Raw genomic sequence first — 574,887 nt, 5'->3', positions numbered from 1 at the left:
GAAACAGTTATAAATTAGTGGCTTCAGTATAATAGGGCGGCCCTTTTTTTTAGTGTCTCTTTTGTTAAAAAGAATAGCGTGTATGTTTTTAGTGTGGAGTAAATGGTAAGAGCGTTTGTGTTTGTTCGCGTTTGAACTCGGGGTAAAAGTAATCGTATTTTCCCTTATTGCTCAGATAAGGAAGAGGTGGAAAAGGTAAACATCCTGACGTTTCAGGAGCTGCATCTCATTTTAGTACACACACACGCGGCGGGCTCTTCTTTCGCTGTTTAAGTGACAGCGTGAGAGAAGAGGGGCGGGGCGAGGCGTGTTCACGGGCCATCCAGGAATTATCTCATGCGGCCGCTATTGGCTGAAACTTCATGGAGGCGTCACATTTTAGTGTCAATGTGTGTTGCATTCACGGGAAGCGGTAGCGTTTTAGTAATTTAGTAATTTTACATTTATATATATATATTTAAAAAATATATTTTTATAACATTATTTTCTTATTCTTTTTATTAAATAAATGTAATTTTTGCTTACTTTTTAATAACATTTACCATATTTTTATCTGGTGTTTTCATACTTTTATGAACTTTAATATATTTTCTTCCGTAACAGTTTATTTTAAATTATACTTTCTAGCTGCCACTGTTTTAGCTTCTGTTTTATTTTATGCATTTACATTGTTAGGCTCTTATGTTTTATGTTTAAACTTAATTGTTTTGTGTTTTTCCCTTTTTTTGGTTTATTTTGTTCAACTTGAATTTAGCATGTATTGTAAGCTGATAACAAAATGATAAAATTTGAGCTGCATGCTTGCTTTTTAACATTTTTAACATTGTGTGATCGTTTAATCAGAAACATTTTCAACATTTCTTAATTAGTAACCACGTTAACTGTCAGTCATAGACATTCATTTAATTTGTTGACTGCAGTCCCTGGTCAATAGTTTTGGGTTTGTGAACGACCAGAAGGACCTCTATTGTACATGGGGATGTCAACATCGGGTACAGGACTTATTTTTTGTCATGAAATTAAACATTTTGTTCAATTTCCCTGAAAAAAAGAAAGGAGAAAGAGCAAAATAATTTGAAGTTCACATTTACCAAATTTTAAACTAGTCATAAATGCAGCGCTGAGACTCTGAGTACACGGGAAGGAGAGGCGTGGTCAATTGGGCTGTGTGGGCGTGGCCGCTGTATGCAAACGATCCACGCCCCCAAGCGCCTTTCCCCCGTGAGCGGTGACGTCACACGAGCGGCCCGTGTTGGTTCCAGCTGACTGGCAGAGAGGGAGAGAGAGTGAGAGAGAGGAAAATAAGAGCCATCAGCCCCATCTATCCGTCTCTCATACTACTGGATATTATTATTTTTCCGGGGGATCTCTTTATTTCCGTCATCTTGTCATTTTTTCGCCCCTCTTTTTGTTCTTCGCTCTTTTCTGTCTTGGAGACTTCTTACCGCCGCGACTCGACTGTACTCCGCTGTTTCTACTGCCTTTATTTCTGCTCTCTTAATATTGTTTATAGCTCCCTCCGGACTCACCGAGCGATCGACCGACCAACTAACCGACTGACAGCTACTCCTGGAGGATGAATTAGAGTCGGTCAACATGGTGCCATTTTGGATATAAATCCTCCCTCTTCTTTTCTTTTTTGTTTCCTTTTTTTTCTTCTTTCGCACATTTTCTTGCATGGGACTGGCGACTATCAGGTGGACACCCTGAGCGCACACGCGTCACCTGTCCGCGCACCTTTTGACGGCGCGCCCGTCAATTAGCATCACTAAGTGGATTATTTTGATCTTACGGTCTCTTGCAGGTTGCCCCACTCCACTTCCTCCTCCCCTCACCTCCCCCCTTCCTCCTCCTCCTCCTCTTATTCCCCCCGAGAAGTTATGTCAAGGCCTCTCACCCAGCTTCTACCGCCGGATCTCCCTGCCGGGGCCACCAGCCCCCAGTTTGGGGCCAGCAACCCGGCTGGAAGTGGCCCCCAAGGTGGACACCTGACCTCTATGACCAACCTGAAGTCTCTGCTTCAGGTGCCAATCAAGGCAGACCAGAGAGGCCCCAAGGACTGTTGCGAGATGAAAGGTGAGTGTGCGCACGTGTACACTTTTGCGCGCGTGTGAGCAAGGGATCCAATAGGAACGAACTTCTTAAAGGGCCACTAAGGAAATACCTCAGCCATACAAAGGCACATTTCATTGTATTGTAAGCACAGTATAGGTCTGTATTATGTCTGTGTGATGCATTTTAATGTAGGAAATGTCCACATTAAGTGCACTAAAGGAGAGTAAAGATAAACTTTATTTACAAAGCTTTTCGCACACATTTGCAAAATTTATCTGTAAATTTGTGATTAAGGACTTATTGGGCCACGTTTTCAATGCTTTTACTCAACTGAAAAAGCCAGATTTGGTCTTTGTTCCCCACCTTTTTATATGTGGAAAAATGGCTGCTTGATTTTAAGCTGATTATATTAGGGTTTTGGACATACCAGCTGCTGTCATGAGGATTAAAACAAAGAAGAAGATAATTAAGAGATATTGAAAGAAATAAAGGGCTGCAGCTCTGATTTAAAAACAAACAATAAACAGTAGCTTATATTCTTGCAGAAATATCACAGGGATTATTCATGAGTGTGTGAACGTGTGTGTGTGCGCATGTGACTGAGTGGGTAGGTGTGATTGTAAAAAACAGAGGAGGCCCTGCTTATCCAACACACACTCACATGGACATTGTTTTCTTTGCAAGCCTTCCTCCTTCTGGCCTGCTGCATTTTTATATTAAATGCTTCCCTTTTGCATTTGGTGGTGGTGAAGTGAAATGATCTAGAAGAGGAGGAGGAGGAGGAGGAAGAGGAGGAGGGAAGAAGAGGGTGTAAAAAAAGAAACACAATCTGGAGTGGATGCCATCAAAAATCCAGCCAAAGCAGCAGAAGCAGCAGTCGTTTGGTTTGTTTAAATAAAGGTTACTGAGTGGGATTGAATTATTTCCCATCCTCCAGCTGCCACAACAAATATTAACCAGCCTGCCTCTCCTTCCTCTCTCTTGCTGTGGGGATATTATAACTCCCAGTCAGCTGCTGTCACACGCATATGCACACGTTTCAGCTTGTGAGGCAGCGATTTGCATTGATTCTCTTCTGCTAAGTACCAGTAAATTAAGTCAAACCTCAATTAAAACACATTTATTTAACATGAAGCGATAAAAAACGTCCCCACAAGAACAGAAGGTTGTCTAGAGTCAGTGCCTCATGAGTACAGATACAACTGAACACACACATTCATGGGGGGGGGGGCAAAGGAATGGCACTGTCCAGTGGCTCCCTGCATGTTGTTGGCCCCTGGTGGCTCTTTGGTGCCACTGCAGCTCCTTTCTGTGGAGCAGGAGGAGGAGGAGGAGGAGATGATGGTGAACACAGTTGACAGTCTCTCCATGGAGTCAGAAAGCAGCTCAGTACAGTATCCTCCTAATGAGAGGAGATGCATTCAGGGGCATAAAGAAGATGTTTTTGCCCCTGATTTTAGCTGCTGTTCCCCTTCCACAATGCAGCCCTTCGCCTTGCTGCTGTGTTTTTTTCCCCCCTGGCTAGCTTTGTTTGACGCCTTCACAAACACCCACTCTATCTAGCACATCTCCCTCCCTCTCTCTCTCTCTCTCTCTCTCTCTCTGTATCGCACGTCTTTGAGTTTTCCCTCTCACACTTTCCTGTCTTGCTCTCTTCTCGTCTTCCACTTGCTTCACAGCAGCGGTCCCTCTGCTGATTTACATTTTCTCAGGATTTGTCTCCCTTCCTCTCTGTCTTCATCTTTTACTCTCATCACCCAGACTTATTTTTTTTCCAAATCCATTTATTTGCATCTCTCTCCTCTTCCTCCCCTTGTAAATCTCTCTCTCTCTCTCTTCTTTTTGCACATCTCGCTCATATTTGCATGGATCATCTCTTCTTCCAAGCCTCCACTGCCACATTTCCTCTCCTCTCTGCTGTGCTGCGGGTCAGTTCGCAGTCTGTCAGATTTTAATGACTTGTCCACTTGAGTTCAAAGTGTCACTTTGATTAAGCTGTGTCACTTCCACTTATTCCTCCCATCCATTCGCCCTCTGGTTCCTCCTCATGCTGCTTTACAGAAAAGGGATTTCCCCATGTCTTTTAATGACTTTGCCCTCTGTTGCTTTTAGATTATCTTTTCATTTTCCTTTGCACTTGAATTACTTCACTTAAGCTCCTGTGATATCTTAGAAGTGTCTGCTCGACACTGCGGATAGTTTGACTCAGCTGAAATGAGTATATACTTGAGAGTATACCATGTTTATTTTAACGCAAGAAAAAGCTGCTGCTACCACCTTTATGTATCTTTGTTATGCTTTCATGTGCTAGATACTGTCTGTCACAAAGCACTGATAGTCACTGCAAACCTTAAAGCTTATGCATCGTTGCAAGTTGTATGCTCAGGTTGGATGGACTGCTTTGTCCTTTGATAGACTCAACCCCTTGTATTTCTTATTAGGAAGCTCTCGGCCTGCTCCAATCTCACTTACTGACCTACATCTGTCACAAAAGCATAAGAAGAATTTGATCCCAAGATTTTTTTTTCATTTGTCTGTCCCTAAAGCTTGGATTAGATTTGGAAAAAGGACCTTCCAATTTGCTTCTCCCTCGGCCTTGGATCAGTTGCAAAATCAACTAACTCTAAAGGAGCTGTTCTTCCTGGAAAAATTTAAGGTCACTTTAAGTGACCTGGAGGCAGTTAGGCTGGGTTCTCATTTATTTTGAATGACATTATGTACTGCCAAATGGAATTGTGAGTCCTTTCCTTCACGTTGGTCGCCCTGAAAAGTTGAGAAAAGTTCAACTTTGCAGTTACCAACACCACTGCTACCAATCACATCATCCATCCATTTATCTCATTTTCTTAACTGCTTATCCAATTCAGGGTTGTGCTGGCATGCTGTCACAGGGCGTGAGGCAGGGTACACTGTGGACAAGTCACCAGACTATCACAGGGCTAACACACACAGACCAGTCAAATCAGGTCAAGTAAATATACCGAGAGAGTGAGGTGGCTGCTTTTGCAGTTTGGCATCAGCACATCGGAGAAATCGATCATTGTGGTGTATAATCAGCCCGCTCTCTACGAGCAAATTTCACAACAGGCAGGCCGATCACAACTTACTTAGCTTGCCTTGTGATTGGTTGTTGTTGCTATGGTGATTGCACCACCAAACGTAAGGAATGGCCATACATCAGGCTGCAAATGTTTCACCTGAATGTTTTTTCTGGGATACTGCACTTATTTATTTGTCTTCTTCTTCTTGCGTTTAATTTGCATCTCATTTACCTCTTTTTTTGCTCTTTTTATTTTAAAATCATGAACATTAGCTTTGAGGCATCTTAAACTGCTAGCACAGAGCCAAACAGTCTCCACAAAGCAAAGATTGTGAGTTTTGTGCTGTGGTTGTAGCTAAACTTACTACACTGGCAGCCAGATGATTAAGATACTGCCAGAGACAGATTATTTTCTACTCCTCCCACCTTCTGAGTACCTATCTGTCCATCCACTGCTGTAATCTCTCACGTCTTTATATACTTTAATCCGTTTAAATATAAGTTTCCAGCCTCACCAATACTCTCCCCAGCCTCTCACTTTTCTTCACAACTCACAGTCTGTCTCTGTGCCATTCCAGCCCTGTTAAATATGCTCTTTTAGTGCTGTTTTATGGGGCTTTATTCTTCAGCGTGCCACTTTTTCAATATGAGCTTTCGGCAATGTAATCCTTTAGAACAATATAACCAAAGGAGCAGAGTACAAAGCTATCATTGTCTGTATTTCCATGAAGTGCTTCCCTTTATTTCCTTTTCTTTTAACAATCCCTTTTTTTTCTGGTGATGGTTTATTGATGGCTGATCTTTCCATCGGACTTTCACGATGAGGTCAGAGTGCAAGGTCGCTCAATTTATTTATAGGTGCCTTTTAATGATTGTGGCTAAGTACTTTATAGGGTGATAAGGACACGTGTGCCAGGCAGTGGCACAAGCCTTTGTTGGCTCTTTGTTGGCTTGTGTGGCTTCTCTTTTTAAAAGTAATGCTTTGTGAAGCGAAAGTCATGTCAGCCTGATCCTCTTTGAGCCCCAGTGAGCTGAATTGCAGAAGAAACCAACATCAGGCTGTATATCGATCAGATGTTACTTCAAATTCTCAAAGTATTCTTTTGAAATAAGCATGAAGCCATTGCTTTGTAGCTGACGGTAGGTCACCAGTGGTGTAGGTGACACTATCATGTGTTTTTCAGCCAGTCATATCAACTTTATCTTTCGCTCCCAGAGATTGACATTCAGTGATACATCCATGCTAGTTTCTTCCTGTGTGGACACTCCTTAATACTACCTGTATCCATGTTAAACTGTTTAGGATGCAGTGTTCAGTTCAGGATAAGCGATTCTTATCTTAAAGAAACCATTCTGATGTTTCCTCAGAAGCTGCCAGCTGGAGCACGTGACATTGTTGCTCTGAACTGGATGATGCCACTGATGGTAGAGAGAGACGGGAGGGTGACGGTGCTAAATAAAGAAAAAGTCTTTAAATCAGGAAACTGTGGGTGGTGTCTCGTTGGGGAGTTTTGCATTTTGCACTGTTTTGGTTGGTTTTCTGTTTACTTTTGCTGCCACTCGTGTTTGATTAACCTCTTAACATCCATTCGATCACCAGTGACTTGGTTAGGGTTACGTTCAGGCTCCCAGGTCCATCTATATGGATTTGTTTTTACCTCTTTCACCTCTCAGATGGAAATCATATAAAAGACGTTTAAATGTATAGAAGATAATGTTGTCTAGTTTCTGAAATTAGGTTTTAAAAACACGTAGCTGATGTACAGCCTAACCCTACCCCTCAGTGGTTTGTCAGTGATACAGTGGCTGGCAGGAGGTTGACCTCGATCGTGTTTTGTGTTCTGGGAAGTTTCCTGGGTTTTGTTTGGAGACTCTTTGTAGTTCTATTGACCAGACATATTTGAGCAGGCTTTGGTTGTATGCATTTAAAAGGTCTATGTGGCGAACAAAAGAGGGCTGGTAATTACTGAATTGCATTGAATAACCAATGAATGATGACGATTCAGTGTTTTTCAAAAGATTCATCTGCATTCACAAACAATGACTGGCAGATGGAAATAGAAGATGTGGCCTGGACATCTGCTAGCAACAGTGGAAATCCAGAAAATCTGTCAGTTTCCCCCAGAGGAAAAACCAGTAGTTTCCCAGATTCTTGTTTGCTTACATTAAGGAACCGAAAGCAGTGTTTTAGGTTATGAACCTTCACAGCTGCGCTAGTAAAAAATGATGCTTAGGGGTCCTGGCTCTATTGCCATTGCTGAGTCATCATGGGAGCAACACCAAAGGAAAGCTTGTTCGTATCTGTAAGACAACAGTTGCGTCTGCAAAACAGCACATGCCAAAGATAGGTTTTTAGGATATATATATGTAGAATCCTTTGTGGTATAGATTCCACCAAAGGAATGCAATTAAACTCCATAAATATGTGGATGAGAACTTCAGGGTTTTGTAGTTCGAGCCATTTTTGAAAGAAAACACTGAAAATGTTTGTTGTCTGATGCTTACACTGAACGAATATTAGTTATCGACACAAATGCTTTAAAAAGGAGGATGAATGAGTATGATTGCATACTTTAGTCAGAGCAGACGAAACAACAGAACTAATGTTAGCAGCTTAATGGAAGCTATCTCACCCTCTTCTCTCTTCAGACAAAGACAAGCCCCTGGACTCCGATGAAGACTCACTGGGTGTCAGTGCCGGTGGAGCAAATGGGGTGGGAGGAACCCCGGGCTCCGGCGCACTGCGACCCAACTCACAGTCAGCCTTCCTGGGCCCGCTGCTGTGGGAGAGGACCCTGCCGTGTGATGGAGGCCTGTTCCAGCTGCAGTACATGGACCTGGAGGAGTTCCTGACTGAGAATGGGATGGGGATGCACAGCAACGGGCCCAGCTCTGCTACTGCCCAGATCCCCTCGCAGGTAAAATACATGCAGACCAAAAACCAAACCTCAAGAGAAAACTTCAGATGAGCGAACTAATGCTAAACTGTGCTAGTTTACCAGTTATCTGGCCAGTCTTAGTTTAGTCTTCATTGTCACAAAAGGCGCTAGCTGATTCTTCAGTGCTTGCAGTGCAGGAGTGTTACCAGGATTTTTTAATAAAGTGGAAATGCTCTTGTTACAGTGTGGCTTTAGTTTCATGATAAACATTCTTAGCTCGCTGTAACCCTTCAGTGTTAATTTGCTGTCAGCAGCCAAGGAGGTAAATGGAGCAATTCAGTCTTCTCACTACTCTTATCATGATATATATTTTTTTTATCTGAAAAACAACTTTGGCATCTCGTTATGGCACTTAAAGAACTGCAGAGACTTGTGTTGACAAACTGGTAGCGAAATGACCTACACTACGATCACTGGAAGTCGATTAACCACAATTCAGTTTGTTTTTTGGAGATTTCAGCGGTTACATTTTTTAAACTACTTATGCTTTCCTGTATTTATTTTTTAGCTACTCGCTGTATTCGCTTGCAGTGCAGGCTCTGCATGCATTTCCATCCACCTCTTCTTATTTGCATTTGCAGCAGTCTGAGCAGTAACCATATTATAGCCACGGATTCACTAGCAGCTGCAGCTGCTCACAGCCAGCGGCTGCATCCAAAGGAGGAATGAGCAAAATAAAATACATCATGTAAAGAGCGACATCATCTCTGCTTTCTGTGGCATCTGTAGAGCATTTTTCTTAAACCTTGTAATATATTATAACTCTACTGGAACAACATAGAAACAATCCAACAGACTAGCAAGGAATGTAAAAAATATTGAAATGCAATGTAAAAGTAGGAAAAAATCCTGCTGTGAGTCTTTGGACGCACTTTGTAATTCAGATAATTAATGAATAGTTCAAATATGAAGCATGATTTTAAAGTTTAGATCATGCTGGCATGATGTATGTGCACCTTTAACCTTTCTCTGCACAGCTTGCTAGCTGCTTAGTTTGCTGGCTAACGTCTATCAGTCCCATTGTTCTTTCTGAATTGTGAATAAATGACGATCATAGGGCCATGCACTACACTGTGAGATTAATCTTTGGACTTTAAGCTAACCTTATCATACTGCCATTGCTCTGTTATAAGCTAATGAACTATTTTAATTTGAAGAAATCCTTAAAGCACTAATGAGATTTTGAAAGAACCATTCCTGGACAATGCTGGAGCAGCACTGCATGATCTATCATTGAAAATAGTACTTATTCATCTTATCCTGTGTGCAGCACCTCTGTTCATCTTCTATTTGAAACAAGCTGTTTTAGCTCCTCCCCCTTTAAGCCAACTTTCTTCTGATTCCATTTTCTGCTTTTGTTTGTGTTCTCCTCCCAGAGCTCCCAGTCTGCGGTGCCCAACCAGAGTTCTCAGTGTCCTCCCACCTCTCCTCCGCCCTGCTCCTCCTCTTCCTCCTCCATGTCCTCCTCATCCTCCTCTTCTTCACTGCTTGGACTGGAGACGGTCCAACCACAACCACAGCCGCCACCACCACCACCTCAACAGCAGCAAAGCATGATGGGAGGACCTGAGTGTCTACATGGTGAGTGACTGGGAATTTTAAAACATTTAGTTAATTCTTGTGTGAGAATTGTATGTTATTTATTTGTGTAGTGTGATGGTAAACTGAATATGTTGTGGTTTTGTTTGTTCTGGTCAGGCATAAAATAGACATTTGAAGGTTCTCAGTTGGTCCTTGGAAAGTAGTTTCTGTGACATTATTTAGCAAAATGAGCTACAACATTATACACAGGCTGATCCATAACACATTTGTATTGAATGTGATGGTGCTGCTGAGAAGTTTTATACATTTTTGACCCATTAAAATGGGCATTATGGGAAATTAATATAATGCTTACTGCTAGTTCATCCATGACTCCCATCTGAAGTCTTTTTTAAGGCGGAGAGGTAAGTTAGTAGCAAGCAAGTGTCTATAAACTGTACTGGTGCAAACTGGCCTATGTACACATTACACTTACAGGAGCTGCTCAGCCATGGGAGCCTATCCTATGAAGCTCCTGGCACACATTTATGCCGATGTTAATGTCAGCAGAGGTTTGGAGCTCTGCGCTTATTCAGTCAGCTAAGACTTTTATGCACCTCACATCTCAGGACTCAGTAGCCCTGCTCTGTAACTTTGAGGTCTGCCACTTCATGGCTGAGTTGTTGTGCTTCTAAATGCTTCCACTTTGCAATAATAGCACTACGAGTTGATCATTTATAATATAGAAGGAAGGAAATGTTCACCAACTGACTTGTTTTAACAGTGGAGTCTTACAGTACCGTGCTCAAATCCAGTGAGCTCGGCCCTTTCTTTCACAAATGTTTATAAAGGCAGATTGCATGGCTAGGTCCTCCATTTTATATATAAGAGTCAATGGGAGTAAAAACACCCGAATTTATAGCTACTAATTATTAATTAAGTAACATACAAATAACATACTATAATCTAATGAGCCAAAGCTGGAGAACAGACTTCTTGAATCAGCAACTGTGAAAAGTTAACCAGATATCAAGTCATGTAAATTTGAAGGTAACTGCATTAAATGCTGCAAAAGGCATGACAAACTGTTGTGAGCTGCAGTTAAAGGTCAACCCTGTTCCTAATGTTAAGTCTGGAAAAAACTTAAAGGTTGAGTTATAAAAAAGTTCAATTCCTGTACAGTTGTTATGAATGTTAAACACCATCCACAGACAGTAAAAGCATTTTTCCGCCTGGCTGCAAACATTTTTAATTCTGTTGTAAAGCAGGACTTTTTATCGTGGGTGTCTATGAGGACTGGCTTGCTTTGGAGCCTGCCTCAAGTGGCCAATAGAGGTATTGCAATTTTTGGCAAGCTGCTTGTTAATCCATTTAGCTATTTTATTTTATTTTAGTTTTAGGCTTTTTAGCTTGATGATTGTTATTATTTATCATGTATGATCACGCTGTTTTATTTATTTATTTATTTTTTAACCAATTTTCTTAGAAAAAAATGAAATTTTCACAAATGAATGTATTGTCCAGAGTTTATTTACTTAATCTACCAGTCAAAATACTACTAACCAGAAGCAGATTATAAGGGGAAATATTTAAAATATATATTTTTAGAATCTTTATTCACTAAAAACATTCATAACAAAGTTAAATATGTGTAAGCTTTCCTTTTTCTGCAGTGAGTTTAAACCATCTTCGTGTGAGAAGGCAGCATTTGTGCTGCAACTAATGCTTTCAGACATATATGAAGCTGTATGTGCAAGAGGCCTCGATGCGATCTGGCACTAATGAGTACCGAGACCCACAATGCATTATATTAACTCGCACAACTCAAGCATTCAGTGCCTCTAACAATAACCAGATCAGGATTCTCTCTAATTATATCTCAGCGCGATAAATGGCTGACACCCTGTTCTCTGGCCCTCCTCGGTTCTCTCCACCAGGCTGTTTTCATCCGTTATATATTCATAATTTATTGTTTCCTCTCTCTGCTGCATTTGATGTGAACCAGAACTGCCAGAACATCAGAACAACCTTTCTGTCCGTCTTTCTTTTTCTTTCTTTTTCTCTTTCCTTTTTGAGATTTCACAAGCCTGACAACTTCCAGTTTTGACTAATTGAAACCACAAAGCCGTTCTTTCTAACACTGACCGTCATGTTTTTTGTCCCGTGAGTTATCCAGTGATTCATCACAGCTAATTTTGTGGTGATTTATTGACAACAGACTGCCACATGTCTTTGTAAATGTTCAGCCATTATACGATAATGATTGTATGAGCATGTTAAGTAGATGTGTGGAGACGGAACGAGAAAGCCTAATTTTGTTTGTGTTATCTATGCTACAATTATTTGAGCATTTCTTTTTTTCTCATTTGTGAAGCTTCATCTTGTCTTCAAAATGTCACCAGTTAGACAAAGAGCGAAGCTGGGTCTAATCTGTGAGATCATAAGTGAAGGCAAAAAGTGTTTGTCTTCGTCTTTGCATACAGCACCCTGTGGATTGGACGGTTTGCCATATCTGTACCTAAAAATATGCATAAATGCTCTTCTGCAAAGGCCAAGCACAGTCATATAACAATCTCTCATGTCTCTGCTGTATTAAGAAGACTTAAGGCTTTAACTTGATGCGTTTATATCATATGCCAGCATAGTCTCTTTCTTTGCTCTTGTTCCATAATCTATAAGCTTTGTAGATGGGTATGAATATGACATATCACCAAACATTTGTTTATTTGTACATCCAGATGATACAGAGCAGCGTTAGCTTTCATTTGAAGATGCATTTCTGTGCACCGGATTAATGTAAGTCCACTACTCACTCTTCTTTTAGCTCCTCTGTGGTCTACAGCTCCTGGGGGGAAATATCTGCCTCTTTATCTGCTTAACTCCACTGTTTTCAAAAGCCAGTTGTTCACAGCTTGCAGCTAGTTTTTTTTTTTTTCTGTCTCTGAAAAACAGCTGCCTACAGTGGATGAAAACAGCTCTAATGTTAGCTGTAACCACAGTAACGATGATGTAATAAACCAAAACAATGAGCTCAAAGATGCTAAAATGTTTTGTAGCTGAAACGAGTGGTTATTATTTGCAGGTTCATCTCCTTCACATTACACATAATCCTCTGAAACAGTGTTTATGTTTAAAATCAAGCAGAACCTTTCAGAGCTAAAAATTCAGAAGTGCAAATAACTGCAGTTCCTCTTATGTCCACTTGAGGCTGACTGTAAAAGTGAGTCAGTCCCCATAGACTCCCATTTTAAAATGTCAGCAGAAACAAACCTGTTTACAGCCTGCTTTAAAATGTAGGTGTGTATGTATAATTTCCTCCTTTATTCTTTTACAGGTATTTTTTTCTCAGCCACCAATTTGAACTTTGTTAAGGGTTTAAATAAGACGTTCTTGGATCAATGAAGTGGTTCTCTCGGCCACATTTGTGGTGTTAGTGCCTCTTGGAGCTTTTCAAATGCAATTATCAGACAGATTATACGGCTTTTGGGGTGCTTAAGGGTATTTTCATACAAAATGTTTGTTTGCTTTGGACCAAATCAGTTGATGAGTTTGTAATTTTGTAGCTTTCTCACTTTTCATCCAGAAAAAACTACAAGCGAATTTCAAGTGAAAGAAAATGCGTCACTACAAATCATGTGAGAATGTTTAGTCCACTTACTTGCTAGATGTGTCTGGTGTGGGAGCAGCACACACAAACACAGGACAAAGATGCTGTGTTCTTGACTGGTGGATAACACAGAGACTTTATTTAACATTCATATTCATCTGGACAATTTCATTCATTTTACTGGAAGTTGCTACATTTTGCCCACACAGATGCAACACTGCTTTTATTAGTTACAGCAGCAGAAAATTAACCTTGTGGAGCTCATGAAAAACTAAACCACCATGATGGAATTTCAAAATTGTGACCTCTAGCTTTATAATCCTTGTCTTACCCTCCTGAATGATCTGCCCAGCACACTGTTAGCATTAGCTGTTATCTTTTCGCCCCACTCTGTTATCCAAATATACTCAAAAACCAAGATGGTCGGAGCTCAGAATATAAAGAATGGGGCTTTATAGCTAAGCACTGTGGCCATTTTTCAAATAGCCGAGCCTTAAAAACTAACTAACTATTGATGCACACGAACAACCGCATAGGATAAAAATGAAATTACCTTAACACTTAATGAGATTTGAAGCTGTCCAAACATGCCTGTTTATCCTCTTCATGTTCTTCTGTGAATACACTCGCTGATTGCTTTTGTATTCGATACAAAGTGCAGAGAGTTAACTGGAGTGAAGGGAAAGGATGGAAAACACAGTATATATCTGGGAGGAAATGAAATCGTTCTCCCACACACTTTATGACAGTATCTCATATATTTTCTATCAGCTTGTTGCAGCTGCTCATTGAAGCTTTGCATCACTTTTATTACCATGCACTCAGAATTCAGCCTGACACATAATGTCAGCTCCCAGAGAATTTAAAAATAATATTCTGCAGGTCTGAACAGTGAATCTGAAAACAGTGGACCCACCTGTGGGCGTTGCGAGGTTTGAATTTGCTCATATCGGGTGCTGCTCCTCACGTTTCCTTTTGTTTAGAAAATGCCGCCATGATCAGATCACTTTGAGGGAAGGTTGCGTAGCTCCCCCCCCCGTGTTTTATTTATACTAGAATTGAATGCTCTGAGTAAGCAGAAAGAGGGTTTGGACACAGGAGAGAGGGGAAAACAGAGAGATGAGGTGCCCAGCAGGATCACATTCTGAGAAATCTGCCTGGGACATTGTGTTTGTTCTTTGATTCTGAGTCATAAACAATAAGAGAGGAGATGTTTCTCTGTGCAAACAAGCTGCAGATACTGTGAGGGAGAACAATTGGAAAATGAGATACAGAGAAAGACATTCACAAGGTTCAGCCAGGATAGAGCTGCAGCTACAGAGGAGAGAAAACCACTGCTGCAAGTCTTCATATCTGCCCTGAGTGCTTCTGTGTGAGTCTATGAATACACACCATTAGTGTGTGTGTGTGTGTGTGTGCATGCATGCCTTTACTCTTTCCACCTTTTTGTGTGTGTGCGTACAGTATGCTGAGCTTCACACATGCATATGAGAATGCCGTCTGTTTTGGCATTTGCATGCAACTATGTGGGCTTTAATGTGAACATGCTTTCATCTATCTGTGTGTGTGTGCTTGCTTTTTATTCTGAATTATAAACACGTGACTGGGTTGAGGATGATGCATCCATCCAGAAATCCCTGAGGTCGTTGTGGAGCTGAAGTATTACTACAGGGCTGCAAAGCGAGGGGGAGAGAGAATCAGCGAGAGAAATAGATGGAAAATAGACTGGAAATAATAATCTCATCCACATGCACATGTTTTACTTTGATTTTAATTCATTCTGGGCAAAAAGGAGAACAGCTCAGAGGGAGGGGAAAACACAAAAATATGGATACAGCTGGGGTTTTATAAGCAGCTCTGGTGACATTTTTCACCTGTTTCCTCTTTAAAATGCTGTAAATCCGAAATATTCAAACTGGGGTTCTTTGTTGCACACATAAAACTGCACCTGTGATCAGGAAACTGTGGGACGTGGACACAATTAAGCTTCAGAATGTAATGTTGTTTATTTCATATCCTCCCTAAAATCAGCCTCAAACCTCGCAGGCTCATTTTTTGATTCAAGATCTTAGCCTGAAAACCGTCCGCTGAGACTCAGCTGAGCCTCGGAGCAAGACCAAACAGCATTTTGATGTCTATCGCCATCTTCCTTCCCCAGAAAAAGAAAGAAAGAAAAGAACAAATTCTTCTGAATAAAACTGTGATTGTTAGGTTTAACTGGCTTCCACTTGATTTTGTGTAGTTGCAAGAAATCACCAGAGTTTGCCGTGCACGCGGTCCTCTGGGGACGCCTCACAGTTCAGCTGCTGAAGGAGAAAAGCCTTTGATCGTGTCCTTTAAGGCTTTATTATGTTTGTGGTGGAAACAGTATTTTTGTCCAGTTGTTTTGTTTCAGTGTTTAAAATGAAAGCAAAAGAAAATAGAGTTCTCCTCATTATGTATAAATCATAGTGTTACATAGAAAATGAAATATGATGGGTTCTCAGGAAGGTGGGGGCGCTGGTTGTATTTATTTATTGTCTTCTGTCTCCTGTGATAAATGACTTCAATCACTCACTCATGCTGTTTGGATGAATGCAACAACCCACAGTCTTCCTGTTTGGCATGTTTGGCAGTGAAAATCACCCAATCAGCAAGTGCATTCCTGTAGCCGTCTGCTGTTCAAAACCTGAACTTAATAACTACCTGCACGTCTGCAAAAGTCCTCTGCAAGGGTACCTCACTAGTTTAGAAGGTTTATGAAACGAATCAGACTCAGAGAAACTGAGATATGGATGGAGATGTATATTTTATGTGGCGGCTCTGAGAATAGGTCTACTTTAACCTTGATTTAATCGCCTGCAGTGTGATTCTGGTTTCCACTCATGGATGATGCTTCACAAAAGCAGGAAATTCTTATTTCAGTGCAATTATAAGAAAAACCGATAAGAAGTGAAAGACAGACCACCAGGGTACTTATCGTGCCGCAGCGCTGCACCGCCTTTTTTTCTCTGTAAAGAGCTGTCCTTTGCTTCCTAGCTTCAAGTAAATAATCATGATTCACCTTTGCTTGTATTTTAAATCAGGCTGCAGCTTTACTTCAACACTTCCAGGTCAGTTCACTCTGTCTGAGACCTTGCTGATCAAAACCAGACTTTTAACCTCAGGTTCCCATGAGCCTGCACATGCTGGAGGATGCATGAACTCGTTGAACTGCAACGCGAAAGCGTCTAGTGCACATGTTTTCTCAGCTAAGGTGTTTTTTTAATGAACTTTTTTGCTTTTGAGAATTTTGCCAAATAAACATCTGACCTGATGATGTCAACTTGTCACAACACACAGTTTAACACACGTGGAGGAAGGATAACCCGAGACGCATGGAAAGAAATGTGAAGAATAACCACCCACATCTAATCAGATGTTCTTTTGCCTGAGGCTGATCTGTCAACCAGACTTCATGGGAATCTGTTCAGTTTTTAAATCCTGCTGACAGACAGACAGACAGACGCATGAGGAGAGCGCCGTTGAAAGCAGAAGTGGTGAAGCTTGAGTGGGAAGTGCAGATAAAAACAAACATGGGAATATGGCTTTAATGCATCTAAAGAAACTTAAACAGGCAAATAAGCTAGCGCCTAAACTGGCAACTTTTTTTAGTTAATGGATGGATGATGAATCCTAGCTGAAGGCTTTTCTTTAGCTTTTAACCTCATCGCCGAGTCTTCATCAGCAGATGGAGTTTGGATCTGTTCACATTAAAGCTCGGTGGCTTTAAGCCAACACATGCACTCCTGAAAATTCCTCAAAGCGCTGCAGCTGAAGGCGTCGACAGTCAACAAACACCGTCCTCTGATGAGGGCCATGTGATGTTGTTGAACGCAGAGCCGATGCTGGATATTTGTGGCACTGTTGACAGTTGGAGTGTTTTTTTTTTTCCTTTTCCACTGTAGGTGGGAGTGAATTACTTTGAAAAATATGGAGTGAAACTAAGTTGAGGGAATATGATATTTCTTTGGAAATTAAATGGAAGATTCAGCTGATGTTATCATGCTGAACTGTGTTTTTTGTCAAATTAAACTGGGTCTCTTTTGTGCTGTTGATGGCTGATTTAAAAAAAAAGTTGGGTGTTTTTGTACTTTTGGTCCAGAAAATTGAGAATCACTGCTCTGAAGCCAGTTTTGGCCTCTGCTCTGACTCTCACAAAGGATCAGACCCTTTGGGACCCATGGGTGGGTGGTCTTAGGTGCTTTCCAACAACCTGAGTATTCAGTGCTGTTTTTCTAATCAATAGACATAAGTACAATTACATTTAGTACAGCCCCTCACCATTTCGCATGCTCATGCTGCTGTTAAGTGCAAGTTGGCCTGACACCTTCTTCAGCACAATAAGGTGGTGAGACATGGAGGAGCACTGGACTGCAGCTGCAGTCGGCTGTAAAGAGCGAGCTGGGTGTGAAGGTGAGACTATCCATTTCACCTGATCTGCTTCCTTACCTTTGGCCATGAACTGTTGGTAGTGACTGAAGGAATAAGGAAATTAGCTTCCTTCTAAAGGTGACTGGATGCCCATACAGATCTGTACCAATTGAAAACGATTTGATTTTCCCAAATAATTTAGTTGAATTAGTTGAGATTCTGCTGTAGACTGTAGACTATGTTGAATCCACTGGCAATCAGAAATCGAGGATAAGCTTGTTGTCCATGTTTGTGTGCAGCGTGATGTTTGATTCTTGAAGAAAAAAAAGGAAAACTGTCAGACTTTGGTGTAAGTTCTGAAAGTTTTATTCTTCTTCTTCCTGTAGCCGTTCCTTTTAGGGTTTCCATCGTGTATCATCTTCCTCAATCTCACTCTATCCCAGACATCCTCCTCTGCCACACATCCTCTTTCACCACATTCATGATGCTCCTCTGAGGAGTTCCCGGTTTCCTCCATCCTGGCAGCTCCATATCCACTGTCCTTTGTCTAATGTATTCCAGTATATGTGCGATCCCTCCTCTGCACATGTTCAGACCATCTCAGCCTCGCCTCTCTAACTTTGTCTCCAAACTACTCAACCTGAGCTGTCCCTCTGATGAATGCTTCTGTTACATAATTCCAGCTATTGATCGTGCTATGGAAGGAAACAGCAATCCCATTGGCTGTCAGAGCAGAATATTTGGCAGATGTGAAATGGACCAGAAACACTCTGTCTATATTTGCAAGAGTAGCAAGAGGTGAAATGCATTTGGTGTAAAATACCTTCAGAGTAAGGAGAAGACCCCAGGAAAGGCAAAGGACACACTGGAGTGATTATGTCTATTAGCTTAGCTGGAAAAATTTGTGTCCTCTGGAAAAGCTGGAGGTGTTAGTCAGGCATAAGCAGAAGATGATGGATCAGGGGTTGGGAATTAACTTTCCCAAGGGGCCACATGAGAAACTGGGATTGTTGTGGAGGATGGCACCAGTAAGCTGCACTCAGTGTTTCTCAATATTAATTTGATCTCTTTATAAGCTTGGAGAAATTGACTGGATGGATATTATTGTCAAACTTAAAACAACCATGCTGATGAGATACAACCTGAGTGGAGCATTTTACATAAGAGAAAACAGCTTATGTGATGAAGCCATTATTTCTAAATTGCCGCTGTGCTGCAGTTTTTCATAACTCGATGCAGTAACTCATGTTGAAAGTTCTGAAAGGCAAGTAAGTGGTGCTTGAGATGGGGTGGTTTCAGGAAACTAGTGTTTCCAAAATCAAAAACAAAACTTTTACAGACCACCTCAAGACAATATCTTTTTAGCAACAACATCAGTCTAGCTTAAGGAGTAAGGAGGTTTATATGTGAATTTCTATGTATTTACAATGATTGGTCAACATTTTATAACCAATCTGCTTATGTTGCTACCAGTCAGCAGTCCAGCCACTGCAGCACATATTTCTGCATTCACTTTCCCTCAGAGAGACAAGCTAAGCACTGATTAGATCATCCCTGGCCTTCAGAACAATATATATAAATAAGAGTTGTAATCTGTTTTTAACCAGAGAGCTGTCTCACTTCAAGCTGAAACCAAATACCAGCGTCTAGACTGGAAGAATCCAAGATAAACCCCTCAGTAATCATCACCAGTCAAATGAAATGTCTAATTCTAGATGATAAATTATGAATTTGAATAGAATATGAGCTAGGTACAGAGTGAAAGAAACGGGATCCTGTGCCTTTAAAAAAGAAAGAAAGACAGAGAGAATGCAGGATAACACCAGGCCGAGGCATCAGGCAGTTTAACATTCAGGATTGTGATTAATCCTGGCAACAGAAGGGTTAAAACCAGACACTGACTCTGCACAGAGAGAGAGAGTGAGGAGTGCTGGAGGGGGAGAGCGAGCGCTCAGTCAGGAGAGTTGCTTTGCATGTTTTGAAATCTCTCTCTCGCTCTCTCTCTCGCTGGCTCTCTCTCTCTTTCTGTCTCTCACACGCTCGGGCCATGTGCGGCCGCCACGTCACGTGCCGCTGCAGAAAGCATCGGAGCGAGAGAGGCAGGAGAGCTGTAGAGGGAGAAAGAGAGAGAGAAGGGAAGGGAAGGGAGGGGTTGGAGGAGGAAAGAGAGAGGTATGAGGAGAGCGGTGGGAGAGGAAACAGTGAAGATTACAGAACGAATAAACACTGAGGACAAAGCAAAGAAGAGATGAGGAGGTTTGGAAAGAGAGAGTTTTAGGGCGGCAGAGCTAACGCAGATTTATGAAGCAGTGCATGTATGATTTTAAAAAAGGGATAATATGATAGAGTCACATTTCTGTGTTATTACAATGCCCAGATAATGTTTCCTCATCTACCCCACACCAGCTAGATGATAAGAATTTAGTACTCCAAAAACCCAAGAAACAAACCCTTCCATCAAAACGAGTGTGGCTCTGATTCCAAATCCTCTGTTTGTGCGTTCACCAAAGTGCGAATGACCTTTAAAAACACACGACCCCTTTTTTTCGGTCGTCCTTTTCTGTGGGTAAAAGCTGCACACACCGGTGACAACCATCCGCCTCCTCTTTCCCCTCAATGAGATGAAGAGGCTAATCACATACTGCACATGCAAGCTTTTCTTAAACAGTGTTATTATTCTTTACTATTTGAGCTTAGGAGGGAGAAGGACTGAGCCACGAGAAAACGTTTTATTAGTCACGCACCTTTGTTCACAATCTGCTCTTTTCCATCTGAACATCTAGCTAGGACTGGTTATGTCTGATCTGATCGCCTTCATACTGCTAAGTGCCATGTGTCCAGCTCCAGTGTGAGGTGGAGTGCTGCCTGAATTGTACGCCGTTTGGTTCGAGTAGTGGTGGCTCAACAAATCGGAAACTTCCAGTGACCCCGGTCGTTGTTGTTGGTGTTCTCCGAGTTTATTTTTACTGAGCTTTGAGGTCCGAACACTTAATGGTTTATTATGATGTTCTGATAAAGCTGGACATCGCATGAGAATCACATCGAGCATGTGGAAGAGGCTCAGATCCTACATGGTTTGTTAGCAAATAGTCTGCTTTGGACACATTGAATGTTCTGCAGTTTAGGCAGAGAAGCTCTCTGGATAAATGCACGCTTGCTAGCGGTAAATGAACCATACTATTATATGAACTGCTCATAAATTAGAGCAAATTTGTGCAAGGGAGCAGTTAGTTTAGAAGTGAGCTAATGTCCTGTTTTAGTTTGTCGGACATTGTTATTCTGACATGCACTTTGTCAGGTGACAGCTGCTGTGATATATAGTTTAGTAAAATCAGAAATAGAATAAAAATCATCTGCACTTTTAATGTTTCATAGCAGCAGCAAGATTTGATAATCAGCTGCTCACACCAGGGTTGCATTGTTCTTATTCGTGGGTGCTCGAGCGGCTGAATTTTACCTTCAAACATTGGCCTCAAGCCTCCTTTTGAAAGTCTGGATTCTCTTCAGTTTGTTATGGTAGCTTTTCTGCCAAGCAACTACAATGCAGGGATACCTACTGTGCATACTTCCTCCACGCCAATTAGAAGTCAGTATAATATGAACAATGAAAAGCCTTAGAGAGGACAGTCAGTATCTGCACAACCACATGGAAAACATTTTTATTCTCTGCTGTTCTCTATTCTCCTGTTGTCAAAAGAATATCGTGGCTCTCCTCATACAGAACCGCATGTCACAGCATTAATATGTTTTGATTTATTTTCTTTGTGGCACAGCTGTACAAAGCACATTTATGTTCACTTCAGTGGATTTGAGTCGTGTTGTAGTTTGCATAATATTTATGGCAAGCCTTTTTGTGCATGTGCCTTTAAAGGAAACTCTGGCACAGAAAACCTCTCTTCATCTCAAGCATGAACCAAAGACAGATGCTGTTTTCAATCAACAGCCGCTCTTCAGGGTTATCGGGAACCTGCGAAGTCCCGTGCCACGTGGGGGTCTTTCTACATGTCTAGTCATGTCCTTTGCTCAGTGTGCCATAATCAGATCTGACCATCGGCAGAGCATGAGCAGTGATTTGGAAAGAGAGCAGAAGAGGAGGTCACCGCTATATCCACACTGCTGTGACATAACTCCCAGCCAGTGTGTTGACAATAGGAACAAGACTCCCGGGGTGTGTCACCTGGACTCAATTGTTTCTGGCGTGTGTGTTTAGGTGTGTGTTGCGCTGCGTTTCTTCACGCTCGTGAACGTGCACGTGGCCGGCTCTGTTTGTTTGTGCGTGCAGCGGCAAGTCCGAGCCTGTCTGGGTGTGTATGTGGGCGTCGGTGTGAGTTCAGAACGTGACAGTGAAGTGAGACACGGAGACAAAAGCCAGATGCACAAGAATCAGTGAGTGTAGACAAAAATAAGATCTGAATCACGGGACACTCGCAAAAATCGCTCCAAGATAAAAAGCTGCAGTTAATTTCATTTGATTTGTAGGTTTGCAATCTTTTTTAAAAATACAATGAAAACATGAAAATGAAAGTACAAATTATAAGACTACAAATTTAAAAAAAATATAAAAAATTCCAAACTGTAATTGAAAAGAGTTAATTAAAATCATATCATTATCATTATCATAAAAAAAAAAACATGTGTGTCCAAAATCTGCTGATTTTTAATTTGATAACTACTCAATTCTGACACTTTAGAAAGTGAGAAAAGTTATTTAACTATCAAAACCGATTATTGCAGTATTTTACTGATTCAAATTAAATTCATGTCCGGCTGTAGCACAAAATCTATGATTTGGGTAAATTAGTTCAATTTTAAGCATTGACTGTCCATAAAAGATGGAGGTAAGTTTTGGGTCTGTAAACGGTAGCTAAGGGAAGTGCCTGCATTATTTCTAATGGCCACACAGTGCCGACTCCAATTTGTGCTAATAGGCTTCATGTTGTGTAGAAGTACTTCTCACTTCCTGTGTGACCACAGAAAACTCTGGATGGCTTTGTTAGCCTCAGTCACTAGTTCAACTCCTATTTAAAGCAATATGATGATTATTATATGAAAGATTGTTTAATTTAGCATAAAACAGACATTTTATGCTAAATGAAAAGGTCTTGTAAGCAACAAGCTGCTACCCTGTGAACACCTAAGTGAGGATGAAACTGCTTAGCTTGAGGCTTCAAAACAGGTCTTTACTAACCAGTGGAGTGACGTCACTGCGGCTATCTCCATCTTTTTTATCCAGTCTGTGCTTTGACATAAATGTTAAGTTTTTTTCTCCTTTAACTCTGATTTATAATCAAACTCGTGTTTTTTTACTGTTGTGTATTCAGGCAAATATGTTAAGATATTAAAATAATATAAATGGGAGTTAGCTGCAGCCCTGTGTGAGTGTGTCAAGCAGCCATATCTGTAAATTACATGAAAGATAAACCTTGCAGTTAGTTGTATAGATTCCCTGATGTGTTTAACCCAGACGGGCAAAAGTTAAACTTGGCAGCAGACAGAAGCAGTGATGAGGAGTGTGAATAGTCGCCTCAGCGTTTACGTTGCAGGGAGGGGATCCCGCTTTATGTAACGCACTTCCTATATCACATTCCTCGTCTGTATTGCGTTGCCAGCTAATGCTCGTGAGTTAAAAACAGCTGCTGGCAGAGCTCACAGTTCATGTCCGTGTCATCTGTGACAGAAGCAAACCAAACAGGAAATGAATCGCTGCTCTGCACCTTTATCTCATTACTGCTCCCGACTGGAGGAACACACTTGCTGTATCTCATCGTTTGTTTCCACTACTCCTTTTACATCTGCTACCACACCTTTTACTGGCTGGACTCTTCGATTGTTATCATAACTTGGTGAGTGAAAGGAAAGGAGCAGAAGAACACGTTGTTCCTGTACAAACAATAAGCAAAAAAAGGACGCATCATAAGACGAACGCTAATATTAAATGAGACCACCAACCATCTAACTGCACCCTGAATGTGGAGTTTAATGGCTGAACAGAGTGTTGTTTGTGATAAACTTCTTTCACTGGTGTATCTGCTCTGAATTACTTGTTGTTTTTCATAACTGATGTGAAAAACAGCTTGTGTGCAATAACAGGAAAGGTTAATCTGATATAGCAACAAAAATGAACACTGAAACAAATAGAGGTTACAGTAAAACTAGTAAACCCTATCATAGCTCTGGTTTGTGTGAACGTGTCTTTCACTGAAAACCCCCCCAAAAAACAACAACAACAAACCAAATAAGAGAGAAAGTATTGGCGTTTTATTACTGCCTGTGGAAATGGTGTACATCACTCCTCTGTTTGCTGCAGCTAAGTGGCCATCTCTGTATGTTTGCAGACTTTCCTACTGGTTGGTTTCTATATATAATTCTCTGCTGAAGCTGGTTCCCTCTTATCTGTGTGCATACAGTGTATGTGTAACAACTATAACGAGTCTGGCCTTTGCCATCACAATATTTTACAAATATTTGTCCCCAAAGTCAGAACAGAATAAGAGAAAAAGGCTCGTAATTTGTGGTGCTGGGCTAATCTACAGAAGAGGCTGAAACTGTCAAAAGTGGCTGTTAAGGAGGAATTTAAATCAGGTTTAAAGGGTCGGGAAAATAGTTCCAATGCTCAATGTCACTGCTCTGAATTCATTTGAAACGGTGCCTTTATTTTTGTCTCACTGCACAAGGTCTGGATGTTGTGTTCACTTGCCTGTACCGTGTGATGGTGTGTTCACACACATCATAGGCTCTGCAAAGATTCAGCGCTTGGTCTCGGGGGATTTTCTCACTGTTGGGGATTTTTTGCTGATATTCTACGGTCTTTACCTTGAAATACAAAGTGCCTTGTTGCATTGTTGTTGTGAGTTGGTGCTATAAAAATAAAATTGAATCGAATTGAAAAGAGAAGTACAAATTAAGCTTTGCACCTAACAGCCAGTCTGATGAAGAGGAGTGCAAACGATAGGTGGAGTCAAGTTACAGTAACATAGTCTTTGAACGTAGCAAGAAGTTCTACAGTTTCACTCCGAGCTCTCTCCAGTTTTTCCTCTCTCTGTATATAGGCAGAGTTTAACTAGCAGCACTGGCCGCCCTCGAACGGCGTCTGAAAGCTCCTCTGTTTCTGATTGTCGGTTGCATCAGTAGAGTCCCAGCTGATGTGTTTTGCGACAAAGCATGAGGCAAATTTTTCACCAAAGTTGAAATATTTTGACTTGTATTAACATGAATTTGCATCACATGGCGTGAATTTGCTGCATTGCATAGAGTGTGTATGCAAGCACCATGACCGTGTTTGTAATTAAGCTAATATATCCTGTGTCATTTCAGAAGTCATTTGCATTTAGTCTGTTCTGTTGTGCAGTTTGAGAACAGTCATGAAAACTAAGACAAACTAAGGAAGAGAGGGCGACTGGGTTGCAGCAGTAAAATGCCATTAGGGTCACTTCTGTGCTGGGAAAACCAACAATAACGACAACAAAAAAATCTTTAGCAATGTGTCTTTGTCATATAAAGCTAAAAGTAACAGCACCGTAACAGCTAAAGCGAAATCTGTGCACAGGACACATGAGAGTCAGAGTTAGCAGAGCTTGTAATTGCAGTGCCGTATTTCACTGTAATGAAAACTCGCCGAGGATGAAAAACCGATGAAAGCGTACACAAAAATCGACTCAATTACAGTGATTGCAATAGATGTTAATTGTTACCTCCATCCTTGTATAATTAGTATAATTACTATTCTCCTGGTAATTGCTTTGTTTCCCTTTATTACACAAGAAGCTGCTGAAACAGGAGAAGATTGAAAGGGAAAAAGTTTTGCGTCAGAGAACAGAAGGTGCCGCCGCCGCTGTTGACGAAGTGTGCGCGAGGAGGATTTTGTGCCGTACTGACAGATTTTGTTCCACCTGTTTAGCTTTCCTACATTTCCCAAAATGCCTCTTCCACACAGTGCAGCTCTTTGTTTGTTGCATTCCACTTTACATGTAGGTGGACCCGGTGAAAGTAAAGTTAGATCAAACAGGAGATTAGTCAAGAGGAAGCGTTGCTCACCTGACTCTCAAACCTCAACCTGTCTATTTTCTGCTGCTGTGGGCGTCTCTGCCCACGACAGCTGATTCCTCCCGGTACGATTTCTGAACATCCAAGCAGCTCAAGGACAGAATCCAAAACACTTTTCCTCAATTTTTTTAGATCATTGATTCATGTTCCGCTGTGAAAATTCTGTTTGACTGTGAAAATAATAAAAAAAACCCTCTTAGAAAATCTTTTTCTTAGAAAAAGAGGACCAAAATGTTTTTGATGTTTTTAAAGTTAAATACATCACCCAGATTCATCAGTATGCCTCGGTACGCTCCATCCGAGGATCAGCTCTTCACGTCCTGAGGCGATTCCTATGATGGAGATTTCACACGATGGAGAAGCTGTTTTAAAACGAGGCATTTTTCTTGACTTGTCGACAACATGAATAAGAAATGAAGGGGCTAATCTTAAACCTTGAATTTCATGAAACGGGACCTTCAGAGACCTTGAAAAGTCTTGACTGTGTCGGAGTTAATGTAGTAACTTTCTCATTGGTGCTCAGGTAGAAACGCCGGATTTAAATGTGATATTTGTGGAGTTTTAGCAAATCTTTCGGGTACGACTTGCTTCAATCCGAACCACTTCAGTTGAACTCCTAGCCCGGAGCTGGAGGATGACAGATTGACAGGCAGTGACATGCGGAGAGAGGAAAACGCATAATCTCAGCTAAATTAATGAAAGCAGAGAGGGAATCCGCGAGTCAGTGGCTGCTTCCTCCAAATGGCTCCCGCTCTCAGACAGGAAATGAAGCCAGACGAATCCTCGCTTGGCGAGTGTTTACCCAGCAGCAGCGGGAGTCGTGTTCTTGGAGCAGTTTCAACTTTTTGCCCAAAATGGTTGTTATTAGGACGGGGTTTTGGGCAGACTTATCCAGGATCAGCTCCGTCCAGCTGCCAGAGACACAGATCAAGCCAGCAGCAGTTTATTTGATGGTCTCACTGCTTCCTGGACAAACAGATGGATCAGAGGATAGAAGAGATTGGACTATACAGTATGGTGCATTGCATTTAGAAATGATGAGGGTTTGCAACTGTGCATGAAGAACCGGACAGCTTATAGCGAAGGGATGTTTTCACTGTAATTCAAATCTTTTCTGTCATTTAATAATATATTGGTCATTTTTTAGTTGTTGCTGTTATTTTGGAAAAAAAATGCAAATAATGACAGATAGAAAAATAATTATCATTATTTTAATGCTATTTCCTGTGGCCAAACTGCAAATAAGAAAATCTAAGTTTGGTGTAGCATGGTGACCCTCACAGCAAGAAGGTCCTGGGTTCGACTCCACTTGCCTTTCTGTATGTGTTTGAGTTTGACTGGGTTTAAGTGGGTTCTCTCCCCGTACTCCGGCCTCCCCCCACAGTCCAAAGACTTGCCGTTAGTAGGTTTAGGTTAATTGATGATTCTAAATTGGCCATAGGTGTGAATGGTCATCTCTGTCTCTGTGTTAGTCCTTTGACAGACTCCCACCGTGGACCCTGCACTGCCCTGTGACACTAAATTGGATATTTGGAGAAAACAGTTGGATGGATATGAGCTTAAAAATAGACATAAAGAATGTGCCTTGTCAAAATAATGAACAGTAAGGTCTATGCAGAACAAATCACCATGTTAAAACCACCCTCCTTGTGTAGGTGTTTCTTGACCTGTTGAGGCCCAGGTGTGGTTACTTTTGGAGTCTGGCATCAGATATAGTGGATCCTTTGGGTCCTTTGGGTGAGGAGCCTCCGTGGATCAGACCTTTTCTCGCTCTTCCTACAGTGTTGAGTTGCAGAAGGATCTGGTTAGTTTGGAGGATTTGTCACACCTTGGACTCTTTGTTTTGTTCATTCAGCTTTTCCTGAGCAGTTTTGGTGAGTTTGAGTGTGGGAGGATCCACTGTGGATGGTACAGTCAAAGTAACCAGGATTAACACTGCATTTTAACAATACGATCAGTCCTATTCACTTTACCTGTCATCAGTTTTGTGTTGGGCTCACTGGTTTCGGACAGATATGATCGATGACTCATTTGATCATTTTTAAATCTACGGATTCCAAATAGAGACAGAAACGCCTCAAATGCTGCTTTGATTGATAAATCCAATTTGAATATGTTTTCTGATGGTGCCTATGATTCAAGTTTGATTAACAAATCACGAAGGAAGAAGCCATGCTTTTGATTTCCAGCGAAGGCCACAGTCGTAAGAAGACGGGGATCTTTTGCATTAAATTTCTTTTTCATGAAACACTTTCAGAGAACGTTTACACAGCCACACACTTTGTGCACAAAATTTGTCAGCACGTGTCCCATTTCACTAAAAACAAATATTGTGTTATTATAGCTGTGTTTTACTACGCTGCTATTGATTATCTGTTTATACACCAGCCTCCACAGAGGTATTACTGTCAACAAATACATTAATAATTACTTATATGGATTCAAAGCTGTATCTTTTATAAGATTCTGTTTGTTTATTCCATGCTTTATTTACTTTCTTTGTCTACTTTCTGACCCTCACTTTTACAACTTCAGATGTTTCAACAATGTGAAATTAGTAAACAGTTTTATAACCATAAGTTTCCATCTGGATTTTTTCCATCTGGTGTTTTTATGGTTTTATCCGTTGTTTATGCCTTCAGATTCTACACTAAGATGAATGTTTGCAGCTTGTGCAGGTCAGTTCTGTAATTAATGTATTTAGGAGATGACAGTGGTGTCATTAGATAACAGCGCAGATATGGGTGGAATTCCATATCTGGGTGGAAGTTTGGAGCTCAAGTAGCATTTTGTCTCCTCTGCCAAAGTGTCAAACTCTGCAGGGTGACAGGTCGCCTACCCTCGATCCAGTAAACAAACCACTGGGTCTGTGGCCCCATGTGACTTTTGTATACAAACCTTGGTTTGATTGCTATTGGGCACTGGAAAACCAAAATAACCAAATACACAGAAAAGTCATCTTTTCCACTCAGGCTCGGAGCAAAGAATAGCAGCTCTGAAGAATAACAGCTGCAGAGGGCAGAGCATAGTGATGCATGCATGTCACACCGGACGATTATGTAAATCCAGCCTCTCATTTCAGATAAAACAAAGAAAAAAAAAGAACAAAACAAACAACAACTGTGGGATGTTTTGGCAACAAGTTGTGTAAAAGTGGAGGCGAATGTCAGATCGACATCAGCGTGTGGTCATGATTGGATGTAAACATTCGTAAGACTTTTTTTTTTATCTCCGAGTTCAGTGCAAGTTGAAACCTGAAAAAAGCCACCATTCAGAAAGTTTACATACCCACAGCCTCCCACTCGCCACGCTCAGCGTGTAGTCAAGTGTTTTCAGCTGGATTTTATTGGGAGAACACGGTGTGGCGATTTGACCCTTCGCTTACCTCACATGTCCCGCCTCCTGCCTGTCATAAAGCCTGACTTCCCAGAGCCCGTGGAGGATTTGGTTGTGGTATTGTGGCTGACATGCATGAAAACATGAGTGACTGCTCACAGCAGCAGTTTGAGTAGAAAATCAGTGTCAGTCCTGCCGCTCTGACCGACATGTCTTTCCCACGTTTCAAAAAGAAAGAAAGAAATGCTTCAGAAGCACAAAGGCTGCGACAGCTGAGGGCTTTTAGAGGTTTTCTGTCATATGACAAAATTATGTCATTCTATTATTGCTAAATCTTCACAATCTCTCCTCACTCTTCCTTCCTCCTGTCTCTTTTCTGCTTCATTTGCTCAAGTGTCTGAAATCTTTCCACGGCTGTTTTGGTTGATTTTGGTCACCAGCTTTGAAGTTATTTATAATCTGTGGCGCGGAGCCTGGAGCTCCGAAAAAGCGTCTTACAAATGTCACCACAGTGGAGGTCTGAGTAGTGGCGGATGATTGCTCAACTAGCATTTTTATGCCTCTATTCCAAGGAAGAAACATTTGCAGGGGGGAAAAAAATATGTTTTTTTCAATCAGAAACGGGAAAGAAATGAAGCAGCCGGCTGAAAATAGACCCACTCTTCTGTTATAGTGTAACATTCAGAAATATAGCTGCAGGGAAAAAGCTTCCCTGCCACACAGTTTAATATCCGCATCCAGGAATCGCTTCCACAGATTTCGCCCCCTCCCCCACTCTTCCACGCTTCCACTTCCCAACATTTAAATGATTGTGTTCATTCGTAATTAATTTCAACCCCCTTTTAGTGCTTTGGTGGCTCATGTAAAAGTGGCGTTTGAGTAAAGCCAGCTGGAGTCAACACCAGGGGAAAAGCGTCCACTGCAGCACCATCTCTGAATCATCTGCTCTCTTTAAATAGTTTTTTTCTTTCCTTTCTAACCACATTTGTCTAAATGCGTGGCTCAGGCATAATCATTCTGCATCTTTAGCCAGCACTAGGATTTTCTTTTAAATATCAGACACTGCAAAGGGTTAAAGAAAAAAGCTCCTCTCTCCTGCTTGTCGTAAATTGAGTATGACACGTTCCTGGCTCGATGGTGACACTTGGTGGTGACTTGGCCTCACTACGGAGAGGCGAGATGCTTCTTGTCGTCGAAATTTGAAGTCGAATGTGAAGAATTAAGCGCGTTGTTAAAGGTGTAGAAGAAACGGTGATATGTGCAGGTTTAATGGGGAAACACATTTGAATATATTGTCCACTGTGTATGGGATAATCCTCTTTATGCTTATCTCAGTGGGAATCATTCCTGGCTCTCTGCTGCTCTCAGGATAAAGGATGAGAGGCAGAGTGTGCATCACATGTGACTCTGCAGCCAGCGGCCTCTAGAGGAGTCCAACAGCAAACACTAAAGCTGGAGGGGTTTGACCTGAGTGGGATTTAAACACTGAGACAAAAACGTAGCCTCGTGCTTTGCTACTTTTTCCCAAAACCTTTTTTTATGATCTTGAACATACTTGAATTAGATATTTTCATCGCCCAAAAGAGTTATTATTGCCTAAAAACGTGCATATCTTTGTATATTCAGTCTTACCAGAGGTCCTACCATGTTTAGCACAACACTGGACCTCAAAACCTCACTAATTGAATTTAAATTAAATTTTATATTGATTTTATTTGCTTGTAGGCGGAGCTCTCTAAGCTTCTGTCTCACCTTCAGATTTAGATACTAATTCAGTGATGCTGATTCATTTTTAGCTCATCTAGCCGAAGGACCGATGTATCTGTCCGTCCAATGAAAGAGTCGCTACTCCTTTAGGGTATTAGTCCAATTTTAGTGAAGCGAGATAAATTTGACTTTCATGTGACTGTTAGTGTAAATCTGCCTGACTTCTCAAATGATCAAAATTCTGCAAATTGTGCTCAAGTTCAAGGTCACGTTTGTCATTGTCAGTGGATTTGAACTTTCATTAGTTTGTGCAAAACAGCCTAGAAGGCAAGAAAAGATACCCTCCCCCCCTCGTACTGACACATTACAATAACCTGTGAACTGTGATGGATCACGATGAAGTAATGCACCGACACTGACACTGCTGACACTGACATATTGTTAAAGTAAGTATTTTTAGGTGCATCTGTTTCTTGTTTAGTTATTAAAATGAAGACCATGGTCTGTTTAGACTTGGAGAGGCTGTTACCTTTTTGCATGCAGAGTGGTCAGAAATCACCCACAGGCAGAGCTGATAGCGGTGTCAGTGTCAATAAAATCTTATCCATGTCCATCCCCGGGGCTGTTTATTTTTCATCCCATAAAAACAATAAATTATTAAAATATTCTGGAGTTCAGAAAGTTAGATCTACAGTACAAGTCAAACTTTGCAGAAGTCAGTGCAGTTCAGTTGGATAAAAAGCTCAATATAAGACAAAACAAACGATATTAAAACAAAACCAAAAATATACAATAATAAGCTTTTTAAAATAGATTCAAAGGACAAAACATCAAAGAAATACAGTGAAATATCAGCTCTACAAGTAGAAAAGAAGTAGAGTGAAATAAATTGAGAACAATCAGAGTGTACTGGAAATAATAAACTAAAAACACATCAATCAATAAAATAAATGTATGAGGATAATAAAAACATAAAATAGAATAAAAGGTACCATCATCCAAAATGTCAGTAAATAAATATAAAACAATAAAAAAAGCTGGTTAAAAACAGTTTAAAGTTGAAATGTCTGTCTCCTGGTGTGTTATAGGGCAGACATGTCAGGCTGTATTCAGTCTTTAGAGTGTAGTCATGTCTGTACATCAGCTAAAACTAATACATTTCACTGTGACCATCGAGAACAAATGTAAGTGTGCAAATGAATCTAAATGTAATTACAGTGTTACTCCCTTAAATATAATAAAATTTAACAGAGTGTTTTTCCAGTGTCCTGATTGGTGGGAATTGTTTCATGTCGTCATCTTCAGTTCGCGCCTCTGTGGCGTGTGACCGTCCTCGGTGAGAGCAGATGGGCTCTAATCTGCAGATAAAACTAGATGCTGATGATTGGACAGCTAAACGAGTAATTAAGCTGCTGATTTTGGCCTGTAGTGCAGATTATTGTTCACTGGAAAGACAATTAACAAGCGCTCGTTTTCTTTCTCTCTGCTCCCTTCTTGTCTCTTTTTTAGTTTATGCGCACAACAAGTGTCACATATTGCCAACATAAACAATGTAATAAAAAAGTAACACATGAACAATTAACGAATGGCATCATAAAAATGTTGTACTGACGGGGATTTTAATAACCGATAACGAATTTAGAGGCAGTACGATTTTTAGTTATGTAATAAGATCTAATATAAATATCTGAGACACAAAAAAAGTAGTTCAGAGAAAAAGCACCTCTGAAAAACTCCCATAATCTGCTTCATCTGGATGTTTACAGCGTGATAAACACTCTGTTACTTTAATCAGCATGAAAACATCATCAGTGCTCATGTCATGTTTGTGTATCTGTGTCCTGTCCACACTTTAACGTGGCGAGAACAGCCTGCAGGCTAATGTCACAGTCCGCTGTCAGTAGCTGTTTAATGATCCTGTAGTGACTCATCTTAGCATGCGACCCTCTGTTTTACATGTTACACACAAAAAAAGGGATTTTCATGTCAGTTTTTCAGGTGGCACGAGCAAATTTACATGTGAGAAAGAGTTCTGGTGGCAAATGTTGTACTTTAATTCTCGTGAGCTTTTTATTTCCAGTATGAAGATTAAGACCATTTTTAAGGGATGTCAGAATATAGCTGACATTACTGAAACTTGATTTATTTAGGAAGGAACCCTGTGGATTCATATATATTATGTATAAGATGTTCCTTCAACTAGAAGCTTGCTTCACTAACTCTCTAACACTAACTTTGATAAACCGGTAATCTGTCCAGGTACTCTACTTCTCATCCTCTGGAAACTGTGATGGGCTTCAGCTGATAACTGGAAGATTATAGATGAGTATCTTAGCTGACAAACTAATTATTTGATCTGAGATAACCAACATTTTCTTTCTCTTCCAGGTGGTCAGGCAGTGCCTCAGGACCCGTCACCCCCCTCTACCTGCCCTCCGGGGCCCCTGGACCTCCAGCCGGCACCAACGGCAGCAGCGACATCATGGTGAACTTTGACCCTGACCCGGCGGACCTAGCGTTGTCCAGCGTGCCGGGCCAGGAGGCGTTTGACCCACGGCGGCACCGCTTCACCGAGGACGAGCTGAAACCTCAGCCGATGATCAAGAAGGCCCGCAAGATGCTGGTTCCTGACGATCAGAAGGTACTACATCTCCCACAATCCCTTTCTGTCCTTTACGTCCAAATTCACTGCAGGAAAAGGATTTTTAAAGCTGTTTGTGGAAAGAAAATGCTCAGCTGCTTGCTGTGTTTCTAATTTTATGGCTAGTAAAATTAAAAAGGTCCATAATGGACCAGTTTCCCGTTTTAAATTTAGTTGTAGAATCTACTTTTTTAAAATCTACTTGCAATTTCAAAATTATTCTTGCAGCACAAGCACACTATTTCACTTGTATTCAAAAAATAGAGTTTAGGACAAATTATTTTATAAGATGAAGTGAGTAAAATCAAGTTAAATACAAATAAAAATGAAAAATAAGCCCCGTTAGTCAATCTCAGGTGTTGTAAAGGTACCTAAAGATAAAACATGCATAAAGATTCACATACAGCTCAGCAGAAGGTCACATTTTCCTTCAGTATCAGTCTGAAATAGAAGCCACAGCCACGTTGTTTCATTTTAAACTCTAAACTTCATCATAAGAAAGGCCACGGCTCTCTGACAGCTCCTGTGCAGAGCGGAAAAAAACCGGAGGGAGCGTGACGCCCACTGGTATTGATGCCTCCTGACGGGAATCCTGAAATATTTTGTACTCAGCTCATTGCACACTAGGAAAGTCTCTGATCAATGACTCGTGCTTTCATAGTTCAGTGCGGAGCAGCTGCAGCTCCCGAGGCGTTTATAATTTATGGAGAGATGGAGGCGCTCACCTTGCTCTGTTCAGCCGTTACCGGTTTTATAAATCATATATAGGAAGGTTGGAAAAATGATCTCTGGCCAAAGTTAAAGATGAAGTTCAGAACTGCGCAGACGCTTCTCATAAATGAGCTTTAATATTCCGCTGTACGGTTAAGATTAATCTGCTCTCATAAGCAGGAAAGTCTGGCTTGGATTAAAAGTTATGAAATAATCCAGGATCTAATTAGTGTTTATATTTACACAAATCAGAAAGCGCCAATATTCCCAGGATCTCTGTAAAAATGTCGCAGAGGGATATAATAATAGCTGGGTTTAATTGTGAAATGATGTTAACTTTAACCAGATGTTAAAGCTCCTTATTAAAGCTCTTCAAGAAGGCAGTGAACCATGTGGGTTTGCTTCCCGGTATAAATCTTTCAGATAGATATCTCTACAAGGTTGTACTCTCAGAGTGACCTCCTATTTTGCTCTATAGGTCCCAAAGTTTAACACAACATCAGGGCCGCTTCCAGTCTTCTTCTTGCGAGACTTTCATTGGCCAACAAATTCCTTTCCTGGCAAAACCCCCCAAAGTAACGTTGCAGGGTTTTGTGGGGCCGGAGGTCATGTCCGTGGCGTATTTATTCATTCGGCTGAGGCGCTCAGCCGGTCAGAAGAGTACAGCTGGAATGAGATGTCTTTCATAAAAAGTTATTGATAATGTTTTCACAAGCACTTATTGGCGTTTTCCATCAAACTCATTCCCTTTGTAGTCATTGCAAGATGAATATTATTGGTCTTTTGTGTATGCAGATCAGTAGATTGCTAGAAGGCTTTGATGTCTGTGCGTCTATGTGTGTCTGCTTTATCTAAAAGTTACTATACAATTCAAGCAATAGATATGAAAAGGTGTTTTAATATAGGAAATTAAGAGTTAAAGCAGAGTAGCTTATTTTGCACTGTGACCTGCAGGCAAAATAAAGCACAGAAAAGCTGTTGTTGGTAATTCTAACTGCAGTTTAAAGGAGTATTTCATATATTAAACCACAGCTATCCTAAACTACTTTCCTCACTCTGTAAATCTATTTAATGAATGCTCATCTTCTCTAAGCTGCCACAGCAAACATTTACTGCTGGGAGAAACTAACCCTTGAAACATTTTAATTTATCTAGTGCAGCTACAAGCTTTAGAATAAGAAGTATAGCACTTTTTATGTGCTATACGTCACACCTGTGTTGGGGATGTTTTATGCTTTTGAATCCAACCAGAGTCGTGCTGCTCATAAATAAGTGTCGTCATGGTGACGATATAAAAATGGCAGTCATAGTTTTGTTATTATATACCTGTGACTATTCAGCTGTTGCCACCTTTCCTCCTTCCTTTCTCCCATTTTTGCCACCCTGTCTCTCATCAAATGACTGAACCTTCTCATCCTACTCTCTCCTCTTTTGTTTTTTGTTTTTTCTTCTTCTCTCCTCCCTCCACCTTCCTCCCCACACACCCCAACATACCACACCGCCGCCGCCGACAGGATGAGAAGTACTGGAGCCGGCGAGTGAAAAACAACGAGGCGGCGAAGCGCTCGCGGGACGCCCGGCGACTGAAGGAGAACCAGATCTCAGTGCGCGCGGCCTTCCTGGAGCGAGAGAACGCCGCCCTTCGCCAGGAGGTGGCCGACATGAGGAAAGAGCTGGGCCGCTGCAGGAACATCATCAACAAGTACGAGAGCCGGCACGGAGACTTGTGAGGAGACGGACGGAGGCGGAAAGGGCGGGAGGGGAATCGGAGATGAGACAAGGGTACAAGGCAACCCAGCAACAGCAGCACTTTAGTTGAAATGGCGAGTCGGGGGTGGGGGGAGGCTGACGTAGATCTGCAGTAAGCACCGTGCGACACCGGGCGCAAACGCCACAAGCGTCTTTTAGCGCGCGTGCTGTGCTTCAGGATGTCATGACAGGAAAGCACAGCAGCGCCACAGTTTATTTTCCGAGTTTGACTCTGTTTGTAGATGCTGCTTTGCTGAATCCACACACCGTACTGTATCACCACCTCGTGACACCTCGGCAGCTTTACCCTTGGTGCTGTGCTTACGCCCGGTGCCGCATGGCGTTTTTGCAGGTAGTGCGTTTCCATCCGCCGCTCTGGCCAGTTCAAACAGGGTGTTGAATTCACAATATGCCAGTGAAATCTCACTTTTTAAGCTCAAGGCATGGACACAAGCCAGAAGAGGTCAGATGTGTAATTTTTTTGTTTTCTATAAATAGGAAAAAAAGAAAACATGTATATTTTTGAACTGGGCAGGAAGGCAAGACTAGTCCAGCGAAGAGGAGGACGGGGGGAGGAAGAAGAGCAGGGCTTTCGTCAATAACGCAAAGAGATTTTGACATAGGATTATTGTATATTTTTCTATTAGCAGAGGTATTTAGGAGGAGGATTTTGGAGATAATCTTTTGTATATTTTATATATGGGGCGGGAGGGGCTGTTAGCTGGACAGTCACGGGGCCACATAAAGCGCTTTTCCTCCCAGCTGTTTATTGCTAAACAACAAATAATCTATTTTCAACTTTACAGAGCTGGTTAGTCAGAGGAAGAGGTGTAACAGAGAATGTATCACGGTCGAATCAGGTATTTCACACAGCGTGAGACAAGGCGAGGTATTTTAGACTGTTTTCGGCGCTGAAGGGGGGAGGAGGATGGGGGGCGGAGGCAAGAAGAAGGCGAAACAACAAAAAAATTGTATAGTTTAAAGAAAATCTTTGTGTTTGTTTGTTTTCTCTGTGAGCTCGTTCAAGCACTTGAGTTTTTATCTTCTATTTGATTCCGTGTCTGATTCTGACATAAATCAAGGGGCTTTTATTTTTTTTTAAGCTGAAGGAGGAAATAATAATTAGCCATCCGAACAGCTGGATGTGAGCAGATGTGCGAGGATAAGTAAAAGGAGAGAATTTTGCTGGCGGGTTTGCGTTTTATTTCGGTGAATGTGTCTTGCTCACATGTAAACACACACACTGACACACACTTTTAACCATCGCGCAACATGATTGCTTTCGGTTTCTTTACTCATCAATCATGTCTAGGTGCAAAAATTGAATACTAACTGGTTTAAGGTTGATCTGCCCAGATCGAACAGTGACTGAAACCTTCAGCATGCACACACACACACACACACACACACACACACACACACACACAGACATGCACAGTCCTCACCAAGGTTTTAACCCTTATTGTTGTTGTTGTTGATGTTGTTAAGGACTTTTATGGTGCTGATCTAATCTGATCCTCGACCTGACATGCACACACACACACACACACACACACACATATATATACACACACACACAAATTATAGTCACACACATATGCACACACACCTTCTCAAACACAGTACTGAACTGCCTATACCCTTTCTTTGTCTTTATTCCTTATTCTTTATTTTTTCTCTCTTTTTGTTGCATATTGTATTGATAAATCATATATTTAGATTTTCACACACATACTTGTCTATACCTCTCCTTCAAACTTTACCCAATGAGAAAGAGAAATGCACCCTACTGCTACTGTACCATACAACTGTACTATTGAATATTAAACTATTCTCTCACTAGATATATATGTGTATATGATATATGCTTGAATTATGTGATTATAGTTGTAATATACATAATTGAATATATTTCAGAGAAAAACCCATTGGAATCATTTTGTCAGTTTTTTCTCAGGTGTTGTCTGAGGTATTAAATATGCATATTAAAAAAAAGAAACACTAAAAAATCTTTGATCCGATCACAGGATTTGTGGATTGGTTTGTTTTATTTTTTATTTTTTGGTTGTATTTTACGTTTGCTGTATGAATTTATTGTTATGATTCCGTTTTAGCCCGTTTTTGTTACTAAGTCACCAGCATGGGATAGAAACTCCACAGACTAACTGTAGTTGGCTAAGCCTCGCTCCCCCCCAGTTGCTGTTGCTACGCCTGTCACACTTTGCATTCTACAGTAAAGTTTAACAGAGGGGGTTTTGCATAAGACCTTCTGGTTTCAGACAGTTATTTTGACACCATCTAAATGCATATGAAGGCCCATAACTGTAAGTGGTAGAAACTCCAATCCAATCCAAAAAGAACTGCTTCAAAAGGTTGGTGACTACGACCCAAAATAGGGTTTAAAACACTATTTTTCCTCCACAGTCATAGACGGTATAAAAGAGTAACGTAGCTACTCAGATATCACCAATATATACTGTTGTGTGAAGCCTCCTGATGAGTGTTTTCGCTATCACCATCTTGGTGTTTTGTAACCAGGTGTGATGAGAAGATGCCGATCTCAGTCTAAAACTGCCGGTCAGTCACAAGCCAGTAGCCAATGAGTGTGCCCCATGTAGTCATTTCAAAAACACATTGTGATTAAAATTAACAGATTTAAATAAATATTTTATTTGCTATAAGTCAAAATGAATGGTTGAGCCTGTAATCTCATCAGGAGAGTGGTAAACTTTAGAGAGATGTTTTCCTGTAGACTTTAATAGGACCGAAGCTATTGCCATCTAGTGGCCTTCAGATAGAATGCAGGATAATTCTGCATTAGCTTACTTTTTCCAACGTGGAAGTTGCGTCCACCTTTTATACTGTCTATGCACACAGCTAAAGAAGTTCTGAAACTGTGTGTCGAATGCCATTTAATTAAATTTAATATATTTGTTTCCTCCCTGTAAAATTAAAGCAGAAAAACTTAAATTCTGGGAGATTTTATTAGCTGTAGCTAACATCAACCTAGCTAACAGCTTGTTAACATTAAAACAAAGCAGAAATGAAACTGGTACTTCTGGAAACTTCTCTTTCAGGGGTAAGAAAACATGAAATCCCAGTTTGACGGTTTTAACTATAAAATAGGTAAAACTAACTGAAACTAAAAACAATATGAATTTACCCGAGTGCAGGCCTGTGACATTAACGCTGATTTAATGTTTGCCTCCTACTATACAAAAGGAAAGCCAAAATATAATGTTAAGATAAGATAAGATAACCTTTATTAGTCCCACACGTGGGAAATTTGTTTTGTCACAGCAGGAAGTGGACAGTGCAAAAGTTATGAAGCAAAAATTAGAATAAAATAAAATAAGAATGAATACAGTACACAACTGTACAGAATAGAATAAAATAAAATACTATATACAGTAGAATAAAATAGAATAAAATATACAAAAGATAAAAATAGAATACAAATGCTTTATACAACTGAGTAAAAATACAACGATGCCAGAAAAGATTATTGCACATTAGTGTTATTGCACATGTGTGGAATAACATGTTGTATTGATGATGATGACCTGGGGTGCAGAAACCAGAGGGCTGTACTAGGAAGCAAGATTAATGGCTTAGTGAACTGTGTCCATGTTAAAGTCTGTGTATTGAAAGTGGCTCTCTTTTTACCTGGCTGAATCGCTGCGGTAACATGTCATATGTTTTGGGTTAAAATCGACTGTAAGCTCCACATTTTCACAGATTCTTTCATTTACAGCATGTTTTAAGTAAAATATACATTCTCTAGATACATTTTATATGTGCAAGTTATCAAGCTGTACATTACTAAAATGAAGTGCAGTCTCTGCATTGCATTTTCACAGGTGTATGTGCCTGTATTTATTTAGTGATGGAGGAAAACGTATCAATGTTGTAATACTGGAATGTGTCCAGTTAAAAGTTTGAGACGCTAATGTGCAGCCATCACCTTAAAAATAGACAACAGTGCTGAACGCACACTCAGCATTAAAGTAATTAACTTGAATTAAAATGTTTTTCCTTCTTTATGAGCTAAATGCCAAGATTAATGATTTTTAGCAGGATTACATTCTGGTCTTATTTGGAAAAATCTTGCATTTTACTGTTATAGTTGTAATATTTTTATAGAATTTTATCACCATTTTCTCATCATCTGATGATGTCTGATCAGAGTGGGCAGGACTCACAAGGGATCATTTTGTACAGAAGAAAAATCATATGACCTGCAAAATGCCCATTTTGAGCCTGGAGCAGGAAGTCGATAACCTTATTGTGATCTGAAGCTTTAGGTTTTGCTGAGCCAGATAACGCAACAAACCCTGGATGTGTTGAACTCTAGTTCCTAGTTCGTCCTTCCTGTTTAGCCCAAATATGAGCACACACCCCTTGAAATTCAAGTAGCCCAGTCAGTCTGGACTATTTTAGTGTGTCTTAAAAAAAACCCCATAGCATCTGCTAATTTCCTCCATATTTAATTTAATTCCTTAAAGGCAATTAAAAGCTCTACAAATGTTTGTTTCATTATCCTAAGAACTCAAAAATTTAACAGGCTGAATGCGCTACAGGTGCTAGGCTGTGATTGGACAGTCACTGAATGGGGGAGGGGCTTAGCTGACTGTTATATAGAACTGTTTTAATTTACAGAGAGCACTTAAACCTTAGCTCTTGTTACCTGCTATACAGTCACACTTGCAAGTATTATGATTGTTCTTGATATTTCTTTTGTTGTTTTATGCAACAGCTTGTTTTCTTCAGGTGATTTTAGTCTGACATAACTATATTTTCATTCCCAAGGCCAGCTTTCACATTTCCCATGAGCCTGTTTGCTGCTGGCCTCATCCACAAAGACTTAATCGAGCCACAGGTGTATAATGGGAGTTGTAGGTCTAGCTTTGATATACAGTATGTACTGTATGTTTTCCTTTCCCTTGTCTTCTTTTTTGGGGGGAACATGTTTAAACCTGAGACACAAACTTTTGAATTTAGATCCCTGGAAGAAACTCAGAGCTTCTTACACTTCCATCAGTTGTTGGAAGAAGGAAGTCATCTTTTTTTCTTTTGATATCTTGGATTTGGGGATTTCTTCACAGACCTTTCTGAAACTTTTTGACAGTGCTATTTTTCTATGTAACTGTGTTGTTTTGCGTGGTACAACTTTTTCTGGCGGGTGTTTGAGGCCTGCTCTTCATGTGGCAGCAGTGACAGTCTGCTGCTGTGCGATAAAACGGCATTGCGGGTAATAATGACAACAATAACGATGATGATAACAATAATGTACACAGCCTTGTTATTTCTTCTTCAACTTTGTGGATTCTCAGCTAACTTCCTCTTGTTGTGACTGACTGTTATAAACTGCAAGTCCCATGAGCTCGACACTACCCCGGCTCCTCACCAGTATTGTGTGCTGTCCACAGGGATGATGGCATATGTGGTCTTTTTTCCCCTCCAAACACCAATAAAGGCTAATCCTTATTCACCAATAGCGATCTTCTGGTGTCTTGCTGTATGATCTAAAAGCATGTACAAACCAGCTAGCAACCATGTAGTTGATGGTAATGTGTGAGGTGACACCATCTGGAGGTCACCACCTGCTATACAAAACATTACTGTGCTGAAGGAGAAACCCTAGGAGTATTCAAAGGAATTATTAGTTCCTGGTAGCTGACACTTATTTTATTTTCCAGTGTGTTTATTGGTTTTAAATTTAAAAAATATAAGGTTCTTTTTGATAGAAAATCTCCATAATCAACACTCAAATGAACCAGCTAGCCATCAATCCACTTTACACCAACTTTCCTAAAGTGTCAAATCTTGATGAATCCACCCCACCAACCATCACCAAAAAAGAGCATCTATTATTCTTGCTCTTCATTAGGAACTTCAACCACTGACTAAATGAGGAAGGTATGAAAGTGGCCTCCCCCAGATAGGTTGTATATAGTAAAGACATGTACTTGTATAATAAAATCTGGTGGAGACACCTTTTACATGTGGTGGACTTCAACATTCTTGAAATAAAAAAATGAAGCTCTGTAATTTTTACATTGTAAGAAGGTGTATTTTAAACCCAAACTAACTTTTTTTTTTTTTACCTTGAAACAAACCTTCTGCTTGACAAGCTTGTTTTGATGTTCATGACTTAAAAGTAGAATCACTCTCTTTATATTTCAGGAGGGCTTATGCGACTTGTATCTGAAGGTAGGAACAATCAACCAGTGCGATCACTTAGATGGAGCACTTGATGAAAGTTAAAGATATCGAGACACACGCCGACTCTTGTGTTTTGAACTTTTTGTGGGATTTGTTCATAATGGAAGAATATAATGGAAGAGTTTCTCTGCTTTAAAACACCCACTAAATAAGATCAACCCTCAGTCTAACTACTGTGTATATAGTATTTGTAAAAACAAATGTGTTTTGCCTTGTAGAGTAAACTCTCCTGTGTTTTTGGTCATGGTGGAAAAGCTGGAAAGGGGTGAGAAACAGTATTGGCTAAGTCTCTTCATGCTATTATTTATTTTTTAATATTTATTTATTTTTTTTACATAATAACAAAATAGTTTGGAAGCTTTAAATCAGGGGTGTCCAACTCCAGTCCTCCAGAGCTACCATCCTGCAGCTTTTAGAAGCATCCTTGTTCCGACACACCTGAATTAAATCAGTGGCTTGTTATCAGGCCTTTGCCAAACTTGATGGCATGCTGAAGAGGTAATCCAACCATTTGATTCAGCTGTGTTGGAGTAGGGATGCATCTAGAAGCTACAGGACAGTAGCTCTGGAGGACTGGAGTTGGAGACCCCTGCTTTAAATGATTGCCTTGATTACTGTCAACCATTTTGGTACTGAATGTCAAACAGCTAAAAGTGAGGTGGTGTACAGGATAATTTAGAAATCAGGTAACTTCACTGCAGTGTCCATGCTCTTCTATAACCTGTAGTGAAACGCTTCTTTCAAGACATGTTTGACTCAGTTTTGTCTGGCTAGTTATGTTGAAGAATCTAGAAAAGTCCGTCTTGTTAAAACCTCTGGGCAGTTATTTTGAAGCCTTCATTAAAGTGAACTTTAATTTCAGTCTTCACAAAACTGTATGCTTATGTTCACTAGCTGAATCTGATTAAAGGCTTAAAAGTTTTCCACAAAGTACAGTTTAAAAGTCTTATACTGTATTGGTAAGCTTTGCATTACATATGCAGCTCTCCTGCAATCCAGGATTTTAATGGTATGTCTCTTTCTTACAGTGTCTCTGAATAAGTCTCCATATTTGTGACTGAAGCATGAACATTTATGTATAAAAGGCTGGATTCTGTAGGGCTGCGCTGCATTTCCAATTCCATTTTGTGTAGATGATCTAAATGTAAAGGCAGGACCTCAAAATGATGCTATTATTGTGCCCCCTTCTGCCTGTTTGTGTGTGCCACTGAATTACAACATAAATGCTGTAAACAGAAAGTGCAGCAGCAGACCATTGGGAGGCACTCGGACCCTTCTGACAGCTTCTCTTTCCAAACATCACAAACAGAGATGTGTGCGTGTTTGTTTTTTATGTGCATTCATAGTACCTGTGTGTTTTTCATCCAAGCACATGTGTCCGCATGGATGCATGTCCTATTGTGTGTTTCCATGACTACTTCTGTGAATTGTGGGTGTCCTAGAGATTCATCTGTAAAGCCCGTCAACTTCAGTTACATAACACACACACACACACACACACACACACACACACACACACACACACACACACACACACACACACACACACACACGCTCACTCAGACAAGCAGTTTGTGTGCCCTGTGTACACGCGTGTATGCATGCGTGGGATTGGATCGCTGCACCACCTGTATGTTGTGGGTTGTTTCAGCTGTTCGACGGCGTTTGCGTCACCAGCTCTCCTCCATCACGCCGCAGACCATCTGCCAAGGCTGGTGTCGATACTCCAAGCCAAAGTGTGCTACGTCGCCCCGCTAGGTGCCACACTGTGCCAAGCTGCACCAGGCCACGAAACCCTGCTGCTGCTTCACAATCGGCTCAGGGAGTTCCAGTAAATACACGTTTGGAATAATTTCATAAAAAGCAGCTGCCTTTTTTTTTTTGTTGTTGTTGGTGAGGATCATGAGGTAAATCCATGGTGATTTTGTGATGTTTTTCTCTGTTAGGGTCTTGCTTGAAGTTTGTATGCGTGGATGTAACAGTATAAAGCAGGGGTGTCGAACTCCAGGCCTCAAGGGCCGGTGTGCTGCAGGTTTTAGATCTCACCCTGGGTCAACACACCTGACTCAAATGTTTAGTTCATTAACAGGCCTCTGGAGAACTACAAGACATGTTGAGGAAGTAATTTAGCCATTTAAACTAGCTGTGATGGATCAAGGACACATCTAAAACCTGCAGGACGCCGGCCCTTGAGGCCTGGAGTTCGACACCTGTGGTATAAAGCATCTGCTCAGGTATCGCTATGGAAACATGTTTTATGAGGTGAGTGCTGTGGGATGATGGGACACCTTTATTTCCCTTTAAAATTAACCTTTAGCAACAACATCGAGCCTTTAAGGACTCACTCTTTACAATTTCCTTTCATAACAGCCAGTGGAGAAATGATTGGGTATTGCGTATTAACTATATTGATAAGAACAATGAAAACTGATGGATCAGAAATCCACAAATCCTAATATATATTAACTAAAAGTAGTCCAATACAAATAAACTCCAGGTTTTATAAACCACATTTTATTTTCAGTCGTGACCTGTCAAGTTTTTGTGAAACTTTTAGAAGAAGAAAGAGAGCGAGAAGCCAATTATTGATATATAATGACACATAAAAACATTAACGTGGATTTGCGGTTGAAATGTAGCAGCATATAGGTGAAATCACAAAGAAAGAAGTGATCCACACATTTGTGTGAGGCATGTTTTTGTGTAATCACTCTGATCAAAACAAAGCAAAGAAACAGACTGAGCCTGGAAAACAGTTTGATCATTGCATCCGCCTCCCTGTAGCCAGGAATGACAAATATCCTCCACTCTAAATTAAAAAAGGAACATATCAGAAAGATTTAATTCAGTGCAGTTTAATGCTGTCATCTCAGTATCCTTGTATAATGACAACAAATTGGTTGGCCAAGAATTTAGTGATTAATTTTAAATGAGACACTGAGAGTGCAGTGCTGTTTTTATGACCTACGCGTTAAATTTCCCACTGGTCAGGAGACTTTTATGTACTAATAAAGAAAATACAGGTGGAGGGGAGTAACAGAGGGTTATGAGTAACAAGGGGATGATTGATTGTGTGTCTCAGAGAAAAAAGAATAAATCCACCGAAACAAACGCACAGGGGGAAAGAATGAGAGAAATATCTGAAATTTAGAGTCTGTGCAGGAAGTACAGCAACGTGTAGAATTGATGTGACTGTTTTGTGTGTCCACCAGATGTCTGATCTCTCTCTCACACACACACACACACACACACACACACACACACACACCACTTATATTATCACTAGTATATTACACTGACTTCCATTCATTTTCTGAGTGCTTACCTGAACAAAAACAATTACTGTTGCTAACCTAAACATACACCTTACCTTCATCTTTGGTTAAATTTAATCTTTAAGTCTTCACCAAAAAATGTGACTTTTGAAATCTTACTTTGAGGGAAACAAAATAGCATTGGAAAAAAATTCAGACACCTGAAATATGCATCCCATCATTCAGTTGATCCATCTGTTTATAGAAGTGTCATCAGAATTGGTCTCAGTGGATGGGTGGCTGTTAAGAAGCCTTTCTCAAGGAAGAGAAATTAGGAAAAAAAAGGCCGAGTAATGCCAAATTACACAAGAACTGAACTGGATATCAGTGGGAATGGGTCTCGAATCCAAATGAGAAAATTTGTATTCAAATAGTCGTCAATACATATAGAGGACAGAAAACAGGCACATCTGTCATGATTTGGAGCTGCGTTTCTGCCAGTGTTCTGGAGATCTTCTTAAAAAAATGGAATTATCAAACCAGAAAAGAACCATCAGATTTTAATTAATCGTGCAATGCCATTTGAAAAGTATCTGATTGGCAATGCCTTCATTTTTTAGCATGGCAGTGATCCCCAAACCACTACCAGTCCAGTAAAAGCCTAGATGTTAAAATTACACAACTCTCCCAAGAGAGTTCAGGTTGTATAGTGTATAAAAAGTGTTTTCCATGTAGAATTGCATATGTTTTTACTAAATCTCTGCACCTATTGCACCATTTGCCAGCAAAAAAGAGAGGGATGGCTCAAAGGTTTTGCACAAGTATTGTATTTCCAGTTCTATACCAGCATAGAAACGTGCCTGGATGTAATGAACACTGAAGTCATGATGGAGGCAGCTACAGTGCCTTGTGGTTGCTGACTGTGCTGCTGTGGTTAGCTGTCAACTGACAGCATGAAGGTTTTGGATTTAGAGAGATATGTTTATTTTGGCATTTGAGAGCCTCTGTTTCTGGTCCAGCTGTTGGGGAAATATTTGTCTTTTTTAGCAGTTAAAGTTTATGTGCCTGATTTAGTCTCAATTTATCAGCCAGTTTACTGACACAGGTCAGTGTTATTGGTCATGTTTTGAGGCCATATGTCTTTAAGGTAAACTATTAAATTAGAATGAAATTAAGTAGTAAGTTTGACATTATTTGGCGCTCGGTTCAATGAAACATTATCCCTCTAAACAGTGAGGCGAAGCAGAAAACATAAATCTGAGTTCTTTAAATTGGCTCCAGTTCTGACTCACTTGTAGAAGAAAGTGAAGGACTTCTGCTGATATTAAAGGTCTTGTTTTGTTGCGACCTGGTGAACTGACTTAACATGTTGTAGGTGGCAATAGGAACAGGAAATGAGTCAGGTTTACAGAGCACTTTTAGAGAAGGCTGAGGTAATGTGAGGCACATCCGGGGCCATCTTTTCACTGCAGACTGTATTTCTTAGACACAAAGTCTGCAAGGTTGCTTTTCAGTGTGTTCGATGTTTTTATCTGTCAAACACAGGGAGCGAGGGAAAGTGACATTCACGGACATTATCAAACGTACTGCAGTCATTTAGTTGACCTTATGCATATTTGTGTGTATTTGTGCGTGTGTGCATGTGTGCGTGTGTGCGTGTGTGTGTGTGTGTGTGTGTGTGTGTGAGCGGACAGCAGGTTAGATCGGGGTTTAACTGTCACATCTGTTGCCGTGTCGCTCTCCACCGTGCTGTGAGAATGTCACTCTAAATGTCTCTCTAAGGCTCCGTTTGCCCTCAAAAACCTTCAACAGCAGCAGCTCCACCTGATCCCAGCCAGCTGTCAATCACCACACTGCCTTCTCTGGCCCTGTGAGGTCCACACGGGCAGGGGGGTTCGTGTGTGTGTGGGTACAAAATGGTGTATTAAGGCACAAAGTAGTCGTGTTTTTGATATTCCTGTTGAATCTGGAGAGTATTGCCGCTTGTTCGTCTGACACAGCCAGGATGCCGTTTGACATCTTTCACATCAGAAGAGCTGGTTAGCATTCAGAGGAAAGTGCAGGATGGATCACACTGTTCCAGAGTATCTAATGCGCTCAATATTTAGTAAACAGCCTTTTGTCTCAGGGGGAATAACCTCTCTGCAGATTTCGTGTCACCGTTTTGCCAGAGATTGATGGGCGCTCCCTAAAACATTGGAGTCTTTTACAGAGCCTAACCATAATGTTTTTTGCTGCAAGTGGTCAATTCGTTGATATGTATCTGACTGAAACTGATGTTAATAGCATCAGCAGCCTTTGCAGCCTGTCACAAATTGCTTTTCACATTAGTTGAACCCAACAAGCCTCACAAACCACAATAATCCCGATCCTGTTTTCATAAACCTGCCTACATACTTGTTTAAGTCAAGGTTGGTTTTCATTCTAATAAATTATGCTTTCCTGTCCTCTCTCCTCACATGGACAAGAAAGCGTTTCACCTTCTCCATTATGAAGGATTTTACAGTCGCATAAGGACACATATGTGAAAGTCTTAACAAGAAGTGTGACATATACAGTCAAACCTACACATGTTTTAGGTTGACTCCTCTGTCTTCATGAATCTTTCACAGGAACTGTTGATTCCTTAAGGAAAATCAAAACACTATAACTATTAAAACTATTTGCAGGCATTACAGGAAGGTCATTTGTCATCTGAAATGGACAATACGCCAAACACAAAGCCAGGCCAGTAAAGAAAAGAAAAGGTTTTTCTACTTTGCTGTTTACCTCAGCCCTATCCAACAACCAAAGATCTATAATGGATGTGTCTCTCTCATCCACCCACCCACCCATCTTCTTCCACTTTTCTAATTGTGGAGCCTGTCTTAGCTGTGATAGGGCAAGAGGTGAGGTACACCCTGGACAGGTCACCGTCCTGTCACAGGGCTAACACAGAGACTCAGACAACCAATCAAACTTGCATCTACAGTCAATTCAGAATTTTCACTTAACTTAACCCCGCTATCTCCGCATGTCTTTGGACTGTGGGAGGAAGCCGAGGTACCCGGACAGAACCTACGCAGACCCGGGGAGAACATGCAAACTCGACACAGAGCTAACTAAAATCTATTTTCATAATAAAATCGACTTAGTAATTAGTTTTTGAAAAATGAAGTGTTTGGTGAACATTATGTACTCTGCTGTCAAACCATTGTTAGTGTCGCTGATAGACCAAAAGTGAAGTAGAGACTTATTGGCCAGAAAACATGTTATTTGTCAAATAATTATATTAAAAATGCTCCAAAATGGAACCAAGTCAACAAATCCACTTCACTGAACTGAATAAGCTGAGGTGAGATAGCTGCCAGCTTGAGCCCTGTGGGTCAACTCCATGGCAGTCATGCCTTCGAGCTTTAAGCTGTAATAAAGTTTAAATCATTGAGTTACAGAAAAACTGGCTCTTCTGTACAGTTGTTACAAAGAGAGAAACTGCCCTTCTCTTTGGAGTGTCTTCTTGTACAACCAAACTATGAACAAGATCAAACAACATATGGATTTCAAACAGTGTACGAATTTAAGTTTTAATGTCATTTAATGTGAACATTAAACAACCATCTATGTCTGGCTTTGTTCACCTGTGCAATATTGTCACTATTACAAATAGTCCAATAGATGTTTCTAACTCCGTATTATCAAGCAGTTCTACTTCCCCTACTCCCTGTTAAATCCAAACTTAAAATCATTATCCTCACATAAATCCTCTTGAAGGATGATCTTAAAAGGTTCAAAGTATCGCATTATCCCAATAGAGCACTTTGCTCTCAGACTGCAGGCTTACTTGTAGTTCATCGTGCTTCCAGAAGTGGGAAGGGAGGCAGAGCCCTAGGCTATCACAGTCCTCTCCTGTGGAACCAACTCCCAGTTTGGATTCAGGACACAGACCCCCGCTCTGTTTTTAAGATTAGTCTTCAAACTTTCCTTTTTGATAAAGCTTATAGTGCATCAGGGACCTCCACCAGCTCTCTGAACATATAGAAGCATAACTAAGGTATACTTCAGGATCATCTGATCCAGCCCTGGGCATCTCTCCTCTTTTCCCTCCCCAGGTGTTGATATGTTACTACTGCATGTTATTTTGCCTGCGGTTTATATTTTCTGTCTGTGGATGGTCTCTCTTGTTGTCCTCTTCTCTTTCCCCTCACGCCCAGTTGTGCTAACCTGTGATTATCTATGGCTGAGGGTGATGTGATTACTCTGCAAACTATAGTCTGTGCTCTGAAGACAAAGAAGAAAACTTTGGCTAATAGTGGATGAGGTTTGTGCTGGCTGTTGATCAATAGGAGCAGGAGCAGCATCAGCCAGCCTTGTGGCCCATCAGCGCTGTACTGGGAACTGTGAAGGGTGATGGGAAGAAATGGGACTCGCTGTAGTCTCATAACAAGAAAAACTGACGCCTTTCATGGGCAATTCCAATCTAATAACAATAAAACACACTTAACCTGCAACAGTCAATGTCTAACCCCCCTCAGCCTCTCCACATGCACACCTCCCTTCATACCTGCCAGGTCTGATGTGTTTGTGTGACAATGAGGCAGGCAGTGAAATGTCAGTGGCAGCATACTGATGAGAGAATCAGGCAGTCTGATCTAATTGTCTCCAGGCTGCTCCTGTCGGGCTCCCTGGGGCTCAATCAGACAGAAATGCATAGTTGGACTTCGATCACTGAGATCTCTGCAAGCTTTTCACACCAGTATCTCTCTGATGAATGCCGCCTCATGTGCCCAGTTAGAGGCTGATTGATGTAATGTGAGTGCGTGCGCTCACTTACCTACATACACAACATGTAGGTTGCTGCTGATGTGTATGTTTATGCTGCTGCTGTTTTATAAAAGCCTTCCAACTCTGTTTTTGAATTACTTTTACATTTAAGGACAGCATTGTGGAGGTAAATGCCATAAATACGGCTTTACTCGTTCTCTGTGTTTACCTGCAATCCAGGTATGTGTGGACATTATGTCAGGTTGATGAATTGCTGTTAAATAAGTGGCTTTATATAGTTTGTGTTTGTGAATTCTGTCTGTGTAAATAACTACATGGCACCATCAGATATTTAATTTTGCCTCTCCATAAAACTGCAAAAGCTTGGCACTGAACAACATGATCCCAGAGGTCCTCCACTCCAAACTCACCCAGCTCACTGTATCAGCTCCCATCTGTCAGTGGATCACAAATTTTCTGGCAGCAGGTGAGACTATAAATTTATAACCAGCACCTGAGCAACCAGCACTGGTGCCCCAGGCATGTGTCTTCTCCCTCCTTCTCTTCTTTCTTGATGTACCTCAAGACAAGTTGGGAAGTTTGCAGACAACTTGATGGTCACCAGGCTCATGAAAGACGATGACGAGTCTGCCTATAGGCAAGAAGTTGAACTGGTGGCCCTGCGGTGTGGTCAGAACAACCTGGAGTTTAATATGCTCAAAACTGCAGAGATGACAGTAGGGTAAGCATCCCAACGCTGCTTCCTCTTATCTTACTCAACAGAACTTTGTCTGATGTGGAAACCTTCAGGTTTCTGGGATGCATAATCTTCTAGGACCTAAACTGTGCACCTAAACCAGACACACCTGTCAAAAAAGCCCAACATGGGATGTTTTTGTGTTTTTTCTTCTCTACAATAACCCAATCTGATCTCATGTCCATCACTGTGTTTTTGTGTTTTCGACACAAAACCATCCATCCATCCCTCCCTCCCTCCCTTTAAAAAAAACCCGCAAAGTATCCCTGGGCAAGATACTGAACCCTGAGCTGCTCCGGGTGAGTTTTTCTCAGTGTGAATGTGTGTGAATGTTACACAGAAAAAGTGCACGTGTACATGCTCAAGTACATATATAAGAAACAGCCCATTTACTTGTCCTGCATTCAGGGCTTGTACACATCCATCAGGAAATGATGGGCAGAACACAGTGATGCACACCCATCACACCTCTCCCGACTCCTCCACCCTGGTATGTACCCCCCACACACACACACACTTTCTTCATCACTCTGAAGAACAGTTAATCACCCACACACACACACTGTGTGGGACACAAATACTTGTGCAATAAAATCTATCAGCACTAAATATTTACTGTACCTACAAAGTGAATCAAAGCAGGCTGCATAAATGCTGTTTACACTGTCTGCTGTTCATGTCTAGATCCTGTCAAGTCCACATATATTATAACCAGTTATCCATTCCATATTTATTCCATCATCTTTGCACTTTGAACCCTTGTGTATTTAAATCTGTACATGTGCTACACATATTTTTGCTGTCTATATGTTTATTCTATTAAGTACATCAACAGTAATGAAAAACCAGAGTCCTTGTATGTTTGTACCTGCTCGTCCAATAAAGCTGATTTGAATTATGGTGCTATGAGTTGCCTCCAAACCTGAGAGAACCTATACATCCCCTATCGCACACAAAAAACATCCCCTATAGTAACCTCCACTGCACTCCAAATCAACCTCCAGACTCTAAGGAGGGAGCCTATTTATAAGGTGTCATTAGTCGGTGAGCTTGATGTTAATTAATTAGTATAGTCTAGCCTTCCTGTGCCCGTGCTGCATGCTCCTGGGGAGCCCACAGAGTGTTGCCCCAGAAGCCTCGAAGGGGCCAGAACTGTGCACAAAATGGATGAGGGGAGAACTAATAATAAAAGAAGAACAAAACAAGAACAAGGTGGTGATGCAGAGGGAGGAGGGATGGCTTGAATAGCTGGGCAGTTATCACTATTGTATGACACTGTGTGGATTCTGAAGTGCAGGATGGAGAAAGCAGAGCTAACTACAAAACTGAGCCTTCAGTGCAAAGACCAAGTTCAGTGTCCAAAAAGGAGGCGCAAAGGGCAAAAAATAGAGTTAAAACATTTCACAGAGCAATATAAAGTACTTGTATTTATACACTACTTTTCTTGTCTTACTGATCAATCAAATCATTCATTAAACACACACACTGACACAGCACTTTCTTTATATTTCAAGCACTTTATCTCCCTCATTTTAATGCCCAATTTATAATCACCAATTAACCCAACATGTATGTCTTTGGATCACATCAGCTGATGGTTCTGCTGGTATCCTTCTAAATATAGAAGTGGTAAATCTCATATAGGGAGTGATATTTAACTCACTTTAGCCTGCCTACAAGAAGGCAGCAAGAAGGTCCTGGGTTCAAATCCACCAGCCAGATGGAGCCCTTCGTTGTGCAGTTGGCGTGCTCTCCCTATGCCTGTGTGGGTCTCTCCAAGTAGTCCAAGTTTCTCAGAATGTCCAAAACAAGCATGTTTAGGTTAAACGGTGATTCTAAATGGGCTGTAGGTGTAAATGTGGGAGTGAATGCTTGTCTGTCTCTCTGGATTATCCCTGTGACAGACTGGTGATTTGTACCCAGCTTGGGAACAGTTAATAATCACACAAACCAACTGTGCCAGCACTTCATATTATACAGCTATAAACTCTAAGTGCTATGAGAAATAGTACTTATAGCCACAGCATAGAGGTGCAGTTTTTCTGCAACATCCTCAGCACACCTTTTTCTCACTCTAGCAGTTTGTGTTTTCCCTTCCAAATAAATTAGTCTGACCTTTTCTGACCCGTCTGATTAAAGTCTGCTTGTGTTTTTGCCTTTTTCAGATTCTCTTTTGATGTTGCCTCAAACTCACATTTCAGCAAATTAGTGTAATTTTACCAAAGCCGAGCACTGCTTTGGCTCTGTTGTGTAATTACGATAAATTCAATGTGTACTATAATAAATCAAAATTATTTTTGAAGATTGGGGCGCAGACACATAAGCTTGAACCTGTCCGAGTGAAACCTTAATTCTAAAGAAGCTGTAATAACATGTGATTCAGGTCCTCGTCTCCGCAGTGTCGATGTGGCCTAGCCTGGGCCTTTTGACATTTCCTGGAGGCACCGAAGGCTCTAAAGGGACGAGAGTTAACAGAAAGGTGAAGCGTGATTAATGAGAAGATGGACAGAGAAAGACAGCAGAGGGAGAGATGAAGGATGAGGATGGAGGGAGGCGGGAGAGGGGGAGGGAGGGAGCAGAAACAGCAGGGTGTCGGTGCTGAAGTCAGAGGCAGACGTGATCTCGGTGGTTTGCTTTGACAGAACAGCATGAAGTGCACTTATTCTTAAGCCAGAGTGATACTATTAACTCTAACTTCACAGCGCAGGCCTTCGTTCTCAATTCTGATTCACTGACTGTTATCCAAGTTCGTTAAAGATTTCGATGTAATTCCCAAAATTGTTTGGATTTGTTCTTTGCAGGTTCTTTCTTACTTAAACGTTGCAAAGTTTAAATGCCTTTATCTACCCTTATCCATCCATCCATCCATCCATCCATCCATCCATCCATCCATCCAGCCAGCCAGCCAGCCCATGGTTGACATGGTGCTGGAGACTATTCCAGCTGTCATAGTTGGGTACTCCCTGGACAGATGGCCAGTTTGTTTCATAGAGAGACAAACAACCACACACTTTCACATCCAAATATCACATTCAAACATGTTAAAATATAATTGGATCTGAGACAGGCCAGTGCTTAGCCCAAATAAGTTCAATAAGGTGATTTGCTCCATTTTTACTCCTTTATTTTCTCTGTGACTTTGATTTTCCCACCTGTCAAAACTGCCTCGTTCAAAATTTCAGTCACTACGCTCTTGTCTAATGATCTATCTGCCCGTGTCCTCTGAGACAATCAACTCCCTCTTTCAGGCCATTTGTCATGTATTCCTCCTCCTCCCCATTTCCACCTCATCCAGCGTTTCCAGGGCGTCTCATTTAAAGTCTCCATCAGCCACCTGCTTACACCAGTGTAAGCTTCAGGGGGTCTAGTTATGTACTATCTTCTACCTCACCTACAATGTTGCTTTTCTTTGGAGTCTAACTACCAAAAATCCTTGCATTTCAAAGTTTTGCATTTTTTTGAAATGATCTGTCCTCGCTGAGCCGGTGTTATGACTTATTTTGTATCCTGCACAATTCTGTGACATGCAGTGCAATGAGTTTACATTTTCACACATGAACTGCAGCCCTGAACTTTTCTTCACATCACTCTAGGGAGGTACACATGAGGGCTTAAATGTGTGATACAGCTGGATTGGATAATAAATGGTCTTTAACCTGCCAGCTCCCTGTTACAAAGTCCGTGTGACATTCGATTGTGGCCAAGTGAGAATAACACTGAAAATTAGCCTTTGAATTCCCAGTGAGCAAATAGATTCCTGTATCATCTACCTGGACAATACCCTTAGATAAATAAAGAGGAGAGACGGAGCATTTCCAATAATGACAACATATCTGAAACAGACTGTTTTGTGCTGTGTTACATGTAAGAAAGAACAAGTTTGGTCCAGGCCTCATTCTCAACATTGTCAGCTGTTATTGTGTAAAAATGGCTATTAAATGCAAGACATCAATGATGTTTACATTGTGTTGTATCCTTTTCCTTTTACCTCGGTTTCTACAGCTGCAGCGCCCCCACCCCCAAACTGAGGAGTAAAGGCAGTTTCTTCTCCCAGCAAATGGAAGAATGAGTCAGAGCAGAGATACAATATATGGTGAATGCACTGCAACACAGCAGAATGTGCTGGTTTGGCCTTTTAATTACTGTAGTTTCTATTAGCAATCGCTTAATTGTGCTTTTAATGTCATTATAAAGAAGAATAAGTCACAAACTTTAACATGATTTTTATTTTTCATCTGCACTGAGTCGAACGCAGTGAAGGAAGACGGAGAAAAACAGACTTTAGGCTCTCTCAGCTGCAGTCTAGCTGTCTTATATGGTTTAGCCAAGAGGGTTGTCAATGTTCCCCCCTTACAGTAGGTCATAAAGTTTTACTGATGTAGGCAGCACCACCCTTAAGGCTAGAAAGTGTGAGTGTGAAAGTTTAAATGGCCATACATTTCACATTTTGCAGCAGTTTTTCTCAAGTTCAGCTTTGTCAGCTTGTCTTCAGGTCATGATTTAATTAAACTGAACCACAGGAATCTAAACTGCTTCACCTACTTGACTCCGGATTTCCCATTATCAACAATTTTGAAATGGCACCGTTTCTGTCAGTTATTTACTGAAGGAAAAAACTGCAGATAAATACATGAAGGGAAAGGATTTAATGACTGTGCAAAGTTTCAAGACCAACGTATCCAAATGTTTACGCCACAGATCAAAAAACATTGAGTTAATAAAAATTTTAAAAACTCAAAGATGAAAAACTGCATAAATAAAAGAACATATCCACTTTCTCCGAACGACAGGTGGTGAGATGTGCTCTGATCTCTGTATTGGCAGCAAATATATACAGCATGCACATGAAAAGCAACAGCTGATGTTCATCCTCTCAACTGGAAGACGTTTCAGTGAACACACATTTAACGCAACTGAAGTCAGGACCTCGTTTCCTTTGTATTTTAACCCTTTTACCTAAAATTATAGATAATATATGATTAAAAGCAATCTTAAATTTGTCATTGGAGATCTGACAGATTAAAACAAATTCTAAATAAATGCAGATCTTCATCATGTTTTTGGATGCTGCATGTGGTGTAGTTTTGTCAGGAAGCTGCAGAACAATCCATCCAGAAACTGTCCTTTTATGTCAAACAATCATTAGAGGAGCACTGGTTGCTTAGGTCCAGCGGCTGTAATAATTATGCAAATTGTGCATAATCAATGCACATAAATTATGATTTTGCATTATGATTAGCAATTTGTATCCTTACATGAATACAGTCCTATGCCCAGTTTGCTTCCCCAAATGCTGCATGTGCATGTTTTACAGTGAGCTGACTTACATCTCAGCACAGTCGAGGTTACCATGTGGATTTAACCTCAGTCAGCAGTGAGTTTGCTTGCAAGAAAAAAGAGAAAAGATGAGTTTAAGCGAAATCATGCCTGTAAAGTATGCAGATGTCCAAAATTTGATTATTCTATATTTTCCTGAATGTAGAATAATCCACTGCTCGTTAAGGCTCCAGCTGAAACTATCCATACATTCATTCAGTTGCCCCCCATTACTGCCTTTTCATGTGACCACAGATAAGTCAGCTGTGCTTCTCTCCTGCACTCCAACATTTGCCCCTGAGTCTCATATCAACAGTGACTTGGTTTGGAGGCGGCTAACGATGTGATGGAGCGCTGGCTCCTGTGTTTCTGTGGGAGGCTGTATTCTGCTTGATTTATCCTCATTAGGTGCAGTGCTGAAAGATAGCAGCTGAGAATGCTCCAAACACACGGTGAAAAGTGCCAATACAGGATGTCAACAAAAATTATGACACTGGGGAAAATGGGTAAATCAAGCACAGCTAAGTGCAAGTGTACAAATGACCAGCAGAGAGAGTTCTTTAATTAGTTTGTTTTCACTAATAGAGTGCATTAAATTAAAGCTGATTCAAGCAGCATGCAGTATAATGAAACACTATATTATGTGAGTGCTGCTCTAATGTAAAATGCAAGCAATTTTGTAAGCTTTCAGGCATAACAACATTTAGGAAAAATTGAAATCATGAAAACTGGGTCTTTGTGTGAAAGGCAACGCAGCCGTGATGTAAACTTTTAAAAGCTGATATGCTCAACTTGGAATAAAATAAATGTACTTTCAGTGTGGCTCTTATTTATACCAACTCCATAGATTAGTACAGTATCTACAGTAATACCAATCTGTTATGTTAAAGAGAGCTGAGCGTAAAGGCATTTTCCTGGCCTAACTTGTGGCTACAAGGTGTTGTAATGACCAAAACAATCATAGTGGCAGAAAAGAGATTCCTCTGAAGTGTGTACGGGCTCTCCCTTGGAGAAAGGCTAATCCCACTTGTCAGTCGTTTGGGAGGGTGTCCGAGCACAGTTGCTACACCACCATATTAAAGGGAGCCAACTCAGGTGATTCTGCATCTGACTAAGAAGCCTCCTGCATGCCTTCTAGGCGATGTGTTTCTGGCATGTCCAACTGGGAGGAGACCCAGGAACAAACCCAGAACACAGCTCTTGGCTGGCTGGGGAACATCTTATGGCTGGGAAGAGGCATCTCTGCTTAGACTGCTGCCACCACAACCTGGAGTGGGATTAGTGGTAGCAGACAGATGGGTGGATGGACTATAGGTTGACAATAGGTGGCATCCCAGTTTCATAACAAAATCTGTGATAATTGGGTTCACAACACAAAAGATATTAGTTCACCAGTAAAGGCTGTTCCACTGTTGACGTGTGGTATTCTTTCATTCTGGCCTTCAACCTTACTTGACTATTAAAATAGATGAAATCTTAGCCTGCTAAAAGATGACTGGTTAAGACAACTTGGAATAAAAATGTTAAAACTAGTTTCCTTTTCTCGTTCATATTCATGGACATTGTGTAATATAGATTATTGGACTGTCAACTTGCTCTTTGCAGATAGAAAGAGCAAGACATTTATCTTTAACAGGTTTGGCAGGGCTGGTATCACTCAGCTCTTTTTTTCGTGTGTGTGTGTGTGTGTGTGTGTGTGTGTGTGTGTGTGTGTGTGTGTGTGTGTGTGTGTGTGTGTGTGTGTGATGAGAGTGCATTGATCGAGACCTATCTGCTGTACTGGACATTATACTAGCACCAGTTATGCGGGAACCCTAGCTGGTTGGTACGTGGTTGCTGGAGGTCTATCACTGAGTGAATTCAGTTGCAGACAACATGTTAGATGAACAACCTGCTGATTGCTCTGCAAGCAGATTGTCTGGAAACACTAGATGCGATGCAAAACAGAGAACGTTCACCTTCAAAGTAAGAGTTGTTACTCAGCACTGCAGCTGACACGATTAAAAAGGTTAATCAAAACTTTTAATTTGAAGGTAAATGCTCTCCATTTCCAGTTTGTGTCACACTTTTCATGGCTTCATTACTATTCAGAAAGTAGCTGGTCAGTGTTTGCAGACAAGTTAAAGTCTTCCATGCAAACTCTAGGTGGATGCAACAATCTGCCAGTGACCAAAATAATCACGGGGGGGTTTTCGGGAAAGGGTTGGGGAATACACATTGATCCCATCTCAGAAGAGCTTTGTTAGGTTTAGAAAAAGATTAAAATTTGAGTTAAAATAGAGCCCAACAAAATCTTAAAAAAAAAAATCTTACAAAGCTCCAGTTTTCTAGGATTCCCATTCCTGAAATATTCTCAGAAAAAATATCTGAAAAGACTTGGTTGTGCTATAAACGGTCGAACCTTCTTATTGTTGATATTTGGTGCTGACTTTTCTATTTGTTGAGCTGCTACAGTGTTTTTTTGCAAAGCCCTCATAGTGTTGATGCTCATTGGAGCTGTTTTGAGCTTGATCACCTGACATGGTGAAACATATGTTTTCCCTTTTGTTTTGCTTCTACGGATGCATCGAGGACAACATAGCTGACTGTAGGGCAGAAATTTTGCAGAAGGCTGAATTTCCATACTAGAACAGTCATATCTGCTATAACATGTTCCCATCTCTCTATTAAATGAAATAGCAGCATGGCAGCTTGGTGTTTTGCACTGTTGCCTGACATTAAGAGGATCCTGGGTTGAAATGCATATAGGACCCATGCTGTGTTTTTGTAGATTTGCTTTCAGTGCTTTGGTTTGTCCTGTCATTGAACAACATGCTACGGTAATACTGTGTATTTAGGCCCAAGGCACTTTAGCAGAAAAGATCCCCAATCAGGAGTTTCACTTCCGGGTAAAATGAAAGTTAAAGAAATAAAGGTTTGTATACTTTATAAATCTGCATTCACTGCAAGATTATTTCTGGATGAGGTTGAACTTGATCCCACCAATATTCCATAACAAATCCACCATTAAACTTTGTAGTGGTTCATGGATCATTACCCTGGTAATACAGTGCAAAGTGGTGCGATCGTATCTAAAAGTGCTCTCATTTATTTATATGATCATTGGCCGAACATGTCCAAAATATATTTCAGAGTTAAAACTCCCAAAGGTTGTAAACTCTTATGAGGATAGGCGAACATTTCCTGCAGCGATTATAGATCTAACACGCGTCTGTGATAGTTTGTTTACCACGTCTGTAGAATTTTAGTTCAGCCTGACCAATTTCAGAGCACAGCTCCCTGGGAAACAATTCAGCACTGAGTGGATTATCCTGCGGTCAAATAAAGCGAAAGTAAATGGGACCAGAGGGAACGCTATAAGCGGAGAGTTAGGATACGCCCCGAGTTCGTCTAATTGGTCCACAGGGAGCAGCTAAGGGTGCCTTACTGTGAAACAGAGACCTCTGAACAAGGAAACAGGGCAACTTCAAACATCGTTTAAAATACTGGCCTATATTAACTTTCAGAGTCTGATTTGTTTTGAGGGCAGAGAGTCGACACCCACCAGTGTGAACGTGGCTTCAGTCTCAGTTTGTGTGCAGTTCAGTGTCATTTCTTATCCAGGCTGTAGCAAACCGGGGTCATGGGAGCTGTTTTGTTCACAAATGTGGGACAGGTGTGTTTTAGCTAATGAGCTGAGAGACAGCACACAGTTTCATTTGATGCATAGATTAATATTTTTTCTCCTTTGACTTTTATTCATGTTTTTGGAACTACAAACATCCAAACTACAAACTTCACTATGTTGCACTTTGGCTCCATTTCATGTTGATTTATCTTTATAACACCAACAAACAAATAACAAGTTTATGAAAAACAAGTGCACTTATACATATTTAAAAGGGTGAGATGGTGAGTCAATAAAAATGTAATTTAAAACCTACATTCATATTTAAATATTTATATTTAAACACAGTTTTTGATAAATCCATGGGCGCTAAAACCAAACTTAACGGGTAAACTTCTATCTTTGCCCTTTTAAGGTAAGGTAAAGTCTGCTAATCCAAAAGAAAGCCTTTCTGCTTGTGTCCAGCAGCGGTGTGTGTTAGATATGAGAATGTATTCCAGACCACCTGCACAAAATGACCCAGAACAGAAGAGTTTATGGATAGAAAGTGATGGATTATCGATCCCTGAATTCATATGAGAGCCAAGAAGAATGAAATGAAATCTTGCTTGGAGCAAAACCATATTTAGCTACCCTGAAACATACGATGTGTTAGTCCATCGATCAAAACTTTTCAATTTTACTTCTGTCTGTGCGTGTGAGCCAGAAAGTTTTGGCTTCTAGCTCACAGCTAAACACTCAGTAATTCACTAAAAACAGATGGTCAGTATAGTTCGTTTTAAATGTTACCTAAACAGTAGAAAATGGAGTTTTTCTGGATTATTTTCAGCAGTTTGTTAATACAGGTTTGCTTTTAAAATGACTACTTTCAACAGCAAAGTGAATGTGCAGGGGTTAAAGTGGGATTTGGCAGGTGGGAGAACCTGAGGCTGGGTGTGGTGGTGGGGAAGAGAATTACTTACAAAACAAACTTATGTGAACTCCAGTAGATTTTTCATTATACACAGGCTGAGATCAACACGATATTCCCACATTACCAGATACATACATTTCATTGTACTTAGATATAGATGCCTTAATGTAGTGCATCCCTGCAAACTTTATCATAGTACTGCAAACTAACCTTCGCCTGGTATCTTTGTGCAACCTTTGAATAACACGAGTATACTAGTTTAGCATGAAACTTCACAAAAACATAATTAAACCACAAATCTTCTAAGTTATGAATCCAAAAAACCGATTTAGAAATAATAAGATGAATTAGGCAATTACCTAGAACATTAAAATTCCTAGTTTATGTTTTTTATATAATTTTTGACTCGCTGAGGAGTGATTACCCATCGAAATAATCTCTTTCTCTCTTTTTAAATATATATTTTTCTCCGTCTCTCAGTGTGGTACATTAATATTTGTTTCTCTACCGTAGGAACACAGCAGCTGTACTTTAAGCTCACGGACACATTTTGTGACAAACTGTGCAGAAACATTTTGTATGTTTGCAGATATTTGTTTAAATTTACAATAAATGTTACTTGCCACTTAAAAAAAAACTGTTACTCTATTTATGCTTTAGTAGCTAACTAGATGCTTCAACTTTACCATGAACCTGGATGAGAAAGACAGATGTGTTAAAGGTGAGTGAGCAAAATACAAAATGCTCAAAGCTTCTAAACCAGGATTTCACAAACCGCTGGGTGATGCCGGGGTTGCTGTGGCATCCTTTGGTTAGGATACATCACTGGTCCATTTGACCATTTGCTGAGACTTGTTGCCTCAACTTTTAATTGAATATGAACCACAGCGAGCAAACGACGTGCCATTCACAGCTGAATGTAGAGTTTCAATCAAATGTGACACAATGACGAATCACCAAAACTCTGTTTACAAGCCCTGATTCATTTTAAATTAGGCAGTAATTAGACTAACAAGCCCAACAAAATAAATGTTTCCTCTCAGCAAAACAAAGACAACAAAACTGTGTGATTGCACCATAAAAAGTCTATCCGGGGGTCCTCAGCATGATAAAAAGAGAAAAGTTTGTAAACTGCGGTTCTAACACAAAGTGGAGGTATTCATTTCACACAGTGTTTGATGGATTTTCAAATTAAATTGGTGACTTAGGAATAAGGCGGTGATGTGAAGTGCGCAGAGGCTCAGTGATCCGGCGTTACACCAAGTGTTCCTCCGCTAATGACTGTTTATGGAAGGCTGCCTGCGTGAATGAATGTTAATGACTTTCTGGAAAAAAGCTTTTTGAAGAAGGCGTCGCCCCAACGAATATGAGGACTTTCTTGCAAGAGCTCACACACACATCCATGCGCTCTATAATACACACACACACACACACACACACACACACACACACACACACACACACACAAAATTTAAAGAAACTCAGTTCACATTGACACGACCGCAAAAGCACCAGATCTTCAAGTAAGAAATTATTCCATGTGACAGCTTGTGTGGTTGTGAATATACGGTTTTAGAAAAAGTATCGTTGCCTTTAAGACTTCCACAACACGCATAAACCACAAATGTATTCATCTACATATTCAAGTAAACATACACGTACAGATGCTGTGTATGTGTGCTCTTCATCCAGTTTGCAATGCCCCATTTGCCATCTCATTTGCTCACTGAACCACATCTGCTTTGTGTATTGCATTGTTTTTTTTCCCCCACCATCTCTAATTAATGTTGCCTCTGAGAGAGTCGTTTGCCTCTACATCACCGCTGCATGCTCTTTGGCTAATTACAGCATGGTACAGGGAGATAAATGAGGAGTGATGCAGGTCAGAGGCTTTGTAGTTAAAAAAGATCTCCAAATCTCATTTGCACATCTCTGCTGCTGCAAAGTGAAAACATTTGCTCGTCAAAATGTCACACAGAGTAAAAGCAAAGTTCCTTTGCATTGCTCACTTTGAGATATAATTACCTGTAATGGAGTAGTTTTGTGGCGATTCTCACATCATTTTTCATCTGAGTATTTACTATATAGTGGACAATGAGTTGGCCATGTTGTAGCTGTGTAGAAAGAATGGTGGTGCAGTGGTTAGCATGGTTGTGTCGACTCTGGCTGAGGCTCTTCTTTGTGGACTTTGCATGTCCTCCCCGTGTTTGTATGGGTGCTTTCCTTGTACTCTGGCTTCCACCCACAGTTCAAAGACATGCAATTAGTGGGGTTAGGTTAATTAGTGTGCATGTGAGTGCAAATGGTTGTCTGTGTTAGCCCTGTGTCAGATTGGTGATCTGAGAATGTATGGGGAGGGGGAGGGGGAGGGGGGGGGGGGGGCTCTAGGCCTTAAGGGCCGGTGTCCTGCAGGTTTTAGATGTGTCCTAGATCAACACAGTTCATTTAAATGGCGAAATTACCTCCTCAACATGTCTTGAAGCTCTCCAGAGGCCTGGCAATGAACTAATCATTTGATTCAGGTGTGTTGACCCAGGGTGATATCTAAAACCTGCAGGACACCGGCCCTTGAGGCCTGGAGTTCCCCCACTCCTGGTATAAAGACTCAAAGTAAGTATGCAGGGTCAGACTGCTCTTCCTATTAAGTTGCGATAAGTCACTTTTTTCCTCCTTATTTACCTCCATCTTGATTATGAGTATTGACACACTTGTATGTGTCAGGTGACGGCAGAGAGAGGACCCAAATGCACAGGCTTGTACTATAAAGCAGGATGTATAGGCTTATCCAGGTGACTTCAGCGGGGGGGGGCGCATCACTATGGTAACTTGGGGGGGGGGGGCATCACTATGGTAACTTGTGCTGGAGACTTAACCAACCCAGGAGTAGCTGCAACATTGAGACTTTAAGACTGAGAGATACTCAAGCACAACTTTATTCCTCTTTTTTCTTTTTGCCTGTAAATAATTACTCAACATTTCCACTCTTGTAAAAGGATTAATATATGATCCTGAAACAGGCCGGCTATTTGTTGATCTTATATCAACTTTGCACAGCTGATGCCTACTTTTGAATTGTATTTACACATTTAATCTTTAGTTGCTGTCAGACTAAACCCCACAGAGGCTGCAGCTGAAATAATAAAAACTAAAACTGTCTCACACCCGTCTAAACATTCATTTAATGGAATAGCAATTGCAATCCAGATTCTCCCACTTCTTAATGACAGAGCTGTGAGAAGTCCATTAACACACACAGTGTAAATTTTCGTTGGCTCCCTTCTTGGCTTCAAATAGGCTAGATTTACTATTAATATAGCAGGCCTCTTTCAGTCTCATGGACCAAAGATTGAAGCTCACACACATTCACACAGTGTTTTTAATACTATGCTACTGTTCAGTGCGTTGTCACATACACTCAAACCACCGATTCATCTGCAGCTGTGTTGCTTTCAGTCTGTTGCATGTGTTTAACTTCTTCACATCTTTCTGATATCTTGCTTTTATCTTCCTAGGAAGATCAGTCAGTCTGCTGCCAGTAGACCCGTCCATGTTTGTGATTGGATGCTGACTCTGAAACTTTCATGTAAATCCGCTCATAGCTAAACGAGACGAGACTCTGGGTTAACTCATTGCGTTGATGGCTACCTTTGTGGGGCCGCTTAGTGCACAAGTCTCAAACTCCAGTCCTCGAGGGCCAGTGTCTGAAACTTTTCCATGTGTCCCTGCTGCAACACACCTGAATATAATTAGTAGGTCATTAGCAAGAACTTGACTGCGAGCTGAGGTGGCAGTTCAGCCATTTGATTCATGTTATAGCAGCTCACAAATGAATAAACATGGTGCAATAAAAGTACTTTTAGAAATACTTTTTTTCCTCTTTTTTAAAAAAAACCCTTACAATTTTATTTAAATTTACTTGAGTAGGATTAGGGGTTGCCATCTGGACATGCAGTCAAGTCTTGCTAATGACCTACAAATTTTATTCAGCTGTGTTGCAGGAGAGACACATGTAAAAGTTTCAGGAAACCGGCCCTCGAGGACTGGTGTTCAACACCCCTGATATCAGGTTAAGTGAAGCCAGATTATAGAAATATAACCTTGGTATTTCAAACTTGCTTCACTGTGCAGGCCCAGTACTCAAACTCAAGAAAAACGTAGAAGAAATGAGCCTCTATTAGAGAAGCAGACACAGGCGGAAACAAGCAAACAACAAATACCAAAATAAAACAGTAGAAAACTGAAAGATGAAGAAACCAGCAGAGAACTGTAATAGTTACATGTATATTTTTAATTGTTTTATTTAATTTACTTAAAAAAAATTAATATAAGTACGAATTAGGCACATTTAATTAGTTTTTTGGGGGAATATGGCACCATTTATGACTCCATATTTATTCAGCAGCTCAGGTTTGAAAATTCTGGTAAATCATGCAACACAACTGACCGTCATGAGCTGTGTGCGGCAGGCAAGTATGGAGGAACCAAAAAGCAGACTCAAAGACAAAATAAACTCAAAACTCAGCTTTATTGCTGGGAAAGGGAAAAATACAAAACTACACAGGGAAATACTGGAATCTAAACTCATGAGCAGAACACAGAGCCAGGTATGAGGGAGAACGCGACGCTGAGCAGAGGAAGGTGAGGGTCAACCTGACATTGTACGATACATGGGAGAGACACCAATTCAGGGCTGGTCCTACCTAAATTCAGGGCGGATGGGGGACACAAAGCTAATCCATTTATTCCATATTTTGTAGAATTTGTCTTTTCGAATTTTTAAAAAGAATGTCAGTTTTTTTTCATTTTAAATATTTCGAAAACCACATTAAACCAATCCTCAAGTGTTGGCGGAGTTGGATTTAACCACTTTCTGGTTATTGATTTTTTTTGTGTCCCCTCCCCGGACCGAGCCAGCAACCAAACCCAAGTACAAATTTACAAAATTGATGTCAAATTTTATCTTAAAAACCTCACACAGAGTTTTATGAATTCCCAGCCAGTAATTTTTTAAGTTAGGGCAGTCCCAAAAGATGTGGTAATGATGTGCCTCTTCTGATCCACATCTTCTCCAGCATTGCGCTGTCCCATTTTTATATTTAATTTGAGGGGTTTTGAAAAATCTAATAATGTTCTTCTAACAGTGGTCTCTCCAAGATAAAGAACTTGTTGAGTACCAATGAAAATTACAAATCCTCTCCCAGTTCTCGTTTGTTGTACCCATCCCTGATTCCAATTCCCATTTAATCTTAACATTTTGAGTAGTATCCTTCCTTGCTTGAAGGAGCACATCATATAGTTTGGAGATTGCCTTTCTCAGAGAACCAACATATGCTAATTTAACTATCTTAAAAATTTCTGACTCAACCGTATTTGGGTTTGGGATATTGCAATGTTTGTTAAAATAATCCCTCATTTGAAGAAACCTGAAGAAATCTTAAGCCATTTCTTATTTGTAAAGACTGGAAACTCTGTAGTGTCCCTTCATGTGTGAAGGAATGGAATGTTGACAAGGAACTATCAAAGTAAAACAGGAAACATGAGACACACACTGAGACAAGGACTTGACAAAGGGACGGGGAAAGAACAGACATGAAAACATAACACAGTCCTCGAGACACAAGGAACACAGAGGAGGCACAGTAACCAAACCTAAAGATAACTTGGGGAGCAAGAAATACAAAGGACTACACCATTAGAAAGACTTCATCAAAGAATACTGATAATCCAAACATAAACACTGGATCATCAGACCCAGGTACCCTAACAGTGCTTTGGTGTAACCCAGTAAGTATGGAGAAATGAAGGAATCTACAACTATAATAAAGATTTTCAAATGCTACAGTGTAATTTATATACTGTATTTTTTGGAGTTCATTTTGGAACATTTGGCTGTACTCTTCATTATTTCTACACTCTGGTGTGTAGAAGACGCCGTCACATCACCTGAGTTTCAACTTCTCTCCGCTGGCTTTACGTACATCTTAGAATTGATGTGGAGATTTGACAGAAGCCCAAAGCTGCAGAGCAGAGATGTTGACCTCTTATATGCCAGTTTGAAGCTCTGGATCCTCAGGTGGATCCTTCTGGCTTTTCCAAAGATCAGGCATAAATCCAAAGGTGACTGTTTTGCCATCACATCCTCTCGACTGGTGAGTGACCTCGCTGAGAAGTTTAGTCTCAAAGAATCTTTCTAAACTTTCTTTAAATCAATTCTCAAAACACATTTTTATAGACTTCCTTTTATGTGATGTTGTGTCTTATACTCTTTTATTGTCTGCTTAATGTTTGTCTTTTGGAACATTTTGCTAATCTTGTTTTTTTTTTTTATAGCTAATCCTTTTATTATTATAAATATTTAATATCATTTTTCTTCTTATTTTAAATACATCTGAACTTTGGGATGTTGGTTTACTTTGTTTTGACTTTATTTTTTTAATTTACCTTCTGAATACCCTGCTTTTTGCTTCTCTCTCATTTTAGGAAGTGAGACACCCTTTAATACAGTATACTGACTCCTGGGTCACAGGGAAGAGGACAAATAAGCTGAGGAGGCATAAATCAGAGAAACGAGAAAAGCATTTCATGTCCTTAATTTCTTGGTGTGTGTACTCTTGACTTGTTTTTATTTTAATACCTATTCTCTGTTTTTTGGTCTTTCAGTCATTTAGTCTGCACTTTCCTCATGTTTCCCAGTGCATATGTTTTAGCATCGTTTCTCTTTCACTCAACCTATATTTCCTACATTTTTCCTTCCTCTTTGGAAGCTACCCACCTTTCCTGCTGATTTGTTTTCTTGCCATTGTCACCACTCTCTTCACTTATTTATTTTCATTTGTTTTCTCCCATTGCAGAACTTGCAATGGTCAAATAGGGATCATGTTTTACTGTGTGAATAAAGACACAATTTGGCCCCATGTTTCAATAATGATTTTCTCATGTTTTGATTGAATTGCTTCCTATTTTTGATTAATTCATATGAATGATTTACATGCACAGAGTGATTCAGCACATCGAAGCAGCCTGCGGTATGCCTACAGGCACATTATTCTAAATGATGGTTTCTAAAACACTAACAGTATGCTAAACTACAGCGCAACATTTTATCTCTACATTTTAACACAAATATCTCTATTTTGTAGTCCGTACATTTTCAAAACAGGCCCTTTGCTTTAGGACATTTGAACAAAAACCCATTAAAGCCACAAAGGAATGAAGAGGCAGCAAATTATATCATTTATAGCACTACGCAGGGGTTAAAGTGTATCAGAACAATCCGAAATAGTGTTTTTGGTGCAGATGTATAAATTGCAGTCATGCCATCTAGTTTGCCTAACAAAACAGGGATGAGTATAAAGGGAGTAACATTTTTAAGTGGCAGGTAATTTCAAATGTACCATTTCTAAGTGCTCAACAAGAGGTTATTTTTAAAGGTAGGGACTGCAGTTACATGTGATTAATCTGATTAAAGCTTACAGGTAAGGTTCTCATTGCTTTTTTTTAAACACATATTAGATCTACACAGATTTTTTAATGTTTCATTTACATTGGACTGGTTCTTAAATTGTGCTTTTCTACTCACTTTTCTACAGGTTGACTACGGCTCATCTACAACTCAGCTACAAAATGTTCAAAGTCCCGGAAAACAAACTGAAGTATACTAACTTTGTCTTATTCAAACGTTGCATGAAAACACTGGATAGCTTAGTGGTTTAAGCTGGTCTGGGTAGTTTGTAGTATTTGGTCAAGTTTATAGGAATGTTGGAATTATGCAGAGCAGCTGTGGTGTTCATGGTCAGTGTTGGATTTCATCAAGCGTAGCAGGTATCAAGTGAAATTTTAGGGTGATGATGCTGATTTGATTCACTTTCTGAATTTCAACTTTATACTGTCAAAGCTGTGTAATCAGTCCTGATAGCTGATGTGACATCAGCTTACAGCTTGTTGAATTCAGTTGGCTCAATCCACAAAAAGAAGGAACACAGGTGAACTGATAAGAGCCTGTACGCAAAATCTACAGGAGCTCACAACAGAAATGATTATGACTTTTTCTGAGTGATTTTTTTTCCTGCCCCACTAAAACTGATTTTATAATTCCCCGACCCAGGTTAACTCCTGACACTACTAATTTTCGTGTTTAAACGTGGAAGCAAATCATCCATCTCCATTGTAGGCAAGAGCAAATACAACTTGTTTGTGTTTCACATAACAGATACTCAAGCAGACCAAATTCATTAGAATTTATTTTTAATTTTATTATGGTTAAAAAAAGAATTTAAGTTGAATTAAGGTATTCTCATGTCTTAATATTATTTTAGTGTGATATTAAAATGATGTGAGGTTCAGCTACTTTTTGCTTTTATACTTTAATTACATTTCAGGGTGAATACTTTTTCACTTTTTCTCAGGTAAAGATGTTTCATCAGACTCTTGTTTTTTCAACCCAAATATCTGTACTCCTACGTAAGTGAACAATGTCTGTAATTTTACCACTTATCTCAGGCTTGCTCCACCCTAGAAAGTGGAGTGAGCCTGACAGAAGTGGCTTTGCTCTTTCTCGAAACTGGCTTGCGGATTGGATGTAGTCATAGAAACTGCTGCTGGAGGGGTGTTGTTGCTGTTTGGGCGGGATTGGGGGTTGGGGTGGGCCGCTCTCATCCTGCACAGTTGGCCGAGGTGATGCTCTGTCATGCATGAGCAGGTGCGTTAAGGTTTAAGTGCATGTTTGCACTTCGTGAGCTTGTAAAACTTTGGTGTACTTGGTGTGTGGGTCTGTGTGTCATGCATGTAATGATGCATGGACAATGGATTTCTCACAATGTGTATGTGAAAGAAAGATCTTTTTGCATCATCACCTTGCAAAACAAGAGCGTGGGCCCTTCCTGGATGCAGAGTTGTGCGTGTGTGTGTTTACCATGTTTGACAGCCATATCCCTTTACATTAGCATTCTGTTCTAGCCTGTGTGTGCGTGATGCAGAGGGTTTTTTGGCCACAGTGGTGTGCGGTTTTGTGTGTGTGTGTGTGTGCGCGTGTGTGTGTGTGTGTGTGTGTGTGTGTGTGTGTGTGTCAGCAACCCGTCTGTTATCACATCAGTATGCTGAATTTCCACCAGGTCATACATTCTGCGTGCCTGTGTGTGTGAGTGTGTGTGTCCGTGTGTGTGGGTGGTATTAGCTAAAGGCAAGATGAACTTAGACTCACACTTAAGCCGCTTCTCCACATCAGGGAGCAGCTCACCTGGAGCTCTGTGTGTGTGTGTGTGTGTGTGTGTAGCGCTGCCCTTAGCTGTCACAGAAGGACCAGATAAAGAACAAGGTGATGATTTGACGAAAAACAAGCTTGGACAGACAGAAAATGCAAATCTAACTAAGAGAGCATGAAAGCTGTGCTCGTGCTTTCTGCTAGACTAAAAACAACATTTAAGAGCAGCGCTACAACAGCAACAACAGAAACATCCTTAATCCTTAAATTAAGGAGCCATCTATTCAGAACAAACACAACAAAACACTGAAAAACCTTATCGTGCAGAATTTCTTTTTCTCAGAGAACATATTGAAATATTAATAATACAAAAACTCAGTAAAATGGAACCATTATGAATGTTAATAGAACAGGATGTCCTGGAGGTAAAAGAGTAAACCAATCCTCCAAAACTGTGAAATATTTAAGATTAACTTTATTGTTCCCCTGAGGGAACAGTGGTCCCGGGAACTGTGAAGTACAGTAGAGATAAAAAGAGTAGAAATTGGACTTGAAGTGGTGATTCGGATCTTGTTTCTATCGATCTTTACTGCCTGCAATGGACTGCTAAAAACACACAGGTGTATGCAGGAAGGGCCACAGTGCTCACCTGTGTAAAAAAAAGTAACAATGTTTATTGTATCTCCTCATAATTTGTCATAGGCTCAATTATTATGAAACTATCAGCAGTGTTGGGGAGTAATGGAATACATGTACCGGCGTTACATATTTAAAATATAAAATATGTGTAACTGTATTCCGTTACAGTTACCGTTTAAAAAGATGATATTCAGAATACAGTTACTTTGTTGGTATAAATGGATTACATGGCGGTTAGGGATGGGTATCGTTTAGGTTTTATCCGATACCGGTGCCAAACCGGTACTTTTGAAACGGTGCCGGTGCTTAAACGGTGCTCAAACCGGTGCTTAAAGAATGGAGAACACAAAATTGGTCCAAAAACCTCTCATGTTTAACTGTTTTCCACTTTTTCTTTGGTCATTTTAGCCTTTTTGGCCAGGGTGAAGGGAGTATCTGCCATCAAACAAGAAGACAGCCGCATGTAACTATGACGGTGTTTGCTAGTTCACCTTACATGCATTAATGTAATAACGTGGTTAGCGTACTCAACGTTAATTACACACGAACAACATGAAGCTACTCACGCAGAGGAGAACGGCTGCTGCTGCCATCATCATCCCTCATCATTTCTGCTACGCTGACAGGGCTAGGGGCCAGGACTCTACTCTTCGGGTTTTTGGGGGATGTTGCTAACTCCGGGTCCGATAACAGGCACCACACCCGCAGTAGATGTGCACGGTGTGAGGTCTCGCAGCAAGCTATCAAACACGGCGCATTTCTCGGCTTTAAAAAAAAAACGCTATGCGTCGCCAGGTGTTTCATCAGATTCGAGGTTTGACAGTATCACAGTATCAGCTTAAAGCACTTGTTGCAGGCTGCTGAGTTTGCATCCTTTGCTGTGAAGTACAGCCAGACTTTTGTCCTCTTTGCCTTGGGCATTTTTAATCTGTAGCTCTGCTCTAAAAGAACGTACGTACCTGGCCCCGCCTACTATCCTCGGAAACGTAAAATGATTGGCTAGAATTGGCTCAGGAAAAAAAAAGCACCGAAATAAAGCACCGAAATGTGCGCTGCTTTTCGGTCTGGTTACTACCGTTTATGTCAGAACCGGTGCCATGACACCGGTACCCATCCCTGATGGCGGTCTTTTCATATGTTTCATATGTTAGGCTATGCCCTCTCTATTTTTGGTTTCCACGCTGGTGGAAACCCAAACAAAACACACATTAAGAGGCTCTAATGACTGTGTCTCAGTCTCGCGGCCCGACCAGAAACGGGAGCTGGAAGCATGTAAATATAATAATAACCACTGCAGCCAAAAAGAGTGCCTGACGAGTCCAGTTGTAAGTAAGCTATTAAGACCCGACTGTACGCTGTGTTCATGTTTCCCTCTGAAATAATAAGTTCCGTTGGAGCAGCCTTTCAACGCCTCTGTCTGTCTCTCACTAGCAAGGTTGACCCAGACAACAAAGTAAAGGTAGTTTTCGGCTACGAGCCCAACATGGAACCCGATGTATTAGCCAGAGGTCCCTTTACTACGGTTTGGAGCCGTAGTAAAGGGACTCATTTTATATTCAGATTTAAAAATCTAGTTGGTATTGGTGTGGCGAGTAGCCTTCACTAATAGTAATAAATCACAGGAATAGTACATTCATGTAGTTGTAAAAAGCATGACATCATATTAAGTAATCCACAGTATTCAGCATACGTTACTCTCACTGAGTAATGGAACGGAATACATTACAAAATACATTTTATTCTGTATTCTGTAATCTGTAGTGGAATACATTTTAAAAGTAACCTTCCCGACACAGACTATCAGTGTCCTAAAATAGGGTTTAGAAATGATTCATACAGTTGGAATTTGGACAAACTGCCCTATCCATTGCCCATGCGTGATAAGAGACACATTAACATTCTGAAAAAACTAAACTTTTACAAAGTATGCTGAAATTAAATTCAATCTCATGTTAGTGCAATAAGTACTCGGGTGTAGTCGGTGTGTTCAGCCTGAGCAAAAAAAAGATTAGAAAAAGGCTAGAATGGCACGCTCCCAACTTAAAAAAACAACAAAAAAAAAGAGATCAAAATCTTTATAGCAGACTGTTAGGCTGTATCTCATTAGGTAAATTGCTTTCGGATATGAAAATGTCCAGTCATCCATCTGGACTTGGAGCACTTTGTGGCTGAGCAGGTTGATCCCTCTATTGGGTGTAATTTTTCATTATCTCCCGTGCAATTGCAGGGAATACCCAAGCCATCTGGAAATTAAAAAAACACTATGAAAGACACAGTATGTAAGAACCAGATTGGCTTTCTTTGATATTACCGCATCAGAGTGTTTGTAAGCGCCACAGTTAACTGACATCAGCAGGTTCATGTGCTCACCAAGCCTCCAGCTGAGACATCCTAATGAGGTGTCCAAATCATCCTGTGTGAAGAATGGGCGAGTCTACTCTGAGCCCTTGGTAGAGCTCTTCACAAACATGCATACTAAAATAGTCCCACGCCAATAAGTTGTATTTATGATCTGTCTGAACTGCATGTAGCATGCTGCAGCATTGCAAACCCCTTCTCTGTCGAATTTCAGACGCCTCTAAGCAAATGAAGGTGAAAACCAGGTGAGAGCAAACCACTGTTACTTTACTTATTTAGGATTCCAAGACTTGTAGAAGTTCTAAACATGTTTGGATATCTGTGATTTCTCCCATACCCCACCAACAACAAAACACCCAAATGTTCCCAAATATAGGAATCACACACAAGCTCATTCATGGCCCGGTTGTTCCGTTTTCCTCCTACTTTCTCTCATAACTGCTTGTTTGGGGGTGGGGATGTGTTGTTGGTGCTGGTTGCATGCTTCATTAACTTGCTGTGTAAAGTGCCAGACTGCTCTGTTAGCATCTAAATTTAGTTCATGGAAAATAAAAAAAGAAGCATATTTTAAACTAAGCCTCAGTGAACTCTTTCAGCTGCCTGCCTTCACCCCTCCTCCTCTCGCTCTTCTCATGTTGTTTTTTTTGTCTCAGTGGGGAATCAATGAGCGATTAGAGGGAGGCGAAGTTTCATATCTTGTTTGGTCTCAGCGGAGCGGGCGCATCATCACTGCCATCATCGTTATTATGAACAGCAGTGGTGTAGCATGAGGCTGCTGGGGTTTAATTGGCTGCTCCGCTACACGAGGTTAGCCTCATTTGCAGGCCTTGTTATCTGGTTGAGTCTGTGTGAGAATGTTTGCATGTATGTGTGTGTGTGTTATGTCATCGAGGTGAAGCTGTAACAAGGTTTGCTGTTAAAGACGGAACAAACTTTAGCCATCTGGCTGCTTTGGCATCATGGTGAATTACAAGCTAACGCATGACTGACTCACAGGATGATTCAAGACCTTTACAGAGAGATTCTGTTTTTAATTAGTGACTCTTAAAGAAATAAAACACAACAAGACTGCAGCCGATCAGCATGTTCGACTGTGTTTGTTTGAGCTGGATTAGCATGCAAGGCCGGCAAACGTGTTTAGTAACATGCAGAGTTAAAGTTCCCATGTTATTCAGGCATGCATGGTTTCAAAGCTCTAATTAACAGCAGGACCAAGTGCAAAAATTTATTTCTAAGACTCACACCGGGCTAAACCATGCTCACATGCATGTTGCTAAATAAAGTGCTTAATTCAATCGTCCCCTGTTATTCGATAAAAAGAAACCCGGCAGGTAGCACTTTATTGATAAATTGAATTATCTATCACAGGGCTCAAATACTCAGTTGTGTGTATGGTACTTCATGAAATATGCAAGTGATGAGATACTTGCAGGTTGGGAGCAGTCAAAGGGGATGAAACAACAAATCTTTCACGCCCAATTCACTCACAGCAAGAAACAATGCAAGCATGGTTAGATTATGGAAAATGATTAAACACATTTTAATAACTTCTGAATGTTTTCTGTGTTGAGACCAGGTCGTTCGATCTAGAAAGTCAAGAGCTGGGAAGAGTGAAGCCAAAGATTGAAGACTGTTTTACGCAGCATTCACAATGATATGGACACCGTACCATCTGTTGTGGTGAAGAGAGAGCTGAGAGTAGTGATATGCGATCCCACTGATTTCCTTTCTCATCCAATACCAAGTAAAATTCAGGAAGGGATCAGCAATACTGATCCAAACAGATAGTTGGAAAAATCTGGATAACAAAGTAGTGCATTTCAAACTATACCTTCATAATGAATACAACACAGACTTCTTGTTCTTATTGTTTAATCATGAAGAATCATACAAGAAATAAAACACCAAAAGTCAATACCTACATTTAAAAATAGGTGGAACATTTTATAGATACACGTTATTATCTATCTCATGTATGACGACGTTTGCCTCACCCACCTGTGCCTCTCCTCTTCTTTCAATTTGCGGCCTCATAAACTCATCATAGGCGGAAGAACAAGTATTTCCTACCAGTCATTTTTTAGACAATCCCAGTAACAGTTTCCTTCCACTGTGTTCCTGCTAATCATAAACTACAAATTAACCCAAATTACTAAAATATTGATATTTTAATATGAGAATTGATTCTAGAACATAAATACCTCATATTGTAAGAATCTATATTTCACTCTCAGTAGCTGAGAGTGAAAGCAGGGCTGTTGATTTACTGGTTGGAGCCGACCCTTACCTATGTCTATGAGCTGTGGTTAGTTAGCAGATGTTCACACACGTGCAGACACACACACACACACATCGCATACACAATTGTAACTTGTCTCCCTCATGTGCAATAGTACCAAATGCAATTTTTCCTACTATAATAAAGCATTTTATTCTATTTTGTATAGTATATTATCCTGTTCTATTGTGTTTTTCTTAATTTTTACTGCTCTTAACTTGTACTTTCTGCTGTGACCAAAACATTTCCCATGTGTGGGGCTAATAAAGGTTTATCTCATCTCTTATCTTACTCTACTCTGAAAAAGTCAGTTTAAGTGGTTCAGGTTTAGATCTGTCCAGGACGCGTCCCAGGTGAGGTGTTTTTGAGGCCCCTACATGTACGTTGCATCTAAGTTGAAGCTGTAGCTATAAGACATTGTTATATAGTTGAACCCATTCTTGAACCCAGCATGTCTGTTAGTGCTGTTTTATTATAAACTAGTGTGGCTCATTGGCACCTCCAGCTCTGACGCCTGTGCCCTGATGTTCTGGGTTATGGCAACAGCGAGGCCAACTCCCGACTGCTCAGTGAGAGAAAAAGATGAGTAAAAAAACCACATATGAATAAATAAATAAATAATGAAAATAGTAATAATAATAATAATTAATATTACAATCAAAGATGAAAGATAAAAGATAAAGATGAAAAACATACAAGGGTCCCAGTGACGCTTGAATCAGAGTCTCTTGGCAGCTTAGGTCATCGTGACCCTTCCAGCCTCCTGGTGCAGATTTGTACATGAACATTATTTCCCAACAGAAATGAAAACGGCATCGGACAAAACAACACATTATGTACCAGGATAGGAACACCCTGGTGTTATCAAATACAAATCCCATGGTAATTTATCCAATAGTTAATATGAGATTTCAGTCTGGACTAACAAGCTGATCAACAGTGCCATTCATAATCGCTGTATTAATCTGGTTTGTAAAGCCCAACTGCTGGTAGGACCATTATTTTTCCTCCATAATATATTAAAATCATATTCCTTGTTGTGTTGCTTCAGAAATAACTGTGTCTTGCAGACTTGTGCAACAAGAACATTACTTCTAGAGCTTGGTAGGAACATTTTGGGATTTAGGTAAGACTGTGGGTGTCTGGCTGTATGGATGACTGGGTGACTGGCTGGGCGACTAGCTGTGCGTGTGCTCTTGTTGTGCTTCCACTCAGAGCCGATTATGGTAATAAGACCATCATGGGATTTGGAATATGGAGAGAGGATACAGTTGCAGTGAGCTGAGCCGCACTGCTGCTGGTTTCAGAGGGGATTTATGCGTCTGTACGCTTTCAGGGTGAAGGCACGAGCTCTGTGTGTGTGTGTGTGTGTGTGTGTGTGTGTGTGTGTGTGTACATTTCACTCCATCTTACTACACTCTCCTCTTGTTGTGATCTTCAAAATGCCACCCGTCTTTAAGTGTTTCTGCTTTCCTTCATGATTTTGCCATTTTCTTTCATTCACTCTCCACTTAAGATGAGTCATCACTCTTTCCATCTCCTCTCATCATGCTGCCTCATTAGCCTTCATCTTGCACCTCCTGCCTCCTAAAACACTCTTTCACCTCCCCCCATCCCTCCACTGCATTTTCTCTTTCTCTTCATCATCCCTTTGGCTATATTACTCCCTTCAGCTTGCATCTGTCCACTGCAGGATTTCTGATGTGGATTTCGCTGAGCAGAGCTGGTAGTGAGGGAGAAGGAAGGAGGGGAGGAATGCCAGAGCAGAGGAAGAGGAAGGGAGGCAGAGTGAAGAGCAGAGGATTCATCGGAGAAACCCAGTGCCAGATGAGACATTGAGGGGGAAGTTTGGAGGGCTTTGCCCATCATTGCCAGATGTCAAACATGTTTCAGATGCTCATTACCCATGAATGAGTAGTTTTTTTTCTCTCTTTATCTTTCTCTCACTGTCTCTTTTACACACACACACACACATTTGAACAAACATCTGTGTTACCACAGCTCTGGTAGATTTCCTAACACCCATTTTGCCTGAATCTAGTGGTAGAAACAGTACAGGATGTTCTGTTCAAGCAATGCAGCATGAAAGGAGTGCATTTCCAAAAGTTAGCATCTCCTCATCTTTACATGAAGACTGCAAAGACATTACAGAGCAGCACAGTGTCTGCACAAGCTGCGAAATTAAGAAAGAAAATAGCCGCTTCAGGGACTACACATGGTGTTAATGGGCGACTCATATTTTGACACTTACGGCCCAAGAAACAGCCGGGTTAGTGTGCTAATAGTTGTATTAATTGAACTAGAAGTATTACCAGACAGTGGTGCTTTGAGCTTAATGCAAAATGACCATAAATCCTAAAGATTACAGCGTGAGGATGCTGTTATTTAGCAGGTATAATGCCCGCAGTGTTTGCCATCATTGGGTTTTAAGTGGCAATAAGCTGAATGTCATTGAATATCATTTTTGGAAATGCAGCACTTTGCATGTTTAGATTCTTGTCAGTCACACAGGGCCATCAAGTAGGCATAAAATCCATTTTAGTTTCCTTCTGCAGGAGGACAGAAAGCCCAAACACAGAGAGTAAATCCTCCAGTGAGAAGAAGAGGGAGTCTGTTAATGTGTTAGCGCTCCCTGATCTTAACATCAGGTAGTCCTTCTAAGACAGCAGGTCTTACTTTTTCTGAAAGATCCCATTTATATGTTGAGTCAGCTACTCGTGTTGCTGAAAAGCCAAGACTTTGCAAAAGTTGTTAGAATTCATTGTTTGCATGAATATGAATGCGTAAAACAAATTCAACTTAAGACAAAGCCACATTGGTGGTTTCTAGTCTTTATTCTAAACCATCCTAAAAAAAAATTTTATTTGGTCAACAAAGTAAAAAAGAACTTTTTCTCCAAGTTTTTAAAACTACTCCAAATAGTAACAGAAAATGGGAACAATGATGGATCCTATCAGGCAGATTTACACTCTCTGCATTCACCTTTACCTCTCCATATCTGGCCAGTTCCTAGTTCCTGTCTGTCATCCATTCATTTTCTTCTGCTTGCTGAGCACTGATGGTAGGCTAAGTAGGGTATTCCTGGCATATTTTCCAGTTCCTCCTGGGGCATCCTGAGACACTGCAAGGACAAATGAGATGCATAATCCCTCCAGTGAGTTCTGGGTCTACCCCAGGGAGTGTTGGATTTACATAAGGGAGCTCTGGTTCTACCTTTTGGGACTTGAAAAACTAAAATGCAGGGAGAAAGGGGATTTCTGAAACTTGTGTTTCCTCATCCAGATCTTCAGATTTGTCCACTTTGAGAATTAGCCAGCTGTGTGAAGACATAGACTTAAACATAGAATGACTGCTGGCATACATCCAGTCATCCACACAGCCATGGAAAGAAGTCAACATTTTGAAAAGATCATTTGCATTTTTGTCCTACTTTCTTGATTCTTTTTATTCATTCTTCTTCCAATCATGGCCATTTTTCCTTTTTTTCATCAAGACTCAAAAGACAAATTATTCCAATCTTCTTCTTTGCTTCTATTTTCACTTCATCCTCTGCTTGATTTCACACAAATCCAGAATAATCCCTTACATGTAGGTCTATTATGATGTCTCACCACTTTCACTAAATCTTTGCTGCATACAGCGGAAATGGAAATGTGGGTAATGGGACTTCAACTCATATGTAATATGGAAATAACAGGAGAGCTATGTGGAGGTCAATGTGAGCTCAACTGGCTGACGGGACCCATTGTTCAGAGGAAATACTTCACAAATGAAGATTTCATTTCCTGTATTGTTGCTTTGTAATTTTTTTGTTTTATTTGAAATAATCAGCTCTGAGTTCTCCATAAACAAACACTGTACATTTTAATTTTGCAGTTTGCATACACTATACTTATGCATACTGTATAAGTTAGCTAATGTTGGTGTTATCACTGTGTTCAGCAACTAAAGTAGCAAAGTTGAAACTCTGCAAACTGATTTAATTTAGTTGGTCCAAACCACTCAGTAAACACAGATTTCCATCTAAAGCTACAACTTCATGCATCGGTGGGATGTAATGTATTACTTAGAGAAGCGCTGGTAGGCAGCTTTTACTGCCTTTGGAGACAGCCAGTTTCCCCTATTTTGAGTTTTTGTCATGGTCCCTGGGTTTTGTGTTGCTTTTTAAAGTTTAGGATTCCAGTTTGATTTCATTATTATTCAACTCCATAGACTGTATAACAGATGGATGTAGCTTCTGGGTCTGAAAAGTGAAGCCAATGCAGAAACTCAGTGAACCTGCATTCTTTTTAGTGGCATTACCTGTGGGTGCAGAAAGATTTCCCATCCAATAGAAATCTATGTGTAAATCGCTGTCTACCCTGACCTCTGTAACACTTTCCTGACGAGCTCTGGACTCAGTCACTCATTTCAGACGATACCGAATAAAACTAAAAGTGCATTTTGTAAATTTTGGTGATTCTAAGTGTGAAAGAAGAGGATTATCTAGAACAGCGATCCCCAACCTTTTTTGTGCCACGGACCAGTTTATGTCCAACAATATTTGTAAATGCTGTTAAATTGTGTTCTGTGTAGAGTTCATGATGCGTATGATTGATTTATAATGGGTTACATAATTTCATGAATATATATTAAGTGTTAAAAATGTCTTTATTTGAAATGTAATGTGTAAGAGCTAATGAGTCGTGAGAACACCCTTAGCGAGAGCACACGAGCAGATGTCTCTCATGAAGCGCATTAAACTAAAGGTTATTGAAAGAAAAGCAAGACAAGGACTTAAAGACCTCTTTTCAGGACAAGCAGTCAGCGAGTTCTCACAGCGTACTGGCGATGGTGAAGCTAAGGAGGAGAGAACGCCTGTTTCAAAGAACCGACCTGTGTCTGTGTTTTCGTGAAGAAAGCTACAATATTTTCACGGACCGGTCTTTAAGTTGTTGTGGGTAAATACAACAAAATAAAACCAGTACCTGTACTTAAAAAGAAGAAGATTTATTCATAACACATGGGATAAGACCCAGGGAAACCGAGTTAATGATAAAAGTGATAAAAAAAAAAATAACGGTAAAAACCGATAAAAACCCTGAAAACCATAAATTTCACACCCGAACCTCAACTCTCGCGGCCCCGATACCGAAGGACTCACGGACAGGTACCGGTCCGTGGCCCAGGGGTTGGGGACCGCTGATCTAGAGCAGTCATTCTCAAACTGTGGCTCCCTCTAGTGGTACGCTGGGAAGTCTCCCAAAAACAAAATTAAGATTCTGGAGGGATTTCTGAAAAATTAAAATGTAATAATAATGGATTGCATTTATATAGCACTTTTTGGGACCCCTCAAAGCGCTTTACAATACCACTATTCATTCACTCTCACATTCATACACCGGTGAAGGCAAGCTACAGTTGTAGCCACAGCTGCCCTGGGGCAGACTGACAGAGGCGAGGCTGCCATATCGCGCCATCGGCCCCTCTGGCCAACACCAGTAGGCGGTAGGTGAAGTGTCTTGCCCAAGGACACAACGACCGAGACTGTCTGAGCCGGGGCTCGAACCGGCAACCTTCCGATTACAAGACGAACACCCAAGTCTTGAGCCACAATCAAATGTACTGCTCTGTTATCACTTCCAACATAAATGAAGACACACACAAAAAAAAACAACAGTGACATTTGTAGGGTTACTGAAGTTGGATTGGCTGGTATATAATGATGTGCTACAGTGAAGCTGGAGGATGAATGCTAACTTTTTTCCACTCGATGAAAGTTAATCTGAGGATTCCTGATGGTAAAGGACAAATGCAATCACATGTCGGGATGCTGTAAACGGACCAAACTTCAGTGAGGAGATCAACTGAGGTAATCCATCCACAATACGAGGTTAGTCATTAATACACTGCTGCATGGGCTGGGCTGTAGTTACATCCTAAGGTTTTAAAAACTGAGCTTTAAAATGAATAGTGATGATAAAAACCGAGAGAGGCCGACAGTGATCACTGACTTTTTTTAGGGACTTGTTCAGATTAAACAGAACAAGATACAAAGCATTAAAACATGTTAAAAACACAACAGCCTTAATAAATGCAGAGTAGTTTGGACCCGGAAGCAGGGTTCATCAGGTCATCACTTAATGCAGTACGCTTGTTGTGATTAGCACATCCTGTTTATGACAGTTAAAATAAATAACATTCATATAAGAAATAAAATTGTCTGTGTAAACTGTATATGGGGTAAATAGGCTTATATTACTTTTAGAGCCATATATTTTATGAGGTGGCACTCATTATAAAAAGTTTGAGAACCAATGATTTAGAGTACATTCATTGGCTAATGAGTTGTGACAACGAGCGTACAGTGTCACAGGCAGACGATGTTCAAAACGCATATCTCGAAGTTTCAGTTATGGACTTTGCAAACCGATGGATGACATCACGGTAGCTATGTCCATATTTTATAGTGTCTGTGTTCTAATCAATTTAAGCTTCACTTCCTGTCATATTTCTAAATGATGGTTTTTGCTTTTATGTCACTGCCTCTCCAGTGACACTGAGATTTAGTTTATGGGACAGTGTCTGGTCCCTGTTTTTAATGATCTTATTAGTTTCACGATTGTTTTTCCATCAGTTTCTTTAGTCTTCCTGTGTCATGTGTTATATTTCTGTTGGTATTTTTCTGTTTCACTTTGAATTTTATTTTCTTCTGTGTCTCATTCCAGTTTTACTTCTTACATTTAAGCTTCTTGGTGATTTTCTGCTCCTCCTTGACTGTTTTCACCTGCCTCCTGTCCTCACCAGCATCATGTTTCCCACTTAGTCTTCTGCATTCATATAGTCTTGTCTCTCTCACTTCCTACTGTTGCATCCATGAATGTTGTCTGTATGCTTGACTTTTCTTCACCCTGCTGGCTCTGGAGTTTAACTTGTGTTCTCCTTTATGGATTTTAGGATACTTGCACTTTTGCTTTCCCAATTAAGGGAATCAACTTTGCAAATCAATTATACAATCATCTGCCATCTCGTGCAACATACTAAGCTAAACTAACTTCTTGCTGAGTGCAGCAAAATAAGCATTCTCCTTAAACATATTCCCGTAATGCCAAACTTCACAGTCTATGTATATTTTTGGGTTTCTTTTCAGTTTGTCCTACAGACACTTGATGAATTTACTTTAAACTCAAATCTAGAGCACCACCGATATGCAGTATCACAAAAAAGCGATGTTGGCGTTGAGTGTAACATACCTGCACCTGTCAGATTTGATTAAAAATGCACCATAAAGCAGTGTCAGTGCTTTGTTTTTTTACAGTTATCGTTTGCTGTTTCATCTTTTATGGCTGTTTATTTTCTGCCTTCTTTTTATCTGCTTCATTTCATCCTTTCTCATCTTTCTCCATATGAGTTTGTTATTACCGAAATTAAACTGTCTTCATATCTCAGCACTTTTGTCACACATTATTTTAGAGAGACATTATAATTTGATTGTGATGAGAGTGTTTTGATTGTGCTGCAGAGTCCTGTGCAGAGTACATCTCCATGCATCCGTCTCTCCCGCTTTCCTTTTGACATGCAGTCTACACAATTTACTTTCTGTCTTCTTTATGCTGCAACCATCATAATTTCCCAGGCTCCTCTCTGCATAAATTCTCTCTCCCATTTGCTTGCTAATACGCAGCCCCAGCCTGCACATAATTGTACTCATTTAAGCTTTTCAGAAGCTAAGCTTTCTTCCACCCTTCCATCGCTGGAGTGCCTCTGTCTCTTAGAGATTTCATATTTCTGTGCGCTGAAATAATCTACATGTCAACAATAGGGAACATTTTAGCATGTAAATGATACCCCCCTCTCTGTTTCATAAGCTCCTGCTTACCCTCCTTATTTGCATTACTAACTGCAGCTGAATAAACGTGCGATGAGAGTGTCAGTGGGTTTGTCATTTCAAAGCCATTAGCCAGCCGCTAACACGGTGATTGAAAAGGAGATGAAGGTGCTTCTGTCCCCCTCATGGCCTCCGTTGATCTGTTGGTCTGTTTCTCCCTCCATCCTGCTGCTCTTCACATTCAAAATGTGGTCACTTCAGGTTACATCAGATATGCTTTTAACAATATTTCTTTTCAACAGCAGTTTTTTTTGCTAGCAGCATTGTAGAGTGTGTGTCTGTGTGTGCGTGCGTGCGTGTGTGTGTGTTTTATTTTACTTACAGGTATCTCAAAACTTCAAGATTATTTACATAGCATTTTTTGAGATAACCCAGTGGGAATTAAACTACAAAAGAAAAGCTTCTTTTTTTTTTCTGGTTATTTTTGAATTGGGACTTTTTTTCATTCAAAACTATTACACTTTTTTCGAGTAGGTATAGAAGTTATGTAGCAACCTGTATTGAAGCCAGCAATAAGTTATTCTTGGCCGTCCAGGCGCAGTAGAGAAATACTATGAATATAGAATCTACATATTAGCTACAAACTTTTCTGCTGGGTGGGGGAAATAATACCAAATGCAATTCAGTAAGAAGTTTGCATAAGAGATGGAAATATCTGATGTTTGGGGTGGGATCTTTGCTGGTGGTGGTCATTACAGGGGCAACACTCACAGGGCAAACTAAAGCCCTTTTTCCATTAGTACAAGCTCGGATCAGCTTGACACGACTCGAGGCGGTAGAACTCCGCTCGACTCGTTTTCCATTACATGCAAGCACCGTCTAATGTGCATGGGTTCGTTACAGAAACGCAGCTGAACATCCTGTGACATCATTTTTAGGCGACACAAACACTACAACAACGGTAGATGTTGAGGCTGCTCAGCCTGTAGCTTTTTGTCACACTCGGGGACCACAGGGTTGTTTCTGTGTGGAAATCTCCCTCATTGTCGGGTTTCAAAAATGGTGGTTTCGATTTTTGTGAAGGAGACGCTCTCACGATTCATCAAGTGACACCACTGACTAGCCAATCGTTAGCTTGTAGTCTGTTGCAGTCACATTTTTGGATCGCGCTGAATCGCTTGCAACCCTGGTCTAATTGCTATTAGAGAGCTTCAGCTAGCATGCGCTATCGTATCTCTTTCATTGTTACACAGAACAGTAGACTGTGCACACAGCCACCTCACTCTCTGAAGTTTTTTGACTGAACATGATTTTAATTGTCTAGCAGCAGCACTGGTGCAAGCGAATAACAAAGCAAATGTATCCACAGTTCAGTTCAGCAACACATGACATCACCTCATTCAAAGTAAATCAAAGGTGAGTTTACTGATCGTCAAATAAGCCTTTTTTAAAGAGTATTGACTTATTAAGTTATGCTTTCTTTAATTTGCTCTAACTCTAATAACCTGCATTTGACGTTCACTTTATCTTCTTGAGCTGTAAATATGCAACTGAATTGCGCTGTTGCATGCTAGTCCAAGAAGAGTGTTGCACACAGGAAACAGTTTTACCTCTAAAATCACAATTAGCTTGATACAGATAAAGCAATTAAGCAACTTTATTCTGTTTTCCTGGAGAGTTTTTTCTTTTTTATCAATCTCAGAAGAAATTTTGACATTGTGTTCTTCAAGAAATGTGATACCTTTGCCATTCTAGCTGCTAAACCTGCCTTAGTGGATAATATACATAGAAATGAAAATTACAACAAATTTGCAGTTCATCAAATTACAAAAAGTAAAGCAGAAATGTCTGCAAGGCTACCAGGATATACTGTCCCGTTCTTTCTCCTCTCTTTTAAAGTTTCCTCCTCCATATGTGTCATTCTCCTCCTTGACTCCTCCACTTTCACCCTCCATCTGTCTGGTCTGTGTTTTTCATCATGACTATAATGCATCTGGGGCCTTCTGGACCCTCAGCACCAGCAGTAAACATCAAACAACTCCCTCCGTCTCATTTCTCCTCACTCTCTTTCTCCTACCTCCCATGTCTCTTAATCTTTCTCTTCTTCTTCATGAGGAAATAGTTGTTTTTCCTTCCTTTCTATTAGACTAAATTAGGAACCGTAGCTTCTGCAGCAAGGCTTGTCCACTAGTTATGAGCCAGTAGATCTGGCAAAATTAAACCATCGCTATTAAATGTTAATGCTGGAACTGAAAAACCACATGATAACACACTGGGAAAAGTCTTTTAAAGGCATAAAAGCTAATCTAGAAAGACCTTTATTATCATTAAGGTGCCACATTGGTGGTCTCCAGCAGCATTTTAATGTTGTCACGAAGAGATGGTTTCCTAATTGAATCTGTCACCTCTTGCTGTTTTGGAGGTGCCAACATGAGGCATCTTCATTTCGCTTTTCTCTCACTTTAATATGTTTGTGATTTAATGGCTGTTCCTGGTCTTCATGGAAATACAATCAAAATGTAACAAGTTCTGAAATGAATGAATGAAAAAGTTAAAGTGTGAATGAATGGAGTTTGAATGGTGGATGGATGTTTTATAGAATTTCTGACATGACCGACTAAACTCACTCTTTGTTATGCTAAAATTTATTGATTAAGAATAAAAATGATTATCATCACTGTCTGTGAGCCACCAACATGTCTAAAAAAAAGTTTTACAAAGAATAACTAAAGAAATTTTCCTGAAGTGGAGATAAAGCACAGGAGATGGTGACCCTTTTCAAGGTGTCGATGAATTATATATGAAATAGTATGAAGGATTCAGACAAGGTTGCGTTTGGAGGATTTTCATATTCATCTGCACAATTAAAAGAAGACGCTTTAAAGCTGCACAGAGTAAAATGCATCATGTTTAAATTTAAGGATGAATTCAGGGAACTTCACAACTTGTAAAATGTGTATAGTTAAGTACATGGGCTCATATACTGCAGTTTAATCAAACTTCAGTAAGTTCCACAAAGTATATGTTTACACTTTAGGTGTTTTTAAGCTACTGGTATGAAAAATACAAAGTTCAATAACAACAAGCTGTTGCCTCCTTGTGTTCTTCTACAAAAAGCATCAAGCCTGCTCGAGTGTCTGCTTAGCACTCAGACATCTGAAAGATAGACCTGACTTTTCTATTAGTCTTACAACAACAACAACAATAATAATAATAATAATAATAATAACAACAACAACAACAGACCTTTATATCCATTAATACATGCATGGTATTATGCATGGCCATTTTCTTAAAGTCAGATTCAGGTGCTTCAAATCACTGTGGGCTCATTACTGCCCCCGGTGGCCAGAATACTTTAACAGGCTGCAGAGTAAAAGAGGTTTTTAAACCATGTTCAGATTGTAAGGATGATGACAAAGAGGTTGATTTAACAAGCCTGTCTGAATGCCACCTCTGGCAAAGCTAGCTGCAGCTTCTATGGGAAGTATAGAGGGAGCAAACAGGGTATAACCCTCCGAGCTATCAAACAAGCTTAAACCAAATGAAATAGTTTTATGAGCACCTTCTCCCTCTGCTCTTGTCACACCTTTGATCTCTTTTTCTATTCTCCTGCTATTCCCTTGTTGTGCAGCCTCCACGCTGTCTTTCTCCTGTTTGTCACCTCAGATTGTCAGGCTTCAGCTTGGATGCTGAATCTGGCAACGGCCCCATCCCATCATCCCATCTGTTAGAGGGAAGGTGGCTGACAGAGAGATATATAGCGAGAAAGGTGTGTAAGTGCGTGGGTGGGTGTGTGCATTGTGATGGCGTCTTGGTGTCAGTTTGTTGCCACGGTACATCTAATGTGTCAGAGTGTAAAGGTGTGTGTGTGTGTGTGTGTGTGTGTGTGAATGTGAGTGTGTGTGAGTGTGAGAGAGAGAGAGAGAGAGAGACATGGGAACACACTGCCTGCAGCATCTCAGTCCTGCAGGAGCCCCTCACAGGGTGTTTTATTGTATTTATATATATGCTAAATATGCTCTCTTTGTCTATGTAAATAAATATGTATGAATGGAGGTGCAGGAGCTGTATCATAGCCACACGTACCCAGAATAGACTACAGACATCACACACACGCGCACACGCACAGCAATAAATAAATGTGTGTGGTGTCTGAGTTTGTGAAACAAAACAAGGACTGAAGGTGTGAACAGTGAGAGTGCAAAGTTGCCTCTCCTATTATATAACTTTGTGTAATGTTTACAATATTTCTGTAGTGTATGTGGCTCTTGAACACACACACAAAAAATCATCTTTTAAACTGATCAAACTTGAGGAAATGTCAACCATGCATCCTTTATCATGTGGCTCTGTAGCACAGTGCTGCCACTCTCTGGTGACTTCTAACCACTGCAGAAACACTTGGATGCATAGAACTGCTACTATTAAACCTCGTAACAATACGCTGTCATTTCACGTGCCCCTTAAAAATCTATAAAATTTATATTCTTTTAATCTTCATGTATGTTTTTTTTCTAGCAAATGAAACAAATTAATTAAGTTAATTTTAAAGGTTTTGTTCTGTGTTGTCTTATGCTGAAGACATTCATTTCTAGAAATATTGTGAGACATTTATAATGCACTGACATTTTTTTTCTTCACTTGTTTTAGGGGCCCTAACCCTTTGAGAGATTCTTGTATCTGCTCAAACTCACACACCATCCAAATTCAGTTTGCACTATCCTAAGAGGACTTTTAAGAAGATTTTTATTATTTAGATACACGATGAAAAATGTAAAAATTCAAAGGATTACTGCAATGGAAATTTATTACTGACCATTTTCTAGTGTTGCTGGCAGCCTCCAAAAATCAGTCACCAGATCAGAGAAGACACTGAAAAATCTACTGTATCAAAGAAACACTAAATAAATCCCCAGATTTCATTTTCTCCATCCCAGTGATGCTGTTCTGGGTTCATATACAGCATTTTCTGTTACAGTAAGATCATATTAACTGTACAACAGCCTCTGTGTTTCTCCTATGAATATTTATTACCAGTGTGACCATCCTGATTCTCTAAAGAAAACCCTTTCTCCAGTCCACAGTAATTTTGGGGGGGTGATGTAATATTGATGTAAGGCATAATATTATGATCTCGGAGGTCTTAGAAAAATGTGTGCTGTCCTGATTTAAAACAGCACCTGCTTGGGGCTTAGGGTGGGCCCGTTTTTAACTTTGTTCTTTAAAAACATCTGCTGTGAGCCGGAGTAGACTCTCTGCAGTTAGTCAATGGTGCACAGAAGCAAAGTCATGTTTCACTATGGTAAGTATTTTTGCAGCTAAAGGAGGCGTCCAGTAAAGAATAAATAATAGAAGGCTATGGGTGCTCAGGGATCCTTTTTTATGCACTTTATTTATTTTTTTGCTCTGCGATCTAAAATCTAGTACAGGGTGTTCCAGCAATAAGAAACTCTAAACAATTCATGGAACTATATCAACTGCCTTAATTCTTTGTGGATTCATTCAACAAGGTGTTAGAAACATTCCTCAGACATCCATGTTGACATGATAGCATCACACAGTTGCAGCAGATTGGGCCAATGCTGCACATCCATGATGTGAATCTCCTGTTCAACCACATCCCAAAGGCGTGGAGACCATTGGAGTACAGTGAACTCGTCTTCATGTCAAAGAAACCAGTTTGAGATGAATTGAGCTTTGTAACATGGTGTTTTACCCTGCTGTAACCAGCCGTCATAAAGGGAAGAACACGTTGAGTAGCAAGAGATACAATGTGGCATTTAAGCAATGTTGAGTTGGTACTAAGGGGGCAAAAGTGAGAACTGCTGCTTGCTGGATATTTTCTTTATTTTGCACCATTTTCTGTAAAATACTACAGATGGCTGTGTGGGAAAATCCTCGTAGATTAACAGTTTCTGTAATACTCCGATCGGCCCATCTGGTACCAACAACCATATTCAAAGTCAATGAAATCAACTTTCTTCCTCATTCTGATGCAACTCTCAGTTTGAAGTTCAGCATGTTGTCTGGATCTTGTCTAGATGACTACGGAAAGTGTGAAAAGTATACCTAATAAAGTGTCTGGTGATGATTTGCACACACACACACACACACACACACACACACACACACACACACACAAGTGATCAGTGGACCTAAGAACAGACCACAGCAACAAAGGGCCAAATTACCAGAGCTTGCATCTAATTTCCCTTAACATGGATACTTGAACACTTAGCCTTGTACAAGTCTAACAGTGCATTCACAATGTTAATCAGGAAGTCAGTGTGGATGAACATCACCACCTCTGCTACAAAGATGACATCAAGCTGTATGCCAAGAGTGAGCGAGACATTGACAGGATGCAGTGAGGACGCTGGGATGTCATTTGAACTGGATAAATGTGGCAGAACATTCCAAAGAGAGGGAAGGGGATCTGTCCTAAAGACGTGGAATGCAGAATAACAAATATACAGGACAGCTAAAAGTACCTGGGCATCCCCAACAGGAACCATGTTGAAGATGCAAGAAGATCACCCACAGCCAAATACCTCCAGAAGGTAAGACAGATACTAAGAAGCCAGCTCAGTGGCAGAAAAAGATCTGAGCCATCAATACAAACTGGTCATCAGATACCCAGCTGGTATCTAACCGCAGTAGGAGATATATGACACTGATGTGAAAACATAGAAACCTCAAAAGCAGCAGAAAGAGGGATGAGCAGGATTTGTGAGTTTCAGAGCCAAAGTTCGGGATGAAATATGGAGAATCTACTCGGATGGCCCCCCGAGATTAGCTCTCAAAGACTGACTCGGGTAGTTCAAGCCAGCCGTTGATAGGGAACAGGAGGAGACATTATCATGGAAGGTCCAGTTCTTGCATGGGATGTACCACTGACAAATAGAGGAAGTGGGTGAGGAATCCTACCAATGGCTAGAACAGGCCAACCTAAAGGACATCACAGAGGCTGTGATTCTGGCAGCACAAGAACAGGCCCTAAGTATCGAAGTCTCCAATTTCCAATGACACAATAGTGCTAAGGTCCTGTGGGCCTTCAAATTCAAGACAAACAAGCAGCTGCATAGTGATTTGTGAATAGTTTAAGAAAGGAGTGTCCAACTCCAGGCCTCAGGGGCCAGTGTCTTGCAGGTTTTAGATCTCACCCTGGGTCAACACACCTGAATCAAATGAGTAGTTCATTACCAGGCCTCTGGGGAATTTCAAGAAATCAGCTGGAGTTGGAGATCCCTTGTTTAAGATGTATAATAGGAAATCTTTCATTGTATTAAAAAAAGGCAAATAGAAGGAAAAAAATAATGGCTTAGCCACTGTATTTACATAATAATAAAATTCCCTACAAAACAATGCTTGTGCTTGCAAAAGTTATTTTTATATGATGACACGGTGCAATTGAATACGCAGGAATGAATGATATAGCTCCATAATGTTGTGTAAATTTAACATCATGTTTAAAATTGGCAGCGTGCCCCTTCAATCCCATCAACTCCTATATTTAAAGACATACATTTTCATGCACTGTACATTCATTTACACATGCACTGCATGGTGCACGTGTAAATGTTTGTCAATGTGAAACAATGCAGTGCTGAAAATAAGTGCACGGCCGGCTTACCTTGGCTGGATGCTGAAGGTGGAAACAGAATTGCACACAGTCAATAACGTAGAATCAGATAGCGTTTGGAAAAGCAACCTTGAATCCCCCAAAGGAGGTTGGTTTTTTTTTCCATAGCACTCTCTTCGCTTGATCACATAATCACTGCCTGATTAATATCAGATATGAACAGGTCAACAGGCTGCTAATGGGAGATGATAGCTTTGTTTACCAGACGACCGCAGTCTGGGAATATGTGCAAGTGGGTGTATGACGTTTCCTTTTCGAATTAGACAAAGAATAGTGTGTGTTTGGTGCTAATGTGTTGAGGTGCACATAACTTTTGGACCACATAATTTATATAATTATCTTCACTTTTGTCTGCAAACAGAATATGCCAAGATGTCTTGCTTAGGGCGTCAGCAGTACCCAGGTTTAAAAAAAAAAAAAAAATCCAGTTAGATTGTTTAATTATTAACACGTTCAGATTTCTCTGCTTTTAATATTTCCCTCAGTTCAGACCAGAAATAATTAATAAAAATAAATCTGTGTACAATTTATTTGTCATGGCCCCTGCCTGCTGCCATTTCCTCTTGTTCTCTCTCAATTTTCTGTTTACTCCCTTCTCTTACTCTCTGTGCCCCTCGCTTGTGTTTGTGTGTGTGTGTGTGTGTGTGTGAGAGAGAGAGAGAGAGAGAGAGAGAGAGAGTGTGTGTGTGAGAGTGTGTGTGAATATAGGTTTCCCTGCTGGTGTGAGGTCCTCCCAGAGGCGTGGTTCCTTACTGGCTCCAGTTGGATCGCTGGCTGGCACACCTGTGTTTAATTAACTAATAACTCACCTCCTGCATTTTAGGATGGGCCCATCTATCCACTCCCTGTCTGGTCATTTTAGCTTAGAGTGGCAGAATGTCAGAAGGCTCTTTGTTTGATTTGGTCTTTCCGGTACTTTCCTATGACTTTCCCTTTAGTAAGACAGGTGGCAAAAGTACAACCATTTTTTACTTAAAGTTGCAGTGTGTAAAATCTCCCCACTAGATATCAGTAGATTGCAGTCAGTGAAATTCTGTCTTCTTACCCCTCCCAATCAAGAGTGTAATCCTAGCTACAGTGGTTGTTGTAGGAAAGCAAACTCTGGCTATTGTTCATCTGTTGTGAGGGCAGGTTGTTACTGTGCAGTTTGCCTCTGCTGCCTATTTACTGTGGAGGAGACTGTAAAACCTCATGAATGGAGTCTGACACAAGTTGAAATGCCAGTGAAACTCACGTCTGTCTAATGATAGTGATACTGTGCTTATCTGTTAAGGAAATCCTAAACTTTTCTGTCGTTTTTGCTGCTGTTAGCCATTGCTAGTTGGCAATGGGGAAGTAGATGTAACGTTGCTGGAGTCAGACACTTATAAATAACCCTTGTAAATAACCCCTTGATGTGAGAAAGTAATCGCTCCTTATCAGAGCAAAAAGTTTATTTGATCTTTTTTTTAAGACACACAAGCCCAATGCTAGCTTATAATTAGATACTGTTGATTAGTCAGCTCATTGTCAGCTATCCAGAGACTGGAGGGTCGCATGTCTTCTACCTTTGTTGTACTAAGTATGTGCCTAACCACTGTACCCTTTAAGTATGGATATTTGTGTTTAAAAATGTGATTTGGCAGCTTTGGGAACGCTAATATTGGCTGTAGTGTTCCAATGTGGGGGAAGGAATCGCTTGAGTTTCTTTGTGTGCAGGCAGTAAGTAGATGAGCTGTACTGCTGCTCTGAGTTTTGCCATTCGTGGTTTTACATAACTCAACTGATAAAGATATAAGCTGATATTACACAAGCTGATTTCACACCCTTTGACAATACAAAGCTTGTCTAAATGTGGAATTCAGCAAGCTAATCAAATCAGGATCACTGGCTTAAATTCCAATTTCTGCCACCCTTGATGTAAACTCACACTGACCATGAACACCACAGCTGCTCTGCATCAGTCTAACATAGTATATCACTGTAAACTTTACAATCCTGCAAAGAAATACTCGAATGTTTTTCCTTTTTTATGCTTGTTCCTCTTCTGTAGCACCAGCTTGATATTGAAGTATTGTCACTACAGTTTACGGACATCTGCATCAAAAATGCATTTCTGGCTTCTTCTCACTTAGACCCCTGAGTGTACTGCTGTAAATGATGCATAAATTATGCTTGTCTGCCTTTTGCTTTTTGCCTCTGTGTGGGAAAAGACATGTTCTTTTCCACCATGTGGAGAGAAGCTTAAAAAATGGTAATGATGAGATGATAACGAATGAAGGACACACAAACCAGGAAAGAGGCATTCAAAATAACAGGCTAAAATCTCACATTGCAAAATAGCAGTAATGCAGTATTCCATGTCCATATCTCCAAAATCAAATCCTCAAATCACTGCAGCAATTTTCTATCAATTTTACTGGGTCCTGCATCTCCTCAACATCCAATTCCAGTTTCACAAATGCAGCTTCATGGCTAATCTCAGGTTTCCTTGATTTCTGTTCATTTTGCTGCTTCCTTTTTGCTCTGTTGAATCTCTGTGATGTCTGGTGTATTGATCCTGCTGTGCCCACGACTGTGCTGGCCTTCTGTCTCCTTTTATACCAGGCGACTGAGCCGGTGCAGTTCATTTCAGTTTTATTTATATAGCACAAAATCACAACAGTCACCTTAAGGCACTTTATATTGTAAGGTAAAGAACCTACAATCAAATGAACTCCTCTTAGTAAGCATTTGGCAACAGTGAGAAGGAAAAACTCCCTTTTAAACAGGAAGAAGCAGGCTCAGCGAGGGGCAGCCATCTGCCACATATGGTTGGGGGTGACGGGAGGGAGACAGGACAAAGACACACTGTGGAAGACAGCCAGAGATTAATAACTAATGACAGGAAGTAATTCTAAATTTTCAAAATAAAATGCAAATGGAAAACTATTTTGTACATAAAATATTAAAATTGCTTGAGCCCTACAACACAACAAGAACTGGTAATGGATAAACCATTACAACTGTTGCGTGCACTGATACAAAAAAAAAAAAAAGGATGTTAAAATTGAGTTGTCCAGCAGGTAGAAAAGAGGGAGACCTGAGAGAAGGTTATTAGTTATAAAGAAGGCAGGAGGTGGATGGTAGGGAATGGACGCAAATTACTGTGGGAACTCCAAAGGGAGGAACCAAAAGAACAAAGGGTGAAACTTTACTGTCTGATATTATCTTGACTGTTCAGAGGCAGTTCTTTAAAGTGGGAGTGACCGAAAGATGTAACAAAAATGGCTACACATGTAGCTAACATGTGCTGCTGGCAGATATTGGGGATTACATTTTTGAATGCTCTGTCATTTACATAGCAGATTCAGGTGTCTTAAATGTAAGACCCAAGTACAGGTTGCCATAATAGCTTGCACAAACAACCTGTGTTGGTTGTGGTTGTTTTCTGGGGGAGGATTGTCTCCTCATCTGTTGCCATGGAAAGCAACCAGTCTAAAATAAGTTTCTAGAAACATCTATAAAGAAATCCCATGCCAAGTATGCACAGTTGCTGCAATGCTGTCATTATAATTATATTCATACACAAATTTCAACTAAAACATAAAAATGTGTTTTTGCATTCTTTCCCACCTTTATGTGCAATCCTGCAGATAATACTTGTACAGGATGGCCAGCATCCAAAAGGTAATTATTTTAACATGCTGTATATTACAGCATACTGGTAAGTTTTCCATTTTAGGTGAAATTATGCCAAATAGTTGCTGGCCTGTCAGCTCAGCCCTCAGGTTTAACAGATAGATGGGGAGAGGGCGAGTCATGTACGAAGGAGTAAATTCATCCCACGGACTGAAAACCTGTCACTACACCGTGTACTCTGCCTAAATTGGCCAAAATGTCATCATCTTCCAGTTTGAGAACTTCTGTGCTCAAAATATAGTTCATTAAAAATGTTTCTGGAAGCTAGATGTTGCAGACTGTAGTTTAAAGTCCACTTTCTATCACAGTAGTCCCTTGGTATTTTCTATACTATCTATATATGGTAACAGCAAGCTTTCTCAGGAAACCAGTGAACTTCAAGTAATTCCACTAATGGGAGAGAAATTTCCAGCAGGAGTCTCTGTTGCATGGAAATGTGAAGTGGAAAATCAATCTTCCAGTTCAATTGAATTGAAAAGTAGCTGCAGGAGTAGCAAATTGGGACCCTTAGCTGACCTTTGGAAATTAATTTCACAGGCATTTCAGATGTACATTTCAAAAAGCGCTTAATGAAAGCCCTACAGTCTCACAGGCATGTCCACGCATGCTTGAATCCACATTAACGAAAATACAGTAACACTTTAGCCACAGAATGAATTGGAGCCTGCAGTGTTACAGTCTTGCTTCACCTATTTGGCTACAGAGGACACCTTGATAAATTGCTCCTGAGATAATCTCCCGCAAGCAGTCATGACATGCTGTCGGCAAACAATCGCCCAGCCTCATTAGCATTGTGTATTGACATCAGTGTAAATCTCAGCTGAGAACATTAGCATGCTGCGGAGTATTGATGTCCTTGTAAATCAACATTGGTGGTAAATACAGCAGGTAGGACAAGGACTCAGAGCATGACTCACTTCCACAAGCTAACATGGATGCTGGAAAAAGCAGGATTTTCAAGGATCACACTGGTGGTTTTGAGTTTTCTGTACAGAAAAATAACAGCTGATGATGTATTTTCTCTGTGGGCTACATTCCTGGAATTACCCATGAATGTGAAAGTCATCACTTCTGTTCAAGATGAGTGGGACAGTTAACAAATGGATATTTTAAACCACTTTGTTAAAGTCAATCTCACCTTTGTGTTGCTTGTGAAAGTAAGTTTTCCATTTGGCACCGTCTTCATTTGAGCATGCTGTCGATCTGTAATGCGCTTATTACAGACCAGGGGGCAAAACACATTTGTAGATCCTTGAGAGATTTCCCCCCCAATAGCCATAAGGGGCAACAACAAACCCAATTTCACACTCAAAAACAAACTTGGAAAAGCCCGAGGAGAAGAGATTTATCTTTTGTTTTCAAATGGTATTTTTCAGCTTTAACGAAACTACAGGCTTCAAGGATAAAAGGCTGTTATTTCTCTAATTTGAGCTTCCTTGTCTCCTCTGTCCTCTTGCCTCAAATCAATCTCAGTACGCCTTGTTGAAGGATGTCTCAATTCCTAAAATCCATCTGGAGGTTAGAGGAGAGAGGAGGCTAGCCGGAGGAGATAATGGAGGAAGCACAGGTGTATCCTTTGTGGAAGTGTTTTTACATTCAGTGTATACCCAGCAACAGCCTCGAGGCATCTGCTGTTGTGACTTGGCACTATATAAATAAAATTTAACTGAATTAAAGTGTTGTGCTACATGCTACGCCAATGCTGACTCCTCAGCGAACTCATATGTTCTATTCATAAGTTGATGTTATAGAAGATGATCAACCACCTGATTAAATTCCTTCACAGGACCAGGTTTATGTTGTTATACTGCAACATGCTGTAAATCCAAGTAATTAGATTAAATCAAATACGAAAAAACTTCATGAGCAGCCCTACATCTGAGAGCATAACACACGGCTGTAGGTGGTCTATAATGAATAATTTTCCTGTAATTTTGCCACATGTCAAATTTAATCGACATTCCTTTAAAGTAGCTCAGAAGCGAGGATGTTTCATTCCTGTTTACTACCTGTTGCCTCAACTCCTTTCTCTGCCACTCACATCCTTGGTGAAAGAGACTGAGACATGAGGAGAAGAGTTGAGGAAAGGAACTAAAGTACAAACAGAGAAATGGAAAAGGGGGTTTGGTAAATAGCCGGCCAATTACTTCAGCTTTTCTAAATAGAATAGAGCGCTTTATTGTCATTGTACATTGACGAAATTGTTGGTGCTCCACACCAACTGTGCTGGAATAAATTATGAAAAGGCAGCAGGCATAAATAGCAAACAGGAGAGATATATACAAAAAAGAAGAGCGAGGCACATATTAGAGAACAAGTTGCAAAGTACTTGGAAGTAGTGCAAAGAAAAAGACTGTACGGGGCCTGAGTGATGTGGGGGTTACTCCGACCGTGGCTCAAATGTAGTGGATGAAAATCGATTGCTATCACATATTTGTACCATAATCCTTTATGGCAGAAATCAGTCACAATGCTTTTAACATTCCTCAGAGAATTTGGTCATATTAACATGATAGCATCACACAGCTGCTTTAGAATTGTCATGATGCAAAACTCCTTTTCCTCTGCGTTTCAAAGGTGCTTTATTGGATTGAAGTCTAGTAATGGTTGTTCAAGGAACTAGTTTGAGTGTTGTGAAGCGAGGCACCAGAAGATGGGTACACTGTGTTCAAAACAGGATGGACATAATCACAACAACACACAGGTAATCAGCTGTGACATTTAGAATATGTTTAGTTGGTATTCAGAATGAAAATACTTTATTAATCCCTAAGGAAATTATGCGGTTTATTGCAGATCAGGTTATTAAATCTGTTGGCATCTGCGACCCTTGAGGGGCCCAAAGTATGGCATGGAAATATTTCTAAGCCACCAGCCTGACCTGTTAATACAAGACAATCAGTTTGCTGTTTTTAGCTGACACGAGTGGCACTCCTGCTGCTGGAGCCCATCTACCTCAAGGTCCAACGTGTTCCAACAACAGGTTATTTGAGTCACAGTTGCCTATCAGGATGAGCCAGTCTTGCTATTCTCCTCTGACGTCTGACATCAACAAGACATTTTCACCCAGAGAACTGCTGCCCACTGGATATTCTCTCTTTTTGGAACATTCTCTGTAAACCTAGAGATGGAAAATCCCGTGTAATTACGTTGTTACACGTGCAACTGCAGCTCTGAACTGTTCTAGGACTTAATCAATAGTTTGAGCGGGTCAAGTCTTCCTGTTTAGCTTTAAGAAATAGCTGATGATAGTTTATACAGTAAAGAATATATATGCTTTGTAGTTCCCAGGTTGGATGGTATGAAGAGAACCTGAAATCAAGCTCTTGTTTCAAACAGGAGACCTGCTGTAGCGTTCCTAAACAAAAAGCAAATCTCCCTCTGCAAAGAAGACAAGGAAGAAAAAAAAATCAAATTTAAAATGTGACACTTATTAAGTGTATTTTAATATCTTCACCTAATTCTGTTTAGTTTTCCGTTTTCAAAAGTAGACCTCGTGGAGCTGACTGCCTCACATATGCTGTGTTGCATCGTGAACTTGTTTAACATAAATTTACAAATGTGTACAGAACAAGTAAAGTGCTCATGCTAATCCGAACGACAGATGTCTTCTTTTGCAACAAAACTCTTCATTAGTTGAGCTTGCCGTATTGAATGATTTTGATTGTGTTGTTGGTTCCTCTGGGCTCAGGGCCCGGAGCAGCTGCAGTCATTACAACACACACACACACACACACACACACACACACACACACACACACACACACACACACACACACACACACACACACACGGACACACACACACACACGGACACACACACACACGGACACCTGCCCACTGCTTCTCCACTATAAGTGCACCATTTCAACATTTATAGCACATTTCAGGGGATTTAGGGGAGTCCCCTCTGAGGCATTTTCCCTTTATCACACCTCTGCAGAGCTTATAAGTCACCTGGTGGGCACAAAACACTCATTCTCAAAAAAAATGATGACTTAATTCTCATCAACATTCATAAAAGAGCAATGAGTAAGAGTTAAAGTAACCCTCAGCTAAAGACAAAGTTAATTACCATATCCATCTGTTGTGGTGGAATTCTTGACCAGTGAAGATGTTTTAAGATGATGCTCGTTTTGGAATCGGCTCCTTTATCCAGCTGGAAGATTTAATGACGGAAAATAGGTTTTTTTCTTCATTACTCATTGCTTTGTATTATATATTCCAGGTTTTTACTGCCTTTGAGAAGTTAAAAAATTTTGTTTGTCTGAAATGCTCAACGTAAGCTTGCATTTGATTTCTTTGAGTTAACATCTGAACACTGATCAGATTTCAGGAGACCTTTCTGCTTTAGGTGAAAAATTTAAAAAAAGTTAAGAGGTCTGAAGTAGGAGGAAGACGCAGATGATAAAGTAGTTATATATTCTTTTATATGGGATAATGATTTATTACCTATTTACTACTCGTTCCTCTAAATTGCAACTGTACTCTCCTCGCTTTAGAAAATGGGGTTTTCAATTAATGGTTGGCATATAGCTGGAGGGAAACAGAGCTGTGCGCTAAAGGGCCTGCATCAGTGACTTTACTGTATCATCACACACTCAGACCTCTGTGAGGTTTGGAGCAAATAAGATAAAACCAGCTGTGCCGAGCTCTTATGAGGTTTTCAGAGACAATTTTCAATCACAAGCAAAAACAAACAAACAAACAAATAAATAAAGAAGTTATATATCTGGATATTGAGCTGAGTTTGAGTTAGATACAAAATAAGTATTGCATTTAAATGTACTTACATAATTATTTTATTAAAATTGTTTTGAAATTATTCTTACTGTTAGCTGCATTTAAAAATAAGAATAAAATTAACATTTAAGCAAACTCAGTCTTCCCTTAGGCTGACCATGCATCACTGCTGTAAGTAGACAAGACAAACATTTGTGACTGTCTCTGAAAAACTGTGAAATTGTCATTTGTTACAGCTGCATTAAGAATAAGTCCCCAAAAATATTTTTAACCCATAAAATGTCCTATTACAAGGACTTTACCCTTCAGATGTGTAAAGGTGCCCAACATTGTGTTTGTGTTTGAATGGCAGCTCACTGTAGCAGTTTTATATCGCCAAAAAGGAGAAAAAGTATTCATCAGTTTACTTTCTTAACCACGTGCCCAATTCAGGGTCACCTGGAAGCTGAAGCATATCCCAACCATCATAGGGTGAGAGCTGGGATACATTTCGCCAGTTCATCGTGGACAGACAACCACACATATTCAAATCAGTACTGAATCCCCTTCAACATTGTCTCCTCCAGTTTCCCCACAGCCACTCACATGGTGGCTATTTTTAGATTTTTCCCTGGAAATCTTGCCTAGTTGCATTAAGCACTGTGTGGCTTCGCCCTGAACCTCAAACCTGTGCGACGAGCAAACATCAGGTTCTTTAAAATTGACCTGACTACTGACTAACTGAATTTTGTCTCTTTGGTGAGAGCTGATCTCCTGCTACAACCAAGCAGTTTTCAATTCAAGTTTCCAAATCCAAAGAAAGCCTGATCAGGATACGAGTGAGACCGGGAGCATGTTCGCATTCTTTTCAGCATTCACGGGGTTGTGCACCATGAATTCTCACCTAGGGTAAGAATGATAATGTGGAGTTGCACTCTAACTTCCTGAGGCATCTGAAAGTGAACATTCAGGGGAAATTACCTGAATTGTGTGCAATCCAGTGCCGAGCCAGTGCACACTGAAATCACATGAGTTCTTTTCCCCACATAAACATAACCTTCACTCACTGCTGACCCACTCAGCAAATCTGTCCTTCTGCAACTTCAGCGACATCCCAAAAATGAGAATGAGGGTACAGGTTGAAGAGGCATAAGTTTAAGAAGACATTATGGTACTTGCAGAGAGAATCTGAAAATAGCAGGTACACTAGAAGCTTGTATGGATGATCTTAACGTAAAATCGGCCAATTACAATTCAAGGAAGGGTTTTCATTCATTTAATACATTCATGTAATAAACCAGCATTTAAAAAAAAAAAAAAAGAAAGTACAAGGCCCAAAATATTTCCCACATAAAAGCTGACTATTTTAATAAGTAATTTCGATGGCTGTACCCAGCAGCTTTTACCCTTGAACGCACAAAAGGGAAAAAAAATCCTGAACCAGATCCTTCAGATACCAGAGTCTCTTGATGTTCGGGATTCATTTTGGTCTCCATATCAGCTCGCTCGTTCTGTTTCTCACCAGATTAAATATGGGCTGTGTACAGGAATGTGTCTCATTTGGTTTACCTCTGCCCAAAAGAAGTAATAATGGGCTCCTGGATGCACAGCAAATGAGAGATTTTTATCCTCCTGTAGAACGCCACGAAGCAGCTGAGTGTGTGTGAGTGTGTATGCATGTGTTGAACTCATATTTTGAAAAATGAACAAAAGAATGACGTTTTATTCTCAGGAAATTCTTAAGAGAATTTTTCTTGAGCCTCCTTTCATCCAAGGAGTGCAAACCTCTGCACAATCCTGTTAATCTCCAGATATATCTGTGCTGTCAGTTTGGCGATGGTGTTGCCATGTTTTTTGTATATGTTGTATAATGTATTAGGTGGAGGCTAAAGGGGAAAAACGTACCTGCTGCTCTGCGTTCTTAGCTGACACCATGACTGTAACCCGGACAAGAAGTGTTAAAAATAGATGAACGATGGAGGGATTTGTTACAGTGTTGCCATGTGTATACAGGAACAAAATGTGCTGCCTCTTGTCTTGTATTGTCTCAATATTCTCACATTACATGCTTTCAACTCACAAAATCAAGTCAATTTTTTTAATAAATGCTTTTTACCGTCTATTAAAAGCTGTGGCCTGAAAATAATCAGCTGGCATTTTTGAAAAATAAAGAGACCAAGCTAAAAGGTCTTTGTGCCCATGTCTGTGCCCATGTCTTAAAGTGTCTGTGATGACTTCATTGCAATCAATCATTCTGGGCACAGGTGTCAAATGTGTTCCTCATTATTCCAAGAAAAGCCTCAAACAAACCTGCTAATTAAAATGACCCTGAGAAGAAAAGAGAACATGACTTTATATGTAAATTATGCAGCTTCTGTGAAAGCTGACAAAAAAACATTGTTAATGAAATGCAACTTTTAAGCCGCAGAGTGCCACTTTTATAAAGGACATTTTGCATGTAAAAGTTCTGTTTTGCTGTTAGAGAAACCACCCCCCAAAAGCCAAAAATCATATACAGACGCAGTAGGGAGAACAGCAGAATATATACTTAATGAAACTTACTGCTGAAGTCATGATCAACTCACTTTCTGCACGTGTGCCCCGGACCTGTGGCTGCAAAACAAGCCCACATCATCAACACTCCACTGCTGACAGTTGGTGTGAGATATTTGTGTTGATATGTGTGTTTGGTTTGTGGCAAACAAGCGCTGGTGCATTATGGTCAAACATCTCCACTTTGTCTCGTCTGTCTAAAGTACATTGTTCCAAAAGTCTTGTGGCTTGTTCAACTTTGTAAACCTAAGCTGTGCTGCCATGTACTTTTTAGAGAGACAAGACTTTCTCCTAGAAAACTTCCAAACAAGCCATACTTGTTCAGTCTGATTTTTTTTTTTAATTGCACTGTCATAAACTAACTGAGGATTTGAGTCTGAGATGTAGCTCTTGTTATTTTTTTATTCAGTTTCTCTGAGCACTGCATGATCTGGCCTTGGTGGATTGTGACATCTTAATTATAGTGTGTTGTTTTACAAAAACAAGGATGAAGCCAAAATTAGACTTAAATGACATAACAAAGGTGACACAGGTGGAAACCAATAAGCTCTACCATATAATCTATAAGGAGGGAAATGAGTCAAGGCAGGAAATAAAAACAAAAAAACCCAAACTAATATTCAAAAAGCTCAAAATAACTAAAAGACAAATAATTCAAACAATAGGTCAAAGAAAGGGAAGACAAGAGAACGCAGAGAGCTCGAGGAATCCGGGATGCTAGAAATGCAAAGAACTACAACAACCCTGACTGTTAGAGGGTCCATGGCATCACATGAGCGCATAAACTATTGGCTTTTGCTTGAGCCTGAATGAACTGGACAGGCCAATTGGATGTATCACCCCATTCACTCTGCTTTATTGATTAATTTATTACTGTAGCTAAACTACCTATAAATGTTCTTTTCCTGATTACTTTTAGTATAGGATGTATAGAAAATGTTAGCAGTGACCCAGTTCAGTTCAATTTACTTTTATTTATATAGCACCAATTCACAACAACAATCGTCTCAAGGTCCTTTTCTAAGAAAAGATTCTGTAAATTAGAAAGAAAATCCGAACAATCAGATGACATCTCAGGGTCAAGCATGAGACGTTGTTGTTCTTGTTGTGGTCCAGAGGGATGGGGCACGGTTTTGTATGTGAGACAGATTTTAAATTCAACTTAATTTAATCTGGAACCAATAAAGAGAAGCTAATATGGGAGAATTTGGGGCTGTTTCTAGTCTGTTAGTATTCTCATTGCAGTATTTTCGCTCAACTGAAGACTTTCATTAAGATAACGAGTTAGAATAGTCCAAGCACGAAGTCACAACTAATAATGACTTTAACTGGTAAGTCAATGAATGCCATCACCTAACCTCCACCCTGCAATTCTGCATCATCATTTTACAAAAATATTAATAGTAGCACTAAATACATTTTGCATCTCAGCTCATTAAAAGTTGGTAAGTGGGTGGAGATGTGACCTAATGACATGAGTTCTTCCAAAACATCAACTTCTTCACAGAATTGTTGCATTTTGCATGTTTAAATATATTTACATGCAATTTTTCATAGTTTTTATAAATCTGTGGTTCCACCGTTTTTTGTGTGTCTATGAAACAGAAACTCACAGTTCTCATATCTCCCTCTTTGGGGTGTTTTCGCCTGCTCATTCTGGGGTAGAAACTTTTCTGCACAGGGGGAATTTTTAGGTGACAAATTGTTGCAGAACCTGCTTATATCATAAAAAAAAAAAGCAATAACAGTCAGCAGGTGCTTTGCTGATTCAAAGCAAAGCTTTTGCTGGCAACACTGCTTGCTTTCCTACCTTTGGTATCCACAGATAGTGAAACAATGTAAAAACAAACTTAAAAGTTAAAACAAGTTCACAAGAAAGTAAACAAAAAAATAACATTGTCCTTGCCACATGTCACATTAAAGTTAACTCCCTCCTCCCTGTTGGGCAGCTTGCAGCCATTGGCCTGCAAAAACTGTGGTCTCACAGTCTGTGGGCAGACCGTATGGTCAAGAAGAGGTACATGACTAGACAAGAAGAACAGGCATCCTGAGAAAGACTCTATACGCACAGGAGATACTTGGGGGGAAAACAGCTGAAACAAATGAATGTCATGACACTACAGGGAAAAGTACACTAAGCACAATGAACATAAACAAGACTTTCAAAATAAAACGGGAAACATGGAGGGACGTAGACATGACAACATGAAACACACAGACAAGAAATAAAGATATACTAGCAGAGAAGACAAGAACAGACTCACACAAGATAAAAATCTAAACTAGAATAACACTCAACTAAATCCTAACTGATAATGGCAACACAAGAACTAACATTATATACAATATCATATAAGAACTCAAAAAATACACAATGGACTCTAAATGCTGAGTTACAGACCCAGCCCCTGACATATGGCTCAAAGCCTGAGTTGGAAGTGTGAATCTAAACCGACAAGGTCTAGGAGACATGGAGATCTCACCTCAGCGGCCAGGTATCTTAAGGGAGGCCCTCACACTCTTTGATTTTATTGTTCAGCTGCTTTGTGTCAGAGACCACAACCCCCATCCCTTTTGGACCAAACTGGTTTTCATCTCCAGTTAGTGCATTTATTACAACTGACTGCCAATCCACTACACGGACCTGCTAATATCACTCCGGTCCTTTAGAAGCTGCCAGCAGGTCTGTTTGATAGTTGCTCTGCTGCTGCCACTAACTTGACCGGTTTACCTTGCCTACCTGGCCGCTGTCTGTTTACACTAATGGATGTGTCCATGGACTAAAAATCTAAAACTCTCAGCTCTCTTTGGCTTCTCGAGCGTCCTTGAGCAATTTTAACTTGCGTTCAGTCATTATCAGTCATCCAGGATGAAAGTGGCAGCTAAAAGCTTAAAAATGGTATTCTTTATGCCATTTAAATGCTACCTGTCATTCCTGTGAAATTCACAAAATGCAGACCTGAGGAACAACTGCGCTTTTTAATAAATTCTAGCACAACTACACAATAACATGACAAATAGTAATGAGTTTTCCTTTTCTTCCAGATGTTCTCTGAGTTTCAGAGCAGAGTTTTGTTTTCCCATGACATACATGTTAAGAGGCTTTTCACTGACAGGAATACTGTTCTGGGAAAACAATCACGTCTATCAACATCTGTGTAGAAAAACTGCCTCAGTTTTGTCACATTTCCGCAAGAAAATGAACACATGGTGCTAAAACACAAGTGCTGGCAACTTTAATCCACAAAAGCAGCCAGTGCACGTCGGTCTTAGAGCAGCTTTGAGCACATCTAACCATTTTCTCTGCCTAGGATGACTAAACACTTTTCTTCCAATGACTTAAATAGATGTGTGATTACTTCTTGGCCTGTCTTTCTCTGTACTTTCCCTCTTTTTATCCTTTGCCCGGGGGAATTGATGGAGATGTGTCGGGGGTCCAGAACCACAGGTGTTAGGACCTAGCCAGTAATGAATGGCTTCCAGCTGAATGTTAATCATGATTAACGAGTGAGAATGGCCAGGAGGCAGCGGGGCCTGACGACAGGGAGCTGACAGGGTGTAGCAAACAGTGCACACAGAGCGGCGCAGCAGGGGGGCAGTTTGGCCAGCCAAGGACAGACATGTTGACACTCTCCCGCATTTCAAGAATCTTGGATCGTCACTTTATAGGGCACATAAATCTGTTTTCCAATGAGGGTAGCAGTATGGCAAACTTGATTTTTGAGATGAGATGAAAAATGAGTAATGCAATGCCTGTCAATTTATTTTAAATATGTAATATAGAACAAAATTTCTCTCTTTTCATAAGACTACAGTCTACTTTGACGTAATATTTGTGCTCAGAACAGTTCTTATCTGTGTCTGCAGGAACAACACCACCACAGTGGAAATGGGCAGATTGGTTTCTTGTGGCTCTGATAGAAAAATAATCCCCACTGTACTCCCTGCAAAAGTTGTTTACATGCCAGAGGAACCACTTCAGCCTCTCTGCAAAGAAAGAGGAAAAAACACGGCGAGAGAAAAAAGGAGAAATGAGCTCAAATGATTTGGTGTTTTCAGAAACTTTAATGAGTGCACCTCGTCTTATGTGTTACACATGATAAGATGTATTTGATAAACCTTGCAAAACCAGCGACAAAACACAGCTGCTAAACCATTTCCATCAAGACAGAAAGATATATTTATGAATACGTTTAGCTTACTGTGCACAACAGGAAACGTTGCAGAGGTATGTGGCAAGTCCATGTTGTGACTCCATTTTAAGGCACGTATGCCGTACGCTGAATATTCATGCAGAAGGAAGTCTTTACGCTACTGCTACTGAACGGGGTAAAGGGTGTTTGTTGCAGATGTGATGTGAAGCAGGACTCCTGATGAGCTCAGTGGAAGCAGCCAGGGAAGCAGGTCCTGATGAAAAGTGCATGAGGGTCACATCGATCTGACACCGACAGCAGCAGAGAAAGGAACACTTTGAAAGTTTCACTGCGATGACATGTTTGGCTCAGACACTGTAGCAGAGTCCGACTGTGTCATGCTTTCAGCTGAATCACTCAGTCAGATGAGTAGGAAAATACAACCAGCGTGATGGTCTCTGTGTTTTTGCTCACCTTTCTTTCCTTGTGTGTCTGTGTCTCTATTCTAGATGTAACAGTTTGCCCTCTCTCTGCCATATATACAGGGAGTGCAGAATTATTAGGCAAATGAGTATTTTGTCCACATCATCCTCTTCATGCATGTTGTCTTACTCCAAGCTATATAGGCTCGAAAGCCTACTACCAATTAAGCATATTAGGTGATGTGCATCTCTGTAATGAGAAGGGGTGTGGTCTAATGACATCAACACCCTATATCAGGTGTGCATAATTATTAGGCAACTTCCTTTCCTTTGGCAAAATGGGTCAAAAGAAGGACTTGACAGGCTCAGAAAAGTCAAAAATAGTGAGATATCTTGCAGAGGGATGCAGCAGTCTTAAAATTGCAAAGCTTCTGAAGCGTGATCATCGAACAATCAAGTGTTTCATTTAAAATAGTCAACAGGGTCGCAAGAAGCGTGTGGAAAAACCAAGGCGCAAAATAACTGCCCATGAACTGAGAAAAGTCAAGCGTGCAGCTGCCAAGATGCCACTTGCCACCAGTTTGGCCATATTTCAGAGCTGCAACATCACTGGAGTGCCCAAAAGCACAAGGTGTGCAATACTCAGAGACATGGCCAAGGTAAGAAAGGCTGAAAGACGACCACCACTGAACAAGACACACAAGCTGAAACGTCAAGACTGGGCCAAGAAATATCTCAAGACTGATTTTTCTAAGGTTTTATGGACTGATGAAATGAGAGTGAGTCTTGATGGGCCAGATGGATGGGCCCGTGGCTGGATTGGTAAAGGGCAGAGAGCTCCAGTCCGACTCAGACGCCAGCAAGGTGGAGGTGGAGTACTGGTTTGGGCTGGTATCATCAAAGATGAGCTTGTGGGGCCTTTTCGGGTTGAGGATGGAGTCAAGCTCAACTCCCAGTCCTACTGCCAGTTTCTGGAAGATACCTTCTTCAAGCAGTGGTACAGGAAGAAGTCTGCATCCTTCAAGAAAAACATGATTTTCATGCAGGACAATGCTCCATCACACGCGTCCAAGTACTCCACAGCGTGGCTGGCAAGAAAGGGTATAAAAGAAGAAAAACTAATGACATGGCCTCCTTGTTCACCTGATCTGAACCCCATTGAGAACCTGTGGTCCATCATCAAATGTGAGATTTACAAGGAGGGAAAACAGTACACCTCTCTGAACAGTGTCTGGGAGGCTGTGGTTGCTGCTGCACGCAATGTTGATGGTGAACGGATCAAAACACTGACAGAATCCATGGATGGCAGGCTTTTGAGTGTCCTTGCAAAGAAAGGTGGCTATATTGGTCGCTGATTTGTTTTTGTTTTGTTTTTGAATGTCAGAAATGTATATTTGTGAATGTGGAGATGTTATATTGGTTTCACTGGTAAAAATAAATAATTGAAATGGGTATATATTTGTTTTTTGTTAAGTTGCCTAATAATTATGCACAGTAATAGTCACCTGCACACACAGATATCCCCCTAAAATAGCTAAAACTAAAAACAAACTGAAAACTACTTCCAAAAACATTCAGCTTTGATATTAATGAGTTTTTTGGGTTCATTGAGAACATGGTTGTTGTTCAATAATAAAATTATTCCTCAAAAATACAACTTGCCTAATAATTCTGCACTCCCTGTATGGGTTTACTCCTGTATGCCTAGCTTATTATAGAATTTATGTCTCACTCTAAGCATAATCAGGTAACTACAATGACAGAGGTTCAACTCTCAGCTGTTGTCGTGTGCCGTAAACAAGCTGCAACAACCACATCAGCTAGTGCTCCCATGGCTGTTTATAGGAAGTATTTTCCTATGTTGCTCCCAACCTTACAGCTGGAATAGCTCCAGTATTCTCCACTAATTGGCAGCTATCAGTGTCTATGAGTTGCACTCATACACTCTATCCCTCCACCTTGTTAACCCAGTAATCTACTCTTAGCTTAATAACATAAAAGAGGAATGCAAAGTCACCAGACATGATGCTAAAGTTAAGGTTTTATGTTTTTCTATTTATTTAATTGATGAACTGTTGAAGGAATTATGTTAATATTTGGGTCATTTTTTAAAATCCTCTAACCTTGTACTCTGTATTTAAGCCCTACTTCAAGTATTGTGTTACTACCGTGACAGACGGTGTACATCTCTTTTCATACATGGGGGGGAAAACCACTCTTAATGGGAAAGAAATGCAAAGTGTACAACTTCTAGTGACCTTTTTAAAAAATGTTTCCACTACAAAAATGTCATCTGTGGTTCTCAGAAATGATACTTAAATTTCATGTATAATATTTGATGATTGGGCTCCTATTTATAAGCTCTGGATAGCCTCTGGGGAGTCTTATTTCAAAAATGGCAGTTTTATCTGTCACGATGGTAATTGCATTTTAATTGCTTAATTGTTTTGTGAATAATCTTGTGAATTGAATTTAACTGAACTGATGTCATGGTGCCTACATCCATATTTTATCTACCAGAAAGTTGTTCTCAAGTGAGTTTAGGTGGTATAGTTTCTGATTTGTTGCCATCATAGAAATGATGCATGCAGTATATGTAGAGATATGCATCCACAGCATCCAGCTGCCCATCTACATTGTGTTTTCTTTTCCTTTGTCCCATGTGGGTTTGAGATTGTGCTCTGTGGTTATGTAGTATAAAAGTGAAGGAGCCTCTCTGAATGATAATTTGCTGTCAAAGTGATTGGATCAAAACTGAAAAGAATGACTTTTTCCCCATTTTGCATAGAACAAGCATACTTGAAAAGGCAAACTATCCAACTCTGTGACATGATAGCGCATAAAAAAAAAAAAAAGTAGCAAACGGAATGAGAGAAAAATTTCAGGTCAGCTGTGGAGATCATACTCCCGGAGGCATTCATGCATTGTTTATTTTTCCTTTCATAGGAGGCCTGAGGGAGGAGGAAATTACCTTGTCGCTCGTCAGCGTGCTGCTATAATAGCTCTGTGTATTGGCCGTATGGCAGCAGTAAACATGGACGCTGGAGCGTGTGCAGCTGTAGGCGGGTGGGACAGGTGCTCGTATGAATCAAGTGGGAGAGAGAGTGTGTGTGTGTGTGTGTGTGTGTGTGTGTGTGTGTGTCCAGGTAAGTCAGCGCTTGTGTGTTGCTGAACCATCTGGGCACACTTTGCTCCAAATGTGAGGATGGCAGAATTCCTGTGTGTGTATCTGTTAACATTTCTACTTCTATGCAACTCTGCATCTGTTAGTGGAGAATCAGCGTGTGTTAATGAGGGAGATTACACTTCCATGCTGCATTAGACACCATCATTCAGGATCGGTCAAAGGTCAGCTGATGCATTTAGTGAGGGTTGTTCATTGTGGCGGTCGATGACATTGACTAGTCTCATATGTCAAATCCCAAATTAGCCTTCTGACCTCTCCACCTTGACGTTTACTCATGAACATTGACTGTAAGCGTGTCTGACTTACACTTTTCTGTTTTTTGTTCCTCTAGTTCTGTTTTTGTCAACTGACTCAAAATCAGGGTTTTAAAGTGCCACTTTGACTTATTTTTCCTCACTCGCAGTTGGTTGTGACTACAACCAATTACTGCCTGATATGTGTGTCAGTATTTCAGAAGTCTGTCTATATCTGTTTATATGAGCCTATTTTAATGCAATACTGTCAGGTAATCTTCTTTACTAAAGGCAGGTTCAAACACCGGAATTAGTAAAATTAGGGTAACTCTATGAGTGTCTTGACAACATAAACACAGTTTAACAAAAATTTATAGATAAATTTTAATCAGGATCATCAGTATCTTAATCAAATAGCAGATGAAGAAGAATGAAAGTAAGCTAAAGTTGGTACTTTAATCAGTTTAATATTTGCTGTACCTATGCAGGGATCAGGATTAGAATCTATACTTTCACTATAATCTCCTGGCACCATGCATGAGAGCAGAGTGTAGGTAGTGCTTATGACTCCAGCATCAGCATATATTTTTCCAGTCTTGCTTTTAGTTACTTAGTAACAGAGATTGTATATAAAAGCTGGACATAGTTGAAATGAGGTCAGTCCCTGCTCATTAAAGTCCTGTTGCAAAACCATCACCATCCTGTTGTTTTTGAAACCGCATATGAAGAGCAAGGCATGACTCTGACTGTGAAATTGAGGGATAGAGGCTCACTGAGGATTCGTTAGACAATCAGAAGTCCTTTTCCATTTAGAGGTGTCGCCCGCTGCTGGTCAGTCTAATGTAGTCTAGAAATGTAATTTTACCCATGTCACCTTCACAGTTTGGTTTTTCCTTTGAGTCACACTTGTTGATTGTGTGTTACCGAGATAGCAGTAAAAACATACATTCAGCAGCACATCTGCTGTACAAATGATCAGCATAAGTATTTATGTAGCCAAATTATCAGTGATTAATCAACAGTTTGCTGCCATATTAATCAATGATGATAAACCGCTAATGCTGTGTTTTTTAGTGTCTATGGCTGCTTAGATTTTTCAAAAAATAATAATAATGAAGAATTACTGAACATATAGGACACATAAAACAGGGATATGTTGTGCTTTATAATATATCTCACTTTAATGTCTGCCTCCTCCCATGGTTTTGAATTCCCTGTTTAACTGCATTTTAGATTTAAATCTATTCCTGAATCTAAATGAGTTTAAGCTTTAAACTTTTACATTTACTGAACTTAAAAGTTATACCACTCGAGTTGTGTAAGCTCTGCAAAAACCATAACAATAACTGAAGTTGAAGTGTAGTTACAGCTTGAAAATGAGATAATAAACCAAATTCAGCTTGTTTCTTGTTAAACAGCCTGTTTTAATAATAGACTTTGACTGAAAGCTTCAAATTCTTGTGGGCTTGAACTTGTTAGCTGTTAAGACAGACATTTAACGTCTTGATGCATGCTCAATCATGCAGGGAAAGAAATCGCAAAAAGCTGATTCCATTTATCTGGATGTAACGTTTTCAGTGGGAGAAATGTTTTGTCACTTTGTGGGACAGATTCAATCTTTAGAAATGTTTACACTGGGGTAGTAAACCTGACTGCCTTCTTTGTAAATCCTGCAGAAATGTATGGAAATTTGCTTTCATCAACCCTTCAGTTAAAGCAGCATTAGATCAGACATGATGATCTAATAAGCCAGTTTAACATGCTTCATTTGCAACAAACATCACCAGCGATGAGCTACATACAAACCCTGACCAGGAGGATAAATGATGAATGGTATGGATACTGACAGGAAATCTTTTCTGCCTGCACCAAAAGAATTGAGGCTTATGAGCAAAATAGAATCTCAACAGCAGCAATCACAGATTTCTGTTTTCTTTTCCTATCTTGTGGTTCCTTTAAGTATCACAAAGTCAAGCTGGGAAACACGAGGCTGCTTTGTGGAGTTTAGTGACATCGGTTTACCAACCCAGAACAACTGTGGGTGACACCTACTGAAATTACCAAGTGCAGTTTTAAAACACCTGGTGTGGATAAACGTCACAATCAGTATGATTTTTCTTTATATACATACAAAATATGATTTACTGGGATAGTATTTGTGGAGACTTGTTGACAAGCAGATCACTGACACATCTGGTTCCTGGGAAACGAAACCTCACACTCTCAATGGGGAAAACAATAAAAACTCTGACAATTTCAAACTGTTCCTCAGCTACATCTAGACTAAAAGATGTGTCAGCGCTCAGAAATCACAGATGCGTGTCCTCTTCCTCACGAGGAGTGCAGAGTTATGTCAGATGCAATTGCCTTTTGTTGTTTTCTGATAACTTGAAGTAAGGAATGAAAAAGAATGACACTTCATACAGTGTGAAGCTGAGTAAACATAAAGGCGTACACACTCGGTTCCTTTCTATTGAGAGTCACAGACTAGCACAGATACAGTGCTGTGAAATGCGAACACTTTCTTCCTGTTTTCTTAGTTGTTTTGCACATTTGTCACACTTAAATATTTGAGGTCATCAGGTAAATTTTAATATTAAAGATTTTGAGTCAATAAAAAATACAGTTTTTGCAGGAATCAGTTGCCTCGGTTAAGGTGAGTTTAAATGGAACACAAAGGCTCATCTCCTCTCTCAAAAAACATGTTGATGATCCCCAAGACTGTTGGGAAAATATTCTGTGGACTGATGAGGCAAAAGTTGGACTTTTTTGGAAGGTCTGAGTCCTGTTGCATAAAACTAGCACAAAATTTCATGAATAAATGATACCAACAGTCAAATGGTGGTGGAGGTGTGATGGTCTAGGTCTGCTTTGCTGCTTCAGGACCTGGATGATTGCTGTAATTAATAGAGCCATGATGCACCCTACCAGAAAATCCTGAAGGACAGAATCCAGCCATCAGTTTGTGGCCTGAAGTGAACTAGGGTTATGCAGCAGGACAGTGACCTGAAACACAGCAGCTAGTCCACCTTTGGATGGTCCCAAAAAAAGATAAAGGAAAAATAAATGTACTGTGTTTAAATATTAAACATAAATTCATCCTGTATTAACATTATTAACAATACCTTTTTGCTTTTTATTAAAGTGACTAAAATTGCAAAAGACTATGTGATTGCCTTTTACATCCATGAGTGTTTGCAGACACTAAATATGAGCTACAATTGAAAGAAGATCGTTATTGTTACACTAATTAAATTTGCCATTATTGCTCTGTTCTGGATGCTCCTTGCCCTTCCATGGTTTTGCACAGAAGGCAGAAGGCGGCAGCCAGACCCTCCTGTTCAGAACAGAGCCAGCATCAATGACACTAATTAAGGGTGCACTCGTGCTGGAATATCTGTAATGTGCCTGAGTGTGCCGAACTGCCAAAGTTCAGTTTGTTTGACTAGTTCAATCGCTGTGTGCTTTGTCTGGGCACGGTTACGTGAACCTGCTCTGCTTGAAAATGTGGGTCTGCTCCGATAGCACCATCATTGCCCCTGAATGACAGCTGCCTCTGTAAAATGGCTTAATTGAAAAATATGTTCTGGGACAATGCGTTATCACGTTTCCAATTAAACTACAAAATGGATAAAATCATTTACTTTTCAAAGGTGTGCTGAGGGGTATAGGGAAGGGGAGGGGGTGATGCTGTGATAAATGGATGTGTATTTTGGCCTGGATTGTTTTTTGCTTGAACCTGATACCAGGCGGCTGATTCTACTGCAAGTACACCCTAAGTCAGATACAGCATGGAGGAGCTGGGGTAGGGTTGTGTTGCAAAGCAGCTTGTAGATGTGCATCAGTTTGCACTGTGGGAAGAAATTAGAGCATCAGAGGAAAACCACACAGCTGTGAAACCCATCCATCCATCTCCTTAACCATTTATTCATTATAGGGTTGAGGAGTGTTTGGGTCTATCCAGCTGTCAGAGGGCAAAATGTGGGGTTACATCCTGGCCAGTCGCCAGCCTATCTCAGTGGCTAATACAGTGAGAGAAACAATCATAGTGGATCACGTATCTTCTACCCTTTTTTGTAAGATTTATCATATATTATTATGGGGGGTTTTTTTTAGAGGAGATAAGTAGAGCTTGCATTTGCATTTATAGAACAAGCTCTTATTGTGACTGCCACTTATATATTTCCAGGTCATCTAACCCAGTTAAGAACCTTCCTAAGCAAGAAAGTATTCCAACACAACCTGGAGTGGATTTTCCACTACACTGGCTGCCTAGCATCAGTTTGTCAATGACTTTGTTGATACTAAATTGAATGGGAAGAACTTCCAGGTGCGATATATTGTTGGATGGCATTGCTTAGCTGAGTCCTCCCACCTTTCATCGTTTTCCTCATCGTTGTCATCTGGTCTTTTTACTTGTTTCTCTGCCAAATATCAGACAGCATCCTATATTTCCCATGTAAATTTCTGCCTCACATCTAGTAACGATGTTGATGTGGGATTTTAGTTGTTATGACAACACCAGAGTGGCATGCAGCATGGCTGCAGCAGGAGTGTGTGTTGAATGTCCAGCAGTGCGTTGAGCCACCGTCTCTCTGCTTGTTTGTCTGTCCCTGCCATCCTGTCTGCCCCGTCTGTCTCCCTGTCCAAGTGTCTGCCCGTTTGCCCTTCCTAATTGTCCCCCGGGGACAATAAAGATTGAATTGAACTCTGTGATCTGTGAATGACTGATCAGCTGTTCGTTGCCGGGGTAACACAATCTCACTGTATGAGAACCTGTCGACCTTCGCAGCTGTCTATCTGCCCGCCCACCCGCCCGCCCGTCCTTCTTCTCGAGTCTGTCAAACAGTCCCGCCGCCCCACCCCCCGCCCCACGACTCCATCGTCTGGCTGTCGTTGTGCCGGTTTTCCCATCTCCCCGTTAATGTCTTCCTGTCTCTGCTGCCTGTCTGTCTGTCCACATCTCCAGCTTGTCAGTCACTTCTTTAGCCCAGCCGCCTGTCTACATGGCAGGCTTTGTTCATATTTAATTCACAAACTCCGGGGTTTTTCACAGCTGCAATTTGAATTTGTTTGCTTTTTTATCACAGGCCATCAGAGAGGCAGAGTGTAGAAAGCGATTAATCAGGAGCCAGAGCTTCTATTCCTGAATGGGGATCCTAGAAAAAGGCTTTCCAGCTTATCACTGGCTGATAGTAGATCTGAGATCAGGAGGTTTGGAAAATTACATTTTCACATGGCAGCTTTGCCAGCTGGAAGATTTTCTGAATGAAAAGAAATGATGTTTCCACAGGCTGTGGTGTGCACGCTGCCATAATACTGTGTCAAACGCTCCGTAAGCCTCGGATGGTGCTTGTTGGCATGACATGAATCTATTATCACTATTGTAATCTTGAGCTTTTTTCACAGTTTACAGCAGTATTGAATTGAAATTTTACTTGGATTTCAGACATTAGCGCCACATTATTCCTCAAACATTTGTATCTGTTCCTCTTCTCCATTAGTAATGCAGTATTAGAGAGCTACATGCAGACAGAGGCTATTTGGAAATTGGATTATTGCACCATTAGAGGAATTACTCCATTACACCAAAACACATGAAAATTTCCTGCAGACTTATGCATTCTTGTTTTCTATGCTTAGCGTTTCTGAAGACCAAATCATCTTTCTCCACATTTCATTATAAACGTGGCATCATAATGGGCCAGGTACAGATTAAAGCTAGGGTGTTCTTTTGGTGAGTGTGTGTGTGTGTGTGTTTTTCCTCCTTTTCCATTGTTACTAATGATAAAAGATAAAACGTGTGAACTCTAATGTGAAGGGAAATGCAGTACCACGAGGTGCTACAGCTGTGGTACTGCAGCTGGCTTATATTAGGTTGTAATTAGTTTTAATTCATCTTGAGTTTATTCCAATTTAGTTTTACCCTCTTCAGCTCAAATCATCACAGCTGCATGTTGGGCTTTATCAACAACTTTTCTTATTCTAACTCTTGTTTCAAAAGGTTTGATTTCGAAAATGTTAGATTTAGGACTTGGAACAGAGGGAAAGAGTTTAGTCTAGTCTTGCCAAAAGTAAGCAAAACCTTCAAACCAGGTGAGTCTTCTTGGATTTTATTCAGACTCACAAGTATGAAAACTTGGCAACTTCCAAAACATGTTGTTAAAATGTGAAAATTAGACAGAAATCAGGGCTGTTTGGAGCAAAGTAAGCTTTTTCTTATTGCGTCTCCCTTCAAAACACTGTGGACACAAAGACATGAAATGCAAAACTTCACATCCTGTCTTCCGTCCTTGAAAGTGAAGTAGCTTTGATGTCACTTTTTTAAGTTTTCCTGGCCATTTTAATGTACTTCAAAACAGCCATCCATCTCAAGAGCCCTCATTATTTCAAAGACGAACAATATTTCATTGAAATTTACTTTAATTGGCAAATTAAAAGAGTCTGTTTATCTACTGTAGTCTTCATGTGATATCTGCATATTTAAATCTGGGTTAGATTACCACACTTTACAGTAATCCCCTTACAGCTTGGGTACAGTGAGAGCAAATATGTTATTTTTAATAAACTGTTAATTTACATATTATAGAACATGTGGGAATCTTGTCTTGTGACAGTCTTCAAAAAGCCAAAGGTTGTGTCTGCGTTAGCACTGAGAGAACCACCAGTAGCTGCTGTTTTTTGTACATCAAAGATTGTCAAATAATTTTACAACTCCCTTTCTTTTAAAGATGTAGCTTTAAGAAACTCATAAGTAAGTCAAAGGCATCTGTTCATTATCAGAGAAAAGCAGAAAACACACACGCTGCACACTTAGACACACGTTTTCTATCCATTAAGCTCCAGTAAATGTCGTGGGAGAGCTTGTTAAGGCCGTTGAGTGCCTTAATGTGCTGGGGGACGAGATGAGTGATGGAATAAAACAAAGGGAGGGATGGCATTGTGCCTTTCATCCTCCTGTGTCTTTAGCAGCAGACGTGTTATTAGTTTGTACTCTGATTAGACACAGGACTTGTCTAAATGCCCAAGAGTCACTCATTCTATTAGTCCTCACTATCCAGTGTGCTTTATTCAATCACTACCTTCTTCACTACTAACCTTCTCCCTTTTTTCCCTTCGAGTCACTTTTGATTACTCTGCAGATTACAGTGATTGCTTTATTGATTAAATGAATATTAATTTTTAACCTCAGCCTTTTCTGTACAGCGGCATTGTTTGTGCGATGTATTATGAAGAGACTGGTGCACAGATAACACTGAACCTGTGCTGCTGGATTAACTCAGTAAAGACTTCTTTATATCAGTGTTTCCCAACCTTTTGGAGCCACGGCAAATATTTCACATTAGAAAAATCACACGGCACACCACCAAACAAAAATGTTGCAGAAAGTATATTGAGAATTTTTCCCTGTGCACCAGGTATTGGCTCGGTTTGTCCCCAGTATACCTGATCACACCTGATCATTTCTCACAACACATAGTGGTTGGAAAACACTGCTTTAGCAGATGAATATTTATACATTTATTATGACCACATTTTAAAAAAAAATAAAGATCAGCGGTCTTAAACTCCAGTCCTCGAGGGCCTACTAATTGTATTCAGGTGTGTTGCTACAGGGACACATGGAAAAGTTGCAGGACAGCGGCCCTCAAGGACTGGAGTTTGAGACCCCTGCATTAGACTATACATTATTAGCTCAATGGTGAACTGACAAAAGAAAAGTTGATTATTGTAGTGTGTCACATGAATAAAGTTTAATATATATACAGTATTTGTGTGTATCTGAGTATGTATATGATGTAGCTTTTCTGTTAAATTTTGTGTTTACTGAACATGAAAGTGTGCCTTATGTTTTAGTGTTGACAAAACGATCAATACCCGGAAGCCAAGGTCTGCATCTGATCGATTAAAAAGGGCATTACCTCAGGAAAAGCCACATTCCTTTGTGGCTATAGATTACTACAGATCAGACCATTGGATTACCAGTACGAGCTGTCATACTGATCAGTTCTGACAGAAAAATAAGGACAATTCTGTGCTTTCAATTTAGGACATTTGGTGTTTCAGTGCATACCTCTTTCATGTCTCATATCATAAAAGTCGACACAAACGTCATCCTACTGAGGCAATTACGTGTTCAGCAGAATCTTGATGAATTTATATTGAATTCAGCTCAGTGGTACCCCAGCACAGACTGCCGTCTCATTTTAAAAGAAAGCAGGTCACACCGCAGCAGCTTCTGATTCTTAAAGCTTCTGACAGCTACACTGCTATCAGCATCTGAAACTACACTATCGTTGTAGCACATTGTCAGTGGTGCTTGTTTTAAGCAGTTTTGCACAGTATTTGAAATGATGTCGATATATGCCACATGCGTAGACATCCTTTTGTGCACATTCGACATTTTCCTCACAAAGGCAGCGTTTTTTTCACTCTGAACTCTGTGCCTGCAGCTGCCTGGTGATAACGTGAAAATAAATACATAAATAAAGATAAAAATAAATAAAGCAAAATTGAATGTGAGATGTGTTTAAAGACATGTCATAGAACCAGTAGATAATGTCACTCGTGTCACGTCTGAGGCGAGGGCAGTGCAGCAAGACCAACACTTCGTGACAAAGATGTCAAGACCAAATGCTGTAGTGCTAATATGGGTTAAGGTGGGATTTTTGTTTATTTTTTATTTTTTTGCATTAGCTTCAAAAGTGTGATTTACGAGCAAAGAAATAACTGTGAAATAACCGTCAGTTATGTTGATAAAGTCTGAGCACGCAAAATCTGCAAGCTGTCAACAAAGCACTTACTAAGTGTTGGTGTATCCAAACTTTAGATTTTCTACTTTGCAGTAACATCAGTATGCTCAGAGATTTCTTTTTTAAATTAATGCTCAGAAAATGATTATTTCAGACACAGCATGAAAAATGTAGCTGGTGTGTTAGTGGGCTAAAAGATGTACAGACACTAAAGCCTCAGTCACACAGGCCTAGATACTGGTTGCAACATCCTGGCAAGCTCTGGTCGCTAATGAAACATTTGTATTCCCCACCTGGCTCGGGAGTGGTTGTTAAAAGTTTCGGGCCGTTGCTAGGTGAAACTGGCGGTAAGGAGGGAGCTACTCCAAAAAAATCCTTGTGATCGCTTTGGTTACTCACCCGTTGCCGCAGTTACCCATAGTTTGCATGGAAGATGATGATTTGTCTGCAGGCAGCCTAAAGCAGCTTAAACATCAGATTTTGTAACTTCATGATCAGTTAAAACTGGAAAGGTTTTCATTTGTGACAGTTGTTCTTACTAACTCTGGGTCTTGTGTTTGAATACATTGCTTTCTTATAGTATCCAGTCCCACGTTTGGGTCACCAACTGCAAAGGACGCTGCAATAACAAAAATAAATAAATATATATGTCCATACAATACCATTCTTGTACAAATACACTGATCAAAAAAGGCATGTTGTACCTTTTTGAGAATGAACTTGTACTTTTTTTCGCAGTGCAATAAATGTTCATCTGCTCTGTGTCTGCCAAATCACTTTTGTCATTGCCAGCTTACCTGACATTGTGAGAAAAGTCCTGCTGTGCTAAACACTGCCCACCTCCTGAGATGATGACAAACTAAATGTTAAGAAGCATAATCAAAATAGCATTTAAGCCTAGAAAGGGTGGCCTCAGAGGTAGGGAACAGGAAGCTATAGGGTTTAATCTCTAATATCACACTGTACACCCAGCAGCAGTGCCATTAACAGTAGCTGACCACTGACTGACTCATGCTGTGACTGAAGGTTCCTTCACATTCACACAGCTTTACGTCATCCACTCAAACAGAAGATGCTTTCCTCTTCAAGGTTACTGAGACTGTTTCATTTCCCTTTTATTATCATACCTGCACGTAAATCCACACAGAGCTGTGGGCAAACAGGATCACACTGGAGTGCAAATTTATTCATGTTACAAGAATATTTAGCTTAAGTGAAGAAAAAAAAAGACTGCTTTACATCTTAAAATAAAGGTTACATAACAATGACTTGGTAAGGTTGGTAAAGTTTAAAGATGATGATCTTCTGTATTGTGACCAGTATCAATCAACCCTGGTCTCCTCACTGCATAGATGTTTGCCACTTTCTAATAACATCACTTAACTTTTTTTCTTTATAATAAATATTGTCATTTTGTGGCATTTTTTATTCACTTATTTAAACAGGAGAGAAATGATAGTTTAAACCTTTAAGCAATAAATCATAAACTAAGTATCACATGGTGTCTACCACTAACAAAAGGAAAAAGGGAATAAGCACTCTTACCTTAAACCTTAATAATTATTATTCAGTAAGTCAGAGAAATAAATAAGTGCTGTCTGCCTACACCAATGCTTTATAGAGTACTTATTGACATACTCAAACTCAAAACTTCACTTGTCTCTACTTACTTTATTCCAATGTTTTTAGTAAAAGTATGTGTTCACACGCTTGCACATAACCTGCAGCTTTGCAGTGCACTACCATAATCCAGCACTTATTGCACTCAAAAAGTTGAGTTTGTACATCATCTTGTTTAGATGTTGGACCACAAGAAAATCTTCTGCCAGCAGTAGAATGCATACATTCCCAGTGCTGATGGTGCTGTCAGTGATTTGTGTTTTTACCAATATATCTACATATATGTTATATGTAAGGATGTAAATTCATAAGAACTTAGTGACAACAATTCCATTATTGATATAACAGTTTGTCTCTTTATCAAGTCTCATTGGGTCCTTATTGGCTCTGCTTTCAGTGTCACCACTATCGCTAAGCAGCATATCAAATACATTTCAGTTGTGCACATTAACTGCATGCTTTGTGCTCAAATATTTGTGCTTATTGAAGGTGTTTTTGTATGTTCTCCCAATGCTACCATGGGGGGAACAACCAAACTCCACAGAGTAAGAGCACAACTTGTATTGTTCATGTCCTGCGACTCAGATATAATGCAAAGTCTTCTGCAGCATGTGTACTAATGCGAGTATTCAGATTGAGGCAATGTACTCTTGTCCTCATTTTTTAAAACTTTTTCTCAAAACCAAAGTTATATATTTGTTGTACAGAGTGGACAATAATTGGTCTATAGGGGGCCTGGAGTGGTTTGAGGATACAGTAAAAGTAGCTTACAAGTTGGCAGCTCCAGGTGGCAGTAAGAAGATTCTGTTTGAAAATGTGAACTTCAATACCCCCAAATCCAGTGTAGTCCATTTTTGATGCTTCATATCAAAGAGAAGTGAACACACAAGAGAGACAGCGAGATCTGATGTTGGTGGATGGAAAACTCTCTGTCTGGGCTTCTTTTCAGCTGGTCAGAAAGGTGAAGAAAACAACCACCAGACATTAAACTGAGCAGTTGATCTAGATGGTCTTGGTTAAGAGAAAGATGACCTATTTATGCACTATTAAATGACAAAATTATTGTCTTTTTTGACAATGACAAAATAAATGTCTTTTTTGTACAACATGTTTGAGCCCTGAACTGACAGCAGGCTGCTGAAAACAAGACTTTCTCTAAAGAGCAGCCACTCCTTCAGTAATCTCCCCTTTATTCACCACTAATTGCGATCATTATTCCACAGAGGCGGTGAGTGATTCCATTATAGCCATCTCTCCAGTCGAGGCTTCTCCATTTCGGTTGCTCTCGCCTGAATCTCCCCATGGCTGTCAGATCCCCTCAGATCTATAAACATCCTGAGCAGCAGCATCAGGGGAGCGGGCGACAAAAGACTGGAGAAGAGAACAGTGCTGGGTGTTGTTTTTTTCAAGAGCGGGAACCGAGAGAAACTGCAGGAGAGAAATGGCTGAGACACACGTACCTCAGGGGGAATTCAGTCATCTTGCACAGCCTCTTCTTCTTGTTCATCTCTGTGACAACTTTATAAAGATGAATTGCACAGAGGTTAAAGAGGTGAACTTATGACTGAAAGGAGTCTGTTTGAGCCCCAGAGTGGCTATGAGGATATGCTGTAGTTCCACTGAGCAGGAAAATGAACCCAGCTTGCTAAAAATAATACTCTGTGATTTAAAAGTGCCATAAGAATCAAGTCAAACTCAGTTCAATCAAGGTGGTGCTAATGAAGTAGTCACATCATTTTCTGAGGATATATAAAACCTCTATATGACCTGACTTAAGTTGCTCATAATACTACGCAGCAGGAGATAGAGAAGGCTCACGAGGCAGATGAGACTTAAATATAGTGTACACTGCATATAGAACCTGTTCTCTATTCTTAGTAAAGCGGGCAGAATTTCCTTTCACCGCTCTGCTTTGAAGAAAATATAGTCAGTTTTATCAAAGTTGGATATAAATATGTGAACAGAGCTCAAAATAAATCTGCTGTGACTAAAATGGATATTGAAGTGGACTCATTATGTTCACTCCAAACTCCATATTTGTATTTGTGGACTGAGAGTAGCTTCATAAGATTCAGTTTCACAATAATTATAATTATAATAAACTATATTTATATAATAGCTTTAAAAACAGGGTAACATTATGTTGCTTTAATCTTATTCTGGGCCTATACTGGGTGCACTTCATCCACTGTCACCTCTCCTTTGAAGGCTCCTCCTCCTTTACAATAACTTTCTTCTGACTGGCTGCCCAAGCCAAACAGAAGATTTTAATATTAGATCGATGGGACTGTTGTATTTATACTGCATTCCATTAACCTTGGAAGTCAGATTTTGGAGTTGAGAGTGAAGTCACTCCTGTTGAGTCAGACAAGCAAAGAAAACCAGGATATGTTTAGCGATGTGCTTGCTGTTGTATCATGCTCATGGATAGAGTCTGGCCTGCATATGGCTTATTTAGTAAATCGCAAACACACGTTAGCAGCAGCAAAGATGACAAGTTTTCCAGTTTTCCTACTTTTTACCTTTACTGTTGGATTGTTAAGTCGGGGGGACTCCGCATGTCCAAGTTAGAAATCGGACTTGAGGGGATGTTCCAACTGAAAATTACAAGTGTGGGGATTCAAAAGGTGATCAAAGGGTGCTACCTTTGATGCTGCCTCATTATTTGAAACCTTGGCCATATACATGAAGTCGGTGAGTGACTAAGAAAGAGGGAGAATAAGGAAAAGTGGCTTCCCTGAAGCTGTATTCTGCATTTTTAACATTTCACTGTAGAGTAAGATGTCAAATGGAAAACACAGTTGTTAGTAGGACACTGAGTATCTATGGGGTGTTTTCAAGTAATATAGTAGTGAATTGATCACGCTTGTGAATGATCCCTAGAATCACTCATCATAAATCATTTAAAGATTTTAAGCTTCAAAGCTGCCCCATTTTCAGTAACCATCACTCCTTTGCCCCAGTGATACATGATGTTACATGATGACTGTTTATGATGTTAAAAGCCTGATTTATCATTAGGAAAAACAAAACAACTCTTTTTGAATAACATTGGCCCAGCTAAAAATGCTGTGCTGATTAAAGAAGTGAAGTAATCATAATCATTTTCGTATCCATATTGCAAATGTGCTCATAAAGAGTTAGCATTCAGTCTTTTGAAGGTTATAAGCTTCATCTGGCGAGACCGTTCAGATGACATATTGTGAAAGGTGACAGAGTGCAGAAAAGGTCAATGCAAACACGCTTACATACACAGACAAGAGTTATATGAGTTTTTAGGTGAGAGGTAAGATATATTTTGCTTGCAACTGCATTTTGTACCTGCATAGCAACAGTTTTGTACAGGACGTGCTCATGATGTTCCAGAAGATAAGCCAGAAGAGAATGAGCAACAGGAAACACCGGGAGTGAAGATGCTTGAAGACGGCTCTTTAAGTGTGTAAAAGGTCGTCAACAAAATGTAGCAACTGTCATTAACTGTAATTTATGCATGTTATGTATCAGCTTGACACAAGAAGGGGCGTAAACCCTGACATATAAAAACGATTTGAAGTGTGCTTTCTAGCGGAGATCTATGCTGATGATGTGACGGTTTTCAATCATTGTTTTGACTGAACTCATCTGGACCAGTGGTTGTTTGTTCTCTTACCTCAATCAATGAATTCGGGACAAAAGGAAAAAGTGGGTGACGTCACAAATGAATATATTTAAGAAGCCTTTTGAGACCCGAAAACAGTGGTGCTCCAGATGGAGACTAGCTCGGATTTCCCCGTCTTTAACATTTTTCAGCTGAGCTCACGTGATCGATTAGACTTGAACATGAAAAACTGTCACTGGGTAACTCAAAGTGTCACTGGAACACAAAAATAATGGTTGGTGAAAATTGGCCACTTCACACCTACATATATATTCCATTAAAAATCATGAATGATTTATAATTCCATTAATGATTGTCATTAAAAAGTTTTGATCAATCAATTTCATGTGATATTACTACAGATAAGAAATCTTACATTTGTGAGCTGTGATGCACGTAATGGTGAATTATAGTCCTACAGAGAGCAGGACCGCATGTATGAAATTGTAATGCAGATACATGAATGTTGAATGAATACATGTTGTTTAATCACATTGATAAGAAAGGAACAGAAAGGCTGTTTCTAATATTTTTTTGTCCTTTTTTAATAAATATAGTGAAGTGTGACAGGAAAGCAGAGGAAGAGAGAGGGAAAGACAAAGGGCCACAGGTCAGATTTGAACCCGGGCTGGCTGCCATACGGCATATGGTCTCCTGCTCATCCTAGTAAGCTAAACCGGCGTCTTGACTCGTGTCTATTTCTATCACATAATTTGCACCATGGATGCATCTACATGCACGCAGTAGACTGTTATCATGGTCATCTCTGAGTGACATCATTATGACCTGTCAAAAAGACGATCAATGAAAAAGATGAAGAATTCGGCTTTTTCACAGTTAAGATCACTAATGGAGAGAGGGAGAAAAAGAGAATGTTTTAAAATAAAGATTATGAAGTGAAATTTTACAGGTTTCTTTTTCTCTTTCAGAAGTATGTTTTGTTTTAATGCATTTCAAGTCTTGCATCTCATTTTTAATCTCCTTTGGATTATGTAAGCCTCTCCGGGCTCCGGAAAACTGTACGTCTGAAATTAGCATGACGTGTGCACACTGTTAGAGGACATTAACTTGAATTTTATGTATCTGGCCCAGCTGTGCCACTGTTCTGACAGTTATATCACAACAGTAGTGACAACTGGAAATGATTTGATGCTAGGTATATGGATTTTGCTGGGCCGTGGCAGGGATAAGGACTGCATGGTTTGCTGAATGTGTCCATTTCAAGGTGTAGGTGATTGAGCTACATAAAGCTCTACAGTGAGTATAACAAAATCCCAAAGTATTAAAATATTAGAAACCCCCCCACAAACCCTGTAAAAGCAGTGTCCTCATTACTCTGAATAATCAGCAGATCTCACTGTTAACACTTCTAAACGGCTCTTCTAAAAACGGGTAAGGGGAATGGTTTTTGTGATGGGACTGCATTAAACCTTTAAAATGAGTTTTTAAAAGCTTTGCTCGCACAGAGTATAATAGTATTGGCCTTTAATCTTATTGGTCATGATGACAGTTATATATAACGCACATTGGTAAAGTCTTTGACACCTGTGCCTTTGGTAAGTCTTCAGCCTTCATTTAACCAGTCATCAGGTTGTTTCCAACCACCATCATTATCAAAATTTGCCACATTGTTTGGCAGCATGTGACCAGTTTTTGTCCTTGGATGAATGGATTTCTCAAACGACTGTTCAAGGTTATATTTTATTAATATGTATGATCTTTATAGTGAATAAATTGAAAAAATTGCTGCATATGCTGCTCATGAAATAGTCAAGCTTATAAAATATAAAAGAGGCTGACTGCACAATAAGCTCAAATATCTCTGTTGTACTACAAATACTTCAATTCGGCTTAAGGTTAAGTTATATAATGCAAATTCAAAACAATATTTGAGCACAATTTATTGATAAGTAATGAAAAAAAAAAAGCAATTATTCCATTATAATTGACTCTGATGACAGTGAGAGGAAAAAAATACCATTTAACAGTAAGATGCCTGAGATAGAACCAGAATCAGTACAATACAATACAATACAACTTTATTGATATCGCACATTTAAAACCGAAGGTACACCAAAGTGCTTCACAACAAGGTTAAAACATAAGATTTAAGATAAAAGGCTTTAACAGAGTACAAAAATCAGTAAGGACAAGCATCATTAGGAGAGATCAATTTGATGGAACTGAACATGATTTATTGAAATACAGAGTGTGAGTAACAAACTATTTGGTGATTAGACTCTGATGAAGCTACATAGCAGAGTCCAACGGTGGTAGGAAATAGGACAGGACCCCCTGGAGTGTAGATGCTCGTGGTGGCAGAGATGAAGCAAGTGGAGACTTGGACGACGATGTGTCTGACCAGGGTGAAGTGGAGATGGGGAGAAGGCAGGCTGCATGAATGAGAAACTAAATGACAGAATAACGGAAGAGTGCTGAGATTTAAAGCACATGGGACAGAGGCTGATTGGCTCACAGAAGGTGGGAAAGAAAGTGATTGGGCCAGAGTGATGACGACAAAATGAAGTTTGACATCATGAGAAAATAGAGTAGAGCAAAGAGTAGAGTAACGACCAGGAAGGCAGGTATATGGGTAAGTACACACTGAGCTGTAACACAAGCACTGAGGTCGACTGTAGAGGAAACGGACAAATGAAGAGAAAGAAATTTACAATACACACTCCACAAGTTGGTTAGGATAACAAAGATCAGAAACATGTACATACTTTGGAGCTACAGACACTGCAGGAAGAAAAGGAATAGAAGCTACATTTTAAAAACCATTAGCCACTTTTAGTCTGTATAATTTAAAAATGTGTACATTAGTTTTGTATTATTAATATTTAATTTTACAAGAAACACTGTCATATGCAAAATACTGTGTAAAATTTAAATAAAAACAGAATGCTAGGAAATATAATAAACCACCTCTCCATTCACACTAGAACACTGAAAACATCAAATCCTGAAACCGAGAAGGTGTCACATTTTAAGAAAAATGAAGGTTATTTTGAATTTGATGGCAGCGACATAGCTTGAAAAAGTTGGCACGTGGTCATGTTTTCCACTGTGTGGCATCTCCTCATCTTTTAATAACAGCCCGCAAACATCTGGGAACTGAGGAGAGCAGCTGCTGGACTTGTGGGACAGGAATGTTGTCCCATTTTTGACTGATATTGGATTCTCGCTGCTCAACAGTCTGCATGTCTTTGTTGTATTTTTCATTTCATGATGGGCTGAATGATTTCACTTGATGAAAGGTCTGCACTGCAGGCAGGCCAGTTTAGCACCTGGGCTGTTCTGTTCTGTTCCAGCGATGTTGGAATAGATGCGATACGTGATTTAGCATTCTCTTGTTGAAATATGCGAGGCCTTCCCTGAAACACACATGATCTGGATGGGAGCACGATTCAGCACGGATGGTGTCTTTCCAGATCTACAAGCTGCCAACTCTATAGGCATTAACGCATCCCTATACCATCAGAGATGCAGGCTTTTGAACTGAGAAATAACAACAAAACAGACGGAGCCTGTCCTCTCTCGTCTGAACGGTGCCTTCCAAAAAAAAAATTATATTTTAATTTGTCTGACCACAGAACGGTTTTCCACATCGCCTCATTCCATTTAAAGTGAGCTTTGGCCCAGAAGAGACGGCAGCATTTCTGGATTATGTTCAAATATGGCTTCTTCTTTGAATGGTAGAGCTTTAGCACAGAGAACTGTTTTCATGGGGATCACTTCTTAAACTCATGCAGTGACTTCCTTGACACAATCATGTCCTTTTTTGAAGCAGTGCCACCTTTGCCTGAAGATCATAGACATCCAATACTGATGTTTGCATTCATTTCTAGTCTGATTTCTCTGAATGTGTTGATGGTAATCTGCATTGTAGATGTGATGATATTTAAAGCCTTCTCACTGTTATATTTGATTATTCTGAAATTATTCCACACACTGTAAAGACCTTTTGAACATCGTTGAACCTGTGGGTATTTTTACTTCTATAAAGTTCTGGTTCTCTGAGTTGCTCTGTGTATATCTAATCATGTTACTGACCTTAGTTTCAAAATGTTCCCCCAGCTGTTTCTTTTCTGAGACGTGTTGCTGCCATCACACTAAAAACGAGCTGAAATTTTTTATCAGATAGTGAAATATCTCTGTATAAACAACAGATTTGTCTTTGATTCACTGTTGTGAATAAAACATGACTTTATGAGATTTTCAGATCATTGAATTCGGTTTTTATTTACATTTCACGGCAATTCCCGGCTTTTTTGGAATTGGGGTTGTATGCAACAGTGATGATGTAAAGTGTTTTAAGCATGTGTTATAAACCAAAAAGTTACATCCAGGTAAAAGTGGTGATTCTAACTGTTACTGACAAAGCAGAAAAAACTCAGTTAAAACCAGATACGAAGGCCTGAAAAAAAAGTTAGACTTTAATTATGCAAAGGCACCGTGAATCAATACAAGCAAAGCATCCCTAATACATTTTTTCCACTCTGTTCAACTCAAGCGCAGCTTCAAAAAGTGCACGTGTCGTCTTACAAGATAAGACAAATCAAGCGTGCTTCATGTTTTATTCAAAACGTATGCCAGTACATTTTCGCCCGAGTCTGAACTAGATCCACATCTGAGACCGTATCTTGGCTGAGTATTACAAAAAAGCGTCAGCGCCAATCTGTCAGGGACATGACCACTTCATCGGAAATCAAATTCATCAGTCCTGACATTAGCTGGAGGGGAAATGGAGAGTTTCATTAAAGAAGAGGCAGCAATATTGGTTAATTGACAGACATTGATGGAGTTCGCTTGCAGCATAATTCTCAAACTGCCTCTTATTTTTGTAGCATCTCAGAAATACCCAAACAAATCTCTGTTTGTCATGTTATTGATATACTTAGGAGGACATTTATCCATTTATGTCTTGTACTATAAAGTTAATTGGCACTTTTATATGACAAAGTCTGTTTACCTAACCTAACAACTGTCTAAATCTAACTGTAGCCACTTATCTCTAAAAGTACATTAAATTCATAGAGGGAACTTTGTTTTGGCCCCCGGATGGATGCAACTATTTCATGTCCCTAAAACAATACTTAAAACTTACTGTAAAAATGTCCTTAGACCCACTGATGTTGTGAAAACCAGACAACTGGTCCTCCCTCTGAAATTTCAGCTAGAGCAGGTCCTCACAACAGGATGAGACGGTGCATGCACACACACAAGTTCTAAGGCACTGGATTTCATTTTCAAATTTTCAAACTGCATCTTAATTGCCTGAATCCCATTTTTAATAAGTGCATGTTCATGTGCATACAAGACCATACGTACACACACACACACACACACACACACACACGGACATGCAAACACATGCACACACACTTGCTCGCATACAAATCCTCCTACTTGTAAGAAAGTAATTTACATATCACGTCTTTGTGTGGACCAAAGAGAAATGAATAAATTAGAAAACACGGAGCCGGGATAAATTTCTCACAGAGAGAAGATAGAGAGGGTGGATAGAGGGAATTATTAAGAAGAAAGGTAGAATTAGAAAGTCTAATGAAACCGGGAAGGAGAAAGACGAGCGCCCTATTAAAAATTGAAAGAAGATGGGACAGAAGACCACAATAAACAAAGTAAAATCTGACACTCATGTTGAATTTACAAAGTTGTCAGCCAGCTTACACAACACTCAGCATTTCTGCTTCAGGACCTTGTCATGTTCTGTGATTAAAGTAGCTTTGAGCCCCCTCCACATGGTGAAATCATAGTCAAGCTGGAGAGAGTTGTTGAAGCCATCTGCCTCATTAGGAACGCCTTGGCATGCGCGGCGTACGCACGCTACCTCCTCTGAGGCCGGGGATTTAGATGGCTTCCTGCAGTACCTGTGGCATGAAGGTTTAAAATACAGCTCCAACTTTCCTGATCCTCAGAACCTTGAAATACTCATCACGAAATTTCAAAACACTCACAGGTGTCAGTAAGAGAAATGTGAATTCATGTAGCAATTATACTTTCTTTAGATTTATGCTTTTTTATATTTCATTTGTGGAGACTTATTGTACCAGAATGGGCATGTTTCAGGAAATATAATGCCAAAAATATTGATCTTTAGCATTGTGGTCACTGGTCCAAATAAAATTGGCTGAATAGGGGGTTTTCTCCTGGGTGTCACCATATTGAATTGATTATACCCAGATACTTTATCTGTAGACATGTTTATCATTCTTTTATCTAGAGAGGATTGGCTGAGTATGTATGATTGATGAGTGAGCCTTTTACTGCTGAGGTCAGTACTTATCTCTTCCAATGTGTGGTCTGTTGGAAGTCTTTATTGTTAGCCAAACTAACTGCTTCTTGATTTGATGTTCATATCATATGATGTATGTTGTAGTGAATGCTGAGCAAAAGTACAGTCTTTTAAATCAATTTCCTCTCTTCCCCTAAACACTGAGTGAATCTAAATACTGAGGATGAAATTCATTTAAATCCTATTTCACATTCATTTTCCCCTTTATAGCTTAACAAGTTTATATGACAGGTGAACGATAGTATCGGGGTTTCCAGCATTTTTATCTAACAAACAACTGAAAGGGTTTATCCAATTTGTTGGGAAATACCTAAAAGAACAAAATTAAAAAAAATGTTTAAACAGGAACTATATGTCTTGGTTTGACAGGCTAAAAAAGGAGGTTGAAATTATGTTTATTTTCCATCTTATTAAGCCCCATTGATTTACTGATACATGGCTTATGAGAGTTGTGATATGTTTCCAGTCTCATCATTTTCTCTGTTTTTATTCCTGATTGGCTATAAATCAATCATTTACTTTCTTGTCTCTATAGATTTTCTTGGTCTACTCAGTTTGAGCTAAACCGATGACATGATTTTAGTTTAGCTTATTATAAGGAAAACATGGGTATTTGTACCAGAAATGATGAGTCAGATGTTTATGATGAGTATTTCTTTTTCATGATGTAATTATTTACAAAAAGGGAAAGAAGCTCTGCGTGTCTCTGATCAGACAGGTGCTCGTCAGCAGGGCTGGTACAATAAAGCTATATTAAAATAGCTTGTTAGCTATTATGTGGCCAAACAGAAAAAATGGAGGCACCTTGTCTTAAAGTAAGGTGATACTGTTTTTGAGACCGGTACAAAAACACACACAAACCGATCAGGCCAAAACAGCACTGATACATTTAAGTGTGGACTCCTTTAGACCCCCGAAGGTGTGCTGTGATATCTGGCACCAAGATGTTAGCAACAGTAACTTTAAGTCCTGTAAATTGCGAGGTCGGGTCTGCATGGATCCGACTTATTTGTCCAACACGTCCCACAGATCCTGGTTCCTCTTGATCCCCCTCCTCCTCCTCCTTGTTGTTCTTGATGAATGCCATTCTTGTGTATTGAAGGTATTATCGACCTCTCCCATTTAATTATATAGTACCTGCTGTGATCTCTAATCAAAAATACGATACAAAAAGCAATCAAATCTCACCCACTTATACATTACATTTGTTTGTCCATCTTCTTCCAACATCACTCTGCCTCCAAAGGATAATTTTTATAGTTTTCTTTCTACTTTTATATCATCCTAATCATGCTATTTTATTGCCATTCAATTAGTAAATCACATCAACTTATTTCTCAAAACCATGCTGCCATGCAGTATCTGTGAAGGGAGCCTGTGTTGACTTTTCATTGTCATGGTCTGGAGTCTGGTGACTCCATGTTTATGTTTTGTGTTTATCAATTTTTAGAGTTTTGTGTTTTTTTGTTATTGTTTTTTCCAGTGTTTAAGTGTTCTCTGTGCTCCCCTTGTGTTTATGTCATTTTACTTTGACGGCCCTTTGTCTCATGTCTGTCTCTCCAGCCTCGTCACCCCTTAGTCTCGTCAAGTGTGATCAGTCCCAGCTGTGCTCTCCTCCTGTGTGCCATTCCCTCGTTATCCCTCAGTGTATTTTAGCCCTGTGTTTCTCTCTGTCAGTGTCGTGTTCTCCCCTCATGCTGTGTGGGTTTCTCCTGTTGTGCTCCCTGAGATCGCCATCCCTAGTTTCCCGGTGTTTTGTTTTTAGTTCCCAGTTTCTAGGGTTTGGTTGTGTTTTTTGTGTAAGTTTTGCCACTTTAATAAAGCAGCCTCCTTCAGTTCATCCCTGTGTTTTGAGTTCTGCATTTGGGTTCTTTCTCCTGCCTACCACAACCGTTTCATGACATTGCTATCTTTTAGATAGCTACCAGTTATCTTAACACAATATAAATAAAATTTTGGGCAGGGGGTGTAAAATTTAATGAATGCAAAACAACTCCGTTAGAGGCCCTCTTAGTCTTTATTTTCAGTTTTTTCACATGGAGCAGTTGGGCCAATGTTTTTCCTGCCCCCTTGTTCCTGCTGCTGTAGGGCTACCTAAACAGTGGGCCGCAATAGGCTTTCAGTCCATGTCCTTTTAGGGTCTCCTTCATTGTTTCACATCTTTACTTTATTGCCCATATATGACATGAATCAGTCCGCCCCCCCCCCCCCCCCCCCCCCCATTCCTTTAGGTCTTGATGGATTCAGTATTAACACATATTCATTATATTTCCTTACTTTACAAATACCTTGGGCAACCAGACAAGAAACAACTTTGGAAGAACACTTAATATATCCAGTCCTCTTATTGAAGTCAAATCCGCATCTCACCCAGGTATACTAAGGCCTAGCGGCACGTAAGTGTTCAACCTCTCCATCCACCCCCTCTTCATCCTTTTCCACTGACCGACGGACCAACCTGGATTCTCCTGCAATCCCATGATGACCAGTGCCCCCTCTGTATGCTCCTTGAAATGAGTGACCACTAAAGTGTGGGGTCCGTCCAACCGGATCGCATAAAGATACTGTTGCAGTTGGACTCGTAACCGAGCCCCAGTCTCCCCCACGTACATCACCCCACATTTATTGCACTTAATGGCATATACCACATTTTTCACTTCCAAGGAAAATCTACCTGCAATCGCGACTCCAATACATGGGTTAGTTATCATGTGTCTATACACCAAGAAATGCAACAGTGTTTCAGGGGAGTAGATTTTCTCCCCCCTCCAGCTTGGCTCTTACTAGGTCACCCAGGCTTCGATTATTTTATTTTATTTTATTTTATTTTATTTTTTTTTCCCCCCCCCTCAGGGCTCTAATCACCCGTGCTTGGCGAAACACATGACCATGGGGTTGCATTTCACTGTCTGAATTCTGCTCTCAAATGGCGTGTATTTTCTATGGAAGGTGCTAACAAAAGGCAGGAGCATCTACTGTTATGTCATTTTATTAGTGTATTAGTGGTGTTCTTATTAAAAGGAGACTGAGGCCAGTGACTGTCTGCAGAGCGCATTCTCGTTTTGCCGCGCTACCCCGCTCATCACTCTGGGAGCACTTGATAGAGATGAGGAGGCTGGAGAGCGTCTCTCTGCATACCCCTCTTAGAAAGGAGCTGCATCAGGACGCGTAGCATCTGGATAACACCGGAAATATTCTTCACAGCTCTCAAACCTATCTGTGTATTTATGTTTGTGTACAAACAATGTCTGTGAATAAAAATGCTTTACTAGGCGCTGTTATCGAGCGAAGACTTTCCAAAAAATGATACATGTCCTTTAAGTAGCTGGGGTGTGTGTTTTGAGAGAGGTCCAACAAATGAATCAATATAGTAAGAAATATTCTAAATGGCACTGCTGCAATCGGAAACTATCGGTCTCCCAGGTGGGACTTCAGACTGCACCGTCCATGTATCGCAGCACAAGTAAAATTGGCGTGGATGGGGATCATTGGGTCCTAACAAATAATCACGTTGTTTAGCGTATTTTTATCTTTTTTTTTTTTGTGCTATAATAAATGGACAGTCTTTCTAATTTGCAGCTGTACTTCAGATTGGATCGGGTTTGTGATGCATTTGTAGTACTTTACAAGGACTGGCAACTTCATTTAACTTGAAATGAAAAGGCCTACACTTGGAGCCTAATGTAAAAAAATGGGGTGGTACAGGTTTTTGGTTTTAGAAGGGTTCCCCTTCTAAAGTGGAGGAGCAGTGGCGGAGCCAATTACGATAGGAATTATAAAACTTACGTTCTTAAAAATATACAATTTATTGCACACACCAAAACAAAGTAGAATACCCTGGCAGGGGACAACGATTATTAAAATAAAATAAAAGAGCCAAATAAAATATTAATATAGTCCGCTAAAACACAAAGTCCCAAGAATAGTCTGATAAAATTGTGAAGCCGGTGGCGTCCTCCCGACGCCCGATCGATCTCCACCACTCCTCCCCAGCAGCCACAGGAGGAAAGTGGCAGTCTTCTTAAAATACCCCCAGCGCCTTTTAATCATTTGCTGGGCGAGACTTACCCCGCATGGGCAGAGGTCCGAACTCCCCCCGCCGCTCCCTTAGGCTCAAGTGCGTACCAGGATCTCGTCTCCCGAGCCAGGCGTCCCACCATCACCTTTTTGGTTTTTTGGGGGGGGTTTTTTGTTTTGTTTTTTTTTTTTTTTTTTTTTTTTTTTTTTGTTTTTGTTTTTGTTTTTTTGCCGCCTTCCCCGTTTGGTTCTTTTGCCATCAGAATTATTGTCTGAAGGCCAAGAAAGATGCCCAACAGATTTATTATACCAAGTGGACCATATTGGTCCATTTGTTTGACCTTTGAGAGACAGACAGACACGTATTTCCCCCCCACCCTTTTTTTTTTTTTTTTTTTTTTTTTGTGGCCTTTATCACCATTCCTCTTCCCCGCTGTTTTTCTTTCCCTCCCTCTTTCTTTCTCCCGTTCCTTTCCCGCAGTCATGTCTGTCCCGTATGTAACAACTGTTTTTATTGTTTAGTTTATTTTCAATCACCTGTTGAGAGGAAAAAAAGGAGAAAACAAGCAAAAAAGAGTAAATATTGAATATTATTGTGCAGCACGTTAGATCAACAGCGCACAGTGTGCTTTGAGGTAGCAGCCAAAAAAGGTGTAGTTTGTGTCTGTGAGCTCCCGTGTGTACACCTGTGAGCATGAGCGTGCTTGTATTCAAAAGTTTCCTTCATGTAACGATCTGCTAGGGGGTGTGGGGAGCCATAGCCCCGTCCCCCAGGGCATGAAGCAGGTATGTAGGAGATCCGGGCTCTAGAGATCCAGAGACCCCCAGAGCGCAAGAGTCCAAGGAAGACCAAGGGAGGGGCAACAGTGCCACTCTCCTGGAAAGAGCTGAGGAGAGCCACAGATGAGGGGTCACCTAGCAGCCGCGGAGCAGATGCCAGAGGGGGTTGCAGTGACGTGCTTGTGAGCTCCGCCGGCAGCCAGCTGTGCCAGAGTGGACTGAGCCCCAGGCCCAGAGGCCGAGGGCACCCCACCCCCGAAGGAGCCCGACCGAGCCACAGGCGCCAGGCTGTGTCTCTCTCTTCGATTCTAGGCACCGGCAGGCCTTCCACAACCTGCCACCGCCACCAGTCGAGCTCACCTCTCACAGAATGACCTCTGTCCCCTGCCTCCCAGGCTGCTTCTTCAGCGTTTCCGTGCCGTTCCCCGCAACAACTGCCTGGCCCCGGCTACCACTCCATTTCACTCTGCCAGGCCCTCTTATTCACCTCTGTGCCCTCCAAAGTGTGTCCAATTAAGAACCTTTGCACTGTCCACTTTCTACTGTAACAAAACAAAATTTCCTACGTGTGGGACTAATAAAGTTACATAGCAAAAATGAGATTGAAATGAAGCCAGAACGGTTCCCTGTGGGGCCCCCGTACTGCAGACAACCCCATCCAACACACAGCCCTGAGTTCTCCCATACTGTGGTTGGTCAGTGAGGTAGTCTAATATCCATGTAGTGAGGTGATGGTCCACTCCTGCGTTCTCCAGTTTGTCCTTCAGAACCGAGGGAAGAATGGTGTTGAAGACACTGGAGAAATCAAAGAACATGATTCTCACAGTGCTCCCAGCGGTCTCCAGGTGAGAGAGGGAACGATGTAGGAGGTGAATGATGGCATCATCCGCTCCAATGCCAGACTGGTAGGCAAACTGAAGTGGATCCAGTGATGAGCTCACCAGGCACCGAAGCTGAGCCAGGACCAGCCGCTCCAGGGTCTTCATCAGGTGGGATTTTAGAGCCGCCGGCCTGTAGCTGTTGAGGTCCTTGGGGCATGAAGTCTTTGGCACTGGTACAACACAGGAGGTTTTCCAGAGCTGTGGGACTCTCCCCAGCCTCAGGCTCAGGTTGAAGATGTGCACAATCACCCCACACAGTCGGTCTGCACTAGACCTGACGACCCTTGAGCTGATGCCATCTGGACCCGCTGCTTTCTTGGCATTAATCCTCCTCAGTTCCCTCCTAACCTGGGTGGTTGAGAGAGACAGGCTGGTACCTTTTGTTGTATGTGTATTAGATGCTGTTGTTTGGTGTGGGGAGTAGTGAGCAGGGTGAGTAGAGGAGGTCTGAGGTGTCAGAGGTGGAACAGCAGCAGTGGTGTGGGTGAGTCTGCAGCTGATGTTGAAGACTGCCTCATGGATGAATCACATCTGTTAAAGAAATGATTCAGCTCATTTGCCCACCTCACATCCCCACTAAGGCCTCTCCAGACTTCGACAACGTTGTTTTGTTGAATCTGGTTCTCCTTCTTCTGCCTGTAGCTGTCCTTCCCATTCCTTATCAGTCCTCTCAGCTCTTTCTGTACCCTTTTCAGCTCCTCCTTGTCTCTGGATTTGAAGGCCCTCCTCTTGTGCTTGAGGACAGCTTTCATCTCTGGGGTAATCCAAGGTTTGTTGTTGGAGAACAACACAGAAGTTAATATAGCCCGTAATGCATGTCTCAAGGCTGTCGATGTCCTCTCCGTGGTCATCACAGATAACCTCCCACACAGCAGACTCAAAACAATCTTTAAGAGCCTCCTCGGTCTCCTCCGACCATCTCTGCACTGTGTGGGTGGCTGGTGGCTCCCTGCGTACTAAGGCCTCATACACAGGGACAGGTGCACCAGGTTGTGATCAGATCTGCCCAGGATAGGGAGAGGTGATGAACTGTATGCCTCTTCTGAGTTGGCATACAGTAAGTCCAGTGTTTTATTGTCTCTGGTTGGGCAGGTCACATACTGGGTGAAGGTGGGCAATGTGGAGTCCAGTGAGACATGATTAAAGTCCCCTGATATTAGGAGAAGGGCTCTCGGAGATTGTGGTTAGCAGACTGCAAACACAGAGTGGAGAGAGTCACAGGCTGCATCCACGTGGTCGAGTGGGGGGTCATACGCTGTTATCGTGATTACAGGCAAGAATTCCCTGGGGAGGTAGTACGGACGCATGGTAACGGCTCAATGTCTGTCCTGCAGAGTTGTTCTTTCACAGTGATGTGCCCAGGGTTACACCATCTGTCATTCACAAACACTGCTAGTCCCTCTCCTTTCCTCTTACTGCTCTCTCTTGTCCTGTTTGTTTGCAGCAGCTGGATTAGAAGTGGACGGAGTCTCTTCAGCACACACATTCTAAACACACATGCAAAGTTAAAACATGTCAATTGCGCCTAATGGCATGCCCCCCCCACACTAAAATGTTAGCAGTCCCTGCTACGGCACAGCTTCCAGTCCTGTAATTCTGGTAGTATCAGCAAAGTCTGCAAACCTATTGAAGTCTCAAGTTCCTTTTTACAAATCCCGAGGCAGAAGTACCAGGATGTGCACCATTCCATCCCATGCCACAAAAATGATCCCTTTCATGTCCCAATGGCATCGCTACCTTGGAGTCATAAGGCCATAGACTGCACCTAACTGGTATGATGGGGATACTTCCAGGCATAACCTGGGCTTCATGCTTTATCCCAAGCACTGCTGCTTAGCAGCAAATCATAACCCCACATCATCTAAGGAGCTTGGAAAGAAAAGCGTCTGGACTACTTTGAGTTGCTTGAAGATGTTTCACCTCTCATCCAAGAAGCTTCTTCAGTTCTAAGGGTCAATTGGTGGGGAGTGAAAGAAGCCATTTACGTCCACTGTGAGCGACCATCTTTGAACAGAGGTGGCGGTTTACGACACCAACTGTCTGCCATCTATAATCCAGTTTTGAGATCCCTTCCCAGACGCCTTAATGCCCACTCACATCCTGGGCCATCTGACCTCAGGAAATCACATTATAGAGTGGGGCCAGGTTTCACAATGAGCTCACCCGAAACCCTGGCTGATTAGGACCCCCACCCGCTATCACACCTTGGCTCATGTGATTAGGTAGAGGATCATCAGGGGGTCCTTTGTCCCTCTTTGGGGGGGGGAAACTCCCACTGGGTTTAAATCTGGGACTCCCCACCAATAGGGCTTTGGAGCGTGATGTCACGGGGGGTGGGCGTGGAAAGGATTTTGGCCTGATCTGCCATTTTCGGGGTCTAAGCGCAAGCGGCGGGCGAAAGAGCAAAAGCACAACCATGGTTCGTACTTGCTGTGTGATCAGCTGCAATGTTCGATCTTACGATCGGCACGGGAATAAGCTTGGGTTGTCTTTTTATGCTTTCCCAACCTGGAAGCAATTTCAAGGAGCTCATGTATCGGATGTTACCAAACGAAGGCGTCGAGCCTGGATAGCAGCCGTGAGACGAGCTGATATCAAGTTCTGTTCCATCTCCCGGTATCACTTGGTGTGCTCCAGACATTTTCATTCCGGTAAGTGCTAAATATGTTCATATCACACTTTATAGCTGAATAATATTATCGTTGGTGGTCTCGGAAGTTATAGAAAATGCGATCAAACATCAAATGGAGTGACTTTGCAGACATATGTGCTATGTGAAGATTCGCTAATTCTTTCGCACAACTGTAGGGAAGCCTGCCTATGAAATGGATCAAACAAATCCAGACTGGGTACCAACGCTACACATGGGGCACTCCGAAATCCGAACATCACATGCACACCGTCACAGGAGGCGAACACAACGGGAACAAAAGAAAGCACTAGTAGGAGGTAAACAACAACCGCACCCCCCACCACAATCTCTTATTTTAAAAGTTGATCTTAGTGTCCGTCAATCAACACATACATTTTGGAGTATTCATACGGCCTTAATGTATAAACCACTTAAAAATTCCCTTGTGTATTTGCACTCTTTGTATTGGACAGGCTTTCACAATGGAGCAGCAAAGTGTGAAGGTGAAGCCTCAGCAGAAGTTACCACAGAAGAGCAGCCAGAGATGGACACCACAGAAGAGCAACACCATAACAACCCTGTGATTGTGTCTGAGGGCCAGATTTGTGATGGACACGTAGAAGCAGAGGTAACAGGTGCAGATGCAGAAAACAGTGATCTCAGAGAGAGACAGACAGAAGATCAAAGACCGACAATTGATTGTGTGCAGAGCAGAGCAGAAATAAACCGGCTGCTGGAGAACAGAAAGCTTAAATCACTGTTGGACAAGACAGAGCTGAATGAAAACTTTTTACAGGGTGACACGGAAAAAGTGAAATATTACACTGGTCTTACTTGTTTTGCTATTTTTATGTCTGTGCTAGACAATGTAAAAGCTTTCCTACCAGCATCAAAGAAACTGTCGCATTTCCAAATGCTTTTACTCACACTTATGCGACTTAGACTTGATCTTCCTGTCCAGCATCTTAGTTATCTATTCAATGTCTCCCACAAAACTCTTTCTTCTGTCTTTGCTGATACAATTGACGTTTTGTATGCCCGCTTAGGAATACTTGTACACTGGCCAGAGAGGCACTGTTTGCAAGCAACAATGCCTCCACAATTTATGGAAACTTTTGGAAATCGGGTAGCCATCATTGTTGACTGTTTTGAAATTCGTACAGAATGACCATCTAATTTAAAGGCTCGTGCTCAAACGTACTCGCACTACAAGGGTACACACACCATGAAATACCTGATCGGGATTACTCCCCAAGGTGCAATTTCATTCATTTCTAAGGGGTGGGGGGGGGGCGTGCATCAGATAAACACATCACAGAGCAATGTGGCATACTTAAGCTGTTACCAGGGGATGTAGTTTTGGCTGACAGAGGCTTTGACATCAGAGATGCGGTGGGAATGATGTGTGCGGAGGTTAAGATCCCAGCATTTACAAGGGGCTTCTGTCAACTAGATGCCAAGGACATTGAAAATACACGAGCCATTGCACACCTAAGAATCCATGTCGAGCGAGTAATTGGCAGTTTGCACAATAAGTTCAAAATGCTACATACCACCATGCCAATCCGTTCTCTTCTTCCATGTGAGGGTGAAGACGTTACCTTTCTTGATAAAATTGTGCGGGTGTGTTGTGTTTTGGTTAACATGTGCCCCAGTGTGGTAGTGAAGCCAGACATACATGAGACTTGTTCTTGTTAATTAATGATTGTGAAAACTTTGAGTATATCTCTGAAGAAATACTACTAGGAAAACCTTTTTTTTTTTTTTTTTTTTTTTTGTGTAATTGTATAAACACACTGACATCACATTATGTAACCATTTCTGTATCTGTATACTATAATTGACTGTTTATCATAGCTTTAAACTCTGTGTTTCACTAAAATAACATTATAATAAAAGCCAGGTAACGACAAAGATCTGCATTTGACGCTTTATTTTACACTTAGACAATTGTTACATGGTAAGTGCTGCAGTGTTGAAATCAAGTTATACATATTTCAATGCACTTCTGACATAAAAACTACACGCCAGAAAAAAACTTTGTGACCACTTGGGGCTGCATTTCGCATAGAGAAATGTTTTCCTACTAGTTCTGGAAGGCACACCTTCTGAAAGAACTCCTGAGCTTTCTTTAAACGCGATTCCCAGAAGTGCACATCTTCCCAGATGTGCACTTCTGGGAAGATGCTTACAACTGCCATGTCTTTTTGTGTCCAAACCACGAGGTCGCAGTGCTTTGCGTTGGACACAAACACCTGTGTTTGCACTTGAGAGTAAAAGTGGTGTGTCTTCTTCAAGTTAAGTCCATTTGCTGTCAACTCGAGGCAGAAGTCTTTGTCATGTGCATCCAATGCTTGCTGAATGCTGTCAGATCTGTACTTAAATGGACATTTACTTTCCAGGCACCCCTTCCCACAACATTCACACGTGGTTAGACCGTCAGGAGATGCACCTACTTCAGGAAAAGCCGTGTTAACAAGAAAACCACACATACGGACCTGTAGGTTTTTGTGACACGCTGACATTTTCTGGGTGTAGGCGTGGCGAGCGTCTGGTTCATGCTCCAGTCCCCAAGTTGTTTGCACAGTATAGACAGAGTTCACAGGATAGCAAACACGATTAACCACAGTAATGGCGGGTTTTTCTACAGTGGTGGCACACACAGCGTGCATCATTGAAGCCGTGATTCTCCCAGCACGCCAAACATACCATTCTGGGCTCTTGTGTTGTAGTCTTGTGCGTACCTCAATAGCTTCTGCCTGTTCTTCAGTAACTTTTGCTGCGTTTTCGTACTTTACACAGTGCAGTTGTAGCTCAGTAAGGCCAAGGGACTCTGCTCCTGTGTTTTGCAAACACGCCAGAGACAGTGGTAATGTGGATGACTTGACAGTGTGTGATGTGTAGTATTTCTCCAATCCAGACAAACACACTGCTTTATTGTGTTTTTGAAGTGTGTCTAACACTGGTGACAACTCCTCAAACGTAGAAGAAGGAATCTTTCTTTTTGAAGGACGGCTTCTTCTGCCTTTCACCACAGACGGTCCGTTTATATTTTCATCAAGTCTTTTTTTTGTGCTGCTGAAGATGTATAGTCAATGTTATGGCCAGCCGCTGGCAGTATCTTGGTTGTGTTTCCATCTGTGGCACAACTGTCTTTGTGCCACAGATCCTCACTGTTGCCTCCACTTTAAACAGCAGTGCAGCGACATGGGTGCAGGTCTCTGCAACTCTGGCCATACAGGTGCAGTGTGCGGCTTAGACCTTCCCCGTGGTGCTTACAATTACCCATGGCCGTAATGCAGGTTCATTCAATCTTTGGGAGTGCAGTACCTTTAACATACAAGGACAAGGTTGATGTAAAGACAATAAATGAAATGAAATGAGACAGGGGGGACACAAATTGGCGTTAGGTAATAATTCGCCTGATTATCAATGTGTTTGCTTGCATCTACTTTACAATTATGGGCACATAATAGGATAACAACATTTTAGCAGTTCAATGATACATGTATAACATTAATTATGGCAGGGGGTGGACAGTGCACTCCAGCCGACTTACCTTGGTATGAATCACGACGTACTCACAGTTTGGCGGCTTGAAAATAGCCAAATCTTGCACCCAGCCGTTTGTAAATTGTATGTGCGCCTCCAGTGACTTGTAATTACGAAACTGGTTCGCTGTGTAGGTGCTTACTCCACAAACAAGATAGGTGAAGATATCGGGGTAGGACAGTGGCGGTAAGTCGTCTGGGTCTTTACTCCACTGCCGTATTTCATATGGGTCCAGATTTGCGATGCACTCCATTTTTTTTCAAGTACCGCTGCTTCGCCTCTGGACGCAATCGGTCTCTATACCGTCCGTTTTCTTTGGAGCTGCTTTTAAGCATGATTCTTGTCGTCGTCGTTCCAACACAGTGTCTCTTTTGATTCGTAGACCCCGAAAATGGCGCCGCGCTCCGCGGCGTGACGTCAACTCCAAAGCCCTATTGACCCTTAGAACTGAAGAAGCTTCTCGGATGAGAGGTGAAACGTCTTCAAGCAACTCAAAGAAGTCCAGACGCTTTTCTTTCCAAGCTCCTTAGACTACGATGACCTGGATGACTGAGAACCTTCACAGACATAACCCCACATCCCGCAACCCTGCAGCTGACCTCCCATGACATCCCGAGGTTGGACGTTTCTCCATTACTCTTGTGGCCAAACACTGATATCCGCGCACACTGTCCACAACCCTCTGCTTGGGTGGCTGGGGCTCTGGGATACACAGGCATCATCATATTTGCTACTGCTCCGGCTACCACCAACTGCTCAGAAACCCCTGTCCTGCTGATAATGCCAAGATGTATAGGGGCACTAGGTTTTACTTTAAGAAGGGGAACCCTCCTAAACGGGAAGAGCAGTGGTGAAGCAAAGGCAGTAGAAAATAATAAAGTAAAGTTTTAAAAATATTTATTACACCAAAAACACAGCCAGGCGTCCGACCGTTACTTCTCTGCTCTGCCAGGCCCTCTTATTTACCTCTGCTAAATTGACACACTTGGGAGGTCACAATCAGAAGTGGGCGGAGTCTCTTGGGCACACTTCAACAAAATATACATTCTAAAAAACATGGTTGTCACTGCAAAGATAAAAACACTGAAAAAAGAAAAAATGCAAAACACTGCAACTAATGCAAAACAACACATGCAATTGGTCCCCATGACACTAATTGCTAAGTGATGTCATGTGGACCGTGTCAGAGGTCAACCAACTCTGAGCTGCCACGTGTTGACCATCTTCCAGGTCCTCCAGATGACATGCAGTGTGACAGACTTTGTGTATACCACAATCATTCAAACCTGCAGCTATGGCTAACCGACATGCCTGTCGCCATGACCCAGTGAAGAAGCATCTGAAAAGTGTTTCAGTAAGGCCTTATGGAGAACCCAGCAGGCAGGTATATGTGATGGCTCAAAACTTCTGGATGTCACACGGGGCACTGTTTTGAAGGAACTGGGCCAACCTCATTCAGTGTTTTGGACCCATTGAAAAGATGTTGGCAGATTCCGGAGGCTATGCCTAACCATTACTATGGTGTTTGGTAGGTGATATTTAGAATTTGTGTAGGACGTTCTGTGACAAACCACTGGTGTGTATTTATGGGAGGGGGTTGCCCTCTAGAACTTCAGTATTAAAGCACGACATTGACGTGGTGATGCATCCCCTATTAAGTGACATGTATACTGGAGACCCCACATTGTTATGTCCCCACAAATGAGGTCTAGGGGAAGGGGTGGGGAACAGTAACAATTAGGACCGGGAAAGAATGAAAAGAACAGCAAACAGAGGTGTTTAACATATATTAAGAATATTTTTAATAAAACCTTAATATAAGAGATGGTAATACCGCTTTATCAATAAGACCAAAAAAAAAGAAAAGGTCTCAACAACAAAGTAGGAGGCACTTCCGAGAGCCCACAGGCCTGCCCTGTTGCTAGCAGCAGCAAGCTCTACTCCTGTTGAGGCCCGCAAGCCCACACTACTCACTTGGCAGTCCCACCCTCTTGGTGCGAGTATCAAGTGTTCAAAGCCTTTCCTTTTCCTCTTTGCTCCTCACCTTCAGCTTGATGGCTCTGTTCTTCCCTTTTATCATCTCTGCCTGCTGACTGGCAACCACGCCTTGGTGTTCATTGGATGCCGAGCTGAGCTTTATCTCCATTTCTAACACCGTGATCTGAAGCTTCTCCAGCTTAGCCACACTGGGTGAGGATTCGTTCTCAGATTCATTTGGTCTGCCCAGAGTTATTCAAACTGACCAAGGCAGCAATTTTCAGTCAGAACTGTTAAAGCAGACTTTAGAATCATTTGGAATCAAACATATCCCTTCCAGCCCTTACAATCCCCAGTCACAAGGGCGCACGAGATAGATGGCATCAGACAATAAAGGTGAGGATGCGAAAATACTGTCTGGGGACTGGCAGGAACTGGGATGACGGACTGCCGTTCTTACTGTTTGCAGCTCGAGAAGCAAAACAGGAGTCCCTGGGTTTTAGCCCTGCTGAATCAGTTTTTGGGCATAGTGTGAGAGGACCACGAAAAGCTCTAAAAGAACAGCTTTTCTCGGATACGCAGCCACAATCAAATGTGGTCGAGTTTGTCACACAGTGCCAGGAACGTCTGTACCATGCTTGTGCTATAGCCAAGAAGTCTTTGTGTCATACTGCTGCTTCATTTTTCCTTGAGCTGCTGAGGCAGTGCAGCGTTCTTTTAAACCTGGTGATAATGTACATGAGTACATTATCACCAGGTGCCCAAACCTGGCCCATCTCTGTCAGCCCAATTTGCAGGTCCATATGTGGTAGAGAGCAGAGTCAATGACACAGACTACATTGTCCGCACTCCTGGTAGAGGGCGCCAAACACGTCTCTGCCATACAAATATGCTGAATCTCTTTCACTCCAGAGAAAACGATCGTGAATGCTCGTATAGTGAGGAGTTTCCGAAACCTTCATTAATCTCTCTCTCGTGTCTGTGCCCATAAACCATGATGATGGTTTGGGAAAAGGTAGTGAAGGTCAGCAGAAGACTTGCGAACTCGGAGGTTCTTGATCCCTTAGGCACATCCTTTTCCTATCTTCCCCATGATGAGAAAGATGATGTGAAAAACCTAACCCAAGCGTACCCTAGTCTGTTCGGGGGCGTTCCCTCTAGCCTCCAACCCAGGCCTCGAGGGCCGGTGTCCTGCAGGTTTTAGATCTCACCCTGGGTCTACACACCTGAATCAAATGATTAGTTCATTACCAGGCCTCTGGAGAACTTCAAGACATGTTGAGGAGGTAATTTAGCCATTTGAATCAGCTGGAGTTGGATCACGGACACATCTAAAAACTGCAGGACAGCGGCCCTCGAGGCTTGGAGTTGGGACCCATGCTCCAACCTCTATTGCTGTTTATCCATAATTACAATCTTAGAGCCCTTTTCCGCTGGTTTAATCATGATCTGCTTGTTACCTTTCAATTCCCTGAGCGCATGTTCTTTCTCCATTGTAAGGCTGCCCCTCCCTTCCCACCATCGGTCAGAACGAGTGGAAAAAGTGAATCTCTTTTTATTAACTCCCTGAGTGGGTCACTCAGCGTTTCCCACTCAGGCTCCCATACCCGATGGTAGGACGAGGGGTTCCCTACAGAAGTCATTGTTCCCAACATAGTCCCGTAATTTTAGACACCTATGGTACCAGTGAAGGTCCCAACGAATAAAAGTCAGGCCCCTGTCCAACACACTTACTTGTGCTGGTCCTCCTCTAATATTTTAAATTCATCCAAGTCTGGTGGAGGAGTGGAGTTTCTCTCCAAACTGCGCCGCTCCAGATGCAGCTCTATTGTTCTCCTAAACCCGCATTCAACTGCAGGCTCTTGCACAAATGGTTAAAAATTCTTACCGCTGTCTCCTCCGTCCAATATATTTCATCTGCTGTAGTACGGAAATGTTGTTGTTGATCTTTCTGAGTTAACTTCAATAATTACTTCCTCCAAACCATCAACGTATCTTTTAGACCCCATTCCTACAAAACTGCTCAAAGAAGTCCTGCCATTAATTAATGCTTCAATCTTAAATATGATCAACCTACTTCTAATAATCGGCTATGTACCACAGGCCTTCAAGCTGGCTGTAGTTAAACCTTTACTTGAAAAGCCATCTTTAGACCCAGCTGTCTTAGCTAATTACAGGCCAATCTCCAATCTTCCTTTCATATCAAACATCCTTGAAAGAGTAGTTGTCAAACAGCTAACAGATCATCTGCAGAGGAATGGCTTATTTGAAGAGTTTCAGTCAGGTTTCAGAGCTCATCACAGCACAGAAACAGCTTTAGTGAAGGTTACAACTGATCTTCTTATGGCCTCTGACAGTGGACTCATCTCTGTGCTTGTCCTGCTAGACCTTAGTGCTGCGTTCGATACTGTTGACCATAATATCCTATTAGCGCGATTAGAACATGCTGTAGGTATTACAGGTACTGCACTGCAGTGGTTTGTATCATATCTATCTAATAGACTCCAATTTGTTTATATAAATAGAGAGTCCTCTTCACACACTAAGGTCAATTATGGTGTTCCACAGGGTTCAGTGCTAGGACCAATTCTATTGACATTATACATGCTTCCCTTAGCAGTGAAAATGTATACTGTGTCTTCTAATGATACTGCCTATGCTGATGACACCCAACTCTAACTAACTGGTGTGTGTTATCTGGCTTCATGGACAGATAAACTGCAGGAATGTCTTAAAGACATAAAGACCTGGATGGCCGCTAACTTTCTGCTTCTTAATTCAGATAAAACTCGGGTTATTTTACTCGGCCCTGAAAATCTTAGAAATATGGTATCTAACCAGATTCTTACTCTAGATGGCATTACCTTGGCCTCCAGTAACACTGTGAGGAACCTTGTAGTCATTTTTGACCAGGACATGTCCTTCAATGCACATATTAAACAAATATGTAAGTCTGCTTTCTTCCATTTGCGCAACATCTCTAAAATTAGAAATATCCTGTCTCAGAGTGATGCTGAAAAACTAGTTCATGCATTTATTACTTCCAGGCTGGACTACTGTAATTCATTATTATGAGGATGTCCTAAAACCTCCCTGAAAAGCCTTCAGTTAATCCAAAATGCTGCAGCAAGAGTACTGACACGGACTAGAAAGAGAGAATATCTCTCCAGTATTGGCTTCCCGTTAAATCCAGAATTGAATTCAAAATCCTGCTCCTCACATACAAGGTCTTAAATAATCAGGGCCCATCTTATCTTAATGACCTTGTAGTACCATATCACCCTATTAGAGCACTTCGCTCTTGCAATGCAGGCTTACTTGTTGTTCCTAGAGTATTTAAAAGTAGAATGGGAGGCAGAGCCTTCAGTTTTCAGGCCCCTCTTCTGTGGAACCAGCTTCCAGTTTGGATTCGGGAGACAGACACTATCTCTACTTTTAAGATTAGGCTTAAAACTTTCCTTTTTGCTAAAGCATATAGTTAGGGCTGTACCAGGTGACCCTGAATCCTTCCTTAGTTGTGCTGCAATAGATGAAGGCTGCCGGGGGATTCCCATGATGCATTGAGTTTTTCCTTTCCAGTCACCTTTCTCACTCACTATGTGTTAACAGACCTCTCTGCATCGAATCATATCTGTTATTAATCTCTGTCTCTCTTCCACAGCATGTCTTTTATCCTGTCTTCCTTCTCTCACCCCAACCGGTCGCAGCAGATGGCCGCCCCTCCCTGAGCCTGGTTCTGCCGGAGGTTTCTTCCTGTTAAAAGGGAGTTTTTCCTTCCCACTGTCGCCAAAGTGCTTGCTCATAGGGGGTCATATGATTGTTGGGTTTTGCTCTGTATCTATTATTGTACGATCTACTGTGCAATATAAAGCGCCTTGAGGCGACTGTTGTTGTGATTTGGAGCTATATAAATAGAATTGAATTGAGTCTTAATTAGCCTTATGGTGAGTCCTTGGGCTGCAGTATACAGGCTGCACCTGAATATGAGTCTTTGTTGGCTTGGAGAAACAAGAGGACTTCACCCAATGTGGGAAAACACACACTAACACTAACTGATGGATATGAAGTGCAATGATTTACGATAATATCAGGAGCCCATGATGCCACAACGCAGCACAATATGAAATACAGATGTGAAGCTTCGCTGGTTTATGACAACTGCTGTTGTGATTTGGCGCTATATAAACAAAATTGAATTGAATGCATGTTAAATAATTGATGATGATGATATTTGAGGGCGCCTTTCAAAAACCCAAGGTCACCTTACAAAAGAACGAAGTTAATAAAAGCAATAGTCATAAAATACATAAAATCAGCACTAAAACGAATAAGTCAGTTTGAACACGTGTTTTGAGTTGTGACCAGTGTTGGTCAAGTTACTTGAAAAAAGTAATCAGTTACTAATTACTGATTACTTCCCCCAAAAAGTAATCCCGTTACTTTACTGATTACTTATTTTCAAAAGTAATTAATTACTTAGTTACTTTTTAAAAACACAATTTACAACCTGAATAGGTGATAAAGCGATAGATCTTTCAGCCCAATTCTACTTTTTCTGCATAATCCATCATACAAAATGTAATCAAATGGAAACGTCTCTTTTTAAAACTTTAAATCTTTTAACTTTATGCATCAAGCAAAAACTTAATTATATGGAACATTCTCTGACTGGAAGAAATTTGTTTAACATTTAAACCTATTTTCTGCACATTCCAGCACATAAAATAAAATATTTTTTTGTGTTTACACTCACTCTTTCAAATAGATGAAAGTAAAACACAGCAGAAAATAAATAAAATCAAAGACTCAGCGGTCCTGTTGCTCTATTTTCACCTGTAAAGCAGGACTGGGGTAGGCGGAGGTTTACGCTGGTGCAGGTGTGCCGCGGCGGTCAGTGGAAGAATCCGCGAGTTTCTCTGTGAGTTTCACATTACGTCGTAGTACACTCGGTGCTTGCTTGGAAGTTTAGGTTTCTTCCCACACACAATGGACACTAATGTTTTTGTCACTTTTTATGGAATCAAACTCAAAATAAGGTCAGTACTTCCACGCTTTAAACGCTGCACGCTCATACTCCCGCACTCCATATATTATCCATTGTTGATCTGCAGACAGCTGTTGTCACGAACGTCGCACTGTTTACGTCACTGTCATGAGACATTCTCGAAAAAAATCACGGTTTTAGTAACGCAGTAACGCAGCGTTCCTACGGGAAAGTAACGGTAATCTAATTACCGTTTTTGCAATAGTAATCCCTTACATTACTCGTTACTTGAAAAAAGTAATCAGATTACAGTAACGCGCCCATCTCTGGTTGTGACTTAGGCTACGTTCACACTGCAGGCGAAAGCGCATCAAATCCGATTTTTTTGAACCTATGCGGCCCATATCCGATCATGGTATGACTGTGTGAATGGCACAAATCCGATATTTTCAAATCTGATCTGGGTCACTTTCGTATGTGGCAGAGGTGGGACCAAGTCATTGTTTTGCAAGTCTCAAGTAAGTCCCAAGTCTTTATCCTCAAGTCACAAGTCAAGTCTCAAGTAAAGTCAAGCAAGTCAGAGTCAAGTCGCAAGTCAAGACAGACAACTTTCAAGTCAAGTCCCAAGTCCGAAACTTTGAATTTCAAGTCCTTTCAAGTCTTTTTTTTAACCCTCTGGGGTCCCAGGTATAATTGGCCGTTCTTGACTACTTTTGATTTTACTTCTATATTTCACTTTTAAAATATGTTTTTCTTGCCTTGTTTGGTATCATTATTTACAGCACAACCTCAAATATCTGAAATTTGAGTTATTTTTTTCATTTTGGTATACTATATTAGCACAGTTGATCTAAATTCAGACAAAAAATTCAGAATCAGAGTAGAAAAAAGTTATATTTTTTTACATGTTTAACGAATCATTTTCATAACTTGAAATGCAAATAGAAATTGTACATTTCTAAAAATTATGCACAAGTTTTGCAAACAACAAAGTTATATGGTACTATTTACCTAAAAATGCAGCCAAGGCCTCAGGCGTTTTTTATATAACCATTTAAATCTATTTACAGAACAATCAGGTGTGCTGCATCAAATAAGAAGGCACACAAATTATTTGTGCCAGTCCAAAAAATGTAGTTTGTGTTCAGTATAAGACAGAGGAGAACACCACAGGCCTAAACCCTGCAGGTCTGACAACTGGAGGTGCAACAGTCCAGTTTTCTATGTGGAGACAGCGTTTACACTGGAATCTGCCTTTGACAGCTTTTTTAGATCAAATATGAAATTCAGCAGTCTAACCGACACACAATACAAAACAATAACTACACAACAAACTAACTATAGCCTCCAAACACGCTAAACGTCACTAATGTCTCACATATGAAAACTCTCTCTCTCTCTTTCTTTCGCTCGCCCGCTTTCCGTCGCGGGTGTCACTCCTAAAAACTTCCCCTTCTCCCTAAACAACCAAATGTCACATGTTGCCTTATCATTTTTTTGATTGGCTGACATGGTAAACTCTAACACCAATAGGGAAGGGGTGTTTTTTCTTTTTCTTTTTTCACTCGCAAGTGGAGAGCGTATGCTAGGCTGTCTGTAGAAAACGCCGTTTTTGTCTAGCATCCCTGTTGAGAATAACCTTTGCAAATAAACAACAGCTAATAATATAAGATCAAAGTATTTTATTTGATGTATTGACATAAATGACAGAAGAAAAAGGCCATGTATAGCAGGACTACTCAATTACACACTAAGGTGGGCCAGATTTTCTAACCAAAAAAAAATTTTCCCTGGCTCAGACATGCAAAAGTTAAACACGACCATACACTAATTGCAAATTAAACACATTTATTTTACCATCATATCACAATTCAAAATCACTATTTGTCAGTCTAAACTGGGTTAAATCTACGGGGTTAATGATGGGGAGGAGACGGAGAGAGACTGAGTACAGCTACAGAACCCACTTTCTGAAACGGACCCTGCTCACCATTCACCGACAATTCTGAGCTAACAAGTTGCATGTTATTCTTGGATGCGCTTGCAGGACCGGATTTAAAATAGCATGACAAACATATCATACCTGTTAAAGCCAAACAGTATCATCAACGTAGCCCGAAGAACATTTGCTAAATGAATGAATGAATAAAGTGAATTAATGGTCCGCACTTTTTATATAATATGTATGTTAAATTTTAGATTTGGGTAAAATATCAAGTCTTTTCAAGTAAACAGGTTCAAGTCCAATTCAAGTCCCAAGTCACTGGTGTAAAAGTCCAAGTCAAGTCACAAGTCTTACAACCTTTTTTCAAGTCAAGTCTAAAGTCATAAAATTAATGACTCGAGTCTGACTCGAGTCCAAGTCATGTGACTCGAGTCCACACCTCTGGTATGTGGTACTGAATCCGATACATATTCGATGTTTTAGAAAGCAACTGCTGTTTGAACGGTCATGTTGCATTAAATCCGTCTTTTATGTCACTGACACAAGACAGACTCCAATTATCAGCGCCGGAGAAGCGCCCGAGAAGACATCGCGAACGCTTCCTGGCCATCCCGTGTAGATGTCAGTGAAACTGTTGGCAAGACAGCGTGAACATTTTATTTGTACTGTATAATCTGCAGATTCTGACAGAAATCTGCAGATTATCCTTTGAAGCACCGCTCCTCTCTAAAACAGCAATAACGATAATTATTAGGTTATTTACATTATTATGTAAAAACTGTGGGATTTGGTCAAGATAGAGGCTGTACCAACAAGTAAAACTTGTGTTTTATTACTGTTAAGTTTAAGAAAACTGGAGGAGATCTATTCTCGATAAGACAGTTTGAGAGGGAGGTAGGTGGGAGGGATGAATTGGGTTTAGAAATGTAGAGCTGGGTGTCGTCGGCATAACAGTGAAAATTTGTTGTTTTCGGAATATATGACCTAGAGGGATACTTATGAAGTTGTTAATCGTCACAAGATTGTACCTCTGTTTTGGAAAATGACTTGGAAAAGTGGATTTGTACAACGGAAAAGCAGCCCATGCACCACCTTAGGCAAATGTTTTATTGAAGTTTTCTGTGGGCCCTGGTCCTTACTATTTAGCCCTACTGAAAGCACTACTAACCCTGTCTCTTTACACACTGGTGCCATCGCCAACAAGTTAAAATGATAAAAAGTAGCCTCTGGATAATAAAAAGGTACAAACTTAAATGCTAAACACAAAAGACACAGAACTAAAACCTTGAACGTGGTAAAAACCTTAACATGGAAAACCCTGGAGACATGGAAGCATGGAAACATGATGGGAACAACAGAAGACCTGACACTGAACAAAGGAGGACAGAGGACTTAAGTACACAGAAAGATAATAAGGGGATGGGGGAACAGGTGGGAACACACCTTGGACAAATCAGACCTAACGAGACAAGGGGAAGCAAAACTAGACACACTGCACATAGGGCAGGGACTTTCACAATAAAACAGGAAATGGCATGGAACACAGACATGACAACACAAACTTAACAATATGGACAAGAAACATGACAGACTAACACCTAAGTGACCTAAGTGAAACATAACTAAACTAAACTTAAGAAAACCAAATAATAATCATGTTACTCAAAATTTAAAAGGATAACTTAAGAACTGAAAATGCTGGGTCAGAGACCCAGGATTGTGACAATTTGTCCATTTCCAAAAGGTGGCGCACTATTGAGATTTGAGTCCCCTAGGAAAACCACGGGCTTGTTAGCTCGGCTTTTCCAGCCCTTCAACTTGCGGCTTATCCTTGCTCGATGGTACGTCAGCGTATGCAATCGCCCCACCCTCCGCTCATCTCGCACTTTATCCAAACTCCCCCGTCCACGCTTTTCGCCCTGCATTTCTGAGTTCAGCAGCAGCTCCGCTGCTTTCGCTGTCATTATCGCTGAGGTGGAAATTCACATTTAAATTAAAAGGGGGGGGGGGGGGGTTGTGTGTTCCAAATAGTAGCTACTCATATTGGCCACTTGGTCCTGGTGTTGTGGGACCTATCATCATTTCATCCACTTCTTTCCCTCCTTTTTGAGTGGTAGTTTTAATTTTTAACTGCTTTTGCTTTTTCGCTGTGGGCCTATCCTCAGCAGGCGGAGCAGATACATTCATTCAGTTGTACAAGGGAGGAGAAGGGAAAAGAACATGGAGGAGTCATCCGAGGAGGTACCGCAGCAGGGGTCACCAGTGAGGGATCGCGACCCGCGGCCGCAGCCACAGAGCGTGAAGAGGGGGAACACAGAGAAGAAGGTAAAATGTCAGTGTCCACATCCAAATCAACCGCTACATTGAATCTGATCATTCTCTTAAAATGCGCCAGTCCCTCACCTTCCCCTGTCTTCCCCCTCCTCCACCACTTCACGATTTTTCATTTAAACCCAGAGAGTCAGCCAATCTGATCAGTGCGTGGGCGTCTGCCACCTGAAAATCGCTCAATCCCTCCGCCATCGTTTTGCATTTACCTAGTGAAATTTTTTTTGATAAGGACCAGTTGATTTATTATTCTCCCGCCCCCCAAGGGAGGGAAGTCGTTCGCTCTAACCCTGTGTGGTCCCCCACTCCAATCGACCCCCCCCCCCGCCAGGTGGCTCGAGGAGAGACTCCACCAATGTTTAGGTAGAGGCTCTCAAATGAGCCCCTGGGACAAGGTTATGATTAGGGTTAGGATAAATGTTAGGGTTAGGGCTGCAATACATGGCTGGAATGTGTGTTACCGTCAGGAGCGTTAATCTCGTAAATTCCATCCACAACCCAGCACATATCATAGGGCTGCAGAAGGTTACCTTTCGTGTTCCTGAGGGAGGCCTCGGGATGTGACAAATCGTCGTTATGTTACGCGTTCGGAAGGAGAACGGTCTGGTTCCAAAGCATCATACTGCCTGCCCTGGCTTGCCAGGTGCCAAGTGTTCCCCAGATAAGTGACACACATGCAGCCAGCCATCCTTGTCAAGAAAAAACACAAGTGTTTCACCAGATGAGACCACTTTCTTTATTGGCCTCGGCATTGTTGGCACTTTTGGCTCTCGGCGAAGGCGGTCGCACTTTTTCTCCTCTCCTCTCCCTTATCTTCCCTGCTTAGCTTCTAATGTCCTTGTCTTGTCTTGTGTTTTTACTTTTCCCTGGAACACTCTCTCACAGTCTGTTCCTAAAACCTAAAAGAGAATTATGGATTTGATCAACTGGTCCCTGAATGCAATTGACACCCTTATCTCAACGAGAAGTCTGGGCTCGGGAGAGCCCGAGTGCCCTGGAGGGACTTTCCCTGCCGGATACACGATGGACGGGTGGCAGACATGGAGGATCGTGTGCCTAGCAGGACTGTCGATCAAGGATGCTGAAGATATCTACCTATTCGGAACCATGATAACAGGGTTCTTGCTGATTGGAGCTGGCTTGGCCCTGGCTTATCGGAGAATTAAGAAAGCGGAACCGGCTGTTCAAACCCCTACAAGGCTGCCCGCTGGGATTGAAAGGATGGGACGAGGCGCAACTTCTCAGAATGGGCTCACTGAGTGCAGCATGGTTAAGATCTTGGAGAAGCTTGCGGCTGCCGTGAATACTCAGAATAAGACCTCTGAGCGTACATTGGATTACATCATGGAGAAGTTCACTCAGAATAACACCTCTGAGCGAAAGTTGGATCACATCTTGGAGCAGCTCACTGCAGTCGTGAGTTCTCAGAATCGGCTCTTTGAGCACCAGAATGACAAGACCACGGAGCGCAAGTTTGATAACATCATGGAGAAGCTCGCGGCTCTCCAACGGGAGATTGAGAGACCAGTGTCGGAGTGTTAAGAACAGCTTTGAAATTCTCATGAATTGTTCGCATGAAAGAAAAACCACCATCATAATGCGGCTATCCCTTCGGTACCAGCTGTGGGCTCAAGGCTGGAGCCGAACAAAAACTCCCTGATAACGACTGTGTTTAGACTGTTCCTTCCCATTCTATGCAAGGCCACCTGGGTTGGCTGGCGGACTGTTTACTTAGCCTGGCAGGGCGAAGGACACTGTCTCAGCTGAACTATGGACACGCACACACATACACTTACACTGATAAGCACTCACTCACCCCCCCCTCCTCTTCCAAACGCCTTCGATGCTTGTTCCCTCCTGGAGAACACGGCGGGTCTGGGCCCGCGCTGGAGAGACTGTGCAGTGGCAGGATGTCTGCTGTGTTTGCCTAGGATTACTCCTCACCCCCTACCCAACCCTGTTGCTGGTCACGTGCTCCAAAATGTTGTACTGTGGACATTTATGCGCTTTCTGTGCAGAGGAGTTTTTTTGTTTCCTGTTCTCATGCTGTCCTCCTATAGCCCAGCATGAGTAGAGGTCTCTTTTTTTCCTCTTGTACTTTCCCGATGTCTTGTACATTTCAGTGGTTTTCTAATGTAACCGTCTCCGACTTGTATCCCCGTGTGATGTCTGTGTTGTGTATGTAAGGTCGGGGGAGGGTCCATTCCACTGCAGGGCAACCTGCATGTGGCGAATAAAATTTGAACTTGAACTTGGTGGCCCACAGGGGTTAAAATGGACACCCTGAGTGGTCTGTGGCTATGCAGCCTTTCACACAACAAAATGCTGCACTGTGACACCTTTCAATCAGAACTGTCAATTAGAACTTTTGTGGCAACCGGACATAGTAGCGGTGGACAAGCAGAGGAAGAGGGTTGTAGTGATAGATGTAGCTAATAACAGCAAAATCAAGAGTTAGGAACACGAGAAGCTGGAGAGGTACCAAGGGCTCAGAGAAGAGCTCGAGAAGATGTGGAGGGTGAAGGTAACAGTAGTCCAAGTGGTATTCAGAGCACTAGGTGCAGTGCCCCCCAAGCTAGGCGAGTGGCTCCCAGGAACAACCTCTGAGATCTCTGGACTTCCTAGGACTGCACTCTTCTGGACAAAGACCTGGGAGCAGGACCCTCAAGTTCCCAGGCCTCTGGTAGAGCACCCGAGCTTGAAGGATAAAGACCACCCACAAGGGCGAGAGGGAAATTTTTATTCTATAAAACAATAATTACATCCTCAAATTTAACAAAAAAAAAAAAAAAAAAAAAATCCCTTGCAAAGTAGACTTATCATTAACAGTTTTGAATGTAAACTGACAAAGTGTAATGGGTGACCTAGCGTGACCATTTTTGCCACATCAGCGATTATCTTGGACTACAGTTTCCAAAAATAAACCTTTAAAACACACAATAATTAGTCACATTTACCAATAAACTAACTACATGCTATACATATGTTTAAGTTTTCACAGTAGCTTTCAATTCTTGGAACACAAACACATAAATCACAGATTCTGAAAGAAACAGCAGTAAATCTACCTCGTCGATCAGCCATGGAAGTAATTTTTTACTTCTGATCTGGCATTTGAATCAGTCATTTCAGCCTGGAAGGATGTGTGTTGTGCTCATAGTGTGTGGTGGCTTCATTTATTTAGTACCACCTGCACAGATTTGTACCTTTATTATACTTGACAAATGAAGCATTTACAGCTCCAGAGATCTTCTCTAAAACGTGTACTTAAAGCCATCTGCAGTGTGTTCTGTCTTTTCTCATTCAGTACTGAGTTACACATCAGATGCAGACCTTGCAAACCAGTCTGCAGAGCAACATGTGAAATAGAAAATTAAATCTTCTCAGCATTTGGTTGCTTTCTCATTTTAAATCAATCTGAGAAGCATGTTTTATTTGATTTATATAAAACTGACATGAATAAAGAAAGTGTGGGAGTTTAAAAGGCAACTTTTATTTCTCTGTCTCCTTGGGGCACCACAACAGGCCGGTTTGCTGTTTGTCTTATTTTGATTTCATAGGTCACACTTGTGCTGCTGATAATCACCTTGCTTTCAGTGGTGAGCAAGAGTCTCACATGATTGTGTCTCAGTTCAGAGACTTGATCCACTAAAAGAAAATCACACCCCTCAATTGATTCAAAGGCCAGAGTGGTGCTCAACAACTTGTTGAGATAAAACTTATTTAAGACTTCAAACTTAAACACCTTTCCACTAGGTTTTTCGATAATTGGGATTCCAGTTCTTATTGGATGGTGGTGGCTCAGCAGGGTCACCCACTAGAAGCTGGCATGTGGATTGGAGAAACGTGGGATCAAACCTAAAGCCAAAGTATCTTTAGATTAAACTGAAATGTGCTTGCTTGTGATGTTTAGGCATGGTCCTTTTAAAATCATTCAGTCTAACACAACAGTTCTTCATAAGTACCTATTGCGTTATCAGCTGCAGTATAAATGCATGCATCTGCTTCCATGAAAAGACAGATAATCATTTTATTGACATTTACGAGACAAACGAGGAAGTCAAGAGTGTGAAGAGCTGCAAGTGATAACTGCAGCATCTCTGCTGAAGGAGGAGAAGTAAAGTTCAATCCATCAAACGGCAGCTAACTGCCACTTCTGTCATTTTGATGACATTTCTATAGATCAGAGCTGTATGGGATTTGATCTGCCAAATAAGCATGTTAGTGATGGTGGTATTCTTGGAGTTGCTCCCATGGTGAGTTTAAAGTGATTATGAAGGATCTTGAGGCAGACTTGATGAGAATTTGCCTGTGTTTGGTTTGGCTGGGACTTATTCCGGCTTCCTTCTGCTGCTATGCCGCTGCAGCTGACTCTCTGAACACTGACATGCTGTTTTCAAAATGGCTTTTTGTCAGTGATTTCTCAGCCTGGCCTCTCCTGACAAACACATTCATACTCAGGGGAACCACCTAAAATGAAGATAAAATGACCCTTGATATTCTTGTTGCTTGTCAGGATTTGGGAGCTCTGAATATTTAATTTAATTTCATATTTTTTTTAAGTTTAACTTTAATTTAAAATGACATTCTTATCTGAAAAAAGGGAGTGGTACTGCAGTCCTTTTAGTAACATTACTGATAAGAGTGAAATGAATGTACTGAAAGTTTGTAGGCAGCTTAATAACTTGTTAAACAAATACAAAAGGCAAAATGACTATACCCTCAAAAATACATAATATCTCATATATACACTTTATGAAGTATTATTATTATCACAGGGTCTTTATCATGCAACATAAAGCACCTTGAGGTTACTGTTGTTGTGATTTAGCACTATACATGAATAAAACTGAATTTAAATTCAATTAAATCTATACTATCAAATATAACATACTCAAACAAAAATCCTAAAGGTGACCTCTCCAAATGTTGAGTCCTCTCTGTATTGCTTTATTTTGAAACATGTTTCAAATATGTAGTTTTGCTGCAAAGCACTATGTACACAAATACAAACTATAACTAATATAACTTATTAGGTTGACTGATGATTCTAAATTGACTGGCTTTTGGTGGAAATATAACTGTGAATGGTTGAAACATGTTGATTGGAAACAATCTTCCATTGTTTAATTTTGGTGAACCTGTGTGAGTTGTAGCCTCAGTTTCCCATTTTCAGCTGGGACTTGGCGTGGTCTCTTTAAGGTTCAAGGTACTGCTGCTCGCAGGATTTTTTTCTTTTTTTATACCGTTTTCTGTGAACCTTAGAGATTGTTGTATCTTTCTAGAAGCAAATCTAGCCACCCTGTTGCCTTTGGAGCCCCTCTGTGGAGTTATTTTGGAGATACCAGATCAATATAAAAAAACATGCAAGTTTAGAAACACCAGTCAAATCCAATTTAAAAACATCTTCAGAAGATTAGTGACCAAAAAAATAATAATCTAGGACATTTCCCATCCTTCTTTCTCAATGAGCTACTGTCACTGATGGCACACCACCTAATATGAAGGGTGATTCTATTGAAACAAGGTGCTGGCAACAACAGCAGTAATCGCAGTGCAATAGTTTTAAGCACAAAAGTAGCCTATGCAATTTTATCCTCTGGAAATTTTAAGTATTTAATAACTGCTAACATTTTAGTTTAACAATAACTAAAGATACTTAACCTTGTAACTTCAAGAACTCCATATTTTGTCACATAAAAAAGTGAGAAATATTTTCTACCTGGAATGTTGTCAAGCTTCCAGCTGCTTTTCCAACATTAAACCGCATCAAATGGTAAAATGGTAAATGGCCTGTATTTATATAGCGCCTTAATAGTCCCTAAGGACCCCAAAGCGCTTTACATATCCAGTCATCCACCCATTCACACACACATTCACACACTGGTGATGGCAAGCTACATTGTAGCCACAGCCACCCTGGGGCGCACTGACAGAAGCACCTCTGTCATCAGTAAGCATCAGTAAGTTCCCTCGACTTTTTGCTCCTCCTTTCATATGGAGTGCAGCTAGTTAGTGGTCCAGTGACACTTGATGAAGTCATGTGTTTACATTTGGCTTGCACATGCATATGCAAGTGTCACCTCCTTTGTAGCCTGGTTGCGTTCAACGATGTACATTTGCCTAAAGTGGTGAAACACATTGGATGCTTCCAACTTTGGTGGGAAAAGTTTTCTTGCAGTACTTTCTTAATTACTGTGCTTTGCTGGAGGTTTATGAACTAGCTTCCATTTAGGTACTAACTCACTGTAGGCTGATGTGCTGCTCTTGCTCCTAGACATGTATTATTACAGACAATAGCATATGGCACAGCCCTAATACTCATGGACTTGGTTATTGTCATGACTTGGTTGGGTGTTATGTCTCCAGTCCCCTAACATTTCGGGAACAGGAATAGGACAATCATCTCATCGAGGAAGGAGTCTTTCTGGGCTCCTAGATATCTTGCCCATGCCTCATAATATCTGGACTGTAACATAACTTTTGTCTTTTGTCCTGGTTGCATTTCTTGGCCCTTGTTCATGGCAGTGATCTCATTGACTAATCAGAAGTACAGAAAGATGGCAGCTTTATTCCTTTTTTAAGACTTTGTGCTTTCCTATCAACTCTAAAAACTATCCTGTCTAATAAAAGCTAAGAGAGATTTGAGGAAATGACCTGGGGTGGAATTGAACCCAGATGCTCACAGTAGTCTTTGGCTTATAGGCCACCATCTCAGCCATGTGAACTATAAGGCACCGAGCCACTAACAGAGCAAATACAGGCTGCATAATTTCTTCCATTATTCATTAAACTCTTTGCTGCCAACAGGATTGGCAAACTGTAGAGTTACTGTAAACAGACGGGCTTCTTCTTACAGTAACTTCAAATCAAATGAGCTTATTTTAGCAATCCCAGCAGCTGTGTAAGCAGATCTGAGAATTAAATTTGTAATTTAAAGTCAAAGAATTATGAAATCCAAGGATGGAAACAGATCATAAAACAATCCTTTCCCCTAGTGGCATATTTCACTCAGAAAATTAAAAATGTGAACTGTAACTGTTTTTCTCTGTCAATTTTGAATACACTCAAACAACGCAGCTAATAATTTTTGATCACATGAGATGACACCACAGCTGTATCACATCTGTACCACATGCAACAATTTTACACCGAGCCCTTTTTAACTGAAGAAAACCAAAAATTCAAACACTGTTTTAATTTGTCAACTGTAATCCTCCCTGTAGACTGCAAATCCTTTAGAATGGACTAGAAAGACATTCATGTTTTCATTGGCACACTTCCAAGGTAATTCATTTTCCTGTTAGTTGAATAGATTGTTTTGACTTTCATTTTGCTGTCTAAATTTTCCAGATGATAAATGTGCAGCTTTAGGATTAGCTTATGGTAATGCAGTGTTTTTATTCATTAAGCACAGGCAACACACACGGCTATACCCTCTGTATTTATTATGCTCTGATAAAGTCTTGTTTCTATGCTGTCAGTAAGCATTCAGACACTACTCATGAAGTTTTTTCAGTAATTTAAACTGACGTATTAACATTAGGTGAACTAAACTTATGAACAGAATGACATAAGTCATAATTGTAAATTCTTCACTAACAGTTTTGATGCTGTAGAAATATCTTCTGGGGTAAGAATGCTAACTTTAATAAAACAACTTTACTCCTCATGAGGCAGCGACAACTCAGTGAAGCATCATTCATTCATCAATCAAACATGGGGGTGTATACTGCAATTTCTTTCACAATGGCAAAGTACAGGAACTGTGAGGACAAAACAGCAGGATGGTGCATATATTGTGCACTTCATGGTGACCGACTTGAAGTTGGCCTCCAGTGTTGTGCTCCATAGTCACATTCCTAATGAATGTTATGAACACACTATTACCCACAGTGCCAAGCACTCCAGTATCCATATGTGGTGCACTGAGTTGTAAGCTTTCTTGTAATCACTGCAGATGCTGCACGGGTTGATCTGTCTGGTCTCAGAGTCCTGGAGTCTTTCTCTTCTAGGATTACTGTGGCAGTGGCATAAATGTGCTCACTGGTTTCGGCAGTACTGGTGGTGAGGATGGTTAGTAGAGCTGTGTGCAAGCACCTCCTCTGATGTGTGAGTGAGCTGAAGGAGTCATGCCCTTGGCTATGTGACTGTCTTGAGCCTGGCCACAATCTTTATACTCAGCTTAGTAGATTGATCTGTCAGTATAAGTGATTGTGCAACATCTAGCTCATTTAGCCTCTGGACCTCCAGCTTTGATTGTAGCTTTCTTTTAATGATGTTACAGCACTGAGCAAAGTGCTTCTAGATCAGTGCAAATGTTGTTCTTTTGTTGGCTCATAGTTCCCACATGCATTGCATTGAGTCTCTCATTGGAACGGCTGTCAAAATAGCATTCGGTCACTTTCATGTTCTCAGTCCTTGTCCATGTAGCCCAGTTCCCAGTTCCTGACATGGACCTCTCCATGTCAGGTATTGCTTTAGTTATCCAGCTCTCACTGATTGGAACCCCAAGCTATTGTTCCAAAGACACTAATGTTGCTACAACAATATCCAGCCCATTTTCCCTTTCCACTGTTATACCATAAGGTTTCAGTCAGTTTCTAGCAGTTTTTTGGGTATGCGTTCTGGAAAAAAACCAAACAAAGTCCGTACACCTGGTGTAGGGGACTGGTGGCGGCTCCCTGCAAGGAGCGTTTTTGGAGGCGTGGACCCACTCCTGAAATTCCAATACTTTATCTCCAATTTTGTTGACGGGCATTAACCTTGTTACCATCTACATATCAACTGAACTGAAAGCAGGTGGATTTAGGGGTGGAGGTGAGACTCGGCAAGAACAGGTGTTTTGTAGACCAATTGCGGGGTTGGCTGTTCAGTCTCTACTTGCTTTTGTACACATTTTGAAATGTCATAAAGTGAACTTCAGATTACTAGTATTAGTCCAACCAACATGTGTGAGTAGTATCCTAAAATATTAAAGTGTTTTGGAGACAGTAAAAGCAGCACAAAGGAGCACAAGAGTAAACGGCAGCAGAAGTACACCACCATTATTAAAAAGCAGTATTGGATTTATGTTGCAGAGAGAAGAGTATGCTATACAGGTGAACTGCATTTCAAGCATTGTTTCTCTGGCAAACACGCTTGTTGCAGCTGCAGTCTCTTTCAGTTTCACTTGAGGTTCATGCAGGTGGTGTTTCTCTCTCTAGTGTAGTTGGGATGGATAGGGATAATCTTGCATCTAATGTAAAATAACTACTGGCCTTTTTTTCCCTGTTTGGAACAATGTAATTTTATTTTGTTGTTGTTAATTTTATTTTTCTTGACGTTATGGTTTTTGCATGGATTTGAACATTTCATTTGCAGAGCTTTTTTTTTTAATAGAATTATTTTTCTTTTTGCTCTTTTTCCTTTCGAGGATGTGAATTGCTTTGTGTGAAATGCAAGGATTTTTTTCCCCTTTTTATTTATATTTGTTTCCCTTTGTTTGCCTTTTTCTAATAAATTCAGATATTCTCGGGGGAAAAAAAGATTTACATTTGTGCAAAGGCCTGGGTGATAATGTAAATATTCTCTTTATGGAAGCTATTTGTACCTTTTGGTCACCTAGTGCTGGATTTACTAAACAGGGCAAAATTGTGTGTAATCGCTGCAATCTCCAGAACTCTAAAACTTGTGTTAACAGTATCAGCACAGGTTTTCTATATGGGGATTTTGTGGGGGAGTCTTGTTTGTGTGTGTCTGTGTGATCTGTCTCTCACATACTGTCAAACTGCATACAGCTGGATTTGTGTTGGTCCACCACTAAAAACAGTCATATGTCAGAGCAAGAAACAGGTTATTAAATCTTGCCCTTGATTCTTATTCTTCCTGTCATTGACTCATTAATATTAAAATGACAGTTATTTTGCTATTCAACACATGACCAGTCCAACACCAAGACAAAAAAATAAATAATAGCTTGTTTTTGTGCTTTCACATTCAAAGAGCACGTACTGAATGAGACTCAAAATTTTATTCTGTCTGTTGACATGAGCAGGAACTGTATTAATTTATTTATTAACAGTTCCTTTTGCTGTGTATAATTGGATGTACTGGGAACTATCTCTGGATTACTTTAAAACAAAACCTGAAGGATTCTCAGCCAAGTCCTGTGTTTCCATACATGCCAGTATAGCCATATGAGCTATGTGTACAGCAAGTTCACTTTTTTTTTTTTTTTTTTTTTTTAACAAATTGTAGACAGTTGGCACATATAATAATGAGATTCTAATGCACACTTCATCCCCCTATACTTCCTGTGATACAGTATATGGACTGGGCTGTTTACACATTACATTATACAGGAGCTGCTTGGCATTGGAAACTTGTGGCATGAAGTCTCCGGTGCACAGTTTTTGTTATGTTGACGGCTTTGACTGTTGGTATATATTTGGAAATGCAAATTTAATGTAATTTCATGTATTTTTAATATTTATTAGTATATGTCCCTACCCTCAATGTCATGAGCTCTGGGAAGTGACCAAAAGAACGAGATCAGAAATGGCAGAGGCAGAAATATGATTTCTCCCAAGGGTGGTCGGCCTTTCCCTTAGAGACAGGGTGAGGAGTTCAGTCATTTGAGAGTAGCTCAGAGTAGAGCTGTTGCTCCTCCATCCCGAATGGAGCCAGTTGAGGTGGTTAGGGCATCAGATTCGGATGCCTCCTGGGCACCTCCTGGGTGAGGTGTTTCAGGCATGTCCCTCTCAATGAGGCCCTGGGGCAGACCCAGGATACAATGGAGAGATTATCTCTCAGGTCACCAGGGAACATCTTGGTGCTTCCACGGATAAGATCGAAGAGGTAGTTGGGAAGTGGGAGGTACTGTATTTGCCTCTCTGCTTAGGCTGTTGCCCCCAAGACCCGGCCCCAGATAAATTGAACAAAGTGGATGGATGGATAGATACAGCCTTATTTCAGATTAAAGTGAAAGTCATGGCTGGAAACTGCTGTCATTTACAGTCACAGTAGTTTTTCCCTTTTCCTTCTCACATACAGGTGTGGAGCTGACAGAAGACAACGGGTTTGAGTTTTAACACATTTATAACAGCATGTTCTGTTATCATAATTATGATAAAAGCTTAGCAACAACTAACATCCTTCTAGCTTCTTAAAGTCTCTGACCAAATATGATGAAAATGAAAGTAAACAGGTAAGAGAGAGAAAAGATAATCATTACTGGCACTCATGTCAACTCACTTTGCAAAAGTGTTTTTTACTTAACTGGAAACTCTGGAGGAATTTTACGCTGCAACACCAACAGTTTGTAATTGCATGTTCGACCAAACTGCTGTCCCTTTGCTGTCAGACTCCTCAGTGCTACGTAGTGAACCATGGCTCAGCTCACTGTCAGTGGTATACAGTGGCTTGCAAAAGTATTCGACCCCCTTGAATTTTTCCACATTTTGTCACATTACAGCCACAAACATGAATCAATTTTATTGGAATTCCACGTGAAAGACCAATACAAAGTGGTGTACACGTGAGAAGTGGAACAAAAATCATATATGATTCCATTTTTTACAAATAAATAACTGCAAAGTGGGGTGTGCGTAATTATTCAGCCCCCTGAGTCAATACTTTGTAGAACCACCTTTTGCTGCAATTACAGTTGCCAGTCTTTTAGGGTATGTCTCTACCAGCTTTGCACATCTAGAGACTGAAATCCTTGCCCATTCTTCTTTGCAAAACAGCTCCAGCTCAGTCAGATTAAATGGACTGCATTTGTGAACAGCAGTTTTCAGATCTTGCAGGTCAGGGATAAAGTTATTGAGAAATTTAAAGCAGGCTTAGGCTACAAAAAGATTTCCCAAGCCTTGAACATCCCACGGAGCACTGTTCAAGCCATCATTCAGAAATGGAAGGAGTATGGCACAACTGTAAACCTACCAAGACAAGGCCGTCCACCTAAACTCACAGGCCGAACAAGGAGAGCGCTGATCAGAAATGCAGCCAAGAGGCCCATGGTGACTCTGGACGAGCTGCAGAGATCTACAGCTCAGGTGGGGGAATCTGTCCATAGGACAACTATTAGTCGTGCACTGCACAAAGTTGGCCTTTATGGAAGAGTGGCAAGAAGAAAGCCATTGTTAACAGAAAACCATAAGAAGTCCCGTTTGCAGTTTGCCACAAGCCATGTGGGGGACACAGCAAACATGTGGAAGAAGGTGCTCTGGTCAGATGAGACCAAAATGGAACTTTTTGGCCAAAATGCAAAACGCTATGTGTGGCAGAAAACAAACATAGCACATCACACTGAACACATCATCCCCACTGTCAAATATGGTGGTGGCAGCATCATGCTCTGGGGGTGCTTCTCTTCAGCAGGGACAGGGAAGCTGGTCAGAGTTGATGGGAAGATGGATGGAGCCAAATACAGGGCAATCTTGGAAGAAAACCTCTTGGAGTCTGCTAAAGACTTGAGACTGGGGCGGAGGTTCACCTTCCAGCAGGACAACGACCCTAAACATAAAGCCAGGGCAACAATGGAATGGTTTAAAACAAAACACATCCATGTGTTAGAATGGCCCAGTCAAAGTCCAGATCTAAATCTAATCGAGAATCTGTGGCAAGATCTGAAAACTGCTGTTCACAAACGCTGTCCATCTAATCTGACTGAGCTGGAGCTGTTTTGCAAAGAAGAATGGGCAAGAATTTCAGTCTGCAGATGTGCAAAGCTGGTAGAGACATACCCTAAAAGACTGGCAGCTGTAATTGCAGCAAAAGGTGGTTCTACAAAGTATTGACTCAGGGGGCTGAATAATTACGCACACCCCACTTTTCAGTTATTTATTTGTAAAAGATGTTTGGAATCATGTATGATTTTCATTCCACTTCTCACGTGTACACCACTTTGTATTGGTCTTTCACCTGGAATTCCAATAAAACTGATTCATGTTTGTGGCTGTAATGTGACAAAATGTGGAGAAATTCAAGGGGGCCGAATACTTTTGCAAGCCATTGTACATCCCAGCTTTTGGATCAGTACTGGACTGATATTCGATCCAAATGTCGGTTTGGTAGAACCGTACTGTGTGCATCGCCACTTGATACCCCCATTCTCTAACTTTACATTTGTAAAAGCAGACTGCATGAGGGACTTGAATTTTATACATATGTGGGAATACGACTGAGCTCAAAGATTAAGAGGTTTTTAAGGGCTTTATCATACTTAGCAGACGAGAAAACTTCAGAACCAGTGATTGAGAACCTCCTGCTGTTTTAAGACACAAAATGCAACTTGGCGCTTACCTGAGCTTCTTGCCCAGAGCATTACTTTATAATATACTAGCACATTAGTGCTATAAAAGTGGGTTATACCACAACGTTAACATCTTTATACAAAGAACACATTGATATTAACATGGCTTGGTGACATTTGTTGGAAATTTAACTTCTCTGTCAGCTTTATTTACCCTACTGAGAGCACAAGGAAAAAAAGTATCCCGAATCATAATTTCCCCTATGTTGACATTTCAGTGCCTTTCATTTTGTCCGTTACGTGTTAACATCTTTCATCAAAATCCATTGTTAATCAGGCCGACTCGAGCACCATTCAATGAGTCTGATCCTGATTAAAACTCCAATTACAGATATTGTTTTATACACCTTAGCGTTTTTGTTTTTTCCCCCTGCTGACATTTCACAAACCGCTCAGACATCTTGTCACTGCTGGCAGTAATATTGAAGTTGCTACTCAGACTTGTATCCCAGACTTTTTATGCTGTAAGTCGATTCCTATAACGTTAATTTCTTCCTCACTTCATTTTACTTCGCCCTTGGCCAAACTGACAAGCTTCTAAATGTCATAGTAAGTTTTGGTGGAGCTGGAAGGCGGTCCGTGTCCACTTGTTTAACACAATGGTTTCACGAGTTAGATTTCTAGTCTAAAAATAGAAAACAAATATGAAATGAATTAAATGAGACTCGACCTGATCAAGCCGTAGGGAACAACAGCCAGGCCTGACCTGATGGTTTTGGGCTACGATTCAAAATTTAAATATCTATCCTCAAATCCTCTTACGCTGTTATGTCATCAGTCTGTAGGGTTCAATGAATTCTTGTCATGTTTATGAAATGTTGTTCTTCTCCGTGAATATTTTTCCTCTACCTAACCACCTTCAACATTTACCTATGTGCCATTTTCCTGAGAGAAATGCTCGTACATCTTGTACTCTGTTTAGTATATACTGTATGTGTATGTGAGGAATAAAAGACTTCCCTGTGTATTAAAATCTCAACACTCACACAAATCAAAGAACCAGTTATAATGTTAATTGTCTTCTAGGATATATTAGGTGCTTTCATCATGGTATAACGTTTCTTTGCTTCTCTTACTCATGCCTCATTCTTTCATCTTACCTCTTGAGAGACTGACATCGAGAAAGAAAGATAAGCCTAGATCCTTGCTCGGCGCTCATCTCAAAGATTCCTCTCTCCTTGCACCTCTTCTCCTTGAGGACCAGTTTAAAGAACTAGAAGATCCTCTGTGATTGCAGAGGAGAAAGAGTAGCGGGAGGAGAGAGGATGTGAATGAGCATAATGGTGTTTATAGACCAAGAGCAAAGCAAAAGTTTTTGTGCGGCATATGGTCTTTGCAATGACTGCCTAAAATTTGTACAGGGTGATGCAGACAAGGATGAATAAGCGTTCCTGAGTTGAAAGTATTTCAAATTTGTCAGAAAACTCACTTGCCTGAGGCTACGTCCACGGGTATTTTTGAAAACGCAGCTTTTTCTTTGCGTTTGGGCCTTTCGTTCTCACATAAATGGCGTTTTGGGTCACTGAAGACAGAGATTTTTTAAAAACTCCTGCCAGGGTGGAGATTTTCAAAAACTTTGTTTTAGCGTTTACTTGTGGACGAGGAAAACAGAGATTCATGCAACGTCAAAGGTGTGCGCCGTTTTTGACGTCACTCTATGCGCCACGTTATTGTTTACAAGAGATTAATTTCTGCAATGGCGGATAGAGAAAACGTACTGTTGCTGTTTATCTTACTATCTGCAGTTTTTACACACTTACATATACAGACAGAGTTACTGTCCCTCCATTTACAAAGACAGAGGCGTCAGAGTGAACTTGAATGGGGTTCTACATTAAACACAGCTGCTCTCACAACCCAAATCCTGACGTCATCGTCGGTTTTGAATAAATGTAATTTTTTTAAAAAATTAAATGTATTCATGCTGTTTGCATTTTGGCCATTCCTTGGTTGTGAGTCTACACCAGCCAAAATACTGTTTTAGTAATTAACATTTGAAATGTTAATTGAAAAGTAACACAAAATAAACTGCCTTAATATTTACTTACTCGTTTACTCTTTTCCTCCCAGGCTTCTAGACTTCTACAACATTTCAACACGGTTAGGATTTGTCATGTTCTTGAGGGTTCGACTTTGTTTTTGGCGTTTACATGTGGATGGAGATATTTTTTTTAAAACTGCACATGTGTACGGGATTTAAACAACAAACAAACAAACAAAAAAAACGTAAACGGGGAATCTCAGTTTTCAAAAATACCCGTGTACGTGTGGACTTAGCCTGAGATTCTTCTCATAAGAAATGGAAGACGGGATACTTGGCACTTCTGGTTGTGAGCAGCTGGAACAACATTATGATTCACCTTCACTTTTTTACAGAAGAGATCTTGGGGGGAAAAGGGGGAGGAACAGGTAAGTTTTACTTTGAGCCCTTCCTGCTTTTTTTCTTTAAATATTTGTATCAGCTAAATGTTTCCAATTATCCAACAAATTTCAATATTAGACAAAGGTAAGTTAGCTTTTAAAAGAGTGCCAGGTGTTGTAGGTTTGTGAACCTTTATTTCTTTAATATATTAAGTAATCGTTTAAAAACGGACAAATATGCCAAAAAGTAAGAAATCAAAGCACTCCAGCTATGCATTTTGCACCTTGGAAGAAAGAGTCTGTCTCACTGGTTCTAGTAATTCCACCTCTACAAGATAAACACACCACGAACCAACAGAATTAAAACACCTGTTATCCAAATTGTGCGCAAGCCTTGAAGGTCTGTTTGAATGTTCACAGCCTTTAATTCCAAAATGTCCAAAGTTTATCAAGTAAATAATATTTTATCCTTGTTTATCAAGTAAGATTTGAACTTCCAACAGGATGACAGTAAACAAACTTCATTCGCAATGGTGAATCACTTATTTTCACATATACTGTATCTGTGCTGGAGGAATACTTTCAGACTCATGAGTCATAAGGTTTCTCTGCAAAATAGGTATCATTTATCCATTTGTTGCTCATTGAAACCTTGGTGCAAAGATTTCTGTTCTCCAACTCTTTGCCTTTTGTGTTGTTGGTAATTCACCACTGAATGTCAAAATGAAATAGTTACTCTAAAAATAGTGAAGTGACTACTTCTGAGCCCATTTGGCCAAAATGTGTCTTGAAAGGGAAATAGCTTTTTTCTTAGATGTCACCTATTTCTGACAGAAATTCAATATGATAACATTGTAATAACAACAGGTGATGTTTGAAATAAATGGTAACCACATGTAGGCCAATATAACCCTTCATCTCTAGACATTAAGGATATCAACCAAGGGCACCAGATCCATTTCAGACATCGGGAAGCCTGTGTGTGTGTGTGTGTGTGTGTGTGTGTGTGTGTGTGTTATGAATAAGGCTCTAGATGGCATTGCAATAGAAAGTGTTGGTGGTAGACTGCAGGTGGACAACAAAACATTTGCTTGTTATAATCAGCTCCGGTCTTTTTAAGCACCGAGCCTTTAGTCCAGCTGGTTTTTTTCATTTTAAGTAGAAGATAAAAAGCGTCTCAGTGACAGTGTTTATCAAGGTCACAGTTCCATTAATTGTAGTTTCACAGCTGGGAAATTTTATATTTTACAAGTGTGACATCAACAGGTTGTTCTCTTTGCAGCAAAAGTATGCTGTCTGTCATAATGTCATGTTGTCTGTCTGCCTTTGTCTTCATTGTCTGTATTTTGTCTTCTGTTTTTTTCGCTGGCTCCTTGTCTGTGGTTTGTAGTTTCCAATAGAATTGTTCACAATCATACTGAAAACACTTGAGACTGTACTCATTACAGTCCCCAGGGTAATCCAGCATTTACTTTGCATTGTCAGATGAGCTTTTCACACACAAGTAAGATGGCATGTTCAAATGAATATGCAGCTGATTTAGTCACCCAGTACCCGACTTAATAATGTGGGAAAGCTTTTCAAAGCTACAGAAACATGTTTCACTTGTAGAATTCACTTTGGTTGGTACAAAAATGTAAGTTAGTGTGAGTTCATTCAGCAACATCAAACCTACCTACCTTTTTATCAAAGCTTTCTTATCTGAATTTGTGCTCAGCAAACATATGTAGAAGTAGCACAAACCATCTGCAGAATTAGAGTGGTACAGTTGGAAGAAGGTCCTAGGTTCAAATGCATCATCTGGCCCTGTTCTCCCCATGTCTGCTTGGGTTCTCTAAAGGGACTCTCTCTTTCCCCCATTGTCCACATGACATGTAGTTAGTGTGAGTGTAAGTGTGAATGGTTGTCTGTCTCTATATTTTAAGCCTGGATTATACTCTGCATCCATTCTAACGGTTAAACAATATTCAGCTCCTCACTCCCGTGGAAAGACTTTAAAAAGATGTGGCCTTTCCAGGCTTCCTCTTTGGACACTATTGATTCAGTTACTTTTGTTCGACTGTCACAACATCTTCAGCTCTTTTCCACTTCATCATGACATAAATATTTCCTTACACAGAGAAATGGGATGTAACAGTATGCAGATTGCAGGTTCATGAGGACAATGGTTCACTAACACATGCACAGTGTCTTCTGGCTGACAAATCTTTTTGTCTGGCAATACCTCCGAGGTTTAACAGAGCCTATGAACTCTTAATTTTGAGTCACAATTTTAGCTTTGGCTCCAAAGACAGAGCAGTGTAACACACCTGAAGACAGGCACTACAGTCAAATGGACCATTTCCAAAGACTGATCCTTTCCCAGTCCTGTATCAGCAGTCCTTCTTCATCAGCACAGTAGCTCCCTCACGATATCTCCTCCTGATTCACTTCACTGCTGACTCTAGTCAGAGCACTAGATTGGACAGATCATTTACTAATAACAAGCTAGCTGCAAACGACTCTGAAGCCAGCATGTTTGCTCCTCGCCCCTCTGGAACTCCTAGTATCTTGGGACGAGTGTCACAAAAAAAACCCCATACAGGTCTGTAAGAAACTGTTTAACAACAGTTGAAGTCAGCCATGATCTCTCTTTTTGGTCAGTGGTATAAAGCAGGTTGTAGTCATGCTACGACATCTTTCTTGCTCCTTGCTATCCAGTTCCTTGAATGATATCCTTGTCTGTCCTTAAGTATAAGTAGCTTTTAGCAGCAATGATAAGCATCCTGCTATTTGAAATCACCAGAGCTGCACTGAGGAAATACATCTTTGTAATGGCATCAGCTTCGACCATTTATCAAAACAGGGTTTCGATCTTTGTGCAGGTCACGGGAGCACCATTTTCCAGACCTTTTTCTCTGCCAACAAACGCAGATGCATCATCATCTGAGAAGGCATTACACTGCACATTATACAGGATGTTATTACAAAGCCATTCGGCAGGTTAAAGGGAGAGCTATTTCCAGACTGAAGTGCTCACCCATCAACATCCACTGTGCAAGCATCAGAGAAAGTGAGGACACACACATATTATTATATGGTTAGCATCCAGCCTCCAGACACCCCCTGACAGATTCATGAGTATTTCCTCTATTGTGTCCTGCAGATGTGATGTTTTAGTTCGCCACGTGTGGTAACGGCGCTTCTAGTCTTACTAAGACGCTGCTATTGAAATACTTTAATGATTCTAATCTGCACCTCTTCTCTTATGTATCATCTACTAAGTCAAATATGATTTATGCTCACAGCTGTGGTTGTAATTTCTCACAGTTGTAGCCTACAACTGCTGAATGAGACAAATATGCACAAGCATGTGCACACGCTCAAACACACACTTTCTCACTCTGCAAGCTAGAGACATGACCCAATTTATCAAAGCTTCAACTTGTTGAATGTTGTTAAGACTGTAGCAAACCTGCTTTGGATCAGTATCCCAACTTAGCTGGAATCTGTGCAGCTTCCATGTTTTTTGGGATGCAGAATTATTTTGGATTTTTGTGTGGAAAATGAATCTAAATTGTACCGTTAGTCAGACTGAAGCAAGGCTTATTATCTGTGCATCAGATTGAACATTACATGTTTTATATGGACAGTGGATCAAATATTTTAAGAATGAATGAAGCAGTGTATACGTGAAGTGATTCAGAATCAGAGGGCGGTGGCTGAGGTGGACAGTAATTCATGAGTCTACTGGCAGGTTTAGACCAACCAACCAACAAACTAGAGGGAGAACCTATACTAGTCGGCAAATCTCAGCAAGTTACCGCGGATCGCCCCGTGCTTGGGGCTGCACAGCGTCAACGCATTAACGAGCTAACCGTGCTAACGTGTTGACGCTGTGCAGCCCCATGCACGGGGCGATCAGCGGTAAATCGCTAACGGAGGTTAATGTGGTTATGCTGTTAACGTCATTAACGCTGACAGCACTAGAATATACATTTTGTGACTAGAGGATACTTGTTTATAAAGATACAATGTGAGTTGAGTGATTGCAACTTTATTTAACTGAATTACATTGTACTTGCTTTCAAGGGAGAATGCATGTAGGAGGGAATGAGCATCACAGGTTTCTTAAACTGTGATTTTGTGTCACCTTGTTTGACTTTTTGATTTGTCTCTCTTTCACACAGAGTTGGGTTTGTTTTAGGCACCAAAAACCACTGGGTTGTATTTGGGTACCAGTAATTACTTAGATTTAAATGAATCAATTGTGGTTTGGGTTTGGATGCGATTGGTTCTGATGGGTCTATTTGTGAGTGAAACCCTTATCGTTATTGCCATGACCAAGTATATCATGGCACCAGTGCCAAAAGACACTTTCTACACATCTGAGATGACAGAGGGGCTGTTAAAAATGAGAACAAACTGGAGTGTCTGACATTATGAGTTATTTTTTCCTGGACTTTTTTTTCAGTATTTTGAAAGTGTCAGTGTTTTGATAAAAGAAGATATTTTAAAGTGTTTTTTCTCCTTTCAGTGATGTGCCTGGACATCTATGTCTAAACTGGCTTTATATAGTTGACAGGTGAATGTTTGTTACACTATATTTGAAAGTGGAGCACATCTGACAAGCTGCAGCACACACACTGAAACAGCAGCGACAACTCCTTATTAACTTTTTGGGTAATTTGTTATTTAGGAAGTCAGTTTTAATCATTTAAACCATACGTACTGTTTAACCATAAGACCACAGAGCAGTCTGTGACAACACAGCGATCCCAGGCCCGTTGCAGACAATGTTAATTAAAGGCGACTCAACTACTGCTTGTTGGCTTGTTATTTTTTTGCTTTACACCAAGACAGTGTCACAAGAATGCTCTAATAAACTGCAGCTTCAATGTCTAAAAGAAATGAACGTTTTTACCAAAGTTAGGCCTTTTTTTAAAGAGACGTCTAGACGTGTTTTGACCTTAAGATGCCTAATGAGATGCTGAGTCCAGTTGTGGACCAGCTGTGCAGCGATAGGAGGGAGACGTGGTGATATTAATGCCAGGTGCAAGATAGCAAGATAGCAGTGCCTGATGCATACGTAGATTTATACATAGATGTAGAGTAATATTACAGAGTAATTTGTTTCATAATAATGCTGTTCAATTGTGCAGAAAATGAGTACCTATAAGCTGCTGTTGGAAAATAGTGGCAGGAAAAATCCAAAATAAAACAAAACGGATCACCGAACATTTCTAGAGTTCATGTACACAACTAGTTAACGTTGTTTTTGCATTTGTGGCCAGATTTTAACCAGGACTTGACTGTTTTACAGAAAGTTTAAAATCCTGACTTTGGCTTAAACTCACAGTTTGGAAGCTCCAGAACATTTTTCTCCTTAATTATGAATGAAATTTGTGCAAAGGAAGGCTTACATTGTCTAACTCTATTTATGATGTATTTCATGTGCCTATTATGGTACAGAGAAGTCAGCACTGGCAGCACCTAATGATGAAGAAATGTAAATCACACAAGCGACTGATTAAGGTAATGAGTAAACTGATCAAAACTGAGAAAACTGCATATTTTATTGAAAATTTAGAAAGTTGAAGTATGTATGGGAACACAGGTATGAAAAATTAGATCATACGAGCTCTTTGAAATGGTGAGCAGGGTCTGATATGCTTAAAAGTTTGAAGATTGGCCCTAATTTTACAACTTAATATTATTTTCGTCTTCTCTCATTCATTACCTTTTAATCTCATATTACAGTGTTTGTTTCTGGGACTTTTTTGATTAAGAAGTACATAAAGAAAACAAAAAAGTGCTGCTGCTGATTTCTTCTATTTCATTACATTTTAAAGAATCAACATAGTACATACACTTAACAGCATGAGCTTAAACATTCAATTTTCTGCAAGCCTGACAACGCATTAGTAAAGTAGTTAAAAGCAGCTACACTTGAACAAACATTAAACTAATGCTTACATATCAGTGCAATTAAAACAAAAAATATAACACTTGCCCCTAATTAGTATTTTCACTTTTGATATTTTAAGTAGATATTTTGCTAATAATTCAGTGCTTTATAAGTGGTAAATGCTTTTAATGGATTACTAATAAAAGATTTGAATGTAGCTTCTCCAATCAAATGCTAATGATCTAGATACTAATGACAGGTTAACATCTATTTGACTCAAAAAACAAAAATGGATGAGTAATGGAGCTAGTGTCATCCCAAGAGGGGGATTAGTCATTAGAAATAGTTGTGAAATGCTTGCATGAGTGAGCGCCTGCATGTGACAGTGTGTATTTTGTCTATTTGTCTATTTGCCGATGCACGAGTGTGTGTACCCATGTGCCATCTTAATCTGCAAAGTGTGTGTATTTGAGTGTTACCCTCTTTGTATTTTGCCCACCAGTCTCTCTCCACTTTATTTGTACTCTGGCAGACAGGCAGGCTTTTTCGAGCCCAGAAGTCGATTCCCGGAGTCCAATTTACAACAGCAGCACCGCAGCGTAAACAAGAACCAAGATGGCCGCCTGTCTGTCCGTCTGAGCCTTCGTCTGATAATTAGGGCCTATTTTTAAATGTCTCCGAGCCGGCTGACTGGCCGAGCGACCGGCTGCTGCTCGTCTTTTCTATATTTATGCCAAGAAGACAACATGTACTGTGGCAGCCGTGGAAAGAACAAGTGTTGGGAGGAAAAAGAATGAAAACACACACACGAACAACAACAATATCTCTTTCTGTCTTTATCTTTCCCTCTCTCTCTCACACACACACACACACACCACACACACACACACACACACTCACTCACTGAGGCACAGGTCCATTAACGATGATGGGCTGGAAGATAAAAGTAAGGCTGTGGGATCATTCATTTCTTACTCTCTGCTGCTGTGTAATAGTTTCAGTCCAGATAAGGCAGACAAAAGCTAATTTTTCACCTTTTAGCGCTGAATGTACTGCAGACTTTACAATGAGGTTGAAGCTAAAAATAAACCCCGGCACTCACAATTACAAGCATCTTACAATGAAACAGCTTTCGAGCATTTGATGATCAGTCAGAGTGATAACAAGGACGCAGTTTTCATGCAAATATCTTGTGGTGGGAACATTTTGTAGTAATTACACGTGAAGGAGAGTCATTCTGACAACTGAGGAAGGTAATGATTTACAGCGATACAAACGATGTTAAATTAAGCTAATTGGCTAAAGATTTTTCTCATTTTGACGGCTAAATCTGAAACTGAAAGCCGGTGAATGTGAAAGGAATATGTTAAAGAGAGAAGAGCAAGCGGGGAACGTGTAAAAAACAAACCACAGCAGCAGTCAGCTTTCTCCGCTCTGGACGGGAGAGAAAGCAGCCGTGAGAAAGAACTCTGTTTCTACAATTAGAAGATAAAACAGCAAAATGTCAAGTACATGTTTTTCATCACACCTCATTAATTATGTTTATAAGCAGTGAATGCTGATTCAAAATCAGAATGTAAAATGAGAAATGCATTGTTTCACATTTATAACAGCAGAGTCCAGAATATCAACTCGATTTGAGAAACGAGTGAAATGAAAGAAGTGTGAGGTGAAGAGGAGGCAAAAAACTAACAATGCTTGGTGTTTTTTGCTTGTCTGTGGGGGTTGTGTTCCTTTTTACACAGCACATATATATTAAACTATCCAATAAGTCATCTTTAAAAACTACCAACCTACAAATCCCCATCATTTTTATATCACTAAACTCATTATTTTTCTAAGCTTAGAGATTGAAAGTTTATACATTCAGCATCTTTTTTAATGAAAAAGTCAGCCTTGAACTTTGGCTGTTTTATTTTCTACTGAGTTAGACGCTATCAGTACAGCTTCATCATATTCTGCAAGCTGTGTATTAATTATCTTATATAAATTATGTCTATTTAGTAGATTAAAGAGTTCTAAACTACACAGCAATAAAGGAGCATGAAATAAAAATACTTGAGCAATATGAAGAGAAATGATATCTGACTTATGTACGTCACCTTTCTAACTTTAATCACTGTGTCTTTAATCATTAGTTAATATTTCTGTCTGGCTCTCTTCCACAGCGTGTCTTTTGTCCTGTCTTCCTCCCATCACCTGTGGGTGGCTGTAGCCCAGGTGGTAGAGCAGGTCACCTACTGCTCGGAAAGTTGGTGGTTTGATATCCTGGTCCAGTCTACATGCCAAATATCCTTGGGCAAGATACTAACCCCATGTCGCTCTCCGATGCATCCATCGGAGTATAAATGATGTGTGAATGTTAGTTAGGAAGCAATTAGGAAAAAGTGCTTCCGCGAATGGGTGTGATTGGGTGAATGAACAAGTTGTGTAAAGCGCTTTGAGTGCTCAGATGAGTAGAAAAGCGCTATATAGGAACCAGTCCATTTACCTCCATCCGGTCGCAGCAGATGGCTGCTTATCCCTGAGCCTGAGGTGTCTTCCTGTAAAAAGGGAGTTTTTGCTTCCCACTTTCACTAAGTGCTCGTTCAAAAGGGGTTTGATTGTTGGGGTTTTCTCTGTATTATTGTAGGGACTTAAGGTTACAGAACTGAACTATGTGGTGCACATCAGCACTTCTCTATAAAGCATTAGTTGTTAGACTTTGGGGGCAGACCACAGTGGTGGGAAACAGAACCACTGCAGACAGTGATGCTGACCACCCGAAAATTAGGGATTATACTAATAGGAATGTTTATTTCTGTAGAAAAAATATGGTTTATTTTCTGTAGGGAAGATAAACCAAAAGGAATTTGTGATGATTATTACATTTTTTTTTTTTTTTTTTTTTAGAAATTCCTCTTTGATTCTCATTTTTCTGTTTTGCTTGTATGCAGAATATGGGTTGTGATCTTTTTTTAAGCTTCTGAAGCCGGGCATGTCAGAAAAAGCCCTCTGAGCTCCAGCTGTGTTTGAGGAGGCTTATGCTGGAAGCAGGTAAACAGTTAATGTGAAGAGCAAAAAGAGGATTTCAAAACCACCACTGTATCAACTTTTTTGTATGCATGTACATCAGTTAGCAATGACTGGAAGACAGAACAAGAAGTCTTAGCGCTGATACCCACATGCTACACTGTAAGCCCTGAAAACTGGATTACATTTGGTAATTTACCAGCCTTTTCATTTACAGAACCTTTATATTCTTCTGGGTTATTCAGCATCAGCAGAGCTGTGTTGTACATATTGAAGCAAAAATCCCTGAAAAAATAACTCTCACTTTAAGACCATGAGTCAGTATTACTTATGTATAATCATTGCATCTTACATAACTCAGTTCATATAAACTCAAACTTTGTGGTGGGCCCAGGTGCCAGACAGAGCCATTGCAGATAGTGCCGATGAGGACTGCAAAACTGTATCAAACTTGTCCAAATGAGTTTGCTATGATAATTAATCATCATGAAATTAAGCTGTAACCCCTATTTTTCTATTTGATTGACGAAGATTTTGTTGTTACAAAAAGCTTGAGAAGTGCCACTAAACTGATACCTAAATGTTTCCATCTGTAGTCGAGTTCCACTGACCAATCACGTTTGAACAGATGTTTGCTGGTTGCTTGTAAAAAGTTAATGTGGAGAGAAACAGACAGATTTCAACTCTAAGATATTTATTAAAAAACAAAACAAAAAAACAAGCAGACACGAAAACATTGACAATCATCTTTTAATAAGTGTCATTTTATTATCTTGCCTCATCATGAATGATGACTGATGGACAGATCAAGAACAAGAAGTCCTGGTTCTGTAATCGCCACTGGAGGCCATGAAAAACTGACTTTTGCCCCCAGAGGCTAAATCGGCACACTAGCCGTTGGCTTCCCAAATTATAAACATCTGATTATGCAATTATGTAAAAATATTATCTGGATGAAAGCAATAACAAAGGCCAGCCAAAGTTCTGTTCTAGGCTAATGAGCTGCCTCTCTATTTCTTAATTTCCATAAACAGTGATTACCAAAAAACAATCTGTGTGCTGCACTCATCAACTGCACTTCTAAAATACATATTCAGTCATCAGAATAAGAAATAGACTAGTGTAGGTAGATACAAGGTTAAAATGAATTGCATAAAACATATTTGCATTTTTACCTTTTTTTCTGTACATATGTTTGTGCCCCTCAAATTTTAGTGTGGACTGAAAATAGGAAGATCCGCACGAAAACACAGGTATAAAAACGATGTTTGAGTGAATTGGTGAAAAATAAAGGAAGAGGAAAAGCATCCCTGGGGAGTGATGGAGAGACAGAGGTGGAGGATGAAGGAGAGGATGAGGTCGATGGGGGGTAGGGAGAGAGATTAGTGATGAAGGCTACAGGAAAGAAGAAACAAATATTTAGGTGAAGTTAAAAAAAAAAAACAGTTTGCATCGGACAACTTAGTTTAGCATTCAACACGTGTCGTGAGGAAGTAATGAGGACCCAGAGAGGTGGATGGGAGAGAGAGGGAGGTAGAGAGACGTTGCTAGGTGACGGAGCGTACATACTGAATTTTAACAAAATAACGGGAGAGGAGAGAGTGAGTGAGAGGGACAGAGAGGTAGCAGTCAGCAACATGTAGCCTCGCCGAGTGGAGGAAAGGTCGAAACTGTGTGTGCGCGATTCTTTGCTCTTTTCTTTTTTGTCGGGAGGGGTGATATGTTTCGCTTTCATCCCGAGGACATTATCCCGCAACATTAGAATCGATCAGGCTCTATGCCGCAGGAAATGTCCAGCGGAGGGATGGACGGATGGATTGTGGTGCACGGAGAGAAGACGCGGAGAGCAAAAAGAGAAGAAAAAGAGTGCGGGGCTCCTGAAAACAGTGAGTAGATTCTTGTCATGTCTCAATTTGGACCCTCTTCTCTTCCCCCTTTTGGTTCTCTTGTCTTTTAAGCTGAAGGTGAAAATGTTGCGCCGTGTCTCAGACAACTGTCTCTGGCTTTGCCCTTCACATTCCGGCTTTTGGATGTGAGATGTTCTGCTGCATTTCTACGGGGCTCGTTGTGCACGTATGTGAATCCCGAGCTACTTTCTACTGGCTCGTTCTGTCACGGCTAGGACGCAGCCGGCCGGTGCGCGAGGCTTTGACCCCTCTGTCATTGATGCGCGTGCTTGGCTACATGGCCGTGCGTGTCTGTCTTTCACCCGGACGCGCACACATATGTAAGGACCGGTGCGCAATCCTTCCATCCCTCCTCAATCTGCCTGTCACGCGTGAAGTCAGAGCGCAAGTTGCTGCCAGTGACAGACAGATGAAAGCAGCTGTGATTCAGATGTGACATTTCTAAAAAGCCGCATACATGCCTTTTCGCGCGCCGGCGTCCTCACCATACATGCATTTGCATTCTGCAATTTTCCAACCGGTTGTTGCGCATATGTGCGTTTTGCCCTCTCCAGCTTCTGTCTTACTGCACCTCAGGGGTCTCACATATCTGTTACCCTGCACCCCCTGTTTACCCCACCAAACCTCGTCTTTCTCACCCCTCCTGCTCTCCCTGCTTCAGTATTATTAGCTGTAGGGCAGCTATCAGATCCGGGATCAGTCGTCTGTGTGTGCGCGCGCGCGCATCAGCAGCTGGTGCACCAGCAAGCAGCAGGCTGTGTGCGTGAAGATCACTCCCCAGGACAGACAGGGGAAATTGGGATTCAGAGCTAGGAGAGTGAACCCCTCCCTGCTCCCTTCTCCTCCTCCTGCTCCTTCACTCCAACCACCACACACACAGACACACACACACACACACACACACACAATTCCTTAAAACATAATAAGATAAAACACTTCTGGCACTGATGATGATTTAGTTCCAGCAGTGTGTGCGTGTGGCTGATTCAACAGTTTGGATATACGCTTGGCTTGAGCCCACTGTGAATTGAATTTCTAGTCATGTAGTATAAACACACTATTCATCCCGTCTATTTCTATACAGCAGACTGTATGACTGTGGCTGTAATTGAGTTATATGGCAGAGTGGGAGCTGATGGTCAGTGTGACATTAACAGTAAAGACTCCCATTTTCTTTTCCCAGGGAAATAGAAGTCTTTCAGATGCGTGAAACAACTAGATAGGAGTGTGGATATGGATTCCTCTCTTACTTAAATGCTCACAGGTATTGTTTACTGCTTTTCGCTATAAGCTTCAAACCGAGATGAATGAATATATGTTGGCATTGTTCTTTTTTAATTTCGTGGTTTTTGAAACTAGAAGTGCTGAAGCTATTGAGGGTCTATACCCAAGCTGAGAGCAACAGTATCAACATTTCTGTCTTATATTCAGTCACGATTGACATCTTGGACATGTTTGTGTGACCTTATGCCCCTCGTAGTAGAGGAAAAAACATCTTGGCTGTGCTGATCTCCTGCTTCCACTGTTCAACTGCTGAGGCAGCAGAGTTTTCATTATGCTGTTTCTAAGGCCAGCGGGCTGTTTGGCCCGATCCAGGCGTTTTATCTCTTGTTAGGTACTTAAGCTGGACAAGGCGTGATGGATAAAGATGGTAGCTTTTTGGCTCAGACTATCACACACTGCGAATCTTATTCCATATTCACTTCCCCCCCTTCCTTTTGTGAAGCCCTCAACTTGCCAAAGCATCATGTGAGTCCGAGGTCATACACGCAGCATGACTTCAAAGGTGATGAGGATAAGGCGGCCTTTTGTCATGTCAGGAACCTTGAAATGAAACAAGAGGATAAATGGGGCAACTGCAGTTGCTGTCAGATTCACTGGAGTTTAGACCATGACAGATAATGGTCCAACAGCAGAAGAGGTGATAAAAAACAGAGACTACAAATGTTCCACTTTATAGGGAAAACACTTGTGATGTTAATTAAGTTTAAAATATACAGCTGCAGTTAAAAAGTTGACAAAAACGGGCACCATTTCTTCTTCTAAATGGAAAAGAAATAAAATCTCTCCAAGAATCCGATGATGAGCAGAGGAAAGCCAAATGCAGGTGCTTGTATACATGATTTAGTGGCTACTGATCAGCCAAGTATCCCTTCAGATTACATCCATGTTGGACATCTCTGTGTCTCATGTGGCACAGCATACCAAATGCATGAAATCACGTAGCCTAGAAACATTTTTTTTAATTACCATTTCATGTTTTGCTACTTATTTATGTACATGTACAAACTGTCCTTTTTCCATGACAGCCAGTATGACTTAGAAACTTACTGTATATATATATTTATGTCATATATTAATTCAAGGTCTGGTTTCACGCCTACATCACATATGTTTACATCTGTAATTCATCCCCTCAGAAGATTTTCAAGCTGAAAAACTGACCTTTGACACAATTGATAATCACTGTATTTTAACCCAAAGCGTGATATTTTCCTGATGCTAAAAAAATCCCTGAGCTTCAGTGATCCATTTGAAATAACTGGAATGTTTCATGTAGGGATCTGTAATGAAAGTACCGTATTACTATAATGACTACTACTGTAGGTAGCATGTGCATATAAAAAACTTAATGTGATGCCTGCAAAAGTCTGGCAATAACCAAATAGGAGCTGAGCAAAATAATTCCCACATTTAAAATTGGACTTAATTGGTGGTTGAGCTGCTCAAGAAAACAGAAGGTGAAACTGCTCTCTAATCTCCAGTGTGCATTGCTATCCAGTGGTCTTTATTGCCTTGTAGGTTCTACACCAAGGAGTACTGAAATCAGTGTAAACACTGCTTACATTTTGCTATTTTTAAGGGATTTTTGTCCAAGCAAGAATCTTTTTAGAAGCTTCAACATATTTAACTTTTTAAAAGATGCAAGCAGTCTGTGGCTGCAGTTGCCTCTAATTCTTAGCAGGGGAAAAAGGGACAAATCAGGTCTGAAGCTGCAACTAGCAGCCTTTAGTTTCAAGAACAGCAGGATCATTATAGCTGCTCTACACCACAGAGCCATGATCTCCGGCACTAACAAATTAGCACAATCATTCATTCTTACAATATTCATACTTTTTCCACAATGTTACTGCACCAGAGCATGAGATTTAAAGTAGATGTCTACAGGTAGAGGAATCTATGGGCTACGAAGTAATGCATTTTTAACCGAAATGAAGAATTGCAGACTGTACTGTACTGTATTGAATTCATTATTTGTGAGGATGATCGCTGGGGATGTTTTCAGAAAATTTGTTTTATAAAGCATGGTTGCCTTGCTGACATTACTCATTTCTCATGAAGGAGATATAGACACGAGGGCAGATATAAACTCTGCGTAGCAATGCGCAGATGCAGCCTCGGCACACATTAGCATACTTTAAACAAAAACTCGGGATTCAGTGATTGCGAGGCCAGTTATTGTTGTACGTTTTAATTATATTGGGAAATATAACAGCAGACGTCAATGCAAATTTTGATGTGTAACACCACCTGCACATGTTCACAGAGGCCCAGCGTGATGGATACCAACAGCTTCTGGGGGATTACATCTGTCAGTGCATAATTCTGGTTTATTACAGTGTTTTACACACTATGTGAACAGCCAAGATCCAAAAAAAGGGCCAGAGATGATGATCAGACAGGTTGTAAACAAGCCAAGAGATTAGCCAAATTTACTTGGTGAACTGTGAAATTACTATCCAGTGCTTGCCCTAGGTTGAATGCTTTAGGGATGCGGGTGGTTCACCATACTCATGGGCAATGAGTATGCTCTCTGCTGACATTTCAGATGCACATACTGTACTTTAAAGATTATCAGTGCATAATTTGCTTTATGCAGTTCTTACACCTGCATTGCAGTCCCGAACCTTTGAAGGCATTAACCAAAAGAGCTGTATGTGAGAACGTAAATGTGTAGTGCAGTCAAATTGTCCATCAAATGTCTTTTTCCTGCCAGCTTCCAAGTACAAAGTCCCATAGTGCACAAAAAAACAGCTGAAGTAAACGTGTGTTCTTCATGCGTCCTGCATCCTGCACATTTAAACCTGGCAAGACATTCACCTAACCAAAGTATTTCCAGACACGAGTCTGTCTGGTAAGCGGGCTGCCTTCTGCTACATTCGTGAAAGAGCAACTTCAGTCGATGTCTTGAGAGGCCTCAAGTTTGTTAGTTTGTTTGCAATCTGCTGTTTTGAGCGGCATGCTTCAGAAGTGTTTCTGTGAGCCTGAATGTTGAGGGAAGACTTTCAGTATAGCAGACATTTTACATGGTGCAGGGAAAACAAGTGAAATTAACCAGGACTCACTACACTGTGACAGTGAACCATCATGTACGAAAGGATGGGCCCATGTAAGTGGAACTGAGCAATCAGTTATATATCTGTACCTTCCTTTAGGACAAGGCCAGTTGTCTGCTATGGAAAAGGTCTTTTGTGAATGCAGTGTTAGAAACAATAGTTAAAGCCATTAAAACAAGTCTGAAATATTTCTTATCTGTAATTTTCTTTTAACTTGCCATGAAGCCACTTAGACTTTCAGGTTACCGAGCGAACAGACTCTAAAATTAGTTTTAAAAATTGTGAGGCCAACAGAGTTTAACAGCATCTGGTAGCTTGTTAGCTACAGCTGTCGGGATGCTGGTAAGGCTAAACCGTGTGACTGCTGTCACCACCTGTAAATTAAACAAAGAAAGAAAGAAAAGAGAAAATCTAAGGAGTGGGAGGAGAAAGGGAGGAAAGAAGGGGTCAAGAAAGAAAAGGGACTACAGAAGCAAACTGACAAGGAGAGAGATATGACTCAAACCCCCCACTTAGTGTGCAGAGGTGCCTCTCTGAAGCTGCCACCTGGTCTGCTGTGTCTCTGTGTATGAATACAGCAGTAGAAGTTGTCATGTGTCATCACTTCCCACAATCCATCACAGCATAGTGGTGGCGAAGCAGAGCGAATGGCAGACAGACAGAGCGACCGAAGGCTGATGCTGCCCGTCTGTGTGTGTGTCTCTCACCGTTCGTTGTCAGTCTTCCTCTCTCGTTCTCCGTCTCTTTGTCTCTGTCTCTTTGCCAAAATCACACACATTTAATTGTGACACTAAGCCGTCTGAATACTTCATTTCAGTCACATAATCCCCAAGTGTTGTTGAAACACATTCACACACACACACGAGAGCGGGAGAGAGAGAGAGCGCAGGAGTGAGTGTGTGGCAATGACATCATATCCACTGAAGGGCTGCGACAGGCTAAATGAGTTCAGCCATTTTGGGTCATTTTCAGGAGTCGGATGGACTTTATTCAGTTTTTGCTTTATTAATTAACTTTGTTTTTTCTTGTTTTACCTTTATTTGTCTCTGTACCATTTTTATACTTTTTGTTCCTCTTCTCTTACCTTCTTGTTTTCTATCTGTTCCTTATCCTGATTATTTCTGTTCATCTTTGGAAGATATGATGGTGGCAGTATAATCACAGACCATTCTTCCTTCCTTCTATCCTTCACTCCATCCTTTATTACTTGTTCCTCTAGTTCTTCTTTCCTTTTCTTCTTCTCTCCTTTGTCCAGCATCTTCCTTCAGTTCTTCATTTTTGTCTTCTTTCCCTTTTCTTCTTTTTTCCCATTTCCTACATGATATCCCTGAATTACCTGTGGAACATTTCTGTTATTTCATGGCATTAAAGAAAGGTTGGTGTAAGGGTCAGGTCTAGGTAGAGCTGGGCGATATAAGATTTTTTCATATCACGATATGTTTTTTTCATTTCAGGCGATAACGATATATATCACGATATAAGCCAAATAACTATATTTGTAAGATATAAATGTGCCGTTGCTCAAAAGTAAAATGTGAAATAATCTGCAGCTTGTTTTGATTTAAATATTTATTTCCCATAATAAGTTCAACAGGGCAGATGTACTTAAGGAACATGAGACTTCAGCTTCAGATAAATAAAGGCAAATATTGCAAACTACACAAAAGGCAGCCGCTAAAGCGTTTAAGTTTCAAAATAGGACAAACAAAACAGACTACTAAATTCTCAATTCCAAAATATTAATTCTAAAAATAAATCTTAGGTCGTTTTACAGAAGAACAGACAAAATTGACTAACTTTTGTCAATATCAAATAAACTGAGAACTAAAAGGAAATTCTCAATCTCTCCTTGTTGTATAGCTTAGCTTTTCAAACAGTTTTAACAGTTACTTTAGTCTGACAAAAGCCGAATGACGAATTAGCGCTTTCAGTCAGAGATTGAGCATGCACCGCTTTATTGTATTTCCAGACTTGCTTTCGGCACAATTTACAGTGCGCGCTACTCTGTTTTTTGTCAGACTTGAAATAGCTGAAATACCTTCACACTACGGAACTTCTGTGGCCCTTCCGTTCGACAATCTATCCGGCATTGGAACCATCATCTGTTTTTTCTTCGGTAACCTTCGCTCACGCTCTTGGTTGATTTTTCTCTAGTCGGCAAACTCATTTCCTTCATTACCTGGGCTGCACGGCTGCAAAAACAAATACACATGTGCGCCTTGGCGCTTGTGCTGTACGTAACAAGTCACGTGACGTGACGCTGCGGCTGTGATTGGTTCGGCTCTGTGCTACTTAATTTGGATTGGCTGTTCTTTTTTTTTTTTAAGAGGACAAGAGAGATGAGGCCTATTGCAATAGTTTAATTTTTCTATCGAGAAAAAGTTATTTCACAATACATATCGTTATCGTTCTATCGCCCAGCTCTAGGTCTAGGGTGTCCTTAATTGAAACCACATACCTTAAAATGCACTGTGATTGCATGCTGTGGTTCATATTTCATGCTACTCGTCTTCTATTTGCTCTGACCTTTTACCTTTTCTTCCTTCCTTTGCTCCACATTTTATGCTTACTTCAGTTCCTTTTGCATCTCTCTCTACTCCTTTTCAATAATCTCTCCACTTCTTTTCCCCTATTCTCTGAATCCTCCCCATCCCTTGTCCATGTTTTCCTCCTTCACCTCAGTACTTTTCCCTCATTCCATTTTAGGCTACTTGTTGTCTACTTGTTCCTTGCTCCTCTGTTCCCTCCTACTCACAGTCAGACCGTTCATGTTTGCTGATTTTTTTTTCTCCATCCTTTTTTATCAGTGCGCTCCATCAGCCTTTGTGAATGGATGCCTGAGAGCAAGGAGATGAATGGACCTGCATTGGTGTGTTTCATCATACACTGACATGACTCCCCTTGTCCTCCATTGCCCCTAATGCACACACACACACACACACACACACACACACACACACACTCTTTGAGCATATCTGATTCAGAACTTGTGCTACTGTCAACAGTGTAGAGAGGAAACTAAGTGAACCTGCAGTGCCAAATCAAGAGAGATTGGCATGGAGGTGGGAGGTGAAGGAGGAGAAAAGAGAAGGAAAGGCGAAAAAGAGATGATTACAGGAAGATTAAAGGACGTACTGTACTGTGCAAAAGTCTGCAGTCATCCTTCATGTCTTTATATTTTGCTGGGAAAATGGATGCAACAGTTATGTGTGAATATAGTTGAACCTTAAACATACCTCAGTCTTTCTGTTTCTACCTGTTTTCTTTCTTAAAGAATGGCTTCTTGATACCCACCCTTCCACTGAGGTTTCTCATGAGCCTTGGCAAACAGTAGTGGATCAATTGAAGGGCCTCTAATGTTATATGTATGTAAATGAAAATAACAACTAATGTCAAAAAACCTTTGAATGTTCTTCAGAAAGCCTGGAGAACTATAGTTCAAAACCACTTCAGAAATTACAAGAAAGTCTGGGTTCTTGGAGGCAAAATAAAGAAATGAGGGGTGGCTCCAAACTGTTACACAGTACCGTACACAGTAGGGAGTCGAGAAGAAAAGAAAAGGCAAGGGAAAAGGCAGAATTGTAGCAGAGGAAGCAAGAAAGCACTGAAGTTAAGTGAAAGAGGAAAAGGGGTAAGGTCAGATGGGATGGCGGAGGAAGGAGGAAAAAAGGAATACTGTGATAGAAGAAGAATGGTAGGAGCAGGACAGAAGTGATGAAACGAGTGAGAAATAAAGGAATGCTATTAGAAAGAAATGGTGGCAAAAGCAAGAGGTGAAGAAAGGAATGGTGATGAAGAAAGGAAAGAAAGAGAAGTGGAAGGGATAAAAGACTGACGTGAAAGGAAGGACTGTCAGTAAGCTGAGGTAGGAAGAATGTAAAAAAAAAGGAAATGAATGATCTGCAAAGGGGGAGGGAAGGAAAAAGAGGGAAGAGATAACAGTGGATTGAAAACTGGATGAAAAAGAAAATTAAAAAAGGAAATTATGCAGGGAGACAGGAAGAAGGGAATTAAGTTGTGGGGAGGGAGGAAATATGATAGGAAGAATAGGGAGAGTGAAGGTAGACCAATAAGGTGATAGATGACACATAGAGGAGATGGTGGGCACACTGTGAGGTAGGTGTTACAGGGTCAAAGTTAATTGATGCACACCAAGTTAACATATCCCATTTGTGGACATGTTGTCAGGAATGTGTGTGTTTCTGGTAGGCTTGGCATGAAACAGTAGGTGAGAAAAAAAAGGACAATAGAAAACATCTATTGTACAAGACTCACCAAAGACTGATGTGACACTTAATGACATAAATTTATGAGGTGTAGATTAAATTAGAGCCAAATTAAATTTGCTCTCTACCTTGATGATGACGGTGGCACCATATGTTGGCAGGACAGGAGGAAGGGCAGGAAGGAGGATGTCTGATTCACGTCGTCCTGATTCATGACTAACAGCAGATTTCTAGTTGTCCCAGATGAAAGTTTGTGAAATGGTCACAGTGGAGACGGGTGTTTGTGGTAATCCACAGCTCTCTATCAGTGTGACTCTTCATTAACCAATATGCATCATGATTATTAGGAAATGTAGTGAAAATCAGGGGCTGCTTTGGCTCTAGAGGTAGGCTGGTTGCTCACTAACTGAGAAGGTTTATGGTTCATTCTCTGGCTTCTCCAGTACACAGGTTGATGTATCTTTGGGTAAATAACCCCAAATTGTCCCTGATATATCCAGTGTGATAGATAAAGCAATTAGAATAAACAATAAAGTACTGTATTATTGTGTGGGTGAATGCACCTTAAAATGTAAAAGTGCCCAGAGTGGTCGGGAAGGCTTAAAAGAACTATTTAACTATCAGCCTATTTGCCATTGGTGATGGAGACCAACTGTTCTGCAAATTCAGTGAGGGAAGATGAATTGGTGGTGTGAATATAGCTAGTTACTAACCTCTATGCTGAAACAGCAAGTGCTATCAACCACATGAAAAAAGAAATCTTAAGTAACTTTTAACTAACCACGTTCCTCAGCTGCAAGACTTTGGAATATTTACGGCATTCCAACCAACCAAGAAGAAGCAGGCAAACCACGTGTTTGGGTTATAATCCCAGGTCTGTCCTGTCTTTCTAGTATTTCATCGCTTCATGTTACAGAGCAAAACCCCTGAGCTCGACTCTTTTTTAATGTCTCTATGGAGAAGAATGACCTCTTGCTATTAATCCTGATGTGCTTTAGGGCCACATTTACTGACATATTCTTAGTATTGTTAGTATGTTATGCCTTAGTAGTAATATTGTTAGTAATGCCTTATTTTCTGTACTTGATAATGTAATGAAATGACCATTTTTAGTCTTAACTTAGTTTATAATGGCGGGACAGGGATATGTGCGTGGGATATGTGTATGATTTTGCTTCTGTCCAAAAAAATCTCCCACCAAATTGTTTATGTTCTAACGTGAATTGTGCCTTTTGAAACACACCAGAATTTACTTTACATAGACTTTGAACACTGCTGTAACTACTTAGGTTGTAATGCTAAGAGGGTCTTTCTAGTTTAAGCATCTTAAACAACCAAGACATGAACTGATTTGTGCAGCAGCTCAAAAATCTCTGTGGCTGCATTGAATCCATGTCTGCACATATTAATCAATATATAAGTCAGCTTCAAAACCACTGACATGTGAAGTGAGTAACATTGATCACCTTGTTACAATGCAACGTTCACCTGGGAAATCTTGGGTTTTGGCATTTGTGTTGAAGTTACTTACATACCTAATCATTATTTGAGATTCAATGAACCCCCAGTGGTGACAGCACCGCTGCAACAGTTACCTTGTTGTTACCTTGTGAAGAGAAGATGACACCCCCCACCCTCCTTCACTCGTCCAGGGTATTTTCACCTTTCTGCACTGATTTCTGCTGAAGAATTGTAAAACGTTATTACCACTATAGTTATCTACTCCATATTTACTATTAGCTGAAAAGTGTAGAGGAGTTTTTTAGACCACTCCTATATCAAAAGTAGCTCCCTTTGGGATCAAACTGGGGATCGGTCACTCTTAGATAAAACTGTCAATTACTACACTATGGAACCACTATTGGCTAATTGTACAAAAACCTCTACTATAACAAGCATTAATGAAGAATAAAGGTGGTGTATTAAAACAGCTGGTTAAAGTGATTACTCAGAGACACTAATCTAAAAGTGTTGGTGACACCTGCACCAGTTAAACTTGTCTGGGGTTTTTTTAAAATTAAAACTACACATAGTAAGAGCTAACATCTCTCTATTGTCAGTGCTTTCTTTGCTGATTCCACTACAGCACAGATTTTGGCCAAGGTGGTTAGTTAGAGAAAAAACAACTGTTATGATGATAAATCATAAGGTGATAATTCACTTTCTAAGGCTAGCTGTTTCAACATAAAGTGCAGATGTTAACTGATCTCAGATCAGTGAAAGCAGCGCCAGCTTGTCTAGCACACTAAGTACCATAAATCTCTCGTCGAAGACCAGAGGGTTATCTACAATATCCATGAACCTTTCAGCTTGTCAAGCTCCAGCTCCTGTTAACAGGACACAGAGATACCTATGAAATCTAGTGCGCTTGATTCCAGTAAAACTGGGGGCAAGCAGTGTTAATCCTGCTTCCAGAGACAAAAGCCAACTGCAGCCACAAGATGGCAGTAATACAAACATGGATGCAGACAGATGGGAGAACAAGTTAATGTTTTGTTACACATACAGCCTTGTTTCCTTCCCTTCTTATTCTTTAATGCATATATTTTCTATTAAATTTACTTTTTTTTTTCTTTTTTGGCCACTTGGGCATATGGAGTATAACATGGCAAACTTTACCAGCCGCAGATACATACCCAATTTGATAGTGTGTTTAACCACATGTGAACTAGGTCTCACTGATTTTGCCAAAAAAACCCAACTCTGAGCCTTCAGGAACTTTTGGGAGTTTCTGTATTTGTCACTGAGACACGTGGATAAGGCCTTTGGGGATCAGGTACACAGGAGCTTCATCAGATTTAAACCTTGGGAATTTTGACTTTGGATCAAAGGCTTATTTTCTTTATCATGTGCCTCGAGTTATGCCTTGGCAGCATTGTCCTGCTGGTGGAGGCTTCTGCCAGCAGGGAGCTCCATTTCCATGGGGTACTAACCATTCTGATAACATCCACATAAACATCTGGACTCAAGGGCTCTGAGGGGAACATTGCAGTGGGGTGATCACCATTTCACATTCGACTTAACAGATTGCTGTTTTCAATTTTTAAAATCTTTTTGAGTTTAACTGACAAAAATATATAGTATATACAAATAATAGTTTATAGAATACTATATTGTAGTATATCGTTTTCTAGTTGTTTCTGGAGTTAACATCTAAATCCAGTAAAACATCTGTCTTCTGTTTTACTGCAAATAATACACAGTGAATAAACCCATTGTGCCAGCAGCAGCCTATTCTGCTAAAAATCGGTATCAGATTATTTTATGAACCATCCTCTGTGTATATTTTCCTACATGACACAAATATGTGGGCATATCAATATTTAGCAACCTTACAATTTTCTCAGATTGCTTTGCAGCTGCTGATGTCATTCTGCCTTTTGAAAATAACTATTGTACAGTTGACCATTATTAGATGTTGTACTACAGGTCTTAAATTTGACCAGCTGTTATAAATATACTCTTTTTACACTTACGGGCAAGAACAGTGCTGTGCTTTTCTAATAAATATATTTATTTTTTCAGCTTTCTTTTACACTGTAAAACATTTCAAGGTAAAAAGAGAGTGAAGGATAAGGAAGGAATTTAAGTGGATGACATGCAGCAACATTTCTGGGAGGGATTTAAAACCAGGCCATCACATTTGCACAGTGCATTATGCATCTTAACCAACAGACCCAAACTTTATTACCAAAAAATCATGAAAGCAATGACACTTTTCTGTATAAAATGCAAGACTATTTGTGGTTGTTGCCTCTTAGCAAGCATACATTCACCTTCTTTACATCAAAAGATATAATGGCAATAAGACTAAATATGTGTGCAAAGTGAGCTGCTCTTCATCTTTGGTTTTACTTACCGACTGGGTCAGGTGTCGCACTAATCCTTCACTTGGGATTAGCCAAACAGCTACATGAAATATTTGAAAGAAATTTGTCAAAAGCATCAGTAGCAATGAGAAAAAGGCACAACAGCTTGTGGAACATGAGACAGGCATCTTGAGCAGAGGTGGAGGAGGAGGAAAGACCAGGGTACAAAACAAAAGGACACTCAGAAGAACATTCTAGAATTGAAGAGAACTAACCAGGGGCTCACCGGGCCGGCCTGTCGCTGTAAATCTACATCACTGGATTAATGTGGCTTGAGCCAGCTGAGGAGAGAGTTGGGGGAGGAGGGAGGTGAGGGATTTGTTCGTTGCACCTGTAACCCCACCTGATGTAGCTCTCAGAGACAAGGGCAGCAGGGAATAACAGAGGGCGAGTGGTGAGAAAAAGAATGAAGGATGAAGGAAAAAGAAAGCGACTGAGCATACTGAGGTGAGGGCGAAAACTGCACCTGTAGCATTGCATCAGCTGAGGATTAGCAGTCTTTCTCTGTCTCTTACTTCATCGCTTTCCCTCTCCATGTCATCCTATATTTCCTTGGCCTTTCTTTCCTTTCTTCCTGCTCATGTCTCCCTTTCCATCCCTCTCCTACCAGCCTTATTTCCTTTTCAGCCATTCAGTCAGCTCAACTCAGCTCAGCCTCTGCTGCCTATTAGCCTGCAGCCACTGTGCATTTTTGACTTTGTAGGCTATTAGCCCACAGCCAGCCTGAATACCCTTCTCTCCCAAAATCCGAGCTGAATATTGTTAGAGGAGCTTTGGAGAGGGAGGCAATTTTTGATGTGTCGTTGAGAAAATGCCTGCGTGACTCTTCCCACTGTCAGAGGCTTAGGGTGCAGTTTAGACGAGATCCTTGCCTCACGCCACATCTCAAGGTTGCAGTGACTACAGTGCAGTGAATGCAATGTAGTCAATTAGACAGGGTTCGAATCCTTGCACAGGTGTGGTGGGGAAAGCTGAATGAATGACACTTTCACCTTGCTTAAAGACTGCTACCCAAGTGCAGGCACGCAAAGCACTTAGCCTCCAGCTGGTTTTTGGCTAACAGAGGACAACTAGGGTTAGCCCAGCCAAAAATGAGTGAACTGCATTCGAAGTGGGTCAGTGGTGGAAGAAAGTCTGTAATATAATCATTGATAACACTAAAATTGGGTGATTCCTTTTTATATATTTGGTTTTACTATAAAAATGTCTTTCAGATTTAAATCTCTGTTTGTTTTTGCTACTTTAATGGGCCTTGGTGCATTGATTTGTCCCTCCATTTTAACCCCATTTTGTCCCAGTCATTTTATCAATGCTACCATAAACACATGCCAGCAAGTGTCTCCATTAACACTGAAAAAGCAAACTGCACTACAGGCTCTCTGAGTTAACTTTTGAAGCCCGATCAATTTATAGGTATGAAAAATGCAGAAAGAAAAAAGAATCTACAGCCAACAATACACTGTTAAATAGATCTATAATTTTTGTCACCTCAAAGCTAATTGTTCATTTATGTTGGTAAAATGAATGTTTTAAATTAACATTGACAGGCCCTGCTCCATTAGAAAAAAATATACAGCTCATAAAATGCCCACCCTGTGCAAAAATATTGATAGAAACAAATACATGAAAACTCTATTAATTGAAATCATTCAGTTACTGTTTGTAGTCATTACTACATCTTTTAGGCCTGGCAATAACAATATTTGATGAAGAGGAATTGAATTTGTTAAAAAATGCTTTAGTTTTAATACAAGCATGTTCCCTCAGGTTTTATGTGAGTGCTCTGTTTGATACAATTCATTACACAAATGTCTTTCTAAATATTAAATTGTGTGTTCTGCTTTATGATTTTGGAAGTGGAACACATTCACAAAGCTTCCGTGAACTTCTGTAAATAAATTTCATTCATGCAGTCAAATGAAAAAGAAAGTTGTCTGAGTCCTGTGGAAGATAAGTGCAGCGACGCTTGCACAGAAATAAACCAGCTGCTGCTAATAAAATGCACTTGAATAATTGATCGTCAGGAAGTGTGACAGTCTCTATAAAACAGAAGTTTGGGTAGTTTGCTGTTCTTGATCATTCAGGTGTGTTTTAACATTACAGTGGACATGAGCAATTGTCAGAAAAACTAACAACCCCCCACCACCAAGAAACTGTGCAGGCCTCAGTTAATATGTTAAATATTAAAGTTCATCATACTAAAATTAGAAAAACAGACTGAACAAGTATGGCTTATTTGGAACAGTTGCTAAGAGAAAGCCTTTTGTCTCTCTCTAAAAAACTGAAAATTTGATTTTGGGTTTCAAAGTAAGCCACGTTCAGAATGCTTCCATTTACGTCTTTGCATAATTTTCACTTGTGCATGATTTAAATGTTTTTAACATAAATTCAAAGTTATGCTGATGACACGTGTCTAATTTTTTGCAGAGCCAAATGGCATGCATGGTTTACGTGCAGCTATAATTCTTTTCCAAACAAAAAAGTCATGAAAAAAGTTCAGCAAAGACAAAACAGAAAGTCCTGGCTCCGGGTAAAAAAGAGATGCACCATCCAGAGATTTGGAGTTGGTGGTTTCTTGGGTTCGATCAAAAGCTATGAGCCTTTGTGTTATCTTTGACTCTGATTTGAGATTAAAGTGATCAACCTAACATCTTGAAAGTATGCCGATGGTCTAATCCACATTTCGATCTCATGCATTTGAACTCCACTGGCTCTCAGTGTCTTTTGCTTGGTTTTAGTGTCGTAGTCTGAAGCTGTAGTTTTGTTCCTGTGCTCTTCCTGTTTGACTATTGGGAACATAAAAGGAAAAATTAGTCGCAAAAAATTAAAGGCCCTACTGTTGTAATGAATATGGTTTTTGAATTAGAGAGTATTACAGTAATTAAAAACTGAAACTTGCATATGCACGTAGATAAGAATTTTGTTTTGGTTTGGTTTGTTTTTTTGTTTTTTTACCAGAATATATATCTAAAAATTGGAATCTAGAGATATAAAATTGAATATACAGTCAATTTATTGTAGGGTTTAGTCCCAGTTGCTAGTGTCCACTGAAAAGCTTTTTTTTACATATATTTTAATTAAGGTGGCTTTAATTAAAGATGGATTTGGCACAAATTATTGAACATATTCAAGAAATTGTGGACTGGAAACTGTCACATATCATTCATTTTGACAGGTATCCATTATGAGTGATTGATGGAGGGAGTAATAAATTGACTTCTCTGTAAGACATTGTGATGAGGTGGATAAACAACACTCAGACTGATTGATAATCACAGCATACCAGCACATGCAAATAATAACTCTGAAAAAAAAGTAGGTTTCTTCCATTGCCAAACAGCCAGCATGTGGCATTTGTGTCAGCAGATGAGACAAATCACTTTGGCATTTACAGCACATAAATAGCTTTGGTGCAACACAAACAGAGACTATAGGAAAAGATCAGGTATGTTCAAGCACATGACCTCCAAACAGTGAGTGTATCATCAGCCTGCTGGACAAGCAATGGTGAAGCAGCTCTGCAGCAATGTTTCATTTGGGTCTTTTGTTAAAATGAGTTTCTGTAGACATCACTGACTGTAACTGTAATTTCATTTCACCCAATGTCTTCTTCTGCAGCTCCAGAGCCTTTTGCCCAAAGCAGTTTCTGCAGATGCCCCCTATCTGCCCACAGTCCAGCAGGCTAATAAGATGATAAGCATCATTTGCTTGAGAAGATCTCTTTAGTTCTACCTAAATCCCTTCTAATTTGCTCATTTACCCACTTTAGTAACAACCTTTGTTCACTTTGGGCAGAGATGAAAATGCTATTGCACAATCAATCAGCTGTGCACAATTGATGATTACATTCAGACACAGACTTTTGTGCCTCTTACTTTCTGTATTTCCTGGTGTCGCTATCATTGTGTGGAAAACGGATATGGAACTTTTTTTTTCTTTGCTTTCCCTGAAGCTGATGTGACCTGTGCATTCTTGAATAACTGCCTCCTTGTAATATTAGTGAATTATAAGCTTACTATAATCGCTGCCGGGTGTTTTGGATGAGTGTGTCGCTATATCTATGAACCCAAAAAGCGTCGTTCCTGTCTTATTTGCTCCGAGCTCTGCTTGTGACAGGTATTAAACTCGTCTGCTTCCTTTAAATCCTTTGTTTACACATAAAAGATTTGCTGAACATTTTTTTGTTTTGTTTTCAACAAAGTATTAAATGTCACACAGTTTATAGTGTCTACAGTTTTCTAGCAAAACATTTAGGATTCAGCGTTTTGCTCAAAGGCACCCTGGCAGCAGTTGTTAAAAAGATGGAGCTCTTAAACTGTGATTCAGTGACAGGGTGATCCACTTGGTCATGTGAAGAAGAATGCTTTCACAAGACTCTCTGCAGTCCCACCATTACTGCTTCCATAGATATTAGGAGTATATGTTGCAGCTAAGTGCTTGTATTTAAATATGCTTAAAAAATTGATCATCAGCACGTCTGACACTATAAAAGCAGAAGTTTTATCTATTTGCTGTTCCTTTCTGAACATTCAGGTATCTGTTAACAGAAACCAATGCAATTCAACTCAATTTCTTTATACACCAAAATCTTCCCAAAAGTAAAAGAACAAGTATGGTTTGTTTGGAAGGACTGACCTGAAAAAAAGACTTTCCTCTCAAACAATATGGCAACACAGCTTAGATTTGCAAAGCTGTATCTGAACAAACCACAAGCCTTCTGGAGCACTATCCTTTGCACACACCAAAGACCAAAGTGACGATGTTTGCACGTGATGCGGTGGTGTGTTCAGAGAAAATCAAATGCAGCATATTTCCTCATACAAACTATTAAGCACAGCCTTAGAATCTGGGAGGTTTGCAGTCATTTAGTTGACCACGAACTCTTCTGCATATCAATGTATTCTAGAGGCCATCTGTATAAAAATATAGCTTGATTAAACTAGATCTTGGTAGAGGACAATGATCCCCTGCACATCAACAACTCTCTAACAGAATGGCCAAAAAAGAAGATGGATAAGGTGTTGCTGTGGCGAAGTACATGTCCAGACCTCAGCCTGATTGAAATGCTGTGATGGGACCTTAAAAGAACTGTACATAAAACAAATTCTTGCAAACCTCAATCAACTGAACAGGCACTGGAAGTAAGGAAGTAAGAAACACAGAAGGTCATATAGAAAATTATTACTTTTCACAGTTCAATGCAATTCAGTTTTATTTATACAGCACCAAATCACAACAAGTTGGCTTAAGGCGCTTTATATTGTAAGGTAGACCCCAGATTAATGCATACAGAGAAAAATCCAACAATTATACGACCCCCTATGAGCAAGCACTTTGGCGACAGTGGGAAGGAAAAACTCCCTTTTAACAGGAAGAAACCTCCGGCAGAACCAGGCTCAGGGAGGGGCGGGGCCATCTGCTGCGACCGGTTGGGGTGAGAGAAGGAAAACGGGATAAAGACATGCTGTGGAAGAGAGACAGAGATTAGTACACACAAGTCTATGAAAACTTTCTTCTTTACGTGTAAAAAATAAAACATCCTTGCAGGGTGTGGGCTAAAATGTGAAGGCTACTGTTTTTCTTTTTGTCTTTCTTTCTTTTTTTATTTTTAATTAAAACTCATATTATCATTTCATGTAATCACGAGTTTACTTCAATGCAGGGATGCATGGCTGTCTCCAGACAGGTAGCAGTTTTATCACATTCATTTGCAAGAGTGCTACCTTTTTCCCATTCTGCGCGTGTGAACTGGAGAAAGGACGTCATCTGATAATGTTCTGACCTGATTATCCCAACGTTGTCAGGATTTCATGTGTGAAAATGGATTTTGAGTTGCAGTAGTTACTAACAAAAGGTTCTTCTAAGCAGTGACTAACAGCCAGATTCTCCCAACTCTGATTCAGACTGGTCATTACCCCAGTCGATTCTCTGGACTTATAAAGGTCAAAACCGCTGTTTTCTATGTCAGACCATTTACTGGTGGCAACTACTATCCTATTTTCCGCATTAAGCAATTTTATCACATTTGCCTGACATGTCCTTTACTAATGGACATTTGATGCCATCTAAAGTATTTGTGTTAACTCATAAATGATACAGAGCTTACAGGTAATAATGAGTCAGCTTGTCCTCTCAGAGTCTCTGCTTGTGAGCAGGCAGGTCAAGCTAAATCACAAAGAAGGTTCTTATATCCATGAGCAATCAAGTGTATGGATAAAAGACTGTTAAAAAGTAAAAGTAAAACTCGAGGCAGTCAAGGTTAGAGAAGGTAAATGTTGTGTGGGCTCCCACTGCTGTAGATGCAGATGAGTCAGAATGTGAAAGTGTCGCTGCCTTATCCAGACTTATAATGGTTATGAAGCACATTGTCTAGATAGCTATCCGAGCTCTGTGGTTCTCAAATATTTTTGACATGAGGCCACATCATTACTTATAATTACAACTGTCTAAATCATAACTAAGGCTAATTACAAAGTGCACCTGGGCATCATCTAAAGGGACATTTTAACTTAAATAGACCAGAATAGTGCATTTATATTTGATTTTTGGATACTTTGATGCTTTCTCTATATTCAAACAAACTGTAAAAAAATAAATTAAAAAATGAATTATATTTTATGATTTAAACATTACACTGCAAAATAGGGAATTTGGTGAGATTTTGGGTGCCATATGTTGACTGCATCCTTTTAATGACCAGGACTGAAGAGAAGAGGAATAAAAGGCACGGGGGAGGAGGAGTGTGAAAGACAGATGAAATGGAGCTGCTGGAGAGGTGACAAAGAGGACAGTATCAGACAGATAGGACACAGAGTTAACAGTTTGTCACAGATCAAATTTGTCACAGTTGAAAAGGAGCCCTTGTAACATAATAGAAGCACGAGGTATGAAACCAAGGCTGGTCGGCTTCCAGAACTAAACAAGGTATTGACACCATACTATCTGAGGGGACTTATTATTTTCTTAGCATTTTTTTCACCTGCTGATGAATGTAATAATAGCATGAATCACTTTCTATTCAAACACCATTGCAGTAAAAATCATGTAAAGTGCTTCTGGACTCATGTAAAAGTTCAAGGTTGTTTCGGCAGCGGGGGGGGCGTAGGTGATGTTATGTCTCATCGGTGTATCAAAAATCTTTCACCAATTCATAAGACATAAAAATTGGTGCCACCAATAAGCATATATCAATAAACATTATATTGCTAAGTATTCACTCTCCTATCCAAATCATTGAATTCAGGTGTTCCAGTCACATCCCGGGCCACAGGTGACGGCAGAAACTCAGCCATGAAGTGGCAGGTCACGTAAAATCTCAGGGCAGTGCGACTCTGACTGCACAGAGGTCACTAACTTTCTGCAGAGTCAATCACTACAGAGCTCCAAACTTCATTTGGCCTTTAGATTAACTCAAGAACAGAGCCTTAGTGTGAAGTGTAAAGTTTGGTGGAGGGGGGATTATGGTGCGCGGTTGTTTTACAGGAGTTGACCTCGGCCACTTAGTTCCAGTGAAATGAACTCTTAATGCTTAAGCATACCAAAATGTTTTGGACAATTTCATGCTCTCAGCTTTGTAGCAACAGCTTGGAGATGACCCCCTTCTTTTCCGACATGACTGTGCATCAGTGCACGAAGTAGTTCCATAAAGACATGGATGAGTGAATTTGGTGAGGAACAACTTGACCGGCCTGCACAGAGTCCTGACCTCAACCCGACAGAACACCTTTGGGATGAATCGGAGACTCTGAGCCAGACCTTCTCATCCAACATCAGTGCCTGAGCTCACAAATGCACTTCCTGAAAAATGGTCAAAAATTCCCATAAACACACTCCTAAACCTTATGAAAAACCTTCCCAGAGGAGCTGAGGCTGATATAGCAGCAAACTGTGGGCCAACATAATATGAAATCCTGTGAAGGCAAACCAGTGAATACTTTTGGCAATAAAGTGCAAATAATACAATTTTAAAAGAAGACAGATTAAACAATATGATTATTAATAATTAATATAAGCTGTGCAAGTCAGTATCTCCATTATTTTACAACTGACCAGATTTTAACAGACTTTCCAAATATGCAGCTGCTAACTCTGGTAGGCAGAGACTTGTCTTTATTTTCCCTTTCTGAAGACTTGTCACACGTGTCTCTCTTGTCACTTTGTGGCTTGTTTCACCAACTTAACCCCTTTTCACACTTCACAGTTCAGCACCATTGTAGCATATAATTTGCTATTTATCTTATGTATATGAGTGTTTTAATCATATCACTAAGCACTGCCCACCGTGTGCCCTGGCAGGAGTTTAATCGAAGACTCTAATCATCTATTATCATTCTTTAGCAAAGTGAGTCATCCACTCTGAGGTAAAGCTGCCAAAAGCTTGCAGACTCTTGGCCTTCCGAGGTTTGTAGTCAGCTACACCTGCTTCGGTGGGCTTGGTCAGGGATTTGGGAGATGCTTCGTGGGCGGGTGATTAAATATGGTGATGGGCCACAAAAGGAAACTTGACAGCTGCCAGTTAGTGAGCCAGTGAAACGTGAGAGGTCTTTCAAAAACAAAAACAAAAGCTGTTTTTAAATTCTCGTTTAAGCGACGAGCACAGAAACACAGCTAAAAAAGAATGACAGAGATGGGAAATTCCAGAAAACAATATGTGGTTAGAAGCTTAACCTCGGCAACACGCATTTCACAGTGATCTATAAACATTTTTCTGTATTACATACTGAAACGTAAATCAAAGGTTTCCAGTGCTCCTTCTACTCTTAGGGCTTCCTTTTTAGTGTTTGTTTTCAAGGCTCCTGAGCTGACAGCTTCTGTTCTTTAACCTGAGATAAAAATGACCTTGTGAGTTTGTGCACATCCACGACGTGTCCTGTTTGCTAATTTGTGAAGAACCAGTCTGATTATCTGGTGTCTGAGGTAAATAATTCACGTTTTCACTCTGCATGGCCACTCCTTCGTGAATATGTACTGTGTGTGAGAATTTATAAATACGGACCAAAGCAGTGTTCTGTAATGATATTCTAATCTTCTGACTGCTGTAAACAGTTGGTGTACATAAAAAGATACAAATAAACTGCATGAATAAGGGGGGGGAGTCAGCACCGGATTATCAGGCATATGCTATATTTAATATACATGCCGTAAAGCAACTTGAAGGATTTTAAAACAAGTAGATATGTCAAAAATGGTATTATGCTATATCTGTGGTACAACATGAATTATGTGAACAAATATAAATCAACAAAACTTAAATAAATTTTGCCTTAAGTGCTCTTTTCCATCTATATTAAACATGAAAGCATCATAAAATCATATTAAAGTAATATGCAGGTCATAGCAAAGACACCATTTCTACACCTGTGAAATGCTGATATTTGGTATCTGATGGTATTTATCTTCCAGGTGGTATATTGTCTGTGCTCAGTGCTGAGTTTTGCCAGATACAGTTTTAGGCTGCGCCCTATTTTTCCGAGACTAGTTTTTCAAAGCTTCATGTCTTCTTTTGGTTCCCCTCCTTTGCTCTTTATTCCTTCTCTTTTCTGACAGCGAAAGACTCTGAGTGACAACAACAGACACCGTGGAGCAGATCTCAGTCCCTAAATCACCCATGGCAAATCTTTTTTCTGCCTTCACCTGTCTTTCTCTTTTCCAACTTTGTGTGAGCTTCTTTGTACGTGTCTGAGATTGTCATTCTCTTGGTCTGTCTTTGAGTCTTTATTTATCCAGGCTAGGGTTTTGCTGAGCTTGCAAGCTCTTTTATTAATGCAAGGTCCTCATTCACATCTCTACAGTTGCACACGTCATGGGTAGGAGCTGAATGTTTCAATGTTTTAAGCCTTTTAGTCCACTAAGGATGCAATACCAGTGACTTAAGCATGTGTTTGCCTTTTCAGTTGCTAGGCGTCTGTCAATTAAAACAAAAACAGATATTTATGAATGAATTCAATTCATTCATAAATATCAATTCATGCTACATTTACTCATATATGTTCAAGTCATTTCACTCATATGCATTAACTGCAAATAGATAGCCCTTTATTTGTCACGTGCATATGCAGTGAAATTAGACCCCTTCCAGCCTTACTTACATTTCATGTACATCACTTTGGGAAGACAGGTCGGAGAGGGCTAGGATGGAAACAATGAAATATGCAATACATGAGGGAAGACGAGGAGAAAAAGGAAAAAGGACTGAGCTCCTACAGGAGGACGGTTTGAGAACAGAAACAAAACACCTCAGCACAGAGAGCACATGAAGCTTCACACAACATAAAGGACGTGCAGGCATTTGTATGAGTCTACCTGTGGCCAAACTAACAACTTAATCAGTGAAAATATTCTTTTTTAAATAGCATTATTTTATTGTATTATTATCCAGTGTTGATTGTTTAGGGCATAATGCCATTTAGAAGCAGCCTAAATGTAATCCACTTTATTTAATACTAAACTGTTTCTAACACCGGTATGTATGTATGAAATTTCCAGGGGGTAAAATTACACATTATGTGTTTAAATTAAACAGTGTTGGGGAGTAACGGAATACATGTACCGCCGTTACGTATTTTGACGCCTTTACGGTTCGGAGCCGCAAACCTGTTTTGCAGGTGCGGAATAGTTTTCTATACGAGATCGCTGCAAAAAGTGCAGCCTTACCTAATATCAACCTACTGTTACTCATTTTATATTAAGATTTAAAATCTATTTGGTATTGGTATAGTAAATAACCTTCAGTAAATGTAATAAATCGCACAGCAATAGTACATTCATGTAGTTGTAAAAAGCATGATAATATGTTAAGTAATCCAAAGTATTCAGAATACGTTACTCTCACTGAGTAAAAATACAAAATACACTTTGGGGCATGTATTCTGTAATCTGTAGTGGATTACATTTTAAAAGTAACCTTCCCAACACTGAAATTAAACCTGCGCACTCGTTGTGTTAAGTAAACCCACCACACTGTACAGCACTATTCTCAATACAGAGTTTGCAGCTTATAAAAGGTTACGGGTTCTTTTTTGACCTCATTTCCTGCTCAACTTAAACATCCCCGTTTATTGTCTCTGCCTTAAAAAAATAGGCCTTGTGAGTTGCACCTGTGGCCCTTGATTTTCATCAAATAAAGCTATGTTAGCAAAAAAACAAGAAGGAAAAAGTCCTAAAGAAACGGTGTCTGGTGCTGAAGAAAAAAAAGCAACTATAATTCAAAATGTCATCTCTATACCTCTCTACTCTCTGTTGTGAGTAATGGTGCAGAAAAAAAATCGTCCTGACCTTCACACTTTAAACTCTGGATTATTCCTCTAAGTTAGGGTTTTTTTTTCCATCACTTCTTTTCTCTTACTCTTTCTTCCTTTCCACCCAGAGACACTAATGTTTTCTTCAGAGTTTGTTGATTGTCCTAAAACCTTCCCTAAATTTAACTTATGGATGTCAATCATGATTTCACACACAAATGGAGCAGGATGGAAACTTTAGTGTCTTGAGACAGACTATGTAAAGATGTGCAGCAATTTGTTCTACAGAAAGAGGAAAACAGGAAATTTTAAGGGTTAAAAATGCTCAGAATATTCTGCAATACATTCACCGTTTGAATGATTGTTTTTTCGCCTCACATAACAGAAACATAGTCCCTCATTTCATTTTAATAGATGTGACCTTCTGGGGGACACACTGTTTGGCCTTGGCAAAAGGTCAGAATCTTGATAGTGAATTAAAACATGAAAAAATCAGTGATACAACATTCACTGTAGGGAAAAATAGTTTGAGACAATGACTGATCAAAATTATGAACAAATGTTTTATCACTGTGTTGTGATCATGTTGTCGTTGGTGCATCAAGACAACGGTGAAACAGCAATACGATGGAGTCAGCTGGCGTTTGAATTGGGTCAAATTGGCACGCAAATGCATAGAAATTCATTTTAAACAGAAATTTACATAAACTACTTATAGTCAGAGTCCAGCCGAAATCTCAAAGAAATGAAAAAGAAATTTCAGAAAATCTCTTCTTGCAAGACAAGTTAGATTCATCAGTGCAGACTGACTGTGAATGATTGCAATGTTTTGGCAGTCTGTATGCACTTATACATTAAATGTCAATTATTTGATAGTCGAACACAACAATTTTTTGGAGACAGACTGACCTGCAAGCAGTTGCTGAATGGAAAAACCTAAATCACCAAACAACCACTGATTTCTAATATTTGCAGGCAGGTTGCCATCTAGTTTGTTTTTTGTAGATTATGTATCGGAATTTCAGGAGCAGGACCACGCCTCCAAACACGCTCCTTCCGGTTGTCATCTATATAGGTTCCCCCAGTTCTGCAAGCTGATCATTCTCACTTACGTGCCCCTCACTCCCTCCTTGTTTTCAGTTCTTTAACTTCTTCATTTCTATTTAGTACACGGGGATCTGCCAGGCCCAGAAGCCGTCGCCAGTCCCCTTCTAGGCCTTCCCCAAACCGTAGCTCAAATCATGTCAAAGCATTCACCTTTACCCACTAAAATGCTGTCAAACCTAAAATGAGGACGTGGGCCAAGCTAGTGAATTTTTACTTTTTTTTTTTACACCAGTGCAACTAAGCTCTGGGAATAAGGAAAGATCACTGAAGAAAGATGAAGACAATTAATTGAAGCAAAGCGTGCAATGATTAAACTATTTGGCAGTTAGACTCCAGTGAAACTAATTAGCAGAGCGGAGGCCCAACAATGGTAGGAACCAGGATGCACCTCCACCTCATTCTCCTGAGAGCCACACATTTGCCGTGGTGAAGATGAAGTAGGTGGAAACGTGGATGAGGCTCTCTTGAACAGGTTTAGGTGGAGATGACGAGGATTCAGGTCACACAAATGAGAGACTAGATGGCAGAATGAACAGAGGCTGACTGGTTTGCCAAACGAGGGCAAGAAAATTATTGGACCAGAGTGATGATGACAGAATTGAGTTTGACAGCGTGTGAAAGTGGAAGTGATGTAAATAGTAGCCTAGCAGGCCAAAATGCAGATCTCCCTTACCAAACTTAAGCATTAGCTTCATTATGTGACTTTTAAAAAGAAAGACAAACTTTGTTTTGTGTGGTGACCTTCTGGAGATGCACAGTTTCTAATTCTGAAGATTGCTTTATAAATATCACGTACTTCTCTGTGGCTCAAAATGATGTCACATGTACCCTATAAGTAAAAAATGAGCAGTCAGCAGCTCTGTTCATTCCTGACCTTTAAAATGGAAAAAAATATTTCTAAATTTATTTCTGGATTAATGAGATGTAGTTGGAAGAAAACAGAAAGTGGGCTTTGAGTTTCATTATGAAATAATTTCAAGGTCAACAATGAATTGGAATGATTACTAAAGCAGAGAAGTGCTTTAAGTGCTACGAAACTTAATAAAGGTATTGTTTGCTTCATTTGAAACCTTATTTGGAGACTTATGGAATGACAAATAAAAAAAGCATAAACTATCTGCTGGGGAGGATTTTTATCCTTCTTTCTGAAGTAAAATACTAGACAATATGTTCAGCTGCAACTAGCCTCTTTAAAATTCAACGAAGGTTGGCGGCATCCAGCTGCAAGGTCACACAAAAAATAAATAAATAAGTAAAAGGACATTACTTGATTGCCAGAGACAGAGTAATTTGCCCGGCCTTGTCCTTGCATCCGATGCCCCGACCTCTACTTTAACATTCCCCCAAGTGCAAGTAAAAAATGACTTCTTTGGACTAGTTCATATATGTAGCTGCATACCAGAACAATCCTTAGTGTTTCCTGTTTAATTTAATGTTGCAGTGGGGCTTGTGGTTTATTTCCCGTTTCTGTCCTTGTTTTGGCCCCAGTGTAATGCAGGATGCAGTGCTAAAACTCTTTGTTTTTTATGTTACATCATAATGAAAACATTCATTTCCAACATTATGATCCAGCCTACGTTTGCTTTACTGGGAAATTATCCTTAATTATACTGTCATATTGTTAATTTGACATTCTCAGCGAGGAAATGAGGGGGATGCCAATGACATATTGGACTAGACTCTTTCAGTACATACAGAGGAAAGCTGATGTAAAAGGCTTCTGTCTGGAAGTAGTCAAAATGTGCCATTATTCAACTAATGATAAGTTTCCTGACTCATGCTCAACTCAAGGACGTAAAAGTTAATATGTGCGCCGTTCTGTGAGACAATAGCCAGGGCAATATACATGCAGGGTTTTTTTTTTCCACTATCTGAATTAACAGATGCAGCAGGTTTTAATCGCTACCATTTCTCAGCCTTAGGTCAGAGCAGAATGACATTAAAATATGTTTAACGATAATTACACCATCAGTAATTGTTCAGGTGTTGTACCACCTTTTTTTCTTCAAGGAAGGTTTTGCAGGGCGAACATAATGTTTAACAGTTGTGCCCTGCTTCACCATGTTCACATCTGTACGGTCCTCTTTTACTGAGCAAAAAGCTGTTTCACAAGAGAAGCTGAGGGTTTACTGCATTGCTCAAGGGTACATCAGCGCAGTACCGGCTGACTGAAGATACTGCTACACACGCAGTCTTGCTGTTCAAACCTTAGAGCTCTAAAAGCATTTTTTTCACCTTTAAAAGTATTATATATAGTAATATAAGCATTTGGGAATGTACTGTTATCTGTCAGATATCCCATGAGAGTTGAGTTTGTGTTTATGTTTTGGAGGTGCTGTATTCTCAGAGTTAAATCATGTGGGGTATTTCCATCTACCAGTTAACTAAATATAGAAAGCCTTGATATTCTCTTTGGTAGGGTTTCCAACTTTAAAGCAGCAGATTTATTTTTTACTTTTATTTTTCTCTGCACTTGGAGGCAGAAAAGAAGAAGAAGAAGAATGAAAAAAAAAACTTAACATAACACACTCTAGCACCTTTGAATTAATAAGAATGTGTTTGGCCACATTTGCCTGTTAACACATTCCACCTCATCACCACTGACTTGTTTCCGTTGGCCCAACAGTTGGGCTACAGCTCCAATATTCACTCTTCTTTAATGTGTGGTTTGGCCTTTATCAGTGTCTGACAGGGAACTACTCCCTGCATTGAACAGGTTGGCACTAACGTTTTTTGCCTTTGGGCAGTGGAGAGAAAAAAGATATATTTAACCTCAATAATGTCACCTACCGGTTTGTAAACTTGTGTTTTTAGCATTGTTGCTTTTTTTTTCTTATTATTCAGTTCAGTTCAATTCAAAACACCCTAACACAGAGAAAACAGAAAAAAACCCAACAATCATATGACCTTCTATGATCAAGTGCTTTGGCGACTGATCCAGCCCTAACTATACATTTTATCAAAAAGTTTTAGGCCTAATCTTAAAAGAAGAGGTAGTGTCTGCCTCACTAATCCAAACTGGGTGCTGGTTCACAGGAGAGGGGCCTGAAAGCTAAAGGCTCTGCCTCCCATTCTACTTTTAATAGTCCTAGGAACCACAAGTAAGCCTGAAGCCTGAGAGTGAAGTGCTCTTTAAGGACGACACGGTACTCTGAGGGATGGGGAGCAGTATGAAAGGATGGTGGTTAGCGCTTTTGTCTCATAGTAAGAAAATCCTGAGCTTGAATGATAGCTGGGATAGGACACATCTCCCTGCAACCCTAAATTGGATAAACAGAAGAAAACTGATGAATGTATTTTTAGCTTGTGAGTACACTTAACCACACAATAAGCCATATTATCTATCAGTTTACATTAATAATGGTGGTAAAGGCACCAACACCAAAAATAATGATTAAGAGCTTCAGTTTGGTGACTTGAATTAGCTGATGTGCGCAGCAGGCAGCTATCTGCCTAGTCAACTTTCAACTGTCACTTAAAGTCACCACATGACTTTTAGTTTTGATGGAATTCCAGTGGGAGATATAAGAAGTCGGGATTGGCCTGCTGTTTTTTGTTCATGACCATATTCTGAAAGAAATTTTTGAACTACTAAATGTTTGATTATGTTCATCAGGGAGTTTCTAAAATGATCTGTTGTTTATCTCCAAAAGTTGAATCTGTTCATCTGGACAGATGAACAGATTCAACTTTTGGAGATTTACTTTCCTGGATGATTGAGAATGCATCAAGACGAGCTGTTGTTTAGTACTGGGCAGGCGGCCTGTGGGTGCTAAAAGTTAGTAAGATTGGAGTGGTGAGAGTCATTTTGTTGAGCACTTTAAAACAAAAACTGTCATCAGTCATCCTTCTCTGTTTGTTCTTTTTCCTTTCACCTCTCCTCAAATGTGTTTTGGGGCTCTTTTGTAGCTGTTAATTTTCCCATTGCAATTTTAAGTGTTCCTGTAGTTTTGACCACTACCTACTGAAGTCTACGTCTGTGCTTGTAGTGATGTAACAGTCGGAACTTCCACTGTAACAGTCTGAATATGTAATCTTGTAAGAAAGTTACTACTCTGCAGGCCTTTGAGGACTTGCTCAGAAAGCTTTTGAAGCAAGAAATTGTTTCCCCAAATGTTGCTACTCTTTTGCAACCTTTTGCAATGACAAAGCAGATAAGAATCCCAAGCCATTGTTGTGTTATTTTGTTAATTGCCTTGGCTGCATAAGTCCCCACCAGCGTTTGTGGTCTCTTTGTGAACGTCAAGCACAAATCAGACCAGTTTCAGTGTGGTTTCCTAATTAGTGGAAAGGTGGTGCAAATCAATGGATGTTTGTATAGCAGGAAAGCAATTTATTTCCAGGGTGATATCAGGAGGGAATTAAACAACTGTTATTGAAAATGACTGGGGCAATTTTAAGCCAAAGACAATTTACACTTTGTTTCCCTGTTGCTTACGCCACATTATTCAAGTTGTTTTTGAGTAAGGAGACCAATAACCATTTGATAATTGTTTGGGGTTTGTTTACCAGTCCCTTTGTTGCTGTTGACAACACTCTAGGCTTTTGTGCTGCCTTTACTTGCACAGGGCCAACATTAGTGGCACACTAAAAGCCCTACAGCAGAGAAACCATAATATATGAACTATATCCAGTTTTATCTACTTTATATCCTTCAGTCTCTTTAAAAAAGTTCTTTATATTCTTTCAAAAAGGGGGAGACGGTGCTTTGCTGGTGAGATTTTGGGTTTCTTTTCCCTTAATGGAAGGTTCTGTAAAAATCGGTGTAAAGCTTTTTCTGAGAGATATCCTTTATCCAATGATGAAACAGTTCTATCCTGATGGGAGTGTACTCTTCCAGAATGAAAAGGGCCCCACACATAGGGTAGAAAGAATCATTTGACAGGTGAATAAGTTATGTGAATCTTAAGTTTTGGACTTTGGACTTTTCAGTCATCTGCTCTCAACCCTGTTAAACAGGAAGGTTTTGGAATGACGTGTTCTTTCCAAACAGGTTTCTGTGTTTATAAGGTGGGTGGCCAAAAGTTCCTTTTTTGCCAGTTTTCTAGTGGCACCTGAATGCCTCATCATTTCAGTTCAGTTTCAGTCCACTATTATTTTTGAAAAGTTGTTTTGTCTTCACAGTGGTCATAACAAAAGATTAATGTAAGCTTTTGGTCTGAAAAAGGAAGCCGATGCCGAAGTCTCTTATACCTGAATTATTTTCCTGTTATTCATCTGCAATATTTTGTGACTGCAAATGAGTAACCGGAGACTTTACACAATGTACCAAGTCCACGTGTGCCTCAGTTTACAGACTTGCAAAAGCTAAAACAGGAATAACTACTCAACAATGGTGTCCAAGCTGTTCATATCAGTGTCTGCAACAGAAAACAATCAATAACTTGGTACTCTTCTGCTGGAACAAGTGCATTCCTTTGAGAAGTAAGTGGTAGTCTATGGTCCAATCTAGGAGCAGTGTGTGAAGGATTTAACACAACCTTAGTTTTGCCTTCCCCAACTTATCTTGCATATGGCTTGAACTCCTGTCACAGTGAGTGATGGGTTCATGTTGTTTTTGTTTTTTTGAAAAGAGCCTGAGTAGGCCACCGTACATTTGCATTCAGGACTGAGTGCTGTAGCTCCTTTTCCACCAGTTTGTTACGCTATGCTCCCTCCCCCTCCAATAACCAGCTTGTATTGAGAGATGTTACCAGGACACGCAAATATATCCATTGTGGTTCTTCAGAGAGGTGAAAAAAAGTTCACTGACAAACAATCTGAAAAAGCAAATTGTTAATATCACAATAAAAGTATAGAATTTGGCTGGTCATTTAAAATGCACATCATGGTGGAGTTCTCTAAAATTCTTTACAAAACTGTCCAAATGCGAGCCAGTAGCAATTGGACAGAATGCAGATCACTGGGGAGTTTAGGCCACCAGAAATCCAGGGCAGCAGCGGACTTCAAAGACTTCAGCTTTCGCTGTGGATTCCCCACCACCCCCATCACCACCCCCCATGGCTTCTCTGTAATATCAAAGCTGTTGACAGCTTTGGCTCTTTTTCACACAGACCTTTAAAGTATAATGATACATGTTGCCTGGTTGGGTTCTAGTTTTTTCATAGCATTCCTTTGACATATCATTAAATGTTCATGCATGTGCTGTCATATCTATGGGATATTCAAACTTCTTGTCTTAGTGTAGCTCCTGAATTAATGTCCTGTCAAACTTTAACACCTATATTTGGAATGAACTTTTACCCCCCTGGAGTAAACTCCATCTCACATGAATGTCCTCTTATCAGTACTTTGGTTACGGTGTGAAATAAAAACCTTCACATACTTCAGACTGTCACATAAACAATCTTGTGTTCCGAGCACACTTTGATGACCTGTCATTTTGACAGTTTACAGAGGTCTGTGGGAGAAGGTAAGTAAAATCAGTTACCTTTCCTGTAACTGACCTCTTCTAGAGTGTACAGTATAATACTGACAAAAAAATTTCAGTGTGAGCAGCAGATTACACAGTCGTACACAGATACTCACTGACATGCATAGACACATGCAGACATAGTCACAAACCAGGAAGAATCAGTCCAAATAGCAAACTATGTCTTGTTGCTGTTAGTGACAAAGAAGTTAGAAATGATTCTTAAACCATTTACAAACAAATTAAGCTCACTACATTAGGTTGATCCCATAAGTCTATAACATATTTGGTCCATGTGAGCATTGTATTTTGTGTATGCTAAAGCTAATGTTTGGCATCGGTTTGCTGTGACCTTGTCACTTTCTGCAAGGATACTCCAGCATGGTACAGTGGAGATTAAGGAGTAATGACAATAACTTCCAATCTACTCTGCAAGTGGATGCAAGTGTTGAAGTGGGCCATCTGAAATGCTATTAAGGACAATGGCAGCAGTGTTTGTAGCAGTTACAGCAGTTTCAAGCCAGCACAATGACAGTATGCACAGCTGGTAAAGGTTGTTTCTGGTGTTGAGGTACAACCTCAGCAAATTTATAACATTCAGTTCTATACCTCATCTTAAAAAGGAATCCAAATTCATTTGGCTTCATTACAGACCATCCATCCATCCATCCCTCCATCCATCGTCAGACTAGAAGGCTAAGAAGAATATAGCACTTGCTTTTCAGCAACATGTTTCCAGTTCCTCCCAATCTCCAAATTCTAATGCCTTCCCACTCCAGTTGAGATCTCTCTTTTCAGCAAAATGTTGATCTACCCTGAAGTCTCATCCAAGTTGTGTCCCTAGAAAACCTCCAAGAGAAAATGCAAGGCGGCAGCAGTTGTTTTCTGAGCTTTTCCAGATGTACAAGCACCTCAACCTTACAAAGCTGAGGCCAGAAACCCTACAGAAGCTAATTTTAACTGTTAGCTCTTTGGGTTTTTTCTCTTTTGCCAGTGTAGTAAAAGCATACCTGGTTAGAAAACCACACGATGGAACACTATCAGTCATGGATTGGCCTCCCCAGAGAGTGAAGCTATTTTTTTGTTAGCCCTTTCTTTAGTTCATTACTTGTATAATGTTTGCTTCTCTCCCTTTAAGTCAGCTTTTTTTTAAAAGATTGGATTCCCCTCACACATAGCTCATTTGAACAGTATGTGGATGCTATTTCTACAATGTGCCTGAGATGACCACTAAGGATACCCCACCCCTCCACACCTACTGACATCATGCAAAGCCATGGTAGAAAAAACTGTTAAAAACAGAGCATTTAAAGCAGCCAGACATCTGAACTTCTAGATCACAGGGAGTACCTGACCTGATATCATATGAAAAAAATAAGGAAATGCTTGAATGGGAATTCTCAGGGAAAAGACCAAAAATAAAGGATCAATCACTGTGGAAAAGACTTTAGCAACTATGGATGTTTAGTGTGAAAGCATTTTGCTATATAACATGGCATCCAGTAAAGTTTATCACCATAAAAGTACGAGAACAAGGCATGCTAGTATTACTAGTATTACTACTGTTTATAACAATATTTATAATGCTGCTTCAATCTCAATTCAGTAACTGCTCAGAAAAAGGTAATTTTCACTTTGGTCAGCAGAGGCTCCACTGTATTATCATACCTGCAGTCAGTCACATGTGCTGCGACTGACTCTCTTTTTTCAGTGCAATCAGTGCAATCAGCTGAGCTGCTGTGGCCAGTGTCACTTGGCAGTGAGAGAGCGACATGTCCCAGGCTCAGATTAACTCTGCAAATGCATTGCAAGTACCCCGAGCTGTTTTTCTGTGTTGTCTTATCCTCTCTCCATGTCCTTTGACAGGCTCGTAAATAATGCAGGAGGACTTTGCGATGATAACCAGCTTGGAGGCAAAGCGGGCACACACAACAACAACATGCTCACACACTTGGTTTTTTATAGGTCTCCCCATATCACTTTCTCTCGCTCCAGGAGTTTAGCTCATTTCAACAGTGATTAAATTTACACTCTGACAGTGTTCTGACTCTTTTTACTCATACTCAGCCTGTTATATTTACAGTTCACACCTTTGTTATTGCCCTTTTTATAGACCTAAAGGAGAACCAGGTTCTCCGTAGTCCAGTGGAGCATCATGGTTATGGCTATTTCAGTCAGGTCACACACAGATAATCATGCTGTGGAGTTTTGCAGTTGGATTCTATGTTCACATGTGCATTAATTAAAAAATTTTTCTTTTTTGCTTTTTTTTTAGCTTTATAGTGAAGTTGAGCTCGCTGCCTGGCAGTGCACACAGGCCTGTATCCAGATCCAGAGCGAATAACCTTGACAGGATTTGAAAAAAATGAGAGCAAAAATCAATAAGCTGCAAACACCTGGATAGGAGCTCTTTGTAGTGCGCTGAGAGAGATATTACACTGAGACAGGGAAGGGTCCATAGAGGCCATCAGAAGGATTCTCAGAAGTGAAGGAGTAAAAACAGCTGCGGTTCCTATGGATTAGGATGCTCTTAATAGAGCATCCTTATCCTGATATTTAGTTTTAATCTTGCTTTGTTATAATAATGCTAATCTAAAATTGATTCATCTCTGAATAAAACTCATCTGTGTTTGTTAATATCTGTGTATTTACATTATTACATTTCAGGTATGACGGCAACTACAAACTTTTGTTGACAAGAGAAAGCAACCATGAAGTCCTTACGTAGGAATCCACAAACAGTTCAGTGCCCAGCATGCAACTATTTTGTAAAAAAGAAGCATCATTGTTTTCTCCAGAACCTGACTTGCTTTTGTAGCAGATGAAAATGAGTGTGTGTAAAAAACTCAACAAAAAAAAAGATGATGATGCATTCTCAATCATCCAGGAAACTAAATCTCCAAAAGTTGAATCTGTTCATCTGGACGTAGTGTTTTAACGTTTCGTCACTCATCCAAGTGACTTCTTCAGTCTCAGCTGACTGCTTTAGGTCTATGCAGTCAGCTGAGACTGAAGAAGTCACTTGGATGAGTGATGAAACGTTAAAACACTACGTCCAGATGAACAGATTCAACTTTTGGAGAAAAAGACAGTTCACTATCATGATGACACTTTCATTAAAGAGATTAATTGGTTCCAACTACACTAAACTTGAATCACAATAACAATATTACAGACATATGTCAGTGAAACTGAATGAAAGCAGTCTTAAAAGAGGCATTTTGAATTGGAATATTCCAGATTATCAACTAAGCCACACACTGTGTGTGTGTGCGTGTGACCTGATTGAAATAGCCATAACCATGATGCTCCACTGGACTATGGACAACCTGGTTCTCCTTTAGGTCTATGTGTGGCATTAGACCGCTGACTTTTACAGATCTATTTAAAACAGCATAAAACATAAATAGCATAAAACTGAGGAAGCACACTAAATAATAATGAATAACTGGTGAAAAGGACTTGCGTTCTGGTAAAATATTAAAAAGTTGTTGCTGCTGGTTTCCAGAAAAATGATGGCATTCAGTGACTTTAACTGTTAAACGTGGTAACATTTGTGATGGAACAGCCAGAAAGAAGTGGGGAAAAAACCTCCAGGTTTAAGAAGAGATACCCAATGGAGAAATTTTGGCAACATAGATTGTAAATGCTAGAAAGAAATGGGATATCGTATGGTTTCAAATGTGCTCCTCTACTTGGGTCTTTGTGTTTGGATCTTCCAGGTCCTCACTGTGCCTGTGTGGGTGTCCTCCAGTTGCTCCAGCTTCGTCCACAGTCAACAGACATCCATGTTAGCTTAACTAGTGACTCTGAAGTGTCTGGTTCTCTTTCTGTTAGCCTTTGTGATGAAATGGTCACCTGTTCAACGTATACCCAATTCAGTGTTGGGTCATCTTGTATAGCCTCTACCACTTAGCTGTATGAATTGTTAAGAAAATGGGGACTTCATTGATGGATCAGCGGCAGTGGTGAAGTGAGGAGTGCAGCCAGATCACAGCAAGAAGTTTTTGTGAAACTCGTATGCCAACACAGGTTTTATCTGGATGTTCCAGCTTCTTCTGAGAGTCAAAAAACACATGCGTCCCCAATGAACCTAAATCTCCCATAGGTGTGTAAAGTAGACAAAGTGTTAGAATAAAGTGCTGTGTGAAGAAAGGGAATGTGGCTTTAGTGTGAAGCATTTGAAGATGTCTGTAAGACCAGAGAAGTGCTATCTGAATGCCAGTCTATTTCATTTCATAGATGGAAACCTTCTCAGTATAGCACATTTTTATATCAGCTGACCTGACCCAAATTGGTCCCATCACTCTTCACTACCAAATCGTCCATAATTGGCTCACCAGTTTTATTGTTTGTTCCTGCAGTAAGGCAGACTGCTGCAGTTTCTTGAAATAAGTGGATTTGTATTGGAATCATTTTTAAATTAACTCTCTGTTTAGACAATTTCTTACACTTGTCTTAGAAAAAAAAGACATTTGGGGACTCAGTAACAGAGAAAATTAACTTGATGAGATAAAAATTTGCAGTATTGTTTATCCTTTTGCACTTTTGACTTCATTATTAAAAACAAATAAGCAGAAGATAGATGAGAACATGTCAAAGTGGTAGATAACCATATTTACACAGCTGCAGAATGTGTGTTATCCCTCTTTTGTTACTTTTCAGCCTATGTGTGGAAGATTACTGCATTTAGGTAGCTGTAGGCAGATGATGTATGTGTCTTTATAGCCACATTAAATTTCCCTCAACACGACAGATTGTTTCAGTATGAGACACCAGCTTTCCCAGCAAAAACACAACATTCAATCTGTGTATTAAAAAAAAGAAAAAATTAAAGGAGCATATTTTCACAAAGCTAAACACAATCAGAAACCCACACATAGCATAATCCCCTTTGGTACCTTTTCTTCACCTTTACCATCTGGTTCAGCTGTGTTGATGAGGTAGCCGTCTGCCAGCATGGTGGCTGGACAGTCTTCAAGGATGTGGTTGGTGGTTTGGCTGCTGCAGCGTTCAGGGACATGTGAGGTCTGAACACCCGGGTAAGGGGATGGTCAGGAGAGAATATGCACTAAGCTCCACAGCTGTTAATGCAGCATTAGTACAGTGTTCAGTGCTTGGGTTGATATCGTCTGTAAGTGCTAATGGCTATTAGGGAAAGAAAACAAGTCTGTGTCTGGTTTTTACCAGATTCTTTCATATTGCTGGCCCCCGATAGAGCGAGAAGTAACCTTAATACCCCCCAAAAGCGTATATGTGTGACCTAGCTGCTGTAGAAGCTACTGTGTTTCAAGTGTTTACACAAAACAGATGCAGTCCAGATTGCTGCATGTGTTTTGTGCTGCAGTAAATCTGCACCTTTATGTTTCTTCAGTTGGTCAGTCAGTAAAGAAAACATATTCAAATAGAGCTGTGCATAATTAGTCCACTACATGAAACATTTATGTACTAGTCAGCACCAGAAAGACTTGTGTACTGATTATTGATATTGAATCTTATAGCAATAACACGTGTATTGTACCAGACAAGTGTGGTGAAAAGAAAGCTGAGCTAGAAGTTTAAACATTTGATGCATTGGTTGGTCTATGATGGAACCCTTACCTATGCTCATTAGCTCTTGGTTATGACCTAAAGAATGAGCGAACAGTTAAAATGAGTTTCTTCTGTAGGGTATCTGGGCTCAGCATTAGGAAGTGGGGTTAGGAGTAGAGCTACTGCCCAGTGCAGTGGAAAGGTGCCAGATAATTTGTTTCCAGCATCTAATCAGGACGTTATCCCCTCTTGGAGGTTTTCTAGGCACACACAGCTGGGAGATGACTCCAAAGTAGAACCTAAACCCAGTGAAGATATACTTTTTGCCCCCTTTCTTTTGCATTTTTCTCACACTTAGATTTTCAGATCATAAAACAAATGTTAATATTAGACAAAGGTAAACTGAATGCATACAAAATGCAGTGCTTTCAGTTTAGTTTGTTAAAGGCAAAATAAGGTATTCAAACCTGCCTGGCCTTGTCTGAAAAAGTATTTACCCACCACTCCCTGTCAAATGATGGATTAGCTGCAATTAATCACATTGTTTGGAAAGCTAAGTGCAATTTCCACACCTAGGCCTGATTACTGTCAGAACCTGTGTGACCCATGTGCTGAAGTAGTCTTAAAAATCTCTAAAGCAGCACATCATGCCACAAACTAAAGAATCAGCTGAGAACAAAGTCACTGACATTTATCCATCTGGAAAGGCTCACAAAGCCATTGTGACTTGGGAGTTGGAGAGCTATTATCCACAAATAGAGAAAACTTGCAACAGTGGTAAACCTTCCACGAGTGGCCAGGTCACAAAAAAATCCCAGAACAACATCTAAAGAACTGCAGGCTTTACTTGCCTGAGTTAAGGTCAGCGTTCATGATTCAACAATATGAATGAGACTGTGCAAGAATAATACATGTGGGAGAGTTCCAAGGTGAAAACCACTGCTGACCCCGAAAAAAACACAAAGGCTCATTTCTCATTTGCCAACAATGTCATGATGATCCCCATGACTTCTGGGAAAGTTTAGAGAAAAAGTTGAACATTTTGGAAAGTTTGTGTTCTATTACATCTGGTGGAAAACTGACATTGTTTTCCACAAAATAAACATCAGGCAAACAGTCGAACATGGTGATGGCTGGGTGATTGTCTGGGACTGCTTGGTGCTTCAGGATCTGGACGACTTGCTGTAACTGAAGGAACCATTGATTCTGATTTCTACCACAAAGTCCTGAAGCAGTAGTTAGTCATTATAAGAAGCGTTTGTGAACTAAAAGTCAAGAATGTGGGATACTGTTTGTCCGTGATTTGTACTGCTCAGTGCGTGCTCCCAAAGCAGGCGAAACAAATTCTGCCGGGGATACCTTGTCACTACTGTTGTGCAGGTGGAGCCAAAGGCAAGATCAACACGTTCTCATCCCAGCCGGTCACATACCGATGCTATTTAATGCAAATCGTCGGTTACACCGATGTTATCGATTCAATTCAATTCAATTCAATTCAATTCAATTCAGTTTTATTTATATAGCGCCAAATCACAACAGAAGTCGCCTCAAGGCGCTTTATATTGTACAGTAGATCGCACAATAATACATACAGAGAAAAACCCAACAATCATATGACCCCCTATGAGCAAGCACTTTGGCGACAGTGGGAAGGAAAAACTCCCTTTTAACAGGACGAAACCTCCGGCAGAACCAGGCTCAGGGAGGGGCGGGGCCATCTGCTGCGACCGGTTGGGGTGAGAGAAGGAAAATGTTAAACGTTCGGAGGCATGAGAGCCGTTTGGAATGAATCTATACATGTAAATGTGTTTTACGTTCTGATCGTGAAACGGCTGGAAAACACTATTTCATATGGTTAAAGTTATGGTTAAGGTTAGGGCTGGAATACACGGCTGGAGCGTGTGTTACCGCCGGAAGCAGAATTCTGTTGGATTCAATTGAGAATCCGGAGCATATCATAAGGATGCGACAGGGTACCTTTCGCGTTACTATGAGACACCTCGGGTCGTGACTAATCGTTGGTATTACGCATTGGCAATGAGAATGGCATGCGTCATCATTTTTTCGTTTATTCATACCGCGGCCCCCACTTTGGGAATCACTGCACTAGAGTAAAGTGTGCTTGAGTAACATGGCAGGACAATGACCTGAAACACACCAGCAAATCCACCTCTGAATGGCTTAGAATAAACAAAATGAAGGTTGAGGAAGGCCCTAGTCAAAATCCAGACTTGAATGAGATTCAGATGCTTTGGCATAACCTTAAACAGGACATTCATGCCTGAAAAATGTCCTCTGATATGGCTGTATTAAAATAAAAGTGTGACCAATATGTAAAAAACTAAGAAATCAGGAAGGGTACAAGTACTTTTTCACGCTATACTTGTGATCTCGTCTGGTCATTTTTTTTTAAGCTTTTTAAACAATGAATAATGTTTCGCTCATATTTTTCTCTGGGCAGGCTGAAATCAACAAGTCTTTTGTTGAGTCCATTTGGGGTTTGGTGGGTAAATGCTTTGGTTCTCTGAAGAAACCAAAGAAGATTGCTCATTTACAACCTTAAGTCCACTTTGCTTTCATTTCTAATCATGCATGAATAGACAGTACTGCATCTTTGCTTTCTATGCTCAACTTCATCAGGAGATTCATTCCAGCAGTATTACCAGTGCTTACCCTTATGCCCCGTGGATCAACAAAACTGTGCAATAACCAACTGCTCCTATTCAAACAATCAGCCTGAAGTTGTTCATCCCTGCCAGAGACTGGCAGCGTACGGACTGCAATGGGCCTGTTCTGACACATGTGAACATAAGAGGGCTTGAGAGTGGTGAGCAGATGGCTCCCCTCCTCTGTTTAAATACTGTGTTTTAATAAAGGGCCATAAATTGCCTAGCTGTGCCACAGTTTGAACATTTGGCTAAAGGTGCTAATTGGAAATACCCCTCCCACACTCCTCCAGTGTTTCTCTTCCCAAATGTATGAAGCCTTTTCTTTGGCACACTTACCATCTTCTGCCTCTGCCAAAGTCATTAAATGGCAGAGGCAGAAGATGGTGACTGATAGTCGAGACAGAGAGAGAGAGGAAAAAAAGCATCACTTTCTGCTGGCAGATTCTCGTGTTTGACATGACCTTCTGCAAAGCGTTACCACAGCCGTCTCATCACTCTTCCTCTCACCGCTTCCCAAATCAACTGTCCGTTTCCTCAGACATGACGAAGAGTTGGTGGGGTGGGGTGGGGTGGGGGTGTTGTGGCAAGCCAGATTCTCTTTTCCCCCTCTATCGAGTGCCAGGTGGTTTATTGGCTGCCTGTTTTTTGACTGGCATCCTTGTGGGCAAATCTGACAGCAGGACGATGAATAGTGTTGAATGATGAATCAGTCTGTTTCCAAAAGGTTTTCTCCTTTCTGCTCAACCTGCAAGATGGACGAGCTGGTGGAAAAAACCCACTGCAAAACGAAGGGGATGTTCAGGAGGAGAGGGAGATGTCAGAGAGGAGCTAGGCAGCAACTGTGCCGACTGTATTAAAGATACTGAAATAACAAAGCTGTGGTTTTCCCCTCAGGATTTTTTTTGTTTTTCCCCTTCCTCCATTATCTTTGTCACACCTTCCTCCTACTTTCATCCTGTCATTGTGTTTATGCTTCCTCATGATCTCCTCTTCCCTTACTTGATCACTATTCTCCTTTCCCCTCCTTTCTATCATTTTTTTTCTTCCATCCTGTTTCCTTCACTGACGCTCGTTTCCTACCATCCAAATTTCTTTTTCATCCTCAATTTAATTTTACTCCTTTCCTTCTCTCACCAACAGTGACTCATCTTTCTCTCTCTTTTTCTTACTCATCCCTCCTCCTGATTATGTTTGTACTTTTTCTTACTTGCTGTCTCCATCTTTGTCATCTGACTTTTTCTCTGTTCAAGGTGGCTACACATTATGTGAGAAGTGGAGAGAACTAAAACTGTCTTATTATAGGATTTAGGCAAATAGATGCTGACTAACACACATCATAATACAAAAAGTGTTGGCACCAGTTTTGTACGTCAGACCTTTTGCTTTGTACCAGAAGTGACAAATGAAGTCCTGAAGGTATAAAGATTGTTTTAATTGATTCCCTTATACTAAAGAAAAATGTACTTTGCTGTGTATCCAGTTATGTCCATAAGTATTTGGACAATTCCATCTTTTTATTTATTTATTTATTTATTTTTTTTGCAGTTTTTCCCCTGCACATACTACACCATACTGGATTTTAAAATAAAAAAATCTAGATGTGACTGAGGTGCAGACTTTCAGTTTCAGTTCAAGGGGTTTAACAAAAGCATTGCATAAACTGTTTAGCAACTGTTGGGGCTTTTAGAGACAAAGCCAAGCCAGCAGAAAATATTTCTTAAAGACTTCCTCATAATCCTAACTCTAATTATGTTGGTTTGAGCTCTGAGTCACTTGACATTGTTGCATGATTTCAACAATTCATTGTACTTGCCAGCTAGCTAATAAGGCTAAGCCTAGCCAAGCTATTCAGCAGCAGCAGGAATATTATGTTACACCATAAGAATAATCAGTGATTTCCTAAGCAACTGGGGTGGGTGGGTTACAATCATGAGTTTTTAAATGTCCCGATCTGTGTAGATGTTTTTTTTCCTTTTACATTAAACAGCACATATGATATAGCTGATTACTTTACAGACCCCTTTTCCAGTGGGTCCATGATACTTAAGGGCCCACTCTGCTGTGAGACCCACTAGCTAACGTCTAGCTTTGATACATTAACAACAAGAAGGTATTTGCCAGAGATCATTAAAACATAAACTCCTGCATTAAAACACAAAACAAACACCCCCAACAAACTGGAACAGTCTTTTAACAACTTTGGGAATTTTTGAAAGCAGAAGACTAAAAATGTTTTCCTAGTTTCTTTAAAGAGGGGCAAAAATATTTGTTCAGTGGACTGTTGAAATGTGTTTGTGTGCCTTTCTCCTGAAACCAAACACATGAATTTATATTAAATACATGAAAATGTTACCTGATTTAATTATTAAAATATAAGATAAGATAAGATAAGATAAGATGGCCTTTATTAGTCCCACAGGTGGGAAATTTGTTTTGTTACAGCAAAAGTGCAAAGTTATGTAGCAGAAATTAGAAAACACTGGAATGCAATAAAATACAATAAAATAAAATAAAATACTATATACAATAGAATAAAATAGAATAGAATAATATATACAATAGAATAAAATAGAAATACAAATACTATATACAACTGAGTAGGAAAATACAAAAACAACTTCGTCAGAAGAAGAATTGCACGTATAGCAGTCTTATTGCACATGTGTGGGTTTGTGTGTTTGATCAGCTGCAAAAGTCTTTATTGTAGAGTCTGACAGCAGTGGGGAGGAAAGACCTGCGAAATCTCTCCGTCCCACACCGTGGGTGCCGCAGTCTCCCACTGAAGGAGCTGCTCAGTGCTGTCACAGTCTCATGCATGGGGTGGGAGATGTTGTCCAACAGGGATGACAGCTTAGCCGCCATTCTCCTGTCACTCACCACCTCCACTGGGTCCAGAGGGCATCCTAGAACAGAGCTGGCTCTTCGGATCAGCCTGTTCAGTCTCTTCCTGTCCCCAGCAGAGATGCTGCCCCCCCAGCAGACCACACCATAAAAGATGGCTGAGGCCACCACAGAGTCATAGAAGGTCTTCAGGAGTGGGCCCTCCACTCCAAACGACCTGAGTCTCCGAAGCAGGTACAGCCTGCTCTGCCCTTTCCTGTAGAGGGCGTCTGAGTTATGAGTCCAGTCCAGTTTGTTGTTCAGATGAACACCAAGGTACCTGTAGCTGTCCACAGCCTCGATGTCCATACCTTGGATGTTCAGTGGTTGCAGTGGAGGATGTTTGTGCCTGCGGAAGTCTACCACCAGCTCCTTGGTTTTACTGGCGTTGATCTGGAGGTAGTTCAGCTGGCACCAGTCCACAAAGTCCTGAGTCAGTCCTCTGTACTCCCTGTCGTCCCCATCAGTGATGAGGCCGACTATTGCAGAGTCATCAGAGAACTTCTGCAGGAAGCACTGGGTGGAGTTGTGGGAGAAGTCTGCAGTGTAGATGGTGAAGAGGAACGGAGCCAGAACCGTTCCCTGTGGGGCCCCTGTACTGCAGACGACCCTGTCCGACACACAGCCCTGAGTCCTCACATACTGTGGTCGGTCGGTGAGGTAGTCCAAAATCCAGGTAGTGAGGTGATGGTCCACTCCAGAGTTCTCCAGCTTGTCCTTCAGAACCGAGGGAAGAATAGTGTTGAAGGCACTGGAGAAATCAAAGAACATGATTCTCACAGTGCTCCCAGCGGTCTCCAGGTGAGCGAGGGAGCGATGTAGGAGGTGAATGATGGCATCATCCGCTCCAATGCCAGGCTGGTAGGCAAACTGAAGTGGGTCCAGTGATGAGCTCACAAGGCGCCGAAGCTGAGCCAGGACCAGCCGCTCCAGGGTCTTCATCAGGTGGGATGTCAGAGCCACCGGCCTGTAGCTGTTGAGGTCCTTGGGGCGTGAAGTCTTTGGCACTGGAACAACACAGGAAGTTTTCCAGAGCTGTGGGACTCTTCCCAGCCTCAGGCTCAGGTTGAAGAGGTGCTCCATCACCCCACACAGTTGGTCCGCGCAGGACCTGACGACCCTCGAGCTGATGCCATCTGGACCCGCTGCCTTCTTGGCTTTAATCCTCCTCAGTTCCCTCCGAACCTGGGTGGTTGAGAGAGACAGGCTGGAGCCTTGTGTTGAGTGTGTATTGGATGCTGTTGTTGGGGGTGGGGAGGAGTGAGCAGGGTGAATAGAGGAGGTGTGAAGTGTCTGAGGTGTCAGAGGTGGAACAGCAGCAGTGGGGGTGGGTGAGTCTGCAGCCGATGTTGGAGACTGCCTCATGGCTGAATCAAATCTGTTGAAGAAATGATTCAGTTCATTTGCCCACCTCACATCCCTCCCAGGCAGAGAGTTCTGATGTTTGTGGCCTGAGATGGTTCTGAGGCCTCTCCAGACTTCACCAACATTGTTTTGCTGAAGCTGGTTCTCCATCTTTTGCCTGTAGCTGTCCTTCCCATTCCTTATCAGTCCCCTAAGCTCTCTCTGCACCCTTTTCAACTCCTCTTTGTCTCTGGATTTGAAGGCCCTCCTCTTCTGCTTGAGGACAGCTTTAATTTCTGAAGTAATCCAGGGTTTGTTGTTGGAGAAACACCGTACAGTCCTGGTAGGTACGGTGTTATCCACACAGAAATTAATATAGTCAGTAATGCATGTAGTAAGGCTGTCGATGTCCTCTCCGTGGTCGTCACAGATCACCTCCCACACGGTCGACTCAAAACAATCCTTAAGAGCCTCCTCGCTCTCCTCCGACCATCTCTGCACTGTGCGGGTGGCTGGTGGCTCCCTGCGCACTAAGGGCTCATACACAGGGACAAGGTGCACCAGGTTGTGATCAGATCTGCCTAGGGGAGGGAGAGGTGATGAACTGTATGCCTCTTCAGCATTGGCATACAGTAAGTCCAGTGTTTTATTGTCTCTGGTCGGGCAGGTCACATACTGGGTGAAGGTGGGCAGTGTGGAGTCCAGTGAGGCATGATTGAAGTCCCCTGATATTATGAGAAGGGCTCTCGGAGATTGTGTTTGCAGTCTGCTGACCACAGAGTGGAGAGAGTCACAGGCTGCATCCGCGTTGGCCGAGGGGGGGACATACGCTGTTATCGCGATAACATGCGAGAATTCCCGGGGCTAGTGGATGTGATAAATGTCATGCTGAAAACTACAAAACACATACTACAGTGAAAGGTGACACAGTCACACTTATAAAACACTAATTGTAAAATAATTAGGTGTGATAATTGTAGTTACTTATATGGACTCCTGTAGAGTTCATTAACTGTCTGCCCTCCAGAGGAAGTGGACTGTCAAAGTAATTTAAATCCCGACCACAAATAAACACGCTCACGTGACACACACACACACACACACACACACACACACACACACAGCACTCCTTGAGACCTGTAATCTTGGCTCCCCTGAGGTTCAAGTTTAGCATCCTGAGCTGCACAAACACCGAGTCATTAAGAAAACAGACAGAGCCAGAGAGAGATGCACCTCTCTCACACTCTCTTTATCCTACACATGAAGCGGTGTTTTATTTTTACCTTGACTTTGCTTTACCACCCTTCCTCCCCACCCCACCGATCCACCATTTCTCAAATTACAGTTAAGGTAACGACCGTTAAAAATGGCATCTGTAAGGTCACTGATGAGCTTTTCTTAATTACTTTGAAGACGCTTCAGCAGAGAGAAGCACCCGTCAATATCATCTTTCTTTCTGTGCATGCTGTTTACTGCATACTTATGCATGTCTTTGCTTTTATCACCCCAAGTTTTTCAGTTTGATTTTAGATTTTTGCAGTTTGAGCAGTGGAGTTTTGAAAATCATGTCTGGCTAAAGCACAATACTGAAATCTGTGTGGATGTGTCCACAAGGTTAATAGCCACACGTGTCAGCTGTAAAGAAGGTCAGACAATCACCATCTGTCTACGGTTATGAATGGGTTTTTAACAAGAGCTGTGCAAAAATACAAAGAGATAGAAAAAAATCCTCCTCACACATTTTAACTAATACTTTCCTTTTCTACTTTTATTTCAATCAAAATTTACAAACACAGTTATTTCAGTTATAAAACTGTGTAGCATCAAAACACATTTTGTTAATTAGAGACATTTCTCAAAATTGGTTGACAAAGTAGAGAAAAAAATCCAATGTATGAACGATGGAGAAAAAAATAACACAAGAAAAATAAGATCTTCACAGTATGTAGAATAATTTGGTCTACAAGGGTTTGCTGATCCTGGTGTTATTACTTTTTCTTAGCTACTTTCTTTAATTTCTACTTCACATGGAGGTTGGATGACTCATTGTAATGGTTTTCATGTCATGCATGTGGTATTCATGTCAGCCATCATCAGACACTGCTACAGCACTAAAATGATCAGTCATCATGCACAGTGAAGTGCTGGAGAGGCTACACGATACTGGCTTTCTGCAGGCACTAGACCTCAAGTCCTCAGTGTTGCCTGATGCCAGTGCTCATTCATTGTTTTATTCAATGACTGTTGGTCCATCAATATGACTGACAAGATGTCAGAACTGTAGACTCTGAGCAGTGCTGCCTCTTCTTCCTTGCATGTTGGACTCTGCATGGACTCAGTAATTCCACACTCACTAGTGGTTGCATACCCAGTGGTTGGATAGTGTGGCATGACCAAAATTATTTCAACCAGTAAACTTGTCATACTGATGCCTTTTAAGCGGTTGCTTTAGAAACAGAGACCACTTGCAGTAAGTCAAAGTTGCCATCTTCAAAGTGATTTTGGTTCATCAAAGCGTTGATAAAACAGCAATAAGACAGATTCACTCCGATCAGCCTAAGACAGAATGGGGTGGAGTTAGCAGTCACATGCATTTCACTGTATGATTAATCTGAGATGAATTGCTGCATAATGACACGGGCACTTTGCTTTTATATGGTGGTCAACTAACCACCAGTTCAGTCTAGTCCCCTACTGTCGCGGATGAGTTGCATCATTGTTGCAAGTGTGTTGCAAAAAAGCAACAAGAAATTCTGAATTTTTTGCATTCGAACTTGTCGTGTAACATGTGTACACACTGATCATGTTGTGTTTTCGTGGAAAACTCGTCCTTAAGAAATGCCCTGGGAGCTTTTGTTTAGTTCTTGTTGGCAGAGTTGGGACCAAATCTTTTTAACACACAAAATATTTGCACTTACACACATCCGGTGTGTAAAGGCCTTGACTCAGATTAATCGCAATATGTTGGCAATCTGCAGTTATAAATTAGCCATATCTGTCTGATAGTGACAGGAAAATGAAGAGACGGCAGATTACTCGCTACAGTTTTTACATTATGGCAGTCAAATAAAATCAGAGCTGATTGAGTATACTGTGCTTTTAATAAATATACAACATTTTGTTTCTTAGTGGAATAATCATACTTGTTGCTTTCTGGATTGCGACAACATGTAAGCCCTCTTGGAGAGGTATGTGTCAGCTGCAGCACATGCAAATAAGATTGGCACATAAGTGGATACATCAGAGGCTGATTGGCTGGTCTCCAGTCATAGTTAATTATAATGCAAAACTTTAAAATGTACTGGAGTGTGAAACAGCTTTTCACAGTTAGTCATACCTGCTCGATGTAATTTTCTTTGTTTCTTATTTGTTGCTAGATATTTGGGTCATTGCTCTTTGCAACACCAGGTCTTATCCAAGAAAGAAAATAATTTCAGCATAATAAATAAAAAACACAATTGGACCAATAATTGTATACAAATGGAGTAATCATAGACAAACCAGAAATAGAACGGCATCCTTCTTTGCAGGGTATTGCTTGCACTCTACCAACTCTCTGGATTGTGTTAAAAAATAGCATACTGCGGATGTGCTTGTTTATGCAGGTAAATTTACTAGTCTTGTTTTGAGAGTTGAATATGTGCACAAAACACACCCATTTTTGTGCTTTTTATGATTTGTAAAAATGCATGAGTGTGCATCCTTTCTAAGTTGCTTAGAGTCGTTCAGCTCCCATCACCCAGGCAGCCTTGTTCTCTGTAAAACACAAAAGAAAGAATTTCACATTGGCCTGCATGGTCATCCATACATTTGGGATTGGCCAATTACTTATCGTGATAGATCCTAACACATTGCTCTGCATGCACGGCTTTGGCTCTCTGACACCATTTCAATGCCAAAATTGCTTTCATGCAAAGATGGTGAAACACAACAACGTGGATCCAGCTACATGAGAAAAATAATAATATGAAATCAGAATATGAAATAAGTAGAAGAGTTTAAGCCAGTGGGTGAAACATGCCTGCAGAGATCCTCAGCCTATAAACTAATGTTTGCCTGTCATTAAGATTAATTTGCATGACATTTATGTTCAGATGGCTTATAGAACCAATCTGCATTGCACTCCTTGGTGCGCGAGAAGATTAAAATCATGTGAATGAATTAAAGATTAGGCCGGCTCATCTCTGCGACTTTACCAGAGTTAAGATCTTTTTCCTTTTCAAACATCCAGTTTGTAAAAAGTTAGACTGAAAGAGAGGATACAATACACTGAATGAGAAAATGTGAGCTTCTCTTGACTACAAAGTTTGACAGCTAGGCAGTGATTATAAAGATGGTAATAAAGACATACAGTAGCACCAAAGATGGATCACTAGAAGGCAAGTGTTAAAAAAAGAAAGAAAAACTAAACTTACTTGAAATCACCTTCATGTCATAACTACAATAAAGTGAACAGAGTGCGTTTGTGTTTCAGTTTGTTCTGGTGTGTTGATGCTGCGGTTGTTGCAAAAGTCGAAACCCGCAGAAGTACCAAAGGCACTTTGTTAAATATTCACCAGATGTTAATGTAAGCCACTGTGTGCAGCAGCAACTCATGTTTCATAATCAGTTTTACTTGCTGCAACATGCTGTCCTCAGGCTACCTGTTTATTTGAAAACATAAGGAATGAGATGTTGCTCTGAACCATACGAGAAGCACTCATGATAATTATAACTTCATATCATGAACGTTACGTGTTTTGCAAACATTCCACAGGAGGTTTTTTTTCTCTTTAAAGAAAATTTAATTCAAGTAGCAGTGCAACCAGTGGAGATGAAAATAGCACAGGAGACGTTATTGCCCAAAGTTGTTATATAAAGCTAATAAAAATAAATCCAGATTTTAGAGAAAATGTTTTAAAAAACTAACTAAAAAATGTGTGCATACAAAATTAGAATAAAATATCACGTAATCTTGTCAAGTAGCAGCAAACGCATGAGGATGCTTTAGTGAATGTTTATCAGCTTCCTTCCATCAGATGTTGGTGTTTATAGTCAGAATATTCAGGAAATCTGAATACTGTGAATACTGTAATGAAACAAACACTGAAATAGTGGCTTCCCTGTTTTTCTGTATCGGTTATAGAAGAGAGGTGGAAGTCTTTTCTTAAACAAAAACAAGCAAGTCACAAAAAAACATCTCCCTTTATAATTCATTTGCACATAATTATCATATGAAACTTCAGGTTTCTGTTGTGATGTAGGCAACAAACGCACGTTAATTAGTGTTCACAGAAAGTTTAGATCAGAAGGATCTACGATGAAGTGAAGTCAGGCTTAACATCAGGAATTCTGAATCTGAGTCAAATCTTATTAAACCTATACAGGAAGTAACATGTGTTAATACAAGTAAAAAACAAATGAAATCAGTGCCATCACTGCATTTCAAATACACAGTCCCCTGTTATATTAACAGATACATACTTATACATTGATCTACAATTATTTAACTAATTAACTTTAATATGTCAGTATATATAATTGTAGTATATAATACAGTATTTTTTTAAATTCAGCTCTCCCCTCAGCTCATAACTGCACTTTCTGTCTGAAAGTGTTATTTTCTAATATTTCTTGTTAAGAGATTGTTTCTTGCTCTGTACATTATTTCACCGCTTTTACTTGATTCACACTTTTCAACATGTTTGACCTTACAAATAATGGGTTTGTGTGCTCCACATAGCCAGCCTTATTAACTATCCACATTGCTCTTTTTATAATGGCTACAGTGGTCTTTTGTATGCTTTTTGTGTGCTACCTCATATCTCAACACAATAATTCAAGTAAGATAAAATTGCTGAACGTAAGTAATGATTTCTGCTTCAGAATGTGCCATGTTGCTCCAGCACTGTGATGCTCTCCATGTTTAACACGAGCAGATTTTATGGTTTAAAAATTTGTTCTCACACACTCTTTCTATATATATAATATCTAACATTACTTACTCAAACCAAACCCCTGTTTCAGTATATTCATTTCTGTTTTGATTTCCTCTAAAAAAAACCCGTTGTAAACTCTTACTGGACAAAAAGATATTTGTATCATTCATGATTAATATAAAGTTCAGTGTTCTTGAGACTTTTCAGTAGTAATACCAAATGACACCCAGATGTAAAGCTAAAGCAAATACAAACTGCATGCCTGGCATTTGTGCACATTTATTTGGTGATGCAGAAAAATGTACGAGTGTTTTTATGTGTGATCTTAAACTGCTGCTTGGTCCATTTCACACAGTTGGAATCGCAGCTACATGAACACAGATTAAAATTTTCAGTGTAGACTTTCATGTTGCTGTAGATTATTAATCACCAAGAATATTCAGTCAATAAAATGTATTTCACTTTGCTCTGGTGACAAACTAAAGTGTTTTCCGTGTCTCTTTTATCAGGCTATGAGAGACTGTCAGATCTGAACACACTGAGTAACATTTAATGTTTAAATGTATCCGGGTTTAAAATTCACAGTTCTAATGTGCAGTTGTCACAGTAGAAATAAACAGCATCACTGATAGTGCACTAAGTGGTCAAATAAATATTGAAGCTTGAGATAATGTTTCCTTTTTTCCCTGCTCGGCGTGCTTGCGATGACCATGAATTAATAGATTAACGATTCTCTGTAGTATTTCTCTCATGTTTTGATTGCAGAACCAGTGTTGCATTTCACTGTTCCTCAGTTCAGCTGTTCCTTTTAATTTGTCTCTGACCGAAATAGCCTGTGCTTGGATCAAGTTTGTGCAAAAGAAGAGTCAAATGGTGCATCAAACAACTCCTTTTGTACAAAGCAGAAAGCAGAAAGTCGTTGAGGTTTTAGGCTCTGTCAGGCCAAGTTTGTCGAACTTGCTTCATAGTAAACCCTTCTGGTTAAATAATAGTCTTATACTTTTTACTGGATCATACTCAACACATCATTATCATCATCATCCAGACCTGAACTACTGAAAACCACGAAGTTCTCATGAGCTGATATTGTAGATAAATCTTGTATTTCTTTCTGTAATAACTGTTTGTAAATGCATAATCTAGGACATAGGGTGGAGCAGAAACCTCCTCCTCCTTCTCATTATATAAAAGGAGAACTAATAACACATCATATTCAGCTAAAGATGTAGGTGAACCACCCCAGGTTATTAACTGATGCTACAGAAAAGAAGACATCAGGTTCTTTATAAAAACCAAGGCTGAGTCAGTGTTGTCCCAGGTAATGAGCTCGAGTTTTACAGGGTGATGGATGTTAAAAGCGGGCTTGTGTCCACTTTCCATCCATCTATGTCACATTGTTTTATTTTGAATTTTTTATGTGGCTATTATCTGCAGTGATGTCATTTTTTTTTTTAATATTGACTTGAAATCTTAACAAAATATTCTAAGTAAGTAAAGTTTATTTATAGAGCACTTTTCACAGACACAAAGTCACTAAGTGGGTTAGAATCACAATAACAGTGCAATAGAATGGAATAGAAAATTAAAACACAGTTAATAGAAGTGAAACAAAACATGTTAAAACAGAATAATGTTCTACTGCTTTTTGAAGTTTGATTGATTTTTCACACTGGAAAAATCTTCTAAAAGACTCCACAGTTACGAATAGTTCTTTAAGGTATATAAACAATCAATGCTGGATGCGGGCGAGAACACAAGTGGTGGAAAGTAACTTCATTTTAGAAAAGAAGTTGAAATTAAACTGCAGAGGATCTTCTCTGAATGTATTATTAAACAACATTCACTCTTTGAATGTCTCATTAAGAACCATCAGCTCTGCTCCGTCTGACAGCTGTTTAAAACGGTTTCAACATCACTTTGACTAATTTAAGATGTCGCAGCAGAGTTAGTCTTGTTCCCATCCTCATATAACTGTCATCTCTCTCTCTCTCACTTCATGTTTCAATGTTTCCCCTCTGGACAGCTTTTGATGCATTTAGCAACGGGCCAGTCAGATAGGAAAAGAGGAGCTTTGTGGGGAAATTGGAGCTTCGGTTTTCAATCTTAGCCATCACTGTCAGGCACAATTTCAGTCATAGTATTAGTTTATTTGCAATATATCAACTCTGATCCATTTAGCAGAAACGGTTTGTCAAAACAGACCTCTATGTCTTAGAAGTTTATTTCTTGGAAGCCATGTTGCCTTTGTTACCACAGAGCGCTGTGATTTAGTGTAACTACAGCCATCACAAAAGGGCCCTGTCACATCTCCTTTTTGTGCTTGTGCCTGTACTGCATGGAACATGGCAGTTTGTTCTTTCTTCAATATTGCAAACTCAAATTCCTCTCAAATTTTTGGTTTCCATTTCAACCTGCAAATAAAAGTTATTTCTTTGTAAACAGCAGATACAGAAACATGAAACAAGCTTGGTGGCTGCAATGATAAACTGAAAGATAACTTCACATGAAAGTGCTAATTACCTGCAGATAATTGCAGAAGCTGTATTTATGTGTGCAATCAGTGAGAGAGAGCTGCAGAGTTAGATGTTTTGTTGGACTGATGCTTTTTGGAAGAAGATGTGGAAGATTTGAGAGCAGCAGATGTCAACTCTGCGTTAAAAGCCAAATGCACTTTGTGGTAACTACTGTGAACTAAAAGCTGCATAAAGCAAGAAGAAGTTAGAGTGGACATTAATGAAGATGGGATATGTTTTCACTGCTAAAAGCCTTTTTATGCCTATTAGACCTGATGCTGTAGACTCGGACAGCAGTTTGACTGGAAACAGCTGAAGACAGGAACAATGTTTTGTTTAAATGACAAAGATAAGGTCTAATGTCTGTTCTTTTGTATACAATATTTCTTTGTGTTCAGTCCGTGCGGCTTTAACTGACACTTTTAACCTTGATTTGTTACAATTTTAGGAATATTTATATGCCCCTCATGACCTTATTTAGTTTGGTTTTAAGTTGTTTTAATTCTTTTTCCTAGGGTTTCACTCTCTGAGGGTAGATTTGTAGACATGCAGGATTCACCCTGATATTAGGCAGGAATGTGACAGCACTCACAAATTAGTCAAAGGGTCTAATTCTGAGAGAGGATTACAGCCAAACTTTCAAGATCAGTTCACGCAACAAGATATTACCCTGGAGAGCATCCAAAAGCAAAAACAATTGACTTGGCCTGAATATATTAAAAAATAATAATGATAAAACAAAGCAGCACTGAATAAGTGTTTATAAATGTCTACACAGGAAGATCTAAAAGGACTGCCGTAGTGGAACTCCAACAACGATCTCTCTGTTGTATCTTTGTACTCTTGATGCAAAGAAATATAAGAAAAAATAGACCCTCTCCCTCCTTTTTGTGCTTTTTTATTAAGCTGTGCACATAAACGTTACAACAGTATTTGGCTGAAGAATGGACTGAGAAAAAACCTGAGGAAGAAGTCCAGACAGCCTAAGCCCTTCACATCCCATCCCTGCCCTAGCAGTTAATACTGGCTGTTCATGTGACCTTACCACACTGGGGTGTAATCGGCTGAGTGTGGCTCTCTGTTGGCAGACTGTAGGGAGCCACAGACACCCCATCTACCTCTATCTATTGCCAGATAGAGGCAGTGTCCAAAGTATGTGGTGTAGTGGACTGATCTGTGGACTACTCTTGCTTGTACTGTTGTTGGACCATCACTGAACTGCAGATATAAGCAAAGTTAATGAAACCAAGTGTTAGAAACAATGTGTCCACTGTAGTCACTGTCTGTACTTTTCAGGCCGTTATTTTTTAAAAAATGTCCCAGTCTTCTGTTCCGCTCGAAACAATGAGCATTTAAACTGCACACATAGGTCTCTGCTGAGCTACGTGCTGTTGGGTTTTTTGAGTACTGCACGGGAGCACATTTGTCAGGAGCCTTCTGCTGGCTCTGCGCAGGCAAATACTGAAGCAAATGGATGCAACTGGAGCACCACACAACAAGCATAACTCGCGGGGAAACATGAATGTGTAGCACCCCACTGGTGAAGTTGTTACAGGGTAAAAGAATCACAGATGTCTGTGTGCAGCCTCCACAGGACAACTAAACACTTAACAGAAGCAAGGGCTAAAGTGCATTGGTAACTGGGCCTCAAAACTGGAACAAGCCAGTAAAAATATCAAGAATAAATCAAAGAAAAACACATTTTTAGCATGTACGTCTTTTTGAGAAAAACTATTAATTTTTAGGGCATACTCAACCTGTTGAGAAACGGCTCCAACACATAAGATGACAAGTAAAACTAAATCAGTCTGGTTTGCATAATGACTCAAGGGATAAATGTATCACAAACACTGTTTGTCATAATCGCTGGCAGATCTATTAATTTAGGTTGCTGGTGTGCTATAACTGCATTTCAGTTGATTGTTTATGAAGCTGAGCATTTGTCATTTTTGGATGCAATGGAAAATGAATGCACTTGAGACTAAGCTGCTTGCTGATGCTGTTTGTGCTGTCGGGTGAAAACAAAAAATTAATAAATTTGTTAAAATAAATGTAAAGTTTCAAGGAATCTGGAGTTTTCTCATGAATTGAGACTCTCACACTACATATAGCTCCCTGGTATCGATCACTCAGTATCACAGATTTACTAGTTACCACATGCATAACAGAATATGAGAACCAATCAGTGATTCACTGGGAGTTTTGAGCCCATACAGGTGCCAAATAGTTTTGGGTGGTCCAAAAGAACTTAATGAATGTGAGAAATTATAGTTCTAATATAACCTCATATCCATCTGTGAAAAGATTACATTTGCGTCTCAGATAATGAGGATTTACAGCCTACAGGACTATTCTAATAATGCATCAAATTAAGTTGCATGAAAATTGGAAAGAATGACTCATTTTTGGTTTCTCTTTTATTGTAGGGTTGTCATTAGGTTTGCATGTAGCCATTACTAACTGGAAGAAAAGTTAGTTTAATTTTGGTCGAACTAATGTAACAAATCATTGCAGAGACTTAATTCCCACTTTTACTTTCCAGGACAGAGTCTCAAAATGTTCTTCTGGTATTTCAAAATTCTGAACATTTTGCTTTTTTTCTCCTAACATTAAGTTTTGTCACAACTTACTTAATAACCCAAAGTCAATAAAAGTAATTGGTGTATCATATTATGATAGTTGTAATATAATAATTTAATTGAATTTAATTCAGTTTTACTAATATAGCTCCAAATCATCACAACAGTTGTCTCTAGGTACTTTATATTGCAAGGTAAAGACTACATTACAATAATACAGAAGAAGAAGCAGAAGAAGAAAAATAATACATCTTTCTTTTTGTTCATTATTTAGTTTTCCATGAGCCGATCATCATGATGACCAAAGCTCGAAATAAATACATAACAATAAGATTTTAAAGCTACATGAAACAAACACTAAAATGCATCATATTATTGTATCGTCTCTTATTAATCCTTAGACATAAGTTACATCCTTCGTCCTTGCCAGCTTCCCACAGATGGAGAATATGGATTTTTTTGTTTTTGTCTGTAATATCATTTTGGCCTGACTGAAGATGCACTCTTTTACTAATTTTCTTGTTTTTCCTCTGGTCTTTTATCAGCTTTGATGTCAAAACTATTTTTACTTGAGCAGCAGCAGGGGTCTCATATGAAGGTATTTAGTCACTCCGGTGCAGGGATCGCTCGTATAACATGATCACCACTTTCAGGATTTTACCCTTTATGTCAGTGTGTTTCCACATGAAAAGAAGTAGGACTGTGGCAGTAGACAGATTGGCGGTAGAAGGCGCAAGGCTGTTGATTCAAAATTGTTTGGATTCACTAAAACACGTATGATAGTAAGGACAAAATTGGCTGGTGCACACATTTTATGAATCCAGAGGTGATTTTGTACATTCATTCTTTTGCAGGGTAAGAACATTTCTATGCACATAGTGAATGAGGATCTATGCCACTGCAAGGTGGAAAATAGGACATGAGAGAAGAAAAGCGTGTACGTTTTTTAGAAGAAATGGCAAATGAATGCAAAAATAAGTGGCTCAAGGTGGAGAGATGTTCAAAGATCAGATAATTGGAGGCTGAACTCAATCAATGTATGTCGACGGGGTCAATAGAGGCTTTGAAAGGGATTCAGGAGGCTTTGCATTAGTATTTCAACTCTATGAATGACTCTATAGGAAAAGAGGACAAACAGACATTTTTTCTAGTCCACACATCACCTTATCTAACATGTGAAAAGTAAAATGAAGCTTTTTGACGGATTTTTGTTTTACCTCTCTGTCTGTACATTGCCAGACCTCCTCTGCATCCAGCCTATGCACTAATTGCAGACTCATTAGTAGTTTCTTTAGGGGTCTTATTAAGCAATCAAACACATCGAAGTGACAGAACCAATTTCAGTTATTGGAAACTAAGCAAGAAATCCACCTACAGTTCCACAATGGTCCTTGTACACTAGGCTTTTGGCTTGTAACTTGTCATGTAATCTAGGAATATCAATATTTTTGCGTAGAAATTGCAAGTAAAGGATTTGGATTCTTTAATCAGTGCACCTGCCCCTATAAAATATGCAGCAGCTACTTTAGCAGAGCATCGGAGAAAGCGTTGCTCAACACTTTATAGTCTATTAGTTGGGTAACATCGCTGCAGGCAACTGGTTTATTGAGCTGCCAGTTTACACGTCAGCGGCACTACTTATGAATAAAACAGCCTGTCTGGTCTAATTTCCTGCTCCTTGTGTCCATTTCAGTTCTTTATGGACTCAGAAAGGGAGAAGAGTGTCACTGAGTGTTCATGTGTCCAAGAATGATTATTTTTCAATTACAATTTACAATTGTAACAATATTAAAATCCTAATAATACAATTGCTATAAATTATAGGTAAAAATACAAATCTATAGTCATGCTAATAGCTCTGATGCCGTGCATTGTCACAGTGAACCACACTACTGCTTATAATGGCTTCAGTTACATTTTAGCAGATTTCACTTCCTTAGTTCGGCTGATCATCATAACACAACATATCATGGAGTATATTTGATGATGAAACAAATGAGTGAGATAAACATTACAATATATAGGACACTAATATTGGTGATAAATGTCATAATCCATTTAATATCAGGTAAGACTTTTGGAGTCACAGCTGAGCAGATCACTAAAGTCATCAGCCAACACTGACCAGATATTTCTTCTCTTGCTGAACCAGCGTTGTCATCCTTAGAGCTACAGCTAAAGAAATAACTCAAAGCCCTGTTTTCCATGACTTTACTCTGTTGGTGTGCTTATTAAGTAGTGTCAAACACTAATGGGGTGGTGAGATGAAGTTAAAACACGCAGGGTTAAATTGTCAGACAGTTAGAGTCACTAGTGGGAAAAAAACTGTGTCCAGGCATCACTTGATTAGCAAAGTCACATGTGGACTAGAACCTCTAGATGAGTAAGATCTGCTGGCACTGGTTTTTACACTAATTAAGCTGCACAGTGTGTTAGGGTCAAAGAGCAGTGAGTCTGTCTCAATTACTTCATCACTGCGCTGCTAATGTGGCTAGAAATTTCCACAAAAAAGGCAAAAGGAAAACAAAAGGCTTAATCTCAATGAAGACAACTATGGAAGTCACATAAGCTTTAAACCAACAGGTGTGAGACTGGCAGAATTACAATAAATGTGTTTTTTTATTTGGATTTTCAAAGTTGAGCTAATCAGACCAGTAGACCTACCTGACGTTATTCCAATACATCAATACGACAACAACGTTTTCACTGTTATTATTTACTAAAAAGACAGTTGTAAATTTCACGTGACCAGTCCAACCGATTAAGCACAGCGTTGGGCCTACAACTGCAAGCCACTTTGGGACCCACCTCAAGCCACAGTTCCTCCATTCTTATACTGTAAAACCAAATATAAATGGCAGCCTTCAGAAATAACAGTCTTCTTTTGAGTGTGTCTTTCCTGGCAGAACTAACTTTTTCAACCACTATTTAGGAAGACTCGAATGAATTGCTTGAAAAGTTTTCCTGCGTCTTTTGTCTATGAAATCTGAAATGGTTTGATTAAAAAAAAGCATCAGCCCAAAGATGAAGAAGATATAGGCCTTTCAACAGGGCAAGATGTCTTAGTTATATTAGTTATACTGGTAAGAGTTGCGGGTGTGTCTTTGAGCAAAGCAGTAAACCCCCCCCCCAGATGCTCCTGTTGTTTGGTCATGACAGTTTGTCTTGGATGGCAAATCTCTTGTCTTTGTACCATCTTGGATAAATGAAGGTTTAGGAAGTCTGCAGTGGGTCAAAAACATCATTATGTGCCTTACTGAAACTGAAGGAACATTTATTTAAGTGTATTAAATTTCTGTTTATAGCAGATGTGGATCATGAATGTCCATGAAAAGCAGTTTGCACTCACATAATTGAATTTCATCTACTGCTGTGTTCGTGTGTGTGTGTGTGTGTGTGTGTGTGTGTGTGTGAAGGAGAGAGAAAGAGAGAGAGTGAGTAACACTGAGTGTGTAATGGATGTGTGACCTTCCATGTGTGCTATTATGTGCTATTGTGTTTCTGGGGGGGTGGCTGGTTTGGCGTTGTCTTGGTACATTGTTAAGGAGGCGGGACTGTAGGAGGCTATTGGCGTTTAGGGGGTCATGGAACAGGATGATGGATTATGGGATGCGTTTCCTCTTTCCAACAGGCAGCTTCACAGCAGTGATCGCTGCCGTTCTCTGCACTGCTGTGGTTTCTGTGTGGTGTTCAAAGCTAGTACATCTATTGTTGCCACCATATGTTTCATCTATTAAGACTTTTTCAGCCAAACTCATCATGAAATGTGATGAAAAAATCATTAGCAGACTTTAGCCTTTTAGTAAATAAAGAGGTATTAAGAACTGGACTTTCCCTGGTTGCTGTGAAACATTTAAACTTAAATTGTTTTCCTCATCTTCTCTGTCATATTTTGTGTTACGTGAAAAGACGCGTGATCTGTTTCCTCTTAGCTGTGTGTCATCTAGCTTTACCAGCCTTACCATACAACACAGTCATGTGAAACAATTCAACAGAGGCCTCAGAGGTTTTCCTGCAGGTTCCGGTTGTCCAGTATGGCACTGTAGACATCCAACGTCAATGCAACACACACATGCTTTTCACATCTTTAGATCGTCTACTGTCCACCAACTTTCTGCCGACTAAAAGCCAAAGCTCGATTTTCAACAGAAAACAAAATGAGCAGCCATACTTATACTCTGCAAGACTGAAGCCTCCAATGCTAACCATATATGTTTTTGTAATGCAGTCAGTGTAGCCATAACATTTTTTTTCCTCCTAAGATCTCTTTGGGCTGTTTTTCACGATCTTTGCTGTTGATTTACCTGAAGAGTAAAAGAAATACATCATGTGTCTCTGCTTATAGGGCTGCATATGATTTGGTGTGTGGAATGAAGCCTGAGGTTTGCATTATTAACTGTTTTGTGACAAACAGACCTGTTGAAGAGAAATACAAAGGTAATGTAATAAATAGAGCTCAGAATTATCTTCTACAGGGAGTAAGCATCATAATGCAGCACTGTTTTGATTAAGAACTCCAGCACTTTGTAAGACAAATATTTAACCTGCTTCTGAGTTTATTGCTCTTTGTGGATTTGACCAAATACATTCTACAATTTATAAGGACATGTTTCATGAGTCATCGTGGCTGCTCTCCAGCCTAGAGCCGCTAAAGCTGCTATGAAGGAGGAATTTGGAAAGTGTTACGAAAGAACATAAACATGTTGAATTCAATTCGATTACTTCTGTGAGTTCTGTTTTTCTGTAGTGATACTGAAACACAGCTGAGGATTTATTTTAAAGCATAATCTAATTTAACTTTAAGCTCAATATTCAACATTAAAAACTGCATATTCAGAATATCCATCTTTTAATATCCTTATAAAAGATGGTAATAGGTTTGCTGACTGTACGCTTTTTTATGTCTTATTATGTTCTCTGGACCTAACCTAGCAATGATTGTGGATGCTACACTCTGTACTGCATCAGTCCATCACTGTGAGCTGTACCACAACTCTGCAACTGACCCAGTTTAGCCTGCACTTTCTGTCCTGCATTTATGAATAAGATGATATTATTATCATTTAAGGGTTTTTTTTTTTTTAATAAAAGACATTTTTCAATATGAAATAACCGGAACATCATGCACAGATTCACCGTCTGATTAAAAAAGGCTAAAGTGAATTAGGATATTACATGAAAGATGATCAAATGTCACTCACAGAGCAGTCGTTACTTTTCAAAATGATCTGTCATCTTCCCTCTCCTGTCATCTCTTTCTTAGAACTTTCTTCATCTCTGAGTTTTTATATTTGATTAAATTTTGGATTTAAAACTTACATAGTTCCAAACTTTATGCTCACTCTTGTTCATTAGAGCTGTCCAGATGCTGAAGTAGCTTAATGGGACCTTACTGACATCTGCATGCATGAACATATAGGGCCAAGAAGGAAATAAAGGATGTGTGCAGACAGGACCATGCAGTGGCTTAACTGACTCTGTAGCATCTGCTGGAAGGACTGCCAGGCATGAACCAGACATGAAAAATGAACTTGCTGTACAGTGTTTTGTTTTAAACAGCCTATCACATTCACATACTCATTGAGTGCCAGAATGCCATTCTGTTCCATCCTACTCTACTTTGGCATTTGATGGAAGCTTATTTTTGACAATGTTAGAATTCTACAGTATGTCTTTTGCACCTGCATCTGTGTAACTACATGTCCTTGTTTAAGCAAACACCAACTGTGACAGTATGCGCACACATTTTTACAATGGTGTGTGTTAGCAGTCATGTAGACACTGAGACAGGCCAGACAGCTTTCTGTTGCTCTTTTCAATGAGAGCAGAGTGTGTTTCAACATGTCGACACGCTCGCTGGCAGAAATTCTGGATATAATCACAGCGTCTGGGCGCGTAGGCTCACGGCTCAGAGTCGTGTCTCTAGGCTGGCTAAGTGCCTACAGTACGTCCAGTATCTTTTGAACTGCAGCTTTGGGATGACCACAGTATTAGCCTTCTTATTTATTTATTTATTTATTTATTTTTCTTTTATCCACTGCCCTCAGGGAGGAGATCTTCCTCAGAGTGAAATGTGGCATCTGAGTTTTGTTTTATGAACAGCAATATTTTATCTGTACATGCAATATATTAATCCAGTTGACAGCTGTGTGTAGAGTACAAAATCCTCCAGATGCCAATCTGTATGTGTGTATGTACATGTGTTTTCCAGCATCTTTGTGTGTGTGTGTGTGTGTGTGTGTGTGTGTGTGTGTGTGTGTGTGTGTGTGTGTGTGTGTGTATCTGCACGATCACATAAACTGTAGTCTTCCTGAGTGGTGCCTGTGTGTGTGAGCCAGTGACGTTGCCATTATCATAGACGGAGATGGATAGCCATGCAGCAGTGAAGGGTCAAGGATACAGCTGGCTCAGCCCCTGTGCACCAGCCGCACAAACACACCAAGGACAAGTATTTTCCTTGTATTTAAAAAAAAATATTCAAGATTCAAATAGATTCATATGCAACAATATTTATGAAAAAGATTAATTTTTTTTGTTTCTGCTATTAGCCAAGATGGATGCAGTGCCATGTTAAGTGAGTGCGGACACTTGAGATAAGGTTAAGAAGGATGATTACACGTTTACTTGGACACACGAGACATTGGTTCACATTTAGTCCCCTGATAAAAATTATTATTTACTGTGATTATTTTTTTCTAACCTCAACCAAATGGTTTAAGGTTCTTACAATTTACAAGACCTGAGGATGCAGTTTGCAGATCATAAGATACTTGTTATTTTTGGAATGGCCACTAAGGTGTTTGAAGTTTAAAGAATTCTTTAATAGCAACAAACTCCAACACACATGATAAGGAACAATTTTGGAGGATTAAAAACCAATTTCAGTTCATGGCGTATGCCAGCTGAGTTATTTCCAGGATTCTGGCAAACCTTTTTTTTATTTTACATATAATAATGTTTGCCAAAAATTTGACACATGAACTAAGATTGTATCAGGTTGTATAGCTTTTTGTATCGCTTTACCCTGTGTGTGTGTGTGTGTGTGTGTGTGTGTGTGTGTTTTATCTCTATCAGACTTGAATGTTGTGCTTTTGGTGTGATGTAGGATGCCTACTCAACTGTGGAGACTTGTGCAATGATGGACACCCAAGCATTTAGAAATTTCCAGCTTCTTAAGAAAGCTGCTGTGATTGAAACAGCATTCACACCAACCAGTCTTTTATGTGGACAGCAGACTTTGTCAATAGCCAAACTTTGTATGCTTTTATTTGGGGCAGGATCACCTCCACAACCCACATCCAGTAATCCTCTCCATTATTGAATTATATGTCTTAGAGTAGGATTTGGTCTCCTCTGCTCTGTTGACTTACTTTTTCTAGCTTTAATTACAACTCATTACAAAGCACTTTGTTAAACTTTTCTTAAGGAATTTCTATTCGATCGTCATGCTAGGGCACCAAGTTCATAAAGATTAAAAACAAGGCATTGTATATAAAAGATGTATATGTTTTGTTTCAAATTTTAGCATTGTGGCTATTTGTATGTTGTTTTTGAAGGCAGAAATTTTTGGTCTAAAGGATAAAACTTAGTAAGACCGCAACAGATAGCATAGTTGCATTGCACATCAAGAGATGTAGTGCTTAGAACCATGCAAATAAAAAACAAAACAAAAAAACACACACACCAGGTTTTCTCCTAACAACATTTGAAAAGACTTCTTAGGTGATTTTAGGAGTATTAACAATAAACCTTGTTATAATGTCTTACGTCCTTATAAATGTTTCAAAAAGTACTAACAACATAGAAATAGTCAAGCAGTGTAGCTCAATCTAGCAAATTGCTGAGTGCAGATTTTAAGCTTCAGCAACAAATAAACAGGTGAGCTGTAAAAAAAAGAAAAAAAGAAAGAATGATATACGAATGTGATCCAGACACTAGGCTGTAAATGTGTTCATTCCAGCTGTAACATTGGGCATTTTAACATGAAAACCTGGAGATTTGCTTGATTTTGGAGACAAGCTTAAGTGACCATTCAAAGAACTGCAGTTTTTAGCATTTTTCAGTTTTACCCTTGGAGGTTGCAGTTTGTTACGACATCATATAAGTCCCTTTATTTTAAGCTCCAAGTGCATGATTGGTTATAAAGACATGAATCCTATATTTAAAAAGTTTTCTACTTTTCATTAAGGTACAAAGGGAGTCGCCAAACCATCCCGAGTGACAGAAGTAAGATATGCAAGCATGTTCTGATTTTTTTTCTGACCACAAAGATATTTCCTATTATCCATGCTTAAAGTGACGTTGATCCCTCAGTGTGATCTGAAATATCAGATTTCCACTAAAAAAGGCACCTTCATGTGAATAGTGCAGACCACTTCCATCTAACACACACAAACATTTTTTTTTTTTTACATTTTTTAAACCCAGTCCAAACAAATAATTTATCTGTAGGTTTCCCTAATTGCCTTTATGTGTCCTGACCTCTTTTGTTCCTTACAAATGTCATGAAATTGTCTCTTTCATTCAGCTTTCAGCTAAGGAATGTGTCCAACCATAAAAATAATGTGTTCCTCAGAGGATTTAATATTGAACTGTCACGCAAGATCAACTTCCCAAACAACAGCCGATCCCCTCTTCCCTTGCCAATAAACAAATGCGCAAAATGATAAATCTGTTATGGCCTGGAGGCTGGTTTCCAAGTTCTTTTGGAAGACTATTCAGAGAAGAGACTTGAGAATTAAAATTCGGTGAAATTATTTAAGGCAGGAGTCAGGAGACGAAGTTGGTTTTGCACTGCAGTGCACGAACCAACAGCAGCTATTCATTCTTTTTACGGTCTCTTGTTTCTCAGTCCCTTTCACTTCAATGCAATTCAATCAAACTGTCAATATCTATCAAGGGCTAAAATGGAAATTGATTTCCATACATCTTTTACAGGATGCGAGGACATTTCTCACAAGCACTTCATAGGGATGAGGGGTCAAGGGTCCAGGCACACACACACACACTTTATTGTTTTGTCAATAGCATAAAATCTCGCTTATAGCTTTGCCGCTGTCATATATATCTACACATAGACACACATGCAGATAAGGAAACAGCTGCCTCAGCGTATGGTGCAGGCCAGGCTGCTTGCTAAGCCATAATCCAGTCTGCTGCTGCTGTATATGTTCAGTTTATTGCCAGGGAGTGGTCCTTCAGGGACTCTGGGACTGTCACATTTGTTTGGTTGGTTTTGTGTGAATGTGTTTGTGTGAGTGTTTCTAGAATTTAGCTAACAGAAGTGTTCAGCTATGCGGTTTATTGCAAAAAGCTGCTATGACTTTAGGCTTGTGTGTGTGCGTGCATGTGTTTGATGATTTAGTGTGTCGAGTGAAGAATTTCCTGCTTTCTCTTGGGTGTTAGTGTGTTGAACTTGACCGCACAGCTGTTTTGCTAAGTTAGTTGTTGTCGCTGCCAGCCTGTTGAAGCTCAAATGCAAACAGAAGGGTGGTACTGAGCAGATTAACTCAGGCCACACAAAATACCCACGAGTAAATACATGCAGTGGTCAATATTTGGGTCCCAGCTCGGTCTGGTGGTTACACCAGACCTGTAACCAGACCAGCATGGGCTGGATCTGCAGAGCAGTCACAAAGCACCAAATGCCGGCTATGACTGCAAGAGTTATTTATGCAAGCTCCATTCAGTTTTAATCACGTAACACCGTTCACAACAACAATCATCTCAGAGCACTTTATATGTAAAATAAACCTTGCAATATCACAGTTTATTTTAGAGCAAGTGTTGGGTAGACATTTACTGGAGTTATAGAGCACACACCATAGGGGAGCGAGAAGATGTAGTTCGTTAAATATGCTGGTGACATATGCATGCATGGGGAGTAAAACCATTAAAACCGTTGGGAGGAAGAAGTGCTCAGTGCATCATAGGAGGTCCCTCAGCACCTTTACCCTATGGTAGCTCAACTATATATATATATACACACACATTAAGATTTCAGGCTAATCCTAAGAATCTCTTTTAAGAGCTTCTAACTATCAGTCGTCACTTGAGAGGAGAGACAGAAACTTGATAGCTAGAGGCTATACCTCCCAGACTACTGTACTCTTAAGGTGGGGGTCCTGTATTAGGATAATATGACACTATAAGGTTTTTAAGATAAGATTACATCTGATCCTTAAGAGGGATTTCAAATAGTATTCCGGATTTTAAGAGGAGCCAATGAAGAGAAGCTAGTGTGGGGAAAAATGATCTCTGTCTTATTCCTGTCTGTACAGTCACTGCAGGGTTTTGGATCAGCTTGAATGGCAAACATTTTGAGTGTAACAGACATCTTTGGTGGTTAGTAAATTAGAGAGTCCCACGTGCAGGTAAAAGATAGAAGACTGCAGAGTTTAGTAAAGAAGAGTAAACAGATGGCTGAAGAAAACTTTGCTTCACTCCCTAGACATTATGAAACATCAGCTGGTGATGCAGAGAAGGATCGCTGCACATTAGAAGATCTGAAAGTGTGCACCTAGAATGCACCCAGAAAATGACCAAAAGGGTATTTCATGTGAATTTTTATTTTGACCTATAGGTGCATATAGAATAGAATAGAATAGAATTGAATAGAATACCCCTTTATTGTCAATGTACATGTACAACAAAATTGAAGATGCTCCACATCAACTGTGCTGGAGTAAAATATTAATAGTAGACAGCAGGAATAAATAGCCAACAGGAGAAATATATACAATCTTGAGGGATATATACAAAAGAAGAGAAATATATACAAAAATAAAAGAAAGGCACATGCTGGAAAACAAAATAGTTGCAAAGTGCTCAGAGGTACAGCAAAGAAAAGACTTGGTCTGAAAAGAGTGTGTGAGTGTCCTGAGTGATGAAGGTTACTATAACATAGGGTTTGGTGATAGCCCAAATGGCCCGGGGACAGAGGCTATTTGTGAGTCTGGAGGTGTGGGACCTGATTGACCTCCGCCCCATCCATCAGAGATGAACCCGACCATGGTGGTTTAACTGGCAATGATATTGATTGGGTGGGTTGGTGTGCAGTCATAAGTTTACTGGGCATACAGTAGGGGGTTGAGAATGCAGGAAGGACACAGGAGGGGTGATCTCAAACCGAGCAAAGAAAGTGTTGAGCTCCTCTGCGAGTTTCAGGCTGCTGTCGAGGGTTGGGGGACTCTGGCCTTTGTAGTCAGTGAGGGCTTGGATTTCTCTCCACACCTGGTGAGGGTTGTTATCAATGAGGAAGCCCTCTATCCTCCTCCTGTAGGCCTCCTTGGCCTGTTTGATGCCCCTCTTCAGGTTGGCTCTGGCAGTGCTGTACAGGGAAATGTCCCTCAGCCTGAAGGTTGAGTCACAAGTTCAGAGCCTGAAGGCTGAAGGCTCCAGCCTCCCACCCCTGCACAACCCTGAATTTGATACATGTTAAAGAATGGGTGGATGGATGGATGGATGAATGGGTGGATGGACGGATGGACTATTGTTGTCTGTTACAGTTCTGTTTCAAACCGGGATGCAAAATGACTTTGCATGGTGTATATTTCTGAAATGTAAAGATATTTGGGTTAAATTAAATTTCAAGTTTAAGTACTTCATTTTCACATTTACATTTATATGAACAAAGGTGAAAAAATGCATTTTCTCAACGGGGTTGTTGTATCCCTGCAGCACTCACCAACACCAACAGGACTAAAAAGTCACAGACCTATTTAAAACGAATGCTGAATTAGTGCCTCTAAGTGAAACCGAGTAAAAAAAACCACCAAGAGTTCAAAGAGTCAAATGGAAAATATTAAAACCCTTCATAAATATTTCACCTCTGTTGTATTTGTGATTGTAAAGAAAGTATAATTAATGAACAAAGTGCACAATGACCTGCACGTTTTTTATCCTGCAGGAAACAGCTGACAAAGCGAAACATAAATACACACTGTAATGCTTTCAGCCTGCTGTTTCTGTTATGCAGTAAATAAACACAATTTACTGAATCTGGTTTTCAGGTTTCTCCAAACAAATGGGGTGTATTGTAAAGACAGTTAGAGAGCTGCTGCAAAGACTCCAAACTCATGATTTGAAATGACATTTAAAAGTTTGAAAAGGCAAACAGAGCATGATGCCTAAATTTCTGACAGAGCTCTGACATTTTATTTTTTTAATGTCAGCTAGTGGAAAAAAAGCCTAGTGTTTTTGGTTTTTTTTAATAACCAATAAAAAGTGACTACAGTTGTATGAAGCGGCATTAAGAAGGTAAGAGACAAATATAATGGACATCTGGTGTTTATCTTTGTTTTTACATCCGCATAATTGCACAAGTTGATTAATGCTGAATCTCAGGAAACTCTCAGCAGCTTTCTGAATGAGCTGCACTCAGTGACAGTGTGTTTTCACATTCCAATAATTCATCCAGGTTGCGATAAAAGCATGCATTAGTCCTTCAGTGGCCTCGAGAGAGTGGAAAAGTCTGAACTTTCCAATCTCTCCAAGGTAAAAGTACGTTTCTACACCTTTAATGTACTGCTGAAATTTCAGGTCAGCAGAGGCAATGCCACAAGAAAGTCCAAAGAATTTCTCTTACCAGGAGTAGAAAAGCACAGTTGTCAGAGTGAATTGTTAAATGTTTGTCATTTTTATGCTTACCATCCATTTCTATATTGTTTAACTGTGGGATGAAAGGAATTTCACAGTCCCCTCCCCAGATTCTCGAGGTTCTGGGTGAGGGGCTATAGTGTTTTATTGCAGATGCATCCTATCTGGAAGATCTGCTTCTTTTGATGTAAGCTTCCTGCTTTTACGACCCTTTGGTCAGCAGGAGGTCTCACACACACACACACACACACACACACACACATTCCTACTTACATATAAAGGTTCACACACATATATATACAATGCCTTAGAACCATGTGGGCGTTGCTTTGCTGTGTTTTGTGTGAACTGTCTCTCAATAAAAGGCAGCGAGAGGAGGCCGGATTTGGGGTCATTTCGTAATGAGCTAAGATACCAACGAGGCCTCCCTTGCGCAAGTAATCGATCGAACGCTGTTGCCTTGTTTTTCTTTCATGGGAATAAGTCCTGGATACAGCGGGGTCTGAGTTTAGACCCAACAACAGTAATTTACTCAGTAGTGTTAGAAAAGGGAGGTATTCACTTGTTAGTGTTGCACTCTGTTTATTATTAATTGCTTTGGTAAATTAAACCAGATGACTACACTGCAAAATAGCTAAAAACTACCGAGTTTGACCTCAAAGTCATGGATTGAAGTCCTGTGCACGACTGCATTCTTCAGGCTTCATTTTTGACTTTCCGTCTTCAGTAATTGTTTGTAAAAGCAACTTGGCTTGGACTGGTGAAGAATCCCAAAACAAACCCATTAGTAGAAAATATTTGGCTACGTTCTCATGCTGTCTATATTTCCAGTGTTCAGGAACTTACACAGAAACGCTCCATGTTGAAAAACACTTCAAAGATACCGTTTCCCTTAAATTCTAAATCAAGCAGACCTGCCCTTGTGCCACAAGTTGGGAGTAACACCACACCTAGTTTTTCTGATAAATAGACTGATTTACTCATTTCCTGTTCCAGGAATTGAACCTACAATCTTCCCTCCATAGACTTGATGGCAAAAAGCTGAAATTATAATTAAAGCCTTTTCTGATAAGATCTCTAGCTGCTTTTCCCATTGATCAGCCCTGAAGGGAACATCTGATTATTGGCTACAGAATATCAAGCTGAATGTATTAGACTCAACATACTGTGATCATTAGTATTAACTGTGATTATCCATCTCAGTGAATCGGCTAAAATTACTCTATTATCTTAATCTTGACTTTTTTTTCAACGACAGCTGCTGTGAGTCAAGTGAAATGTCATTTAATGCATGATGTGATATGATGCAGAATTCTGCAATTACCAATTATGCTAACTAAACACGCACCGTCCATTTTTACGAATCAATTGTACAGCTCTGTGGCAAATGGAATGTATAATGTTGGCATTCATCAGCACAAAATGTATTCATAATCCTGAAATGCAGGCTGCCAGAGCCGGGAGCCAGACATCTGGCAAGATATTGGCAAGATATCTCAGCTGTCACTGGCAGCCCGGCAGAGCCAAGGAGATACTGAGAACCATAACCAAAAGGGTAATTGTAATATCTGACAGAGTGGGTGTTGTGTGAGTGTTTACAGAAAATCCAAATGAGAACATGTTTGTTTTTTGGGGACAGTTGTGTCAAGGTGTAATCAGAAACATAAGTTAGTTTAATTAGTCATGACGATTTGCTGGGGTGGGTTTATGTCTTTAAAACCTTAACATGCATGATGAGGTTTGAGGAAGACCACACATAGTCTTCTTAGTTATTTAGATAGCAGCAGTTTGCATCTACAAAGTGTGTCGGAAGGCTTCATATAAAGTCATATTGAATGTAAACCACATCCAGAGTTTGCTGACTTTACTCTAAGCTGAAATTTTTATTTTAGTTTTTAGTTTTTTTCTGAAATCTATACTTCTTACATGATTTTTGCTGCTTGTAGAAAATTCCCATCGATCTCAGTTCACGATTCTTTGCATGCCATCTCTCTTATGTCCTCTACTGCCTGTCAGCAAGTCAGCATGAGTAAATGGTTAGTGCATGTGTGAGCATGTGAATGTGTGGCACCAAGTGCACATTAATAGTCAGTCAGTCAACCGACCAGTGGAAAAGATCTCACAGGGCTGCTTTATAACCTCTTGAGCTTGAGTAACAGCAAGAGGCCTGCCCAAAGACTGTCAAGATACCTAGCATGCTGATTGAACTGCTAACAGGGTGTAAAACAGCATGTATGCTCAGCTAACTTCTGCAGTGTAGTAAAATACATTTTTAAATATGGCCAACGGTTGGGGCTTTAGTCAGTTTTTTTCCAATAGCAGCACAATTTTGGATTGCGGGCTGCTTTGCCAGAAACCGCTAATTTTTAATTTTTGTAAACAAAACTCTGAGTGAAGTTTCAGACAGTGAGCAGCTGCTGCAGCCAGCAGCATTAGTCTTCTGTTCTTTGTATCAACAGCAGCACAGCACTACTTTTGGCTGGCTCTGTTCACCATAGCCTGTATGCCATGCTAATGCAGGGAAATCAGCTCATGTATTGTCTACCTCACTATGGTTTCTGTAGTTTCCATGGTCACATAGTATACTGTGATGGAGTTGAAAATTGTAAAGTCTGCTTCCAGAGGCACAGAGCCTTGCACGCTCACTTGCCTGCAAATCAGTTAGAGGGTCCAGCAGCACTGAAGGGCTGGCATGGATATACAGTATAATCTCTGAAACACGTTCTGGGTATGCCCTGGTGTCTCTTGTTTGAACAACCCTAGAAAAGCATCCTGAACTACCTCAAGCATTTTCTTTGAACACATTCTGTGGAGTTTTTTTTTTCCCCCAACCTATCTTCAAAAGGAGAGAGTGAAGAGGTGTACACCCCTTCTGTGACCCCAAGAGCTATGTGACCTAAAGCAATAGCTACTCATGGTTGCTTCCAAGACAAAATCTTCATAGGAGAAAGACTCCAGAAGAATGACTTACAGGCCTTCATTTAGAGACAATTGTTATGAATGAAAGGCAGAAACTGAGTTAAGCTGGTGAAAAGGGGCCACTGATGCCTGTCAGAGCTGGCAGCATGTTGCTAAAAAACAAAGTTGAAATGATCTGCAGCTCCATAGTTTTGTGAAGCACTTCCAGCTTAGTGGTAATAGATGGGTAAGACCCTTTACCAATGTTACCAACATGGCAAAGCCTAGAATTGACTGGCTTATGATCTTAATCAACATTTTATGTACTGAAGTTCTGTTTGAATGAATAACAACACTGGCTGCAATCTAGATACTTTTTCTATTTTTCTGCTTTTTTTTTAAACAAAGTTCTCTGCATTGGCATTGATGGAATGGGTCCATTAAACTGAACGAGGGAACTAGAATCATTATAAATGTGGCCTAAAGCTCTTACAGTAATCAGGAAGAAATCCCAGCATACAATGTCTTGTGGGAAATCTTCTCAGAGGACTGAGGGCTGTCACAGAAGCAGACTATTATATTACCTGTGGTTTTGGAACGACACATAGGTGTAGTGTTTGTGTGTCCTTTGACTTATCTTTCTAGATTTGCAATGCAGTTCATTCTGGTTACTCATTTACTCCTTCAGTGGGTTTCAGGGAATTTTAGAATTGCTTTACAAATGTTATTAATCATATACAAAGCACAAAGCATTGACAGGCCAGTGTTAGTAGGATTGCTGAGACCGTAATCCACCAGTCAGTCTTTCCAATCATCTGATCCAGAGCTTTTCATTGTTTCATGTTTTTATTTTAAACCTAGCCAAGGTTGTGGGCAATATAATGGTCCATTGATTAGCACTGTTGCCTACAATGTCTAAATCCACCTGCTGGCTGGGGGCTTTCTTTATGGAGTTCTGTAGAGTGGCATTTTCTCTCCATGTTAGCTTGGGATTTCTCCCGAGTACTCTAGCTTTCACAGTCCAAAGACTTGCAAAAAATCTAAATTGGTGATTCTGAGCATGAGTGGTTAACAGTTGATCTTGTTTCTCTGTGTTAGCCCTGTAATAGACGGTGATAGACTAGGGACCTGTCCAGGAAGGAAACGGATTGATGGTTCATTTAAATGTCTGCTGAGCTTCACGTCTGGCTACAGCATACGTTCTTTCATGAGTATGACTTGAAAAGACACGTGCTTGAAAGTGTTTCTTTATTGTGAGGATTCTGAAGCACGGTGTCAGAATTTGTCTTTAAAAATGCCATCATTTTAAATTGTTATTATATATTATATCACTGCATAGAGTACAGTAATGAAAAAGGAAGATTTTCATTTTTATTTAAATTCCTTGCTTGATTGTTATTCTGCTCTCAAGCAAGTATAAGTACCTCTGAATAACTGCTGTTAAGTAGAGTCCAACCTTATTTAAATACTATGGTAAGGAATGAATAGTAAATATGGCAGTACTGTAGTGTATGTGGACAGTGGTGAGTCAATGAAAAACACCAGTGCTGATTCAGGCAGACCACTAAGTCAGTCTCAGCCCTCCAAATGATCTCATCTCAGCCAATGGTTTTAGTTGATACTCTTCTGTACTTTAATGCTGCTTTCGACTTTTCACAATCGGTCGCCACAGCGAGTAGCACCACATGTTTGAATTGGAAGATTGTTTTACAATCTCTCTGATGCAACCCCCAGGGAATTACTGTCTCTTCTAGGAATCGAACTCTACACTTATAATTTGCAAATCTATAGGTGACTTTAACCTCCCTGTAGTTCCTGCACATGAGTAAAGAAGACCTCTGGTGTTGGCAGTGCCCTGAACATTGCAACTCCCTTTTTCGAGTTTCGAACCAAAACACCACATGCATTAAATTCACAAGTGCACATTATGCACACAGGATTCACTGCAGGCACAGATCTAGAGCCTATAAAGCAGAAACTTCTCAGTCACACACTTATACACAATCACCAGCCTGGGAGCCAGAACGCCGTTTCTCACAAACAGGAATGCACACACTTACAGCATCTCATCACACTAGCAAGTCATGGGGAAACCTCACAGTAAAAGTGCGATGGATAGCAGTTGACAGCCAGCAGGAGACCAGTGACTGGCTGTTTTTGTTTTTGGGGGTGGGGGTGGGGGGTGGGGGGGATGGAGTGGGTTAATGGTGCACTGCAGAGCGTCAGGGAAGGAAGAATGGTGGAATGAATCAGAATGTGTGGAAGGTTGGTAAATTGGAAAAGAAGGTCATAGATTACAGTTTATTTCCACTGCTGACATTGCTTTAAAGGCTGCATTAAGTGCATTCCTGGAGCAATGGATCTTCCATGTTGTTTTTCCATTCTGCCTGCCAATCTGGGTCAGTTTTTCCTAAAATTCAAAGAAATTATATTTGACCCAATTAAACTTTCCATCAGTTCTCTCATAATCTCTCATGCCACACTTGTGGAGCTAACAAGGTTTCAGTGAGAAGGAGAAGTCTTCTGTGATTGAAAAGATGATGTGTTGAATTATAACTGACAAACATATCACTACAGACAAATTTTAGAATCAGCAGTTATGATACAGTGGAGCAAGTATGCTTGAGCAAACGCTGAATTCATTCGAGGATCTTATTTAATATAAGTACAAGGTGCTAGGAACTCTCCTGTTTAATTCACAGGAAATTAATTGCATATATAAGCTCTGTTTATATGTCTAAAAAGCAACTTCACACTCTGATTTGCATATGATTTACTATTATTGCTAGAATTCCCACTGTTGGCATATGTTGACATGACTTAACTGGATCTGTCTGTAACATGTAACAACATGTTATTCTTTTGCCACCTTGAGACTTGAGAATAAACAGTTACCAGCTCCCAAACAGATTAAGTGGTTTATACCACAGCATTGTCCATCTTTACTAGCACTATATTCAGGGATGGACTGGTATATCGAGCATTTTCCTGGTGGGCTGATGCACTTTTGTGTGCCCGGACCAGCCTGAAGGTCCCCTGTGCACAGGCCATACAAACACTTCTCTCAGTGGCTAAGTGGTGAAAACTTTTAGCTGGAAAGCTGAGAGAAAACAATAAAAAGAAACAAATAATAGATGCAACAAAATGTCTCAAATTAACCGACATGTTGGGGCTGCACCGTGAACAGTAGCACTAGCAACAACAAGTAACCAGGCTGCAAGGCTGCTGCTGTTAGCACCAGCTGTGGAGGAGTGAAGAAGAGAAGGAGGAAGATGAAATTAAAAATGTGTTCAGTCCCAAAAAGCACTGCAGAATTTCTGTCAGTAGCTGCTCAGACAACAAATTTCCCAAAGGTTTGTGTTGATCACAACAAAATACTAATTTTTCTCATTGGCTGAAGTGAAATGAACAGAGATACCTCAGTAGACCATGCAACAAATGGATAAGACTTGATTACTATAATCTCAAAAGGAATTCATTTACATAAAACATTTCAGACACCCAGCTTCATCTTCTACAGCCTGAGCGTTAGCACAGTCAATAACGGCTGTCTTTATATGGAAATGGGGTTTCCGTCATGTTTAATTCAGGCTTCTGTGTGATATCTAGTCATCCCTGTGGAGAAGTAAAGCCTCCTCTCTCTGCTTTGAAGGCAACCACCAGAGGATGAGTTGATGTCATCAGTCAGGACTCACTGAAGCCATCTGGGTGGCCTGTGTTAGCCTATTAAAAACCCTTTATGTTGGGCTTTTCAGCATTTTGGCAGGTACATCTATCGTGCTTTTATTGGCCTAAGGGATGCTGCTGTATTGATTAGCTGACCTACTTCCCTTTTTTTGAGCCAGCAGGATAACCCAGAAAAGTTTGGAGCAGCTACTGGCATGCCGGTGATAGTCATCATGATAGGTGGTTATAAAACTGGGTAACTACAGTTGAAATATTTTTTCCATTTTCGAAGACAAAAGGTTGCTGTGACCTCTATGAAACACAGTCTCATAGCAACTCCTGAAATGATCACAAAATGTCACATATTTGATGTTAGTTTGTGTTACTCATGTTTGCAGACACAGTTTCTGCAGCATAGTTGAATGTAAGTTTGTTAAATTGTTATAAATGTATCAATTCATGATCATAGGCACGTATTGCTGTGAGCTGCACAGTTAATTGAATTTTAATCGCAATCATTATTTTTGCCATCCACAATTAAAGTAATATGATTAACCAGTACTGAAAATGCAAAGAATAAGCAAATCTTATGCCTGTGCGTGCATGAGGCAACCAAAGCTGCACCCTGCACCCATGAAGTTTCTTGAACGTATTCTGGACAAGTAACATGACATTAACAGGCAGATACAAATCAAATGTCTGGCACAGCATAAGGGGAAGAGCCCGTCACTCCAAGTAGATCATCCTCTGTTGTTTAGAAATCCTTTGGATTTAGCACAAGTGATGTTAATCAAGAACAAATCATATGCAAAGAGTGATGTAGTAACTGCAAAGCAAACAACCACATTATTCAACCACCTGAAAAAAACACTACAGGCTGCAGTATGATGAATGGATGAAAGTCAAGAAAAACAATGCAATGGTTGCTAATAGAAAGTGGCAAACATCTACTCAGCACACCTATGTAACATATCATCGATACACACTGAAATCACCAACCAACGGCATTTAGCCAAAGATCTGTGTCTAATAAACACAGTGACTAATGGAGGCTTCAAAAAAATGTTCAACATACTGAACAAAAGATGCTAACTCGATGTGCACTCATTTTTCCAAAGCTATAAACACCAAGGCCCTAAGCTTGTTCTACATAGTGTGGTCTTGATTTATTTTCTTTTGGGCACTAAGACATAATTATTATTTTTTAGTTATCCCATATTTTGAGGAGAATTTCATTTAGTTCAAGTTCAGAAGTTTTATTTGAATCTTCAAAATGATTCACATAGGCCACATGACTAAGCACCTCACTTGTTGGTAAAAATGTTTTCATTAACAGACACGTAGCACAATGTAAAAATGAAAGCAGGATTCAGCTGATTTCATTTTGTCTCACATGTTGATGCAGTTTTCTTTATTTCTGTTTGTCTTCTAAGCGTTGTGCTGAATTTGGGACCAATATTACATTATGTGCTCAAACTTGTGACATTAGTGTGAATGTAGCACAACATGGATGTGAAAGCAGGCTTATTTGTTTGTGACAGTGTAACAAAAACACTTTTTTTTACTTAAGTCTTTGAATAATAATGATTAATTAGTGTGATCTTAATACTGATTAACAAAAAATGTTCTAAATATTTTGTCCAGCTTGAACAAGCTGAAAGTTCCTCTTTGATGGCAAAATTTGGTGGAAGTGAGATAAGCCTAAATTAAAAAAAAATAAATAAAACGAGACGATTCGAATCCCACACAGGGTCAGTACTTATACCCTTAAATATTATGTTTACACTTTATTTTTACTGTGTCAATTTTAGCATAGCATACCTAAACATCACATATAGGACTTTATAAATCCTATTTTACATCAATGATTTCTGTGTGGAAGAGAACAAGATGCATTGCTTCTGATACAGAACTGAACCACAGTCTGGAAAATCTGTAATTTTGCAGCCATTACCTAATAAAAACAACAACTATATTAAACGTTATTAGTACTATCACTTTTGTTTTACTGAAAACTTCAATATATTCACAAATGTTTCATAGTTTCACTTTCTGTGTGTGTGTTTGTAGAAACAGAGCATCCATCCGGCTTATCCAATCCAGCACCAACCAAAAATTAATCCTGTCAGGCTGTTCTTCCAAATGGTGTGATTGCAAATTCTGTATAACAGAATCATTGTTAATAAATGAGGGCTTTCTTTTCACTGACATGAGTGAATTAACTTGGGACCGGTCACACGAAGTCTTCAGGTTGTATCGCAGTATCCCAGCCGGGCATGTCCGGTAAGTCAAGCAAAACTGCAGTGTGCAATGTGTAGATTGCGATGATTGCGAGTGGATTAACGTGCAGCTCATTGTTAAAAATAAAGTGATTGGAAAACCTTCTGCAAGCAAACCTATCTAATATGCTAGTCAGTGTTTGTTATGCTGTAATAAGTATGAGGCAGTAACTTAAATTGAGCAAATAGAAGTGTATCAGAGGTAATCAGTTCATCCTGTGGAACAGTGAGGCACAGGAATGAAAGCCTGCTTGAAATGTACGCCTGCTCCCTTCTGCTCCTAAACTAAATCAATGTGTCGGTCGCTGTTCGAGGAAATGATGTAATATGACAGCGCTCTTCTGCAGTTTCAAGCCTGATTAGATTTAGTGTGTAATTTTATTTTGTTTTACTTTATTTTAAATTAGATCTTCTCTATTTATTGGCCTTTTAACTCAAAATGTATTTACATGTGTAAAATAAAGAAAACAAATTAAATTACGTTCATGAGCTAACTGTTTACATTATTTCATATTATTTTATGGCACTGTGTTTGGATCTGATTAAACTCTGACCCATGAAATCCAGTGACCTATTTTTCCGATGCTCAGCTGATTTAACAGAAGGGGGAAAGTCACTTTTCATTTGGGAAATTGTTTGTCTTCTTGCAAATGGATTGCACAGTGAAAAAAAATAAGCGTGTGAAAAGAGACCTAACAAGGGTAAGAACAGTTCAGTGATGTTTCTGGTGTCCCGATATGCAGTATCTGTACACACCTGGTAGTGTAACAGACACAGGTATTCTCTGTGGCTGTGGAGTAAACAGCAATTACAGTCTTTCTGCTTGTTTTCACTGTTTGCAGTTGCTCTTCAGTGAGTAGGGTCAGTGCAAGAAGTGTGGAGTAAAAATGGCCACAGAGTTAAATATTTACACAACTTACATGATGCTGGAAATAATCTGGGAGGATTGGAGCTCTGGGAGAGATGGACTTTAGAAAGACAAGAGGATAAGAAATAAACGTCAGATGAAGCAAAAGGGCAAACTGATTATGGGCTCTATCAGTCAAGATGGTTCTGCCTAATTAAGTTGTTTTTTAACAGCAGATGATGGCACATTTATGGCAGTTATGATGAAGATGATGATGATGACAAGATTATAGACTAATCTAAGGATCTTAGAAAGAAAAGCGTCTGTACTTCTTTAAGTTTCCTGAAGACGTTTCACCTCCCATCAGTTCTACGAGCAAACGGTGGAGACTCCCAGGTATTTAAGCCCTAGTGGGACACCTGGCTTTTCTTTCCAAGCTCCTTACATTAACATGACCTGTATGACTGAGAGTGTACACAGACATTAAAGACAAAATTATCTACTAGCCCAAGTGATGTGTCCTTTTCATCATTAAAAGCAAACACCGATTTGTACTTTCCTGTCAATCTGGCCTCTATTTCCAGCTGTGTATTGTACAATTATTTTCTAAATTTCATTTTGAGTTGGAATTGTGAGCATCCCCTTCATACCCAGCAATGAGCTTGTTTATCTCCAGCTTTTGCCAAAAGAAACCACTGAACATGTTCTTTTTGTTTGTTTGTTTTGTGGCAACTGAAGGAAAAATCAAATTACTCTAAAATTATTTCTGTAATCAATCAGATATCTGAAAGAGGAACTAAGAAATCGATTTCTCATGACAAACCAAACTAATTCTGAGCATATTAACAAGTTTCTTTGTAACAACAGTCTCAAACTACATTATATTTTTGTCTTTTACAATGATCACTGTGAAAAATTAGGCAATTGTAGTCTTAAACGCTCACCTTTTCATCCCTGAGAGATGGCAAATTATAATAATATAACATACTATAGTGCAGTGGTTCCCAAAGTGTGGGGCCCGCCCCCTAGGGGGGCGCAGAGCCATTGCAGGGGGGGCGCGGGATGAAAAGAAAAAAAAAAAAGAAAAGAAAGCTTAGACACTGCTAGCATAATGGACAGATTTTTGACGGGGCTCCCACACAAACGCAAAGCAGGAGATGAAGCATCGCCAAATATGTTTCCAAACCAACTTCCTTCCAAGCCAAAGACTAGAAAATATGGTGAAGCATATCTTCCCTTTGGCTTCACCTGCACAAGTGCCAAGGTAGGTCTCCCCTGCAAAATTAGATTCCCTGCGTCGGGAGCAGCGCTGGGCTCTCCAAATCACGGACAAACAGGATCCCACATTCTTGATTTTTAGTTCACAAACACTTCTTGTAATAACTAACTACTCCTGACATTTTGGACATGTTAGCTCTTTATACAGTAAAGTTACAGTGGGATACAAATAATATCAGGCTGATCCTGCCGTAATTTGTTCCCCCGGTTCAAATCACGGACAAACAGTATCCCACAGCTGTTTATGTGTTTAAACCCATTTTGCACAGAGAGGCATTTTTTGAAAAATGTATTGATAGCAATGTTGAATATTATTACACAGGAAAAAAAACAACTACACGTAAAATAATTACACCGTGACGCCTCTGCCTTTCTAAATGGAGGGACAGTAACTGCGTGTGTATATGTAAGCGTGTAAAACCTGCAGATAGAGACAAAATACTGTTATTGTTAATCTATCTGCCATTCTGCAATTCATCTCATGTAAACAATAACGTGGCGCACAGCGTGACGTGAAAAGAGGCACATACCTTTGACATTGCGTGACGAACTCCGTAATCCTCGTCCACACATAAACGCAAAAAAGGAGTTTTAAATAATCTCCGTTTTCGGTGAATCGCAACGCCGTTGACGTGTGGACGAAAAGCCCAAACGCACAGAAACAGCTGTGTTTTCAAAAATACCCGTGTAGGTGTGGACGCAGCGTAAAAGAGTTAGTAGTTTATTTTATTACTACCTGTAATTTATTGCCGTTTACTTGTATTTTCTTAATTGTTTACTAAATGTTTGAGGTGTGAAATAAACCGCAATGGAGTTTGTGCGGGGGGGGGCGAACATTTTTCTTGTGAAAAAGGGGGGGCCTGGCAAAAAAAGTTTGGGAACCACTGCTATAGTGTATGTTGTTTTTACAAGATCAACAAAGAAGGAGCTTTTTCCAGGAAAAGGCTGTAAACAAAGAAAGAAAGTAGCCACTTCTAGTAGCCTGGTAACATAAAGTAGCCTAATAACCTGCTGGAAATGCTCTGAATATCATCCAGGTCAGGCTCAGATCAGTTACACCCAGCTCTGCTCATTTTTTCACGCTGTTAAATATTTTTCATGACAGTTAGCTCTGTGCAAAAGTCTTGAGCCCCCCTCACATTTCTTTATATTGTTCGTCCACAGTAAGACTTTCTTCTAATATTTTAAGTGGTCTTCACAGTTCTCCAGCTTCTGAAAGGTCTTTCAAAGTTTGTCTTTGGACATTGACTACTTTTGATTTATTTTCAGTCCAGAGCTTGTACCTGATCATTTTCAAAGGAATGCATTTTCTTTATTGTTTATTTGTTATTCAGGCTACTTAACACGGACCTATGAATCATTCAAGCATTTTAAGCACCCAACTCAAAGGATGAGCCAGTACTGTGTCGTCTACAAATAACAGATTAGCAAAGAAACAATCTATTTTTTTATTTAGGCAGTTTGTTTATGTGTTTTTCCAGCAGCAGCCTGCTGGAAAAACACATTATTTGCTCCCATTTCTTAGCTGTATCTGTGAAAAATGCCTAAGATATGGAGATATCTCAGCATGATGTGCTGTGTGTCAGACAAAAGAAGGATAAAAGATGAAGTGGGAGGCCTGAAACTTTTTAATGCAAAGAAAAAGTGAAAAAAAACCCCCAACAAAAACAAAAAACAGGGGACGTGAGAGATGCATCTGCCCTTCGGCTGATCCATTTACTGTTCAGTGAAGCCTCGTCAGAAATGGTGACAGTGGAACAGTGGCAAACCTTTTTAAAGGAAGAGAGTAATGGCTGTTACGTTACTCACCAAACGTGTCGCGAAAAAACACCACCAAATTCAGAATTGTATATAACATGATACACCTGTGTTTTTGCAGATTTTTCATCCTCAAAAAATGCACTTTGAAAAAAATTAAGTTGAGCAGATCTGGATGTTTCTAAACAAGAAACATAAGAAACTTTGACTATGGGTTCATCCTCATAAAAAGGCAGCAGCAGGGAGAATTTCATGGTTCGATCCAGGAATTGAAGCTATATCCCGACTGCTTTTGTCCATAATATGAGATGTCTGTGGGACAGTTTGAACTCTTGTTAGTAGAGTTAGGACCACATCTGAGGAGGCGATTGACCTGGATCACCATCAAGCTGTGTATCATTTTACTATTTACATCTCATTGTGTAAAGGAATTGTTCGATTTATGATCAAACTTGTAAACAAATGAAATGGTCTGATTGGTGAGATTTGTTTATTTGGATCAGAAAAATCAAGCTTGGTTTGAAAAAAATAAACGGCCCAACATCCGTCCAGTAAAATGTTGTGGTCGGTGTGAACAGCTGCATTAAAAATATAAACACAAAATCATAACTTTAAGTGGAAACAGGTCTTATGAAGTAACAAATCTAAAAATTGCATTGTTTTTGTTCAAATCATCATCAATCATGTTTGTGGAGGTCAGTAGAGAGGTACAACAGTGACTGTCGACAGCCGTCAGTAAAATACAGCGTAGGCTCTGTCTTGGTATGAGGCTCCATTTCAGCCAATGGCTTCAGGTCAAAACTGAGGGAATTATGAACACAGAAAAGTACCATCAGATTTTCATCCAGCATGCTGTACCATCTAGAAAGCATCCGATTAACAATAGCTTCATTTTTCAGCATGAGCCCCAACACACTAACTATGCAGTAAAAGCATGCCTGAATAGAAAAGCACACAATGGACTCCTCCCCACAGCCCGGACCTTGACGTTATGAAAACATTATGGAATCTTCTTAACAAACAACAGAACAAAAGACAGCCAACATCTAAAGAAGAGCTTTGAGTGCCATTCAAGAAGCCTGGAGAACTACTCCTGAAGACTGCTTAAAGAAATTAGAAGCAAACTTGGCTAAGAGAGTTCAGACTGTGTTTAAATACTGAGTTTAAAGCTTGTTAGAACTGTACAAACTCAGCTTTTGCTTAATATGTAATATCTGCATCTCATTATGTCACATTACCTCGCAAAATATAACAAAAATCAGGTGTGGCACAGTATTTTGCACAGTACTGTAAACTGAGATGATGCTTTGTGTAATTTGAGTTCTCGAAAGTTCAAAGTGTTCTTCTGTATAAGACTGTCTGGTAAGCATTAGGTAGCAAACAAGTGTAATGACCTGAAGTGAAATGAAAGAAGAGGCCTAAAAATGCAGCGTTGGCTTTACTCTACAAGGTGATGTTTCCTGAGCTCTTTTTCTACTTATATGCTGTCTAATGAACACTGAGCTACAATATTTCTGCAGCATAATCACAAAGACGCTTACAGTGAGACGCTTCAACTTTGTGGATGAAACGCTCTGAGGTAAAAATTGAAAATTATGTTCATAAATTGGTTCAGCTCGGAACAACGGTATTTTTGCGAGTTGAGGAATAACAGCTCCCCTATTTTCTCACATACACACTCAAACACACATTATTGCCATCTCCTCCCATCGTGACCAACGGCTGTGTGAGTCCTTTAATATCTGCCTGAATAATGCAAAGGCATTTCACAAACCAGGAGTCGTTCCTCGCCTCATTCCAGGCCTCGCCGCCCGGCACAGCCTGGGCGAGAGATATCAGGAATATTTCTTTTTCTCCTGTCGCCTTAATATCTCTTTTCTCCCTTTTTCCTCCCTGCCTTCCATTTCCTGTATCTCACTCTTCTACCCCTGCTGCTCTCCTCATTATATGCTGCACTTACTGTAGTTTATTGCTCCAACCGTCTTCTTTCTGCTCTTGGGCTCGCTCGCCCTCTCTGCAAAGCAAGTGAGTGAAAATGTGTTCATGTGAACATGCTCGCCATTGCTCTGATTTCTTCAATCAGTCACCCTCTCTGTCTTGGCTAAAGCATATCTTAACCATTCTTTATTAGATTTTCCCCAAAGCTACAGTACTTGTTTCATCATCTGTTGGGGTTAGTGCTCTTAATTTCCAAAATGAGAAGTTTTCATCACCTTAATCCCTGTGTCCCATCTGTTTCTTCACTCTTAAGGCCCCTCACAGACTGGAAAAGCCAGGATAACGGATGCAGAAATGGAATTAGGGGGAGAAAACAGGAGGAGAGAGGTTGGAGAGTTGAAAAGGAGAAAGATGAGAAAGGGAGGGAGGCAGACTTCGTCAAGAAGCCTGCTGGTTCAAAGCAATAAGTGATGTTTGGAAAACAGCCAATATGGGAGAGGGTGACAGTTATGGATTGTGTGTGTGGTTGTGTGTTTGCAGCCAGAGGAGTGTGTTTGAGTGTACATACCATCCACGCTTGTGTGCTTTTCAGTAAACACACACTCTATATACTATATACTTTTAACTTCAATTTAAACTTACACTTATATAATATTATATTACTATATTTTTTTCTAAGTGATATGAATGAAACATTTAAAAAAAAAACTAGGATAGGCTCCAATAACACCTGTGACACAGAATTGGATAAGCGTTTAAGAAAATGCATGGATGGGCATGCATGCACTGACCCTTAAGGAAAATGTAACATCTGTTGCATGTGGACTTTTTTACAATAACGCTTTTCTATGTATTTGTTTATTTATTCATAAGCACAACGTAACTGAAGTGCACATGTTCGGCTTTAATTCCAGGGGTTTAAGGAAAAGCATGCACTGTTTAGGAATTACATATCCTTTGCAGTCAGTGACTGCCTGCAGTGTAGGACTCATGGAGATCACCAAAAGCTGTGTTCATACTGCAGCCACCTTCAGTTCCTGCTTGTTTGTGGGTCTTTCTGTATTAAATGTTAAAGATGCTCTACTGGGCTGATCGGAATCTTGGGATAATTTTTGATCAATGTCTGTCTTTTGATGCTCGTATCAAGTCTGTGACCCGCTCCTGCTTTTTTCATTTAAGAAATATTGCTAAACTTAGGACTATTGTCTCCAAAGGTGAACTGGAGATGCTTGTCCATGCCTCCCGGTTAGACTATTGTAACGCACTCTTTTCCTGTCTGTCTAGGGCTTCCTTAAATCACCTTCAAGCGGTCCAAAATGCCGCAGCAAGGCTTTTAACCCACAGTAATAAATTCTCCCATATCACTCCCTTTAAAATCCTCACACTGGCTTCCAGTTGGGTACAGATATCAGTTTAAAATACTCACTTTTACGTTTATGTCTTTACAGGGTGAGGCCCCCACATATATCACTGAGCTTCTTCAACCCTGCTCTTGAAACCGGATCCTTAGATCCACTGATAGCGGTCTTCTGGCTATTCCACGGACCCGTTTGAAAACAAAGGGGTATCGTGCTTTCCAAACCCTGGCTCCAATACTCTCTTGACTCTGTGGCTTCTTTTAAAAAACAGCTTAAAACACATCTGTTTAGACAGGCATTTGGTAATGTTTGTGTGTATTATGTTGTTTTGTTTAACATGCTTTTATATTCCCATGTGAAGCACGTTGTAATAGTTTCTTATCTTAAAAAGTGCCATACAAATACATTTTACGTACTTACTACTTACTATCAGATGACTGACTTGACCCTGAGAAACTCTTGATTGTAAACGACATTCTTTAGAGTGTTCTTGACTTAGTTGTTGTGAAGGGTTTTTCTTAACCATGAATTTAGTTCAGTTAATAAGACTGTGGTCTTTCAGTTGATTCAGTGTTGCTATCTGGCCGGTGGTGCATTCATTCTTTCTAGGAGTGTATCAGATTGCTGATTTTGCCAGTCCTACGGTTTTTGTTATCATAGATAGTTTTATTTCCGTTTTGCATCAGCATTGACTGAACTTCATAACATACCTCAGTATTTAGAATCAACTCTAGATATTTCATTGTTTTCATTTGTTGTGAAATAATCTAGCCATGAAACTGCTTGTCAGTAAATTGGCCGATGACTTGCAGGACTGTGTATAAAAACCCTTTGAATAAAAGCTGAAAGCCTGCACTTCAGACACATCTTTACTCTTTGATTTAAAACACAATGTGGTAGTGCACAGAGAATACAAAATAGTGTCATTGTCCAGAAACTTATGGACCTAACTGTACATTTAGGAGCTTTTCACACCTGATGGTCATAACTGATGAGGTTATAATTCAGAGATTCACAATAAATCTGTGCTCTTATCACTGTTGTACTCTGTGCAATGACCATAAAGACATCTGTTCATTCACTGTCACTGCAGGTTTCTGCTATAAAGTAAGTCTGGGATTTTTTTTTACTGCACTACTTAACGGTACATCAAAACCATTAATTTACAGACAAGCTCCATCATCACCTCTAAAATAAAGCTCACCCTATTTCTTTAAGAATTTTGCTCATTTGCTGTCATTTTTCATTAGTCTGCCACATTTACAACTAGATTAATATTTGAATCAAAGATTTTCTCTCTAATTTGGATCATTGATTCTCCTAAAGATCCACTGGGGCAACACTAAACATGTGTTATGATTAAATTAAGTAGTGTGTAATGTGATTGTTTATATGAGGATAAAGACCATGCATTCACTATATGGACTAATATCAGGATAGTGTTGTATTATTGAGCATTAAATCTGTGGCTCCTGTTGCAGATTACATTTATCTAACAGATATACATGTATGGTGCGAAGTTTGTGCCGTGTCTGTAGAAGTGCTGTTTCGTAAGGAAAATGCATTTCAGTGCTTTGGCATACTTCTGTGCAAGCCTGAGGGGAAAACTAGGAAGGAGGGGGGTTAATTAAAGAAAGTGACTGGAATAAGGGAGTGTGTAACAGATTGTAATGAAGGCAATAAGAAAGAAAGATGGAGGATGTGTGTAGGTGATGTTTAAAAAGCATGTGTGCGTGACACATTTAGTGAGCTCAGTGGCTTGAAGATGATACATCGACGAGTACTGCTTATGTCTCAAGTTCTAGTACACCCAGTCAGCGTCTCAGTTGACTCGCTTCCGGCCCCATAAATCATTCACATACTGAGACCGATGTGGGTACAAATGCATACACATATATAAACACCACCTGGAAACACATACACAACATCACTGTCACCCGTGACACTGACATACACTAACATTACCGTGATTCGATCTGTACTCAGTGAACCTACATTTGTAAGTTATGTGTACTTATGCTGTCCAGTGAAGTGAAAAGTTACTGATTATTTTATGATATTAGTGGGATTTTCATAAATGAAATGTGGTGGTAATATAGACTGTGTGTAATAAATAGCATAGTACCTCAAACCTGCATTCAGTTTATTGGCTGCCAGGAACCAGCGACTCTACTGGTTAGTCTTTTGGGATTTTGTGCTCATGTTCACTTCACGTTCACTGTTTTTATTTGCTGATTTGTTTCATTTTCACTCAGTTTTTACTTTTCTTTTTAACTCTCTGCTGAAGTTTAGGCAGCAAAAAAACACTTGGTTGTGTTTAGTGAAAGACGATGGCTTGAGCTGAACCCTTTACCTTCAAAACATTATCCCTGGATGTTGGAAAACTCAGTTTATCTTGCCTACAAGAGGTCCTTTACAGCTGGTTGTATATAATGAGTTGGGAGTGAGAGACCCAGAGACAAAGCATGGCTTTGACAAAATGCCAGAATACGACACATTAGGGAAGAGAGTGCATTATTACAAACCAACAGGTGGCATCACAGGTGCTACATATGTCGTTCATAGACACCCTGCAGTGTTAATGGTCTTTTCTCTTGGTAGGTATTTTGACCCATTACAACAGGAAAAGCTCTGTTAGAACTAGATGACAACAATGGTGGCTGAGATCCTTTGAGAAGTTCCAGGTAAATGAGGGCAATGATTCTTTGGAACTCAGTAAGCATGCAAAACAACAACAACAACAAAAATACTCTTTGTTCTGGAACTGAAACACTGAACGCCCAGTTATGACATGTCAGAGTGTCCTCCTGTGAAAATGGATGGGCATAAAGGACTGTGTCAGAGAGAAAAAGTCAGAAAAACTGTTGCAAATCCTGAATTTCAGTTTCCCACTGCTGAAATGTGTGATAGTATATGCCTCAACAGTATAGATACAGTCACAGACATAACTTTGTTGAACAGTGATTCAGTTTTGCATTTGTACACACCGCCTTCCCTTCAGCCTTTATTATTCGAGCATGGAGGAGTGGAGATGCCCCAGAACAGTGCCAGACTGCCAAAGAAGAAAATGTCAATAATCATTATAGTCTTTAGACTATATTTCATTATAGTGGTCCTGAATAAACTTCATAAACTTTGTTTAGCACATCCAGGAAAATGTCAAAATATTTGCTACTTTAGGTCGCATGAAGTCAACAACAGGCCCTTTCCACAGCAGTGGAAAACCACAGCTGTTATTTGGTGAATAAATAACAGTGAGCCAGCATGCATAATACTGGGACCCTGCAACCAAAGCATCGAAACACATTTCAGTCAGAATCAGTTTCTCTTTATACCTCCGTGTCTGTTCCCTACTGTCGTTTGTCAAAATGTCTTCTGTGGAAAAGAAAAACAAAACCCAAAAAGCAAAAACTTCTGCTGCATCAGCTATTCCACCACCTCAGGCAAAGCATTGGCATGAATTGCGCAGCACAGTAACCTGTAATCTGATGTTACATGTCGGCTGGTAGCCAAGACACTGATGAACGAGGCCCTGATGGATAAGCATGAATGAAGCATTTGATCCTGCATCACTGATCCATGCACAAATGTAATGCTCTGTCTGAATGCATTAATCCTTCACAATCATAAATAGTTAATATCAAGAAATAAAGCTAAAAATGAGAGAGAAATGCATGTTACTGAACCATCTTGAATGTACTGAAACTCTCATGCATCCTTTTATTATTTTTAATACTTAAACAGCATCGTGAAAGAGGGCAAAAATGCTGATAGTACAGACAGAACTTATAACTTACCTAGTAATGGAATTACACTTGATTTCTCTCTCACACATAACTTTGTGCAGTTTTCACTTCGACTCTATGCACTGAGTATCTACACAGTTAAGAGACCTCAAGTCCCCCTGCTTGTTATGAAGCTAGGAGAGGAGTTTCCTACACATGTACAGAGCTGGATGCTCAGCAGGTTGCTGCCTATAATGATGGTCTGCAGGACGAAGGCTGCGCTCTGCTGATGAGCCTGTGCGATGTGCATGTGTAACTGCATGTTGTGTGTAATAGTGAGTGGACATGTCCATGCACTAAGTTCATTTAGCCACGTCTTTGATATGCTGATAAGTATGCATGTAGTGTCGTTTTTGTGACACGATGTGTGTTTGTGCGCATGTGTCTCTCAGTAGTGTGTAGATTTATAGGCATGCCTCCATGCTCTCCAATGATGTGGGACTGAGCCATGAATCAGCTCAGCCTGTAATGAATTCTGATGGCCCACAGGGGAGGAAGGGGAGGAAGAGAGGAGGAAGATGAAGAGGAGGAGGCAGTGTAGGAGGGGGAGGATGGGAGATATAGTTAAAGAGAGGAGAGAATATGTGGAAATGACAGGAGAGAGAAAAAGTGGAGTGGGGGAGTGACTGGAAAAGTGATGATGGGAAGAAAAACAATGTAAGGAAAAAAATGAGGAAGGTTGCCACGTATGTGTGGGTTTCGTCAATTTGGTCCTCACATTTAAAAAAAGGAAAATACTACTGTATAAGCGCTTCCGTCGTCAAAGTGAGCAGTTATTTTATTGCTCGTTTCTTTTTGTGTGGGTGTTGTTTTTGACAGTTATATACATGCACCGTCCACTTTGTTTGGTACACCTATTCAAAAGGTTGTTAACACAACTGTCTAATCAGCCAATCGCACGCCATGTCGACATGACTTTGAACTAGGCGTGCTTGTTTGTGCCAGGTGGGCTGGTATGAGTTTTTCAGAAACTGCTGATCTACTGGGATTTTTTTGCAGAACCATCACTAGGACTAAAAAGTCAAAATATCCAGAAAGCAGTTCTTTGTACAACACTTTGAACTGTGAAGCAGAAGACCACACTGCGTGCCAATGCTGTAAGCAGAACAGAGACTACATTTTGCACAGGTTGTGTACACGTTGGCCATAATTGGACAACAGAAGATAGATTAATTTTACCAATGTTACAAAGAATTAAGGCAGTTCTGAGCACCTTGAGGCGACTGTTTTTGCGATTTGCTGCTGTATAAATAAAATTCCATTGAAAATTCTGAAGGCAAAAGAAGGTCCAATCCAGTATCAGAAGGATGTACCTAATAAAGTGGCATATGAGTGTATAAAATCTGTTACAGCTAAACACATTTGGGTTAACTAAGTGTAGTGTTACATAGTTTAAAAAAAAGTCTAACTGAGATATTTCTCTCCATATCAGTTTTGAATGATTAATCTTGGAAACGTCTCATTAAAAAGGTCTGATATGGTTTCAGCTGCTTCATCTGACACGGTTTTGCTGTCTATCACACACTCAGCAATATCCTTTAATTGCTATGTTGTATTGCTGTAACTGCTATTCTATTGAACATCAAATCTGTCTAATTTCTAATTATTTTTATTACTAATTTGACTTCAACAAAAAAAGTCATAATTTGTACTGAAGTGCTATCATGCACAGATCTTGTGTCGCTAAATTAAATCATTGTTAAATTAAATCTATTGTGGGTTTTTTCTTATTATCTTTCAAATATACGGTCACAGTGGCAGGTGCAATATTTTATTGTATGTAGAACAGCAACATTAGAGTGCTTTAAATACTGTTTCAAAAAGGGTTTTTTAAAATCCGTTTTTCTGTATAATGTCAAATAAGTGGAAAACCCCTGCCCACACTGGCTGTGAGTAAAACGGCCCCGCCCACCTCTTGTTCAAATCTTTTTTTTTGCACAGTACAGCCAATTAGAAGAGAAAAAAAAGGGGTGGGGGGTTAAAACAGCATGTTGCAGTCAGAGGATGAAGTGAGATTTATGGGATAAGAACTGTTTTATTCTAAAATAATAAGAGTAAGATAGAGTCCAAAAATAAAACGTATAGAAACAAGCATAATAGGCCCCTTTAATGATCCTAGTTATTGTTGTTTGGTACATCATATTGCACCACTGAGAATGCCTTTTACTGTAGCAGCATGGTTATAAAAATAAAGGGTAGATTTTTTAATCTCCTGCTTTTAATAACATACTCTTTCAACTTCAATCAGAACTCCCATTGCTAACTTTCCTTGTTCTTCTTTATATCTAAAGCCGTGCCCTACACACATTCTTCACATTCTTTACAAAGCAAGCAAACAAGCAATTATTGAATCGTTCTGTCAATCAGCTTCTCCCATTCTGTATCATTTTGTATTGCTCTAAGCACACAATTACAGCACAAGTCCATTCTGCCTCTTGGCAGAACATGAAAGCCCGAATCAGACAATACAGCACCAAGCAAAACATTTATTTTCACATCAGAGAGCATATACTGTGCCACATATAGCAAATCATCACAAGTGATTAAATAATTAGTGATTGATTCGCGATTAAAGTAATTAAAGTCCAACACTGATCTCATAACACAGTAAGTAAAAAAAAGTTTATTTTTTAAATAAATAAAACATCCACAGACATATATAAAAAATCTTTTTGTCACAGTTTATTACAAATTATTATAATTATTTGTAATCAATAATAATAATGAAAGTCTTTCTGTTACTTAAAGTAACCACATGTGGGAGCCTAGTGTCTAATGTCTTAGCTAAGGTGTGACACTATGAGACTACCAGAACAAATAAACAAATTTTAACAAATTTCCCACCTGTGGGACTAATAAAGGTCATCTTATCTTATCTTATCTTATCTTATCTTGAACAAACAAAACTACAAAATTTCTTAGTTTCCTCAAATAAAGAAAATACTGGAATACTGGAAAAGAGAATCCAATTTCCATAGCATGATGTATCTATGAAAAGTTCTCATAATTAGCATTGGCTAAAAATGTAGGCAGAGCGCAGTAAAGTTAATTAATTTTGTAGCAGCACTCGGTGGAATGAGAGTGATTGGCTCTACTGCCAGCCTGAGAGCAGTATGTTCTATAAGAAATGCAGCGAAAGAGAAAAATGAAAAGGAACATGGAACCCGTGGGTGCCATAAGTAGCCATAATCAATACACAGGGGAGTGGCCACGCTCGCTCAGCCCTCAGAGCCGGAGGTTCATAGCTCCTAAGGAAACACACTGTACTCCACTTTGTGAGGATGCTGACGTAAAGTGATGTTGATTGATCGTTGCGTACATTGCCAGCCGCTCCTCCCCCCACCCCTCGTCTGCCTTCCCCATCTGCAGACGCTGTTGCCACTGCATTTCTGCATATCCTCTTTGCACCTTTTCTCTGTCTGTGTGGTTTCTTTTTGGTCCCCCCCCCGACATCTTCATCTTTCTTTTAGTAGTCATTATTTCTATACACACATAACCATACTCACACACTCACACACCTCAACCTGCAGATCGTTGTTTGAGCACAGCTGTTGTGTTGTTCATACAGGGAATTTAAAAAATTTTAACATATACGGTTTGACACGTACAGGATTTGGTTTCTACTTTCACAGCTGCAGTTGTTCCACATGCTTCAGGTCTGGTGCATCCCACAGTTTCTAAGGCAGCAGAATACTGATTGATAATCAATCATGTATTAGCAGCCTTCACACAGGCACAGAAAAACATCCATCTCTCCAGCACTGCAATGTGCTAAGTGCACAATGTGCTCTAGCATCTTTCCCACAAGCCGCCGCTTTGACATTTCTTGTTCTCATCCCTCCGGAGAGTGTTTGTGTAGGATGCAATTTGTTTTTCCAACAACAGCTTAATTTGCATCCAGGTTTTGACACATTTACTGCCACCACAGCTGTTCACTTCAGATTTTTCATGCATTTTTTTTTTTTTTTTACATTTTTTTTAATTAAACCTATTAAATGTCAATTCCGGTAGCATCAACAAAAGCACATTCAACAAAAAAGGAATAGTTAACAATCCTAATTCCACAAACAAGGTTTTCCTTTATTATCAGAGGTGCTCTTTCATATTATTTATATTAAGATTTTCAGCAAAAAGGTTCATTTACAACTATTTTTTTTTACTATATTAAATTGATATAGGACCTGTTAGAGTCAGCTAAGTACTTACCAGAGGCCAAGTAAATTAGCATAAATATTCTTGAATAAGTCTCTAATTTTCACACAAAATTTAAAATATAACCACCATGTTGGCAGAACACTTACATATGTTGGACTGGTCAATCTTCTGGAAGCCTGAACAGCTACGGAAGGGAAATTAACATGGTCTGCAGTGTGATATAAGATAGGGGTGGTGTTAAAAATGTGTAACTTGAAAAACTGGTATGAACTTTTTATCTTAGTGTTTAGGTAAGTACCCTTTTTCAGGATTTTTGATGTGTCGGAATCAGCCTTCGAGGGGGGGCACGCGCAATGGCAACAGACAAGTTTCAGGAGCTTCTGGGCTTCTTCTTCCTCTATGGCTTCCTGTGCCACCCATCAGTCATTATTTATGCATTATCACTTAAAACAGGGTAACATATAGATAATTTGGCAGCAGATAATACTGGTAACCTACCTAGTTACCAAAAATAGTTTTGCTTATAATTTTTGTGCATTCATATCTGGATGTATGATGGTTTTTGTCCATTCTTCTTTTATTTTGCTGTCATTGTCTTTCCTGTTCAAGTCAACTTTGCAACCCATGCCTGCCGTCATTGCCATCGGGCTACTTCCTGTTGGCTCATTGAAGAACTGTACACAGCTGTGTGGTTTCGCCCTGGTAGGTCTAATTCAGGTGAATTTCCAGACTCCAGTTTTACAGACACCAACACAGGACCATGAATGCTGCATGACTTGCATATGTTGCTTGCTGCTCTGTGTGCCGAGTAGTAGATACTGCCTCTAGGTTAAAGCCATATGCTTACACTGCTCTCACTGCAGAGGCCAATCAGTAAACCTCGATGCATCACAACACTATGAACTCCCAGCACTATAGCCACTGTATCTCCAGCTTTCTAGCACATCTCTTTTCTGCCTTTCATTCTTCCTTTCTTTCTTTGCTATAACCACGTAGACTACGACTAAAAGAGAAGTAATTTCCTCCAAAGTATGAAACCTTTCAGCATTTCTTTTATTGCATTTGACAAGTGCACAATGATCCACATCATTTCATGCATATTTGCAGCCTCTAAGGGAGTCAAGAAAAATTTGATTTGTGGTAGAATATGTGGTAGTGTACTGTTTGGATTTGAGGTTAAATTACTGTATTTTTACCATTCACAACTCCAGAACAGCTCATAAAGTAGTTGATGTCACTTTGAAGGCAGGCTTAAGGCTGCGGAAGTCAAAATTCCTGCTACATGTACGGGATGCTAAATGATTTTCAGTTCCACACTTCTCTTTACACAACTGCCCTGTGGCACACGTTAACTTTAATCGATACAATGAAGATTATCTTGTCCTCTAAAAAGATAACACAACATAGAACAAGATGAAGTTTTAACGATGCCGATGGGAAAGTGGGTCACTGCAGCAGCAAAGAGCAAGATATTGAAGAAAATATAACAGCTACAACACAGTGAAGATTGGAGAAAAGATAACAAGCGACCTTTATCATCATTAATCAAATCACTGATCAGACTCAGCCAAAAATAGCTTCAAAGTATTTCCTTTCTCAAAGGACCCTGTATGTGCAAAGACACAGTATTAGGTTACTTTACATTATAAATTGTATAAAGCAGCACAGGTGACTTTGCTGCATCCATGTGTGCCACATGATGAAGTGTGTTCCTAAGATGTGCAGGCAAGAAAATCAAATAAATTAAATTAAATGGACAGGTTTCTTTCAAGCATTTACCATTTACTTTAAATAAACAGACAGTCACTGAAAGCTGTGATAATGCTGGTGTCTTGACAGCTTTGTGCATCTGCTGTTTGGCAGCCTGCAGTCCTCAGACTGCTTCCCTTTCTCCATGTATTTAAGTCTGATAAGTGTCAACAGCTTGAGCCTGTATATACAGTAGAGCCAAGGCCAACAGCATGACTAATGGCTGGTATTAAGACTATGTAGCATAACAGGTATGATTCACATGCAGTCTCTCTGTATGCTCTTCAGCATTTATTACATTTAAAGCAGAGCGACTCTGATGGTTCACACAGAAAAATGTCGCCTTACTGCTTTATTTTTCATACACTTGCAAGAAAATTTGAGCAACTTTTTTCAGTTCTGAAAAAAAAAAAACTAAATCCTAAAGAAAGTCAAACATTCAATCAATCCACTCATGTCTGACTGCTAAACGTTTCATTATAAAACCATTTGCATTGGTCTGCTCTTATAAAGCACCTCCAGTTTTCAGGCTTCAGGTATTTCACGAGACTTTGCTTTGTGGCTGAATAAATTTTCAGATTGCACTCGTGAGGTTAATGTAGGATGATAAGACCTATGGTCAGGCTTATGTCTCAGGTATTACACCAAGCTGAAAAAAATAAAGCTCTTTTTTTCAGGACTAAGTGTTACCAACTTTTTGTCAACGTCTTTCGGAAGAAAGTCAAGTCTCATCACAACGCCTGCTCTCTATTTTCTATGTTGTCAATATTACTATGTGACGGTTGCAATGTCACAGTCAGTCTGGTGTTCAGTTTTAGGCTTTTGCAATCTAATGAACATCAACATTTTAATGTATCTTTGCAATGTTCAAACCTGAGCTCATCATTTTAATGTTTTTTAATGCCCATCAGTTTAACACATTACGAAGATGATCTTGCACATGTAAAAAAAAAATCATACACTTTTTATTTTATTGACCAATTTAACACTAATCCTCATGCGGAGTATTTTAAAGTGGCTACTAAAGAATAACATGCTCATAGGCTCGTTTTGTTTTTGCTTTGATATCCTTTTTAATAAATTAAAAGCAGAAAATTAAAAATTTGCATTTAAAGGAGAGCTAAACTCCATATTTTATATTTGTGGACCATATAGTGCAGCTCATTGCATGTGAAGACATTAAGTTCACAGTATGAAACAAACCATTTTAGCTTCTCTGAACCTGATATGATCATATTAATGACATTCTCAGTCAACATCATAAAAATGTTGGGCTGCTTATTGGTAACTTGGACCATCCAGCGCTGTAAAAATACATAAAGGACAGAATATATTAAAGCATAATAGGTTTACTTTAACAAAGGCAATTATGTCTTTCTTCATATCATTAATTTAATTCACCAGCTATGAAATGCTAAAAAAAAAAAACAGCATTTGGAGACTATATGGAATCACAGCATTTTATATACTTTATATGCTCACATTCACCGTAATCCTTAAAAAAAAAGCTTCTCTTTGCTGGACTGCTCTTGGCAGTATATTACGCAGCACTCAGGCTCAGGGGGACATGTTTAAAGCTTTGTGTTGTGCTGTGCATTGCAGTCCCGTCAGTATATTGCGAAATGTTCACAGGAACAGTTGCAGTAAATGCACGCAATCCCATGAATATTGTATATTTTAAATACAGTTGAAGGTGTTACGTTTCACATCCACATATTCACATACTGTAAAATGACTCCTGCTGCTGTTTCTTGATCCATTTGGGAACGACACATGGCCCTTTGTGAAACTGTAATATAAATCCATGATCCTCTACAATCCAGCCTTTTCCTTCACTGGCAGCATTGCACAAGAATCAGGATTTACTTTAGTGGCAGAGATCACATTTTTTTCCCCCTTTCAGTCAGTTACGTTAGATTTAACTCAAATTTTAACCCTAAAGCTAAAAACAGAGAATGTTGTTACTGAAAAGAGGTTATCTGAGGGGACACCCCAAAAGAAAATTACAACACTTATCAACTTCTAGAATGTACTGAAGTGTGTGACTGATGGTGTTTGACAGCGTAAGAGAAACTAAAGCTGGATTTTTATGTGAAAGATACAACCAGGGTCTCTCTGTTCTCACTCGGGAAATCAGTTCTTGCAGACATTTTAGCAACCTAGTAATGCACTAATGTAGAGGAGATAAGTGATGTCTTAATATCTTATCCACTAGAGGATAGCACTGATAATGCAAACTGCTCACATTAACATTTATTAATAGGAGGTGGCGTTACAAGGTCACAGTGCTCTGTACTGTAATATATATAATATATGCAAATTATTGATTAAATTAAATCTCTGTGTACAGTTATCAACTCTGAGACAACAGAGTTAGGAAATACACGTAGCTGCCACTTTATTAAGCCTTCATTCTTTGAGGCATAGATTCAAAGAGCTGTTGGAAACTTTCGGTCGAGACTGTGATGACAGTGTGACACAGTTGCTGCAGATTCATGATGTGACTCTGCTGTTCCACCACATCCCAAAGGTGCTCTGAACTGCGATCTCCACAGTCCATGGAGGTCATAGACACTATGACACTAACCTCACTGTCATATTCAAAAGACTGTTTTGAGATGATTTGAGCTTTGTCACATGGCACGATATCCTGCTAGATGCAGACGTCAGAGGAGGGTACAGTGTGGTTATAAAGAGATGGACGTGGTCAGCTGCAATAGTCAGATAGTCTGTCGGGTTTAATTAATGCTCATTTGGAACTAAGGGACCCGAAGTGTGCCAAGAAAAACCCCCACACCATTACAGCACCACCAGCCTGAGTCACTGAGAGAAAGCAGGAGGGATTCATGCTTTCATGTTGTTTATTCTGATTCTACCATCAAAACGCAGAAATCAGAAGAAAGACTCATCAGGCCAGGCAACATTTTCTACAGTATTTTATTGTCTAATTTCAGCGAGGCTGTAAGCTGTAACCTTAACTTCTTACCTGACAGCAGTGACACCTGGTGTGGTCTTCTGCTGCCGTAACCTTCAAAGGCCAATGTGTTGTGTGTGTAGAGATGTTCTTCTGCATATCTTGGTGATAACGAGTGAATATTTGAGTTACTGTTACCTTAGCAGAAAACAGACTATTGTCCGACCTCTGGCTGCTACAAGGAATTCTGTTACAGAGAACTGCTGCTCACTGATATTTTCCCCTTTCAGACCTTTCACTGTAAACTCTACAAACTCCACTAGCTCAGCAGTTTCTGAAATATTCAGACCAGCCCATCTGGCACCAGCAAACATATCACATTCACAGACACTTGAATCACCTTTGTAATCTTAGTTGCATCTGTTTATTGTAAATTTTTTATTCACTTTCTTGTAGCAACCATGTCCCACTACGTTCGCTACCTTTTTGCCGTGTTTTGCTTAGTGGGATTTCTCCACAAAGCAGCTGTCTTCTTTACTTAAATGAGACAAAGAGAGTGACAGTAAACAAAACCAAGTGAAGTAAAGGCACAGCTGAAACAAATTAAAACTCGCTGTAAGCTATAGAGCCAAGGAGAGCCGTGGCTTAAGGATTTCTCTGTAGGTGTATCTCTATGTACTCACATCACTTTTTGTATTTAATGCAAGTCTGTTTCTAACATCTTTAATTATTGTCTATGTTCAGTAAGCGATTAATAAGGGATCAGTTCACAGTAGAATATGCTGCTTGAATTATTTTATCCAATACTTGTATTTTTTACTGTGGTAATGATTCTGTAACATGATTCACGCAAACTTTGTCTATATTTCATAGAATATATACACTAAATGATCATTGTGTTTCAGCCTCACTGGTCCCTAAGCTAATGTTTTATTTTATCATGCTGTTTAGATGCTTCATCTTCATCCTCATATTATTGTGTCGGCTGTCAGTCCTGATCAAATCTCTGATCTCTGTATTTTTCCTTTGGTAAAAAGTGGGAATAAAATAGTGTCAGAATCAGCCTGTTAGTTTTCTACCTACTTCAACTAGACAGTGAGAGGGGAGGAAATGGCTGTGGTGCCTCGGTCGGGCAGACTTACATGTTAACCTGCCGCAGGATAGTGTTGTTACCTCTTTTAGCTCTTACATGGATATCTTCAGTAGAGCTGAGCACAGCGTACAGAGTCTTATCAAACTATTGTAAAATTTAATCTGTGTCTGAAAAACCAGCTTTCTTGACTCCCTCAGCAATTACAGTTGAGGTGCCCTCGAGCAAGTTGTTTAACCCGGAACAACTAAGTCGATATGTTTGTGTGTGTTGGCCACTTCCTAGATGTGTGAACGTGTGCAACGCTTAAGGGCGATGCAGCCAACAAACGGTGAACAGGTTCCTCATCAGCTGTTGAATTGTGGCTTCTTTTTTTTATTATTATCATCAAGTGGTCAAAGTGCACAACAGGCAGCAGAGAGGTGTACATGACTGTCAGGTGGGATACCTGATGATTAACCTGACACACCAGATGGTTTGTTACACTGAGCCATCTGGGAAATTGTCCTTGGAACCTGTATGGGCAAGGGTAGGCACACGAATAGTTGCTTTTCATTTTGTGATTGGACAAGCAGTTTGTTTCACCTTCTACCATGAGCTAAAATCAACCAACCAAAAGGACACTGAGAGAAAAAGCAAGCTGCAGTGGAGCATATTAGTATATTGTTAAGGCTTATCTTTAGTTGATTTATCCAACTGGGTATTTCTAAGAGTCCATGAATGCCTACCTACACATATTTGCAAAGACAATAAATCATAGACTCAAAACCAACTCTGGTTCAGCCACAAGCACATCGCTATAATCCTTGTCAGACTGATTATCTTATGACTCCAGACCTAAGAAATATGCAGGGATCTGGGTAACCTCATGATGGTAACAATTATGTTTAATGTATAACGCGTATAAAGATAGGCAGCAATCACAGGACTTATAAGATGAGATAAATGATGAAGTATGAAATCTAGATCATTCAAAAGAAATTACAGACTTAGAGTTTTAATCTTCTCTCAAATAGAATAATTTTCATGAAATAAATTAAAGATCACCTGCTCACCACAGACTACTGCATTTAAAGGATTTGAATTATTACAGTATTTCAATATTGGATAGTTTTAATTATATTACACTTAATGATGTCAAGTTGCAAAGCAGACAAGTGTCAGGTTATTCATTTTTGTTAGAGTAAAAGTCAACATGTTTTCATTCATTGCAACTATGCAAGCAGGTAGTCCTCCTGGCAGTGGCTTAGCTTAGACGTACAGAAACTTCAAAGTGTACATTTGCATAATCAACATCTTAAGTAACTAGTAGTGGGAAATATGAAGAAAATAATCATTACTTCCCCCGAGGATTCCTCTGAAAAGCCATCAACTACAGAGCCAAAGGGCAGCTCTGGGGGGAATTTGCTGCAGTGTCTTTATTGTGATTGCATTTTCTGTGCATTTCAGCTTAGCTGGAACATTTGGACTTTGGTCATAATGTTAAATCATGCACAACTTATTTTATTATAGCTAGAAATCCTTATATACAGTAGTATGCAGCTCATTGCAGTCATATTGCCCATCTACTGATGCACTGGTTGGCCCTTCTTTTTCTGTCTTTTGCACGTACTTATACATACACCAGTGCTCTGTGCATATTCCTAACATTCCTTTCCTTCCTTTCCACTTCCATAAATCCACAGAGGTCTCGTTGTTCACCCTTTTGCTCTCCTTTACAAACACAAACGGCATGTTCTCTCTGCAGCTGAATCTACACTCCTCTATCTGAGGCTCTTCTACTCCTTTCATCCCTCAGTTCATCTTTTATACCATTGTCACCTGCAGGTCTTTCTTTGTTTCTTTATTCCACTTGTTCTCTCCATTTATTCTCTGTGGTCTTGCTCCTGCTTGTTCCTTTGGGCTCATCCCCACACCGCCATGCTGCAACTCACTTCTCCGTCTCTGCTGAAAGGTGCAAAAAACAAACCCCGAAAAACAATCCAAATTTGTTAGAGATGAAAACCTGTCTTCTGAACTTTGTCTCGGAGGAAATGACCTGACCTGCTTACTGTGCTTTTTTCCTCCACTTCTAGTTTCACTGTGGCTGGATTCCACATTAAACACTGAAATGGTTCTTTTCAGGATTATTCTGGATAAAATAGTTCATCATCATTTATTCACACAAATCATGACAAAGAGGGCGTAAGGTGCAGACGGGTTGCAAAGCTCGTTGCAGATATGCAGCAACATGAGTGAGGCTATAGCCACTTAACTAGTGGTGTTCATTGTGTGACATGCATGTGTGATTTGCAAATGGGATGGGCAGAAGGGTAGGTGACATGAGCTGGCACTGAGACCAGCTGATCTGCTGGGATTACTGGCTGAGCTAGACGTGATGGGCTGCCTGAATTAACACTAAACTGCTGAGTTTAGATATGTTTCATTACTTGAATAAAAGGACTTCAGATGCAACATTGGCCTGATAAATATAAAGGAAACAAGGCACCCGGTGTCTTCTCATTGGTCCATAGACAGAGAGGATTTGATGGTTTTGCTTAATGAGATTTTTCTGGTTTAATTCTGTTGCTCCATTATGAATGCAAGAGTAAAAGCCACTATCCTCTCCAGATTTCAGCCCCATGTTGTGTTTGGAATAAGAATTAATCCATGAGATCCTCGTCTTGATATGGCACCTTTGATGATAAAGTATAATCACTGGAGTTTTTGCACTGCACTCTGGCAAATGTGAATCTTTTAACTTTTATGTGCTGTCCCATTTAATCCCAAATGTCAGCAGAATTTTGCTTTTAGGGATGCAAGCGGTGTTAAGAAAATGAGCAGCTTCTGCCTGCCTGAATCCTTCCTTTGTTTACAGACTTGCAGGATGTCTGAACAGAAGCATTAAATTCAAGGATGAGTAGGTGTACGGTGTCATTTATTTACATTGTTTACTGGAGAATAAGTGTTTCACAACGCCTACATAAATCAGCCATCCCACTTGAGATAACGCATAAATGCATACTTGATATATAACAAAGAAAAATAAGTGACTGTTTGAAATTCGTGTTATGGTTAGAGAAGCTGTATGACAGCAGGTCAACTGCAGTTCTTCATTCAAACGCACTCTTCTCTCTCTTCCCTCTCCAGGGTCTCTTCTCCTCATCAGGTGAAGCACTGTGAACCGCCGACCCCCTCACCACCCTCCCTCCTCTCCTCCTCCCCTCTTTCCCTAGAGGCACCACCCACTACCCTTAAATCCCCAAACCCCACCTGCCAACACCTGCCAAACTCCCTCCGACAGCTGCAACTGGCCCCCCTTTTACCCCATGGTGGCCCCAAGGCCCGCCCTCTCACTGCTATTGGCTGTCCTGGCCTGTACGGGGCCCGCACGCCCCTCGCCCCCCCTGCTTCTCCGGCCCCGGGAGAGAGAGAGGGACTCAGGTGGTGTCAACATCGCCGTGGTCCACTCGGGCTCCTCCCTGCTCCCGGAGACCGCGGTGGTGGGAGGCGCGGGGTCGGGGAGCCGGGGCCCGGTCTGGGAAACGGTCCGGGAGGAGGGGAGGAGGGGGAGGAGGGGAGGAAGGGGAGTAACAGAGACAGCTTCATTAGCTGAAGTGGCCGAGATGGCTTCGTTTTCCTCCTCGTCACACCTGTCACTGGCCGCGCTCGTGGGGGAGACGGTGATGACGCCCTCGGGTCAGGCCAACGTCATCTACCTGGCTGTGAATGAGAGCAGTCCCGGGACCCTGCTGCTGCAGCTGTGTGAGCTGCTGGCCACAACGCCACTGCAGGTAGACAAACAAGTACACAAACCTATTGTTACATTCCCAGAGACTGTAAGAGAGAAACTGTTAACATCACCAACATTGGAACAAAATGATCATAAATAGTGATTAAAAAAAAACAAGAAGTTCCCTTCAGGTCAGAATGTGATAATAGCTGGATGTCAAAATCCAATATGGTTACTCTTAAACATCTTATAAATGATAATGTGCATGACTTTTTGTCCCCTAGTAGTGCTATTAATCATTTTTTGAGACAAATTTAGTTTAATTCACAAAGGGCAGAGAGATACAGACAGCAAAGCACTAACAAATGCAACAACAGTTCAAATGTAGAAATACTGATGTAAACAACACTGGTCTTCAAGAAAATTAATCGACTTTGACAACATTTTTTAAAGATAAGAAAGATTAAGATTATATGCAGTCTGTTTGGTTCAGACTGAATGTAATCTGAGTAGCCTTAATCGGTTTTGGAATGGCTCTTCAGTACTATGATAATCATCTGCATGACGTACAAAGGATTCTGTATCACTGCAGCTTTTGTAATTATAACTATTAGATTTAATGAGGATTCATTTAATTGAAATTACCAGTTGGTCACAGTGATGCACTCTGACAAAAGGTGTTACAGAGGAAGAATAAAAGGAGAACTCCAAATCCTGCATAATTACTCACATCTGCACAGTTGGCCGGTCTCAGTATGAAGCGCTGTGACTGTCAGATGGACTTTGTTGGGAAGCATGCGTGAGGTTCTTTTCATTTACCTTCTTGATAGGTCATGTGGCTTTAAATGAATCAATGCTTTTTCATGCATGGGACCATGTATGTGACAATTCAGATACTCTTACTGTGACGTGTCACCGAGGTTTCTAGTAGAGAAATGTATTAACTGTGTTAGGTCGTTAGGGCAGTGTCATGGTTTGGTGTTTTGTGCTTTTATTTTATTCATCCATGTTCACTGTTCATCTATTCACTCATTCATTCATAGTATGACTCTTGTGGATGGGAGCAGATCTGAGTTTGCAACTTGAGAGCTGCTTGTGACCATACAGAGAGGTAATAAACGTGCTGTATACTATACTGCTGATTTATTTACTCAGCCATTTATTAATCCATCCATTCATCAATAGAAAAATACATTATGCATGCATGTATCCAATCTGTGTCTCTGTCTGTTTTCATGTTACCAGAGTGAAGGGTCTTGTTATGAATGTCTTCGATCAAGTATGATATTAACTATTAAGTAACACTTGCCACCCTATCTCCAGGTCCTGTTTATAAGCTATTTGCATATCAAATGCTTCCCTTCGAGAATTGAGCTGTCATCTACACTTAACTTCAATTCACTTCCCCGAATCGCTACAAGAAAACAAGCATTAAGTCATCAAACCAACCTCAAATCACAATATCTCCACCTCATATTATTATGTAAAGCAATAGCCTCACCAGAAGTTCATGCATTTTTCATGATTTTATTTATAATGCAACAGGGATTTCCAGAAAAATAGTTGCACAAAACACCGTTAGCAACACACATTTCAATAAGAAATCATATATATATTGAGAGAGTGTGTGAGAGAGAGATGTTGCAGAAATAGTTCAGCATGCATGCAACAGCCACACCTAGCAGGCCCTTCAGGAGCTGAGGTGGCCCATAAGCCATGAGCTTATCTGTTGTTTCTGTGGTGTGAAGCAGCTTAAGCAGCACATGTACAACACACCCTATTGTCCTGACAGGATGCCAGTCCACTGCAGGGATTTAACTCTGATTGTATCTCTGAACACTGATTGCCAAGCAGAGAAGCAAAGCCCAACATCTGATAGATGTTTCATGACTTCATTAAATTTCGAAAAGTCTTTGGAGAGATTCAGTTTCTTAGCAGGATAAGAAAATACAGTCTTCATTAGAATGAAGTGTTATCAGGAATTTTGTGAGCAGCATGTGAATGTACTTATTGTTCCATTAACTTTTGCTCACTTGGTTAGTCTTTAAATTATTCTCGGGGTTCGGAGCGCCACGATTTAAAAAAAAAGAAATGGCTTTGATGAATATCATTCTGGTGAGATGATTATGAAAGTGCTTCTCGATGAGGCTGATGTAATGTCTTCTGTCTGATGTGCTAGGTTTCATTGTGCAACCTTTGTTTTTCCAGGGTTTAGTGTTTGAGGAAGAGAGACCGCCACCGCCGAACCGCGCCCCTCTGGCCCCGATGCTGGAGTTCGTCTCTGCCCAGACGGGGGTTCCCGTTGTTGCCGTTGGGGGAGGAGCCAGTCTGGGAAGAGAGCCACAGGTAAAAATGGATTACCTATCATTGCATCACCAACCCAGTTAATTTCATTTGAACCAAACCAAGAACTTTCTGTGGCTTGGAAGATGAAACTAAGTTTCTGCCTCCTGACCTCCTCAGACCATTTAAAGGGGACCAGGAGATATTTTTGGTATTTTTTAATTAAAAATTATATTTTATATTTAATATTTAGAGAAACCAAAATTAGAACCAATGAACATTTTTTAGTGGTCTCCATGAAAAGAAGTTCACATTGTGCCTTTTACACCTGGTAGTATCATGCAATCATGTCATGTTTACAATTTTCTCCAATGCTCATTTCCACTTCCATCAGCCATTTTTATTCCTGTCTGTTTAAGGGCTCCCCTCCCTGAGTTTCATCTGATTGGCTGTCTTGTCTGTCTTCATGTTCACCTCTTGTTGTAATATAGTTTTTTTATTACTAAGACAAAATTTACACACTGATGTACACGCTGGAGTCCCTTCACCAGTGAAATAAATGGCTGGGCTTTTTCTCGTTAGCATTTAGGCTGCTGTTGACCCTCTTATGCTTCCACTGTTTTGTGCTTTTGTATTTTGCTTTCTGTTTGCTGTTGTTCTACAGTTGGGAGTTTTGTTTTTGTGGAGCTTTTGGGTCCATGTTTTGATTCTGTTATGATTCTGGCATATTGTGAGTCTTAGTTCATGTGATTTTCAATCTTTCAAGCTTGATGTTACCATATGGTGATTTTATCGAGATGTTTCCAGTGTCATGGTTCATGTTTTGTAGGAGCTTTAGGCCTGTCTGTCTCATCTTTCTGTGCCTGTTCCATTTTCTCTGTTGTCATTGTCGAGCAGGATTCTGCTTGATTCTGAGCTTTGTTTTATTCCTGTTTTACTTTGAAGGATAGTTTTCTGTTCATGGCTTCATGATACCAGTTTTACTTCCTCTTCATGTGTGTAATCACTTTCACCTGTGTCTCGTTTTCTAATCAGCCAAGGTTCTTTAAAAAATCTGGTCTCCCTCTTTGTTTATGTTTCCTATTTGGTTTGCCTGTACTTCTGCATGACCGTTTGTTTGTAACCATTTGGCCTCCGTTATCCTGGCCTTAAAGGAAACCTTATCCAGTGTTGCTCTCAACTTTAGTTTAGCTTTCCTACCTAACAACAAGAAAGGAGATCAGAAAGCATTTTCTGATTCACCTGTAAAATCCCAGCAACAACTTCCTAACTTGTTAAAGTAAACGACAAGAAGTTGTGTAGTTTTTTTTTTTTTTTGTGTGGTTAGAGCAGTTCTGTGACCATAAAAGAAACTCCTGCAAATATCCCCCAGTTAGAGTCAGTGTCATCCAAAGTAGAAAAAAATCATTGTTCGTCTGGTAATTGGATAGTCTGAGGGGCAGATTCATCGTAGCAAAATCATGTTTGATTGATTAAATATTTTGCTATGGAGAGTGAAGGATTTGGGGCATGCAACCTATGTGGACAATGCATACTGTCACCCACATTTCTCTGTACAACAAAACACATCTTGTGAGGAGGAGAAGCCCCCACTAGCAACATATTAGACTGGAGTGAAGTGATGACATCCACCAATGATATGTAATTTTTAATTCACTGAAATATTTAAAGCTATAAAAAATGTCCATTTAGTATTTTGTTTTCTTTTCCTTTCATTTTTTATGCTCTTTAGTGTTTTAATTGTGAGAATGTGACTTTTGGTGTTTTGGAAACTAAATAACAACAAAAGGCAGTAATAATAATAATAATAATAATAATAACAATAATTAGTAGTAGAAGTAATTTTCAAGACTCAGAGGGGCTTCAAGTCTTGTTTGTAAAGTACAAACAAATTCAGGTATGAAAATATTGGTAAATCACGTATTTGTTCTTAAAACGTGATTTATGTGCAGATTTGTTAAACCATCCTGCTTGCTTGTTTTCTGTAGTTATTTCTTTCAAATATCTTCCCAGTCCTTTGGTGTAAGTGAAAGGTTGTAACTAAAGCTAGCTAAAGTAGTCTGACATGGATGAAGTGGATAACCTCGAAAGCTCCATTTTTACTGGGACAAAGTTCTTGTTTTTGTTGGAGCTTAACAGAGAAATGTGGGCTACAGAACAGCAAAGCAGGGATTGTGTCTATATTTGGATGTGACTGCTTTAAAATTCACTTGTGAAAAAATGAATCTATCCATTAACTTAAAGCATATTTATGGTTCTGTAATGGCTAAAGCTCTACTTGCCATTATTGGATACACTGTCTTTTAATTAGATTATGTAGGATCACTTAATTACTGGCACATTTGTTCATTTTTGCTTTTGCTTCTGATGAAGTGGGTGAAGAATCACGCCTTCTGCGATCTGACACTGGATAAGAACGGTTTCCTAATGAGCTTTTTCTTCATGAAAATTACATTATTGACTTGGCAGATTAGTTTTTAAACATTTACTTTGATAAATAATTAAAAATGCGGTTTCAAGCAAGAAAATTAATGTTTTGCCCTCAAAGCTGAAATTTCATCAAATATTATTTTTTAATTTAATTTTATTTTTTTTGCCACCTGAAGGACGTCACTCCACTTTATGTCTCAAGGAACTGGGAAATATCAGGTCCATTAGCTCCTAAAACCTCCACTAAGTTCACACTGCCAGTCCGACTTAGTGTCTGCTGTTTGGTGCTGGGCAGGTGGTGTATAATAGGTTTATTGGAAGTCTTTTGATGGCCGCCTGCTGTGGTGGAAAATGAGTTTAATAAAAGCAGCGAGACTAAACCAGAAATTTGTGAACTGTAAAACCAAAACGAAGGAGCTCAAAACCCTAATGAGCGGTACTGTGGCGTTGTGATCACTCTCTGCGGCTTTGCCACTGTGAGGGATGGCAAATATTGTGATTTGATTGATTGTTAATATAAGAATATAAATTAGAGCAGCATGGCACCTTTTATGTAGATGAGCCAGAGATGAAATTTGAGAAGTTATTAAAAGTGTACAGCTTCTCCTCACTTCTTTACTCCACGTTGGTCTCAGCCTACTGTAGAAGCAGGGCTGGCACAGACTTGAAGCAATGCTCATAACTCTTTTCAAAAGCAAAAAAAAGCTTTAGAGTTGACAAATTATCGAGGCGTGTGAGTAATATGGATGTAACTCTATCTGAAAAAGTCGGGTGTACGTCATTCTTCCGGTAGCAGAAAATAGAGCTGGTGAGAAATATGTAACTTCTATCACGCTGGAGTCTCTCGTAGGAGGCAGTTATTTTCTAAATACTTTAAAAAGTCAGAAAACTGCTCCTCTGATCTCCTTGGTAAGCATGATGAAGAGAAAGTACATGTCTGTTCGAGCTGCTCCAGTTTTGTTGGTGCTGCTGCTGAGCTCGTCAGCATCAACAGTTTCACAGTGAAGAAAAATGTGTTGGTTTTTTGACATTAGAAGCAGACTGTGTGAGTAATAATGCAATCCACGATCGTACAGCTGGGAAGTGGTGGATTAGTAATTGCAGTAACTGTGTTTTTATTTCTATTTCTATTTTTTTTCCCACCACTGATGTGTTGATCACCATTTTAGTGGCGAAATTCGTGAAGCTGTTAGTCACCATGACTGTGGCATCTTCTTTAAAACGATTCTTGCTTTGTTCATTGTTGTACACCAATTATTTGGTGTTTGCTCTCCAGCTAGTTAATCTGTGTGTGGCAAAAAGGTAATGCCTTCTGACGGTGATTAGTGATAAGCAGCTCAAGCTAACAAAGCAGTTTACTGCCACAGGTGTGATGTGTAATAAGTGGGCCAATTTATTTTAAGTGGATCATCTTGACAATATGATGTGGTTATTGTGATTTTTACATCAATGAACTTCAGTAGCAGTTCTGTGAATAGATGAATATAAATACCGGTTGATGATACACATTCAGGCACTGAACTGTCAGCATATTCATAATCAAAAGCAACTTTGTTTATAGAAGGCTGTGAGGTTCCTTTGAAGTAGCACAAGGTACAGAATCATTACAGAGCCAGCAAAGACTCCATATGTTTGTGGCGCTAATTTAAATATGGACGCTTGGGTTTTTACAAAGTCTAATATGTATTTTACCTTTTAAATAATCTTTTCTGTAGACTCAGTGACCTGAGGTTTTTAAATCTGTGGTCTGGCAATCAAAGAAGAGGAGCTTCTGCAAACCTCTGCCAGCTGATAAAATGAGATAAGAAGAGACTTTATTCATCGTCAGGAGTCATGGCTCTGACTCTCTTCTTCTGTCACTGTCTGTTCTACTTTGTAAATGTTGTTCGTCGTGCGCTTTAGTTCATCATACTTCTGCCCTTTGTTCCGTTTCCTGTCAATTATATGACACAGCTGTGCTCAATCAGCTAATCACTCACTCATATATACGCCGCAGCTTATTCAGATCCAGATTGTCTTTTACTTCCTGTAATCAACCAGCAGCCATGTTCATTTGTTGTTTAGTTTCATTCATATTTAGTGCTCTTGTTGGCTGCTCACTGATGGCAGTTTCTGCTAACGGTATTCTAACTTCAGTTCTATAGTGGAAACCAAGGTTAAAGTTCAAGGTTACTTTATTTATACCTGTAGGTAAATTTGCTTTACAGAAAAATGAGAGCATTTGGGATCCCTTCACAAAACACACACTCCTTTTAAAACCTGACAGACACATATTTGGTAATTAGACAAGATGGATCAGATTAAAAGAAAAAAAGTTCCTATTAAGTTTAACGATGGCAGCAGGGACAAATCATTTTTTATACCTCTTTGTCCTGCATCTTGGAAATAGAAACCTGAACTTCACTCCGTACAGCAGGGGTGGGGGAGCTCCAGGCCTCAAGGGCCCATATGACCCTGGGTCAACACACCTGAATCAAATGATGAGTTCATTACCAGGCCTCTGGAGAACTTCAAGACATGTTGAGGAGGTCATTTAGCCATACAAATCAGCTGTTTTGGATCAAGGAACCATCTAAAACCTGCAGGACACCGGCCCTTGAGGCCTGGAGTTCCCCACCCCTGCTGTACAGGATGGCAACCATTATTAAGAATTGATAAATTCATCAGTGTAACTGTTTGGAGTACAGGGAGGCTAAACAGGGCTGTGACTCGACTGGACTATCTCACTATCTGATTCAGTGAGTTTTTCTCTGTGATGGAGGTCTGACCGAACCATGCCACTGAACAAAAAGATAAAACAGACTCAGTAAAAGAATGATAAAACAAAGTAGGTTAATGCGTTAGCAAGTTATTTTGAATGCAAAGTCAGAGTTTTAAGCCTAGTAAAGACAGTTCTCTTTTAAATGGTTTTCCCTGTGATGGACTGGTGACCTGTTCAGGGTGTACCCTGCATTTCCTAAGCTGTTTAAGTAAGAAAGCATATGGATGGATCATCATTGCAACTTAAGCTGCACACCTAACCTGCTCTGGGGGTTATGTTAATATTTTCAGTTTAACACCTGCTGAAACTTCCAGCATTTTAAATGCTTTTCATGACATTATGCTCTAAGAGTGAAAAAGATTCTCAGCTGAGAGAATGTGTCATATGCTTCTGATCATTTTGTGTGTTGGAATGATGCAAGAACCTTCCTTCCTTCCTTCCTTCCTTCCTTCCTTCCTTCCTTCCTTCCTTCCTTCCTTCCTTCCTTCCTTCCTTCCTTCCTTCCTTCCTTCCTTCCTTCCAAACTTAAAGCAAATAGTTTTGATTGACAAGCAGGATGATACCACCTCATTGAGCTCATCTTTTGGGGGATTTTGTTGAGCTACCTGACACAAAGAAAGCATCGTTATGTTCAGGGGTGCACATAAGTGGTCCGCAGGTGCGCATTCGCTGTCAAAATAAAAGACGCCCACCAGATAAGAAGTTGCAACGCGCGTTTGCGTACATATAGAAGGCACTGTTTTTGTCCGCTAGAGTGAGATTTTCACAGCATATTCTGCACCACATCTCTGTGCGTTCATCATTTGTTTGAAGCCAGCTCACCTCCTGCAACCACTTTTCCGAGAATACGCGCTTCATTTGCGGTTCGGACTCCTTCTGACATTTCTTTGGAGGTGGAGGAACACCAAAGTAATTGCTTAAAGGAGCTTGCTTCTTCGACATCTTTAAGAGTTCTAAACAAATGTCTCGCCTCCTCCAGAAAATCTTATCCACGCAAACACGCGTTGCAACTTCTTAACTGGTGCGCGTCTGCGGACCACTTATGTGCACCCCTGGTTATGTTGAACATCCCTTTGAATTTTCATGTTTTGGATGAACTTAAGTTCTTGATTTTCTGCCAGGCAACCAGGCAGAGACCATGGAGCAATTTAAGGTGGTGCGTTTAAGGGCCTAGAGACAGGAGAATTAACCTGGCATGTTGTTTATAATAGTTCCATATGAATATAAGTAAGAATATCTAGTTCTGGGAACCTAATTGCCAGTTTGTGTATCAAAAAAAACTTTAATAGAGTATACAGCATGTGTGTTTGTGTGTTTGTAGAAGCATGCTGGTTGGTTGGAACTTGAGAAATCGGTAAGGCTAATTTAACAAGAGTACATTGCAGTTTACTAGCAGTGTACTAGGATTTAGCTTATGTCTTGCCTTTTCCACCGTGACTGATTTAAATGTTATCTAGAAAAGCCACGATTGTTTGACCCCGCCAATTGAGGTTTAACACAACAAATGGATATTTTTGCCTCCAGAGTATAGCTTTGCATTTGAGAAATGTCTGATAAGTGAACTCTAATCAGTTCTTAATTGCCTTCGGGACGCTGAGTCAGACATGTTTCCTAATACGCTTTAAGAATTAATCAACCTTGTGTCACAAGTGCTTCTACAGCTGTGATTTGGGACACAATGTCAGTCATTCATTGTTTCTGGTGAGTGTTTAAATTACAAGAGTGCAAGTTGAGTGTGTTTCTTCTTCTTTTGCTCCAGCTTCCAAGGGGACACATACGCTTTGATTTTTGTTTCATACACCACCACCCAACTGCTCACTCGACGCACGTTCCCAGTACACTCCACTCTCAGCTGGGTTAAAGAAAGCAGACAAGCTTACATCATAAATCGGGCTGCTGGTTTGATATTTGACCTAGTTCAGTTTAGCGCAACCTGAGGTGAGCCCTGTCGACATGGATGGGTGGAAAGCTACGCCCTGAAGTTTCCTCTTTGATCATCCACATGTACCCACAGATGCAGAGCCTTGATGATTAATTTAAACACATGCCCTCTACCTCTTTGTTTAATGTTGAGAAAGAGCCAAAATTAGTACAAGCTAAACCGATAAAAGCCTTGGACAGCAAAATAGTGCTGGAATATGCACGCTGTCATGATAAGTTTTTTACTATATATTCAGTGTTTAAACTCACATTCATTCCAACTTTCAACCTATATGAATTTTCCCATCCTGATACTTTGTTCTCATTTCAGCAAAAATACAATAGCACAAAAGTCAATAGAAAAGAATTCCTCTTTCACTGAGTAGCTCATCTGACCAGATTAAATGTGAGTGGAGAAGCAGAGAGGACGGCCATCATTGTTTCCTTCATTGACACTGAAAGCCTTATTCAGAAACCAAGGACTTTTTTGACAGACTGTCTTATTCCTCTGAGTGGTTCCCTCTTATTAGGACTAAAGTCAGTCTCACACAAAGAAAAGGGCTAAGCTGGAAGAGAACTTGCTTAGACAGCTACTGTATGAATTTGCTCGCTTTTACACACTTACAGTATTTATCCAGTCCAGTATCACTGAATTACATCCAGTTAAGCAGTTAAGCAGTGTGGATTTTTACTGTGGATCTTGAAGTTGTGTCAGTAGATACACAGAAAGTAAGAACATGGTCATTCATTGTTGGCCAAAAAATATGTAAGATGTGTTTTGACTGCGTGGGGACAGGTTAATTGGAAACTCTAAATTTCCCATAGGTGTGAATCTGTCTGTGTTAACCTGTCCAGGGAGTACCATGCCTCTCCCCCTAAGACAGCTGGGATAGGCTCCAGCCCCCCCACAACCCTAAAAAGGATAAGCAGCAGAGAATTGATGGTATATGAATAACTGATATTGTGTTTAACACTATATAGAAAAAGAGATGAAAATAAAGAATTGCATGTCTTACGGTGGTGGTTCTTACGTTACTGTCAGGAGAGTCCAAACAAGACTTTCTTCTGGTCCAGCAGTTTACTGATTTGGTTTCATCTTGGATGTTTTATGCTGCAGCAAACTGTTTTCATTTTTAAAAAAGCCCTAAAATCCCACTGTGCACTACCTCCTCAGCTCGGCAGTATGCAGGCACTGGTTTAGACTTCAGGAGTTGGTAGAGACTGTATATATGTATATGTGTATTTTTTTTAAAAAAAAAAAAAAAAAAAAAGAGGAAAAAAAAACCAAACCTTTTGCCGAACATGAACATGAAAAAAGGGACACTGTGTAAAATGTTGGCCTAATATCAGTCATCTGTTCAGTTGGGTTGAGATCTGGTCACTGAGAAGGCCAGAGTGTATGATTGATATAATATTCACATTCAGACCATTCATAGAGCAAAAATTACCACTCATCCCTATGAATGGGTCCTCATCATCATCATCATCATCATCATCATCATCATCATCATCATCATCATCATCATCATCATCATCATCATCATCATCATCATCATCATCATCATCATCAGGATAAAAATGATTTGAGATAAATGTGATGAGTCAACTTTGTATTAATTTGCAGAGGCCATTCCCTGAAAAGGACAAGTGGTCTCAATACATGCCAGCAGAAATGTGTAAATGAAACACAAGCTCCTCCTTAGTGTAGGGGGTCAAGGGTTTAGCTTTTTCATTTAATTTGTCAGGTGTGTTTAAAGAAGATGCTATTTCCCGACTATGATGCTGACACTAAATGGACCTTTTAAAGCTATAATATTATTATTTAATTAACGGACACTTACTTCTGTGTTTGCGTTGTCCAAGTCCCCAAATAAATTTCTGTCTTATGACGTCTCCTTCCTATCTTTTAGGAGAGCGGTTCCATCTACCTCCAGTTCACCTGCTCCACATTGCTTCAGCTTGAGGTCATCTTCGAGGTGCTTGAAGAGTATGACTGGACCTCCTTCTCCGTTGTGACCACCCGTCACCATGGCTACGAGGACTTCCTGGCCATGGTGGAGGGTATGACCGATGGCTCTTTCATTGGTTGGGAAAGGAAGAGTGTGGTGATTCTTAATGTAACGGACGACCCCGGTGGGGCACGGACGAAACGACTGCTCAAGGACAATGAAGCCCAGGTGAGGCTGGAAACATAAATGTCATTTTCTGCTGTACAAATCCATGAAAAAGGTTTATCTTATGATGAATAAAAAGGAAAGAAATACAAAGAAATATATTTAACGAAAGATATCTGTAGCACCTGCCGCTCATTTTGATGAGCTGCCAACCTTGAAATCACTTCTGTAGCCCGAGGCTCGGGTAGGGGAGATCTGTGAAGGCTCCACAAGCCTTGAAGAAGCAGATGGTGATCTCTCCTTCAAAAATGATATTTTCCTCTATTGTTAATGTGACCTCATGCTTTCAGCTTCTAGGTTCACGTTGAAAGTCACAACCTTCAATGGTCTTGGCCCTAGAAAGATAAAATGACTCGCATACTATAAGGCTGTACTGTTAGCTTAGGCCCTCAGCAATATTAAAGTGCATTGCAGTATGTGAGGAAGATTTTAGCTACATGCACAGCAATAGAGATTCTTCATCTAAAATCATCAGCCTTGACATTTGCAAAATACACTTTTGAACTGTTCACATAGTGTGGGTTCTTTTATTAGCTAACTAGCCTTTAAGCTGATGTTGGTAGTGCAAAGCAGCTAAAGTGAAACAAAACATTGAAGATATAAACTAAAGATGAGGAGGAGGCGATTTTTGTTTTTTGCCGTTTGGAGGTCTGATTGAAATTATTCACATTGAAAATCTATGGTCAGCTTTTTAAATGGGATGTGATTTAATACTAACCGGTATTTACATGAGTCGACGCGCTCAATTAGAATTGTGAGCAGTGCATGAAATGATGAATATGTCCTGCATTCATTTTCTTTAACGGCAAATACTCAGCTTACTTGGACACATGGATGATCAACTTCCTGACTTGAGTCTCGTTTTGTGTTGCTCTTAATTTAAGTGTGTGTGTGTGTGTGTGTGTGTGTGTGTGTGTGTGTGTGTGTTTTATTTAAAAAACTCTGTGTATTATCACCTGAGGGGATGTTTAGTCGTCATGCAAGAATCAGGGACAGGATAGAAATACCACAAACCCATTTATAGGGCTTATGATTTTATTTTTTGTGCCCTCAATGGGTTATATACTTTACCTCAGGTGCTGGTAGATTACGAGCTGTGGGTGGCCATTTACCATTTATCATAGATAGTGTTTCTCAGACCCAGATGAAGACTTGGCAATCACCTCTTGAACTGGCCCAGGGTACAGTTTGCTTAGCTGTGCCCAGGCATCAAATACTGGTCATGGATGAATGAATGGAACTGTGAGTTAAATGCACTTGTGCATGGTATGGACCACCTATTGTGAGTAAACCTTTAGTCGATAACAGTTTAGTCTATTGATACCCAAACTAACTGATGAATAAATGTATGAATAATATGTAAGTCAATTTTACCTGAAGCGAGGATAGGTTTGTTGTGCGTGTGTCACATAAAATGTAACAAAATATCCTTTATGGGTATTCAGGTTAAGTAATCTATGGGTAGAGTCATTCTTCTAGTCTCTTTATAAAATGGTTTCACAGTGTTGTCTGACTGAGGCATTTACTTTTTCTGTGACTGTGATTGATAAAAATGCCAATCATAATATTAGGCTTCATGTAAATGTAGCCAATATGACAATCACCCGCTCACATCAGTGACAGTTTATACTTTGTGAGGGATGTCGAATTCATTTTACATCATGGGCCAAATTGGGCGCAGACCACTGAAACTCACCTTTCTGTCAGTGTAAAAAAGCTACACAGTACAGCTTTACCTACACGATAGAAAATGCTGCTGTAGTAGATAAGAAAAAAATGTTCAACATGACTTTTACACTGTATTAAATGTTTAGAATTATAGAAAAGGTTATGGGAGCTTATTGGCCAGCCTGTTCTGTATTAAGACACCCTTGCTTTCTGTAATTATAGCTGTGAAAGAATTTTCTTATTTCGGTACTCGCATACATAAACATGTGCCATAATCATACAAGTAAAACATACCCAATGAAAAATTGAGTTTTATTCTATAAGCTGCAGAAGGAATTTTTTTTTTTTTTTTTTCTAAACACAAATCCAGATTAATCAGCGTTTTTTCCAGGTCAGCATATCAGCAGTAACTATGAAGTTGAAACACTGGACTAGAACTTAGTTCTTTGAACATTTGTGAAGGAGGCTGAAGCATCGAGCCGTTTAAAATTGGCCCTTCACTTACAGTAAAAGCTTTATTTTGGGTCGACCGAGGATATGCTATTCATTTACTGTGATATCCTGGGGGTCCACTCACACCCACCCACACACGCTACAATATAAAGCACCCTGAGGTAATTAAAGACCCTGGAATAACACAGGGAAAACCCCTTTGAGCAAGCACTTTGGCGACAGTGAAAAGGAAAAATTCCCTTTTAACAGGAAGAAACCTTAGGCAGCACCAGGGTCAGGGAGGGGCGGGGCCATCTGGTTGGGGGTGAAAGGAGACAGGACAAAGACACACTGTGGAAGAGAGCCACAGTGGTGAATTCTCCTTCCTTCATTTGGAAAAGCAACAAATTCCTGTTATATATTAAGCTAAATATTATAATCTCTTTACTCTTGGTTTGCAAACTTGAGCTTGAAATAGATTTGAGGAATTAGTCTGGTCATGTATTAGGTGTGATATTGTGCATGACTTTCAACCTTGAACAACATACCATGAATGGACTGCTGTTAAACATAAAAGTTGAAGAGAATAAACATCATCTACAGGTAACGACAGAAAAAGTAGAACAGACATCTTCTGAGTTGACCTTAGCTGTGGTTTAACACATCTGATAGGGGAAAATCAGTTTCTGTTTACCACAGGAACGTGTTTCTTCCCACCGTCCTTCCAGTCCTCGTCTCTCACTGTATCCAGTTCACACATATTCATTCCTTGCTCTCATCTCTTTTACTGTTGTCAGCTTCAATGACCTTTTGTCAAAATAAAGTCCATCAAAGGGAGAAAGAAATGTAGAAGGGATGAGTGGACCAAAGAAAAAGGATGAACATGAGTGAACATGATGTAATCTAATGAAAGTGATACAAAATTTTGAAGAGCAAAGTAGCGGCGACTGGCCTTTAGATCTTCACATGTACATATTCTGAGTTATTTTATGTATTTACTTGCTTTTTTGAGGAGATGACTGTATAGTTGAGGAATATTTTTAGAAATGGTGTCAAAGTGTTTGTCAGTGGCTTTCAAAGCATAAACACTGAAATGTTTTTATATCTGGGAACACCTGGTCAATGTGTCGCCAGATTTGTGAAATGAGGCGTCTTAGTGACACTGACTGACAGTATTCTGACAGCATTATGTCCCAATGTCATTGGCTGCCATTCATTTTAAACTTGACATCTCTTTGTTGATCTTGGTCATTTGTTTGTTTCTGTTGGATTTAAAGGTATTTTAAGAGCTTAAACTGGATACACAAACCACCTCAGTGCTGAAATTCAGTTATCAGTAAACAGTCGCTCCCCAAACTCCCTTCTCCCATTTCCTTACTAAAATCGTCAATTCCCTCTCAGCAATAGTAAATACAAACAAGGCTGTAATGGAAAGTTTGGGATTCTCTCCAAGGTTGTGCTTCTTTTTTCTGTCTCTCACTTCCTTTCACTGAAATGTTGCCCTGTGAGGATCGTGCTCCCCAGTCCCAGGGTCAGTATCATCTATCTAAATTTTTTATTTTCAACACAAATATGTGAGTGCACGTCCTTGAAAAAAGTAGCTTACTCTTGTTTTTACTGTCTTTCAAGGTGTTTTAGAAGCAGCCCAGTTTATGTTTTTGGCTCATAGATGTTTGTTTTTTTTTTTTTTGTCCTCCTTTTTTTCATTTCTTGGTGCAAATGATTTGGTCTCTTTTTCTATCAGCAGTATATTCTAATACGTGTCAGTCTGCTTTGGATTAGATGGGATTAGTACTAACGTCCCCTTTTTTTACAGAACACTATTAAATGGGGTGTGCTGCCAGTGGCTGAAGAGAAGCACCCTTGTTGTCTGTTATGTCTTAAATCGAGGTGCGACTGAAAACTCTGGATTTGATCGTAGCATTTCTATCAGCTTTTTCAGGTTTTCAGATCTTATGCCAACAGACTGCACAGTAATTAATTCTCCACTATATCATGATGCTTCCTAACGTGCAGTGTTGCTCAGACCTTGTCACTACCATCACTGGGCTGTTTCCAAATGCCGGTAGTGGGACTTGCATAATCCTCCCAAAATGCTCACTTCTTTGGTGGATATCCAAAAGGTTACCGTCTGATAATGTGTCTGTAGTGGTTTTGTAGTGCAGGTTTAGTACTGAATGGCATTTATAAAATGGTAAAATACCCTACACAAACACACCTGATGCTGCAATTATTGATTAAATTAGGTTAATCTTTACTGTGATAGTTCATAAACAACATATTCCCACTGAGGCTTTCGTCACTGCTCCTCCTGGCTCCTGGTCCCCCTCTTTTTTTTTTTTTTTTTTTCTGCTTGTTTCCCTCGCTGTTTCTCTCATCATACCATCTGCTTGTGAGACATGTTAATGTATCTGGATGTGAACAATCTGTATATCTTTTAGACCTGAAATTAAAATTAGCCTCCAGTGCTTCCGGAGCATTCCTCCACTCCCAAAGATAAATATACCTCAGTGACCTGTCTTAAATCTTTCCTTTTTCTTTTTTGTTTTTGTCATCTCTGAAGCTGTAGTGCTGCATGGGTTATTGTTCACCTCTAAGCCGGCACATTAACATAACACAGGCATAAGATGAGGATTTGTATCTCACTGACTGGTAAGTGAGACAGCAGGCGTGCTGTTTTTCTTCTGTGTGCCTAATCATTACAAACCAAGCAGTGCAGCAACAGAATGCAACGTGCAATGCTATTTAACTTTTCATTCAGTATTATAATGATAACTTTCAAGAAACGGAATGACACTGTACACAAGAGTAGCAAAAATAAATTTTAAAAAAGTCTAGAGGTGAGTTTTGACAAGTTTCTTGAAGGACTCCAGTGACGGGGCATTGCGAGGGTGGAGGGTGGATGCTGCCACACTGAAGGCCCAAAGGTATTGATGTTGGTGCGAGGTACAGAAAACAGACCCATGGCTGAGGACCGCAGCAGGTCCGAGAGATACTGAGATGCCAGGGCATTGAGGGATTTGTAAGTAAGAAGAATCTTGTGAGTAATGTGTGACTTGACCAGGAGCCAGAGGAGATATTGATATTAAAGTGTTGCACCACAACTCAGACCATCTTCTGAGTTTGTTTCAGTGATTTTAAAATCCAAGTTCACTACTTCTGACAAGTTTATATTGGCTGTGATTTCCTAAAGTCTGCAATAACATGCACATAAATAATCCATAGATGATGCCTCTATTGTTATGGATCTATATTAGCATTTAATGGATCTGACTTTACATTGGGAACGGGCAGAGATCAAGCACTGAATGAATTTGATCAGTCATTAGCACTTGACTCTAGTTTTAAACATATCAGTTGCAAAAAAGTTTGAATGTAAGTCAGTTCAATGCCCAGATCTCAACAGCTGTAGTTCTTGATGTTTACAATGACATATTAGCATTTGTTCACCTATAACTCCACAACATCCCAGTGAGCTCGTTACACAGCTGCTGGACAAATGTGCACTGTGAACAGTAGTAAACTGCAACATTTGTCTGTCTAACTCAGCTATGAAGCCAATGCAGAGTGCCAAACAATTTGTCAAGTAAAATCACCTTTGCAGACATTTGTAATGGAGTGGGCTCAATGGATTCAAGTGTAGTACTGTAACAGTATGCAATAGTGCAAGAAGTCAGTTTGCAATAATATCACTTACTGCTGATCATCGATTATCAAGGTGTGAAGAAATTCAGCAAAGTGGAAGTGCTCTTAAGACTCACACCAGCTCAGTGTAAAGTTATCCATCATTTTCAGTCATGTGACCGACTCACTGCCCTGGCAGGTAAAGCAGTGCTCCACCGTGATCGCAAAGCGTAAACAGTAGATAGCACTGCTTGAGTAAAGTGGGGGGGGGTTCACCTCTTTTGAGCCAAGACTACTTGGATGATCTATCCATGGAGGAAAAACGAATATATGAAGAAAAACTACAAATTTTGGGAACTTTGCTGGGCAGAATATGGATCACCAGCTTTATTTAAATCCCTGGCGATGTCTTTCCCAGAGCTGAAGTTCAGTGACATCTACAGGGATCTTCTAGAGATTTGCTCACTTTACCTGCTGCCAGGATGAAAGTTTTCACAGTATGGACAGCTACATGTTTTTTTTAATCTGGATGGGTAAATAATGCCACTATGTTGGAGGTGAAGAACAAGAAATTGTTCATTGGTAAAGTAAAGCTGGTCAATTTTAGTTTTGTTGACTTGGACATTTACAGTGTCATAACAGTAAAGCTGACAGATTATCATTCCTACAGTTTAATGAGCTGCCGCTGACAGCCAGGGTCACTGTGGAGAAGCAGTGATTGGCGTGATTTGACCTCTAAGGCTCTAGGCTCTTCTAGCAGCTGTAAATAAAATGCTGATTAGGGCATCCGATAGGACAGCAACTATCAGGCATGTTGGTTAAGTTAAACTTGAAGACGTTCAAAGGATGGCCGCAGAGCAAAGGACCGGAGTACTGTTTATGTCTGCCAGGTGGGCGTGTCCCAGTAACTTTGACGTCACCTGAAAACTCTGGCTAGAGCGGGGTCGTTAACGGACAGTGTTGTGCTGACTGGACAACCTAACTCCAAACCTCCTCTAGCATTAACAACAGCAGAAGCATTGTGTGTTGGGAGCTTTGTGTCAGGGCTTTTCATAGCTGGACAGTTCCTGTAGGTGTAATGTGTAGAATATCCAGTGCACAGCGACCGTAACAAATGGTAAAACTGAAAAACCTAAACAACGAGCTGCAAGATGTTAAAACGTTTTGTATAACACAAAGGATTGTCACCACAGGTTATCCCTTTCATAACAAATAAAAGTGCATTGGGATCCAAGAAGTCCTGCTAAGGTAGATGAAAGCTGGTTTTTATAATGGACACTTTAACTGACTGCTGAGATTATTAGGTATGTAGGTAAGTCCTGTAGTAATTACTCATACAAGCACTACCAAAAAAAACAGATATAAATTCACTCCTGATATAAAAAGCATTCAGCCCAGTTTGTATGTAGTTGTTGAGTAAAATATCATTTTTATAGTGTTTTCTTTTATTAAGTATTTTCATGTTAAAATGGAATGATACCTGATTTAACCTGAATTAGGTTCTCCAATAAATGATGTTTTCTGTGTGTATATAGTGTATATTCACTATTTTTGTAGGGGACTTTCATTTCGACTTGGATGTTGATGCAGTTAAGCTCTGTCATGATAAAATATGACGACCCACAGGGATCTAAATGAAATGTTCTCTTCCAAAATGAAATGTCCAACGTTTGAAAAATGAGTCACCTGTGCTAACAAAGTGATTGATGGGAGAAAATTATAACAAATTACATCTTTTTGTGAGGGATCACAGCAAGCAGGGAAGTCAACTTCTTCCTCAAAAATCAGAGGAGAACACTTTTAATTTCAGAGAGAGTGATAAAATTCAAGCTTGCAGATGCCATATGAGGGCTAAATATATGCTGACTGTTCAGAGGATGTGATTGATAGGGACTGAGTGTGAGCATGGACCTCATGCCGACTTTGATCCCATTTGCTGTCAACTGAGTAGGAGGGATCAGCGTCATCTCGCCATCCTCGGTGGTGAATGTGCAGCATGTGGCAGGATCCACACACTACTCGCCTGCTGCTCTCGCTGTGTGTTAGTAAAGCATTTCACATTTTGGTTTTGGCTAATTTCAGTTTTATAACCTCTTCAATTGTCTTACAAAACTGTGGCGCAAATTCTCCCAAAGTGCTTCCTGAGTAATCATCTGAAGTGCTCTCATCAACCACACACACAGCTGCTGTCCTCCGTCTCGCACTCCTCGAGTTTTGTGTTTTCTTACTCTCACTTTGTCTCTTTAATGCTGCCCCCTTCCATTCAATTCCCCCTTTTTAATAATGTATGAAGAGAAAATGCAAGCAGACCAAGAGGCATCATTTTTCAAGTGCAGTTCACTGTGTTCTGAAAAAATAAAGTGAAGTATGAATGTGTAAGTGTACCGAGTGTCTTGATTTATATTTGAATATAATCTATTTTAGTAAAGAAATCATGAAAGTGTATTATAGGGCCACGCAGCAAGAAATGGGGAGGATGAAAAATCAGTTTTTTTGCCTCTTCTCTTTTTCTCTTGATGTGCAGCTTCTTTCTCCTAATTTCTGGTTACTCTTTCTTTAAAAAAAAATCAATTTGTCTTCTCTTCATCCACCCACTGCAGTAACTGTCTTCCTCTTTCTCTCTTCCTCCAGGTCCGCCTTCTGTACTGCTCCCTGGAAGAGGCAGAGCTCATTTTCCGGGCAGCTTGGGCAGCGGGTCAGGCCGGGCCCAGCCATATGTGGTTTGCTGTGGGACCAGCCCTATCCGGGTTGGGTCTGGAGGGCTTCCAAAGGCTTTGTTTGCTATCCGGCCGCAGGGATGGAGGGATGAGCCACGCAGGTACGAGCCTGGGGTTTCATATATCAGGGGTTCACAGGCTATGGGGGCTTCAGACAGGGCTTCTGTGGGTTCAGTGAATCTGTGGATGAGGGTAAATGTGTTGCATTTGACTCTTAAACATTCTCATCTGTGTCTGGCTCTGTAACACTAAAACTCACAGCATACTTGCTGAAAGACAAGTCTCTATGTGAATCAGTGACATACCCTTAAACAGGCCTCATCATTAATTCATGAAGTTCAAATCCGAGCCATTTTTAATTACTACTGGTGATCCCCTGAGCCCCTCCTGTTTGTTGTCCATCTGCTATTGGCCGTGTCATCCATGAATCTGATATCGTTTGCACTGCTATGTCGATGACACACAGCTCTACCTGTCCAATAAACCTACTTCTGCTCTCCGATCCACCTCCCTCTGTTTGCCTCCATCCTAGTTTTCCAGGAACTTTTATAAACCACAGTTCTCTTCATTGACACCAAATCCCCCTTGCCAAGACTAAACCCTTGGCTGTTTCTCAGTTTTTTTTCTCACATCAGGTACCAGTACTACCTTTCTCATTCACGCATCAGTCATTGATCGTAAGTCTCGTCTCTTTGGTCTTCCCGTCAAGTCCATCCCTAAATTTCAACTGGTCCAGAACTCTGCCAGTTGCATCAACATCATTCGGATGTCATTTATGTCTATCATTCGGCAAATGATAAACATAAATGACATCCGATGAAGTCTATCATTCGGCAGCTTGACTGGCTCCTGGTTGAATATTGTATTGATTTCTGTTTCTCACCTTTAAAGCAATCCACAACATTTCTCTAGAGTATCACTTTGAAGTTCTGCACCTCAACACAGCTGTTTGCACTCTCAGGCCTTCTGGTTCTTCTGTCCATCTCATCATACCATCCTCCCATTTGACTACCATGGGGTCAAAAGATGACAGTAGCTCTGTCCTCTGCCTGTGGAACCCCCTCTTACCAGACATCTGTTACACTGATCCTCTCTACACATTTAAATCCCATCTCAAAATGCACCTCTTAAAACGAGTATAAAGACTCTGATCATTATCCATTTGTCGCACAAATCCTCTGTTCTTTATGATTTTATATTTATATATTTTATAGATGTTTTTTTTTTTTATAAGGTTACCTTGAATTTTTTGAAAGGTGCCTAAAATAAAATATTATAAAGGGGATTTGTTTTTAACTCTGTAATTACAGGTTTGCTATGCATATTTTGGCTTTGATTCATGTAAAACGAGGTCAGAACAGTACAAAATATTAGTGCTTCACATAGTTTGTGTCAACTCATCAACTATTATCTGTGAAGCCTGATTAAAGTCTTCTTTCACCCTCCATGGTGAAAGAAAAATTGATAAGACACTGAAGCCACATAAGAATGTGTCATATTTGTTAACAATGCTACTAGCTCAACCTAGTACCTAATTTGCATACTGAGATTTGATCAGATACTCCACTGAATCAAGGTAATTAGTGTGCCTCTTATTACCAACGCCTCATGATTACATGACATTATGCAGACAACCCTTTTTAGAAACAGAATGAAAGTGAACACCAGATGCAGTGAGATCTGTCATACCCACTACACACCGAACACCAGACATCCACGCACTTTTTTTTGCGGGCTTGATCTGATTGGCCAGTCATTGTCTTTGAAGAAAGGAAAAAGAGAAAGACATCGTATTATGTCTGGAAAGTTAAAGATGGAAAGTAATATGTTAAGGCTTTCACAGAGACCTGAATTTTACCTAACTTCAGTCATAGAGTCATGTTTACTCTTCTGTTTATCTGAAAGACATCTAAATGGTAAAAAAAATACTGAGACTAAAATTGAATTAAATCTGGTTTAAAAGTGAAATTTAATAGATGTTTTAATTTGGTGTGAAATGGTTGTGATAATTTCACACCAAATCAACACTGACTACAGATACACAGATTAATATTAAGCCTCAGTCCAAACCTATTGTCCCTATCCTATTAGGGCTGTCCATTAGTTGATGGACAAGTAATGCTGGTTTACAAGAATGATTATATGAGGAGTGTTGACGAGGATGAGATGTCCTTTCAAACAAATTTTGACTTTCAAAAAATGCCTTTTTTTTCTATACATCTTTTCAATGACCTGAAAAGGCTTTTATTTCAGCTTATGGATATTTACCTGGATCTATGTTTTTATATTTGTAGTAAAACTTTTAAATTTATGGTCTGCTCAGTTTGACGCTCTTTACGTGTTGCAGTGCAACAAGTAAGTGAATATTTAGCTCAGATTTATTATCAGTGCTAACATTATACAATACTAGCTCTGTATAAACTCTTTTCAATACAAACAAACCCAAATGAACAAACTGAATCAAAAAACAAAACAAAACATGATTTTATTGATGTTCAGCTTTTTGTCAATTTACTGTTTTAAAAACATCACTCACTTAAATTCTTTTTTCTCTCTCTTTTTAAGCACGTCCTATTCTAACAGCATTAATGTCTATACTCTGTGAAAAACCTTCATTTTTGGTATCACCAAGCAGCTCATATGTGAAAATCCCCAAAACAGTAAATCCTTGAGTAAAATGACAAAGTTGCTCAAACGTTAAAGCACATCACTTATTTCTGCTACTGTACTGCTGATCCTTGCTAAAAAAATTTATTTTCCTTAATTAGGAATCTGTAGCTAAAGATTTTTACCTCATTTTGTGATTCTATATAAAGTAGATGTTGTGTTTCAGCAGACTGTTTCTAGTGCTGAAACTTCATGCATTATCAATTTTGTAGTTTCTTTTCTCTCTGCTGAATTGAGAATTCATTGAGTTTTGCTGGTCGGGGTCTTGGAGTCTTGGAGATGGAGAAAACCTTACGATTAAAAAATACATGAGAAGATAAATATTCTTCTCTTCATCCCTGAAAAGCACACTTTTGCAGAGGGGTACACAGTTCCATTGTACAACCACCTGCATGTTCATGATGCACTCTCTGTAAGAATGACCTGATCTCTTGACTGGGATCATAAAATTTACATCCAATCTAATCGAAATAAATTGACCGAGTGTATCCAGGTGAAAGATACAATTCTCCATTGATTTTTCTTTATTACCTTTAAACTCATGTCTGCCGCACCTCATAATGTGAAATGTGTGGTGGTTCTAACTCTTTATATAGTTCAATTATGCAAATATAAAATTTAGTTGCAACATAAATCCAAACAAGGTTAAAGAGATTGTGGAAGCAAAACATTTTACACAAAATGACGACACAGCCTTCTATGTGATTCCATATATCACCTGGAAAATGTTCACTTCACTCGCCATCTTTCTACCTTCACTGTCTACCAGTCATCTTGGCTCCTGTGAAATCCAGGATCCCTTTCTAGCCTTTCAGTCAGTTTTTCAATGTATCGTGTCACTGTGCTTGTGAAATGTACGCCCAGACTAGAAGGAAAGCCCAAGTGAGCGGCTCACTTTCACCACTTCCAGTGGCAGACTTCAGACTGAAACAGATGCTGCATCCCAAGAACGAGGCTACATACATTATAAGATGTACACGGACTGGCTATTCTGACTGTCTAAATCCCATTAATCCATCCTCAGATATAAACATTACAATGTAGAACGGATGTATGTAATTTCATTTCAGCTAGTTACCGCACATATTGCACTACAGTTACAACAGAGTCGAAAAGACAAGTGCATTAAATCAAAGTCATTTCTTGCACTTTACTCATATACATATGGCACACTCATACTCATATATATATATATATATACTCTTGTGCATACTATATCTGTATTGTATAAATGGATTTTTAAAATTAAACATTTAAAACAGCCCCATACTAAATGAAGCTCATCTTCCTTGATATCTGGTGTAAGGTTTCTACCTGGATGGAGTGAGCAATCATCATGTTTTCCGCTCAGTGATTAGTGATTGAAGCCTGGAGCTGATTGTTTACACTGTTGCCATGTTGCAATTATTGGATGCAGAGTTGGATGCACGAAATTCTGCAGTTGTATATGGAATGAATCTGAAAAATAACCCCGTCACTACATCGGTGTTTATACGATTGATACTTTTGAGTGTTTTCCACACTTCTGCTGCTGCTTGTGATGGATATTTCGAAGAGCCTTTCTAAACACCAAAAGTATAATTTGATAACTCAGTCAACAATAAAATGTTATCATTGTACAACTCTGCAAATCATTCACCATGTGATTCATGGCCACAAAAAGTGCTGTCACTGTAGCTATGATATGGTTGACATTGCTGCAAAATTTAGAAAATTTAAACCCAAAAAAAGAGATGACAGAAATGCACAAATGGAGGAAGTAAAAATCCTAATGACTGGGATGTGAGCAGAAGACCAACTGCACTGTCATTCTGTATTAGTCACAAAGGAATTTATTATATCAGCACTGACAAACAACTTATGAATATCATAAAAGTACTAAGAGGCTGTGAAGTACAGAGAGAGAGCGGCCACTGGCCCTGTGAAGGGTCCCCTTCAAAGGGTGAGTCACAGAAGGATTTGTGGCTATTGTGCTGATACTGAACTTGTAAATTCTGTGAACTGTCCTTGATAACACATTTCTTCATATTACATTACATTAGCTCATCACAGCAACCTGTTTCACAGAAATCAAGAGCCGGACACTTTAGAGGTCATCCATCCTTCCAATTCAGGGTCGCAGGGAGCTGAAGCCTATCATATAGCAATGGGCAACAGGCAGTGACTAGACAGGTCACCAGTCCATTACAGGGCTAACACCGAGAGACAATCATTCAAGGCCACCAATCACTAGTTAACTTGACATTTTTTGGATTGTGAAAGAAAGCCAGACTACGAGGAGAGAATCCACCCAGTCAGTGGGACAACTCCACCCAGAAAGGCCCCAGCTGCTGTGAGGTGATGGTGTTAACCACTGCAAACTCTGCTGGCCTCAAAGAAGATGTATTGTTTTAAAATACATAAATTAATGTATATTCCACATGTCACAGAGAACTAAATGATTGCAGTGGGCACATGGACAAAAACTGGCCCTGGTTCAAAGCATAAAAATTTTTTAATTCTGAAATATGTATCATACATGAGAAATAGTTTATGGTATTTAACAGACCAGTGGGTGATTATTAAAGCCTACATTCTTTACCCCCATGAGTGTGTTAGCCCTGAAAGGTCTAAAGCCATGACTCTCTGTTAGAGACTCATAAAGCTGGAGACTGTTGAGTAGTCACTCCTCTTATACTTGTTTGAACTGTGCTTGAAATCTTCCTCCTCAGGTGCATGCATAATCAGTTCATTGTGATGTAAAGTCTATGTTGGCAAGTTTCTGTGGTCATATAAAAAATTAGCAGGCCGAGACCCTAAGTCTTAACATCTGATGACAAAACTGGCATCACAGGGTCAAGGGAACGTCAGGATGTGGAAAGTAAAATGAAGACCTGACCTAAAACATCAATAATAACCACATATCAAAAATCTGACCCTGTCTTGAGGAAAAACACGTTTTTAATGCAATTTATTATTTCTATTATTATGCAGTTTTTTTTAAATTGCAATTTTTTAAATTGCATAATAATAGAAAGTTAGAACTTCTTAAACTTCTTAAACATATTTAACTGGTGAACAACTTTGAGGTCTATTGATGTGATGCACTTGGAAGAATTTCTAAAATGAATCTTTTTTTTTTTTTTCCTTTTTTGTTGTATCCAGAGTGTGATTTGAATAAGTCCCATCTCATTGAATACACAGGTCTTGAGTCATATTTCATTTAACAATTTCAAGCTTTAACTTATTCAGCACACAAGAGAAAAGTTAAAATGCATCAGTGTGTCATCATTTTTCCTTCCCTTAAAAAAGTGTGTTAATAACCAGTTGAACAAAACATGCACCAGACAAATTCCTTTCAGTGTAACACACACACACACACACACACACACACACACACACACACACACACACACACACACACACACACACCACACACACACACACACACACACACACACACACACACTTTGCTACCTGTGCTGAAGACAGCAGGAGTGTGAGGAGGGCGATCGTCATGGCAGTTGAAATTAATGCAGAGACTGGATTTGAACTTTTGAACTCTTCAATAGTTCCTTCCTCGATTCATGTCCTGCCTCACCAGCTTTTTTGAAGTGGTAATTTGCAGAATTATGGAAACTCCACTGAAATGCTTTATGAAGTTGGCAGCATTGGCATCTCGTGCTCAACTGGTAGAAGGCCTGGTCATCAAGACTAGAGCAAGATGTACTGTTGGTCTTAAAAGTTTATTTTACATAATATGTTGATGCATGCTCAATCATCCAGGTAAGGAAATCCCAAAAAGTTGATTCTGTTCATTTGGCTGTAACATTTTCAGTAGGAGAAACATTCCATCACTCTTTAAGTGACTTGTTCACTCTGAAGTAGTCTTCATCAACTTTTGGGGATTTTCCATAATAGATAACAGCATTCTGCATGATACAATGTAAGACGTGGCTGTTGGTTTATTTTTTGTTTGTTTGTTAATGCAAGTTACAAATCAGTGTTGACTTTACAGCCACATTAAAAGCTGTGCCTTTTGCTGCAGGGAAGCTTCCAGCTGATCAAAGTCTGATCTATTATTAAATTTTCCTTAGACAAAGAACGAGTCTGCTAATATTTATTTACTCAAACTGAGAATACTTGACACACAAATAAATTTAGAAACTGGATATTCAGTTTTTTTTTTTTATTGAAGTTGTGCTTGGATCGCTTGTTATCAGCTGTTTTATTATGCCTCACTGTCACTGGGACATTCATCAGCTGCTTGGCTACAAACTGACTTACAATGTCCAGAGTGACATCCAAACACATTTATAAGGTAGCCTTTATAACACTACTTACCTCAATAAAGTTATGATCCCTGTGATTCTACTGGAATTCAAGCTATGTAGGAGTAGAAAGATTTCCACTAGATGTAGGTTAGACACTTCAGACACCAAAAACAGAACTGCAGTGCTAAACAAGGGCACTAAAAGGCTACATTCCTTTGCCAAGGATGAAAATTCCCTTCACATCATGAATGAACTCAGTCCTTGGATTCAAAGAAACTCTCGCAAATTAGTCTGTGATAGTTTTCTGAGACCATCAAACAGACTTATATTTTTTTCTATTTCAGTGTATTTAAATAGGAAACAACCAGCACCCCTTGTTTGAACATGTACAAAAGGATTCTAGAAGTTGAAATTTAAATAAAGAGTTCTTTATTAGGTTGGAAGGTATATATTTTCTCATGTCTACCTGATAAATGCGTTATGGAATCCAATGTAATTCAATTAGTCTGCAAAAGACTAAAAAACTAAAACTTTTTTGGCATGAGTAGTATTTGTACCCAATATAGGGTGGAGAAAGTAAATAAGTAAATAAATGATCAAATAAATCTACTCGGTCATATTGGTCCAGTGGGATTACAATGGGTCATCAGGGAGGCTAATCATCTAGAGACAACCTGAACTGAATATTCAACGGTCAAATCAGCAGTCGGGACAGCAAAACTCTGTTTCCCACAATACTGAACAAACTGTACATTAGCTTACCTAATGGAGGAGTCATTTATTTTGTGAATTCACATTCATTATTTCAGGTTTTCATATACATTTAAGTAGTTTTTCAAGCTTAAGTCTCTGTCCTCTCCAGTATCTGTGCATTTCCCGGGACCCCATCAGATAAGAAAAGATCTTTTAAAGAGAATCCAGTCTCTCTGTCTCATGTTGTTCTCTTTCTAATCCTACAGGCGTATTGCCAAAGGTGTTTCTGTCCTCACCCATGGGGCAATGGCTCTGCGGAAGGACCAGGGAGCCACCAGCCGAGCGCAGTACGCTGGCAACTGTCAGAGCGACGGCAACCAGACCCATCGAGTGCCAGACAGAATCAAGTAAGTGACAGGGAGCGGGAGGGACAAAGGGTGACTCTGAAGTTTGCTGTATGTGAGAATCTAATGTGACTGGCATCAGAGTGAACAAGCAAACAGTGCAACGGCATGGAAAGGCAAATAGTTGCCAACAGTTTTAATCAAATGTCCTCATTCAAAGCAAACCCAGAGAGCTGAGTCATTCTGGCCTGAAAACTGCTTTGTTTTTATAGCAACATTTTACAGATGGATAAACTCCACATAGAAAATCCATGTTTTCACTGCTGGTTTCATTCTGCATTTGTTAATGCTAAAGCTTTACAGAGACAATCAACCACAACATTAAAAACACTGACAAGTGAAGTGAATAATATTGATCATGTCATTACAATGCAATATGCTGCTGGGAAATCTTTGGCCCTGGCATTCATACTACTTTGACACATAAGATGCCCAATTGTTTGTTAGAGCTCAAGGACATCCATTCCAAAGACTACTCACTGACACTGGTGCCAGCAGCCTCCCCCAGCAGGACAATGTGCACTGTCACACTACCAGAGCCACTGAGAAATAGCTCAGGGAACACCACGAAGAACCCGAGGCATTTAGCCAACCTCCAAACTCCCAAGAACCTAAACCGATCAGGACCCGCCGAAATAAGACTGATCCACAGAGGCCCCCGGCCTGCAACCCACAGGACCCAAAGGACTTGCTGACACTGTCACAGTGCCAAACATCACCCCCATGGATCATTTACCCATGCCCCAAAGAGTCAAAGTTTCTTTTAGCAGCACCTATTAGTTCTTTTAGTTCAGTGACTGATCGGAGTGCATTGCAATCATGCTGTCAAGCAAACATTCTTTTTCCTTTGCAATGACCATTAAATAACATAATGAAGGGACGCGCAAATAGTTGACTGATTTAGTCTATTTCTGCAACATCGTTCTCAGTCTTAGTCCATTAGTGCTCCTTTATTCTATATGACTGAATTGATGCAGTTGTTTATTTAAAACAAACTGTTTGTTTCAAGACAAAACTTAAATATGTGAGAGCTTCACTAATGTAAGAAAATAATTGATAGATTTGTAGGGAGCATTTTGAGTTGTGCACTGCTGATGTTGAAACTGCTGCTTGGTGCTTAAAACACCAGTTAATATGGTAAATGGTAAATGGCCTGTATTTATATAGCGCCTTACTAGTCCCTAAGGACCCCAAAGCGCTTTACATATCCAGTCATTCACCCATTCACGCACACATTCACACACTGGTGATGGCAAGCTACGTTGTAGCCACAGCCACCCTGGGGCGCACTGACAGAGGCGAGGCTGCCGGACACTGGCGCCACCGGGCCCTCTGACCACCACCAGTAGGCAACGGGTGAAGTGTCTTGCCCAAGGACACAACGACCGAGACTGTCCAAGCTGGGGCTCGAACCGGCAACCTTCCGATTACAAGGCGAACTCCCAACTCTTGAGCCACGATCGCCCGATCGTATTTTAATAAAGATATTAAAATACTGAAAAACTTTTCAGATGCTTTTAAAGGGCTGTTATATGCAGATTAAAACCTAATATATTTTCTCCAGTGTTTAGTGAAAAATCTTTACTTTTCATTAATGACTCAGACTCAAGTTCCTTACGTTCAGTCAGATGACTTGCATTTGAATTGGTTCATTACAGCAGCAGAGTAGAGTTAGTTTGGTAGTTATAGAGAGTTTGGTTTATCACTCTGCAAATATGTTACAAATAAAATTTGAGTGTGATGGTGGATGCTGATGGATCTCAGGCAGCAGATGCAGGGCAGCAGTAATATTTACATGTCAGATGGAGAAAGAGGAATGCTTTCAGCTTACATAGGCCGCCATATTGATGTCTGTTTGGTATATTTTCTGAGGAGAGTGAGGCGTGTCATTGTACCCTGTGCCACACAAGTGGCTGCATTTCTAGTTTGACTGTGAATATACTGACATTAGGTGCAATGGATGAGTGGACAAACTGGTTATAACCAAATTTAACATTTGCATTTAGGACAGTTTGCCCTTCACAATCAGGGAGACTTTAAATATGTGAAGCAAAGAAATAAAATAGCAGAAGTCCAACTTTTAACTACATGCTTGATTGACTGCACCTGCTCTTTGGCACAGTTCCCTCTGGGAACTGTTTAGTGTAGTTGGGTTTTACTCTCAGCTGTCAGAGTTACAGAAGCCGTCTGGTACCTACTGCTACTGTATGTTTGCTAATTGTCTGCAGTTCTATTGTACCGCATTCACAATTAACTGTAACACTTTAAAGACCTCCATCTTTCAAGGGCACAGACCATCATTTTGACCCTTATCATCTTTTACAACATGGAGTTCCAGATGGTTCCATCTTTGTAATACCAAAAGAAAGTCATTTGTTCCATCGGCTATTGGTTTTTAAACAAATTTTGAACATTTCCCCTCAAGGTTCATATACTCTTGTACGCTTGGAATCCAGTATTGTCTGTGGATGGATGAATGGGTGGATGGATGGTGTTAGTATGCTGTCTGCCAAGCCAAAGTCCCCAGAGTGCATTAAAGTTTTATGCTAATCAAGAAGAGTAGAATATATGCATGGAAAGCAGTTTGTGTAGTCATGAGTACAAAAATAATGTACTAATATTGTTTAAGTATTGAGTGAGAATACTAAATGAGTTGTGGCCGTGTCTTCATCACCAGCTGTTTCTCATATCTCGTACCTCTGTCACAGCAAAATGTTGCTGGTATTGAATACTCCAAAGTTCATTTTTGGATAGTTTGTAATTTTTTTGTAATGTCGGACTGTCTGAGGATACTTTTTTTCCCTCAATGCCATAAAACTGCAAAAGATGCAGTCACAAACATTTGCAGGTGTTTGAGCTTTGAATTAGCATCATGGCAGCAGGCATCTTGGGTTTTGTCCCCAATAATGACTTTAATGGGTGCATTACTAAGTCATCAATTAATACGTGTTAGTTTACTGCAGGTGCACTGAGCAAAAATACCTCCGTGATGGCATCTTGGTTGCAATACTTATACTGTTAACTGCACAGGAAGTCACATTTGTCAGGTAATGTTTTAAAAGAAACCAGAAACACTGGATAGGCTCCAGTTCAACAACTCAAAATAGCTGGAGAAGCCTAGCAGATGGCACCAGCATCCACCTGTCATGAAAAACAGTTAAGCCCTCAATAATGCATGGCTTAAGTCTATGTACAGGTAAATTGTGTTATCAAAAAAAGTTTTCTCAAAGAGTGAACTTTGAGAAAACATAGACCAACATTATCTTTGTACCATGCTGTTTATTTCTCCTGTAAAGTTCAGCATTTTTTCATGGACATTTACAGAAAACAACCCACCTTTGTCCCCAACCACTAGTGGCCACTGGAGGAATGACAGTTTTAACACTTCCGTGTTGGCTAATTTTCATAGAGCTTGCAGTTTAGTATTGAGTAAAGGGTGTCAAGGGGGGTATTAACCCCAGCCCACATTCTGTTTATTTTAATATTTGTAACTGCACATTTGAGCTATTATCAGACCAGGTGGTAGAACAGAACTTTGTAAGGCTTGTGCTCCTTGAGCAAGAAAATGAACTGACAAGTGAACAAAACAAAACCATTCTGCCACATTAACCCAGTGAAATAAGGCAGGTTTAAGGAGACACTCAACAATAAGTCTAAATTACAACACTTAACTACAAGAAAGAAAAAGCAGTTTGTAGTTTGTATGTATATGACAGATTGATGACAATGTCGGGGAAATCTTGCCTGCACAGATGAGAAGTTCAACTGCAGATGGATGGTTACCGCAGGTTGCCTGCCTGCACTCTTTAATGAAGTGAGCAGGTTCATTTTAAACTCGGCAAAACATTTCATGCCCTTCAGAATCTCGCTCTCCATCAGCAGCAGGGCTGTCTGTCACGCTGACGGGCGCAGAGGCTCATGGGACTCTCATCGAGTGGCAGTGATAGTCCTCGCTACAGCTGCATGAACGACACCTGTAACACATGAAGGGTTTTTCTCTCCGGGGAGATATACACCTTTCCAAAAATATCTCTGCTCTGACTGAAGTGGTGCTGCGAAATAAAACTCAACCTGTTTTTAGCTGCTGTGTGGCCTTATTCACATGCAAACAACTTGGGAACACTTAATGCTTCTGAATTAATAGTAATATATGAAAACCCCATTGGAAATCTTGAAAGCCCGACTTGTCATTTTAGAAGTTAGAGCTGATGAAATCCAATGCAATTCAATACAGTTTAGCTAAGCTGCAGTTAAACCTACTTTATATACCAAGCTATACAAGAGACATTGGAGAAGGGGCAAAAAAATCTATGTGTAAATCTTTACTGATGGTTAATAAACTGTGCTGTCAGAGATGAGCAGTGCCCACAGATTTACAGATTAAATTTCTTTGCCAGTTGTAAACTGAAAGATTGGTTTGGGAGAAAGAAAAAGAATCCAAATAAATATGTTACACAGTGAAAGCTGTCAAATGACCCGAGCAAAGCACGGTAAGACATCAAATAGACTGTTTGACTATTTAATCTAGATTAAATTCATGTGCTTACAGTTAAAATCCTCCACTTAAACAACTAAAAATAAACAACTAAATAAATAAATAAAAGCTGTTTGCTCAGTTTGCAATTATTTCCTATTATTGCCTCTGCGCACAAAACAGTTGGCAAAGAAAAATGCTCATGATCACCTCCTCAAACCAAACTATGAGGCTCTTCTGAGCAAAGAGCATAAAGTATTTAAATAAACAAAAGTCCAATCATGCTTCTACAGTGAGGATGACGGCTGTACTCGGCCTTCAAGGTTATAAAATTCAAAATAAACCTCCATTAAAACCAGCTTCATTTCTTTCTTCACTTTGAATCTTTTTCAGACTAAAACAACTCCAAACATAAATATGTTTTGCTCAGCACCGTTAACACTACCGCTGTGTCATGCTCTGTGCCAGAGGAACAAATAATAAAGCTACATGCTTTTTAAACTACAGACATGGTGTGGCAGTTGATACCATAAATATGAGTTGTTTTTATTGGTGTAATATTTCCACTGTTGAATTTTCCAACCTTGTCACAAACAGTGCAAAAACACAGATTTTTCAAAAAACCCAGATTACATTCACCAGGGTGGAAGCAGTGAATAGCCTAAAAGCTGATGAGTGGAGAATGTTTGACCTTGAAATGATATGAATTTGTTTTATATTCAGTTTTTATCGGTGTTTTGATTCAGAGCTCACAGAAACCAAGCTATTATGGGAATAAATGCTCCTTCATGACTGATCGTGTCATCTGTTGTGAAGAGCTTTCTGAAAATGGCTCTCGTGCGATGCTTGTTTTTTGGTTTTTTTGGTTTTTAAAGCTGCAAAGTAGTGTTACAGTGCTTGTACCTTTTTAACCCCTTAATGCCTCGTATATCATATTTGATACAGTTTTTCTGAGTTTTCTTCTAAATAAATTGCTCAATAAATTTTTAAACAATAAATTGCAACAAATGACAGATGTGAGAAATATAAAACAAATTAAAATTCATATATGCAAATTTAAAAAAAACAGTTTTGATTTTGTAATTGTCCACTATTAAAGAAATTTGAATTTCCTGGTGGTTATTTCATGGTTCAGGCTTTAACGGGTAAAATTCATGCTATCTATGCATTTATAGAGAAGGAACCCTTAGCTTTGGGTTTATTAATGGATCTGCACAGCCAAGGTAGGGGAGGGGCCAGTTGCATTAAGAGATTTGATTGGTCAATCCAGTGTCTGTAATGAAAATGATCGAATGGGCTGCTGTCAGTGTTTGTACGACCGCTGCACAGGGGCCCTTAAAGCCAGCCTATTGGCCCAAAAGTGCGTCAGCTCACTGGGAAAATGCCTGGTATGCCAGATTACCACTCCATGCATTCATTTCTTCTGTGTGGCTGCTGCGTTCAGCCAACTCTCATTCTATGAAAAGTCAGATGGGGAAAAAGGATGTTTTGGAGCCGTTTTGCTTCGGAACAATCTCCATTAGTCAGTCTTTCTACTCTTTGTGTTTCTGACAAGTGAGTAAAACACATAATACGCAACTATTGCTACAGAGCTGTGTTCACCAAAAAAAAAAGTTAAAAATTCAGTGAACAACCAGCTGCTTGTGTAGACAGACTTTGCCCCACAAATATCAGGATGTGGAGACAGAAGAAAAGGAGGGAATGCGTGAGATGGAAGTTTGGCAGGCAGAGCTGGAAGAGAGTCGAGAGGAAGGATGGATGAGGGAAGAGAGAGAGTAAATTGAAGATGTAGATGACAGCAGACAAAGGCAGCGATAACGACGATGATGATGGTGATTTGGCTGTCTGCTTGGAAATCATTTTGCAGCTTCCAGCCATCAGATTGCAAACAACAGCAGTGCAGAATGCGAACGCATAGAGCACAACCGATCGAGCCATAACAATGACATTCAAAACAAGTCAGTGCTGTAAGCTCACTGGAATACAAAACTTTAAAAAAAAGTTGAAATAAAGTACGTTTCAAAACATGCCGTGACAAGCAAGACTTTAGCCTTTATTCAAAGATACGCATTTGTGATAAACAGTATTAACAATGTCAAAAGATTTGTTTTTCAGCAGCTTGAATTTATTCAGCTACAAAGGATTCCAAAGGTTACAGTTTATCACAGTGGGTAAATAAAATGCCATTTTATTCTCAAACCACCAGCACAAATTCTACTTTAAAAGTTTTATCTGGAGAGTCATTGCACTACAGTGGTGTAATCCATTAGGGGTACATACAGAGCATTCAGATAAATGACAGCAAAGTGGACTTTCCTGGTAAAGTGGTTTGTGACATTTCTGTCAACGCTACGGGCCAAAAGATTCAGTTTACTTGATACCAAAGACTATGAAAGACTGTCTGAAATGTTAACCCTGTGCAGTCTTTCAGCGCACGTTGACCCTACCTGTTGCAAAAAAAGTTAGTCTGTATGAAAGTATAGAGAAAATTACCCTACTTATCACTTGACTTTTGACCCAAGTTAAAATGTTGCTTTTGAATTTGTTTTCAAGCCAAGTTTCTTAAGTCTTATTTAATACAGCATGATGTTCATTTTGGAAATTAGAATCCCCGTCAAGACAAACTGGAAGATAAAGAAAGGTATCTATTAGCTTATGGGTATCTTGTGATTACTCCTGTATAAGCATGCAGTTTTCCAGTCAGGTGCACCCTTCACTCATCACTTCTGCAACATCCAAAATGATCAAGTCGAGACGTGTTTGTGGGTAAATTGTTGATTTCATCAGCATGATGACGTCTTACATCACTGACTTCACACATTCCTGAGGAAAAACTGCATCAACAGCCAAGAAATTCTACATTTTTAGTTTTTTGTCTTGTGATAATTTTGACAAAAGGTACAATTTTTTGAAAAAGCTACCTCTGAGGATTGCAAACTAGTGTTTTAGATCACATCTACCTTTGTGAGTATGGACGCCAGCCAGGATCCTGCTGAGCTAGTGTTTGGCTGGACTGCAGCATTCCCTACTAACAGTGGGAAGTTACACAATTGTTCAGCCTGATACCCCCTTTAACAATGTTTTTATTATTATTATTATTTTTAATCTATTGAAATGGTAAAATTTTAGAAGATACTGACAAAGCAGATGCAATTAAACAGAAAGTGTGATGAGTAACTTTAGACTGCACAATGGGGAGAACAAGTCATGTGTGAAATGCCAAGAAAACAATGTAGTATAGATTGTTTCCATTCATTTATTTATTGATTTATTGTCCCGAGTAGGAAATTAGTTTTACAGAAAGGTCTCAAGAAACCTTTCTGTAAAACTAAAGGTTTCTTCAGAAAAAACCCCAAAAACCATACAAAATCATGAGACATAGTCCTGCAGTTATAAAAAAACACATGAAGGTAGGGTTCAGATATAACATAAACTGATTAACAATTGCACACCTTACTCACGGTGTTCTGGATCTGCAGCCTGAAGGAAGCAGTTCAAATCCTCTGTGCCAGGGTGGGTCTGCCTCTCTGGCTCTCCTCAGTCGCTCGGGTCTTTCTACCTGCAGCTCACATATTACAGGTAGTGGATTCTGTGGGAGGCCTATTACTTCTTGGCTGCCCTCACGGCTTTGTTGTGCTATCTTTGGTTCTAACATTTCCAAAACAAGCAATAGAGTCATCATTTCTCTATCTTCATTGAAAAAGTGCAACTTGCTCAATAAGTACAGGCAGTGATGGCTCTTCTTGACAACTGCCTCCACATTGGAATCAAATTATTATCAATGACCATTCCAGGGTATTTATTTTAAAATGTTCCACCAATTCAGTATATCTACACTTCATATTGGTCTTCAATCGAGGGTGCGATGACTTTTTGAACTTGATTACCATGTCCTTGGTTTTCTCAGTGTTTTTGTGTAGGTGTGGTTGGTCACTCCTTTGACAAATTCCTCCACCACTGGCCCATGTTTATCTACATCAGTATTAAGTGGACTAATGATGACTGCGTCCTGTTTGCATGCTGGCTTCTGCAGTTCTTGCTGAATAATAAAGACTAAAAACACTCAACACTTGTTGAGTTAGAATATTTGGCTGAATTGTATCAAAAGCAGATGAGAAGTCTGCAAATAGAAGTCTACTGTGAGTCCCAGAGCCCTCAAGGTGTGTCAAAAGGAGGTGAAGTAAAGTGATGCAAGCATCCTCTGCTCCCCTCTCTTTGCTCAGTCTCAGCAGCTGTGTGTCTTAGCGCCTGACCATTGTACAGTCTTCTACTGCTGTCTGTTTTAAAGACACAGAGAAAACACACCTGCAGGCTATGGGTTTGTTAATCAATTTACAAACAGTGCAGCGCTTAAACATTACTGTACTTAGTGCTGTAAACGGTACCGTAAGTGACAGTTACAGTGGTCTGAATGCTTTACTGAAGTATGAAGTTGCAATCTTTATTTCAACAGTTTCAAATCTTCAAAGGATAGAGGCTTCTTTTCAATCTACTATTTTTATCAGACAGACGTACTGAGCTATTTAACCAGATATACACTGATCAAACATAACCTTATGAGTACTGACAGGTGAAGTAAATAACACTGAAATTGGTAAGTGCAAGGATTTAAGCTTTAAGAAAGCTGAAAAGCTGAACAATGTAATGCTAATTCTGCAGGTGACAGAGTACACAGCGCATTGGAATTTTTTGTATATGGGGCTGCAAAGCTGCAGAACAGTCAGGGTGCCCACGCTCACCATTGTCCACTGTTAAAAGCACCAACAATGGTTGCAACAACAATGAATTTCAAACCTGGACCACAGAGCAATGCGGATAGCTGCACATGTGCGTCGCCTACCTGGGGAACACTTTACACTAGGATGCACTATGGGAAGAGGTCAAGTTGGCAGAGGCAGTGTACTGCTGGGAAACCTTGGGTCCTGCCTCCCACGTTGTGTTACCTTGACACGTAGCACCTTCCTAAGCATGGTTGCAGAGCCTATATACCCTCTCATGGTGTTCCCTGATGGTTGTGGCCTCTTGCAACAGGATAATGCGCACTGCCACAGAAAATGAATGGTTCACAAATGGATTGAAGAGCACAACAGTGAATTTGAGGTGTTGTCTTGGTTCACAAATTCCTCAAATCTCAATCCAATCAAGCATCTGTGGGATGTGCTGGACAAACAGTTTTAATCCATGAAGCCCCCACTTCGCAACTTATGGGACTTAAAGGATCTGTTACTAACATCTTGGTGGCAGATATCGCAGCACACCTTTGGGGACCTTGTGGAGTCAATGGGTCAGAGCACAATGTTAAGCAGGTGGCCATAACAGCATACATGTATTGAATGAATTACTTGGAGATCTTAGGTTGAGACTATATAGAAGTATTATTGCACGAAAATTCCTTTTCATGTAATAACTGTACACTGTATATTTGGGGCTTTTCATTTTTTCTAATTTAGAGAGTTTGCTTATTGGTTAGACGAAGCAGAACTGCAGTCTTGGAGGGGTTTTTTGGTTTTTGTACAGACCAAACCTGATATACAGTAGGTCTACTGTATCTTCATCAATTACAAAAGCTAAATGCTGCTTTTATATTAATGCATGAGTAATACTAAAATATCATAATCCTCACAGGGGCTATTTTGCTTTGGGTACTTTTACTTAACAGTCATTACAAGGGTGGATGGCACATATCAGCTATTTTACAGTTGTAAATTTTCAAATGACTTGCTCAGACGTGCCCTTAGAGAATCCTCAACTCCATCTGTGATGATAGCCTAGCTCTGTCCCCTGTCTTACCTGTACCCGAAGCAGTACATTGCCACCTGCTCAGCAACTGAATACCAATGAATTAGCCTAAACCTCACTTTATAAAGGCCTAAATTTAAAACTGTCACTTCACCTTTTCCAATAGTCAGAATCCTTTTACCAGGCTAATGAGGGGGAAAAAGCTAACTCCTGGCTTTTTAAAAACTCACCCAGGTGAATCCAGGTAAAAGCCAGTCATTCTGAGCAGAATGATTAGAGCCACTTCATTCATCTGACATGCAGGGAAAGTAGGAAGGATTGGCTTAAAAAGGATTTAATGCCTTCAGACAGCTGAGACATGCAGTGCATTGTAACGGAATAAGTAAAATGCACAAGTGTGGACTGAAGGGGGGGGTTGCGTTGTGTAGAGGAGGATCGGACAGAAGGGAGACAGTGAGTCGGGAGGACCAGAATAGGACAGCCAGGATGTGTTCTGTCTAATAAGAAAAATCACTGTAAAGGAGCACATCTTTTCCATTTGACAGTTCTATTTGTGTTTTTTAAATTGCATATTGTAATTTTCACTAAATCGAAGCATTAGCTTAAATTTAGAAACACAGACAAGCAGAATGTAGGCCATAACATGCAGGCAAGAAGGCAGAAGGGATGGAAGAAAATGGGTACTGTGTTATTAGTAGCTGCCGTTAATTGCAATATAGTGTATTGTTTCTCACTCAAATGATAAAGCTTAATGTAAAAACTTAATGAGATGGAGCCGAAGAGGAAGGTCAGAATAGGAAAGAAGTTGTAGATAAAAAAAAAAAAGGCTGAGAAGGGAAAACTTGAAGCAGGGAAGGAAGCTGGAAAAAAGAGCTTGAGGAAGAAATAAGGCAATGTGAAATACAAACAGGAGAGCAGGAAGAAGATGGTGCCAAAAGTGGTGGGAGTAAACGGAGACAGCGGAGGAGGAAGAGTCAGACTGAAGCTTATCCAGTCACCTCGAACCCTCAGGGGGACTGACTGCTCATCTGGAGCGGAGGAGTGTCATACCGCATGCTCGCTGTCCATCTCACTCTTTAATAACCACTCCACGTGAGCTTGATTAACCACAATCTTTCAGGATAACCGGAAAACCTGTCTAAACTCTCAACCCTGACTTCTGCAAGATTTCAGCAACGACATCAGTTTGTCCTTTGAGATTTCCAACACCCATTAATTCTTCTCAGTTAATTTCTGATCATGCCATCACACAGCAGGTGAGCTTCTGATCACATTAACCAAAGCATTTTAGTGTCCTTTTCAGTTAAAACTACATTATATGTTCATTTAACACTTAAACCTACAGTCCCAATAGCTAACAGTGGCATTTATGAAGTGTAAACAGTGTAAATAAATCTAAAAATAGAGGTGACAAACATGTAGGTTGCTGTCAGATTTACCGGTGACTCACAGTGACTCAACTTAAACAAGAAATTTAATCAGATGAGATCTCTGGGAGCTGGAGGCCAAAGTTACTTTCAAATAAAATCCTAATTAGTAATGTGAGATGGCACTTGTTTGCACAGTTTATGTTGAGGATGAAATCTACACACATTTAATCCGATCAAACTGGTAAAACGTGACTTTATTGCTTGTGCTATCATATGATTTTGCAACCTTTATGCCTCTCAATAAAGAACAATTGCAATGAAAGACAGGAACTGTAATGGAGGAATATCGGGACTTTTCTCATCTGCCATTCCCTGCCTTTCCTTCCCTCTTTTTCACACCTTCTCTTGTTGCTCATCAACATGTCGACTTGTCACCTTCCCATCTGTCGAGTTTCCTGGTCTCGATTTTGGCTCCCTCTCGTTCGCTCTTCTGGCTCACACATATATTCACTTTCTTTGTTTTAATTATTGGATGAGACACCTTTCCACCTTTACCTCTCTGTTGGTTTTCTTTCCTGTTGCGCTTTCTTAACGCTTGTAGTTCTCTCCTTCTCTCTATTTCTTTCCTTTATATTGATAGGTTAACATATATACCTACCGTATCAATCAGTATCAATCAATCTGAAATTGTCACTAAAAATGCTTCAATCTGAAGGTTACCGGGAGAGAGTCAGAACTGGCCCAGAATACATCTGAGAAAAGGTGGACCAGTTTAAACCCAAATAAAAATCACTAACAACTGTTTAAATGTGAACATGCGACCTTGAACTCTTCTAGACATCAGACATCAAATAACACGGTGTATTTGCCTCAGTGCAAATTCATCTTAAATGGACTATTTTGGTCCTGTGCTGGGGAATTCTCAGAAATATGTTCCTCGCCCGAGTAGTGCTTTAGAACACAGCATTAACCTTGATTCTTCCTCTAGCTCTCCATTCAGAGCTTGATATTAAGGAACACCTGGAATCCATTGTTCAGTTTCTCTTGGTGTTGTTTCTCATTCTGGTTGCAGGTATGTGGAAAATGGAACTTATAAACCATGTTTAGGGAGTTTCTTTCTGTTACAATCTGATCCTGGTGTTATAGCCCAGCTCTCTGTTTGGTTGCCTATGCCTGGTATTAAGATGAAGTCATCTTCAGCATGAAGTCCATATCGTTTGTTCATCTGTTAGTTAGCAGTCTTTCATCCACATTTTTCAAGATATCATGTTCAAATTTTGTGTGATGGTAGAAACCAATAACAGCTTGAGCTGGTTGAATTTTGATGAAAATCAGGTCAAAGTCAGGATGAGAAAATCAGTAATAACTTATCAACAGTTTTTATGGATTGTCTTTAAACTTGACAAGGATAAACTAGGCCTTGGGGGACATGTGTACCTGGGTTTGCTAAGGATTCGAGTTTGACTTTCAATGTTAGTGCCAAAGATCAGAGTTGACCTTGGAAAAAATTTCAAAAAAATGTATCGAGTAAAATATCATATTATAGAACGGGCATGGAGAGCTCAGTGTGACTCCATCCATCCATCCATCCATCCATCCACAGATGGTGGTGTTTTAATTTTTGCCATATAATGTCACAGTGTTGCAAAATCACACCCTGCATGAATACATATTAAAATCTCAACTTTACTTATTAAAATGGTCTATTTGATTATCTTTACTCATATGGTTGAAGCTTAATTGGCTAAAATCGCTTCTAGAAGCTGTAATGCTTCAAGGTCAAAGGTCAGGGTCACACAAATTAGAAAAAGGTTTAATTTCCATTGGATCAACAAACTTTAAAGCAACCTATTAGTCACTTTGGGACTCAAACACTTTCTTTCTTTAATCTCGTTATAACATTTTGTTTTCTATACATCATCATATGTCTTCACAATGACACAAAAACAGCAGATTTCAGTATTACCAACACTGACATCAGCACAAATGATCTATGAAAACAATGCTGATGCCTTTATTGGGGATCCCTATACTACCAATGCTAACATCAGCATAAATTATCTATAACAAACGTCGATGTCATCATATTGTAATAAAAAACAGGCTGACATCAGCATGTTATTATGAAAGCATCATAAAACATCAACACTTTAGCATAGCCCTTGCCCCTCGGGGGTAGTTGTGCTCTCTGAGTGCTCATGTGGAAAGATGGACTCTGGATAACAATTGTTTTTCTTTTTATTCATTTTTAACAGGTATTTCCTGCAGCTGTCTTGTTTTAGCCATTTTTAAATTGTGTTTTAGCTCTGAACTATTGCTTTAAATTCATTACATGTACTAGTGTTTTGTATTTTCCCTTTTTTCTTCAGTCATTAATCTGCTTTGTTTAGTTTTTGCTCTTACTGATGCAGAGCCACCTGTTACTGGTTTCCTTGGGTTCTAACTCATTTTCCTCTTTATGCAGGAGTTCCAGTATTATTTCTGACTCACTGGCTTATTTAATAAACTGTCTCTGCCAGTAACAGGTCTGTGTGCTTTTACTATCAGCTGGTAATACAACAAAGTTCATAGATAGCTGCAAAGGTTGTATATTTGTCCTTCTCTGTCATCAAAAACAAGACGGTTTGTTGGGAACAAAAAGAGTTTAAATTATCTGAATTTGGAACTATCCCGGCATCTGTTAAGGAAACATGCCAGTTACAAGTTAATGAGACAACCTTTTTCGCTCTTAAACTACAAGAGCAGGTAGTGTGGGCTGTCTGTGGTGAGACAGAAAGTAACTGGAGGTTGGAGTCACAGACAAGCAATTACCATTTGCCTTTTCATGGACAAGTAACTGCGCCTAGACTAATAATCCTGCTTTTCCTCTATTTTACACCCTGTTCAGATGGCCATATCTCACCACACTGCAGCGCAATCTTTTACCTGATTATACCAGTTTGTCAGTGCCGCTGGTGTCTTAAATTTTTGTACAGGGCGGTGATTTTCGTAAACCCAACAAAGCACGTTTTTTGTATTTAAACTTAACCAGTGAGTGAAATCAAAACGACTCAGAACATGATTTATGAATGATGGTGTCTAGGCATCCAGTATTGCCCCAGCCAATACGTCAATGCACCAGTTCCAGTGTATATCTTATACACATCTCTATGCAGTATTGGCATCTAACAGAACAGCAAAATTTAATACCTTAAAACAAATTCAACAGACGTCTACTTTTTTATCCCAGGAATCTCTAAAACAATGTCTGACTTCTTTCCAAACCATACCGTGGAGCTTATACTGATATTTTGGGATAGTAGAAGTACATTAATATTTAGAGGTGTCTTTTTGTTCAAACATTCAGCGTCTACTGTAGCCCTGTGATAGACTGCCAACCTGTCCAGGATGTTCCTTGCCTTACGCCCTACGACAGCTGGGATAAGCTCCAGCCCTCCTGCGAGCTTGAATTGGATAAGCAGTTTGGAAAATTGATGGATGGATGCCATGTCTACCTTTACTGAAAAGTTTTTTATATTTCCTTATGACAGCACCAAGAGTGTGGGTCTGAGCTTGCATTCAGTCCATCAAATCTGCCATACTTAACAGGGCTGCTGTGAAAGCATGAGAGGAGAGTAAAAGGATCTCCAGCATTTCAGCCTTTAACTCTCTTCAACATATTTTGCCCCTGCATAGCTTTCTGCTCTTCTGAGCCTGTGGTTGCCTTTCTCTGTGTGTTGTTGCTTCTTACCTGCCCATTTTTGAGTGTTAGTGCAAAATATCTGCTTTGAAGAACTGACACAAAACCTGAAACTTGCTTTTGACTTTTGAATATCAAGTAGACTGACTTGGCCTCAGGTCATGATATCTGTCCTTCTCCTCTTCCCTCTGTCCTCCTCCGTGGCGTCTCTCTCTCTCTCTCGCTGTCAGCACTGACCTGTCATGTTCTGACTCTCTTCTTAAACATACATGAAGTGTGTCCCCGAGAGTCGAGTTGGAGTTACATGACTCGTGTCCGCGGCAGTCGGAATAATTTAGTGACATGGAATAACCAATGAGAGGGCAAGCTGAGAATGAGTTTGGTAAAGGGTGCTTAGGGGATTTTAAAGCGGAGGGTCGAATTTACTGCGTAATTATACGAAGGGTTTGTTAATGGTTCTGCCTGGAGTAATGGTGGCTCTAATGTTATTCTGTTCTCTCCTCATCGTCTGACCAATTATGTGACAAGCCTTCAAAACACATGCTGGCTCGTCTTCCCGAGGGACTCCATCTTCATTTAACCAACATCTCTCTAAAATACAGATAAAGAATAACACAACAACAGTAAATACACAATGTTGTTAGAAATTGTAGAAATTAGCACAGTGTTTTAAAAGTGGGCTTATTGTCTGTACTTGAGTTTTAGGGGCTTTTTTGTGAACTTTCAAGGATTTTTTTTTTCTTTTTTATTTGCTGTAGGTAAGCTGTTTTTAATTTATGGCCCTGGTACTCTGAAAACAATACACACATAATAAGCACAGATGCCTACTAGGTGTACATTAAAAAATAAAAGCACATCCTTGTTCCAGGCCTCAGAGTTGCCTGTCTTACATTTTCTCTAAACAATATGAGCTTTTCTTTCAGTGTTTTCCCCATTGTTCATTAGACCGATTCACATTCCCTTTGTGTTTCTTCATTGCCCAAAACCCAATTTGCTTGTCTCTCAGAAGTAAATGCCTTTGTCTTTTTACAATAATCTGGTGCATCAGATACATTTGTTATAGATTTTTTTCTTCAGCAGAAAATAGGTTCACTTTGGGGTTTTTTTGGTGTTCTTTGTTCTTTGGTTATTGTGCTTCTGGGACTGAACCAGACTATTTGAATACTTGGTCAGGTGAGTTTTCAGTTTCAGTATTTACACTTCCAAAGAGTGTTTAGCTCACCTCACTGTTTCATGCTTGGAAACGTCGTTATTAGAATTGATGATGTCTCCTACCCCTTTAGTGGATATAAATCTAGTGACTTTTTGAGCAAACAGTTGCAGTGCTGTCCTGGGATTGGGGGTCTCGTCCTTCAGTCCCTCCGCCGCAGGGCCACCCCCTTCAGTGTCTGCTCCGGTCAGTGAGCGCCACAGAGCAGCAGCAGTGAATGAGCTGTTTGTTCATACACAGTATTGTCTTGTGGTTTGTTACCCACACAGAGGTTGTGTACTCTGTACAGTGAAAGAAAAGAGTAACAAAGACATGTTGTCACTAACTTTTTCTTGCTGAAATCACAGAACAGCTGATCGCTGAACTTATTTATACCTCGACTGGTGTCAGACAATATTATGGATAGGACTACATTTTGGGGACAATAAACAATCCTGTTATTGTACAATTAAAAAAAAAAAATAAACATTTGGAGAAATTACTTAGCTGTGGGTAATATTCAGGGTATGGGGTTAGACTGCATATCAGGAAAATCTTGCCTGGGGGTCAGAAACCCCGGGTACATCGTCTCACCCCGACCCCTGACAGCCTCTAAGAGATCAATAGGAGGCAGCGTTATGCTGAGAAGTTTCAAGGCACAAGCAGGGGAACTAAGTTAAGTAGCAGTAGGGACTGCCTGCAGTCAATTACTCATGCAGTAGTGCATTTCAGCCTGCCGGCAAGAGCAGCTGGCTAATTTATGTTGATGTAGAGTTTTATGTTTGCATTTTGTTCATTTTATATTTTTATCATTACTGTAAGGTGTTGTAACAATCTTTGGATTCAACTATGCAATTGTGCCCCTTTGTGGTAACACTTTATAATAAGCAGTCTTAATTAATAATTTGATGTTTCTCAATTAACTGATGACATCTCATAGTCATTGTTACTGCTCAAATTTGGTTTTTTTGTTAAATGTTTATTAACAGTTTACTATGTTTTATAGACATCAGTTGCAACTTTGCAATAGCAGTCCACAGATTGTTACTGCTATGAAGTTCTTTGTAAACCATTTGTGAAGCATGGATTGTATTTGCAATAACAATTCACGCTAGCTGGTTTACAAATAACCTTTAGACAATGAGCCGTTTCATTTCAGTGTTTCTTAACAGAGCCTGTCTCATCTCTTGAAATCCAGTATTGTCAAAACCAAAACCTTTTGTAGCTGACGGTATGTAGTGGTGGATTTTTTTTTGTTTTATACTTTTGTTTCCATTTTTGTGATTTCACAGAATTTTCTGATCTCTCTAATATTTTATTTGGGTGGAAAATGAACTCCTCAGATTTAATTTCATTGATGGAATTTGTTGATTTGAAGCATTCATTCAACTGGTTTGCATCTTTCTCCATCACGTTTTCTTCTGCTCCATCTCCATCTCTCCAGTTCTTAGACAAATCTCCCCCTTTCTCTCTTCTTATACTCCTTTTAACTTTTGCCATGTCTCTAATTTTTATTAATCTCTTTTTTCATCTTTTTACTTATTACCACCCCCACCCCTCTTGTCCAGCTTTCCTTCCATTCATCTATGTGTTCTACTCTGACCATCTCTGCCCTCCATTTCGTCTCCTCTGAGAAACACGTCCACAAAGACATCTGATGTGCCGCTTTTGCATGTACATTGGATAATGGGATTTGGACACAATGCATAATGACGGCATGCAGGAAGAAAGGACGGAAAGAAGGAAACCTGGGATATGAGGAAACATGAAAAGAAGCAGGAGAAATGGAAAAGACAGGAAAAGTCAAAATGAGTGTTTTGTGCATTTGAATGCATCAGCACACCAGTGGAGATGATGAATACATAAGTAATAAGTTAAAAACCATAAAATGACAGAAAAACATATTTTATATAAAGCACTCACTATCACAAGATTTTCTGGAAGTATTATCTTCTGGCTTCACTTCACATTTACTTTGCAGCAGAGTGTGGGTTGGGAAGTGTGAGGCTCTGGTTCTCAGCTGTAAAACGGTGGAGTGCCCACTCTAGGAGGAGAATGAGTTTCCGCCCCAAGCCGAGGAGTTCAAGTATTTCTGCGTGTTGTTCACACGGGAAAAGGGGACTGCCTGACAAAGTGGTGCTGCATCGGCAGTGATGTGGAAGCTGTAGTGAAGAAAGAGCTGGTCAATCTGCATTCCTGCCTTCATCTATCGCCGTGGACTGTGATGGCAGAAAGGATAAGATTGCAGATACTAGCAGTCACCTGGACTTCGGGCATGACTCAGATGATAACTGTTACTCCTACACATCAAAAGGAGCCAGTTGAGGTGGTTCTGGCATCGGACCAGCCCCCCGGTGAAAGAGCCGGAATAAGTTGCTGGGGAAAAGGAGCCTTGGCTATTTGATTTTACAGGATTTCTTAAGCACTAATCTTTTCTTTATAGATACTTGAGCCTAATTTAGGGGTAGTAATAAAAGCCCAACAAACAGCCTTTGCCCCAGGGCTCACTCAGAGGGTAATGCAATCGCAGTACTTCTTTTTAAAATATTTTTATTAGAAGCTCCTCTGTTCTGTTTCCCTGTTTCTGTATTTACAGCCGTGTCTCGTATGTCTCATTATGAAATGGCTTTTTCTGCCATTTACACATCGCAGCATTTTTATGACCTCACACTGTATGCGTATAACGACGGCCCGCCTGAGAACGAAGGAGGACAAGAAGAATCTCGGCATGGAGCCGCTAACAATCACATTACCTGAGATGTAATTTAATCAGTGAGGAATTGAAGGCCTCACTTAGACTCACCTTCTCGCCTCAGCTGAAGAGCACAGAGCAGATGCTGCTGATGTGCAGTTGACTCGGTGCATTTGCTGCATGTTAAATTACCAGTTGTCGGTAACGGGGAGCGGATCTCCTCTGGCCCTGTGACTTCCGCCGCCATCACCGTGAAAGCTGTCAACTCTGCGACCCGCACACACACACACTCTCACACATGATTGCACTCCCCCGTTATCCTTGCTGCGACCTGTCCTATCAGTGCTAATGAAGGTAGTGTGATGATGGCAGTGAAGTGCTAATATGAATGTGTGCCCTTCTGTTTTGTTTGTGTGTGTCCAATACAAGAGCTGCCACTCCTGCTTATAAACATGCAAATGGAGCTGTAAAGGGAACATTAAATTCCTCCCGATGCTGTTTGATGTTGAAATAGCTACTCTTATTCTGCACTCAGTGCTCTTTTTCCTCCCCTCCTCGTTCTTTCCTCCTCCCCTCAGCATCTTTCTCTTCCCCTTTAATTATCTTTCAGCTTCTCCCTGCCTCTCCATCACTTCATGTTTCCTCTGTCTGTCTCTCTTCAGCTGTTTCCTCTTTGCCCCTTAGCTCCTTGTGTCCTTCCCCTTCCTCCTTTTCTGTCCTCCTTCCCGCAGTTTCCTCCATCTCTCCTTAACTCTCTCCCTCTCTCTTTGCTCCGAACAGTTACTTCCTGTCTTCGTTCTCACCCTCTCTGTTTTGTTCACATTTCCTGGTACTCGCTCACTCTGACCCACTCTCCCTCCCAGACGCTGCTCCATTTCAAGCACTTTATTACATAATTATGCAAATTCAAACTAATTTAAAGACACTTTATTACACCGTTACAACCTGTTATTTAATGTTTTATTGATTGCATATTTTGACTTATTACCCCACCCTTAATTTGACATTTTAATATATAATATTTATGACTGAGTGTGGTAATATGTAAGCCTCGACCTTCACAATGATGTGGCAAGGCCGTGCTGATGCAGGGGAATCGTGAGGGTTATCACAATGCCAGTTTACCAAAACACTACTACTATAATTCAGGTTTAAACAGAATATATGATCAGTACAATGTTTATATCTCAAACAACCTCCACAAATGTGGTGAGGAGCTGGTGAGGAGGCACATTTAGGATGGGTTTCCTGTGCTTCCTCTTCACAGCAGACATCTTGACTTGTCACACCAGAGAAAGCGCAGGTGCATTAGGTGTGTTAGATGAAAGCTGCATTTCACTTAGGGATGCCCAGCTTTTCTGCACGCTGGTTCACTGTCATGGTTCACTATAAACCTCACGGCACTTTTTTCTAGTGTGCCAAGTCAGAATGTCCTCCGTGAAACATGTTTATTGCATATCCTACATGCTTTAATGGGGACTTGTGCTGCTTTAGTGGATGCTCATATCAACTCTTACCCCCTTGGAGGTCTATTAGTGTAGTTTTCACATGCTGTCTTTGTGGAGGAAAGCGCTAAGCCAGGCAAAAGAGTCAAGTAATAAAGTCAGAGTATGTACACATAATGGTAAATTGACACCCTAAAATGAGAGCAGGCTGGTAGAACAGCAGGTTTTGTTAGGGACACATAAAATCTGTGGCATCCATTGTATGCACTTTTTGTGCTTTGGTAACACTTCTAACCAAATGAGAGAAAATGCACACTTTTCCAAGGAAACATGGTTTAACCCAGAATCCACACCAACCATATCATTTTTATGTTAAATATGCCCGGCTCAGTTCAGTCTTAGCTTTGTAATAGTTAAACTAAAACCACCTGAAATGAAAACCTACTTTACCATGAGAAAGCCCACTGGAACAAGGCAGTGATGGAACAAAAGATTAAAAGATGAAAGACAGAAATTGATAGACTTGGGTAGAGAATAGAACCAAGCAACTGGAGAATTATGAGATTTAAAGTGGGAGGAAGGGAAAGGAAAAGAAAAACAGTTTAGAAGGGAAATGAGGGGTGAAAGACAAAGAGAGGAGGAAGCAGTATGCAACAGAAAGGATGATTTGAATTTCAGGTCAGAAATGGAATGGAATAACATGCTGAAGTGAGTGTTGCAGTGATATATTGCCCATTTTCATCCTTGTTGAAAAAGCCAAATACTTTTGCATTTGGTGCACAGATGAATCAAACGCCCGGCTGCATGAATAATTTCTTATTTGTCAGCAGGATTTGTTTTTTTTTTTAACTCGCATTTCAAAAGCACAAAATAATTATTCTGCTATGGACCACAGACCAAGGGCATAGTCCTTTCAGACAACATCTAGGTTTTTATTTGTTATTATTATTTATTTATTTTCCTGCTTACATTTTCTCTCATTCTTTTTTTGACTGTTGCTTAGTGCTGCTCTTCCTCTCCAGTGACGGCTCGAGTGGTGAGCTGTGCACCGTGGAACATATTGATTATTTCTTATGATGTTTTTTTTTTGTTCACACTTTCATTATCCAGCTCTCAGGGGCTCAAGATCCATCTGTTCATCATTTGTGTAGTGACAAATATACACAACTCAAATTTTCACATAGTTTTTTTTTCTGCAAAGGCTCGTTCAAGTCTGCAAAACTTTTTTTAATTAAAAAAAAAAAATAATTTTATCAATTTTATCCATGGTTCAGACATTTTGCACTAAATATTTTTGAATTTTAGCAAAGGTTGTTAATCTCTGTCTCTCTTCCACAGCATGTCTTTATCCTGTCTTCCTTCTCTCACCCCAACCTGTCCCAGCAGATGGCCCCGCCCCTCCCTGAGCCTGGTTCTGCTGGAGGTTTCTTCCTGTTAAAAGGGAGTTTTTCCTTCCCACTGTCGCCAAAGTGCTTGCTCATAGGGGGTCATATGATTGTTGGGTTTTTCTCTGCATGTATTATTTTAGGGTCTACCCAACAAAATAAAATGCCTTGAGGTGACTGTTGTTGCGATTTCTATATAAGTAAACTTGAACTGAATTGAACTGGAAGCTGGAGGTGCCTGAGTCAGATGGTTGACATACTTGCAGTAGTTTCTACAACCAAATTGTGGCTGTAAGACAACATATTAGACAACATCACTTCATTACCAGAGTGTAGAGCTCTGCTGAAAGTTGAAGGCTCTACTAAATGCCACTTCAGCAATAGACATGCACTGACAGACTGACTGGAATCTCCAGATTTCCAGCAATCTCTGCCCTGAGTAGAGACGTACATCCAATTATGAGCTAGTTCGTTTCATGCACATGTCTCACACAGAGCTATACAGTCAAATAGCTGCATGCACACTTACAGCCACACACTAACGTTTTGTTAGCATGCACGTGGGGGATCAGCATGAAATTGTGAAATAAAGGTGGGTGTTCAGCAGCTTATTTTCAGCTCATTAGTTGGACCTCTTTACCATAGCAGGACACTTTATTTTAACTTAGATGAGAGATGATCCTGTAACAGTTTGGAAGGAATTGTCAAGTTTACCAATTTATCTTATTATGAAAATAAAATTGTGCAAAGAAGAAAAGTTGGTTTGTGTATGCATATACTTAGTTCTTAAAAATAAAATTGGAATAGACAAAAATCATAAATGGCAGGTCACACAGAATTGGCCAAAAAATTTGCTGCATCTCTGTTGAAGATGCGTATGTGGCCATTTTCTGGTGGAGGACAGTCTCCTTTAAACCATTCTACTCATGTCTCCTCATTGACTTGCTGTTTAAAATCCAGCAATTCAGGCTTTGAGAGAATGACTGTTCAGAGCGTCTTCATGATGACATCTCTAGATGTCTCACAGAATATTCTGTGATGATTTAAGAATATTACAGATACACGTAACCCATTTAGTTCACACACCACATTCTGCGCTCCTGTAGTCTCCTTCACTGCAGAATCTGTGAATCACACAGGAGTCACGATAGCCTTTTCAGCTGTCAGGCTGCCCCTCCCTTTGGTGTTCATGGTCACAAGCCTTTCATTTGTGTTGTGTGATTCAACCCGAGCTCATTTCTCTCTCTCATACACTGTGTGGTTGTGTGTGTGTGTGTGTGTGTGTGTGCGCACAATAGCATAAAATACAAGCAGTATTCTCCCCACTGTAAGAGCAGAGACAGCTCTGCTGGTGCGTTCAAAACCAGAGGACAGGACTCTGGCCCATAGTGGCTCTGTCATGAAAAGTAATGAACTATGAATCATATCAGTCGATATGAGAAGGAGTGAATGAGTGAGAGAGTCCAAAAGAGAACAGGAAGGAAGAGAAAGGGGGGAGATACTGATAAAAATTTCATTGAATATTTGCTGCAGAGGGCTAGCATTTCTTTATTTATTACATCTTCTCTTTATTTATTTTACTAAGTGTTATGGCATGTCTAGGGGTGGCCAGACTACAACATGAAGGTGATCCATCCTCAGACCACGAGCAGCCACGAAACACAGTTGGTACAATTTTACAATGATTTATTTACAATATGTTATTTTAATTTGGCTTTTAACACTGAGAAGGTGCTGAATGCAAGTTCACAGTGGACTTTATGCCAAAACAACAAACAAAAGTGAATTATTTACCAAACATATCTAAAATGAATAAACCAGGTAATAATAAGATACCTCACTAACAAAGACCAACAGGAGAAAACTAGGATCAAAATAAAAGGCAGTCCACCCTACAAACTCCTCGACGTAGCAAACAACATGAAAGGTTTTTAGAATATGCTTCACAGGTAAAGGTGTGGCTGGTTGGGATGAGCAGAAGATGAATGACTGGCCGGATCTATGGAGGGCCAGGAGTGACAAAATGAATTATTTAAATACGCCATTAAATAATTAATTAAATGTGTCATTAATTAAATACAATTTGAAATAAATAATTTATTAAGTGTTAAATGAATGGGCATTTAATTATTGAAATATTTATTTAATTAATTTATTCCAATTAATTAATTAATGAAACATGTATTATTTATTTATTGATGTATTTAATTAATTAATTTTGTCACTCCTGGCCCTGCGTAGTCCGCAGTAGCGTCATCATATATGTCATCTATATTTACTAGTGCTGTCAATGTTAATCTCGTTAAAATGACGTTAACGCCATATCCCCATTATGGGGTGCGTGAGGCTGCACGCCGCTAATGCTTTAACAAGCTAACCATGCTAATGCGTTGACGCCGTGCAGCCCCACACACAGGCGATCCGCGCTAACTCGCTAATGGAGATTTGCCACGTTAATGCAGTTATGGTGTTAATGTCATTTTAACGAGATTAACCCTGACAGCACTATTATTTAGGTAACCAGTCTGTATTCCTCCATCTTCTGGGTCCACCAATCACAGAGAGGCACCTGTACACTTAGATTTACATATTGAAAGCAGCACCTTACAACATCAGTCCTAACTTAGCAGTTTTGCAATAATTTAAGGATTTAAAATAATGGAGAAAAAAGTTGCATTGAGATTTAATTGGCGGTATCCTCTGTGTCAGCAATGGGAGGTAGGGCAAGTTAATTTGCTTGATTCCCTTGAACAACCATTAATGCTTCTAGCACTACAAAATGCTGTTCAGTGTAAGGGCAACACCTAATTAGCACCAAAGTCCATCCAAAGAAAGCTAAAATAATATAGCACAATCCCATCGCTGTAGCTGAGGAAAAGCTTGATCATGTAGAAAGTCTGTCACACAGCCAAGTAGTCCAACAAAGGCACACCTGACTACCAAGAGGATGTGGTTTACGTTCATACAAGGCTCTTTCACAACTAAAGCACAAGTTCAGACAACCATCATTTTATTTAAATGCAGTGTTAATGCTGTGAAGGGCTGGAATTTAGCCCATTTTTATTAGACAGTATTTGGTGAAATGCAGAGACAAAGAGAAAGAGACGCACAAGTGATGAGTGTGAAAGACGTTGGTCCTTCTCACTTTGAGCCATTTTTTGTGTACTGCATGGTAAATGTAACAGTACTGTAAGTGAAAGGAAGCAGGAACCAGGTTCACATTAACATGTTTAATATTAAACAAACAAACAAAAAAATCAGTCGTGTCTTGTTCATCCCTTCATTCCCGGGCATCGTGCTGGTGAGGCTCAAGGTGGAAGACATAATGTAGGGATTCAGTAGAGACAAACAGATACTTTATTAAAGCCTAAAACTTTATTTATTTATTTATTTATTTATTTAAATGTTGAGTACTTACATCATTTTCCAGTATTCATATAACTTCACCAGATAACATGAAATTCACTCTTATCTATTTTTCACTCATCTCCATAACTTACCTCGTAACTGTTTTGATCTGTTCACTGCTCATACTGAGGCTGCTGGCTTTTGGTTGGCTCTGAGTTCACTGACGGTGACGGTAATTAGTGTCTGATTAGATTTGTGGTTAGAAATGTTTTCACGGTGGACTCCTGCAGTTTACTTTGGCAAACTTTGTGTCTTTACTCACAGTGAGAAGCTAAAGACATGTTAGTGTGTTGCTGTTGTGTGCCCTGTAGTTGGCTGGTCAATCAATGCATGTCTTTTTGATTGATTGATCTATTTTTAGTTTGGTCAGTTTCTGTAGTTTTTTTTTTTTCATTTCAGTAACAAAGAATGATGCAACTGTTTTTTGAACCCACTCCTTTCTCAACATCCATTTTAAAGCTTCATTGAAATGATACTTTATTCATGACGAATAAAAAAAAAAATATTGTCGAATTGTTTCTTCGCTCTTTTCACAAAACAAAAAAATGTACCACTGTAGTCAAAGACTTTCATTTTCACCGACAACATTTTCTGCTTTTTTCCGACCACACTTCCCCAAGAGCCAGATGAGCAAGAGCAAGAGTTGCTGCTTCCAGATGCACAGGCAGTGTTAGCAGGCTACATCAGCTTAATTATCCTCTATGAAAACTGGAAAACTTTCCAACTGGATTGAGAGTATCTGCTGACCAATAAGCTGATTTTGGCATCATCTGATTTTCTAGGATTAAAGCTGAGCTTGACTCTGTGACCTGTCTGAAGTCTGTCTACCCTCAGGTTCATGACCATAACATTATCAGCTATCCCCTTGTAAACTGTGACTTTCCCAGTAATAGTGTATCCGGAAAGTATTCACAGTGCTTAATTCTTCCACATTTCGTCATGTTACAACCTTATTCCAAAACTTATTAAATTCATTTTTGATCTCAAAATTCTACATACCTCATGATAATGAAGTGAAAAAAAACTATGAAATTCTTTTTTGCTTTCTTATTAAAAATAACTAAATAATATTCACTTTGTTATCTGTTAGAATTTTGAATTAAAAATTAATCCATTTTGGAATAAAGCTGTAATATGACAAAATGTGGAACAAGTGAAGCACTGTGAGGTGAGGCGAGTGTCCAGTGGAGCTTTTTACCTTCTTCCTTTGGGCATTCTTGTTATTTTGCTTTTTAAAAACTGTCACTATAATCCTGGGTGGGCATAACTCTAAACGCAGAGCTTCCACAGAGGCATCTTGTATATTAATGGTTTTATTGCATGACTGCAATTGAACAAGTGAGAAGTTGCAGATCTCACCTTTGTAGGGAATTCTTATGTAGATGTGGAGGCACCTGTTTGGCACTCAGTAGTAATGTTCTTACATTTTTCATGAGGATCTGCTTTGATTCAAATCTGCTTGAAATATGTTTCATTTTTCTTTCTTTTAGCGAGCGCTGGCTTTCCCACTGAAACAGACTGCCAGCACTTGGCGGCATATTGAAAAGCCATGGATAAAGGTAGATTTAGAATGGAAGAAATCCATTTCCAGTTGGTGTTTGCACTATAAGTTGTTTCAAGTTTCAGTACTAAAATTTAAAGATTCTTCTGCATTTCTCTTTCAAAAATGCTGAATAATTATATTCATGGCCAAATGCATTCAAGATAAACTCTCTGTAAACAAGGTTTTTCCTATGTAAACATCCTAACAGGCTCTTATTTTTTTATAGTTCTGTAACAGTTGTGCAAGCTTTCAGTACAATATCTATACATATGTGCGTGAAGTGATCTTTTCTTTGAAAAGGTGGTGATCACAAAGCTATCTTCCTGTAATGATTTATTCATTTTTTCTTTCCTCCTGAAAATATATTCAGGAATATGTAGCATCAACATGAGAGTTGCAGATAAGAGGATATAAGATGAAGAGAGATGGTGAATAAATGCTGACAAATCCCTGACTTTCATTACACCGAGCATGAAATGGTTCTTGATCATTTCAGCTAACTCTCTCTCCATTGCTGTTTTTTCATCTGTCTCGTTAACTCTCCATCTTGCTCTCTGCGCATCTCTTTTTTACTTTTGAATAAGTTGTCATGGTTACAAAGAAATCTTTTCTGCAACAGCCTGCAAAAAGGGTGAATGTTTTCACTGATGGAAAAATCACACCAACCAGCTTTGGTGCTTATTAGGGCAGGACTATAAACCATTAGGACATCCTCCATATCAAACAGAGAGACAGGCAGTCTTTGTCATGTCTCTGCCCAAATGGATCATTTGAACAGTCTCTCTCTAATGTACTGCACACCTCCCGTCTGAGATATTTCTCTGATTACACTGGGGAATTTGATGTTCTTGTCACTTGTAATGGACTGAATGAAAAATGATGTATAAAAATCAAAAGTACTTTTTGATAATTTTGTCCTCATCTTAAGATAAATGTTCATAGATACTGGGATTGAGAAAAAATATGTGATAAGATATTAGAATTCTTTGTTTTATATACATATATATTGCTTTTTAATGTTTGATGGGTTCTCCAATTCCTTGATAACTTTTTTGTCAAAATGTAACCATTTTTTGCCTCCTTTTTTGCAAATTTTTCCACCTGTTTTTCCAGCATACTAGATGTGAGTTTCTGAATCTGAAATGAAAATATTGATTCATTGTGTTCATCACAAGCACTCTGTGAATCTGTTACTTGCTTATTGTTTCTGTTGTGTAATTTGAAATAACTGCTGCCCTGACAGCTCCACTTGTAGTTGCCAAGCTGTGAAGGAGTTTAGTGTGATTGGTTAGAAGAAAACACAACAGCGAGGTGAGTGTGGCCAATGACGGAACAGTGAGCTAAAGGTAACAGGCTTATCACCAAGTGCCTGAGTAAAACTGACAAACCAATAACATGAAACACTGTGTTTCATGTTTGGTAATCGGGATGGAATCTAAAGTTTTCTGTCTTTTTTTAATTATTCATAATCAGCATGGAATTAATATTCCTGTAAAGTTAAGACAAACAAACCAACAAAGAGTTTTCTGCTAAAAGGAGCTGTTGAAACAGATGTTACCCCCATCACCATCACCATGTACGGGGACCCTCACATCCAATGGGATGTATTTATTTATTAACCTTTCATTGTTATGAAACATTTCTGTCTAAGCCTATTAAACAGAATCAAATGTTTCCCAGTCAACAAACTTGCACTTCATGATGCCCCTTCTATCTTCTCATGGTGACTTTGTTATCACATCACAGAAAGTTTGACTTTAGTGGTAGATTAGGTTGTCTACTAATCTGGAGGATCAGTGTGGAGTCCACATGGTGAGGAGTCCTTGGGTGGGATACTGAATCTCCACTGCCCCTGATGGATCCATCAGAAATAGATTTTTTTTAAAGTGCATGGATTAAAGTGCTGTATGAATGTGTGCATAAGTGGATGAATGTGGCTTTTGGTGTAGAAGTGCTTTGAGTGCTCAGCAAGAGCAGAAAAGTGCTGAATAAATACCATTTTCTATTTTAAACAGGAGTATTACCCCTTTTTGTCACGGCTGATGCATCGAGGCACAGGTGCCAAAAGCTTGTGTCTATTTCATGATCTGAGATTAGAATAAGTTGAGTTTTTTTTTTCTTTTTCTTTTTACTTGATGTTAAACAACACAATGTTTTATTTTATTAAGCGACTGGTCAGTCAGTCTCTGGCCTTAGTGAAGGGTATACTGTAATGATTTTCCTTTAACTCACTTATCTGTCATAGACCAATAGACTTGCTTGCCCCCTTTTTTGTGACAACTAACACAGTTATTATAAAAGAAGATGCTTTAAATAATAACAATAATTTAAACAATGTAAAAAAAGAATACGCATTAATTGTTGATGACATATAATTAGATTCAGTACCTTTGACCAATTATGTGGGCAGCCGGTGGCAAAATTCATGTCAGTGTCAAATCAGGAGAAGCCTTTATGAATAGAAGTAGAGGGTTTACCACAAGGTGCAAACCACTGGTTCCACTTTAGAGCAAGAAGAAGAGAATAGATTTAACCACAGAGAGCCTGCATAATTCTGAAAAAATATGTTTGGACAGATGAAACCAAGATTTATTGGACAAGAAAAGTATGGAGGAGAGAAACATGATCTGAAGGATCCCACATTATCTGCCAAACATAGTGCAGGCAGTGATATGCTATATATGGGCATGTATGGCTCTATATTAAAAAATATTTTTTATAGCTTCTAAAAATAGGTTAAATAGTTAATGGATTTTAGGGGGTAATACCTTCAATTAAAGCCGAAGAGCTGGGGGACATCATCATGGTGGCAGTGGTTTATGGTGTACAGAGGCCAAAAAATAAAGAAATATATACACTGTGTCCAACAATTTATAGTCATAACTGTATGGTTATGGATTGGTTAAATTTCAGCTTCTGGTTAATGTTAAGGAAAAAAACTGGATTCTGACCTCAAAATGCTTTCTACGTTAATGGCACAGTATTTCTAAAGCTAGCATCAGTATTGAATCAGATCTAAATACTTGACATCCGATTCATCTTACTGAAAATCTACGCTAAGATGAGCTTCTTTCTGTGTAGCCCAGGATTTCCACGTTCTTCAGACGAGCTTTTCTCTGCCCCTCTGTGAGCTGGAATAGATGTAGGCCTGGGTAAACTTTATTGCTACAAATGAAAAGGTGGATTAACCAGGGTGAGCCGAGTGTTATCCTCCACTGAATCCCTGAATTATTTCTTTTTCAACATTGATGGGTCTATTTCTTCCCCCGTCTTCCTTTTTTTTCCTCCCCCGTCTTCCTGTTCTTTAATTTCTTCTTTTCCGCTGTAGCCCCATGATATTTATTTTTCTCTTGCCTCCCAGCTAGGATGCTCATAAAACAGGTACTAATTCCACTGAGAAGGTTTCTTCCTCCACTGTTTGATGCACAGCTGTCACATGTCTCAGTGATAAATTCATCGATTACATCAGGCTCCATCTGAGCTCTGCTGTTGTGTAGGTATAATACATAGAGCCTGGTTTCCCGCTGAGAGTCTGTCAAGCTCCTGCTTCACTCTGTCATTCTTTTTTTTCTTCACGTGACTCTACCTCGTGGTCACAAGTTGTTTTGTTTTTCAGGAAATTATGTTAATTTTATCACAGTCAACATTACTGATGTAAATATAATATTTACTTAAACTTATTTGTTTTCATTCACTTTTAAAAACATATTGAATCTAAAAAATATGTATATGTGATGACTTTAAAGTTGGCTAAACATTAAGCACTGGTGTAGAAGAGACTAACAAAGCTGTGTAGGTTTTTTATGGATCAAGCTGCTATTAACTGCTTCTACAGAAGCTTCCATGACAGACAAAACTTGTGTCACTGTGTCTCTAGCTAGCTTATGAAAATAAGATGAACATTTTAACTGAAATTTGCAAATATGAATAAAGTGTAAAACTGCATAAACAAGGTGAACCAAAATATAAATTCCATCAGACTTCCATCTCAGTCCCTGTTTATTTATTTTTTACAAATTATATGTTAAATTTTGGATAATTATCCCAACATTTATAAAAACATAATAATAATATAAGAATATAAGATAATATAAGAATATAATAAGAATAATAAGAAAGGGGTATTGGGATATTCATGCTTAACAGTGTAGTAAAGGTAGCAGTTACCAGTGACCTACCCTGAATAAAAATGATAATGATGATGATAATAATAATAATAATAATGATAATAATGATAAAGAAAAAAATCAAGTGATTTCTTTTAAATTTCAAATACTTGTATGAGTAGTGACATAAGAAGGTGAAAAAAACAAAACTGGGACAAAAATGTTTAATTATGTTTTGGGTTTTTTTGGTTTTCAAAACAAAAGTGATTCCTGAGGCTTTAGCAGGTGTTTCTTTGGTACATGTAGAGGAAAATCTGGGCAGTTAGCATCAGCGCTGGCAGCTCAGCACACTCTGAGAACAAATCTGTACACAAACATTCATAGAAAAGGAACTCACGGGTCTTTAAAAAGTGCTCGAAGAGATCACACATACAACAGCGATCTTGTAAAGGGTCTTTAGAGTAAAGGCACTCAGTAAAACGTGACACTTAAAAATACATGAAGCACCCCTTATATCCAGTTGCTTCCTGTTACAAAGCCAATGCCATTGCCTCTTTGGGATTTCTGGTGATTTCTGTCATTGATCCATTTATGAATAACAGAATAAACCATTGAGATGAAACCTTGCACTTACTGAGAGGTGACTCGTTGCATCTTATCTCTGCCTTGAAAAGTAAAATAATGAACTGTTATGCTATTAACTATTCCTCTGAGTTGACATTGTTGGGGAGAGAAATGGTTGTTAAATTTACATTGCAGGTTAAAGAGATTCTTAAATTCATCTTTTGGATTTTTCCTGCAGCAGCTGCTGGTTCATACCAGTAGCAGACCTATTTGATGGTACCCATTTCAGTGAAGCACTTCAGTGAATCATGTTTCTGTGCCACGCAGCACTCTTTGTCTTATTCTCTGTATTGCGTATGCTCTCGCTGTCTGCGTCTGTCTCCCTCTTCTGTTGCACTCTTCTTTCTCTCCGTCTCTCTCCCCGTCTCTTACTTTTATTCTAGTCACAGTTTCCAAGATTTTCTTTCTTTCCCTTCCACCTTATCTTTATTTCTCATGCTCTCTCTCAACCTCCTCCACCTCCTGCTGCTCTTTCAGAGTTTCTTGCTGCTGTCACTGCTGGTTCCCTGCATCTCTGCGCTGTACTGTAGTGCGTGTGGGGGGGAAAAGCAAGAGAATTTGAAATGGTAGGGTGGAAGTAAGAAGCAGAGGCAGAGTAAAGGATAAAAGGATAGTGGAAGTAAAAGGAAAAAAAGGGAGGTGAGGGTGGGGGGTGTGACATTGTAGCCTACACTCAGCTGCAATCCAGCTTTACCTGGCAGAAGGGATGGAGACATTTCTTACTCGTGCCACTGCGAGCCTCGAGGCAGACTTTTTCTCAGGTGTAAAAGCAGGTGAAACAGAAATACTGAAGACCTTGGGGGCCTGCCAGATGTCAGGCAACATCAGCTGCTTGTGGGCACAGCAGCGGGTTAGAAGCCTTCCATTATAACATTCCTGCAAGGAAAGTCAAACACTTTCCAGTCATGAAATGGGTAGTCATGAATTCAGAGGCACAGGCACAAGTGCCTTCTTTTTGTAAAAATGCCATCAGAGGTGCGTGGTCTACGAGGTTACATCTGTAGCTGATGTGCTGAAGGTGTTCTCGCTGTTTCGGCTGCTGAAGCCTGAGATGATCATATACACAACTGTATTCCAGTGTTACTCTGATATAATGGCAGCTGTGGTGTTTTATGGCTGTTATGGTTATATAAAAGGGTAGAAATTTATTTTAATATAACCGAAAATGAATTCACAGCCTCATGATTTTCTGTTTGTCTGTTTGTTTGCTAATGACAAGTTAAAGTTGCAGTTCAGTTTTGCCCAAATCTCTTGCTTATAAACCGTGAAGTGAATTATCATTTTTGTGCATACATTGCATGACCATGCTGAAAGTTGGGCTTTTTCCACCTTTTTTTTATTTTGAAGCAGCGGCTATAGACCTGCCAGTTTCCCTTTGAGAAGTGGAGACAAAGTCAACTGAATCCACCATTTGTTGCTCATAAAGGAGCCAAATCTCATTTCACTTGTGCTCCTTTACTGTTCATTGTGCTGAATTTAAAACAGAAAAATAGGTAAAATGACTGAGAGCTCTTGTATTGACAGCGGTTCTGCGCTGTGAACCTGGATGGGAAAGGTTATGACAGCAGGCTTTTAGCCTCATTTTTGAGACATTTTTTGAACAAGTATAAACCGGTTAATATCCATTAAATATTCTGAATGTGACACAATTTGCAGTAGATTTGGCATTATTCAGTTTATTACGATCACTGGAAATGATGCTGAAAAAACTGGGTTGATGCTTGTTTGATTATTTATAGGTATCTCTTCGATAATTATTCTGATCTAAGAGTTTGTGACTGGAGTATATTTTGAGTTGATTGTGCATTTGAGTCGCAGTTGCATGCCAAAAAAGGTGCTAGGTTCAAGGATCAAGGATTCTGGTCAGCTTGGGCCTTTCTGTTTGGAGTTTGCATGTTTTTCATGTGCTTTCTTTGGGTACTGCAGCTCCTCCCACAGTCCAAAGACAACGGCCATAGTAACTGTAGTACAATCAACAATTCCATAGCTTGTGGAACCATCTTTATCAGCAATAACTTGAAGTAATAATTTTCTAGATGACTTTATCAGTCTTTTTAAATCACTGTGGAAGAGTTTTGATCCACTCATCATAACAAGGGAGGTTCAGTTTGAGGTTTGCTGTCACTTGCAAGTTCCCATCACAACATTTCAATCAGGTTGAAGTCTGGACTTTGTACAATTGCATTACCTTGGTTCCTTTCTTTGTCAACCATTCTGGTGTGCACAAGATTGTTCTTCTGTTGCATAAACTTGTTTCAGCCAAGCTTTAGCTGTCGGACATTTGACTCTAGAATACTTTGGTATACAGAGAAGTTCATGGTTGACACATTGACTGCAAGGTGCCCAGGTTCTGTGGCTATATTGGAAACCCATGTCATGGAGCTCCCAGTACACAGTTTTTGTGTTGGTGTTAACACCAGAGGTGCTTTAGAGCTCTGCAGATCCTGAGTCAACAGGTCGTTGCCACCTCAGCACTCAGCAACCCCACTCTTTAACTTGAGGTTGCCCGGCTGAGATGCTGTGGTTTCAAAATGCTTCCACTTTGTAATAATTCCACTCTTTGCACTGTTGGTATCTTATTACAGTCACATGCTGAAATTCAGTGAGCTCTTTAGAACAACCAAATCTTTCATAAATGTTTGCAGAGGTAGACTGATTTTATCCACCTGTGGGAATGGGCCTGCACACATCTGAATTAATATTAATCAAACTCACCAAATTCAATCAAATTTTTTTTTCAATATAGTCAGATGTTGGGCTGCTAACAGTTTAGTTACTACGGTATATCACTTTTTCATCTTGTTTCTGCAGTGTATATTTTTTGTGTTTCCACGACTGATTACCGTTGATTAAGGGTTACTTGAGTTGTTAAGGCTTTCTTTCAGTGAGGTTGCTTGTTTTTGGGAGCATGCAGGATGGCTTCATTAGGATGCTTTGATGTGCTCTTTTCCAGGTGCTTTTAGGGTAGATGTTTCATTACAAAACATCAAAGGCAAAGCCGTCTCTTTCTCTCTCACTATCTCTGTCTTGCACCAATACTACAGTACTTGCTTCTTTTCAAGTATTAAAAGTGCGCTCAAGACCTTCATGGCTTACACTCATATTGTTCTTCTGCAAGCCTCCCGCTGTTGTAGTTGAAGTCGGGGAAACATTTTAGCGAATTTACCGCTTTATCTCACGTCCTCATCTTGTCTTTGCTTCACCTCATGGTCTCAGCACCTCAACAATGTGATTTCCTCTTAGAAATGTGTTTTGTCTTTAGCACAGAATCCCTGATGTTTGTTCCCTGCAGTGAAGGTCTCAGCTCTACCTTCACAGCTCTGATTACTTGAGTCTTGTTTCTGGACTTTTTCTTTTTCCTTTTGCTTCTTTATTTCTTTCTAATAAAAAGAAGCAAAAATTGCTCAACGTTTCTGCTATTTTTAATTTCTATAAGAAGTAATAAGGTTAAAAATTGTGTGTTGTAGATTTCCTAGAACTTTAGCATTAGACACAGGATGACAAGGATAAGAATAGAGTAGAAGTGCGCAGAGATTAATGCTGTGGGTTCATGGATGCACTCAGTAGATATCATAGAAATCCGTTAGTGAAAAAATAAGATGGCAAATCATACAAAAGACGCTTTGCTGGAAACAAAGAGAACTTTGTTGCAAATTAAATGAGACAAATTAATAACAAATTAATGCCTTAAAAACAGCAGAAACATATCATCATTTCCATTTTCTATTCCACTCAAATTGATTGATTTCATATGTATATATAAGAACTCATCTGCTCTCCAATCTGTGTTGCAGGTACTTCACCAATATATCCATAGGTGGACGGGACTATTCTTTCAACAGTGACGGCTACTTATCCAAACCGCTGCTTGATGTTATCTCCTATTCCAACGGGAGAGGCTGGGAGGAGGTCAGTACATATCTGTGTAAATTGGCACTAATTACCCAAACGTAGCAACTAGATAGGCTAACCACAATTTCACACACCATCAAACATGCTAACTCATCACTGCTCAATTTCACCTTTTATGCTCTCTCTGCCTGAAGCTCATCTCTTCTTCCTCCTTTCCTCTCTCCAATATTAGATCTCCCCCAGGCTCCCTCCTTTCTATCCTTCTACTCCTGTCTGTGTTTTTCAGCCTTGTTAGTAGGTGCTACTGCACAGTCCAATATCTTTGCCATCAGGGGCCATCTGGAGCAGTTGTACAGTAATAGTACTAAATCCAAGGTCTTCCCTCTGTGGGTACTTTCAATTCCTCAAGCTTTCCTTCGACCTGAGAGAAACAAGTAAACCTTTGTGTTCTTCCCACTGTGTTCCATTTGCTCCTGACCTTTAAGACTCAATATGTTTACTGGCAAGTAGCAGACTCAAGGTCTCCCTAATTTTGAGAATGAAAACCTTAAAGGAAAAAAAATCTGCCTTTTAAAGAAACACACACACACACACACACACACACACACACACACACACACACACACACACACACAAGCACATTGTTTTAACTGCATAGCATCACAGTAAGTCCCTCATTGTTGTAGTGTGTTACCTGCCTACAGTCGCTCAACACTGACCTAAAAGTTCAGCACTATGCAGCATTTAAGGAGTATTCATGTAAGAATCTGGACAAAAGATCCATTTAAAATGATTTAAGGAGCATTTAAAGAGAAGACGACACAGAATCCTGTGAATACATGTCTTTGAGGAACAACAAGTATCAATATTTTTTACAGCAAATTATAGTATGCAAACTAAAATAATATTAGAATCACAAGTATTTTTGCAAATTATTTTTAACAATAAGGAAATATTGTTTTGAACAAATCTGTCAATACTGTAATTTTCGAAGGAAATTTCAATCACGTGATTGTTTATGTTAATGTCTCTCACATCACCACTTCTGTTCCTCATGTTGCTTCAGTTTATTGAAGTTTGCAGGCATCCATTTATACACTGTTCTCTCAAAGTCCTGCCGTAACATTTCAGTCAGAGTGAATTTTGGTCAGGCCACTCAAAACTCAAATTGTCTTTTCAGCCATTCAGTTGTAGATTTGAGTTGTGCTTGGATCTTTGTCCTTTTGCATAACCCACTTTTGGCCAAGCTTTAGCTGTCAGACAGATGGCCTCACATTTGACTCTAGAATACTTTGATGTACAGAGGAGTTTGTGACAGTGACAGCAAGGTACCCAGTTCCTGTGGCTGCAAAAGCCCAAATTACCCCCCCACCACCATGTTTGGCAATTGGTATGAAGTGTTTGAGCTATATTTTGTTTTCTGCAAATGTGCCGCTGTGCATTTTGTCCAAACATGTCCTCTTTGATCTTGTCTGTCCAAGGGACATTGTTCCAGAACTCCTGTGGGTTATGCAGATGCAACTTTGCAAAGCGTTCTTTTTAGAAGTTGGACGCTTTACTCCTGGGAACCCTTCTAACCAGGCCACACTTATCCAGTGTTTTGTTTTGTTTTTTCTTACTTTCATGAACTTTCACATTTAAGATGGTAACTGTTTTTACCCTGCAGGGGTAAAAGCTCACCCAGGTCCAAGATTGTGAATGCAATAACTCGAGAAAAAGATATTGTAGGAGTTTGAACTTTATACTGTAGGTGCATCTGCTAAAAATCTTGGACAAGTTTGAATTTCAGTGAACTCGAGGACCTAAAGGTCGAAGTCAGAGGTCAGGTTTTCTCAAAGTCTTGTAAATGCAATAACTGACGAACGATGTCACCAAGGATTTCGAAATTATTTACCATGGCGACTGAAAATCTCAGAAAATTTTAAATCTCAGTGACCTTGACTTCAAGGTCGAGGTCAGATGTCAACTTTTCTGAAAATCACCTAGAACTTCAAATTCATACCATAGGTGCATCTACTATAGGAGGCTGAGGCACCACTGGCACTGGCTGCCAGCATTTTTAGGTTTCTCAGAGTGTAGTACAATATGACTTAGGGTGTATTTGCTGGGGCATGCACGCCTGCAAAGATCAGCAAATAGCCAAAACATCTGCTTTTACAGAGGTGGTCATACTGCAATTGCAAGATTTGGTCCTCATTGTATTATGCTGATTATACAGCATATGATTATAGTGAACTAAACCATGAAATATGAACAATATATCAAAGAGACAGTAAGAAACTGTGGAAGTATTTGAGAGAATAAATGAAATGTTTTGCTCTGTTTGATGTCAGATTCAGTTGTACAGTCTCATTTTGCCATTCTTTTGTCACCAGCTTCACTTCTTCTCTGTGTGTCATGGTAAATATATGATCTGAGAGGGCCTCTAAGACTCTCTCTTCACTTGCCCACATTCTTGATAAAACATATTAACTTGACAGTGCTGCACTGCAATGCTTTTTGTAGTTTGAGGGTGGTGGTGGTGACGGTGGTGATTGTTTTGCAGCAGATAACAAGCCTCACATCAAGATTCAGATCAGTGACAATATTGACGATGCTTAGTAACTGCTGAACAAGGGGCACTTATTTTGTAAAGTCTCAGCTTTTTTAGTTATGTTTTTTCTCACCCCGTCTCTCTTTGCTTTTGAGCTCTGTATTTCTTCAGTCTTCTGGCAATAGTTAATCTTACACGAGAGCCAAGATTTATAGTTCTGCCTGGTGCTAAGAGGCAGCAAACTGAAGTACTGCTCTATCAGTGGGAATCATAGTACAATCTTCAGCCCTTTTCTGAAGCATCTCACCTTTACTGTATTGAATTTTTGCTGAATGAAGGCTGCAATACTGACAGAGGAGATAGGCTTCTGACTTGTTTTCCATACGCTTGGGAAAGATAGTTTTTTTTTTTTTAACCTGTCTGCAGCAAGCAGAGAAACTGAAAGAGTTTATGTTGCACTGTTGCTCACAAAGGTGACTGTTGTGCTGCTCTTTTATATCTTATGCTCAGGTTATTTTGTAGAGAAATTTCCCGATAGGGAAGTTTACCCCAACTGTGTCGAGCATTTCAGCATTTTGCTCATTATCTTTGGTTTACCAGGCCACAACCACACAAAACGGCAGATTTACAGAAATGCTAACTAGGTGACAAACATACTGTACTTGGCATTTAGGGGTGAAAAAAGAGCATTTATCAACTTAAGGATGAGACATGCAATGGAAATTAGAGATAAAAGAACAGTGTGTTTAAATTCATCATGGACACAAACACAATTTCTAATGTTAGCTACAGAAGATTTTCTCAGTATTATTGTAGGGTCTTTACCTCTATCAATCAACAACATGCTGTGGATGAACAAAAGAGAAATGTAAATCAAATCAGTATTTGTTGTGACCACCCTTTGCCTTCAAAACAGCATCAGTTCTTCGAAGTACACTTGCACACAGTTTTTGAAGGAACTCGGCTGGTAGGTTGTTCCAAATCTTGGAGAACTAACCACAGATCTTCTGTGGATGTAGGCTTCCTCACATCCTTCTGTCTCTTCATGTAATCCCAGAAACACTCGATGATGAGGAGATCAGGACTCTGTGGGGGTCATACCATCACTTCCAATACTTCTTGTTCTTCTTTATGCTGAAGATAGTTCTTAATGACTTTGGCTGTGTGTTTGGGGTCGTTGTCCTGCTGCAGAATACATTTGGGGCCAATAAACAATCATTTATATTTCTAAAAGCATTCTTTGTTTACAGCATTTTTCACACCTGCCTGAAACTTTTGCACAGTGCTGTAATATAAAAGAAAATTTAAAAAAAGAAAATGATATTGTTGCACACAGGCTTCCTTATAGATCTCAAACCAGATGTGGAGGTTATTTCTGAGACTGTTAGAACTTAATGTTTCATTTTATTGTTTGCTGGATTGTTACTTGTTCAGACTTCTATTTGAATTATAAGCATGGCTTACATGCTTTCTGTTAGGTTAAAATTTCTTTAACTTTGACATTGTGCAAAAGTCTTGAGCGACCCTTAATTTCTCTGGATGTAGTATAAGAGAGGCCAGACTCTGTGCTCTCCAGGCTTTATGAAGGTGTTTCAAAGTTGGCTGCTTTTTAAATCATTTTCAGTTCAGTCCTTGTACCTGAAGGGGAATATATTCTGAAGCTAGGTTTTAACTTTGCAAACATACAAATGAAAGTGTAGTATTGTCTGTAGAAGGCTCTTATTTCATGATCATTAGGAGGTGGTGATACTTTCAATGTACAAAGTAGAGGATTGTTTTTATAACAGTATTCTGTAAATATTTTGCCAGTGATTCCTGTACATTTTACCAGTGATAGGATAGAGAGAATATTTGGAACAGGATTTGGAAGTCATTGTCCTTCTGCAGCAGGTCACAGAGCTGTTTGAATGCACTAATGTTAGCTAGAGAAGATTTATATTAACTGTAATGTTTGACAAAGGAATCCGCTGTGATGTCGATGATAGTCTGCACTCTCTTACCTGTGGAGTTGCTTTGGGCCTTAAAATTACTGCAGAGATTTACCAGAAACGTGCAGAGCACAGAAGGGGTTAAATAAAAAAAATACAGGTGGTTCACAGCTAATGATGAAAGCACAGTTATGCTTTCATCATTAGGATTGAGACACTGCTCCAGTTTCCCACAGATTTTGGGAGGTTTATTCCCTACATTCAAGTTGAGGGGTCATATGATGACAATGATGCTTTGCTTCACAATCTCAAGAATGATATATCAATTATATAAAATGGGTATCAGGTGTTACTAATCTCTAGATTGCATAGTTTTAAAAAAATGTAGTCTGTGGGAGCAGGGAACGCTGTTTGCATAGTCGCTCATTAATGACTGTTAATTCTCTCCTCCATGTCAGAACATGCTTCATGCTCACAGGGAGATCATTTGTTACTGGACGTTTCAGCTGGTCAATGTGAGCGCAATAATCATATCATGTGATTTAAGGCCATATGTGCTGGACACCGTGTACATCAACAGGGATCTTGGTTCACATTGCTTGTTGGACTCTGCTGGGATGCTACCGATTCTAGTCCATACTTTTTAAGGGCCAACTTTTAGATGCAGCCAAGTGTGTAAAGTTCAGTCCTCTCAGGATCTTTTCTCTGCTTTTTGCAGATGATACAGTTCTGTTGGTTTTACGTGATGAGGAACTGTGGCAGTGAATAGATGAATGGATTATAATGTTGTCTAATTTGTTGTAAGAATGTGCACTCCAATACAAATAATGCTGGAAATGAAAGGATTCTTGTTGATTTTTGATGTTCAGCTGTCAAGCCTTATTTCACATGAGGATTTGAAAATCTTGTTCTGTAAATTTTATGAAGTAAGCTGTTATGTGATGCAACAGTACAGCAAGTCGTATTGCATTTGTTTGTTCTTTGAGAGAAGCGTAAACATTGGAGTTTACAGAGGATCAATGAGCAAATAAAATAAGAACGATGACTACCTTTTTAATCAATGTGATAAGAGAGCTATAATCTTAAACCACACAAGGCCTAATCCAATTTCAGTTGAGTTTAAAAGTGTAATAAGAGTTTTACAATCTCACAACACAGAGGGATCACAATGTATGTGCACTGTGGACTTGATAAGAGTTGTGGATCGATTACAGTGATTCAGAAGGTACTTTACGGGAGACCAGGCTTTCAGAGTGGACTTGTACACACTGTACACTCCCAGCCACCTATGGAGGATAGATGCTCAGAAAATCATATTAGGTTTTTAAAAACGAATGCAAATTGTTAAAATAATATGCAGAATAAGTGTGGTGACAATAAGAAAACCATTTGAGGCATTTTGGTTAGACTGACCAGTGATCGATAATGTCAGCACAGGTGATGCATGTATTAGATTGCATCACTAAAAAAGCTGCAGTGTAGGTATGATTTTATCTAATTTTTTTTACAAAACAAACCTACAGTTTTGGAGTTTACTGATTTTTTGAGGTCTGTGCCATTGCTCCCCTTTAAAATCTCAAGGCCACAGCCTTAGAACTTTTCAAAGTCTCCATGTCTCTGCTCATCAATACTTACCTGTTCTTATCAAAAGCCTTTTTTCATATTTAATGAGAATTAAAAATACAGCAACTCCTGTTTGAGTCAGATATAGACACAGCCTCTATAGCTGGATCTAGAGACTGAATGCTCACATCTTGATGTCTTGTTTTGATCTCTGTGTATATCAGAATATATTTAATTAAATCACTCTTTACTCAAGCTTCATGATGCCGACACCATAATTTATAATGCTTTTAGAATCGTCTTGTTTCTGCAGCTTTATGAGAGGTTTTGCTTGGAGAGCTTGATTACTACAATTTGCAGCTGTTGTGTACGTACATGACAGACCAGCAGAGTAAAATAGAGGCAGACATCACTTAATAGTGGTTTATGAGGCCACTGTTGAAAAAAAATTGCATGTATTCTTACTGGTTTAAACTATGTAAAATAAAACTGATGGGTAGGACCAAAGAGTCAAAGATAACTGTCACAAAAGAACTAAAACCTCATTTATCATTCATTTATCCATTGCCAGATTTATTCATATTGATGTAAACTCATAGGCAGCTCTTATTTTAAGAATATTTATAGTCTTGTAATTGAATGTGCTTTGCTACTTAGTAAAAGCAGACTGTTGTAACAGTGAGTTGGCCTGAAACAATCTTTGCAATTGCTACTCTCATCACTGAGTGTTTGAGTGTTTGGTCTTTGAATGAAAAGGGTCCTCTGGTGCTCAGATAGTGATGTGTATTACCTCTGCAGCTGCAGCAGCAATGATTTGTTTTATAGTAAACAGAAGACGAGCTGTGTTACAATGAGCTGTGCCTGTGTCTCTGTGTGTGAGAGTAAACAGAAGTAAAAATATAAAGAAAATCAAATATTCTAAATATTGATTTTAAAAGCCTGTGTAGGAAGTGGTGGTGATTATTGTCAAATTATTGACAAGAGAAGGGTAGAAAATCAATGTTCTGTATGATTATCGATCCTGCAAAGCATTTTTGGTCCAATGACTGCAAAACTAATTATTCCTTCAGACAATGTCTACCAGAGTATTATGCTATGAAAAAGGTGCCTCAAACAGTGATGAGGAAGTGATGAAGTTGAGCAGGGCATAGTCACAATGGCGACTTTATGTGATGGTGTTATAATTCAATTCAATTCAATTTTATTTATATAGCACCAAATCGCAACAACACTCACCTCAAGGCGCTTTATATTGCACAGTGCAATAATAGATAAAGAGAAAAACCCAACAATCATATGACCCCCTATGTGCAAGCACTTTGGCGACAGTGGGAAGGAAAAACTCCCTTTTAACAGGAAGAAACCTCCGGCAGAACCAGGCTCAGGGAGGGGCGGGGCCATCTGCTGCGACCGGTTGGGGTGAGAGAAGGATATAAGTGCACAACATATAAGCTGACCCTATGAGGGCCAGATGCTTGAAATGAGTTTTCAACATAAGGTACCCAGTCTCAGGCTTAGAGATGACGTGGACAAGGAACGTAAACATTTTCTAATTATATTGCACTATATTTTAAACCAACATACAAATATAGAAGTGACCAGATATTTGCAGCTACATGTCCTGAAATAAGCTGATTGTGGGTTTGTATGCTCTACAGGTTGGCTGGTGGGAGAACGGACACCTGCGACTACGGTATCACCCCTGGTCTCGCTATGGCTCTTTCTTGAAGCCCCTGGATGACTCCCAACATCTTCGAGTGGTCACATTGGAGGAGAGGCCTTTTGTCATAGTGGAACCTGCTGACCCAGGCACTGGCTCCTGCATCCGGGACTCTGTACCCTGCCGCATGCCCGTTAACTCCAGGTAATTCACAACCACCACCCCTGGATGGACGAACAGTGAAGTGAAAACATCAAATAATCCATTCATTGCATTGCAAACAAATATTCAATTATTCAAGTGTCTAGCTGTTTCCACACATCAACTCCACACGAGATCAGGAGAACATTTGGAAATGCCGTTCCTCACAAGTAGAGGGCATATATTCGGCTCTGGGCTCAGTTTTCCTACTGGTAGCTAGGAATGAGGAGACATCAGATCGCTGTGATTTTGTTGAAAAATGTAATGTGCTGTTCTCTCATGGGTATGAACAAGACACGCATAATTGCTCAGTTAAACACCATTTAATGTACAATCTGTCATTTGCATTCTCATACACTGCTCTAGCTGGTAATGTCAAACTTTTCGAGTTTTCATGCATGTATAAAAACTGGTTGAGATGGTATTTTAGTTTATATGATTTATGTATATAAAGGCAATCTTCTAAGCAATAAACAAAACAAAACACTTCTAAACACTCCACAAATTAAATGGTTATTCATACCATCCAAAAATCCATCTTTAGCCTGAAAATGTGCACGTCTACACTAAGCTACTGAAAGTGCCACACTGTCTTCATCACTGCAGTGGTGAAACCTTTGGTTTGGCTCACAGAGAGAGATCATGGGCGTTTATCAATATGCGTACTTGTGCGTACTTGCGTTCTCGTGTACTCGTGATACGTCATCAGTCGGAGACCAAGTACTGTTCCAATTCGAAGTACGCATCAAACCGAGAACGCGAAAAAGTCCCGGATGTGTTCTCGATCCGCCCGTTTTATCGAGCATGCATCGGTGTAGACTTGGGACAGCTATATATCCCAGAATGCATTTCGTCCAAAACTCAACAGCGGACTCCCGGCACATCGTCCCCCCCCTCCCCTCCCCGCCCGCTCGCGGTCTTCTCACTACTCAGGTTAAAGAAACCCCAGCAGCTGTCTATAGTATTGAGTGTCCAGTAGAATAGAAATAAAAGCGTTCTAACATCTCACCTGCTTGTTTTTATTAAGGTATGTACACATATGTACATGTACACTATTTTTATTAATAGAGGTTTCACTACTGAGGTTAAAAATGATATATAAGTCACTTAGATCACTTCTAAATGTTAATGTTTGGTTTATTTCAGTGTTTTATTTGTTCCTGAGTAAACCGGTTTGGCTGTGATTAAAGTTAAGCTTCATAACATGTTACTCACAGTTAAATTAGGAGGGGACGGCAGTAAAAACTCCGGACCTGTGACATCATCACGTACGCTGGTACAAATCACGAGTCCGTGCTCGCGTACTTGAGAATTGAGAGACGGCCCACGAGTCCGTGCTCGCGTTCTCGGCGGGTACGTACTCCCGTGCGTTCTCGGCAAGTACGTACTCACCGAGAACGCGAGTACGTACTCGCGTACTTGGGCATTGATAAACGGCCCATATATTGGATGTACGGTGGCCCTGAGAGGTCAGGTGCATTGCAACTTATAACAACATCAGCAAATAGGAAAATACTGCAAAAGCATACAAAAACATAGAAGTTAAAAAGGAAATAGTGTCACAAAACAGCTGCAGAAGTGACAGAAACTGAAACATGCAACAGCACTTCAAATAACAAGGAGGTTTGTTGGTGTTGTGAGATAGAAAAAAAATGCAAGAAAAATCTGTTCTTATTGCATAATTCAAATAATACTGATGATGTATTTTTGCAATTAGTTTTTTTTCCCCATCATATTATTTTCTCCTCACAATCTCTTCTGTTGTGTTTACCGAGTCCTTTTGTTTATCCGTTTATTTATTTATTTTTAGCTTTTGCTGTATTTTTCCCATTTGCTGGCTTTTCTTAATTTGCAGGGCGTTTGACCTCCAACAACCACCATAGGTATACACAAAAATATGAAAAACAAAGTAATTGCTGTGAAAACAAATAGAAATAGAGTTGCAATATGTTTTTGTAACAATCTGAAAGAGGTGGCAAGGCAAGATGACCTGTAGTTTGGCCATAAGCTGAGAGAAACAGAAGACTAGATACCCCAATTTTCTATCTGCGAATACATCAAGAGTGTTACAACAAGAGGTGCTTCAGTACATAATAAGTGTTTTCTCCTAGTGTTATTTTCTCTGAGCTCTTATCAGCTGGTAAACTGTAGTAGAAAGTGAGAAAGAAGTTTCAAAAAGTGGTTAGATAAAGACCATCCTGAAACCACAAGGTCCTCTGCCTTAATCCAATGTAAAATTGAGCTGTCTGGCCACACATCAAAGAACAGGACAGTAAATCGTTATTGTTTCCAGGTGGAGTGTACATACAGAAAAAGGTTTAAAGAAAGGCTTTCCTTCTGCAATCAGTCGATTAAAGACTAAAAAACAGCTGAATTATTTTGGCTGAATTTGAGAAAATACATTTGTGTCACAGCATCTCTGTCTCTCTATCTGTGTGTATATATGAAGTTAGTTGACATCAGATTAAAGAGTGTTGAAAGAAACATGGATTTCTTACAGCTCTTTAATAAAAGCATGATGGAAGAAGCAAAGCAAAGGCAGGTTAATCTTGTCTTTCTTTTCTTGTCCTGCAGTTAAGTTTCATCTGAGGCAAACATTGAAAGACTGACAGAAATTGAGCACTGTGTGTGTGTGTGTGTGTGTGTGTGTGTGTGTGTGTGTGTGTGTTCTGCACCCCTTGTCTCTCCCAGATAAGCTTCCTTCCTGCCAGTATATGACCTGGCCAACAGAGAGATAACAAGTTCATCCTTCATCAATTATTTTGGCTGAGAGTCAAGTTTGCTCTTTTACTAATCAGCCCACTTCTTTTTATTACGTTCCATTATATACATTTCTATACTTGCTTCTTACTCTCATTTTTCTGTTTTTAATTACACATATAAGCATTTTCTGTTTGGCTGATTTGCTGTCGTTTTTCTTAACCTGTCACAGCTCCCTTGATCTTGCTGCACTGTGTTTGCGAAGCTGTTTTTCCTTTTATTTTCTCCTGTGATCACCACCAAGGTCACGGTTGTTTGCTCAGTTTTTAAAATAAACACACACAAAAAAATACCTGAGCACAAACAGGCACTAAAATGCAACTATATTTTTCTCAACTTGTTTCTTGTCCTTTTTCAGTATCATATCACTCCTGTAAAATGCCTTGAAAAATACACATGCACAAAAAATGGTCAGTCATACTGTAAAAGGATCTTGAGCAACAGAACTGTAGATATTCAGTCATCATACTTGATCAGAGGAATGTGTTTTTGTTTAAGTGCCTGAACATTGACCAATGAATCACAGAGCACTGAAAATATACAGCAGATGAACAGTGCCTGAATATCATGTGTTTAAGAAACAGGGAAGAAAGATTCAACAAAGATCTGAGACAGGACCTAAGAAATGCATCTGGATGTGATTCATGTAATAGCCTAATCAGAAAGGGACGGGCAACTGTCAAGAAGCCACTCATAAGCAAGGGTGAGGAATGCTGACACAAAATTACTGACAACAAATGTTTCAGTTCAAATTGTCAATTTGAACTGAAACATTTGTTGTCAGTTCAAACATTTGAGGAAGGGAGGAAGTTAGGAGACAGATACAACTCTGAGTGTCTACAGCCAAGATCAAAAAACGGAGGCTCTGTTATAGTTTGGAGCTGCTTTTCAGTCAGTGGTTTGGGGGATCTTGTAAAAATTGATGGAGTTATAAATGCAGAAAAGTGCCAGCAGATTTTGATTCGCCATGCAGGGCTATCTGGAAGGCATCTGATTGACTGCTAGTGCATCAAACACATACCTGTATAGAAAAACATACAGTGGGACACTATCAGCCATTGAATGGTCTCCCTAGAGCAGAGGTGTCCAACTCCAGCCCTTGAGGGCCGATGTCCTGCAGGTTTTAGGCTACGTCCACACGTACCCGGGTATTTTTGAAAACGCAGATTTTTCTATGCATTTGCACCTTTCGTCCACACGTAAACAGCGTTTTCAGTCACTGAAAACGGAGATTTTTAAAAACTCCTGCCAGGGTGGAGATTTTCGAAAACTCTGTTTTTGCATTTACGTGTGGACGAGGAAAACGGAGAAAACGCAGCGTCAAAGGTGTGCGCCCCCACGTTATTGTTTCGGTGAAATGAATTTCTAGAATGGTGGACTTAGACAAAATACTGTTAATGTTAATTTTACTCTCTGCAGTGTTTAAATGCTTACATATACACGCACAGTTACTGTCCCTCCATACATAGGACTCAGTTCTGCTTCTATGCACAATCTTTGGTTTACTCTTTCCCACTCAGGCTTCTAGACTTCTGATTGGCCAACACGGTTCTGATTGGTCTACACGGCTAGGAATATATTGCCACCTGTTGCTTTGGCATGTTCCCACCAGCATTTTCCTTCGTTTTTGCATTTACGTATGGACGGGATTTTTTTTAAAAAACAAAAACAGAAAATCTTCATTTTCAAAAATACCCGTGTACGTGTGGACGTAGCCTTAGATGTGTCCTTGATCCAACACAGCTGATTTAAGTGGCTAAATTACCTCCTCAACGTGTCTTGAAGTTCTCCAGAACTCCAGGCCTGTAATGAACTAATCATTTGATTAAGGTCTGTTGACCCAGGGTGAGATCTAAAACCTGCAGGACACCGGCCCTTGAGGCCTGGAGTTGGACACCCCTGCCCTAGAGCCTGGATCTCAACATTACTGAAGCAATGTAGGGTCATTTTGACAGATAACAGAACAAACATTAGCAGTGTCCAAAGAAGAGCTTTGAATGCCCTTCAAGAAGCCTGCCCTGAAGAACAATTCCTGAAGAAAGCAATTACATGAAAGTTTGCCTAAAAGAGCTCAGGAAGTGTTGAAGAGTAAAGACAATCATACCAAATACTGACTTTAAAAAAAAATACACCAACCAAACCATTTAAATTTCACATGATCATTCCATTCAAACTTATTTTAGCAGTTTCTGTAATAGTAATTTTATAATCTATACAAATGTAAAGAGGAGTTAAATATTTCGATCTTGTGGGTTTGACCTTTTGTCAGTTAAGACTGCCAAATGCACATTCAGCATTGTTAGAGAACAGAGCCAAGAGGGGACCATAGCTAAGTGACTGAAGGACCATCAAATGGCCACGAGCTATAATGAGCTGATGGAGGGCACAGAAGGCACTTGACTGATAGTCATCTAAATGTACTTGGATTCCCGTATGTCCATATAGATGTGCATGATGCTTTGGTAAAGTGTTTGCTGTATGAAGCAAGGGAGAAGGGAGACATTTGAAGGTCTTTGCGGGAAATTTGTTTCTTTAAATTGGAAATAAGTGCAAAAAAAGAGTGTATTTCCATTTTAATAATGCAACACTTTTTCCTCCTGAACTGTCTGACCCGTCGAGCGTTGCTTCCCCATACACAACAGCCAAACTGTCAGTATCGATCCACTCACAGTCCCTCGATAATAATTCATACCTTCCTCGCCTTCCTCAGCTTTTAGTTCTTCCTCCGTTATGAGCACCTCAGGGGGAGAACATATGCTCATTTTCTCACTCCCCATGAACCTCACTTCTTTCATTTTCAATTTCTTTAACAGAAAAGAACCTTGTTTAGATCAAAGTGACCTGAAAAACAATCTTACAACATGTTTTTAAGAGAGTGTTTTAACTATGTCACCTTTCTCTCATCATCTCGACAGTCTGGTGGTGGATGGTGTTAGACCCATGAAGCACTGCTGTAAAGGGTTCTGCATCGATGTCCTAAAGCGCCTCGCAAAGATTGTAGGCTTCACCTATGACCTTTACCTGGTGACAAATGGGAGGCATGGGAAAAACATTGATGGGGAGTGGAACGGCATGGTAGGAGAGGTAAGCCTTCCAAACCTCTTGTATGCTGCCTGTTATTTGTGGGACCAGGGGGGATGTGGGCAACGTTGCGCTGCCATTAAGTCGCCAGGAGATCTATTCACATTGTTGATTCAACATCTGTGTAAAAGGTGGAGCCAGCCTAGCAGGACAATAGGAAACAGGCACTGGTGTTGTTAACATCTCTACATTTAGGAGACACCAAGGTTTTTAAGGTCTAAGCAGAGGACTGACTCAACCAGCATATAGATGACATGCTTCTGATTACAGGGTGTTGGCTAAAATTACACAGTGACAGACACTAGAATAGGCTGGCACATCTATGCATGTATCCACTCATTTGTCCAGTCTCTTATTCAGGTTAAGACCACATTGTTACCTGTAACAGTAGGCATGATACTGAGTCAATAATCTTCATCGTGATAATTCAGGAGTTTTATATTTTGTTTCATAAGCATAAGAACCCTAGTTTTCTGAGTGACAGCTGTGTGCTTGGTTTGTTCTTGATGAAATTAATAAATTTGATCCCTTATTTGTTTAAAACAAAGCATAATACTTTGTTTTCTTTTTTCATGCAAGAGTTAAACAAAAGTATAAATTTGTACTACATTTTTTGCCATTAGTTCTTCTCCTTAGCAAAGCTGTTTACGTTCTGTTCAAGGATGTTTGTATTTAATGCACAAGTAAAGAACTTGTATCTAACTCTTGTCACTCTGTGACAGAATGCAAATAGCAGCATGTGGGAGAGATAAAGTGAAAGTTCATAAAAGTGTGTGCTCAGTAGCAAAAAGATCCAGCTTGCACACAGCATTTCCTCTGGGAGTGTGTTCTAAAATTTCGCAGCCCGGCTCACAAACACACCATGACCCTTTTTTGTATGTCTCAGTAAGATATTGTAGTTATGTTTTTAATTCTCCGTTTTCCCAGTACACAGTGCTGCTATCATTTTTCCTATTCTGTTTTTCTTTCTTTTGTTGTGTTTACAAAAAGGGGTTTGATTTGAGGGCTCCTGTGAAATTCTTTTTATCCTGCCTCAAACCCTTTAAAACGTGACCCACTGAGAGAGAGGATTGGACCTGAATCGAAGACGGAGCGAGGAAATATGGAGGGAGTCTGTCAGAGAGATTAGTGCTGGAGAAGTGTGTGTGTGTGTGTGAGAGAGAGAGAGAGAGAGAGAGAGAGAGAGAGAGAGAGGGACAATGCAGACTGTGAGATTGCTTGTACATGACCATGTGTGTGTTGGCAGATACCATGGTGTTTCTGTGATGCCAGTCCCCCTGCGGCGGCTGGATTAATGAAGTTGGTTTAACATGGAGTTAAACATGGGGATGCAAATTATCACAGTCTATGTGTATTTGTGTGTGTGGACTTTGTGAGGGCAGTTTTACTTCATACAAATGAAGACCGTTTTGGAAAAAGTCATACATTTCTGGTGTGCACTCATTCTAAGGTTGAAGATTGCATGTTGTTTTTGCATAAGCATTTACTCGACTTGGCATGGGCTCCACACGTTTGTGCTGTGCAGCACTTTGTAACGTGTTATCCTAATTGACAATGTTCCAAAAACGTTTGTGCATTGTCAGGAATATTTGGCTTTCCATATTTTCAAGTAATTGTTCGATAGGATGGAGATCAGGCGAGTGCAGAGTGAAGTCCGTGGCACACCTTGAATGTGCAACCTCAAATTACTGCAATGCTTTGTGGTTTGTTGGGTCTCATTTGTATGGTGGTGCATTGAATCCTTCTCCACAATGATTAATGTTTGACACTCCTGAGCTTCCAAAGATATTCCTAGAAGAGCACATCTTTAATTGTTTTTGTATGTAAATGTGGCTGTAATGCCAGCATGCAAAGACTTTGTTTCTCTTTCTCACTCTATTGCCCTTCATCCTTTTCCAGTAATTTGCCCCAAACCTTTGTTTACCATGGTCAAACCAACTCATGGTGTCTTCTTGAGACACTGAAGGCCTGTTGACTATTGGATTACTCTGCATGTTTAAAAATTATGCTTACAGGATATCCAAAGCATTACAATGTGGTGTCTACTGGTCCTGAGTAAATATTATTATTATGTGATCACATTGTGAGGACAGGCTGTGTATGCTGTGCTTCATTCTCAGATAGGCCTCAGAGATGCAGGTGGCACCTCACCCGCTCCTACCCCCCACCCCACCTTCTTTCTTGCATCCCAGCTGCCTCTTGCTCTGCTTTGCTAAGTAACTCATTAAGCTGCCTAATTATCGCAGCAGACAAACACATGTGCACAGGGACAGCTCCGCCCACATGAACCTTCTTTTTTCCCTGTTAGTTTACCTGTGATATGCAATTCTGTTGAAAATATGCAGCAGTGCACTTTTTTATTTGTTTGTCCTTTTCCTCCTCTGTGCTGCTATTTCATCCTATTCCAACCAACCAACCATCATATCCTGTCAAAGTTACATATCACCAAGACAAATGCGTATAATCCCTCAGACATCAGCAAACCTCAGTGACCTTGCTTCTCAAGTGAAAGACTTTATAGTTGGGCAGTTTTTACTATTTTTCATAATTTCTATCAGAATCTATATTATGACCTTCTTCCCTGAATGCCTTTCAATCAGCCAGTAATTTCCTACATTCTTAAAGTTATTTTTTCTTCTTCACCCGTTACAGTGAATCACCCTAGTATAATAATTTTTGTTCGCAGCTTGAAGTCTATGCAGCAATGAAGCACTTCCTGGAGAGAAGTGTCACAGGTGTTGCTTTCAGACCTCGCTGTATTCAAAAATCTTGAAATTAACAAGTTGAATTAAATGGAGTAATTACCATGGAGTGATTGAGTTTGACAAGCAGAGAAGCAACTAATGACAGGTTATGAAAAGTGCAAAACCTGTGCGTCATCAGACTCTTAGAGAAGTTTATGGTCTCCAGAGGCTTCACAAACTATTTTTCCAATAAAAAAACTTTAGTGGTTCAACAGTTTCTGGCTGGACTTATTCGAAGAAGGTTGATTGATCTCATACAGAGAGTGTGTTGACTTGCTCAGTATGTATATCATAGGCAATAAAGGGCGTCAACATAGATTTTTTCTTTTCTTTTCGGTCACTCTCATCTGTGCTTCTTTGAACAACACAAAGTATTTGAGGCTGTGAGGTTTATCTATTAACCAATAAGTATAAAGTATCAAAAAAAGAGAAGACACAGTAATTCCAGTGCGACAGGTATCGACACTTGAATTTATTATATTTTATTTATTTGAATAGTCAGTCAAAAACATTGTGATCAAGTGTTTCTGCAAGTTTTAATCCAAATAGTACACTGTAAGATAGTGCTGTAAAAAATCAGTCAAATACTTACATCAATATGCTTCCTGGGGTATATTTGTGCTCAGCAATACATTTTGAATACCATTACACTTTTGGAGCGATGTTTAAAGTATTGGCTGTATCTCGAATAACTGAACCCACCATGTTTTAAGCTGACTTTGGACTTTATTTTGAGGACTGTCCAATAATGTCCAATAATGTATTTCAAAAAATACATAAAAAAACATTTTCTTTTTAATTTCTGGCAGGAGATAACAGTACATGACAACTGATGAGTAATAGCTGGCAGTTGCTGTAATGTGGCCATCTGAGCTTGCTGGGTTGTAATCGACTTCAGTTATAAAATACAGAGTGTTTAAGTGGAATTGTAAGAAAAGAAAGCTATATAATTCAAACGTATTGTTCATAAGCAAACAGAGGGGAAAAAGTGAAGGAATACAGCTGTGCACTGTAATTCAGAGCATGGTATCATTCGAGTAGCATGATATAATAGAACAGTTGGAGAACTGTAAAGCTAACCCACCGGCAGCTTTGCTGCCAGTATTTTACTGATAATCTACACATAAATCTTTAACAGGGTGGCTGTGGAAGTGAAAAAGGAACAGAAGTAAAAAATAAAAATGTAACACTCTGCATCATTAAAATTTAACTGTATCACACAAACTTTCATTATTGCAGCTGCTGATTTGCTGCATCTGTAGCAGTTATCATCTGTCACCATCTTTATAGGTGTAATTTACCATATTTAATCATTAGTGATTGCATTACAGACATATCTGAACAACATCAGTAACAAAACTGAAGGTAACTGTAAGATGCCATTTCACATGGGAGACAACCATCTATTACCAACACGGTCTCCTGAAACAACACTGATTCTTATAATGCAATAAAGTTAAAGTTACTAGGTTAAAAAAAACAATCAATGGATTGGAGTTTATTGTATGTAAATATCAACATTATTAAAGTAGGTATAAAAAAATGAAATAGTTTTTCATGTTGGTCCCTTTGCCAACCTAAAACTCGACCGTTCCACTGGCCTCTCTTGCAGCACCAGCCAGGAAATGAGCTGCTAAACTGTGACTGAAGTTGTCCAGTTGCAGGAGGTTAAATTAAAATCCTAATTAGAGGAATGCTGCTATACTAACGAAAGTGGGAGTGTCAGAAGCAGCCAGTTAAACGCTCAGTATTTGGTCTTTTAATGTTTCTTGCAAAAAGTTAAAAGACCAAACACAAAGAATTTTTAATTATTTCTGCAATGCCTAGTTGGTGATTAGTGGTATAGTAGAAGTTGAGAATTCATCATGGAAAAATGATGGAACAACTTTTCAGTCAATTGTCCAATCACTTTTCAGCCTTTGAAAATGGAAGACTGATTAAAAATGGCTGTACGTGCAAACAGTCCATCCAATGCTTTTGATAAACCCTGTAAATTAAAACTTTGGTTGCTTCACTTGCAAAAATTTTTTTGTTGTTTCCCAAATAGTCACGACACTGACTGTATATATAATTCCTAAAATTATTTGCCAAAAGAGTCCCACATACAGAATTGTAACACCCCACTGTTATTCTCCAACTCACAGTTGATAACTGTATGAAACAATGTATCAATCAGTGCTTAAGATTTTAACAAATAAGGAGGAAGAACATTTTAGAGGAGGCTACTTCATGAGCCTGATGAAGAGCATCTCCGTTGTGTCTGCTGAGAGACTGCAGAGCCTTTTGTCTTCCACAGACTTTTGGTGCCAGGCCAGAACTGACTAATGAACTTCTGGTCAGCAGCCAGCTCCTCTAACCTCCACAGTCCCTCTGCTGCAGTCAAGTAACCTCTGTTTCCTGCCAGGTGAAATACCAACAGGGCTGTGAATCCCCTGACTTCTTCACCTTCTGTCTGCCTGAGCCTCGTTTACAGCTGCCTGAGGAGCTGTGAGGAGGACCACAGCACAGCTTCATGTTGCAAGTCATGACAAAAGGATCCCTATGCTGTTTGTTCAAGGTGTTTTAGTTATAGATAGTTATAGAGCATAACATTGTAGCTCTATCCTACCAACTGCCATCCATTGAGACCAAAGAGGTATATTTTGGTTAGTGCTTTTTGAAAATACACATTTACCAAGAGACCCCAGTCAAAAGATTATGCCACAGATTAAAAGAAGAGCTGGTCTGGCTACATTCCAACAACTAATCCAAGAAGCGATGAAGAAAATTCCACCTGTTAATGTGACTGTCCAGTGCTTGGCTGGAAAACCTACATGATAAAGTGCCCTGAGCATTGCATGAGGTAAATTTGTGTGCTATAACTGCCTATAGAGTCTGTTCATCTTGTTGCTTTCTTATTTTCTGGTCAGAGTGAGAGGTTGGATCTTGCCAGGAAAAGTCAAGATTCTTCCTGGTGGGTTTTCGGTCTCCACCAGGACTGATCATTTCAAAAATTCTGTTCATAATTTTTAAGGACAAAACTTCTAGCAGTAGTCAGGGGATAGAGGGTGTCAGACTTGGTGGTCTCAGGAGCTCTGCTTTTTGCAGATGATGGGTTCTCTCTGGGTGACCTGCAGCTTGGTTTGCAACTGATTGGAAAGCAGCTGGGATAAGCTTTAGCAGTTCCAAATCTGAGGCCATTGTTCTCAAAAGTAAAATGATGGAGTATCCACTGCAGGTTAGAGATCAGTCGCTGCCCCAACAAGAGGATTTGAAGTATCCTGTAATCTTATTCACAAGTGAGGGGAGAGTGAATTAGGACAACAACAAGCTGGTGAGGATGCTTCTCTGGTCTCTTGTGGTGAATAGAAAGCTGGGCAGAAAGCAAAAATTGTCGATTTACAAATTGATCTTTGTTTCTATCCTCACCTACAGTCACAAGTTGGTAGTGACTGGATAGTGACAGGTGTTGTTTGTGTGCCAACACAGAGTTTCTTTCCTCCAGGGTATGGACTTCTTTCAGATTTGCCACAGCACATCAGCTTAAATCAGGTGTTCTTGGTGTGTAGTAGCTGTAAAAGTCATTAAAAGCACTAAATGTTTGTTATAGTTTTGCTCATATAAATAGGCACAACATGCTGATCTGAAATGATAGGTCTACACAGAACCAAGTTCTGGCATTTCTCCTGCACAATGACTATGAGAAACTGTTGTTTCCTTGCCATCTATTACTGTATACCACAAAAATTTAAAAATTATTTTTAAAAAATTGAATCAGATTTGAGTGAATTTGTTTTTTCTTGGTTCTTTTTACCTTGTATATAATATTTTATAGTTCTTTGTGTTTAACTTCAGATCTCCTGTTTTACAGGTGGTGTCCAACAGGGCAGACATGGCCATCGGCTCACTCACCATTAATGAAGAGAGATCAGAGGTTGTTGAGTTTTCGGTTCCATTTGTGGAGACTGGCATCAGTGTCATGGTTTCGCGCAGTAACGGCACAGTATCACCTTCTGCTTTCCTTGGTAAGATGTTTTTAATAACGTACACTTTAGCATTCTATAAGTCTGTCATTTCTCCGCTCTCAAAGTTTAATAGAAATATTTTAGTGGTGGGTTTAGTCAAGGAAGGCTGCAAAGTCAAGCTTAGTACCTGTAACATGCCTGCCTACCTGCAGATGCAAGCTACTTTGCAACCCATCTCCACCCTAGCTCCTTCTGTGTCATCTTGTGTCTTACTTACTGGGGTCAGGTTGTATATGTTCCCTTGGTATTGCTATCTGAGAAGTCTGAAGTTCTGGTGAAGTTTTTTAGTGAATTTATGCTGAAATTACTCATTTTTTAATTTAGCTTTTTTCAGTCTTTTTTCCCATGAAGTATTTTAATACTGAATCAAAACCATCAGGAAAAATTGGCAAAAATGCTTAAATCAATACCTTATTTGCTTCTATAAGCTGTGTCTAAACATCTGATAGAGCTCTGCCACTGGTGAAGAGCCGGTCTTACATCTCACAGTTTGAAAACCTCATCAATTCAAGTTTATTTGTATAACATTCAGAGTTGTTTCAATGAGGAGAGGCTCACCTACAATCCAAAAACAATAACTGACATTGCATTCGTAGTTTATGAGATTGCTGAATATGAACACCCTGGATTATAAGTCTATGTAGGAATGTTTATTCTCCATGTTCAGCTTTAAAGTAGGGATCATAAAGTCAGTAGTCTATTTGTATTCCACAGAATTCTGTATACACAACATTAAAATGGGATTTATAGATGTGCATGAAGCATCACAAACCATTTTCAAGCTCTCTAATGCAAAATGAAATTCTACTCTAAGTGGTGCTACATAAGGAGAAGGTAAGAATCCCTTTACAAAGCAATTCAGGTCAGCTGTGGATGAAAGACGGGGGTAGACTGAGAAGAAAATATCGCTAAACTAAATTTTAATTTTAAATTTGTGCACTGCACTAAATGAAATACTGGGCTTATAATAGCCCCAGTCGAAAGCATAAAGAATATATACTTGGAAGCACTCACATGTTATGCACTCTCTCTGTGCCCTACTTAGCTGTGTAGTTTTGAAACAAACCAAAAGGGGTTTTCACTGTTTTATTTTTGTCATCAGTGGGATTTTATTCCCTTGCACAGGTAAAGATGAGCTCATCAAAATAATTGAAATTTACATGTTCAAATAGTTTTACTAAAAAGGCAAAAGAGACATCCTGACTGAGTCAGGTAGAGCTGTATGTAGTTATGTAGTGAGAGCCGTGTGGCAGTAGTTAGAGAGAGATTAGAAGAACAAACAGCTCTTAAAGTATTGACCAAATATCATTTTACCGCTAGTGTGGAAAATCCTTCTAAATCCACTCATTGCCCAAGTGTTTACAAGAGGCCCCGAGGTCTTATTATACAGCAGGCTGGTACTCATGTAAAAGCAGAACTTTTTTAACTTGGAGGCCTGACCTCCTGTCTCGTGTTGAATTTAAAGTTTTTACTGAGTTTTCTTGCTTTTGGTTTGACTAGCTGTTTGGCTGGATTTAGGCACCAAAACCACTTTGATCAGGTTAAAGAAAAGAACACAGTTTGTGTTAAAATACACTCTCGAATCTCAGTTTTATCAGTGTTGTGAATGGATGATAACACAGGTGAAGGAGGCTGACTATACAGGAGCCACGTATAGGACTGATTGCAGTGAATAATAATGGGGGGGAACAGTTAACATTCAAAGCAGGTGGTTCAAGGAGACTGAATTAAACGGCTGTTCGAGGGGTCGTAATGCAAGACAGCCCTTGTCTTGGATATTTTCATGACATGCTTTTTCTAAAGCATGCACCGTGAAGATTGTGGAAGCTGTACAACTGTTTTACATATTAATATGATTTTTAACAGAAAATAAGTTTTATAGATAGCTACAAAAATGAAGGAAGCATCTTTTAATGTTCAGCTGAACACCCAGAAAGTTGATTCTGACTTCATCTCAGCTCACTGCAGGTTTCCCAAACCTTATAAACAGTCATTTGCATAATGGTCAAAACTTGCACAACTGACTAACAATGGGCTGTCAGAGCCATTGTTAGTCAGTCCCTTGTAGTTTCTCCTGCTGAAAACGCAATGTCAAGGTGAACACAATCAGCTTTGTGGGATTTCCTTACCTGGGCGATTTGTGAAGCATTTGTCAAGATGTTCAGCTGAACATTTTGTGATTAGAAAACTATTGTTTGCTGACCATCAACAACACCATGCAAATGCTGCACAGTCCTATCTATAATGGAGAGGACAGCTGTAACAGGGCATAGCAATTCAAAATCAATCTGAATCAAAATTAATTTAATGAAACTGTGGGGTTATACGAGGTGCAAATAAAAATCTCAACTCAACTCCAGACAAAAACCATAGCTAAAACAAATTTAACGTAAGATGTATAAGACTTCAGCACTGCTGCTACCTGGAAGTCCTGCCGTGTCCACATCCACCTGCGTTAGACTGTATCTCTTATACAGTGTCACAACAGTGACCCTGCAACCTGAGTTTCAGAGGACAGGACAAAGTTGCAGAGAGTCGAGTAGAACGTGACGGCAGTCACCGATAATCTTGGTTGCCAAACAATTTTTTACAGTGTTGAGGTACACAATGGTGCAGTACAAATCAGAGTTCGTTTGCCACAGGACATTACTGTGCAGCTCTGACCCTGGGGTCCTATTCACAATGCATGATGTCCAAAAATATAAGCTTGAACATCTGAGACTCTTTCACACTTCCTGGAACATGGTTATCATTAAATCTGATATGGTTTTTGCTTTTTATAAGTAAAGTCACATTTTCTTTTTTAAATCACAACTACATGAGTCATCAAAAGAGGACCCAGATGCATAAGCTATTATTCACTAATGGACTTTACAATGCTTTAGTTTCCTTTAATCTTAAGGATTGTTGAAGGGTTAAATTAATGTACTAAAACAGCCTTGATAGCTTACATAACGCTGTACAGTACTGTACATTTTTTCTGAATTATATAAGTGGCCTTCATTTCTGGCGTGATTTTTTTCTTCCAATTGAAAAGGTTCAAACTCCCAGCTTTGCATCTCAAAGCACAGCTCAAAATGCACAGTTAGCTTTACTATTCTCAACATTCAAAGAAGCCCCCACAGCAATCCAAGCTAACTTTTTTTTTCTTCAGTCAATTTTTAAAAATACAGCTTATGCCTCAATCAAAGTTGGCCTCTCCTAAGATAACACCTCTTAATTTACAAATCTTCTTAGACTAATTCCAGGCACCTCCAACCATGAAAAGATGGAATTTGAGAAGAGTAGAGAGTTGGAAGCAGAGAGAAATGACAACAAAGAAAGGGAGGGATGGATGAAGAATGTGCTTAAGAGAAAGAGATGGTGTTACACAGAGAGAGAAAGTCCTGTCATGTACCACTATAAACCCAACACAAACGAGAGAGAGAGAGGTTGAGTGGCTTTGATAGAGAGACTGATAGAGCTGTGTCAGATGCTCTCAGATATTTTAATCTGAGCAGCGGCTGGTTGACATGCTGCTCCGCATTTGTGTGTGTGTGTCGTGCAGACCAGATGAGATCATACCCTGTAGCAAAAATGACTTGTTAACACAGAGCAGCGTCTCAGGCGACTACTTTTTAAACCCTCCATCTGTGCTTAAAACCTGCCTGTGTGAATGAAGTGCACATTTTACTGCCACACATGCTGTATGCATCAGACCTGCAGAACATCTATACACTGTATGACTAATTATGTCATAAATAGCTGGAAATAATCTTCCTATCATATTGCCATGTATTGTCCGTTTCTCTATAGCCCTTAAAGCCCAGCCTGTAATAAAAGTGCAATGATTTTTTTTTCTATATTTTTGGTTGTTTAATAACAACCAAGTCTGCTCTAAAAGTTCACTAATATTCTTCCATCATAGACCTGACTCCTTCGCAGTACTCCTTAAGGGATTGATTTCATACTTGCACAGCTGCAGTAGTACATCTATCCATCTGTCAGAGGAGATTTAAGAGACAATCTGAAACATGTCATGGTTGGACGGAGGTGCAAGGCTCCCAAGGCCATTTTATCTTAAGTCTGCTGGGCCACAGGGCTGACAGCAAGTCCATACTGTTGCTTTGGCTGTTTGTGTGTGCGTCTGTGTGTGTATTGGCACACATGAACGCATGGAATATAAAAGAAAAAATTAAGGTCAAACAGAGGTAAGAGTGAGCACAAACACATAAGGAAAGGTCAACGGTGAAGGAAATAATCAAGTGAGGAAGAAGTGCTCTGAGAGACAGGGCAATCCTTTCTGATGGAGGAGTCTCAGAAAAGCCACAAGAGGTGAAGAGGGAAACACGTGCATGCCAACAACAGGCCAACTGTGAGAAAGCCAGCTACAATATGTGGACGCACCGCATGATGCTGAACTTGTTTAAAATGCACTTGCTGTTTGTTAGGCCTTGTGAAGAAAAACAGAATAAATGGTAATGAATCCTAGGGATCTGATACCATTGTGGGTGACACAGTGGTGTAGAGGTTAGCATTGATGCTTTGCAGCAAAAAGGTGAAAGGTTTGAATCCACCAGTGAGCTGCTGTCAGTTTAATTAGTGGTTCTAAATTGAACATAGGTTTAAATGTCAGTTGATGGTTAATGTGATGAGCTGGTGCACCTATGATAGATAAAATAGGCTCCAAAACATAGAATTGGACAAGCAGTTAAGAAAATGTGTGTCATTTGTAAAATCTTTGCCTCTTTTTATTAGTTTTTGTTTCTCCTTTCAATGTGGAAGAAAAGGTCATTGGCCAGGGTTTTTATTATAACGACATTATCTTGATGATAAGAATCTCTGAAAATGTTAATGTATGAAATTAAAAGAGACATGCCACATTTGGGTTATTTTTCATATTTTTACATTTAAATGACAATACAGTAAATCCGTTCTCAGACATCCAGGTCATTGTAGTCTAAGGAGCTTGGAAAAAACACTGGACTTCTTTAAGTTGCTTGAAGACTCGGCGGTCCATCTGCATCTAAAGGACAAAGGTCACTCTTTCGAGGACGCCAATGTTCACATTTTGGACAGAGAGGACAGATGGTTTGAAAGAGGAGTGAAAGAAGCCATTTACGTCCACTGTGAGCGACCATCTTTGAACAGAGGCGGTGGTTTACGAAACCAACTGTCTGCCATCTATAATCCAGTTTTGAGATCCCTTCCCAGACGCCTTAACGCCCACTCACATCCTGGGCCATCTGACCTTAGTAAATCACATGATAGGGTGGGGCCAGGTTTCACAATGAGCTCACCCGAAACCCTGGCTGATTCACACCTTGGCTCATGTGATTAGGTGTCAATAGGGGGGTCCATGTCCCTCTCGGGAGACACTCCCACAGAACTTAAATCTGGGACTTTCCACCATTTGACAGCAGAACTGAAGAGAGGTGAAACGTCTTCAAGCAACTCAAAGAAGTCCAGACGTTTTTCTTTTTTCCAAGCTCCTTAGACGACAATACAGTAAATTAAACCAACAAGAATAAAGCAGTACAGTACGTATAGAGGCTAATTTATCTGAAATAAAATAGATGCATTCTGCAGTGGACTCACTGGTTTGATGTCCTCAAAGTTGGGCTGAGCTCCTTCCTTCTGTTTTCAGTCTCATGCTCTTCTGTCAGGTTCTTGTACATGTTCAGTTTGAAAAGCATGAAAACATTTTCTACGGCTTTAAATATTTAAGACTGTCCTGCCGGGGTCCCCTTTTTTCAAACCTGACATCCTCTGAAGCAGCATTTTCTCACTAAAACCTTGTTTGATGTCTCTGCTCTGGTCTTTCTCTGAACTTTTCTTTCATGGTAGCAAAACATGACATGAGAATGCATGCAGATACCTCCTGCACTTTGAACTGCACATGTTTGAAATTTTCCAAGGGTGCCCTCTGCATATTCCCAGACCATTCTCAGGTTAGGAAATGATCCATTAATAATAAGGAAGTAACTTATTTATCCTGATTTGTTGTTACTCACATTTGATTGCATATCTGTAACTGTAAAAATGACTAATTAACAGATTTGAAATACCTAAACATTAATTTAATGAGCAAGCTTCTCTCAGCATCAATGAGAAAGATGAAATAAAAATGACTGTACAAGGATACTCAGAAAGAACCACATGCTTCCCCTGACCAGAGCAAAATGATCTTGATCCAGACCATGAATGAATGCATTTCTTTCCTTTTGCAGTTCTTCACATTTCTACCAAGTTTAATGAAATTCAGCTTGGTAGTTTATGTGTAACCCTGCTGTCATAGAGATGAATAAAACCATGCCAAACGCATGCTGTACCGCCGCCTCGACTCTCGCTTTTGGCAGAGAAATGGCTGACTCTGCAGTTTTTATTGTCCTGGTGCGTTTACTTCCCTGCAGCGTGCATTAGTGCTTCTTTCAAAGCGGGGTCCTCGGTGGCTTTAACTCTAGATCATAATTAAACCTGTGGGCAAATTATACTCTGCCATGACCCTCACAGTTTTCTAAAGATTTGGTTTCTTTGTTGTGCTACTGAATGAAAATGTTATTTATTATTTCTCTGTTTTTTATTCCTTTACATAATATTTTCAAATCTCTACAATCTAAAAATAGACACAAAGGTCTTATTACAGACACAGAAACTCCAGACTACAAAGCTGAGAGTGAGACAGGACACACACTCAAAGCCTGGATAATAACAAACACTTAAACTGTCAAGGGACCCAGTAAAGAGGGATGTGAAAATTGAGCGACTGAAGAGAAATAAAGACAGAGAAGGTGTGTGTGTGTGTGTGTGTGTGTGTGTTTTGTTTTGAAGAATGGTCAGCTGCAGTAGAAAGCCTGCCACTCATATTGCCATTTCAGAGGTAAAAGCTTTTATACACTAACAGTAAAACAAAACTCCCAAGTCATAATTTGTGAGGAGCTTCTTAAGAGTTTCTGTGAGCTTAGTGAATTCAGCTTCTCAAAATATTCTATGTCTGTGTGTGTGTGTGTGAGTGTGTGTGTGTGTGTGTGTGTGTGTTTGTGTTTGTGCTTCTACAAGTTAAAGTCAATAAAAGTGAGTGAACATTAGATAACTATGTTATCTAATGATTTAGCATTGCATTCTCAGCACTGTTGTGTCCAGATGGGCAGCTTATGAGCCAACAGGTGAAATTAAGCTGTATTTTTTTTCAAATGCAAGTAACTGTTTAAATGAAATATTATAATGTTTCATATTCCAATATTTCACTTTTCTAAAGTTTCGTTATCATTCTATATTAAGAAACAAACATGACAAAGCAGCAGTGTTACAGTTGTTAATATTACCTCCTATACAGGATTCAGTCATTGTATTGGTATTAATATTCCCAGAGACATTAAAATATATGAGGTAACTGTACTTCTATATGTGTGCCTCTGCACAGCTAAGCTTCAAATGTGTAGTGGCAGGCAACCTAATTGTACTTATCGTTTTCCTTGGCCTGCTGTATACGTAATGCAGATTAGCATACCATTTACTGAAGTACTCTGGTGGGATGAGGCTGAGAAGGTGATCGTAATTGTTTATGGCACTCTGGATTAAGCCGGTAATTATACCAAATTGTTGTGAAACTTTGTGCACATGCTATAGAAGCAAATCAAATAACAACTACTTAAACTTGCGTTACAGCAATTCAGCTGTTTCTAATTGTGATACCATACCAACACCATGACTACCTGTGCATGCTGACCCAGTATCAGTGTTGAACTAGTAAGCTGTATTCCTCATTGTGAGCACTGGTGCATGAGGTAAAATCTCAAAATAAATTAAGCAGATGAACTGTATTTATGCACTTTATTCTTTAATGACATTACTGTGTTAAATATGTCATAACATGTTTCCTATGCTGTTCAGCTTCTAATGGCATAGATCAGTTAGATCAGCACTCAGTTTTATAATGTTGTTACCATTCTCACTAAAACAGACTTATGACATAAGGTGACTTTTCTGGGTTATTCCTACTCTGGTTCTGTAGAGAACTAGGGTCACCAGTTTGAATCTGTCTATTACTGCTGGGAACATGCTGGCAACCAAATTGAATTAATAATATTGTCACTTTACTAAACAACCGCTGCTAAAATGCCCTTGAGCAAGGCCACATACACCTTATTAACCCAACCCTAGCTTCTTGTACTCCAGTGGCTCTGCTTGCTGGCACCAGTACCAGACTGTGGTTAAAGCTGGTGGCTTCCAGGTGTGAATATTAAAGAGTCCATCTTTGAAAAAGAGCACGTGTGTTGAATTGACTTTCCCTGTTTAAATGCACTCCTCTGCGAAATGGTGATGTAGCTGCTGGAAACCAAACATCACTGAGAGAGTACATAACAGAATGAAACAATACAGCTCAATGGATCCTAACTCAAAGCTAATAGCACTACAAAACCCAGCAGACTCATGTCATCGATAAGTGAAAGTGAAATAAACCTGATCAAGTTCAATTTTGATTCAACCACACAAACACACAAATACCTCCCGACACCTGCAGGTCAATAAATCCACTGCTGTGTCTAATCTGAACTCACAATTCCCCAAACTTTGCTTGTTCAGCGTTCGCTGTTGCTGAGTTTGAAAATGCCTTTACACCAAAGAATGTAATCAAACACATCGAATCACCTTTAAGTCACTTCCCTCAGAATATACCTAAGAGAAGCTCGGCACTGCTTACAAAACTCATACAGGAAATGCTTTGAAATGGTTAAAGAAAAAAATCACTTGAAATGTCTCACAGATACACAAAAGTGACTGGCTACAAAATAGTCATTTGTTTGATGCTTAATTGAAATTAAGTACAAGCCACAGAAATGTTGTTTGTAATTCTTTAAACCCACTCGAGCATTGCAACACTGCTGCAGTTCTCCTGCTATTGCCACACAAATTAGCTGCTTTACATTTTGCTATCAATTTATCTACAACCATGGCAGCTTAATTCTATCTAGTGACGCTGCAATAAATCCTTTTTTTCTGTGGGCACTTCAACAAGGACCGTATTGATTCTTCATTGGTGCCATGCCAGGCACATGTGCATTAACTCTGCTTGTAGTGGTTTTGTTCCATTGCACTGTAGTCTGTCGTGCCTGTGAAGTGTTCCTAAAATTAGATATTACAAAGATTATTCTACTCAGTAGTATAATTTTCAACATTCTGTTAATGACTGTTATTATGTACGCTCTCCTCTGCTATAACACTAAACACAGAAAACAAAACAATCATTAAACCATTTTCTTTGTATAGGAAAAGTCATTCACAAAACAAGCAGGCAACCAGTATTTATTTATTGGCTTTTGTTAAAAACTTCACTGAGTGCTTTTCAAAAATCAGAACGCGTCATTCAAAACTAGATTTAGAACCTGAAAATAAATAAATTAATATGAAAATTTAAAGAAAAGTTGAAGAAAACATTTAAAGCGACAGTGGGCTAGATTCAGCACAAATCCAGCAAATGTATCCATCCAGTCCAACTCTTGATTTAATTTAAAATCATTATAAATTTATAATTCATTGATTCTTATGCAACTTTGATGTTGTTTTTGTGACACACAGTTTATTACATTATTAATCATCCATAATGTTGCATGGCAAACTTAAGAGGGTTTCACATATACTAAAACAAACTCAGCATTTACATCTACAGCCTGTACATACCTATAGTTATAGAATATTCACAACATACTTCATACCGTGTACATTATAACATACCACAATAGACCCATTTCTGTAATATACTTGCATATCTATATTATTGCTAATATATATTGTAATATATCTATATCACTAAAGCACTTCTGGATGGATGCAAACTGCATTTCGTTGCCCTGTACCTGTGCATGTGCAATGACAATAAAGTTGAATTCTATTCTATTCTATTCTAGCATTTATTTTCATTGTAAAACTTTAATGTGGGTTGCAATGAATAATGTTTTATACTAAAAAAACAAACAAACTATTGTTCTGTAGTCATCCTCTTCCCTGGGACTGTTGTTCATCTATCTTTTTTAAATGTTCTATCTCTCTAAATGACATTTTAAGGTTGAGGTGACTTTATTGTCTCCCTAAAGGAGAAAACTGTTTTGCATGAAAGGAACTGCTGCATGAAACCAGATATTACTAAACATCACAATAAAAACATATTAAATGGGTGCACATAAAAAAGCAACATCTGAGCAAAGCTGTTTGCACTGTCAACCTTAAACTGATGCAAACATGCACATCTTCATACATAAATTGCAAGCGCCAGCACCTCTCGCTTTACATGTTTAACAGCACACAAGCTATTGGTAAAAACTGCAGTTATCTTCGAGCCTCCCTGCTGCTCCTGAAGAACTTGTTCTTTAATAAATGTAACTGTCAGGTGGACAGATTGTTTCAAACAATTGTGTTTAAACAGAGGGACCTTGTGCACACATACTGTACTTACACACTTGGGAAGAAAGATTAAATCCTCGCTCTCCAAAATGATCTCATTTGTAGGCAGATCTGTATTTCATTCTGGATAGTCAAACAAAGATTAGTTTGGAAATATTAAATGGACTGGTTCTTGTGCATTTCTACTCTACCTGAGCACTCAACGTGCTTTAAACGACATGCGTTATTCACCTATTCGTACAAGCATTTTTTTCTGTGCCTAAGTGCTTTCCGTCAGTGCCTTGCCCAAGGATATTTGGCATGTATATTGGAACGGCCAGGGATCAAACCACCAACTTTCCTGTTAGTAGATGACCCACAGCCACCCCACCTAAAGCACACCATCTGAAACTGATTAGGTCAGATATCGCATCAAAAGGAGAAGCTGGTGTGGAGCTGGGTTGCAAAGTAGCTTGCAGATGCATAGCAACTTTAGGCGGGCGAAAGCAGCTTAAACCACACTCCCAGATGGAATTTGTCATTTTAAGTTGTGTAATCTGAGCCATCAGGTTGATATGGGCTGGCACTGACATCAGCTCTCTTGCTGTGATTTCAGCTAAGCTTGATTTTGTGCCTGCTTGTACAAGCATTAAGCTCGATTAAAATTCAGGTCTTTAGCCTCCTTGTGATTATGATGCATATCTAGTTTCATGCTTTTTGTGTTAAAAATGTATCATCCATGCATGATTTATTTGAAAATGTTTCTACCAAAATTTAATAAATGAAAATGATTATCATGAACAGAATGAAATGAAATTATTATTCAATTTAACAATGAAAACCTAGCTGAAATTGTAATGCATCATTGCAGTCCTTGTGGCACACGGGTTGGCAGCCCATGCAGCCTTAAAAGCATATTAACCCTGTCTGGCAGTAAGTTTAATGGATAAATCCTGAGCCTCTCCACCTGCTCCCTCACTGTGTGTCTCTCTGCACGGGAGCCACAGCTAAAAGCCTCGTATATAAACAGTGCTTGTTACTCTTTGGTATGTCAGCACACAGTCACGTTTGATTTAGCATCTCATCCTGGAAGTAACACAGGGAGAGACTAAAGTGTTGATGAGGCAACCCAGTAGCTCAGCCCATCTCTCCGGTGCTGTTTGATTAGTGTTACATCTGCCAATGTCGGTCTAGGCAGCAAATCCCTCACTAATTTGGCAAATCTCAGAAGAATCTGCTTGTTTCCTCTGCCGGCGGTTAGACTAGCACCCATTACTTGATATGAGGAGAGACAATTTCCTCCTGTCTACATCCAGACGTCTAACAATTTAATACAAGACTGCTCATTTGCTGTGTCATGCAGCTACACAGTGGCAGAAACAGAAAGTGTCAATGTGTAAAATTATTTAGCACACATTTCTTTTCCTGAAATGTATAATATATGGATGCTCGCTCCATATTCATGGACATAATAAAAACATTAAAATCAAATCCCTGACTCGGACTTAGATGTTTTATATCATTTTTGATTAAAATATTTACATCCCATTCGATATTTCATCACTTCTGTGATCCTTCCTGCTTTGAGATATGTCTTTCCTCTCATTACAATTTTTGTTTTGGTTGAATTTACTATGAATCTGAGCTGAGACAGAACAGAGCCAACAACAGAATGACCTACAGTATCTAGCTTTGTTACTATCTTGGTACTACATATCTTGGTTTCTATTTTTCTCTGTATTTTTCAAAATGTTCAAATGCAGTCTTTTTACAAAGGCAAAAGAAGCTCAGCAGTGGTAAGGTCCCACTTAGAGCTTGACACTCTGCAGTGTCTGAGTATTTCAGGGTAAAAGGATCAAGCTCCTGTCTAAATTAATATGGAGCGAGCCATAACTACAATTTCAGTGGTTACTGGGATGTGAAAACTGTTTACTGTATAGAATCAACCGTCAGAGTGGATAAAACCCTGTAACAAGTTCAGTGACTTTGCACCAAAATATAGTTTAAAAAGTTTTTTCTTTTTTTAATTTCACTTGGAGGTTGAAATAAAAAAAGTGATTTCACTTGCAGGTTGGGGCAGCACGGTGGCACGGTGGTTAGCACTGTTACCTCACAGCAAGAAGGTCCTGAGTTCAATTCTGCTATCAGGCCAGCGTCTTTCTGTGTGGAGTTTGCATGTTCTCCCCACGTTTGCGTGGGTTCTCCCGGCTTCCTTCCACAGTCCAAAGACATACACTTAGTGGGGATAGGTTCACTGGAAACACTAAATTGCAACCTGTTCAGTGTGTACCCTGCCTCTTGCCCTAAGACAGCTGGGATAGGCTCCAGTGCGACCTGCGACCTTGAAAAGGATAAGCGGAAGTGAATGGATGGATGGACTTGCAGGTTGTACTTGTACTACAGACACTATGATTGTCTGTAGCTCATCCCAGCAAACTATCTAACAACTTCTCTTTGTTGCTGCCTCTTGTTTAGGTGAGGTTCACAGTGACATTTAGAAACGTGCAGTGAAAAGTTTTTGCTTGCTAGTTTAAAACCCTGTGCATATTGGAGGAGCAGACTTTTTTTTATAACATCCACTGCACCAGAAACAGTTGGTGCATAGGATGACAAGGGTCTTCTCAAACTTATAGTTGTTAGGCATCAATCTTTGTTCACTATCCACACAGATTTCCATTTTATGAAGTGGTAATTAGTAAATGTCAGGAGAACTTCCTAAAGTTTTCCTATTCGTTCTTGTGTGTGTGTGTTGGTGTATTGCAGAGCCCTACAGCCCAGCGGTGTGGGTGATGATGTTTGTGATGTGCCTGTCGGTCGTGGCTGTCACCGTCTTCATCTTTGAGTTCTTCAGCCCCGTGGGATACAACCGCAGCCTGCAGAGTGCTAAGAGTAAGTGACGGAGTCGCTCCAGTGTCTGCACGCCAATCAACCCACCACCACTGCTCATTTCACAACATTATTACCAACTTGTCACTTTGTCAGTTATGTAAGCGAGGGGGGGCTGATTTGAGGAGGGTGTTTGTCCAAATTATTATAATTAAGCGTTCCACTTTTTTTTTGACTGCACATGATTCAAAACAATCACTTCACACCCACAATGTGGCTTATTTAATAATAATGAAACAAACACTGACTGCGTGGTGGTTGATGTTGACGTTTTTACAGTACTTGTCACTTCACCATTATTGCAACTATTTACTGTGTGCGTCTCTGCCCAGACACGTTTATTTTTAATTAGAACCTGGAAAAGTTGTTCATTATGTTCTAATAAACTGACACAAGTAGAAGTAAACTCATTTCATGTGATAGGTAGATGTCTGTGCACGCTTGTCATTTTTCTTTCTTCTATATCAAAGCACTTCAGCTTTCATCTCTCTTTATAAGCATGTTTAAATCTTATTCTTATCTTATTATATAATCGTTCCTATTGTTTATATCCTGACAAAAGTCTAATAAGTGTATATGATAAAAGTTGCTGAGGTTTAAAGGTCTACTTACCAGTTTTTGGCAGCTGCAGAGACTTGTGGATCTCAGTAGTCCTCTTTTTTCCCAACATTTCCAGGGTGTCAAATACTAGTGTTTAGTCAAAAGCTGGCAGCTTCCCAGAAATACAAAACTTTGACACACTGACCATTGCAATGTTAGATAGTATAAGACGTACTATATAGCAGTCCTTTTTTTCCAAGAGCATAAAGCTCATGGAAGGGTTGGTGTTGACCTACTTCACCAGTTTGGTAGCTAGAAGATGGTCCACTTTGGGAGCTGTTAACGTGTTTTTTGCTTTCCCTCACTACTTAGTCAGAGTTAATCACCAGATTTAGGAAAATATTACGGTCCCTACACATTAAACATTTAAAAGTACTGTTTGAGTTTAAGGAAGATCTCTATGTTGCCAGTTCCCAACTTGTCCTCACGCTTCAGTGGCTTTGACAAAACAACAGCATGTAAAAGCAGCCGAGGTAACATATTATCCATTCTATGACTTAAATACGTCAAATTAACTTCCACTTTACTCAAATACAATAGACACTATAAAGTGCCTCGTGTGCTTAATTTGTGCACTCATTACTTGAAGAAAAGGTACTTCAGATACTTCAAAGTAATCCTCTCCACACATCTGTACCATACCTACATGCTGACTGTGTTTCCATAAATGTGCAACTTCACCTTTAATGTTGAACAATCAGCTATAGTCAGGGTCTTTTTGTTCTTTTATTTCTCATCCTTCTGAGACTTCACAGCGTAATGACCTTACATTCAACACGAGGGTGTCTGCTGCCAGGTTTAATAACTTTAAATAAGTCCTCTTCTCAGTTACGTCTGTTTGAACTTTCAACATGAGACATTTCTTAGATCACTGCAGGGCAGCTGGTCCAAACAATCACTGCAACTCAGCATGTTAATGTTGACGTTCTGTATTGCCAAATATAACAGCAACAGCGTCCACGTGTCTAATTTCTACTTTAATTTCAAAGTCTGGGCTCTGTCCCTGTATTTCCAATTAAAAGTCTGAAAGCAACAGTGTACTGTTACTGTTCAGATAACAACGTGCTTCTGTTTGCTAGCATTACTTTATTTTAGGGAGACTTGCAAATATTTCATTCACAATGTCACCAAGGCCACACAGTTATGCATTGCTCTTTAATGGAGGTTAACCAGACTATTATAAAACCAGCTAGTTTCTGTCCTTGAAGCATCTTGCAATACTTTTTCAGAGTACAGAATACTTTCAATAGTGTTCTGTAACTTTTGAGATACTTTTCATATACGTTTTATAAAACTGTTTCTTCTGCATCTCATTGTCATGAAAATTCCTGTTGGATTGGTCCAGCCCCACAGAAGCTCCACTACTTGTTACCTGTTGGCTTTGCTTTCTGTGAAACCACAAAAGACTAACTTTTACCCAGAACCATTCCTGGACCTCAGTAATGATTTTATGTGACGATAGGACTAAAAGGAAATCTTTATAAATGGGTGAAAATGGGAAATATATCAACTACTATTACTGCTGCTAGTAGTGGTTATAGAGGATGACAGTACATGCTATAAAATATTTCCTCTGTGGCAGCGGAGCTGAATCAGCCTGTTAGAGATGGTGCACCACTGCCTGCCAGTAAATGGTGCAAAGGCTGCTCAGGACTATCCATCATAGATGATGGTTCAGTGGCCTTCTCTGTATGGATGTGAGCAACATGTAAAAAATCTTAATTTCTTTCTTGTTATTCAAAGAGTGATGGGTTTCTTCTGAACAGCATTAAATTTGGATATCTAAGTCATCTCTTAATATTTTTTTGAAAATAGCTGTACCCCTGCCCCCATTTTGGCTTTAATTCATCACCCAACACAATTTCCAGTAATTTCTTAAGCAGGTACTTTCCTTCATCGACACACTGTCTGTCTGTCTGTTTCTCAGAGTCAGGGGGATCTAAGTTCACCATAGGGAAATCTGTCTGGCTGCTCTGGGCTCTGGTCTTCAATAACTCTGTGCCTGTGGAGAATCCCAGAGGAACCACCAGCAAGATCATGGTAAATTTAGTCAACTGAGTGGCTGTTTTTTTTACTTTGTTTTTTAATTTATTTATTGTGTGGATGACTAATCAAACCAGAGCATCAATTACCGTCAACTCCAGGTCCAATATTTATTGGTCAAATTTTAACCATTTTAATTGTTTTAATAGCAAAAACTTTAGCACTTGCCAAATCAATCATTTGGGACATTTCTTTAAAAAAATCCACTGACCAGCTCAGTGGGACCAAACAGCTTGAATGACCACAGAAGAGCAGTAAAATGCATGTCCATTAAATTTGTTCCATGTTTAGGAAAAATAGCCTCATAACATCTAACCAAGTCAAGAATGTTCTTGAGGAGGAAGATTTATCATCACCAAGGTCTACAATGAGCAGCTGACTTCATGAAAAACAGAGAACTTACAACAAAGTGGAGTAGCACTGTTTTGCAGTGGTTGCCTCACAGCGAGAGCGTCCTGGATTTGAATTCACTGTGTGGCATTTCCATGGTCTCCTCGTACTTGGATGGGTTTTCTCTGAGAGCTCCAGCTTTCTCCACATTACAAAGTTTGAGCTAATTGGTGATTTTAAATTGGTCATAGGTGTGAATGTGAGTGTAAATGGTTGTTTATGTCTCTGTGTATGGACTGCCAATCTGTCCAGGGTGTACCTCTGTGACAGCTGGAGCAGATTTGAGATCGAGAACTGGGTATGCAGAAGAAAATGGATGGATACAACAATGTATAAATCACTAGTTACGCACAAGAACAAGAAGACCAGAAAACACATAAAAGAGCCTGCAGAGTTCTGGAAAAGATTCTTTGGACAGATGAAACCAAGATTAGAGATCAGAAAGGAAAGTAAGGAGAGAAAGAGCTCATCATCCAAAACATAGCACAACATCTGTCAAACACAGTGGAGGGAATGTTTTGGCATGCATACCTGCCAATAGAACCGCGCTGTTAGTGTTTATTGGCTGTAACTGCTAATAAAAGTAGCAGGATGATTTCTGAAGTGTAGAGGGTTGTACTCTGTGCTCAGATTCAGCCAAATGCTGGCAAACAGTGCAAATGGATAGTGAACCAAAGCATACTGGGAAAAGGAACCCAGGAGTTTCTTAAGGCAATGGAATGGGAGATGAGAAATGGAATTTCAGCCAAGGCTCTTAACCCTATTCAGTCTTATAAAACTGAAGGCCGACAGAGAAAGAGTAACTGAAGGGTGAGTGCAGGGAAGGTCTTTACTGCGGCCACCCTCAGGAGGTAACACAGCGTTTGGGGATCACCACGGGTTCTAGACTTTAGTGCGTCATTGAATAAAAAGGATTTTCATACTTGATTTTCATTAAATATTGAAAACAATCATTTTTACTTAAAATGATGTTAATTTGTGGTGGTCTACAGAAGCAAAATTATAAAACTTCTATCTATTAACAAGCCTATATTAATGATTTGTGGGTCAAAAGTAGTTCAACTTTTGTCTCATTGGAATTCAAATGACTACATTCTCACCATCAAGCAAATACCTGTGTGACATTAAACTATAGTCATTAAAATGTCGTGTTACAGTGTAATCTATGTGTCTACAAAACTCAATTATTTAACAGACTGTTTAGTCACTTGTTTCACCGTGGTGGTCCTTTCAGTACCTGCTGTTACTTTGGGCTTGCAATCTCTAATGCAGAGTAAAGCCACAGGAGGGGAAAACTCGAGGTGTATTTTGTTCGACTGCTTGCCCAAGTGCTTTTCAACAAAACCCCAATCATCTTAAGAGCTCATTAGCTGCTTGATAGGCTTCACAAAGGGGGGTTAGAGCAGAGAAGATGATTATTCAACATCGTATGTGTGCTTTTTTTTAACCTGGATGTAAAGTTAGTTGTATGTCAGCCTGCAGGTAAGAGTTATTAATGGTTTCCTTGCCCATCAAACCATTTCCCATGTTCAATTTAAGATGAAAAAATCCACTGAAGAGAAAACTGTGTATTTAAGGTTCCCCTTTAGCAGCACCAGCACTCTGTATCTGATGTGTTTTTGCAACACTTGCCAGCCAAAATATTCTACGAGGCAACCACGTCTAATTAAAAGGAAAAAAGAAAGAATGATTACAAGATAAATCCAATTTTAATGGAGGTTTATTTGCCAAATGACTTCCACTTCATTTTTCATACCTGCCTAAGCCTATTCAGGGTTATCAGTAAGTACCCCACTATGTGCTGGAAGGATAATTGTCAACCATTTATTATTGATATTAAACATTTAAACAGATTTTACATCAGTCCACGGGTCGATAACTTCCCAAGCAGTCCATCGTTCAAGCCTCCACTGAGGAGTTATTTTTTTTAATTATGCTGATTTGCCACAGTTAGTAGGGGTGTGCATTTACTACCTTAATCACTAAGAAAATTATGCAAATTAACTTTTGGCACAAACAGAGTACTGTGGAAACAAATAGTCCTATTCACCACCAATTGCAAGTGGAAATTTATTGCTCAGGCTAATCCACATCTCTGCTTCCTGGCTGAATGTCAGCATTCAACCATCTTATAGCAATAAAAGCAGCTCTTCTGAACGGCTAAATGTCTTCATACCGAATTGCCCAAAAAACCTTTTGAAGAATCGTATCAATTTGCTAAAGTCATTTGGTGTAGTTAATATATTTCGATTCCTTACTCAGACAGCAATACTACAATCTGAAAACTGCCATTATCTGGTGAAAATCTTGTGTTTAAATAAAAAACAAAATGAAATATTAACCTCACTTGTTGCAGTTCTCTCATAAAAGTCATAATCTTTATCTGATTTAATGTGGCTGCAGTGCTCATTAAGGGCTTTTTGTATACCTCTGCACCACTTCATGAAAACACACACACACACAAACTGACCCGATGCGCCACCTTCAGGCCATGACAAACACTGCAAACTCTTCCTCTGAAGGCTGTTGTTTGGTTGTTCCTGGATTGTCGCTGAATATGATACCCAGTCATATGATGCCCACTAGTGATACCCACAGTCATCAGGAGGAAGTTTGCATCAGTTTGGCACAGAAGTTGATTACTCTTTAAGTAAACATCAAGAAGAAGAAGAACTCCTGAAGAAGACGGTGACATTGCAATTACATGCCAAAATATGACCTCCAAGGAGCGACCTAAAAACTGCAGTGGTGCTGGAAGCACTCCAGAGCGGTGCAAATATGTAACCTTGAAGGGGATGCTTCAAGGTGATTTCAAATTTAAATCCAGTGGAGTGTTTTTCCTTTTTTTAACAATTTTTGATTTCTCACCTTATGTTTGCATTTCTCTAAAAACTATTAAAACAAATCAGTCAGCCAGAGTTTTGTACTGGAGTCTGCAGGCCGTTCTCTAATCTTTCTTCTTCTTCAAAAGGCAGACTTTTTTTATTTGTGCTGCAAAAGATAATCCACTTTGTTTATGCTGAATGCATTTGATCACGTCTTTAACAAAAACATATTAATTTCTGCCAACGAGTGTCTGTGCAAGAAAAACAAGATTATGTAGCAAATAACCAATCAAATAGCTATAGGCTAACAGACAATCAGCCCAAGCCTGGAATAAATTTGCACCATCTGTTTTCTGAGCTAAAGGCTATGTGTATGAAATAGCAGTTCAACTGCTTGAATGATGAAGGATGTAGCGCTTGAAGCTTGAATTATACGAAGTTCTAAACATAACATATCACACCAAGTCCCCCTACTTTGTGGAGATGCAATATAAAATAACTTTTACACAATATTTTTTTTTTATTTGAAACATACTGTTTAAATATAATTAATTACTTAAATTACATATTTCAAAATTGTGCTTAAATACTAAACCAAGTGCTATGGTTCAACTAGCATGTCATCAATGGTCCTAATTGAATTTTAAGGTGGGAAGAAGGTATTTTTATATTCACTGTGATGGATGTGATGATGTAAGGTGTGCATTACGAGAAAAAGGAATTTTCTTTCTTCCCATATTTAAAAATCTGCAACTAGTTTAATATTATTACAATTTAAGTTCATTTAATTGTGCGACAGATTCCTGGGTTGCAGCTTTAGGAGGCAGAAATGCCACGCTGGAAAGTATGAACCGGCCCTCCAGGCAAGACAGAGTTTCAGAGCTGTGAGTTTAGCGATGAAATGCCAGGGAGTGGAAATAGTGTCACTGGAATCCTAAAATACTTTCACACCTGTCAGGCTCAGTCCTCATTGATCTTACTCCACCACACTTCTACCTTCAGGTGCTGGTGTGGGCCTTTTTCGCTGTCATCTTCCTGGCCTCCTACACTGCCAACCTGGCTGCCTTCATGATCCAGGAGGAGTATATCGACACGGTGTCAGGGCTGTCAGATAAGAAGGTATGATATGGATGGATAAGTGATTTACAAACAGGTGAATAGTCATATGATGGACTGAATGGTTAGCAAGAAATTCCACATATTTGATGTTGACAGATTCATGGGTATTTTACGTGATTTAAAACTTACAACACCAAAGTCCCCCAGACTCAGCTTCTTCTTTCAAAGTAAATACAACCGTGTTTCCAAAAACATGGAATGCTGTGTAAAATGAAAAATAAATGAATAGAGAGAGATGCTAACATGTTCTCCGGGTCAAAGGTCATTTTGGGTGGAATAAAGAAGCAGGGAGAAGCCGAAATCGCTTCACTGGGCTCACAAATCCAAATTTTAATTCGTCTTTGCACATCACAGAGAGTATATCACCCTTCTGTTATCGACGCAGACTAAAAGAAACTACAGTTCCTTCCCCCTCATACCTTCAGCAAACCAACATCCTTTTGGAATCGGGGTTGTAAATACGATTATGCCACAAATATTGCACTCTCTCATGTCTGTCTTTAAGAGAGCACATCAGAATAGCTTAAGTTAACAGAAGTGGAAAACTGTGTACTTTCCTTTTTTGATTATTTTTATTTTTCCAGTGCAGTTTCACCACAACTCACAAAACTGTGTCCCGCTGCTTTGACACTTTAAAACCTCATCTGTTTTATCAGTCTCTCTTTGCTTCTGAGCTCTTTAGAAAAGTGTAGCACAGGGGCTCTTCTTTGAAAGTGAAGTCTTTGAATCTTTGTAGCTCTTCATCCTGCAGCACGGATCGGCTCCTCTCCCTCATTTCAGCTACCACTCTTTAACTTCCGTCCTCCCTCCTGTCACTTTAATCTCAGCCCACCTCCTCTTTTTCTTCTTCTTCTTGTGCAGTTTCAGCAGCCGACAGAGCAGTACCCACCACTGCGTTTCGGCACGGTGCCAAATGGCAGCACTGAGGAGAACATCCGCTCCAACTATCCCAACATGCACCAGTATATGATTCGCAACAACCAGAAGGGTGTAGAGGAAGCCATTGACAACCTCAAGACTGGGTAAGGATAGGAGAACTATTAGTAACCACTTGGAGTGTGGATTTGTCATGTGAAATAGAAGAAATTAAAGCCTACGTGTTCGGTTAGATACGAACAGAACAATATTGGAAAACGGTAGATCGGGACTTGGAAGAGCACGAAGTAAAAAATGTCAGATATTGTTACGACCGAACGCAACCACACTCTGCCTGCACTAGACAGCTCATTTCTACAAATATACTTCTGCTGTCATCCACTCTTTAAAACAGCACCCAGATTCAAGTTAAAGCTGCACATTTTTGACAACAGCACTTACTTTAAACAGATACCGTGCCATCTCCCCTGGTTTTTATATATCTTTTATTTTTAACTTGAGGCGGTGTTGTCGTCCACGCTCGGTTCAATTACAGGAGCCCTTTTTGCCTGACTCAACCTGTTAGCGCATTGATCTGCCTTGCCTCGGGAGCCACAGCAAACTGTTGTAACCTGTGCAGCCCCATCAGGATCATGGCTACTAAATGCAGTTGGAGAAGAGGTGTGGAGGGGTGGAAACTTTTAAATAATACATGCTAGCAGCAACCGCAGTGCGGTGGGAAAATCACGCCATCTCAGCACTGGCTGACACTCGGGTGCCTCTTGTCTTCAACAAGGGGGGGGGGGGGCTTATTATACGGCTGTGGGACTACAAAGTACACAAAGCACTTTCCATAAAATATACACTCGCTCATTGCGTTTGATGTGGGAGCGGGTGAGGTGGAGGGGAAAGGGGGGAGTGATGCAGATTAGGGTTCAAATGTTTAATGGGACAAGCAAACACACACACACACACATACACAAGCCAGCAAGCAGCGGGCGCAGTCTTTAGTAGATTTGACGTAGCGTGTTATTAAAACACAACGATGCATTCCTTTTTATCATACTCACTTGTCCTTCTTTTCCCTCTTACATTAATTTTCCACCTCTCTCTCTATCTCACTTCAATCAGTCTGTCCGTCGTCTCTTTCATTACACACTGTTTATCTCCCTCTTCCTTATCCTTCCCTCTCATCCTGACATTATATACAAAGGAAATATCCGTCGAGGCAAAGTGATATGAAGATTTCTGTTTGATTTGCCTGCCATGGCACTGAGCACCGCCTCTCCATCTCATCTTTTCTCCTCCTGTGCTTTCCTTTTCTTCTCATGATGATTTTTTCTGTCCTTTGACTGGTCTATTCCTCCCTACTCATTAACTCCTTGCTCCCAGTTCATCAACTCCTGTGCGCTTCCTTTGCCCCCCAATAATAATATCTGAACTTCCCTTTTCTCTCCTTTTGCTGTCACCCACCTCCCCCCCTCCTGCTTTATGTACCCTCTTTGTCACCTTTTTTAAAAAAAATCTTCCACCCTTCAACTGAGCACTTTCCCCCCAGGAAGAATTTGGTGGATCTGTGCAGCTCCCTGAGTGTGAATATAAATGAATGTGAAGTAGAAGAGCAGGTGTAGTGACAAATCTATCATCCGCTTCTCAGATGTACATCACCAGTGTGAGCTGAGCTGTTACATTTAATCCATTACTTGATGATGAACTGTTGTAATTCACTTTTGATGTATATCCATTTTGCACTGGCTCCACTCCAGTAGCAGATTTCAAATGATTCATTTTTTTCCTATACTTTAATCTTTTTAATTATTACTGGAGAAGATTGTTCCTGCAGTAATTTATATTTGGTGGTATGTCTCTGCCCTTGCATGTGCACAGATAGAAAGCCTGAGGTGAGAGAGCAGCATGCAGAAACAAACCGGCATCGGTGAGAAGTGATATAGCAGTGATTAAATGAGATGTGGCATTAAAAGAAGAAGCTAGGACGGAGCTGGGTTTCAGATGTGCAGCAACCACAGGGAGGCTCGCTGTTATCAGCCGGTCTGTGAGGATTACAGTCTGAGCTTCAGTTCTTGTCTTTCCTGAACTAATGCTAGTCTTAATATTTTAGATTATTATAACTAAGAATTTCCTCATTTTCCCAAAGAGTGAAACCACAGGCTGTGTAATTATCACACCATATGATGTAGTGTGTGAATTTAGGAAACCCTCCCATGACACCATGGGAGTTGCAGTTTTGAGAATAGGACTGGGTCAGTTTCTAATTCCTAAGATATGTACAGCTGGATAATGTTGCAAAGAAGAAATGCATATAAATGCAGCTGCATCACAGAAAACTCCTTATATCTGCAACATGATTCAGATTTGAACCACATTATCCAAGGTAGCTACAAAACCACTGCTGTAGAAAATAATTTGAAGCAGGTTTGATTGAATATGTGTGATAACAGATCATTTTTCAGACATATCACCAATGAAACACCTTCCTCTACCTTCTAGCAGACTCAGTGGGCTGCTTTTCATTGTAATAAATGTAATAGTAACTTTAGGATAAAAAATATCAACTTTATTTTAAACCATTATCTTCTCCTGAACATTACCAACTACCTTTTGAGCTTAAAACAAAATCAAAGACCTGCCAGCGTAACAAAGGAAACAAAACATGCTTTTACTGCTGTTTTAACCTAGAAACACACCTCGGGTTGCTGCTGTTCAGCAGGGTGAAATTACCACCACTAAACGAGGTGCTGCTAGGGACTGATAACAACATATAATGGGTATTCGATGGGCTGATAAGATTTGAAACAGGTGGGTATGACTAATGCAGTCCAACAGCTTTGATAACAGCCTTTACATAACACATTTACAAACTGATCTGCCGTTAGATGAATTTCCTAGTGCGCTTAAAGTATCGTCATTCACAGTGATTTATGGTCTATTTCTTTTTCAGTTAGATTAAATGTTGCCGAAATATACTAAGCCTTACCCAGTCATGTGGTGACTTTGACACAAGGCTTTTGTAAACTTCCTGCACATTTATGTAAAAAACTGCATTTTTTGTGAGTAGCTGCAGTCAGAAATTACAACAACTGTTGAATTTTTCCTTCTGAGCAAAAGTGAATTACACATCCTTTGCTTAAATTAGCCCGTCCCCTGTCGCTGCATTCAATTATGCTCTATTCAAGCTATTGTAGGAGGAGAATTGGCATCTCTTCCTCCATTTATGAATGTTTCACTGTGTGATTGTTGAAAGTTGGTGAAAAATTGTGTTTAGAAAGAACCCTCTGTTTGCTGATGTCTTTGTAGAGACATTTGTCTCAGTGCTGGTTTGTCCATCATATCTTGTCATTTTGTTCTCTAGTTGCTTTTGTCATTTAGATCCAGGTCAGTGATTTCCATTGCTTTGTTGTAATTTTCCTCCTTCATTTCTCCCCTGCAGAAAACTAGATGCCTTCATTTATGATGCTGCAGTGTTGAACTACATGGCCAGGAAGGACGAGGGCTGCAAGGTAGGAAATGCATCTGTGCGCAGTGATTTCACACCTCTGCACAGTGAAGCTTTCGTGCATACGGGCAACCATTGCTCAAGTTTCTTCGTCCTATTACCGTGTGCCAAAAAAAAAAAAAGCACAACAAGCATGCTAAATGAGCACTTGTACAAGATGTACATCTGCATTAAATAAATCAAACACATCCAATGCATTTATATTTTCCCCTTGCGGCCTGTAGCTGGTTAATATTGTCATTTCTGGTTGGCACTGGTGTTGATTTATTTATAAGTTTGTATTTGATACGGCTCCCACAGCAAGAATGAAAATCCTTCCTGGTGATCATTTATAATAAGGTCTGTGGGAGGCCTGAGCTCCCAGCAGCCTCATACAACAGCCACTGCTGCAGTAATTATTACAACTGATGTGGATCTATATTAATTCCTCCACTGAAACAATATCCCACACTCTGGGATGTCGATATTAGACCTCAGCCAACTGAATTTATGCGACCATGACAGTACACAAAGAAATTACAGTTAAAATGAAACTAATTTATCTTTTGCTCATTGCCATCTGCGTCTTCATATCTGGCTCTCTGTGAATTAATGTGTTTGTGTGTATACGTGGATTTATGGACCTTTATGTGTTTAATTCAAAAAGGTTATGACCATCGGCTCTGGTAAGGTGTTTGCCACTACGGGTTACGGTATTGCACTGCACAAGAATTCCCGCTGGAAACGCCCACTGGACCTGGCTCTGCTGCAGTTAGTTGGAGATGGTAAGTTAAAAAGGGCCCAGAAAGCAACATGTAAGACAGGTTAGCAGGAAGGACGAAGCAGAGAACAAGAAGCATATAGTTAACGCTCATCTTACCAACTTGAAAACCCCAATAAGTAATAATAAAAGTTAATTAAGTAATTAATGTCATCTAAAGAGAAAAAATAGCAGAAAGCCAATCACAACTTGGTTGTGTCCTTCGCCTGCTCCTGGGCCTCCTCTTGGCAGGAGGAGCCCAAAACACCTCACCTAGAAGGTGCCCAGGAAGCATCCTAGTCAGATGCCCGTACCACCTCCAGTGGCTCCTTTCAGTGTGGAGGCATAGAGTTGTGGTCAAGAAAGTGTCCACATTACTGCAGTAACTGCATTACTACTGCCACTTCGGTATGTTTGTCAATCTCTCCCTCTCACTCATGATCAAAATTAAGCTCCTCCACCCTTTTCCAGCTGGGAACCATGGCATCAGACTTGGAGGAGCTAATTGTCTCCCAGTGCAAGCTGGAAGATATGAATCAATGAAGTCATGATCTCCAGAGCAGAACCTGAAATCTGAGACCATTGAACTGATACCCCCACCCAATGGGTGTGCCTGGACATTCTGTCCATAAATATTTTAAACAGAATTGATGACAAAGGGACGCCCAGTCTGCCCAGTCTGACTTATGTCTGCTGATACGAACCAAGCTCTCACTAGAGTTGTTTCAGAAACAGCTAAAAGCAAATGAAGCTAGTCAGACACTTCGGGCACTGATAACACCCAATTTGCCTCATGTTTTGCTCGGGGCATGCTGGCCTGTAACAGGAGGAGGAACAGTTACTACCTTGCTGTCTATATTTCAGGAGCAAAGGTAATACTTTTGTCAAGTAGGTCTTCCAGCTGAGCATTAGACAGTCACATCAGGAGGTAGAGTTTTCCTGTCTCCTAGGAGAGTCATTGCTGCTCAGATTGGGGTTCACAATGTAGTATCAGCTCTTTTTATATACAGGATGAGCATCGCATGCCTCAGCTCTCGCAGGTGCAGTTAATCCAGCCATATCCCCAATATTCGCATTACTTCCAATCTGGGGAGTTCCCCAAGTGCATGATGAAAGTAACAATTTTTTAAATGATTGACAGAGTTTTATTATTTTCACTGGATGCTGTATTTTACTTTAATTTTAGACTCAACCTTCAGACCGGGATCCCCTGAGACCCCAAACCATCGTTCCTTCAAAAAACACCAATCAACGTATAAACAGAAAATAATGATATCAAATCATTAGAAACAAAGTGACAAAGTCATAAAATATTGAACTGTTAAAAAAGTTCTGTGAGATCTTTGAGAGGTCTGCACAGACCCTGGATGATGGTTAAAGGAGATCGATTACACCTTCACTGGATTCTCATGCTAAACAGGGCCAAACTTTTAAATAATGAGGTCAGTGTATCTATATGGTATAAGTAGCTGAAATGGCAGTGAATCAAAATCAAAATCTGCTCTTAACTCTGTGTTTCAGCCAGTTTTTGTTCTACTCTTGGCTCTGTATGATGTTAGTTCTTGCTAAGAGCATGGAGGTCCCAAACATCTGCTGTTGAAATCTTCTGTTGAGCAGAGCTAACTCATCAGACAACTGGATTAAACATACAGTCTCCTCAAAGCTAAAGGAGTGAATTTCAGTCAGTGGATATTATATATGTATACGTAAGAGAAATAAGGATTATGCCGAGCTACATGTCATGCAAAGCTACTCTGTTACAGCTCAGTTAGCTTAATAAGTTACATGATTTTGATCGCCATTGTTGGTCGCCATTTTCTTTGCACTCCCACCGCATTTCATGTAATCCCCTTACTGCCCACCAGCAAACAGCACATTCAAAGGAAGAGTAGTCATATGTCAAAAACATTTATTACATTCATGTCTGTATTCATGACTGCAGTACTGAGGACTATATTAATTTTCCTTTTTAAATGATCCTTTCATTAATGCGTCCTAATTACTGGGCTAATTACTACAGACGTAAAAGGTAATTCTGATACGCTACTTATGCCGTTCGTCCCTCCTACGTCATAACCACTCCACAAACCAAGACATGTCAAAACCTTTGATTGAGAATTACTAAGGAATCTGCTCATCAGACCCCAAAATATGGAGTTAAAACGCAAGGTCACCAAGTTATGCGCCTCTGTAAACAAAATCAAAAGCAGAATCTAAATATGCTGTTCAACCTCACTGACATGGGTGGATTGGGAAGGTGGCAACACTTTTGGTGAAAATGCAGCTAAAACTTACATTTTTATGGTAACAGCAGGTTGTCCAGGAGTCCTCTTTATGAAGATTATCCATGTTTTATACATTTTAAAAATGGCTGGATCATGATGTTCAGGAAGCGCTTATACTGGAGAAAAAGGTTTTATTTATTTATTTATTTAGTTATTTTTTAAGGTTTCTAGTTCTTTAATTCCACTGCAAATGAATAATGATCAAAGAGTTTATGCAGGTTTTATGCTGATGGTTGAGTGTTATAGGAGGATAAAGCTGGGGGTGAGGAAGAGAGAAGAGAGAAAAGGTAAGAGGGATGTGGATGGAGAAAGGTGTGATAGGTGAGGGTCAGTAGAGAAATTAAAGAGGTGGTGGTTGTGAGAGAGATGAAGATCAATGGAGAAGGTCAGAGGGAGGAGGAGCAGAGAGGAAGAGGGAGGGTTGTGTGATCTCTGCTAAAGCTGTCAGATAACACGTACACACACTTGCACACACACCATTTCTCTTTTTCTGGTTCATACACTCAGTAACATTTCCCATATTCTCTGTCTGACCTGATTACACACAAATACACATACTGCACAGCAGACTTCCAACAGACTTCACTCTAAATATTTTACCCTCAAAGTTATTGTTTGGTTTGTTGCATACACATTTTTGCCTAATGTTTTTTTTCCCATCCTCTGACTTATAGTCTGATAGTAATTTCAGCCTCTTTGTGTTTTCTTAGGTCTCTGTTGAATTTCAAGTTTTTGATTGTGTTGCTCATGATGATGTAAAAAGATCACAGAAACAGGATTTAAACCCACGTTCTCAGCCTTTGTTCATGCTGCTATGACGATATCACATTTGGTGATCTTGAACATTTCCAAGAACTCTGGCTATTTATGTGTTAATCACATTTTTATTTACATATTGGTCATTAGTAGCTCAGTAATGGCAAAGCGTCCAAAGAAGATTGATGAGTGGATCTTTTTAACACAGAAAGAAACAGAAGACAAAAGAGGTTTGAAAAACACACAAGGAGCTCAAAGTGCTCATTGGTACCACCGAGTACATTTAAACAGTGGTGTTGTTAACCAGCCTGTTTCTCACTATTTCAGTCCTGGTTTCTTAGCATACAGCTGAAATACTGAACACTTGAACCTCTGAGTTGTTTTTTTTAAATAGGTTCCAATAAAGTTACAGCAAATCCAAATTCAACATGATACCACTGAAAACAAGAGAAGGTTCATAGAATTTTGTGGATTACAGCCAAAGGAAAACATGAGATAAATGTACATTTCCAGTTGTATTTGAACATCCATCCATCTTCCACTTATCCAGGTGCAGGGTTCAGAGAGGCAGGAGTCTCTTTCAGCGGCTTGCTGTCTTGTCAGAGGACAGGAGGTACAGTGAGGAAGAGCCTGGACAGGTCACCAGTCTGTCACAGTCACATTTGAACTTTCAAACTTTCCAAGTGTGACAAAATAAGAAAATTGTACTAAATAACTAGATACCCAGCTTTGGTCTTGTGCCTTATTTCTAACCAAATGAAATGTTCTGTTATCTTTCCTTTATGTGTCAGCACTGATTCTGGATAAAAATGTATTAAACTGCATTTGAACTAAGAGAAAAAAGAATATCAGGGATGAATTTGTACCCAGTGAACTACAAGGACTACAACATTCATTCAGATGAATTCTGGTGTTAGATATTTGTAGACTATGTTTCAAAAACATAGTTTAATATACTTTATAGAACCTGTAGGCTGTTGTCAGCTGGGCCAAAGACTTCCTGTTCAATGCACGAAGGAATTCAGTTATGCATTTAAAATTTTACAAGCCTTACTTTGAAATACCGAAGGAAAACGGATGTTGTAAGGGATTTTTAAGGAGCATACAATTCTGCTGGTTCATAGAAAATTATAAATAATAATGCAAAAAAACATTGTTAAGACCACAGAGAGAAGGGATGAATGTAGGTTTGGAGTCTGTGTGTGTGAGAGTCGAGAGGGACACAGCAGGAAGATCCTGACAGCCTGGTGGACGAAGCTGGATGGAAATTAGCTCCTAAACATTGTCAGATCCTGCCTGGATCTATGCAGTGTTATGATGTAACAAAAAATTGCTTAAAATTATCCAGTAAATGTCAGTATATTAATTAAACCATGTGACAATGCCAATATAAAAACCACTGACAAACAGGAAAGTTGGAAAAGTCACAAAGACGATTTGCACACACATATCTGACAACAAAAGACATAAAAAATAAAATAAAACTATCCTTTAAAAACCAACGCCACACACATTCTTACTGGCTGTCATTTCTCATACCAAAAATATTTGATATATTTATATGCAAATATCTGATTACATGGCTTATAAGTCTTATTTATGTTGATAAATAGCTTACAGTGGCATTTAAATTCTGGCATCTGCAAAGCTGACACATGATTGGTTCCTGTAGTATTTTATAGTGAAAAGCTAGAAAAGCCAAATTGAGCAGATTGCATCAGGCTTTAGGTAAAGTTGGTTCCTCCTGATCTGAACAGATTAGAGAGAGTAGAAGAAGTGGATAAAAATCTGAAAAGCACACCTGCATAAATAGGACACAGTAATGATGTTATTTATCCAGGGCTGTGAATAACATCCACGTTCTGTGTAATAATCCCAATTTGATTAAAAAACAATAATTGTGTGAAATGCACTAGAGGACCTGCTGAAACTGCATTTCACATATTTGGCTAATTGTGATAATTGCGCTCTTTAAAATCTCACCACCGAGCTGCAGCAGTTTCATAACCAACCACAAAGACATGACATGAATTCATTATGCACTGCACAAGCAGCCTGGCCCTTTAAGAGGTCCTATAATGTTTCCTAGTAATGCATCTCTTTGTTAGAGTGCTGTCGTTTCCTTTCTTAGCACATGACTGGTCAGTCACCAAATTGCCTACTCTGGGGAGCAATTTAGCCTCTTCGCAATTAGAGAGAGCGAGAGGCAGGTGGAAAATGCCTCAGCGGCAGCGGTGACAGCATCTCCCAGGGGAAGAGAACACTGGAGGCTGATGGCATGTGATATAAAATGTTCAAACAGAGATGTGTGAGTTTGTCCTTAAAATGAGATGTCTAGCTGTTTGGTTGGATGACAACCACGACTGCAAAGCTGTCGATGTAGAAAAAATAGAAGAAATTATTTTTAAATGCTGGGTCCTTAAACTTTTTAACATATTGTTAAAAAGTCCAAGTTTCTTCTACTTTTGTTGTTTGTTTCCGGCTTCTGAGAGGGTTTTAGTTCCCATTTAGTACCAGTGTAGCATTGAGAAGTCATGTTGGATCAGGATTTGGTTACATGCAGGTAAGGTAAAATCTCAACAATTTTGTTATTTAACGCCTTTTTAAAATATTTTTTGTGCATTTCTAAATAACAGCTGAACACAGAACAGGAAGTCTTAGCCTTAGCCTCTTAGCCTTAGGCCCTTGTTGCAGCTCTGAAATACTGACTGATCAGTTCCCTCATGAATCTTCTTTGTGGGAACACGGGCAATTTCCCTACGACTCTTGTAAACATTCTTGAACTAGCCTTTCTCAATTCAATCATTTATCTATTGCCTGATAAAGAATCGTGTCTTCTTTTAGTTACCATCTGTTATAGCAGCTACCACCTGTTGAACTCTGATTTTGTCGCGCTGCTGACCCTCATTTGCTAAAGTATAAAGAGGAAAATTCAAAGGACAGCAGATGCACAGCAATACTTTTGATAAAGAAAACTGCTTGAAGATGAGGCATCTGTGTGTCAGGTCCCACGTGGCTCCACTGTATTTCCAAGAAATAAACTTTCTTCAAAGCGATGCCGAAAAGGACCGAGATCCAGGAATGTGCACTGTTAGAAATGCTGATGTTGCACCTGAGCTCAAATCCCACAGTAGCATGCATCCAAGGTTCGCCTCCATTCCACTTCCCCTTTGTGTCACTCACAGTGATTCATGCTGACTGAGCAAAGCCAATAAGAACACCTCGCACACAAAAGAATGATAACAGGATGTGAATATGAACAGCTTTTGGCACTGAGGGTGGAACAAACTAGAGCAACACAGCTCACCCTGGGGAAATTGATTTCATTTTTTCTTGAAGTTCTTTTTTTTTTTTGTATAAATGGCTTTGAGTCTTCAGAGACCCAGATGTTGGTTTTCATTTTATAGATTCAGAACAGAGCCACATATTTTTCTCTGAACCTGCAATTTTGTTTATAATCTTTTGTTTACTTTGAACAACCGAACCAAAGCTGCAGATTATTTGTGATCAGCATTTAAAAATAAATGAATTAATGAACAAAGCACTAAAAATGGCAGAAAACGAATCATTATCCCTGAAACTGCGTTTTTATCTGTATAGAATTTTACCATCTTAAACCCAGCAAAGACATTTGACGCTGCTTTTCCAGTGTACACTTTCATGTGTACGTGAAGAAGGTCTGAGCCGTACTGCTGATTAATATGACAATCTTCCTTCTATACTCAGCTATAATTATTTTAGCAAGCAAAAATCAGTCCTCTCACACCTTTCCAAGTAAATTTGATATCTATAAAAGTCATGTTTATCTGACTGCTGGACAAAACATTTACACTTAGCTGTTATTACACCAAGTGTCTTGCAGAAGTACCTTTAGGGGAAAAAAGGATCGCTCTAAGAGTCAATTAGACTTGACGACCTCCTCCACACCGATTCCCATCACTCTCGCCCAAAAAAACAGCCTTTGCCTCTCCATGTCCCAGATCTTATTTGTACTTTTACATTTTGGCTGATGTCTGAACAAAGCAATTTCTTTCTGTGATGGAGGAACTGTATCTCATATAATTTACTTCTGTCACTCACACAAAGCAGTTACAGTAACTTCAGATGATTTGCTTTTTTCCCCTTCCAATGTTTTTCCCAGCAGAGTTCCCTTTTGGTTATTTATATGCTAAATATTGCTGCTGTCCAGAGTGTCACAAATAAAACTTAATCCAATCCAAGTATTAGACATATGACATTAAATGTGATCCAAAATTGAAGAGACCAGGCCAAATGAATTATATGATCAAGCAGACTTGTTTAAAAAAACCCAAAAAAAACAAAACCTTCACTTCCTCTTTTAATAATTTCCAATATACCCAAATCTGTCTTGGAAAAAATGGCTTTGAATCAGGATTATATAAGGGAAATGATCCCATGTTGGTGATTAAAGCTCTTTTTGTGAAGAATTTCTGGACGCCATGATCTCCATTTTTGCTGATGGTCTGGTCAGTCAGGCTGCTACTCCCCAGATTTGGGGATTTCGCAAGAAACTTTACACTTTTACTTGAAAAGTTTAGCAAATTATTGTTATTACACAATGACAGCATTAGCATTGATTTGGAAAAAGAAGTCTAGAGAAACTGAAAGCCAAACCGATGTAGTTTTCCTGGCCTAAGATCATGAAGAAAGGGAAGCATTTCTTTAGTGGCTTATAAAGAAATGATCAAAACCTATATTTGTGCTTCTCATTTGTCACCTCTGTGCTTAGGTGTGTTTAAGAGCCAACTAAACGTTGCAGAGTGTCTCCATGGTTATGCTATTTATAGATTTTATGCACACACAAACTTGGAGTTGATCATATATACAGTTTTATATATTTGACTACTTTAGAAGACATTGTAGGTGAAGTATAAAACTGCCCCAGGTCATAATACAATTTTCTTAATGCTATTTCTGCACAGATTGGATAAAGGGGATATTTATTATGCCCCTGAGAGGATTAAAGAATAAAGGAGCTTAATTCCTCACTGCACACCAACATAAAGCCATTGATGTTATAGAGGCACAGGTTAGAATATTAATGAATAGCATAAATTGAATTGTTCCCAAATCACAACAAAACTGCCAAAAATCAGCAGAATGAAACACGGATTCTATTTTATGGTCTGTCTTGGTTTGCACGCCTGCTCCTTTCATTTGTTGAGACGATTCTCCATCTTCACTCCGTGGCATTTTCCTCCTCAGAGCAGGTAAGGGAGGAAATTCTGCCTGTCTGTCAGCTCTTTGTAGGGAAGATTTCTCCCAAAGAGCAGCTTTATGCTGCGCTGACTGCCATGATTAACGTATTTACAGGGAGATAAAGGGAGAGAGGCAGAGGGAGAGAAATCAACTGAACATTCATTGAAACTTGATAAATTAGATTATGGGAGCGAGCCATACGCAGAATGAACATGCGTATTAGACTTTATTGTGAGGATCTGCACAGGGAGTGGGGTGAGAGGAAGAAGGGTCAATCGAGTTGAGCTCAGTTTAATTCAGCTGTCAGAGAACATTTGAATTCCTCCACGACTGTAGGGGAAGTGAAATGTGGCACACGATCCTTCACGCTGGACCCAGATTTTTTTTTTTCAGATTTGATGATTTAGTCAACACGGTGGAGACTAATCCATGTGGCAGGGCTTTATGGAAAGGTTTTCAGACAAGGTTAATTAACCCACAGGTCGATTAATATTGTAACAGTGAGGATTGGGAATTGGAACCTCCACATTCTGAGTGTATTTCCAAAACAGTGTGTATGTGGTAGATTTAAAAGACCTCTGCACCCTGGTCATGCACATCTGTCTGCATGAGTGTGTGTGCATGGGAGGGAAAAGCATGATTTCTTTCCTGCTGCCTCTTTCTTTTTGATTAATGCATTAATAGCTAGCACTGAGAGTCCCATTACACTGGAGCTCAAAGTGTGTATCACATGAGTGTGCACGTTTTTGATAGTTTGAGTAGGAAGAGTAATGTTTGTGTGCATTTCCCCCTTTCATCTCCCATGTGCTGTCGCATCGCTCTGCCCTCAGTGTAGACACCAGGCCATTTCACAGCCCGCTTCAAAGGGCTCCTGTCTCTTGCAGTCACTGTCTCTAATTCCCAATTTCCCTTTTCGATCTCATAACTTTTGCTGCAAATCTTTTCCTAAATCCTTTAAATCTTTTTCTTGCTCCCTTTCCCTATTTCCGGAGCCTGTTCTTAGTGTTCGTGCATATTTTGCATTCATGTGCTTGCATATTACAACAACTGTAATGCAACACAAGTATACGGGTTTGTTGACTAGCTGTTCTATAGCATGTCAGATTGACATTATGGTGATTAAAATCCTCTCTATCCTGCATTACATAAATATACAGATGTGTTCCAAAGTTTACTTGCACTCATCATGGTTGTGGATTTTCTCTAATCCAACATTATAAACACAGGTGCAAATATATACATCTACATCTCTTTTGAGTTGGGAATCCAACCTGGCAAGGTCTCTTGGAGCCATTTCTAAACGACTACAGATTCTAAGGTCATCAGTTCAAATCACTCTAAGTTATTCAGATGTGTCACCATATTGCCGCGGTCTGGAAGAACATCTGAACTGTCACCCTCAGATGAGAGGAAATTAATTAGGCTGGTTGGAAAAACCCAGGAACCAGCAAGGCTCAAGCCTGTGGAAACCACCAGCATCACTGTTCATTGTGCAACAACTTTTACACAACAGAAAGAAGCCCTTTCTTCAAAATTTAGACCTTTAGGCTTGACCGAAATTTGCAGCTGCCCAAATATCTTGTGGATAAGTTTTATGGTCAGGCAATATCAAGATTGAGCTTTGTCAACAATGATAAGAGGTATGTTTGAACTTTGGTATCAACTGTCAAGCATGGTGGTGGTAGCATCATGAACTGGGGCTGTTTTGATATCAGTGGTTCCGCAAAGAAGATGGAATAATGATGAAATAGGACTAACTCTACATGCTTTAAGTTCAAATCAACAACTAGACTAGACGTGGACACAGCTGAGTGTTCCAGGGAGACAGTCATCCCAACACACACACATCTAAACTGGTTTTGGATTGGAGATTATAGATTATGGATTGGTCCTGCTCCTGAAATTCAGAATTTCAGGAGCAGGGCCACGCCTCCAAACACGCTCCTTCCGGCTGTCATCTATATAGGTTCCCCCAGTTCTGCAAGCTGTTCATTCTTGTTTACGTGCCCCACCCTCCCTCCCTCCCTCCTTGTTCTCCATTCTTTAAATTCTTCATTTCTATTTAGTACATGGGGATCTGCCAGGCCCGGGAGCCATTGCCAATCCCCTTCAAGGCCTTCCCCAAACCGCAGCTCAATTCATGTCAAAGCATTCACCTTTACCTACTAAAACGCTGTCAAACCTAAAATGAGGACTTCAACCCTTTCGAAAATTTGTGGACTAAGCTTCAAAGTTGGGTAAAGTAGATGCTAGAGAACTAATCAGTTTGAGTGAAGTCTACCAATTATACCAAGAAGTGCGCTCAAATATTCAGAATTATGCCACAAGATACATTTAACCAAATCAAGTGGGGATGTATACTTTCACACCTGTGTGGATTAGAGAAAATCCTAAATAAATTCAAACTTTGTAACCAATCATTGTTTTCTAAAGTGATAAAAGTTATATGCTGTATTCCAACAAGTCCTAAATTACCATGGCATCCATGTCCATGATGTTTATGTAAACATCTGACCGCAGCTGTATATTTATTTCTTTGGTTTGCTAACTCCAATCAGTCTCATCTGTCATTCCTATTTTAACAATATACAAACAAAGCTTCACTTACTCCTCTCATTTCTCTCTTCCACGCTATATTTCATCATCTCCTTACTCTATATTTTAGTTGTAACAATACACTCCTCCATTCCTCTCATCTCCTGTCTCTTCGCCTCTTCAGCTTTCCTTCTCTTGCCTCTTTCTTCCCTTGGGGGATCAAACACCTTCCTCTCATAACAAACGGGTGGTAATCCTCTCTATATATTTTTTTTCTCTTACTTTCCATTTTACATTTGTCTTTTTAAATCCCTCTTCCTAATTGTATTTTTCCTTCTTCTCCATGATTCTTCTCCTTTCTTCTATCTTCCTCACTTCCTACTTTTATTTTCCTTTTCCCTGTTTTGTCCCTGCTGTATGGCACTCTTAACTGAACCTTAAACCTCTTATTTTTCTTGTCTTTTCCCCACATTCCCTTCATTTTAATCTTCTTTTTCTCCCCTTACCCTTTCTCTTCCAGATGAGATTGATATGTTGGAGCGTCTCTGGTTGTCGGGCATCTGCCACAATGATAAGATTGAGGTATGATGTTTTACAACTTTTCTCCATTAACCTGATGAATATATATCCTCTTCAGCTATTTCAAAATGAGCTTTGCATCAGTCCTTTTCACCAAACACCAAACCAGTTTATTTATTTATTGTTGTTTATTTATTCCTCTTGGCAGAAAAGTATGTGTGACAAAAATTGCTAAAATCACAGGACTAACTCAAGCTATCATACCTACTAGATGTGACCTCCTAAAAAGGCAGGAACCTTACCTGATTCAAAAGTGGTCATTTCAATATTGTCGCCATGATCTGCTTTCAGTGTTTCTGTAATCTTTAGTTTGCTTCTGTTCTGATTATGTTCACATGCACATAAATGTGCACTGTCAAAATGGCTTCAACTTGAATTTAATTTGGGGAAGCAGGACAGGAAAGTGGTTCAGTTAGTGAGCAAACATTGTGTTGATGTGGGGAAAAAAAAAGTCTCCACTGCCAAACTTCTTGGATTCACAAGGGTTGACATGATTTACATGGGATTTTTTACCTAACATGCCCCAAAATGTTCCTATTCTTATCCCAATCAATGTGTGGTAATAAGACCACATTACGTTCCCTAAGTTTACCCCTATTCCTTGCCACATGCTGAGCCTGCCCCTAGTTTATAGCCCATCACTCGTATTTCCTCCAGGTGGTACAGGGTCTGTATGGCTTTCTTTCATGCCTCATAATGAGAAAGCAGAACTCAGTGTGGGAAGTTTGACCCTAAGAAATTAAGAATAAAACCATGTTGTGTTTATCTTTTGATGGGCAGATTTATAGAACTTTCTACCCCTCAGCCTTGAAAGGCTGATGGGATATTGTTGTCACCGTACCGGGCGGACAGCGTGGACATTCGAGAATGAGGCAACGCAGGAGTGTCAAATTGATAGCATAGGTGTATCTGCTAAAAAGCTCGAACAAGTTCGAATCTCAGTGACCTAAACCCAAAGGTCAGAGGTCAAGTTTTCCAAAAAAAAATCGTATAAATGCAATAATTCAAGAATGCTGCATTTAGGGATTTTCCACTTGATAGCATGCATCTACTAAAAATCTCTGGTGAGTTTGAATCTCAGTGACTTCAACCTCAAGGTCAAGATCAGAGGTCAAGGTTTTTTTAAAGATTTTGTGAATAACTTGAAAACAAGTTGACGTACTGTAGGATTTTGAAACCAACACTATAGGCGAGTCTACCAGGACACTGAGGGGTAGCACCGGCTGTTGTCAGTATTTTTGGTTCTTGTTGGTAATAAATACGCTTTCCTGTCCTCCTACCTTTCCCCTTTCTCTCCTTGTCTGTCAGGTGATGAGCAGTAAACTGGACATTGACAACATGGCGGGGGTCTTTTATATGCTGCTGGTGGCAATGGGCCTCAGCCTCTTGGTGTTTGCCTGGGAGCATCTGGTGTATTGGAAATTACGGCACTGTGTTAAACGATCGGGTGGGATGGACTTCCTCCTGGCTCTCAGCAGGGTAAGAGGGAAGACTCATTCAACAAGCAATAGTAATCAAACTACTGCTATCAGGCACAAAAAAACTCTTGGATATTTAAATGTAAAATCATAGAAATTATGTAGAAGTAATAGAACATAATAAGGATATTTTCTCTAAAGATATTAGTTATTGTGTAATTTCAATGAATGCTTTAATTTAATCATTAATTGAGAGATGTGTACCTTACATGCCCAATACAGAGCATTAAGTAAAGTTTGATTGATAGACTATGCAAAATAACACAGTACAGTGCAGAAGTCTTGAGTCACCCCTTATTGGAAATAAGTGCAGCAATTTATGCAAACATAACTGAGAATGTAGTATACAAGCCAAAGACAGTTTTTGTAGTCTAACCACTGAAAATCAGTATTTACGACTACCCTCATTTTTCAACACAGCCTGAACCCTTAGGCAAACTTTTTCTCCAGGCTTCTTGAAGGACATTCAAAGCCTTTTCCCCCTTTCTCTGTTAAGATGATACCACACTGTTTTAATGTTAATTTTGAGGTCTGAGTTGTGGAGAGACCAAACTGTGACTGATGGTGTTCCATTGTGTGTTTTTCTATCCAAGTATGATGTCATTGGCAGTGTGTTTGGGATCATTGTCATGCTGTCAAATGAAGCCGTTGTCAATCTGAGGGTTTCCAGATACTGTTGCATGGTGGATCAATATCTAATAGTCCTTTTTTGATTCATTGACAAGATCCAAAACCACTGACTGAAATGAACCCCCAAACCATTTTATGCTAGACATAACTGGCTCACGTTTGAATTATATGCTTTTTTTGTTTGAAAGGTTTATAGAATAGTGTTAAGTGACTTAACAAACAGAAAGAAGAAAAAAAACCTTTAAAATGGCCAGATACAAGGACTAGACTGAAAATGAGTGAAAAGGCAGCCAATATTAAAGTCTAGCATATTAAGGGTTGGTTCAAGGCTTTCACATAACAAGATTTAATCTTTGTTCACTCAGGGAACGCTTTGTTTGTTGCACTGATAGTTAGTCAGTTTTGAACTTTCCTCGTTCTAATTGTTTGGTCAGCGGTCCCCGGCCTTTTTTGCGCCACAGACCGGTTTATGTCGGACAGTATTTTCACAGCCTTAAAAGTGTCGCGGATAAATACAACAAAATAAAACCAGTACTGGTACCAAAAAAAAGAAGATTCATTCATAACACACGGGAAAAGACCCAGGGAAACCAAGTTAACGATAAAAAAAATAATGATAAAAAACTAAAAACCCTGAAAACCATAAATTTCACACTCGAGCCTCAACTCTCAAGGCCCAGTACCAAACGACTCATGGACCAGTACCGGCCCGGGGATGGGGACCGCTAGTTTAGGTAACCCTTTAATGTAATTACTGATCTGTCACTCTCGTTGTTGGTTTTCTTCAATCATTCATCTCAAAGTTGAGAAAAGTGAAAAAGTTTTCTGAGGACCCGCCCCCCTTGTGCTGTCAGTAGTGTTTTCATCTGTAATTGCTTGGATTTTTAGGAGACTGATATAGTACAGGATGTTCCTGAATATATTGTGGTAAACCATGTGTTTTTCATATGCTCAGACTGACGACTTATTTTTGCTTTGGAGTAGATCCCAGATGAAAAGACTTCAGTGAGGGACTTGCTCACTGTTTTGCTACTGAAATAATATGCATGAATTTAAAACCAAAGATGCTTAACGATGGTTTGCATAAGTATAGTTTATCCCTACCAGATGTAAAGAAAATGCTCAAAAGTCCCAGTAAGAGGTGAGAAATAAACACAAGAATGTTTTCATTCATTTTGAGCCACAGTGAAGCAGCTGATCGCACTGATTTGTGCACTCTCACATGAGAAGGGAGAACTAATCAGTGCAATTTGTTAAAAATTCACAAAAGTGTGCTCAAGGAGAACTGGTAAATGATTTCTGCAGGCCTTATGTTGTGACAGACTGAAAGGTGAAGAAATATTTGCTAATCTACCGTTCCTTTTTTTTGGCACAAACAACAAAATGAATATCCATCAGTGATTACAGCCTTGAGGTTCACTCAAAAGAGAGAGAAGGTTAATAGACTGTTTTCAGACACAATCAAGATGTGGACTGTGCAGAATTGGATACCAATATCAGGACTTTTTTTCTTGCACTCAGCAGGGACAAGAGCAGACAGCCAAAAACAGGAACATCAGCAGTCTTTATCCTTGGCATTGTTCCAAGGTTAACCCAAAGGTCCAGGGCAGAGTGATCACTTAGCTGTTGCACATCTATTTTCTTTTACTGCCAGTACAGTTTCTGCAAGTTCAGCTTGGGGTCATGGAAATATTTAGTGCATATGTTGCAGTGAAAAACAGATGAAACAAGAAGAAAGTGATGAGAGAAGAAATGACTAGAAAGATGAGAACTGGGAGAAAATAAGAGGTATCAAAAGGGATGAAAAGGGGATGGATAGTGTAGTGGGAGGGAGGAAGTGAGGACAAGTGGAAAGGTAAGGGAGGAGAACTTTGAGATAAGAAAAGAGTTGGCTGAGGAGACAGCTGGAGGTTTGGATGGTGGAGGTAGTGGAGCATAACAGGAGTTGGAGGGGGATGCCGGAAGGAGGTGGAGGAGGAAAAGAAAACACAGGGACAGATAGGAGGAGGAATGACAGAGGTGAGGTGGAGGGGAGGGTGAGACTGTTGAAGTGCGAAGCAGGCTTCATCGAGCACTGCAGAGATATTCTTATTTGTCAGAAGATGCTGTGATGCCTGATGTGTACCTGTGGCTGTAACTCTAATACCACCATGTTGGCAGGAAAACAAAAGATTGATTTATTACCTCCTCCTGTGAGACAATGCAGCAGAAATGGCTAATTTACACAGATGGGAACATTATTTCTGACATTTTGGATCCAGCATACTGTATGAGTAGGCTACTCAAGTGCCACTAGAGTCTGACTCTACTTTCATTTGCTTTTCCACTGTATAGTACACAGTCTTGTACTGTAGATTTAGTGACACAAATGTAGATTTGTAGGTCTGTGATACAACAGATTAGAACTTATTTAGAAAGTGTCATAAAGGGAAGGTCGAGATTTGATCACCACAGTCGTGCATTGCACTGATTATGCACACCTGACTTTAAGGAATTTAACCTAATTAAATTCAATGTTTATCTTTTTTTCTCTTAGACATATATATTTATTAATGTGGATTGTTTTATTGATTTGCCTGATTTTGGTGAGATCTGCTGATGCGAGAAGTCTCCTTTGTGTTTAATACAGTGGAACTAAAAAGCCCGGCCTTGTGGTACCAGAAAAAAATAATAATGAAAGGAAAAACTCAGCAGCACTGTTTCTTTCCAGAAGTCATGACTCAGACACAAAAACACCCACAGATCTTGTTGTTGCAGATTTTGTAGGAACTATTTTCTTCCTTCTTCATCTCCATCCACCAACCAAAGGAAGTGTGCAGGTAGCTAGCAGCTGATCTAAGCTTAAGGGGACCCCAGTAATAAGGGAGTATAGTCTGGCAGAAAGAAATACTTCAGATTAAATGTTTCTATAAACTAAAGGGAAAAGACTGTTCCTTTAATGTGCATGTATCACACACACATTAACTATGGTTAAGTGTACTGCCTGGAGTGATCATTTAGGAGACATGACACATAATGATCCAACTGCTTGCTGAGAATTCAGCAGACAATTGTCTCACATAGACACAGTCATATATTACATGGAATTTGTACTGGGGAGATGGAAGGGTAAAGATGCTTCAGTATCTGTTTTTAGTGATTCCTGACATTTTTATTCTCTCTGGTAGCTCTGTCAGGTAATATGTATATACAAGTGGCTTATCTGTTAGTCCTGTGTGTAATGATATGAGAATGAAGTGTCATTTTCTGTATGCACTTATATTTGTCTTTACCATCTTGGTGAAAATCTATTGTATTCTTTGCAGTCTTTGATATCCATGCACGTATTCCTTGTTGGGCTTGCTGTCGGATCCTTTGGAGTGCAGGTTAACCTTCAGTGCACGTTAACCTTCGTTCATACAGTCAGAACGTTTCAGGATTTTTTTCTTACCTGAGAAAACTCTAGTCTCTAGATCTCTAGACCTTAAGAATAAAAATATCCCTTAGATGTAGAAGTCAGTACCCTAGGTCCAGTTAGCTTCTATCTCCCGTGCTATATCCAATGCTTGCTGCAAAGTCTTTGCAGCTGGCCTGATTTAACCCAATCAGAGACTCCCAAGTTTCAATTTCACAGTGTACTGCGCCCCATGCTCTGGAGACTGTGATAGCACTTCTGCCACTAGGATTGCTGATTCATGGGTCCAGAAGGGCCATTATTACAGTCCCTCCATCAGATCTGGGTTCAGGTGAGGAGCGGAGATTCACAGGAAGTTCCACACATTTTATCATTAAGATGTGGCAGATATTGGTAGATCATATAAATCATTTTCACATGTGAGGAATGATGGAGTTGTTTTTTTTTCCCTTTCTTTTTTTGATTTACATAGCCATTTAGTAGTGCTAATGGATTACCATCTGTCTACAGTAAGCTGTAACAACACAAAGGCAGGAGAGAAAGAGCACCCAGACACAGCAGAGATGGAGTTGCTCACCTAAGACAAAGTTAGAATTGATTACTCCTGTTTGGGATTTAGAATTGCAAAAGTTTTAAAATGTTTAAAAATGTCATGATGCGCCAATAATTTACCCATCAGCCTGACTCACTCTCATCATGTGTTATTCATAAGTTTTGCTGAAAGGTTGCTGAAGAGATGGAAAATACTTGACTGGTGATTTTAAAGTGCTCTCTCCAGTTTGGAGTAGTTCATTAAAACCAAGTAAGAACAATCTTTATTAATTTTTTTTCTGCTCAAGTGACAGAAAACAACAACAGCAGTACATTTGAAAGTGAGCCTTTCTGTCCTGATATATTATAGTTAGAATGAAAAGTAGTCCAAAATATTTAGTATGAGAAAAAAATATCAAGATTTAATTTTATATCCATGTTTTATAAGTACAAAAACAAATCTTTCTTTCTTGTTTTCTGGACAGTTTTTTTTATACAATAAGATGGCAGAAAAGTGCAATCCACATAAAGTTTTAGAAGCAGAATTGTGTTTGTTGCCACTGAAATCTCCTTTAGTTAGGATCAAAGAAAATATTTTAATCTTAATTTGTGCATTGGGAAAATAAGCAGTGTGGACACACGTAGCTTGTCTTTAGTTTCAGTTAAGTAACCAAACTGGCAGCTGGAAAGAAGAGCGGTTCAGTCCGGTTAAATGAAGCTTCAATCACCATTTGTTTTATTTTCACAATGACAAAATAGTTTGTGTTGCTTCTGCTCTCCCCTTTGTTTTGACTCCTCTCCAGAAGCTGGATACTACTTGCACATAGTGCTCTCTTCAATTGATTTTCACAGTGCTTTTGGAGAAAACATTGTCCTGTTCCAACTGAGTGACACTTTGTTTGCTGAAAGCTTTGTTTGGTTTCAGAGTGGGAAAATTGACAATCCCAGAAGCCTGGTAAACTCAGTCCAAAGTTGTGTTTGTTTTTTTACCCCAAACTCATTAATATTTAATGGTCAGTACTCCTTGACTACTCCCTTCAGATGAAATATGACTGCGCAGAAAACAATAGGTAGTTGGAAACCACCTACAGCAAATTCCCACCATTCTGAGATAAAGGAAAATTTGTTATTTACAGAATAGAATCCATTTATTTTGAACCTGCTAAGCTACGGGGTCTGTGTTCTCAGTCTGAATAATATTCTGGTAAAAAGTTACAACGCAGCCAATTTTAGCTTGTGCTCTGTGAGGTATCTGTAGCAGTTGCCTGAAAGAGACCTACTTTATAACACCATACAGTATCTCATTAACACTATTATTCTATTTTTATGGTCTGTAACGATACATTTACCATGCACAGAAGTCTGTTTTTAAAAATGCGTCTTTCACACTTGTCGAATGTACAAAAACACATTGTTTAGTGTCAGTTACTCTTTTGCAGGAAAATGGGTTTCAAAAGGATCTTGATTTTTAGAATGCTAGTAAAGGTTGAACTGATGGTCCTGCTGTACTGTATTTCATCCTTACACAGTCTTCTGTGGGTAGCTTTCATATGGTTTGTAAAGATATCAGATCAAAGCTGCTCTGTGGGTTTCCTTTTCAAAATTGGGGATGTCAGGCTCTCTGTGTCTTTCTGTCTCTGACACATAGACACACAGTTCTTTCTTATCATACTTGACAGCCTGCTGGTCTAATTACAATCTCTCTGTTATCTCTCCACCCAGGGGATGTACAGTTGCTGCCAGTTTGAGGATGAGACAACACCGGGAGGGAGCAAAAGCTCTTTGCCCCAGTATCACACCGTGACCAACATGCCTAGTGCACCCCAACAACACCTTGTTACAGCCACAGTAAACAACACAACTGCCATTGCCATGGTGCAGCAGCAACAGCCGCAGAAGCACCACCAACAGCAACCGGGGCAGACCTATACCACTATGTTACCTGGGTCTCCGCCAACTGCCGGACACTCAGCAATGGCTCTTGGTCCCTCAACTAGCCCCTTACTAGAGGGCCCCATGCCTTGCTCCACTTTCTTGCCTCGACATGACCGCAGACTGGCTGTGGTTGATCGCTGGAACAGGCCAAAGCCAGAAAAGGTTGTGAGCACAGGCAGTTCTGGAGGAGTTGGTGTTGGAGGGATAGCTGGTGGGATCACTGAACTACAGGCCCAGCAGCAGTATCAACAGAACCTTGGGCAGCACTGGAGCCTGCAAGGAGGAATTGCAGGTGGAGCAGGGGGAGTAGGTGATACAGGACTAGATGAATATAAGCGCTACTATGGTCCTATTGATCCAGAGGGGCTAGGATCTAACTCAGACCAACAGGCAGGGGGCCCCCAGCAGACTCCCAAAGCCAATTCTCGAGGCCCCAAGGCCTCAGGTATGCCAAGGCTACCTCCTAAAGGCTCCCAACAAGGCCCGGGGCACCTAATCTCCAAGCCTCCTCCACCAATCCCATCTTCTCCACGAAGGCCTCCCTTCTGGCGACGAGGCAGCTTAGCTCAGACAAGGAGAAAAGGCTCAGGAGGTCCCCTGTATGAGAACATCCTCCCTCTGGGGAGGCGAGGAGGTGGGCGATATGGAGCAAGTGATGGAGGTGGAAGAAGAGGACGTCGTCCCCCTCCACCTCCTCCTCTTCCTGCCCCTCTTTCTTCTCCAACACACACCCCTACCACTCCCTCGTCCCCATGCCGTTTCTACTCGTCTTGTTCCAGTGCCTCGTCTTCTTCCTCTTCTTCCACATCATCCTCATCCTCTTCTTCATCCTCAGTGTCACTTTCCCGTTCAAACTCACCTTCTTCTTGCTCAAGTGACAGCTCCTACAACTCCTCGCTTAGTTTTCGGTATCGAGCAGGTGATCGGGATTTTATCGTAGATGACGAATATGACTCGGATCTCCTTACAGAGGAGTCCAGCCTCCTTCTTGGGAGGAGGAAAATTCGATCACGCCGAATGTCATCGCGCTCACTGCCGTGCAGCCCGCCACCTCCACCAGTACCACCACGCAAACCACGGCCCCAAAGAGATTATGGCAGAGAGAGGACCGGCAGCCAACTGGCCCAGTTACAGGAGTGGTGGGCATCATGGGGTGACAGAGACCGAGGGAGGAGTGGAGCAACAAGTCGAGGAGAAGGAGGAGTGGGTAGAGAGGAGAAGAGACACCACAAAGAGAGGGAGCGTGAAAAAAAGAGAAGGAAGAAAGGTCGAAAGAAGAAGAAGAGGGAGGAGAGAGAGAGAGAAAGGGAGCGAAAGCGGCGCAAAGCAAAGAAAAAGAGGAAGAAAGATGATAAGATGAGGAAGAGAGATCGGAAAAGGTCAGAGCAGGAAGGAGGGGATCCTGAAAAAAGAGAGGAACTCAAATCAGGAACACCAGACTTCCCATCTTACCCAGCACTGAGGCGAGAGTCCTTTCGGAAAAAAAGTGAGAGCTCAGTGAGAAGTTACGGATGGAACATCCCAGGTGAAGATGAGCGAAAAGAAAGAGAAGAGAAAACCAGGGATGATGGGGAAGACAGCAGAGGAAAGGAAAGACACCACCGGCGAAGAAACAGCAAGCACTATCACAGCTCGAGCAGCAAGCCTTCTACATCAGTCAAGTTCTGGGGAGGGGGCAACCCATCCTCTGATGCCATTCCATCTGCCTTCCTGCCCTTGTTGCCTGTCTCTTCTAAAAGGAGGAAGAGTAAAAGTTCAGACAGGGATGCTCTAGGAGTAGAAGGAGAGAGGAGGCCGTTGTTGGGACGGAATGAAAGAGCGGAGGTGCACTCCAAGGAGGGGCTGTCCTTCCATGAGTGGGAATCTGAAGTGGATGATGAAGAAGAAGATTCGGAGCGCGACAGGAGGAAAGCAGAGCATGTGAAGAGGCGTGGAGGAGGAAGGACAATTTCTGATGATGAGCGTGAACGTGATAAGGTAGTCGGGATATATTCTGATGATGACGGTTCTTCTGGGGAGTTTGGGAAATTCGAGAGGTACTGGGAAGATCATGAAGGTAGAGCAGTGGGAGGGATTGGAGGGGGAGGTTGGTTTTTCAGTACCTATCCTTCCCGGGAAAAAGCTGGCAGCATCAACAGCAGAGATGACCTGTTCCTGGAGCGAGGAGAGAGGTGGGGAACAGCGGAGAGTGGCTGGGGATCAGGTGGAGGTGGAGGTGGGGGAGGAGAGCGAGCAGAGCGAGGGTGGGGATCAGGTTCGCACTGGCCCCCACCTCCTCTCACACCACCTCCTCCTCGACGATACTGGTCAGTGGATAAGCTCCACATACAGGATGAGAAGAGGAGTAAGCGCAAGTCAAAGGATAAGGGAAGAGGGCACGCTGCTTGTTCCTCCTGTCACTCCCCGAGACACCACCCACACTCCCATTCCTCCAAATGGGCTCGCGTAACTTCACGAAGCCAGGAAGAGCTTTACCACCACTGCCAGAGTTTTAGTGGCCCCATGAAGCCGAAACATGACTCTTCATCTTCGTCCAAACCCGATCGGTCACAGAATCCATCAAAATCTGGCAGCCAGTCAAACCTCAGTATCCAGCAGCGCACACAGAGAACAGATAGGGATCGAGATCGAGGAAGACAGGCTTCCCCTCCTCCAGCACTTATCCCTAACTTGCCGCCTCCGCTCCCTGCCCTTCCAGCTCCACCATCCTCATCTCATTCTATACATGTTCCTCCACCTACTCCTTCCTCTTCTGTATCTTCTCCTTCTGTGGTCTCATCAACACCAGGGGCACCCCAAGCCTCGTCCATGGCTTCGGCAAGTGCCAAACTGCAGTACCAGAGATTGCGCTCTGTACCCCAGCCCCAGAGATTTCCTCAGTCCCCTCATTTACCCCTCAAAACCAAGAGCCTTTGCTCCCGAAGGGGCTCTGCCCATTTCTCCAGCGTGGAGAGTGAGGTCTGAAGTTTAACAAGGTATCAAAAGTCATAAGAGAGAGCCCTTCGAGGCTAAAGCGGTTGAACTGGATTTGAATCTGCCCAGCAGCGAACATGCTGCCAAGCCAAGTCAGTACAGCGTACGCACTGAGCCCTTTCCTAAAGTTCTGCACAAATAAACAAACCAGAAAGCCAAACAAACCCAATGGGGTAGGTCTAAGGAAAACATGAGCAATCTCTTGTTACTTCCTTTTATTCCTCTCAGTATGTGAAAGACTACAACCACAGCAACAACTTGCATTCTAAAGTAAGTTAACCAAGACACCGAAAGCAAATCAAACATCAAAAGTGTTACAAACGAAAGAGAATCCTTTGCTCTAGAAAGTAAAGGGCTTTGGATGTTGAAGCAGAGCAGTAGTTTGTATTCACAGGATTCTTAATGCTTACTGAGGGCTCAGGAACTTTGTAGTACTGTATACCTGCTGCTCTCGGAAGCCTTTAAAACAGAACACTTTCTTGCTTTTTGTTTTTGTGTTTTCTTTTTTTTTTTCTTACACAAATCGCTTACCCCCTATTTCCCTATTTTTCTTTGTCCTTAACAAACTGTTTACACCCCCGCAGAACTGTGACGCCCGTTTGAGGCACCTTTGTTGTGTATGATCAATACCTTCTTGCTTAGAAGAAGAGGAGGGTGGTAACCACCTTGTCTTCTCCGGTGTCCGCTGTTTTTCTTTAGTTTACACCACCGCCCCTTTCCCCCAACGTATTCTACCCCCTTTATTTTTATTTATTTTTTTGTTCTGTTCTTTCAATTTGTTTTTCTATTCCTTTCCCACCTTATTCACATGTCTACCTTGTCATCTCTCCTGTCATCTCCTCTCCTGTCCTCCCCTCTTGGCTCTTCTCCTTGATGTGATTATTCTGTGTGTCTGTGCTTTTCTGTGTTTGTATTTTTGACAACAGGGTAAGTCAACTGTGACTGATATTCTACTGGCTTAATGAAAAGCTGAGTGCCAAACTTAAGTAGAGCTCAACATCAATCTGTACAACGTTAGCAGCTGTGTTTCCTTTTATCTTGCAGAGTATTCCATCATCTCCAAAATATGCACACATGCTAACACACACACACACACACAAGCCCGTTCAGCTATCTTAGTGAGGACCTTCATTGACATAATGGTTTTCCTAGTCCCTTACCCTAACCCTAACCATTAAAAATTAATGCCTAACCCTAACCCTAACCCTTACCCTAAACCTAACCATAACCTAATTGTAACCCTGACACTAAAACCACATTTTGAGCCTCAAAAAGGCCTTCAAACTTGTGAGGACCGGTGAGTGTGTCCTCACAAGTGACTGTTGGTTCTCACAAGTATAGTAGAATGCAGATTTCGGTCCTCACAAAGATAGCTAGACAGGAACACATACACACACACACTCAGATAAAGCTACATCCAATGACACGTGCAGCCTAAAAAGTCACTTCATCTAATTCTGGTTTTGAGCAATATCTTGTTCACCCTCTATTCATGTCACAGCTTTATTCTTTAAAAAACCTTTACTTCTGTGTTGTAGTTGTTGTTGTTATTGATGGTGTTCTATGTATCAAGACATGTATTAAATCTAATACAATGTAAGCACTGTGCCATACTACTCAAGCTTGGGTGCACATGAAACATTCTCTCAACTACCTAACTGCGACAATGGAGTGTCTGTTTCCTCCCTGTATTTGACTGAATGTAAAGTCAGCCTCTAAACAAGTGTGCTGCAACAACAATTAAGACACTTTAAGAAGGAAATTGTAGCATCTCTGACAGTTTAGTGACAAAGCTCAGTTCCTGCTGACATAAACAACGCTACACTTACCTGGTAAGGTAAGCTACTGAAGAAGCAAAGCTGCAATGGGTTATGGGTTAGAAATTACTTGAGTTTTGTTTGCTTGTGTTATCAATCCAGGTGTGCGTGCCATGATGGATCAGTCTAATACTTTACATGGGGCTACACAGATTGTTAGGCAAGATGCAGGGAAATAAATACTTATAGCCTTATGCTAATTGCTCCTGCCATATGTTTTGTGTAAATTATGAAGGTATGTATTTTAGTCAACATGTGTGGACAGGACGGTCAGGCAAGGATTCTATTGGAGCAAAATTAGATCTTGTACGAGTGCCGTTTTGATGTCAAAGAGATTATGGCTGTGTTGTTATGATAGCAGGGTTTGAGAAAGTGTTGGGTTTGAGTGTATAGAAGACACAGTAGAACCTCCTGTGATACTGTTTTTCTTTTTTTAAGTATTTCTCACCTTGTAAATGTGTAACCAAGAGCTATAGCTTTTTAATCCATTACCGAGCTGACACCAGCAGTTACACTCCGATGTCAAGCACTTAGCAAGAGTAGTCTGTTAGAACCATCAACATTAGAATTCAGCATCAGGACACTGGACATCAGCGGAGTACAATTAAATAGGCAAGACCCGCCGGCACAATGCTGTTTGTGTTTTTTCATTTGGTCAAGGTGACTGAGCCAACTTTCCCATACGTCTGGTCAGCTCATGTCGTTTGCCTCTAACTGCATCTGAGCCATAATTTACTTCAGCTGAAGAAAACAAAAAGAGAACTTATGTTTTTAACATAAACTTGCTGTGTAGAGTTTGTCTGACTTTCTTTTAACTAAAAATCTAGATATATATATTATATATATATATATATATTTGTGGCGGTGGGTAGCGTTAGATAAAATTGTTGTTTAGCATCTTGATATTTGGGGATATTGTTTCTCATTTCCACTTCATTATAATAAAAAAGTATATAAATACTTTGTGTTAATACATGCTTCATAATCTTCACAGACCACAGGGAAATTCCTAACACCAGATTATAGATTTCCATTCTTCAAACGTGAGACTGTATTACATCAAGTTATATAGTTCAGTGCTTATTACAATCAGCAGCAACAACCTAATTGAAGTGAAACCTGGAAAAAAAGTTTAATATGTTTCTGTGCATTCACATCGCAAGCAACTCATGTTTGTTGCCAAAAATTGCAATCAACACTTTAATCTTGTTTGGCGAGCACGCTTTCACTCCCAGCTCGTTTGATCAGAACTCTTTGAATGCATCATACTTTAATGTCCTGGCTATCCTTTAGCACAGGGGTGTCCAACTCCATTCCTCGAGAGCTACTGTCCTGCAGCTTTTAGACGCATCCTTGTTCCGACAGACCTGGATCATGGCTTGTTATGAGGCTGTGGTGCGGGTGTGGTCTCTGGCCCGCTGCAGAGGAGGGGTGGCACGGCGAGCTCCCGAGGTGGTGCGGAGGCGGGGCTGAACAGGTGTTTGGGACGAGTGACTGATTGCGACTCTTTTTATGTTTCAGTGACAGTCGAGGAGGGAGAGCAGAGTGACCACTGAGCGGGAGTGTCTGTGTCCCGTGCATTAAGCCGAAACCACAGCAATAATAAAATAAGTGTGTGTCACTATACCCACGGTCTGTGTGTGTGTTGGGGTCCGATGTCACACAGGCCTTTGCCAAACTTGATGGCACGCTGAAGAGTTAATCCATCCATTTGATTCAGCTCTGTTGGAGTAGGGATGCATCTAAAAGCTGCAGGACAGTAGCTCTCGAGGACTGGAGTTGGACATCCCTGCTTTAGCGTAATTGTTCAGCCTGCAGGCTTAGCTTTGTCATCATGCATATTTTGACTCAAACCACGATCTGTTCCAAAAGCCAAATGATTTTTGTGCCTAAATGATGAATGACAAACCAAAAACCAGTCAGTTAAAAAATAAAATTAGTTCACAAAACTCTAACACTATATATGAAGCTCAGACAACTGGTCAAATGTCTGGTGACTGGCATCACCACTACCCCTACTGCATGTTTTTTTTTAGACTGTCACTTTTTCAAACAGAAATGTTTGCACTCGGTGTTCGGTATTGCCAGTGCAGTTGTGTAAATAGCACTGGTATTATTGATCCTGGGAATAAGAACATGTTAATTTGAATGAAAAAGCCTTGTTGCTACACTCCTACACTAAAATACTAGCTCAGTAACACAGCAGCTGCTAGCGGTGTGAATACAAAGCTTGGGTGTTTCGTTAGAAAAATGAGCCACCGACCTTTCCTTCTTTCCCCTTTCCTCTTTGTCCTCATGTCTATCCATTGCATTGGTGCGTGTCTGCCACTGTAAAGCTGGTCTGTTTTTAAAAAAAAGAAGAGTATCTGTGGATATATTTATTTCATCAAAAAAGCATATCTAAATATATATGACACTATATTTCAAGATTAAAATCTATGTTATATAAGTTTGTCTACTAAATTTACGGTATTATCTCAACGAGTGTGTCTTTTTTGTCCGTTTGTCCGTCTCTCCTCGTCTCGAAACTCCTGCACCGCTCCTTAGCGCCCAGTGAAAACAGAGACCAGTATGTAACTGTGTTTTTGCTCACTTAAGACCAACCATCCACCTCCATTAGCTATGTACTATAGCTAACATTTAAGGGTTCATCAAAGCGACAACATGGAGGGGTGCGTGAGTGTCTTACGACCGTGTCACTGTAGCAGTGGTGGCATGTGTTTGATTACCCAGAGGGGCCTTTATTTTTGGTTTGGGCTACAGATTAATGACTAATTAAACCTTTTATGGATACAGCAGCTTTTACCACAACTCTCACTTGTGTAGGCGGGGGTCACATTCTTGACCCTGTTTTGGGTTCTCCAGACCCATGACTTTATACCTTAGTGTACAGTGAGGTGACCTCTTTGAAAAACAATGTAGCGAGCAGCACAGGCTTCTTTTTTTCTCCTTTTCTCTTTTGCATCTCTTAGTAGCTGTATTGCTATACGAACCATGCACAGCTACCCCTGCCAACCAACCTATATGGTATATACTGTATAAGGACTTTGATATCCATACATAGTGTGTTGTATCTGCCAAGCTGCTGTGCTATAAAACAAAACTAAAAAAAAAGGAAAAAAATAGTTACACACAACAAACACCAAGTTTCTTTCTTAATTTTACAAAACTGGGAAAGCTAATACGACACATGTCAGGGGCAGAGCCAAATCTGCTTGCTAGTGTGGTTTCCACTAAGGCCAAAAATGGTCGAACCAGGGCTTTCCTTTGATCATCCTATTTTCAAACAACACAAACGATATCACCACTTTTTGCCAACAAGAAAGTAAAGGCTCCAAATGTAGAACATCTTATACTTTTACATGCCTAAGATGCATTAAATGTATAGTATTCCTCTATGGACACTGGTATATTCATATTCCAAAGTGTGTTTAAATGTATTTAAAGCTTCTAACATTTATTGCATTTATTGTTCCTGAGCCCTGGCAAGCCCAGTTTTAGCCTGCAGTGGAAGGATGTCCACAATTTTTGCCTGTATGCCTCTGAACAATGTCTCAAGGCCTTGTAATAATACTGCTGTTTTGAGTGACTGTATGGGTTGATGGCTGGTTGTGCTGCACTTTATTGTCAGCACCTCACACACACGCAAAGACATGTGTACACACACAAACACAGACACACACCACACACACGCACAGATGTGGTTAGATGTTGCCATCCCTCTGCTTCAGCCACATCTACCACCAGTGGGGATAATGACAATACTGTGCTGTACTGCAAGCAGGACAAAAATAAAATGATTTTAATAAAGAACTGAAACAATGGTCTGTTTTTTTTTTTTCATCTTTATTTTTTCTTGACATTTGAGGATCCTGGCCGACACTTTCCCCAGAACATGTAAGGGAAAAGACTTGTTCTTAGCTAAGTGGGGAAAAAACACGATTAGTATCATTTTAGCCATTTTAGTAACAAAATGATGAAAGTGGTGGGAAAATATTTTAGTGCACTACAGTGAATTTCTACCCTAATAAAATGTTTAAAAAAAATCATAAAGGTAAGTTTTATGATGAGAAATGATTTGTTAGATTTAGGTGAATTTTTTTGTGAGTTGCTTGAGATAAACTAGGAACGTGCGTTTTTGCTTACTAGCCTGTCATGTGACGCGTGTGTTCATTTGAATTTTTCCTGTAAGAGTTCAGCAAAGTAGAACTCAAAGCCCTGCATGAGGGATGCATGATGCTGGTGAAATGCACAGCAGTTTCTTGGTGTATCTTCTGCAGACAGAGTGACTGTCACCCAGCACCTTGGTTAATGCTCGACAGAGCTGAATTGAAAATTGATCTCTCAGACATAAGTAATCAACAATCTGGAGGCTAGTTTAACTAGAGCTAAGCAAGGAACTGATAATAGGGCAGAAATCCAAGAAGGCCAATGAAGTTTGGCTGCTAAATACAACAGAAATGATGGAAAAGAGGGGGAGAAAAGGCAAAGATAAAGTAAAGCAGTTAGAGAACAAGTGACAGAACAAGGCAATGAAGAAAAGAAGGGAAGTGCCAGCTGAAGACACAGACGCTGATAAAGCAAGTACTAAAGAGAGACTTAGAAGGAAAGGGAGAAGTGACTCTCTGCAGGACAAGATAGAGGCAGTTGTCATTTCTGCCAACAATAGGCCACCACAGAGCATTGCCTGCATTAGGAGCACAGCAGATATGGATGAATCACTTTCTCACACACACACACGCACATGTTATTTACCTCCGTCTCTTGCCATCCTTCAGTGAAACATATTGCAGTCATATTATCAGCCACACAAAACACACACACTTTCTCCCTCTCACTCAGCAGGAATTACCTTCTAATACTCCCTCTGCTTGACGTTTTGCAGTCCTATACTTAGACAGCTGGCTCAGGAGTTCAAATGTGTTGACTCTAAATGGAAAGCACACACCATAAAAAGGCGACGCACTAAATTTCTGCTGTCAAGCGTTTGTGCGCTTTGATTAATGTCTCTTCTTAATGTCTCTCGTGGGGTGCCAACCAGCATACATGTGTGTCTACAAACCCCCCAACTCAATAACTTCTTCTGTGAAAGGTAGTAAAATGTCACAGTTACAGTTAATCATGATGGAGCTTTTCCCCGCAAAGCACTCAGTGTTATATTTATGAGACATCTTGATTTGTTTTCATCTTAAATGGACATTATGAGTTTGTCACTTCAAAATGTAAATATTAAAATGCATTAATGCACATGCTCCGGATTTCAGCAGTTCATGAATGTCTTTTTCCATCAGTGAAATCAGGTCAAAGGTCAAACATTTCCGATAAAAATACGAATGCAGTTGGACTCATCCAGCCCCGTCAGTGTGGATCTTTATCAGTTGGACTCGTTCACTGCTTACAGTCTGCATAACAAATATGATTTCACTGTTTATGCAAAAGCTCTATTATTAATTCTGAAGAACCGATCACTGCCAGTCATAATTTAAGTTCATTATTTGCAGATGATGACCCTTGATTGACGCTCACTGATATGTAGTAGCACTGCATGTAGTTTGTGTGGTTTTTACCTCAGAAAATAAGGGTTGCAGAAGGTAGCAGGGCTTTATTTGAAACAATGCATCAAAGGCAGCGTTACTGAATTTTGTTGTACGAATTAAAGCACTCTCTGTATTTGTTTCAATTTAACAGACACCCTTCATTTCTCACCATGGCTTTTATTGAGAAACATTTGCAGGACTGTGTTGTGAAAACCCACATAGTGACAATAGATCAAAGCATTTATTATTTGCTGTGTTGTTGATGGGCAGAATTTTCATGCATTAGTTGTTAAAAGGTACTGTTAGCAATTTTGGGGGTTATTTAACAGAAAAAAAGGATCGGGCTCGTAAATGTACATAGATGAGTGTATAATTATAATTTCCATCAAACTGTAGCATTTCCATAAACTTGTAAATAACCCATTAAAAATGCATCAGAGTGGGTTTGCCTCACCATATGAATATAGTGGCAGAGAATGACATCTCCCTTCTGCATAATCACATTTAGTAATGTGGCTAGAGATTGGTCAAGTAGGTGAAACACTAACAGAGGTGAAGCCGTAGGTGTTTGCTGTGGAGGGACATTTAAATTTATGTCTGCACCTTCAGACTCAGTTTTACAGCTGGAGATGGAGTCCCCTTCACCAAAGAAATAAAAACCTGAAGCAGTGAGACAATGCCACCATCATCCTAATAAAATGTCATCTTCTTCTTCCTCACCTCTAGCCTCATCTCCTGAACTGATGTCAGGACTCTGACACACAGGAACATGCAGAAAAACATGCTGGGTAGCCACAGCCATCATCATTCACAGTCTGAATGTAATATTTTTGATGAATATTTTCTGACTAAAAAGCTGCCACAGCACCACCATAGGTAGAACTACGCACTTGAATTGGGAAAAAGAAGAAAACAGTATTCAGATGATTTCAATCTGCAATCTACTGACATGTAGCAGAGAAAACTTAACACACTGTAACTTTAAGTTATTAGACTTGTTAAATGTGTTGGGTGGCAGACTGCATCAGTTATTATGTGTGTGCTCCTCTGTTAAAGACTAAAACCTACTTGGGGAAGCAGAAACAGGCTTTAAGTGTCCCACCTTAAAATGATTTTAAAATGAGTGAGAAGCTGCATATGGATAAATGTACTGGACCACCTACATTTTACACATCTACAAGAGTAAAGATGTTAATGTTAGAAGACGTTTGGCCATTACTGAGTCAGCAGATCATTGGCGACTTTTACATGCTATGTGCACTGGTGAACCCTCTTTGTAATGTTGTATTGTCTAAAATTTCCTGTTGCAGTGGTTCCTAAATGCTTCCTTGTTGCAAGAATATCACTTATAGCTGATTGTCGAATATCTGGGAAAGAAGAAATTAGAGCTAAACCAATGGTGGGACCCTTTTACAATACCAAATTCAAATTGAGTAAGCTCTCTAAAATAACCTGTTCTTTCAAAGATAATTGTAAAGGGAGACTGCATGTTCAGGTGCTTGATTTTATGGGACTCCTGACTGAAAATATCTGAATTCAAAGAGGCGTGGTGAAGTACTTTAGCCTGCCCGCATAGTGTATGTGCCCAGCTTAAGGTGAAAAAACCAACCAATGCAAATAAATTCTAAACAAAATCTACACAATGCCTGTTTGCATAAGGGCATATTATTTATAAGAACAAAATCAAACATGGACCCAGTTGGTTAATTATTAGTAATTCAGTCTCTATCTGGAAGGTTTCCATGTGAAATATGACTGAAAATGTTCACTTCATCAATAAGACTGCCACTTACTGGGAACTGGAGTAAAAAAGAGTGAGTGGCAGCATGTAGAGAGGTTAACACTATCGCTTCACAAGCAAAACGTTAGTTTTGGATAGCTGGTAGCATTTGTGAAAATGGAGGGATGGATGTTTTAAAACCTTGAAAGTGTTGTGTGCTGGTGTTGATTCAACTTTACACTGCCCTTGTCTTGCACAATGGTCTGACCTCAGCTCTAATTGCTCTAATTGCTGGTTGAGTGATCTGTTATCAGTTAATATCTGTGTATGAAAACCTCGGTGCTCATGTAGCTGAACAGGAGAAAACTCTTCTGTGTTATGTTTGCAAGTTCAGCTGAGCGGACTGAAAATGAGGAAGCAAAATAACAAACAGCAAAAACAGGTTTTAATGCAAAACTGGTATACACAAAGCTCAAAGGGGGATTCAGCAAAATCCAAAATAAGTCATCCAAAAATAAACATAAAACAACAACAATAATAATAATAATAATAATAATAATAATAATAATAATAATAATAAACAGGAAACGAATGAAAGCCAAGGATCATAAAAAGCATGTAGGTGATTAACTAGGCTGGGAAAATGGCCAGGGAACACTTATGAACTGATAAAGTCTAGAGGAAGAAGACAGTGGACCCCCCCCCCCCCACACACACACACACACACACAAACATACACACAGAGCTAAGTGGAAGACAAGACACAGTTGAAAGTAATCACTGTGGGGCAGGCAGTCAATCTGGAGGAAAAAAAAATTAAGCTCAGAAGTACAGCGAAATAAAAAAAATATTTTTTAAAAAAAGGACAATAAATACACAAACAACAGATCTGAAGACCAGGACATGAAGTCTGTAAACAAAACACTTGTTTCACAGATAACTATGAGTATGAACTATGGCCAAATGTTTAGGGATAACACTGATTTATGTCCTTAATACATAATTTATGTAACTATAAAAGTATCCTTTCTCTAACTAAAGAAAAAGGAAACGGCGTTAGACATGATGACAACTCACAATTTCATTTGCAAAAGTTGTAATGAATAAATTTTAGAAAGAAAAGAGATAGACATACTTGTCACAAGGGTTTAAGATTTATCGGCATTGACAAAGATGCGGTGTGACCTCACACAGAAGTCCCCTATTTCCCATTTTTTTGTGCAAAGGAAATAATGAAATGGAGAAAGATGAGAGAGAAAACTAGTCAAAATATTACAAGTCAGCTACTGAGATAAAATTATGATTGAAGCATATTCAAATCTAAAAACAGCACACATCACTTTGCTACAGTTTCTGGGTTGAGCAACAGGTTTGCAACACTTTGCAAAATGCTTTGAAGTTCATTTGTTCTGGTTTGGTGGGAAATGCCCTGCAGCAACATGCATATAAATTCTGCCATATGACTGAGCCTCCTATCTATCCTATAAGTGCAGTGTTTGGGTAACGTACCAAGGTGTTCAAACATTGTCTTGCTTTGTTGACACTGAACACAACCTTGATAGTGTACAAGTAAAACATCAAGCAGTCCCAGTTTAGGGCGTGCTAAAAATGTAGACATACTGCCACACAGCTGCCTGGCTCAATTTATTAAATGCAGTAAAGAAAACAATAAATGCATAAGTTATTGATTCACCTGCATGGACTTATTGGAAGTCAGTTCATGAATTAACGCTCAAACCACAGTTTTCTCGCTGCAGGTTTTACAACCGATTCAATTTTTTATTTATATACGTTATCTGATATGTTACCTGCTACCTGTGACTGAGCTAGAAAAAATTAAAAAAATATATATATGAAATTCTCTCTCTCTCTCACACACACACACAACCAATACGAATGAAACAATAAAGAAAAAAGCATTGATGATTTAGGTTAATAATTAGGCCAGAGTAGCATAAACAGTCAAAGTAGTTGCTCATTATGATACACAACAGTGTATTACAGCCAAAGAATAAATGATAATTTTTCTATAATTATATAATAACTGCTCAGCATTGACTCAAAGGATTTATTACCTAAATCAGAAGCATAGCTGGCTCAATAATTATCAGTTTTTAAATCTGCATTTTTAATCATACCATTATATGTAGCATGTTTCCTTTTCTGCCATATGCATTTCCCTTTTTTGTCCCCAAAGGGCTTAATAAACTGCTATATTCTCTTAATAGGTGCAATCACAGAAACAGCACATGCTTTTATTATCTGCTTGATGAGCAAAGCATATGTTACATTACATTGCCACTGTGCAAATGAAGTCTTCTCATATGCATTTATAATCAGATTTATTTTTTTCTTTGTGTGTTCTCATGGACACTTCTGTAAATAATTTAAATAACTGTATGCAGTAGGTGCTGTTAATTCTACTATACTCTCTCCAGGCATTGCTTTCAACACTCCACTCATATAGACCCTTTAAATCACACTTTTTTCTGTCACTGTACACCATCTAGACAGCCTGGCCTCTTAATTGTTTAGCATATAATGTAACACAATAAAAAGACATTCAAGTAGTGAAAAGGCATCAAAATGACACGAAACGTGCCTAAAGCATATTCATGATATCATGTGCACATTTTTCCAGCAAATTTTCTAACAGACATAGCAGGCATCTGCTTTTTAAGTGGATATAAAAGCCATTTGCCAGGAGGCAGATAGAGTTATAGAGTAGCAAATGAGGAGAAAATTTAGCTGCTAAAAAGAGGGACGCTCTGCAAAACCTGGTGAGAGCAATACTAGAGTCAGTGGTAGACTTGTATTTTTCAGGTGGATAGAAACATGATTCTGAGCCAGTAAATTAATAGTCGTGCTGGCATTTCTGATAATAGAAAGATAAAATGCTAGAGAAGTGATTTTTCTTTTGAGTGCTAGGCAGAGTGAAAAAAAGAACTTTCCAATACTTTCCAAGAAAGTTTTAGTATTGATTATAGTGTATACAAATCATTTTATATAAAATGAAATATCATAAGCACTATGCTGTCTGCTTTGAAGTCTTTGAAAAACACCACACCATCTAAATTTGTAATCACATTGCACACAGTCAGCTCATTGTCAGCTCATTGTCTTTTAATGTAGCTTCACACACAATTTATGGCATATCATCACATCACTCAGTGATGGTTTGTGTTTTCAACCACAATATAATCCTGTGTTTCACACTCAAATTGTGTGTACATCAAGTATTCATGTTCAGCTTTCAGCAGTCCCAGCTGCTACAGCAGTTTTGGAGTAGTGACACACACACACACACACACACACACACACAGCCCTCATCTCAGTGTAGTTAAGTTATGTGTTTATCAGCTGTAGGAGGAATCTTGCTCATCTCCTTATGTAGCAATAGCATACAAATTTAGCATTTCTATTATTGTGTTATGGCTCCAGGTGAGTCTTTTGAAGCTATGGAAATTACTTACAGCAAATGCTATAGCCACTGAAATGTTTCTGAATAAACATCTGATAAAGATCCAAACATTTCACAACCCATCACCTTGCATTACATTGCGTAGCATTGACTCAATAACTAATTATTGCTGCTGGCTAACATAAACTGTAGGCAGCTATATATAAAAGAAGTTGCAATCCAGAAGGAGGAGATGTCAGCAAAGCTGAAGCTCTGGGAGCACAACGTTACAGAGTTGGCTTCAGATAATCAGCAGCAAGCAGATGAAGGATTATGATATAAATGAGCAACCCTGCAAAGACAAGCAAGAAACTTTTTTTTTAATTGCAAGTTGACTATAAGTAACTAAAAATAAATATTCATATTTTCTGTAGAACACTAATCAAAATATTTCAGGTAAGAGAAAATCCTTCTAGTTGCCATTATATTTAATGTTCATATAATTTTGTAGAGCTTTTTGTAAGACCAAATTTTTTTTATCATACCAAACTAGATATAACGTTACTAGAGAGTTTTGTTGTACATTCAGAATTGAAATGATTAGAACTGTTCAGCCCTGACAGCATTCTAAACTTCTACCTGATCTCCAGATCATGCATTTGAGTGAACTCTGTGTGGTGTTTGTCCCGCCTCTCGCTCCGTGATAACTGGAGGCTCCTCCCCACCATGTCCCTGAATAATTTGGATGGATCGATTTTTTTTCCCCCCTTATGGCTTTGGCAGTCTATAACAAGTCACTAAAAGAAGGACCACAAGCAGACTTTTTTACTGTGGATTTTTACCATGGAAAACAGGCTGGCTGGGTTATGGTACCTGTGGTACACCACCAACACGTTCACATCTCATAGTTTTTCCCCACTCTGCAACACTCCTGCCAAGGAGCAAACTCTGGCTACTGGTGATTCTTTTTTGAGACATGTGAACCTAAAGACACCAGCAACGATTGTGTTCCAGGGTCCAGAGCAGGTGACACTGAATGAACCCTGTGACTGCTGGCTAAGGATAAACGGAAATTCAGTAAAATTAGAATTCAGCTTGGAGCAGTAATGGCACCTCGTTATGTCAATTGAAGGTCACTAATATTAATATTGAGTCGGTGTGTAACTTTGCCAAAATAATGTCAGACTCTGTACTTTTCTCTGGTCCCCTCCCCAATTGGACTGGGAGTGACATATCTGCTACCAAACCAACAAAAAACAAACTAACAAAAAACTATTTAAACATTAAAAATAAAAATAAAAATAAAAATAAAAATAAAAAAAAAATCACAAAGAAAGAACAATGTGGTATTACCAAAAACTGCACAATGAGTAAAATAGTGAAATGTGGATTATTAACCATTGGGTCTCTCTCCTCTATGTCCCTGTTAGTACAATTTAAATTACAAAATTGATCAACAAATTGATTTACTCTGCCTTAAAGAAATCTGGTTACAGCAGAATACTTATGTCAATTTAAATGAAAACAAAACAAAACAAAAAAAAACCCCAAACACCCAAACACATCATACTAACTGTCAGAATCCTTAAAGCACAGGCCAAGGAAGGGAAGTGGAAGCAATCTTTCACTCCAGCTAATTAATCAACCAAAGACCCAGACAGAGATTTAATTAATTTGAAAGCCTGATGCTTAGCCTCAGTTTTATTTGTCATCTACCCAACCCACTACTTTAATCACATTCTAGATCTGACTTATAGCATAGAAGCTGAATATTAACAGTACTCCTTTACAAACCCTTTTTGTAAGATCATTTCCTAATAAAATTAAAATTTACAATAATTGATTATACAGCAGTGGGGAAAGATTTAATCACAGAAGATGTCTTTCTGAAAGTGCTGTAACTAATTTTAAGGATCTAATTCACTCACTATCATTGTCTTCAATGCCATGTTCCAACAGTGCAGAGCAGCAACCTGAACACTACTTCTGCAGAGGTATATTATGGCTCTGTTACGATTTAGCAAACAAAACAGTCCTTATTAAAACAAAAAAAACCCATCAACTGATTAACTTAGCCAAAAAAAAAAAAAAAAAAAATTTAAACACCTGTACTTCAACCTCCTATCAATCAGGTAAAATAGGAGAAAAAAACAGATATCAAAAGGCGATGGCAAGTCTCCTCGACAAGCTTCCTCTGGGCACTGTAACAGAAAGTAGAGAGACAAAGGTCAAATCAGTTGGACTTAACAATCAACATCAAACTAGTCAGAAACATAAGCTTAACAATACAACAGGCAGTACTCAAACACTTGACATCCAGGCAATCACAACCATGACCAAAGGCCATGAAGTGCAGCTTCAGTCAGCTTATGTAGTCCTCTTAGAGCATCCATTGGCTGCTGGACTCAGCCAATGACAAACACAGAACATCAGCAGCCAATAGGAGAGTGGGGTGGAAGTCAGAGGTCAGACCTTATGTTTTTTTCCCCCCTTCATTCTTTTAAGGGAATGAAACAGCCTACCAGTTCTTAGTATTCTGTATCACCATGAATGTGAATGTGAAAACAAAGAATCTGAGACATTGTTACTTCTATTTTTTATGTTTTAGTTCCCTGATCTTACTGGGCATTAATGCAAATACCACATTATAGTACATTCACTCCTTCTAATGCTCAAATATGGAGACAGGTCTGTCAATAAATCTTGTGTGCATGATTAAAATGTTCCCCTGTTGCACACGTTTTTGGCCTTTAGTGGCTATGCAAGTGTTTAATTACGTAGATGTATGCATGTGACTTTTTTGTCCCCTGTGAATATGTGACATTGTGTTCATATGTGCACACTCTTGACTACCACATACAATTGCACACACTTGTGGGTGCGTGCTTGGAATACAAGGCAGGGCATGATGGCAGGAGAAGAAAAGAGATTGCTCTTGTATCCAGGGGCAACGCAGGTAACAGGAGGATAAGCAGCAATGACTTGGAGGATGCCTCCGTGCTGCGTTCCATAAGCCTCAGGACACACTGGAAGATTTTCACACGTCTGACAGATTTTTGAAAACACATTACATCATACAGCTAATGAAGAGATTTGTCTGTCAAATTTACATAAACTCACTGGAGAAAACAGCTACAGCATGTCTGCACATGTTGTCAGCAGATTTATATTCCAACCACACACGCAGCTGATTTCACTGATTAGTTTGTCCTGTCTGGATTGTAGTGTGTTAATCAGCAAACTCTACAGGTGTACTGATTTGTTGAAGCTTAAAGCTCCAGACTCTTGGCACGCATGATTGTTCCATTACAAAAGAATCTGGTAATGACCCTGTTTTTGAAAATTCAAAGACATAATTCCTCAACCAAAAATTACAACTTTATTCGGTTTGGTTGCGTAAGGATCCAGCAGGATTTAAATGTAGTGCCCCATACAGCAGAGAACCTTTTAGTCTATTTGAAACACACAGAATGAGGAGAAAATGTAAAACCTGAAACAGCAGTAAGCCTGTGCTTGTTTGTGCATTTTGTTTTTCCTTTGGCAAAGATGCATATTACTATTATTGTGATAAAAATATACATGGCAAACAGCTAAAGCTGAGAGCATTAAATAAGCTGTCACAAATGAAACAAAAAAATGTAATTTACTCAGCCGTTGAGCAAACAAAAATCTGAGAGTCTGAGCTCCTCAGGCTTCAGAGTTCACCGAGTGCCTTAACAGCAGTGGTACAGACCCGTGTCCTCTTAAAACCTGAGCCAGCAGCTGCCAACAGGAACAGAGATCAGCTTCTTGTCTGACTTCAGAGTGCACACAGCTTAGTAGGGGTTGACCAACTGTAAATACCTGGAATATAGACTGAAAGATGGCTATTAAAAGCCTTTAAAGTAATTAATAAATCTTTAAAATTATGATATTTAGCTCTGACTCAGTCTCATATTCTAGAAATGTAAGAATCATATAATCAAAGTGAACTTAAATTTGCTGCTCGAATATTTCCTACAAATAGTCTGACTTTCTGATGTGTTCTATCAGCTCCAACTCTTGCAGTGCAAAATAGAAATGGCAGCAAATTAGAACCAAACATGGAAAAAAGGTGCAATGCATAGTGCTTGAGCTACTTTAACTCAATTGCACAAATAATCTGTAAAAATGAGGCTCTTACAGCTAATGCTAAACTCAAACTCTGAACATAGCCTGCTCTGGATCAGGTCATGTGTTCAGTATATGTTACTATGGTGACCTCAGCGGATAAAAAAAGTGCCAACACCATGACACTGAAAAGTGTGACTTTCAGTCATCATGCCTTACTAACCCATTAATCTTGCTTCACTTATTTGGCCTGGAGCAGGTTATCTATTCAGTATAATTTACGGTGGTACCACAATGCATACACTTAAACCTACTTAGAGCAGGCTTTGTTTTCAGCATAAGTTACTATGTAAGCAAAAAAGTCACCTTCATGACTGAAAATTGGCTTAAAACTCCACATAGCTAACCCATTAATTCCAATGTAGGAGCTCTGTGCAGCTGTCAAACACTCCATTTCTTTTGAGCACGCACGAAAAACCTGGGTTGACAAAGACAGTTGGTAACAACCCATTATTGTTTACTGGTGTTTGAGTTTTGTCAAGCCAGGAATGCCTGGCTAAGATGAGTACACACCTCTGCTCAAAACATGGACATGGTAAATGGTAAATGGCCTGTATTTGTATAGCGCTTTTACTAGTCCCTAAGGACCCCAAAGCGCTTTACACAACCAGTCATCCACCCATTCACACACTGGTGATGGCAAGCTACATTGTAGCCACAGCCACCCTGGGGCGCACTGACAGAGGCGAGGCTGCCGGACACTGGTGCCACCGGGCCCTCTGACCACTAGGCAACGGGTGAAGTGTCTTGCCCAAGGACACAACGACCGAGACTGTCAGAGCCGGGGCTCGAACCGGCAACCTTCCGATTACAAGGCGAACACCCAATTCTTGAGCCACGATCACCCCGGACATGATCATTTTGGTGTAATTTCTGCATTTTCAACTCTGCCATGCATTTCTGTAACTATAAATCCTGTAAATACAACATGAACGTTGCATGTTCAAAAGATCTGGAACTTCATATTTAGACTAAAAAGCTGTTTCTGTTATGGATTTTTTAGTCCTTAGGTACGGTTAAATTTGAGAAGTCTTTGAAGGACACAGTATGGTCCTTCAAAATGAGATGGCGCGGCCACGTCCAGACGCCTTCCTTACCGCTCCACTCCGACTACCCACTTTTCTCGTTTTTTACTTATTTTTTGCTCTGGTTTACATTCCAAAATCCTCTAGTTTTATAGTATACGACAGCAGATCACTTGTAAACATCGGTGACAAGGTTGCACATCTAATCTTGGACACTTTTAAACCCAACCTATCCTGGCCGCCAGAGATTCTACGCGGCGCGGAGAACAACAAAGGACGGGCCGCTCATCCGAGGCGTAGAACAAAGAAGCGCCGGGGCAAACGCGCTGGCATTAGGAACAGACTGAGACAGCAGGCGCATCGTGCAGTGGTGCGCGATGCGCCTGCTGCAGTATCCTACTGGCCAACGTACAATCCATGGAGAACAAGCTCGATGACCTAAGAGCAAGAGTCACCTTCCAACGTGACATGAGGGACTGCAACATTCTGTGCTTCACGGAGACATGGCTGACCCCCACCATGCCGGACCAGGCCGTAACTCCGTCGGATTCATTCTTTGTGCTCCGCGCGGACAGAACGGCAGAGTCGAACAAAACCAAAGGTGGAGGAGTGTGTTTCATGGTAAACAGAAAGTGGTGTGATGCCAGGAGTATTTCTACTCTTTCCAGCGGCTGCTCACCACATCTGGAATTCCTGAGCATTAAGTGCCGCCCTTTCTATCTGCCCCGTGAGTTCACCTCGGTCATCGCCACGGTGGTCTACATCCCACCCCAAGCGGACACAGGTATGGCTTTGTCCGAATTACATGATGTGCTGAGTTCGCTTCAAAACAAGGACCCGGGCGCAGCCCTCATTGTAGCAGGAGACTTTAATAAAGCGAACCTCGGACAAGTCATGCCAAACTTTTACCAGCATGTCTCGTGTCCAACGAGGGGGGATCGAATTTTGGATCACTGCTACACGCCGTACAAGCAGGGCTACAAAGCTGTCTCACACCCGGCTTTTGGGAAGTCTGACCACAACGCCATCTTCCTCATTCCCCAGTATAAACAAAACATATGAAGGGAAGAAGTAACCACGAGGGAGGTTAAACGGTGGTCTGCCCAATCAGAAGCTACGCTACAGGACGTACTCAATGACGTCGACTGGGACATGTTCAGAGCATGCGCAGTCGACATCAACGAGTTTACGGAAGTAGCAGTATGCTTCGTCAATATGCTAGCGGAGGAGATTATCCCCACTGCGAGAGTCACCACATTCCCGAACCAGAAACCATGGATGGACAGATCGATCCACACTGCAGTGAACGCCAGGACCGCCACCTACAACGCGGGTCTCGCCACTGGCGATATGAGCGCCTACAAAGCGGCCTCATACGGTGTGCAGCGCGCGGTGAGAGATGCCAAACGCCGGTACCGGGAGCGTGTGGAGTCCCGCTTCCACCAGGGCGACACACGCAGTATGTGGCAAGGACTACGCACCATTACAGACTACAAAGCCAGGGACACTGCGCTGATCAACGCCGACTCTGCATTCACCAACGAGCTGAATCAGTTCTACGCCTGTTTCGAGGTTAGCCAGGCAGCTAATGCTATCTACCGCCTGACTACCGAGGACAGTGACGTCATCAGCGAGAGACCGGTGACCAGCATCGCGGAGCATGACGTCTGAGCGGCATTGAGGAGAGTGAACACAAGGAAAGCAGCGGGGCCAGACGGCATCTCCGGCCGTGTGCTGCGCTGCTGTGCTGACCAGCTAGCAGGTGTGTTCACTTCCATCTTCAACGAGTCCCTGGCGAAGTCTATGGTCCCCACATGCTTCAAAAGATCCACCATCATCCCTGTGCCCAAGAACAGCAAACCCTCATCCCTGAATGATTACCGGCCAGTTGCACTGACCTCGGTAGTAATGAAGGTGTTTGAGAGGCTGCTGAAGAACATCATCTCCTCCTCCATCCCAGACACCACAGATCTGCTCCAGTTCGCCTACCGACCCAACAGATCCACTGAGGACGCCATCGCCCACGTCCTGCACACCACCCTCAGCCACGTGGACAAGAAACAGGGTAACTATGTGAGAATGCTGTTTGTTGATTACAGTTCAGCGTTTAACACAATAGTGCCCAGCAGACTGTTCACAAAGCTCAGGGATCTGGGACTCAACAGCCGTCTGTGTGCATGGGTGTTGGACTTCCTCACTGGCAGAACTCAGGTGGTGAGGGTGGGTAGATGCGTCTCTAACAGCATCACCATCAACACAGGAGCACCACAGGGATGCGTCCTCTCGCCACTGCTCTACTCCCTCTACACTTCAGACTGTGTGCCCACCCACAACTCCAACACCACTGTGAAGTTTGCTGATGACACAGTGGTGTTGGGCGCCATCTCCAACAACGATGAGGCGGCCTACATGGACGAAGTGAAGAATCTGGCATCATGGTGCCAGGACAACCACCTCCAGCTGAACGTCGACCAAGACCAAGGAGCTGGTGGTGGACTTCAGAAGGAGTCAGCACAGAGACTACAAGCCCATTATCATCAATGGAGCTCCAATGGAGAGGGTGCAGTCCTTCAAGTATCTTGGTGTCCACATCTCCTCAGACCTGACATGGTCTGCCCACATTCAGGTCCAGACCAAAAAAGCTAGGCAGCGCCTGTACCACCTCCGACAACTGAGGAAGTTCAGGGTCTCTCCAAAGATCCTCAGGATTTGCTATACAGGCCCTGTGGAGAGCATCCTCACACAGAACATCACATCATGGTTTGGGAACAGCTGTGTGAAGGACCAAAAAGCTCTCCAGAGAGTGATCCGTACAGCAGAACGCTGCTGCAGGATTGCTCTCCCCCCGCTTCAGGACACCTACACCAGGAGATGCCGGACTAGAGCAGCGCAGATACTGAAGGACCCGTCCCATCCCGGCAACAAACTGTTCCAACTTCTGCAATCCGGTAGAAGGTTCCGCATCATCCGGGCAAGGACAGAGAGACTCAAGAGGAGCTTCTATTCCCAAGCCATCCGGGCCCTAAACACACACACACCCGCCCTCTCACATCATCTATGATTGACTGAGACAGGATTCTCTTCCAGACACTCTAAACCCAGGCACAATGTGCATTTCAAATTCCTTTAATTTTAAATATGTTTATATTGTCTATTCTGTAAAATAGTCAGATTGCTTATTCTTATTTAATTCACTTGATGTGCAGAATTCACCTGCTTGTTGCTGCTACTGCACATTCACCTAATGTATATACTATATATATACAGACTACCATGAAGTCAAGTTTTTACACTTATACAAGTCACTTGCATTATTTGGTTGGCCAAGATCCATCTTTGAGTAAATCATAAATGTTATTTTATCTGTAAACCCGCCACACAATCTCTGGAACAAACCCAGCGCTCCTTTCTTATTACCAGGACTGGAAAGTCTGTAAGAAATCATCAAAAATATTCCAGCACATCTCCCGAGTGTTTGAAACAGAAATATTATCCTTTTCAATTTTTTTTTTCTTTGAAGGACAGAAGGAAGCTCACACTTTCTCAGATGAAAAATGAATTTGAATTGTTTTATTCTGTCTTTCATCGTCATCTTTGAGATCAGATTCACCCTGTATGTGAAAGCTCATTAGTTCAATTTTCACGGGATCAGGAAAAAGTGGTTTTTGACCCTACATGAACCTGATCAGACTGTTTTCTTTATGTTCAGAAATATTTTAAGAGTTTTAAGACAGAACTTAATCGATCAGCTCACTGTGAGAGCTTCTAGACAGACAACCCATTAAATTTAGGCTCCAGTCATGTCTCTGCATTTTTTGAAACTTTGCTTCTGAGATCCTTAACTTGGTAAAGTTTTACATCTTGTGCATTATGTATTCGACTTTAATTCCAAACTGGAGAAATTCAATTGTTACAGCAGCACAAGGGAGACGAAGAAAAGGTGAATTAGAGACATTTAAAGAAAAAGAAAAATAGTAAAAAATCATTTTTAACAAACTATTGCACTAAAAATGCTGTGCATACTATGTACAGGTGGTAACTATATACAGTAAAGTACACCAAGATTTTTCTTTTTTAAATGTATAGAAAGTGCAATGGGAGTGGGATAATAATATACATGTATTTTTAAACAGTGTGGGTATTGTGGAGTCTGACTGCTGTCAGGATGAAGGACCTACAATAGTTCTCCGTCTTACACCGTGGCTGTAACGGTGCTGCTGAAGGAGCTGCTCAGGAGCCCACAGTCTCATGCAGGCTAACATCCCACTCCCATTTAAAAAAATGCATATTTTTTGACTTTAGCTAAAGACTGATTAGCCCAATTTTCTTGTGATAAAAAGTTTCCTCCAGGGATTTGTTATATAACTGAATGAGGTGCTTTTGTATTATTTTATTAATGTGTTTTACTTAGTTTGTGCTCAGTACCACAATTCTACAAAATATTAATGAAAACAGTTCCACCTTAAGGCTGCTGTAGTGCAGACCAGCGAAGACTAAAAGGTTATTTTAAAGGTTTTCATGCCCTGCATGAATGCTTTTGGGTGCATATACACTTAACTGCCTTTGTGTTAGAGCAAAGACTAATGGAGTTTTAATACAGGAGTCCTGCTATTAAATGAAAGACTGTTAAAGATCACTTCTCTGAAACAATGTGTTTTAGCTATTTTCCCTGTGGGAGTGAAAAATAAATAAAACTGTGCTAAAGATATTGAGTATTCTTCTTAAACCTATAGTGAACAGTCCTCCTTATATCTAAAAATGAGATTCAGATTTTTCACTGCACTTTGAATAAAATGAAGTCAACATTAAGTGATGATGAGCTGGTCCTGAAGTTTTCTTTGTTGTTGTTTTTTTTTTTGTTTTTTTGTTTTTTTAACCTATCCCGTTTGGTTCTTTTGCCATCAGAATTATTGTCTAAAGGTGAAGAAAGATGCCCAACGGATTTACTTTACCAAATGGACCATCCCAGCCTTGCCGTAATGGTCCATTTGATTCACCTTTTATTGTTTATTTTATTTTCACTTGTTGAATACGGGACAGACTTGACTGGGGGAAGGAAAGGGGAGAAAGAAAGAGGGAAAGAAAAACAGCGGGGAAGAGGGACGGGGAAAAAGGGCAAAAAACCAAAAACCAACAGAATAAGCAGACAAAAAATACATATATCGATCACCTGGATCACCTGTTGAGAAAGAAAGAAGAAAGCAAGCAGAAGAAAACGAGAATATAAACATCAATAATAAACATCATCACAATGATCTATGGGAATATGACAGTAAATACTAAATATTAAACATTATTGTGCAGCACGTAAGATCGACAGCGCACAGTGTGCTTTGAGGTAGGAGCCAAAAAGGGTGTAGTTTGTGTGTGTGATCACCTGTGTGTACACCTGTGAGCATGGACGCGCTTGTTTTTTTTAAAGGTTCCTTCATGTAATGATCGGCTAGAGGGTGTGGGGGGCCACTGCCCCGTCCTCCAGGGCATGAAGCAGGTATGGAGGAGATCAAAACTCTAGACCTGAAGTTTTTAAAGAAAAGGAAGAAACCGAGATTTTGTGCCCAGCTGTATCACCATCACTTTATATTTCTGAATGGTTCAGGATGGCAGTTCAAACTCTTGTTGGCACAGTTAGGACCAAAACTGAGGAGCCAGAAAAAATATTTTAGACAGCCAACTGATCTGGAGCAGCAGCTAGCTGTGTGTCTGAGGTAAAGAAGCATTATTTTACTATACAGGGAGTGCAGAATTATTAGGCAAGCTGTATTTTTGAGGAATAATTTTATTATTGAACAACAACCATGTTCTCAATGAACCCAAAAAACTCATTAATATCAAAGCTGAATGTTTTTGGAAGTAGTTTTTAGTTTTAGCTATTTTAGGGGGATATCTGTGTGTGCAGGTGACTATTACTGTGCATAATTATTAGGCAACTTAACAAAAAACAAATATATACCCATTTCAATTATTTATTTTTACCAGTGAAACCAATATAACATCTCCACATTCACAAATATACATTTCTGACATTCAAAAACAAAACAAAAACAAATCAGCGACCAATACAGCCACCTTTCTTTGCAAGGACACTCAAAAGCCTGCCATCCATGGATTCTGTCAGTGTTTTGATCTGTTCACCATCAACATTGCGTGCAGCAGCAACCACAGCCTCCCAGACACTGTTCAGAGAGGTGTACTGTTTTCCCTCCTTGTAAATCTCACATTTACAAGGAGACACCAGACAAAAAACAAACCAAAAACCAGCAATAAACAACTTAAACATAAAAAATCACAAAGAAAGAACAATACAGTATCCACATCTGAACCAAAGAGTAAAACAGTGAAATGTGGATTATTAAATATTAGGTCTCTCTCCTCCAAGTCTCTGTTAGTACATGATTTAATAATTGATCAACAAATCGATTTACTCTGCCTTACAGAAACCTGGTTGCAGCAGGATGAGTATGTTAGTTTAAATGAATCAACACCCCCGAGTCATTCTAACTACCAGAAATCTCGAAGCACAGGCCGAGGGGCGGTGTGGCAGCAATTTTTCACACCAGCCTATTAATTAACGAAAGACCAAGACAGACTTTTAATTCATTTGAAAGCCTGATGCTTAGCCTCGTCCACCCCAGCTGTAAAACTCAGAAACCAGTCTTACTTGTTATCATCTATCGTCCACCTGGGCCTTACACAGAGTTTCTCTCTGATTTCTCAGACTTTTTATCTGATTTAGTGCTCAGCTCAGATAAAATAATTATTGTGGGTGATTTTAACATCCATGTAGATGCTAAAAATGACAGCCTCAACATCGCATTTAATCTGTTATTAGACTCAATTGGCTTCTCTCAAAATGTAAAAGAACCCACCCACCACTTTAATCACACTCTAGATCTTGTTTTAACATATGGCATAGAAACTGAACATGTAACAGTGTTTCCTGAAAACCCTCTGCTGTCTGATCATTTCCTGATAACATTTACATTTACAATAATTGATTACACAGCAGTGGAGAGTAGACTTTATCAAAGTAGATGTCTTTCCGAAAGTGCTGTAACTAAGTTTAAGAATATAATCCACCCACTGTTATCATCTTCAATGCCCTGTACCAACATAGAGCAGAGCAGCTATCTGAACGCTACTCCAACAGAGGTCGATTATCTTGTTAATAATTTTACCTCCTCACTACGTACGACTCTGGATACTGTAGCTCCTGTGAAAACTAAGGCCTCAAATCCAAAGTCCCTGACTCCGTGGTATAATTCTCAAACACGTAGCCTAAAGCAGATAACTCGTAAGCTGGAGAGGAAATGGCGTGTCACAAATTTAGAGGATCATCATTTAGCCTGGAGAAATAGTTTGCTGCTTTATAAGAAAGCCCTCCGCAAAGCCAGAACATCTTACTATTCGTCACTGATTGAAGAAAATAAGAACAACCCCAGGTTTCTCTTCAGCACTGTAGCCAGGCTGACAAAAAGTCAGAGCTCTACTGAGCCAACAATCCCTTTAACGTTAACTAGTAATGACTTCATGAACTTCTTCACAAATAAAATTTTTATCATTAGAGAAAAAATTACCAATAATCATCCCACAGATGTAACATTATCTACAGCTACTTTTAGTACCATCAATGTTAAGTTAGACTCTTTTTCTCCAATTGATCTTTCTGAGTTAACTTCAATAATTAATTCCTCCAAACCATCAACGTGTCTTTTAGACCCCATTCCTACAAAACTGCTCAAAGAAGTCCTGCCATTAATTAATGCTTCAATCTTAAATATGATCAACCTATCTCTAATAATCGGCTATGTACCACAGGCCTTCAAGCTGGCTGTAGTTAAACCTTTACTTAAAAAGCCATCTCTAGACCCAGCTGTCTTAGCTAATTATAGGCCAATCTCCAACCTTCCTTTCATATCAAAAATCCTTGAAAGAGTAGTTGTCAAACAGCTAACTGATCATCTGCAGAGGAATGGCTTATTTGAAGAGTTTCAGTCAGGTTTCAGAGCTCAGCACAGCACAGAAACAGCTTTAGTGAAGGTTACAAATGATCTTCTTATGGCCTCTGACAGTGGACTCATCTCTGTGCTTGTCCTGCTAGACCTCAGTGCTGCGTTTGATACTGTTGACCATAATATCCTATTAGAGCGATTAGAACATGCTGTAGGTATTACAGGTACTGCACTGCAGTGGTTTGTATCATATCTATCTAATAGACTCCAATTTGTACATGTAAATGGAGAGTCCTCTTCACACACTAAGGTCAATTATGGAGTTCCACAGGGTTCAGTGCTAGGACCAATTCTATTTACATTATACATGCTTCCCTTAGGCAGCATCATTAGAAGACATAGCATAAATTTTCACTGCTATGCAGATGACACGCAGCTCTATCTATCCATGAAGCCAGGTATCACAGACCAATTAGTTAAACTGCAGGAATGTCTTAAAGACATAAAGACCTGGATGGCCGCTAACTTTCTGCTTCTTAATTCAGATAAAACTGAGGTTATTGTACTCGGCCCTGAAAATCTTAGAAATATGGTATCTAAGCAGATTCTTACTCTGGATGGCATTACCTTGGCCTCCAGTAATGCTGTGAGGAACCTTGGAGTCATTTTTGACCAGGACATGTCCTTCAACGCACATATTAAACAAATATGTAAGACTGCTTTCTTCCATTTGCGCAACATCTCTAAAATTAGAAATATCCTGTCTCAGAGTGATGCTGAAAAACTAGTTCATGCATTTATTACTTCCAGGCTGGACTACTGTAATTCTTTATTATCAGGATGTCCTAAAAACTCGCTGAAAAGCCTTCAGCTAATCCAAAATGCTGCAGCAAGGGTACTGACAGGGACTAGAAAGAGAGAGCATATTTCTCCTGTTTTGGCTTCCCTTCATTGGCTTCCTGTTAAATCCAGAATTGAATTCAAAATCCTGCTCCTCACATACAAGGTCTTAAATAATCAGGCCCCATCTTATCTTAATGACCTTGTAGTACCATATCACCCTATTAGAGCACTTCGCTCTTGCACTGCAGGCCTACTTGTTGTTCCTAGAGTATTTAAAAGTAGAATGGGAGGCAGAGCCTTCAGTTTTCAGGCCCCTCTTCTGTGGAACCAACTTCCAGTTTGGATTCGGGAGACAGACACTATCTCTACTTTCAAGATTAGGCTTAAAACTTTCCTTTTTGCTAAAGCATATAGTTAGGGCTGGACCAGGTGACCCTGAATCCTCCCTTAGTTATGCTGCAATAGACGTAGGCTGCCGGGGATTCCCATGATGCATTGAGTTTTTCCCTTCCAGTCACCTTTCTCACTCACTATGTGCTAATAGACCTCTCTGCATCGAATCATATCTGTTATTAATCTCTGTCTCTCTTCCACAGCATGTCTTTATCCTGTTTTCCTTCTTTCACCCCAACCGGTCGCAGCAGATGGCCGCCCCTCCCTGAGCCTGGTTCTGCCGGAGGTTTCTTCCTGTTAAAAGGGAGTTTTTCCTTCCCACTGTCGCCAAAGTGCTTGCTCATAGGGGGTCATATGATTGTTGGGTTTTTCTCTGTATTTATTATTGTGCTATCTACTGTACAATATAAAGCGCCTTGAGGCGACTTTTGTTGTGATTTGGCGCTATATAAATAAAATTGAATTGAATTGAATTGAATTTGATGATGGACCACAGGTTCTCAATGGGGTTCAGATCAGGTGAACAAGGAGGCCATGTCATTAGTTTTTCTTCTTTTACACCCTTTCTTGCCAGCCACGCTGTGGAGTACTTGGACGCGTGTGATGGAGCATTGTCCTGCATGAAAATCATGTTTTTCTTGAAGGATGCAGACTTCTTCCTGTACCACTGCTTGAAGAAGGTGTCTTCCAGAAACTGGCAGTAGGACTGGGAGTTGAGCTTGACTCCATCCTCAACCCGAAAAGGCCCCACAAGCTCATCTTTGATGATACCAGCCCAAACCAGTACTCCACCTCCACCTTGCTGGCGTCTGAGTGGGACTGGAGCTCTCTGCCCTTTACCAATCCAGCCACGGGCCCATCCATCTGGCCCATCAAGACTCACTCTCATTTCATCAGTCCATAAAACCTTAGAAAAATCAGTCTTGAGATATTTCTTGGCCCAGTCTTGACGTTTCAGCTTGTGTGTCTTGTTCAGTGGTGGTCGTCTTTCAGCCTTTCTTACCTTGGCCATGTCTCTGAGTATTGCACACCTTGTGCTTTTGGGCACTCCAGTGATGTTGCAGCTCTGAAATATGGCCAAACTGGTGGCAAGTGGCATCTTGGCAGCTGCACGCTTGACTTTTCTCAGTTCATGGGCAGTTATTTTGCGCCTTGGTTTTTCCACACGCTTCTTGCGACCCTGTTGACTATTTTAAATGAAACACTTGATTGTTCGATGATCACGCTTCAGAAGCTTTGCAATTTTAAGACTGCTGCATCCCTCTGCAAGATATCTCACTATTTTTGACTTTTCTGAGCCTGTCAAGTCCTTCTTTTGACCCATTTTGCCAAAGGAAAGGAAGTTGCCTAATAATTATGCACACCTGATATAGGGTGTTGATGTCATTAGACCACACCCCTTCTCATTACAGAGATGCACATCACCTAATATGCTTAATTGGTAGTAGGCTTTCGAGCCTATACAGCTTGGAGTAAGACAACACGCATGAAGAGGATGATGTGGACAAAATACTCATTTGCCTAATAATTCTGCACTCCCTGTATGCAGTGTTACTGGACAGCCCTGCTAGGGCACCTGGGTCGTTGACCCAGTGTTTGTGTCCTTTGGTCTTTGAGTTTTGTTATTCATGATGCTCTCTTTGTATTTTGTATTTCCTAGTTAAACTCAAGAGCATAAGTGAACTTATTTAGTATTTCTAGTTGTGATCTTAGTTTCGTCTGTTTTGTTTGTCTGGGTCTTGCCCCTGTGCCTCTTCCTCAGTCATGTTTGCGTCTCAGTATGTATGTTCCTGTTACTTCCTGTTTTACTTTGATAGTCTCCTGTCGGTGTGCGTCATGTTCTGTTTTGCTCCTTCCCTGTCTCGTCTGTTTGATTAGTGTCAGTTGTGTTTCCCTCCTGATCCTCATTCCCTCGTTAACCTCTTGTATTTATTGTCTGTGTTTTCCTGTGCTTGGTGTTGTGTTCTCCCTCATTCTCCACTGTGTGTTCTGCCTGCCTACCTGTGTAGTTTATTGTGTATTCTCAGTTTAGTTAGTTTCAGTATATTCTGTTATTCAGCAATAAAGCTGCCTCCTGAGTTTATGTTTGCTTCCATGCTGCCGTTTCTTTTATTTTAGTGTTTTAGATGAAATGACACGTTTAAAAAATTTTGTACGCATTTTGAACACACACACCCCGTCCATAAAACTTAAGCAGGAATGCAGCGATTTGGAAGTAAACTTCCTAAACACTACAGTCTTTTTTGAAAATGAAAAGGACTGTAAGAGGTTTTGGACTACAGTATATTTTAAACACACGGATACGCACTCCTGCACAAGTTAAGCTATCATCTGCTGCATACATTTCGGGGTATAGTAAAATCACAGATATTGAGATTATAGAATATGTAGCAGGGAGGCGGACTTTCAGAAGGCAACTGCCATATTGTTCAGGAGCCTAAGAAAGCGGGGATACTCACGCTCCTTTTTGAGGAGGGTACGCAGAGAGACGCTCTCCGGCCTCCTCACCTCCAGCAGGTGCTCACAGGGGGGCGGGGTAGCACCTGGAAACAAGAAGGTGCTCTGCAGACCGACACTGGGCTCTTTGTAATCAGAACACCACTAAGGAAATGACAGAACAGGAGATTCTCCTGCCTTTTTTAGCACCTTCCATTAGAAAAAGTATACGTCATTTCTGAGTGGAATTCAGAGACACTTTGGTGAAATGTAAACCTAAGGACATGTGTTTCGTCAAGCGCGGGTGATTAGAGTCCTGAGAAAAAATCGAAGCCTGGGTGACCTTCTAGTAAAACCTAAGTTGGAGGGTGGGGCCTGCTTGAGAGTGCGTCTGCAGCAACACCTGTATGACCCACTTTAATGGCCACTCATTTTAAGGAGCATACAGAGGGGGCACTGGTCATCATGGGATTGCAGGAGAGTCCAGGTTGGTCAGTCGGTCAGTGGAAAAGGATGGAGAGGCTGAATACATATAACCGGGTGAGATGCGGGCTGGACATCCTCTCCTCCTTGGGTTAGAGGACCGGATTTATGGGTTGAGTGTGGTGTTTTTTTTTTTGGGGGGGGGGTTGTTTTTTTTGTTTTGCTTTTTTTTAATAGTTCTCTTGCTTGGTTGCCTAAGGTATTGTAAAGTATGAAAATATAATGAATATGTGCTATTAATGAATCCATCAGGACACAAAGGGGGGGGAGAATGACCTGCTGTGATACTCTAAGTTTTAGGATTGGAGGATCTGCCTGTAGTTGGTTGTTAGTTTGCTAGTTTGTTGTCAGTCTTTGTTTTGATTCAAATAAAGGTATAGGTTACACCTACGGGATGATGTCGGGGGGATTGATTCCATGGGATGTATGGACATTAAAGTAAGGGTGTGAAACAATAAAGAAGGAAAGCTTCACAAAAGGAAAATGGACTGAAGGCCTATCGTTTTGGTCCTACAGGAGCAGGGATGAGGCGATGAGAAAAACATTACCCTAAGTGCTCCATGTAAGAGACTGAAAATAAACATTAAGAGAGCCCTGAACAGACTTGTTTTGCGTCTATGAATTGCACCCCAAAAAAAAACAAGAAGAAAAACTTTGTTTGTTTAACTGTGTTAAGTTAAACAGAGTACAATTTAATCTAGATTTTAACAAAAAAAACAAAAACACAGACACTTGACAAATCTTCAAGGAAACCACACTAAGTGCAAGGATGAGGTAGGACACTACAAAGAGGAAATACACACAAGGTAATTAAGGAGAGCGTAAACAGCTGGGAAAACAAGACATAGGTGAACAGAATCTAACCGGGGGGGGGGGGTGATAAGCACAACACATGAGATGAGGGACTACCAAAATAAAGCAGGAAATAAACACTGAGACCGAGACTAAGACACATGAGCTTGACAGTACTAAACAGGGACAGAGACAGAAAGGTAACCAAACATGGAGATAAGACTGACTTCTAGAGGAGACACTGAGGACAAGACACAGATGAGACTAGACCACAAAAAGGAAACTAATATGATTAAACAAAAAATCTATGTTAAAAAAACAAACAAACAAACTTCTGAATGGGTTGAACTGTGGTTAGCAAACATATTTAAGAACATAAAAACAACACAATGTAACAATAATATCTCTGAAATCCAGCGGTAGGTGAAACAAGTTCATTTAAAATGAGAGGAGCAGCCAGCATTCCCACATGTAACACTATCCCCTGATTCCAATGCTGATTTCCACGGACGGGCAGAGCTCTAAACTCTGACCTGTTCTCCTCTTGTCAGCAGCCATTTAGCTTTTGTGACACTAGCAGAGGCCAGAATGCTTCCTATTGCTTCCCAGCCGCTCCACTGCAGGATGCCCCTCTGCTTCACCGCATCACTCTGGCATGAGTCTTCATGATCTCTCCATGTATGACTCCATAACCATCCCATGACTGACCACTCATCTTTCCCACCAGACCTTCTTATTGGTCCTTGGTGGCCAACAGCCTCACCATGACAGGTCGATGGTCGTTGTTCTGGGGCATGAACTCTCACAGGATGAGGATAATGAGTAATCAGGGTGGGGCTGTCCCGGGGAATATAAGATTAAAAAAACGTTTTACGATATAACCATGCAATAATACTCAAAGAAGACGTAGACTGTACAGTAGTTTCACTTCATCAAATTATGATGTTAATATTATTCCCCATTTTCACTTCATATAATTAGCAGTTTAAATACAACTTTAACTGTCTTGGTCCCTTTTGCCTTCTTCCTCTGTGAGGTGTTTTACTTCTATCTATATATAGTGATATGAAATGATAAATTCAAACCTTTGAGTTATATAATTGAGTCATAACTATTTTAATAAAAACCATAACTCTGTTGGCCCTTCATAGTTCGGTCCTCGTCATTAACAATATTATTGTTGAATGTAGAGAGGGACAGGTATCTGAATATTAAATTCTCAAGTGTGAGTTACTAGTTCATTTTGAGATCAGATTAATTAACAGTCTTCACTCACTTACAAGGTGTCAGAGATTATTAAAGCTGCCCTGCAATTTTACCTTTCTGATGTCCACATTTATTGAGTTTTTAGATATACCAATATTTCCTACAGCTAGAATCGCTCTAAAAGAATAAAAATACACTTTTATTCTGTTTTTGTAAGGTTCAGTCGCTCGATGCAGAGCTGATGTTTGAATGGATGAAGGTGAGAGACAGCGTTCAACTCACAACAGACATCGGGATTTATATATCGACCTCTGTGTTTGGTTTTGGCAAAATCTCATTAAACAAATTAAGTCTCAAGTCACTCGCTAGTATAACCAAGTGCTATAAAGGGCTTTACATAAGTACAAAAGGTGGAATAAGACTCACTATTAGTGGATAATGAACTGCAAAATCAGATTATTTGGTGTCTTTCACAAACACAATTACCATTTAGGTTAGTTAACAATAACTCAGTCCTACTTTGCTGTTATAGCATCTCTGGAGATCAAAGTGGTTGCCGGATAACAATATGATAAGAAAGTGCAAATGTAATTATATAAAATGATTAAAATCAAATTCAAACGTGAAGATAATAATACACAAGAGAATATCCAAAAGTTGATTCTGTTCATCTGGACATTTTCAGTGGGAGAAATGTTTCGTCACTCAAGGCACAAGAAAAAAGAGTTTTAAATCTGTGCAGTTAACATAGAAAAAATAAAACAATGCCACTAAAATAGGAACAAAACAATAAACAATACATTTTTAAATCTGTTAAAATTTAATTGCGTAACAAAAATTTTAAATGTAAAAATAAATGAGATTTAATCTCTTCCAGATGCTGGAGGAAAATTCTTGCATAAAATAAATATAAACTGATGATTAGGTGCATGCTACACAGGTGCAATTTTTACCACTTTCTTGTTTCAAACTTCTTGTTTGGCATTTTTTCATAGTTTGCACGTTCTCCCTGATCCTGCATAGGTTTCCTCCTGCAGTCAAAAGACATGCATGTTTGGTTAACTGAATATCCAAAATGGGCAGAGTTGTATGACATGAGTGTGTGACTATCTATCTGGGATAGGCCCAGTAATAGAATGGTGACATGGCTCAGATAGACTTTTTTTTTTTTTTTTTTACATGTAATTAGTTCAATGATCCAACATCTTTCAAGGGGAGAACAAGTATTTTCATTTTACATAATATAATCAACATAAATATAATAGCAAAAAATGTTGAGTTTAAAAATAAACATGTTTTGATAGCAGGTATTAGCTACATTTTCTGTGGTTTACTTATAAGTATTTCTATTCATGTCGCTCTCTCAAATAAAATTTCAGTATAGCTAACACTTGAACCTCTTCACTGTTCCCATCCAAATTTAACCTAGCACAAAAAGTATACTAGATGTGACAGTGACTACATATATATATATATATATATATATATATATATATATATATATATATATATATATATATATATATATATATATATATATATATATTTATTATATCACAGCAAACCACTGAAAAATCTGTTAGCTGTGTCACCTGCTCCCTGAGAAAAGACAGACTCCTACCTGCCGCCGGCATTGTGTGCCACTAAAAACAGAAAACAGCAACGGCGCTGCCGTTTTTTTTTTCTCTGAGAGTATGAATGCTGTTTTGAGACACTATTCCTGTCTAAGAAATATTTATGTTTTTTGGGGTATCTTTTGGTGCCATAAAGAGAAATGAAACTCAGAGAAAACATGCTGTTCTTGGTTTCTATCTCTAGCAGACAAAGTGCAGGAAAAGTCAGGTCTAGATAGAGACTGAGAGAGGCTCAGTGAGATAGACTGGCAGACAGTGATGAAAGAAAAGGCAGTAACTGAAATAAAGAGACCAAGATAGACCCAGAGAATTGGAGGGAAGTAAGAAGAGATATTTTTGATTGGGAGAAATGGCTGATGGACAGATAGGTTAAAACAAAATGAAACAGAGGGTAGGCAGGGGAAAAGAAAAAGACTGAAACCTTGTTTCCAGATAAAGACTTTTTTTTTTTTTTACTATTTCTACTGTTATTATCTCTTCTGTCTTGACTTTGACTGTTTTTCTTGCTGCATTTTATTGCTTCACACTTCACTGATGATGAGATGTGAAGTTTGACTTTGAAAGTAGCCACTGTCCGCATCCTTTCGATGATGAAAGAGTTGGAAACTTCAAATACTTTTTCAAATACCTTATATCTTTCACTTTTTATTCCTTCTGTTTTTGATAGCATCTCCTTTGCTTACCTAGTTATTATCCTTACATGGGAGCGCTGCAGAAAAGCCGGTTAAGGCAGGCAACACACTTGGTTAAAACCCTTTTCTTCATAATACACAAAACAGTGGTTCCCAAACTATGATGCAAAGATTACTGAGATAAATCTAAAGGGGTCATAAATTAACAAGACAAGAGAAAAGCCAAAAAAACAATTATGCTAAACACAATTTCATACAATTTACACAATATCTGACAAATGCACTGATCTTTTTGCAGTGGGGATGCGACATGTGGGGGTGCTGAAGGTCTGCTGAAGAAAATGACTTGTGTAAAGAAAACTGAGATAAAAGCGGCAATGAGAAGGAGAGTGAAGTGGTGTATTTTTTGAGAGACAGACTGGTTAGATGCTCTCATTGGATTTCCCATTAGTCTCTATAGTAACTCTCTCAACCAGAACCTGAGTTGAACATTAAACAGCAACACTGAGAGCATCACATTTCCATCTCAGGCCTTTTCAGAGCAACATTTATGCTGCAGAGGCGTAAATGTGATGATTAGAAAATGTCCCAGACTCATTTTTAATCACAACAGTGGATCAAAGAGCTTTGCATAATTTCATATCTTTGTTTCTGCTGAACAACTTTTAACTATTTTTTTTCTTCTGTTATTGTTAGTTTAAAACTTCTTAACTGTAAAAAACCCAAAACAAAACAGTAGAGTTGTATTAACTGTACTTTACCTGCTAAAGAAATAAAGGAGTGGCTGTTGAAGATTGTGTCCTTGTGGCTTTGAATACATAGAATAAATCATCAGTAGAATAGAAAATATTGTTCGTCTACTCTTTTTTTTTTTTTTGTGCTTTTTTTGTCAAATGACAACATGTAAGGTCAAATTGGTCACCAGTGATAAACCCACTTTATAGTTCCCCACTCCTTATTCTCAGTTGCAATTATATAAGAAATAATAATTAAAAAAAAAAACTATCACAACTGTCTGTGATAGATCCGTGAAAATTTAAAACTTAACCTACTTAAATTCAGTCCAGCCAGAATACGCTTGGCAATCATGCTTTTATGTTGGAATATATCAAGAATTGAGGCAAGTCTCCTACCGTAGAGAGAGATGTCGTAAGATGAGTCGTGCTTATTATCACATATTGACTTCAACTTATTGCAACACGTTGCCAATTTAAGTTTAGAGAGTGTTCAGCCAGAGGTTGAGGACGTTGTTCACTCAACATCTTGGCAAGTTGCTGGTGGCTGTAACAGCTTATTTATATTTAGATTATTGCACTGCACATGGTATAAACCACTTACCAGTTTGATATGATAGCTTGTACTGCAAAATCAATTGTGCATAATGTATATATTTCCTTTTTCTGACTGATTAAAAGAGGATTAAATAAGGTTGGTACAGTTGTTGTTGCTGGGTTAGTTCCTAGTTGCACTGCAGCGCATGGCAATAATTAAAATCTATATTTTAGCTGTTAGCAGTTGCTAATGGTCAAAGCAGCTATTCATTTGACCTAAACCCTTAATCTCTCCCTTCCTAATTATGTTACTCCATCTATTTTCTTACCTTGTTAGTCTCACCTTCTTTGTCTCTTCCTCCCCTCTCCAGCGCGAACACTAGCAACAGCAGCAGCCTCCTGGTTACTAGTTTGTATTAGTTGTTACTAGCTGTTGCTGGTACTGTGGTTCACGGTGCAGTAACCTTGACAACTAACACGCCGGTTATTTTGACCTATTCTGCTTCATCTATTTTTACTTTATTTTTATTGTTTTCTCTCAGCTTTTTAGCTCCACCTTTTTGCTAGTTCTGCCAAAGTAAACTTCTTCTACAAGCTTTGAGAGCCCACAGTGAATATAGGAGAAGGGGCCGTTAAGCAAATTAACAGATCTGATTGGCCAATCCAGCGTCAGTAATGAAAATGAACCAATAGCCCAAAAGTGTGTCATCCCACCAGGAAAATGCCCGGTGTGCCATATTACTAGTCCAGCCCTGGTAAAGATTTGTGTGTGTGTGTGTGTGTGTGTGTGTGTGTGTGTGTGTGTGTGTGTTTGTTTGTGTGCTGACCTCCAAGTAAAATCCTATTTTTATCAGTTTTACCATTTGTTGTTCATTTTTCAATGAAAATTTCAGCAGCGGTCACTTATTTTCAACAGAAATTCTAATGCGTTCAGCAATTCAATTTAAATTTAATTTTTTCTGTCTACTTTGATTATTATTTTTAACCTGAAAAGAGTGGTAAGGACTGCATCTTGGTAAAAATGAGAGGAGTAGCTTATCCTGATTCAGAATCTTTGATGTCTCACCACTGTTCATCTTCTTTGAGGGCTGAACAACGGGCAGCCAGAGCAAGACTTCACTTGCCAAGTGCAAATGACAGCAGACCAGAGACATATCACTTTATGTGGTATCAGAACACAATACACAGAGACACAGGCAGCGGGATGACAGAACTTCAACTGTGGCAGCTGGCTGATGATAAGCCGATCATAAAGCAAACACTGAACAGTAGAGGCACATTGTCAAATAAAGATGTTGTCGATTGGAAGTGAGAAAAGAAGCTGAATGCAATGTCACTATTCAATGCACTGCCGGAAATGTTTTATTATGATTGTAGCAGGTGGGCAGAAAAAGCACTCACAATAGGTTTGGACTTTTAGGAATGAGCAACGTCTTTGTTAAAATCTATGGAGGGAAGGAAATTACCATTTCATTTTTAAGAGCATCTTTTAGAACTCAAAAGATTTTGAGCCTTATTTTCACTGATAGAGTTAAATGTAATGTCGTACTTATTGTTTTGTTTAGTGAAATACAGGGATTTATAAACAGTGTTGGGGAGTAACAGAATAGATGTACCGGCGTTACGTATTTAAAATACAAAATATGAGTAACTGTATTCCGTTACAGTTACCGTTCGAATAGGTGATAATTAGAATACAGTTACTTTGTTGAAATAAACGGATTACACAGTGGTCTTAGCCTAACATATAAAACAGGAAATCCCCTCTCTAATCTTGGTAATTCCACACATTGTTAAAAACCCAAACAAAACACGCAATAATGTAAGCGTCCTGTTAATGTTGGTGGTGTCAGTTACACAATGGAGCCAGCAGAACACAGCCAGCAGTGCACGGGCAGGAATGCATTTCTTACTTGGAAATTTCGACAGCACTTCACATTTAAAGAAGAAAGGGTGAAATCTGACCATGCAATGCAAACTCTGTTTGCCAGCAACCAAGCTGCTTTCAGTGTTAAGACTCCAACCTAAAGAACTAAGTTCTTTTTTAAAAAACTAACATAAGCCTATTGCACCTACCTTGTTTTAGTTGTGGTAGATACCTGGGTTATGAGCCACTTCAGTATCTTCAATGTACTATTGCTGTGTGTTTTATTACCATTACTGAAGGCTGCATTAAAACCTGCTAGCTGCAAATAATCATATGCAGTTCTGAAAGCAGACAGAAAGAAAACACATTACTGATACAGAAATAGTTTTCTATACGAGATCGCTGCAAAAAGTGCAGCCTGACCTAATATCCACCCTCCTGTTACTCATTTTTATATTAAGGTTTAAAAATCTAGTTGGTTGATTATGATTATTTGCAGCTAGCAAGTTGTTAATGCTATCCATCGAGTCTAACAGTCTGCGGTCTATGAACTAACCTCAGCTAACGCCAGCTAACAATGTTAGCTCGTTGGCGAATAGCCCTCGGTAATAGTAATAAATCACACAGCAATAGTACATTCATGTAGTAGTAAAAAGCATTGCTTGGTAATTGAAGCTTACGTATCCCCAGATACAAACAGACAGTTTTCGGCTCCACTAATTCTAATTCTGACCTGATGTATATGATACTTGGGTCTGCATTGTTAAAGTGGAAGTAGCTTTGTGATCCAGGAGAACAACATTTAATAACTGTAGCTTTTACTGTTTTATTCCTTTTTTTTGTTTCTAATGCAAAGACATTTAACTATTTAGGAAAGTTATTATGCTAACTGGCTTCTGTATCCTGAAAGCAAAGCACAGTGCACTTGTACTTGTATCACAGGCTACAGGGTACACGAGTGGAAAATAACAGAGTAATTTTCTCCTTCAGACTGTTTCTGTTGGACAATTGTCAGAATATACTGAGTGAATGAGAAATATTTGTGGGTTTTTTGGGTTTTTTTTGATAAAACAGCAAAAGACCAATATAAAGTGAAAATATGTAATCACTGAAATTGTAAGGTGCAAAACACACTGGAATTATCTAGTGAGCAGGTGGATTGAGAATCAAAAATTAACAGACTGAGTTGATTACTAGGCCACAGTACTATATATCCTTACACTATGTACTATATTTAGCAACCTGAGAAGTCACTAGCAACTGTGTTTATCATTAGCAACCGTGCTAATCACATCTCAGTTTGGTACCACTGACCTATCTGTCTGGATTTTGGCATCATGTCTCCACGTGAATTACCTGCAAGGAAAAAAATCTGATTGCTGATCAGACAATAGAAAAAGCACTCTCCGTGGCCAAATAAAAATTTGTGACAACCTTGAACAATAGTTATAGAAGGAGACATAACACCACTAATCGGTGCAGCAGTGGTGGATCGCATCTATCCACTGTGCGCTGACACTTCAGACTCAGCACATAAGACGATCAATTGAAATAAGGATTCTTGTGAGAGCTGCAAAGAAAAGAAGCCTGAAAACTGTGAGCATATTCTTCGGTCAGATGAGATCAAATTTGTTGAGCTCAGTTGGATTCCAACATGTTTGGCCTGGATTCCATCATGAATGCCTGTCTAGGCTATAAACCAAAACACCAACTGACAAGGATGATTTCAGAAGTCTGGCAGCAGAGAAATATCGCAGCTTGATAATAATCTAAGCACACTGTGGAAATCATACATCAGTTTCTGAAGAAGAAAAGAGTGGAAAACATGTCCTGGCCAAATATGTTCTCTGAATTCAATTCAAAGGTATACCTTTAAGGTATTGGTGTCACTCTTTCCATTCGGTATATTTTTTTCTCATGTACTCCCTCATGTTTAGCTTCTTGCTTTCTTAGCTAGCTCCTCATGAATTACCTGTTTGGACTTGCCTTTTGCCTGCATCCCACCTAGTATTGTTTGCTTTCACTGATTGATTGGAGTTTAGTGTGCTTCCTTGTGTCTCCTCGCTCTTAAACAATTAGAAATCACTGATACAAATGTCCATGTTTCATGCAGTTGTATTAAATACATTTGTTACCATTAATAATCTTTCTTTTATAAATGTCTCAAAATTGCTGTTATAGATAGATGGGTGTTTTTTTTTCCTTGTTGATTTTCTCATTTTAATTATTTCCAGAGATTTCCAGTTGGCATCTGTATGTCACAAATGGTTTACTGCTGTATTCTTTATCTCACTAACTGAGCTATAAATTCAGCAGACAGTATTGAGGTGGCATAAAACTCCAGCTGAGAAGCGAGTGCTTCAGAACACCTGGGGGTAATTTCTAGGATTGTAAATCAAATAGAAATCAAATCCATTCAACATCTAAATATCATTGAAATAACACAGTTTGTATTAGTGTCCTATGAGTGAGTTCACATATTATCATGTTTCTGAAGCAGGTCTTGTTCTGCAGGTTGCTAGTGTCATGTCTCGGCTGTAGGCAGGCAGGAAGAGAGGACCCAAAATGCAGGACTCACGGAGGCAGAAGTAACTCAAAATACACAGCTTTATTGCTGGTAAGAAGCAGAACAGGAAAACACTAACTAAACTGGGGAAACAGAATAACTAGGCAGGTTGACAGGCTGGCGAACAGAACACACAGAGGAAGCGAGGGTGAACAGACGTTAACGACGCGACACCGAGTAGGGGAAGACACAGACACTAAATACAAGAGGTGAACGGAACGAAGAGGAAACAGCTGGGAGACACGGCTGACGCTGGTTACACTGACGAGACAGGGAGAGCACAAAGCTGAACGCACTGACATAGGACACGGACCTACAAAATAAAACAGGAAGCACACGACAGACAGAGACACAGACGCAGACTTATAAGCAAGCATAATGACATCATGGACAGACAGAGGGACATACGGACAGAGGAGACTAAGCAGAGGCAACCTAAACTAAACATGAGGACAAGATAACAAAACCTAAACCAGAAATAATGATCATCATCATCATCAGACGGCTAAAGAATCAGGATAATCACAATCAAAACAGCATCACCCGAGAATAAGAACTAATCCATAATGCAAAAATAAACCAAAACATAAGAAACTCAAAATGCTGGGTCGAACCGACCCAGGACCGTGACAGCTAGTTTCCTTTTCATAATATTATCTGTGGACAGTTTTATATTTCAGCTGCTTAATTTGAAACTCATTGCGACAGCTTTGTCAGTTTCTTCTCTCACCGTGTTCCCTTCTTTGAAAACCTACCAACTTTTATAGTGACAGAGATCCTGTGAAGGTGAGACTGCATTCAAATTAGGACCTTATTAAGATTCTGATGCAAGAAAACGCTCTCAGTAGTGAATCAATCCAACAAATGTCTCTCCCTTTCTCTTTTCACATTTTTTCTGTCACTTAACTCTCAGTATAAAACTACAGAACATCCAATTCAACGTAATCATGTCTATATGTTTTTTGCACTCAGATGCTCAATGGTGAATGGACTGGTTCTTATATGTGCTTTCCTACTCTGAACACTCAAAGCACTCTACACTACTTGCCTCATTCACCCAAGACCTTTCTATCTAACATTCACACACGTTCCCCTTGGGCATCTTGCACATGGATATTTGGCGTGCAGACTGCAGCAGACAACAATCAAACCACCAACCTTCGGATTAATATGTGACCTGCTCTACCACCTGAGAAACAGCCAAACCGGAAAAGCTGATGTTTGTGTTCTGGAGGGAAAAATGTACTTAAACTTGAAATGGTTTGTGTTTTTATTTATGTTATTTAGTGTGGATATTTTTCAAAATCCAATGATTTCATAACAGAACATTTGCATAATGACTGAAACCAGCCCACTGAAGGAACAATGGGCTGTGAGGTCAGTTCCTTAATCATTAATATGCAAATTCTCATGACCATTGATCAACAACCACTGATTAAAGCTCACTGATCCATGGCCATGAGTAATATATTGTTGACAGTAGTATGATATTACCCTCTATTGATGGAACTTTACTGTTGCGTGATGTTTTGTTATATTTAGTTATGGATTTATTTGTTTATTCAATACATTTCAGCTAAAGTGAAATGGACAAGAAATAGAAATGTTTTCATGTATGCAGTCAGGTTATGAATCTGCAGCAATACAGTAAACTTATTTTTACGTTTCTATAATTCTACCCAGTTGAATCATCTCTTGTGCTGTGCGTCTAAATACTAAACACATATTTAACATTTTCATATAATTTATTGAATTTTGATACTTTCATATATCAAGAATAAATAACAACTGTACCAAAGTGTTTAGCACTAATTAGGAAAATGTATTGAAGGCATTAAATCAATATTGGAGGTCAAATATCTTACATCAGTTATTATTTTCACAAACTTTGCTAATTTTCTATGTTTAAAAAAATGAATTTAAAATAGAAATAGGCTGGCAGGGGGAAAAATACATAAATTACATAGGGTTAATATATAAAATTAGTAATAATTGTTATCTTCAAAGGTAGGTGTTTTTTATGATTGATTTATTACTCTGCAGTATTTTTTAAGTATGCAGTTACTATTCTTTTATAGTAGTATTTTTGCCATCCTGGAATATTTTTCGTGTCTTCACCTTTCAGATGCTGTGATTCACACAGAGTGGGTCCCCAGAAAGCATCTAGTCAATTCAATTCACCTGTAACCTGATCCCAGACACATTGTCCTTACACATGCTCCTCGTCCTCCTTTTTATTATCCCCTCACTGTGCAGTTTTTGAGTCTTCTTTCTGCAGCCCCCTGCCAAAACGCTTATTTTTCTTTCATAGTCCAACAACTTCACCAACTCTTGTTTGTCTCTGTTTTTTCCTTGAACTTTTTCTCTGTGTACCCTTTCCCCTTTTGGATGTGTTTGTTTTTTTTGATTGCCTGTGTTTTGCCAACCTCTGCCTTTAAGTCTTCTCGCCAAGCAAACTCAATTTAACTTCACCCTAAGCTGTCCCCTGAGTGTCACTTTTGAGTCCAGATATCTGCCAAAATGTAGCTGTTTGGGGCATCAAAGATATGCAAAGATTTACAAATAAATGCCAATTTCTGCATGTATTTTTGCATAAGGAAGGGATAAATTGTTCATAGAAGTTATGTTTTCAAAGCAGCTTGTGTCAGGGATTGTCCTTTTGACATCGATATAAGTAAGCAATATGGCCAAAGCAGAAATTCAACTGGAACACATAAATAAACCAGACTGCAGCGGATGCAATATTTTGGATATTGTGATATATAGTGCAGCAAAGACTTCTCTTATTGCCCCTTTTAACTGGACAGTCAAGATAATAATCCTACCAGTGACCAGAGAAAGGCAGACTGGTTGGAGTTCATGCTCCCCATCAGCTTCCCACTGGCCTCTGAGTGACCACATACAAGCTGCAGGTGAAATACGGAAATGAAATTTATCACACACACACACCTGCACAGAGACTCTATATGATTGAAAACCTTATGTGACATCTATTTGCAAACAATGGTTTATGTATAATTGAAAGCCCTCTATGATACTCTTCTTCATGCACAGTCACAGAATAGCAGTATTTCATGCATCATATTTGTCTCTAATGCATTCATGCACCTATGCCACATGTTTGATTTGAGACCTTATATTGTAGTGAGCTCAGTTTGACCTGCAGCACTCTCTGCTTCTCTGAAAGCAGAGAGCTGATTTGGCATTGATTCAGGTATTGCACAGCTGATAGGGTGTGGTGGCCTCAGATGTGCTGGAAATATACAGCGAACGGTACGTTTGTAATTACAGAAAGTAAAGTGAGGAATGTGTGAAACAGTAAAAACATGAAAAACAAATATAAAGGCAGACTATTCATCTACTGGCCACAAGCTATTCTGGTGTCACTCTTTCCGTCTGATGTTTGAACCTTGTTGCAGCAAATAATTCACATGCACATTAGTGAGGTCAGGGTGCTGTACAGACTCGTGAATTTCCTCTTAATCAAGTTTAACAAACTCTTTTTTTTAAAGGAAACAAACTACTGTGGCAAACTTGGAGGTGCATTATTGTCCAAAATACCACCGTAGCAGGGTAGTGGTGGGGTTTAACAGCATGTTCTCATCCCAGAGCTATAAATACTCCTGTACTGTCAGATGCCACTGGTGTTATAGAGATACCACAAGGTGTACTTTTGCATTCTTGCCTGACCTTGACAGTGTTGAAAAAGGGGAGATAATAGTCCTGCGTTGGAAGGTTGACGGTAAATAAAGTCACAAGTTTGCTTTTTGCCCTCAGCTTTGAATTTTGGACTTTTTTTTTGTATTTGACTGGACAATAAAAAGCACTAGGTATGCTGTGTGAATGAAAATAGGCTGGATTTATTTAGATGTTCACATGCTTACTGCTCTGAAGTATAAGGAAGAAGATTTTTTTGTACTCATTATTTAAAATGCAGACTTGTTTACTTAAGTTTGAGCTGTGAGGTCGTTGTGTGTGGGCTTCTGGTTCAGTCTTGTCATGATTTATTCTTAAATTATCAACCATGTAGAGAAAAGGCTTATGTAACAAAAATACGAGCATTTGTTTTTCTTTTTTTCGCTATTCTTTGAAAGACTGCTCGCATGACCCCCAGATACACACTTTAAGTTTATGTGTACATTTGTTCGAATGTTAGGGAAATGAGTAAATTTCACCATCTGTTGGTTGGGAACTGTTAAATATCTTACATTTTGTGTAAGTAGCAATAAATGTAATATATTTTTTATGTTTTGTTTTGGGGTTTTTTTTTAAACTTTTTTTAGCATATTGATTTTAGGTGGTTGTATGAAAGAAAAAAAACATGCATCTTGAGAGCACTGGTGGTTATTTTGGCTATTGATTCATCCAGTCTTTTTTTCCATTGTGAATGTTTGGTGGGCTTGTTGTTCTTCCTCAGGTCAATACATAATTTTGCACTGACTTCTTTGACAAGTTTTTAGTAGACAGGTATTATTGGGTATAAAGTTTTGGGTTTTTTGTGTTTGTTCCAACACTGAGATGCATAGTACACTTCAATGTTTCCTCCACTAGGGGGCGGCAGATCCAATGACATTTTTCTAGGCAGTGAAAGAGGGAGGGGAATCATTTCCTGCCTTTCTGACTACCTGCCTCAGTGACTTATTCATTGCTTCAGCCTGACCTTATAAATCAAATTATTGGGGTCAGTAGTGTAATTACTGACCAGCTGTCGCATCTCTCTTTTTTTTTTTAACTCTGTTCACTCTCCTGTAGCCTAGTCCATCCCACACAGTCCACCCAGAGTGGAATGGACAGAAAGCCAATGGAGCGGATTGAACTGGACTCAGGTGAGCAATAATGAAGAGATGGGAAGTACTGTGATCCAGAAGTAGTAGGACTGCAGCACTGCAACCCTGATGACAACTCTACTGTGCTGTCAGTAACCATTAGATCACATCAGTTTGTGTGCATGTGTGCGAGAGAGAGAGAGAGAGAGAGAGAAGCAGACCTGTATTACCATATTTAACCATTATACATAAAGAGTCTTTTGTAACACGACTTTGGAAAGCTTTTTGGAAAATAAACAGCTCTGTGATCGAGAGGAATAAAGATCCGGGTTTCAAAAAAGAGACAGTAATTGATGTTTGTCATTGTCAAGCTGTCAGTAATGTTTTCCAAGTGTCAAGGAAGAAGAGGAGTTGAAATAAATTTTCTTGCTACATACAAAGAACTCTTTATTCAAATGGGTTTTTGTTAAGTGTGGGTGGAACAGCAGGAGCTTGTTAAAAGAACAAGATAAGGTGCCCTCACAGAAAGGGCGATTCACAGCAGTAACATAACATCAGACACATCAGAGCAACGTGAACTAATGAAACTAAATGTATATTTACTCAAACATTTAAAAGGAGGCAATTTTGAATAAAACTTCAAATCAAAAACATGAAGAAACAAAACATTTTTTACTCGAAAACAAGATTTGAATGATTCAGTGAGATGGATGTGGTTTCTGTGATGCTGCCCATTGGTACGTTCAGTCCAGTCTTTTAGCTTCTTGTCGCCATCTTGTTTTTAGGAGCCAGAAGTGGCCGTGTTTGGAGGTGAATTGTGCCTCTGAGTAGTACCTACTCAGCTCGACTTGACTCGATTTTGGTCGCTTTTGCTTACAGTTGAGTACCACCTCGATGCGTGGGGTGGTTAAAGTACTAACTCCTAATGGAAAACCCTTAAAACTGAGTCGAGCCAAGCCGAATAGTTGCTAGTGGTAAAGAAGCATTCCAGAAATATTAGCAGCTAATGCTAGCTACTGAAAAAGGTGCATCCATATACTTTGTGGGTACATCACGCAGACTTCTGCTTAGGGCTACTAAACTTTAGTCAGCAAAACTGTAAAACAGGTTTATTATTATCATTTGTCATTAATTTGTATTATTTATTTATATTGTTTGGCATAGTCAGGAGTTCACTTTCATTTGCTAGCAGCTACAACTGCCCGTGCCAACATCAATTAGTCAAAAGAACCATGGCTCTTTAATTCGGCATCTCCCATCCTGTGTTTGTCTTTCAGCAATATTTCACAAAAGCCGCTTCATGAAGAGTTGAATCCATCGACTGAGGACTACCTTGTGCCTTGTGATTGTTATGGAAATTTTATGAGCTTTTCCTCACGCAGAACAAGTCTTTCAGTAGCAACAGATCACATTTTTGAAATACAGATACATTTATTATGGAAATATTTGTTATCGCAGAAAAAGAGAGCACAAGTATTACAGTAGGTTCAGGTTGTTCAGTTTTGAAGTTTATCCTTCCTCGGAGACTTTCCTTTGTATACCGTCTACGTCTATTCTACCCTCCTGATAAGGAAACACAGTGAGGCTCTGCTTTCCCGTATCTCCTAACAGATAACAAGCAGCCAGTCTGTCCTTGAGGCTTCCCGAGAGGCAAAACATAAGATGCCAAACACACAATGGTCAGGTCATCACCTCCAAAAAGGCTCAGGGCCTCCCTGAAGAAGAGAGACTTTACCAAATGGAGGGCTCCATCCCAAAAAAATCCATCACAGTGATCAATATGAGTGAAGTGTGTCTGGGCTTTCAAGGTCTTTATAATGTACTATAGAACTACTGTGTAATTCATAACTGATGCTTTATGCAGAGTCTAACAGAGATTAGGACTTCCTTGACCTTGAAGAGACAATGGCAATAACCTTCCTTTAATCTGATCTCATGGGATGGTAATAAATTCTTAGTTGGCTGTCTTATATTAGTATCTGCAGGTGGGAAAGAAAGAGTGTGTATATGTGTGTGTGCTTTTTAATTCAGGGCTTAAAGTTAGGGTTAGGTTTAACCTAACTAATTTCGGCTAAAATGAGTCTGCAGGACTATTAACGTAAGTAAACAACATGTCTTCTGAAATGATGAAATCAGACTGCATACATCCTGCATCCTTGGTGATCTGTAGGTGCATGGATGTGAGTATGTGTTACCCCGTGGATCCGTGCATGTGTGTCTGTAGGTGATGCCTTGGCTGATGACAGCCAGCAGGAGATGCAGCATCCCCTCTGAGCCCGACTCCATCAGCAAGAGAACAGACGAGTGGCAATGGAGGGCAGTGAAAATGTGAGTGCATGTGTCCACACGTCTGTATGAGAGAGGGGGAGAAAGAGTAGACAGAGAAAGAGCACAGTTCTGTATGTCAATCTTTATTCTTTAACCATGAATGTAAATGGGAAATATAATATGTAGCTTGTTCCCAAGTGAGTTTGTCATTGTGTTTGGCGAGATTCTTTGTGGCAATGAATATGAAGAACACAAATGAAATGTCAAAATAAATTTGTATTTGCTCTTTACAGCTGCAGACACATTTTTGGATTTAGGCAATGGTTCATTTCAACTTTAGGTATATAAACTAATGGGCTACAAAATGACATGGATTGGCCAACAGTCAGTCAATATTATCCACATCATTGCTGATGATTGGTGGCTCTGTTATGACATCTGTGACAGCTAAATAGGCCTCTGACAAGGCTTTTCACTATTGTACCTTTTGTACCGCTGCTAGACGAACCCAAAGATCTTCCTTTGTGCAGCCTTCCCAGTGCTTTTCAGAGTACCTTGTTCCCTGTGACAATACACTGAACAGTAGTTGTATTGGGTCTGTCATCCATCTGACAGACATGGCAGATAATCAGATGGTTCTAACCATGGTCTCAATGGTGATGCACTTGGACCACATTTGGGGTTTTTTGAACATTGACATTAATTTAAAAAACTTCCTCATTACTTTAGACAAAGCTCCACCTTTTGAAGTTCTGTTCCAGTGTGTAAAGATAGAATTTAACTGTAGCTCAAAATAAAACGTATTCCCTCTTAAAACAACAAAATAGTGAGACTTGGAATACAAACAAAAATTGTCTGATTAAAAAGATGTATTCAAAGGTATTTGGCAAATGCATTCGACATGAATTTCACTTCACAAAACTGGCCCTTGGTCCAGAACTCAGTCAGGTCTAGAATATTAAAATTAGACAATATGTCACCTGCTTTCTTGCTAATTCTCCGTAACCTACATTCCCTGTGAGTGATACAGTTGTTCTGGTACAAACTGGTGAACATGTGGGCTGTTTTTTGGTTTTTTTTTTTAACCAGGGTCCAGGTTTCTGAATCTGTCTGATTCACCTGGCACTGTGACAATAAACAGCTGGTTGAAAAACACTCGGTACTTCAGGGCTAACAATTAGCTTTACGTGGTAACACCATTCTCAGACTGTTTACAAGCATTAGTGATTGGTAAGGGAAAATCGAATCCTCTCCCCCACAGGAACCAGTGTCTGAGTGATTATGGACTGTAACAAGTTGAGAATTCGGTCTGACATCAAGTAGGACTGGTTCATGGTTGCATGGATATCGGCCCAGACTGCTGACTGTTTTGGTGGAGAAACCATATTTGTGACTATAAAAACATAAAGTATTGACTCTTGCAGGAACTACAGGTATTTGTTTCTTTAACTTTTGTCTTCTGATCCAATAGATTCAGTTATTTTCTCAAAATCTTGCTCATGAGCAAATATAAGTTTATTACTTTACTGAATTACACAATATAACACATAGGATTTATTACAAATGTTTCACACATCAGTTTATGTGGAAATGGAACAAAATAAAACTATTTTAAAGTTTCTCATATAATACCTTCATTTGTTTTCCAGTTAAGTTTCCACAGATGCAATTTTTTTTCCAAGGATGAATGTCTTGAAGTAAAGAAAGGAATGAAGTACAAACATACCACAAGGATGGGAAAACAAAATAAAAAACTTCACCAGACAAGTTTCCTTGAAAATAAATGCAATACAATTTCTGTGGGCAGTCAGAACAAATGTCCCAGTTAGCAATAATAATTATAGACACAACAGGTGAAACGAGCTGAATTTTAGTCTTCCTCTTGGCACACAACAAATTCTTCACACAAAGGATGCATTCTGCAAACAGAAAGCTAAAGACTTCAGAACAGTTAAGGCATCATTTAATCAATAGCACTTAGAAAAAATTACTGTATTGGATAAGGATGGAGTGTCTCTGCTTTTGTGGTGGTCTCGATGGAAAAAAAACAATTCTAAACAGTCAACAACACCAGCAACACTAACACGTGACAAAGTCAACTTACCATCATCATCATCATCATTATAGACACTCATCATCATCACAGAGACTGAAACGCACCATAGCAGCTTTAACAAATAAAGTAAAAATCCCCTGAAAATGAATCATCTCAGAGGGGAAATCTCCCCTTTAACTGTGCGATACTGTAATATATCACTGGAGCAATTAAAACATCTTAATGAATGAATGTGTTAACAAGCTCTGGGTTCCATAACAAGGATGCAAACTGGCCTGAGCTTGGTTAGCTGGAATAAACGAACCAAATATTTCCCTGTGGGAGTGCTGTTTAGCTGTGTGTGCTCGTGTTCCTGCATGTTAACGGGCGTTAAGATGGGCACCTTGTACACACAGCATCATACGCAATGACCCCACCACCTGGAACGGCAGATGGTTGGAGCTAATAAAGACACCTGACAGAAGGTCAAGAGTTTTGAGCTCTCTCCTCAGTGTGACACAGTCTAAATCTGTAAAATATTTATTACACAGCTGGCTGTGAAATGCAGAATCTCTTAAGGGAACGCTGACGAGTCATTTTGATGTTATGCTTCCATCCATCCATTCGCTTCTGCTTATCCTTTTCAGGGTCGCAGGGGGCGCTGGAGCCTATCCCAGCTGTCATAGGGCGAGAGGCGGGGTGCACCCTGGACAGGTCGCCAGTCTGTCGCAGGGCCTGATGTTATGATTGATATGGAGTAATTAATTTGAAAGTACTTTCTTCTAAACAAGAAGAGATACCAAGTGTTATCGGTATGTAACCATCCTGAGGAAAAATTTAAAGGTTCATTAAATGAATTGTTGTTGGAAATAGTTTGAGACAGGAGGAACATTCAGTAAACACCAAAATCTTACACAAAGCATCTGTTTCAGATGTTATCAGCCCATTAAGTCGTAGTTTTACTCGTCAGTCTTATATGCTCTTTTCTTACCATCTGTTACAATCAAGGTTAAACAGAATTGAACGTAACACCTTCATCATTAAATGCCCTGGTAAGTGCCCACACAGCTAGTACAATGGTCCCTCATTTATCAAGGGAGTTACGTTCTAAAAAAGTGACTGCAAAGTAGTCATCTTTATTTTTTACAATTATTATGGATGTTTTAAGGCTGTAAAACCTCTCACAACACACTTTATACACTTTTCTCAGACAGGTATGAACATTTTCACACTTTTCTCTCTTGTTTGAACACTCTCAAAATTCAAAATAAGTATTACAGAATGAAACCAAAGATCAAACCCTGTTTCCAAGGTAGGCTTCTTCCAGAAGAAGCCTACGCGTCCCACCAAGATCAGGAAACATTGAACAAAATATGCAAAACAAAACTAGAATTAAATGAGATAATTGATAAAAAAACAAAATTCTTAGTACAAAGACTACGCTTACAAAATTATGAACATAGTAATAAATCCGGTCAATTTCTAGCAAACCAGCTAAAAATAAATAAATAAAATACAACTATATGTGCTGTTCAAGATTCATCTGGGAACACAGTATATGAACCTGAAAGAATAAACAACATTTTCAGGGATTTCTATAAAAGGTTGTATTCACCACAAATAAACCCATCTAAAAAGGAAATTGATCAGTTTTTAGACAACATAACTCTCCAAAGTTATTAGACTCTCAAGCAATGGCACTGGATTCGCCACTGACATCAGGTGAACTCCAGGAAGCCCTGATAAGTGTGCCCAATAATAAGGCTCCAGGTCCAGACGGCTTTCCTGCAGAATTCTACAAAGAATTCTGGACGATTCTAGCACCAGTTTTTCACAGAACGTTGTTGGAAATCAAAGAAAATGGCAGACTTCCATCAAATATGAATTCTGCAAACATTAATCTCCTGCTAAAACCAGGCAAAGACCCTGTATATCCCTCAAGCTATCGTCCAATATCCCTTATTAATGTAGACCTCAAAATAATCTGCAAAGCTCTCTCAAAGAGACTAGAGAAAATAACCCCCCTCTTAATTCATCCTGACCAAACTGGTTTCATAAAAGGTAGGCACTCATCAACAAATACACGTAGATTACTTAATTTGATAGACTACTCATACAGTAAAAACCTTGAAACTACTATATTTTCTTTAGATGCAGAAAAAGCGTTTGACAGAGTTAACTGGAAATTTCTATTTGCAACTTTACACAAATTTGGTTTTGGATCTTCTTTCATCAACTGGCTAAAAATATTATATAATTCCCCACAGTGGCGGTCCTAGCCTGTTTGGTGCCCTGGGCGAACACTCCCTCTGCCCCCCCCCCCCCCCCACACACACACACACACACAGACACACACACACACACACACACATATGAAGAGAGAGAGAGAGAGAGTATGCATAGTGTGCAAACCGCTACCAAACAGCCATTGGTGGTGTGTGAGAAGCAGATGTTGTCCAAGATAAGGACAATGTTGGATAATACCTCCCACCCACTCCATGACACGCTGGCTAGTCACAGGAGTGTTCAGTGAGAAACTGAGATTACCAAAAAGCACCACTGACCGACACAGGAAATCATTCCTGCCTGTGGCCATCTCCCTGTACAACTCCTCCATCTAACACAGTGTGAACACTGCAATAGTTACATCCTTTTTACACACACTCTTTTCTATTCTGTAATATTCTTGTCAATTTTCTTGATATTTATTTATAATCACCTCTGTTAATCCTTGATATTTAGAACTGAGTGATATGTATATATTAGTGCTATTTCTTAAATGTGTAAAATCTGTAACATAATGTATTGTTTGGAGTTTAGTCTGTTACTGTTACTATTTTTAGAATTTCTTCTTGGAGCAACTGTAACCCACATAATTTCCTTAGGGATTAATAAAGTATTCTGATTCTGATTGTTTCAGGATGACCTGCCATTATCCAATGACACATCTGCTTACCTGTATCTTTTGCTCGTTTCTCCTCCTCTTCTTTTCTCTTTTTTCTAAACTGAGCACCTGATGGCTTTGAACTTTTCTTGTCCATCTTCCATTGGTTTTAATTTTGCCTTCCAGTATGAACACAAATCCCCCAACCCGAGGATCACCACAACATAACCTAACACACCTACACCTTAGTTCACAGATTCGCTTTGTCTAAGGTTTATTTCTGGGATTTTGCACAACCCAGGATTCAAATCATGAATACATAATGGGCTTGGATTTACAACATTATGAATGAAATGTGCTTTATTTGGAAGAAGCAGCCGCCCCCTCCCCTTTCGACGGGTTGTGTGTGAGACTTTAAATCATCAAACTGTAAAATATACATTTTAAATTGTTATTGATCCCTTTACCCCGAGTCCTAAAGTGTATATTTATTTTCTTACTCTTCTTATATTTATTGTTTGTTTACTTGCACTGCTGTAACTGGAGCCTCGTCGACTCGTCTTTCTATGTACTGGACTGTATGTAGCGGAGATGACAATAAAGTTTACTTTGACTTCAGCAGCGAGCAGGTGCACCGAGGGCTCTCGCGCTCAGTTTTCATGTATAGAATTTAGAAAAAACATCGGTGCAAATTATAAGTCTGTATCATTATGTCTGGTGGTTTTGTGTTTGTTGTTTTGTTTTTATTTTATTTTATTTTGCGAGTTGGTTATTAGATGCAGCTCCAGAAAGCCAGACAATCCCCCGCTGCCCCGGCCTCCCCTCCCTGTGCCGCAAGCAGCAGGCGCACCTCGCAAACGGAGGGCGCCCTTACTCCGAGCAAATGGGCGATAGAAAACCGATTGATGCCTATGACATTCCCAATATATGCGCTGGCTGACGTCGGGGAAGCATGAGTACGAGCAAAAAAAATTATTTATTTTTTTTTGCCAATGTCCGCGATGCCGCCCCCCACCACGATGCCGCCCCGGGCAACCGCCCGTGTCGCCCGTATCAAAAACCGCTACTGATTCCCCAACAGCTTGTGTCAGAACAAATGACCAGACATCCTCCAGCTTCTGTCTCCTGAGGGGCACCAGGCAGGGATGCCCACTTTCCCCTTCACTCTTTGCAATTTTTATTGAACCACTAGCAGCAGCAATTAGACAGAATTCAGTAATTAAGGGCATAAAATGCAAGAACGTGGAACATAAAATTAGCCTTTATGCGGATGATGTGTTACTCTTTCTCCAAAATTCACAGACCAATCTCTCTGGGGTGATTGAATTGATAAACTCTTTTGCAAGAATATCAGATTACTCAATTAACTGGTCAAAATCTACAGTCCTTCCGATTAATTGCTCCTTCCATAATTCCTCTTCTACTCCACTGCAATCGGGAAATATAAAATATTTAGGTATTAATGTTTCTCCCAAGCTTGCAGATCTAACTAAATTAAACCATATCCCACTTTTAAAGAAAGTAGAAGGTAATCTGGCTAGGTGGAAATGTCTACCCATATCACTCATGGGAAGGGTTGCCGCTATAAAAATGATGGTATTACCAAAAATAAATTATTTATTCTCAGTGATCCTAATCAAACCCTGTTTCCAGGTCCAGAGCAGCTTCCAGAGAATTCAACATTAATGAATCAATGGTACGGAAGTGGAGGAAGCAAGAAGAATGAGTTGAGTAAAGTTTGACTTATCTGACTGTTTTGTTTCGCTTAATGCGCCTTATGGTCCAAAAATATGGTAACTTCTACCTTCCTTCAGCATGTCCAGAAGTCCAACTTTTTGTGCGACGGTTAGCATCTTCCTCATCTTTCATCAACATTGTTGTGTTTGTTAGGGAGAAAACTTACAAATATACAGTACAGCACTTCAGAGTCACACTGCTAGCAAACGAAGATTTATGTAAATTTGACAAGCTGAACGCATTCTGTACTGTCCAGGAGACACGGCACGGAGGAGATTGATTGACAATGGTCTACAGCTGATCAGGACACAGAACACAATGCGCTGTATTTAAAAAAAAAAAAGCATGCAAAATTGCACAAAAAAATATCTGCGAAACAGCGAGGCCACGAAAGGTGAACCGTGTTATAGCGAGGGACCAGTGTAAAGCTAAATCTGTAAAGCTAGTAAAGCTAAAACCGTAAACTTTTGTTCACTGGATGAAGCAATAACAACCTCCTAATATATGGAAAAGCCCCCTACTGGTAATATGTATGGGACATACGATGGCTGGCAGAAAGAGATTCATGAGCATTGTGTTTAGTTTTCAGACATTAAGCATTAAGTATGTTGATTATGCCAGGTTGTTTTTCTCCTAAACTTAGAAAAGATGAGCCTCATAAGTCCTTGATAATCTCCAGTATAGAATTACTCCTTAGAGTAGAGACCCTCCCTATAGGGGGAAAATACATTTAGGGAAAAAAATCACATTTGTGCGCAGTACAGTATCATTCCTGTCTGAACATCGGTGCATATTTAAAACTTAATTCATTTAAAAGCATTAGTAAACCGTGAGTTTTCTGTGCCTCCTGATTGTGCTTGCTCCATGAGTGTTTGATCAGCTCACATGCTCTTCATAAGCAGATTGACTTCCCCAGATCTCCACAGTGGAAGCAGCTTTAAGAGAAAACAAACCGCATCAAACAGCCTAATCCTTTCTTCATCTTAATGATATGCATAAGAAGACAAAACTGCATCACTTGTCCTTTTGTGAAAAATAATAAAATGGTGGGGGTTATCTTTATTATCGTATAAATACATAATAATATGATAATTCTTCTAAGAGCACCAAAGCAGAGCTTCTGTTTACGATGGGCTGATACTGTAGGTGACAGAGGTGCTTTTCTTGCTATTAGAATCAAAATTGTAGCTTGTACATGATGAGCACACCAATAGGAAGATGGTTTGCTGCCAGCTAGTGGCCACACACTGAAACTACACCTTTATTCTGGCTCCTTTCACCATATACTTTATCATTGGAAGCCCATCAAATACACACACAAACACACACATATACATAAATGTACTCACAAGGCAGAAATAATTGTAGATTCAGCTGTGTTAAAAAGCAGAAGACATATGTGATGTAATCTTCAGATTCAGCAGAACACGTTTGACGCTGTTAGTCTGCATAAAATATTTTTAACATTCACATAACTTGATGTTTACAAAAGTCGCACAAGTTCATCTACACACACACACACACACACACACACACACACACACACACACACACACACACACACACACGCACTCGAGGTCCAGCCTCGAGTCCAGCAGTCTGTCACAGATGTGCCTGAGCTGACTGGCCGAAGGCTAAAAAACATTCAGTCTCTCATCTGGTTGAGCAGGATGGCCTAAATGGGTCAGAGGCATCACAGACCTGAACACACACTGTCTCACATGCACACACAAGCAGTGGAGCTGCCATGTTTTAGTATTCATAGGTCACATTTCAGATATTTCTTTTTGGAGGCCTCTTTGGGAAACATTTTTAAGTCTCATTTATCCTCATAAAGTCTGAACGAAAAAGTCGGGCTTATGAATTCTGACATATTCCAGCTAATGAAAGGCAGCTCATTATGTGCTGTATTGTGGCCATTAGCAGTAGCACATATTTGCAGATTTTAAATTAATGTCTGAATGAGCATGTATTTTTCTGTGCATAACTTTCAATTAATATATGTGCATACTAGTGGTGCTGTGTGTGGGGTGGGGGGGTCTCCACGTCCCTTCAGGCCTCGGCACCGTCTGCCATCTCAATGCGGCTGCTGGCATTTCTCTCACAGGATGCAGCAAAAAAAGGAAGCTGCTGTTTATCAGACTTCTAGTTCTGTGGACAGACACATAATTCTCGTAATGTAAATAAAAACAAGGACATGTGTTTACTTTTTTCCCTCAGAAATGTAATATTAGTTTTAATAAGGCATTAACTTTATGATGATAAACCTTTCAACCCTGAGATTACAAGCCTTTGAGACTGTATCAGTTATTTAAAGTAATAACATTTAGGCAGAGTTGTACCTGCATCGAGTGGTTAAGATCCATCATCCCAAATATGTCATAGGCCATTGTTTAAATGTGAGAGGCCCATATACTGTGTTTGTCTTCACCATAACATTGCCAAAATCTGATCATAAGTGCTTGGTTTAACAAAAAGATAAGCAAATGACAGTTATATTCTCTCAGAATGAGGCAGATTATGGTGTATGTATGGTGAAATTAACATGCAAAATGTGTCAAATGACAACAGGCTCTCCATTGGAGGTGAAGATGAGTAATCACAGCACAGCAGTCAAATACATTGTTGCTCACCCCATAATTATTCACACTCAGTCTAAATATTTCATCTGCCTTAGATGTAGTCAGGTATGTCCTATTATTTTATTTTTTTTAAATATTTTTAGGGAAAAGGTCTTTTTTTTAAATTGCTTGCTTTTACTGCTTATCTCGCTGAGGGTCACTGGACAATAGGCGGGACACACCCTGGACGGCTCAGCAGTCAAAAAAATGCAGTGCACTGAGAATAGCTCTCTATTTACTGTTGTTTTAACAATATAGCGTTATCGTATAGGTTGTCTTGGTGACTGGCAAGGCTGAAGAGGACTTTATTAGCATGTAACTTAAATGAATAAACTCTTTTACTGAGTAAAATTATGCATTTCTTCAAGTTTGAACAAAGTCCTTCTGGAGGAAAGTCTCACCACTTGTCCACCATCTTCGCAGACATTCTGACAAAATTTAAGAGATTAAGACAGGTAGACAGCTTTAATCTCAGTGGTCACCAGGATGTAAAACCAATCACCAGTCAGGTCCAAAAAATAACTGCTTCAATTGTTTTTGTAACTTTGCTCCAAAACATGGTAGACACCTAACAAATGCCATGGTGATTCATGTTATGGATGCATAATGTACCTTCTGAAAAGGTGCAGGTGGATCAATGACTCCCCAGATGAGCTGCTGATTGGCTCTTTGGGGGCAGAGGAGGGACAATAGTCTTACCATTCATGTGCCAATTCTCTTATAAGATATATCAGGTTTAAACATAATTAGAAAACTGATTTTTTTGAATGTTTCATATACCTCCCATAAAATCAAACAACCAACATTTTGTCTTGTGGCATTGAACAACTTACGCTCAGCAAATGATTTAAAACTGCAGTAAGTAAATAATACATGTTTTACCTGCAGAAATGGTCACGATAGAGTCGATGCAGTAAAAAATACGAGTGCTTCTTGCTAAACACGTTTGGAAAATGTTACCCCACATCACCGGGGTAGAACTGACATTATTACTGCTTATACTCCTGAGTCATTAAAAACCTGTGGGGACAGGGGGCAGTGTCACTTCTTATGTAACTGTAACCACGTCAGTGTGCCTCGTCCCTGCCTCCGGTCTGATCGCTGCCATATTTCACTTCAAGTGTTTGCGAGTGCTTGGACAGAGGCAGCCTCAGGCGGGTGCTGCTGTCTCTGACAACATTTCTGCTCAGAAAAACTCCCTCTAGTTCAGATCAGTTTGCATATTATAGCTTTGACATTGGTGCCTTAAATTCGACATCCTTTTTTAACTTCCTTTTTTTTTTTTTTAAATCATTGAATCTCTTTCCTCTGCCTTCCTCAACACTGCACCCATTATTATCAGTGCAGTTACAAAGTTCTTTGATAAGTTGGTCCTGTGCCATAGAGGGGATAAATTAAGAGGATCCTCGCTGTTGTTTCTGCAAAGACCTTCCATGCTGCGATACAGTACATGGAAGTTGGAAGGATTAAGAAATAGAGAAAAGCCTGAGCCAAGACATAATGCCTCTTTGAAATCCTCCACACCCCCTGCAGATGACTAATTTCCCTCTTTCCTTAAATCCACTCTCCTTCTGTGTTTTCCTCCCTGTTTTTCTTCCTTCATCTCCCTATCTCTGTTTCTCCCACGAAGGGTCCTTCACTTTGCCTTCCTGTCTCCTTGCATCTCACTGAGCGGTTTTAATGTTAATGCTAAATCATGTTGACATCATGTATAAGATGTTGTTGTTCTTGTGACTAAGCTGAATTGCTGATTTCCTTCAGTCTAACTGCATGGAAATCGCTGTGCTCAGTGAACAGACAGGGCACATAGACAGCGACGGCATCTTTAAACATCAGCATATTTAAAACAACTATCACTCAGAAACATAGTCTGTGTGAAAAACCATCATGCAACCAAAATATGCAACTTGTGTTTTTTATCTATATTGTTGAATAAAAACTTACTAAAATGAGAAAAATGCTCCATTCTGCCAATAAAATGATTCCTTTTCAAAGGATTAACTTCTCGTCTCTCCCTTTATTTCCCCTTTCTCTTGGCAGCCAGTCTGCCGTCTGTTCTTATTGTTCTTACCGTCCTTTGCCACATCCTTTCACTCACTCACCTCACCTTCATCCTACGTCCTCTCCCGTCCTCTGCTTCGCTCATAATTTGTGTAGAGATGCGCAAAACAATATTGACAGCACACACCAGCATGTATATGCTGACATGCCTTTTTCAAGGACAGCAAGGGTTTGAACACAATGCACAGATTACACATGACTCTTTCTCTTTGTCTGACATTCAGAGTCATAATCCAGGCATATGGTTCACAAGTGTGCATAATATGACAGGGAGAATAACATCAAGCAATGCTTATCCTGTAAAGGCTCATTAACAGCTAAGAAAAAACATGCAGGTTGATAAAGGTCACATTAACTGTGTTATGTAACGCAATATAACCTGTACTTAATTTTCCATCATAGCACCTCCTGTCAGCATTTTGTAATCTCAAGTAATATTCTATAAGTATTCTATATAATCTAAAACTGTAGGACTGCATTTTCTACTGTTTATCAGGGTCCAAGTCACAGAGTCAGCAGTCTGAGCAGAGCCACGCTGACCTCACTCTCCCCAGTCATGGCTGCCATCTCTTCAGGGGGTGTACCAAAGCTTTCCTCAGAAAGCTGAGAGCCAAGTGTCCTCTCTCTGCTCAAGGTCTCCTCCCTATATGCCCAGAACACCTCACCATCCTCTGGCTGGCTCTTTTCGATGGAGGAACAGTTGCTCTACTCTAAGTTCGACCCAAATTCTCACCCTGACAATGAGCCCAGACATCTTTCAGAAGAACCTCCCTCTGTCAGTAGTTTCTGTGATCTTACTTTTTCCATCAGTTCAGTTAAATTAAATTTTATTTGTATAGCACCAAATCCCAATTTTATATTGTAAGGTAAAGACCCTACGGTGATAAAGAGAAAACCACAACAATGAGATGACCCCCTTTGAGCAAACACTTGGCGACAGTGGGAAGGAAAACCCATAGGAAGAAATCTCTGGCAGAGCCAGGCTAATGGAGGGCATACCGTCTGTCGCAACCAGTTGGAGGTGACAGGACAAAAGGCACACTGTGGAAGAGAGGCAGACATTAACAATAATGTTTTAATACAGTTTTTGGTCATGGCAGGAACATGGATACATCAAATAAACTGACAGTTTCGCCTTCATGCTCAGGTCGCCCTTTACCACAGCACTACCACCTGTGAGAAGTAAAGTTCCATTCATGTATCCAAGTACCCTCTCCTCTTATGTAATCTCAGTTTTTCAGCACTAATTTCTGGTAAAATACATGAAAAACAATAGTCCCCTTTTGAAATGGTGAATTGGAGACATTTAACCCACATCCCATCAGACAAGGTTGTTCCCTAAATGCTGTTAAGACCTTAAATGAACTGTCCCTTTTGTTTGTGCACCACTGCTTTATGTGATTTTCACTTTGATCTTCCTATTTTTCTTTTTTTTAGTGTTGTATCTTTTACTTCTGGAACAAGAATGTTCCCTTAATTTAACATTACTATCAATCACATATACCTTTGTCAAAGCTTTGTAGGTGGAACTTGCACAACTTAGAATTAACATTAATTTCACCTACAATGGGCGTAAACTTAATTAGTAATTATTATGCTAATTCTAGAGCAATTACTTCATTGTTAGAACATACTCAAACTAATAAAGATTCAGATACACCCACTAATATGCATTGTTTATACATGTTTTGACACTGTGTTCTTCTACACACCTTATAATTATCTATGATCTACTCAAAGTCCAATCCTACAGTCTAAAAGTATTTACCAAATATTACTGTGTAACAATCCTGTGACATTAAAACCATTTTGTGTGTGCATGTCTTCCTGCAAGCACTACACTGCAGAACTGTACTGCCGTTCTCCTTATCAGCCCTCTTCTCTCTATCCTCCTGCCAGTTCTCTTCATTTCATTGTTTTTCTGACTGCTGTTTGAAGATGCTGACCTTCCTGTTTAAGACCGTTGAAGCAGCAAAATCACTCTGTTTCTCCTTCAGTCAATCTTCCTCTGTCATCCCAGTCTCCCATCATCGTGTCTCTCTGTCCTTTAGCTTAGCCCATTTCACTTTGTTTGCCAGAGCTCATAAAGTAGAGCAGATAAGTGGTTGTTGTTTTAAGAACTTTTAAGCCACATTAGTTTTGATTGTTGTTGTGATGGATTTATCTAAAGGCAGAAGTGAGGGAAAAGACATTCATTCTCCGAAAGAGTCACAGTGAGACACTTGGGAGTGCTAAGATGTGAAAGATATATATGTTTTGGAAAAAAGGCTTTTAGAAAAATTAACCCTTGACCTCTGTCACCTTTGCACACCTGGTCTGTGCTGTTTCCTTGTCTTTGCTCCGGCTTTTCTCATCTGTGTACTTATTTCCACTTTCTGTTTTATTTACAGTAGGTGTTTGCCTTTCCTTGTTCCTTGTTCCTCCCTTTTTATTATCGCACCTTGATTGTTTTCACTTCTGCTTGAGTCTCACTTGTGTTTTGTTTGTTATGTTAAATGGTGCATGAGCTGGTCATTATATAGTGACTTTCTACTCAGTTTGTGGACTCAAAGCGAGTGAGACTTGCTACTAGGGGTCTCATTCACACACACCTTCATACAGTTATTGGGCGACTGGTTTCTCAGTCATGTGACACATGTACTCGTCTCTGTGAAAAAAGCCTCCTCCCCTGCTCTGTCTTAAAAGTAATTACACCTGGTCTCACAAAGGATACTAGGAGCGATTCATTAAGTCAGGTTTGTTCTTGTTTCTATCAGGCCATTCTTTCTGATGACCCCTTTATCCAAATTGGAGTTGCTGGGGCCTGTGCCATCTGTCATAGCACGAGAAGTAGGGTACATCTCAAACAGGTCATGAGTTCAAAGACAACAAAGACAACCACTCTCTCATATCCCCACCCACAGGCAATTTAGAACTACCAATTAACCTAAAAAGCACGTTTTTGGACTGTGGGAGGAAACCAGAGACTATAGAGGAAACCCACACAGGCACAGGTAGAATTTATCACCCCGTTCTCACCATGGCCAGTTTTATATTTGCCTTAGTTCATCTCCGTCTCTTAGTTCAACCTAAGTGTTGACTAATAAACTCAGTTAAATCGCGTGTTTGTATTTTGTATTCATGTTGTGTTTTTATCCCAGTGTTTTGTTAAACATTTTCTTTTCTTTTCCTCCTTCCTGCTGTTCATTTCTCTGCTCCGACTGCTTCTCATCAGCCTCCTCTTGTCTTCGCAACACTCCTACTTTCTTTCTTTGATGATAATCTTTGTTAATCTTTTACTGATTTTGTTTCCTCCCTCCCTCGCTCTTCATCCTTTCCTTCTTTCCTTTGTCTTCTTGGTTCTCTTCCAGTCTCTCATTCTTTCATCTTGCTTTCTTTCTGTCTGTTTTTCCAGACCTTTCTTCCCCACATCCCTTGTTGCTGTCTTTTTTTTCTTTCCCCCATCTTGGTCTTCATTCTCCTTTTTCTACTCTCCCTACTTGTTTTTCCTCCTTTTTATCCTCCCTTCCTTCTCCCCTTCCTTTCTTCATGACATCAACACCTCCTTCACCGACTGTCAGACCTCTCCTCTTATTTAAATACTGTTTGATAATCTCTCCATGCCTGCTTCCTTCCCTCCATCCTTCACCTCATGTTATTTTTCCTGGTGGAATTTCTCTGAAATCACTGTTGTCACAGCAACCACATAATGACTTTGAAAGTATTCAAAACAAGCTTTTACACAAGCAAAAGGTGCGCGGTCCCAGCCAGCTTTACTACAGTTCTACGATTCACGATTCTTCCTACGCATACTATAAATGTAGCATTGGAGACTGTGTTTACCTTTGTGATTAACCAGCTGGGGTTATGTTTACATTTTTTTCTGATCAATGTGAATATATAGCTTTTAAATGTTCCACTTTATCTCCATGAAATTAATAGATTTGTCTGCCAGCTTTTGTTGCTGGGCAGGTTGCAGCAACTTTTTAAAACCTTGAACGGGCCTAAGTGTCCGCTAGCTGCTCCTAAAATTGGGATTGAAAAGTATCTTGAGACTAAATCAGTCAGTAAATGTGCTGTAAAGGTCAATGACAGTAAAAGGTTAAAAATCTCTTTAGTGTGGCAAAGTTGTTTAACAGTTTATATGTTACAAAATGAGAAACATGTAAAAAAACAATTTGTATGTCCAGTAAGGCCATTTTCTCTCTCATCAGGAGAGAAACTGTAGTATAAGAAATAATGTACACATTAGAGTAAAATCCTGGTTTGTTTGTTCTTACCTGAGTATTCTGAGAAAGAAAAATGTATGAAAACATGCTAAAGCTACACTGCAAAGCTGGGTGGTTTAACACAAGGATGTAATTCATTTTGTTCCACTTGAATAGTCTCGAAGAGTCTTATCACCCCGGGTGCATGTTAATGCCACGTGCAGGCAGTCAAACACATGCGCCCATACAGTAAACATGAATGTAAATGCATGCACAAATGCAAATGCAGTGCACGGAGAACAGTGTGTGCACTGGCTGACTACATGTATATACGGGCCTGAGCACATGCCCGCTTGAGTCATTTGACATTTACTGAGCTCATACAAATATTAAACTGGAGTTATGGTCCTGTCACATCTTTGTTTTGGATGTGAAAATTTAATTATCCAAGTACCATAAAATGATGTCCTACAAAATTAAGTGAAAATGGCCCAGAAGTGTCAGTGATGACACATTCATGCTTAGATGAATATTAATGCTCATAATTCCTATTAATTCCAAGGGGAGTATGAGCTATTTATGTTTTTGTTTTTTTCAGTGCTCCACACAAATAAAGTCCTGAAGGATCAGGCTTCATTGCAACAGAGGACGTTGCTCTTCTAGAGTTTCTAAGGGAGATAATCTTTAGTTAGGCCCTTCTCCTGTGGAACCAGCTCCCAGTTTGACTGACAGACACCCTCTCTACTTTTGAGGATTCAAACTTTCCTTTGTGATTCTTACACAATTGTAAATGTTGAGATACTGTGTAAAATGTAAATATAAGTAGGTAAACCATTTACCATCAGAGAGCCAATAACAGAGGGTGTCCCTGTTTTTTAAAAACGCATTTCAAATTTACAAGTGTTATTTCTGGAAAATATAACAATTTTCCACTTTGCCTCAGTCTGTTCAAAATAGTCTGAGACACCAGCATTTCTTCTTCTTTGCATGACTGAGCTTTTATCTCTGTACATTTGTAGATGGCATGGTGAACCATGTTCACAGACAGCAGATCATGGACATCCAGTACTGATTGTTGGCATTCTCCCTTGTGCAGAAAGATTTCTACAGATTCCTGCAATCTTTTGATTATATCATGCAACCTAATGGCGTTGTGTCAAATGGCGTTTTGTTTCCATTTAACGCTTTGGAGAGGCAAAGCATGCAGAAGTTGCAATACCAGCAGGGGGCGATAATATATTTAAAGCCAAGAATTTGCTAGTGACCAAGGAGGGTATGAAGTACATTCCTGGGTCCTTCTATGCCACAAACAATTAAGCTAGGGGGCTAATATGTATTTGCATGTAAATGTGTTAATAATATCTCTTTAAACACTTTCTCATGATTAGTTTCATGTTGGTTTGAAATAAAATATCTCCCTGTACTATTACTGCAACTTCTGCATGCATGTGCATTGCACACCTTGGAGGGGCAAATCATGAAATGAACAGGGAGGTCAGATGTGTCTCTTACACGCTTTACGGTGATACTGGGTTACATTATGTGCTATACACATGTTTTTGTAGACTGGTGAACCTCTTTCCATCTTTGCTTCTTAGAAACTCTGGCTCTCCAAGTTGTTCTTTTTATAATCATTCATTGTACTACTCTTTTCCCAATTAGCCAAATTAGCTGCAAAATGTTCCTACAGTTATTTGTTTTTGGTCCCACTTACTTTGGCTGCCTTTTTTGCCCCTGTCCCAAATTTTTTAAGTGTTTGTGTTTTGTCCATTGTCCTGTCCTTTTTTTTTGTCTCTTTCTCCTGACTCCCAAACAATCCTGGCAGATGGCTGCCCCTCCCTGAGTTTGTTTTGCCAGAGGTCTCTTCCTATTAAAAGGGAATTCTTTCTCATCACCCTTGCCAAATGCTTGCTCATGGGGATCATCGGATAATTCGGGGTTCTCTCTCTAATGTTGTTAAGCTTCCACATCGCATGATAAAGCACCTTCAGCTCATTATTTCTTTAAACTGCCAGTATATAAATAAAATGTAATTAAAGATTAATGAGTCGATTACATATGGGATGCAATATATGATTACTGTGGTTTGGCCAACAGAATAAGAGGAGAGAGAAACTAGTGATAACAGATTTCAAAATTAATCAGGCAACAAGAGAAAAATGGATTTTGCACTGCTGGAAGGTGTGACTAGCATACAGATCGATCTAATATATGTAATGAGCCTAACCTTGAAACTTGCTGTCCAACCAGTTAATTTTCCAAACAGCTGTCCCTTTAAATATTTGATTAGTGAGCGCAAGTTAACTCTCTTTTTTTTACTCTTTAATGAGATGGTAAATAAAGCAGGAAACTATCTCACCAGGGCAGATCAGCTCATATTTCTCTTCCAAATAAAAAAAGCAGTTTTTATTGCGGTTCTCAAATAAACATAAAATACTCTGCAATAAAAAGGAAAGTAAAGATGAGGGAGCTTATTGTTTTCCATTACAACACAAGTGTCTGCAGTCCATTGATGCAGAAATCCTGCATTCAGGGTTATAGCGCACATGTGTCGATCTATGTACAGCTGGCTATATATAGCTCTGCTTGTGTATTGGATTTCCTTGGGAGGGAGCTAAAAATAGAATGAAGGGTGAGAAAGCGGGGGTGAGATGGACCCCAAAGGAATAAGGCAAACACAGATGGATAAAAGTAGGAGGGGAAAGAGGATCCATATGGATTCTGGCTAATGTACTCGCTATGCGGTCTCTCCTTCCCTGCCAAGTTTTACCGCTGGTGCATTTCTGTTTGAATTCAGTTAAATTACTAAAGATTTTCGTTTCACATGACACCTTTTCTCGATATTCTACCACAAACGGTTTATATACTGGCTAAACAATTCTTGCAGTGGGAGTGCTACATGTCACAGTTAATAAACCTTTAAAAAAATGGGGGCAGGGTTACACATGTGGATCACTGCCCACTTATCCCTTTAGCATCTTGGTGCCAAGGGAGTTTTCCTTCAGTTACTCCACAGTGGAGCTCTTAAAGGATGCCTCGGGCTGCAGTAGTAGGTTTCCATGTCCACTGGGACATTTTTACAAGCTGTGTTAAGCAGAAGCTTGTGTGCAGTGCTGATCGAGCTGCCTGTGCTGCTGATGCACCGAAGCTCCTGATCTGCTGGCCGAGGTAGTAAAAGCATCTGAACATCAGGGTGATTTGCATTCAAAACCTATGGTAGTCCTTCCCATAACATTGCTTTCATATAAGGTGTTGTGTTTAGTGTTGGCTTTAAGGGATTTATATTGTTTGTTATGGATTATCTTTTAAGAAGACGTGACTTTTAAAACCATGGGCTACGATTTCATTGTAAACCTTAGTTCTGCTCAGTTCTGCTTCATGACTCAGATCCAAGTTTTTTTGTGAAATAAATATGAAAACAAATGTCAGTTTTTACTGATGCTTTAAAGTGATGTGCAATAAGGACCACTTTTAACTATATCTGCCGAGGTCTTACAATAAGGGCGGGGGCGGGCAAGTGATACCTTGCAAGAAATCACGCCTATATCTGATTTAGCTGCATGTGGAAGTGACACAAATCAAAACTGAAAAGATATGTTTCCTCATGCTGTTTACACTATCATAGCAGACCTAGCAAACGCACTAGCAAATCGGCTCTGCAGAGAACAACATGATTTTGCAAAGTGCTTTTCTGTTCTTCACAGAATTTGTGGAATCCTGAAGCCCTGAAGCACTCACGCTGTCATGGATAACATGGATGAGGTGCTTAAACCTTGGGGATGATGATTTATCAACCCTGTCTTAACTCTAAACACCTTTATCTTTTTTTTCCAAATCTGATAAAAGAAATTAAATGTGGAGATGTTGAACTTTTGTGGCGCATTAATGAATAAAAATGAGAAACTGAATGCAGCACGTGACAAAAAGCTCTCTTGACCTCTTTGGGACTGGAGTATCAAACTTAAAAAACAAAAACACACCAGGCAGACTCATCTTAAAATGTTTTGTGTTTAAAATGTTTAATTCATCATGACAACAGCAAGCAATAATTTAGACAAACTGCAGGCCCGAGGTCTTGATAAGTTTTATACATGTCTTGATCAAATGTTGCCAGTTTTAATCAGGAATTCTGAACTTCTGACTGCTTACAAATCATATCAATAATTAGATGAAACAATATATCTTTTCACATTTGATAGTATATATATGATAAGTGATTGCCTAACAGCTTTCTGTTACTATTGATTATTTTCTGTTCTGAGAGGTGTTCAGTTGCCTCATTCATATAATATTTGAGATTCTAATGGGATTGGATCAATAAACATATTGATCATAATTATCCATTTTAGGATTTTCTCTGAGCTGACAGCATCCTCTTCTGAACTCTGACTTTATATAAACACTCATTATCACTCTGTATGTTAAAATAGACTTTTGTCCCTCAGATGGGAGATTGGTATTGATTCAGTGATATTTAGTGCTGCTTTCTTTACCTTTACAAAAGAAAGCATAATGACTGGTTATCATGAGACTACTAAACACAGGTAAAGGATAAACTATAAAAGTCTTGAACACAACAGTTTACCTTTCACTTCAGTTCCCAGATTTGCTGTTTGCTGTGCATCACAGTGAAACTGTGACATCGTGTATACTCTGAAATTATAAAACTGCAGCATAGCATGATGGCTGCATCTGTAGTTATTTTTTCCCTGTTCTGTGCAGCAGCGGAAGGCTGTTTGACTCAGGACCAGTTGGTCTGACTCGGGAATAACCAGTTAACTAGGCCATGTGCTCCCTCGCTATTACTATGTTTGTGATAATGAGTCATACATTACACCATAAATGGCATGAGGTTCCTTAACCCTCTGCTGTTCTTAATATCAAGAAACTGAGGTTCACTTCATACTGTATTTATATGTAGCTGAACTTTCCCATAAATAAAATAAAAATGCAGCATTTTGCAGGTAAAAAGAAAGTACACACACAACAAAACCAATCTGGTCCTTAGCAGGTGTTAAAATGAGGAAAATACAACCTCAGGTGAACTAAAAAAACATGACATGTTACTGTAAACAGTGCATTCAGATCATAATTCTGATTGCAAGTAAGGCAGACTAAAATACAAATAAAAATCCAAAAATGCAAAATCAGTGTGTGAAAAGCCAAGTACACCTTTACTGATTCCATGGGAGTTAAGAGGGTAAGTAACAGCCAGGTGCTCTTAATCAGATGCAAATTGACAAGTGTGAGCACCTCTATGAAAGCAGAAGCTTTGGGTGTTTGCTTGTCTGGAGCGTTCAGGTGTTTGTTAACACAATGGAAAGGAGGAAAGACATTGGCAATAATCTTTATGAGCCTGCCCATCAGTGTGGGATGGGTAAAGCCATTTCCAAACAATTTGAAGTCCATCATTACACAATGAGAAAGATTACAACCGCAAAACATTCAAGGCGGTTGTCAGCCTCCCCGGGAGTTGACATCCCAACAAAGTCACCCCAAGGTCAGATTGTGCCATGCTCGGAGAAATTCCTAAGAGCTACATCTCAGACTTTACAGGCCTCAGTTAGCATGTTAAATGTTAAAGTTCACAATGATAAAATTAGAAAAAGACTGATCAAGTGGGACTTATTTGGAAGGCTTGCAAAGAAAAAGCCTCTTCTAAAAACCATGTGGCCACAGTTTGCAAAGTTGCATCTTCTGGAAAAATCTGCTTTGAACAGAGGAGAACAAAGTGGAGCTGTTTGGGCAAAATGATCATCAGTTTTAGTCATTCAGTTTTCTAATATTCTAAACTATAGACCAAGTTTCTTCTTGAAATCATTTTTTTCTTCCTCTTCTCTCATTTTTAGCATTATATTTTATATAAAATACTTAGTTTTAGTTTTCGTAGTTTTTTAATCATAGTATCACAGTTATATTGTCACTTCAAGGTGGGAGTGATCCATTTTTGGCTGAACTCATTTTTATGGTTTTATGTAATTTAGTGTTGTAAATTTGTTTGTGTATTGTGAATGTAAAAACCTGACAAGTTAAAAAATTAGCACCAGTTATAAACTCTATGTGCAGCACATCAGTTTCATGTAGATGTGTTCAAACATTTTACATAAAAATATAAATGTCAACATAAAAACCAGGAATTCAATGAAATTATATTAAGCTAGTTCTAAGTCTAGTCTAAGGTATACTGAACTAAACCTTGAAATATTTTCTAATTTCTTAGCCTGTGTTAGACTAAAAACACAATAAGCATTCCACATCTAACTTTCTCATCACAATCAACAAAGTACTTTTGGCCAAGCTAGGTAAACTGCAGTGTCAACAGCATAGTCGTGAATACAATATTGTGTTTTCTAAAAAGAAAGGCAGGCATGGCTTGTAATACGAAGAAAGCAAGCTGTGAAAACAGATCTTTGTTTGTTTTTGACCCATTGAAAAACACCAACAAATTATTAATAAAAATAAAAACAACAATAATAACAAAACAAACAAACAAAAATAGAAACTGAAACCACTTTCCCTCGAGCTTTCACAGCTTGTCAGCCCAGGATAAGAAGTTTTCCCCTGAGAATGGGACTAATGGAAGCACACTGCTTTTCCTGTAAAGCTTGGATATTTACAGGAGATCCATCTGAGGTGGGAATGATCCATTTTTGGCTAAACTCAGGGGTTTTTGTCTTCTTTTTGGAGTGAGTAATGTGAAATGTGTTTGCACCCTAAAAAGTCAGCGTGCAGTGAATAACGTTATTACCTTTGTCTTTGTACCCTACAGAAACCACACAGAGCGTGTCAGATCAGATCAAGCTCTTGTTTCACTTGAAACTGTGATGATAAATATATTCAGGCATACACATTTATAACAATTAGTTTTTCTCATGGTATTTGCCACTCCAGCTGGGTCTCATCAAAGAAGTCCCCATGTGCATCTAGGCTGCATTAATCTCACGGGAATTATTATTTGATCATCAAAGTAAAAGCTGTGCTGCAAATATGGATGATCAGCAAATGTGTATGATGTAAAGCTCTCACTCTGTCAACTATCAGTCTCAAGGCTCAACCTTGCAACTCTAATAAAAAATATAGAAAAATAAAAAGATAATCTAGGTTCTTTGTGTTGTGTTTTTTGTTTATTTATTTGTTTATTTCTTGGTTTCACTTTTTCAGTTTAATGTGGATACATCGATATCGTATTGTGAAAAAAAGATAAAATAAAAATTCTGACTTTTTTTTAACCTTCATTACAATGAGATGGTCAACAATTAGAATAGAATAGAATAGAATAGCTTTTTATTGTCACTGTTACAAGAACAATGAAAGGCAGTTTGGCATCTCTCCATGTGTGTGGAGTACACAATAGCGTAAGTATTTACACAATAACAGACAAATTTACATTTACACAAGAAAGATATGTACAAGTTATACATACACCTGCAAACATACACGCACATACATACATATATGTATATATACATATTTGCATCCATACATACACACACACATATTTCCACATACACGCTTACATCTACATACATACACATACATGCCATCTAACTAGCAGGTGCATTGAGAGGTGCAGTGTGATCAGTGATATTGCACATTGAGTGTGTGTGTGTGTGGGGGGGGTGATATTGCACATTGAGTGGGGGGGTGCTGTTGGAACTATACTAAATAATGTTATAATAAATACAGTTTAAAGAGGTAGGGGTGTTGGTTGCATTGAAGTATAAACAGAAATACGATTTATAAATAAGGTGTAATGTCCATGAGTGTTGGCAGTGCAGTTATCCTACAATCAGGGTGGAGGTAGGGCATGTTTGACAGCCTGTGGGTGTCTGTTTGTCTTTGACCTGATGGACCTGTAGCGTTTACCAGAGGGAAGGGGGGGAAAAAGTGAGTGTCCAGGGTGCGAGGGGTCTTTGATGATGATGCTGGCTTCCTGCTGAAGTCTGCCAGTATAGATGTCTCTGAGGGGGGTTAGTGAAGTGCCGATTGCCCGCTCTGCTGCCCTCACCACCCGCTGCAGTTTCCTCTTGTCCTCCGCAGTGCAGCAGTTGAACCAGAGTGTGCAGCAGTAAGTCAGAAGGCTCTCAATGGTGGAGCGGTAGAAGTTTACTAGCAGTCTTTGGGGTAACTGGGCCTGACGTAGTTTCCTGAGGAAGTACAGCCTTTGTTGTGCTTTCCCTACTTGGTGGGAGATGTTTGTGGACCAGGTAAGGTCAGCCAAGATGTGGACTCCGAGGAACTTAATGCTTTCTACCCTTTCTACCTCCTCCCCATCAATGTAGAGCAGGGGTGGGCAATTCCAGGCCCCGAGGGCCGGTGTCCCTGCAGGTTTTAGATCTCACCTTGGATCAACACACCTGAATCACATGATTAGTTCGTTACCAGGCCTCTGGAGAACATCAGGACATGTTGAGGAGCTAATTTAGCCATTTAAATCAGCTGTGTTGGTTCGAGGACACATGTAAAACCTGCAGGGACACCGGCCCTCGGTGCCCACCCCTGATGTAGAGGGTAGAGTGCTCAGATCGCTTTGTTCTTCTGAAGTCGATTACCATCTCCTTGGTCTTGGCTGTGTTCAGATGCAGGTTGTTGTCGTCACACCATTGCTTCAGATGCTGAACCTCCTCTCTGTAGGCTGAATCATCGTTGTTGTCGATCAGTCCTATGACAGTGGTGTCATCAGCAAATTTTATAATGGTGTTACTGGTGTGGATTGGTGAACAGTCATGGGTGAAAAGTGAGTATAAGAGGGGACTGAGGACACACCCCTGTGGGACACCCACATTCAGAATGAGGGTGGAGGAGGTGTGCTCTCCCATTCTTACGTTCTGGGGTCTGTTGCTCAGGAAGTCCAGTATCCAGCTGCACAGTGAGCTGCTGGCTGCACAGTGAGCTGCTGTTTACCCTGAGAAAAACATCAAATCTTACTGAGCATCATTAGTTTAGATTACTTTGATTACTGTTACAGTAGGTGAAAGCTTCGTTGTTATGCTCAGTTGATTACAGAATATGCATACATATCTGGGGGTACAAAGGGTGACCACCTCTGTGCGAGTGGTTCGTGTTTGCAGGTGGGATGAATTCCTACACATGTATTCATGTACTTACACACATGCAGACGCACAGACTTACACACACACACAGGATGAGTCATAGATCAGCACAGTCTACTGTATCAGTCTGTGGATCGCCAGAGGCTGACAGGATCACTCATCCATGAAACAGGCTATGGAGGCATAACGTGAACATACACCAACCTACAATATCACATGTAAGTTCACAGGTAGACACATGCACACTATTAGTTTTGTGACAGTTTCTTTCTCTTTGTCTCTCTAAACATGACACTGAAAGCACACTTAATAACCAATCTGACAACATTTGGTAACCATGATTGTTAGCAGTTTAAATCTATCAACACAGAGAATGTTAGACCTACATTCTCATCCTGTAATCCTGTGCTTTGTATATCCTTTGATCCAAACCAACCCCAGTTTAATACAAAACAACATCTGCTATGAAATATTAGTAGTATATACTTCTTTTCGGATGCCCAGCTGTGCAATCTCAACTACTCATTTAGGCCCTGATTACATATGTCATATCACAAGACCAGTTGTGAGTGGTTGCTGTAGGTTGGTTGCTGCTGTTATGTGAAATTAGTCACAGAGATATACACAGTGTTGCAATTTGACCCTCTTTTTGCTTTGGTTGCTAGCACATTGTTGCAGTGGCATGTAGTTTGTATGGATGATACCTCATCTGCAAACACTTGCCAACTACTCGCTAAGTGGTAATGAAAATGAAGCACAGGACAGGAAAAGTTTGTTCATAAGTACTTTTTCACAGTTGAAACTAATACCTTTGAAAAGTTTGTGCTGCACTTCTCACAGTGTCACAGCTGCTCTGTTTTGTTATCGAGTGTTTGCAGACAAGTCTTCCATGCAAACTGCAGGTGACTGTGGCAATCTGCTAGCAAGCAAAGCAATCAAAAGGAGGTTCTCATTGCAACATCCTCGTGACTAATTTCATGTAGCAACAGCAACCAATCTACAGCAACCACTCACAACCGGTGAGGGAATACTTATTTTTCCCTAGCAACCTGTGGTTGCCAGGTTGTCACAACCAAAATAATCACCCTCTTTGTGGCATATCTCACCCAGTGACAGTCAGCGATTTCCCAGACTGATTGGAAATACACATTTTTCCCTTGACTGGTTGCAGGGACGTCACTGACTGGTCTCTAAGCCTTAGCCAGACATGCGCTGTCAGGAATCCGTCTTTTTTGTCTTTTGCAGTTTGATGAAATCATTTTAATGGAAATTTTAAAAGGAAATAATGAAAATGGATACTGTTGAGCCTTTAAATCAAAGGTCTTCTTAATATTCTGTTTAGGCTTTAACATTGCTCAAAGTAATACCAGACGATTTTGCAATTAGTGCACTTGTAATTAACCCAGCTTTATTACCACGCTCTCCCTCCCTTTTATCCTCATCAGTCATTTTCTCTTCCTTTAGAGCACAGCAGGCAGAGCAGCAGTTATTTTGATGGTGTTTGAAAAATACCTTTTTGGAAGTGTGAAATCTAAGAGAATTTTAATTCCTTTAAATATTTGATGATGCAGTCATTATTGATTATACTGCAATTATTTTATGGCATTAATGAAATTCTCTAATGTAACCAAGCAACAACCTTTGGGGCTGAAAAATGAACCCAAAGCAGAAGTGTCAAAAATTGCATTTCCTTGAATGGCCATTTGAGGGTGACAACAAAAGCGAGTCAGTGCCCATCGACGTGCATGTTAAAATCCCAAACTTCAGGCAGAAATAAACATGGGGCAGCTTCAAGTCGGGTTTGAAAAACTGTTTTGGTCTCTTTAGCGTTTTTCCTCCTTTCTGACGTTTGTATGCTGTGAAATTTCTTTAAATTTCTCATTTAATATAATGAGATTATATTGGAGTTTAAACATTTTCATTGTCAGCTGGGTGGTGAAACAATCAAATGTAGTCACTTCCTCCCTTTAGTTCAAGTGTTCAAGTGACTGAACTGGAAATCTTGACATTTAATTGCATTTTTAAATGTCGTTATCTGACAACTAATTTTGCCTTACTGTGAGATTAATTGCATTTACAGACCATCTATTAAATCTGTTATTGCCTTTCACTACTATGCCGATGACACTGTGCAGTTTTTGAGGCAAATTATTTTATTTGCATATTGCTTAGGACTAATAGTATGTACCTGCACATGTTAGATGGATTTTGCTAACTAAACGGACTAGCTGGCAACATAGTGCTTTATCCTCTCAAATATGGCCAATTAAGGGGCCAAAACCCTAAGGCAGCCATAAACTTCAACTTTGAGGCTTTGAAATGGCAGCTATACCCAAGTCATCATCACAAGCAGTAAAACCCCTCACGAGACCCCATATTATCTCCCTCATTCATAAATTAATTCAAGTCTGTGTTAAATCTAATGTCAGTGTAGTCTAATGACAATGAAGCTACATGGGCATTTTGAGATGTTTTGGTGCTTTATTAATTGCACAGTGCAAAACTGGCTGCACTTTTAAATGAGTCATGATACAAGTGTGCTGCCAAATGATGATCTGATGCTGATTGTTTTTGTTTATTTGTTTTTTTCTATAAAACTATCTTGTAATAACAGCCTGCAGGCATTGGGGAATACTGGCCCCAGTATTCAGGCATTTACTTCAATGTAAGTGTTCCTATTTTGATGGTTCAGCTAACTTGATGTTTTCCAAGATAATGACCTTTTTGATTTTTCCGACTTTTAAGGAACTAAAACTGTTCCTGAAGAGAATCATGTACGTTCTATGTGCCATTAATCACTCATTTTCATTTGTTATTATGCAGACAAGATTAATGCACGCCCACAGTATGTTTGGCTGTTTTGTTCATTAATGACCACTAATTGTTGGTGTATGTTTGAATCATATATGTTGTCAGTGTACATAATGTGTCCTCAATCCCAGCCAGCGCGCTCTTGGGCCATGCTGCCTTTTGTGCGTGTTCGCGTGAGCCTCATCCTCCCTCCAGCCTACATCACTGTAACCCCACCAACACCAACACCCTTCACACACACACACACACACACACACACACCAGTCCCACCTCCCTATACCCAAACTACAGTGAAGCCAATTCAAGCGATTCTCCGCAGTGCTGAAGAGCAGAGTGAAGTAAAGACGGAGAAGAAGGGGGAGGAGTGAGAGTGGGGGCAGCACAGAGAGGAGAAGAGGGGAGATTCGGGGAAACACGAGATAGAGAGGGAGAGCGTGTGCGTACCGAGAGCAGTGAAGAGAGAGACAGAGATAAGGGGGAAACTGCCAGTTTGGTACCCAGGCTTCCCAGTGCGCACAGATCTCGGCTGCACCGTCCGACCAGCTCTCATCTCTGCAGGGTGAGTAGCTTCAGCTTCTGCTGTCTTTTCAAACCGCACCTTCATTTTATTCATGTATCTCTCATTTCTTTCACGCCACTCAAACCACCTCCTTTTCGCATCTGTTTTAAAGCCGCTCACACTTTTTTGGGCTCGCCTCAGCGACCTCCGTGTCTTTGGATGCGCTCGTCAGGACTTTAGTTTCGGTTACATGGACGACAGATCATGCTCATGCCCATGACTGTCCTGGTGAAACATTTTTTATTCGCTAAAAAAGCCAAGGTTGTTGTATAAGAGAGTAATCTTTGTGCTCACCTCAGGTTGAGGAGGGAAGATGTGTTCTGTTGACAGCTGCTGATGAGCGTGTTTGCACGGCTGATTCCTCGCCTGTTAGTGGAGGAATGTTACTGTGCCGTGATTAGCGTGGTGCCTTTGGAAGGAGCGCGCTGTAAAATTGTACAGTCTGAATACAGTCTGGTGAACAGCACAGTAAAGCCGCTTGGCTTCGGCGCGTGGAGGAGAGAAAAAAGGGAGGCGGGGAGGCAAAGTGTGTGAGGTAGATGCGATCGTGTGACTGTATGCGTGCGTGTGTCAGAGAGGGAGGGGATGTGTGCACACATTTGTGTGTTTATGTGTATGTGCTCTAAAGAACTCTTGGCTGCTTCTTGGGGAACCCATCCTGTGATACTGTTCCAGCAGACTGCAGCACTTCTTATTGGGTCTCGCTCTCTCTCCTTACTTACCTATGGATAACGTACGTGTGCCGTTGTGAAGGAAAAAGGTAAAAATGTAAAGAAAATGTTATTTGTCATCTGCATTTTGGTTTTTACGGTTAAGCTTCTTCGCAAATGTGTCCTTTTTAATGATGAGTTTTAATTTGACACGATATCAGAATAGTTTTACAGACGTAAAAAGGCAAATTTGTAGAAATAAGTTCATGCTAATCTCTACAACATGAATTATTCATCTTCTTGATGGTTTGGTAAAGAGTTTGTATTAGCTCTTGCGGTGTGTAGGATGCAAAGTAGCGATGGAAAATTCCATGGCTACAATTTGCAAGCGCTCAAGGCACGAAACATGCAGGATGGTGATTTTTTTTGTGTTTTCAGTTACTCATTAGGTCCCGGTGATAGACAGAGTTAGCAATGTGGGTGGTTCGAATGGAAACTCAAATTGGCATTAAATTGGGTGTAATTTTGGTTGATAAGCTGTAAGAGAAGTGGTCGATTTTAATTAAAACTGAGATGACAACATGAACTCTACAACCTGAAATCTGCATCACTCAGAATTCCAGAAAATTAATATTTCCGTGTGAGAGCCATATTTTCTCCGCAGGCTGAGAGAAAGAGCAGCCAGAATTTGTGGTTTCTCCCTTAGAAGGCACAAATCAGAAAGGCTTTAATTTCTAACAGGAGGCTCTAATGGAAGCAAGTTTGTCTCAGTATGTCCACCCAGCACCAAGAACTCACTTCATGTTAGTATAATAAAAAAAAATCTGTGTAAGACTTATCACAACAGTGATAGAAAGTCCTTTTCAAAAAACAAAAGCTAATAAAAAACTAAATGACAAACTTCAAGTTCCATGGATAAATTATGAATTCGGTTGTTGTATAATATTAAAAATGGATCTATGTAGGACTCAAGTGCAACACTGAGAATAAAATACAGTGTACTTAAGAATAAAATATCTGAAAATAAATATAACACACTTTTAGATAGAAAGATAACAAAATTCGCTCTAAAGCTGCCTCCCATAAATACCAGTCCTCCTTTAGTTAGCATGTTCCTGCAGGTGTCACAGAGAGAAATAAAACAGTTTCTGACTTAGCAACATTGTACTAGTTTAGGAGGCAATCACAAATTTGTTTCACCAGTTCAGTATCTGACCAATTATGGAATATGGTCACAACCACCCCCACCCTTCTGTAGCTCACGTATGCTTTGGACGAAGTGGACGAAGGAAATTTCTGGCACAACTTCCAAAGTACATGTCCTACTCCATATAAGAGATTGAAGTTCCAGGAACACTTGTAGTATGAAGAAAGACTTTAATACTTGGATGTAATGAAATTCCCTTCTGACTTATAGCCTAGAAGAATGTTTTCCTTATCTGAAGAAAGACACTTATTGTAAATTTCTGTGCTTAAAAAACGTTTATTGTAAAACTTTCCAAAATGAATTAAACCTTCCAGAATGCGATGAAGCAGCTGCTATGACTTTACATGTACATCCAAAACATTTATACTGTGTTCAAGAAATATCATCTGAACTTAAACACGGGCCAGGCTGCACTTTCATCCTGTACTATTTTGTACAAGAAGATGGTGCAGTGGATAAATGTAATCTTTATGCTGTGTGCGTCTTTTACTTCAGAAGTCAGAACTGGGAATGACGTCATTCCCATGTTCACTGTGCTGCAGCAGTAGTAGCCAGCAAAGCAAGGAAAAAACATGAGTTGTTGTGCTCCCTAGCAGATAGAACCATTCACACAACACTAACAATACAACACAATACCTGTCTTTTTGTTATTTTTTCCACAGTTAAAAACACCACTGATGCACATTCACAGATAGAGCATGGTCAGTGGTCTGTGTGCAGTGAATCACAAGCACACAAACACAGTAGTACAGATCACAAGTGTTACAGTTTTACTACCATTTATGTCCACTGATCCCAACTTTGGATGACAAAGTTGGGATTGCTGGGGCTTTGCTGAATTTCCAAGTGAGAAGTTCGACTTTAGGTGCAACTTCCCACTTCAGTCTGAACACAGCAATTTTTAACCTTGCAGAAGAACACATTCTCATATACAAAGCCTTTTAAAGAACTGGGAATATCACTATAGAAAGAAACAATTAAAAAGATGTTGCCCCATGTGAGGGAAAAGTTTATCTAAAAATTTTAAGGGGTAAAAAAAAAAAGTTTATTTTTTTAAAGTATGCATTCAAAAACCTGAAACTAACAGATGCACAACACAAAAACAATGCTGCATAATAATTATGCTTTCTGTGTGCGCCTCACTGTCACATTGTTATAAACACAAAACAAGGTTAGCCTTAGTGGTTAGCATTATTTTGTTCTGTTCTGTAGCAGGTGGTATCTGGAAAACACACTTTAAACAACAATTAAGTTGATAACATAATTGGAGATCAAAGGCCATCAAATATGTTTAAAATGTTCAGATCATCTAAAACTAGTTGGTGTCATTCCCCAAGAATCAAATATCAAATGGTTCCTAGATTACTGTAACAAACCACCGAGCAAGCTAACAAGGAGAAGCAGAGACCAGTTCTCCCGATGCAAACCAAACGTGGTCCTGTACAGCAGACAAGGTGGTCAGGTATAGCAGACAACTGTTAACTTCTCTGCACATGTTTATAGACCTGTGGTTGTATGAGACAGGAGGTATCATTATCTTCAGTAGGCGTGCTGTTCTCTGAGGTGAGGTGAAATGAATCATAGTCTAACTTCAGTTGTTTAAACAGCTGATTGATGGTATGAGTCACTGACAATGGCAGGGTCAGTGCTTCATCTCCCACTGGGGTTACTCAAGGTACTGTAAAGTGCTTCAGACAACACTGCTGTCGTTGAAAAGCCCACAACTTAAACTACAAGATGAAGTTTAAATTGCACCTGCAACGTTAGTAAAATTAAATTAAAATGATGTAACTGCAAACCAGTGTGGTTACTGTTGTTACTTAAATGAAAAGTCCATTCTAATTTAAGGAGTAGACAGTGACTGTAGTTCGGTATTAACCGGTTATAATGTTAATAATGACATAACACTTTTATCTTATTAATATGACATTGTTAAATGTTCTTTCAAGACCGACAATAACAAAACTTGGTTCAAAAATATTGTATATTGTAACCCAGGGCTTCAAATAGGATTGAAAGCTACACAGTAAGACCAACATCATATGACATGAGAATATACTTCTGAATTCTTTAAGACGACTATAGAAGAGCTATAACAACTAAAACAGGATAGATGGAAAGCTGCCCCATAATTGATCATTTTCTGAGGGGATATTTTGCAGTATCCAGCGCCCAGAGTGAGTCATTGAACTCTTGGAATCGTACAGTAACAGCAAACTGATCTGAAACTGAGTTGATCCTTGAAGGCACTGCTCTGTCTGCAAATTTAAGAAAATGTCTTTGTCTTTTTGCAACTAGGCTGTGCTGATAGTTACTAATGAATGAAGAAGAAATGAATGAATTAAGAATGCAGAAGAAGAAATGATGCTATGTTTTAGGAAGGTGATGTGGGGTGGTTGGTTTGGTGTCAGACACTGGAGATCCTACCTTTTACCATTTTCAATCATTTGTCTGTTTCTTCTTAACTACAAATTCAAACTTAGACAAGAGTCAGCATGTCCGTTTGTAAAGACTTTGAAAAACATTTCCAGGTTCAACATGTGATAACAAAACAGAAACATGCATCAAAAGTAGATCGCCCATTTTGCTGTTAGTTTGAAGGAGTGGCTGAAATTAGGTTAAAGATATACCAGAGGAAGGGACAAAAAACAAAAGTGTTTCCAAACCCTTTGTTTAGCATGTGTATATATAAAAGCAAGAAGGCTAGCATTACCATGACATTATACACATTAACACAGTTGTGCTTGTGATAGCTGTGCTGCTAACATTAGCACTACCATCAGTGACAAATATGGACACTTCTTTCAAACTAACCCAGTTTCAGTGCACGTGTAGATGACGGATATCAACTCACACAGTGCCGTGTTCCTGTTCCAGCTGAGCACTTAAATATTAAACCACCAGGCCCTTAAGTTGCAGCACAGTATTGTACTGTGATACAAGATTTACTTATATAATGATTCGATGTGGCATCTCTAATCTGAGGGAAGCAAGCCAAAATAAAAGCCCCATCCCATCAAAAAGGCCACTAGCAAAATAAAGGCTCAGGGAAAGTAATATGGACCTATATAATACTCAGGCACAGTAGCCTCCTCCAGGGTGTATTTTTGATTTCTCTCTAACTGCTTCAGGATCTTGTCCTCTATTCTCTGGTAATCCTGCAAATGTGCATAAGGGATCACTTCCATAATATTATTAATACATAATATTGTAGGAAACAAGAAGTACACAAGAACACTTGGTAGAAAAGGTCACACCCTCCATATCTTATTTTACTTAAAGCCAAGCATTCTGAGTGGGTGAGCTTATGGGATTGTCAATAGCAGTCCCAATCTCCTATAATTCTATAATTATAAATGCATGAGATGAAGGGCTTTCCAGTGTTTGAAATCTGACTAAACCAAGGCTAGCTATAAATTGCTAGCTTTGCACCCATCAGCAGTGTTGCATTTTCAGTGTTTGAATTATGCAAGGTCAGTTCGTCTTCAGGCCAGTCACAGCTCAGTGTGACCTCAAACCCAAATTATACGAAATTCACACTGAAGGTGAATGAAACTGTGTCTGACTGGACATGGAGAGATTCTTTTCAGGGTTTTGTGAATGCTGCTCTGCACAGACATGCACTGCAGGATGTGTCACAGTTAACGCTGCCTGCCTGCCAGCCCTGGTGCATGCATGTGTGTGACATAGTATTTGTGTATGCGTCCGTGTGCGTTCGTGTGCGTCTGTGTGCGTGCGTGTGTGTGTGTGTGTGTGTGTGTGTGTGTGGACTCAGTTTTTGGGCCAAGGTCTTTCCCTCTAAGCTCTCATTCATTTTTCTTCTTCTTCCTCTCTTATTCTTTCACTGCATGTCTGCTTGTCCCTACCTGTCTTTAGCACAGTAGTAGACAGTCTCTCATAGGCTCCTTCTACTGTGCGTGTGTGTTTACCTGCTGCATAAGCTAATTATATTTGTCAGTCCAGCAGTCGTTCTACAACCTATGGGATGACATTTGTTTCCCAAAGTACCGCTTTCTTGTGGCTCCCTCAGCTAAATTCCATGAAAAGTCTTAAAGAATTGTGATGCTATTTTTACGTTGTTTTCCTCCTTCACCCTTCTCTCCTTCCACATTCTCTCTCCTTTTTTCTCCTTTTCTTTTTCCTTCCTGATGTAACTGCTTTCAGAATTAATTTCCTCCTTTTCACCCTGATCTTCTTCTCCATAATCCTTTTGACCAGTTCTTGTGTGTAATAGCACACAGTCCAACCCCTTCCTTTGCTTCTTTATTCCATTTATAACTAAATCTGGAGTTCTTTCATGCAGTAGATGCATCTGACCTTCTAGCCCTTATGTTTTCTTCTTCCTCTTCTTCCCTCTTTTCCCTCTCTTCTTCTTTATGTGTTCTTTCATTCTTTCTATCTTTAAATATCTCTCTTTCCCTGTCAGTTGGCATGAGGCTCTCAGTGCTGACAGAGGGACATATTGCCTTCTCAACAGAAAACAACCCTCCACCCCACCCCCAGCATTAGCTAACTAACCTGGGAACGCCATCTGCGGAGCCCGGCACCATGGGACACGTGGACGTTTCGTGGTGCTCAGCAGTTGCTTTGCCTTGCTCCATAGTGACCTATCGCTGCTGCAGAGTCTTTTATCTGTTTCTTGTTTTAATTATTTGCCAGTTCCTGATATTTCAGTCCTCTCAGGGTTTTCTGAACTAGAAGTTTCCTGGAAGTCATAGCGAATGACAGCTACATTAAATTTGATGTGGGTGAAAAAATGCAGTCGTGATGCCCAAATTCAGTACTACATAACAGTGAGTCACCAAAAGATAATTATCAAACAAAACACTAATTTAATTAACTTGTTTAATTACTTATATAGTATTACAGTATAACTTTTATCTGAGGATGTGATGATCTACTTGATTGTTTTAAAGCTTTCTTTGCTCCATGCAGTTTTTAAGTCTAGTTTAAATTTCTGCTTCCAGCATTTATGATTTTATTTTGTAATCCTATCCTGTTTTACACTTTAGTAATTTCTGCTGTATTTGGTTTTCCATCAGTATTCAGGCACCAGAGCTCAGTCAGCTCACGAATCTTCTATCGTTTATCCACTTTTTTCCTTTTGTCCCCTACATGATTTTTTGTTAACACTGAAGTGAGATTTGGGTATTTAGGTCTGCCCAACACCAGGAGGGAAACAGTTTGCAGTGTGACAAACTTCCAACAGAGTAAAAAAACCCAGAATGAAGCATTTATAAACTTGTGAACTGAAACAGTGAGCATTTCATGAGAACAAACGGTGACAGTGGCAACAAGATATGAGGTGCTATCAACAGGAAAAACAGGAAAACTGCAGCATCCCGACACGTAGCATGACTACATGTGCAGCGAGAGTTTTGTCACTAAAAGGTGAAACATTTAAATGGCAGTTTTAATGCTGTATTGCTGTAAATTCAACTAAATTATTTTGACACAGTTTAAACTACATGAAAGCGGCTTAGCCAAAAACTGTAGCATTATAACACTGATAGCATTAAAGTTCACTATAAAATGGAGTATTTCAATTATGTTGCGGACTGTTTAGCAAGTAGCGTTTTCTGTTCTTTTTCCTTTACCCTTTGTTCTGCCACTTGATTGTGCTGTTTGCCAAAGCTGGAATAAATTATGACCTATGAGCCTGTCGTCCTACATCCGGATCTTCTCACTGATATGTTACATCTTGGTAAATTCAAATCCATTTAAACTTATTTGCCTTTTTTAATTAACAGCTGCAATGCCGTTCTCCTGATTTGACCACGAAAATCATTTTAGCATAAGCTGCTATGAAAATGAAAGTTAAATAAACCCTCTGAACATTTGCTTTCAAATTGTAAAGAATTCCTTTCTCAGTGAAACCCAGTGTCTTTACAGCTGAGATTAATCCCTAATTATCTTCAAAATTAAACGTTTTTATCAAATTCAGCTCAGTCCAGCTTGTCATTGTGTGTCACACAGGACTACAATCATAACTTTGTTCATTTAGTAATAAGTACAATTACCAACACAAATGCAACATCATAATCACCTTTAAAGAGGTTTTATAGTAGATAAAAACCATCTCTTGACTGTACTGCACAATGGCCTTCTTATTAAGTAAATGGCCTATTTCCAGAAATTAATTCAAATATTCAAAGCTCCTGATTAAGAGGAACTTATTATCACTCATACACTGACAACCCTGTTTTAATGCCTTAATTAGTAAGGGACACTAATTCATTAAGATGGACTTCATTGAGGATACTTCTGAGCTTCCAATAAAATTGGAATTAGCAATAAGTTCAAATTAAAATATTAATTGTCATAAGGAATATTGGAGCCATTTGCTTGGTAACGAAGAAGATTTCACATTTTGGGATGTGCATCTTTAACATTTTGTACTGAAGGATCATAGGTGATGGGCTAACAGTGTTTCAGGTGCATGACTGTGATAATTCACTGTACCTAAGTTATAGACTCTAGAGCTCAATCTCAACAAAAGTTTGGCTTCTGGGGATAAAGATTTACAGGAAATGGTTATTTAATTGATTGGACTGGAAACTATGGTGAAGACGGGTCTTTGTTAGTACTATTTTATAATTTATGGGGAAAAAATATTGACTTTAGCAGAAAACAAATGGTTTAAGAACACCATGATACCCTCTTCATTTCTTCTGGGTAAGTCAGTGTTGGGTCAGCATTGCAGTTCTTGTCAGGTCAAGGTAGTGTTTGAACAAACAACTACTGAGTCAGCATTTAAGAGAAGACGAGCGTAAACATTTCAGTTCAGTACATATGATAGTGCTTTTGTCAAAACACACCTAAGCAACATAAACAAAAAGTTGAGAAAGTGTAATTTGTCAAAGGAGTGGAAAATCAGGGACGTAGAGTGTAATGAAAGATTTTCAGCACCGCAGCAGTGGACAGCTCCTCAAAATGCTGCACTGCTGGAATCTCCAGAAAATGTTCTATTAAATGTTCATTCACGATTCTACAGCAGGAAATCATTGAAAGAGCAAAAACAATACCCCCAAATTATTAATTATGGTTCAAAAATGATCATTATAGGCTGAATTTAAAGTGTCCTTATTTGATTCTCTGCATTCCAATTAGAAAAAAAGTGAACTCAGGACTAGTTTTGGTATTAAAATTAGATTATATTGCATTATTTATGCCTCAAAGAGCCTCAGATGTAGGTTAAATGACTGACAGGCATAACATAACTTTTTGTTTCTTTTTAAATACATTATCATCATTTACATTTGAGAAATACAAACCAAAAATGTTTTGAAATAAGTCCTGTTAAAAACATTTTTCCACTTTGTTTTTTAACATTTCTTTTACATCTGTGTTCAGTCCTTTTCTAACCGCTTCATTAATCCACCTTACCTTTATCCTCCTTCTTTTCTCCCATTAAACTTTTCCTCTTCTTTCTGTCTCTCCTTCCTTCCTTTATAACTTTCCACCTCTTTAGAAGGTTGCTTCCCATTACACTCCTTTTAATTGCTGCCTTTCTTTACCTCACCTCCTATTTTCTTCTCATTCCCTTCTTAACCATCTATGTCCCATCTGTCCTTTCTTCCCCTTCACCTTTTATCCTCCACCCTCTCCAACCCTTATTATGTTCCCTTATAATCATTTCCCCTTTTTTCCACCCACTTTCCACTTCCCACTTTCCCTTCAGTCCTTCCTTCCCACATCATTACTTCAGGCTGTTTGTTTCTTAGCACCTCTTCTCTATTCATCTGTAATTCATTACATCGCCTCTGCTCCTGGATTGTCCCTGCACACACATAGTTAGCAGCATGGTGCAACCTGGGAATTGTGGTTGTATTCTCAAGGCTTAAACTACAAAGAGAACCTCATCCCAGCCCATTTGTTGTCTGCTATCTCAGCAAACACAGGCCTGGTAGTAGTGTGTGTGTGTGTGTGTGTGTGTGTGTCTGTGTGTGTGTGTGTGTGTGTGTGTGTGTGTGTGTGTGTGTTTGTGTGTGTTTGACAGAGAGAGAGAGTGAGAGAGTAAAACTCTCAGAAACATTTTTGCATTGACCCAGCAGATCTTGTCCTCCAAACCCACATTTCTTCAAGCTTCTGCCTCTCTAGTGTTTTAAAGCTACCTCGTGACCATGACCAGAATGAGAATTAAACCATTTTATTAATCCCACAAGGAAATGCTTTCTAAAGATGCTCAATTCCATTACAAATATGAACAACAGAATATATGAAGATGAAGAAAAATGTCAACTCAGTCCAAGGAGCAATATACTAAAATATGAATTCCATATAAAGTTCAAACAGTGGTTTAAAATACTTTTTGTAGAAAATTAGATTTTTTTAAAAATCAAGTTTACAAATGGTAGTCTCAGGGACTGAAAAAATGTCCCAAAAACCGCAATTCCGTAATTGGCCACTAGAGGCTGACTGTAAAAGAAGTCAGTACCCTGTTTAAATGTTATACTCTGGTACTGCCTTTCATTTACAGCAGCTGTACCAGTAATAAACCTTATTTAAAGTTCATCTGTTTACATTTTTATTAGGGTTTAAATTTTACATTAGTATGGATGCGACCGCTTTAACTGCACAGTGGATGCTGACACAGGAAGCTGTCACACATACTTTACATAAAGGATGGATGCACATTCAAGCTTTAAAAGTGAAGGCATTGAGGAAATGTCTTCAACCAGATTTGTTTTATTATTCTTTTTAATCACCATCATGGAACAACTTCTATAAATGCAATAAGTCGGACTCTTATGTAAAACTAAGGACAAAGAAAAGTTGTCTCACTTTAGCACCTCAGTACACACGTTATGGTCTCAATCGTGAGATTCAATTCTTTTTTAAAATAACATTTTTTAAGACTCAAAAAGGACAATAAAGCACAGCTTTCTTCAGACCACTTTGTGATTGACGAGTTGCCGTTGTATTAGCTCGCAGTGTCTCTCTGTATCTCAGTGAGATCTACTCACTGCTCACTACGTCTGCTGTCAGGTCCCTCGGTCGTGACGCAGGAATCTGAGTTTTATAACTTCACTTTGGGTTTTAGGAAGTTAACATTTCTGATGCATTGTGTGGATGACCTATGTTGGACTTTTGTTTACTTTCTGTTTTGTGACTCTTTATGGATTTAGTATTTTCTGAGTTTCTTTTCTTGTTGTTTTGTTATATTTGACTTAAAGGTTGGTTCCCCGGTGTCCCAGTTTCATCAGCATTTGCTCTTTGTTTTTCCACGTTCCCCTGTCTAGTCCTTGTGTTCTCCACTATGTCAAATTAATGTCAAATGTCAAATTAACCCTTGTTCCCCATTCAGGTCTGTCTTCCTGTTTTTTTTTGTGGTAACTGTTATTTTCCTTGGCTTGTGTTGTGTTTACTTCCCTTTCCTTGTTATGTCTATAGTTTCCAACCATGCGTCCCACCTGTTTCCTTTCACCTTTAATTATCTCACGTGTATTTATCGTCTGTGTTTCCCTCTGTTTGTGTCTGTTTGTCATGTCCAGATGGTAGTGTCTTTCTTTGGTCTGCATCCCCACTGTTTTTACTTTGAATCAGGTTCCTGCTCAGCAAATGTTTCAGTTTTTGTTTGCTTTTGGACTACCAGCAAAAAGGTTGTGTTTTTGACTTTGAGTCCTGTCATCTGCATCGAGCCCCTAATCCTGCTTGTCGCACTGCCAAATCTGGTTTCAGAAGAGCAAGGTGGAAATGTCCATATTTTAGATAGAGTCTGTAAGTTGCTACCAGTACCTGTCTAGGCTTCACCTCTGCTATATCAAGTTACTGAACTGTTCTTCTCAGTAGTGATTGTAGTACTTAACAAATACAAAATAACCCGACTCACTACACAGTTAATTGTAGCTTACTAACAGCTGATCTGAGAAGTTTGTGGTTTAGTTCTGTAGTGAGATCAAATTTAGCATTTTTTAGTTAATCAGTGGTAATTAACAGGCGTCTGTCTCTACGTGGCGCACCCATATAGTCTAACCAATCTCATTAGCATTAGCTGATAACTTAGCATTCCATTTCCTAAACCAAATATGATGATGTCTAAATCAGAGAACTAAAGATGAGGTTTCAGAACCACAAACCTGTGGGTCATGTGACTGCTTTCATCACTGATTTACGGTCTTTGAAAATTTACCACAAACTTCTAACATAAGTCAGTACTAACAAACTAATTCCTCCAAATGAAGAAACACAGTTTAGAGTGAAACAATTAAATACCCACAGAAGGCAAATAAATAAATAAAATAAAATAAAAAAATAAAAACATGACAACTTTTTCATGTTTTTTGCCTTTCAGTACAAACATTTCAGACACGTAGGTTAGTTAGGACAACTATCTACTCTGTAGTGCATCGCCACCAGTCTGAAAGTCATTACATTACGTGTGTTTTCATCAACAGAGTGTGAAAAGGCCTGAATGAAGTAATCTAAAAGCCCACAGAGTGAGACAGTTATCTGAGTCCCGCAGGTACTCGACTGTGTCTCTTCTGGTCTAAGTGGTGGATGGATTTTTGTGTTGTGAGTCAGCAGCACTGAGCGCCTGATTGCCTCTCGTGTTGAGCCTGACATTTGCAGCACTAAGACTGATGCTTATTTACTTGAGCACCAATCACCTTTGTCTTTTTCAGAGGATGTGACTTTGGGAGGCAGTGACGTCTCTGAAAGTGTCCGTGACGTCTTACTCGACTGTGCAGAAAAGAAAAAGTCACTGTACTCGCTTTGTTTTTCCTTTTTATAACAAGTCAAGATATAACTCTGACTGTGCGTGTGACTGCAGATTTTGTATATTTTGAAGTCATGTATTTATACTGATGTGCATGTGTTGCCTGAAAAAATAATGTAGGTTATACTCTCTACAGTTTGTTCAAATTTTAAAAATACATAACATTTTCACAAGCTTAGCTATTTGAGACCTTTGTTTGGTCCTTGTCCGAGTTCTTAAAGCTGAAACTAAACTAGTTTTTATTAAAGTCAGGTATTGATACTCCCCAGAAATTCTGCTTCTGTGCACATCCTCCTCGTGTCTCCTGTTTGTTTGCAAGCTCCTACACGTGTGCACTCGCACGTACACCATCATATACTTAGTGCCATCATCTTCGCAGGAGGTTTCTGTTGATGGATGTTTTACCATATCAAATATTTGTAATGAGTGAGTCATGCTTGGGTGAGCGACTCTTCTCTGACACTGCTGAATGTGCTCTGCACCGTCTTACTTGAGCGATGATGTCACGCCTCACTCTTCCTCTTGCTTCCTATCGCTTCAATTCTGATCTTGTCTCCTGACTTAATTTTGTTCTTGGCTGGTCTCTTATCGGCTTCTCTCTTTTCAGCCTCACCTCATAAACAGCATCATAAAAGTCAGTGTACCTCCTTTAACGCCCTGTTTTCACTGTTATTTATTAATAGTAATGCATGAAAACCGTTCAGTGTAACCATAAATATCCTCTTCAAAAGAGCAATGTCTGCCTTTTATATGAAATTAAAATGTTTTTGAAACTGGAGACGACTTTTGTTGTAAGACCTGCAGCAGTGAAGCTGCTGCAGTTTCTGCAGACTCCTCTCACTAAGTTCACGGAGTTCAGCAGGTTGACTTGTGTTCTCTGTTTGATGGTAAAATCTAAAATTAATTGCATAACTTTGTCATTGTTATCTTTTTTTTAAAGCCCCATTACACTTTTAAAAGATTGGTCCAAAAATAATGCAGATACTTTGCAAAGTAAAAGGCTTAATTTCTGTGTTACACTATTATGTGTTGCTTCAGAGCAATAAAGCCATTAATTTAAATTTAAAGCCCGTCAGGTTTTAGACGGGTAAATTTAAATGCCTGGGTTTAGTTGCTTAAAATATAAATGCACTTAATGCAATTTGAATAAAATGGCCTGATTTTGAAAAGTAAACGACATTGTTTGAAACTTGTGAACATGTATAAAGAAAGGTACAAAATAATATGTGACTGAAGTTACATGATATGTGGAGACAAGAAACACTTCTAAATTTGTCTTGTGTTATTTCTAAACAGCATTATAAAGACCAGCTGCAAAATGTGTCTTTAGATATCTTTAGTTGACAGAGATGACAAATCCTGTTAGACTTCCCTTATATATGTACATGATGCTATATGTATAATGTACATATATCTGTATGTGTGCAATGTAAATATGTCTACCTTCTATGTCCACCGACCTCTTCACACAGTGAACAAGGGAGGTTTTGCTCTGCCTCAAACTAGCAGTTGTCTTGACTTGAACCCTCAACAAAGGAAAACAGAAGTTCCACTGAGCCCGACCCTTTTAGGCCTCCACAAAATACAGAGACCTTACCTTTGTTCTACTCCCCCACCATATTACAGGGACCTATTCAAAGTAAATCCTGCACATAAATCTCTCACTTTGCCTTGTGAAGCTTTTAATGTTTGACCTGTCTTATATACATGATGCTATTTGTGTAAGGTATAACGTCATTGTTAGTTTGAGGAAGTGCAGAACCTCACTGTGTTCCCTTGTTCACTGTGTGCAGGGGTTTGTAGACATAGAAGGGAGAATACTGAAAATGTTCTGTGGAAAGATAAACATCAGAAGTGGCTGATCATACCTGCTCTAACAGGTGTGCTCGTCTCTCTTCTCCTTCATATCACGTATTTCCATAATAAATGTCTCCTGAGAGATTATTTCATCTCCTGGATGACTGCATCTCATTTTCTCTACATGAGGAAAAAACTGGTTTTACAAGATTTCCAAAACACAAAGACAAGAAGGAAAAAAACAGGTGTGCGATTCTGATTCTAAAATTGATCTTATCATAAATCGGTGCTTGATACATGTGTTGTAACTGAGGATCAGGCGCTCAAACTGTGCATACATGTGTATCCTGTATCAGAGCTGAGCTGCATGCCATTTTGTTTGTCATGAGTAAAGCCCATGGCAATTATTGAACTGCATTAACATGATTCAGCCTCAGCTTTAATTAATGGTTCCCACTGTACGGTGCTGAAGGTGAATTGGACTGCAGGTGGCCTGCCAATTAGTATAATTTTATGCATGCTCGTAGCAGAGACAGTTGGGTTATTTCTCTAATTTATGTCCGTATAAAAGTAGCTCACAGTTGAAAATTGAAAGCTGGTTTTCGAGCATGTCCGCTGCCTCAGTCCTCAGCATGTTGAATGTGGCCTCCATTTTGACTGGATGTATGAAGCGCTGTGCGTGTTTGTGTGTACATGAGACCAGGATGTTTCTCAGCTTGTCAACAGTTGATGTGATACATGGCAGAGGCAGCGTTTCTGCCACCTAGTGAGCGCCAACCTGCAATGCATGCTTGGTGTGAGCCTGACACAGTGGATACGAGAAGAAGCTGATCAGCCAGTCACAGTGTGAGCTTTGCCAAAATTATTTTGGCTACTTACTGATCCTCAGCAGCATCCAAAAGATTTAAAAACAAAACAAAACTGTGACCAGACCACAGTTCACTTATAGTTTTAACTATTAGTGAAAATAATTTATTATTTACCAAACCTTTGCACCTTCCATATTTTTCTTTTATTTGTCAAAGATTTTTTCCACTCTTCAATTCCACACTGATTTAACTGTGTATATATGCAATGAATTAACTTTGAGATATTCTGATTATTGAATGAATGAACTTTGAAGAGAACATATTTTAGACACAGCCTTTCATTCTCAAACGAACAGGACCTGAGTTACTGTAGGATGAAAGTTATCGCTGTTCTCCCTCTCACTCGTCAAATGATATGTTTTGTTTCTCCTTTGCAGGAGATGACTTGTTAACTCCTCAAGAAACTTTTCTTCATTTACTTTCTGTCATTTTTTGCTGATATCAAAATATTTCCGAGCGTAATTTGTCGCATCGCTGTCTTTTCTTAACTTTCTTTCTTTCTTTTTTTAATTTACAGGCCCACTTTTCAATCTTTGCAAATTTTACAGTCTTTAAAGTGTGCTACCTACATATATTTTTTTGCAAAATCATCTTAAATATCTTAAAAATTCAGGTTTGCTATAAACATTGCTATTTTACTTCAACAATATGTCTTTTTTCAGAGGGACGAACAGAAAATATCCAAAATGTGCATATAAGTGTTGTACATTTATAATAAGACAGCAATTTCTGATTTATGGAGAGATACAAAAAGACATTTTTAAAGCTCTTAAAATATTTGACTTTAATATGAATTTAACAAAGAATGTTAAACACTGGATAAAGATAGGTGCAAAATTTCAAGGTCTAGTCTTGAAAATGATGGATTTTATCACATATTTAGAGAGAAAGTGTTGCATTTGTGTATTTAAGGATCCAGCTTCATAAAATGAAAAATATTTGTGAATTGTTGCTTGATGTAAGCAATTAAACTGAAAGTTTTACTGCTATTCAACAAGAAAGTGGTTCATTCTGAAGTTGTCATATTTCATAGCTGAGATCAATGAAACTCAAGACAGATTAAAATCATCGTCCACTCTTGTATGCATGTCCCTGAACTCCTGCACTGCATGTGCACATTTCAGTGTGTAAAAATCAATGAACAATCAATTTGTGTGTCCTCGTCATCTCTTATTTTCCACATTTTCTTTAACTGACACCACAGAAATCATTAGATAATGCTGACCTGTGTCAGGGGCACCACCAAGGGGGGCCAGGGGGCTGTGGCCACACCCCAGATTCTCCCGCCCCCCCCCCCACCAAGACTTTTCTAAGTTGTTAATACTTTTAATAAACGTGAGCACAAGAGAGAGGAAAACACCCTACAATGAGTTGAAACATTAATTCTGCTTTTTTGTGCCGCCCCACTATTTGTAGTGCCCCCCACTCCTGATCTGTGCTATAGCTCGTTTCTTTCCCTCTTTGATTAATTCATTTAATCCAGCAAATTAATTCACTGTTTTCTCCTCCTTATCTTACTGCATGCTGATCCCTGCTGTATTTATCACAAGCAACACTGATCACCGTGATTTTATCTCCTTTCTCCTCAGATGAGTTCATTCAGTACGAGGGCGCTGACGCTTCTCTCATCGGTTTTTGGGGCCTGCGGTCTCCTGTTGGTGGGCGTCGCTGTGTCGACAGACTACTGGCTGCTGATGGAGGAGGGAATCGTCCTGCAGCAGAACCAGACCACTGAGGTCAAGATGGCGCTGCACTCTGGCCTCTGGAGGGTCTGCTTTGTGGCCGGTTGGTAACAGTTCCACAGTATAAAATTAATTATATTTACATAAGCTCAGTTTAGTTATGTTTTAAGTCAGTTAGTAATCATGCTTTTCCGTGTGACGTAAATTTTTTTCAGGATAAAGATAATTTGATGCCATTGATTTATACATTTAGTCCCACAGCCAAAGTTACTTTTTTTGCCATGATTATACTTATTTATTAAAAATCGCCCTCTTTCATATTTATTTTATAGTATGAGCCACAGTCACAAACCTTATTGTCAAAGTGTGGCTTTTGATCGACGTTTCAACAACAAAATGCTAATGTCTGGATACACAACAGTGAAAAAAAATATGGCAGCAATTCATAAAACAAGCAACCCAAAGGGAGAGCCTTATCTTTGCCATTCAGTCTAAGGCTCGCAGCTGGTACAGTTAAAGTTCAGCTCATCTGAGGGACTAACATTATTGAATTTGCTCTCTTAATCCACTCTGAGGTTTTGGAAAAAAATCAGTCTTTATATAAACGCTGAGCACTGCGTCTGTTCCACACGTCTGATTATGAATCGAAGTGAAACAGTTAAAATATATTGATTTCATGTTCCACAATGTTTACAATGAATTAACTTTTTTCTTGGCACATTGGTTCAAATAAATTTTGCTCTGTCACATTTGTTGTGTTCAAGGCTTAAACAATGCATGACAGCTGCTAATGAAAACAGCAGACTATGTGCACATGGTAAGCTTCATGTGCAACAAGGACCCGTGTCCTGACCTGCAGAAGATCAGAAACTGAGTTAGATTACCTTTATCCCTTTTTCCCCAGACAAATGCTGGTACCCAATCTGGAGCATCAGAAAAAGAGGGCAGGAGAATAAATACACGTATATGTGTGTTGACTCAGCAGGGATAAAAGCTGAGAATCGTTATTTCATGCCAGAGAGCCGTGACACATTTTCCAGATATCTTTACCATAAACTGATGCAAAAATGTTCATTAAAAAATTCACCATGATGCAGGAATTTCTCTGGTAGATACTGAGACCCACCACAAAGTCAGTGGTTTCCAAGTTGGAGCCAATGACATCAGTGGCTATTGGCGGGGCTCCACTGTGAGGTGCTGCAGCCCACAGATTTTTCCATTACAAAAATTACCCCCAGATAAGCTGTATAATACTCAGTCACCAGCATCCTGGTGGAACAGAAGCATTAGAGACATTTTGAGTGTCCTGATAGTTCGACCCTCTGCTGTACGAAACATCACAGATATCTAACTCGGGCATATTATGGGCATTAAACTCGTAAATAAGATCCAAACATGACGTCAGCTGTTGGATGATGCGTAGCTAAAGACTATGCTCAAATCTAACTTCTTAAAATATATACAATAATTATTAGGAGTGGAAGAAGAAGTCACCTGTGGCAGAATTTGGCTTTGTTAGATAATTGTTTTTGAACCGAATGATAAAAAAGGTATTTTCACTCATACATGCAAACAAACACCAGCAGGCAGGACGCCGAGACACAAATAGCTGTCCTTATTGCAGTAGCTGTCTCTGTCTTTCGGGTCATGATGGTGTTGCTCTGGGGAGGTGGCCATGTTTGTGTTTCCCTGTTGTCTGACGCCTGGTACAAAAGGTCAGAGGAGGGAAAACGCCAGTGGCATTTGGAAGAGAGTGTGTGGGTGAGAGAGGGAGGAGAGCTATCACATTTGTCTGCAGATTTGTGCATCATTTTCTGGCATATTTTTGTATACATACAGATGTCAGGTTTGTGTGTTGTGTATTGCATGTGTGTGTCTGTGGCTACAGTTTGAGGTTAATCGTTGTGTCTGCATTCAGCTCCTCTCCCTCTCTGCTCAGACCTTGTTTTCTCCCGAACCTCCTGACCTCCATCTGTCTCTGCCTCTAATTCACTTTTTCTCTCCCTTCCATTCTCTGCCTCCCTGTTTCTGTTTTTTTTAAACTCATCTCTTTTGAGATGCCTCGCTTCTCTTTCACCTCTCATTTTATTTGTCCTTTCTAAATCTCTTTGTCTCCACTGTCGCTCTGTCTCAGTCTGGCTGCCTGCCCTTTCTCTGGGTTTTATAACCTCTGTTTTTACTTTGTTTGTTTATACTGGTTTTATTTCTGCATGCGCATAATTCCACGATTGTTTGCCACCCAAACAAGTCCAACCGTGCTACCCGCTCGTGGCTTTCCTTTTTCTCATCTTTCTTTCTTTTTCACTTTTTTTCTTTCTCCCCCAGGGCCCGAGAAGGGCAGATGTGTGGCATCGGAATATTTCACAGAGCCAGAGATAGAGATCACGACAGAAAACACAGCCAACATACTCAGTAAGTCACTTTCATACACACACAGACTCTTATATTTATTTGAAATTTCAAAGCTTTCACCTTCTTTTAAATCTGCATCTAGAGAAAGTCTCTCGTAGGAAGACAGACCAGACTCACCAACATTTCTGTCTTTAGATCTGTTTCACATCAGTCTATTATTGTTTTCTAATTTGTCTTCTCAGTGCTAAATAGAGCTGTGACTCTATGAGTCACTCAACAAAAGACACACAAAATACATGCATACATATCTTTTGTTGACTTAAATATTCCTTACATATGGTTTTTGTGATGCCTCGTGTGGGTCTGTAATATAAGAACAAAGGAATAAAAACAAGTTTCAAAGGAAAGAGGAGAGCGCTGCATGGCTCTGACGACTGATCTGACAGGTGCTCTCTGGTGGTTCAGGTAGAAATAATAAAAAAACACTTGTTACTGGAAGATATTATGTGGGGCAAGTATGAAAATGGGAAAACTGAAGCATCTTCTCTTTGATTAAACAGAATGGGAATTACCATTAAACTTAAAACACCAGTTCTCCTAAAGACAGAGCACCTATTTGTGCAACATATGGTTCTACATGCGATATACAGATCATAAGATCAGAAGTTGTTTCTAAAGGCTTACATGTTGCTTACAGTTCAGGGTATACATGAAGTTTAATACATTTTATTGTTTTGTGTTTGGTTTTGCTACATTAGATCATTGCATGTCTCCACCACTACACCTTTCACTTCAACAGATTTATATAACAATAATATTACATTTTATTCATGTCACATTACAAACATTGGTTACAAAGTGCTTTACAAAACACAAATGACACTCAGGGTGACAACCCCACGATAGGTTTAATAAGCAGAGTTAAAGCAACAACAACAAATACAAATGTTAAAATGGAAAAGTTAAATAAACACTGAATAATACACCAATAAATAAATTAATGAATTATTTAATATAAATTATTTATAGTAAAAGAGATTTTCTAATGGATATAATATGGATTTTTTTTTCGTGGTTAAATAAAGATTTAAAAAAAAGAGAGAGCCACGGCAATGACGCTAGAAGACCAGCTTCTCTGCCAGGTCACTTCGACTTTGGGTTTCAGTCATTACGCAGGACTGTACACAGAACGGTGGGACTGTTTTGGAGAGGACGTGAAGTTAGCACACTCCCTGTCTGTGTAAAGACTTCAAAACTTGATGGTTTCAAACAGAAAGTGCCTTCTTTAGTGAGATGAGCTGATGGAACGGTTAGACCAGTCTGACCCGAGAAACACAGGCAGTGGCTCAAGTCGTGAGGCCTGAGTAAATCTGTAATGGATGCAGGAGTGAGGCCATGTAAATGCAACTAATATCAGTTTGATCTCAAATGTGTTTAGCTAGTGTGGCCTTGTAAAAATGGGATGAGGGATGCAATGTTTTGCTGTCTCTTTGAATTTGTTAAAAGTCTGGCAGCTGAATTTTCAACAAGCTGGAGGCAGGAGATGGTCTTTTAACTCAGGCTTGAGTACAGAGTGTTACAATAGTCCAAAAGTAATGAGATTATTAAAAATGAATACATTTTACATGATTTCTTAGTTGGAGGAACCATGGCTGTACTACATTACCGGTGTATAGGTGTAACCTGTGTTAGCTCTGTATCTAAGATCACCCAAATACTGAAAATTCACATTTCACTCGTGATTTTTCTACTGCTTTTAGAGATAAGATGCACATTTTTCAGGTTTGGTTTTTAAGTTTTCCCTTCCTTCAAATATCTGTTCCATGTAGGTTACTGATGTCTAAGAAATGGGAAGCATCTGGTGCAAGACCTAATGAAAATAATCTAGTCCATTTCAGCAGAAAGAAGATTGATGCACTCTTTAGTTTTATGTTTGGTGGCACAGCTGAGCTTTAGGCTTGTGGACAAACTGCACTGATTCAGATGCCACTGATGAGCAAGTGCCAAACCATTTCCTCATGTGCCAAAAAATGCTCCAGGCATGTCTGCATGTTTGCTAACATGATTTTTGTTAACTTAAACTTTTTGTAGGAATTCGTAAATTAAGTCAATTATGCCAGATTTTTTTTAATCAAATGTTGCTAACCAAATAACCTATAAAGCAACATTTTTATTTGAAAAAAAAAAAAAACTATTTCAGAGTTCACCATTTGTTTTTTTTTCCTTTTGTCTTTGAGCTGTTTTAATGATTCAAGATGTTGACACTATGAACTGGCCCTCTGCAGTTTGCTCTTTGAAGTAAAGCACACACTCAGTGTTGTTAAAGACACCAGGGGGAAGACGTGTGCTCCGCTTAATGCTAGATAAATGTCCTCAGGTACATGCACAAGTCATAACACTGCAGCAGCTCAGTCGGAGAGGTTACTGAATAAATCATAGACCTTACTCAACGTAACACTGAGACAGCTCCAGCAGTATTCTGGTTATACATATGTTCAGTGAAAATTCCTGTGGTTACTTGAAGATTTCTGACAACACAAAAAGACAACGTGTTATCATAACTGTTCAGTACAGTAGAAGTAATTCTTGTTCTTGTAAATAAAAGGGGATACACAGTCTCGTCCTAATGAACTGGCTCTCCCATGTGTTGGTTGTGTCTCCAGTATCAGTCTTAATACCCCTCACTGCATTGCATAGCATACATAATGTTGTTCAGCTTGTGTTTAGTTGTTTTGTCCTTGAGAGTAACTAGTTTTGACCTGGCTCTGCTCAGCCGGGATGTTGTGCATGAGAAAAATTCTTTGCACGTCTTTAATTCACACCTTCATTCATGTGACCCTTAGTGACTCACATGGTGATCTCTCAGGACAGCCTCCAAGGTGACAACCCCACGATGAGTTTAATACCTGGAACTCGCCATCAGTTTTTAGAAGTGGCGAAGCTTTTCAGATGAGAGGTGACACATCTTCATGACCATAAAAGGAGGTCCATTTGCCTCTAACTCAAGTGCTTAAGAGTACCATGAAGTAGATGACTAAGAACTTACACAGACCAACCACAATAAAGCTGAGGCTATATAAAATAAAAGGCGATTGGAAATAATTACTACATGCAGCAACCAGTATGATGGTAAATGCAGTTATCTGACTCTTAATGGTTTGATAGTTTTATGGTGAAATGGTGTGCTACACTATGCTACACCTTTGTGGTTACAGTGATCATTGGGGCAGATTTTCCAATTTTCCCACGACTAAAGAAAACACAGAATTTGTAAAAATAGATGTAACAACATGATACACCTTAAATGATTTAAAATACACAAAACATCCCAAACACAAAGTCACAACGTTGTTATTATGTGCAGCAACATGGCATTAGACATTTTGGGGCTTTAGAGAAATATTCTGCTCAGTATGAAAAAATCCACTTTATCGACTTCATGTGTCGTAGTTAATTTGCCTGAAGCTTTATTTTTAATTTAGGAAATAATTTGGTAACATTTCAAATTATTCTTGATTAATGTGACCATTTCTGAAGTCTTAAACTTTTATGAGTTTGAAGTTCCTCATTTTTATTCGTATCACACACTCCTTCTTCTACTAATCCTCCTTCCTTTTCTTTTCTTCAGAAATGGTCCGGACCGCCACTCCCTTCCCCATGGTCTCCCTGCTCTTTGTCTTCACCGCCTTTGTAATCAGCAACATCGGGCACATTCGGCCGCAGCGCACCATCCTCGCCTTCGTTTCTGGTATATTCTTCATTCTGTCAGGTAAAGTTAATCTCAAATGAAAGTGTGAGTGGGATAAATAAAATATCCTCAGCCTGTGCACACTAACTGTTGTTCATGAGGCGGCATGTTACTCATGGAAACAATCAAAACCTCACAGAACTCCTGGAACAACCGCACACAACTACGCTTTTCTTGTCACAGTTTGTTTCCTGATTTTCCAATTATTCTGCTGGTTTTTTCAGTCATTGCAGAGCCGCCTCGGAGACAAACATAAGCACACAGCTGTCATAAAATCTGTGGACGGAGGGTCTGCAGAGAGAAAACACATTCTCTGGTTATACAAGAAACACAAAATCAAATGTTCTCATTGTATTGATGCCAAAAAATAAAAGTGAGCTCCATCAAATTAATGGAACATATGCACATCCTGAGGACATTTCAGCTGCCAGGCACTCTCAGGGGTTTATGGTCAGGTGATTAAATCCAACTGTGAACTCTCATCAACTGCTTGCAGGTCAGTCTCTCCTTGCCTCGCTTTAAATTGCAGGCTTTACCGTCCGTGATGGTGGAAGATTTAAAGCTCATTGCAGTGCTACAGATAAAAAGGCTTTAGCAAAAGCTTCGTAGTCTATTAGGGATTATAGTGGTTGAGGTTATAGGTTCTATAATAGCATTTTTAACTTGTTGTCCTTAGAGTTAGTTTGATTTTAGTTAGAAAGCTCTTCTCTTTCTTGTTGTGCTGTAGCATAACAGTTGTGAACACCTAAGCCTTGAAGGTGTCAAACTCCTCCTTCACCCGTCTGCTTAGATAAGATGTTAAATAGCAACCAGGCAGCAGACGAGAGGTGCACTTGTTAAAAGTCAACATTCCTAAAGGTTAATAAAAGAGACGGCTCAGTGGATGGAAGATTCACTCTGCAGCTCTTCTAAGTGTTTCCCAGCTGACAGCTTGTCAGGCCGTACCTTGTTCTTGCTGCTGGCTGAACAGTGAATGGGGCTTAATTCCAAATAATTGCTCTCCGCTGGAGGAGCTACAGGGCAGCAGTGATTTGAGGTCTTGCTGTGGGCTTTTGGTAAAAACTTTCAACATAAGTCAAACCATCTGGAAAGTAGCTTTAGTACATTTTGACGTTTCAATCAGAAATTCAGTAATGAGGAGGTTATTTTTATTCGGGATGACACATTTGGGGTCTGAGCCAAAACTCTCCCATTATTTCACTGCAGTAAGTGGACTGGACATCAACTTCCAGTGCAGTCGAGTTCTATCCCAGTGGAAAGTTACTGGGTGTAACTGTTTTGTGTGGTTGATCACACTAGGTGACCCTTATGGTGCTTTTAAAAAACGAGATTTACTTTATCTGTAACACTCACCCAAATTATATTATGCGGCTTAAAGTGTGCACACAACCCCGACTAGATATATTTGGCCCGGAGGTATTTATCATGGGCTCATCTCCAGCAAAACAGAGTTTTAAACAGCAGTGTGTCTCCAACATTTTTTGAATGTATTTCAACATGACGGTGCCTTTTATCATGCCTCCAAAGAAGAGGTTTTCCCTATTTTTGTGCAGAGCAACCTGCACAAAGACCCGACTTAAAGCTCATCTTCCTTTGGGATGAACTTAAATGTTAACTGCGAGCCAGGTCCCTTTACCTCTTATCAGTACTGGAGCTCACTAATGCCTCTTTCAACTAAACTGGAGCAAATCCTTGCAGCCAACCAAAGAGGATCTCTTATAGTGACAACTTAATGTCCACAGTTTTGGAGAGACATGCTCAACAATGAAAGTGGATTCAATGTTAGTTGTCCACATACCTTTCTCAGGTGGAAACATACTTTTTACCCAGAGACTGTATTGTGCTACAGCAGATCAATGAAATTGTGTTATGAAAGAGACTTTTTCAGGAAGTCTTTGGACTCTTTGACCACGTTAGTGCTATGGATCAATTTCTTTTATAAGCAAATAATATAAAAAGCATTTTTTGCATGGCTTGGATTTTTTGTCATTAGTTTCTGTCCCAGCACTTCCTTTTAAATGTTTGATACATTTTCTCATGCACCCTTGTTAGTCTTTAATGGTTTGTTCTTTTTACATCAGTTTTCTGAACGACCTGTTTCCAGTCAGTTTCATTTCCTAGTATTTATGCTTATTGTGTAGCACTTTCAAGCTGCTAGATTATCTTGTCTCTTGACAGCAAAGTTTTTTTTTTTTTTTAAGTTTTGAATACTTCTTGATATCTACCTGAGGGGTGTACACCAAAGTTTGACATAGTCTGGCTTTTTTTTTTTTTCAGTTTACTGGCTCAACAACACCTAAAAACCCATAATAGGTAATAATCCCTCTTTGTTGACTCAGGTTTGTTGCTTCAGTCTCTGTGCACAGAAACACACAGTAAATGTGTTGTTTCACTCTTCATCAAAAAAAACCAAAAGGAGCGGCTGCCTGCTTCAGACGTTATCAGAGGACAGGCGATAGCAGGCAAAAGTCAAGATTGATACTGCAAAAGAGCCAAGAGAGCATCTGTCAGAAAATTGTGAAATAAAAGGAGCATATGTAGTGCTTTTTTGGCACTCGGTGCACTCTCAGTGCTGCTGTTTATGTCTAATGTGACAGCTGCACATTAGAGCTCTGAAAATGTAAAATTGGTACATTAAACATCTGTGCATTCAGTTCAGATGCTGTCCCGCAGCCTGATAAGGGAGATTTGGAAAGCACGTTAGTGTTTGTTCCAGCAGACTTGTAAATTCCTGCGACTGTGACTGACACATTTCACTTTGTGATGTTAGTTTTCCTTTACCAGTTAATCTATATCTCACTTAGAGCATCTTGTAAAAGACTGTGTGAGAATGTGACACTGATTTTAAATCTCAGAAATCTCACTTTAAGCTCTAAATATGCACATGCAAGTACCATTATGAATATCTGTAAATGATTTACACTGATCAGTGGTCAGTGTTCATAATGTGTTAAAAAAAAAACACTGAGAAAACATGTAGGAGGAAAAATTCAACCTCGTAAAAACAAATGTGGATCGACAGCATCAAAAACAGAGCTGCTTTGTCCGAGGGTCCAGCAGGATTTTTTATAGTATGGAAAAATAAATACTTCACAGCCAGCAGTCCATGTAAAGAGCTCAGCTTTCCCCGACGGTGAGAGCCTGACATTGTACGTATGAAATTTGCTGCTGCAGTGCTTTGGGAGGTTTTTGGACAAGTCCTTATATTTGTCACCGCAGTAACTGACATGACTTCAAGTTTCCAAGGTTCTGTGAAAGAGCTTTAAATCAGCATGTAATAAATCATGTGATGTTGCCAACAAGCCGCAGTAATTGTTGAAATATAGATGTTTTTTCAATGTTTTTATGTTTTATGTTTATACATTATGGAAACAATCAGGAAACAGTGGACACATCAGCTTTGAAATTGTATTTAAATGAATAAGAAGACTCTTTGCTTTGCTATGCCTTGTATACGTCTTCCTGTTTCTTTTTCTAATCACAGTTAAAAACCAGTCTTCTCTCTTTAACACCACAACAGTGAAATGTTTTAATGAGCTCAGTGTCTCAGTTGTGCTTTGAGGGTCAGTGCAGCCAACAAGGTGACATCACCTCCTCGTGTCGCTGCAGGAAGGCCGGGTGACGTTTTTGCTCAGCTTCCTCGGATGGTCCATTAGTTGCTGAGATTTAGTTTTTTTGGAAGTCACTCTCTCTCTTACTATGAGCTGACAAGATGACATCACCTTCCTGTTTCTCTTTACTTTTTTTTTTTGTATTTCGTGCATGAGGGAGCTTTACCTCGCAGATGCCAGCTTAGCATGGTGGAGTGCTGACTGGACGCATGATGTCATAGGAATGTCGCCAAGCCAAGAAGGAGAAACACATTTATGCATCGACACGAGTCAAACACACACAAATCTGTGCATGAAACACATAATACCAAACACCAAACATGTGTACGTACACTTATACATATACATATATATATACACATATATATACATATATATATATATATATATATATATGTATATATATATATATGTATATATACATATATATGTATATGTATATATATAGATATATATATATATATACATATATATATATATATATGCAGGAGGAGATAGAAGCCACTGACATAAAGACAAGAAAGCTCCTTACCATGCATGGAGGGTTTCACCCCAAGTCCAGCACCCTGAGGCTGTACGCTAAGCGGAAGGAAGGGGGCCGGGGACTGGTGAGTGTCAGCACCACAGTCCAGGATGAGACAAGAAACATCCACGAATACATCACGAAGATGGCCCCAACTGACAGCGTGCTCAGTGAATACCTCAGGCAGCAGAAACCCAAGAAAGAGGAGGAAGGCGAGGAACCATCATGGAAGGACAGGCCCCTGCACGGTATGTATCACCGGCAGATAGAGGAGGTGGCTGATATACAGAAATCCTACCAGTGGCTGGACAAAGCTGGACTGAAAGACAGCACAGAGGCACTAATCATGGCAGCACAAGAACAAGCTCTGAGCACAAGATCCATAGAGGCTGGGGTCTATCACACCAGGCAAGACCCCAGGTGCAGGCTGTGTAAAGATGCCCCAGAGACAATCCAGCACATAACAGCAGGGTGCAAGATGCTAGCAGGGAAGGCATACATGGAACGCCATAACCAAGTGGCCGGCATAGTGTACAGGAACATCTGTGCCGAGTATAACCTGGAAGTCCCGAGGTCAAAATGGGAGATGCCCCCAAGGGTGGTGGAGAATGACCGAGCTAAGATCCTGTGGGACTTCCAGATGCAGACGGACAAAATGGTGGTGGCTAACCAACCGGACATAGTGGTGATAGACAAACAGAAGAAGACGGCTGTAGTGATCGATGTAGCGGTTCCGAATGACAGCAATATCAGGAAGAAGGAACACGAGAAGCTGGAGAAATACCAAGGGCTCAGAGAAGAGCTCGAGAGGATGTGGAGGGTGAAGGTAACGGTGGTCCCAGTGGTAATCGGAGCACTAGGTGCGGTGACTCCCAAGCTAGGCGAGTGGCTCCAGCAGATCCCGGGAACAACATCGGAGATCTCTGTCCAGAAGAGCGCAGTCCTGGGAACAGCTAAGATACTGCGCAGGACCCTCAAGCTCCCAGGCCTCTGGTAGAGGACCCGAGCTTGAAGGATAAACCGCCCGCAGGGGCGTGCTGGGTGTTTTTATATATATACATATACATTATATATATATATATATATATATATAATGTATATGTATATATATATATATGTGTACACATATATACATGTTAGAATTTGCTTTAATACATGTTAATATTTTTTCTGTTTTTTATATATATATTTCCATTATTTTCCCTTTTATAAATATGTATCATGTGTTCTCACCCAGTGTGTCCGTGGGTGGGCACAGTGGACAGCCAAGTCTGTAAATGTGATAACTTGGTGACATAGGATTTTCAAATTCACATCATAGGTGCATATACTAAAAACATTTGATGAGTTCAAGTTCCCGTGACCTTGACCTTTATTTAGGTCAATAAAGGAGGGCATGCTTTAGGGTAGGCCCGCCTTGTGATCGACGAGTGATGGCCACACGAGCTTGTATATCTTTGGATTCTCAGCCCTTTTCATGTTTGTCGCTGATCGCATCTTGTTTCAAAAAGTGAAAATAAATTAAATCCTCAAAAAATAAGGCTTCATAAAATAATGGGTGTTGTGACACCTATATTTTATATAAACTACACCTGCACGCATGTCGTCTGTCACCGCATCTCGTAACCACCTCTTCTGTCTTCTTCTATTCTAACTCGCTTTTCCACATCCTTCTCCCAGTATACCCAGTATCTGTCCTCTCCATGTGTCCAAGCTAATTAAACAAACCTCTCTTGCAGCTGATGAGTCCAACCAGAGTTGTCTTAATCCTGTCCATGCTTGTCACTCTCAACACAAGTCTCAGGATCTATAGCTGCCTCTAGTTCTGCGTCCTGTCTTTTCCTCAGCTGCACATTTCCAAGCCATAACTGGTCTCATGACCATCTCGTCGATGCCACATTTGATTAAGACTGAAACTATAATTATGTGGTCTTTAAATGGGAATTTGAAGTCTACTAATGAAAAAAGCAAAAAAGAAAACAAAAGGTTTATTAAGAGCATCTGAAAGAGGATCAGTTTTTTATATTTTTTATTCTCTTTTTTTTAGTTTTATGTTTGTTTGTTTGGAAACAGACTCTCAGAATAAACCCTGACAGCCTCTTTTCACCTTTGCTGAAGTTCTGTCGCTTAAAAAAAGAAAAATCAACAACAATTGTTGGGCTTCTTTTGAGAAGTAGTCTGTGATTTCTGTCCTGTTGTTCACGGCTGAAAGCGTGAGGTGAGAAATCGATGGCTGATGATTGCCAGTTTCACTTCTGAACAGCAAATTGACGACACTTAAGCTCACTTCTATTGTGCGCTATTCTCTTTTCGTTTGCCATAAAAGAGCATGCTCCACATATCAGTGAGAATGACATCGCGCGGTTGCAGAAAATCAGCATGTGTGTATTTTTCTTGTGAAAACTTGCCATCAGTCACAAAGCAGCCTGAGGTTATAACATGGTGACTGTGTACCAGCTGTTTCCTCTGTTTTCTCCTGTCTGTCCTTCCTCCAGTAATTTTCTCCCCTCTCTGCCGTTTCTCCACCTCCTCTCCAATGAATGTGTGTGTGCTCATTCATGCGTGTTCATGGGTCCTAGCACCACATGTCTGGGAGGCCTTTACCGAGATGTGCATTCAGTTCACAACACTGCCATCTGATGGCCAAATGAAGGAAACGCAGTGTTCAGACTAATCCCCTTCTTTTTCCACTAATAGAGCAGTTTGACATGAAATGAGGATTGACTTTAAACTTAAAAATATCACAATATAGATGAGTACTTATCACCAAAGTCTTGTTGCCTGTAAATACAGCATATGATAACAATTTTCTTTTTGATATGTGTTGACTTTTCTGTAGGTGGGATGCTTTCGACATCCAGTCAGTCATTTGTTGTTCAGTCACCTGAATCATATACACTGTTGTCTTTTGTTGGATTTTTGTATCAACTTTTATCTTTTCTTGGGGGCTATGAAATTGAAAGGTCAATTACTACTTTTTATCCTAGATATTAGTCTGTTACACAACAAAAAGTATCTAGTGAACACATATTTTTAGTCAGGAGTCGTGCTTGACCAGCACTGGTTGCATCTATCCATCCATCCATTCACTTCTGTTTTCAGGGTCGCGGGGGGCGCTGGAGCCTATCCCAGCTGTCATAGGGCGAGAGGCGGGCTACACCCTGGACAGGTCACCAGTCTGTCGCAGGGCCAACACACAGGGACAGACAACCATTCACACTCACATTCACACCTAGTGACAATTTGGATTATCCAATTAACCTATCCCCTCAAACTGCATGTCTTTGGACGGTGGGAGGAAGCCAGAGTACCCGGAGGGAACCCACGCAAACACGGGGAGAACATGCAAACTCCACACAGAAAGACCCCGGCCTGATGGTGGAATTGAACTCAGGACCTTCTTGCTGTGCAGCAACAGTGCTAACTAGCACTGGCACGGTGGTATATTTATCAATCAATAGATGCTGGTTGCATCTATTGATTGATAAATATATCTGTGGTGGAGGTGTGGTCACCGGCTCAGCTGCAGGGGAGGAGCGAGGCAGTGCCAAGGAGGCTGGAGGGACAGGTGTCGGGGATTTCACTAACGAGGCTTCTCCCTTTACATATAGTGAAGCCGGAGACCTGGAAAGTTAAAGTGGGTGCTGAACCAGTCAACAAAGCATTTTTGTGCGATTTGCAATAAACACTCCTCAAATTGATGCAGTCTGTTGGGTTAATCACTACAATGTCCCTAAATAATGTTGTCTTAACTGTAAGCTGTCTCAATCATGAACATAGGGGACAACAATGATAGGATAATTCATGACATGTTGTGCAGCTGTGTCCAACATACATTTACATTTTTAAGGAGGAGCACAGCAGATCTGCTGAGCTACAGAGTCTCTGTGACATGTCAGTGTAGCAGCCTAAATATGGCTTCACACATTTTTGGAAGCTCCATGTAGGCTAGTGTTTATATATATATTTATTTATTTCAGTGTTATGTAGCACAGTCTGCGAGATGAATCCACCAGTGACACTTTTAAGAGAAAATGAGCTGTAAGGTGATTTTAAGTGGAAGCATCTGCATCATTTGCTGTGTTTGGAATGAGAGGGTTTCACTGTTGAAGGATTTTGCAGGTCAGTTGCTGTGGTTAGTCTGTCGACAGGGGAGGAACTGACGCACTCCTAATGAGGCTTCGCTTCTCCCATACGAAGTGTGTTTGTGGGATTGTGTTCTTGTTTATCTCTTTTTGCCACGGCACAGCTTGTTTCTCAGCCTATTTACAGTACAAGCAGGACACATTATCATTAGCTATTCCAGCTACAAAGTGCACACATGCACACAAATACACACGCGCACAAACAAGAAGAAAGGCCCATTCAGATGGGATTAGTATTTCAGGGTAACCGGGGAATGCAGCATTAGCCTCGCCCCTCCTGTTTACTGGTTATTTGTAGTTTGGAGGTTTGTTAAACATTTATGAGGGATAGAGAACTAAATGTCATAATCTGCTTGTTTTTTTCTTTTTGCTCTTGTATTTAACATGAAACTGTTTTGACTCTTTCAAAAATGATACACTTTGCACATTTAGATGAGTATATAGTGGTGTCTTATAGTATATTACGCCCTGTCCAAAACATTGGTATGTACAGATGTTTGTCTTAGTGTGTTTACAGTGACAGTCCATTATTTTAATTGTCAGAATGAACTCATCTTAACCTCTTGGCTACACTAATTTCCAGAAGCCCTAAAAGGTGACAGTAAAAACGATCGTGTTCCTTGTTCTCTCACAGAGGATCTGTTATATCTTTGAGTCATTGTGGTCACTTCTTATTACAAAAAAACAGAAGTATGTGTTTCAGATATGTTATTTAATCCATTTATACTTTTAATTCCTAACTATTCTCCACAGTGGAGATGAGCTAATGAATCCACTGTAGGACCATCACTGCTTCAAATACTGTGTGTAAAATAAACTAATACTAGAATGCAATGATTTGCAAATACATTGAACCCCATATTTAGCTGCAAAGAGTAACTTAAAATGTATAAACAATCCTATAGCATCTACACATGTTGAGTATATCACACCCCGTGTCTCAAACAGAGGCTACCTAAACTTTAAAGACTAACAGTAGATAGTGTCATGGCACTGGGTCTGTAAATTCTGGTTTCAGTTATAATTCTCTGATGTCGTATGCTTCATGGTTCTGTTTCCTTGCCTCCCCCGTGTCCACGTTTCATATGTAGTCTGTCATGTCTTGTTTCCTGTTTTTTTTTTTTTTTTCAGTTTCACATCCTGTGTTTCACAACTGTATTCAGTTTTGCTTCCACCCTGTCTGATTTTGTCTGATTACTTCCAGCTGTGTTTCCCTCCTGTTTCACATCCCCTCATTATCCTCTGTGTATTTAGTCTTCTGTCTTCCTCTGCCAGTTGTCGTGTTGTCCCACATTGCTGTGTGTCCTTCTTGTGGTCTTTGGTCTCCCTGGTGTTCATAGTTAGCTTCTAGTTTGTCTGTTTATTGTTCCCTAACTTCCCCGTCCTTTGGTTCCAGTGTAGATTACGTTTTCTTATTTTGTATTTTTTTGAGTTTTTCTACAGTGGAATAAATCTGCCTCTCTTACTTAATCCCTTTGAGTTTCGAGTCCTGCTTATCTACAACTATCTACAAACCAGGTGTTCCCGTGTTATCTTAAAGGTGTCCGGGTCAAGTCTTCCTGGTCCGTACTCCTGCTGTTTGTTTATGAAAGCAGATATAAGCTATATATTTGAAAAGCAAATAAAACCTTAACACTGTCAAATAATAATCAGTGTTTTTGAGATTACGTTTAGAAAAATAAAACACCTTCTCTGTTTACTAAAGGGTCTGCACAGTACCAGCATCTAACTGCAGCCTACTCAAATGTGATGACAAGCAGACTGCAAACAAAAACCAGAAAGCTTTTTGTAACTTAAATCGTGTCCCTTTTATACGACTTCTGCATATTGATGTGCAGATATGTGTTTATAGAGGTTACCAGCCTGCAGGAATACCCTGTTCCTGAGGGAGTTCCTGTGCCTGCTCTGGGGAAAGCAGATGGCTCAGAATAACATCCAACACTTGACTCATCTTCTGATGTTACATTTTACTTATGCAAGGAGACGGGGATACGCTATATTATCCTACAGCGAGACCATCTATCTTTATCACTGTGTGATTACCATATGTGTGTATTTGTGCTCTTGCAGGTCTTAGTCTGGTGGTGGGTCTGGTTTTGTACATCTCCAGTATTAACGATGAGGTGATGAACCGACCTCGAGAGCCCGAGCAGTTCTTCCACTATCACTACGGCTGGTCCTTTGCCTTCGCCGCCTCCTCCTTCCTCCTCAAAGAGGTGATTGAAGCATGCTAATACGCACCCCCACACGCATTCACAAAGAGTTAATCAAGCACGAACACGCACGGCTGCTGCACACAGACAAACACGTGTGTGATCGCATGCTGAATGGAAAACTCACACACTGCAGATGTGCTTGGGCACAGTGAGAAGTTCCCAGTGACACAAAAATGTGCTGCTGCTCAACATTTATAAAGCCTTAATGTTCACGCAGAGATTGTTTGGAATCTTGCTTGGATGTCGACCATGCTGTCTAAACATGTGCACACACACACGCATGCACGCTTGCTGAAAATGCAGAATTATTCAGCTAAACACACACACATTTAAAAAGTGCCTGCGTAGGAGCCCGTCATCCTGCCCGCATCAATATTCATAAATGTTAATAGCTTGAATACTTGAGGGCAGCAGCTCTGTCGCAGCACAGCTTCATATGCATCCAAATATTCCTCACTGGGAGAAAGAGGGTGCTCCACTCCTCCTTCATCTTTCATCCTTCATTCCTTCCATTTCATCTCTGTCCCTTTTGTCTTTCTCCTTTCCCTTTTCCTGCTGCCTCTTCTTCTCTGCTTCACTCAAGTCTTTTCTCTCTATATGTCCTCTACTTTTATCTTGTCTCTTTCTCTCTCCTTTTATCTTCAGTTCTTTAATCCTCTGTTGTCCCCTCCTCCTTCTTCTTCTTATCTCCTCTGCTGTCCTCTTGCATGGTGTGCCTTAACTTCATCTTTTGCTCTCTTCTCTCTTACTTCATATTGTACCATTTCTGCCCTTCCCACTTCTTCTTTTCACCATCGTTTCTTTTATCTTAGTCCTCCCTCTTCAGTTATCTTTCAGTCTATAATCCTGTTTTCTTCTTCCAATCTCCTCCTCCAGTCCTCGCTTAAATCTTTGTCTCGTGTTTTCTTGCTTAGCTTTTGCTTTGATTCTCCTGTTAATTTTTTTTAATTCACATCCCATCTTTATTTTTGCCCTCAATTTCCTCTAAATTTTTCTTATTTATTCCAATTTTTATCCTTTCTTCTATCCTCCCATCTTGTTTCCCATCTTTCGTGCCCATAAAGTGGCTGTCATCTGTCTTTATCGCGTCTTCACCTGCCGTAATCACACGCTCCTCCTAATCTTCTATTAGTCTTGCCCCTCTTTTCCTATTTAATCCTCTTTTCGCTCATTTACCTGTCGTCTTTCCATTCCTTTGACATGGGTTTATCCGTCTTAGCATCTTTATTCATGCATGCGTCACTCAGGCATCCTCTTCTTTCTTCTTTCTTTTTTTTGCTTTTCTAATCATCCGTTCACTCGCTTGCCCTTTTTTTTACATGTTTTATCACTTCATTCCTTCATCTTACTTCCTCTCCTTTTATTTTCTTCAACTCTGCCCTCTTTCCATACCTTATCTTCTCTTTTCTTCCCCACTCTTCTTCTAATCTGCGCTGGAATAGCAAAGAACATTAAAGTACACAGTTTTTCTGTCACACACACACACACACACACACACACACACACACACACACACACACACACACACACACACACACACACACACACACACACACGTTCATCAGCATTCAGGTTTCAGGGTTGTTGTAGCGATGATGTTGTGGATGAATAGTGAATGAGCTGTGAATGCTCAGCGGATGCCCGGGTGAAAACATGAATACATTTTTGATAATGGCTCATTCCGCTGAGGAGCACCGAGCCTTTTTGTCAACTCTCTGCAAAATTAGTACGGAATTATTTCATCCCCCCACCCTCCTCCTTATGGTGTCTTGCACTTTAGGGAGGATGATGCTGATTCTTGTGTTTAGTTAATCTTTATGCGTGTGGGAATTTTCTGGGAACTCTGCATTGTTCACTTTGGCTCCCTTAGGCAATGCAGATGTTGTCGTGTCATGGATGGAGAGAGAGAGCGGTCTGTTCCCGCTTCATCTAATTTGGGTTTTTTTTGGCAGACATTGTCAATGCATCAGTGTCACTTGCATTGCTGTCTATCCTAAACTATATTGCTAGAGCTGTTTTGAATATGGCCAGTTAGATCTGAAATTCTATAGCCAGTAGGTATGTTCTGGATTATACGTGTGATTTCAATCATTTTACATATTTTTAGAGGAAAACTACTTCCACTATAAGAAAGATAGCAATAATATATATGCAATATTTCCAAAAGTATTTGCTCGTCTGCCTTCACCTGCATGTGAACTTGAGTGACATCCCATTCTTAATCTATAGATTCTATAGCTGCAAAGGGTGTGATGTCATCACCCTTTGCAGCTATAACACCTTCAAATCCTTTGGGGATTTTAGACAGTTCTTTCAGAAGTGCCTTTGTGAGCTCAGACACTGATGTTGGAGATAAAGGTCTGGCTTGGTCTCTGCTCTAATTCATCCCAAAGGTGTTCTGTTGGGTTGAGGTCAGGACTCTGTGCAAGCCTCTCAGTGTGAGATACTCATCATGTTGGTGTTGTTCCTGGATCTACAAAACGTTGATCGCTCTGTTTTTTAAAGGTTTTTCTGAAAGGACATCGGCAAGTTATTGTCTAAGCTGCAAAGCTATGACATCATAATTGTGTGATTTGTCAGATGCAATGTTGATCCTAGTAAAACATCAACACAATGATATCAGATAGACCGTGTAAGCCAATCAAGTTCTTCCACACCAAACTCAATCATCCATGTCTGTAAGGTCCTTCCTCTGTGCACTGGTGCACAGTGGCAGCACTGGTGCATGCCGTGACTGGAAGGAGTCATCCCCATACTGTTCCCACAAAGTTGGGAACCACTTCATGTTTAAGTTGCTGTTGTTCCCAACCGCTTTCACTGCTGGTGATTCTATGAAGAAGCCCATGCTACTCAGTAATGTCATATTGCTGCACTTACCTGTTGTACGTCAGTATGTATGTTAACATGCTCATACCCGACATCACAATGGAGGTGGGTGCCTACATGGTTATTTTATTAGTTGACAGTTCACACTCTCTGCATAATGATTACAGTTTCCTCCTTTTGAATGAAGGTTTATAGTCCCAAAGCATAGCTTCTATATCTTACTATCGATGATAGGGAAGCAGTCTACCTGCAACTAAACCTGAGCTGTGATTACAAATATTAGCCATAAGCAAAAGCTACTAAATTGGTCTTCTCCTTTAAGGTCGTTGTTCCCATGGACTTCAAACTTGTTTCACAAACAAATATCAAATTCTTTCATCGCTGGTGGAGAGATGGGACTCAACCAAGAGGTCAAATAGCAGTTTTCAGTGCAAGAGTCCATTGTGTCTAAGCCACAATTCACTCGCTGGGTTCACGTCCTCATTTGAGGTTTGATAGCGTTTTAGTAGATAAAGGTAAATGGCTTGGACATGAATTGAGCTGCAGTTCGGGGAAGGCCTCAAAGGGGACTGGCGGCGGCTGCTGGGCCTGGCAGATCCCCATGTACTAATGAGAAGCGAAGAAGTTAAAGAATTGAAAAGGGGACGGAGGGTGGGGCACGTAAACGAGAACGAAGAGGGGGAACATATATAGATGAGAACGGGAAGGAGCGTGTTTGGAGGCATGGTTCTGCTCCTGAAATTCAGATACTTTATCTCCAAAAAGAAACATCAGGTCAGCACTGTGACCAGCACAATGGTGTTGCTTTTCTCGACATTCATGGAGTTGATGTTGTCCCCCTGATTCACCCAGGATCACACTCAAAGATGCACAAATGCAAGTGGTCAAAATGTATTGTGTATTGCCACAATGATGGACTGTGGAGAGAATTACATTGCTTTTGTTTGGAAAAGCATGACAGACATGCTGTATCACTGCAGAGGACTGTGTTTAAAAAGCCAGATTAATAGAGTGAGATACATCATGCTTAACAACAAACCTAAAAAAAAAGAAAGAAAAATTAATCAGACCAAATTATATTTTCACTGGTTGAATCTACAAAAAGACAAACAGGACATCCTGTAATGTTGCAGTATTTTGTTTGTGTCTCCAGGGTGCAGGTGTGATGTCTGTCTACCTCTTCATGAAGCGTTACGCTGAGGAGGAGCTTTACCGGCCCCACCCTGCACTGTACCGCCCCCGCATGTCCGACTGCAGCGACTACAGCGGCCAGTACCTCCACCCGGACTCCTGGGCTCCACCACAGCGGGGCCGCAGTGCCTCCGATGTCTCCTCTGACATCTCCATCCAGCTCAACCAAACTCCACCCCAGCAGCCACTTCCCAAGGGGGGCAGCAGCTCCCAGGCAACACCCTCTTCCTCTGGACCGTCATCAGCTGCCAGCTACCAGCTCCAACCAGCTTCTTCCTCCTCCACCTCCTCCTCATATCCACATCCTCTTCACCCAGGTGCCACCTCCACCCTTTCCAGGGGTTCACATATCCACTCCCACCCTCAGCCACACCCTCATCCGAGTGGGCCTGCACCCCAGTCCCTGCCTATGGCGGCACCACCCTCTGCCGTGCCTCCTCCACGGTACCACGCACACATGCGAATGAGCGCCTCGCCATGCTAGGCTTACATATGGAGGGCGCAGGAGGGAAAAACACATCTGGGATTGGGGACGAGGGTGGGGGGTTAGATTAGTTCTGTTACAGCGCTTATACACCACACGACAAAAACACACATGAACACAGATCCCATACCCGCCAAGTGTGTGGGAGGAAGAGTTGTAGCAAAGAAGTAGAAGAAGGAAGGTTTAAGGAGATCAAGAAAGAGGAGAGAAAAGAGGGGAGGAGGGGAAGAGAAGCAGGTGGGCGGAGGGATGACTCACTGCTGATGCTGAGCCCGAGATGAAGACAGACACTCAACAAAACTTTTAACACGCTGGGAGGGAACATGGGAGGGAGGGAGTGAGAGATACGATGATTAGTAGCAACAAGACGTTTGTGGGGTTTCTGACGGGTACTTTCATCATCACGGCCATGATACACAGGCAACAGTGTCAAACAGCACAGGAAACAGGAAGCTGAATCATTTCCAAAATGCTGTCCATTCACAAAAACAAGATAAATGTTGAATTATGAATCATATGAAAACATTGCCTAAGTTTCTTGTAATGAATGTTTTCATATTTTTGTGAATGTGGTTGGGAAGGTCGATGCAGTATCTCGATTACTTTAGAAATAAATCTTGGTTTTATGGAAGTAACCCCTTAGTAATGATTATTAAAAAATCTGTATATTATTATAATTATTTTTTACATTTTGATATTTGTCTGTAAGGGAAGCTACATGCAGTAGTCATTTGAGGGTGTTACATCTAACACAGCTCACAGTTTTCAGAGAATAAATCTAAATTTGACTCCGGTCATCTCAGTTAAAGGGGGACTTTGACCATTGAATGTTTGTTTGCACATTTTCACATTGTGTAAACTATGTTTATTTTGTATCTTTAAAATCTGGTTCACGACTAGGATGAACCATTTTTAAGGCTATTTAATCTGACCTAAAACAAAATTATCTTGATTTTATTTAGTAATTTATTTCATTTTACAACAAAAAAGCCTAAATGAGTTTTAATTAAATTTCAGAAAACATTTATCTTGATGGAAGAAAAGTTTAGACAAAAAGAAAGTAAATAAAAGTACTTTCATTTCCCACAGATTCCCATATTAATCCAAAAGGCCAATGGAAAAGTCCCTGGTGAAATTTCTAACCTCCAGTTTGAGCTATAAAACAAAACGAAAAGACATCCCTGCATTACCATCATTTTACAGTGCAGATGTAAAGAAATAAATAAAATGTTTGACAGAAGTGTGCTGTAAAAAGGCCAGCAGACAAGCTGTAATAAGGCCTAGCTACTTTCACATATTAAAAAAAAAATGTATTAGTGTTTATTGAAAAAAACATTATTTAATGTTTCGTCTGTTTTCACATGGAGCATCCAGGTGTATTTAAATTTAACACCACCACATCCTTCAGTTCTTCCCAACCCTGTTCATGAAACTCCATCTTTATGATACAGAGTGCCCAGTGTATTGATAATCAGTATCACTTATCACTTTTGCCCTTGTACCATGACCTACAGATACAACCAGAGGTAAACTGTGTATTAATAGAGATTTATACTTCTAATGTACAGATCTTCTTCTCCCTCTTCTGCGATCTTGCTGAAATAAATGTTCTCCCATAACGTTTAAGATGTTTTAGCTATCAAATTTTCTAAGTTGTTTGTATTAGAAGTTGGAAGCTTTGAGAATGAATGTTTAACATTTTGAGGACTGAAGCTGAAGATGTAACTGAGACTTTTTAACTGAGCACAGTCAAAGAGCGTCTGCGGGAGCTTCACAGGTTGAAGGTTTCCATGACCTGAGCGAATGGGGACTGTCTCTTTCAGCGGTGATCACCCATGGTACAATCAAACTGGATGCCTTGGAGTTTTAACGTTGACGCCATGAACTTAGAATTTAATGTCTTAGATGTATACTTAATACTACATGCAGATATGAGAAAATGTAAAACCAGGTGGAGATTGAACTTCATTTGAATCTATTCAATTCACAAAAAGAACTCCAATAGGACTGAACTTACCTTGCCTTTTTTACTTGGTTGGTTTATATGGAGTTATTAATAAGTGATTATCTACCAGTTTTCTAAAGTAAATGTCCAAGGAAGATGTCTCTTTCCATTTGTAGTGATTTATATTTGGCGCTTTGTTTCTGCTCTGCCTGACGTAGCCTGACGTAGCAACAGCAGCAGCAAACTCTCAGAGCTTCCATCAGTGACAACAGATGTGTCATTAAGGCCTCGGTCACACAGGCCAGTGACGTCCTGGCAACCTCTGGTTACTACGGAAAATATTTAAATTCCCTAAAAAAGTTGGTAAGTGCTGAATGTATCTGGTTGTCACTAGGTGAAATTGATTGCAAAGGAGGTGCTCCACCAACAACCTCGTTGTGATTGCTTTGGTCGCTTGCAGATTGCCACAGTTGCCTGTAGTTTGCATGGCAGATACTAACTTGTCTGCAAACACTTGCCAACTGCTCTCTGAGCTGTAGTGGAATACATGGAATTTGAAAGGCAATACAAACCAGAAATGGAACATGTCTGCCTTCAGGTAAAAGTTGTACCTTACCGTTGCAACTAACACTTTGATTTTGAAGGCCGTTGGTCTCTTGTTTCTGGTTTATGTTGGACTCTTCACAGTTTTACTACCACTTAGTAGTACCACCACCATGTAGTTGGCACATATTTCATGCAAACTACAGATGACTGCAGCTTCCTGCTAGCAACCACAAGGAGGTTTTCAATGCAACACTGTAACACTGTGTGACAAATTTGCTTAATCTCCAGCAACCACTCGTAACTGATTGCAGAATATAAATTTTTCTGGTAAGAGAGTGCACATATTTCCCTTGTAAGCGGTGGTTACTAGATGGTCAGTCTTAAGGCCTGTGTGATTGGGGCTTTAGTCAGATACTGCATGAAAAGGAGGAGGCTGGGTTTAGGTGGACTGCGAAAACGTTTTGAATCCTGATAGCTTAAATTGTGTGACCTATGTGAGATTTGACAATGAATTGATCTAACAGTGTTTAACTTTGGTGCACTCTGGTGATGGTGTTCTTACCTGAACTGACAGGTTTATAATGGAATCTCAATCTTCCTGGTTTTTATAATGAAGTTGTGTGTTTATATAAAGAACAGATGGAGGTCGAGGCTTTGATGAACATAAACTTGGATGGAGGGCAAACTAAAAATGGGTATCATTCCAGGTTTCCGTGCTTTAATATGTATTTAGCTTAGCACTTTAAAGTTTAAAAAAACTTTTAATCTGCACATTTTAAATCCTCATAATATGAATCTTTTTTAAACAGCAAGATAGAAAATTTAAGGTCACCTATGTTTACAGTTTGTTGCATAACAGGAAAATGTTAGTCCTTCCAATATTACAGAGAGCAGGTTTGGGATTATTTGGAATGATTTGGGATTGTTTGGGGTTATTTCGAGGTATACTGAAAAAAACTAACTGAATAAAGTGAGTACCTATAAATATGTTACTATGAAACACATTTTCCAGTTTGCCTCCTATCCAGGTTCTGCTGTTGCACAGTGACCAGAAAGATTGCTTGTTTTTGTAGCATAATAACAATCATGCCTAGCATAGGGCATTGTTTGTAGCCATTTTTAGACCTACTGGGGAGAAATGTTACGCTTACAGCCTGTGATACTGTTAACAAAAAACATTGTAGCAAATTAATTGCAGTGTTAATAGCATATTTTATGAATATTTGCTATGTGAAAATGAAATAGAAAATTCTTTAGCAGCTGATTATGAGAGCTTCTGCTTTATGTTTTGAGATATTTATTTTAAATGCCAAAGCTGAGCATCCTTGCTGTGTAGCGAGCACACACACACACACACACACACACACAGTAACACAAACAGACACACACAGAGATATATTTATGTAGCTGACCTCTGAGGGTTTTTTTCTTGATACAAATAAATCAGAACAGTGTTTTTGAGGACATCACATTAGAGATGTAGAGCTCTGATTCCGTGAACCACTTTTGAAAAGTTTACTTCCTTTATTCAGCGCAGACGTTTCCTCAGACTGTGATTTGGGTGTATATATCTTCTCACTGTATATTCTTTATGCCAGTTACCCTGGATATGTTTACATTATCAATGATAAGGGAAAAGTTTACATTAATGATTCATGATCAGACAAAAATTGGCCATGTTATTACTAAAACATGTTGGTTCCAATAGACTTTTGTTTTCAATATTCCTGAAAATGTACTATTTGCAGGATTTTAATCTGCCAGCAGTGTTTTGTTTAAAAGTTTAAAACCAATAAAGCTTGCCTGGTTCCAGCCTGCTTTGTGTTTACTTGTTCATAATATGCACTCATTTAAAAACTCTTGTGGGAATTTGAACAGTAGTTTGGAGACAGTTTGTTTGTTAATTAAAATTGATCGAAAGATTGTTAAATAAATGGAAAAAAATGGGTAAATAAAATCTTATGTGTCACTTGTGTTTAAAACTGTTATAATTTTGTCAGTTGATATTTTATATAAAGACAAAATTTATTAAAGGAGACGAATTATGATTTTACTTTTTTATGATGGATCCTCTTTTCTGAAATCTAGAATGACCAAAATTTCAAAAACAGACTTAGTCACTCGTTTCACATCATACTGAGTGAAACACTGAGCCCATAATTCCAACAGCAAAGTGGTCACAAAGGGCAAATGGCCATTTTCTCTGAGGTGTTTTTGCAATCACAGGTATCGCCTCACAGTGGCCATTAAAAAAAATAAAACAGGTTCAAGGCACTTCTGCATTGGCATCTTTTATACTGCCTATAGTGTAAATCGGGGCGGGCATTTCATATATTTCTGGCTCTGTCTGATGTCATAGGAGAGAGGATATCTACAATATGGTTATCTCAAGCACACGGCTCTGTGTATGAGACCAGAAGCTCCACCTGCACCCACCTCCTGCCTACGTTTTATTTTTTCGAGCGACAGGCGCAGCCAATCATAAAAACTGGCTTAAATGAGGAGCTGAAAGAGTTTCTTTTAGACAGAGGGACTGAACCACAGTCCAGAATAAGACAAATACAGATTATTGTGAACTATGAATCATACCCAAGTGGTCTGGAGTCAATGAATGAAAATACAGAAGTACAAAAGGTCCATGTTTAAAAGGACTAAATACGATGGTTTTAACATCATGCGTCATGATGGATATCACTGCTGAAATAGTCAGTCGTCTCAGTAATAACTGATCTCCTCCTTAGCAATCCAATTGGGATTATTTTTAAAATTTTCACCATTTTTCCACCTTTCACCACACGTCCTGGTCTACTGAGGGCAAAGGATCGGCTTCAAATGTCACAGGAGAAAAAATCCAGATCAGGTTGCACAGTGAGTCATAAATTGATTAGTTCAGAAACATATTTGCATGTCTTGATATCAGCACTTATGTAATAATGGCAAGCCTGAAAATGAAATGCATTATGGCCCCTTATTAAAGTATGACTCACCTCTTGCATAACACATTTGCTTACTAAATCATTTTGATGTTATATTTTTGTGGAATATTAAATTATATTAAATTATATTAAATGATTATTTTATATTTATTCCAGAATACACCGTAACAGCATCATTTCTGTATAAGAGCAGACCATAGATAAATTACATAACTTTGGTGTTGCTTACTTACTGACTGCAGAAACATCAGCGCAAACAGTTTGGAACCAGAAGGCTTCAGCGCTACCTAGTTAACTTTTTGGGGGCGTTGCAGGTAAAACTATTCCTGTTGTTTAGTGTTGTGTTTTAGAACTTAACTGTCATCTTTGCTCCAGAAGCATTTAGCATCATGTGTGGCATGGCAAGTTGCAAATGTTCACAAAATGCAGTAGCATCACAATCACAGTAAAACATTTAAAATTTTATTTCCAAGTATACTATGATTCGCATGATATACAAGTAAGTATGTAGTGTATTACATGTGTACTAGGAATGGGAATTGAGAAACTCATTCCCAGTTGCCAGTTCAATTCCTTGGAATTGCTAGTCTGCCTCCCTTTGGTTCTACGTGTACTTGCTGATTTCAGTCAGTGTGCTGGAGGGGAAAATTAGTCTACAGCCTGGATATGGAGATTACTTTGATTGTTATTGCACAAAAGGATGAGAGTGTGAAAGGAAAGTGCAAACTGCATCCAGGACAGAAGCAGCTGCATTATGCTGCTAACACAACTTAAGCTCTTTGCTAACATCTGCACAGGCAGCATGCTAACGCTAAACTAGCAAAGAACCGAGAGTGATGATAAAGCTGAGTGTCCCCAACCCAGCAGCCAGACCCTGAACTTCAACTGGTGTGATGAACAGCACCCTATATAGGTTTTTACTGTTAAATAGTAAATATGAGACAATGTGTTTCAAGCCACTTTAGGGAGGAAGATGGAAGTAATGTAACAAGTAGTGTAACAAATTACTTTATCTTAGGAGTAATTAAGAAATGTACTACATTACTGTTGAATGCTTTGAATGAATGTAATGTTTCTGATATGCAGCTTAGAAATGGTGGTGACTCTCAAAGTGGACCCAGTTAGAACCCAATGAGAATGGATAAGAGAACTGATAAGGAATTGAGTTATAAGAGATATGATAACTGGAATCACTAAATTCTTATCATTTCCCATTAGTAATGTGTACTAACAAAAATATTTAAACAGAAGCTCACTAATATTGTGAAAAATAATTTTTAAGTCAATGCAGTGGAGTATCATTCAGTCTTGATACTGGGGAGTTGCTCACTGTGTTTAAGTTGCATTGCTGCTTGGATCCTTTTAACAGTCTAATAATATTGAACTTTTGTAGCGATATTTGAGCTCATGTTCTGTTTAGTTTTTCTGGTGTTTTGGTGCATTTATTATTCTAGTGTTTCAGTATTGAAATCTTGGTTTTTATAATCATTTTCTATTTTTTCTCCTTGTATTTTTGGTTCACTTAGTGTTTCTCCGTCTGTGGTGATGTAACTTCTCTGTTTTCATATTTACTCTGATTTCTGTCTCTAGTCTTAGTTTTCTTTTCTTATTTCATGTTTTCCTTTTTCCTTTCATCCCTTGGGTTAACCTCAATTCCTCCTTTGTGATTGCTTGCCCCTGCCCTGATTGTCTTCGCCTACAGTTATTTTGACCTGTGTTATATTTCTCTCCTTTTTGTTATTCGCCAATTATTCCTCAGTGTATTTTTATATTCCTGCCTTCCCTTTGTCGAACCATCTGTTGTTGCTCCCCTTTTATAGTGGCCTATTTTTGCTCTCTTTGACCTCTTGTCTTGCCTGGCTTCTCATTCTCATTTTTGCATTTCTGTGTGCTTTCTTTTTGATTTCATTTTTGCACTCATTTATTACCTTTTCATAGTAGTCATACATTGGTCTGTTATCTGATTTGGTCTTCTAACTCCCCCAAGTCAAGGGTGTTCTTACACCCACAGTTTTATTCTCTTTAAATTGAACATTGATTTGTTTTCCCCTTTGGTGAACTTTGTTTGTGCAAATGTGAAGACAGTAAACACACTTGGTGTAGACCAAAGCAACAACACCAAGACCCTTTGGAGGAAATGCTCTCCAAACAAAAATACAGTTTGGTATGAAGGTGATCCGACTTTGAGCCGACACATGTACCAAGTGTTTGTTCCAAATTTGAGCCAAACACCTTCCTGTAGCAATGTGTGCTTTGCATTCTGGCATGGGGCAGGGTGCCATAGACACTACAGACTATAAACTAGCAATAAAACAAATCTAAGTAAATGTAAGTTCTCTACGTTCTCAGTAGTCAAGAACACAGTACCTTCCTGTATTTACCTTTGTTGCTCCTGTCTCCGACACAACTGGGCAGTAAGCGGACTAAACATTCTCACGTAGTTTGTAATGATGCACTTTGGGATGCTTGGAGTTCACTTGGATGCTTTTCTGTTTGGAAAGAACTGAAACCACGGGAAAATACTACAGGTTTACAAACTCATCAATTGATTTGGACTAGAGTACACAAACAATAGGTGTGAAAATGCCCTAGCTTGGGTTGGCCAGGTGAAGGTCCATTTGTTTCCCACTCTTTGAACTGTTCACTGGCTGTACAACAGCCACCTTTAGCCATTACTGCCTCTTTAGAGTGGTAATCAGGCTTTTTCATGTCTGTCCTGCATTCTTGCAAACTCTTAAGTCTAATGTCTTTGCGTAACTACTTCCCAGTGCTCCCCGTGTGGCAGAAGAACAGCTCGCTTTTCAGTGAAACCTCTCTGTATCAACACACTTGCCACCCTTCTACAACTCCTTTTAGTACCTCCCTAGATTAACCAAGAAAGCCAATTTCCTCACCTCACAAATTATTCTTTGGGATGTTTCTGTGGAACCCCTATTTGTGGACTCAGCTGGGATTACCAACCTCAGCATCTCCCAGTTACCTGTTCAGTCTCCTGAAAGTCTTCCTCGCTGGCATCTCCACCTGTGCATGCTCACTGTATTCCAATAAATCATATAAACTACGAATTTGTCTGTTTTGAGTTTTACTTCAGAGCCCACTTTGCTTTGTTTTCATTTCAATTTCTGACAGTTGGGTTAGAGTTTATTTCATCTACCTTGTGTTATTTATTGTGGGTCCTCGTGAACACCTCCACAGTCATTCCTGACACATCCATCAATTTCCTTAAACCGCTTATCCAATTCAGGGTCGCGGGAAGGCAGGATCCTGTTTCTGCTGTCATGAGACAAGAGATAAGGTACGCTGTGGACAGGTTTCCAGCACATCATGAGGCTAACACAGAGATACACAGACAGACAGCCACTGATTTTCACATTCACACCCACAGTATGAATCGCTACCTAACATGCTAACCTAGCATACATATAATGTGAATTGTGTTCATTTGGTCCATTCTTTTGGGTACTATACAAAAAGGTGCTGCAGTTGTCTTCCTATTGCAACATACCTCAATCTTCTAAACCTCATCATCTTTCTCATTGTGGTCAAACGAGCCCCCTTGTTAACAACATGTTATTAAACACATTAATCAAGCTATATTAAATGACTTGTCTGAATTGTGTCAGACCAGCTGCCCATAAAATGCCTGAAACTTCCTCCCTCTGATCAGAAGAGTGTGTTCCTGCTGCTCTAATGAAAAGTGCAGCTGTGAGCTCAGTGATGCAGACACCATTACATCATTCTCACTTCCAAGCAACGACAAGTTTGAAAGGAACTTGCAAACTTTCTAATTAGTGTCTGCCCAGTTATCAGAAATCCCAAAGGCACAAGAACGTTGTCCAAAGTCAAATTGAGCCATAATTGGGCTGGAATTTCAGCAATGTATTTTTATACTTTTATGCCTTTTAAATATCCACGGGGCTCTCACATAGACCTCCTTTGTTCTTGAGGCTAATTACCTTTGTCTCAGGAACATTTCAGCTTGAAAAAAAAAAAACTGGGTGACATCTATCAAAATCTATTGTTGAATTCACTAAATAAATATTTTCCAAACTGTTTTCTGCAGAGAAAAAGAGGACTAACTGACTAAAATGGTCACATTTATAAGCATCATCTTTAGTATTATGTTTTTGCATGCCTTAAACAATGTTAATGATCCTGTCTGCCTCAGCAGTTTATATTAGAATAAGGAAAATGCTCTAAACCAGGGATGTCAAACTCATTTTACATAATGAGCCAGAGACAGCCCACTTTGATATTAAGTGGGCTGGGCCTGTGATACTCCGTTTCCTATGGGTGTAAAGTTTAACTACACAATGTGCAGAAATATTTTTGTAACTTTGGATCCTCTGTGAAGAAATGCATTATTTATTCATTTGTGCCCCATCTACTTTTTCTATAGAAGCTGGTGAAAGACAGAAACATTTCCATCATTTGTTTATCTCTTACTTAATTACTGTGGAGTGGTATGAATGCCCCACTGAAGGTCTTGAACAGTCAAAAAAGCTGTGAAACTTATGATAGTTAGATCTCCAAAATTTAGTTCCTCAAATATGTTTTCCAAAGCCAGTATGGTCCAGTGGGCTGGGCTGGAGGTTTTGTTGTGCCGATTCTGGTCCCTGGGCCTTATGTTGGCATCCCTGATCTAAACAGTGACCTTCAAGTGTTTTTGATTCAGCGCATAATGCTTCTTTACTGAAATGAAACAAAACATTTTTTGATCTGATAATAGCACTAGATGTATGTTTAAGAAACTACATTAAATGGAATACATTATGGAACATGAATGTATGTAGGAAGTTGTCATGTTTAACATCACCTACAGTACCTTACTGGTGATGTGTGGAGTAGTTACTGTGTCTTTCTACATGTCCTATAAGGGACTCAGACCATGGCTGTAGCCATCAGGTTGATTTGATCAAAGAAGATCAAAGTGACCACAAGCTTGGCTGTCGCCGCTCTTTAATGCTCTCTTTTTTAATGCACAAGATATTTTTACTTATTTTCTCAAATTCCAGTATTGTGGTTCACTGTTACATGCTGTTTCCTTCACTGAATTTGTTGTGGCCTAGATGCTGAGCTATGAAATATGGGAACACATCCAATAGTTGACGAGACTCTTCACTCAAAGTGTCTGACTAATGCTGGCTTGAGCCTCTGGGAAACATGAATGTCATAACTAAATGTCATGGAAAAGTATCCAATAGTTGGAATTTGCTCAGACTGTCCTAAACTGGTGCACTGACTGACCAACACACTGCAACAGCATTCATAGTTTGTAAACAAACAGTAATCTAACAATACCTGAAATACAAATAACTAAAGCAAAACATCACTTTACTGCAAAAACTCACATACCTGAGTCAGGGCTTTTTCACAGATCTTGACAATGTTATGAGTCTCTTCTTTTTTGTGTAATCTCCTGCTGCCCGCTGTGTGACTGGACTGTGAATGCTAGTGGAAGTTTGGGCTGACTGGCTTTTACTGTCACTACAGAGGGGGACTGCAGTTCATTTCTAAATGTTTGTCTCTCTGGCCTGAACATTGATTTCCTCTCTGTCTGTCTTTATTACTTTGGATCCCCTCCTGTGAATACTTCCAACACACACACACACACACACACACACACACACACACACACACACACACTCCTCTCCCCCCAGCGATCTTCTGATCCATATTGACTATCCATCTTAGTTTAGCTCCCTCTGTGTTCCTTATTAAACCTGTAAAGGTTGTCCCATTCTGTCCGTTCTCCTTTCCACAGTCATTTTTCACCTCATTCTTATTTCTTTCTTATTTCTTCTGTCTTACATGGCTGTAGGGCAACACAACAACACGACTTTCATAATTATCTCAATCTGAGTCCTCTAATGTTTAGAACATGCAGATTCTGCTCTGATCCAATAACTTTATTTGTACTCAAATCTTTTCCTACATGATGGCAGTAGGCCATGGTGATCCTAATGTAAAGAAGAAAAAAAAACTGGTTTCATTTACAGACTTCATCTTGGCTTCCTTCATAGATCCTGTGAGAAACTCCTGAAAATTCAAACTCATTTGTATTTAAAAGAAGGTCATATCCACCATAACATCATTCACTGGTTTGTGAAGAGTCATTTTGAAGCCTCGAGTTTGCAGTGTTGTCAGTGAATTCCAACAGGGTTGGTTATCAAAGTGTAGCAATCAGCTGTACGGCTGCATCATGTCAGTAACATAACCAGAGTTGTGATGATGACCTAACCAAGAACAGTACAAAATGTCCCAAATGTCTTTATTTTTTGTTTTCTATTTTTTAAGCCAGAATTTCAGCACCTTTCCTGTACTCACTCAGCGATCATCAACCCCCTGCAGACATGCACTCCTAAAGATTTGGGAGTTCCACCCTATTGTGCTTACACCATATCTTGATTGTGAAGATCGCTTAAATAAAAGTTTTAGCCATCTCATCATCATTAGTTCTCATTTGGGAATGGCACAAATAAGTAATCACAGGCTGGTGTTTGGTCTCCTTGTTGTTTTGTCCACTAAACACACCGTTGTTTGTTTTTCCTCTTGGGGCAGAAAAGTTTATATATTGCAATATGAGGCAATTTTAAAAAAGATCAACATGGTAATGCAGCAGGTTGCACTGTTTCCTCACTGCAAGTAGATACTGGGTCTAAACCTCCTAACTGGCCATAGGTGTAGATAGGAGTGTGGTTGCCAGGTTCTGTGATGTAAGACATTCAGTGTTTACACCATATCTTGACCTGGGATAGGCTCCACACCCCTCTGCAACCTTAAACAGGGAAAACTGTAAAGAATGGATGGATATTGATTTAAGTTCCACTACACATTGGTTTTTGTGTTCAGGAGCGAGAACTCACATATAAAATAAGGGAAGTGTTAACTTAGCATTCATAAACTGTATAGCTTTAATGCAGACAGACATAGTTCATAATTGTTACTTAGTACAAGAAGACTAAAATACTAGAATTTCATTCACCTAAACTAAAGCTGATTAAAAATTATTGGATTTTATGTAGCAAACAGAAAACAACATATTAGTTTTAAGATAACTGCATTAAAAATGCTCCGAAAGGCACCAACAGCACAAACCGTGGAGCGGTCCAGTTCAGTGTCTCCGATTAGTGGAGGTGAAGCACAGCAGACACAGGTCAGCTACTGTTGCCTGTCTCAGGACACCTGTCCATTAAGACAGTCATGGTAAAAATGGTAAATGGCCTGTATTTATATAGCGCTTTACTAGTCCCTAAGGACCCCAAAGCGCTTTACATATCCAGTCATCCACCCATTCACACACTGGTGATGGCAAGCTACATTGTAGCCACAGCCACCCTGGGGCGCACTGACAGAGGCGAGGCTGCCTGACACTGGCGCCACCGGGCCCTCTGACCACCACCAGTAGGCAACGGGTGAAGTGTCTTGCCCAAGGACACAACGACCGAGACTGTCCAAGCTGGGGCTCGAACCGGCAACCTTCCGATTACAAGGCGAACTCCCAACTCTTGAGCCACGATCGCCCATGACACTAACTTTAAGCTGTACGAGAATTTAGTTCAATTCAGTTTTATTTATACAGCGCCAAATCACAACAGCAGTCACCTCAAGGTGCTTTATATTGTAAGGTAGACCCTACAAGAATACATACAGAGAAAAACCCAACAATCACATGACCCCCTATGAAAAAGCACTATGGCGACAGTGGGAAGGAAAAAATTCCCTTTTAACAGGAAGAAACCTCCAGCAGAATCCAGATGGATGAGTCAAAATAAACAAAAATCTGCCATTGTACAGGTGTTATAAACAGCAAACCTATCTACAGAGGTGAAAAGGATTTTTTTATGTACCATAATGTGAACATGCTTTTTAATACTGTAAACCATAGCATTTTATGACCTTTGCCACTTCCTTGTCAGGTTCTCACTCTTGGGATGGGTGTTAAAGTTAAAGAAGAGAGATATCCCAAATCCAACAGCAAAGCTGGACTCCACATAACATGGATGATGTGAGGGTGGTCTCTTGGATCATAATGATTTGGTCCCTGGGCAGATCTGGCCCCTAAAATTATTATTTATAACAGATCATTTTCATTTATTTATTTATTTTAAGTAATGTATTCATTCATTTTCAGTAACATGAGCAGTTCTGAAGGATTAAGAATTTCTTGCAACCCCTGCTGTTCAGCTCTGATCTGACCTGATTTTCCCCATTTAGATCTGAGGCATATTTAGAGACAAAAATGCCCCATCCAGTGACTTTTGACTTAAGTCACAACAATAATTCAGTCACACCTGTTTTCTCAGCCTAAAGCCTCTATAAAAGTTTCACAGAGGACACCGGAATTTAACAGCTCTGTAAAACCTCAACAAACGTTTAAAACTCCAATATGTCACAAAATGTTCCTTCACTGATTAAATATACGAAAAAACATCAGCATCATTATCAGAGCTGCATTCATTAAACACACTAGTGTGTATAAAAAACAGCCAGTCCTCGCATCCTCCTCCTTTCCAACCCCCCCCTCTCTCTCCCTCGCTCTCCAATCACGGGCTTCGTCACAATCTGCACGAGCACCGCTGCAAAAAGTTGTTTTTCCAGAGGTAAGACTATAATTAATACACGTTATTATTCAAACGACAGTCTGTATACTATATGTATTACCTTGATTATATGACAGCGCGTCAATCCGACCGGTGTGCGCATGCTTAGACCGTAGAAGAGCGCACCACATGCAAGCATTGTACTCTGGATAAAATCGTGTGGCAGCGAACGCGCATCGTTCTGTACGCGTGTTTACAAGGAAACGTTTAAAAGAGCTTTTGCAGAATAAAGTGTCACATTAAAGGTAAAAGTAACTAAAGGAGAGCCGAGGAACAGGAGAACAGGACGTTTTTCAAGGTAAGACAGCCCCGATGAAAGCGAGGGAAGAGAAAATAGTGAATAGTGTGGAAACAAGATCAAGGATGAGATACAGCAAAACTTATAGGTCCGAGCATGTAGAGGGAACGGACTAAGTGGTCGACTCAATCTGGGTGTAAGGGATTTATTTTCAGCAGCAGAAAATTTCACTTTTATTTAAAATAGACGCATCACAGCGTGACTGGTATGTTCCTGCTGTGCTTTGTTAGAGAACAATTTGTTTTATGGCGTGTGTAGGATCCGCTGTGCAGGGGGATGTACAGAGTGTGGGATTTAGATTTCTCTGTCTGAGTATCGAATATTACTCAAGGACACCAAGTGATCGGGCTTCCCGCATATTGAGTTTCGCTTTGCTCCAGCTGGACTTTTTGGTCAATATTAGAATTTGTTTAACATTTTTTTTCTTTCTAAAAATAAGTTGAACATCATAGCTCATAACTCTCTCAAAGCATCAATTTTACTGTAACACTCCTATAAACCAATAAAAGACTTTATGTTTATAAAATAGGAAAATTGGGAGTTTGTGTGATTGCATATGGAATTAAGGGCAGACAGAAAATTATGTCTGCAAAGGTAAAATAGTGCCAAAAGCCAGTATATCTGTTATTTGCTTATAATAATGTGGTGGTGTGTTGTGTTAAATGCAACAAAACAAATAAAAACAGACCGGGAGCGAGATTGGAAGAACGAATACTAATTTCTGTAAAGTGCATCCATTAAATAAGCATTAGGCTGTAATGACATACCTGTATGTACAGTATAATAATTATGTAATATATACAGTAATTGTAGTATGCTTCTGATTTTTCCCCAAACTTGAACTTGATGGTTTGTGATGGTTGCTCCCTTCTGTTCCTGTCATAATAATGACCATTGCTCCAGTGAGCTGCTACAGTTTGTCCACGTTCTTCTTCTGTTCTGTATTCATAGCAGGATTCCCACCATTGCTTGTGTTCCTGATGCAGAGTGTGGCTGATGTGTCCTTGAACTTTCCTCCTCTGTGTTTGTGCTGCTGCCGGCGAGCCCTTTCAACATGTGTTTATCCATGTTGTGCTGCTGCTGGAGGAGGCTCCCTCCTAATGCATGCTGTCAGTCTGGAAAAAGCAGGTTTATATTCAGGGTTCTGAGTACAAAATAACAATGTCTGATGTTCCTATTTGTGTTTTGATTGTTGTTACTGATTGCAGGCCTCCCAGGGGTCCTGCAGGGCTTTCAAAGGGGGTTAAAAAAAGAAGCAATCAAGATGAATGCTGAGTGCAGTGCACTTCTTTTAATGACCACTAGATGGGCTGTTCATAAAGTCACATTGTATTACAGTTTTGATAATACTCTTTAATTGTCATTTGAAAAGAACGACTGATTCTGTGGTCTATATACCAAATGTTTTTTTGCAGATGAATTTAAGGTGTGCAGAGAGGTGCTATTTGGGAGCCTCCGCATATCAGCTTGTGCTCATCTGTGAGCATGAAAGCCCGATTCATGGTTCAGGTGTTCTCTTTAGGAATCCAAGAATGAGAGCATAGCATGTAGGTGCTTTTTCTTGTTCTAGGCAGAGGAGATGTTTAAACGCTGCATGATCAACATTCACACCTTGGCGTTTTCACAAGGACTTTGACTGCGAGTTTAAAGGGTTTCGTGAGCCAAAAATCATGAGAAGCGATACTAAATTTTTCCTTGTCATTCCCTGGTGGGGGTGGAGGTGTTGAAGAGTTTCAGCCAGCTTTAGAGTGTTCTGTACAGTTTTGTCTGGATGGACTCTTTGCTCACTCGCTGCCACAAAAAAGCTTTGATTTCTGCCGATAATCTTGACTCACTACTTTATGTTAACTTAGAAGAGCCCCTGTAAGCAGCAAAGTCCATGCAGTTTCTTTTGGTAGAGGAAAGAGATTCTTGATACCCTCAGTTTGTCATTTAGAATCTTAAATTGGCCACATTTAAATAATGAATTTATATTTTTAAACAATCATACTTAAATGTAGGAAATGGTTGTAGTTCATCTTAAGTGTTCTGCTAAAACAAAGTAAATCTCATTTAGAGGAAATAATGGTTTAATGTAATACTTTATCGTAGGAGAGAGAGCTGCAACCACAGGAAATGTGTGCTGCTTAAAAAGTCTCTTCATTCTTAATATCAGTCTGTGGTCTGTATAGAAATGAGTCTAATACCAAAAAATGGTTTAATTATCCTCAAATCTCTTTTAGGAAGGTTGTGATGTAATCGGGTTGGACTCAGGTTTTAGTGCACATTCATGTGGTGTCAGATCATCTGAGAAAATTATTTCTGAACTTAAGTCTAAGGCCTAAGTCAGAAAAGTTGGAGCAAATTTTGGTGCTTCAGTTGCCACTTTGTTGATGTTATAAATCAAAATATGACTGAATATTGCTTATAAGAAATTTTTGATTAATGCTGATCAACCCATCCATACATACATATAGATTTCATTTATGTCTCGTATCCAGTTCAAGGTTGTGGGGCCGCTGCAGCCTGTGCCAGCTGGCAGGGTGAGATACACCTTTGATAGGTTGCCAGTCTGTCACAGGGTTAACACATAGAGACATTCACACCCACATTTACACCTACAGCCAGTTTTGAATTACCAGTTAACCTGAAAGGCATGTCTTTATGCATTTCTTAATAAAATATTAAATGTAAATATAAGGTAATAGATTGTGAGAAGATTCATAGACATAGTGAAGAAGGATATGCAGAGTGTTGGTGTGACACGGTAAAAATTCCAGGGGGTGAGATTGAGGCAGGGAAGTGCCAAAAAAAGAAGAATGTATTAGGTTGCACTACACAATGTCAATGATTAACCTTTTACCAAAACTGAGTTTGTGCTTGTGTGTTTTGTGTGTTTGTGTGTCGACATATTGTAGTATCTATATCCAACTATTTCTTTATTCCAGCCGGTCTAACCGCTGTTCTGTCTAGACCATCTTTGAGGTCAGTAGATGCAGCGGCACCATCATATTGTTTGTTCCAAAGTAGCGAGCACATGCACCACATTTTTTGATGATTTTAGCACCTTAGTCACTGCAGTCAGACCAGTGGATGCAGCTTTGAACTGGTAACGTGCGTTCCCATAACAATGCCAGACATAGTCTTTTAATTAGCATGTTCACCAACACAATCTTGGTGTTTTCAAACCAGATGTGCCGAGCGAGAGATGGATCTGCCTATACTGGCTAATGACTTGTATGTCACATGTTCTTAACCAATGAGCATGCCCTGGATATTCTTCTGACTTAAAGTGACCAAAATGGACTTAATGTTTTATTCACTGTGACCCAAAATGAGTGACTGAGATCGTGAACTTGTTAGGAAAGTGTTTACAGATGTGCCAGAAGTGCCTCCTCCACCCAGTGGCCATTAAACGAAATATAGTTTCAAGACACTTTACCAGTGGAGAGACCCAGGAGCTACGTCTATCTTTTATACTGTCTTTTGGGCAGACGTCTGACAGCACAATGTTTTCTTATATTTCAATGTTTAAGTCCCACCCATCCATGTTCTTCTGCTTAACCTTATCAGGGTTGCAGGGGGGACTGGAGCCTATCCCAGCTACCACGCGGGGTACACCCTGGACAGGTTGCCAGCCTGACGCAGGGCTAACACAGCTAGACAGACAACCATCCACACTCACATTCACACCTATGAACATGTGAACCTAACCCCACTAACTGCATGCCTTTGGACTGTGAGTGGACTGGAGTACCTGGAGAAAACTCACGCAAACATGCAAACTCCACACAGAAAGGCCCCGGCCAGGTGGTGGAGTCGAACTCAGGACCTCCTTGCTGTGCAGTGCTAACTGTTGCACAACCAAGCTGCCATATTTAAATTTAAGTTGTTTAAGTCAAATTTTTAAAAAATCAGGAACAGAGGACAGGTCTTGTAGTTACAAATCAAATACTTTGATACTAGACTTTGTTAAGCCATTGATAAGATCATATTGTATATCACCTTTTTAGTATATGTAGATATGAGTGAGGGATGCCAGTGCTGTGTTAGAAGTTGTTTTCAGGTAAATGTTAACAACTGTTGTATCTGAACAGAGAACCAGTGTTGTCATTTTCTTGGGAGTCTTCAAATGGGGATTTTTTTTTTGGTCAGATGTGCCTCAAGATGTGCTGTTGACTTGAAACAACTCAGCATCCCCTGCTGTGCTGCTGCAGATGTCTCTCATGTGGATTTTGGGTGCCCTGCAGTTTTTGGCAACAGCTTGCATTAAAAAAGCAAAAAAAAAGAAGCAAAACCTGACCCAGTGTCAGTGCCGATGGGGATTTTCACTTCAGGAAGACTCTGCTTGTTGAAATCTAAGGATGTCAGTTCAAGCAGGAAAGCAGCTGCTCTGTCGAAGCGCCCTCGGGCAAGGCATCGCATCTTTCCTCGCTCGGGATCTTTCGGCTTTGAAAGATCCGCTGCATTGTGCATTTCAAAACATGACACAGTGTTAAGCGCGCGTGATTAAGCCATCGCACCAACGGGAAGAAAGTTGGATGGATGAAACATGCCGAGACACTGTGACCACCGCGCTAATGACTCACACGTCTGTCATCTCTCTTGTGAATGTTCATTCCTCTTGTACTGTATGCAGTCATGTATGACCACCGCGTACCTACATGTGTGCGTTGCTTTCGGTGCTGTGTGACATCCCAGCTCCTCTGCACACCAGTGGAATTCAGGGACTTCTTTTTCTTTTTTTTTATCTCAGCAAAATCCTCTCAGCTGTTACATCCAGTCCTCTACTCCACCAACACACACATAAAACACACGCACACACACACGCACACTCGCCAGCTCCACCGTAGACTTTGGAATTCACTGTTGCCATGGCAATGGAATAGAGCACGCTCTCTCGCATTGCCTGTTCTTTTCTATTGCTTTATCTCCCCTCTCTCTCTCGCTCTTCCTCTCTCTCTCTATGTGGAGGCAAACCAGCTTCTCTTGTTTGACATGGGGCTTGTTTTTTGCCGCCGGCATCAGGTTTTGAATGTTTGTTTGTTTATTTGTTTGTTCGTTTTTCAATGACACATGATGCTCATATAGAAAATATGTTTGTGCGGAAGATGTTTCTGTACAGGAGCATCCCCTGCTCTCAAGACTCATGTCACGTTCGTTAATCAAATCCCCCATCTTCCCCACCCCACCTCTCATCTTCTCATCTTCTTCTCTCCTTTCTCTCCCGCATCTTCTCCTGTCCTTTTACTTCCATCCTTCTCTTTCGGTCTTTTCTCTCACTCTCTCTCTCTCATCTGCTCTTTACCCCCCCTCCCCTCCCCTCCACCTCTTTCTTGCTTCTCTCAGTAGCTAAGATGACTGCCATGACAATTCAATGAGAAGAGAGGACGCAAAGTGAAGTATCCCCTACTTGCTGAAAAGGAGCGACAGAGCGCTCAAGGTAAAAGGAGAAGAGGGGGGAAACGCACGAGAAGAAAAGGCAGAAGATTTAAAAAGAAACTATTAGGAAGAAAAGAACTGGCAGAAGAAGAGCCAGGAAAGAGGAAGGGGCGAGAAAGCGGATAAACGGTGGATGGAGGCGGCTCGGACCGGGGCTACGGAGAGCTCTTCAGTGACGAAGAAGAAGAACAGCAGCAGCAGCAGCAGGGGGGAGAGGAGATGGAGGCGAAAGGGAGAAACATGCCCTCAGGTAACACACACACACACACACACACACACACACACACAAGAACAGGCAGATGTGCGTGTGTTCATACACACACAAACAACCAGATGCACATGTGGATTCTGATGTGCATGAACATGACACCCATGTACATGCACATTCAAGTAATAAGACACACAAACAAGCCTGGATCAGCACAGTCATGCAGGAAACCACCCTCACACACACACACACACACACAAGTACAGATGTGTGCAGATGTCTGGATTCAAAAGGCGAGTGGCTTCGATTAATCTGTGCTGGCATTTGTGTAACCAAGCTAAATGTTTGTTCATATTAGGATCAGCGATGACTGAGGGGATTGCTGACATATGAGGAGCTGAGAAAATCCATGCTGCTAAACACAAATTTCATGAATGAACTACACAGTATTTGAAATATTGAAATGCTCCATCTGACATTTGACACTAATTTTAATTTAACAAAGTAACCTTGCTTGGTCTAATGCCAGAGCCAGTCAGGGTCAAGCAAAGCTAGAATACACAGGCTTGTCTCACTGGATGCAACACAGTTTTTTTTATATCTTAAAATATATATTTTTTTTTAAGTGACAATGTTACCTGAACTGCCTTTAGCTCTGCAATCTAAAGAACATGTTTTTTATTATTCACAGGCATAAAGCTAGAGTTTGACAAACATGTTTTATCATCCAGGTGGAAACAGTTCATTCAGTGCAACAAACGTTACAAGCCAAACTGCTTATAATGTGAAAAAGACGTATTTATAGATCTTTATTTAATCGGAAGCTTTCAGATGTCCAGGAAGAAAATGTGTGAATGACAAGTGTGAACACAGAGGAAACCTCTTCCTGCCAGGTTGCTATGTCGGTGTGCTGCTCTCGCAATCTTTCATTGATTTTAACATCAATCGTCTTATTTAACACAAACAAAAAGTTTAATTTTGAAAGCCAAGACATTTTCATATAAATATAAATATATTAAAGGATTGAATGCAAGTTATAGAGGCCCAAGATTGTTTTTTGATATTGATACCAAGTTTCAAAACTCAGTAAGTTTTTTTAGGATTTTTTTAAATCTAATTGATACCATTGCCTAAACTGATAATTGGTAATTGTCTTTTTTTGGTTTTTTTGAATAATGATTTAAAAGTGTAAATTCATTGTAAATATAAACTGTATTAAAAAGCTACTTGACTGTTAGTAATTATGACCAATATTGGTTTATAATTGTTATTATTTTTTTAATTACATTGTTATCACATTGTGTAAAATGTCGTAATTACTTTTTAATGTATTTTATCCTACTCAGTAATAGACTGTAAAAATGTCATTTTGAAGACACTTGTATACAAAACATTTCATACGACATCATGAAGTAATCAATGCCAAGCTGAGAGAACGAGGACACGGACCACAGTCTCCAGGTACCTCCCACCCCACTCTCAAAAACAATTATTATATATCCATAAAATTTCAACTTAATTGTAACCATTTAAATGATGTTTACATATGAATCAGACTTTATTCGTTGGGCATTTATAAATTAGGTGTAACTCTTCAGTAACCAGCCAGACAGTTGTGATGTACCAAGACAGCCAAAGTTGATGAGCAAGTGCACAAAACAGCCAAGCAATGACAAAGTCAAGAACAACTTTTTCAAATGTTTGTTATCTTAAATACCCTTTGTGTATTTAACGTTGCGCATCACTTTCAGGGTCAAAGTATCAATAGTTTATTGAACAGCTTGATGCACAAACTGCCAAAAACGATTGCACTAATGTACACCAGGTCATCATCCAGCAAATGCCTCATCTATGAGGGGAAAACCCCCACTCAGCACAGCCACACATGCCCGGGGGTGTGACCTGACCAGTCACCCAGTGAAATTTGCCCCTTTAGTGATGCTGGCAATTGATCGATCTACAGCCGTGTGGATTGTGACTATGCAGATTTCTTGTAAATCTAGTGGAGTTTTTCTCAGAAGTTTAGTGATCTACAAAGGTGCTACAAGCAAGTATTTAATTGTAGTAATTCAAAGGGCAGACATAGTTTGACATCTTCAGGTAATTCAATTCAAGTCAATGTTGTTTTTATACAGTACCAAATCGCAACAGTTGCCTCAGGGCGCTTTATATCATAAGGTAAAGACTCTACAGTAATATAATATCTTGATGTAGAAGTTAAAATATTTTAGAAAATATAAAAATGTAATGACAATTTTGAACATTAGCCTTGTTTTTACATACTACTTCACAATTTCTTACAAACTAATTACTAAATAATATTTTATTGTTTAAGAGTAAAGTTTTATTAATTGTTTGTAATTTCTTGTTTGTTTATTTGTTCCAAAGAAACAGTGAAATCCTCCTATTACACTATCTTTGACAATGTAAGTAAAATGTTTTCAGTTTATGACTATCATTCAGCAAAGACAATACGGGCAGATCGCAATATTGGGCTTGTTTATAAATACACGTGAACTGAATAATTATTCTGATTTTTACCGATTTCTTTAAGTAAAATGAAACAGGAAACACTGCGATGCTGGATATTAGCATCACGTAAGTTTATAATGTATGTTTGAACAATTCCTTTCAACTGATCATTAAAAACATGTGGTACAACTTAAAAATCAGGGTTAGGCTTTAAACTTATAATGCAAATACAAAATAAAACAATGCCTAATGAGTGCAGCATCCAGTGAATTCAAATTTGACATTTTAGTGCAAATTAAAAATTAGTTGGCTTTTGTTGGATTGTTATTGCCGCCCCAGTGCCGTGATGTCTTTATGACACTTACCTTATGCATATTCAAGCAGGCAGGTCACTTTCAGGGTCAAAATATCAACGATCTCTGTTATTTTTGGGACGTTTGTTGCCATGGAAACCCCCCCCCAGCAGGACAGCTGAATTAGTCAAGTAGTTTAAAAGCCCTCAGCGGATTTCGTATTCTCCATGTGATCGATTGTTTACATTAACCTCTTGTTTGAAATGAATAGAAGCCAAACCTGAAGCGTTGCAGAATCCCAGCACTTTCTCTGTTTCAGCTGAAATGGTTAAAATCTGACAGGGGAGCCCCACAGAGGCAGGAACCCTGCTCCCATCCACTTTCATTTATGTTTCCTGAAGCACAGCAGATGTGTTGTATCTCAATTTTCCTCTTGTCATCCCTCTCACTGTCCACCTCTCAGCTCAGATTTGTGTCTCCTCTCTCCTCTCCACTTGTCTACTTCTCATCTCCTCAGCCACTCTTGTCGTCGCTTATTATAAAAAAAAGTGCACGAAGACTTCTATCTTGCTCTTCGTCTGCATTTGCCCTTTTGTTCTGCACATATTTTCCTCGGATGATCTTCTCATTAACCTAAAAAGACAATTCCTTTCCTCAGGCCTCCTCCAAACCTTGCTCATATTAATACCTTTTATTGTGATTCTCTCTGGAAGTGGTTTGTAGAAAAAGGTCAGAATTTAAATATGACTAGCTCCTGAGATCCCCCGCAGATGTATGAAATGAAGCACTGTCAAACATTATTTTAATTTCTTACCCCATGTATTTGGGTCAATTTTGCCTTTCTGTGTTCAGTTTTGGAACAATATTTGTACTTTTGTATTTCCGTTGATTCACTGAGGTTGGCATTTTGTTCTTAGCTGGCTACATTTTTTTCACTGCTTCAGGCTGTGTGTGTTGTTTTTTGATTAAAAACTGCTCCAGCATGCTCACACAGAATGCAACAGAAAGAGTAAACCCCGTCAGCAGCTCCCCCCGGTCCCGTACAGTGGCCCATGAGGGATAGTATTTCTATTAATACATAAATATATTTGACAGTTCAGTGTATATATTATGAATTACCTGTTTTAGCTTCTCGTTTTAATTTTCATAGGCACTGAGGGCATATTTGAACCACTGAATTGTGATGGAATTAAATGGCTTATACAAGACTGCAGCCATTTGAACATTTAAACACTTAGCAGTCTGGAAAAAAATGGATTGAACTTTGTATTTTGGGTATAATTTTGTAATGTTTTCTATGATGACTTTCTAACATACCCTTAGCTGTTTCTTAGTTGTTTCTCTCTCAAATAAGAATAAAGGCAAATTTCCAAAAACAAATACAATAAGAAATAGTCATTGCAGCCTAAGTGCATCATAAAAGTTATGCATATTAACAGTCTTCAGTTTGAATGTCTACATCAGCTACAGTAAAATGAAAGATCAGGAAGTGATTAAAACAGAGAATTGTATAAAAGGTAGAGACTCTATATAAACAATGACTGTAACCACCATGACATCACCCACTGGTTTGGATTGTATTTTTAAGCTTTAACTCGAGTATTTTAACTGTCGCCATGTTGGTTTTAGAGCCAGGAGTTACCATATTTAGACAAGTGCATATATGGTATCAGGTAACGCTAGTTAATTTATTAGAAACTTGTATCCATAAGCTGTATGGGTGAACAGAGATACACTTATCTGCTAATTAGAACATACTGAAGCGTCAGACTACTAAATCACTAAATCATCAAAACTGAAACATACTGAACATCTACACTGCACAATAGGCCACATTATTAAACAGATAATTCCAAATAAAAATACTCCAAAAGGGACCAACAGCACAAACAACAGGGAAGGGTTCAGTTCAGTGACACTTAGCAGAGGTGAGGCCAGCAGACTCCAATCATTTGTATCCATCTTTGTCAGCCTCTAACTCCAGTGAGTGAAAATTATCCATAGAAGCCAGGCTTTTTTGTCTCAGGCTGTAAACGTGCTGATTTCTGTTGGGAGTCATTGGTTTCATTTTTCAGCCCCAGAGGACGACTCTGGATAGAAATACTAGAAGTATTGGGCAAATGCATGGCATTAGAGTACTAGTATTACTAAATTTATAATTGAAATCCTTTATTTTAGTACTGCTGGGTAACTTATCCTACAAGCAAGGCATTTACATGAACAGGAAAATATTCATGGCTCCGTCAGCATCCCAATAATATCGTAGTTTAAACTTGATTAGTATTATGTGCCAGCCCTACCTTCTGCAGACGGCTGATTTTATTTTCTGTGTTCTTGTCAGACATCAGTTTCCTTCCCCGCCCAGCCATGGTGTGGTGTGAGCGAGGGATCCAGGTGCTGTTGACCACCATGGGAGCTTTTGCAGCTTTTGCACTGATGACAGTGGCTATTGGAACTGACTACTGGCTGTACGCCCGGGCCTTCATCTGCAACAGCACAGCCAACTCATCACAGGAGGACTCCAACAATAAGGACAAGAAAGATCCTGGGGCGCTCACCCACTCCGGCCTCTGGAGGATTTGCTGCCTGGAAGGTACAGTTGGTTGTGTGTCTGTTTGCATATTTGAGACCGTGAGATGCTTTCAGTGCGCTGTGGGATGAATTTTGGTGTGTTTCTCATGTGTTTGTCACCAGAGGGCCTTGGCGAGGTCAGTGTGCTCATGAGACATACATAGGTGCCTTGTTCACTAACCCAGCCATATCCACACACAGTGTCTATGTTGCTCTACTTTTCTCTATCTTATTCATCACTACATTAGCATTTTGTCATTTTTATCAAGCCAGCCATAGTAGCATATGACTGGTAAGGTGCAAGGTGCAAGAATTAGAAGTTGCTGCCACATGATGCTGGCTTCACTTTTCCAGCCTGCTGGGCTTGACTGTAATGACATTCATACTATAAATAATATAGCCACAGTTTATTGCATTACATCTGTTGAACAAATTACATCTATAGACCCTAACTGTGTGGTTTCTGCTTGAGTGAATAAAGCTCCACAGTTTGGTACTGGACCACAGACAAAACAAGTTGGTCTGGGGTGTGCAGGCCGTGTAGGACATGCTATTAAGCTGCTTCAGCCACACATGTTGTACACCTCCACCCCACCTCTTCCTTTATGCTCTGTCTGACTCGATCAATATATCTGTTTTACTGGTGCTGTTCTACTCTCTTCTGAACGGGGCTCTCGCTGCTGCTCTAACTGTCTTCAGCTTTTCATATAGGCTCCTGGAAGTGCAGCGAAGTCCCAGAACAAAACTGCCAAATATAATCGCCTTCTGATGGAAATAGCAATCTTCTGTTGACTAAAGTGTTAAATTTGTTATTAATAAAAAAACGATTGGGATTTAATATTTTGTTTTGATTTAGGCATAAAAAGCACCCTGGTCACGGTTCAGGCAACACTGTTGTTTTGATAATAAACTGCATTTTAAGTCAAAGCTGGCTCTTCCCATATTAAAGCAGAACATGACGCCAGTGCCTGAACATAATTATAACAACATTTTAAATCTAGTAATCTAGATTGTATGTTAAACTGCAGTTGCAAGGCTATAAAGTTCCCACTCATTTACATTATGTGAATAGAGTGGATGTAGAAGCTTTTACGGTATGCTATATGATGCTCATGACTGTAACCAGAGACCACAGTGCACCCTGTTGTCACCTGTTCACACCGATAGCACCAATGTCAGATTATCTGAGTCATTAAGAGATGTGCAGCTGTTGCTGTACCTACAATGGACAATAGTTTATTTAAATATGATAGCAATGAACATAAAAAGTATTTGTGTTTTTCACATTTCAGATTCCACACATCCTTCAATATAAACGTCATTATATTATCAAGTCAGTAAACGTCTTCTTTCATTTTCAGGTTTTAGTGTAATGTTCAAAAAGCAACAGACAACAATTAAAAGGCCAAACTGTCTCAGAGCATCTTTGTAGCAGGAACTCACATCTGACGTGGAAGTTTAGGAGCTGTTTTAGCTATTTTGTCTTGTCAGATGCGTCAGAGGAACTGCTTTTGTTGCTGCCTCGCATATTTTTTTCTTTTTTCTTTGAAGATAGCGAGCAGATTTCTACCAGTGTATTGACAGCTGGGTTCATTTGTGTATTTTTCTTCTCTTTTTAACCGAGTTCCTGATTTTTTGCATGTCAAAAATTTAATATGGTGTGTCCTAAAAAGGTATAAATTTGCTTCAGGCTTTTTATGACTTCTTTCTGTTTTTGTGTGTTTGAAATGAGCTTTATACTGCTTTTACCCTCCAGGATACACAGGTATCTCTTTTTCTCTCCTGATGTTAATTTTGTCCATGCAATGCACAAATAGCTGTCAAGGTAAACAAACGTTGTGTGTCAAGAAGAAACACAAGCTTATAAAACAGTTTGTACACCAGGAGGGCTGCTGGTCTGCTGTCTTTAGTAATAACATGGAGGAATATTTTTAGCGTCTTAGCCTGGCACAGAATTAACACTAAGGCCCCAGAACAATGCGCCGTATAGGGAGGAGGAGAAAGATACACAGTGTTTGTGTTTCAGAGAAAATTACAGCTTACAATTGTTGATTTTCTTTTTTTCTTGGTTGAACCCAGACGATAAATCATATATATGCAAATAGCTGCCCCACCCCCCCATCATTATTATTTTCTGGCCTGTAACGGGTGATATGTTAAAATTATCCAACCAGCCAATGGCAGTCCAAAAACAGCAACTGTGCTGCACAAACCTTTTGCTGTTATTTTGGCTTAAAGTGCACAACCCCCCCCCACACCATGATACAATACTATTCAGCTTTATTTTCATAGTACCAATTAACAGCAACAGTCACCACAAGGAGGTTTATATATTAAAGTAAAGATCCTATAATATTAGAAAGAAACCCCAACACTCCCTACGAGCAAGCACTTGGTGACAGTGGGAAGGAAAATCTACGTTTTAACAGGAAGAAACCTCCAGCAGAATCGAGCTTGGGGAGGGGGATACGCAAATCCCTGTGAATGGTTTGGGGTGAGGGGAACATAGAAGAAGAAAAAAAACATAGCAATGTATAGGTAGCATACGTGACATGACTCAAGTCATGGTTTTGCTTTTTGTATTGTTTTTTAAGTATTTCCTGTTTTATTTTGCAATCACTGGAGTTTTAAACCTGTTTTCAGTTTTCCTTCCCGTGTTAGTCTTTGTTGCTGTGCCACCGTCCTCATTACTGCTTAATCTGCTGTTTCAAGTGTTTTTTTGTGTGTTTTTCATCACACTCATAGTTAATCATTTGTATGTTTTGGCTCATTTTCTGGACCTGATGCTAACCTTGGTATCATCTCTGTGTGGACACAAAGTCTGCTTCTGTCAGCCTGCATTCAGGTTAATTACCAATAGCTTGTTAGCACTGACATTTTGTCAGACACCCAACTGAGGACTTTATCCATACAAAGCCAGGTCTCCACTGATCAGACAATAGTAGGACCTGCTCCTGTGTGGCTGTTCGGCTTTCAGCTTTGTAAGTTAATTATTTATTGAGCTAGAAATTATCCAGAAAGAAGACGACACAATTGGCAAACAAATTGAGAAATTTTTTAATAATGTAGACAGCTAAATTCTAAAAGACAAAGAATCTTCATCTGAAAAACTTCAAATCAGATATGTTTGTGAAATCGAGTAGTAGAGTCTAATAAAACCAGCAGCTTGATCGTCAGCAGTCAAATACAATTTATCAGTTCTTACAAACTCAGCAGTTATCCTTGGAACTTTTTCCCTTTTTTTGTTTGTTGTTTTCTTTGTTGCAAACATTTAGGGCATAAGACTTTTGCTGTGTCATTGGGCCATTTGTCTAAATATCTCTCACCTTACTGGCCTTTGTGAGCTTCTTGATTTTCATCTCTCTCTCACTCTATTCATGCCTGTTGTGTACACACACATATATATATATATATATATATATATACATATATATTTTAACCTTTTTCTTCCTGGTTTGTCCCCATTTTTTAAAATTTCTTCTTTCTTCCTCTTTTTTGTTCCCATGTCTGTCTTCCCCTTTTCTGGCTTTTACCTTTGTTATTTACTGTTTTGGTGCATTCTGTCTTTTATCTATCTTTATGTCTTCGTGGGATTTCTTCTTTGACCTTCATCATCTTCTCCCCCTCAACTTCTTCTCTGTCTTTTTTCAGGTTTGAAGAGGGGTGTGTGTTCCCAGATCAATCATTTCCCAGACGACGCAGACTATGACCAAGATGCTGCAGAGTATCTGCTGCGTGAGTGACACACACACACACACACATACACACACTCTCTTAGAAATACACAATGCACACAAACATGAAGAGAGACATTAGATAACCATACACTGGCAAACAGAACTGCACACACTACAGTCTCCATCACATGCGGATAGAAAGGACAGAAGGGGATGGTGGGCGGATATCAATGCACGGATGTCAGATTCAAGCAAAGCGTTCCTGAAGGTGTGTGTAAGTGTCTGTATAGAGTGTGCATGTGTGTATAAATGCCCAGGTGCATGGGGTTGGGAGTCTGGGGGTGTGCAGAAAGCTGCTGTTTTTTTCACAGAGGAATTGAAAGAACAGCCTTCACTAATGGATTATTTTCAGCTCAGGATTCTGGTTTCACATCCTGCCTCCATTGTGATAACAGATTCTGCTTCATACAGCCCTGAACCTTTTTGGTTTACAAAGTATATGTTCCAGCTTTATACGTTATGTAAAGACATCTATTTCTGTGACAGGTGCAGTGATACTATCTGAAATTCTCCTGTCTGCTTTCTGCACTTCACAGTCCTTTTTATTTGTTTTTTAATAATTGAAACTATTTTAAATTTAGAGTGAATGACAGTCCTGGGAGATATTAGATGGGTTTGTTTTGTTTAGTTTAGTTTTTACATATTTTTTTTTCTTTTTTAGTTCTAATAAAAACCCTATTTAATGAGAAAGGCCTGAGATGCTGCCCTGCCACAGCCTGTCCAGGGTGTACATGAATACACTGATGGATGGCTTCAGATGCTTAAAAACATGTTTTTGGAGATGCAGTTGTCAATTTGATCTTTCTTATTAGAATCTTCCCAGTTGATAACAATTAATATTTTTTATTATATATTAATCATACTAAAGGTGCTCTGTTGGACTGACATCTGGCTGTGGCAGCCATGTGAGTGCAGTGAAGTCATTGTCATGTTCAAGGCGATTTCAGCTTTTTGACCTGGCACATTATTGTGCTGGAAGCAGCAGTCAGAAGATGGGTACAGTGTGGTCCTAAAGGAGTGGACATGGTCAGCAATCATCCTCAGGTAGATGGTGGTGTTGATATTAGGCTCAGTTGGTACTAAGGAATCCAAAGTGTGATTTGTATGTAGAAATAAATTGTAGCTTCATTCCTTTCCTGTTGGTAGCTGACAGCAGTGGCACCCAGTGTGGCCTTCTGCTGCTGTTTCAAGGTTGTGTGTCAGAGATGCTCTGCTGCATGCCGGGGTCTTGACAAGTGGTTATTTGAATTGCTCAGCTCACCTTTTCACCCAGAGATCTGCTGCTCACTGCTCATTTTATTTAAATCTTTGAGATTGTCGTGTGGGAAAATCCCAAATGACCAGCAGTTTCTCAAAAATTCAAACCAACCCATCTGGAGCCAATAATTATGAAATATTCTTGTGGTATGTGAGTGACTGATTAGATATTTGTATTAAAAAGCAGCTGATACATAAAGTGGTTAGTGAGTTTAATTTATTTTACAGCTGAAACAGTGAAATTGTGTCTGTGGCCAAAAAAAGAGGTTATATCATGCTTATGTAGCAGATGGTGAGATGATGGCGTTGTTTCCTCAAAAAATAGCAGTCCACACAGATTCTCTTACAAATATTGGACTTATTATTGCAATGAAACCATCAACCACCAAATGTGGCTATACTGGCACCTAGAAATGATCTCGTTTTAAAAACATATGTCTGGAGTTGAAGGTTTAAGGGATTTAACTGTGTAACGTTGTGATATGGCCATTTCAGTTTTGCAGTTGTTTCACATCTCTTACTCACTGATTCTGTTTCTTTTTACTGGCTTTTTACTTTCACTCGCTGATTTGGAACAATTACTTATTAGGTTTAGGAAAAGAGTGTGATTGGAATTAAAAGGGTTAAGCACCAACTCTTTAATGAGCTGAAAAAGACATATATCTGTTTGTTTGTTTTTAGACAATATTTGATTGGTTGTGTGTTTAGTTTTGAAATGGTTGCAATCAGAGAGCCGCACATTAACTCCATGCACACAGACAACCACCAGTGTTTTCAAAATAAAACACAATTTATATTCTTACTTGAGTTTCGTACTTGTGTATGTGTTGTTTCCCTGTCTCCACCTGTCTTTGTCTTTCTTTATCCCCTTTTATTTAGTTTTGCCTGTTTTTGTTTCCTTTTGTTGAGTCCTCTCACCACCATTACTGCAGGTACATTTTTGTCTTGTCTCATTGTGTGTTGCATGATGATTTTATTTATTTATTTTATTTTAGCCTTTTGAATGTCACGAGGAACAACAATCATCCCTTTGCCCTTTTAATGTCAGCCATTTCAGCATGGAAAGTATTCACTGTTAGTTTTTAGAATCGTTAGAGATTTGGTTTACAGTTATCCTGTAAGTATCATTAACACTAATTTTCATGCAAAACAATATATCAATAGTTGACATTCATTTCTAACAAATGGAACTATATGCATGAGCCGTTATGCAATTGCAGGTTTGCAAAAATCGCACCAACAATTCATCACATAATCCGTGTTTTTTTCCCAAAGATGTGAACGTTACTCACATGTGCATTTGACTTGTTAAAAGAATGAGACGTGAAATGTAACGTGCACGTCTGACAGATGCTTCTGTGAATGAATGGTTATCACAGCATTTTTCTTTTACCTTCAGCTTCAGAGGCAAAGCTTTAGAAGTCACCTTGAAAATCTGAAAGCTCTGCTTTTCCACATATTCCTGCCTCAGATGGAGCTTTTCTTCTTCTATAACGTCTCTCTCTCATCACTTCTGTTTATAGCTATGAAGCATCTGCAGAAGGATGTACTGAAAAGGATTTTTATATAATTCAGCCTTTTCCAGCAAAATTGGCGATTGTGTGCTCTTGCTGAGGAGCTGTGGCTACTGTATTTGTAACAAGGAATTATTCATTTAGTTTAATTTTACGGTGTAAAAATCATCATATTCCCCATAACTTTTATTATCTCACAATTTGAAAAGAAAAATTAGCTTTCTTCTCTAGTTTTAAGAAGACATGCCATCTAACTATTTTTATTTAGTCTTGAAAAAACTCGGGGACTCAAAAGACATTATGTGCCATATAAAATATAATGTAGGAAACATATAAAAAGACATCTGCTGTTCCACAGCCAATTTGTAGTGTCAGCTGTGCCAAGCCTTGGTAACACTTTTATTCCTCAGAAGTGTCACAAGGCTGTTAACTTTGCACCTTCAAATGGTGTTGAACCTCAAGAAGAAAACGCATTAATGAACCACTATTAGAAAAGTACAGACTCAGTCGTATATCAGATGCAAGTGCACAGACTATAAACAACAGCACTGCAGCCAAAACGATGATGCTCTCATCTGCTGTCTCCTGCAGGTGTGGTGAGAGCTTCCAGCATCTTCCCCATCCTCAGTGCCATATTGCTTCTTCTGGGTGGAGTGTGTGTTGCTTCCAGCGGATTCTATAAAAGCAAAAGGAACATTATTCTCGGTGGAGGGATTCTCTTTGTAGCTGCAGGTAAGACTGCAGCTTTACTGTGGTTTGGGAAAAGAAATCTATATTTCCAGTCAGAGTTTGAAAAGAAGATTTTGTTTGAAGGTATGTTTGCTACATTTTTTATTAACACTAAAATGGGCAGTTTATATTTTACCCCTGGCTGACTTTGTAATCCCTAACAGATACCCGTGTCCTTAAAATCTCTGTATTCTGTTACTAAAAAGAATTTCTGAACACTTGATGCTTCTTTTTTTATTATATTCATGTAGCATGAGCCATGAAACACAACCTAGCATATACATTCTACAGCTTAAGATAATCTGCAGTGCCCATACCAGGATGAACCTATATCTATCAGTCGTATAGTTAGATTAATCTTCTTATGTATGATATGCAGACTGACTGTCATACTGTGCTTGCCTACTCTCTGTGTAATTGAAAGGAGGCACTTCCAGAAAGCCTGCCTGCAAAACAATTTAATGAACCAGCAGGTTAATTTGACTCAGAGGAGCACTTAGAAGTCTTGTATCTTTCTTTAGGCCTCAGCAACATCATTGGAGTGATCGTGTACATCTCAGCAGCACTGAGCGACATCTCCCCCAAGAAGGATGAGGATAAGAAGTGGCATTATTCCTACGGGTGGTCATTCTACTTCGGCGGTCTGTCCTTCATCCTGGCCGAGATGGTCGGCGTGCTCGCTGTCAATATCTACATCGAGAAGAACAAGGAGCTCCGTTGCCGCTCTCGCACTGACCTCTTCAAGAGCACAACGCACGCCATGCTTCGTCTGCCCAGCTACCGTTTCAGACGGCGTTCGCGCTCCAGCTCACGCTCCACTGACCCGCCGCGTTCGCAGGAGACCTCGCCCGTTGGAGCTTCCAAGACCTTCAGCTTGCCACCATCTGCACCGCCATTCTCTGTGGCCACTCTGCCCAACCCCCACCACACCAGCAGCAGTGGGAGCGGAGGAGGTGGTGACATCTCCATGTACACCCTCTCAAGGGACTCCAAGCTAGGCAGCCTCGGAGGAGGTGCCCCACCTCTCTACGGCACGGTGGACCGTGCCACGCTCTACCAGCTCCACAACTACTTCCCAAAAGATTCCAGCGGCAGCGGCAGTGGTGGAGGAGGAGCGGGAGGAGGAGGAGGAGGAGCAGTGATAAGCAGCAGCACGCTCCCTTCCCACTCCAAGTCCAACTTGGCAGCGGCGGCAGCTGTAGCCCAGAACGCAGCACCGCTGAATACCTCCACATCAGCTGCTCCAACCACCCAGCCAGCCCCGATATCTACAGCCACCATGGAGCGGGACAGGGGCAACGTGGGAACCCTGGACCGACTGACAGCTAAAAGGGACCGGGATAGCAACTCAGATACACTAAACAGGAAAACGACACCAGTTTAAACTCAGAGAGAGCGGAGAGGAAAAATAGAGATGGAATTTAGAGAGGAAGAGTAGGGCTGTAAATGTGTGGGTGGCACATCAACAATAAGGTTTCTGTCCTTGAGCCTGAGGTATCTAGCTGCCATAAATATTACTAATGTTATAAACAGTCATCAAACATCTGATGCTAAGAGCAAATTCATGACAGCTGCCTTAAAAATTGTCATGACTTTGAAACCTGTTTTGTTAATTGCACAGCAGGGGTACAGTCGAGGATTCGGGAAATGTTCCTTTTCTCTGTTTTTGATTTCTGAATTACTCACTAAATCATAGAGATACAAAACTCCCAGATGTGTAATAAAACAGCCTCCCAATGCAGCAGTTAGGCGCCTTGCCGAGGAGGCAGGGGAGCTCTTTCGTTATTTATTTCCCTTATCTCAGTTTTGTCAGTTTCTGCAAGGACATCTTTTTAAATCCTGAAAGAAACCGTAAAGGAAGCTTTGATGATAATAAATCCCGCTTACAAATCGCTAATTTGTACACATCTTAGATCGGATTGTCCTTAAATCTGCATTTTCAAGCCTCTTTTCACAAAGCAAGACACAGAGTCCTTGCTTTTTGGTATTCTAAACTTTGCAACACTTTTTAACTTAATAATTAAATTATAAAGTTGCCAGATGGTACAAGTCACAATTCTTTCTTCCATTTCTGTTTTAAAAGGAAGAGAGCGTCATAGACGGGTACATTCTGCCAAGTAACAAGCTGCTCAGTGACAAGTTGACTGCCAATTGAAGGTCAACAGTAGCTCCTTAACCTCTGGACCCAAGAGAGAGCGACCTCAGCCATATCTAACGTAGATCAGAGGAGGCTGCCGCACTGTGAGCCTGATTATTTTTCACTGTGTGTCAAAGGTATTTACAGTGACAGATGGGCATTCACCACAGTTCTAAGGAAAGGAACAGCCATGGACTTAAAGCTTTAGTCTTAACGCCTGCATTACTCCACTGCCAGTTGTTGCAGTAAGATACCGCAACATGACCGTTTGAGCAAGTAACTTATTTTGACATCAAGTTTTTGTAGTTTTTGTTTAAACAGAAAGATTTGCGTTTCCCACAGTGTTGCCCACAATTCTTAAACCATTGGAAAACTTTATAAAATGTAAATAAAAAACAGGAAGGAGACAAGGCTAATCTCATAACAGATATTTTACTCACACATATTAAATGTTTAAACTGAGAAAAATCTGTCATTTCGAAATTGATGGAAGCAGCATGTCTCGAAAAAGCTGGGTCAGTCCCATGTTTGTCACTGTGTATCATCCTCTCTTACAATATTAGACGTAGGAATGCTGTTCTACATCTAATATAGGATCCTAGTGACTCAACAGTCCTGGGTCTCCTTTGTTGTGATGTCATGATGCATCAGTTTTTTCTTTTGTTTTCCAGTTGGGGAAAAGCTAGTTCAAGACATGAACTCCTCTGTGGTTTAGCATCTGGTTGGAAGCTTATGTTGCTCTAAAATCTGCATTAGTGCCTGTCTTCCTGTACTCCCTTTTTAACTGAGCACTGACAGCAAGCCAGATGGTTACTTTCCTCTTTAGTCTGGAGGATGCCATGTCCTTGTTTTTCCAAAAAGAAATTTTACATTTCAATTTATCTGACCGCTCAGTTTTCCACTTGGTCCATTTTAAATGAGCATTGGCCAAGGGAAGTTGACATGATCTAAGCTTGCTTGACAGAGATTTAACCTGTGTTTGTGGACGGCACAGTGACCTGTGCTCGCCCACAATGATTTCTCGATGTGTTCCTGAGCATATCCAAGGATTTTCATGATAAATTCATGCTTGTTTTTAAAGCAGTGCTCTCCGAGGGCCCAGAGATCACAGGCATCCAGTATTGATTTTTTGCCTTGTTGTGCACAGATTTCCCAAGAGTCTCTGAAAGTTTTGATGATATTATGTACCGCAGACGATGAGTCATCAAAGTCTTTGCAGTTTTGTGCTGAGGAACATTATTCGGAAATTGGAACCCTACATGTCTAAGCTTTTTATTTTCACTCAGGTTACTGACCTGATGTGAATTAACCTAATTAGTTTCTCTACCTGTTTTCTTTTTTTTAATAACACTCAGTTTTCCAGGTATTTGTTGCTCCCATTCCAGTTTTTTTGAGACAAGTTGTTGCCACCAAATTCCAAATCTATTTTCCAGGAAATGGTAAAATGTCACTTTTTAACAGTTGTTATATTTTCTGTGTTCTATGAATAAGATGTGGTTTTATGAGATTTGGGTATCACTATATTCCATTTTTACTTACATTTTACACAATGCATATTTAGCACATCTCTTTTGTCCAATTTCTTATTTGGAAAGTTAATTTGCACAGACAGCGCTTCCCTTCTTCATGCTTCCCCACCAGCAGGCTCAGTATATCATTCAGCTGCCTCTCCAGAGAACCTCTCATTGTTACATTGTTACAATCTTAGATTGACATTAGTCTGCTCTGGAGACCAACAGAGAAAATGCTGGAGAGACACCATAATACAATGGACTTTAATTTATTTGCCATAATTGCCAGTTAATAAGGGAACAGCCAAAAATAACTTTACTTCTGAAAATAAGGCAACAATGAGGAAGTGATAACCATGGTTAATGTTAGAACATAATCACCATCACTCACTCACTTCCATCTTCCTGCTCATGATTCATGGTCATTTTGTCATCTGGCAGTGGAAACATTGTTGGATGCCATTTGAAATTTGAAAGCGCTCATAGACCTGGATGTTTATGCACTTTATGTGTGTTTTTATTTGAGTTAAACTGATTTCAGGGTTTGTATGACTGTTTATGATAATGATTTGATACCGAAGGCTCCAAGGCAGTATCTGTTGAATGTCCCCACGAAGGGCTGCAAAAACCAAGGACATGGTGGGGTTCAATTCAGTTTACACTCAGGGGATGGAGATTTAGTTAGAATCAGAAGCTACAAATTACTCTAATATAAGAGATCAGCCATTTTACTCAATATTTAAAAGTGAGCAAAGCAAAAAACAAAAACATTCTAACCATTAAGTCAGATTTGAAGTAAAAGCTATTTTTGAGGGGGTTTATGAAATGTTGCCTAAGATTTCAAAGAAGAAAATTCTACAGTGAGGCGTGTACTGCATAACATGTGCTCTAAATCTGATTACTGGACTGATGTAAAAGTCAGAATGCACTTCTGAATCAGCTGTGTTTGAAAATGAATTCAGCCCAACCCTGGGTGACGACAAGTCGGAGGAAGAGGGAAAGGGAAACGTGCGCACACACCAGCTTCCGTTCCTCTTCCCTCGGTCTCTTTATTAGCTATAACTATGTACTATTTCAGAAACTAGAATAATAAATGTATTATTGAGTATATTATCAACCCATTCACTAAAACAAAAGCACATAATGTCTGTAAATGGTAATCTTTGGGTTGTCTTTTCATTCTGAGTGATTATCATCTCTAGGTTACATGAGATTGTAACTCCTTGAGTATTATTATCATGTTGCTGGTGTTTCTATGATCGTAATGGTTATTGCAGGGTATACATTTTTTTGTAATATTTTTATATTCGTTTCAATGACTTTTTATTTTTCTTTCTCTTGTACACTAACAGTCAGTGGTGTCACGTGGAAAGCATGTGAACAAAAGTGAGAGGGTGTGTAAATTCATTTATATATCATCTTATTCATTTTATCAGCTTTGATTTGTTCGGGGAAAGTTGACTGAGCATGCATGCTCTGTTTCAGCAACACCCTGCTCACCCTCACATCGCTGGAACTGGAAGCTGGCCGATAAAAGCCTCCGTGTTGGGTCAGTTTAGGAGTGGCTCCCCTGGGACAATTGGGTGTTATGTGCCTTGCTCAGGGGCACGTCAGTATTTGAAAGAAAGTAATTTTTCTTTTCTAACCATTCTACATATTACTAGACAACTTTCTAGACCACAGTTTGTTTGTTATTTTTGCTGTTGTTGTTGCTTTTCACCCAGTTGTCACTTTGAATGTGTATAATCTTTTTAGTGTAAAAGTTTTTTTCTATTCTGTTTTTATTCTGTTTTCATGTAATTAATTCTTCCGTTGTCTTTTAGAGAAATATTTTTGAAACGTTTGTCTTATTTGTGAATAAGGTTGGGCAACTGGATCAATAGGCCTATATAACCTGTCAGCTGTTTATTATTTATGTCATTTTGTTTTTCTAATTTAGAGGTCTGCCTCTATGAAAATTCAGTTTGGCAAGACATCGAGGTGTAAATCACAGTTACAATTAGCAGCGTTAGGATGTGCGGGTTTATTTTCTTGAGACCGAGTTGTCATGGAGATCTGACATTATATGGTACTGATGGCGCTGCAGAACATCGAGTTCCTGTGAAAGTCTTTATTATCCGACAACTTTCCAAGCTAGCAAGTGATTCCAGAGCTATGCTATGTAAGCTAGCTGCATGTTGCACATCAGTACATTATAGTTTTCTGCACCTGATCACTTAAAACCCCTTTCAGAATCTGAATCCTTCCTAGAATCCTTCTACTAACTGCTTCATTTGGGTCTAGCAGCTTGCAAATTTAGTCCAGTTTAAAATAATTCTCATAACTATTTTGTTTGGGGGTTTTGACAGTGAACATGAGTGTGTGAAGCTAGGGGGACAAGTGGCTGCTGCATACACGCCCACCCTGTATAATATAAAGGCAACTGCTGATTGTTGGACTGACGATGGCCAGCTGGCAGATTTCACCACATCCCCGGCCCTGTTTCCTAATGTTAGATTTTTCTTTGGTGTTTTCTCTATCTCTAAACTATTTTACTCTCCTTCCATTTTATTCTTCTATAACCCTGATCCTCATTTCTCTCCATCATCATTTTGTCTTCATTTCGTTGTAGGAAATGAATTGATGTTTTACTTTCTAAACATTACCAACGTAGCCTAATAATCAGTGTTTTTAATGTTCTGACTAGTGTATAACTGTAAGCGATAGACTTTATATTAATCTATTTATTTTGGTGGTGGTATGTATAGATATTCTTAATGTTATATTGTTTCAGAGTTCCTACACCTGTAACTTTGGGCTATAAAAGGCTTTATGCCTGCCTGTGACACATGCTCAGTAGCCTAAGTGCTGGCAAAGTAAATGTGGTCTGTGTTGGTGCTGTCTGTGGTTTTTACACAATAATCTTTGAGTACAAGAAACTACATCTTTGTTACAGAATCACTAAATCGACTCTATAACACATCCTAATCTTGTAGTTTTGCTTTCTGCAAAATGTTTATGAAAACAAGCTCAAAAGCAGAGATCTCGTTCTTTCGTTTTCAATTCATGTCCTGATGTGAAAGCCATTGTAAAGCCAGCGTGAGTCACCAGGTTCTTTTCCCAACACCTAGGCTGCTGACACAAGTCAAACATGAAACTCTTCAGATGGAAAACTAGTAAATTTCCACTCAGCAAACTGATACACGGAAGGAACAATATGGAAAAGGGGAAGCAATACAATACAATATACTGATCCTCGTTGGTAAAGACAAAAAATATAAGGTATATATAAATATATACATATATAAATATAAAGATATATTCAATAAAGTTCTCTATGAAACATCGTAGTGTCTTGTGCATTCTTGAGTGCAAATAAAATTCAAGGTATTATTGTTGAACTTGGTTAAACTGATTATCTATTCCCATACATGTGCATCATTGTCCTTTTTTTTACCACAGCCAATATGACTGTGAAACTATAGTATTTAATTTATTATTTTATGTTATTTATTATTGTTTAATTTGGCTTTCAAACACCCGGGCAATCTAAAAAGATTAATATTAAAGTTAAAAATTAAAGGTAATCAAGTAGTTTTGGAATCTAAATCTAATAGCGTGCAAAAATACAAAATCAGAGTAAAAACCAAAGCAAAAAAAATTGTAAAATCATGGGAGTCAAATGCTTGGGTAAAACATTTTTGCTTCTTTTATGCTTGGAAATGTATTAGACTTAATTAACATCTTATTTACTAACTAAACATGTTGAAGCATTGTAACATTTTTGTCCTATTTGTTTATCACAGACTGGAAAAATAGGCTCATTTACAGCATCTACCTTTTCAGTCTGTAATGCAAATGTGGTAATTCTAATGCTAAATGATGTAATGCTACTGCATGACACAGAAGGTGTCCACACCAAATCCAACGTGATGAAAAGCAAAGTTTAAGCAGCGATTTGCAAGTAATTCCAAGCACTGTGGGAGAATACCTGAAACACAGCTAAGGGATTAATGGGAAAGGTGATCAGCTGGGATTGCCTGCTGCAAGGTGAAATAATGTCGGTAGATGAGAAGGCACTTGTCATATTTTTCTAAGATCTCACTTTTGTGTCTTTCTTGCCTCCAAGGTTACAAAAAACAAAGTCGTGTAAATTATTCAAGAAAGTCTGCGTGTTAGCATTCTCATAGCACATAGCAACAACAGACAAGTGTTGGAGGTGGTGTCAGCCGAGACGGTTGAATCTAGGACATCGCTGGTAGTCCGCAGAGTATACACTATATTTACAAAAAGATGAAAAACTTTTGTTTTCCATTTCAGCTTGGATCAGTACACACCCAAGGTACTTCTTCTGTCATACTGGTGTTTTTGGTGTGATCTGAGTGTGAAATGAAGCAATGCTACATGATGCAGAGGTGTAGCAGTCATTATTCACCTTTAGATCTTCACTGCATGATGCAAAGTAAGCTTTTATTCTAAGGATGGATGGATGGACTGATCGATCGAGCACTGCAGAAGAGAATAATTTTCCAAGCGAGGAAACAGTAGAGACCATGACAGCCAGTAATTAAGATGGTGCGGTCCCTTAATAATGCCGAGCTGACGTCCTCTCTAGAGAATAACACAGGGAGGGCCTGTCAGCCCAGGGGAAATGTGGCTGTTTTTAATCCATCCCGCTGACAATAGATCTGCTGGCAGAGCACACTGGAGCCTGAGATGTGTTTGGTCGAAGGAGCGAGGAATGTGATTCGGTGTCAAAGTTTTAATTAGTTGGTGTTTCTGTCTGCAATCATCCTGAATCGTCCTTTATGTCTTTTTGTGGCAGGAACAGGCACAGCAGCTCTGCACCAGCAGCTTCTATAATGTGAACTGTTTGCATTCTTCCCCTATCTTTGTAACTACAGACATAAGAAACCGGGTACTTTTTGTGGCTGGCTGCCCTCATTCATTTTGCAGAGAAGAGAAGGTTGGTTGAGCTCCGCTGATTTTTTCTGCTCAGGCAGTGCAACGATTCTGTTTCAGCACGGAACAATGACAACTACACAACTGCAGGAAGCTATGAGTTTTCAGCCTCGCTTACAGACTCTAAGAATAATATTATGTAATGGCTGCTCCACTTGCCTTCATATTAGATTTACCTCTTTAGATAGATAGATAGATAGATAGATTCCCTTTATCTGTGAGCTGTAACAGAGATTAGAGGTGGTCGGGATCCATTTATTTTCAATAGCTATTCTCATAGCCACAGTCATTTGGATGACCTCTGCAACAGCTGATGGAGGAGTTCAAACAGTGCTCCAAAAATCCACCAACACAGACACAGCTGACAAGTCCCGTGTAGTCCAAGCAACCATGTAACCAATGTTGCACAACTTTAAATCATAACACAATTCAAAGGCAAATTCACAGGGCAGCATGGTAGCACGGTGGCTAGCACTGTTGTCTCGAGAGGTCCTGGGTTTGAATCCACTGTCCTTCCTATGTGGAGTTTACATGATACCCCTCTGTCTGCTTGGGTTCTTTCTGGAGACTCCAGGTTCCTCCCACAGTTTAACAACAGGCAGTTAGTGGGGTTCAGTTAGTTTAGTTAGTCTTCAGAGATGAGCAGTAACGTGTTGCAAGTAACGTGTTACTATAATCCAATTACTTTTTTCAAGTAACAAGTAAGGGATTACTATTGCAAAAAAGTAATTAGATTACTGTTACTTTCCCGTAAGCACGCTGCATTACTGCATTTGTGAGAGTATCTCATGACAATGACGTAAGCGCGTTCGATGCCCATGGTAACAGACATGGGCAGATCAACAGTGGATAATATAGAATGCAAGGAAGTACATCAGCGTCCGCTGTACACTCTCTGTCATGACCACTGCGGCACCAGGCAAACCTCCACCGACCCCACTGCTGCTGAATCTTTGATTTTATTTATTTTTTGCTAAACACAAAACATTATTTTATTTTATACGCTGGAATATGCCGAAAATAGGTTTAAATGTTAAATAAATTTCTTCAAGTCAAAGACTGTTGCATATAATTGAATTTGTGCTTATAATTACATTTTTGCTTAATGCAATGTAAATAAAGTTAAAAGATTAAAACTAATAAAACAAGTTTTAAAAAGAGACTTTTTCATTCAATTTTATATGATGGATTTGCAGAAAAATAGAATTGGGCTAAAAGGTCTATTGCTTTTTTACATATTCAGGTTGTGTATCATGTTTTTAAAAATTAACTAAGTAATAAAGTAACTAATTACTTTTGAAAATAAGACCCCGTCTCTTGCCCAGTGGCACCTGATTTATTTCTAACAATTATCCCCTACATTTTATCTTGACACATGCAAACGAAACTGTCTGCTGTTTTTTGTTATGTCTATTTGTTAACACTTACATGTCTTTAGAGGAAGACATGTAAGTGTTATATAGGCACATTCGGGTATAAACACTGATGAAAGAGAAAAGCAAATATTTGGCATGAGTGGCAGGTGAGTACCTTTGATGGATTAATGGCCACATAATTGCATTTTCCCTATAAAGACAGTTTTTCTGAAGCTTTAATAAGGTAGGAGCTTCCATTATTGTATATCACACTGTGTGGGCAGTGTTCAGCATTTAATAAAAGCCCAGTGCACCACATCCTATCACAGCAGACTTATGTCCACTGTGGGGTTTCCCACGGTGCTCCTGGCTAGCCTGTATTATTATTATGTCGGCAGCAAGCAGCAGCGTGGCCATACATACATTAAGTAACGATAATAGCTACCGCCTTGTGTCAGCTTTCATGAGTCAACAGGAGTCTGCCACCTGTGAAGACACTCTGCATTTTAATTTCCTCTCCTCACTCAGTCTGAAGCTCGCTGTCCGGCTGTCTCTTCTTCCAGGGCACTTTGGTGTTAAAGAGTGCACGCCTGCAGTCACTGATAACGGCTTCAGGCTTGACGACAGACATCCACATGCTGGTGGGGAGGTCTGTCACTCAAGATTACACTCTCATTTCCTCTTGTCCTCAAATCCTTTTTCTTTCCAGGAAACCTGGGCTGTCTGAGTAACACTCATGAAAACTCAAACACAGACCAAACTTCAGAGATAGGTTTGTTTTGTTAGTCATGATATAGGCACGCATGTGTTCATTATGATTTTCTTTTCTAATGTGTAAAAGAACTATTAAAATCTATATCTTTAAATATTTTTTAAAGACTGCAAATGAAAGGTACATATTTCAGCTAAGATATGACATGTAATTAACAAGAACTTCATTATACACTGAAACCTAATTATAGGTTATATTCATTCATGTGGGGAATCTCTTTGAACCTGGCAGCCCTCACCCTCAATATTCAACACATCATTTAACAAGCCCATACAAAATGAAATCTACACAAGCTCAGGGGCGCAAAGAAGTAAACTCTTCCAGAAATAAATATTATCCCAGACACCCCCACCCCAAATATTACACCACAACTCAAGGTGGAATCTACCAGTTAACATATAAACAAACAAACAAACAAACAAAATAAACAAAAGAAAGGCAACAAAAATACTTCCCAGGCTGCAAGAAGGCAAGAGAGAAGGAAGCCAGAGGTCACAAAAGCCGGTACATCTTAACGTAAAGTGTTCTTCAAACTTGTGACCTTTACTTCTGCAAATGTCTAACATCAGCACAAATACATTAATGGTACTGCTCAAACTAAAGAGCCACAAAAACTATATATTTCTAAGAAAGTAAAAAGGTTTCAGCATGGTTTGATTGATTCATTCATTGTTTTAGGAAGAGCAAGCTAACTCCACACAGAAAGGCCCCAACCTGCAGGTGGATCCAAACTTCCTGATGGTGAGGTGACTGTCCTAACAACACTATAATGCCAAAAGTATTCACTCTCCCATCCAAAACATTGAATTCAGGTCTTCTAGTCCCTTGCATAGCTGCAGCTGCATAAAATCAAGCACCTGGAGATGCTTCTGCAAACACTGGTGAAAGCATGGGTCGCTCTCAGGAGCTCAGCAAATTCCAGTGTGGTACTGTGATAGGAAGGCACCTGTGCAACACGTGAAATGTGTTAAAAATGTGCTGCAGATTAAGAAGAAGAAGAAGAGCCCTTAAATGATGTCAAGGGTCTGGGTCCTTTGACCCAGCATTTTGAGTTTCTTGTGTTCTAGTAATATTTTGTATTATGGTTTATATTCATTTATAGTTTTAGTTATTCTATTGTGAGTTTCTGTTATTCCCTGTTTAGATTCTTGATTATTAGATTCCCTCTTGTGTCTTTGCCCTCTGTGTCTCTCTCGTTTTGTGTCGGTGTTTATATATGCTGTGTGAGCCCTTGCGTCTTGTTTCCTTCCTTGTCTTCCATTCTGTTTCCCCAGCCCATCATGTCTCCTCTCGCTCCTCAGTGTTCCCTTGCTCCCTCTCGTCTGCCTTTCCTCCACTCCTCTGTCAAACTCAGTCTTGTGTTCCTCCAATTCCTGTTTTGTTGTGAAGGTCTCGTGTTTCCATGTTCAGTGTGTCTTGTTCTGCTTCCCTGTGGCGTCATGTTAATTCGTGTCAGCTGTGTTCCCCGTGTGTTCTCACTTCCTCGTTATCCTTCTGTGTATTTATTTCCAGGTCTCCCTCTGTCCTGTGTCACGATCTCCCTCATTCCTCACTGTGTGTTTCCATCTACCAGCTTGTCTGCCCGTCTAGTTTATTTTGTATTCTCAGTTTAGTTAATGTCGGTTTTCCTTGTGTTCAGCAATAAAGCTGTTTTTTTCAGTTTACCTTTTGCATCCTGGAGTCTGCATTTGGGTCCTCCCTTCCTTTCTGCCGCACACAGTTTATGACAAATGAAAGTCGTAAATGAACGAATTTTTCATTAAGAGAGATTTGCTCAGTTTTCAAGTGATCTTCAGTCTTCACCTTTAAATTATAGTCCTATATTACATTCATAGTAAGTGATGCTATTAGAGATGTATATCAGTCGGTTTTATTTTCCAAGCTGTAGCTGCTAAAGCATCGTCTTTTGTCTTTTGAATGAGTTGTGATCAGCAGCCGAGGCTTTCTAATGTGGCTAACATTTTCCAATATTATATGATGTCACCATCCTATGAAACTCATACATCGCCACATCATAAGCTCTTCATTAACTATGAAACTACTTTAAAAAAAAAAAAATACAGTTCTTTTCAGAAAAAAGCCATAATTAAACATTAAACATCATGAAAATTGGGTACAAAAGCAGGAATAAGATGTTTGCAAATTGTTTTCCACAAGTAATCAGGTGTAGCTGATCATCATAATACTAGTCCTAGTACATAGTACTGACCAGCTGGTGAAACAATGCATTATCAAGCTGTTAAGTCTTGCAATAAATTATAGTTTTACACATTTGTCTGTGCTTTAGTGTCTTAGTGATACTGCAGTCAGGTGCAGTGGTGTGTTACAGCTGTTTGATTTGTTTAAAGGCCCGCTGGGCTGCATGTTCATGTGTAATTGTAGAGACACCAGAGAGGAATGTCCAACTAACTTCTCCCACACACTTCTGGTCTGGATTCAAGCCAATAAAGCTTCAGATATTTGAGAGCCTAATATCAGTTTTCACTGAGTGCACTCTTCACTTATGGAGATTTCAGTTTATTAGAGCACTGTATGTTCTTTCTGGTAGATTCCATGACACGGCATGTGAGTCGCTATTGGAGGCTGTGGCTTAAATCTGATTCTAAATGTCCCTCCACAGAGTTTTCATTTGGCATTAAAGTGTGAACATTCAAAACACGTTGAGCTCCTACTGTGAATAATTTAAAAGGTGGATAGGCTGGGCTCATAACAGGACCATTTAAAAGGGTGCAATGATTCGGGGCCACATGGGACTGAATATCAGTACAAATGACAGGGACAAGGAGCTTTGTGACAGCACTGTGAAAAATAACTTCATGGATATTTTCCCCTTGTTTTCACAGATATTCCTGTTTTGCCACTTCTGAAATGCAGTTTCTATTTACTATTTTCTTTACTTTTTAATAACCAGTGTTGGTCCAGTTATTTGAAAAAAGTAATTAGTAGCTAATTACTGATTACTTCTCCAGAAAAGTAATCATGTTACTTTACTCATTACTTATTTTCAAAAGTAATTCATTAGTTACTTAGTTACTCTTTAAAAACATGATATCTGAATAGGTAATAAAGCAATAGACCTTTCAGCCCAATTCTATTTTTTTTTTTTTTTGCATAATCCATCATATGAAATTGAATCAAATGAAAAAGTCTCTTTTTAAAATTGTTTTATTAGTTTTAATCTTTTAACTTTATGCACATAGCATCTAGCAAAAATTCAATTATATGCAACAGTCTTTGACTTGAAGACATTTTTTTAAGATTTAAACCTATTTTCTGCATATTCCAGCGTATAAAATAAAATAATGTTTTGTGTTTAGCAAAAAATAAATAAAATCAAAGATTCAGCAGCACTGAGTCCTGTTGCTCTTAAATCTATTTTCACCTGTTTAGCAGGACTGGGGTCGGTGGAGGTTTGCCTGGCGCTGCAGTGGTCATGTCAGTGGGAGGATCCAGGGGTTTCTCTGTGAACGTCACATTCCTGCGGCAGCGTGCTCGGTGCTTGCTCAGAAGTTTAGGGGGGGGGTTCGCTGTAAAAAGAAGTTTTCTTCCCACGCAATGTACAGTGGACACTAATGTTTTTGTCACTTTTTACAGAATCAAACTCAATGTGAGTACTTCCACGCTTTAAACGCTGCACAGTCCTACTCTCTCCCATACTCAATATATTATCCATTGTTGATCTACACACGTCTGTTACCACGAACGTCGCATGCGCTTATCTCATTGGCATGAGACACTCTCACAAACAAAATCACAGTTTAGTAACGCAGTAACGCAGCGTGCTTACGGGTAAGTAACAGTAGACATATTTACTTTTTTGCGATAAAATCACTTACTTTACTCGTTACTTTAAAAAGTAATCGGATTACAGTAACACATTGCTGCCCATCTCTGTTAATAACTGATTCCTTGTATCTCGGTTTATTTTCCGAGCCTCCTCTGTTTCTTTGTGTCAAGTTTCATGTTTTGTTACTTCCTGTTTTACCTGTTTTATCTGCAGTTTTACTTCTTGTGTATGATTACGTTGATTGTGCCACATCTTGTTTCCCCCGATTTGCATTTTTCTGATTACCCAATCCTTTCCCTCAGTCACACCCTGTGTGCTTCCTAATTAGATTGGTGAACTTAAGGACTTAAATTGGGCGCTCCTTATGGAGCTTTGAGGAAACAGGAAACTAAAACTGAGACAGAGACTAAGACACATGAGCTCGACAAGCCCAAGTAAAGACAAAGAAAAAACTCAGACTTGGCATGCAGAACATAGGATGGAAGGGAAAAAGTTAATAACTAACAAGATCAGAATGAAAACATAACCTAGGCAAAGCTGATATCAAAAACGGAAAACTACAACAAACTACATGAAGCTGAAAAGTCCAGTTTGTTAATGACAGGGACATTTTGCATGGTTTTCCACTGAGCACGGCAGAGGGGTCTGATTATCTCCAGGGTTCCTCAGACATTGACTGAACATGAGTGGCAGGTGTCTAAATGTAAAACACTACTGTGAATCGGTACGGCTCCACCATACCCGTGGAGCAGACTGCTGACGCAATGAGAAAAGTTGTAGCTCTAAAAGTTTAGGCTATCTGTGCTCGCTTCACTTTATAGCTTCTCCTATTAAACTCAGGATGATAATTTGATTCTCTGTGGTGCAGTAAAGTGGATTGGATGATGTCAGGAATGCACGATGCCAGGGGTTCAGTTTAAACCTGGTTCACTCTGTGCTCAGTGAGTACCACATGTATCATCAAATCTGTGCACCACGCAGAGAAGAGATCCAGCGTGTGAATGTGTCTCCGAACAAATAAATTTGAGTGTGTTTGCATGCACAGCTCGTCTCCAGGTTTGTGTTTCTCCTGCTACGTCAGTCCTATTGGCCACGGTTTATTTTTAGCCAGGAGGTCGCAGCCAAACAGCGTGGGAGACCATTCAGAGAGACGCAAGCCTGGAAGGAGGTCAACATGGTGACAGAGTTGTGCTGTGAGCATGATAACAAGAACTGAACCAGTGATGAAGGCAGTGCAGGGTTCTAAAAATCCAGATCTGAGCAACTCTCACATGCTGCATAAAAATGCACTCAAAAACCATCCCTGCACCTTTTAATGGTATCCTTCAGTGATTCAGTGTTGTTCCATAACCATCTGCCATTAGCCAAAGAGCATAGGATAATTGTTTGATTTGAAAGTAATAACACCAGATTATTTTACACTTACAAATTCAATAAAATGTAAAAGGATAATATTGGATATGTTAGTAGTTGCTGATGTGAAGAAGATGATTTAGACGGTGTTCTGGCCGTCTAAATGTGTACTGTATCATATAACAGCATGTAACATGCAACTGAAACGTTCAGAGTTCAAATTTAGCCGGGGACCTTTGTTATATGTCATTGCACTCTTTCTCTTGTCTCATTTTCTGCAGTTCTTTACAGTTTGCTGTCTTAATAAGTCAAATTCCTTCAAATATGAAGATTTTAAAAAAATATTAATGTGCAATAAGTAGGAATTTCCTACGAAGAGACATTTAAGTTTTCCTTTTCCTTATTACAAAGAAAGCAGGCGTAGTGAAGACTGACAGTAATCTAAAACCCAGCTGATAACAGAGCTAATATTAATCACAATTCTCTGGTTTCCCCTAAATTTAAGATCAGAATGTGAGTAAAAGGCTCTGTGTTGCATACATCTAAAGATTACAGGACACATTAGGAAAATTCATATTTTATGGATTAACCTAAAAGTCAGGTGGCTTCATACGAGGTTAAATAACATTTGAGGACAGACATGATTTAGTATATTAGTATATTTGAATGTATGAAATTGTGAATCACTGTGAGTTACAGTGTAAACTATTTTCTGTGCTAAATAATATTAAATTGTGCTACAAAAATTCCAGACTTTTACTTCCTGTTGTTCTTTTCCAAAATGCCAGGAAGAAGAAATCCTAATGAAGACTGCACCTTCACCTTGCTAATTTTGTGCCTTTACTGACTAATAAGATTCAGCTGACGATTGTGTGATTTTTATTTCACACATACAGTTTATATATAAACATATATATATATATATATGTTTATATATGTTTATATATGTTTCTTTGTGAACTCAGCAGCAGGATAAATATAGACTTTTATATTAGAGTTTATTACCTTACTCGTAGTGTCATCTAGTTGACACTTGAACTACCTTTACAACTTACGCTTGTCACACACCTGCGTATGCGAGGTGGTGGAATCGAAAAGTATTGACTGTGCCTATAAAAAGAAAACACATGCCGTATTAGGTAGCAGCGATACACTGCTCTAAGTGCTGCTGTCACTTGCAAAATGCTTGCTTGAAGTCCTGTTCTGAATGCATGTCATGCACTGTCCAGAGCACATGCTGGGACGCCAGCTGAGGACTGTATCAAGACATTGGCCCTTCAACTTGAATTTTACCTTGGAGAGGAGGACATAGTTGCAGGGGGTACAATGTGATATGTAAGAATAGTGGGGAGTTTAACCCCTGGCCACGAATTCACAACCCCATGAATGATGAAAAATACCAGTTGAGCCATCTTCAGTCTTTGTAGCCTGCAGGCTGCTGTTTGGTCTCTGGATCGGAGACCTGTGAATCACACATAGTGGTTTCTGCTCCACTGTGCAATGCCTGCACATATAAAGTATTCACAAAAATGCATGTCCTACTGTTGATGATGCAAAATAATGTCAAAGTATATGTGTATGTTATACAAATGTCACTGGCATCATACCTATACCAAATCACCATGAAGCTAACACAGAGCAAAAAGTGTATCATCACATCCACAAAGTGTGGACACACCTGCAAGTGTGTGTGAGGTGCAGGGCAGAGTAGCATCATTTAATGTAGCAGCTAGTGTTAGCTTAAACACTCAGAGCTGAGATAGGAACAGGAGTGGTAATTTAATCTGTAAATAAATTGGAAATTTAGTCCTCAGCAGTTTGCTCGTCTCCTCAGCAACATCATAACAGCCAAACTGCACCTGTGTGAGTAACTCAGTCCAGCTAAGGATGTTTGCTGTGAGAACTGAATCTCCAGGTGTGCGAGAGAAGCTGCCGGCCAAATTTTAGCCAGCCATAAAATGTGTAAATAAGCTCAGGCTACATTGTAGTGCTTAGTGACAGGCTTCCATGACAAATGGTGGTTTGAGGGAATCCAGTAGTGCTCCTGTTATTTAGCTCTACCTGGATGGATCGCCCAGAATATAATCATATGTGTTAAAATACCATAAATATTTCATTTTTACATACACAAATATCATTAGTACCCATAAATCATGACACCCCTACTGTGAACCAAACATACTGGTAAAAAAAACTCA

At 39.8% G+C, this 574,887-nt stretch overlaps 5 protein-coding genes and 2 long non-coding RNA genes across 10 annotated transcripts; all 7 read left to right on the top strand.

Annotated features, from left to right (window-relative positions):
• Positions 1–1,219: 1,219 nt before the first annotated feature.
• On the top strand, positions 1,220–38,341 carry dbpa (D site albumin promoter binding protein a). Its single transcript, XM_003452720.5, is given in 6 exon segments — positions 1,220–2,076; positions 7,745–8,013; positions 9,411–9,615; positions 33,029–33,085; positions 33,088–33,281; positions 35,507–38,341. Coding segments are annotated over 6 exon segments (1,137 nt in total). The 5' UTR covers positions 1,220–1,880; the 3' UTR covers positions 35,723–38,341.
• A 26,578-nt stretch (positions 38,342–64,919) lies between these two features.
• Positions 64,920–67,501, top strand: LOC112843609 (uncharacterized). Its single transcript, XR_003216073.1, has 3 exons — positions 64,920–66,308; positions 66,479–66,702; positions 67,034–67,501. It is a non-coding gene; the product is annotated as an uncharacterized LOC112843609 (long non-coding RNA).
• Positions 67,502–104,812: 37,311 nt separating this feature from the next.
• On the top strand, positions 104,813–106,012 carry LOC112843616 (uncharacterized). The gene is made up of 3 exons (XR_003216085.1): positions 104,813–105,110; positions 105,282–105,642; positions 105,764–106,012. It is a non-coding gene; the product is annotated as an uncharacterized LOC112843616 (long non-coding RNA).
• A 31,692-nt stretch (positions 106,013–137,704) lies between these two features.
• On the top strand, positions 137,705–140,413 carry LOC112843436 (uncharacterized). The gene is made up of 3 exons (XM_025902080.1): positions 137,705–138,047; positions 138,205–138,345; positions 138,502–140,413. The coding sequence occupies exons 1-3, from the start codon at positions 137,813–137,815 to the stop codon at positions 139,194–139,196; spliced, it is 1,071 nt and encodes a 356-aa protein (XP_025757865.1). The 5' UTR covers positions 137,705–137,812; the 3' UTR covers positions 139,197–140,413.
• Positions 140,414–178,741: 38,328 nt separating this feature from the next.
• Positions 178,742–417,218, top strand: grin2da (glutamate receptor, ionotropic, N-methyl D-aspartate 2D, a). Its single transcript, XM_025902353.1, is given in 21 exon segments — positions 178,742–179,257; positions 279,343–279,986; positions 282,134–282,271; positions 291,230–291,496; positions 299,849–299,972; positions 299,975–300,035; positions 307,814–307,954; positions 343,400–343,514; positions 351,140–351,345; positions 357,018–357,186; positions 363,778–363,931; positions 377,054–377,179; positions 379,704–379,816; positions 384,037–384,153; positions 385,015–385,175; positions 388,457–388,526; positions 389,169–389,286; positions 391,282–391,290; positions 400,578–400,639; positions 401,945–402,115; positions 408,392–417,218. Coding segments are annotated over 20 exon segments (5,964 nt in total). The 5' UTR covers positions 178,742–179,257; positions 279,343–279,521; the 3' UTR covers positions 411,569–417,218.
• Positions 417,219–485,992: 68,774 nt separating this feature from the next.
• cacng7a (calcium channel, voltage-dependent, gamma subunit 7a) lies at positions 485,993–528,611 on the top strand. Of its 2 annotated transcripts, none has more exons than XM_003452717.4 (6): positions 485,993–486,282; positions 503,115–503,310; positions 505,533–505,619; positions 509,188–509,328; positions 519,657–519,802; positions 523,782–528,611. In XM_003452717.4, the coding sequence occupies exons 2-6, from the start codon at positions 503,115–503,117 to the stop codon at positions 524,301–524,303; spliced, it is 1,092 nt and encodes a 363-aa protein (XP_003452765.1). In that variant the 5' UTR covers positions 485,993–486,282; the 3' UTR covers positions 524,304–528,611. The 2 variants fall into 2 exon arrangements, with proteins under 2 accessions (XP_003452765.1, XP_005457614.1); XM_005457557.4 differs by lacking the exon at positions 485,993–486,282 and adding an exon at positions 486,913–487,042.
• Positions 528,612–538,236: 9,625 nt separating this feature from the next.
• On the top strand, positions 538,237–563,803 carry cacng8a (calcium channel, voltage-dependent, gamma subunit 8a). Of its 3 annotated transcripts, none has more exons than XM_005457552.3 (6): positions 538,237–538,333; positions 543,960–544,302; positions 549,367–549,618; positions 553,248–553,331; positions 556,696–556,836; positions 557,355–563,803. In XM_005457552.3, exons 2-6 carry the CDS (start codon positions 544,272–544,274, stop codon positions 558,215–558,217), a joined length of 1,371 nt encoding a protein of 456 aa, XP_005457609.1. In that variant the 5' UTR covers positions 538,237–538,333; positions 543,960–544,271; the 3' UTR covers positions 558,218–563,803. The 3 variants fall into 3 exon arrangements, with proteins under 3 accessions (XP_005457609.1, XP_005457611.1, XP_005457610.1); XM_005457554.3 differs by lacking the exon at positions 538,237–538,333 and adding an exon at positions 538,402–538,631 and having other exon boundaries at positions 543,963–544,302; XM_005457553.3 differs by lacking the exon at positions 538,237–538,333 and adding an exon at positions 538,402–538,631.
• The last annotated feature ends 11,084 nt before the right edge of the window (positions 563,804–574,887 follow it).

Source organism: Oreochromis niloticus, linkage group LG22 (genome assembly GCF_001858045.2).
Source record: "Oreochromis niloticus isolate F11D_XX linkage group LG22, O_niloticus_UMD_NMBU, whole genome shotgun sequence".
In the NCBI taxonomy this organism is placed as follows: Eukaryota; Metazoa; Chordata; class Actinopteri; order Cichliformes; family Cichlidae; genus Oreochromis; species Oreochromis niloticus.
This window is presented reverse-complemented; position numbering and strand designations above follow the sequence as displayed.

Excerpts from the sequence above, each read along its gene's own strand:
- LOC112843436 (XM_025902080.1), top strand. The coding sequence starts at position 137,813 with ATGGTTCGTACTTGCTGTGTGATCAGCTGCAATGTTCGATCTTACGAT. Across the intron at positions 138,048-138,204 it reads CTCCAGACATTTTCATTCCG|GGAAGCCTGCCTATGAAATG; the intron begins GTAAGTGCTAAA and ends GCACAACTGTAG. Across the intron at positions 138,346-138,501 it reads AAAGAAAGCACTAGTAGGAG|GCTTTCACAATGGAGCAGCA; the intron begins GTAAACAACAAC and ends TGTATTGGACAG.
- cacng7a (XM_003452717.4), top strand. The coding sequence starts at position 503,115 with ATGAGTTCATTCAGTACGAGGGCGCTGACGCTTCTCTCATCGGTTTTT. Across the intron at positions 505,620-509,187 it reads AAACACAGCCAACATACTCA|AAATGGTCCGGACCGCCACT; the intron begins GTAAGTCACTTT and ends TCTTTTCTTCAG. Across the intron at positions 519,803-523,781 it reads CCTCCTTCCTCCTCAAAGAG|GGTGCAGGTGTGATGTCTGT; the intron begins GTGATTGAAGCA and ends TTGTGTCTCCAG.
- cacng8a (XM_005457552.3), top strand. The coding sequence starts at position 544,272 with ATGGAGGCGAAAGGGAGAAACATGCCCTCAG. Across the intron at positions 544,303-549,366 it reads AGGGAGAAACATGCCCTCAG|ACATCAGTTTCCTTCCCCGC; the intron begins GTAACACACACA and ends TGTTCTTGTCAG. Across the intron at positions 553,332-556,695 it reads TGCTGCAGAGTATCTGCTGC|GTGTGGTGAGAGCTTCCAGC; the intron begins GTGAGTGACACA and ends TGTCTCCTGCAG.